Genomic DNA, 487,587 nt, shown 5'->3' on the forward strand with positions numbered 1-487,587 from the left:
CTTGCCCAGGTGGGAGTGAGTCTTAGTGAGTGCGTCTGTCTCCTCAGTGGGGCAGGGAAGCTTTCGCAGTGTTACCAGGGTGGAGACAGGGCCTGGGGGTGGAAAGGAAACTGCTGAGGGTGGGGTCAGGGGAACAGGTGGGAGAGGGAAGGAGGAGGGTAGGGAACCACGGTGTCCAGTCCCCTCCAGCAGAGGGGCCAATTGAGGGAGCCTGAGACAGCTGTTTGCTCAGAAAAGTGTCTTAGTCACTAAAGGTTGTGGTGGGGAAAGTCCGTCCTCCCAGTCATGTCCTGGGAATCCGGATGGCGCAGGAAGGCCACCCGGTGACCCTAAGAGTGGCCACCTGTCCTCTCTGAACTGGACTTTCTCTTCTGGCCCTTCCACTCTTCCATGTGTACACATATGCCAAGTAAATTTGCTGTGGCCTCCTGGAACCATCTCCCCCATCCCTCTCACCCCTTAGGAAGAGTTCTGTGTCCCTCCATTACCCATACGCCCGCAGGAGAAACAGGCTTCTATGCCCTATGAAAGTCCTTCCTGAGATCTAACTTCCATCCCTCTAGCTGCAACCACAGTCTCTTTCCTCTTTCTGCTGCCTTTGAGCAGGTAATCTGGAGCTGGAGTTGGGAATGATGAGACACTCCCTGCAGTGAGGGCTCCTCACAAGGTGGGGAAGGGACCTTTGTAGTCCCCCAGCTGGGAAGAGAGCCATGGGATCCAGAGGTGATGCTGAGCTTGAAGATTAGATTTCCCAGAACAGACCCAGTTTCAGATATTCTGGGTGTTAAGGGCAACCTGAATTCAAATTCCATTTCTGCTACAGAACAAGAGCCTCAAAAAGACCCCCTAGAAACACCCCCAGGGCGCTTGCAACTGCTTTCCTGTGCACCTTTCATGTCCTAGACCTTAGTCCCATTTCCCAGGATCTATGATTGAGAAGAACCAGCCAGGCAGTTCCACAGAGGGAGGACAGTGCTGCATATTTTGGGGGTGCCATCTTCAGCTCATAGAGAGAAGATGGGTTAACTCAGCCCAGGCACCACATCCCTAGTGGGGCCTTGGGGTCCAGAAACTGTCCCCAGCTTCCAGTAGAGGATCCGGGCATAACCTGCCCTGGGGCACCCGGCTCTGGCCCTGGGCACACCTGGACCAGGAGCAGCAGAAGAGATTCAGGTCAGACCCCAGAGGGCACCCCCAGCTAGGCAGAGGGGAAAGGATCACTATGGGGTAGGGGTGTGGGCCGGTTGCCAAGCCCAGTTTAGGGACCCCACAGATCCCTGCAGCCCACGGCCCTGCCTCCCTCCCTCCCTCACTGGCGCTCAGCAGATCAATGCTGCCTTTGCTGACAGCTGAGAATCGAGCTCGCCTTCCCGCCCCTTCCCCCGCCCCTCCCGCTCGGCTTCGTCCCTCGAGATCCTCCCGGAGGAACCGGGAAGAGTTTGCTGCGGAAGGCTCACCCTGGGGCAGGGCCTGCGGAGGGAGCGGCTGGTGTGGCCGCAGCTTTCCGTGGAGGAAGAGGGAAAGAGGATCGGGAAACCCAAGTTACCAACCCTGTGCAGGGCCCAGGAGGGCTAAAGGAGAGGGACTGCCCCCTACAGCCAGAGAGATGGAGGTCGGGGACTAAGAAAAACTTTCCAGCTGGAGAGGGAATGCCCTGGGACAAAGTATCCCCTTTTCTGGCTGGGATTCTGTGGGCCTTGGGTAGGGGGTGTGTGTCCCCTCTAAGGCTGGCTTAGAGCTCATCTCCCAACACTCCATCTGCCCAAACCCAGTTCCCTGACCTGGGAGTGGGGCAGGGGAGCAGGCCCCTCCATCGGGGAGGATCCTCTTCTGGGCAGGGTGGCTCTTCCCCCATCACGATGAAGGGAAGCTCAGAGGTGGCAGTTGGTGGGAGAAAGACACACCCAGGCCCACTGTGTTCCACACACCCTGATGCTGCCTAGCAGCCCGTGGGCTCCAGGCCTTTCAGGTAAGAGCAGGACAACCGCCGCTGCCCACCCAGCCACACACAGCACTGGGCACACTTTAAGCACCCGCACCAGGCACACAGTGCTCGACCCCAACGGACACACCTCATCCCCTTCGGACTCCACCTCCACTTTCGCAGCCACCCACACCCGACCCATAACTCACACCTCACTGACTCCATCCCCGCACCTGGTAGACCCACAGCCACCCACCCTGCACACACAAGTAGACGCCGTTCCACCGGTCTACACCTAAACTCCACGGGACACTGCGTCCCTTCCCCTGCCGCCCGCGGCCACAACTCCACATTCCACTTTCCACAAGCACACACGAGGCGTCCCACCCCGGGCTGGCCTTCGGGGCCACACTGCCCCACGCAGCGGTGGACACCACTTGCACGCGTCCGGCTTCCCGGCCCCGCGCGCTGCCCCCGCCACGCGGTTCGGCCCAGGCACCAACTCGGCCGCCCGTGCGCCCTGCCCCGCCGCCTGCTCCGCGCGTTCCCTCCCTCCGCCTCGCCTCGCTTGCTCGCTCGCTCCCTCCCGATTTGGGAAGGCGGCCGCGGGGCGGGCGGGGGAGGGGCGGGGCGGGGGAGGGTGACATGTGAGCGGCGCGCGCCGGTGGCAGGTGGAAAGGCGAGCGGCATGGAGCGCGTAATAAGAGAGTTGGAGTCGGAAAGAGCAGCCCCAGTCGCCGGGGAAGCGGGAGGTCAGTGCGGGCTCCGGCGGCCCCCAGGCTCCGAGCGCCCGCCCGCGGCCCCGGCCCGGCCCCTAGCCCCCGCCGCCCGCGCCCGCCCCGGGTCGCCCCTCTGGCCCCGGGTCCGAGCCATGCGTCTCTGAGCGCCCCGAGCGCGCCCCCGCCCCGGACCGTGCCCGGGCCCCGGCGCCCCCAGCCCGGCGCCGCCCATGGCCGAGGCCCCCCCGCGCCGCCTCGGCCTGGGTCCCCCGCCCGGGGACGCCCCCCGCGCGGAGCTAGTGGCGCTCACGGCCGTGCAGAGCGAACAGGGCGAGGCGGGCGGGGGCGGCTCCCCGCGCCGCCTCGGCCTCCTGGGCAGCCCCCTGCCGCCGGGCGCGCCCCTCCCTGGGCCGGGCTCCGGCTCGGGCTCCGCCTGCGGCCAGCGCTCCTCGGCCGCGCACAAGCGCTACCGCCGCCTGCAGAACTGGGTCTACAACGTGCTGGAGCGGCCCCGCGGCTGGGCCTTCGTCTACCACGTCTTCATGTGAGTTTGCGACCCCGCGCCCTTCCGCGTTTCCCCGCGCAAGCCTGGCCTCCCGGGGCACGGCCGCCCCGCCCTGGCTCCGCCTTCTACCCCCCTGCCTCAGGGCCGACCCTCATCTCTCTCCCCCCAGGCCTAAGCCCGGTTTCTGATCCCCTCGCTGAGCCCGACCCTAAGCCCTGATCTCCCAGGCCTGACCCCTGCTTGACCTCGCTTCTGACCTCCCCGCACCGCAACTGCTTATTTCCATCCTGACCGCCAATCTCTGCTCCTCTGTCCCAGGTACTCCCGACCGCCAGCTGCCTCCCCCAAGTCCGCTTGGCGAAGTCTGGGGCCCCTGGAGTGGGCGCCCTTTTCCTCTTCCCCACCCCTGCCTCCCTGTGTCCCAGACACAAAGAGGAACCCTTGGCTCCCACACGCTTCTGTCACCTGCTCCCCAGCTCTGAGCTATGAAGGGCTCCCCTCAGGGGTGCTCCTCTCCAGGGCGGCCCTCATTCCTACCCCTGCCCAGCTGACTGTGGGTGTGTGGGGGTCCCTGTGGGCCCCCTGGGCCCTGACACTCGCATATGCTGTGTCCGACTTGATCTGTGTCTTCGCTCAGTCTTCCCCTCCACCCTCAACTTCCCAGTGGCAACGGCGGCCGCCCTGCCTGCCCTGCCCTACCCTGCCGGCTTGGCCCAGCTCGCCTGCCTTGTTGGCTGGCAGCACCAGGCCTGGCTCTAGGCACCAGGGGAAAAAGAAAGAGGAGAGGGGTAGGTTTGGAAACACTGACGCTGCTGGGGCCCCCTCCTCCCTCTCACCAGGCTCCTACAACTTTCAAAAACACTGACCCCTCTTGGGTGTGAAGAGTGAATTTTGGCAGCTCAGAGCTCAGTCTTGGGGTACGGCCTGGCCCAGCCAGGAACATGAGAGGCCCCGCAGATATCAGTTGAAGGGCTGGGCCTGACGCTGGGACGCTCAGAGGTGCCCAGAGAGAGACCTCTGGTCCCTGGAAAATGTGTGGCTATTAATCCCTTTTTGCTGCCACCAGAGAGGGCCCTTTGGCGCTGGGGTCTCCTGGGTGGCCCACCTGCCTGCCCACCTGACTGTCTAGCAGCCCTCCTGCTGGCCTGGCTGTCCCTCTGCCAGCCTGAGTTTCCACCTGTGTGCGAGTTGGCCAGTCTGCTCACCCTTCCACCTAACTGTCCGCAGTCCTTCTGCTTGCCTGTTTCCATCCATCTGTGGCCTGTGCAGTTATCCGGGTGCCTGTCTGTGCATCTGCCTATCCACCTGTCCACCTGACTGTCCACTCTTCCTCTACCTGTCTTTTCCACCTGTCTCTGGGTCTGTCCTTCGGCCTGTTTCTCGGGTGCTTGCTGGCCTGCCTCTGCCCCATCTGAACTGGGCCCACATAATTTCAGAGGTGAAGGGGAGAAAGATGCGGCACAGGGAGGGGCAGGGGGGGAAGACAGCAGGGCTCTCTCGGCCATTAAGTGCGTTGGGGGTGGCAACCTTGACTCTGTGCAGAGACCTCAGCTGGGCTAGGCTGGGGCAGAGAGTTGAAATTGCTCAGGACATGAGGTCAAGCTTCGGTTCAGGGTCAACGGTTTGTAGTAGCCCAGTCCTTAGTGTCCATTGGGAGGCCTAGGATGAATATTTGTGGCTATAAAGAGGCCCGTTGGAGTGAGGAAGGCCCAGGGCTGGTGGAGTTGGGGGTGAGGGGATGGGGACTACTTCTTAGGAGTGGCTACAGAGCAGCCTCCTTGAGTGCCTAAGGAGGGTGAGACACCCCCCAGAGAACAACTGTGCCCTCCGTGGGCTCCTCTTGGGAAGGGACTTTTCCAAGGCATGGCAGGGCCTGGGGAAGCCAATAGGGCTCTGAGGTGGGGTCCTTACCCCCCCAGGCTTGGCCTTACAGCCCCCACAAGGGTCAGTGGAGGTGAAGGACCTGCCTCCTGTCCCCTGGCCAGCTGCTGTTGGTGCCTCCTTTGAAAGGACCGCCCCTTCCTCTCCAGGAGCTAATCCACTGGCACCTTTGCCCCACATCCTGCCCTTTCCTGATGCCAGGAAATGCCCTCGCCAGGGCCGTGCTTGTCCTGACCACTTGTCCCCGGGAGCCCAGGGCCAGGGCATGTCTTGGGAACTCTGGGGGAAGAAGTATGGTGTGAAAGTGTCCTGGTGTTTAAGGATCTCAGGGAATTGGTCACCCATCTTAGAGGTCAAAGGGGACAGAGGTGTCAGGAACCCCACCTCTTATGTGCTCTGTGACGTTGGGTTGATTGCTGGGCCTCTCTGAGCTTTAGGTCTGTAGGTTGTCAAAGCGGGTAGAAACCCCAACCTTGCGGCCTCTCTCTTGGATGAGGTAATAGAGTGGGAAAGAGCTTGGTAAGCTCCAGGGGCCTGTCTGAGCTTGAAAGACGGTTGTTATTATTGGGGCTGGAGGAGGGGGCCCACACAGAAGGTCTCTCCTGTTTGTGAGGAGCTCCAGATGTGGGGTTTCTCAGTCACACTGCAGGGTCTTGCCAGGAAGTACTTCCTGCTGTTGGACTCCTAGCCAGACCATTACACTTTGGGTCAAATCCTTTCTCCTCTTCCCAATCTGCCTCAGTGGCAGCCCAAGTGAGGGGAGTCCAGGGAGTACTGTTAGCTAGGACCCCCTTCCCAGAGACGCAGGCTGTGGCAGGAGGGGCCCCAGCAGAAGAGCCTGCAAGAGAAGGGCTCTGGGCGGGGCGCAGTGGCTCTCACCTGTAATCCCAGCACTGTGAGAGGCTGAGGTGGGAGGATCGCTTGAGCCTAGGCAACATGGTGAGACCCCTGACTCTACAAAATTTAAAAATTAGCCGGGCATGGTGGTGCACACCTGTAGACACAATTACTTGGGAGGCTGAGGTGGGAGGATCACTTGAACCCAGGAATTCTAGGCTATTGTGAACTGTGATTGCACCACTGCATTCCAGCCTGAGTGACAGGATGAGACCCTATCAATTAAAAAAGAGAGAGAAAGAGAAGGGCTCAGGAAGGAGGGAGCTGGGGTGAGAGGAGCGCATTCGCCCTAGGGTATGCCTCCCTCCCATCTGCCAGCCCGTCCCCTCTGAGCCCCACACAGAACCTGCATCTTTCTGGCTCCAAAAGGTGGGAGATTGCCTAGAGTACAAGCCCAGATTTGGCCTGTCCTGCGGCAGCTGCAAGCTCTGGGAAGAGAGGACTGCTGACTCCTGTCTTCTCCTGTTGGGATCCAGAATGAGGGGCCACTGAGCCCCTCTCCAAGCTTTCCCTCTCTCTGTGGACCCTCAGTCTGATCACCAAGCTGCATCCCCCTCCTATGCCCCAGTCCCTGATTTAAGCCCTGAAGCCTTCACAGGCCCTGCTCTCTGAATTTTAAGAAATACCACCTCGTGGCCCATCCTGCTCGCTGAGCCCTTATGGGGAATGCTCGCTGTCCCCTTGCTGCCCCCTCTCAAAGGCCACTCCAGCTTCCCTTGAAGTCAGAGTGCTGGAGGGGGCTGAGCAAGACCCTATCTCCCTTCATCCTCCCCAGCCACTATGAGCCGCAGGCCTGCCGCTCCCAGCCCCCAGGGCCCAGCAGACTTTCTCTATGTGAAGGTTTGCGGCTCTGTAAACATCCTCCCTCAGCCTTGTCCGTGGGGTCAGAAGCTGTGGGAATGGGGAGGGGAGGAGGTGGCAGCAGCTTCTGGGGCCCGCAGACTCCTAACCCCCGAGCCCCCGACCTCCCACCCCGGCCATCTGAGAAAGAACATCGCCTGGGTTGGAAATCATCCCAGCAAAGTGTCCTCAGAACCCTCAGGCATCCCCGCTAGGTCAGTCGGTCCTCACATTTTGACAGCCCCATTTTACTTGTAAGAAAACTGAGGCTCTGGAGACCAAAGTCACCTGGGAAATGAGTAGCAGATACAGCGGACTCTGTGCAGAGACCTCAGCTGGGCTAGGCCAGGGCAGAGAGTTGAAATTGCTCCTGCTTCCTTGTCCAGGACTGTTCGCTCCGTTCCTAGTGGCCACCGGGCTTGGCTCTTGGAGTCTGAAATGAAATCTCTGGTTGTGTGTGCAGCACCAACTATGCACAGGGCACCCTGCTGAGCTCTCTCTAAACCGGTCTCATTGTGTCCTTCTGCAGCCTTGTGAGGTGGGCACTGTTATCCTCCTCATTTGACAGATGGGGAAACTGGGACTCAGCAGAGGCCACCCAGTTAATGTGGAAGAGCCTCAGCCCGGAGCGGGGGCTGACTGGGAGCTGTTGCGCTCAGCACCACAGCCTCAGCTAGCAGCACCCCAAGTCCAGGCTCCTCAAGAACAGCACTCCTGTGTCATCTGTCCGTCCATCCCAGCACCCCGCACACAGTCAGCAGGGGGTGGGCAGTGATGGCATTTTGTGGAATTGAGTGGAAACTGCCAGCCTCACCCAGTGCAGCCACGTTTTAGTTGTAGACCACGTCACTGCTGCGTACCTGTCTGAATGTCTCACACATGCACTCACTGCAACATCGACACACATGCACAAACACACACACAGCATCCATCCAACAAAAAGAGTTCTAGTTTACAGCTGCCCCTACCTTTTCCCTGACTTCACAGACACTCACCATGGACACACACCCGGGCCCGTGGCTCCAGCCCAGACCCCTAGGACAGAACAAAGCTTGCTCCTGTCCTTGAGTTTTTGGCCTTCACCTATACACAACTGCAGGGCTGCCCTTGCGGGTCTGTGTGTATTTGTGTAGCCACCTTGGAGGGCAGCCTCAGAACTGTGGAGGAGCGGGGTGGCTGGCCTCGTAGAACTTCGCTGGCGTTTGCTCCTCCTGGGGGGTCCTCGGGGGTCCTTTGATCTGACCTTGGGGTATACTGCTGGGTACACCAAGACACAGAAAGGGGCAGCTACTCATCCAAGGTCACACCTAGTGAGTTAGTGGAGAACTGTGCCAGGAACCCAAGCCTTTTGTCTCCCAGATCAGGACTTTAGATAACAATTTTCCTAACCTAGCCAACAGGGGAGATGGATGCTCTAAGAACTTTGCCCTTGTGATTGGGAAAGTCTTTGAGTGTGACCCAAATTTTTCGTGCTGCTGTTTTTCAGCCCTAGTCCTTTTGCTTGGTCTTTGTAAGGAGCTGGGGAGACCATCCTGTTCTTATACTGCCTTCCTCCTCCTCCTTGCACTCCCCTTCACGCTCCTTTGCCTCCTTCTTCTGAAGTTCTTTGGTGTCACTGGAGCCGGTTCGATCTCTCACTGACGGCCCACCCCACCCCAACTCCATAGTACGTTCATTCTTCCATTGAAGACGCGCTGCTAGATGTCTAACTTCAATCCCTATTGCTGCCGAAGCCCTTATCCTTGGGATATTTAAGCCAGGAGTGTTTCAAGAGGTGGTTATTATTCTTGGGCTGATGGCAGCACTTTGAGTGGATGATTAATTTCAGGCTCTCTGAGCCAGTCAAAGGAGCTGGAACTGCCTGGGAGCAGGGAAAAAGGAAGGCCGAGGCCCTGCCCACAAAGGAGGCTGCCCAGGGAACTTCCCCAGACTCCCTCCTACCTCCCTAGCACCAATGTGGGTCTTTGGGGAAGGTCCGATCTTCTTGTGGGCTATGGAGCCCCCCAGCAGGGAATTCTGCATGTTTGCCCTGGGGGAAGCTCCTAGTGTGGGAGTTGAGAGGTTGAGGATGGGGGAATAGCAGGGACTTTTCGTTTCTCCAGAAGCTGTCCTGCGGGGAGTGAAGAGCACGGGCTCTGAGGCTGACAGATCTGCGTTCCTTCCTGGTTCTAGCCTTAGCAGTCGTGTGTCCTTGGGCAAGTTACTTAACCTCTCTGGGCTTCAGTTTTCTCATCTGAAAAATGGGAGTAATCATAATACCTGCCTCTAAGATTGTCAGGACTGGATGAGATAAGGCACCGAACACTGCTGGGCACTGTTAGCCATGATCATCGTTACTGTTATTATTATGCTGTTATCACTGTCCTCATTCTTCTCCTCCGGGGAGAGGTGTGGTAGGTGTGCTGGGCTCAGCAAGGTGAGTGTGTCTGAGTCTGCTCTGGAGAGAATAGGAGCTATGTCTGCCTGTGTCCTGGGGCGAGTGGTTCTCCATGGGAGCTGAGGCTGTGTCTTTTCAGCCTCCTGTGGGCCCTGCCCATGAGAGTGTCTGACTTACATTCTCTCGTGTAACGCTCACAGCCATCTTATCAGGTGGGTGCTGTCTTCTTCATGTCACAGTTGAGCAAAGTGAGGCTGGGTGAGGGGATGTCACCCAGCTCATGAATGGAGCCCAGCCTGGCTACCTAGCATGCTCACTGATTTGTTTCTTCCTTCATCTGGCAAACAGTTACAGAGCATCAGCTCCATACCAGGACCAGGGAGCCAGAGAGAGCTAGACCATGCCTGTACCCTGCCTGGCAGAGTGGGGGATTGGGGGTCACTGTGAGGAGGTCGCAGAGTCTGCCGGGACCACTGGCCTCAGCTGCTTCTTCTCCCAGGGAGAGGTTTGGAGAGAGGTCTGGTCTGTGTGTAGCTGTGAGTGTGTCTGTGAGTTATGGGGAGGACGGTGTATGCCAGAGGGCCACTGTGCGGCCGAGTTTGGGCCTCATGGTCCAACCCTGGCAGCTGGCCTGGCCCCCGAGAGATAAAAGTAGAGCCATGGTGCCCAGAGAGACAGCCAGGGACTCCTGGGAGAGGAGGGCACTCCCCCACTCTCTCCTGAGCAAATGATCATGGAGAATGAGGGCAGGGAATCCCAAGGGAGATTTAGAGATCTCAGTCCCCATGCTTACTGGGAAGGTGTCCACCCCCACTCCACCCCAGTTCCTGAGCCTCGGTATCTTCTTCTGTAAAATGGGCCTAACAGGAAAGTGGACCTCTCAGGGCTGCCTGGCACACAGTCGTGGTGGGCAAATGAGAGAGACTGCTGTCTCAGGACCTTGAAATGCATAGGGTACCAGGTAGGGAGCTCTCTTCCAGCATCTTCTCTGGGGGCCCCTCAGGTGACAGGGTGCCACTTCACAGGGCACTCAGGGGGCTGCCTGCCCCCAGTGGAGGCTCTGAGGGGCTGGAGAAAGGGTGCTGAGCCGACCTCAGTGGCTACACAGAGCCCCCAGGACTTCAGGTTCCCTGGGCAACCCTGTCCCTGGGGCAGGAGCTGCGTGCCCTGGGGATGAGGCACAGGAGGGGCAGCCCCAGGCAGCAGACTAATTGGGCTGGGAATCCGTGGGCAGCGCCTGAGGAAGGGAGGCAACAGGAGCTCAGCGATTCCCTCCCTCCTCACCCCACGGAGATTTGGGGGACAGTGGATAGAGCAGGGTCTCTAGCCTAAAGGATGGAGGGAAAATCTTGAGGCACATTCTCCTGAGACTCCTTGGACACCCAGGCCGGGAAGGTGGGACTGGAGGAAAGCTCACTGGAAATAAATGGAGCATGGTTCCCATCAAAGCAGAGGAGATGGAGGTCAGACAGCAGGAAGGACTGCCCAAGAACCAGGAGGTGAATGAGATTTTCTGGGATATTGTTTCAAAAACTTGGAGCCCCCTGTCTAGCCGGGCTGGACAACATTTACTCGAATTGTCCCTATCAAGCAAGGAATGGCTCCCTACTCCCACAGAGCGAAAGATGGAGGGGAGATGCCTGTTCCCTTTGAGCCCAACTTTGGCGGGGTGTGGGTCGGGGGTGGGGTAGGGATCAGATCGGGTACCCACTGGCTTTTGGGCAGTGGTGGGAGGGTCACAGGCTGCTCCTCCTTCTCTGCCACTTCTCTCTGGGAGCCTCGGGCCTGTCCAGGTTGCTGTCTTTGGGTTTATTTTTTGCTGGGCTTGGCTGTCCCCTGGGAGGGGAGGGGGCAGGGAGAGAAAGGAAAAGCAGGAACAGCTTTGTCAGCACAATCTCAGGCGCCTTCGCTACTGCCCGTCTTGGCCCAGCTGCCACCCTCTACTGGAGGGACCAGCCCCTGGGCACAGTGGGGATTCAGACCCTATGGAACTTCCTCGCTTAGAGGCAGGACCAGCAGGAAGGGACTAGGCCTTTCTACCCCCATCCTCTCTCCATATATCCCTGCTATACAGAACCTCAGGTCTCAGCGCTGGAGCAGATCCACGGGCTTCATTTCACAGGTGGGGAAACTGAGGCTAGAAGGGACCTGATGGCTCAAGGGCACAGCCCACACGGGGGCCTTTTCCACCTTCCCTCCTTATGGAGTAACATGGGAGAAATGCTGCCTCCCTGCTGCCCGTTCCCTGGGTGAACTCATTCACTCATCTCATTTTCCAGCCTCTGGGGATTGGTGGCAGTCTGGTGGGAGAGACGGGGGACGGGGAAAGGACAGTGTGACCCATGGCCCAGCAGAGGAAGGGAGGTACAACCTGGGGATGCACAGAGGCTAGGTGGGGGTATCAATCCCTCCCCTATATGCTTTTTATCCTAAAAAAATACATTCGCCCTATTTTACAGACAGGGGGATTAAGGTGTAAAGAAGTTAATGACTTGCCCAAAGTCAACATAGCTGACAGGTGGTAGAGGCAGGATTTGAACCTAGCATGTGCATCTCTGGGAGCCATGCATTTGGCCACTCCACCATGCTGCCTCCCCAAGGGGCCCCTGTGGGCCCTTCTTTCTTTTCTTTTCTTTCTTTCTTTTTTTTTTTTTTTTTTTTGAAGCAGGGCCTCACTCTGTCACCCACGCTGGAGTGCATGATCACTATGATCACTGCAGACTCAACCTCCTGGGCTCAAGTGATCCTTCCACCTCACCCTCCTAAGGAGCTGGGACTACAGGCGCACACCAAGACACCCAGCTAGTTTTTAAATTTTTCTGTGGAGACAGGGTCTTGCTATGTTGTCCAGGCTGATCTCCAACTCCTGGCTCCAGCGATCCTCCCACGGTGGCCTCGGGAGCCACCATGGCTGCCTGCTGGGCCCTTCCTTCTTGAATGCAACCCCCCTGGCTTTCCTCAAACCTGCCTCTGTGGCTTTTCTCTCTTGGTTCTATCAGCAAGCAGCTCTGCCTCCTCTTTCTGCCCCTTGAATGTTGGGGCTTTGTCTCAAGTCCTCTTCACAGTACATAGTTTCAGGGGGTGGTCTCATGCACTCCTACGACATCAGGGGTCACCCCTATGATGACAGCCTCCGCTCTGCAGTTTCATCCCTGCGCTTCCTGCCTGCTGACACCTCTCCTCCTCATTCCCTGGGCATCTCAAACTCAGCATCTCCCTCCAAACCTGCCCTCCTTCCTCAATCCATGTGACAGTGACTCCCCGATCCCCAGTGCCCAAGTCAGAAATGCCCTCCACACAAGCATCCTTTGCTCTCACCTAAGAAATGACTTACAGTGTCCCAAAGCATTGCGCTGTTTAGTGCTTCTGTGCTTTTCCTTCTGCCTGCAACTCCCTCCCCTCTTCTGCCCACTGCATCATCTAGCTAACTCCTATTCATCCTTCAACTCCCAGTTTGAGCACCACCTCTTCTTGGAAGCACTCCCTATCCCCATTACCCCCAGGCTCAACTGAGGGCCCTTCAGTGCCCCCAGAGTTCTGTTCACCCAGCCCTGTGCGTTTTTTGCTTTTCTGCATGGGACTATGAGAACTGGGTGTGTGGGGGTTGAACACAATTCTTGGCACATGGTCAGCAATGAGTGAATGTTTGATGAAGGTGGCATTGGGGCCAAGTAGTAAGGATGAGAAGGGTTTTGCCAACTAGAGAGAAGTGGAGAAAAGACCCCTCAGCCCTCTGTGTGGAGCACTGAGCTGTGGGTGTTCATGATTTTTATCCCGAGTGAGCTCCAGGTGAAGGGAACAGCAGAGCAAAGGCCTTGAGATGGGACTTCCTTCCCCTCACTCCTTTGCCCCAAGACCTGCAGAGCACAGGGCCTTGATTGACAGGCTGTGGAGGTGGGCCTTACCCTGTGGGCAGTGGGGAGCCATACACGGTGACAGGCCAGGGTGGGGACACTGGATGGGAACCAGGGTTTGACTCTTTCTGAGTGAGTGCTGTGCAGACGTGAGGTCATCTATTTTTTCCAGTACCCGCTAGGTAGCAGGCACTATTATTGTTCCCATTTTGCAGACAAGAAACTGGGGCTCAAAGAAGAGAAACACCACATACTAAGTTACACAGCTTGTCTGTGGTCGAGTCAAGACTCAAACCCATGTCGGCATCAGGGCCAAGCCCGAGCTCTAAATGGTTCTCAGCCTCGCCAGCTGACCCAAGGCAGTTTCCAGTGGCCTAAGGCAAAACTGAGGAGAATAAGGACGGGGTGGCGACTCTTTCATAAAGCTAAATTTATTCCACTTAAAGGACTGTCTTTTAGTATGAGATGATGTCCTTTCTTTTATGAAATGATGGGCTGGGAAAAAAATGTCCTTGCTTGGCAAAATAAAAAGTTGACAACCTTATGCAGTCCCCAAAGTGTTTTTGGAAATTTTACCGGTGGTGCGTGAAATCCCTGAGTCTGGGCGCCATCCCGGCTCCTCCCCACTGAGCTGTGGAGCCAGAAGAGGGAGGGGTCTGGTAGGGACAGAGGGATCAGGGGACAGAGGAGCCTCAGGTCCCGCACTTTGCAGTGAGGACCAACCCAAGGCTCTTTCCTAAGATTGGGTTGGGCGGGTGGGGGGGTGGGGGGCAGATCAGCCAGAATCAAGGGCTCACCCCTCAGTTAAAGGAGCACTGGACCGGGAGGCAGCAGGCTTGGGCTCAGCTCCTGCCTCTGCTTCCTGGAGGCTGTGTGATGCCAGGCAGGTGACCCAACCTCTCTGAGGCACCAGCTTCCTTATACATAGAATGACAATTGCCATCTGTCCCTGCTCACCTCACGGGGCTGCTTCCTATAGCAAGTGCTTGGTAAACTGCAAAGTGCTGTGAAGAACAGGGGGGTTGTGGTGGTTTTACCTTTTTTTTTTTTTTTTTTCCTTTTGAGACAGAGTCTTACTCTTTCACCCAGGCTGGAAGGCAGTGGTGTGATCATGGTTCACTGCAGCCTTGAACTCCTGGGCTCAAGCGATCCTCCTGCCTCAGCCTTTCATGTAGCTGAGACCGCAGGTGCACGTCACGGCGCTAGGCTAATTTTTAAATTTTTTGTAGAGAGGGGATCTTGTTATGTTGCCCAGGCTGGTTTCGAATTCCTGTGCTCAAGCAATTTTCCCACCCTGGCCTCCCAAAGTGCTGAGATTACGGACATGAGCCACTGCACCCAGCCCTGGTTTTACTGTTCTTATCTTGCCATCAGAGGATCCCACTTCTCTAGGGTCCTGGGCCCCTCATCTCACTTTCACTTTTCACTTGCACTGCTTTGAGCCCTGAGGAAGAGACATATGGGGGAGCGGGGCAGGTGGAATGACACAGGCCCTGTAAAAGCAGGGTGGCCACACTAGCAATTCCTGTCCTCAGGCTCCCCTGGAGGACAGCTCAGAGATGCCCAGGCTGGAGACCTGGGGAACTCTAGGAAAAGAATGCACGAAGCTGGAGCCAGGCTAGAGTTCTAAGCACAGACTTTGTCACTGAGTAATAAGATTCATAGTCTAATCTCTACCAGGTATTGTGCTAAATATTTTTCACACTGCTTCATTTAATCCTTCCAAGAGCCCTATGAGGTAGGTCCTATCATTATCCCCATTGGATGGAAGATGACACTGAAGCTTAAAGGTGAAACACTGCCCTTGTCACACAGCCAGGAAGTGGTGAATGCCCAAGAGGACGGGAGTTTTCTGGGCTCAGCTCAGACAACTGAGTGCCTGGAGAGGCCGAGTGTGCAACGATTCTGTGACATGAGAGGGTGGGAACGGTTTGCAGGACTGTGGTGGGGGGCCGAGGGGGTAATCAGTGCACATCAGGGGCACCGGGTTGGGGTCGGAAGGCAAGAGACACGATCCTGCTGGCTAGCTTCTAGCAGTCACCTCCCTCTCTGAGTCTCAGCCTCCCTCTCTGCTCTGGCTCTCAATAATAACAAAGATAATACTAGCAGGACCTTACTGAGTGCTTACCGTGGACCAGATGCTGCTCTGAGAGCTTGCCACGCCTTCTATCACTTTTTCCTCTCAATGACACTATGAGGTAGGTACTGTTATTATGCCTACTTTTCAGATGAGGAAGTTGAGGCACAAAGAGGTTACGTGACTTGCCTGGGTACATGTAGCAGGGCCAGGATTCTAACCACAAGAGTCTAGCTCTATAGGCTGTGATCTTACCCACCTAACTCACCCGGACTATGTCTGCCTGCTTCTAATGGGGGGTGATATTAGGAGAAGTTGAGCCTTAAAGTTCAAGGTCCTGGGCCGGGCGCTGTGGCTCACGCCTGTAATCCCAGCACTTTGGGAGGCAGAGGCAGGCAGACCACCTGAGGTCAGGAGTTCGAGACTAGCCTGGCCAACATGGTGAAACCCCGTCTCTACTGAAAATACAAAAAATTATCTGGGTGTGATGGTGCGCACCTATAGTCCCAGCTACTTGGGAGGTTGAGGCATCAGAATCGCTTAAACCCGGGAGGTAGAGGTTGCAGTGAGCCGAGATCGTGCCACTGCACTCCAGCCTGGATGACAGAGTGAGACTCCATCAAATAAATAAATAAATAAATAAATAAATAAATAAATACAGTTCAAGGTCCTGCTCCCACCCCGATTCTACCCTGGGGACTCATTCCTTCCCTCTCTCGCCCTTTCATTTGAGAAACCTTCACTTCTAAATGAAGTTCAGCTGCTTATGCCAGTCTCCCCGGGCCAGGCCCTGTGCCAGACTCTGGGGACAGAGCAATGAATCAGACCTTCCTCTGCTCCCTGGGGGAGATGGGCTGGGAAGCTGGCAGTTACCAGGCAGGGTGATAAGTGCCACTGTCCAGGCAGCACGGAGTCCAGTGGGAGCCCAGCACAGAGGGCCAAGCCCTGCCCCAATCTGGGCATGGCTGGGAAGGCTTCCCAGAGGAAGAGGCTTAAGTTGAGACTGAAAGATGAGTAGAAGTAGGAGTTAGCTAGGTGAAAAGGAGCAAGGAACAGTGTTTCAGGCAGAGAGAATAGCACAGGCAGAGACCCAGAAGTGAGGCTGAACAGGGCATTTGCAAAGAACAGCAAGAAGTCAGAAGAGCGGGATCCTAGAGGAGGCAAGAGGTATCTGGAGAAGAGGCTGGGATGCAACAGGGCCAGGCTCGGCAGTGAGGACACCGGGCTGGGGAGCTGCAGCTTCCTGAGAGGGTGATGGGAAGGAAGTGATGTCAGGAGTAACATGGCAGATTCGTGTTTTAGAAACTCCTTTCTGGGACTGGCGAGGAGGATGCTGGAGGGGTAAGGACTCTGGCAAGGAGCCCTGGGGATGCTACCAACTTGTCCCCCTTTTTCCTTTACCTTCCCCCCAGGGTCCAGCCTCCTGAGTGCCTCCTCCAGAGCTATTGACCAACCCTGCTCAGGGCCTGGCTCAACCTGACCCGGAGCCCTAGGACTTTGCCTATAGGGAAAGTTCAGCTGCTTATGCAAACTCTGGCTTGGGGGGAGATGTGTGTGGTTGAGCTGGGAGCTGGTGGTGTGTGGGGGTGGCCTTGGAAGCAGAGAGGGTGGGTGCAGGCGCCGAGGCTGTCTGGAAAGGGAGTCTGGGGATATAAGCTTGGGGTCCATGGGGGTCCCTAGAATAGTGGCCTTATAATGGCTCCAAGAGGGTACACTGGGATTTGGCCCAGATAATGGAGGGACACCCTGGCGAAGGGGCAGAGTCCTGGCAGTTCAGCCAGCCCCAGCTCTGTCTTTTTCTTGAAGCTCAACAGAGTATGGAAATCATTGGTCTCACCCAGCCCCCTCATTCTTCTGAGGGGGAAACAGGCTCAGAACAGGGCAGGGACTAAACTCAGGTCAGCAGTAGAGCCCAGACCAGAACCCAGGCTCAGTCCAAGCATCTTAGTTGTCTCCAATGATGATAAATAACAGTGAAAACCTTTCTGCAGAGCTTCCCAGGGGCTGGCCTGGGCTTAGGCACCCTCTGGATGGTCTTGGGCAGACGTTTTTCACATCTCGAGCCTTAGCTCGAGGTCCAAAATACTACCTGTACTGGGAAGGAGGTCCTCTCTCCCACTGACAGTCCACAAAGCCGTTTTAGGCATGCTGGACCCATTGTGGGCTTTACTTATTGTTTGTTCAATGAATCCCACTGAATTCATGTAACAACCCTGGAGGAAGATACTATTATGCTATTTTGTGCTGAGGCTCAGAAAGGAGAAGTGACTTGCCCAAGGTCATTCAGCTGAGAAGTTGCTGACTTAGGGCTGGACTCCAGGGGTCCAGATGCCTGTCTAGGATCCCTGATGGACACAGCCCCATTTTTGAGCCTGCGCTCTCAGCGAAAATCAGTTGGTGTCTCAACGAGACCCATCGTCAGCTGGGCAGGGTGTGTGTATATATGTGGAAGCTGGGCTGGGCTGCTGGCTGGAACTCAAGCCACACCAACCCCTGTGCCCCTGTGTTTGGACCTGGCTGCAGCTGCTGCCCGTGGGGGAAGGGGACCTTGCCACTTGCCCTCCTGCATCAAGGGTTTTTTCTCCTTGGCCTGGCTGCCTGGGCAAAGGAGCTGGCTGTGGCATGACCATGTGGGCACCTGCCAGCCCCTCCCTTGTTGGGGTCTGGTCATCTAATGCCCTTCACATGACAGGCATGGGGTGGGCCCTGGCTGGGGAGAGGGATTTGCACTCTCCTAATCCAAGGGCTGCAGCCCTCCCTCTGTCTTGGCCAGGGCCGTGGGAGAGGTTTGTCCTTGCCCCATGCCCAGCAGCCCCAGCTCAGATCCCTGGCATACACCCAGTTCCTCTGCTTGGGGCCTTCCCCTGTCCTGCTTCTGCTCCCCACCCTCCTACTCTGTGAGCAGAATCAGGAGCTAGGGGGCAATGCTGGGGCATTCAGGACTGATGGAGGTGCAGTGCTACATAGCATGTGGGACTGAAGGATGGGGGCGATGTCAGGGAGGTTTAGGGCACATGTTGGGGCAAAGTTGAGGGAAGATGATTGGGGTGCAGAGCAGGAGTGTTTGGGGCTCATCCTGGGCCACCCCTTCCTGGAAAAATTTGGCTACAAGTCAGGGAGGCAAATGTGTGGGCCATGCCCCCCCCCTCGCTAGGCAGTAAACACTGCCGTCGCCTGGGAGACAAGAAAACATCTTGGTCCCCCCACGGTTGTTTATACCAGGACTCCCTCTCCTTCTCTGGCCTGGTCTGGCCTCTCCACTCCTGAGCTGGGCTACCTGAGTTGAGGGTCCAGCCCCCGGTCATGGCAGGAGGCCCTGGCAGCACGCCCACTGGCCCCCACCAGGGACTGAGCACTCACCACCTCCTGGTGGCCTGTCCCATTGGAGGCCCTAGGTCTTATTGATCAGAAACGTGCTCCCAAGCCTTGGCCTCCACGAGGGAGGCCTGGGACTGTGCCCTGGATTTGCTCCAACCCACTGCCTGAATGCAGTCACTGGCCTCCCGGTAACCTCAGCTTCCCATGTTCAGTAGCAGGCAGGATCTAGATTAGAGCTTTTCAAACTGTTTCAAGTCATAGATCTGGTTCTTTGAATGACACCTGATACAGAAGCACAATATATAAAACAGATCAAAGTAGGGCTACTCTGGGTGGAGTCACGGGTTGGGGCCCAGAATTCTACCCACTCTATGCCAGCCTATATGGCCCTGGCATATCAACCCAGAGCCTGTACATGGTCCTCCTTGCTCTAGAACACATTCCAGGTAACCCTGGAATTCCCTGGCCAAATACTTATGCCTACTTCCAGGGTCTGCACAGGCCCTTCTCCCAGGGGCTGTCAGAGCAGCCCTAGGCTCAAGGACGGCTGTTTGTAGTGGGTATAGCAAAAGCCCGGAAGAGCAGGCTGAGGCACCCCCAGGAGTGTACCCAAGGCCCCTCCCAGGGAGGGATGGGCCCAGTGTGGGAAGAGAATCTGAGGATCGGAGGGTAGCAAGGGGCTGGCTGTCCCTTCCCTGCTGGATTCCAGCATGGGATTCCAAGGCATCCAAGAACTAAAATTCAAACCTGGTCTTCTAGGTCATTATGAAGGTATATGTGTCAGGAAGGATAGAGCAAATTTTATTTAAAAGTTTGTTAACCTGATTGAAACTTTTAAATATTTAGACTTATGGTATGTGGGTCTCCATTTATACTCTCTCCCCAGTCCTGCCAGAGTTAGGGGTGAGCTTGCATCAATCCTCCTTCCACCCACCCACCTACCTCTGCAGCAACCCCAAGACAGCCTTACCCAGAACTCTCAGGCTTCACAGGACAGTGTGGAAGTCCCACTCGCTGAAACTCAAGGCCCTGGTGACTGCATCTTTCTGTTCACTCCCCAGATACTGTCTGAGCATCAGCTGGGGCCAGCCTGGGGGTTGTGGAGGAGCCAGACTGGCCTTGCCCTAGAGGGATGGATCTCAGTGAGGAGTAAGCGGGTAGGAACACTCTCCCTCTTGTAGAATAGTGTGAGAAGGGGTGCCTGAGGGGGCCCACAGGGGCCCTGGAATCCTAACGAGGGGCTAAAGAAGCTCCTCTATTCAAAGCCGATCATGGATGGATGAGGTGGAAGAGAGACAGCCCAAGAAGGGGAGACAGTACAAAAGCCACCAAGGTGGAAATGTACAGGGAGTGGAGAAGTCGAGTGTCGCTGGTGCTTAGGATGTGTGTACAGCCTCAAACGCTGGTCTAAGGAGCTTGGGTTTTCTATTTTAACAGTAAGAAGCTGTTGTAGGATTGTAAATGGGGTAGGGGCTGAGGAAGAGGCATTCAGACTGCAAGGTAAGTGGACTGGAGGTGGGGATAGGGGGCTGGAATTGTGGTGGTCAGTGAGAGGCTGGCTGGGGGGAAGGGGAATGGGGGTGAGTCCTGGGCTGACCAGGAATGGGACTTGAGGGGCTAGGAAGAAAGAGGGGATCTTAACTCTGCTTTCTGGGACCACATCTCCTATCTCCTCCTCCTTTGTTCTGTCTCAGTTTTTGTCTTCTTCTCCTGCTATTCCACTGCCCTAGGTCTCCAGGCTGGGGAGAGGGGCACTCACCCTAAACCCCCTCTCCAAAGCAGGCCACTTCACACAAGTGGCCAGGCAAGAGGCCGCAGTTGTATAAGAGGCTTTTCTCAGCTGGCTGGACTACTCATTCGTTCATTTATTCATTCATTCACTCAACATTTATTGAGAACCTACAATGCACCAGGCCCTGCACTAGGTTTTGGAGAGAAAGTAGGAACAAGATCAAGTACCTGCATTCATGGAGCTTACATTGAGGGGGGCGGGAGAACCAGGAACTGTATCTATCCCCGGTGTCTACCATCTGGCACCTGTGCCTGGGCTGGATGCCTGGGAACAGGGACTCTTCCCATTACCTACTCATTTGTTCCAGCTGCCCTGTGTCAGCACTCACCTCTCTGGACAATGACAGAGGAGAAGGGGTCCCATGCCCAGGATGCCAGCCCCAGGGAGCACCTGTCTCTGTAAGAACAGCCTGGCCCTCGGGGCCAGGACCTGGGCTCAGGCCTAGTTCTTCCTACTCACTCCTGACTTTGAGCCCTTTGCAAGGACCCGACTTTGATTTCTTTATCTGTCAGGTGGGATTTGGGGAGGTCCTGAGGAGGCGAGGGGACCAGAATACTGGACCTCAGCTCCAGTATTCTCCCTTGGTGGGCAACTCCTTTGGCTATGATGGGAGGGGGAAGGGGGCTTGGGACTCAATATTATCATCATTACCCATACAAGATAGTAATAGTTGCTACCTATTGTGTAATTTATTCCGCACTATCTGTATGGTCGGTGTGTCTTCTCTCCCCATTTTCCGGATGAGGAAACTGAGTCTCCGTAAGGTGAAATGACTTACTTGAGGTCACACGTGAAACTACCTACTCCAAGAGCCCTTTAGGATGGTGCTGTGAGGTGGAAGGGCGAGGCCGAGGCGGCGGTGGCGTCGCGTCCCCCCTCTCCGCCCCTGGCCTCGGGGACGCGGCGGCACCTTCACACTTTCCGCTTGGCCCGCTGCTCGCCTTTCAGGCCGCCGCGTTTTCAATTGTTAATTTGGAAACGGAAAAAGTAGCCGGCCGGGCGGGGGAGGCCGCGGGGAGGTAATCGGAGCCGCAGCACCGCCCCGGCCCCTCCCGCTCTCGGGGCCTGGCATTGGCAAAGCCCCGCCCCTCCCAGGGACGCAAGAGCCCCGCCCACCATTCCCCGCCCCCGGCATGCCCCGCCCATTTCCGTAAGCCCCGCCCTCGCCGAGGCGGGCTGGGGGCACCTGGGAGTGCCGAGCAGTGGCGCCCCTGCTGAGGAGAAGGAGCCCGGGCGGGGGAAGGGGGCCGAGGGCTGTGCTGGGGGAGGAGTCCCCCAGGAGCCCTCCCCGCAGGAACCCGTACCTCTCCCGAGAAGTCGCGCAGGGTGTCTGCTTCCCTTGTCCCTACGTGAACCCAAGCCTTTCTGCAACCCCTCTGTAGGTTCACCCAGGGGAGACCCCTGCCTCCAGACTGCCGGACCAGGGATCATTGGTCCCATTAGAAAGACGAAGAAACTGAGTCCTGAGAGGGACAGTTAACTTGCTAAAAGTCACACAGCCAAGGCAGAGCAGAGCTGAATTCAAGCCCATTCTTTTGACTGAGATACATTTAGGGACTGTCTGCCTCATTTAGAAGAGGAGGGGGCATCAGGACCAGAGATACAATTTGTCCCCTTCCCCCTATCTCCAGCACGGTTTCTGTGGTTAGTAAGTTACTGGAAGTTCTGCTTATCATTATTCAATTATGGGAGGGTTTTGGAGGTAGAAGGAGGTCCCTCTAAACTTTCCATGTAAATGAAATGTAAAAGACCCTCTTCTGGGGACTCCCAGAACACAGAAGTCCCTGAGGACTGGCAGCTTCAGGAGCCGTCCACGGCCTTGCTTCCCATTAGGGAAGCTGGAATTGCCAGTCCCAGATGGATCAGCAAAAAATAGGGCCCTCAGAGACTCCCACCCAATCCCTTCCTCCCACTGAGGAATAAGCTGAGACTCAGACACAGTTTCCCAAGTCTTCAGCTGACTGGTGGCGGAGTCAGGAGACAGAACCCACCGACCCAGCTTTCTAGCTGTGTCCACGCCCTTCTGCTTCTCCCTCTGCTGCCCCCCAATCCTGACACCTCTCTCACAGCCACCACTCAGGATCCTGCCTCCATCAGCTGGGCCTGCAGGCTGGGCAGCCTTTCTCTTTACAGGCGGAGGAAACTAAGAAGAGTATCTGCAGATGTCCTCCCAGCTTCCAGTTAAAGACCCTCCCAACCACCCTTCCACCTTAGCTGTGGGTCAGGCCCAGAGAAGCTGCGCTCCTGGCCTCGAGTCACACAGCAAGCCTTTTCCAGCTTGCAAAGCCCACTGGATTCAGTCTGGCTGGTCCTGGATTTGGGGTTCCCACTGGGAGCATGGCTCTCAGGGCAGCTGTAACCAGATGCCCCAGGTGTGGCCTGTGAGTTTGCATGCTGCTTTGCTTATTAGTAACAAAGGCATTGAAACCCCTCTTCCTCATTGTGTCCCCAAACCACCCACTGGGTGGGGTCCTCAATGGCTGAGTCTACAGAACTCCTGGGCTGGGCTCAGTCTTGGCACCTGAGCTCCCCAGGGAACTCTGCCCTCCACGGTGCTCCTCTTCGACCCTGTCAGCTCTTGGTGCTCTCTCTGCCCTGGAAGTACTGAGAACCCAGTGGCAAGGACTAACTCTTTCCCTTGTCTTGGACTCTTCCCTCCCTCTCCCTCCCCCAATATAGTGCACAGGTTCTGCTGACTCAGAGGACAGAAGGCTCCTTTGAGGTTACCCTGACCCCTGCCAGGTTCAAGTAGCTGGGAAACTGGGCAATGCTTGAACCCACTGCCACAAAGTCACATGCAGCAGGAAGGGCAGGGGCAGGTCCCATCTTGGCCCCAGGATGAGGGAATTTTTGAGGTGGGAGTGAGAGGCAGGTGCCTGAGTCCTTCTACAGACAGAGGAGAAATCCAAAGAACATTGCATTAGGAATCAGGAAATCTGGGTGCCAGGCCCAACTCTGTCTCTGATCTACTGTATGATCACAGGTAAGCCAGGCCCCTCTCTGGGACTCAGTTTCCCCATCTATAAATGAGAAGGTTGGTTAATCTCTAAGGGACCTTTCAGTGCCCAGATATAGCCAGTATCTGGTCATATCTTGCCACTTCCGCTTCCCCTCATACAAGTCACCATCATCAGCTGGTAGTGGCTCATGCCTGTAAGCCCAGCACTTTGGGAGATGGAGGCAGGAGAATTGTTTGAGCCCAGGAGTTCGAGACGAGCCCGGGCAACATGGGGAGACCCTGTCTCTACAAAAAATAAATATAAATTAGTCGGGCATGGTGGCACCCACCTGTGGCCCCAGCTACTCAGGGGGCTGAGGCTGGCGGATTGTTTGAGCCCAGGAGGTTGAGGCTGCAGTGAGCCGTGATTGCACCACTGCACTCCAGCCTGGGTAACAGAGTGAGACCCTGTCTCAAAAAAAAAAAAAAAAAAAAGTCACACAGGGTGAAGTGGCATGTGCCTGTAGTCTCAGCTACTCAGGCAGCTGAGGTGGGAGGATCATTTGAGCCCAGGAGTTCTGGGCTGTGGTGAGCTATTCCAATCAGGTGTCCACACTAAGTTTGGCATAAATATGGTGACCTCCTGGGAACAGAGGACCATCAAGTTGCCTAGGGAGGGGTGAACTGGCCCAGGTCAGAAACGGAGCAGGTCAAAACTCCCGTGTTGACCAGTAGTGGGATCACACCTGTGAATAGCCACTACAATCCAGCCTGGGCAACATAACAAGACCCCATCTCTTAAAAATAAAAATAAACAAAACAAACAAACAAACAAAAAGTCACTGGCATCTCTTGCCAGGATTATACTTTCCAACTCACAATGGGGCAAACGTCATTGCTCCCTCCTCCCCTCTCCCCCACCATAGTCCGTTCACTCAGCAGCCTGTGTGATCTTTTTAAACATAAGGAAGATTGAGCTACTCCCTGCTCAAACTCCCCATCTCACTCAGAGTAAAAGCCAAGATCCTTACCATAGCCAGTAGATGGTCCGCTTTCCACCTCCCCTGCCTCTCTGCCCTCACCCCCCACCACTCTCCCCTTGCTCATTCCACTCTGGGATCACTCCTTTCCTGGTAGTTCTGGAACACAGAAGGCACCCTTCTGGCTCAGATGTGTTGGATTTGTTTTTCCCTCTGGAGGTGGGATGGGGGTTAAGGGAGCATGAGGTGGGGGCTCTGACCTAAGCCTGCCAGTCTGAGCTCATGCTCAGACACAGCATGAGTAAAGGTGGGGAGGGGAAAAGAGCGCGTTTGCCATTGTCAGGGACAGAGCTATGATAATGCAGTGCCAAGTGTCAGGTTGGGTACCGGCTAGTGAAGAGCAAGTTGGCCTGGTGGGTGGGGCTTTCCTTGCAATCATGCTAAGGGGTTTGGGCCTGGGCCCACAACTCAGTGGATTTCACACTTTTTAAAAAAACAGCAAAGCTTTTTGTTCACATGAAATTTTTTTTTTTTTTTAAGATGGAGTCTTGCTCTGTCGCCCAGGCTGGAGTGCAGTGGCGCAATCTCGGCTCACTGCAGGCTCCGCCTCCTGGGTTCACGCCATTCTTCTGCCTCAGCCTCTGGAGTAGCTGGGACTACAGGCGCCCACCACCACGCCTGGCTAAGTTTTTGTATTTTTAGTAGAGATGGGGTTTCACCGTGTTAGCCAGGATGGTCTCGATCTCCTGACCTCGTGATCCGCCTGCCTCAGCCTCCCAAAGTGCTGGGATTACAGGCGTGAGCCACCGCGCCCGGCCTCACATGAAATTTTTACGCCAAAGCCAGCATGTAAAACTGAGCCACCCGAATCTGCACGGAGCTGCTCAGTGGAACCGAGGGAAGGTTTCCACTAGCCATCTTGCTTGAGTTTCTCAAATCCTGGCTGCCTAAATTCCACCCCATGTTTCCCCTTCCTTTCAATGGCATCCTGCTTGGGAGGGCCCACACCTCCCTGTTTGAGAAGTCAGCTCTGTCTGGCCAGTCCCAACAGATGGATGCCCCTGTGTCCTCTTTGTTCCACTCTGGCTCTTGTCAACACATTGCTCAGCCCACTGACCTGGTGCAACAGGTAGGCAGGCTGGCACGGCAGAAGGAAGCAGACAGAACAAGTCGGAAGGTTTGGGGCTGGTGCAGGTGGGAGAGGAGGAAGCTATTCCTCATCAAACACCTTGTCTAGAAGACACTGCCTTTCATGTCCCGTGGGACAGAAACCATTCAAGCTGGCTCAATAAAAACTGGCTTCTGTACTATTACATTTGGGATAAAGAAAAAGAAAAATTGGCTTCTGGAGGTAGAGGACAGATATGGTAAGGAAAGAGAATTCTTTAGAGGCTTCAAGGCAGAAAGCACATTTTGGATTCATGGGATAGAGAGCAGGGGGATGAGGTTCCAGCGTAGTGCAGTCTCATGGCCCATCTCTCTGCACCTCTGCCAACTTTCCTCTGTGGTTCTTAGTTCCATTCCTGCGAAAGACAATCCGATTGGCTCAGCCCAACCTATGGGTGGGCCCTTCTTGGGTCAGTCTCCAGCTCTCCATGAATCTGTGGCGGCCAGGAGAGTGCTGTGGAGCCAACCGCAGGGCTGTCATGTGTCGCTCTGCAGTCTGGGCGCCACAAAGGGGCCGGCTGAGAGGGCTGAGGGGTGCTGGAATCCAGCCTATGCCCAGGGGTGGGGCAGCCCAGGGGAAGGGATGCCTGTGCTAATGGGTCCGTCTAGAGGGGTCAAGTTTTTATAACTTGTCAGGCTAACGGGAATGCTTTTTTTCTAAGCCATCCTCCAAGAGGGGGCATTTTTTTCATAGTTTGTTCTATGTGCTGGCGGCTGCTGTCCCTCCAGGGACAGCCTCAGGGAAACTCAGCTGAGGGCCAACTCTCTCCTTTCTACCCCACTGCTGGAGAGTCACAAGGCGGAAGGGACTTTGGCCATTACTGAGTAGTGCTCCACCTACATGTTGCAGACAGGGAAACTGAGGCTCCATCAGGGCCCCATTGCAATTTCTAAGCCCCAGCGCAAGCCTCTGGCCCAGAGAAGCAGCAGCGGCAGTGGCGGCGGCCCTGGTGTGGGGCCCTGGGTCACGTGCTCTTGCTCCCTTTGCCATATTTAGAATCGCTGGATCAGGGGAAACTTCTCCTCCCAGCCCCTGAGGATTCTTGGAAAGAGCCTCGCTCTGAGGCCTGGCTTACTGCCCCTCCCCTTATTCCCCTGCAGGAGAAAGTAAGTGCCTGCTCTCTCTAGAAGAGTCTGGGGGCCTCCAGGCTGCCCCCCTTGTCAGGAAGTGCCTGTCAAGTCTAGCTGAAGTCCCTTCTTCGGTATCAGCTCCGGTTTGGGGTTTAAGGAGCCCCTTTCTTCCAGAAGGTGATGGTGGCCATAGCTTCTGCCCTCTAGGGACCTTGGCTGAATGGAGGACAGACTGGCCTCAGGGTCCTCCAGCTGAGGGGAGACAGAGCCCTGCCTTTGGGCCCTGGTCTAGGGGGCAAGGAAAGAGTCACGCGCTCCCCAGGCCAGATGCACAAATCACTTGAGCTTGGGGGTTGGAGACCAGCCTGGGAAAATAGCAAGACCTTGTCTCTACTAAAAATCAAAAAAAATTAGCCAGGTGTGGTGGTCCCGGCTACTCAGGAGGCTGAGGCAGGCAGATTTCTTGAGCCTTGGAGAGTGATGCTGCAGTGAGCTATGATTGCACCACTGCATTCCAACACAGGCAACAGAGCAAGACCCTGTCTCAAAAGAAAAGAAATCAGGGAAACTGCTGGTGGCTGGGCAGTCCCCAGACACTGGCAGGGCTCAGTCTGGGAGGGACGCTGGAAAGACGAGGGAAGGAAGGAGGCTCTGGAGGAAGGAGGGGGCAAGGCCTGGATCTGTATTTACCTTGGCCTTGGTGGATACTTGGGGGTGGGGAGCGGTCCTCTTCTCACACAGGCTGCTTCCTACTGGATAATCAAGCCTTAAAAACAAACAGCAACAAAAAACCTAAATAAAACCCTGAAATGCATGTGTTGAGTGCCTGTGATGTTCCAGGTCTGAAGAGCCATCCTCGCTGCTGAGGATAATGGTCCTGTGCTCCCATGGGACCCCTCTCCAGGCGTGGTCTTTTCTCCCACCTTCCTCTCCCAGCTCCATACCTCCTCCATCTCTTCAGATCCCCCACCCCACCCTCCTGCCCACTTCTGAGAGTTGGGCCTTGCCTCTTCCCAGAGCAGTCCCCAGTGAGTAGGGGCTGTCGGCCTCCTCCCTTCCCACAGCCTCCTCCCACCTACATGCCTTCCTGTCCCTGTGGAAGCTGGAGGGATCCTTCCTACTCCACACCAGCTCCTCCCTGGCTCTGGATCCCAGCCTCCCATCTTCCTTGGGGACTTCATTCCATTGACTACTCACTCTGTCTCCCCGCATCTTCAACTTCTCCTTCTTGATCTCTTGGCTCCTTCCACTCTGGCTCTCTCATCTTAAAAGAAAAGAAAAAGATTCCCTATACCCTGCATCCTTCTCCAGCTACGATCTCTGATCTCTTCTTTGCAGTCAAACATCTTCAAATTGTTAAACCTACACTTACTGTCTCTACCTCCTCACTGCCCCTCCCCTTTCTCACTTTTTCTGGGCCTGTTCTGGTCTTCCTCTCCTTCTGAGAGAAGGCTGCCCTTGCCAAGGGACCCAGTGACCAATGTGTCACCAAATCCAGAGGACATTTTTCACGCCTTATCTCACTTGACCTCTTGGCAGCATTTGACACTGTTGTCTACTCCCGCTTTGAAACATGTTCTTCACGTGGCCTCTCTGACACTTCTCTCTTCTGCTTTCCCTCCCAGCTCTCTGGCTATCCCTCCCAGTCTGCGTAGAGGGCCTCTGTTCCTGCTGCACCGCTGGGGCTCCATCGGGTCCTCCTCTAACTTTGCTACAAGCTCTCTGGACTGTCTCAGCTGCTCCTGTGACCTCAGTCACCACCTCTACCCTGATGTCCCCCAGATCTGCATTTCCAGCCGGGTCTCTCTCTTCATACCCATGGAGTGTTTGCCCAGTGCCCATAGCCCTCTCTCTCTCTCAACATGCCCACCACCCAACACCTGCTCCTCCAGTGGGGTCTCCCCCGTCCCATGAAGGCACTCATGGCACCTTCATCCATCCAATGCCCAAACCAGAAATAGAGAAGTTGTTCTCCTTCCTAGTTCCCGTTTCCAGTTAATCACCGAGCCCTACTTCCTGCGGTGTTTTCCAACCCATCCACTCCTCTTCCCTGCTGCCACCACCCTGGGCCAGGCCACAGTCATCTGTCGTCTGAGCTATTGTGGAGCTTTCTTGGTCTTTCTGCTGAGTCTTATCTCCTTTGATCTATTCTGTGTACTTCCCCAAGTGGTCCTGAGATGCAAATTGGACTGTGTCATTTCCTCTCTTAGAACTCCACAATTGGCCAGGTGCGGTGGCTCACGCCTGTAATCCCAGCACTTTGGGAGGCCGAGGCAGGTGGATCACTTGAGGTCAGGAGTTCAAGACCAGCCTGGCCAACATGGTGAAACCCCGTCTCTACTAAAAATACAAAACTTAGCCGGGCGTGGTGGTAGGCACCTGTAATCCCAGCTACTCGGGAGGCTGAGGCACGAGAATCTCTTGAACCCAGGAGGCGGAGGTTGCAGTGAGCCAACACCACTGCACTCCAGCCTGGGCGACAGAGTGAGACTCCGTCTCAAAAAAAAAAAGAACTCTACAATGACTCCCCATTGCCTTTGGGATCATGTTCACAGTGCCTGAGAATGCTACTCAAGGCCCCTGGGTCTGGCCCTCTCTGGTTTTTCCACTGCCCCCTTCACTTTAGGCCACACCATCCAGAACTGCTGGCCGTTCTGGGCTGCCTCGACGGCCACATTCCCACTGCTTGCACATCCTGCTTCCTCTGCCTGGGGCACCCCGACCCCTGTCCAGTTACCTCCTCCAAGAAGTCTTCACTGATCCCTCCACTTTGGTTGTGCGGAAGGCTTCTTGGGACTCTCCCCGACCCCTTGAGTACACTGTCATGGCCTCGTCCATCCCGTCACCACTGTGTCATGTTCTGTGTTGTTAATTCCTTGGGACCTGGATTATTCATTTCTGGTTTTACAATAAACCTGGCTGAGTGTAGGTGTCTGAAGTGAATATAGCCCAGAGAGGTCAGGTGACAACCTCTTTTCTGCTGTGAGATGCCCTGCCATCTTTCCTACCCCCATCATATCCCCATCTCTCTGGCCTGGCCTCCCAGCAGCTGTCCCTCCAGGGACATGTTGGACATGTCGAGAGAGAGAGCCGTGGACACTGGGCAAACGCCCAGTGGGTATGAAGAGAGAGACCTCAGCTGGATCCAGGGACATCCCCAGAGAATCTGGAGCTGAGCTGATGGCCGATCCTCTCCACCCCACTGCTGGAGAGTTACCAAGCTACAGGGACCTTAACCATCACTGAGTTGTCCCCGACCTTTGTGTGTGTTTCTGACAGGGAAATTGAGGCCCAGAGCATTAGTAGGGCCCGGTGGTCCAGGTGGTCTTGGGCTCAGGTCCTGCGCTTATGACTTTGAACAAGTCATACCTTTCTTTTCTCATTTGAATAACAGCTTTATTGAGATATAATTCACATACAGTAAAATTCCTCCTTTTAAAGTGTTCAGTTCAGAGGATTTTAGTGTATTCACAGAGCTCTGCAGTCACCACAGTATACGCCTCTGAACCGCCCTCTCCTTATCAGGGTGATGATGGTACGGTTCCATGGGGTCACTGTGAGAACTCATTAAGAACATGCATTTAGAGGGCTTGGCACAGTGTCTGGCCAATAGGAAGCCTTTGGCCAGCAGGAGCAGTTATGGTTATTACTTCAGGTCACCACATGAGAGCCACCTCCCCAGCAGAGCTTTCCCCCTCCTGCCCTGTGGCCGCTTCTGGACAGTGACTTGAGGAGGTATAAATGTGGAGAAGGCGGTGATTGCAGTTGTTTAAAAGCCCTGAGCTGGCTAATAATTGAGTCAGCTGCAACTGCTCCCATCACCTAAGCCAGTGATTCTCAAAGTGTGGTCCCCATAACAGCAGCAATAGTATCACCAGGGACCTTTGTAGAAAGGCATATTTTCCACTTCAAACTTACTGAATCAGACACTGTAGGAATAGGTCCCAGAAATCAGTATTTTAACAAGCCCTCCAGGTGACTCTGACACCCACCGTAGTTTGAAAACCACAAATCTAAGCAAACCATTCACTTTTTCATCTCTAATCCTCTTGCTCCCTCCTGAACGAGTGGGATAGTCATGGGATGGGGAGATGGGGGAAATGGAGAGGAAAGGTTGGATAAGCCTTGTGATCAGACCAGCTGGGGAGAGCCAGCCAGGCAACACCCGCCTGTCTCATTCTGCCTCCTGGGCTGGGCAGGGAGAAAGAACATGGGCCACAACTTGCAGGCAGACATGATGGGCAAAGATGTCCTAGAAAGTGGCCGCTAGTCTGGCCTGTCTGCTGGGGAGATTAGAGAGGGCCCAGGCCAGCCAGCACCCATGTTTCATCTATATTTGTATAGATGGAGAAACTGAGGTCCCAGAGGGGGCCAGAGAGAATCCTTAGAAAGTCCTTTGTTGGATGAATGAAGCCACACCCTAGTTGTGGCAGGCATGAGACCCCAGCTAAGGGGCTCCTTCACCTTGTCTCCTCTACCCCTGACCTCCAGATACTGATCTCTCTTCTGCTGTCCCTGTGTGAGGACCACCCCCACTCCAGGAAGGCCAAGGCAGCTTGAGGGTCAGCCTGAGCTGGGGTTCTAGCTGCAGCTCTGCCACTGATTCACTGTGTGATCCTGAACAAGTCTATCCCTCCCTGAGCTCTATTTCCTCAGCTGGAAGATATGGATAATTATTCAGGTGCCTGGAACACAGGATCTTTTCTTTTTTTGAGATACAGAGTCTGGCTCTGTCCCCCAAGCTAGAATGCAGTGGCGAGATCACAGCTCACTGTAGCCTCAACCTCCCTGGCTCAAGCGATCTTCCCACCTCAGCCTCCCGAGTAGCTGGGACCACAGATGCACACCCCCATGCCTGGCTAATTTTTGTTTTGATTTTTTTTGTAGAGACAGCATCTCACAATGTTGCCCAGGCTGGTCTTGACCTCCTGGACTCAAGCAATCCTCCCACCTTGGACTCCCAAATGTTGGGATTACAGGCATGAGCCACCGCGCCTCGTCCCAGGATGTTTTCTATTAGTCCAAGTATATCCCTTCAAATGTAATGAGAGTATCAAGGGTATAGAAACTCTTAGCCAGTGGGTTAAAGCAGGGAGAAGTGAAGTTTGGGGGCTTTTTAAGCAGCGTCCGCCAAATGGAGATGGTCAAGGTCAGAGGCGTTACTTTTTAGGAAAGACATGGGGCAGCCAGAGGAGTCAGGGATGGATGTGCTTTGGGGACCTCTTCAGTGGGTACAAACTGGAGGCTTTGGCTTGGTAACATGGTGTTTTGATGTTTGGTTACAGTGAACTCCTGCTATTCATTTACTTAGTCTTTCAATAGTGCTGTGAAATCAATCAAGCAATCGGTCAGTCAGAATAAGGGGCAAGAGAGTGGAGATGAGGCCATTCTTTCAGAGAGGGGATGGCTGGGGAGGCCCCTCCAAAGAAGTGGCATTGGAACAGACCTGGGTGAGGCAGAGGAAACAGTAAAGCAGGTTCAAAGCCTGGAGGTGGAAATATGTTAGGTGTGTTCCAGGACTGGCAAGGAGGCCAGAATAAGTGGGGTGCAGTGAGCCAGCAGGAGAGTGAAGAAGGTCAAGTTTGGAGGCGGGGGTGGAGGCACAGACCTTGCAGGGCCTTGTTGTCAGTGCCGAGGAGTTGGACTTTCCCTCTCTAAGTGCGATGGAAGTCCGACGAGAGTTTTGTGGAGAGCGATGGTTTCCAGCTGTGCATTGTGGGAAGATGACCCTGGCTGCGTTGAAGGGAGTGGTCACATTCAGGCACAGTGGAGGCAGGGAGGCCAGGTAGGTGCCAGATGGTGGCGGCTTGGTTGGGATGGTGCGACCTGGCCTGCCCAGGGATAGATTCTGAAGGTAGAGCCAATGGAATTTGCTCAGAAGGGGATGTGCAGGGGGAGGGAAAGGAAGAATGAAGGAGCCTGAGCCCTGGGGGAGCCGTGGTGCCGTTACTGAGATGGGTAGGCTGGAGGTGAGGAGGACTTGAGGACAAATTGAGAACTGGTGTTTGGAGGTGTTGGGTTTGAGAGGCCACCAGACATCCAAGAAGAGTCATTGAGCAGGCATTTGGACACACGAGCTGGACACCTGGGAGAGGCTGCCACATCCTCACTCCTGCTAAATGGCAGAGGCGACTGTGGTCAAGGGGTGGGGCAGGATCCAAAGTGGGCTTTTCTTGTTTTTGTTTTTGTTTTTGTTTTTGTTTTTGAGACGGAGTCTCACTCTGTCGCCCAGGCTGGAGTGCAGTGGCGCAATCTTGGCTCACTGCAAGCTCTGCCTCCTGGGTTCATGCCATTGTCCTGCCTCAGCCTCCCGAGTAGCTGGGACTACAGGCATCCGCCAGCAAGCCCAGCTGATTTCTTGTATTTTTAATAGAGACAGGGTTTCACCGTGTTAGTCAGGATGGTCTCGATCTCCTGACCTTGTGATCTGCCCACCTCGGCCTCCCAAAGTACTGGGATTACAGGCGTGAGCCACTGCGCCCGGCCTTTTTTTTTTTTTTTTTTTTTTTTGAGATGATGTCTTGCTCTTGTTGCCCAGACTGGAGTGCAATGGTGCCATCTTGGCTCACTGCAACCTCCGCCTCCCAAGTTCAAGTGATTCTCCTCCCTCAGCCTCCTGAGTAGCTGGGATTACAGGCGCCTACCAACACGCCTGGCTAACTTTTGTATTTTTAGTAGAGGCGGGGTTTCACGATGTTGGCCAGGCTGGTCTGTAACTCCTGACCTCAGGCTATCCACCCACCTCGGCCTCCCAAAGTGCTGGGATTACAGGCATGAGCCACCGCACCCAGCCTGCATTTTAAATTTTATATTAGTTTGTTATTACCGAAACAACCCATGTTTGTTCCAAACAATATATTAGGAAATACTGGCTGGGCGAGTGGCTTACATTGCCAGCTCTGGGAGGCAGAGGCGGGAGGATCACTTGAGCCCAGGAGTTTGAGACCAGCCTGGGCAACATAGTTCAACCCCATCTCTACAAAAAATTTAAAAATTAGCCGGGTGTGGTGTCATGTGCCTGTGGTCTCAGCTACTCAGGAGGCTGAGGTAGGAGGATGGCTTGAGCTCAGGAGGTCAAGGCTACAGTGAGTCGTGATCATGCTACTGCACTCCAGCCTGGTTGACAGAGTGAGACCCTGTCTCAAAAAAAAACAAAACAAAACAAAAAATAGAAAATACAGATAAGCAGAAAGCAAAACAAAAGCCAAATCACTTAATTTTACCACCCATAGATAAGCCTTGCTGACTCTGGGTACGTGTGTAAAAACCATCTCTGTTTCAAACATTGGGATCACATTGCCGTTAAGGTTTTATAATCTGCTTTCCTTTTTTTTTAAATTGTGAAGTGGAAATTTTATAGATGTGTAATTACTGACATGGCAAGAAAAGTGTTAATGATGGCCAGGCTTGGTGGCTCACGCCTGTAATCCCAGCACTTTGGGAGGCCGAGGCAGGTGGATCACGAGGTCAGGAGATCAAGACCATCCTGGCCAACATGGTGCAACCCCGTCTCTACTAAAAATACAAAAATTAGCTGGGCACGGTGGCATGTGCCTGTAGCCCCAGCTACTCGGGAGGCTGAGGCAGCAGAATCGCTTGAACCCGGGAGGCGGAGGTTGCAGTGAGCCGAGATCACACCACTGCACTTCAGCCTGGTAACAGGATGAGACTCCATCTCAAAAAAAAAAAAAAGCAAAAGGAAAAAGAAAAGTGTTAATGAAACATTCAAGAAGAAGTCCCCAGAGTGGCCCACTGCTGCCTGAGCTTCTGAGGTCAGCTGAGAAACGGGACTGGAGGGTGTCTGTCAAGGCCGGGGTAAAGTCTTAAAAAGTCCTGGCTGTGGCCATTCCCCGAGGAGAGGGCTGCATGAGATAACCTCATGAAGGACCCTTCTGGTCCTAAACCCTGCTTCAGCTGCAGTCCCGATGCAGGTACATGTGGCCGCTGCCTTTTTTGTGATTAATTATTGAACATGAGGAGCTGGTGCTCTTCTCTTCTGTTCTCCCGTACCCCGTGTTTTTGCTGACTCAGCTCTGGTCTGGAACTGGCCGAGGAATAAGCTCTTCTCGAACTCATTCACTCATAACACTTTACCGACATCTGCCACCTACCTTCTCAAACCAGGGGTATTTGCTGGGATACACTTGCCCCCCAAAAAGGTCAGGAACCCCTGTCCAGGAGGTGTAAGTGAGCCAGGGCAGTGCCACGCCCTTTGCATGTCTTCCTTCCATAGCCCCCACTTCATAGATAACGAGATGGCTCAGAGAAGGCAGGTGACAGTCTCAAAACCACACACACAAGCAGGACTGGGATCCAAACTCAGGTCTCTCTGACCCCGAGCTGCTGTCCTTAAGGTCACCACGAAACATGAATATAAATAAAGCCACATAGAAGGTGACTTGGGCCACACATAGGGAGGCAAGCATCGGGAGTTGGCAGTTCTGAAGGGGGGATAGTGGGGTGCGGGAATCAGAGGCTCCGTAGAGCTTTGTAGCATTTGTGTTCCTGTAGGCGTGGACGATGAGCAGAGTCTCGCAGGCACAGACATGAGGTGTTCTGCGTAGCATGCACCGTGCCAGCAACGGTGCAGAGGTGGGGAGACTGGGGACATCTGGGAAGGCTGGCGGGTCAGTACACAGAGATGTATTTCCAGAGAAGCCTGTTCCCTCCGGAGTCTCCTCCAGGGTGTGTGCATGTTCAGCACACCCCCATCCTAAAGAGGGGTGCTCCTGGAGGCCACCTCATTCGCCTCTGCTGTGTCTGCAGCCTGTGACCTCTCACCTCGCTCTCCTTCACCCATCCACATACCGCAAGGCCACCAGTTTCTCTCCTCATGCCCTTGGTCCTCTTCCCATCCACTGGGAGGTTGGGAACCCTGGCTCTAATCTCAGCTCTGTCCTGGGCACACTGGGCGACAAAGGGTGAGTCCTTCTTCCTCTTCGGGCCTGTTTCCTCGTGGTGCACTGGGGGATGAGGGAAGTATTGGATGTGCTAGGGTCTAAAGTTCCTTCCATTTCTATGTCTCTGGTTCTGGGCCACTCTGTAGTTTCATGCTGTCTGCAGGGAAGTTCCTGGCCTCGATGGCCCAGCTCCACACTGCCCAATTCCCCTCCCTACATCCTCTCCCTGCTGCATCATTCCTTCTCTACCTGTCCTCCATGATCCTCTTTCCTTTTCTAGCTGTCTCGTTACTTAATTCCACGAAGGCAGGGGCAGTTGTCCCAATTCTGCAGATGAGGCCAGGCTCCTGCCACTTTGGAGTGCATAAGAAAGAAGGTCCCTCCTTCATCCGCTGACCTTCCCTGAGCCCTGGGCTGACCTCTGGGGCACTTCTCCCAAGACATCTTAAAACCAAGCTGGGGCCAAGGCCACCACTTGTGGATGGCTAGACCTGGAGGAACCCTGAGTCAGTCTATTTCCACTGCCAGACCTGCTACTCACAGATGAGTGACTACCTCTCTGAGCTGCAGCCTGCAGCAGGGGGCAATTGAGATAGTTGTGAGGTCCAGTAGCTTGGGGCTTGAGGGCTGCTGCCTTTGGTGCCCAGCACAGAGCTGTAACTCCAGGGAATTCCAATTCTGATTTCCACATAATTTTCTGAAAATAATGTTCTCCTCTCTTGGCTCTGTAACCCCCTGCCAGGGGCACCTTGGCTGTCCTGTCCCTCCAACAATCTAACCCTCTCCCTCATGTTGTAATTGCAGATTTTTGCTGGTCTTCAGCTGCCTGGTGCTGTCTGTGCTGTCCACTATCCAGGAGCACCAGGAACTTGCCAACGAGTGTCTCCTCATCTTGGTAAGTGCTGGGAGTCCGGGACTGAGGGGGGCTGTGTGAGGTAGCACCTCTGGGCTGGGAGTCCGGGACTGAGGGGGGCTGTGTGAGGTAGCACCTCTGGGCTGGGAGTCCGGGACTGAAGGGGGCTGTGTGAGGTAGCACCTCTGGGCTGGGAGTCCGGGACTGAGGGGGGCCGTGTGAGGTGGCACCTCTGGGCTGAGGGCTGAAGGTGGAAAGAGGCTTCTCATACCATGGCTCAGAGAGCAGCTTGCTGTGCTGTGTTCCCTCAGCTGTGGCTGCCCCTCTCTGGGCATCATCTCCACTTTATAGCAAGTGTTGGGGGACCTCCTGCCTCTATGCAAGGGCTTATGATGGGTCCAGAATAGAAGTGAGTAGGCTCCACCCCTTCTCAGGACAAAATCTGCAAACTCCACGTGTGGTGGATTTTAGGTCAGTTTTTGCCTAAACACAAAACACCAAATGGAAGCCCCTCAGAGGGAGACAGCTGACAGCCAGCAACCCCTTTTGTCACCAGGTCAGAGTTAGGGAGTCTGAGACAGCTGGGACAGGGAGGGCCTGTTGAGGAGCAGAAAAATCCGATCAGTTCATGGGGACCGGAAGGGGAGGACACACTAGGGCTTTTAGTCTTCTTGCAGGAGGCGGAGGGGGCCACCTGCCCTCCGGAATCGTCAAGTCCAGGAAACTCCAGGAGAGGGGTCCGAGGAGGCCCTGGTCCCCCTAACCCAGGGACTCTTGGCTGGGTCCGCGCTGTGACCTGGGCCCCAGTTCTGGAGACTGAGGACCAGAACTCAGGCCCCTGGTCCCACAGGAATTCGTGATGATCGTGGTTTTCGGCTTGGAGTACATCGTCCGGGTCTGGTCCGCCGGATGCTGCTGCCGCTACCGAGGATGGCAGGGTCGCTTCCGCTTTGCCAGAAAGCCCTTCTGTGTCATCGGTAATGAGGCGCGCCCCGCCCGACCTGACCCCTGACCCCAGGAGCCAGGGTGACGCCTTTACTCCCAATCCCGACTCTGACCCTGGAGACCCGCACAGATTCAGCGGACCCTCCCCCTCCCTCCCCAGTCCCCTGCCACATCCCCAGAAGTCCCCGCCTCCGGGTCCGTGCGCGGGGTAGGCTGGCTGTGATCTCGCCGCCCCCGCCCCTGCAGACTTCATCGTGTTCGTGGCCTCGGTGGCCGTCATCGCCGCGGGTACCCAGGGCAACATCTTCGCCACGTCCGCGCTGCGCAGCATGCGCTTCCTGCAGATCCTGCGCATGGTGCGCATGGACCGCCGCGGCGGCACCTGGAAGCTGCTGGGCTCAGTGGTCTACGCGCATAGCAAGGTGAGGCCTGCAAGCCGCGCGCGGAGACCCGAGGGCGTGTCTGGGGCACGACCAGAGCGGGCAGGGCGGAGAGGGCGAGGTCAGAGGGGCTGTCTCCGTGCTGGGAAGGGGTGTGGCCTGCGGGGGTTGGAGCCCTAGCAGGAGGCGAGGTCTAAGCGGGTGGGGCGAAGTGGATTCTGAATTAGGTAGGGGCGGGCCTAGGAGTCCGGACCGGATCAGGGGGCGGGGCCGGAGAGGCGGGGCTTGAGGGTTTCCCCTGGATGCTTCTGGGTTTGAAGGGACCACTCGTACCACAAAGTGGGCAGCTGAGGTGGGACTTGAGGGTGGGGCTGGAGCGGGGCTAGGGTGGGCCCCAGGTGGAAGCCTGAAAGTGGGACTTGGGGGACGGGGCAAGGTAGGCCGGGTGCTGGAGTCCTGAGCCTGGAACCTGGAGACTCAAGGCAGGCGGGGTGAGGGTGGGGGTGGGAATGGGGGTCGGGGTAGGGGGAGTGCTGGCGGTTTCGCGAAGGCCGGGGCAGGGTCGCCGTGATGGGAGGAGCTGAGAAAGAAAAGCGAGCCTGGGACTCCGGGAGATGGGGGACCTTTATCCCTTTCCCGTGTGGAAGCCCCCCACATCTCCCAGGCAGGCACAGCGCTCCTCACCGCGCCCCTCCGCCTGCCCCGCAGGAGCTGATCACCGCCTGGTACATCGGGTTCCTGGTGCTCATCTTCGCCTCCTTCCTGGTCTACCTGGCTGAGAAGGACGCCAACTCCGACTTCTCCTCCTACGCCGACTCGCTCTGGTGGGGGACGGTGCGTGAGGGTCTTTGTAGGGCTGCCCTTCTCCCTGGGATCCTCCCTGGGAACTTCCCGAGGTCTGCCCATCGTGACTCCTGACTCAGGGTTGAGCGGGCCTGCCCCTGCCCTCTCACTAGAGCTGGGACCCCCCTGAGACCAGCCCCAATGCTAACCCCCCAACCTGCTCTGGTGGACCTGCCTCTGTCCCCAGCTAGCCCCGCACATCAAGACCTTGTGACTATACCCCTTTCCCCTGACCAGCCCAGGAGAGGGAGAATCCATCTATGACCCTAACCAGCCCCCGTGGGTGACCAGGGGCCCCTTCCCTCATGATCAGGCTCCTACCTGCCTGTACCCCCAACAAGCCGTAGGTGGCCCCCGTGACCAGTCCTGCCTGTAACCTGTTTGTGTCTCCAGATTACATTGACAACCATCGGCTATGGTGACAAGACACCGCACACATGGCTGGGCAGGGTCCTGGCTGCTGGCTTCGCCTTACTGGGCATCTCTTTCTTTGCCCTGCCTGCCGTGAGTTGCCTCCTGCTCAGTTGGTGGGGGAGGCTGAGGGTGGGACCTGCTCACCCCTGTCACACATTTGCCTGGGGAGCCTGGGGTACCTCAGAGGGGCAAGGATGGGGACACCCTTGCAGCCTCTTACTGCCCCACCACTGCCAGCACATTCCCCCAACCATGCCCTATCCCTCTAGGGCATCCTAGGCTCCGGCTTTGCCCTGAAGGTCCAGGAGCAGCACCGGCAGAAGCACTTCGAGAAGCGGAGGATGCCGGCAGCCAACCTCATCCAGGTACAAGATGCCCGGGAAGAAGCCCTAGGAGCAGGGCCGTGTGACTGCACTGGTGTGTCAACCCTGTGTGCTGACCCATGTCCCCAGCCCAACTGTGACACCACTTTGAAGCTCAAAAGGGCTATGTGACTTTCCTGGAGCCACATGCCAAGTCACACACAGAGCCAGGATGCTCACTGACAGTGCCAGAAACTTCCCCCTGCACCAAATGCCTGGTTTAGGGCTAGCCAGAACTGCCCTATTGCCCAACTCCAGCCCAACTTCACAGGGCCTGGGGAGGGGCGGAGCCCAGACAGGAGCTGGGAGGCCTCTGGTGGAGACCCACTGCTGCCCCCATCAGCTGTGCAGCAGTAAGCCTGCCCCACTTCCAGCACCTTCATTCATTCATTCATTCCACAAGCACTCACACAAATGAAGAGAGGATGGTGCAGACAGGGCTTTTAGGAATCTCAACATTTAGCAGGTGGGTGGGCCTGCAAAGTTGAGCTGGGCAAGGAGACAGAAGGAACAGCCAGAGGGGTGGGTAGGAAGCCAGGAGTGTGTGGTCTCAGTTTCCCTCTGTGCCATGGCGTGTTGTGACTGTGTGTGGGCTGAGGCCAGGGCTCTGATTTTCTGTGACCCTGGGACTAGGCCTTGGCTTTTTCTAGTCAGGGGTGTGTGTAAGGGAACTCCTTGCAGGAAATGCTTCAGGGAATACTGGCCCAGTCCACCTCTGCCTGCTCCCTAGCCTGTCACCCTCTGAGCCCCAAACCCAAGCCTCACTCAGCCCTTCCTTATCTCTCCTCCCCAGGGTAGAACCCTCCTCCCTGTCGCTGTTATCTCCAGCCACCAGCTCAGCCTTTTCTTCTTAGCGTCCCTTGGGGCACAATGGCCACTGTCCCCTGGGAGCTGGCCTTCTGAGGGGCATTGTAGGGGCAGGCGGCTGGCACTGTCCATGCCAAGAGACAGCTAGTATTGTGGTGCCCATAATTAATGAGACAGCTCTGGCAGCTGCTCCCCAGCCCATGCCAGGGGCCTAGGCAAGCAGGAAGTAAAAATATTCCTGTCTTAGGAGGGTGCCTGGCTGGTGAGGTCAGCAGTGGCAGCCCCTTAAGGACAAGAGGCATCCAAAGAAGGGAGGCGTCCAGGGCCCAGCTCTGCCTTGTCCTGCCTAGCAGCCTCCATGCCTCCCTGCTCTCACTGATGGCCACACTCACAGTCCCTCCCTGGCTCTTCCTACGTGGAGGGAGAGGGACAGTCTCTCCTCCTGTCTGACTTTCATCCCTCCTGCTGCAGAGGAAGCTCGGCAAGCCCATGGATGCTGAGGGGTTGGTAGGTAATGCTTTTCCTCCCCTCTCAGTCCTTAGTATTCCCATGGGCAGTGACAGGCAGCTGGGAAAGATGGAGTGGCATTGCTAGTAATAATAATGACATTCTGCAAACATTTGCAAAGCACCCACATGTGCCAGACACTATATTTGCACTGAGAATGCAGCGGTAACAAAGACACAGCTTGCAGTCTAGGGGGAGAGAAAGTTATCAGTCAAATACACAATGAATAGGTATTCATCAAATGTGATAAGGGGAATAACAGGAGTGTTTAACAGAGGAACCTGGCATGAAGTGCCTACTATATACCAGGCACTGAGCTTGGCATTTAATATACAACTGTTCATTTAATCCTCACAACACCCTGGTAGGCAAGTAGTGTTACATGCGTTTTACAGGTGAAGAAACTGAGGTCCTGAAGCTTTACTTAATTTGTCCTCACTAATAAGGGGCAGAGCTGGGATTGGAAACCCATGTCTGCCTGACAACAAAACTCCAGCTCTTAACCTCTATGCTCTATGGCCCCTGGCTCTGACATTGATCTGCTTTGTCCCCTCGGGGAAGTCGTTTCTCCCTAGGCCTTACTTTCTTGGCTGCCCCTGTCAGTGGCTGTGGAATTGGAACTGGCCTCTGGCTCTGGGTAACCCACAACTGGACCAAGGACTGGGTTCTTTCAGGGGAGAGGGCTGGTGGGGACTGAGAGGCCTCACTGATGCCCCATCCCCCACGTCCCCCATACCACCAGGCTGCCTGGCGCCTGTACTCCACCGATATGAGCCGGGCCTACCTGACAGCCACCTGGTACTACTATGACAGTATCCTCCCATCCTTCAGGTAGGTCCTGCTGGGGGTGGGGGTGGGTGGGGGGCTGGCAGCAATGCCCTTTGAGGACAAGTGGCTGAGACTCAACCCTGGAGGGTGGAAAGGGGGTGATGGCTCCCAGGGGAGCACCCTGGGCTGGCTCTGCAGATCCTATGTAATTCAGAGCCTGGAGTGTCCTTTATTCCACTCTGCTATGCCCAGGGAAGAGGTGGATACTGGACATAGGGCATTGGTGAAGCCCTGCCCCATGGCTGAACCCCGGCCCTGGAGTGCTGGCAGTGTGCATGCTCACCCATAGGTGATGCCATCTAGGGCAGTGATACAGCCAGCTCGTCTCCCCTCAGTCCTGAATGGGGGACAGAGTTAGTGGATATTGCAGCTGGTTGGAGAAAGTGTGGGATGGGCAGAAACATGTGTTCCAGACTTAGGTGCATGCTCCTACCCTGAACCCCCATGTAGGAATATGTGCCCACTTTTACTGGGCCAGTCAGCAGCCTCAGGGCCCAGAAGTGGGTCTGCCCCACTGGCCCGGGCCAGGCTAAGACTGCATGGGGGTGGCACCAGGAGAGGGATTATTAATAGCATCACAAAGGTGCGTGTGGCCAGGTGCCTGGCTAGGCCCTCAGGCAGGAATGAAAACCATGGAGCCCAGCTCGGTCCCACGGGCAGGCGGGCATCAAGCTTGTGGCTGGGGCAGGATGCTGTGCTCAGCGCTTCTGCGGGTGCCTTTTTTGCCTCATTAGTTCTCCAGGAGAAGCTGTTGCGCGATTCCACTCGCCTCTGCACCTGGCTTCCCCATCCCTGCGCCCTCCCAGCCCTAGGGGCTTCCCAGGGGAGAAGCAGGAGAGAAGGGGCCGGGAAGAGGGGCTCCCAGCATCACACTGGTGCCCCCACATCTCTCCACCCGGCAGAGGCAAGCTCCTACCTCAGAGTGGGAAGGTGACTAGATTAGAAGAGAGGCCTTTTGTTCAAGGCTGGGCATTCGAGAGTGGGGCAGGGCTGATTTGTAAGAAATACAATGTGTATGAGGGAAGATCTGGGGGTGGGGGTGGTCAGATGGTCTAGGACCTCTGCCCAGAGGAACAGAGCCTAGTCTGGAGATTCTGGATCCACTGGGCATCTGCTCCCTGGACCTTAGTTTGGTCATCCATGCAATGGGAAGGCAGGCAGGAGAGAGGGAAGATACCCTCCTTGGCTCATGGCAGCAGAAAATGGCCTGGAGAGTTAGGAAGAAGCCACGGTCCCGAATCTAGTCTTCAAAAACCCAGTGGCAAGAGTGAGTGCTGGAGGGGAAGGAAGCTGGGCTAGCCACCCTGTCACACCGCCCTCCTCACCTCCATCTCCCCTTAAAATCCAGAGTCAGATCTGGAGGGAAAGGATGTCAGGGCCACTGCTGGCCTCTCTGAGGAGGCACGGCACGTTCAGGCAGTCAGCTTGATGGGCTGAGAGTAAGCTCCTTGCACGGCTGCCCTTGAGCTGTGCCAGCCTTCACATCCATGCTTGGCATCCCTGGGAACTGGGGGTAGAAAGGGAGTGGGGAAGGCCAGTCTCCCACTGTCCACCCTGTCCTATTCTGGCCGGGCTGTCAGTGAACACCTCTAGAGCAGCAGGACCTGGCAAGATCTGAGCTCAGGAGCTCTGTGCCCACTGGGTGAGGGGGGTGGTGCCATGGCCCTGCCTGCCACTGATGGTGCCCTCTCCTGCAGAGAGCTGGCCCTCTTGTTTGAGCACGTGCAACGGGCCCGCAATGGGGGCCTACGGCCCCTGGAGGTGCGGCGGGCGCCGGTACCCGACGGAGCACCCTCCCGTTACCCGCCCGTTGCCACCTGCCACCGGCCGGGCAGCACCTCCTTCTGCCCTGGGGAAAGGTAGGGGCCCCGTGGGGCTGCCACCTCCTCTTGCTTCTCCTCCTCTTCTTCCATTCTCTGTCTTCATCCTCTCTCAGACCTGCCTTCAGCCACTTCGTGGGTGTCTGGGCCTGTTTGGGGGACTCCTAGGCCGTCAGAGGGCCAGACAGGTACAGACTGAGGGCCTCTCTGGAGGGGTCAGGCTGGACTCACCTTTTTGTCCTGTGGGGCTCTGAGGGTCTGAGTGGGAGAGATGTCCATGCCATCCTTTCCCATCATCTCCTCCGTTCATGGCATTGTCCTCTTTCTTTCTCTGTTCCCACGTCCCCCTTACTCCTCCATCCCTGCACCCCCATCCCTCCCGGGAAGCTGGACAGAGGAGGAGGCCACTGGCCACAGGTGCTTACGGCTCAGGTAATCGTGGGCACCATCCTGGGGTGTGAGGGCAGGGAACCCCCTCCCCCGGCATGTTGCTCTAGGAGGGACTTAGTACTGAACTCGCCTCTTGGGAACGAGATGCCAGCTGGAAAGAGAGCTCTGTGATTAAGACCTCTGTAGGACCTGCGTAAACTCAGCCAGTGACTAATGTTCCTTTCTTGTGCAGCCCTTGTCTGCAACTTTGCTAATCCCAGAGGGTCCTCTTGGGGTTCTGTTTCCTTCCTTACTGAGGTACACTTTGGCGCTCCCAGCCATCTCTTTCCCCTTGAACTGTCTCTCCTGAAGCTTTTTACAAAATCTTGAAAGAAGAACAAAGAACAAACAATGCTTACCCCCACATAAACGTTCCTAAAGAGAAGAATTTCAGGCATGTTTGGATAAGGGAAGCCCGTCCACTCACAGCATGGGAAAGTGGCTGCTCTTGTAGAGGTTTAGCTTTGAGGTCAGGGGTTAAATCCCCCTCATTCTTTTTCCCTCGTCCTTTACCCATCTCTTTGTTTTGTCTCATCTTCACACATCACCCCTGAACCAGCCAAATGGACATCTGGCCTTTGAGCTTCAATGTCATTCTGAGCCCCAGGCCCAGAACAAAGAATAGGAGAAGAGGCGAGCCGCCCAGTGATCAGCAGGGGAGGCGTGGTGGAAGCTCGCCTCTGCCACCCGATGCTGTGTGTCCTGGAGGAAGCCTTCAGTCATTCTGAACCTGTGTGTCCTGGCGGAAAATCGGCAGTGTTTAGGCTGATTGGGGCTCTGGGTACTCTAGAGTTTCTGGGCTGAAAAGGCCTAGGGAGGAGTTTTGGTGCAGAGGATGCAGGGAGCAGCCTCCCTTCCTTGTTCTCAGTGAGGGCACTTCTGGGCCAGGGGCTGAACAGGAAGTGGGTGGAGAGGGAGAGTCCCTCCAGGTCTGGGGCTGGAGGGAGGGGAAGCGTGACTGCCAGGCCAGGCTGAGAGCTCCCTGGGAGAGTAGGGCCCCTCTCAGATTCTCTGCCCGAAGGTCCCTCATTGTTACCTTCATCCCTACCAAACATAGTTTCCAGGCGGAAACTCAAGAGTTTTTGTATCCCAGCAATCCTGTCCAGGACCTGAGCCAGGGCTCTCTGTGCTTCCAGTTCACTCTGGTCTCATTTTGACTGAATAGGAAGGCAAGGGGAATGGACATTAGCCTGGGGCCTAGTACCTGTACACTCCCCACGGCTCCTTTGGTCCCTGACACCCCCAGGGCCCAGGAACAGATTACTACTAAGGGCTTGGCTGTCACTGACTCCCAGCCTCGTATCTATCTGCCTGGGAGGGGACTTGGCGAGTGTCTGGGACACAGGGTGATGGTAGTAAAGTGGCCCTTTCTCCCAGGGACCCCAGGGGGCTGAGCCATGGTTTGTAGATCAGTCACCAGGCTCAGGCCCAATGGCCGTATCGTTAATCGTGGCTGTCTAGACCGCCAGCCAGGACACCCTTCCTCCACCAAAAACACACACACATATACACACTCGGTTGGCCACACCTCTGGTGGTGCTTGGGGATGGACCTGGGCCAAGTGTGCCCACAGGAAGTGGTGCTAAAGGAGCAGGATTTCCTGGGGGATGGCATTGCCAGGGCCAGCACCTCTCCTCTTCAGGGTTTTGCAATGAGTTTATCAAACCATGGTCTCCAGACCTCCTGCATCAGCATCCCATGGAGTGTTTGTTCAAAATGCAGATACCTGGACCTGTCTCCAAGCCCACAGGATCAGAATCTCTGGAGAAGAGACACAGCCTTCTGCATATGTAACATGGTCCCCAGGGGATCCCTATGCAAAGTGTGAGAACATCTACGTTCTGGTGATGGGGCTGGAGGATGATTTAGGTGGGGGTCCTTCTTTCCCACCAGCTACCGGAGGCCGGCCCCATCCCAGCAGCTCCCCACACTCTGCCCACAGCCCCTTTCCCGCTAACCTCTGTTCGTGTCTTATTCTCAAACTTCCAGCCAGATGTTTAATAATAAACGGAGTTTCTTTCGGATCCACGCCAGCTGGAGACCGAGGTACCCCCTCGCCTGCTCCTCCTGTCCCCACTCCTCCTTGCCCCACCCAATTTGGGGGCTGGAGAGGGGACAGGATGGGCCAAGGACAAGGTGCATGTGCCTGCCGCCTGCCGTCTGCCTTGGGTGCCCAGTGAACCCCTCGCCTTTCTGGGATGCCTCTGCTAGGTCTGGGGCATGGGCCCAGGGTGCCAGGAGGGGCACGTGCAGGAGCCTTAAGGATGTGTGCTGGCTCTGCTGCTGATGCCCTCTGTGATCTTGGCCAAATTGCTTCCCTTCTTGGACCTCAGTTTTCCGTCTGTGGAATGGGCAGATTGAACTAGAGGACCTCTGAGGGTCCTTCTCACTCTGACTTTTGCCAGGCCTTGGGCTTAGCTTTCTGTCTCCCTGCTACCCACCTGGGGACCTAGCAGATGCCTGAAGGAGCTGGGTTTGGCACCTTTGCCAGCTCCAGGACCCCAGCTCTTTTAGCGGCATCTCCATGGCATTCCTTGGTACCTGCCCTGTGCCAGGACTTGCTCTGTGCACTAGGGACACGGTGATGAATAAAACATCGTCCTCGGAGAGTTGCAAAGAGTAATTGCAGCTCAGTGTGATGAGTGCAACAAAGGGAGGAAGCACAGGGGCTGTGGAGCCCGGGTCAGGCACACAACCCAGAGGAAGCCCTAAAAGCAGTGGGTTTCAGGGAGGGCATTCCAGGCAGTGAAGCAGCACGGACCCAAGCAAGGAGGCAAGAGGGAGCACAGTGTGGGGAAAAAAGCTGGCAGCCCAGTTTGGCCCCCCTGAGACTGGACATCAGAGCGAAGGTTGGGGGCAGAGCTGGGTCATGCAGAACCTAAAAGCCCAGTGTGAGCTTCACCCTGTTGGCATGCTTGGCAGCCTGAGCTCATGGAGTCCTGGGTTTCCAAAGGTGCCTCTGGGGCCCTGTGGGCTGGGGTCCCGGAGCTAGGAGATGAGTGGCAGGGCTCCTGGCTGCCCATGTGTGCTTCTGCTGAGAGGTGTTTTTTCCTAGAAACGTGGGTTCTGGACCACAATCTAGCTACTACCCACTATTCGTGTGTCCTTGGGCAAATCACCTGACCCCTTTGCACCTCAGTTTCCTCAGATGTAAAATGCAGATGTAAATAGGGTCTGCTTCCACTAAAACTGGACCTGGCTCCAATAAATATTGGCCTTATTTGATTTGGTATGTTCAGCAGTTAAGATCTTATTTACCTTAAAAGAAAATAGCTTAGAAACCATGGCTGTGGGCAATGGTTTGAGCTGAAGCGTTGAGCTAAGGAGTCTCTGGGTCAGGCCCGCCATTTTGCAAGCCTCCTTTGGCTGTGGAGGGTGTGGACAGGAAGGACACAGCCATGGCAGAGGCCAGTGGCGAGGCTGTTTCCATAGTCCCTGAAGAGGGGCTGTATGTGGCTTCAGAAGTCGTAGGCTGCCTCTGTTCCCCCAGTGAGAGTGGCCCTGGGAGGGCAGATCATGAGGCCCTAAAGAAAGTCCTTGTGGAAGTGAGTTCAAGGGGTTGGGACCAGCAGGGCAGCCTGGGCAGAGCTCGGCCTCCCCAGCAGGGCAGCCACAGTCCAGCCCACCCCATCTTTCTCCCAGGTACCAACAGATCCTTAGCCAGAGTTTCTTGACCTTGGCATCATTGACATTAGATAATTCTTTGTGGATTGCGACTATCACATGCATGGTAGGATGTGGAACAGCACCCTTGGCCTCTACCTACTAGATGTCTACCTACTAGACATTGCCACATGTCCCCTGAGTGGGGGAACTTGCTCCAGTTGAGAACCACTGCTCTACACCCTATCCTGATTGCTTGACCCAGAAAAAGAACATAGACTCTGAAGTCAGAGAAGGCTGGGTTCCAGTTCTTGCTCCATCTCATAGGAGCTCTGTGACCTTGGCCAAATCATCTCACCTCTTTCCGTGTATATAAAATAGGGATGGTAAAGACCGCCCACCACACACAGTGGCTGAGAGAACTGAAAGAACTAAGGCAGCCTGATGGGACCCTGCACGTTCTGGGAGCCTGGGAGGGGAAAGAGCTTTTTGGTGCCCACTGTGTGCCAGGTTTTCTTCCACCTTCTTTTAGCTTTCAGACTTAGAGGAGCTGATATGAGCCATTTTCTGGGCCCTGCCCAAGGAACTGGAATCCAGACCCACTCCTGGGAAAACAGTGCCTTCTTGCATTAAAAAGGAGCTCAGGGCCTCTGGCTGGCTGGAAACTTACAGAACCCCACAAACCAGACTGGAAGCTTCCTCAACCATCACAGAATCAGAGCTGGAAAGGGACCTTTCAAGGTCTCTAGTGCAAGCCCTCGAACTCCTTCCTCCATAAGTCCTGCTGAGTGCAAGCTCAGCCTTGCTTGCATTACTTCTTTTGACAGGGAGGTTGCCCTCTTCTCCAGAACGCCATTGGAGCCTTATGTGGTGGGCGCAGTGATGTGGAGTTCCAGGCCCTTGGCCAAAGTGTCAGGGCCTTCTCCACTCTCCTCTCTTCCTCTCCCTCTTGGAGGAGTGGAGGACAGGAGAAGGGGTTGCACGGACCGGGCAGGGTGGAGGGTGCTTGCCAGCATGAGGGAGCCTGCAGGAATGGCTCTGCAGAGGAAAGTTTGGGAGAGCCAACCTCAAACTTTGATTGGAATCTTTGGGATGTGTCGATGGAGTCCTGGGCCAGTGGAGAGCATGCTGGATAGTGGGAACTGGGAACTGTCCCTGTCCTTTTGATACCCTCAGGGCCCCCATCCTTGACCTATTAACCTCTCCCCTCTGGGCAGAGGCCGCCACCCCTAAGGATGGCCCTACATCCTGGCCACCTTCCTGAAGGTGCCCCTGGTTTCGAGGTCTCCCTCACTTCAGCACCTTGGCTCCCTCCCCTCCACCCCATGCCCTGGGCATGGGAGACCCCAGTTCCCACCCAATACCGAAACCAGAATCTCTTCTCTGCTCAACCCTTGATCTGAAAGCCTCTGAGAGTAGGTGACACGGTGTCCTCCCCCAACTCCTGCCCCACTTCAGGTCTCCTCTAAGGCTGGCTGGTACTCTCTTGATCTGGGGCCCCAGACATTTGGGGTGGGTCCCCCTGAACCCGAACCTGAACCTGTCGGAATCTCTAGTGGCAAACCACAGCAGGGGAGGCAGCGATGACGTCACAGGGCATGGGATGGAGGACATTTGCATAGGTCCTACCCCAACAGCCATAACATTGTCCTTGAACCTCTTGGACACAGAGTTACTCTACCAGATCATGGTTAACCAGGGCTTGTCCTGGGGAATGAGGCCTCTGCTAACTTGTTTTCCTCCAACGTTTGGGGAACGTGGTGGGGAGTTGGATGCGGGAAGGGAAGTCTGAGTGCATGTGTAGACGTGCACGTACACGTTCACATGCACACAGACTGTGTAAATGCTGTTGAACCGGGAGCTCAGTAGGCAGTATCGGGGGGTAGATCTTTAGCGGGGATCCAAGACCACACAGGCAGGATGTCAATCAAGGTGGGCTGAACTTAGGTAGGAGAGACCACAGAAGAACATGTTATCAAATAGAGACCCTCACTGAGAGGGCAGGCACCAGGCATGGCCTGGGCATACATGTGGGCCCAGCAGCTAGAACCATGGGGCCGAGGCCCTCAGTAGGCCATCACGCTGCACACCTCCAGGGCACCACTGCATGGAAGTCTGTGTGATGGAGTCCTTATTTTGCAGTGCACTGCCTGCACAGCTGTACGAGGCCCTAAAACCCTGACCAGTGTGGGATCAGATAGCCGCAGCAGTGGGGAGTGGAGGAAAATATGAAATGACACATGTAAACACACGCCAACATATGTACACACACCAGTGCCTGTACACCCACACTCGCACATGTGTGTGCACAAGGTGTGTGTGTGCATGCGCGCACACACACACACCCTCGACTCCACACAGCCTGCCCCTGTGTACAGTGAGGACTGGAGGCCTACCTCCGTGTGCATGGCCAGGTGAGCTTCCGACCCTCAGCAGCCTGTCTGTGCCCAAAGGGGTCGCCACCCCCACCCTCTGCCCACTCACCTGCGCCAGGCCCAGCTCCCACATCCTCCTGTCTGTGTCTCTGACTTTGGATTTCTCCCACTCCTTCCACTCTGACATCTGTCTCCTGTGCACCCCTTATCTGTCCGGGTGATGAGGGGTGGGATGTGGGTGGTGGGGAGAGGATCTGCTTCGACTGACCCCGAATCAGCCTCTTGTAGGAGTGAGGGCCTCCCTTACCACATCCTTGTTCCATCCCAAGAAGTCTCCGCTTGGCGGGGAATCCAGACCTAATAGCCACCCCCAAGTCCTAAGTCAGCTTTGTCCCCACTCACCCCCACCCCCAGCTCTGGCTAACTTGGCTCTCTCCCAACCTGCCTGCCCTGCCAGCAGCCGGATGGGCATCAAAGACCGCATCCGCATGGGCAGCTCCCAGCGGCGGACGGGTCCTTCCAAGCAGCATCTGGCACCTCCAACAATGCCCACCTCCCCAAGCAGCGAGCAGGTGGGTGAGGCCACCAGCCCCACCAAGGTGCAAAAGAGCTGGAGCTTCAATGACCGCACCCGCTTCCGGGCATCTCTGAGACTCAAACCCCGCACCTCTGCTGAGGGTAAGCCCCCGGGGGGCTGAGTCCGATCGAGGGCCGGCTGAGGGTGGCAGGGCGGGGACAGTCTGGGCTGGGAGCAGAAAGATCTGGCTCGCGTCTCAGCTCTGGAACTGATGGACCGTCTTTGGGCTCTGGTCTTCTCATCTGTAAAATGGGCATTATAATATTTGCTCTGCTATACAATGGACATCAGACTGTTTGGGAATCACGTGGAGGGTGGCATTTCATAGGGGTTAGCAGCACAGGCTTTGGAGCGAGACTGCCTGGATTTGCATCCTGGCTTTGTCACTTATCTTAGGCGAGTGACCTAATTTCTCTGGGCCTCATTCTCCTCATTCATAAAATGGGAACAATAATAGCATCCACTTCCTAGGATTATTGTGAGGATTAAATGAGATAATCCATGGAAGGTGAACAGAAGACTTTTGGGAATATAGGAGGTGCTCAACAAATAGCTAAACACAAATGTACTTTGGAAGCGGCAGGAATGCATCCTTGATGAGCCCTGACTATGCACTGCCCAGCACTGGCTTATCTCATTTACTTCTCCCAGTGACCCTGGAAAGTAGGTTCTGTTTTTGTCCCCACTTTACAGACGTGGGCACTGAGATCTCTCAGCTTGTGAGTGGCAGAGGTGCTCTCCTCAAGCAGGTCTATTCAGCTCCAAAGCCCAGGCCTTCTTCCTACCCCTCTTCACCCAGCCCAGGCTGCAAGTATGAGACTGTGGACCATGCTGATGTCACTTTTCTGAGTTTTGGCTCTGCTGGAGACTTCCACTGTGATTTAGGCAGGAGACTGCCCCTTTCCATGCCTCAGTGTCCTCTTCAGGAAAATGAGAGGGTTGGACCAAGCCCCCTGGAAGACTTCTCCCAGCTTTGACATACTTTAGGCCCCTGGGTGGGGAGAGGTGGGGTGAGTGCACAAGGATGGGGGATGGGGACAGCTCCCCCTTTGGCCTTGGAGGGAGGGGACCCAGCCATGCTGTTTCTGCCTGTGCTGTGTCAGCCCTCAAGATGCTGCTGGCTGACACCTCAGAGTTTACAGAACCCCATAGACCAGTCTTTGAGAGGTGCTGCCCATAGAAGCCTGGGCACAGCTGGTGCCCAGGACCTCCCTTCCCTGTCCTGGAAGCTGTCCGGGCTCTTGCCACTGCTCCTGTGAGGCAAGGACAGCATCACCTCTCTGCGCAACACAGGGCACTAGCCTCAGAGAAGCTTCTCTCATTCAGGGAAGAATGGTTTGTTTTAAGGGCCTTCCCTAGTAGCAGAGCTGGGCCTGGGAGCCAGCCACTTGGGTGTCCTTCCATCTTAGCTGAAGGAGAAGACTGTGTGCATGATTACATGCAGTGCCATCAAACCCCTTATCTCTGGGGCTCACTGTTCTGCAAGGTGGAACCAGTGGGGCTTCCTCCAGGGCTTTGTGCAACAAACTTGCCCTGGACTAGGCCAGCTGTGCCCTAAAGCAGCTCCCACCTACCCACCAGGCAGATGTTTACCCTGACTGGCCACCGGGGCAGATGGGCATGCAACACACTGGGGCTTTCCACCCTGGGGAGGGCAGTGAGACACAGGAGCCCCAAGAAGGTTCTGAGCCCTTTCTGGGCCTCTGTCTTCCTATTGGACACTCTACTGGTGGTTTGGCATACAAGGGTCGGATGGGAGGTTGGGAGTGGCCCCTTTGGTGGGCCACTTGCCCCATACCTGCCTTTTCAGATGCCCCCTCAGAGGAAGTAGCAGAGGAGAAGAGCTACCAGTGTGAGCTCACGGTGGACGACATCATGCCTGCTGTGAAGACAGTCATCCGCTCCATCAGGTAAGACTGAGGCCTGAGGCGAGCACCCCCCTCCGTGTGCCACCCACTGCTGCTCCCCATCTGGGCGGGTGGATCACTTGAGGTCAGGAGTTTGAGACCAGCCTGGCCAACATGGTGAAACCCCGTCTCTACTAAAAATACAAAAAATTAGCCAGACGTGGTGGTGGATGCCTGTAATCCCAGCTACTTGGGAGGCTGAGGCAGGAGAATCACTTGAACCTGGGAGGCAGAGGTTGCATTAAGCCAAGATAGTGCCATTGCACTCCAGCCTGAGCAACAAGAGTGAAACTGTATAAAAAAAAAAAATGTATTTTTTATGGTGGGTCTTGGTCAAAAAAGTTTGAAAGCCCCTGCTCTACTGGCTGTCTCCATGCCTCAAAAATTAAGCAGGGACCAGGGTCTCCTAGGCCACGGCCTAGGCATGGATCTGGCCTCCAAGCTCCTTGGTGTGCCGTCCTGGCCTAGTCTCCATCTCCAGCCTGCAGCTCTAGCTCCAGAAACCCCCTCAACCTCCAAGTTTTCTGGGCTCCCCACTTTCTTCCCTGGCTGATACACCTGCCCACAAGCCTCTTTTCTTGTATTCCTTTTAAAATTAGAGTCAGGCTGGGCGTGGTGGCTCATGCCTGTAATCCCACCACTTTGGGAGGCTGAGGCAAGAGAATCACTTGAGGTCAGAAGTTCGAGACCAGCCTGGGCAGCATAGTGAAATCTTGTCTTTGCAAAAAAAAAAAAAAAAAATTAAAAAATTAGCCAGGCATGTTGGTGTGCCCCTGTAGTTCCAGCTACTTGGGAGGCCAAGGTGGAAGGATGGCTTGAGTGCAGGAGTTTGAGGCTGTAGTGAGCCGTGATTGAGCTACTGCACTCCAGCCTGGGTGACAGAGTGACACCTTGTCTCTAAATAGATAAATAGATAAAATCAGAGTCAGCTGGACCTGTCCCCACTACCCCCCACAGTCTGAAGCCTCTGCTTACCCCCTTTTCACCCATCCATTCTCTCCCCTCCATGTGCCCAGTGTCAAGGACATAGTACCTGACCTGCCACCTGACCCAAGCCAGCTCTCCTGGGCCACCCCACCGACCTCTCAGCCAGCATGCCCCAAACCTGCTCCTCTTCCTGGGCTGGTTCCCATTTCAGGCAGTGGCACCACCATCCACTTGGTCACCCAAGCCATGGGAGTCATCCTGGACTCAGACCAGGGAGACTTTCAGCCCCACCTCCTGAACTGCTCCAAGCTCTTCCATATCTCCTCCCCCATCCCCTAAAGCTAGTTTCCCTGCCCACGCCTCTGCCCCTCCAGGGTATTCTCCACACAGGCTGGCAGAGCTGGCATGCTAAAGCAGAGTAACTGAGCCGGGAACAGTGGGTCACACCTGTAGTCCCAGCACTTTGGGAGGCTGAGACGGGCAGATCGCTTGAGTCCAGGAGTTCGAGACCAGCCTGGGCAGCATAGTGGGACCCCCATCTCTTTAAAAAATAAAAATTAAAAAAAAAAAAAACAGAGTTATTGATGTGCCTGCCCCACAATGTCCCATTGCCCAGTCTCTGCCAGAGATGCAGGGCTCTTCAAAGCACACCCCAGCCTCCTTCTCGAGGCTGATCTCCTGTCTTCTCATACCATGGCACCCTGAACCCCATCCTCCACCCCGGCTGGTTGATTAACCCCTTTCCATCTCATCCCTGTTTCTGCTACTTGGAGGTAGGGGAGGCTGGGAGACGCAGCAGAGGCTGTTCATGGTGGCCAAGCAGGAGGTGCCCTGGTGCTGGACAAGGGGATAGCAAAGAGATGGAGAGGGTGCTGGGAAAGAATCCCTGCTCTAACAGGACACTCCCTCTGAGCCCCCTCCCCCAACAGGATTCTCAAGTTCCTGGTGGCCAAAAGGAAATTCAAGGAGACACTGCGACCGTACGACGTGAAGGACGTCATTGAGCAGTACTCAGCAGGCCACCTGGACATGCTGGGCCGGATCAAGAGCCTGCAAACTCGGTGGGTGCACCGGGCCTGTTGGGAGGCAGGGGCAGGGAGGCAGCGACCCCAGCCCTGAATGAAGTCTGAGGCCAACCCCCGAGCACCCCCAAGGGCTCACTGCTGCAGCTGAGTTTCTAGACTGAGGAGGTCCCTGGCTTGCAGTGCCAGCCTGAGGCCAGACCCAGCACCCGTCCCAAGGCTGAGAAACAACCCAACCATAGTTTCTCTGTGAGGTGGGTCCTCTGTGCAAGCCCTATTGACTCATATGCCTTGGGGGCTTTGTTTAGAATGACTGTTTCCTGGTCCTAAAATAATCAGCCTAAAATAATCACTGACCTCCCATCTCCCAAGAGAATAGGCAAATTGTCCTCACTGCCCACCTCTTGCCTCTGGAATCCTCCCACATCTCTCTGGTAGACCCAGCATTAGGAAGAATCCTCACCCCAAGACCCACATCACCTGCACCTTGCCCTTCTCCTCTTCTGGCCTGCATTTTCACTGTCCACTCATTCATTTAATCACTCGAGAAATAGTCAGTGGGCATTTACTACTTGCCAGCCTGTGGGGATATGGCAGAAAGCGCAGCAGAGTTCCCACACTTATGGAGCTTTCATTCTAGTGGAAGGAGAATAAGTGATAAATAAGTAAAACTGGAATATGTCAGACAACGATAAATACTAAGGAGGAAAATAAGGGTCAGGCTGTTAGGGTTTGCAATTTTAAATAGGTGAGAAGGTTCTAGAGGGAACAGCAAGTGCCAAGGACTTGAGAGGGGCAAGTGGCTGGAGTGTTGGCTTCAGCACAGCAGGGAGCCTGGTGTGGCTGCACTGGAGTGAGAGGTAGGAGGTGAGGTCAGAGGGCTAACGGCACTCAGAGAGTGTAAAGTCCTGTAGGCCCCTGCAAAGACGTTGGTGTTCATCCAGGATGAGCTGCAAGCATTGGAGGGTTTTGTGCAAACGACTGACAAGATCTGAATTGTCTTTTAAAAGGATCACCCTGGGTGCTGTGTTGAGGATGGACTTAGCGGAGTGAGGGTGGACACAGGTAGACCAATGAGAACCTGCTTCAGACTTCCACGCATGAGACCGTGGGGACTTGGAACAGAGTGGCAGCTGCAGAGGTGGGACAAGTGGTCAGATTCTAGATACATTTTGTAGGCAAAGTTGACAGGGTTTTCTGATGGGGTGTTAAGAGAAAGAAGAGAGTCAAGGATGAAGCTAAGGTTTTTGGCTTCAGCAAGAGGAAAAATCGAGTTGCCATTTGTTGACATGGAGAAGGCAATGAATGGAGCAAGTTTCGGTCAGGAGATTTGGGAGGTGCCGGGTTTGTGATGCCTATCTGACATTCAAGTGGAGTGTTGATCTGGCAGTTGAATAGAGAAGTGTGGAGTGCAGAGCAGAAGTACAGGATGGAGATGAAGATTTGGTGTCGAAAGTGTAGAGGAATTGAAAATTATGGATCTGAAGACATCAACTAGTGAGTGGAGTAAATAGAGAATAGAGGTCCCAAGAGTGAGCCTTGGATCCTGCAGTGTTTCCAGGTTGCAGAGATAGAGGAGGAACTAACAAAGGAGACTGTAAAGGAGAGGTCAGGGAAGTAGGAAAAGAACTGGGAGAGGGTGGTGTTTCAAATGAAGAAAGGGTTTGCTGGAAGAAGGGGTGATCAGATGTGTTGAGTGCTGCTAGTAAGTCAAGTAAAATGAGGACAGGAGTTGATCAATGGATTTAGCAACATGGGGTTATTTGGGAGCTTGACAACAGTAGTTTTGGTGAAATGGCAGGGGTGAAAGCCTGACTGGAGTAGGTTTAAGAGAGAAGGGGAGGAAAGGAATTGGAGGTAGAGGATAGAGATAACACTTTCAAGAATTTTGCTGCAAAGGAGAGCAGAAAAATAAGGTGAGGTCAGTTCTAGCCTTGTCCACCCACCTTAAAAGTCACATTCCCACGTGTCTCCACTCCTCCCATCCTCTTTCCCCTTTTCCCCAATCCATCTTTTCTTTTCTTTTCTTTTCTTTTTTTTTTTTTTGAGACAGTATCTTGCTCTGTCGCCCAGGCTGGAGTGCAGTGGTGCAATCACAGCGCACTGCAGCCTCGACCTCTCCGGCTCAAGTGATCTTCCTGCCTCAGCCTCCTAAGTAGCTGGGACCACAGGCATGAGCTACCATGTCCAGCTAATTTTTAAAAAATTATTTTTGTAGAGAGGAGGGCTTGCTATGTTGCCAAGTCTGTCTCGAATTCCTGGGCTCAAGTGATACCTCCCTACCTAGCCTCCCCAAATGCTGGGATTATAGGCATGCGCCACTGCGCTGGGCCTCCTAGTCCACTATTTCCATTCCTCTTTCACCAGACGGTTGTTTTACTTGTCAGGTTCGTGTGTGGTGCCTTTGCTTGGCCAGTGGAGAACCACCAGAGCAGGGGCCAGTCCCTCCACCCTCAACTCAGCCTCCATCTGGCAGGGCAATGGCCCCTTCCCTCAGATTGCCTGTCCCCTCGTGGTGCCTTCTCCTTCATCAGGCAACCTATAATTCTTGTGGAAGGGAGGGACGGCGTGTCCCCGGGCCCTCTGATGGTTCCCTTACCCTTAGGGTGGACCAAATTGTGGGTCGGGGGCCCGGGGACAGGAAGGCCCGGGAGAAGGGCGACAAGGGGCCCTCCGACGCGGAGGTGGTGGATGAAATCAGCATGATGGGACGCGTGGTCAAGGTGGAGAAGCAGGTGAGTGTAGGATGGGGTGGCGGAGCTGGCCATACCAAGAAGCTCTGGGGGCCGCGGTGACATGGGGAGGATGCGTTTCCCACAGCCACAGCCCAAGGGTCCCCGAGAAGACCTAAGAGCCCCCTCCCCGGCCGAAGCCCCCGCCCTCGCCGCCAGACATTCCCATAAACCCGCCCTCTCCTGCTAAGCCCCGCCCCCAGGCTGCATAAGCCCGCCCATAACCTTCAGATAAGCCTACCTCAGTTCCCCCTACTCCATTTGACCCCGCCTCTCAGTTGTCGCTGTAGCTCGCGGACTATCCCCATCGGTCACACCTAACCACCCCCCGGGTTATGCACCAGTGCCCAGCTTCGCCCCTCGCTCTAGCCAAGCTCCACCTTTCCAGGCGGGATTTGTGCTTCCCAGATAAGCCCCGCCCACTCCACCGGCTAGGGTCCGCCCCGAGACCCAAGCCCCGCCCCCGGCCGCGTCCCCTCCGGTCCCAGGCCCTGCTTCCCAGCTGCGCCCCGTCCCCAGGTGCAGTCCATCGAGCACAAGCTGGACCTGCTGTTGGGCTTCTATTCGCGCTGCCTGCGCTCTGGCACCTCGGCCAGCCTGGGCGCCGTGCAAGTGCCGCTGTTCGACCCCGACATCACCTCCGACTACCACAGCCCTGTGGACCACGAGGACATCTCCGTCTCCGCACAGACGCTCAGCATCTCCCGCTCGGTCAGCACCAACATGGACTGAGGGACTTCTCAGAGGCAGGGCAGCACACGGCCAGCCCCGCGGCCTGGCGCTCCGACTGCCCTCTGAGGCCTCCGGACTCCTCTCGTACTTGAACTCACTCCCTCACGGGGAGAGAGACCACACGCAGTATTGAGCTGCCTGAGTGGGCGTGGTACCTGCTGTGGGTGCCAGCGCCCCTTCCCCACCTCAGGAGCGTGAGATGCCAGGTCGCACAGAGGGCAGCAGCAGCGGCCGTCCCGCGGCCTCTGGGCCCCCCAGTGCCCTGCCCACTCCATCAAGGCCCTATGTGGCCCACCTGGCAGGGGCACAGCCCCGGGAGTGGGAGCGGGCGCTGGGGCCCTGGGCCCTGACCCAGCTTCCAGCTATGCAAGGTGAGGTCTCTGGCCCACCCTTCGGACACAGCAGGGAAGCCCTCCCGCCAAGTCCCCGCCCCACTTGGGGGTGGGCCAAGGTGCCCCCACAGGTACCCACAAAGCACAGGACCCTGCCACAAGGCAGGTGGACACCATATATGCAAACCATGTTAAATATGCAACTTTGGGGACCCCCATGGGGTCTCTCTGTCCCTCCCCCATTGGGAGCTGGGCCCCCAGCAGTAGCTGGTCTCAGGCTGCTTGGCCACCACCCTGTCCCTATTCTTTGGCTTATCACTCCTTCCCCTCCCAGCATGGGGCCTGTTTCTCCCCTGCCCTCTCCTAAGGGCAATGCCTGGGCCTTTCTTCCCATTTGCAAGTGTCAGCTCCCAGGGGCTCCCTCCTCCTGCTGGGTGGCCACTCCCCTCCTTGGCCCTCCAGACACCACTCATAGTCAGCACAGGTTTCTGTATCCTCCCCAAAACTCCCAGACAGTGCTTCGTGGACGATCGCACAAACATAGCCTTTTAGTTTCTCCAGACAGGAAGAAAGCCTCTCACACTTAAACATGCAATGACGTGACACACTTGGAGACATGAGTGCAGAGCCACTCAGCCGCTCCTGGGCCTCTGCAGCAGATGCCAGTGGACTGGCCTTGCAGGGTGACGACCACTAAGAGGAAGACCCCCAACTCCATCTGAGCAGGAGAAGGAGCTTTGAAGTAACCCGAGAGCTCTCCAGGCCCCACCCAGACCTTTACCCGCTCCCCTTCTTCAAGAAGATCTCCTCCTCTCTGGTCCAGGAGCCCTAACCCACTGCCTCTGCCTGTCCCCAAGGGCCCGCCTCCGTGTCTCCACAGCACAACTCGGGCCCAGGCCTGACACCACTGGAGAGACCCCAGGCCCACTTCTAGCCAGGCCTGTGCCTTCCTAGTCACTCTAACTCCCAGAGAGAATAAGAATGCATGTAATAGCTATACCAACCGCGCATCCGGCTTTCACATGCACTGTCTCCCCTCCCTCCACACCCCACTTCTTCACTTCAATTGGCAGCGCCACATCCAGGCGTCAGCCCCCATTCACTCCAGGAACACTTTCTTATCCCCACCCCTTTGCTCCTCTTCTGCAAAGCCAATGCAGGTGGCAGGAAGGTGAGGGGTAGTGGACCAATGGCAACCCTCTGTGGGAACAAGGGGCCGAGGCCACGCTGCCTGCATCTCGTGCTGGGGACCTGCATGCGCCAGCACCAGGGCTTGGACTGGATCTTACTCAGTCCATGGTGCCCAGCCTCTGCCCCAACATGCCCTCTGCATGTGACCGTCATGCCCTGGATGGAGCCACTCCTGGCTCACCCCACCTGCACTGCACTGTCCCCAGAGAGCCACCCCTCCACCCACTCAGAGACAGCTGTGGAGAGGGCCAGGAGAATGGGATTACCCTATGACCAAGGAGACATGGGAAGAAGCCCTCCTTCCTTCCACGATCGAGGTTCCGCCATCAACTCGGTTCTCGGATATGCAAGTACCTCACTTTGTTAACTTATTAACTTATTGGTTTCATTAAAGTTTTCAAGAGGAGGTGATTGTTCTTGGTTTTGTTCAGTGGCTGTGAGGTGAGGCTCCTGGTTTGGGGGTGGGGACAAGGAGATTTGGATTGGTCGGGACTCTTTGTTGTATACAACAAAAACCCAACCCTGTATGGTTTAAACAGACAAACAAAAAGAAACTTATTGGCACAGAGAACTGAGAAGTCCAGGGGATAGATTTGGTTTCATGCACAGTGAGATCTAGATGCTTAAACGTGTCAGGACTCTTGTTTCCTGTAAGCCTTCCTTTCTGGCAGGCTGACCTCTCATGGTGACCAGTAAAATTGGCCACCACTTTCCTAATAGTTTGCATCAGTCAAGATCAAGTCAGGAAGGCAGAAACAACACTAAGTTTTTCAGCAAAAGAATTTATTATAGGTAATGGGTTACACTGATGCAGGAGGGCTGAAAGAACAAAAGAGAATTTTCTCTAGGTGATTCTGAGATAGCCTAGAGAAAATAACTGCAGAAAGCAGTTACCACTCCCAGAGCTGCAAGAGTATAGGAAACAGGTTGGGGTTATCAGAACCCACAAGCTTGCGGAGAGGGAGCCCGGTAGTGTTGGGGCTCAGAGATCTGAAAAGGAGGTACTCCCTGGCTGGTGCTAGTACCTCTTAGGGGACACAATGAGGCTTGTCTGGGAGTATGGGAAAAAAGCCGAAGTCTGGGATCAACTGTTGCAACCTGGCTGTTGCTGATAAGGATAGGAAGCAAAGGAAGAGAGAAGTCTCCACTTTTCTTGCCTTCCAGTCTTCCCCTAGTACCCCTTATTGTCAAAGCTAGCGAACAAAGGAGTGATGTGGTTTGCAGAGTCCCAGCCCCAGTATCACAGAGTTAGAAGGCTGCACTTGGAACTGAAAGACAATAACATGGGCACGGGCCACCCCTTTGGACACACAGTTTCCACAAACATCAATCCATACATACTTGAACCGCCATATAACGACAGTAGCTTCCACCTAGTAAGATGAAACTGTCCTTTATACAAATGAAGACACTCTAGTCCCCTCCCCCTAAATGGGAAAAACACAACGTCCCACGGTTCAACAGATGCATCCATCTCCAGGGGTTAGTCACTGAATCCATATTTGGGTTAAGTATTCCTCTAATTCAGGCACAATTCCACCTACAACTAAACACTAAAGTAAAGTTGATCATCACATACAATGTTTATATAAAATATGGGAGAAAGGAGGAGGGAGGAAAAAATAATATGTACAGTGCACACACACACATGCACACACATCCCAAGCAAGGAAGGAAGTACGCATAGCCGCAATCGACCTCTTTCTGGTATCTCTGGTCACAGTGCCATGGTTGGTATGAATAATTTCCTTATTCCATTGCCCTTCCATGTTTCCTTTGCCCTCAGCCAACACCTCAGCTTTTTAGGGACCTTTTTTTTTTTTTTTTTTTGAGACAGAGTCTCGCTTGGTTGCCAGGCTGGAATGTAGCGGTGCGATCTCAGCTCACTGCAACTTCCACCTCCTGGGTTCAAGCGATTCTCCTGCCTTAGCCTCCCAAGTAGCTGGGACTACAGGCATGTGCCACCACACCCAGCTAATTTTTGTATTTTTAGTAGAGATGGGGTTTCACCATGTTGGCCAGGATGGTCTTGATCTCCTGATCTCGTGATCCACCTGCCTTGTCCTCCCAAAGTGCTGGGATTACAGGCGTGAGCCACCGTGCCTGGCCAGGGATCTTTATATGGTGGAGTGACCCAGATAATCATTCCTGAAGGGTCTGAATCCTCAGCGGTCCTGCATGGGTGGGTGTCACAGCTTTTCATTGACTTTTGCTATCATACATGGAAGTACTTATTATAGAAAGGCCTTAGAGAATCCCTTGGGTTCCAGACTTAGTCCTCCTTGCCCTGTTGTGTGGCAGCAACCAATTTCCGCTCGGTAATGAAGATCAGTCATGCAGCCAGTGTATTAACTCTTTATTTTTCCTGCTGGTTGAGTGGCATGAGGAGCCCACAATGGCCTGGTTAAAGTTTAAACCTCCAACGTAATGAAAACTATGTTGCCTCCCTTCCCTTGAAAACTAAGACCTCCAAACTAGCAGAGCTCAATGCTACAGGGACCAGAGGCAGAAGTTTTGTGAGTGGGTGGAGTAGGCTGAATAATAGCCATTCAAATATAGCAAGTTCTAATTTCTGGGACCTGCAAATGTTACATTATAAGGAAAAGGGGCCTTTGCAGATGTGATTAAATTACGGATCATGATATGGGGAGATTATCCGAGACTGTCTGATGGGCCTAAATCCAGTGACAAATGTCTTTTTAAGAGAGTGGCAGAGGGAGATCAAGTCACACAGAAGAGGAGAAGGTGATATGAACATAAAAACAGGGACTGGGGTGATGCTGCCACAAGCCAAGGAATGCCAGCAGCCACAAGAAACTGGAAAAGTCCAGGAATGGATTCTTGCCTAGAGCTCTGAAGGGAGCACAGCCCTGCACACACCTTGATTTGGGCTCAGTGAAACTGATGTTGAACTTCTGGCCTCCAGAACTGTGAGAGAATAAATTTCTGTTGTTTTAAGCAACCAATTTTACAGTAATTTGTTATGGTAACCACAGGAAACTAATACGGCGGATTATTTGGTGTCATAGTGAGAGAAGCCACTCTCACCAGCTCCCTTGGATTCCTGGAACCTTATATCCTGGCTATGTCAATGAGGATAAACATACCTGCTTCATGATGGAAAGGGTCCAGTGGGATCGACCTGGCACCAAGTGGCTAGGTGGACCCTTGCAGAGGGATGATATACTAAGTACTTAGCATTTGTCTTGGCTGGAGGCAGGTTGGACATACAGTGTGGCATTAGTCAGATCAGCCTTGACGAGTTACGTTCATGTTGTTGAACCTGTAAATAGTCTCCATTCTGGCCACCATGACCACATTGTACATAAACATATGGAGAATGCGCTGGAGAGACTAGGGAGAGAGGCTGGCTGACATCCATCCAATGTGCCATCTTGTCCATCGAATTATCAAGAGCTGCCTCTGCCATGGATGACTTTGGGTGAGATTTTACTTGGAATACAAATATCTTCATATTCTGTGTCATTTCTGAAAGTCCATCTACTAGTCTCTCCCAGTTTTTCTTATGGCCAGTCCTCCAGTTCTGTGCTTTCTGAACCCCTGACCATCCAGCCAAACCATTAGCCACTGCCCATAAATCAGTGTAGATCCATACTTCTTGTCATCTCTCAATCAGACAAAATGGACAACCAAATGTACTGAAGGACAGGTAGGATGGAGCCAGGCCTGGGAACTGGGGTGGTGGCAGTGGTGGTGATGTTCCAGGAAAAGGCACAGTATGTGATAGGGTCCAGAGGCACCAGTGAGTGTGGTAGATGAAAGGAACAGAAAGAAATCCCGTGGCTGGTCCCAGACAGCAACGGAGAGAGGGGTGCAAGATGGGACTTTAGAATTAGGGGTCAAAGTTTACAGGATTTCATTAATCATTCCAAAGAGATAGGACTTAGCCATGATAGCAGTGGGGAGACAATAAAAGATTTTTCTCAGGCAGCACACTGGGGTAGATTTGCATTTTAGAATTTTTTTTTTTTCCTGGGATGGAAGATGTATTTGAGGGAGTAAGTGTGGGTGTGGGGAGAGCAGGTAGGAGACTGCTGCAGTCACCCGAGCAGGAGGTGCTGGTAACCCGAACAAGTCCCATGACATTTCACTAATTGAGTTAAATGTCTATTGAGCACCCGCTATATGCCAGACCCTGCCTCAGCACAATATACAGGATGAACAGACACGGGAGAACAAGTTACAGCCCTGAGGTCATCCAGCCCCTGGGGGAGACAGATGCACAATTAACCAATGCACAGCTACTGTTTATCTTCTAAATTTGCCTGGCTCAGCAAGGAGAGTTTGCAGGTGGCTCTGGGAGTCCCCAAACTGTCATCAAATACGGCCTTGACAGCAGATACAATTTTAGCTTGGTGTGTCATTTATCTATTGCTTTGTAACAACTTATTTTAAAACTTAATGGTTTAGGACAGATGTGGTGGCTCATGCCTGTAATCCCAGCACTTTGGGAGGCCGAGGTGGGTGGATCACTTGAGGCCAGGAGTTCAAGACCAGCCTGGCCAACATGATGAGACCCCCATCTCCTAAAAATTACAAAAATTAGCCTGGTATGGTGGCGTGCGCCTGTAGTCCCAGTCACTCAGGAGGCTGAGGCAGAGAATTGCTTGTACCCGGGAGGTGGAGGTTGCAGTGAGCCAAGATCATGCCACTGCACTCCAGCCTGGGCAACAGAGCAAGATTCTGTCTCCAAAACAAACAAACAAACAAACAAAAAACCACCAACAAAAAACCTTAATGGCTTAAAATAACAACTATTTTATTTTATTTACTCTTGATTCTGTGGGTCAGCAATTTGGGGTGAACTCAGCTGAACAGCTCTGCTGGTCTCACCTGGGGTCACTAATGTGCTTGCAATCATCTGGCATCAACAGGGTCTAGATGGCCCAAGAGGGCCTTCCCCACGTGTCTGCAATCTGGTGTGAGTTGGTCTGCAGGCAAGACGGCTCATCTCTGTTCTATGGAGCTTCTCATCCTCCAGTAGATTAGACTGTACTTCTTCATATGGCAAGAGGGCAAAAGCAGAAGCCATCAGGCCTCTGGAGGCCCAGGCTCAGAAGCTGTACCAAGGGGCTCAGCTCACTTTGATGGGTGCTCTGAATACGTTGCGATGTTTACACTCTTGTAGATCTAAAAAAACCCATGCAGTTATTTCTCTATTTAGATAATTTATTTCATGTACTTTTGTTTTTTTGAGAGTGCAGAGTGCAGTGGCCACTGCACTGGGCCATATTTCACGTACTTTTGACAGCTCCAATTGTTAAAACAGTTTCGTTTTCCCTCTGAGAAGCTGAGAGGCACATCTTCCCCTACCACCCACCTCTGTGTATAGCAGGACCGTGATAGCTGCTACCACGGTGTGTTGGTCTGTGTGGGATGGCATAGCAAATATCATGGACTGGAAGGTCTAAACAACAGAAGTGCATGATCACACAGTCAAAGTTCTGGAGGCTGGAAATTCAAGACCAAGTTATCAGCAGGGTTGGTTTCATTCTGAGGCCTCTCTCCTATGATTGTAGAGGCTGCCTTCTTCTGGTATCTTTGCATGATTATCTCTTGTTCTCTATGTACACAGGTCTGAGGTCTCTCTCTGTGTCCTAATAATCTCCTCTTCCTCTTCCTCCTCCTCCTCCTCCTCTTCTTCTTTGTGTTCCTAGTTTTCTTTTTCTTTTCTTTTTTCAAGTTTTATTTTAGGTTTGGGGACACATGTGCTGGTTTGTTACTAAGGTATATTGCATGATGTGCATGATGCTGAGGTTTGGGATACGACAGAACCTATCACCCAGGTAGGGAGCACAGTACCCAACAGGTCATTTTTCAACCCTTGATCCCCTCCCTCCCTCTCCCTTCTTGTGGTCTGCAGTGTCAATTGTTGCCATCTTTATGTCCATGTGTAACTAATGTTTAGTTCCCATTTATAAGTGAGAACATGCAGTATTTGGCTTTCTGTTTCTGCATTAGTTTGCTTAGGATAATAACCTCCAGCTGCTCAAGTTGCTGCAAAGGACATGATTTCCTTCTTTTTATGGCTGCATAGTATTCCATGGTATATACGCACCACATTTTCTTTATCCAGTCCACCATTGATGGATACCTAGGTTGATTCCATGTCTTTGCTATTGTGAAGAGTGCTACAATGAACATACAGTTGCATGTGTTTTTTTGGTAGAATGATTTATTTTCCTTTGGGTATATATCTAGTCATGAGATTGCTGAGTGGAATGGTAGTTTTATATTTAGTTCTCTGAGAACTCTCCAAATTGCTTAACTAATTTACATTCTCACCAAGAATGTATAATCATTCCCTTTCCTCTGTAACCCCGCCAACATCTGTTATTTTTTGACTTTTTAATAATAGCCATTCTGACTAGTGTGAGATGATATCTCATTGTAGTTTACGTTTGCATTTCTCTGATGATTAGTGATGATTGATGCTGAACATTTTTTCATGTTTTTTGGCCACTTGTATATCTTCTTTTGAGAATTGTCTGTTCCTATCCTTTGCTCACTTTTTAATGGGGTTGGTTTTTGCTTGTTGATGTATTTATCGCCTCTTCTTATAAGGATACCAGTAATATTGGATTAGAGCTCACCCTAAAAAACCCATTTTAACTTGATTACCTCTTTAAAGGCCCTATCTCCAAATGCAGTCACATTTTGAGGAACTGAGGGTTAGAACTTCAGCATATGAATTTTGGAGGGATGCAATTCAGCCAATGACACCTGCAACAGGGATTTCACCCACCAACCTGACGCATTTTCTGCTGTAAATGCACAGGATCTGAGAATCACTCGGGTTTGCCCCATCCCAACTGGCAGAGCTGAACAGAGCTATAGACATCATGGAACCAAGTGATTTGAAAACCCTTTTTTGAAGGCCCAGGAACCTTTGCTACAGCATAACCTATTTGGAATCCTAATATACAAAATATAATCAGTGCAATAAAAAATGGGAACCTCCCAGAGGTGGCCTCAATTCTCCCCTTACATACACATTGAGCATGTGCCTAGCATTTTGCTGCAGGCAAAATAGATCTGTCTCTGTGATGTATCCTTTATGTAACTATTGTAGTCGATTGTATTCTTTGTCTGAAAGTCTTCCTTCCTTCCTTGCCATTGCCATGGTTACCCTTGCATGGTGTGTACTTGCCTATCTGTCTTACAGCAGGTTTCCTGGAAACCAATTCCGAGACAGAGAGTGGTGTGCAGAAGGTTTTTAGGGGAGTGTGCTCAGGAGATTCATCTATAAGGAAGGTAGGAGGTAGGATTAGACAGAAGGAGAGGTTGATCTACTATGCGATAGCAACTGAGGTAGCTGCTGATCCTCAGGAGCCCTAGAGCTCATCTATCCCCGAAGAGTTGTGCTAAACTGAAGGAAGAAGGCAGGCCTTTGTTTTCCTTCAAAGGAAACCATCAGCCAATCATTAGCCAATCATGGCCATGACTGTGGGTGAGGCAGTTCCCTGTGGCCAAGGGCAATTCCCAATGAGTGACACAGTTGTGAGCCAGCAGAAGATTCCCAGCAGGCTCTGAAGGGTGGATCTGGGTGGAACCCCATAGCATCCACTCTACCAACCCCCTGACTTTGGGCTTGGCCATGGGATTTATTTTGGCCAATCGAAGGCAGGTAGGAAGGACAGTATGCTTTTTTTCAAGCGGAAGCCATACAGTCATGGCAAAGTTCTTCCACCTCGAGAGCCTCGGATAGCCGTTGTTTCTTCATCCTGGGTCCGGATGCAGGCATGTGGAGCAGACCTGACCTAGACTGAATTCAAGAGTCCAGCCTGGCCCAGCCAGCATCAGCTGAACTGCAGTTGACTTGGAGACTTAGGAGTGTGAAATAATCATTGATTTTGTAGGACACTGAGATTGGGGGTTTGTTTTCTTCATGGCATTATCACGGCAAGACCTGGTTAAGACAGCTAGTAAGGTGGATTTTACTGGAAGCAATGTCATAGAAGACTTACATTATACATCACAGAGGATTTTAAAAATCCTCCTTCAACATCTTTGTTTTTGTCCCAAATGGCTTCTCTGGGCATGAGGCATATCCTCTTCTCTTTCTTTTTTTCCCAAACAGGCTCTAAAATGAGTGGGAGATGTGAAGGATTTCCTGGAAGAGGTGGGAAGACTGCTGTCAAACAGATACCCTGGCAGAAGGATCTGAGGCCTGAGACCCAAGCTGCCCCGCCTGCCCAGAACTCGGATGGGGTCTGCCCTTACTTCCCACTCGCCCCTGCCAGACTTCCCCTAAATCCTCTCCTGGACCCCACAATCTTGCTCCTTCCCCTGGTGTGACTTCAGCTCCTGGAGGACAAGAAACACATCTGTGGCCAGTTCACGGTGGCCCACACCTTTAAACCTCAACACTTTGGGAGGCCAAGGAGGGTGAATCACTTGATACCAGGAGTTCAAGGTTGTAGTGAGCTATGATCGCGCCACTGCACTCCAGCCTAGGTGACAGAGTGAGACCCTGTCTCTAAAAAAGAAAAGATATGCATCTGCTGGGGTCATCACTCTCCCCAAAGCAAGGCTGGGCACACAGGTGATTCGTATATGCTGGCTGGAAGGGAGGGAAGCAGAGCCACCTGGGATTGATCATCTCCCAGTGAGAATACACCCAGTCCCTGTTGTGTGTCCCCACGGCCACAAGGCGTCAGTAAAGACCTTGGCTTGGAGTTGTCTGGAGCCAGGAAAACAGACTGGACTTTGAGGGCAGGACACCTCACCTGAAGGTGCTTTAGTTAGGTTCAGCACATCTGAAAGAGAGAGAGAGAAATAGGGGTGGTAGAACTGAGCAGTTGACAGAAGGGGACTCCAGGACTTGTCTCAGAGAGTAAGGGGCTGTGTTCTCTGCCCTTCATTCACTTATTCTACAATTGTTTGTTCATTTCTAGTACATGCCAAGCACTATTTTAGGTGCCAAGGTCCTAGCAGCTCACTCACAAAGTCCCTGCTCACATAGAGTAGATAGTAGATTACTGTCTAGACAGAAAACAAACAAAAAAAACACGATAATTTCATGGGGTGATAAGTGCCGTGAAGAAAATAAAATGGAAATGGAATAGTGACTGTGTTGCAGGGGGCGTCTTTCAGAGAGATGGTCAGGGAAGCTCAAGGGGAATCCAAAGCCTTCATAAAAAGTCAGAGCTGCCAAGGCTCCCAAGGGACCACTGGTCCCATAGCCTCATTTTGCAGCTGGGAAAACTGAGGCCTAGTAAGCCAAGGCAGAGCCCAGAGCTGAGCCCGAGTCTCTCGACCTCCAGATGGCTGGATGGCTTCCTCCTCTCCTCCCCTCACATCCTTAACCTCCCCCATGTCATCTTAGGGGGAAGGAGCAGATACAGGGGTGCTCTCAGAACGTGGGCATTAAACAGGGACCAGGGGAGTGAAGGGCAGCAAACAATACGAAACCACACAACAATGGGAAAGAAGTTCCACGAAGTTCAGATTTTTCCCATGCTGCAATTCTGAGCCTTTTTTTTTTTTTCAAAAATATTATGCATCAAATTCTTCTTCTGAAGTTTGGTTTTGGTGCCTCTGCTTTGCCTGTTTGAGGGGTATGACTGTGGAGAGTCATATGGGAGCCTTGGTTCCCTCACCTGCAAAATCCGAACCCAACTTTCCTGACTCCAGCAGTACTGTTGTGTGCAGCCTTTGTAAAGACCACAGGCACCCCCTCCCCATGGCTGTGCGGGTCTGGTCCCTTCCCTCTGCTTCTGAGCCCATCCCCGCTTGCCCACCCCAGCCCTGAGTCTGTCCACAGGAACATCCGACACAAGCGCACTTTGTTACAGACTCACTGTGACACCATGAGGTGGTTTTGGGTTTGTTCTCATGCCCGATTTGCCAACCAGGAAGCAGGCTTGCATGTGTGAGAGGGCTTGCTGAAGGTTGCACAGCCAGTAAGTGACAGAGCCAGGACTTGAACAGAAAGTTCCATTCAGTTTTCTCTACTCAAGGCTTCCATCCAAAATGACAACAACAGCAACAACCACCACCCAACGCTTTGGTGTTTGGGGATCTAAGCTTCATTTCTCTGAAAATGCACTGATGTGCAATGTGGATTTCGTGTTGGTCGAGGTGTCCAGGTGGTGTCACTTGGTGTGGTGCTGCCACCTGCCGAGAAAAGATGGGTGTTGCATCCCATCTCAAGCAGGCGCCGTCCAGGCCGAACCCAACTGTAGAGGCCTTTTCAATGCTTTTAAGTCCACTAAAAAGCGCAGCAAAGAAGCCCCAGACATGGGTCACTTGACCCATGGAAACACTGAGGTCCAAAAAGATCCTTTAAACAATTCATCTACCTTTGTTGACCTGACTTCCTCTTTTCCCATTTCCCACTGACCATGGCATCCTGTCTCCTGCCTCTCCACTCCCCTGGAATTGCTCTGGCAAAGTCATTTTGACTTTCTGATTGCCCAATTGAACAGCCTCTTTTTAGTCCTCACTTTACCTGACTTTTCAGCAGCATTAGGAACCCCTGACCACGCCCTCCTTTGGGAAACATCTCCCTGGGCTTTCAGGACACCTTTCTGCTGTTTCTCTCCCACTTCCCCAGCTGCTAATTCTCGGCCTCTATCCAAGGTTCTGTCCTTGGCCACATTCTTTTATCACTGGGCATCATCATTCCCAAGGCAACAATGGATGTGCTAATACCCCCCCAAACAAAGTTACTGTCAGTCCAGACCTAATTCCTGAGCTCCAGACCCATTTATCTGGCCCTCTTCCTCCTAGATGTCCACCTTGGATGGCCTGATGTGTCCATCCTAATCTATCCTGCTCCCTACAGCCTGCTCTTCCTGCTAGGATTCACCTCATGGAAGAGTCACTCTGTGCCCCAAGCCACACCCCTGGGAATCATTTTCCACTCCTTTCCTGTAGCCTCCACATCAGTGGGTCATTATCGTGACTGCAGGATCCATTCCCATCTTCTTCCCAGTAGCAGAACCTCTGAATTCTGCTTACACATATGGCCACCCAGAATAAAGACTACATTTCTGAGCCTCTTTTGTAGTTAGGGGCAGAAAACTTCCAGAAAGTTCACGACTCCTCTTTTCTCTTTTTTTCTGGCTGGAATGTTGATATGGTAGCTCGAGCAGCCTTTTTGGATCATGAGGTCTAACCCACAAATGACAAAGCAACAAGGTGGTGGGGCCTAGATGCTGACACTATGGATAACTACACCCATTCTGGACTACCTACCTGGTTCTTTTTATTTAAGCTACTGTTTTTCTGTCACTCAAAGCCACGTGCATAATCCTAAGTAATCGAGATAGAGTCATTCATTCTTCAAAAGAATATTCATGTATGCTAGACATTGCATTTCATGCTTTCTCAGCGCTCTCCATTTCTCCCACCTGCCCCTCTCAAATCCATTCTACTCACCACAGCCAGAGTGACCTTTCCAAAACACAAACCCAACTGTTTCCACTCGGCTCATGTCGTCTGTGACTCCCCATTACTAACAGAATCAAGTTCAAGCTCCTCAGCCTGCCACTAAGGGTCACCCCTCTTTGACCCTTGCCTACTCCGAGCACAACCCTTCCCCCGCTGACCATGCACCCTACACACTAACCACCCCGGACTTGTTGCCTTTCCTAGTAAAGTCTTATTCATTCATGTCACTCGGCATTTGCACACATTGTCACCTCCCTTGGAATTTCCTTCTTTCACGTGCTCATGTTCAAATTCTACCCCATCCTTCCCACTGTGTAAGTACCTAGTATGTGTTATGAACTGTGGTCAGTGTTTTCACAGCAGCAACTCATGGGTAAGGCCCCTTACTATCCTCATTTTACAGACAAGGAAACTGAGACTCAAAGAAGGGAAGTGAGTTGCCACAGATGAGTATTCATAGTGATGACTGCTACCAGGTCTACTAAATCTAAACAGTTCTTTTTTTTTTTCTTTGAGACAGAGTCTCGCTGTGTCACCCAGGTTGGAGTGCAGTGGTGCGATCTCGGCTCACTGCAACCTCTGCCTCCCGGGTTCAAGTGATTCTCGAGCCTCAGCCTCCCGAGTAACTGGGACTACGTGCCACCATTCCGGCTAATTTTTGTATTTCTAGTAGAGACAGGGTTTCACCATGTTGGCCAGGCTGGCCTCGAACTCCTGACCTTAGGTGATCTGCCTTCCTCGGCCTCCCAAAGTGCTGGGATTACAGGCGTGAGCCACTGTGCCCAGGCAACAATTCTCTTTATGTAGGACTCAGGCCTCTGATATCTTCCCCATCTGTACCAAGTACTCTGGGGCATAGGAGACTTGAGTTCTAATCTCAACTGAGCCACTTATTACTGTCACTTGGCTGTGGTGGAGGCTGCTGGTTGTCTACCAAAATCCATTTCCCCTCTTCCAGAGTAATTAAGTTACTGATGAACACATTGTCGCCAGCTAGAAACCGTATTTCCCAGCCTTCCTTACTGCAAAGTGTGCTCATGTAATTAAATTCTTGTCAAGAAAATCTGAAAAGTGACATGAGTCACTGGGCCTTAGAACACCAGGTGTGCTCACCTCCTCAGTCTCACCTTCCTGAGAGCCAGACACAAAGATGTCCATGACCCAGATTCCGCTCTGCAGAAAAAGATAGAAAAGGAAAGAAAGCCAACTTGGACTTTGAGGAGACATCTTGGCCCACGAGGTTGGAGTCATGAAAAGCAGAGCAACAGGAAGCAAGCAATCTGGGTCTGAATGACGGAGTGGAATCAGAAAGAAGTCTTTTCTGCTCTGCAAGCCACTTTAACATCTTTCTGGGCCAGGTACGGTGGCTCATGCCTGTAATCCCAGCACTTTGGGAGGCCCAGGCAGGGGGATCATTTGAGCCCAAGAGTTTGAGATCGGGCTGGGTAACATAGTGAGACTCCATCTTTACAAAAATTAAAAAATTAGCTGGATGGCGTGGCGTGCGCCTGTAGTCCCAGCTACTTGGGAACAGGAGGATTGCTTGAGCCCAAGGAATTCAAGGCTGCAGTGAGCTGTGATTGTGCCACTGCACTCCAGAGTGAGGCTCTGTCTCAAACAAAACAAAATGAAATCCACTTTTCTTGTTCTCTTTGTTGTAGCAGCTAACACTTAAATATTTCTTACTATGTGCGAGGCACCATCCCAATTATGTTAAATATTTTAACTCAATAAATTACTAGCTGTGTGGAAGCAGGCAAGTCATTTCGTCTCTGTAAGCCACAGTTCCCTCATCTCTCTATAACCTGGAATAATAATGCGCTAGCTTAGATGACAGCGAGTCAGGTGAGATATCATGAGTCAGTACTGAATGACCTAACAAGCAGACAGCTCATGTGTTTAAGGTACTAGCTGCAAATTTGAAAGACTTTGATGCGAAGAAGAAAAAGGGGAGGACGAGGAGGAGAAGAAGATAAAGTATTGCTATTGCAAAATAGCCATGGAAAGATTTGGGGCTTCCTTACACTGATTTTACAGCTAAGCAGTATTTTATTTTGAATCACATACAGGGGAACAAGAAAACTTACCCAAGCTACGTGGGCTATAAACGAGGGAGAGGTGGTTTCCCAAAGGAATTTTTGGGAAACCTTTTATCAGGAGAAGGGTGACTAAATCCTGGAAGGCATAAATAGCAGACGCCTACTTCTGCCCTTGGGTCTTTCTCCGCTGGCTGAAGAGCCCCGTCCTTCAGCCATTTGCGTGGGACATGGTTTGAAGTCCTCCCTGCCCACCCTGGACCCCTTCTCTGGACATACTCACAGCTATTGCTGACTCAGCACTGCTGTGCCAAGTTGGAAATAGCTATTGCTATTGGGAACTTACTGCATGCCAGGCACCGTGCTAAGTACATCAGCCAATAGCTCGTTTAATCCCATCTGTTGAGTGTGTAAGTATTGGAACATATTTTAGTTTAGAAACAAAAACAGAGGCTAACAGTGGTAAAGTGGCTTTGCCAAATGTCATGTATGTAGTTTGGAGCCAGATTCAAACCCAGAAGGGCCTGAAAGACTCAAGCTAGCAGCAGGGCCTGAGAGACAAGCCCAGGTCTGACGCCAAGTCTCTCAGGCCCTGCTGCTCGTCTGTCTGTGTTGCTGTCTCATTAGGGGCAGAAGCACCACTCCACAGACGTCTCTGAGGAGAGCCGGACCACCCCTGTCCTTCGTTTAAATCCAGAAGCTTGGCTGGGCGCAGTGGCTCCTGCCTGTAATCCTAGCACTTTGGGAGGCTGAGGCGAGCAGATCACTTGAGCCCAGGAGTTCGAAACCAGTCTGGGCAACATGGCACCCCGCCCCCCCGCCCCCGCCCCCCACTAAAATAGGGAGCTGAGCGCAGGACCCATTGAAGTCTGTGTGACACTCAAGATTCTAAGGCGTTGTTTTTTTTTTTTTTTTTGATACAGAGTTTCGCTCTTGTTGCCCAGTCTGGAGTGCAATGGCGCAATCGCGGCTCACTGCAACCTCTGCCTTCTGGGTTCAAGCGATTCTACTGCCTCAGCCTCCCGAGTAGCTGGGATTACAGGCGCCCGCCACCATGCCTGGCTAATTTTTATATTTTTAGTAGAGACGGGGTTTCACCACGCTGGCCAGGCTGGTCACGAACTCCTAACCTCAAGTAATCCATCCACCTCAGCCTCCCAAAGTTCTGGGATTACAGGTGTGAGCCACCGCACCTGTCTGGGGATTGTTCTCATTTGTAGAGTCACGGAGGGTAGATATCCACGAACATCAAGTCCAGGTATCTCCGTGAAGCAGAAGTGTGGCCAGGGATGGAGCAGGGAGTCCTCCACAGCCCATTAGAGGGTGGTCTCCAGCGGGGCTCATTTGTATGCCTCTTCCCACAGAGGAGCTCAGGCTTAGGGCTTTGCCATAAAACGGGCACATCAGACAGCAGACTGCCCTAGCCCAAGAAAGGGTGTGAGCCAATCGTTTTGTTTCAAACAAACACATGTTTTTGGTCAAAATAAATATACGCTTAAGACAAAATAATTTTCAAACAATGTAGAAAGCACAGAGTAAAAAGTCAGACCACCCCCACACAAGACTTTTCAAACACACACGATTCCATTATACTACACATACGTTACATACATATACATAATACACATCTCTTTTTTATATAAATAGGATTATAATATTTTATTTTATTTTATTATTTATTTATTTTTATTATTTTAAGACAGAGTTTCGCTCTTGTTGCCCAGGCTTGAGTGCAATGGTGCAATCTCAGCTCACTGCAACCTTTGCCTCCTGGGTTCAAGTGATTCTCCTGCCTCAGCCTCCCAAGTAGCTGGGATTACCGGCACCCACCACCACACCCAGTTAATTTTGTATTTTTAGTAAAGATGGGGTTTCACCACGTTGGCCAGGCTGGTCTCGAACTCCTGACCTCAAATGGTCCACCTGCCTCGACCTCCCAAAGTGCTGGGATTATAGGCATGAGCCACCACGCCCAGACTATTTTTATTTTTAAAAAATTATTTTGAAAATTTGTTTTGCCAACCTTAGAGTTAACTACACCTCATAAATAAAAAATGAAATTTTAAGTTTAAAATGTATTAAAATTTTCCTGGACTCAAGTGATCCTCCTGCCTCGGCCTCCCAAAGTGCTGGTATTCTAGGTGTGAGCCACCATGCCTGGCCCAGCACTTCCTAATGCCCTCTGAGCCACACAGGGGGCGATGGTGAGCCTTACAGTCTGGTGGAGAAAGACCCCTCAGCGACTCTGACACACAAGGTAATAGGCCTTTGGATGTGGAAAAGGCCCTATGGAGGGCATTTCAGGCTGAGGAAATGGCACAGGCAAAGGAACAGAGGCTTGGCGGCACGAGGAACATCGTGCATGAGGAGCCTGGGGTGGCTGGAGTTGAGGGTGGGAAGGCACTTGGAGGCTGGGTGGGGCAGGGCTCTGTCCTTCTCGTCCCTGTGGTCATATTTCCCAGCCACAGCTCCACCTGAGCAGCTCACGGGTCAGGCACTTAACATCACCTTGGTTCATTCTCACAAGAAGCTTATCGTGTCTCTATTTGACAGACGAGGGGACTGCACTCAGAGTAGCTTCCTTTATTTCTTCTATCCATCAGGGCACACTTTGGGCCCTGGGCCTTTACTCATGCCCAGTCCCCCAACCTGTGTGTCCTCCCCAAGCTGACCCACATCCCACTCTTTTATCAGCACCAGCCCTCAGGGCCGTCCAGACGCTGAGCTGCTCAGCAGTGCCTCCTTAGAGCCCTCAACATGAGACTCTACGTTGCATGCTCCAGGCTGGCCAGATCTCAAGCCCCAAAGTATATGCAGGTGTCCTCTTCCCAGACCAGCTACAGGATAAGGGCCATGGTTGTTCAGCCACAAACCCACTTTGGCCAGGCAGCACTGCACTGCTTGCAGTGTGCTCTCAGAAACCCAGCCTCATGTGAATCTTTGCACACACATTCTTCAGATGTTGGAATTATTCTCTCCATTGGATGGAAGAAGGAATCAAAGCCTAAGGAGGCCCAGTAACTTCCTCTGCAATTCACAGCCTCAGAGTGGCAGATCAGCTCTGGGACTCTGCTCTTATCCCACCCAGGCTCAGGTCCTTGGCCAGATCCAGCCTGGGAAGGGGACAGGCCCTGGATATGGTGGGGTGGACATGCTCACCTCACCTCTTACTGAGGTGTGACTTGGAGTAATTCTCTGAGTGCCCCAGTTTTCTGACCTCTGGAATGGGGATAAACTACCTAGCAGTGCTATTTACAGGGTTGGGCGGTGATTAAAGAGAGACTGGAAAAGAAAGAGTGCCACTGGGCACTCCCCGTCAGTTCCCACCATGCCTGCACGCAGCAGCCACTCAGTAAGCACTTATTTGGTCTTATAGTTGGCACTAATCTTGTCCCAGCACTTCTAACAACAGGGTGGCATGAAGAGTTAGGCCACGATGGATTAAGGAATTCAAGAGGATTACTTAGTAATCAGCTAAACCACTTAAGCTGCCTGGGAAAAGGCTAGGATCAGACTGATCATTAATTTATTCGATAAATGACTGTTGAACACTTATCTGACCTGGAGTGATGACGATGATGATGACAATGACGATGATGATAATGATGATGACAATGACGATGATGATGACAATGACAATTATGATAGTGATGGCAGCGCTCAGTTATTGAGAATCTACCATGTGTGGGGTATTTTGTATAGAGTCTCATCACATCAAACCTGTAAGGTTGATACATTTACATTTTGTTGTTTTTGTTCTGTAATGGGGAAGGTGCTGGTCAGGTCTGAGACTAAGGTGAGGCAAAAGAGATACCCAGGGCATAAATTTAAAGAGTCCCTTGCTGTTGGGAACCAGAGTCCCCACCCCAGTGCTTGTGGTGAACACTGTGATGTGCCGCCCAGAGCCCCCTTCTATGAAATCATTGCCCTAGTCTGGGCACGGTGGTGCATCCTGTAATCCCAGCACGTTGGGAGGCCAAGGCAGGCAGATCACTTGAGGCCAGAAGTTGGAGACCAGACTGGACAACATGGTGAAACCCCATCTCTACTAAAAATACAAAAGTTAGCTGGGTCCGGTGGCACATACCTGTAACCCCAGCTATGCAGGAGGCTGAGGCAAGAGAATCACTTGAACCCGGAAGGCAGAGGTTGCAGTAAGCAGAGATCGCGCCACTGCACTCCAGCCTGGGCGACAGAGTGAGACTCTGTCTCAAAAAAAAAAAAAAAAAAAAGAACAAAAGAAAAGAGAAGAAAAGGAATCATTGCTCTAGCCCCCAGGAGTGCTGCTGTTGGTAGACAGCCGTACCCTGGCAGCTCCTCCAGGGATGAGCTTAGCTGGGGACAGCTGCCTTGCCCACAGTCACACCACTTCTCTGGGTGGCTCACATCCAGTGACTGATGGAGGCAGGAGTATAAAGGATTAAAATGGTCCAACTCAGGCCAACTCTGAAGGGCCCTTCTAGCTCCAGAGCTCCCAGCGGGGCTGGCTGAGGCTCCTGCTGGGCCTGCTTTGTAGCTTCTTAGCTCCTTCTGTCCCCTCCCTTCTGCAGCTGCTGATCCTGAAGGCACTCCCTAATACACCTCTTGCTAGCTGAATGTCATCTCAGAGTCTGCTTCCCAGGGAACCCCACCTGTAACAGTGTTGCTTGTTGGAGTAACCCCTTTCTAGCTGGTTAAAACACAGCCTTTCTAATATTCTAATACAAAGGCATCTCCAAAAAGTGCTGTTATCAGGGATAACAGCACTTACTACAAACCACACTGCTCTCAATACTTTACCTGCACTAACTTGTTTAATCTCCACAGCAGTTCTGCAGGGTGGTACTATTAGCATTCCCATTGTAGAGATGAGTTCAAGGGAAATTATACTTTTCTTGAAGGAAAAAAAACCACACACACAAATGACAGCTTGTTGATAAAATCCAGTCAACCAAAAGATAATTCAAAATAAAGAACATCAGCCTGGAAACTTTCATATGAATAGGAAAACAAAACAAAACAACAACAACAAAAGGATGGGAAAATGACTTGTGTCATGACTCAGTTCTCAACCCTGAGGAAGCCTGATTTCTGACCCCCAAGATCCAGCCTAGGTATAAGAGAGAAATCCACAGCACCCTTTGGCAACAGGTTGCTTTAGGAGGCAGCCCTGGGGGAGACATGAGCGACACCCTGTTGGCACCACGGAAGCTCGTGTGATTATCTTAGGAGAGCCAAGATGCGGGAGGTGTGGTGGCTTCCTTGAGGTCAGGCAGCTAGTAAGAGTTGCTTCTGAACTGGACCCTGAGGCTGTCAGACGACAAGCCCATTGCTCTCCTCACTGTCTCTACACGTACTCTCTCTTCCCCTGGTAGGGGATGGTAGGGTCAGAAGCCTCCAAACAGTATCAGGGATTTGGGGATCCAGGCTGTGGGATGCCCCAGCCTCATCTTCTCCCCTGTCCATCTGTCTGCTGTCCAACTTGTCAGCAGTCCCTTTTGGAGGGATGCAGGAGGGAAGAGCTCAGCAGCTGGACTCTCTCCTCCGCTTCCCCCTTAACTCTGGAAAGAGGCAGGTGTTGGGGTTTTCGTTGTAATCCCTTCCATATGGAGAGCACTTCAGAGTTTGCCAACTGCTTATCAACCCATCTCTGAATTTGTTCCTTACTAATTGTGAGGGTTATTGCTTTGTAATGTAGCAGGGCAGGGATATTAGCCCCATTTTACTGGTGTGGAAACTGAGGGGAGAGAGAAGAGAATCAGGGAAGTGTTCAGCTCAGGGTCAAACCCTCCTGTACTAATTCAGCCCTGTGGTTTCTGTCTCTGGCCTGGGGTTCTGGGCAAAGCAGCGGGGCGGTGGGGTGGGCAAATGCCAGCCCCTCTGAGCCCAGAGCTCAGGCCAGTCCCTTCCCAGAAGGCTCTCTTCCTTTCTCTCTTCATCCTGTCCCAGAAATCCCATGATCTTAGGGAGACCTTTATTCATTTGCCAAACACCTCCTGTCACCAGCCACATTCCATCCTGGTAGCTTCAGAGCACAGTAGGTCCTGGGAGAACTCACAGGTTGGTGGAGGGTCACATCCACAAAAAAGCCTGGCTTGAGAGTCAAGCCCAGCTGCTGGGGACAGAAGGTCTCAGCCTGGTGTTCCCCTCCAGTGTCCCTGGAATCCATGCTCTCCTAGAGAATGCCCCACCACCGCAGCGTCTCTGACCCGGCCTCCTCCCTGACTTCAATCTCTTTCCCAGCTTTTCTCCCACATCTCAGAAGCACCTAGGGATTTTTCCAGAGTGAACTGCAGAGGGTGGCCAGGAACTCACGCTGGTGCTCAGGACTCTGAGGCCAAATCCTGCCAGGCCTGGGCACACTCCACAACCCTCATGTGTAGAATGAGGACTGTGCTTGCCTCACGAAGTTGTCGTAAAGCCATTCGACCTTTCTTGTACCTTCTAGACACCCCACACCTTCCCCAAACATTCATCGTACTTGTGTGCCTTCCTGCCTTGAAACAGGCTCCTCTCCTAAAAACATATTCATCACTCAAGGCTCTGTTCATCACGTCAAATGTCACCGCTTCCCTGAAGCCTGAACTGACCCCAACCTCAACTATTAATAGCTGAAACTGCTCCCTTCTCTGGGTGTGCCCGCTTGGCCGGTCTATTGTCCTGGCTGTACAATCCCCCCCAGAACTATTTTCTTTTTTCTTGAGGAGTCTCGCTCTGTTGCCAGGCTGGAGTGCAGTGGCATGATCTCGGCTCACTGCAACTTCTGCCTCCTGGGTTCAAGCGATTCTCCTGCCTCAGCCTCCCGAGTAGCTGGGACTATAGGCGCGCACCACCATGCCCAGCTAATTTTTATATTTTTAGTAGAGACGGGGTTTCACCATATTAGCCAGGATGGTCTCGATCTGTTGACCTCGTGATCTGCCCGTCTCGGCCTCCCAAAGTGCTGCTTAGCACTGTTTTCTAGAACTCATCACAGTCTTCCTTGCAGCAAGATTAGTTTGTTTTCAGGCCTATCACCCACCTCCTCCCACCTGGGCTGTGATTCCATGAGAACATGCACCAGGTTGACACAGGGCCTGGAATAAAATCAGCACCAATTTGTAGAATAATAATTGCCGTCACTTACTGAGAACTGCCCAGGTATTTGGCACTGTGCTAAAGGCAGCGTAACTACCTGAGGAGACGGGGACCATCTCCCTCTGGGAAACCGCCTCAAAAATCAGAACGGATGGTGTCTTGGGCAAAGGAGAGAGTCAGGGTCCAAAGCTAGGCTGTCTGAACTCGGTGCCACCCAGCTCCTCTCTGGCAGAGCACCAAGCTCCCCCCACCCTACCCTAGGAGCTGGGAAGCCCAGTGGGTTACCCCACCACCCAGTGGCAGCCTCTGCCCTCCAGGTTGTGACATAACAATTGCACAACCCACGAGATATTTTTGAAAGAAACTGTCGGTTTCCTCTCCTGGGCACTGCTGGGGACTGTGGCCCCCATGCCATCCAGTGTCTTCAGCAACCTTGGGACTTTGGAAGCTAAATATAGTCAGGGCTCGGGGTGATAAGGAAATGAAAACGGCAAGACTGTAAAGTGACCCAGTTTTATTTTGGTTTTGGAGGCCAGACAGGGCATTGCTCCACGGGTTCGGGCTGTACAACCTTCCCCTCCTTGAGGTGGGAGGCCCAGCAACCACAGGGCCCAGGCAGCGGGGTGGGAGGCTCAGGAGATGGTGGCTCTGGGGACCCGATCCCGAGGAGAGAGGGGGCAGCAGGCAGAGGCCTGCAATGGCTCAGATTGGGGGAAGAGGGCGGCGAGGGGGAGAGGACACGATCCAAGAACCAGAGTCCGAAAGCTGAAGCTGGTCCGGTCTCTTTCACTTTACGGCCGAGGCTGGGGTCAGAGAAGTGAAGCCAAACTGTCCTCCCGCAGGAGGCAAGGCCTGGAGGGACGCCAGGGTCCCAGTCCGGTGCCGGGCCCTGCGCACACAGCCGCCGCCTCCACCCTCGCGGAGGGCGCGCGCGGGGCCCAGTCGCTGGGTGCAGGGTCCGGCGGGCAGTCGGGCCCTTTCTCCTCTCCGGCACGCCGGGCGGGCGCCGGCCGCCCTCAGCAGCTCACGGAGCCGGCGGGCGGCGCGGACCCCAAGTCCGAGAAGCAGTCGAACTCGCTCTGGCCCAGGAAGAGCTCGGGCAGCTCGCGCACGCGGTGCAGCCCGAGCTCCAGCTCCAGCGACGTCAGCGCCTCCTCGTCGATGAGTTCGGCGTCCATGCCGCCCAGGGCGTGCGCGGGCGGCGGCGGGGCTGCGGCGCTTGGCGCCGGCTGCGGGCCCGGGGGGCCTCCCGGAGCGTTGGGGGGCGCGGCCGCGCGGCCGGGGTACGGCGTCGCCACAGGCTGCAGGTGCGCGATGCCCGCGGCCGGCGGAGGCACGGCCGGAAAGGGCTGGAAGGAGGACGGCGGCCCGAAGGCCCCGTACGCCAGGGCCCCGGGTTGGCGGGGCGGCGGCGGCCCCAGCGGAGCCCCCCGCGGCCTCAGCCCACTGTCCAGGCCCGGGCCCGCGTACGGCGGCAGAGTCCGGAGCGCATGAGGGCCATGGGCGGCCGCGGCGGACGGCGGCCTCTGCACCAGGCGGTAGCCCTCGGCGAGCATCAGGTGGTCGGCCATGGCGGCAGGCCGGCTGCCTGCGGGGACAGCGCGCGGTGGTCAGCGCCGGCTCCCCCGGCCCGGGCCAGCGGCTGCTCTGCGGCGGGAGACCCGGGCACCGTGCGGTCCCTGCAGCTCGGCCGGGCGGAGCAAAACCAAACCCGACTGGTGCCCCGGCCCAGCCCACTACTGCGCACCTTGCGGCCGCAGCCTGGGGTCACAAAGGCCCGCAACCTGTAGTGCTCCGAAACCTCCGCGTCGCGTAGCTGGGCTCGGCGTATTCTTATACCCAGAGGCGGGGCTTCCCCGCCCTCGGACGCTCATTGGCTGGGCGAGACGCTTCTGGGCGGGCCGCGCACGCCTGCATCTAGGTCTTGGCCCCGCCCCTCCCACTGGAACCCCGCCCCTTGGGACTCCGGCCACGCCCCAGGCTCTGAGCACCGCCCTGGGGCGGGGTATTTGGCACTTTCGGAGGGATTCGGTCTGGCCCTCAGGGCTTCGGAATCGGACTTGGCTGGGGTAGAGCTTGAACTGACCAGAAGGTGGGGTGGGAGGGCCAGAGTTTTAGGCCCCCCAAGAGCTGCAGGATGTCAGGCCTACGCAACCTTTTAACTTTCCAGGTAGAGACCGAGGCTCAGTGGCGGAAGAGGCTTCCTGGAAATACACAGCAAAGCCTTGATCAAAGTGAGACTGCACAGCTACACAGGGCGCATGCACCTTAGCGGTGCAGGGTCCCCGCAGGAGGTCAGCTGTCCATTCCCATAACCCCCAGGAGAGCCTGTTGCTCCCCCTCTAGTTCCCACTGCACCTTGTCTGTTGAAGCATGTACTTAGTTGTTATTAATTTATGGGCACGTCTCCTGAAGGACTTGTTCATCTTCTTCTTCTCAGCACTTGGCCCAGAGCCTGGCCCAGAGCAGGCTTTTAGTAAAAGCTGAGTGAATGAACTAATGATGGAATGAATTGCAACTCTCAGCTGAGCCTCAGTTTCTTCATCTGTAAAAGGTAAAGAACAGCAGCACTGACCCTTTGTGAGGGGTAAGTGAGGGCATGTGTGCACAGTGCCTAGCACAGTGCCTGGTATGTGGTAGATGCTCAAAAGTGTCCCTTAGATGAAAGAAAGGCTATTTAAGTTCTTTTTTTTTTTTTTTTTGAGACGGAGTCTCGCTCTTTCGCCCAGGCTGGACTGCAGTGGCGCTGTCTTGGCTCACTGCAAGCTCCGCCTCCCGGGTTCACGCCATTCTCCTGCCTCAGTCTCCCGAGTAGCTGGGACTACAGGCGCCCGCTACCACGCCCGGCTAATTTTTTTTGTATTTTTAGTAGAGACGGGGTTTCACCGTGTTAGCCAGGATGGTCTCGATCTGCTGACCTCGTGATCCGCCCGCCTCGGCCTCCCAAAGTGCTGGAATTACAGGCGTGAGCCACCGCGCCCGGCCAAGGCTATTTAAGTTCTGTCCCAAAGGGCCTTCTCTTGATAACAGCAATAATAACTTGGACTTTTAAAGTGCTTTACATTCTACAAGTATTTTGTTGGGGGCAGGGCATGGATTATCAGCCCCATTTCAGTGATAAGGAGAAGCACACAAAGAGAAAGTGGCTGTCCTGAGGTCACAGGCAGCCAGAGTTAGCGTGTGAATGCCATGTGTTTTCCAAGTCCTTAGGGCAACTGGAGTCTTTCCTGTGGCCAGGAGACAGCCTCCCAGAACCTTACCCTCCACGCATTTGACACTCTCTCTCCCTTCTCTGACCTTCCCCCGACCTGTGGCATCCTTGGGACTTCCTGGAACTTGGGTTTATCCAGTTGATGTAGAGGGGAGAGCCCTAGAGTGAGAATTCAGGGGCCCAAGGTCTTTTCTTCCCTCTTTCTTCTTATTTTTTTAAATAGAGAAGGGAGCGGGGGGGAGGGGCGGCGTGGGGGAGTGAGGAGGGCCTCAGGCTTATCTCGAATCCCTGGCCTCAAGTGACCCTCTCACCTCAGGCTTCCAAAGTGCTAGGATTACAGGCATGAGCCACTGCGCCCAGCCAGAGGCCCAAGTTCTAATCATATCTCTGCCACCCACAGGTGTGTGACCTCCACCACCAACCAGCTGTGACTGTTGAGTGTTGAGCGGGGAGTATTACTTGATTCCCCAGGGCCTCAGCTTTCTGCTCTGTGAAAGGGAGACGGTGATCTTGCCTGGTCAGCCTGAGAGCTTGTGGGTAGTGATAAATGACCATGGGTGTGGTCACATTTTTGCAAAGTGTAAAAAGCTACACCCTGGAATTTATTCTCCTGAATCTTTCTCTACAGGTAAGGCTTCTCACAGAAATTCTTAAACCTGGCCATGCCTCACACTTATCTGGAGATGTGGGGGGTAAGGGGTGGGTGAGTGGGGGCTTTGATAAAGACGGAAAATCTGCCCAATTTGGGAGATGAAAGTGAGAGGATTGCTTGAGCCCAGGAGCTCAAGACCAGCCTGGGAAACATAGTGAGACCGTGTCTCTACAAAAAGTTAAATAATTAGTTGGGCATAGTGGCATGTATCTGTAGTCTGAGCTACCCAGGAGGCTCAGGTGGGAGGATTAGCTGAGCCCTGGAGGTGGAGGCTGCAGTGAGCCATGATGGCACCACTGCACTCCAGCCTGGGCGACAGAGATCTTGTCTCAAAAAAATCAACAAGCAGGCCAGGTGAGTGGCTCACGCTTGTAATCCCAGCACTTTGGGAGGCCGAGGTAAGTAGATCCCTTGAGCTCAGGAGTTTGAGACCCCTGTTTCTGAAAAAATAAAAAATTAACTTGGCATGGTGGTGTGCACTTGTAGTCCTTGCTACTTGGGAGGTTGAGGTGGGAGGATCACTTGAACCTGGGAAGTTGAGGCTACAGTGAGCTATGATCACACCACTGCACTCCAGCCCGGGTGATGTAGGGAGACCCTCTCTCAAAAAACAAAAAAAAACAAACAAAACAAACAAAAAATTATTCTGCCATCATTGGTCTTAGGTCACCAGCATTTGGGAGCCATTGCACCACCAGATGATTTTCCATTTAAAAAAAAATGTGTGTGTAACTAATGTTTAAGAAGTTCTTTAGGCCGGGCATGGTGGCTCACACCTGTAATCCCAGCACTTTGGGAGGCCAAGGTAGGCAGATCACCTGATATAGGAGTTTGAGACCAGCCTGGCCAACATGGTGAAACCCTGTCTCGACTAAAAATACAAAAATTAGCTGGGTGTGGTAGCACACGCCTGTAATCTCAGCTACTCAAGAGGCTGAGGCAGGAGAATTGCTTGAACCCAGGAGGCGGAGGTTGCAGTGAGCCTAGATAGCGCCACTGCACTCCAGCCCCAGCGACAGAGTGAGACTCCATCTCAAAAAAAAAAAAAAAAAAAGAGAAAAGACAAAAAAAAAAAAGGAAAAATAGAGTAGGAAGGAGGTTGGGGTGCAGGGGAGGAGGGGAGCAAGTTGTAGTATTAAGTGGGGTATCTGGGGCAAAAGCGGGCTGGGCGTGGTGGCTTACGCCTGTAATCCCAGCACTTTGGGAGGCTGAGGTGGGTAGGTCACTTGAGGTCAGGAATTTGATATCAGCCTGGCCAACATGGTGAAACCCCGTCTCTACAAAAAGTACAAAAATTAGCTGGGTGTGGTGGCACGCACCTGTAGTCCCAGCTACTCAGGAGGCTGAGGCAGGAGAATCGCCAGAACCCAGGAGGCAGAGGTTGCAGTGAGCCGAGATGGTGCCACTGCACTCCAGCCTGGGCAACAAAGCAAGACTCTATCTTTAAAAGAAGAAAAAAAAAAAAAGCCGTATCAGCAGAGAGAACGCTGGAGCAGCACTTCTAAAACTGTAGCAACAAGTCCTGAAGTGTCAGCCTTACCAGGGACCCCATTAGAAATGCACATTCTAGGACCGTACACCAGACTCAAATCAGTTTCTGAATCAGAAACTGGGCTGGAATTCAGCATCTGTGTTTTAATAAGCCCTGCGGGTGATTCTGATTAAGGACCTCTGAGTTAGGGGGAAGCCTTAGGCAAGGGTGAGCCGCAGCCCTAAGGGAGTGTGGACAGAGTGCAGTGGGGCTAGGAGGGTAGCAGGGAGGCCAACTGCATTGAGGCCTTGCAAGGACTTTGGCAGAGGAGTGACATGATCTGGCCTTTGTTCTGAAAGTGTTGCTATGGTCAGACCTCATTTGTTTCTAGAGTTTCCATAAACTGCTTCCTCCAGGCTCCTTGGATGCCCCAAGCACATTTGCTTCTCAGGACTCTTGCTGTGCCCTCTGCCTGGAATGCCCTTCCTTCAGACAGCCACAAGACCTTCCCTGACCACCCTCTATCCATTCTGTCCCCTTACTCTGTTTTGCTTCTGTCCTTAGCACCCACCACCATACAGTCATGCCCTGCATTACATTTGGGTCAAGACAATGGTCCTATAAGATTACAATGGAGCTGACAAATTCCTATCACCTAGTGACCTTGTAGCCACTGTAACGTCATAGCGCAACACATTCCTCACGTGTTTGTGGTGATGCTGGTGTAAACAAACCTACTGCGCCCCCAGTCATATAAAAGTATAGCACATACAGTTATGTACAGTACACTTGATAATGATGATAAACAACTATGTTACTGGTTTACGTACTTATGATATGTTTTATTGTTATTTTAGAGTGGACTCCTTCTACTTAAAAAAAAAAGTTAACTGTAAAGCAGCCTCAGGCAGGTCCTTCAGGAGGTATTGCAGAAGGCGGTTATCACGTGAGATGACAGCTGCATGTTACTGCCTCTGAAACCTTCCAGTGCGCCAAGGTGTGGAGGTGGAAGACAGTGATATTGATGATCCTGACCCCAGGCTAATGTGTGTGTTTGTGTCTTAGTTTTTAACAAAAACAGTAAAAAAAAAAATATTGAAAATAGAGAAAAGCTTATAGGATAAGGATATAAAGAACAAAAACGGGCTGTGTGTGGCGGCTCACGCCTGTAATCCCAACACTTTGAGACGCTGAGGCAGGAGGATCACTTGAGCCCAGGTGTTTGAAACTAGCCTGGGCAACATAGCAAGATCCTTGTATCTACCAATAATAAAAAAAATTAGTCAGGCATGATGGCATGCACCTGTAGTCCCAGCTACTTGGGAGGCTGAGGTGGGAGGATCACCTGAGCCTAGGAGGTTGAAGCTGCAGTGAGCCAGGATTGTGCCATGGCACTCCAGCCTAGGTGGCAGAGTGAGACCCTGTCATAAAAAAAAAAAAAAGAGGGCCAGTCACGGTGGCTCATGCCTGTAGTGCCAGCACTTTGGGAGGCCCAGGAGGGCGGATCACCTGAGGTGAGGAGTTCGAGACCAGCCCGGCGAACATGGCGAAACCCCGTCTCTACTAAAAATACAAAAATTAGCCAGGCATGTTGGTGCGTGTCTATAATCCCAGCTACTTGGGAGGCTGAGACAGGAGAATCACTTGAACCCAGGAGGCAGAGGTTGCAGTGAGCCAAGATCGCACCACTGCACTGTAGCCTGGGCAACAGAGCAAGACTCTGTCCCAAACAAATAAATAAAGTGAAAGAAGGAAAGGCTGTACAATGTGTTTGTGTTTTAAGCTAAGTGCTATTACAAAAGAGTTTAAAAGTTTTAAAAAGTACATAACGTTACAGTAAGCTAAGGTTAATTTATTATTAAAGAAATAAATCTTTGTTATAAATTTAGTGTAGCTTATAAAGTCTACAGTAGTGTGCAATAATGTCCTAGGCCTTCACATTCACTCACCACTCACTCACTTACCCAGAGCAACCTCCAGTCCTGCAAGCTCCACTTGTGGTAAGTGCCCTATATAGGTGTACCAGTTTTTTAAAATCTTTTATACTGTTTCTTTTTTTTTCTTTTTTCTTTTTTTTTTTTTTTTTTGAGTCACAGTCTCTCTCTGTTGCCCAGGCTGGAGTGTAGTGGCACAATCTTGGCTCACTGCAACCTCCGCCTCCTGGGTCCAAGCAATTCTCCTGCCTCAGCCTATGGAGTAGCTGGGGTTATAGGTGTGCATCACCATGCCTGGCTAATTTTTTAATTTTTAGTAGAGATGGGGTTTCACCACGTTGGCCAGGCTGGTCTCAAACTCCTGACCTCAAGTGATCCACCCGCCTTGGCCTCCCAATGTCTTAGGATTACAGGCGTGAGCCACTGTGCCTGTCCTATACTGTATTTTTATACCATATTTTTACTATACCTTTTCTGTGTTTAGGTACATGAATACTTACCATTGTGTTAGGGTTGCCTACAATGTTCAGCCCAGTAGCATGCAGTACAGGTTTGTAGCCTAGGAGCAATAGGTTATACCACATAGCCTAGGTGCATAGTAGACTGTGCCGTCTGGGTTTGTGTAAGTACACTCCATGATGTTTGCACAATGATAAGATCACCTGACAACATGTTTCTCAGAACATATCCACATTGTTAAGTGACTCATGACTGTATTTCAGAGAATGATTCCCCACCACTAGGTCAGCTCCCAGAGAGCACAGGCATTGAATATCTTGCTCTACACAGTCTTTCCAAGGCATCAGAACAGTGCTTGACACATAGTAGGGACTTAATAAGCATTGACTGTATGAATAAATTAGGCACAGAAAAACTTACTATCCTTGTGGCTTATGCCTGTAATCCCAAGACTTATAGTAAGTATCCTTATCCTTACTGTCCTTATATTTGAGCAAAGACTTTTTGACAGAGAAGGAAACTGAGGCCCAGAAAATGGTTGGAATTGCTGAGGTATGTATGTGGAGTGTATATCTGCGGTGTGTGTGTGGTGGAATCAGGAGTGGAGGCAACATTTGTAGCCCTTGGAGCAGAGCCTTTCACACTGACCTAAGCTGCTTTTACCCTAAGCCACACCTTTACAAGCACGAGTAGACAGGACCATAGTAGACTTTGGCCCAGGTGGGCATTGACCAAGGAAAGGCACTGGGCCCTGAGCTCCATCTTGTGCTGCGGGGCAAGGGTGCAGTCCCTTCCTCTCCCTCCCTGTGTCCAGTCCCCCTTCTGAGGACACACCGGAGGACCCATCCTAGGTGGCTTCTACCTCCCTCAAAGACCTCAGGTCCTGACTGGCGTGGACACTTGATTTGCTACCTCTTGGGTTTTGCTCTTGTCCACTGCCGCATTTCCAGCACTCAGCAAGGGACTGTCTAGAGGTTGACTGAGACTGGAGGTCTCATGAGAGGGTGTGGGGAGGACCTCATTCTCGAACTTCTGAGCTGGTTTCCTGGTCCATAGCTGACCAGGCTTCCAACCCCCCAGGCAGCTTAGCCGACTTACACCCAAACCTGGTGGCTTCTCTGATGCTGAGGTCTGGGCTGGCTGGCAGGCAGAATTTGTCTCCTCTGCCACTTTTTCTCTATGTTGCAGAGGAGAGGAGATATTGCTACCACATCCCCCAAGGGCCATGTCCTCTAAGAGACCCCAGCTGGTGATCTGCACCATTGTACCTGAGGCTCAGATGAGAAGAATAGGCTACAGGTTGGACGCAGTGGCTCATGTCTGTAGTCCCAGCTGCTGGAGAGGCTGGGGCAGGAGGATCACTTGAGCCCAGGAGTGAGCCATGATTACACCACTGCACTCCAGCCTGGCTGACAAAGTGAGACCCAGTCTCAAAAAATTAAAAAAAAAATTTAAAAAGATTGAGGCTACAGCATCTGATTGTAACAAGAATAACATTAGTTAATGTTTACTGAATACAGTATACCAGACATGGCCTGCATGCTTTACAGATACTGTCTTATTTAATCCTCATAATAAACCTATGAATAGTTACTACTATCGTTCCCATTACACAGAGGAGGAAACTGGGACTCAGAATGGAGAGTGACCACAGGGCCACACAGCTAGTGATGGAGGACAGGCATGTGGAAGCTCTGCTAGTTGCCTCTCAGGGGGCACTTTCCTCTTTCCCTTTACCTGCATGCACTCCAGCCCCAACAATATCAGCATAAGAGAAAGGTAATATTTGAGCAAAAACCTAAAGGAGGTGAGGGAATTGGTCAAGCAGACATGGAGGTGAGTAGGAGAGCATTCTAGACAGAGGAAAGAGCCTTCCGTATCTGCTTGGCCAATATTACCTTTCTCTTATGCTGAGCACCCTATTTAATTGTAGTGGTTTTCAAATATGTCTGCAAATTCTTTGATACTTCTCCCTTAAATTTCCCTCTCCTTGAATGTGGGATAGACTTAGTGACTCACTTCCAGCTAAGAGAATACAGCAGAAGTGATGGTGTCATTTCCAAGGCTAGGTCATTAAAGATATTGTGGGTTCCTCCTTGCTCTCACTCTGGAATCACTTGCCCTGGGGAAAGTTAGCTGACATGTTGTGAGGATACTCAAGCAGCCCCTTGGGGAGGTCCACATGAAAGGAACCGAGGCTTCTTGCCATCAGTCAGTGAGGAATTAAGGCCTTTTGCTAATGGCTGTATGTGTGAGCCATCTTGGAAGCAGCTCCTCCAGCCCCAGTCAAGCTTTCAGATGACTGCAGCCCCAGCCAACATCTTGTTTGCAAACTCATGAGAAACCCTGAGGCAGAATGACCTAGCTAAGCTACTCCTGGATTCCTGACCCACAGAAACTGACATACTAAATGTATGTTGTTTTAAACTGCCCAGTATTGGGGTAATTTGTTACACAGCAATAGATAGTTGTCCCTTGGTATCCATGGGGGATTGGTTTTAGACTCCCCATGGATACAAAAATCCTCATTTGCTCAAGTTCTCAATATAAAATGACATAGTATTTGCATATAACCTATGCATTATCCTTTGGTATTCCTTAAATCATCTCTAGAGTACTTATAATATTGAATACAATGTAAATGCTATGTAAATAGCTGTTATACTCTATTGTTTAGGGAATAGTGGCAAGAGGAAAAAGTCTGTACATGTTCTGTACAGATATAATTTTTTTTTTTTTTGGACAGGGTCTTAAAATGCAGTGGTATGAGCATGGCTCACTGCAGCCTTAACCTTCCAGGCTCAAGTGATCCTCCCACCTCAGGCTTCTGAGTAGCTGGGGCTACAGGCATGCACCACCATGCTTGGCTAATTCTTTTTTCTTTTTTGTAGAGACGTGGTCTTGCTATGTTGCCCAGACTGGTCTTGAACTCCTGGGCTCAAGTGATCCTCCCACCTTGGCTTCCCAAAGTTCTGGAATTATAGGCATGAGCCACTGCACCTGGCCTAGTCACAATTTAAAACAATTTTTTTTTTTTTCAATTTGAGACTGGTTGAATTCACAGATGTAAAACCCATAAATACTGGTCAACTGTATATTAATATAGTAACCTGTCTCCTTTCCATCCCCCAAATGGGCTTTACCTTGCTCTACTTTCTATTTCTTCTCAGCATTTATCATTGACTAACACACTAAGTAATTTTTTGTTTTGTTTTGTTTTGTTTTAGAGGCAGGGTCTCACTGTGTCAACCAGACTAGAGTGCAGTGGCACAATGCAATCTCCTGGGCTCCAGCAATCTTCCAGCCTCAGCCTCCCAAAGCACTAGGATTATAGGCGTGAGCCACCGTGCTTTGCCTCATTCCACATTTTAATACTTAGAGAACTTACAACTATATTTTATTGATTCTAAGACACAAAAATCTTTTTTCACACTAACTTTTCCAAAATAAAAATCTTTTAGGCCAGGCATGGTGGCTTATCCCTGTAATTCCAGTATTTTGGGAGGCCAAGGTGAGTGGATTGTTTTAGCTCAAAAGTTGGAGACCAGTCTAGGCAACATGGCAAAATGCTGTCTCTACAAAAAATTAAAAAATTAGCTGGGCATGGTGGCATCCGCCTGTAGTCCCAGCTACTTGGGAGGCTGAGGTGGGAGGATGGCCTGAGCCCAGGAGGTGGAGGTTGCAGTGAGATGAGATCGTGCCAGTGCACTCCAGCCTGGGCAACGCAGCCAGACCCTGTCTCAAAGGAGACAAGAATCTTTTAAAATTGATAACATTTCATATTAATGAGATACAGTATGAATCAGGCACTGGTCTAGGTGTCTAAATGAAACAGGCAAAGTTCCCTGCCCATGTGGAGCTGATATTCTGATGGTAGAGAGATAAATAATTAAACATAATAAATAAGTAAATTAGGCTGGGCCCGGTGAATCACACTTGTAATCCCAGTGCTTTGAGAGGCTGAGGCGGGAGGATTGCTTGTGCCCAGGAGGTTGAGGCTACGGTGAGCCATGATCATGCCACTGCACCCCAGACTGGGTGACAGAGCAAGACTCTGTCTCAGGGAAAAAAAAAAAAAGTAGAATGACAGATGCTGATTTTGTTTAGGGCATCAATTTGCCCAGCCAAAAATCAGACACATTCCTGGCCAATGAGGTCTGAGCAGAAAAGGCTGGGTGGGGCTTCCTGGAAAGCTCTTTGAAAACAAATGGGATTATCCAGAATAAGTAAACTCACAGAGACAGAATGCAGACTGGTGGTTACCAGGTGCTGGGAGGAAGGGAGAATGGGGAGCAACTGCTTAATGCATACAAGCGTTCCTTTACGGATGATAAAAAAATTTTGGAACTAGATAGAGTTGGTGGTTGCACACACATGGTGAATGTATTAAATGCCACCGAATTATTCATTTTTAAATGGCTAATTTTATATTACATAGATTTCCCCTCAATTGAAGGGAAAAACAGACGGTTTCAGCCAGCACTCACTTTCTATGCTTTGCCTTTCCTCTTTTTCTGACAGGGATGAGGATGTGATGCCTAGAAAGGCAGCAGCCATTTTTTCAGCGTAAGGACAGAATAATAGTAACAATAACAGCTAACACTTATAGAGCACTTAATATAGAGCCAGGTACTGTTTTAAGCTCTTTGCATACATCTGGTCATTTAATATTTACAACAATTCTATAAGGAAGATACTGTTATTCCCACATCATAAATGAGAAAACAGGTACGGAGAAGAAAAATCATGGTCCATGCTAAGGATGGCAGAGTGAAATCTAGTTGAAGCCTGAACCCTCCATGCGCCATGGAAACTCTGTAGCAGCCCTGGATTCCTACCTTGGTCTTCTTAAGTATTTGAAAAAAGCACTCCCTATTTAATTAAACCATTTTAGTTGGATTTGTGTTCCACACATCCTGAGATTCAAAGCCAGGTATGTCTGACATCAGTGCAAGTGTACCTAAGCACTCTGCTCTCCTAGCCTGCAAATAAGTGGTCAAGTGCTTTTCAGCCTCTCTGATCCCAATAGATGGTGGCCCTCTTGAAGGTGGAGGGGGGTCTTCCTCCACTGTGAAGTCCCATCATTGAGCACGGGTCCTGGTCCAGATGGAGCAGTGCAGTGTGGTGTTGGGATTAGCAGTTTGGACCCAGAGAAGGGGCTCAGAGTGCGGTGAGGGAGACATTCACTGGTGTAGAGCAGACATCAAAGATGAAGTGAGCCCAGAGGCAGGGGAACTTCACGATGGTCAGGATCTGGACAGATGAAGAAGGCAGGAAATGGGCTTTCTAAACAAACAGCACAGCTTTTGAGGGAAAGCACCATGATGTGAATGTACAGAGTGATGTTCAGGAAGTACCAGTAGCTGGGTGAGGCCGGAAAAATGGGTGCTGAGAGAGGGAGAGATCAGTCCTGAAGGGTGAAGACCCTTGAAAGTCAGGACTCAGAACATTGAAAATCATCTGTGCAGAGCTTTCTGTGTCATCTCACTGCAACAAGGAGAAATGGCAGGAGGTGTTTCTCCCATTTTACAGAAAGGAATTGATGTTCAGAGAGGCTTAGTTTGGCTAATGTTGCCTCGCTAGCAAGTGGCAAGAGTGGGACTTGAACTGGGGTCTTTTAACCTCATGCCCTACACTTGCCTGCTCAAGCAAGCGATTGTCAGCCTGCCTCTGTGGGTAGGGAGGGACAACGGAAGCATTCCAAGCGGGAAAGGGATGCTCCTTCTACGGAACTTTTGCCAGTGGAAAGTATGGAATGGATTTGAGGTGACTTGCTAGGGCATGGCAGTGAACCCATTCATTCATTCATTCATTCATTCATTTTTGGAAGCCCTGAGGCTGGAGGGCGGTGAGCTGAGCATTGACCATCAAGCAGGTAGGCACGGGTCAGATTGTTGGGGCACCAAGTCAAGAGTTTGGGTTGTGTCACGAATGGGATGGTAAGCCACTGGAGCCAGGAGGTCACCCTGCATGACCCCAAACCCTGTGACCCTGTGGAAGAGGGAGATTAGGAAAGGCAGGAGGGGCTCAACCAGCTGCAATGGAGTCACATGTAAAGGAGGCAGGGGCATTAAGTTCTAAAATCAGCAGGTAAGGCAAAAGTCATATGCAGTCCTTAAGAACTCAGTAAGGAGGCTGGGTGGTGCAGTGCCTCATGTCTATAATCCCAGCACTATGGGAGGCTGAGGTGGGTGGATCACTTGAGGTCAGGAGTTGGTGACCAGCCAGGCCAACATGGAGAAACCCCATTTCTACTAAAAATTAAAAAAAAAAAAAATAGCCAGGTGTAGTGGCATGTGCCTGTAGTCCCAGCTACTTGGGAGGCTGAGGCAGGAGAATTGCTTGAACCCAGGAGGTGGAGGCTGCAGTGAGCCAAGATCATGCCACTGGGTGACAGAGCAAGAGTCCGTCTCAAAAAAAAAAAATTCAGTAAGGAGCTTATTACATTTTTGTGAATTCAATCCTTATAGTAATAGGTATGTTTTTATATATGCTACATGGTAATATGCAGTATATGGAAAATGCATATATTTACACTATATACAAAGTGTATAATTTAATATTGCTTTTTTTTTTTTTTTTTGAGACAGGGTCTTGCTCTGTCACCCAGGCTGGAGTAATGGCACAGTCATATGCCAAGTGGAAAAATCATATGCCAATGGCACAAGTTGCAGCCTTGAACTTCTGGGCTCAAGCCATCCTCCTGCCTCAGCCTCTGGAGTACCTGGGACTACAGGCATGCGCCACCCACCACATCCAGCTTTTTTTTTTTTCCTTCCTTCCTTCTTTCCTTCCTTCCTTCCTTTCTTTTCTTTCTTTTCTTTCTTTTTCTTTTTCTTTTTTTTTGTAATAGAGATGAGGTCTTGCTATGTTGTCCAGGCTGATCTCAAATTCCCAAACTCAAGCAATTTTCCTGCCTCGGCCCTCTAATATTGCATTTAAACACATAAAAGAGAGAAAAATGAGTTGGCTTGTGCCTATAAAGTTGTTTGTGTGATTTATAATGTAAGTACACCGAGACTCCCCAGAATGGATGCTGTTGCTGCCCTGTCCAGATCCCCTTTCCCAGCTGCCATGATGTAGACTACTAACAGTCACAGCTGCCCGCTTCTTTTGAGAATTGTTCTCAGCCAAATAGAAGCTTCCCATCTCCCCCACCCTAGTCCTTGACAGTCCTGGGAAGAAACTAGTAAGGGGTATAAAAGGCTGGTCCTCTTGCCTCAATGTGAGACTGACTCTGTGGAGTAATTGGCTGGGACCTGTTCATCTTTCCTCCTTCCTTTCTCTCTCTCTCTTTTAAAAATTATTATTATTATTTTTAGATACAGGATCTCACTATATTGACCAGGCTGGTTTTGAACTCCTGACCTCAAGCAATCCTCCTGCTTCAGCCTCCCAAAGTGCTGGGATTACAGGTGTGAGCCACTGCATCTGGCCAGATGATGACCTTGACCTCTGATTGCTGCCACATAACTGGAACTCAGAGACCTTCTTGCACATCTGTGGAAAGGGGAGTTTGCTTTGAACTGCATTTCCTCACCAGCGTCACCCATTCCTTAAGAGTCAGGTTGATAAACGAGTCAATGCTGAGCCCAAACCAGGCAGGATTAATCATTTCCTCCTCCACATTGCTGCTGCTGCTGCTGCTGCATCCTGTGTCTGAGTCATTTCCTCATCTTTAATAGCTAACATGATGCCCAGTACAAAATAGGTATGGGGGAATATTTACTGAATGAATGTCATTGAATCTGACACCGTTGGATGTTGGATCCACTCAGTCCACTTGGCCACAGTTTAAGCAGCGTGAGGGTAGAGCCAAGTTTTTTTGTTTGTTTGTTTGTTTGTTTGTTTTTAGAGACACTATGCAAATAGGTAGAGCTAAGTTTTACTCTTTGGTGTGGGAAGGGCAGGATGGTGCAGTGCAAGAGCATGAGCTCTGCAGACACTCAGGAATCCTGTGCTTGAATTCCAACTCTGTGCCTCTGGGTCTTGAAATTTTAGGCAAATTATTTCTCTTGGAACCTGTTTCCTCATCTGTAAAATGGGGGTGATATCAACAAGAGTTATGTGCCAGGCAATTAGGAGGATTAAATGAGATAATGCAACTAAAATTTCCATCATTGGCCTAACACAAAGTAGGAGCTTGGTAAATATTAATTTTCTCTATTCTGGTATTCCCATAGGACCTGGAACATGGCAGACAGTCAGTAAGTGCTGGGTCACCTTCAGGCCACCCTGGACCATCCAGCTCTAGCTAAGCCATCAGCTGACTACAACTACATGAATGAACCCAGGAGATAAGAGCAGAAGAATCACCTAGCTGAGCCCAGCCAAACTGCAGCATATAGTATCATGAGCTAATAAACAATTCCTGCTTTAAGCCCTAAGCCCTAACAATTTGAAGTCCTTGTTACACAGCAAATACTGTTGCAAACAATGACGTTTTAAGAAGAGCTGGGATCGAGCTGGTATTTAGGAGCAACTGAAACCAGGACTCTCTTGTTCTGTCTCATGTCTTTCCTATTTTCTGCACGTTATCTTCCCTCTCTTTCATAGCACATTGATTTTCTTCATGGTGCAGAGAAAAAGGTTGAGTTTTATAGCTTGCATCTTCAAGATAATGGAGAAAAACTGATTCTGTTTTCTGCATCTCAGATCTAAAAATCCCTGGGAAAAGACTCATTGGCCCAGCTTAGGTCAAGCCTCCCCTTGGACCAATCAACTGGTAATGGAGTAGGGAGGGCACTCCATCACAACACACACGTTAGATGACATATGAGCAAAACTATCCCAGGCACTGTTTTAAGGCTTAACATGTGTTAACTGACTTCATCCTCATAATACAACAATCCCATCAGAGCTATTATTGTCTCTGTTTTGAAGTGAGGAAACTGAAAACAAGCCACAGAGAGGTGAAGTAACTTGCCCAAGACTACACAGCTAAAAAGAGGTGCAGCCAGGACTTACACCACAGCTATCTGACTCCAGAATCCACCCACTTAATGACCACAGTGGTCTGCCTCTCATATTGAGTTCCTGGGGGGTTCCAATAGATTGAGGGGTGGGCAGGATGGAGGCACTCCAAGGAAATATCTGGAATGCTAACTCAGAGAAGGTAAGCCTCTGGGGGCCCTTGATCTCACTGTCTTCAGGCCTCTAAATGACTCTCACTAGGCAATGGCAGTGGAAGGTTCTGGATCACCTCAGAAAACAAATCTAGGATCAGTGGGTGGACACCACTGGAAAGTGGGTTTCAATTCGATGGTAGGAATTTCTTCAGAGTCAGGGATATTAGTGCTCAAAGTCACACAACAAGCTGAACTGGGGTTTAAACTTATGCCTGAAGGAGTGCTGAGGCTTTGCTGTTAACCACTGTGCCCCATCTTCGTTTCCTTCTCAAAATGAGGAAAAGAATATTGGTGGAGGTGAGGCAGGGAGACACAGGGCCTACATCTACCCACATTTCATTAAAGGCCTGCTGTTTCCCAGCAGATGGAGGCTGCTTATGTGATCATCTCCAGTTACCCCGTGGGTTTGCCCCGCCCCCTTGGCTGGTGTGTAAATTCCCTGTGGGGAGAGTCATGTGCCCTCTTAAATGCCCAGTCTTATGCTGTCCTGGCTGGGGCCTGTGGGATGGGGGAGCTGGGAGGACGCTTCCTGTAGTTCCTCAGGTGCCTCCCAGCATGGCTTAGACTTTGGGGGCAGGGTTGGACCAGGCAGGAAGGGGCAGCTGGGGGTTTCCTCTGGGTGCGACAGCCTGGCTCTTGCTGGGCTGGAAGCCAAGCCTGGGAAGGAATTTCCCAGTCCTGTCTGAATTCTGTTTTCTCTTTTTATTTTATTTTTTTAGAGACAGAGTCTCCCTCTGTCACCCAGGCTGGAGTGCAGTGATGCGGTCATAGCTCACTATAACCTCAAACTTTTGGGCTCAAGTGACTCTCACCCCTTAGTCTCAAGAGTGGCTGGGACTACAGGAGAGTGCCCCCATGCCCTGCTAATTATTATTTTTATTTTTATATTTTTTGTAGTGACGAGGGTCTCACTTTGTTGCCCAGGCTAGACTCAAACTCCTGGCCTCAAGTGATCCCTCCACCATAGCTTCCCAAAACCCTGGGATTAGAGACAAACCTGAGCCACTGTGCCTGGCCTGAATTCTGTTTTCTTTGTGGAGGGAGGGAGAATAGTGTGAGAAGATGAATCCTGTTCCTCACCTCCCCAGCAACTAGCCTTAAGGTAGAAGAGGAGAATTGGGGTAGTCTTTATTTGGGAGGAGGAAGCAGCACTTTCTCATAAGGCATCAGGGTTTGGTGCTTCTCTGCTAGGAAAAGAATAATACTCTCACACCCCCAAAGCTAATAGGTGCCCAGGGAAGTCTTGGCTTAGTTGGGTGACCGTGCTGAGAAATAGAAATATAAATGTGGGCCAGACGCAGTGGCTCACGCTTGTAATCCTAGCACTTTCCGATGCCGAGGCAGGCGGATCTTAAGCCCAGGAGTTCGAGACCAGCCTGGACAATATAGCGAAACCCTATCTCTAGTAAAAAACCAAAACAAAACAAAAAAACAAAAATTAGCTGGGTGTGGTGGTACATGCCTGTAATCCCAGCTACTCAGGTCACTGAGGGATGAGAATCATTTGAACCTGGGAGGCGGAGGTTGCAGTGAGTCGAAAGTATACCATTGCACTCCAGCCTAGGCTGTGTCTCAGAAAGAAAGAAAGAAAGAGAGAGAGAGAGAGAGAAGGAAGGAAGGAAGAAAGAAAGAAAGAAAGAAAGGAAAGAAGGAAGGAAGGAAGGAAGGAAGAAAGAAAGAAAAAGAAAGAAAGAAAAAAGAAAAGAAGGAGGGAAAGGGAGGGAGGGAAGGAAGGAAGGAAGGAGAAAAAAATATAAATGTGAGTCATATATTAAATTGGGAATGTTCTAGTAGCCACACTTAAGAAAGTAAAGAGAAACAAGTGAAATAATTTTAATAAATTTTATTTAACCCAGTATGTCCAAAATAATATCATTGAAACCTGTAATTAATATAAAAATGATTAATGAGGGATTTCACAGTTTTTGTACTAGATCTTTGAAATTCAACGTGTATTTTTTACTTACATCACAATTTTTTTTTTTGAGATGGAGTTTCGCTCTTGTTGCCCTGGCTGGAGTGCAGTGGTGTGATCTTGGCTCACTACAACCTCCGCCTCCTGAGTTCAAGTGATTCTGCTGCCTCAGCCTCCCAAGTAGTGGGATTACCATGCCTGGCTAATTTTGTGTTTTTTAGTAGAGACGGGGTTTCACCGTGTTGGCCAGACTGGTCTCGAACTCCTGACCTCAGGTAATCTGTCCGCCTTGGCCTCCCAAAGTTCTGGAATTACAGGCATGTGTCACCGCACCCGGCCTTATACCACAGTTTTGATTAGCCACATACCAACGGCTCAGTAGCCACATGTGGCTCATGGCTATCATATTGGACAGAACCATTTCAGATCACAGATTCTGGAAATGAAGATCCAGAAATCTCAGCATTTCTGCATCCTAAGATTGCTTCTGGAAGGACTTTAAGGTCATCTGGTCAAGCCCCTCACACACAAGGAAATGACTTCTCGAGGAGACCCACTGCTCCTAGCAAAGTTGATGTCCTCACATGTGCATCCCAGTCTGGGAAACTCCCCCATTCCAGCAGCCTCCTGCCAATGGAGATGGGCTGCTCACAGCCAGCCTCAGGGCATAAAACAGGGGCAAGAGGTGAGGCAGGAAGACACTGGAAGGACGTAGAATGGACCCTACCCTGGCAGACTTCCTCTCCTCTGTCACCTTCTCCCTTTCTGGAGGGAATGTCACCGCCTGGGCACAGAGCGGGCAGGAATTCTTTTGTTAACTTCCCAAACTGGAACATAGACTCAGGCCCACCCCTTCCCTTCTGATTCTCCTTTCTCCATATTCATGGCTGCCAACAATGAGCTAGACCCTGCAAGCTACAAAGATAAGAGGCAGAGGCCCTGGGAAGGAGAAACTTTGCTCAGACTTCATGGGGGAAGGAACAGTTAATTCTGCCCGGGGACCCAGGGCAGGCCTCCCTGCTGGAGGAGGTGTCTGAACAAAAGGAGCAGTGGGGTGGGGAGGCTGGGGGTGGGGTGGGGGATGTTAGTGATGATGAGGGACAGCAGCTGAAGGGAAAGGGCATCCAGGAAGAGGGTGACAGTCCAAGAAAGGGGCAGTATGAGGGAGCTGGTCTCCTATTTTCTCAGGGGCCATGGCCACTGCTGCTCTTTCTCCTCCCAGAAGTTGCCTTGACTTCCCCTATAAGAAAGGGAAAGGAGATTCCTTTTTTTTTTTTTTTTTTTTAAAGAGACAAGGTGTCCCTTTGTTGTGCAGGCTGGTGTCAAACTCCTGGCTTCAAGAGATTCTCCTGCCTCTTCCTCCCAAATTGCTGGGACTACAGGCTTGAGCCACTGTACCTGGCCAGAGAGTCCGTTTAAGAAGAAAATCTGTCTGCTTCACCTGAGTTCCTAAAAAGACCAGCACATGGTGGATAGCCAATGAAGGCTTGTTAGTGAATAGAGGAGAGGGCAGAGAGCAGATGAAGGGTCTATTAGGCTGAGACTAGGCCAGCTGGGGCACAGAGTGCATGATAGGTGGAGGGGCAAGAAGGGGACTGGTGTGTTCTGAGCATCTGGTTTGTCTCCACATCTTCAGAATCTTATTCACTCCCCCAATAGTGAGAGGTAGGTGGTATTGCTCCCATTCTACAGAGGAGGAAAATGAGGTTCAGTGACCATCTGGGATTACGGCTCGTTCTGTCTGATTTCAAAAGCCCATCTTTCTAGGTGCTTTCTGGCATGTCCTCACCTGGTTATTGCCAAGAACTCAGCAGTGACCAAGTTCTTGGTAGGCACCCACGCCTTTGAATTCCTGGTGAAGTGGAGGGTTCCTGGAAAGGCCTTCGGAAACAGAAGGCCACTACCAGGCTTGGTGATCACCCAGCCACATTCCTCTCCACCCCCAGGTAAGGACAGGAGGCAGTTCTGAGAGGTAAAGCGGCTTGCTCACATGGGGAGTGGGTGGCTGGAGGTGGGATTGACCACCCTGCCCCTGGGCACTGACTCATGGCAGCTGCTGTGGGAAAGCCACTTCCAGCCTTGGCTTTCCCAGCCAGGCAATGGCCAGGATTGCTTTGCCGAATCTGCCTGGGCCTGGAGCCAGGGAACTGGGAAAAAGCTGAGCACAGCATATTGCCAGGGTACCTCACCCTCTCCCTGCTCCCAGTGACAACAGCTTGCATGGGGCATACCTCCCCGTGTGCAGGAGCCTTTCCAGTTTCCAGAGGGATCAGGCCAGGCCCGGGCCCTGATGCTCCTCAAATCCCCAGTACCCAGCACAGGCAGGGTGACCCACCATCCTGGTGTGCTGAGGACTGTCTTAGTTTCAGCATGTCCTGCATCTTGGGAACTCCTCAGTCCTGGGCAAACCTGGATGGTTGGTCTCCCTAGCCCTGCACCAAATTCATAGTTGGCACTGAAGAAATGTTCTAAGTAGGCCAGGTGTGGTGGCTCATGCCTGTAATCCCGGGACTTTGGGAGGCCGAGGTAGGAGGATTGCTTGAGCCCAGGAGTTTGAGATCAGCCTGGGCAACATAGGGAGACCCCATCTCTACAAAAAATAAAAAGATTAGCCAGGTACGATAGTGCGTGGCTACAGTTCCAGCTATTCAGGAGACTGAGCCAGGAGGATCACTTGAACCCGGGAGGTCGAGGCTGTAGAAAGCTGTGATTGCACCACTGCACTCCAGCCTGGGCAACAGACTGACTCTGCCTTAAAAAAAAAAAAAAAAAAGAGAAAGAAAAGAAAAAAAAAAAAAGAAAGGAAAAGAAATGTTCCCAGTAAATGAAGGAAATTAGCAAACTAAAGAACAACAAATGGGCAACAGTGCTGTGAGGGAAACAGAACAAGGACTGCTGAGCTCATTTTGTAGCTGAGGAACTGAGGCCTGAAGAGTTTAAAAGTTCAGGCTCCCCATCTCTATCTTATGCCTTTCCTCCGCACCAGATCTCGAAACTGTTCCCTGATAATTTTGAGCTGGTCCCTGGGGTGAGAAGCAGCTGGGCCAAAGAGAAGGCATTCAGTGGCTCTGTGCCTAAGCTTAGGCAGAAAGGACACTGAGAGATGGGGAGGAGGGGGGGCTGCTCTACTTTTTTTTTTTTTTTGAGACGGAGTCTCGCTTTGTCGCCCAGGCTGGAGTGCAGTGGCACGATCTCGGCTCACTGCAACCTCTGCCTCCCAGGTTCACGCCATTCTCCCACCTCAGTCTCCTGAGTAGCTGGGACTACAGGCGCCCACCACCACACCCAGCTAATTTTTTTGTATTTTTAGTAGAGACGGGGTTTCACCATGTTAACTAGGATGGTCTAGATCTCCTGACCTCGTGATCTGCCCGTCTCGGCCTCCCAAAGTGCTGGGATTACAGGCGTGAGCCACAGCGCCCAGCTGGGGGGCTGCTCTATTTCAACTGCATAGCGAAGAGCCTGGGTGGCCCTGCCTGGCTTGGTGGGTGCAAACCTGACTTCAGCCACTGCTAACTGTGTGGCCTTGAGCAAGTGACATATTCTCTCAGCTTTAGTTTCCTCATCTGTAAAATGGGAATACCATAATGATGCCCAGCTCCTGAGGTTTTTGCAAGTATTAAATGAGATAATGCATAGAAAGTAATTAGCACAGTGCCTGGCACAGCATAAATACTCCAGAAATATCGGCTGTTTTTCTTATATATATATATATATATTTCTTTCCTATTAATGTATTTTTAATTTTATTTATTTGTTATTATTATTTTGAGACAGGGTCCCACTCTGTCACCCAGGCTGGAGTGCAGTGGTGCAATCTTGGCTTACTGCAGCCTCAGCCTCCTGGGCTCAAGCAATCTTCCTGCCTCAGCCTCCCAAAGTGCTGGGATTACAGGCATGAGCCACTGTGCTTGGCCTTTTTAATTTTTTTATGGTCAATTGCAATAGTGTTCTTTTTCTTTTTTATGTTTTTTCTTTTTTATAGTAATTATTTTTATTATTTGGTGCAACAGGCATTAACTGCATACTCACTTCGTGGTGTAGTGGGAGCTGCTTCAGAGGACAAAAGTCTGACACTCCTGTTATTTGGCAAATCCCATGGCTTCTCTGCGACTCAGTCTCCATGTCTGTAATATGGGGTTTTACCTAATTCAGGGCTGCTGTGAGAAGTGTGAGCTAGTGTGTATTTGGAGAGAACAAGTACTTAATAAATGAGCCATCTCTTTCCTCCCCATGCCCGTCTTAAACTTTAGAATGATCCTGTAAAGTTCATATTATTATTATTTTTATTTATTTATGTATGTATGTGTGTATTTATTTTTTGAGACAGAGTCTTGCACTGTTGCCTGGGCTGGAGTGCAATGGCACTATCCCAGCTCACTGCAACCTCTGCCTCCTGGGTTCAAGCGATTCTCCTGCCTCAGCCTCCTGAGTAGCTGGGATTACAGGCGCCTGCCACCACACCCAGCTAAATTTTTGTATTTTTAGTAGAGACGGGGTTTCACTATGTTGGCCAGGCTGGTCTCGAACTCCTGACCTGGTGATCCACCCGCCTAGGCCTCCCAAAGTGCTGGGATTACAGGCAAGAGCCACCGCGACTGGCCTACATAGTATTATTATTCCCAACTTACAGAAAAGGAAACAGTCATTAGAGGATACTTAGAAAACGTCTGTGTCGTGAATAAATGAACGAGTGACTGAGTGAGTGGATGCGTGGACGAACGAATGGATGAATGAATGAGCGGATGTGCGTGGACTCTGCGGGCGGGGCGCCCGTAGTCTCCCTCCTTCGCACCCCGGGCGCCTGGGAACCTCCTCGCGCGTTTGGCCACTCGCTGCTCCTGGCAGTAGGGGCTTCGGGCCCCGCCGCTGTCCCCACCCAGGTATGGGGATGCGGAGTTGATGGGTGCGGGGCGCTGGGAGGGGGCAGATGAAAGGGGCAGTCGAAAGGGGGCCATGCGCGCCGAGCGCAGCCGGGTCATTAGCCGCGGGTGTGAGCGGCGGGGCAGGCTTATCGCCCATCCAGGCCTGGCGGGCGGGCGAGTCCCCGACGCGGCTGCCGCCGCCGCCCGCGGCAGAGGGCACGGCGGTTCCCACGCTCGGGCCCTGGTTCGGGGGCGTTCTCGGGACGGCGTGGCCGCGCTCACCACCACCGCGGAGGCCGGGCTGTAATTAGGATAATTGCGCTGCTCCCAGCCTGGGGCAGCTCAGGACCCCGGCTGCACCGCGCTGGCCCGGGACGGGCGGGGGCAGGGGGTGGCGGGGCCCGAGCGATACAGCCCCTGGCGCAGTCCGTTCCTCTAGACAGGTGAGTCAGCACACCTGGGCGGCCCCAGCCACCAAGGGGCTTTGTGGGGAAATGAGGGAAGGGGAGAGAACTAGCCTGGACGGAGCACCTAATGTATGCCGGCGGTGTGGATTAAACTATTCCATTACGGCTCAACATTGGGGTATTGCGGGAGTAGGTGAGAACATCTGTCCTGCCCGGTGGTGCCTGACCCAGAGAAGATGTGCAAGACGAATAGCATCTTCATCTGCACAGCAGTTTAGCAGGTGGGCATCAGGAGGCCCAGAGGTTAAGTCTCAAGACTACACAGCCGGGAGATGCATGCTTCAGAAAGGAGGACGATGAAGACCTGCCTGGAGTGGTGGCCCACAACTGTAATCCTAGCACTTTGGGAGGCCTAGGCGGGGGAATTGTTTGAGTTCAGGAGTTCGAGACCAGCCTGGGCAACATAGCAAGACCCAGGTCTCCCCCACCACTCCATCTCTACAAAAAATACAAAACAGGCCTGGCACGATGGCTCACGCCTATAATCCCAGAACTTTGGGAGGCCAAGGCGGTCAGATCACCTGAGGTCAGGAGTTCAAGAGCAGAGCTGGCCAACATAGTGAAACCCCATCTCTATTAAAAATACAAAAAAATTAGCTGGGTGTGGTGGCAGGCGCCTGTAATCCCAGCTACTCATGAGGCTGAGGCAGGAGAATTGCTTGAACCCGAGAGGCGGAGGTTGCAGTGAGCCGAGATTGCGCCATTGCACTCCAGCCTGGGCAACAAGAGCGAAACTCCATCTCAAAACAAACAAACAAAAATATTACCTGGGTGGTGTTGTGCGCAGGTAGTCCCAGCTACTCAGAAGGCTGAGGCAGGTGAATTGCCTGAACCCGGGAGGTGGAGGTTGCAGTGAGATGACATTGTGCCACTGCACTCCAGCCTGGGTGATGGTGTGAGACCCTGTCTCAAAAATAAAAAGAAAAGAAAAGAAAAAAGAAAGAAAATGAAGACCTGACCGTCCTGGCTAACACAGTGAAACCCCGTCTCTACTAAAAATACAAAAATTAGCCGGGCACGGTGGCGGGTGCCTGTAGTCCCAGCTACTCGGGAGGCTGAGGCAGGAGAATGGCATGAACCCCGGAGGCGGAGCTTGCAGTAAGCCGAGATTGTGCCACTGCACTCCAGCCTGGACGACAGAGCGAGACTCCATCTCAAAAAAAAAGAAAAAGAAAAAGAAAAAGAAAATGAAGACCTATGCCCAGCGAGCTTTGGCTTTGCTCCCTCAAGTACCTCATTTTTACTGCATCTTGGATCCCAACCATAAAGCCCATTCCTGATCCTTAGGTTCTTGGCAGGCCTAATCATAACTGCAGATCTTTATCACTGATACAAGCCACATGAAATCCTTCTGGAAAAGGCAGGTTAAAAAGAAATGATCTGATTTCAAGATCTAATCTCTAATCCTAAACCCAACCTAAACCTTAACCCTGCTCCTCCATACCTAACTCCCAAATTAATCTTCACCTTGGCCCCTGCCCATGTCTCCAAACTTCTCCCCGCAGTGATCCTCTGCCACTCCTCCCACCTCCCCAGGTGCCCTCCTTTCAGTGGTGGTTTCAAGTCTCTGGGTCTTTGCATATGCTGCAGCCGCACGTCAGGATATCCTTTTCCAGGGCCACCTGGTAAACTCCTCTCACCCTTCAAGGTCCTCCACAAGCCCTTGGTGTTCCTTTCCCGGCCCTGTGCTGCCTTGTTTCCTGACCAGGCTCTCCTCAGATTCAGCTCTTAGGAGGTAGGGTCTTAATCTGCTGGGAGTAAAAATTGGAAGTAGAACAAATGATTGATTGTGAATGAGTGAGTGAGAGAATGAATGAATGAATGACTTACTGAATAAACAAGTGAACACTGGCCAGGTGCAGTGGCTCATGTGTGTAATCCCAGCACTTTGGGAGGCCGAGGCAGGAGGATCACTAGAGCCCAGGAGGTTGAGACAGCCTGGGCAACATAGGGAGACTGGATCTCTACAATTTTTTTTTTTAAACAAACAAGTGAATACCTATTCTGAATCTAAATCCTTAACCTTCTCCCTGGATCCATTCCCAAGAAGGGAACAATTGGAAGATCAAGAGAACCCCCAGCCACCAGGTGCCCTGAGATTGTTCTGTGTGTGTGCGTGTGTGCGTGTGTGGGTGTGTGTGTTTTCCTGTGTGCATGCCCGTGCATGCACATGCGCTTGAGTCAGGAACTTTGAATCAGACAAGCCTGGAGTCCGCTCCTGGCCACAGGGTTCACCAACTGAGTGACCTGAGCAAGTACCTGCACCTCTCTGGGTCTTCATGAACTCAAACATGCTAACAATAAAAAACCCATCATGGAGAATCAGCTCTTCTTCCTTTGTTCATTTACCCTCCCCCAGCCCCTTGCCTATGGCAGGCTCAGTGTTTGGTGCTGCGGGAACAGGAGTGGAAGGAACACATTTTTCCCCTCAAGGAGCACTAGTAAGGGTAGGAAGCAGGTCTGCAGGGAAGAGGGAACAGCCCCTGGGTGGAGAGGGAAGCTTCTTAGAGGATGTGAGAATCACTTGGGTTTGCTGCTGGACAAGTCAAGGCAGAGGCAGCCACATGTTCAAAGACAACAAGCTGTGAACAAAGGGTTCCCTATTACTGCTGGAGAATGAGGTGGGAGGTGGGGGGTGGTGGCAGAAATTGGGGCTGGTGAGGGTGACAGTGTCCAGATCAGGGAAGGCTTTAGGGGCAGTCTGTGAAGTCTATGAAATATGCACACTTTATTCTCTAAGCAATAGGGAGCCATTGCAGGTTTGGGCAGGGAGGGATGGGCAGGTCTGTGCTGTAGAAAGCTCACTCTGACCAGCAGTGTGGAGGCCATCATGGAGGTGGCTGTGGTGAGAAGCCGGTGGGGGAGTGCAAGGGACATGAAATGATCTTGGTAATAGCCGACCTTTATTGAATGCCTACTATGTTCTAGGTGCTTAACTCATCTAATTCCCACAACACCCATCTGAAGTAGATTCTCTCATGAGCTCCTTCTAGAAATGTCATCAAAACACTAAAGTCTCCAATGTTTCTATCTCCAGCCTGAACCTCCCTTCTGAATTCCACACCTATATGTGCAATAGCCGGTTGGCTTCTCTACTGAATGTCTAATAGGATCTTAACCTTAACGAGTCCGAAAACAATCTCCCCAAACCTGCTTCTCTCAGTCTTCTCCATCTCAGTCAATAGCAGTTTCACTTTTCCAGTTGCTCAGGCTAAAAATGTTGGAGTCATCCCTGTCCACCCTCCACTTCTTACTTCCCATATCTGATCTATCTGCAAATCTTGTCGGTTCTAACTTCGGTACATACCTTCTGGTCTTCTCACCCCTCTCCTCCAGACTGCTGCCAGGTGGGCCAAGTCCCCACTGTTTCCTACCTGAATTACTGCAGCGGCCCCATTACTGATGGGCTCCCTGCCTCTGCCCCTTCGACCTATTCTTCACGCAGCAGCTGGTGTGACCTTAACATACAAAGCTAGATCAGGTTCCTCCTGCTCAAACCTTTTCCCAGCTCCCTAGAGTCAAAGTCCTGATAATAGCAGAGAGATCCCAACATGATCCAGTCCTTGTCTCCCCAGCCCCTTGTCAGACCTCTTCCCACATGCTTCCCCCCAACTCCAGCCACACTGACCCCCTTGCCAGCTTTCCCATTAACCTCAGAATTATTGCACTTGCCATTCCTTCTACCTGGAATGCCATCTTCCCAGATATCCGTGTCATTTTCTCCTTCAAATTTCTGTTCAAATGTCATCTTACTAGTGAGATCCTCCTTAACCACCCCATTAAAAATAACAACTTGGCTGGGTGCAATGGCTCACACCTGTAATGCCAGCACTTTGGGAGGCCGAGGTGGGAGGATTGCTTGAGGCTAGGAGTTTGAGACCAGCCTGAGAAACATAAGGAGACCCCCCCATCTATACGAAAAATTAAAAAATTAGCTGGGCATGGTGGTGCGTGCCTGTAGTCCCAGTGACTCTGGAGGCTGAGGCAGGAGGATCCCTTAAGCCCAGGAGGTTGACTCTGCAGTGATCCATGATCCTGCTGCTGCACTCCAGCCTAGCCAACAGAGCGAGAGCCTGTCTCAAAAACAAAACAAAACCTCACCTTCCTCCCCTACCCAGGCACCTTGTATCCCCTTCCCTGTTTATTGTTTATACTACATGTCACCATCTGAAACATTTTATAAATTATATTTTACTTTCTGGTTTATTATCTTTCTCTTCTCCTCTCCCCTTCCCTCCCCTCCCCTCACCCCACTAGAATGTCAGCTCCACAAGGACAGAGATTTTTCTTTATTTGCTTCACTGCCATATCCCCAGTGCCTAAAGTATTGTAGGTGCCCAGTAAATTCTTCTGAATGTTGACTATGGAATCTGTGTGCTACAGAAACTAAGGCACAAGGAGATTAAGTAAACTTGCACAAAGTCACACACTAGTAAGTGGTTGGATTTGGATAATGAACTCAGAATATAGGCAGTGACAGCAGAGAATGAGAGGAGGGAATGAAAGAAAACAAGGACCTGACAGATGGGCTCCAGGTCCATGGGCTGATGTTGCACCAAGGGGTGAGGTTGATGTTGTGAGACCTCCGGGGGTTGACATGAAGATTAAATGAGCTGAGACTTGAAAACACATTGTATATATAGGGAAAAGAGATTTTAAGAAAACTATTATTCCATGAATTTTGAATTCCCAGCCATGTTCCTGGCCTTCTCCACCCTTGCTGCTGAGGCATCTGTTGCTTCCAGTCGGGGGCAGATTCAGCAGCAGATGAGCAGCTCATCCTTAGCTTTGCCTTTCTAAATGGATTTTTTGAAAGAGTAGAGGAGACCTAACAGTGTCAGAATCCAGAATTTCAATGTAAAGGCCTACACAGTTGGGAGAGATACCCAAAACTTCCTTTTAAATGTCAAGACCTGGGCTGGGCGCAGTGGCTCACGCCTGTAATTCCAGCACTTTGGGAGGCTGAGGTAGGTGGATCACCTGAGGTCAGGAGTTGAGACCAGTCTTGCTAACATGGTGAAACCCCGTCTCTACTAAAAATACAAAAATTAGCTGGGCGTGGTGGCGTGCGCCTGTAGTCCCAGGTACTCGGGAGGCTGAGGCAGGAGAATCACTTGAACCCGGGAGGCAGAGGTTGCAGTGAGCCGAGATTGCATCACTGCATTCCAGCCTGGGCTACAGAGTGAGACTCTTGTCTCTAAAAATAAAAATAAAATCAATGTCAAGATCTGGAGTCTGGCCAAGGTGGGGCCTGGACTTTTTACTATGAGCCCTGGAGGGAGGGAAGGTATGAGACAAAGCAGTGATTCTCCAATTTGAGTGTGCATCAGAATCATCTGGAGGGCTTGTTTCAACAGGGATGGCTGCCTGGGCCCCACCTGCAGAGTTTCTGATTCAGTAGCTCCAGGGCGGGGCTGGAGAATTTGCATTTCTAACATCTTCCTAGGTGATATGAACCACATATATATATATATATATATATTTAAGAGGCAAGGTCTAGCTCTGTCACTCAGACTGGAGTGCAGTAGCCTGATCACAGCTCACTGCAACCTCAAATTCCCGGGCTCAAGCAAGCCTCTTGCTTCAGCCTCTGGAGTATCTAGGACTACAGGCATGTGCCACAACACCTGGCTAATTTTTTTTTTTTTTTGTAGAGGCGGGGTCTCGCTGTGTTGCCCAGGCTAGTCTCAAACTCCTAGGTTCAAGTGATCCCCCTGCCTCAGCCTCCCAAAATGCTGGGATTGCAGGCATGAGCCACCGAGCCTAGCTCTAATACCAACCACACTTTGAATAGCCCTGATGTAAGGGTTGTTCTCAGTTCCAGGGGCAGCCTCGCAGAGCCCATGCCCTCCAGGATGGAGGTGTGAAGAGGGAACCCCAGGAGGTGGTGGGGGTAGGTGTATGGAAATGCTCAGGAAGACGGTAGGCAAGAAGAAGGTTGGGGTCAGAGGAGAGGGTGTGAAGACTGTGGCCAGGAACATAGTTGTGGGCAGCAGAGGCCAGGGGACCTGCCCAGAGGACAGGTGGGACGTGTGCCTCAGCCACACTGCAGAAGGCAGACACTTGAAAGAGGAAGCAGTACTGGGTCAGAGGCCCCTTCCCCAACCATGAGACTATCCAAGCCCCCAACTCCATTCCCCTTCAGATGTCACCCTGAAGAAGGGACAGATGGGGCTGAGAAGTGGTGAAAGATTGAGTATTTTCTCCCAAAGAGCCTGAGGGGACTTGGGATGGCACAATTTAGAATGTCTTGCAACAACATCATGAATTAATCCCTCTGCTCCTACCAGGGTATGAAGAAGTGGCCCCAAAGTTGCAGTGCAATGGTTAAGAGCAAACATTTCCTGGATGCGCAATCCTAGGCAGGAGACACCCTCTCTGAACTTCAGTCCTCAAATCTAAATCGAGGATGAAATTATCATCCATCTCATCAGATTGAGAGGTTTAAAAGAGACCATGCATATAGTGGAGTGTTGAGCTAGAGCCTGGCAGAGGGCAAATATTCAATCAATGGTATTTATGATGATAGGTTTTAAAGGCTGGGCATGGTGGCTCATGCCTGTTATCCCAGCACTTTGGGAGGCTGAGGTGGGTGGATCACTTGAGGTCAGGAGTTCAAGATCAGCCCGGCCAACATGGTGAAACCCCGTCTCTCCTAAAAATACACACACACACACACACACACACACACACACACACACACACACACATATTAGCCCAGCATGGTGGCGGGTGCCTGTAATCCCAGGTACTTGAGAGGCTGAGGCAGGAGAATCACTTGAACCTGGGAGGCTGAGATTGCAGTGAGCTGAGATTGTGCCACTGTACTCCAGCCTGGACAACAGAGTGAGACTCTGTCTCAAAAAAAAAAAAAAAAAAAAAATTCTTCCCTGCCTTCAGTTTGTTCTCTCTTCCTCCCTTCCTCAAATACTTATACTTACTGGGACCTACTGGCCCCTGACATGGATTTTGCCTCCTTGGAACTCACATCAGGAAATCAGACCAGTCAACAGGCACTTAGTAGCTGACTGTGGGCTGGTGCTGTGTTGGGGTAAGCTCGGGGCACTGGGACTGGGGACGCTGAGAAGTCTTTCTGGAGGATGAGATGCATTGCTTATTTAGGGGGCTTTATTGAAGCTGATAATAAATTAAAAGTATATATATATTTAAAGAATAATAACACTTGGGGCTGGGCATGGTGGCTCACACCTGTAATCCCAGCACCTTGGGAGGCCAAGGCAGGAGGATGGCTTGCACCCAGGTGTTCAAGACCAGCCTGGGCAACATAGTGAGGCCTCGTCTCTATTTTACTTAAAAAAGAATCACTCCTGGGAAGGAAAGAGTGAAAATTATAAACTTTCTCCCTCAGTCAAGGTTCAGAAATATAATTATAGTGCGCAACACTTTATAATGGGAGGCAGGAGAGCATGGTTGACTTTGGAATCAGACGAGCTGGAATCCAGATTCTGAGGTTTAACAAATGGTCTGACCCTGGACTACTTAGCTTCTCTGAGCCTCGGTTTTCCTTATCTGTAAAATGAGACTAAAGGTAGCTACTTGACATGTGGGTTTGTGGTAAGATTTAAAGGACGCAGATTATGTACAGCACCTAGCATATATTATTTGCTAACTAATTCTGAGTCCAGGGCTGGAGAGTGGATCTGGGCTTTTTTCCTCTCCACCCTGTGTCCTGTCACTTTCTGTTTCTCCCTGGTTTTCTGGATCATAATGAACTGATTGATGACCCACCTGTCTTCTCCACCAACCTGGGTGCTCCTTGAGAACAGAGTCTGGTTCAGGGTCTGTTTAGTTTATCCCCCGCTTTTTTTTTTTGCTCAGAGACAGTCTTGCTCTGTTGCCCAGGCTGAAGTGCAGTGGTATGATCATAGCTTACTGTAACCTTGAACTCCTGGGCTCATGTGATCCTCCCACCTCAGCCTCCCAAAGCACTGGGATTATAGGTGTAAGATAACATGCCCTGTCGCTAGATATCTTCTTTGGTGAAGTATCTGTTCAAGTATTTTGCCCCTATTTGCATTACTTATTTTCTAATTATTGCATTTGGAAGTTCTTTTTATATTCTGGACACAAGACTTTTATCAAATATATTGTATTAGCCGATTTTTACACTGCTATAAAGAACTACCCGAGACTGGGTAATTTATAAAGAAAAGAGGTTGACCAGGCGTGGTGGCTCATGCCTGTAATCCCAGCACTTTGGGAGGCTGAAGCGGGCAGATCACGAGGTCAGGAGTTTGAGACCAGCCTGGCCAAAATGGTGAAACCCCATCTCTACTAAAAATACAAAAATTAGCCAGGCGTGGTGGCAGGTGCCTGTATTCCCAGCTACTCAGGGGGCTGAGGCAGGAGACTCACTTGAACCTGGGAGGCAGAGGTTGCAGTAAGCCAAGACCATGCCATTGCACTCCAGCCTGGGTGACAGAGTGAGACTCCATCAACAACAACAACAACAACAACAAAAAAAAAAAAGAATAAGAAGAAGAAGAAAAAGAAAAAGAAAAGAAAAAAAAGAGGTTTAATTGACTCACAGTTTCACATGGCTGGGGAGGCCTCAGGAAACTTAACAATCATGGCAGAAAGTAAAGGAGAAGCAAGGGCACATTTAACATGGTGGCAAGAGAGAGAGTGAGGTAGGGAACTGCCACACTTTAAAACCATCAGATCTCAGGGGAACTAACTCACTGTCATGAAAACAGTAAGGGAGAAACCTGCCCCCATGATCCAATCATCTCCCACCAGGCCCCTTCTTTAACACATGGGAATTATAATTCCAGATGGGATTTGGGTGGGCACACAGAGCCAAATAAGATCATTTGGCCCATGGCTCCTCCAAAATCTCATGTCCTTTCACATTTCAAAACTAATTATGCCTTCCCAACAGTCCCCAGAAGTCTTAAATCATTGCAACATTAACTCAAAAGTCTAAGTCTAATGTCTCATCAGAGACAAGGCAAGTCCCTTCTGCCTATGAGCCTGTAAAATCAATGGTGGTACAGGCATTGGTTAAATGTTCCTGTTCCAAATGGGAGAAACTGACCAAAACAAAAGGGCCACAGGCCCCATGCAAGTCCAAAACCCAACAGGGCAGCCATTAAATCTTAAAGCTCTAAAATAATCTCCTTTGACTCCATGTGTCACATCAAGGGCACGCTGATGCAAGAAGTGGGTTTCCAAGGCCTTGGGCAGCTCCACCCCTGTGGCTCTACAGGGTATAGCCTCCACAACTGCTTTTAAAGGCTGGCATTGAGGACCTGAGGCTTTTTCAGGTGCATGGTGCAAGCTGTCAGTGTATCTACCACTCTTGGGTCTGGAAGACAATGGCCTTCTTCTCACAGCTCCAGTAGGCAGTGCCCTGGTGGGGACTCTGTGTTGGGGCTCCAATCCCACATTTCCCCTCCATACTGCCCTAGCAGAGGTTCTCCATGAGGGCTTTGCCCCTGCAGCAGACTTCTGCCTGGACATCCAAATGTTTCCACACCTCCTCTGAAATCTAGGCAAAGTCTCCTAAACTCCTGCCTTCTGCACACCTGCAGGCACAACACCACATGGAAGTCACCAAGGCTTGGAGGTTGCACCCTCTGAAGCCATGGTCTTAGCTATACCTTGGCCCCTTTTAGCCACAGCTGGATCTCCAGTGGCTGGGATGCAGGGTGCCATGTCCCAAGGCTGCATAGAGCAGCAGGGGCCCTGAACCTGGCTCATGAAGCCATTTTTCTATTCTAGACCTCTGGGCCTGTGGTGGGAGGGACTGAGGAAGATCTCTGAAATGCCCTGGAGACATTTTCCCTACTGTCTTGGTGAGTAACATTTGGCTCCTTGTTACTTATGCAAATTTATCCAGCCAGCTTGAATTTCTCCCCAGGAAATGGGTTTTTCTTTTCTACTGCTTGGTCAGGCTGCAGATTTCCCAAACTTTTGCTCTGCTTCCCTTTTAAACATAAGTTCCAATTTCAGACCATCTATTTGTGACTGCATATGACTGTATGTTGTTAGAAGCACCCAAGCCACCTCTTGAATGCTTTGCTGCTTAGAAATTTCTTCCACTAGATATCCTAAATCATTTATCTCAAGTTCAAAGTTCCATGTATCTCTAGGGCAGGGGTAAAATGCCACCAGTGTCTTTGCTAAAGCATAGCAAGAGTGACCTTTGCTCCAGTTCCCAATAAGTTCCTCATCTCTATGTGAGACCACTTCAGCCTGGACTTCGTTGTCCATATCACTATCAGCATTTTTGTCAAAACCATTCAACAAGTCTCTAGGAAGTTCCAAACTTTCCCACATCTTCCTGTCTTCTTCTGAGCCCTCCAAACTGTTCCAACCTCTGCCTATTACCCAGTTCCAAAGTCACTTCCATATTTTCAGGAATTTTTACAGCAGTACCCCACTCCTGGTACCAATTTTCTGTGTTAGTCCGTTTTCACATTGCTATACAGAACTACCTGAGACTGGGTAATTTATAAAGAAAAGAGGTTTAATTGACTCACAATTTCACATGACTGGGGAGGCCTCATGAAACTTACAATAATGGCAGAAGGTGAAGGAGAAGCAAGGCACATCTTACATGGTGACAGGAGAGAGACAGAGAGAGAGCAAGGGAAGGAAGAACCACACTTTAAAACCATCAGATCTTATGAGAACTGACTATCACAAGAACACCAAGGGGAAAATTCACCCCCATGATCCAATCACCTCCCATCAGGCCCTTCCTCTGACATGTGGGAATTAGAATTTGAGATGAGATTTGAGTAGGGACACAAAACCAAACCACACCATAAATCATTTGCAAATATTTTCTCTCAGTCTGTGGATTGTATTTGCATTCTCTTGTGTCTTCCAAAGGGCAGACATTTTAAATTTATTCATCTGTATACCAATACCACACTGTCTTGATTGCAGTGGCTTTCTCTAACTACTCCAAGACAAAGGCATAAGTGAAAAAGGAAAAAAAAATAGAGGAATGTTTTTTGAGTTCTATATGTGCAAGCATACTTGCCAAGAAAGAAATTTTATTTTTCTTAGAAAGTTGTGAGGTCACAGGTCCTCTTCCTAGAGCCCGCCCCCTCCCCACCACTAGGTGTTGTCTGATAGGGACTGAGGTGGACATGACTAACATCTCCCATCTTCTAGAGATAAAACTTTTCTTAATATGGCCTGAGATCACATTAGCTTTGTGATGGTTTCTGTTGACTCACATAAAGCTTGTGATCAACTAAAACTCCTTTGTTTTACAAGTGATCCTGTTAAGTCTGGTCAAGTCAAACCCTCTGCACTGATCAGTAAGCACTTTATATTACATAATTTTTGATTAGTGATTATGTGTCTAGCCTCATCTAGGTACTTTATATAATAAATCACTATTATGGCTACCACATACTGAGCACTTTTACTGTGTGCCAAAGTGCTAAACACTTTGCATACCACATTCAAACCTTGCAACAACCACTTAAAACAGGCTTTATTAACCCCACTTTATTGTTGAAGACATTGAGAGTTTTAGGAGTGATGCCGTTCCCCAAGAGTCTGGAGCATGAGTAGGTCTGGGGCAAGTCATCCCAGGCTGGAGTGATGACCCCTATGTTAGGGACTTTTAAATTATAAAACACCAATCAAATGTCAGGGGTGTCATTAGCATCATTACCATTATGCCGACTTGCCAAGTCTAATTTGGGAAACTTTGAAGGACGGGCTTCACTATATCAGTGATTGATTTGTTTACATGAAATAGAAGCCCACTCCAGCTAGTTTAAGCAAAAAATGTAATTCAATATAAGGCGTTAGAACTATCTCACAGATCTCAAGGGCAGGCAAGTCGCACAAGGACCTTACACTCAGGACTGGTGTTGGGGGAATGCCCACCTTTCCGTCCACTTCTCTCAAAACACCAATTTCCTTTCTGTCTTTCAGACACGTGTCCCAAGCAGCCCTCCTTGGCAAATCTACATTTCCTTACCCAACCAGGACCTGTGGCAAACAGTCTGGCCTCTCCTTGTCCTAATTCCAAAGTTCAGGAATCTGACTGGCCCAGCCTGGCCTCTAGAGTGGTTGCCTGTGAGTCAGGTACCTGCTTCTGCCCCAGTTAACTGGACAAGGAGGCTGGGCTGCATAGAAGAACCAAGGACCCAGGAGACTCCCTGGGCTTGTGGGCTGAGCAGGTACCTACTGAAGAAACCTGAAGAAAACTGAAGAAACCTACTTCAGTTTGGCCGGTCCTGGGGACTAGGAGCAGGCCAGGTGGGCCACGTTTCTGCCCAGTCATTTCCCAGTGCTGAGCTTCTTCAGGGGTAAAATGGCTTTCTCTGGCATTTTAGTGTCTTAGTGCCTCTAGAAACTCTGGAAGGTTCTTTTTATTTTTTACTTTATTACTTTTTTTTTTTTTTTTGAGACGGGGTCTTGCTCTGTGCAGCGGCGCCATCTCGGCTCACTGCAACCTCTGCTTCCCAGGTTCAAGCAATTCTCCCACCTCAGCCTCCTGAGTAGCTGGGATTACAGACGCCTGCCACCATGCCTGACTAATTTTTGTATTTTTAGTAGAAATGAGGTTTCGCCACGTTGGCCAGGCTGGTCTGTAACTCCTGACCTCAGGTGATCCGCCCGCCTGGGCCTCCCAAAGTGCTGAGATTACAGGTGTGAGCCACCACTCCTGGCCTCTTTTTAAATTATTTATTTATTTTATTTTTGGTAGAGACAAGGTCTCGCTATGTTGCCCAGGCTGGTCTCGAATTCCTGGGTTCAACCTATCCTCCCACCTCAGCTTCCCAAAGTGCTGGGATCACAGGCGTGAGCCACCATGCCTGGCCAGCTCTGAAAGGTTCTGACAGAGTCTAGTGACATATGTGTAGCTCATGCTTTGGGGGCTGTTTAAGGCTCCTGGGGACTTATCTACCTGTTTTTCTTAGTCCCTCGCCCTGGTTTACAGACCATTCCCAAGGGACTTCCTGTCTTGCCTTCCTGAGTCACTGCTGAGCTTTGAAAACACGATACATGTGCTGCTTTTGACCAGCCACCTCTTCACTGATTCCGTCTAGTCTCTGTGTTTTCCTTTGCTGGGTGTGACTCTTTGAATCAGACTTCCAGAATGTTAGGGCTGAAAGATCATTGCATCCGAATGCCCTCCACTGCTCACTTGTGGGACCTGAGGTGCAGAGAGGAGAGGATGAGTGAATGCAGATACATCCAAGGTGGCACAGAAGAGGGTTTTAGGTGATACATGGACAAACATTTTGTTATTGTAATAGCTATATTTAAACAGACTGTACTGTTGCTTAGGCTGAGGCTAAATTTATTTAAGTAAAATAGTCCAATAAAGAAAAACACAAAGCAAAAATATCTTACAGATTATAAAAAATGATGAAAGTAGTACAGGAATGAGTGACATTTGGGAAATACTACATTGATGAATGAGTGGGTGAATGGATGAATGAATGAATATATCAATGGATAAGGTACAACACTGGAATCTTTAGGATTCATTTTCTTACAGACATGGAATTTTTTCCCAGTCCTTGCACTTCAAGTCAGAGAATCATCATGATCCCACGAAACACCAGCTCAGCCCCCACAGGTGCTATACTTTTGACGAGATGGAACACAAATGGATTACTATGCAGTTCTCTTTTTTCCAGGTCAGCAAAGTCCAAACGCAGGGGCAACTGAGTGTACCTTTTAAGGTGAATGTCTTGAACTCCAGTTGCTCCGCCTCCTTTGGGTTGCTATGACCTTTTTCCTAATCTTAAAGAGAGGAAGAGCTTTAAGGGCCAGATGGGGTCTCTGGTTTCCCACGGGGCTCCCCAAAGGCAGCCCTTCTTGGCAAAACCCTGGGCCCATGCCAGGACTGAGTCATAGAAGGGAAAGTACCCTGGGTGGAAGTTGGACAGTGACCTTGGGCAAGCCCCTTCCCTCCTTCGCTGGGTCTTAGTGCTTCCTCTGAGAAGCAAGGAGGTTTAACTCCACCTCATTCGTGCCTTCATTCAATAAACACCAAATGCATTCCTGGCATTTGCTTGGTATGTGGGCAGATAAATAGAGTAATTGGATTCAGTGCCTGGAAGAACCCACAGTCAGGTTGGGTGGGGAGAAGGCACCTAAGGGCCTGTAATTACAGATATGTTTAAGAAGGGCTAGATGATGTGGACAGTCCCTGCCCACTCCGGGATCCCTAGAATGTGTCAGTGCAGGGGAAGGAATACATAAGTAACTTGGCAAGGTCACAGGGTTACACCCAGAAAAATGTTAGCCCTTGAAGTTAGGGACAGCCCTGGGCCTAGCTCCTGATCCTTCTCCATCCTACAGAAAACCTGCTGAACATGGATTTTGGAGTTGAGCCAATTCAGATTCCAACCCCTGAGCAGACACCAACTGGAACTGGAAGCGTCACTCTCCGGGCCTCAGTTTCCTCCTTTATCCAAGGGGGATAGGCCCTGGGATCCTAGGACATATGAGGGTTCCATAAGATAAGTATAATGTGTATCATGTCAAGAGCTCAGCACAGGGCCTGGCCCATTGTACGACTCCACCATCAAGGCAGGAGGTCGAATGGACATCTGTCCACTCTGGAAACACACCCACCTCTTGCCTCCCTTGGCTGGTCCCAGGGTTGGCTCTCTTTCTGGGGCCCTCTTACCCAAGAGGTCTTGCCTTAGTCCTCTCTTGACCCTTTGAATGCTCTCAGGGGCTTCCTCTTCTCAGGCCAGAGCCTCCCCATTGTACACCTCTGCTCTACTGATCTGGCTGTGAACTGGTATGTGCCAGAGACAGGGAGGAGGCTGGTAGGGCTGGGATTCCTTGGGGGAAAGCTGGCCAGAGCTGCAGGTTCCCCGACTCTCTTCCCAGCATTAAATTAGCACTGGAGCTGCCTGGTCTTGCCCAATAACTTGCCCAGGACAAGGTGACATCCTTCCTCCCTTCTTTGAGGCAGGACTGAGTGGCTTCCTAGAAGAAGACAGGCAGGACAAGCCAAGACGCACCCAAAGAATGGGGGAGGGAACCTGATTGGGGGAGAAGATGGGAGAGTCTGGAGCTTGGGGCAGCAGTGGATGGAACAGGTTTGCCCACATTCCTGGCAGGCCCCAGGATTCCAAAGCACTTTCTGTTTTTGTCACTGCCCCACCAATCACATACTCTGCCAGGGCCACAAGGCACCAGGCTTTTCAGAGCACCAAGCCCTTCCACCTTCACTTCTCATTCTTCACACCAAAAGATGGGTACTACTGGCTCTGTTTTACAGATGAAGAAATTGAGGCTCACAGAGGAAGAATCACATGCCCCAACTCGGAAGGGCTGATACAATTAACATTTAATGGCCAGGTGTGGTTGCTCATGCCTGTAATTCCAGCATTTTGGGAGGCCGAGGTGGGTGGATCACTTGAGCCCAGGAGTTCAAGACCAGCCTGGGCAACATGGTGAAACCTGACTCTACAAAAAATACAAAAATTAGCTGGGCGTGATGGCACGTGGCTGTAGTCCCAGCTACCCAGTAGGCTGAGGCAGAAGGATCACCTGGGCTCCAGTGGTCGAGGCTACAGTGCGCCATGATTGTACCACTGCACTGCAGCCTGAGAGACAGAATTAGATCCTATCAAAAAATAAAGTAAAATAGCCATTCACTAAGAACTACTATGAACCAGGTGGATTTCATACAAAAATCATCTCTGTTCCCAATATCCCAGCAAGGTGCCCATTTTACAGATGAGCAGACCAAAATGCAACCTGATGAAAGCACTTGCCCAAGGGCCCAGAACTAGCAAGCACAGAGCAAAGATGTGAACCTAGATTTGTTGGACTCCAGATCCTACCCCTTCTCAATGTTAAAGGCAAGGAAGCGGAGGCTCAGTAAGGTTCAAACCATGTCCAAGGTCATACCACCAGCAAGGCAAAGCCAGTTTTCAACCCAGGTCTGTCTAACCCTGCAACTTCTGTGTTTGCCGTATGCTACATTGTCTCAATAAACCTTTTTTTCATGGAGCAACTGGCTGATGCCAAATGACTACAACTGTATCTCAAACAGATAAAGATCCAGGACAGAAAGGGTCATGAACTATTATTACCATTATCATCAACGCTATTATTAATTGCTAACATAGCAGGGTCAGCATTTATACTGTATGATTCAGATTTGCAGAAATAAAACTTTCCTTCCACAACTGAACCCAACGCGATCACAACTCCTCTTCCCCTGATTTATTTCTGGGTTAAAATGTATTTTTTCATGACAACTAAATGCAGTGGGAGAGCGTGCATTTTCTTTTGCTTTAAAGGACATTTGGGGACAATTGGTAAAATCTGAAATAAGTCTACAGGTTAGATAATAGTCTTGTATAATGTTAATTCTCCAATTTTTAATTTTCGTGTTAAAAAAAAATTTTTTTTGAGACGGAGTTTTGCTCTTGTTGCCCAGGCTGGAGTGCAATGGTGCAACCTCGGCTCACTGCAACCTCCGTCTCCCAGGTTCAGGTGATTCTCCGGCCTCAGCCTCCCAAGCAGCTGGGATTACAGGCGCCCACCACCATGCCCAGCTAATTTTTGTGTTTTAGTAGAGACAGAGTTTCACCTCGTTGGTCAGGCTGGTCTCGAACTCCTGACCTCAGGTGATCCGCCTGCCTCAGCCTCCCAAAGTGCTGGGATTACAGGCGTGAGCTACCACGCCCGGCCTAAAAAATTTTTTTAAGATAGGGAGTCTCACTATGTTGGCCAGGCTGGTCTCCAGTTCCTGGCCTCAAGTGATCCTCCTGCCTCAGCCTCCCAAGGTGCTGGGATTATAGAGGTGTGAGCCAACATGCCCGGCCAATTCTCCAAGTTTGATAACTATACTGTGGATATGTAGGGTTACGTCCATGTTTTTAGGAAATACACACTAAAGTATTTAGGAACAAAAGGGCACTATGTGGACAACTTTTAAACATTTCAGAAAAAAATACACATGCACATGTGCACACAAACACAGAAGAATATAGCAGATATAGTAAAATGTTAACATTTAGGGAATTTGGATGAAGGGATTCAGAATTCTTTGCCTTACTCTTCCAACTTTTCTATAAATCTGAAATTATGTCAATACCAAAAAATTTAGACAAAAATATTTAGTCTTGTTTGGAAAAATCGTCAGCTCAGGATCTGAACTTGCTGTTAGGGTTGCTCGTCTCTCGGTGGTGCCTTCTCCTTCTGTCCAAGGATCACATCGGGTGGCAGAGGAGCCTTACCTAACACCTATGGGCTTGGGCCTAGGCTTCTGGGCTTGATGGCCCTATGGGCTGCCTTGCCCTCTGTGGTGTCTGGTGCCAGCTTCTCCCCATTGCTTCTCTGCTGGTGTCACTGGTCCTCTCTGGCTTTGGGCCTGGGCATACGTCACTCCTGAAGCCTCCAGCCACGGTGTCTGTTGCCAGAGCTGTGTGCTCTGAGCCCTCCTCATCCTGACCCCAAGCCTCTCACAGGTTCCTCAGGGCTTAGATGTGTCCTACTGGAAACTTCTGATGCTTACCCATGACCCACAAAGGCCTCAGGGGAGTCAGACGTTTGTATGAGTCAGTCTCATCAGGAACACAGAAAGCAGACTGGTTGCTTTAAGAGAGGGAATTGAATAGAAAGAATTGACTATTTCAACAGGAGTTTTGATGGAGACAAAGAAAAACAAAAAATTTTAAATGTTTTTAAAAGAACTGACTAAACATTAATTGACAGATGGAAAAGCCGGCGGCATGAGAGCGGAGGTAGTAACTGCAGGAAACAGACACCACCCCTAGGGAAGGGAGAACAAGGGAGGAAGTTAGGTGTCAGGACCTAGCAGCTGGGACCCAGACCCGGAGGAGGGCATGGCTGTAACTGGTGCTGGTGTCTCCGAGGGGCCACAGTGGGGCTGGTTCTGGGAAGGTGGGGAAAACCTAGAAACTAGAACCGCTTGCTGCTGGAACCAATTTCCTCTGCCAGGGTGAATGAAGGGCCATCGCTGAGGCGATGGTGACAGGATGGAACGGTATGCTGAGACCTTTCTTCCTGGGACCGCCTTGCACCCTCCAGGGTCCCCTATTGGCAGAGCCTATCCTGGAAACAGCTGACGGAACAGAAATAGGGTGGGCCCCAATGCCAGCCCCAGCGTCACCAGACGGCACATACAGGGATAGGTTTGGGGACAAGGGCTGATAGCTTCAGAACTGGTACGTGGAGGGAATGGGGAGCCGTGGGGCTGGGCCAGAGAGAACGTTGCTTCTCTCTCTCCCTCAATAGGCCTCACAGCCATTCCACCTCCCGTGGAAGGAGGCATACGCCCCTTAGTTCATTGGTCTTCTACTCCTTCCACTGGGCATTCACCCTAAGCAGATGAGACCTGAATCCCAGGCACTTGCTCTCTTTTCTATGTTTCTCAGTCCATCCAGGAAGAGTTTCTTGCCTGACCTGAGAAATTACCTACTTGATGACATCAGGGAAACTTTTATTCCTTGGGTCATCCAAGTTTCATCTCTTGATTTTTTTTCCTTTTACTTTTTATCCTCCTTGATCTGTTAATAAATCTCTTGATATTTAAAGAGAAGATTTTGAAAAAAATGTGTCTCTTCTGTATATATTGACTTTGTAGTTGAGTGCCTGGATCTTTAAAATAATTCTGCTTTGGACTTTTATAAGAGTCCCATTTGACATTCAAGGCTGAACAATGACTTCTTTCTCTCAGGCTATACTCCAGTGCCCCTTCAGACAATTGGTGAAGGGCCATTAAACAGAAAAAAAAAAAAGTTGGTGAGGAAGAAAAAGGCTCAATTAAAAAGCTCCAAATATGACCCTGCTCTACTACTGTGAACTGAGTACTATGTGCTTGGATGTGTTAAGGACGGAGGCCATTGCCATGTGAAGAAGGTAGGAAGGTCTCTTTGACTTCAAAGCCCTAGGTTTTCCCCACTGGGCTATCCCACTTTTCTGGGGCCATTTCTAGCCTTTTACCTTTTGATAAACTGAGGCCCAGGAGGCTACTATGCAAATCAGTATTGAATCCAAGTTCAGGAGCAGTCTAACTTGGGCAAGTCACGTAAGCTTACTTTATGTAAAACAGGGATGTTGTGAAGATTTGAGGTAATGGATGCAGAGTTTTGGGCACAGTGTCTAGAAAAAAGTGGGTATTTGATAAATGGTACTACTACTACTAATAACAATAATTAATGTTTATTGCCAGGCGTGGTGGCTCATGCCTGTAATCCTAGCACTTTGGGAGGCCAAGATGGGGGGATCACCTGAGGTCAGGAGTTCGAGACCAGCCTGGCCAACATGGCGAAACCCCGTCTCTACTAAAAATACAATAAATTAGCCGGGCGTGGTGGGACATACCTGTAGTCCCAGCTACATGGGAGGCTGAGGCAGGAGAATTGCTTGAACCCATGTGGTGGAGGTTACAGTGAGCCGAGATCGTGCCACTGCACTCTAGCCTGGGCTACAGAGCGAGACTCCATCTCAAAAATAACAATAATAATAATAATAAACTTTTATTGACTGGTTACTATGCCAGGCTCAGGGCTAAGCACTTTTCATGTGTGAATTATCTTCATTTAATTATTTGATTTAATTATTTTAATCCACTGCCTCCCTCCATTCCTGCTGGAACACACAGAACCTACCTTCCGTCTTCCCACCCTGACCCACTGAGAAACCTCAAGCTTTGGACTTGTCCATGCTGCCCTCTAACCCTAGATCACAGTTCTGAGTGTGAATACTGCCAGCCCAGAAGAGAACATTCATGCTGGATGCAGTGGCTCACACCTGTAATCCCAGCACTTTGGGAGGCTGAGGTGAGTGGATCACTTGAGTCCAGGAGTTTGAGACCAGCCTGAGCAACACGGCAAAACCTCATTTCTACAAAAAATACCAAAAAAAAAAAAATTATCCAGGCATGGTGGTGCACACCTGGAGTCCCAGCTATTTAGAAGGCTGAGGTGGGAGGCTCATTTGAGCCCAGGAGGCAGCAGTTGCAGTGAGCCGAGATCATGCCACTGCACTCCAGCCAGGGTGACAGAGTGAGACCCTGTCTCAAGAGAAAAGAAGGAGGACATCCATTGCACTCAACTGCACATGCATTGGGATGGTTGGAAACATCTGCATGACCTCCTGCTTTTTGTTAGTATTATTGTTGGATTCTTTCATCGAGCTATTTGCATGTTGTGTAAACTGCAGTTCCCAATATTTGTGAAAACATTTTGTTTGCTTGTTTGTTTAATTGGGGAATTTGAAGGCTTTGTGATTTTATTATTCTTGTTGGTTTTTTTGTTTGTTTGTTTTTGAGACAGGGTCTCACTCTGTCACCCAAGCTGGAGTGCAGTGGCGCGATTTTGGCTCACTGCAACCTCTGCCTCCTGAGCTCAAGAGATACTCCCACTTCAGTCTCCTGAGCAGCTGGGACTTCAGGCGAGCACCACCACACCCTGCTAATTTTTATATTATTATTATTATTATTATTATTATTGTACAGACAGAGTTTCGGTATGTTGCTGAGGCTGGTCTCAAACTCCTGGGTTCAAGCAATCCGCCTACGTCAGCCTCCCATAGTGTTGGGATTACAGATGTGAGCCACCGCACCAGGCTTCCTGTTGGTATTTTTAATCTATTATTTTGAAATGATTTTAGATTTACAGAAGAGTTGTAAAAGGGAACAGAGAGTTCCCATATAACTTTCACCCATCTTCCCTTTTTGTTACATAGCCATGGCAGGAAAATCAAAACTAAGAAATTGACATTGCCAGCTGGGCATAGTGGCACTTGCCTGTAATCCCAGCATTTTGGGAAGCTGAAGTGGGAGGATCACTGGAGACCAGGAGTTTGAGATTGCAGTGAGCTATGATTGTGTCACTGCACTTCAGCCTGGGCAACAGAGTGGGACTCTCTTAAAAAAAAATTGACATTACCACAACACTATTAACTACACAACTACAAATGTTATTTAGATTTTGCCAGTTTTTCCATGAATGTGCTTTTTCTGTGCCAGGATTCCAGCCAGTATATCATGTTGTATTTAACCATCATGTCTCCTTACTCGCTTCCAATCTGTGACAATTTCTTGGTCTTGTTTTTTCATGACCTTGGCACTTTTCTTTGGTGTTTTTTGTTTTTGTTTTTTCATTAGAGATGGGGTCTCAATTTATAAGCCAGGCTACAGTACAGTGGCACAATCATAGCTCACTGCTGCCTAGAATTCTTGGGCTTGAGGGATGCTCCCACATAGCTGGGGTTACAGGAACCTGCCACCGTACCTGGCTAATTTAAAAAATTTTTTTTTTTTTTTGTGGAGACAGAGTTTCTCCATCTTATCCAGACTGATCTTTAACTCCTGGGCTCAATCCATCCTCTTGCCTGGGCCTTCCAAGGTGTTGGGATTACAAATGTGAGCCACTGCACCTGGCTTATTGGCAGTTTTTTATTTTATCTTATTTTATTTATTTATTTATTTATTTATTTATTTATTTATTTATTTGAGACAGAGTCTCACTCTGTTACCCAGGCTAGAGTGCAGTGGCAAGATCTCGGCTCATTGCAACCTCTACCTCCTGGGCTCAAGTGATTCTCCTGCCTCAGCCTCCCGAGTAGCTGGGATTACAGGCATGCACCACCACACCCAGCTAGTTTTTGTACTTTTAGTAGAGAGCGGGCTTCACCATGTTGGCCAGGCTGGTCTCGAACACCTGACCTCAAGTGATCCACCACCTCAACTTCCCAAAATGCTGGGATTAGAGGTGTGAGCCACCGCGCCCAGCCCCATTGGCACTTTTGAAGAGTACTGGTTGGGAATTTTGTAGAATGTCCCTGAGGCTTTGTCTGATATTTCTCACTAGACTGGAGTCATGGATTTTGGGGAATACCACAGAGGGGGAAGCATCCCTCACCTTAAATAATATCTGGGGATATATGAGATCAGCATAACTTGTTGCTGGTGATGTTAACCTTAATCACTTGGTTAAGGTTATGTCTGCCAAGTTTCTCTGTTGTGAAGTTGCCATTTTTCCTCTTTCCATACTCTAGAAGCAAGTCACTAAGTCCAGTCCGCACCAAAGGGGAAAAGAATTAAGTCCCACTTCCCAGAGGAGGTGTATCAAAGAATCTGTGGACATCTGTTAAAACCACCATGGTCATTAATATTTTGAAGAAAATGCTTTAAGGCTATCCAAATGTTGTGTTGCTCCTTAACATTTCATTCACTCTTTTAGCATTCATCAGTGGATCTTGCCTTTTTAACATAAATAATGTCACATTAGCCATTGTTTGACAAAATACATAATGTCAATAAGCTATTGTGAAATCAGGTCTTGTATTGTACTAACCACAATAAAATCTACACGGTCTAGATGAATTTAAAAGGTATTGCATTCAGGGCTGATTCAGAGCTGGGACCTGTGGCCATATTAGCTTAATTATTGAAATACATCTGTCCCTACTCTGTTCTAAGTCCCATTTCTGCCCAACTCTTGGGAAACCTCTCCACAGTTAAAAACAACTTTCTAGACATTTCTGTTAAGTATACTGTGGTATTATGACATATATTGGTTTTTGTGCACAGTTCCGGGTTCATAACTCCCATAGCCCTTGTTACAGTCTTTTGTTACAATGTTGGGCGTGTTAGGCCTCAGGGGCAGGCCTCAGGAAACAGAATCTCTCTTTCTTCTGCCCTCCTTTCATCTGCCCCAAGGCAGGCCTCTAATCTACCCCCACCTTTCTGACTATGAGTATTAAGACCCTGTACACACTGAGGAAAGGAATGCTGATGTCATGAAGCTTCTATAAAAACCCAAAAGGGCCAGGTGTGGTGGCTCACACCTGTAACCCCAGCACTTTGGGAGGCTGAGGTGGAAGGCTTGAGCCCAGGAGTTTGAAACTAGCCTGGGCAACATAATGGAACCTGGCCTCTACCAAAAAAAAAATTAAAAAATTAGCCAGGCATGATGGTAAAAGTCTTTAGTCCTAGCTACTTGGGTGGCTGAGGTAGGAGGATCACTTGAGCCCAGGAGGTCAAGGCTGCAGTGAGCTGTTATCCATGCCACTGCACTCCAGCCTGGGCCACAGAGCAAAAACTTGTCTACAAAAAAAGAGAAAACATGGCCAGGCACAGTGGCTCAAGCCTGTAATCCCAGCACTTTGGGAGGCCAAGACAGGAGGATCACCTGAGGTCAGGAGTTCTAGACCAGCCTGGTCAACATGGCGAAACCCCATCTCTAGTAAAAACACAAAAAATTAGCTGGGCGTGGTGGTGGGCGCCTGTAGTCCCAGCTACTTGGGAGGCTGAGGCAGGACAATCTCTTGAACCTGGGAGGCAGAGGTTGCAGTGAGCCGAGATCATGTCACTCCACTCCAGCTTGGGCAACAGAGCAAGACTCTGTCAAAAAAAAAGAAAGAAAGAAGGAAAGAAGGAAGGAAGGAAAGAAGGGAGGGAGGGAAGGAGAAAGGAAGGAAGGAGAAGAGAGAGAAAGAGAGAGAAAGAAAATAAAAATAAAAAACAAAACAAAAATACCCAAGAGGACTGGGTTGGGAGAGCTCCGGGTAGCTGAACACGTGGAGGTTCCTGGAGGGTGATGTGCCCAGGGAGGACATGGAAGCTCTGAGTCCCTTCTCCCATACTTTGCCCTCCACGTCTCTTCATCTGTATCCCTTGTAACATCCTTTATAATAAAGCAGTTAACATGTTTCCCTGAGTTCTGTGAGCCGCTCCTGCAAATTAATCCAACCCAAAAAGGGGGTCATGGGACCACAACTTGAAGCCAATCCCCGCACTGGCTTCAGGAAGTTTTGGAGGCCCGGACTTGCAACTATTTCCCAGGGACTAGGGAAAAAGAGAAGAGAAGTGTCTAGGGATGGGAGGACCGTCCTGGGGACTGAGCTCTCAACTGTGGGATCTCACGTTATCTGCAAAGAGACAGTGTTGGAATTGAATTGGAGGACATCCAGCTGCTGTCCGCTGGTTGGTGTCTCAGGAAAACTTCCCCTCACATTTGATCACAGAAGTCTTCTCTGTTGATTGTTGTGGTGTGTGAGAGTAGGAGAAAAACACGGTTTGGATAGAGTTTTTTTTTCCAACACAAGTACATATCAGAGTTTTATTACAATCTTGCTTCAAGGGGAAAGGTCTCTAGTGGGCCAATCCAAAGATTCACTCCTGGAAGGGACATTTTATGAGAAAAGAGAATGGCCAGCATAATTATTATTAGATGAACAAGAAAAAGAACATATCACCCTATATCATTAAGGCAAGGACATGGGCTTTGGTACTACTTTGTTATTCCCCATGATCCAGTAACTAAAGCAGCAGTGCCTGGCTCAGGACCAGAATGCTGCCCGCCTCTCACCCCTAGCTTGGGGTTGGGCCAGCCTCCATTCTGATGGTCAGCCCTGTGCTGGAATGGTTGTTAATTACTTGACTAGTGTCCAAGTTTTGGGTATCCACAAAACAAGACATATTAATTATTATTATCATTATTGAGATGGAGTTTTGCTCTTGTTGCCCAGGATGGAGTCCAATGGTGCAATCTCGGCTCACTGCAACCTCCGCTTCCCGGGTTCAAGTGATTCTCCTGCCTCAGCTTCCCGAGTAGCTGGAATTACAGGCATGTGCCACCAGGCCCAGCTAATTTTGTATTTTTAGTAGAGATGGGGTTTCTCCATGTTGGTCAGGATGGTCTCGAACTCCCGGCCTCAGGTGATCCACCCACCTCAGCCTCCCAGAATGCTGGGATTAAAGGCATGAGCCACCGTGCCCGGCCCTTTATTATTATTATTTTGAGACAGGGTCTGTCTGTCACCCAGGCTGGAGTCCCATGACGCAATCAGAACTCAATGCAGGCTTAACTTCCCTGGCTTAAGCGATCCTCCTGCTTGAGTAGCTGGGACTACAGGCATGCGCCACCATGCCTGGTTATTTTTTTTTTTTCAGTAGATATGGGATCTCGCTATGTTGTCCAGGCCAGTCTTGAACTCCCAGGCTCAAGCGATCCTCCTGCCTCATTCTCCCAAAGTACTGGGATTACAGGCATGAACCACCATACCTGGCCAAAACGAGGCATATTAAATAATCAGTCTACAGTTTGGTTCAGGCATAGTTTGATTTGGTTCAGAGAAAGCAGTCTTTAGAGCCAGCAAGAGTAGGTTTTGAAAACCAGTATCGAATACAAGTTCTGGAACAGTCTAGCATTGGGCAAGTCATGTAAGCTCATTTTATATAAAATGGAGATGTCATGAGGATTTGAGATCATAAATGTGAAGTTTCTGACACAGTCCCTGGGAAATAATAGCTATTTGATAAACGGTAGTACTATTAATAATAAAAATAGTAGTAATTAATAAACATCTATTGGCTAGTTACTATGTCAGGCACAGAGCTAAACACTTTGCATATGTTAATTATTTTAATTCTCACATTAAATCTATGAGTTAGATGCCTTTAGTATCACCCCCACTCTATAAATAATGAACTTGAGGCTCAGAGAATTCAAGTAACACATTTTAAGATCACACACAGCCAGGCGCAGTGACTCACGCCTGTAATCCCAGCACTTTGGGAGGCCAAGGTGGGTGGATCACCAGGTCAGAGTTCAAGACCAGCCTGACCAACATGGTGAAACCTCGTCTCTACTAAAAAAACAAAAATTAGCAGGGCATGGTGGCGCATGCCTGTAATCCCAGCTACTCGGGAGGCTGAGGCAGGAGAATTGCTTGAACCCATTATGCAGAGGTTGCAGTGAGCCAAGATTGCGCCGTTGCATTCCAGCCTGGGTGACAGAGCGAGACTCCGTCTCAAAAAAAAAAAAGAAAAAAAAATCACACTACTAGGCCAGGTGCTGTGGCTCACGCCTGTAATACCAACACTTTGGGAGGTTGGGGTGTGAGGATCACCTGAGGTCAGGAGTTCAAGAACAGCCTGGCCAACATGGTGAAACCTTGTCTCTACTAAAAATACAAAAAAAAAATTAGCTGGGTGTGGTGGCACACGCCTGTAATCCCAGCTACTTGGGAGGCTGAGGCAGGAGAATCACATGAACCTGGGGGGCAGAGGTTGCAGTGAGCCAAGACCGCACCACTGCACTCCAGCCTGGGTGGCAGAGTGAGACTTTATCTCAAAAAAAAAACAAACAAAACAAACAAAAATTACACAGATGCAATGTTGGTGGAGCTGAGATTCAAACCCAGGCAGCCTGGTGTCAGCACCTCTATAATAAACATGCAATAAACATGAGCACCCTCTAATCCCTTGCAACAACTCTAAGCCTTCCAGAATTCTACAGCCTGCAGGTTGGGAGCTCCTGCTATAGACCTGACAGAGGCCTTTGGCTACTTAATGAAATATTCTGACACCAGGAGGGTTGCATAGTTATTTTTCTAACTTTACAGCAAGAGGAAGACAGGTCAAAAAAAAAAAAAACAGATTTATGCAGTTACCCAGAAACAGAGATATTTGGCTGACAAGGTACGACTGTTCAGAAATAGTCATTGGACAGTACTTTCCCCCAAAACACTGTCTCAAGGTCCCTGTCAGAGGTGTTCAAACCAGAGGACTCCATTTTGAGTGAGGGCAAGGAAAATGAGGCTGGGACTTGCTGGGCTGCCTTCCCAGAAAATCAGGCATTCCTAGCCTCTAGATGTTTACGGTTAAGGGAGCAAATTAACAATGTTTACTAAAACAAACCCAGACTTGGGAGTGTGCAGGTATCTCGATATCTGGAGAATGAAGGCATTCCTAATTTTGTTTTAAAGATAAAATCGATTCTTGCAAAACACAGTAATTAAGAAAATTAATTATTTATCACAAACCCTTGTAACAGAGCACATCTCATATATGCAAGCATGGCACCTAAGGTGGATGCATTCCTCCTCTTACTTTCAGGAACATCCTGTTCTATGGAGTAGCTGTCCTTTTGCCACTGTACTTTCTTAATAAACTTGCTTTTGCTTTGCGCTGTGCGCTTGCCCTGAATTCCTTCTTGCATAAGATCCAAGAACACTCTCTTGGGGTCTGGATTGGGACCCCTTTCCTGTAACATCCCCATTCGAGAATTACTGTCTCGGTGGCCGGGCGGGCGCAGTGGCTCATGCCTGTAATCCCAGCACTTTCGGAGGCCGAGGCGGGCGGATCACAAGGTCAGGAGATCGAGACCATCCTGGCAAACACGGTGAAACCCCGTCTCTACTAAAAATACAAAAAAATTAGCCGGGCGTGGTGGCGGGTGCCTGTAGTCCCAGCTACTCGGGAGGCTGAGGCAGGAGAATGGTATGAACCTGGGGGGCAGAGCTTGCAGTGAGTGGAGATCGCGCCACTGCACTCCAGCCTGGGCGACAGAGCAAGACTCTGTCTCAAAAAAAAAAAAAAAAAAAAAAAAGAGAATTACTGTCTCTTCTACTTTCCTAGATGTCACAAAACCTCCTAAAATTCTGAAGATAACAAATTGTTACAAAAAGAAACTTTTTTTAAAAAAAGAAAAAATAAATACATAAAAAAGAAAAAATCAGGACTTCTCTTTCATAAAAAATGAAAATGGGAGTAATCTGCTAAAAAATTATTTTTTTTTCCTGGTTTAGCATAAAAGGTTCCAAAAACTCCCCCTTGTCTCTCCCGCCGAGGGTAAGGTGGGAAGCAAGGTGGATCCTCCATGACCCACCTCCATCCCCACAAGTGAACTTTTTTGTTTCTAAGTTCTGGGCCCTGCTTAGGGGCAACTCAGGATCTATTGTTTAAGAGGAGTTGTCCAAACCTTTCAAAGTGGGAATGAGAGGCCCACTCCCACAGTATGGGTCCTGGGACACTAAGAGTCCCAGCCAGGACCCAGCGTGGTGCCCAGGCTGATGCCCCGCCGGCTCTCACTGCTTAGAGCATGATGGAGAGTTCACCAGAGTGAGGAGGGCCACACTGGAGAGCCAGAGCCATGCCCCCTGGCAGAGAAGGTGGCATCAGATGACTGTCCCATGGGCTTTAAGACTCTTTTCCCCATTTTGGGAGTGAAAGAGCAGGTTCACTTCTCTTGGATTTTAGAAGTTCTGGCTGTTCTTGAATGACCCAAATTGTCAGAGTGTTGAGGGAGGAGAGGCACTGCCCACAAAGGATGATCTTGGACTTTGTGCCAGTCTCACCAGGGGGTACTCAAGTCACATTTGTTTATTTTATTTTATTTTATTTTATTTTATTTTATTTTATATTATTTCTTATTTTATTTTATTTTATTTTGTTTTTTGAGATGGAGCTTCGCTCTTGTTGTCCAGGTTGGAGTGCAATGGTGCAATCTTGGCTCACTGCAACCTCTGCCTCCCGGGTTCAAGCAATTCTCCTGCCTCAGCCTCCTGAGTAGCTGGAATTACACAGGCATGCACCACCATGCCCGGCTAATTTTGTATTTTTTTAGTAGAGACAGTGTTTCTCCATGTTGGTGAGGCTGGTCTCGAACTCCTGACCTCAGGTGATCCGCCCACCTTGTCCTGGCAAAGTGCTGGGATTACAGGTGTGAGCCACCGCGCCCAGCCTTTTTATTTATTTTTAAATTGTATTATATTTAGAGACAGGTCCCTCAGCTGGGCTCAGTGGCTCATGCCTGTAATCCCATCCCAACACTTTGGGAGGCCGAGGCAGGTGGATCACCTGAGTCCAGGAGTTTGAGACCAGCCTGGGCGACATGGTGAAACCCTGTCTCTATTTTTAAAAAATAAATAAATGAATAAAATAGAGACAGGTCTCACTCTGCCACCCAGGCTGGAGTGCAGTGGCATGACTACAGCCCACTGCAGCCTCAACCCCCTGGGCTCAAGTGATTCTCCCAACTCAGCCTCCCAAGTAGCTGGCACTACAGGAATGTGCCACCAGACCCGACTAATGTTTTTGCTTTTTGTAGAGACAGATCTCTCTATGTTGCCCAGCCAGGTCTTGAACACCTAGCCTCAAGTGATCCTCCTGCCTTGGCCCTGGAAGCACTAGGATTACAGGTGTGAGCCACAGTCCCTGCTCAACACTTTAAATTCAATTTCAATAAGAACAATTTTAGGCCAGGAGCAGTGGCTCACACTTGTAATCCCAGCACTTTTCGAGGCCAAGGTAGGAGGATCACTTGAGGCCAGGAGTTCAAGACCAGCCTGGGCAACATAGAGAGACCTTGTCTCAATTAAAAATATGTATATGAAAACAATTTTTTTGGCCAGGCATGGTGGCTAACACCTGTAATCCCAACACTTTGGGAGGCCAAGGCGGGCGAATCACTTGAGGTCAGGAGTTTGAGACCAGCCTGGCTAACATGGTGAAACCCCGTCTCTACTAAAAATAAAAAAATCAGCCGGGTGTGGTGGCGGACACCTGTAATCCCAGCTACTCAGGAGGCTGAGGCAGAAGAATCACTTGAGGTGGAGGTTGCAGTGAGCCGAGATCGCACCACTGCGCTCCAGCCTTGGCAAAAAGAGCAAAACTCCATCTCAAAAAAAAAAATAATAATAAAAGAAAGAAAGAAATATTTTTAAGTACTTTGAGGCCAGGCGCAGTGGCTTATGCCTGTAATCCCAGGACTTTGGGAAGCAAAGGCAGGAGGATCACTTGAAGCCAGGAGTTTGAGACCAGCCTGGCCAACATGGTGAAACCCCATCTGTACTGAAAACATACAAAAATTAGCCGGGCACATTAGCTGGGTACATACAAATTGGTGGCGCATACCTGTAATCCCAGCTACTCAGGAGGCTGAGGTATGAGAATCACTTGAACCAGAGAGGCAGGAGTTGCAGTGAGCCAAGATCGTGCCACTGCACTCCAGCCTGAATGACAGAGACCCTGTCTCAAAAAAAAGAAAAGAGAGAGAGAAAGAGAGAGAAAGAAAGAGAGAAAGAGAAAGAAAGAAAGAAAGAAAAAAGAAAGAAAGAAAGAAAGAAAGAAAGAAAGAAAGAAAGAAGGAAAGAAAGAGTGAAAGTTACTTTGAGAATTCTTTTTCAGTGCAGAAGCATATAACAATGACTTTCTGCTGTATCACCCCACCGGGGTACAGCGACATCTGGAATGGGGACTTGGCAAGACTTGGCACACCAAATCACCAAGCTTTTCTTCATCCCCATCACCCATTCATGCTTAATTCACTTGGGAACCCACAAAGCTCCTTTGTGTGCGGTGAGCCAGAGCATCCGGATATTTGGAAGGGCCTGGGCTGGTGTGGTCCTCTGAGCAAGCAGAGGGTACAGAGAGTCACTTCTGCTGATGAGGTGGGAGCCAGGAAAAACAGAACTAGGAGGAAAAATAACCTGCCACCAAAAAGCTCCGGTCTTATGGAAAAGCAGTATCACTTTTGAGGATCCCTCATATGACACATGGAACTTTCATTATTCATTGTGTTTCGAGACAAAAGATCTTTCTGTTTCTGCTCTATGCTGAAACATTCTAAAATTATTTGGAGATGGAAACCAGTTTTGAAAGCCCCAGGTACATCCTCTGTTGGCAACCGACAACCATCCTAACAGAGGGCCTAGCACATTATCCCACACCCCGACAGTTAATTCAAGGCCATAAAGCAAGTTTTACTGAAGATTTCATCAGAAGAGGGAAGACAGAGTTACACTGCACACTGCAGAGTAAAACTTAGTAAAAATGTTGATTAGATACCTCCGTTTTCTCCTCCTGCCCCAGAATTTCCTTCTTGGCTGCCAACCCCCCATCTCCTATTACCCCTCAACCTGCCTTTGCCCAACTTTCTCATCATGCCTTCCCATTGCCCCTCCTTCCTGGGCAGAGTGATGCAGGGACCGCCCAGCTCCTCCTACCTCAGGCCCATCAGCCCTCCCTCCAAACCAAAGATCATCCTTAGGCGCCTTGGCTTCTACTCTTCTTGGGTTTGCCTGTGGGAGACAAAAAGAAAGAATGCTTCCCTCTCATGGAGATTCGTTTTCTATGCCCTTTTTTTGGACATTAATAAACATACCCCCTGCCCTACTTCATTGAACATAAACAGAGTCTCTAGGGTTTGAAGGCAGAAGAGAATGGCTAAAGAGACAAGCTTGGAGAATGAACTCATCTCAAGTGGGAACTGGCAGGGATAGACACGACACCATTGGGCTGCAGCAGGGTGCCGCGGTGGAGTAGGCTCTTGGTTTTGGTCGGCTGACCTGGATTAAGCCTTGGGCCAGGCCTCATTCAGTTCTGTGTCCCAGGACTGGTGCCCAATTAGATGCACACAAATATTTGATGAACAAATGCTCTTGGGCAGGCCAGCTGGCTTGCTTCTCAGCCACAGTTTCCTCACTTGAAAAAAGGGGGCCGAGCGCGATGGCTCAGGCCTGTAATCCAAGCACCTTGGGATGCTAAAATGGGAGGACCGCTCGATGCCAGGAGTTCGAGACCCCCTTGGTCAATAGAGAGACCCCATCTCTATTAAAAAAAAAAAAGAAAAAGAAAGAAAAGAAAAAAAGGGACAATAATCTCTTCCCTCTACTTCTAAAGTTATGATGAGGATCAGGTAAGTTGACTGGCATAAAGGCGCCAAGAAAGTATGAAGAAAGAAAATCCTTGCCTGAGTCTTCAGGACTAGGAGCCTTTGGCTATGACCACCTCCCACCCCCTTTTTTCTCTTCCTGATTCATTTTTTCTTAGTTTCCTCAGGTTCTGTCTCCTTTCCATCTGCCCTCACCAAACCCAACAAGATTTTGTCTGGTACATCGGTGTAGTGTGGGGGAAGAAAAGATCCTGTCTGGGTAAAGGATCAGTGAATAGTCATGTACACCTGAATATGAGTTTCAATCCTCATTCCTTCTGCCAGACTTTGGCTCCACTCCTTGTCTCTGACTGTGGTGGGAAAGGCTTTATGGCAGTGGTTCTCACCCTCGGCAGGCCCCACATGGCAGGTTGCTGAGCCATGCCCTGAGATTTGGGTTCTGCAAGTTTGGGTCAAGACCTAGAAATCTACCTTTTAATGAGCAATTCATACAGTGAATCTGAGCCAGCTGCTCTGCTCATGGGGCATGGAAGAACACTGATTTCTGGAGTTAGTGCTTTAGGAAGAGATGAGGGAGATGGTTAGGTTGGCCAGAGGATCCCACTGAACTTGCACCAACACTGAGGCCCCTAGTCTTCCCAGGGCAAGTCTCCTGTGGCATCAGAGAAAGTCATCACTTTGTCAACAAGAGTAACAATTGCCGCCATTATTATAAAGCCTTTTACTCTAGCCAACCCTTCCCAAAACCTGGGAGGGGAGGTGGGACTGTTCCTAGTTCTAGAGTATCAAGTTGAGGCCTCTAGAAGCCAAGTGATTGGTCTCAGTCCTCCTGAATGATTGTAGCAGATGGGAACCCGGGGGCCTGCCCCCAGGTCAATGCATTTCCCTGTTTGTCCCGTTGTTGATCATGGGACCAATGCTGTTAGCTGTTGTTTTCACAGAGACCTGGGAGCCAAGGGAGGCTGGGCAGGAGGGTGGAGGATGGAGGAGGGAAAAGAAGGTAGGAAATAGTCACCTGGGAGGGTGACTGAGCCAAGGATGTATCATGACATTGCCAGGATGCCAGGGCCCACTTGGGGGGCACAAACATGAATTATAGTAACATATGACAGAATGGGTGAGTCCAACCTCACATCCTTCTCTCTCGTTTTTGGCTTTCCAGAAGGGCCCCATTGTCTAGGGAGGAAGAAGAGGATACCACCTGGGCAGAGTGCTTCTGTAGCAACCGGACAGCCAAAGGTCACCCTGGCCATCTTCAGCGCACCCTCCCAGCACTCCCATGGGCCCTGCCTGAGCTGTACCCCTTCCCCTCCTCCTGCCCCCTTGTACGTCCTGTGTCCTGCCTCAAACCCGAGCCAAGTCTATTCTCTAGGGGCCAACTTCGGCTCCAGCTAAGAAAGAGTTAAAACAAAGCCATCCAGAGCTGGCACAGTGGCTCACACCTGTAACCCCAGCACTTTGGGAGGCCGAAGTAGGAGGATCACTTGAGGCCAGGAGTTTGAGACAAGCCTGGCCAACACAGTGAGACCCTCATCTCTAAAAAAAAAATTTAAAAGTACATTTTAAAAAAATATTTTAAAAAATGCCATCCGGCCAGGTGCGGTGGCTCATGCCTGTAATCCTAGCACTTCGGGAGGCCAAGGTGGGCGGATCACGAGGTCAGGAGATCGAGACCATCCTGGCTAACACGGTGAAACCTCATCTCTACTAAAAATACAAAAAATTAGCTGGGTGTAGTGGCAGGCACCTGCAGTCCCAGCTATTTGGGAGGCTGAGGCAGGAGAATGGCGTGAACCTGGGAGGTGGAGGTTGCAGTGAGCTGAGATCACGCCACTGCACTCCAGTCTGGGTGACAGAGCAAGACTCTATCTCAAAACAAACAAACAAAAGCCATCCAACAGTAAAACAGGCTGACCTAGGAGACAGCCCACCCTCTTTCCCTGGGGTATGTGGCAGCAACTCAGAAGAGGTGTTAAGGAGAAAGAGGCAATTTTTGGGTTGGGGAGGAGCTGCATTTGTTGATCTTGGAGTCTGCAGATCTGTGTTTTCACTTCAGGCTCAGACACACTCTAGCGGATGACATCAGCCAAGTCCACTCGTGTCCCTCAACCTCAGCTTCATCTTCTGTAAGATGGGAATGGTGATGGGGCCCAGCTCCTAAGGTTGCTGTGGGATTCAGTGAGCTCATGTCCTCACTGCTTGGCACAGTGAGCTCTCAGTAGTGGGAGCTATTGCTGCTTCTTTGCAACCTGAAGAAATCTCAGTCTGAAATAGCCAGTGTAGGAAAGAAAGAACATTGATCAGAGACTGATTGGGGCAAAGAGAGGAGATGGGGCTAGAAGTGAAGGTCTGAGGCAGCCCATCTTGCTGAGCAGGTTAAAGGTGAGACTGTTCCCCCAACGCAGTGGGCTTTCAGCGTGAGTCATGTCCGTGTGAACACACTCTGCCACTTGGCCACCTCGCTGCCTTGGACAAGGCTGTCACCCTCTCTGCAGAGTCCTCCCATGGAGCCTATCTTTCCACCTTCCTAACACATGCAGAGGCTCTAGAGTTTCCAAAGCATTTTGCACACAAAAGCCTCTTTGGACCCACCCAACAATTCTTACTTGTGGTGAAGGTATAATTATTTCCCTCTTTCAGATGAGGAAACTGAGTTGGGGGAGGTTGCAGAGCTGGGACTCAGGTCTTCTTTTCCTAAAGTACTGGATTACACGTGTGGGCCACTGGGCCTGGCGGGCTCAGGTCTCTTATTCCTGATCCAATCAATGCTCCTAATGAATCCAAGCTGCTGCTGCTCCTCTAGGTAAATTAGGCCCCATAACACACTTGTCAAGTGATCGTGAGAAAATCACCATCCTGAGCCCTAGAAGCTCTGCCTGCAGGTGAAGATAGACTTCATGCCATCTGGAGGCCTCCTCCCTGTTTGTTTGTTTGTTTGTTTGTTTGTTTGTTTGAGATGGAGTCTCACTCTGTCACCCAGGCTGGAGTGCAGTCGCATGATCTCTGCTCACTGCAAACTCTGCCTCCCGGGTTCAAACGATTCTCCTGCCTCAGCCTCCTGAGTAGCGGGGATTACAGATGTGCGCCACCAGGCCCAGCTAATTTTTGTATTTTTAGTAGAGATGGGGTTTCACCATGTTGGCCAAGCTGGTCTTGAACTCCTGACCTCAGGTGATCCACCCACCTTGGCCTCCCAAAGTGCTGGGATTACAGGCATGAGCCACCATGCCCGGCCTTATTTTATTTTTTTAAAAACTCAGTCCTGGCCCTCCCTTTTTAATAAAATGCTGGGCTGGTACTCTGTGATATTCACTCCTTAGGCAGGGGCAAATTTGGGGACTATCTCGTCTAACATGGGCAGGGCTAGTAGGGAAGAGAGACCAAGAAGGTGGCCCAGTTCCTCCCCAAACTGCCTCCAGCCATGGGCTTAGCACTCCAAGCCACAGGTGTGGCTACGCTGGGGTCAAAACAATGCTCCAGGGTGGCACAGCCGGACTCGGCGTTCCTTTCCTCCCGGGCTGCCCAGGTCCCCTGTCAGCATGCCTGGCTGCTCCCCAGGGAGCATGGCAAACAAGCCTCTATTGATTCTCCCTCGTGGCTAGAAGAATGCCCCTTTGTTGAGCGTGTCACCCTCCCCCTCCCCGTGTCCTTGCCCTTAGGAGAGGAGTTCAGGTAGGAAGCAGCAGGCCATGGCTCCTTCCCCAGGGACCCAAGAGGAAAGCAGGGGCAGAACACTGCTCCAGCTCCCAGAGGAGGCCTCCACGTCCCACCCTTTTCCCTTCTCCTCTCTGCTGTTTCCCGAGCTTGGGCACCCTTGCCCATCACCCTGGTTACCCGGTCATTACTCATGGGAGGTCCAGTCCCAGATCTCTCAGTGCTAAAACCCACTTAAGGTCCTGCTCAAATGCCCACTGTTCCACGGAGCCCTGCTAGAATGGGAGCCTGCCAAGGTGAGGCTGTACACCTGTGTCCAACCCAGAAATAGGTCCAGAGGGCCATGTCCCAGTCTCAAGGAACAAATTAACCAATTTCTGTGAATGGCACTACCCCCTTCCCAGTCACCCAGGCCTGGATTCTGACCAACCCAATACTGGGTTGGTTATAAGCTCTGCTGGTTCTTATTGGAAGCCACCTAAACTCCTTAGCTTGGACTTCACAGCCCTCTGTTTGGTATCAACCTACCCAACCGCGTCTCATGTGACCCCTCCTTCTGCTGGACTCTCTACTGCTTATCCATCCACCTACTTTAACCCTGTTTATTGAGCCTATATTATGTGCCGCCATTGCTCTGGGAACTGAAGATGTTCCAGTGAATGAAGTGGAGCCCCCTCCCTCAAGGATCTCACAGTCTCTTTGGAGCAGACAGGCAATAAACATGTACACAAATGACAAATTGTATAGTACCAGAGTATGTTAAGTGCTCTGTACACAAGTCAAAAGAATAGGGCGTGATGAAGAGGATGTGTGTGGGAACCGCGAGGAGGCCATTGAGGTAGAGTGAGCACAGTGACCAGGCCACTGAGGTAGAGTGAGTGCGGTGACCAGAAGGGCTGGGAATAGAGGTCACAGAGGAAAGGCCATGGTGAAGAGTTTGAATTTTCTGAGAGACAGGCATGGTCCAACACTTTGGGAGGCTGAGGTGGGTGGATTGCTTGAGCCCAGGAGTTTGAGGCCAGCCTGGGCAACATGGTGAAACCTGGTCTCTACAGTTTTGTGCGTGTATATGTATACACACACACACACACACATATATACACACATATATACACACATGTATATACATAATGTGTATTTATATGTATAAATTAGCCAGGCGTGGTGGCGCATGCTTGTAGTCCCACCTATTTGGGAAGCTGAGGTGAGAGAATCCCTTGAGCTTGGGAGGTTGAGGCTGCAGTGAGCCAAGATTGTGCCACTGCACTCCAGCCTGGGTGACAGAATGAGACTCTTTCTAAAAAAAAAAAAAAAAAAAAAAACCTTCCATGGGGTGTGACGGAAAGCGACTGTCCTGTCTGTGTGCCATGCCCATTCCTCCCACTGGACCTCTTGTCTGAATGGCCTCCCCAAGCTTCTCCAGCATCCTTGTTATACTTAGATTTCAGGACCCAAGGCCAGTCATGCTATCATTCTGGAGCCTTCTTTGTTTACTCCAGACCACATTCATCTCTTCTTCCAAATTCCTAAGATGGTACCTTGGGTCTTGGGGCTTGGCTAGACTTCAAATTCAAATTCTCAAACATGTACTCTGCCCCCATGTCATGCCTATCACTGTGCTGGTGCAACACGTAGGTAACTCATCCAAGCCTCGCCACCTTCCCATGAGGTTCAAATTATGCCCAGTTTTTACAGATGGGTAAACTGAGGCTTGGAGCAGTTAAGCAACTTATCTGTGGGCTCACATATAAGGAGTGGTGGAGGAAGGATTTGAATGCAGCATCTGATCCCCCAAGTCCAGCTTCGTTCTCACTAGCCCTCAGCCACTTCTGCCTTTACATAATTTGATCATGGTCTTCAGGGGTCCCCAGACCTGCCCCTAATCTCCTTCCGCATCTTCACTTCTGCACGACCCACAGCACCCAGGGATCACCGGAGTAGGCACCCTGCACTTCTCTATGCCCCCTGCCAGTGGGATGTGACACTTGCAGAGTGAATAAGCACCCCTAGGGTGACAGCCAAGGCTGCCCACACCTCTCTCCTCTCCTGCAGTGGGTTCCTACAGGGAGCCAGCAGCCATCCAGTGGAACAAGGGGCCAACACTTCAGAAGAAACTGCCATATGCTGGAGTTGTGTTATTGTCAATATGACTCTTTCTTCCAGGCCTGTGCATGATGGCATGGGAATAGTCATAACAACCTTTACTACAGCAACTCTTCATTGGCACTAGCCCATCTTAAGCTTCTCCTTTTTGGGTTAAATTCAGGATGTCAATAATAATAACAACAATAGTTTTTTTGTTGTTGTTGTTTGTTTGTTTGTTTTGAGACAGAACTCACTCTGTCACCCAGGCTGGATTGCTGTGAAGTGATCTCTGCTCACTGCAGCCTCAATCTCCCAGGCTCAAGTGATCCTCCCAACTTAGCCTCCCGAGTAGCTGGCACTACAGGTGTGCACCACCACACCCAGCTAATTTTTGTATTTTTTGCTGAGATGGGGTTTCGCCATGTTGCCCAGGCTGATCTCAAACTCCTGGGCTCAAACCCTCTGCCTGCTTGGGCCTCCCAGAGTGCTGGGATTACTTGCATGTACCGCTGTGCCTGGACAACAATAGCTATTTTATCAAAAATATGCAAAATGAAAGGAAGCTGCTGGGCACTTTATGTACCCTATCTTATTTAATCCTTATAGAAACCCTAGGATGCAGGTATGATTATTATGCCCATTTTACAGATATAGAAACTGAGTCTCAGGCAGGCAAAGCAACTTGCCTGAGGCCACAGAGCTGATAAATGCTGAAACTCAAATCCCAGCTCCACCCTGAGGCTGGTGGACCTCCAAGTCCTTGATCTCAACCTCTGCACCCAGTTCTACAACCAGATAGGTGTTCAGGAGGTCCAACACAGGCAGTGGATAGGTGAGGAAGGCTTAGTGACTGGGGCTCCTCAGAGAGGTGCATAAAACCAGGGAAACTCAAAGCACTGCAGGGACACTGGTCTGAGTTTCAGGAACCTGGGTCCAGATCCTGGCTTTGCCTCCTCCCAGCCGTGTGTCCTTGCTCATGTTGCCTACCCTCTCTGCACCTTTATTTCCTCAGCTGTGAAATGGGTTGATAATAGATTCGCCCTCCAAGCCTGGTGTAAGAAGGAAGTATGATAATGTCTGTGAACATGCTTTGAGGCCCTGAAGCACCACGCTTAGTGCATTATCATCCATTCCCTGGACTTCTAGAATGAGTGAACCGTGGGAGAATCAGGAACAGCATCGGGGGAAGGAGGAGAGGAAAGTGTCGGATCAGGCTTTTCTGGGTAGACAGAGGTAGGTAAATGTCTTGCTCAGCCAACCTCACATGACAAGAGGAACCTGCTAACTAGGTCACCTTGCAGGAGGAAAGAGCTATTCCGGGATCCGCCTGCAGTTGCAGAGCTGGAGCTGGGGAGCTGAGCTGGCTATTTCAGGGGCGGCACAGAAAGCCCGTCCGACCGCTCTCCCTTGGATCTCGGCCCTGCCTTGGGCCTAGGGCCTTGGGCCTTGAGAGGCAGGGAGATTCTAGTGGACGCTGTGCTGGCACTCTCTGCATGGCTGCCCTCAGGCAGGGGGAACCATCAGGCCATCTGGAACCATCACAACACGATCTTCCCCATCCCCTGGGAACCACCATCCCAGGCAGCTGTGGGTGAGGGTGGCAAGATGCTAGACTTGCATTTCTCAGCCTGACTGGGAGTCTCAGCTCCTGAATGCAATGACCCTGCAACGCTGGGCAGTTTGCTCCAGCATTCTGGGCCTGGGTTTCCTCACTTGTAACATGGGGGTAATGGTGCTTATGTTCCAGGACTGTCTGAGGATTAAATGAGATAATGATATAAAGCACCAAGCACAGGGTCTGGCCCAGAGGAAGCACTTGATAAATGGGGATTGTTCCTAACTGAGCTTCTGTGGCATTCTATGCTGCAATAGTGATGGCGGGGAGGGGACACCTGAAAGAAGGCTGCACCTTGTGGGATGGGAATGGGGGCGGAAGGAGAGATTATGCTGGAGAAATTGAGCGTTTGAGACTGCTTAAAGAGAAGAATCCTTTTGGGAGGAGCCTGGGACTGTGAGGTCAGTGTGACCCAGGTGAGAATTGCTCAGCTCCCTGCAGGTTGGGCAGGTATGTCTTTACCTTCTGAGCTTCAGGTGCCTTGTCTGCAAAATGAGGCTGAAAATACTTAGCTCCTATAATCTGGCAAGAAATAAGTGAATTAACATAAAGCCTTTATTTAGCATAGTGCTTGGCACCTAGTAGGTGTTCAAGAAATGCCAGCTATTATTGTGTTATCTCATTTAGTCCTCATAGCTACCCTATAAAGAAAGTATTACTATCTTCATTTTATAGATGAGGAAATGGAGGCACAGAGAGGTTAAGTAATTTATGCAGGGTCTCATAGTGAAGAAGCTGTTTTACTAAGATTTGAATTTAGTCTGACCTTGGAATTCGCACTTTTAACTACCACTTCCCATGCTTGTGTGTGTGTGTGTGAGAGAGAGAGAGAGAGAGAAAGTATGTATAGCTATATGCGGATATGTGAAACAAAAAGATGAAAAGTGCCTAGCATGATATGGTTACATAGTCAGTGATCAGTAACCAGCAGCTGTTGTTACTGTAATTGTTATTCCCGTCATGACCATTGTTCACAATTTAATTGGCAATTATGAAACAGGAGTGGCCGGTGAAGGTAGAAAGAGTTCTAAAATATTAGAAAAGGCAACAATCCCATTCTCAAAGGACTTGTCAAAAGGAAAAGGCAAAAGAATAGTCATAAAGTCATAAGTAACTTTCTTGTAGCATTCTCTATAATTAGGAAAAATGGGGAAAATGTATATACCGAAGAATAACGGGGTGGTTACGTAAATTATGGTTGATCAGTGGCTCACACCTGTAATCCCAGCACTTTGGGAGGCTGAGGCGGGCGGATCACATGAGGTCAGGAGTTCAAGACCAGCTTGGCCAACATGGCGAAACCCCATCTCTACTAAAAATGCAAAACTTAGCCGGGTGTGGTGGTGCATGCCTGTAATCCCAGCTACTCAGGAGGCTGAGGCAGGAGAATCGCTTGAACCCAGGAGGTGGAGGTTGCAGTGAACTGAGGTCGCGCCACTGCATTCCAGCCTAGGCAATAGAGTGAGACTCCATCTCAAAAAAAAAAAAAAAGAAAGAAAAGAAAATGACACATTCATTTAGAATGATGATACAAGGACTTGACATGGAAAATGTTTATTACGTAATTACTATTACTGGGGAAATGCTGGATATAAAATTCTATTTCTGCTCTAATTATACCTCTGTTAAAATATCGACTGTATGTAGAGAGGAGCTAGAAAGAATATGCAGTGTCAATGTGATAAATGCTGGCATTGAGTATTTCTCTCTTTGTCATTGATTTAATAACTCAACCATCATTTATTAAGCACGTACTAAGGTCGGTCAGCATGTTAGGCATGGCTATTAGTATGGATTATATTAGGCTGCAGGAAGACTTAACGAGAAAAGAGGTTTTAGTGCCTCTCAGAACATTCAGCGGGGAAGCAGTTCAAAGCCGATGTGGCAGCTTCAGGGTGTCAGGGACCATGGCTCGCTCTCTGGGGGGGCTCTGGCATTTCTAGGGAGTTACCTTTTTCCACATGGTCCTATGGGGTACACCACCATGTCTATGTTCCAGCCAGCAGGGTAAGGAGGAGAAGCGGAGGGCATGCTTCTTCCAGGAAAGGTCTCACTGAAGTTGCTCACACCACCTCCCTCCTTATGCATTGGCCAGAACCTTGTTGCTTGGACACCCCTAGCTGCAAGCTAGACTAAGACACGTCAGGACTTTGGGAGGCCATTAGCCTTGCTAAAAACAGGTCCCAATTACTGCAGAAGAAGGGAGAACAGCAACAGGGGCACCCCTGCAGCATAACAGATTAAGTAAGTCAAAGCCACAATCCTGGAAGAACCCAGTGCCCAGTGAAAGTGACATACACTGTCAAGAAATTGGCTGGGTGCAGTGGCTCATACCTGTAATCTCAGAGCTTTGGGAAGTTGAGGCAGGAGGATCACTTGAGCCCAGGAGTTCAAGCCTGGGCAACAGGAAAAAAAATTTTTTTAATTAGCTGGGGATGGTGGTGTGTGCTGTAATCCCAGCTACTCCAGAGGCTAAGGGACGAGAATGGCCTGAGCTGGGGAGATAGAGGGTGAAGTGAGCTATGATTGCACCACTGCATTCCAGCTGGGGCAAATAATTATAAGACAATCTGTGAAGTGCTGTGATTGAGCTATAGGGTTACCAGGGACAGAATGACCAACACTGGCTGGGGGGCCATGAACAGCTTCATCTCCCATGAAGATTTTGCCTGGAACGATCCCATCCCACTCCGTTTGTACCATGTGGTTCTGTGCTCCCACCAAGACTTAACTGATCTCAGCAGTGGGTGAGGGGCACTCCTGACCAAGCTGGAATCATCCAAGGCCTGCTGGGAGTTTGAATGGAGTGGAGCGAAGCAGCATCTGGGGTCATGGTAGACTTGTCCCCTGAAGGCAGCAGGCTTCTACTGCAGTGATCCCTGGAGACATGCTAGACCTGTTCTTCAGACGATCCTTGATTCAACTCCTCTTCCTTCAGTCTGTGTGGTGCCTCCATAGCTCCCAAGATATCCATCCCACCACTCCCTCCCAGGTTTGTTTGTTTGTTTGTTTGTTTTTGCCTTAAGGTAGTTACTTGAGACCAAAATAAGCTGAACTAACTCAGAGGTCAGGGTAAGTTAACAAGCAGTTTCACTGAGATTCAATTCTAAGTGGATATCCCCCCCCCGGGTGCAATGTGCAATAAGAAGCCATGAGGTTTTAAGGAGGGCAGAGGGGAAGGTTTTCCAGGCAGGGAATCAGCAGCGTATATATCTGGAAGCCTTTTATTTCTGTCAGTGGTTTATTGATTATGCAATAAAAGGACCGCTGGGAAGAGAAAACTCATAACAAAGGCCCTAGTGGGCCCTGAAGCCACCAGCCCACGACTATCTCTGGGTGAAGAGCTGGAGTTTCGTCCTCCGAGACAGCTGTGGTTTCTGCTTTGCTCTGTGATCCTAGGCCCTCCAGGAGATCTCTCTGGAACTGATTCTTCAATTTCTAAGAGAACAACAAGAGTATTTAAGGGGATTAAAAACCACAGCAATATCTATGAACACTTTAAAACCCCACTCTGTGCAGGCCTGGTTTAACCCTGGCGATGTAATCATCAATCATTCCTATCCTTGACCTTCCCCTGCACTCACTCAATGAGCAGCTCCCAAAAGTTGGGTCTCCACTGTGCACCTGGGGTCCACACACTTCTCCCCACCAGCTTGGCCCACCACTTCATCGAGCCTCTGGATGACTGCTTCGTCTCCTAACTGGTCTTCCTTTTGTTATTTTTGTCCCCTTCCAATCTGTTCCTACGATACAGCCAATTTGATCTTTTAAAAAATCAGATCAAGCTGGGTGCGGTGGCTCACTCCCAAAGTGCTCCCAGCACTTTGGGAGATGGAGGCAGGGTTGTTTGAGCCCAGGAGTTCAAGACTGGCCTAGGTAACTTAGGGAGACCCCATCTCTACAAAATATTTAAAAATTAGCCAGGCATGGTGGCATGTGCCTGTAGTCCCAGCTACTCAGAAGGCTGAGGTGGGAGGACTGCTTGAGGCCGGGTGGTTGAGGCTTCAGTGAGCCATGATTGCATCACTGCACTCCAGCCTGGGCAATAGAGTAAGATGCTGTCTCAAAAAAAAAAAAAAAAAAAATCAGATTAAGTGGAGGAAGCCAGTCTGAAAAGGCTACATACTGTGTTATTCCAAATCTATGATATTTCGGAAAAGGCAAAAACTATGGAGACAGTATAACAATCAGTGGTTGTGGCCAGGTGCGGTGGCTCATACCTGTAATCCTAGCACTTTTGGAGGCTGAGGCAGGCAGATCACCTGAGGTCAGGAGTTCGAGACCAGCCTGGCCAACATAGTGAAACCTCATCTCTACCAAAAATACAAAAATTAGCCAAGCATGGTGGCACGTGTCTGTAATCCTAGCTACTTGAGAGGCTGAGGCACGACAATCGCTTGGACCCGGGAAGCAGAGGTTGCAGTGAGCTGAGATCGCACCACTGCACTTCAGCCTGGGCCACAGAGGAAGACTCAACTCAAAAAAAAAAAAAAAAAAAAAAAAAGTAGTTGCCAAGGCCTTGGGAGGAGGGAGGAATCAGTGGAAAACAGGGGGTTTTTAGGACAGTGTGACTAATCTGTATGCTACTATAATAGTAGACACAGGTCATACATTATTCAAAACTCATGTTCAATACAGAGCAAATTCTAATGTAAACTGTGGACTTTAGTTAATAATAATGTATTGGGTCATCAACTGTAACAAATGTACCCCTCTAATGGAGGATGCTAATACTAAGGGAAATTGTGATATGTGTGCATGTATGCACAGTAGAGGGTGAGAGGGAACTCTGGACTTTCCGCTCAATTTTTCTATAAACCTGAAACTACTCTAAAAATAAAGTCTATTAATTTTTTAAAAATCAGATTATGTCATTTTCCTGTTTAAAACCTTCCAACGGCTTCCTATTGCACTTTGAACAACATAATAAAACTCCTTCCTCTGGCTCATGAAGTCCCCATGATGTGGCCCCTGCCTTGCTGTCTCCCTTCCCCAACTAACACTCCACAATGGGCTTCTTTCTGTTTCTCAAATATGCCCAGTTTTTTCTCACCCCAGGGTCTTTGCACTTGCTGTTCCCTCTATCTCGATGCTCTTCCCTCTGATTTTCAGATGGCTGGTTCCCTGTTATCACTGAGGTCCTAGCTAAACATCCCTTCCTTGGAGGGGCCATCCTGACCACCCAATAAGAGCAGCCACCCAGTCACTCAATGCCATGCAACCCTGGATTCTACTGGAAGTAGTTGCCATGGGAACAGGGGTCTTTTCTACCTTCTTCCTTGCTGTATCCCCAGCTCCTAGAACAGAGTCTGACCTGCAAAGGTCCTCCAGAGATACTGGTTGAGTGAATGTGAGTGAATGAATGAAAGAATCTTCTGAAACTCATTCAGGGCCAGGCCTATGCTGGATCCCAGATAAGGCATGGTTTGTGACCTCTGGGATCTCACAATTTAATACACAGAAGTTTACATTGGACCTCCCGAACAAAGTAGCAGAGTGGTTAAGAGCACAGGCCATGGAGCCAGACTTTGTGGGTTCAAATCCTGGCTCTGGTTGGGCTCAGTGGCTCACGGCTATAATCCCAGCTCTTTGGGAGGCTGAGTTGGGAGGATTGCTTGAGCCTAGGAGTTTGAGACCAGCCTGGGCAACATAGTGAGACCCCCATCTCTACAAAAAATTAAAAAATTAGCCAGACATGGTGGCATGCGCCTGTGGTCCCAGCTACTCAGGAGGCTGAAATGGGAGGATCACTTGAGCCCAGGAAGTCGAGGCTGCAGTGAGCCAAGATGGCACCACTGCACTCCAGCCTGGGTGACAGAGCAAGACCCTGTCTCAAAACAACAACAACAACAAAAGACAACTAGCTCTGGTCTGTAACAGCTGTGTGTGTAAAACACCCAGGAAAGTTTCTAGAGCATATTACATGATCAAGAAATGTGAGTCATCATTGATGTCATGCAGGCCATATAAAGATACATGAGGCTGCACAACTCCAACACCAGAGTTCAGGGAATTTGGGAAATCCCTTTATTTATTCATTTGTTTCTGGATCACTCATTGCAAGCCTTTGGAAATGAGCATGAGAAGGGGCAGGTTATTTTAGGGAAAATTAAATTTTTTAAATGGAGAAACTAATATTGACTGTACTAAGAGGCTTGATATTCAAGATGTCATTTTATCCTCCCAACAAATATTTGGGGTAAATACTGTAGGGCTATTTCACAGATGAGAAAACTGAGACTTAGGGAGGTGAGATGATTTGCCCCATGTGACCCAGCTAGGAGGTAGCAGAACCAAGAATGACCCCAGGGCACAGTGAGGTCATAACATGCCCCCTTCTCTCTCACCATCCCTGCTCCAGCAGGCATGGGCTCCAGTCCCGAGCCCGGGCTTACATGGGTGGCAGTGACACTGGGTGGTCAGGAGCTGGGATGTTAGTGTAGACGGACCTGATTTCAAGTCTTACCCAGGGCAAGACTTTGGGCAAGGTTCCATACTGGAAAACTGGGTAGCTGGGCACAATGGCTCATACCTGTAATTCCAGCTACTTGGGAGGCTGGAGAGCAGGATGGCTTGAGGCCAGGAGTTTGAGACGCGCCTGGACAAGATAGCGAGGCCCCTCGTCTCTAAAATAAACAAACATATCAGAAAAATGGGGTTCATAACAATATCTGCTTCATAAGATGGACCTCTGTGAGCACAGCTCTCAGGACAGCACTTGGCAAAGGGTGGGGAGTTGGTAAATACTCATTGAACAGAGGCACCATGGAGTTGTTGTGAGAGGTGAGATGAGATGAGGCTGATCTGTCAGATACATGACAACCAGTTCCCAAAATTTCTGAAAGAAGGACCAGAGCCAGGATTCCACAACATGGCACCTGTGTGAACAGGAGTTCTGAAGAGGGCATTCAGAGCCGGGAGGAACAAAAGGGATCATGTTGTTGACACATGAGGTAATCACCTGGCAGGTTGGTGGCAGAGCTGGCTGGAACCATGGCCATCCGTCAGTTCTCAGGCAGTGCATTGCAGGGGAGAGAACCAAAGAAAGTGTTCTTCAAGGCCAAGGTCCCTTCTGCCAGCCCATGGGGCCTCCGATTCTGTTCTCATGGGGAGTTGGGGTGAGGATGCCTGTGTCATCCATGGGTGAATTCTCCAGCCTCTCTGGGGAGCTCTACATGCCCGGCTCCCTCAGGCCCCAGCTAGTTCCAGGGTTTAGGTCCTGGAGAGGGCCACAGTGCTCAGGGTCTCAGAAGCCAGCTCTTCTTCCCACACCCAGAGCTCCTTCCCCAGCCGGGCCCACACTTTTGCTCCCTGGCTGACCTAGATTCAGGAGCTGGCTCATTTCCACAAGTAGACAGATGCTGAGGCACAGTGAATTAACACACATATTTCAATAAGTGGTGGGCAGGTGGCCCCACAGCCTCTCAGAGCCTCAGTTTTCTCAAATTTTTTTTTGTTTTTTTTGAGACGGAGTCTCGGTCTGTTGCTGAGGCTGGAGTGTAGTGACGCAATCTCAGCTCACTGCAGCTTCCACCTCCCAGGTTCACTTCTCCGGCCTCAGCCTCCTGAGTAGCTGGGATTACAGGTCCCCACCACCACACCCGGCTAATTTTTGTAATTTTAGTAGAGGTGGGGTTTCACCATGTTGGCCAGGCTGGTCTCGAACTCCTGAGCTCCTGTGATCTGCCCACCTCGGCCTCCCAAAGTGTTGGGATTACAGGCATGAGCCATCACACCTGGCCAGTTTTCTCAACTTTTAAAGTAGGGACAATAGCATTTACCCTTGCAGAGTTGTGAAGATTAAATGCACTTATATACTTGAAGTGCTAGCACAGTGGCTGAACAGAGTAAGTCAACAATACACATGTATTATGCATTCTTGCATTGCTATAAAGAAGTACCCGAGACCGGGTAATTTACAAAGAAAAGAGGTTTAATTGGCTCACAGTTCTGTAAGTTGTACAGTAAGCATGATGCTGGCATTTGCTCGGCTTCTGGGGAGGCCTCAGGAAACTTACAATTATGGCGGAAGGCAAAGGGGGAGCAGGCATGTCACATGACCGAAGCAGGAGGAAGAGGTCAGGGGGAGATGCCACACACTTTAAAATGACCAGACCTCGGGAGAATTCACTCACTATTGAGAGGACAGCACCAAGGGAATGGTGCTAAACCATTCATGAGAAACCTACCCCCATGATCTAATCACCTCCCACCAGGCTCCACTTCCAAAACTGGGGATTACATTGAATGTGAGATTTGGGTGGGGACACAGATCCAAACTATATCAACACGTTAATCTCTTTCCTTCCTCACATCTATCCCCACACTGACTTTGGAGGCAGCTTGCTAGCTCTCAGCCGGGCTTACGTCACCACCCTGCTTAAAAAATCTTTTATTCTTCCAGTGCTCTCTAAGCTAATGTGAATATTCCCTGGCTTGGCATCCCAGACCCTCCTCACCCGCCCCAAGCTGTTTGACCCGCCAGCTTTTTTGCCACCCTTTTCTAACTAATGTGCTGTCAAGTTAATAAGCCTTTCTTGGAAATGTCACTCATATACCCCTGCCTTGTAGACCCAATGCACATTAACATATTAAGGGTTCTGAGGAACATTGCAGGAAAGACATTTGTTTAACCTTGTTCAGTGCAGAATTTCCCAAGTGAGTTTGACTGTAGAATCCCATTAATATCCCACAGGACATGCGTTTGTTTCCTGAACACCCTTTGCAATTTCCTGCCTGCATGCTCTGCACAGGTGGGTCTTTCTTTCCACAAAGCCCTTCCTCCCCAACGCCTGTTTACTCATCACAGGAGGCCCAGACTGGCCGACCCCTCCTCCAGTTGGTAGAGCTGACTCCCTCCCCTGGGCTCCCTCAGTCTGTGTCCTCTGCCCCACCCTTGCTCTTCCAGTCCTCCCAGTGAGCATTCCTGCAGGGCTGCCAGCCCTCACTCTCGCCTCCCCAGCATCTGGCCTCCCTTGCTCCCCTGCCCCCACCCGAGATCCATTTGAGTCCTATCTATCTGTTCCCAGGGGACCACCAAAAAACATTTCCTCTAAGAACCTTTTCTGTATTCCTTAGTCAGGTAAAAAATAAACAATAAATAAAAATCTGTTTTCCTCGTGATTTTAGTTAAAGGTCGCTAAGGGTAAGGTCCATATTTTTGGTTTCTCCACAGTGCTTTGCACTTAGTAAGTTCTCAGTAAATGCATGCTTAGACATACATTCCACCATATTTATTGAACACCTATCATGTGTCCTGTGCTGGATGTTGGGGGCATAATGGGAAACACAACAAACCTGGAAGGCAATAAGGGAAGTAGGAAAAGCTAGGATTCTGGGAGACACGGCTTGCTTCTGAATCCTGGTTCCACTACTTACCAGCTATGCATCCCTGAACAAGTTACTTGACCTCTTTGTGCTTCAGTCTCCTCACTCATGAAACAGGGAAAGAAAAAGTATTTGTCTTGAAGGGTTACTGTGAGGATTCAGTAAGATGATACATAAAAAGTGCTTAGAACAGACCCAAACACATAGGAAGAGCTATAGATGTGTTCAGCGATTGTTATTGTAATAGACAGCTTTGCCTCACAGAGTTTAGTTTAATAGGAAAGACAGACGTTGAATGACCAATTATACTAGTAACTATTTATTTATTTATTTATTTATTCGAGACAAGGTCTGGCTTTGTAGCCCAGGCTGGAGTGCAATGGTGCAATCATAGCTCGCTGCAGCTTCAATCTCCTGGGCTCAAGCCATTCTCCTGCCTCAGCCTCCCAAGTATCTGTGACTACAGGTTTGAGCCATCATGCCTGGCTAAGTTTTTCAAAATTTGGGTAGTGACTGAGTCTTACTGTGTTGCTCAGGCTGGTCTCGAACTCCTGGCTTCAAGTAATCCTCCTGCCAAGGCCTCCCCAAGTGCTAGGATTGCAGGCATCAGTCACTGTGCCTGGCCCTATTTATGCTTTCCTATTTATGTTTTTGATAAATGTTGAGAAGGAAAAGTACAGTGCACAATGGGAGAATAAAACAGATGGCCCAGGCTTGTCCCACGGTTCAAGGAAAGCTTCTTGGAGGATATGCCATTTAAACTAAGACTGAGGATAAGCATCAGTTGCCAGGCCAAGAGGGGATGGAAGGGCATTCCATGCAGAGGGAACAGAGTGTGCAAAGATACTGAGCCAGGAAATAATTTGGCATTTTGGAAGAACTCAGAGAAGGCCAGAGTGGCAAAAGGGCAGGGAATGAGAAGGCAGAGGTAGAAGATGAATTTGCAGAGGGGGGCAGACCATGCATGCCCTGGCAGGGCATGTAAGGATTGAGGGCTTTATCCCAGGAGCATTGGGAAGCCTTTGAAGGTTTCAATCAGAGCAGTGACCAGATCATATCTGCGTCTTAACAAACCATTTCAGAGACTGGTAGAGGATACCAGTAGGAGATTGATCCAGGTGAGAGAAGACAGGGGTTTGGACTGGGGTGCTGGCTGTGGGGAAGGAGAGAAATGCAAGCATGAAAGAAATGGTGAGGAGATCAAAGAAATGACAGAAATAAGTGACTGATGGAGAATGGGCAGCAATTGGAAGAGAGAACTGCTGAGAATGCGTCTGGACTCATGGCCTGAGTGGCTGAACAACTGAAGATGAACCCGCTCACGTGCAGGGAGACGTGATGCATTCAGTTTAGGATATGCTGAGTTGGAGGCTGCAAATGGGGTTACTCGTTTAAGGGGGGGTAAGAATAATACAGAAAGTTAAATCATGCTATATTAAGAATATAAAAGTAGGCAAAGTAACTATAGGTTGAACAGAGACTTTGGGTTGAGAGAGAAATAACTTGTATAATCTATCAAAAAAGTCTGAGTCTGTCCCTTTTTAATTTATATTTATTTATTTATTTATTTATTTATTTATTTATTTAGAGACAAGGTCTCGCTATGTTGCCCAATCTGTTCTCAAACTCCTGGGCTCAAATGATCCTCCCACCTTCACGTCCCAAAGTGCTGGGATCACCACTCCAGGACACATTTTTTTTTTTTAATGGAAAAGATGTCACAAATGGAGACCCAGTTTAGTACAAAGGAGATGGGGGTGGGGCGTTTTGGTAGGGTTCAGGGCACTGTGGATTCTCAGCAGTCACTGACTCTTACCAGTCCTGGAAGTGCGTCAAGCAGCTGGACAGAAATCACAGTGTGGACACTGGTTGGCACTTAGGGAACTCATTCATTCGTTGACTTTACAAATATCTATTTATCTGTCAATGTTCTAGGGCTCAAGGAGCTAATTCCTTAGCTTCTAACTGGAGGAGACAGACAACAAACACGTGAGTGCGTAATTTAACATCAGATCAACTGCTGTAAAGGAAAAGAAAGTCAAATCAAGGGTTAAAAAGTGCTGGGAAGAGCTCCATGATTTGAGTGGTCAAGGCCTCTCTGAAGGACAGACATCTGATTTCCAATAAAACAATTAAGAAATTACATATTTCCTTTTGTTACCTTTAAATTTATATATTAAATAGCTGACAAAAAATATTTAAAGCTTAATAGAGCATAAAATAAAGGCCATAAAAATGAACAATGAAACCAGTAGAAATCAACAGAAAATCGATGGAAGAAAATGGTAACAAAAGAATTTCAGATCATTCCAAAAGCAGTAACTCAGTAAGAGGAAAAGATAAATTTGCAAAGCAGGTATAAATAGCCTTCTGGAGTCTTTGGTAATCCAATTACTAAAAAGGAATAGGTGGGTACAGTTGTTCATGCCTGTAAGCTTAGCACTTTGGGAGGCCAAGGTGAGAGGATTGCTTGAGCCCAAGGGTTCGAGACCAGCCTGTGCAACATAGCAAGGACCCCCAAATCTATTTTATTTTATTTTTAAATAAAATTTTTTTCTAGCCCATAAGATATGGCAGAAAGACCCCATAGCAAAAAAAAAAAAAAAAAAAAAAAAAAATTAGCCAGGCATGGTGGCATGCAGTGCAGTCCCAGTTAGCTACTCTGGGGGCTGAGGCAGAAGGATCACTTGAGCCCAGGAGTTAGAGGTTACAGTGAGCTATGATGGTACCACTGCACTCCAGCCTGGGTGGCAAAGTGAGACCCTGTCTAAAAATAATAACAATAGGCTGGGCACGGTGGCTCACACCTGTAATCCCAGCACTTTGGGAGGCCGAGGCTGGCAGATCACCTGAGATCGGGAGTTGGAGACCAGCCTGACCAACATGGAGAAACCCCATCTCTACTAAAAATACAAAATTAGCTGAGCGTGGCGGCTCATGCCTGTAATCCCAGCTACTCAGGAGGCTGAGGCAGGAGAATTGCTTGAATGTGGGAGTGGAGGTTGCAGTGAGCCGAGATCGGGCCATTGCACTCCAGCCTGGACAAGGAGAGTGAAACTGTGTCTCAAAATAATAATAATGAATAATAAAAAGGAGTAGATCATGGACACAGTGGAAAAAATATTTACTTTTGCTGAGTTGACACACATTACTGAACTAAGAAAGCATGAAACTTACAATGTACCACTACAAAAGAACATTGATGACAAATGGATAATGAGAATCAATTAAAAGAAGATTTACAATTAATTGTACAAGAAAATTGAAAATGTCCTGAAAGAAACTTGATGGAGGTTTTCACAACTTTGGCAACAATCTTAATAATTGAAACAACATGACCTAAAGTCAGTTATGATGCTAGACGAAACTTTACTAAATTACCAATTAAAAAGTATTTTTCAATAAACCATTTCAGAAGAAAGAGAGAATCCTCTCTCCCTCCTCTCTGTAGAAACACAAAATTACAAAAAAAAAAAAAAATTTAAGTTGTTATATTGGAGAGGCAACCAAAGAAAATGTAGCCAACATATAGGATATTATAGAGGTATGTCAGATGGCAATTAATGAAAATTTATGTATTTTTCTGGATTCTGTGACTTTTGAGCTATTTGTCAGCTGCTAAAATCTTATCTGTTGTGATTTATTTTCTCATTACAAATAAACCTTCATGTTTATACCTGCATTTGTTAGCTACTGGTAGAGTACTGCTGTGTAACATATGGTCCCCAAACTCAGCGGCTTACAAGTATTTATTGGCATAGATCTGCAGATCAGCTGGGATGCTTTAGGCCACAGCAGCTGTGAGCTAGGTTATCTAAGCTGGGTCAGCTGGATGGCTTTGCTCCCTGTATCCCTCATCTTCCTCCTGGGACCACTGTGCTAACCAGTGAATGCCCTCATGTTGAAGACAAGGTACAAAGAAGAAAGACCCAGACTCAGAAGTAACATGCTGTCACTTCCACTCAATCCCATTGGCCAATGCAAGTTACATGGCCAAGGCCAGAGTCAAGAAGAGTAGAAATACACTCTGACACTTTAGTGGCCCAAACTGCAAAGTCATATGGCAAAGATGTAGACCCAAGGAGGGGGGAAGTATTGGGTCCAGTAATGCAATCTCCTGTAGTACCTAATTTTGTACTTAGAATTTTGCAGTCTTTTTCATAAAGAGCCCTCCTCACCATACAAACACACACACACACACACACACACACGCACAGACACACACACACTTATATAAACCTCAGGCTTTCACAAAACCTGGATCTGTCCCTGCTGGCTATACTCTTTAGGGTGCCTGCTTTAATAACAAACACTGCAAATAAGAGCTTCATGAGTAATTTTTTCTGAGCTCGCAAGTTTATTATGAAAACTCTGCAGTGCTCTTGTGCAATAAAACATCACTTTACAGGAAGGGGCAAAAACAGCTCTGTTCAAAACCACTCACTAGGTTCTGACAATAACGAAGAATGGCATGTGGCTCAGATTTGAGAAGGCGACAAACTGAGTGGAGGCAAGTCTTATAATTAAATTAAATGGTATCCCTGAAAATAAACAGAACGATTTCAAAACCCTTAAGTAGAGGGGAGGGCTTGGCATTTATTTTTTTTAATTTCATTAAGTTCCAGTGATCCAGTGATTGTTTTCTGCTACCCCTATGTACAGTCATGCTGAGTAAAGCTATAGCTAGATGGAGGTTAAATTGTATTCACAAAGTGAATTTACATCTTATTATCTGCGGTCTCTCAAAGAAAGCAAAAGTAACTGCAAACACCATGTTGCTCCAGCATACAATGAACTGGTTTATTCTAAAGTGATCACGGCTTGGTGACAAAAAGCTTTGTATTTTTATATGGCACAGCTTTTAGTCCATGTGAAAACAAATTTTTTGAATGTTAACTATTTTCTGACACTTTGGAGTTACTGTTGCTGTCCCCATTTCCATTAAGTCAATATACAATTCATGGCAATCCTGTTCAAATTTAAAATTCTTTTTCTTTTTCTTTTTCTTTTTTTTGAGATGGATTTTTGGTCTTGTCTCCCAGGCTGGAGTGCAATGGCACGATCTCGGCTCACTGCAACCTCCGCCTCCTGGGTTCACGCGATTCTCCTGCCTCAGCCTCCCCAGTAGCTAGGATTACAGGCGCATGTCACCATGCCCGGCTAATTTTGTGTTTTTAGTAGATTTTAGTGTATTTTGTATTTTTAGTAGATTTTAGTGTATTTTATATTTTAGTTTCACCATGTTGGCCAGGCTGGTCTTGAACTCCTGACCTCAGGTGATTCTCCCGCCTTGGCCTCCCAAAGTGCTGGGATTACAGGCGTGAGCCACCATGCCCAGCTTAAAATTTCATTACAGGAAGTAATCTGGGGTACAATGAGTAACATGTGGCTTGCCTCTGTGAGGTGCTGGGTCATACTGCAAAAAAAGAGTATTTTAGAGTATTATCAAGTTCCATGATTGCAGTGTGATTACCACAATGATAGCAATAGTTTGGAGTACTGAAGATGGCTACTACATTCCAGTCATGACACCAGTTATGTCCCACCATCACCAGCTGGTGAGCTCTAGACACCAACCTGAGGCCACTGGCATGATTAAATGTCTCAGGAGTATCTTGCCCAAAGGTGTAACCATCTCCTCAAAGAGATATACCCCAGCCACCATGGTCATCTGGATCTGAGTATAGCAAGTCACCCATTGGACCCTCATGGGGAATTTTCTGTAGGCAATTCAGTGTTCTGATGTGATGCAGTGTATCTACAGATGGCGACAGGCCACCATGGAGACAGAAGAGCTGCCCATCCCCCAAGGCAGTGAGAGGAAGATGGCCTGTAAAGGCCGGGCATGGCGGCTCATGCCTGTAATCCCAGCGCTTTGGGAGACCAAAGCAGGTGGATCACTTATGCCCAGGAGTTCAAGACCAGCCTAAGCAACATGGTGAAAAACTCATCTCTACAAAAAAATACAAAAAATTAGCCGGGCATGATGGTGCACGCCTGTAGTCCCAGCTACCTGGGAGGCTGAAGTAGGAGGCTCACTTGGGCCAGGGAGATTGAAGCTGCAGTGAGCCATCTTTGTGCCCTTGGACTCCAATCTGGGTGGCCCAGTCTTTGAAAAAAAAAATCTGGAAAATATTTCTAAACATTTGCATTTCCATGTTTTCTTAAACACTCTTCATAGGAATGATAAACTTGTGTGATCTGCCTGCTCTCATGATTCCTTGGAAGAATGGTGACGCATTCATGGTAAGAAACCTTAACAGCTAGGAGCAGCATAACTATTTCAATTGAATAATATCCTCTGTCAATATAATCTCCTGTAAACAAGTAATTTGTATCTGGTAATTTTCTATTAATTTTTTTTTGAGACAGGATCTCGCTATATTGCCCAGGCTGGTCTTGAACTCCAGGACTCAAGCAATCCATCTGCCTTGGCCTCTGAAAATGCTAGGATTACAGGTGTGAGCCACCACATCCAGCCTGTATCTGTATCTGGTAATTTTCTATTTTTGTTTTGGTTTTTTTTTTTTTTTTGAGATGGAGATCTCACTCTATCACCCAGGGTGGAGTGCAGTGGCACGCTCTCAGCTCACTGCAACCTCCGCCTCCCAGGTTCAAGTGATTCTCCTGCCTCAGCCTCCTGAGTAGCTGGGAAGCTAATTTTTGTATTTTTAATAGAGGCAGGGTTTCACCATGTTGGCCAGGCTGGTCTCCAACTCCTGACCCCAAATGATCCGCCCGCCTCAGCCTCCCAAAGTGCTAGGATTACAGGCGTGACCCATCACGCCCGGCCATCTGGTAATTTTCTAAACAGTTCCATGAGAACATGAAATTGCCCATGCTTATCTCCAGAGACAGTGACTGGACACCAAACCTCTTGTGCATTGGATTCTTCTGTCAGGATTTCTTTAGCCTCCTTGCAGAGGCTCTTGACCTGGGACTTGGATAGCTACTTTCTCTGGTTCAGCTGCTTGATCCACTGGTCCAGCTCCTTGGAGAACACCTCATCCATGATGCCACCTGCCCGAGCTGGCTGCTGCACACGGGCCACATGCATCTGTGGCCACTGACAGTTGCTTGGTGCTGCTGCTGGCCCACAGACTCTCCACAGTGCTCGGCCAACAACTACTGTGTCTCTTCCCTACTCACTCTGGCTCCAGAGCTTGGTTCTCTGAAATCGTGAGTATTTCGAAATACTTGAAACAACAAAGTTCAATTGAGTTCAAAGTCCACTTACATCATTGCAAGCAATTTCATTCATTCATGCCAGAAAAGCAAGTACTGTTAGAGTCTTCCATTAAAATTTCAATTTCATTTTAAAATTTTGCGCAGGAATTTTGTGTAGCTGTTTCAGACAAAAAATCTAAAAATTGATGTGCACAGAAGGAAGCTCAGATCTCTAAATAAAACTTTTGAAAAGATTTTATTTGGAAGTATTTACAAATTCACATTTAATATCTTTGCTAATTGTTTTTCAGGGGTATCCCAGGCCCATGAAATTAGATGATTATAATCCTTGGTTTATGGTACATTCTTTTTTTTTTTTTTTTTTTTTAGACAGAGTATTTTACTGTCACCCAGGCTGGAGTGCAGTGGTGCGATCTCAGCTCACTGCAACCTCCGCCTCCTGGGTTCAAGTGATTCTCCTGCCTCAGCCTCCCGAGTAGCTGGGATTACAGGTGCACGCCACCACGTCCAGCTAATTTTTTTTTGTATTTTTAGTAGTGATGGGGTTTCACTACGTTGGCCAGGCTGTTCTCAAGCTCCTGACCTCAAGTGATCTGCCTGCCTCGGCCTCCCAAAGTGCTGGGATTACAGGCATGGGCCACCACGCCTGGGCAATGGCACATTCATAACAGGTCCAGGGCCAGCATGGTGGCTTATGCCTGTAACCCTAACACTTTAGGAGGCTGAGGCAGGAGGGTGGCTTGAGCCCAGGAGTTCAAGACCAGCCTGGGCAACATAGGGAGACCCTGTCTCTACAAAAAGTAATAACAAATTAGTTGGGTGTGTTGGCATGAGCCTATATTCCTAGCTACGTGTGAGGCTGAGATGGAAGGATTGTTTGAACCCGGAAGTTCGAGGCTGAAGTGAGCTGTGATTGTGCCAATGTGCTCCAGCCTGGGTGACAAAGTAAGACCCTGTCTCTAAAAACACTTTGTCTCTGAAAAAAAAAGAAAAAAGAAAAGAAAAAAAAGAGGCCAGGCCTGGTAGTGGCTCATGCCTATAATTCCAGCACTTTAGGACACCAAGGTAGGAGGATTGCTTGAGGATTTTGAGACCAGCCCAGGCAACACAGTGAGATCCTCACCTCTACAAAAAATAGAAAAAATTAGCTGGGCGTAGTGTCACAGGCCTGTAGTCCTAGATACCTGGGAGGCCGAGGTGGGAGGATAGCTTGAGCCTGAGAGGTTAAGGCTGCAGTGAGCCATGATTGTGCCACTGCTCTCCAGCCTGGGGCACAGAGCAAGACCACTTCTCAAAAACAAACAAATAATAATAATGTAACATCTCACCCCAAACCAAAGCTAGTACCTTGACTTTTTAGGTACAAATAACCATACGTGCATCCCCTGCAGCATGGATCCGGGACATTTTGCTTTTGTGGGCCTCTTCCTAAACACACATATACACGTGCACAAAAATATATATGTATACCAGACGTGTACAAAAATATATATGTATACGTATATTTTATGATTGCATTGGTAATAAAGAATATGTTGTTATATAGTAAAACATTTTCTTTGAACTAAAAAGTTCATTAGTTTCTTCTGATTAAAAAGATAATAATGGCCGGGTGCGGTGGCTCACTTCTGTAATCCCAGCACTTTGGGAGGCTGAGGCTGGTGGATCATGAGCTCAGGAGTTCGAGACCAGCCTGGGCAACATAGCGAGGCCCCCGTCTTTACAAAAAATACAAAAATTAAAAATTGGTCAGGCATGGTGGCGCGTGCCTGTAGTTCCAGCTACTCGGGAGGCTGAGGCACGAGAATCGCTTGAACCAGGAGGCAGAGGTTGCAGTGAGCTAAGATAGCACAACGGCACTCCAGCCTGGGCGACAGAGTGAGACTCTGTCTCAAAAAACAAAACAAAACAAAACAAAAAACACATTTTCATGGACCTCTAAAAGTATTTTGGGCCCTAGGCATGGTGCCTATGGTGCTTCATGGATGAGTCAGCCTTCCTTCCCTGGCACCAGGTCCCCATCAGCCTGGGTCCTGTCTGCTCACCATTCTCGTTTTCCTTGTTATAATTTCTTGCAATAATATGTATTCCTTAAGAGTACATTTTTGGTTATAGCACAACTTATATGTTTCAAATGGACCAAAATTAGTATCATTTACAGTATCTTAAGATAAATTTCCTTTGAGTGAGCTTCTTTTCCTGTACTTTGAGGTCTACGAGATGTATCTAGAAAATTTACTACTGTGGAAAATGAAGTCGTTTAAAGCAAACTCCAGGGGGAAGGAAAAGGGCCTGTGGTTTTCCTTTTGGATAATTGCTGTAATGCTGTCCTTCAGGCAGCTGAGGGAGTTTCATGTTTTCACTAGACATCTTTAGGCGCTGAAGCTCTTGCAGGACAACTTTGATGTTATATGGATTCTGCCATTTTGCTAGCACTAATAAGGTTCTTGGTCCACCACTCCATTAGAACTACTAACTCCATTCTTATTAATTTTTGTTACAAATCTTACAAACGGAGGTGCTGTGGAGTATTTAGGTCCATATTCTATTTTTGTAGCTGCATATTCTGTTTTCATAAATTGGCTACCATCTTGTGTTGCTGTTGCTCAAAGGCTCAAAAGAGTACTTTTAATGTTAGTCATTTTTAACTTCGCGAAATAATATAATCTTTTTTTTTTCCCTGATACGGAGTCTTGCTCTGTCACCCAGGCTGGAGTGCAGTGGCACAGTCTCGGCTCACTGCAACCTCTGCCTCCCGGGTGCAAGCGATTCTCCTGCCTCAGCCTCCCGAGTAGCTGGGATTACAGGTGCACACCACCACGCCCAGCTAATTTTTTGTATTTTTAGTAGAGACTACGGGGTTTCACTATGTTGTCCAGGCTGATCTCGAGCTCCTGACCTTGTGATCCGCCCACCTCAGCCTCCCAAAGTGCTGGGATTACAGGCGTGAGCCACTGTGCCCAGCCTATAATCTTTTGAGATCTACTTTTCTCACTTACTATTAGATTGGCAAGATTAATTCATATCTGAGGCATGTCCCTGCAGTTCATTCATCTTGATTGCTGTCTATTGTGTACCATACATGAGCATACCAAGGTCTATTCATCACTGTCCTATCCCATTTAGCATAGGGTGTGTTTTCATCCTTTCCTACAGGAAAAAAACAACCCCAGTACTTCAATGGCTTGTTGTAGCAAACATTTATTTCTAGTTCTCATTCTGTGAGGCCAAGAGTCAGCTGCAGCTCTCCTAGGAAAGGGTCTTTTTCCAACGAAGAGGCCTAGCAAGGTGAAGAGGGAATTAATAATTATGAGCAAATGCAACTGATCCCAGATGGTTTCCAGTTTTACTGAATGGACAGTGCAGCTAGGGTAAAACTGCTGGGTTATAAGCTATAAGAATGTTTGGTTTTAGAAGATTATGCCAGACCTTTCCATAATGGTGTCACCAATTTAAATTTCCACCAGCAATATGCAAGAGATCCTGGAGCTCTACATCCTTCCAACACTCCATATTATGAAACTTTAAACTGTTGAAAATTGAAGGGATGTAAAATGGTATTTCACCGAGCCTTGGTTTGTGTTTTCCTGATCACTAACAACGTTCGACATCTCTTTAAACTTACTGGCTATATGTGTTTCTTCTTCTCTTAAATGCCTGCTTGGCCAGCCATGGTGGCTCACGCCTGTAATCCCAGCACTTTGGGAGGCTGAGGGGGGTGGATCACCTGAGGTCGTGAGCTCGAGATCAGCCTGACCAACATGAAGAAACCCCGTCTCTACTAAAAATACAAAAACTTAGCCGGGCGTGGTGGCGCGTGCCTGTAATCCCAGCTACTCGGGAGGCTGAGGCAGGAGAATCACTTGAACCCGGGAGGTGGAGGTTGTGGTGAGCCGAGATTGTGCCATTGCACTCCAGCCTGGGCAACAAGAGCAAAACTCCATCTCAAAACAAACAAACAAACAAACAAAAAACTCCTGCTCATACCTTTTGTGTCCATTTTTCTTTCTTACTGAATTGTAGAAGTTTTTTGTTTTTTTTTTTTAAGGGGCTTGCTCTATCCCCTAGACTAGAGTGCAGTGGTATGATCATGGCTCACTGTAGCCTCGACCTCCCTGGGCTCAGGAGATCCTCCCACCTCAGCCTCCTGAGTAGCTGGGACCACAGGCAGTCCACCTATATTTTCTACTAATAGTTTTAAAGTTTTATTTTTTTAAATTTAAGTCCTTAAAACATCTAGTGCGGATCTTTGTTTATGTTGTGAAGTAATTTTTCCAGCTCTGTTTATTGGCCCATCCTCCCTTTCTTCGCTGTGATATGCCACTCCTGCCGCATATATATACCATATATATGTGGATCTGATTCTGGTCTCTCTACTCCTTCTCAGGGGTCAATGTGTCTGTCCCTATGTGGATACCGTACTGTCTTAATGGCTGTAGCTTCATCGTGGGTCCTGATTCCTGGCAGGGGTGATGAACCCTGCCCCACTCCACCCCCGCTACTCTGCCCAGTAACAGGGAGAAGCACCCTCTGCTGGCTCTGCTCCTTCCAAATAAGTGGCCTCAGGCATACTGTCTATTTCCCTTTTGAATCTTGGTATTCTTGTGCGTAAACCAGGGAGTAATGATTCTACCTCATAAGAATGTTCTGAGCATCCAATAAGACTGTACATAAATAAAGCTTCTGGCACAGCGCCTATTTGTTGGGCCTGAATGTTTGTGAAATGGGGTCCAGAGACGTTCAATGACGTGCTCAAGGTCACAGGACCAGACCCATAATATGCTGTCTTCTCACTGCTGAGCTTCAAAGACCATTTCCAGACAAGTTAGCCTTCTCAAGAGTCTTTCTTCCATTTTCTTCCCTTCCAGGAAAAAACAAAGGTAAGAAAGAAAGAAAGAAAGAAAGAAAGAAAGAAAGAAAGAAAGAAAGAAAGAAAGGAAGGAAGGAAGAAAGCAAGCAAAGCAAAGCAAAGCAAAGCAAAGCAAAGCAAAGCAAAGCAAAGCAAAGCAAAGAAAGAAAAGAATCCATTTCCAAAAGCTCACAGCATACCACAGTTCCCAATGACTGCATCTTTTTTGGCTTTTTCTTATCTAATGGGAACGGAATGAACTGGATCAGGGTTTCTCTAACAATGTTGGAGAGGAAGTCAGGTTTATTTAAAATTTAACTTCTTTTGGCTCTGTTACCACTGGCCTTGGCTGAGCCATGGCTCGAGGGCATCCGAAAGCAATGAGATCCGGGCATGGTTTCCAGGAGAGTCCCTGGGAGCAAGTTCAGTGTCCCTGAACTTGTCATCATGAAAATTGCAGTGGCCTTGAGGGTTAATCACTGAAGTTAGCATGTAAAGCTGGGTCTGCATCTGTGTTGTTCCCTCTGTCTCTCCTGATCCCACACAGCCAAGACACAGAGCAGGTGCGCAGTGTGGAATAAACAAAGGAAAGTGGGCGGAAAGATTTACAGTCACCTTGAGGAGACTGTTTGGCCTCATTGTAGAGACATTAACAGAGCCAAAGAAAGGGTGTGCAGCTTCTCAGGAGATTTGTTGCTATTATAGTGAGAAAGGTTTGGAAAAGATTATGAGCATGTTCAAAGTTACGATAATTAAAGCGTGTTAGCTCAGAAACTGAAGACAAAGAAGTAAAGTGGAATTGAATTCACAAATAGACCTAAACACATAAGAAAATCTGGTGTATGATAAGGGTGGCATTTCACATATGTAAGGGGAAACTACATGTTGATGAGCCATCTGGAAAAAAACCAAACTGAATCTCTAACTTACTGCATGCACTGAAATAAATTCCAGATGGATTAAGTATGCATTGGTAAAAAACAAAACCATAAACATGCTAGAAGAAAATATCAGAGAATGTTTTCCTAATCATGGAGTGGAGAAAATCTTTCTAAAATATGACACAAATCCCAGAAGTTATCAAGGAAAAGATGGACAGATCTTACTACATAAATATTTTTAAACTTCTGTAGGGGGAAAAAACATATGCAAGGCAAATGACAAACACTAAATTATAAAAAATACTGATTTGCTTTCCACATGGCAGATGAGAGCTAATAACCTGATATGCAAAGACCTCCTACAAATCAACTTAAAAAAAAAAAGTACAGGCTGGGTGCAGTTGCTGACGCTTGTAATCCCAGCACTTTGGGAGGCCAAGGTGGGCAGATCACAAGGTCAGGAGTTTGAGACCAGCCTGGCCAACATGGTGAAACCCCATCTCTACTGAAGTTACAAAAAATGAGCCCAGTGTAGTGGCACACACCTGTGACCCCAGCTACTTGGATGGGTGAGGCAGGAGAATCACTTGAACCTGGGAGGTGGAGGTTGCAGTGAGCCGAGATCACGCCATTGTACTATAGCCTGGGCAACAGGGTGAGACTCTGCCTCAAAAAAAAGAAAATTAATTAATTATTTTAAAATATTTAAAAAGTACAAAGGAAGGAAGAAAACCATGAGTAAGAAAAATATAATCAGGCGTGGTGGCTCACACCTGTAATCCCAACACTTACAGAGGCCTAGGCGGGTGGTTCAGTTGAGGTCAGTAGTTTAAGACCAGCCTAGGTAACATGGTAAAACCCTGTCTCTACCAAAAATACAAAAATTAGCCAGGCATGGTGGTGGGTGCCTGTAGTCCCAGCTACTTGGGAGGCTGAGGCAGGGGAATCACTTGACCCTGGGAGGAGGAAGTTGCAGTAAGCCAAGATCACACCACTGCACTCCAGCCTGGACAACAGAGTGAGACTCTGTCTCAAAAAAAGAAAAGAAAAGAAAAATAGACAAACGACATGGGAAAATACACTTTATAGAAGATGACATTCAAATGGCCAATCAACTCAGGAAGAGATGTTTGACTCCACAGAAATCCAAATGAAAACAACAATGGGATAATATATTTCATGTATCAGACTGCAAAAATTAAAAGGCACCCAGTGTTGGGGAGCGTGTCAGTTGGTATCTCATCACTCCTGGGGCAAATGCAAATTGCAATATTATTTTTGGAAAGAAATTCATCTATTTCATCAGAACTTTATATTTATGTGCCCTTTGATCAAATCCATTCCACCTTTGAGAATTTATTTTATTGAAATAATGGCAAAAGTGAGCAAAGAGAAATATATAGTGGTTCTTTGCAGCATTGTTTATAATAACAAAAGACAGGAATTGCATGAGTATCACCAGAGAATTGGGTACCTCATGGTGTGTCCATACTATACAGCTGATAAAAAGAATGAGGGAGATCCATCTACACCTGCCAACATGGAAATTAGTTCTCCGTTTGGAAGACAAAGCAATTTGAATAACAGGTATATTGTATATCTATAAGATATATTATTATATAGATAACATGTTATAACAGGTATTTTTATATGTTTAATATTATATATAGATATATATATATATATACTTTTTTTTTGAGACAGAGTCTTGCTCTAACCTTCAGGGTGGAGTGTAGGGGTGCGATCTCAGCTCACTGCAACCTCCATCTCCTGGGTTCAAGCAATTCTCATGCCTCAGGCTCCCAAGTAGCTGGGATTACAGGCGCGTGTCATCACACCCAGCTAATATTTTGTAATTTTAGTAGAGACAGGGTTTGACGGAGTTTCACCATGTTGGCTAGGCTGGTCTCAAACTCCTGACCTCAGGTGATCCACCCTCCTCAGCCTCCCAAAGTGCTGGGATTACAGGTGTGAGCCACCACGACCGGCCTAATATTTTATTATATTTTTATTTATATTTTGAAAATGATCTCTTGGCCAGGCGCAATGGCTCATGCCTGTAATCCCAGCACTTTGGGAGGCCAAGGTGGGTGGATTACCTGAGGTCACGAGTTCTAAGACCAGCCTGGCCAACATGGCAAAACCCCGTCTCTATTAAAAATACAAAAATTAGCTGCGCATGGTGGCACGTGCCTGTAATCCCAGCTAGTCGGGAGGCTGAGGCATGAGAATGGCTTGAACCAGGGAGACGGAGGTTGCAGTGAGCCGAGATCACGTCATTGGAGTCCAGCCTGGGAGACAAGAGTGAAACTCCGTCTCAAAAAATAAAAAAATAAAAAAGAAAGACAATAATCTCTCTAGCTCTTTCCACATATATTTGATTATAAAAACACATACACATATGTAGCTATATGATTATAATATCTATTATGTATACCTGGAAATTAACATACTAAAGTGTTAACAGTGAGACAGATTGAAGGCAAAGATTGAAATTCATTTTATTTCTCTATCACTGAAATTTTTTTCATTGAGCACATTACTACTTTTGTAACAATGTTAAAAATCATCTTTATTAAAAATTATTTTAAGGTCAAGGCAGATGGATCACTTGAGGTCAGGAGTTTGAGACCAGTCTGGCCAACATGGTGAAACCCCATTTCTACTAAAAATACAAAAATTAGCTAGGCATGGTTGCGCACACCTGTAATCCCAGCTACTCGGGAGGCTGAAGCAGAATTGCTTGAACCCGGGAGGCAGAAGTTGCAGTGGACCGAGCTCCCACCACTGCACTCCAGCCTGGGCAGTAGAGCAAGTCTTCGTGTCAAAAAAAAAAAAAAAATTATTTTAACTGATGTTATGGTTACTAAAAGTCGGCCTGGAAGGACAGATGACTCCCAGACTGCTAACAAATAGGGTTTTCTCCCGGACAGCGTTTCCCTCCCCCGGCTATTAGAGGTTTCCCACCAAGACTCCTGGCTTCCTTTTCAGAGCCAAGAGAGCCAAAGGGGCCCTTGTGTTGCCCAGGGCTCACTGGGGCATAGTAAACATGCCCTAAATACAGTGCAGTCCCACCCTTAACAGTAAAGCTACCCTATCCAGCAGCCCTTTCGCAGAGTGCGGGAATAGCAGCCTCCCCTTCCCACCCCATACTGTGAGCTTCCCTAGGGCAGACACCAGGGCTAACTGTTGTCTGTATTCCTAGCAGCCAGCACAGATAATATTACTCGAACTAATTTATTAACACAAACACAGACTAACACAACTCGCCCACCAGGCAGATGGCGAAGCCTGGCTATAAAACTGGCACAAGGAAGAGAGAAAATTGATTAGCAATGAGTCATGAATGGCAGGAAAGCATGAAGGAGAAAAGGCAGATACACGAAGTCTGTCTACCAGCTGGTCCTTTTTTAAAAAGGGAGGAGGCAGACAGTGCCCCCTACAGGGCTAATGGAAATGGCATCTGCCCTTTTTAGGAAGAAGGGCAGAGGTAGGTAGGGTTGGAGGGGTGGGGAGGTGGGTGCGGGCTATGCTGTATTCTATCCTGCAATGCCAGTGAGTGAGACTGTAGATCATGTTGCCACTAATGACATCTGGTGGAAACGGCATTTGTGGTGGAGATAACTTAATAACATAGCATGTGCGGCACTGTGCTACAGCCCACAAGAAATGGAAAGAATGGCAAGAAGTACTTGTTTGTCCCTGTGTCCCCAGCACCAGGGGCCTGGCACAGAGCAGGGGCTCACTAGAAGCTTGAGAAGGAAGGAAGCCAGGGAGTGAGGTAAGGAGGGAGGGCAAAGGGAGGAGATAGGGAAAATGACGCAAGGACCAAGGAGCTCTTTCCTTTAATTTATTTTATTTTATTTTTTCTTTTCTTTTCTTTTCTTTTCTTTTTTTTTTTTGAGACAGGGTATTGCTCTGTCACCTAGGCTGGAGTGTACCAGTGCAATCACGGCTCATAGCAGCCTCTACCTCCTGGGTTCAAGCTATCCTCCTGCCCCAGCCTCCCAAGTAGCTAGAACTACAGGTGTGTGCTGCCACACCCAGCTAATTTTTAAAAAATATTTTGTAGAACCATGGAATACTATGCAGCCATAAAAAAGAATGAGATCAGCTGGGCATGGTGGCTCATGTCTGCACTTACTCCCAGCACTTTGGGAGGCCGAGGCAGGCGAATCATGAGATCAGGAGTTCAAGACCAGCCTACCCAATATGGTGAAACCCCGTCACTACTAAAAATACAAACAATTAGCTGGGCGTAGTGGTGGGCACCTGTAATCCCAGCTACTCGGGAGGCTGAGGCAGGAGAATCACTTGAACCTGGGAGGCAGAGGTTGCAGTGAGCTGAGATCGCGCCACTGCACTCCAGCCTGGGCGACAAAGTGAGACTGCATCTCAAAAAAAAAAAAAAAAAAAAAGAGAGATCATGTCCTTTGCAGGGACATGGATGGAGCTCAAAGCCATTATCCTCAGCAAACTAATGCAGAAACAGCAAACCAAATACTGCATGTTCTCACTTACAAGTGGGAACTGCATTATGTTAACACATGGACACATATGGGGGGGCAACAACACACACTAGGACCTGTCGGAGGGTGGGAGGTGGGAGAAGGGAGAGCATCAGGAAGAAAAGCTAATGGATGCTGGACTTAATACCTGAGTGATGGGATGATCTGTGCAGGAAACCACCATGGCACACGTTTACCTATGTAACAAACCTGCACATGCTGCACCTGTATCCCTGAACTTAAAATAAATGTTGGAAATTTAAAAAAAAAAGAAAAGAAAAGAAAAAAATCTTTTGTAGAAACAGGGTCTCACTATGTTGCTCAGGCTGGTCTTCAACTCCTGAGCTCAAGCAATCCTCTCGTCTTGGTCTCCCAAAGTGCTGGAATTACAGGCGTGAGCCACTGTGCCTGGCTGAGGAAGGTCTTTTCTAGTTTTATGACATGAGGGGATCCTTTGAGGGGGTTCCTGGAAGGCTGCCTCGACTTCACTGCCCCTCCTTGGGCTTCCACGTTCTTATCTGTATATTGAGTATGGCAGGGGGAGAGATAAAAGGCTGGACTAGCTTAGTGATTCTCACCCGGAGTCCCAGAACCCTAGGGAACTCTCAAGATAGAATGGGTACCATGAGCTATATTAGGACTTCTAAATGCATAACAAGAATGCGTAAGCATTTGCTCAGGATGAAACTGTATGTGCTGATGGGCCAGGTATCTTTCTTTCAGGCTGGAACTCCATCACTCCCAAGGAACAGGGAAACGTTTGAATCAAGTCCACTCTACAGGAAGATAGGCCAGGGTTAGACCACAGTCAGTGATGTGCCTTTGAGCAAGTGACTGAGTCTCTTTTGGGTGTCAGTTTCCTCCTAAGTAAAATGGGAGTGATAAGACCCCACTCAGAGGTTTCTAGTGGCGATTGAATGAGCTAGCACATGTAAAGCACTTGGCACGTAGGCTGGCCCAGAGTCAGCCCTCTGCAAATGGTAGTTGCTATAATGATTAATGCAGAATAGGGAGTCTGAACATCTCATGCTAATCAAAAACTCTGATAGGAGCTATATATATATAGATAGATAGATTCATAATAGTAGGAAATAAATGAAGATTAATTATTTAAGGCAGCTTGTTTGGAAGACGATGTCTTTTTTCAAATAGGGATGGAGTCTCCCTTTGTTGCCCAGGCTGCAGCCTCGACCTCCTGAGCTCAAGCAATCCTCCCACCTCACCTGAGTATCTGGAGTACAGGTGCAAGCCACCACGCCCAGCTAATTTTTTTTTTAATTTTTGTTTTTTATAGAGACAGGGTCTCACTAGATTGCCCAGGATAACAACGTCTTTTAAAACATGAAACCTCTTGGATAGGAGAGTATTTAAGGTCAACTAAAAACAATAAAAAAAAAATTTAAAGAGAAGAAAACATGAGACCATACTTAGAAGTCACAAGAGCGAACTTCGTGGGACAAAGGCTGAGCCCTTGTGTCAGGTCCCTTCGAGCTGGAGTTCAATAAGAGACTAAGCTCTCCTACTTCTGGGTCTTGGCACAGTTCTCTCTTTTTGAACTGACTGATTAACTGATTGAGACAGGATCTCACTCTGTTAGCCCAGGTTGGAGTGCAGTGGCGAGAATATGATTCACTGTAGCCTCAACTTCCTGAGCTCAAGCAATCCTCCCAACTTAGCCTCCAGAGTAGCTGGGACCACAGGCGCCAGCCACCATGCCAGGCTAATTAAAAAAAAAATTTGTTTTTTAAGAGTCAGGGACTTGCCATGTTGCCCAGTCTGGTCTCAAACTTCTGGGTTCAAGCCATCCTCCCACCTTGGCCTTCCAAAGTGCTGGGATTACAGGTGTGAGCCACTGCACCCAGCCTGTTCTGTCTTTTTGGAATGACTTTCTCTCCCTTTTTTATCTAGTTGACTCCTAGACACTGCCTCCAGGAAGCCTTCTATGCTTGGCCCTTGGCTCCCTTGAGTCAGTGCCTTTCCGCAGCTTGCTGGATCAGTCCTTTGAAGGAACTTGCTATAGTGTGCAGTGTTTTCTTAGACCAGCAACTCTCACCCTTGACACCATCAGAATCACCAGAGGGGCTTGTTAGAACAGAGATTGCTGGCCACGGGCCCCAGAGTGTCTGATTCAGCAGGTCTGCAGTGGGTCCCGAGAATCTGTGCGTCTGCTCATTCACAGGAGATGCCAGGCCTCCTGACCCGGGGAACACACTTTGAGAACCGCTGGCTTAGACCACATGGTCTAGGACAGCAGGGATCTTGCCTATTTGTTCCCCCACTGCACCTCCAGCAGCACCTCACAGTCTCAGCCATTACATGGAAAGACAAAGTCAAATAACAAGACGTAATGTAGAAGATTTCCCAAGGCCTGTGTGCTGAGCACACAGGTCGGGCCCCGGCTGGAGGTGCGAACTGTCTCCGAGAGCGCCAGGTGAGTGCCCAGCGGGAGCAGAACGGGAATGGCAGGAGGCCCGTGCTCTGGGTCAGAGCGCCCTCTGGTGCCAACATCTCAGCTCTGCACCTGGAGCTGAAATTAGGTGACATCAAGGCAGACCCCAACCGACCTCCCAGCCCCTGGTTTTCCCCTCTCAGCCTCGTCCATGTCACCACCAGGAGTAACTTGCTAAAATCCAGCTCTGACCCTACTCGCCTTTGCCCTTCTCCCAGCTTAAGCCCCGCACTTGGCTCTCCACTGCCTTCTGGACAAACCTCAGCATTCAAGGTCCTTGGCTGTCCTCTGGTGACTCTGTTGCTTTCTGTCCTTCAGTATCCTGTGGCTCTCCTCAGGCACTCTTTAATTTGTCCACACCAGGCAGGTCATGGACTTTATGCCTTCTTACAAGCTATTCCTAACAGGACTGCAACCCCACCTTCTCCTCCAGAGAAACTGATCCTTTTTAATGTCAAATGTGGCCTCTTCTGTGAAGCCTTCCTGGATTCTCCCAGGCAGAAGCGATTGTTTCTTCCATTGTGTCTGTATAGCCTAGTGCACAGGCCACTGCGGAGTGGGGTCTGGGTCCTCCTTGAGACCATGAGCTCCTTCGGGCTCCTGACTCAGCTTTGGTGTATCAATAAATGCTGGAATCTACAAAGCTGTTTTCCCTCTTCAAAGCTAAAACCCACTGTCTACTACCTAAGTCTGCATAGATCCTTAGATATTCAATCATTTATTCAACCAGCAAATATACTTGAGGCCTTTCTTCTTCTTCTTCTTTTTTTTTTTTGAGACGGAGTCTCGCTCTGTCGCCCAGGCTGGAGTGCAATGGCGCTATCTCGGCTCACTGCAAGCTCCGCCTCCTGGGTTCATGCCATTCTCCTGCCTCAGCCTCCCCAGCAGCTGGGACTACAGGCACCCACCACCACGCCCGGCTAATTTTTTTTTTTTTTTTGTATTTTTAGTAGAGACGGGGTTTCACCGTGTTAGCCAGGATGGTCTCGATCTCCTGACCTCGTGATCCACCTGCCTCGGCCTCCCAAAGTGCTGGGATTACAGGCGTGAGCCACCGCGCCCAGCCTCTTCTTTTTTTTTTTTTTTTTGATGGAGTTTCAAGCCCAGGCTGGAGTGCAATTGCATGATCTCAGCTCACTGCAACCTCTGCCTCCAGGGTTCAAGCGATTCTCCTGCCTCAGCCTCCCGAGTAGCTGGGATTACAGGCATGTGCCACCATGCCTGGCTAATTTTGTATTTTTAATAGAGACGGGGTTTCTCTATGTTGGTCAGGCTGGTCTCGAACTCCTGACCTCAGGTGATCCGTCTACCTCGGCCTCCCAAAGTGCTGGGATTATACGCATGAGCCACCACACCCGGACAAGGCCTTTCTTCTGGCAGGCATTAATCAATTCCAGTGCAGGGGATACAGAGGAGAATAAAACAAGACGAAGTTCCTGGCCTCTGAGCTTATATTATGGTAGGAGAGAATGACAATAAACAAAATACTGTGTATTAAATACTGTTAAGCCAAGCTGTGCTAAATTGCATAGAGAAATTAAGCAGGGTAAAGGATAGAAGTTGATGGAGTGGTTCTATTTCAGGCAGTGTGGTTAAGAAAATACTCACTGATGGCCGGGCGCAGTGGCTCACACCTGTTATCCCAGCACTCTGGGAGGCCGACGCGGGTGGATCATGAGGTCAAGAGTTCGAGACCAGCCTGGGCAACATGGTGAAACCCTTTCTCTACTAAAAATACACAAATAAGCTGGGCATGGTGGCACACACCTGTAATCCCAGCTACTCAGGAGGCTGAGGCAGGAGAATCACATGAATCCCGGAGGTGGAGGTTGCAGTGAACCAAGATAGGGTCACTGCAATCTAGCCTGGGCGACAAATCGAGACTCGTCTAAAAAAAAAAAGGAAAAAAGAAAATACTCACTGATAAGGTGGCATTTGAGCAAAGACACAAACAAAGTGCAGATGTGAACCGTGCATGTGTCTGGGGGGAGGTATTCCTGCAGCGTGCAAAGTCCCTGTGATAGGAACGTGCTTAGCATGCTCTAGAAACTGCAAGTTGGCTGGTGTTTTAGGTCAGGCGATCTGGAAGCAGACTCTGAGAGGATTCCTGTATAAGTGATTGATTAGTGCTCCCTTAGGGGTAGGGTGGGGAATAACCAGCAAGGGTGTAGGGGAAGCAGGGCAGGGAAGAGGAGGAAGCCAAGCAAGCGTGTGATTTCATGCGAAATCCGGAGGAAGGTAGTCTCACCCTGATCCCACGGGGGTGGGGCGGGGTGGGGTAAGGTAGAGTCGGGTAGGAAGGGGAGCTCTGGCATATAAGTTACACCTCAGTGTTTGTTCCAACCTAAGGCAAGGTTGCTGAGACTTTCAAACTCTCCTCCCATTAACATCTGGCTAGGGTCATCCCAGGGAGCTTTTTCAAGTAAATTCTCAGGCACTTCCTCTGGGCAAAGTGGGCTCCAGTAGCGCCCTATCCAAAGAGCCATAGGTACTAGGTACTAGGTGTTGGGTACTAAGTACTAAATGTTAAGAGAAAAAGCTTAGCAAAGTTGGGGGCACACACAACATGAAGGAAAAGGGGATCTTAAAAGGATCTGGGTAAAATGCTAACAGTACCTGTGAAAGTCAGTGAGGTAGAAGAACAGAAGTCAGAGTAGAATCGTAAGAGAAGAGATAGTCAGCTGAGGCCAGATCAGGTAAATCAATATCTGATTTCACTCAAATAGGCAATGTGCTGAGCTAAAAAATCCACAGCTCTCCTTGCATCTAGGGGCGGCCAGTTCCACATACTCAAATGTCGATAAAAGTCAGCTGGAGGCACCTAAGAAAGCATTCATTTCCTGATAGAGGCACCACATTTTCTTCCTTGCCACTCCCTTCTTTTTGCCTGGAATGTGAACCCGAGGCTGGGGGTAAAGCAGTCATCTTGTAACCATGAGGTCACAGTGAGGCAAATGTGAGAGTAAAAGCTTTGTACTAAGCATGGTGGAGGGGCCTGAGACCCTGGTGATGTTGCAGAGAGGCTGCACTAGCCTGGGACGCCTGTCTCTAGACTTAATATCTTTTTTTGAAAGTTAACAAATCCCTATTCGATGAAGTCTGGCTTTCTGTTACATGCCAGTGGGCATCATCCCTAACCAATACTTCCTCCAAAGAGTTATAGATCTACACAGCCTCCTACATTCTGTGAGAGCACTTGTTCCCACTCAAATGCGCTGGACGTTATAAAGCTTTTTCCAGTTTGCCAATCTTCCACGTGACAAATCCTATCTTGTTTTCTTTCGGTTTTTGTTGTTTTGAGACGGCGTCTCACTCTGTTGCCCCGGCTGGAGTGCAATGGCGCGATCTCGGCTCACTGCAACCTCCGCCTCCCGGGTTCAAGCCATTCTCCTGCCTCAGCCTCTCAAATAGCTGGGATTACAGGCGCGCGCCACCACGCCCGGCTAATTGTTGTATTTTCAGTAGAGACGGGGTTTCACCATGTTGGTCAGGCTGGTCTCAAACTCCTGACCTCAGGTGTCACCACCCGCCTCGGCCTCCCAAAGTGCTGGGATTACAGGCATAAGCCACCACACCCGGCCTATCTTGTTTTATTGTGAATATGAGTTATGAGTGAGGTTGAGTATTTTTATATGTTTTTTGTGCATTTGTGTTTACGTGAAACTACATGTTTCTGTGCCTTGCCCACTTCCATTTGAAGGCCAAAAAAAAAAAAAAAAAAAAATCACAGCGGGCACTGGCATCTTAAGGGTTCTGAGAATTCCTGCAGCATGCAATGTGCATTTTAACTTTAGCATGGAATTCTCCAAAATTATTTGACCACATAACATATTTTGTCTTGGAAACCCTATTTCTATTAGTTAGGACTGAGCTTTCTAACTGGCATGCCATAAATGAGCCACAAGCATGTTGACCTATTCAACTACTCAAAATTTGACAAGAGCCAAAACATATTTGAACACTGTTAGATAGCTTCCTCTATGAACTTCCTGAATTAGGTAATAATTATTTTGGTGGTTAAGATTTTATTCAAAGCACTTGCCGCCAGAAAGACTTTGTCATGGCCACATTGTCCCACACTCCACAGAATAGTCTGACTATGATCCTAGTCATGATTTGTTTATCTGTTTATCAGCTGCAACTGATAAATTCTTCTTTATTTTGCAAGTACATATAAAATATTGGCTTTTCTTTAACTTAATAATTTTCTCTTATTTTTCTAACATAAAAGTATGGATATTATTATTTAATGTTATGTGTTTCCCTATAGAAAATGAGTTATTTTGGGCAGGGCATGGTGGTGCACGCCTGTAATCCCAGCACTTTGGGAGGCCGAGGCAGGCAAATCACGAGGTCAGGTGTTTGAGACCAGCCTGCCCAACACGGTGAAACCACATCTCTACTAAAAATACAAATATTAGCAGGGCATGGTAGCACACACATGTAGTCCCAGCTACTTAGGAGGCTGAGGCAGGAAAATTGCTTGAACCCAGGAGGTGGAGGTTGCAGTGAGCCAAGATCACACCACTGCACTCCAGCCTGGGCAACAGAGCAAGACTCTGTCTCAAAAAAAAAAAAAGAAAGAAAGAAAAGAAAATGAGTTATGTTGTTAATTTTCTCAATTGCTGTTTCTTGATTGGGGGAGTGTCTGTTCATTTTTAATGTTAACAATGAATACAGTTTGTTTTTTATTTTTTTATTTTTTTTGAGATGGAGTCTGGCTCTGTCACCCAGGCTGGAGTGCAGTGGCATGATCTCAGCTCACTGCAGCTTCCACCTCCCGGGTTCAAGTGATTCTCCTGCCACAGCCTCTCAAGTAGCTGGAATTACAGGCATGCACCACAATGCCCAGCTAATTTTTGTATTTTTAGTAGAGTCAGAGTTTGGCCATGTTGACCAGGCTGGTCTCGAACTTCTGACCTCAAGTGATCTGCCTGCCTCGGCCTCTCAAAGTGCTGGGATTACAGGTGTGAACCACCGCGCCTGGACGCCTACAGTTTGATTCTTGATGGAATTTCAGGATGAGTTATTGTTTGCTTTTAAAAATGAAAAAATGGGGCCGGGCGCGGTGGCTCACGCCTGTAATCCCAGCACTTTGGGAGGCCGAGGCGGGTGGATCACGAGGTCAGGAGGTCGAGACCATCCTGGCTAATACGGTGAAACCCCGTCTCTACTAAAAATACAAAAAAAAATTAGCCGGGCGTGGTAGCGGGCGCCTGTAGTCCCAGCTACTCGGGAGGTTGAGGCAGGAGAATGGCGTGAACCCGGGAGGCGGAGCTTGCAGTGAGCCAAGATAGCGCCACTGCAGTCCAGCCTGGGCAAAAGAGCGAGACTCCGTCTCAAAAAAAAAAAAAAAAGAAAAGAAAAAATGGTCTGGGTGTGGGGGCTCACGCCTGTAATCCCAGCACTTTGGGAGGCCGAGGTGGGCAGATCACTTGAGCCTAGGAGCTGGAGACTAGCCTGGGCAACATGATGAAACCCTGTCTCCACCAAAAAATACAAAAATTAGCCAGGTGTGGTGGTGCACACCTGTAGTCCCAGCTCCTCAGGAGGCTGAGGCGGGAAGATCATTTCAGCCTGGAAAGTGGGGGCTGCAGTGAGCTGTGATTGCACCACTGCACTCCAGCCTGGGCAATGGGAATGAGACCCTGTTTCAAAAAAAAAAAAAGGTTTCTAAAGTTAACATATACCTACTCTGACCCAATGTTTCCAGTTCTAACTATTCATTCAATAGCAACAGGTGCATATGCCCACAAAAAGACATGTGCAAGCATGTGTGTAGCAGCTTTATTCATTACAGCCCCAAACTAGAAACAGCCCAAATGTTCAACAGGTGAATGAATAAAGAAATTGTGGTATATCCATACAATGGAATACTATTTAACAATAAAAAGAAATAAACTTTAGCCATAAGCAACAACAAAGATGGATTTCTCCAACATGATACTGAGAGAAAAAAGCCAAAAAAAAAAGAGTATGTACTATATGATTCCATTGGTGCAAAGTCCTAGAACAGGCAAATCCAACCCACAGTGATAAAAGCCAGATTAGTGGTTATGAGTGAAGAAGTTAAGTCACCTTGCGGAAGGATTGAAATTGTCTCTATTTGAATCTGATACTTTTTTTTTTAGCCAAAAAAAAAAAAAAATCTATAACATAGAGATGTGGTCTTGCTATGTTGCCTAGGCTGGTTTCAAACTCCTGGCCTCAAGCAATCCTCCTGCCTCGGCCTCACAAAGTGTTGGGATTGCAGGTGTGAGCTGCTGCGCCTGGCCTAAATGAGCATTTTGAATAGACTAAGATCTGTGTCCACAATGGATGAGTCTGTGTTTGCAGCAGGTGGCTACCACAACAAGGTATCAAGGTTTCACAAGATCGTTCCAAAAAATCCTGAGATTCAAGCAATACATTTTTTTTCTTTTTGAGACGGAGTCTTGCTCTGTCGCCCAGGCTGGAGTGCAGTGGTGTCATCTCAGCTCACTGCAACCTCCACCTCCCAGGCTCAAGCAGTTCTCCTGCCTCAGCCTCCTGAGTAGCTTGGATTGCAGGCGCGCGCCACCACCCTGACTAATTTTTGTATTTTAGTAGATACCGGGTGTCAGGCCTCTGAGCCCAAGCTAAGCCATCATATCCCCTGTGACCTGCACGTATACATCCAGATGGCCTGAAGCAACTGAGGAACCACAAAAGATGACATTCCACCATTGTGATCTGTTCCTGCCCCACCCTAACTGATCGATTGACTTTATGACAACACATCCTCCTAATGCACTTTGTGATATTCCTCCGCCCTTAAGAAGGTACTTTGTAATATTCTCCCCGCCCTTGAGAATATACTTTGTGAGATCCACCCCCTGACCACAAAAAATTGCTCCTAACTCCACTGCCTATCCCAAACTTATAAGAACTAATGATAATCCCACCACTCTTTGCTGACTCTTTTTTCAGACTCAGTCTGCCTGCACCCAGGTGAAATAAACAGCCCTGTTGCTCACACAAAGCCTGTTGGTGGACTGTCTTCACACAGACGCGCGTGACACGGGTTTTCACCATGTTGGCCAGGCTGGTCTCAAACTCCTGACCTCAGATGATCTGCCCGCCTTGGCCTCCCAAAGTGCTGGTATTACAGGCGTGAGCCACTGCGCCCAGCCGCAATACATTCTTTTTTTAAAAAATTTAACCAGAAGCCCAAACCTCACCACACATTCTTTTATTCACAGACATGCTATTGAATATAAAGGTTTCCTTAAAGATCTGAAATCCACAATAGATGATGTGATCAAAAATGGTGAATTAAATCCAAGCCTCTCAGCCCTGTATGTTTTCAACCTTGTGTGAAGAAATAAGACGATAAAAATTATTCTCTGCTGTTTCATACAGAAATGGGATGATCCTCCAAAGGAACAGTTTTGTCTAGAGTGTATGAGTTTAAGAAATAATAATTTAAAAATAAGGAGTTATGAGCTTAAAAAATAATAAAAATAAAATCAAAAAATTGTGAGTCACTCTCACTTTGCAGTATTTTTTTGTTTGTTTTGAGACAGCGTCTTGCTCTGTTACCCTAGGCTGGGTGAAAGTAGTATGATCATGGCTTACTGTAGCCTTGACCTACCAGGCTGAATTGATCCTTCCACTTCAGCCTCTGGAGTAGCTGGCACTACAGGTGCATACCACCATGCCAGGCTAATTTTTACTTTTTGTAGAGATGAGAGCTCCCTATGTTGCCCCGGATGGTCTTGAACTCCCAGCTTCAAGTGATCCTCCCACCTTGGCCTCCCACAGTGCTGGGATTATAGGTGTGAGCCACCACACCCAACCTACTTTGCAACTTCTTTGAAAGATAGTAATTGGCTTCAAAATCTGACGTACTTAATTGACATTTTTGACGCTCTGAATGATCCTAATCAAAAGTTTAAAATCATATGAAAGTCTATTTGTGCAGAAAAGGTTAACTGTCTGGAGTTCCCAAACCTTACACATGCCAAAGGTCTTCAGGACCCATCCCTTGACCAGCTCCTGGAAGATCACCTGTGAGCCCTTGGAATATCCTGCCGGATAAGAGTGCTTTCTTATGCTGAGGCCTTGAACAACACTTATCAATTTGACCTCTGGGGGTTGGAAACTGAGGAGCTAAGATCGGCCCTGCAGGTTCTGCATCCCTGTGTGACTGACCCTTAATTAAAAACACAGTGGGGTGTGGTGGCTCACGCCTGTAATCCCAGCACTTTGGGAGGCGGGTGGCGGGGGGGGGGGTTAATCGCTTGAGGTCAGGGGTTCAAGACCAGCCTGACCAACATGATGAAACCCCATCTCTCCCAAAAATACAAAAAATTAGCCAGGTGTGGTGGCACACACCTGTAATCCCAGTTATTCAGGAGGCTGAGGCAGGAGAATCGCTTGAACCAGGGAGGCGGAGGTTGCAATGAGCCAAGATCACGCCACTGCACTCCGGCCTGGGAGACAGAGCAAGACTCCATCTTAAAAATAAAAAATAAAAATAAATATGTAAAAATCCTAGACACCAAAGCTAGCTGAGATTCCCTGGTCAGCAACACTTCATCCATGTTTTCAAATATCATTGCTGGGAGAATTAGGTGCTATCTATGTGTCTCCACTGGAGGACAATGAGAACCTTGAGCCTGGTTTCTCCTGGACTTCTCCCAGGCACGTTTTCCCTTTATTATTTTATTTATTTATTTATGTTTTCAAGACAGAGTCTTGCTTTGTCGCCCAGGCTGGAGTGCAGTGGCGCGATCTCGGCTCACTGCAACCTCCACCTCCCTGGTTCAAGTGATTCTCCAGCCTCGGCCTCCTGAGTAGCTGGGATTACAGGTATATGCCACCACGCCCAGCTAACTTATGTATTTTTAGTAGAGACAGGGTTTTGCCATGTTGGCCAGGCTGGTCTCGAACTCCTGACCTCAAGTGATCCGCCTGCCTTGGCCTCCTAAAGTGCTGGGATTACAGGCGCGAGCCCAGCCCCTTTATGATTTTAATCTGTATCCATTCACTGTAATAAATTTAACCCACGAGTATAACAGCTTTTCTGAGCTCTGTGGGTCCTAACAAATCATTAAGCCTGAGGGTGGTCTTGGGAACCCCTCACACAATATTAATATGTGCCAACAGCATTTATGGATTTAAAGAATAAAATTCACCTTTGCAAAAGTGAAATTACAAATGGTTTACCAGTGAACCAAGCTGAAGTTATTATTTGAATCCTAAATAAAAAATTATTAAGGCTACTAGAGCAATATCTGCATATGGTTGAAAAAAAATTCATCATGATTTGAAAATACTTGACATGGAAAAAATGCTATTGTATTCTAAAGCCCTTTACATTATTACAAGAAACTTTGACAATACATCTTGTTGCTCTCAGCACTTTGGGAGACTGAAGCAGGTGGATCACCTAAGGTTAGGAGTTCGAGACCAGCCTGGCCAACATGACGAAACCCTGTCTCTACTAAAAATACAAAAATTAGCTGGGCATGGTGGTGTGCGCCTGTAGCCCCAGCTACTCAGGAGGCCAAGGCAGGAAAATCGCTTGAACCTGGGAGATGGAGGTTGCAGTGAGCTGAAATCGTGCCACTGCACTCCAGCTTGGGCGACAGAGCGAGAAACCATCTCAAAAAAAAAAAAGAGAAGAAAAAGCAGAGCTATTAGATTTAGACAACTTTTGCATGGTTAAAGTACAATTCAGAGGATCCTTATTTTATTAAGGACAAGAAAGGAGTTGTTTTTTGTTTGTTTGTTTTTGAGACGGAGTTTTGCTCTCATTGCCAAGGCTGGAGTGCAATGGCACCATCTAGGCTCACCGCAACCTCCACCTCCCAGGTTCAAGCAATTCTCCTGCCTCAGCTTCCAGAATAGCTGGGATTACAGGCACATACCCGGCTAATTTTGTATTTTTAGTAGAGACGGGGTTTCTCGGTTTCTCCATGTTGGTCAGGCTGATCTTGAGCTCCCGACCTCAGGTAATCCACCCGCCTTCACCTCTCAAAGTGCTGGGATTACAGGTGTGAGCCACCGTGCCCGGTCAAGAAAGGAGTTTTTGACTGAGGAAAATGGTAGATATCACTGTCCTTTGCAGCACCTACTTGTGCAGAGTTTCTTGTTGATGGTGATAATCATGAATTTGAATAGAGCATAATTAGAAAAACAAAATCAGGAATTTTGTAGCCATTTCAAGTAAAAAAAATCTAAGATAAAAAAAGCATGTTCATGGAAGAAAGCTGATTTCTCATATAAAATTTGAAAATACGTTATTTGGAAGTTGTATTCTAATTAAATGTTTACTCTCTTATTAAATGCTTTGTACTTTATTTCTTTTCATGGTTATATACTATAAAGAAAATGTAGGCCAGCCGCGGTGGCTCATGCCTGTAGTCCCAGCACTTTGGGAGGCCAAGGTGGGAGAATTGCTTGAGGCTAGGAGTTTGAGACCAGTCTGGCCAATATAGAGAGACTAGTCTCTTAAAAATATAAAGATAGAGGCTGGGCATAGTGGCTGATGCCTGTAATCTCAGCACTTTTGGAGGCTGAGGTGGGTGGATCACGAGGTCAAGAGAGCAAGACCAGCCTGGTCAACATGGTGAAACCCTGTCTCTAATGAAAATACAAAAATTAGCTGGATGTGGTGGCGTACGCCTGTCGTCCCAGCTACTTGGGAGGCTGAGGCAGGAGAATCGCTTGAACCCGGGAGGCAGAGGTTGCAGTGAGCCAAGATCACGCCACTGCACTCCAGCCTGGTGATAGAGCAAGACTCCATCTCAAAAAAAAAAAAAGACAGAAAATGTAATTAGTCTTTTCACCAAATCTTTTTTTTTTTAATTTTTATTATTATTTTTTGAGACAGAGTCTCACTCTGTCTTCCAGGCTGGAGTGCAGTGGCGCGATCTTGGCTCACTGTAACCCCCACCTCCCAGGTTCAAGTGATTCTCCTGCCTCAGCGTCCTGAGGAGCTGGGACTACAGACGCCCACCACCATGCCCGGCTAATTTTTGTATTTTTAGTAGAGACAGGGTTTCACCATATTGGCCATGGCTGGTCTCGAACTCCTGACCTTGTGATCCGCCCGCCTCAGCCTCCCAAAGTGCTGGAATTACAAGCGTGAGCCACCATGCCCGGCCTTTGCCAAATCTTTTATAGACATTCCCAAATCTTGAGTTTATCCTAATGTGCTGTATAAACACTACCATTTTCCACATGTCCCATGGTGTGAAAAATGTTGGAAAGCACTGAGTTAAAATAGTTTGATTGCTGTAAAAAGATTCAAGATAATGGTGGCTTAAAAATACAGAATTTATGGCCAGGTGCAGTGGTTCACACCTGTAATCCCAGCACTTTGGGAGGCCAAGGCGGGTGGATCACTTGAGGTCAGGAGTTCGAGACCAACCTGGCCAACGTGGTGAAACCTTGTCTCTACTAAAAATACAAAAAAAAAGAAAAAAAAAATTGTAGCTGGGCGGCCGGGCATGGTGTCTCACGCCTGTAATCCCTGCACTTTGGGAGGCTGAGGCGGGCAGATCACCCGAGGTCAGGAGTTTGAGACCAGCCTGGCCAACATGATGAAACCCTGTCTCTACTAAAAATAGAAAAAATTAGTGGGGCATGGCAGGCACCTGTAATCCCACCTACTCGGGAGGCTGAGGCAGAAGAATCACTTGAACCTGGGAGGCGGAGGTTGCAGTGTGCTGAGATTGCGCCACTGCACTCCAACCTGGACAACAACAGCGAAACTCTGTCTCAAAAAAAAAAAAAAAAAAAAAATTTAGCTGGGCGTGATGGTGCACGCCTGTAACCCTAGCTACTCTGGAGGCTGAGGCAGGAGAATCGCTTGAACCCAGGAAGTGGAGGTTGCAGTGAGGCAAGATCGTGCCACTGCACTCCAGCCTGGGTGACAGAGTGAGACTCCGTCTCAAAAAACAAAAAACATAACAGAATTTTATTTCCCTCTCAGGTCACAATACAACTGTTAAGTAGTCCCGGGATGAGGGCGTGTCTCTGTAGCTCATCACTAGAATGCATCCGCCCAGCAGAAGGCAAAAGAAACCATCATCTATCTAGTTTTAAGTACTTTTATTGTTGCATTTGACATGTATTGTTATTTCCCAGTTCCCAGACTAGAGGCTCTGGGGTCAGGTAGCATCTGTCATTAGACAGCTGAAAACAGCAGCAGTTTTGGAGACAGACAGATAGATGGAGGTTCAAACCCCATCTCTGCTGATTATAAGCTGGGGATTTGGGAAGGTGTTTATCCTTCCTAAGCCTCAGTTTCCTCATCCATGAAATGGAGAGGAGAGAAACAACCTTAAAGGGCTGTCAGGAGAATTAAACGATGGGCATAGGTAAAGCATCCAGGACTGCATCTGGCATACGGCATGTGCTCAAGGGAGCTGAGGCTTAATCTGTCTCCTGGGTGCCTGGCACAGAGTCTGGAACAGGTGGGCCTGCATTTGGGTTGGTGGAGATGAACAGAAGTGAATTGGGCTCAGGGAGGGATGTTAATTCCCTAGCTCATCAGGCCTGTCCTGTGGGAACAGCAGGCTCTGGCAGCCACAGAAAGCCAGAGGTGAAGATTTCAGGAATGGAATTGGACAGGGTGATGTGCCCTGGAGGACTGAGGACATGGGCAAGGAGATGACAGCCTCCGCCACACCAGCTAATTTAACTTATGTTTTGGGAGAGAAATCTCTGGCTAGACCCTAAATGGAATCTGGGATGGGGAGGGACTGTTATCAGAAGTGGGCTGTGGCAAGCAGAAAAGAGTGATTGTCCTCTAGGCCTGAGGTGGGGTCAGGCTGCAGTGGACTTCTACCTGTCTCAGCAAATCTATTCTCCATTCCTCCCACACCGATAGACTCGACCTCGGGAGGTGATCGCCCTGCTAGGGACTACATTTCATGGCCTCCCTGCGGCTAAGATGTGGCCCTCTGCCTAAATGTGACAGAAGGGGAGTGGAAAACTTCTCCGTTACTTGCTTCAGAGGAAATTGTCCTTCCTCTGCTTCCTTTCTCTCCTCATTCCTGCGGAGATGTAAACGCAGACATGGCAGGAACCCAGCCTTGACCACGCGGATGAGGACAGCGCCCTGAGGGAAGGCACAAGGGGCGGCAGTTTCTCTTCTGCCTGGAAGAAAGACCTAGGTGAGGGCTGCGGCAGCCCCTGAGAGTGAGCAGTAGCAAGGCTTGGTCTATCACTGGCTGTGGGTGCGGGACTCTGCCAACCAGAATGGGAAGCCCAGAAGCTGCCAGAGAAAGAAAGGCAAGTAGCAGATCTACAACCTGGAAGGATTGGAAATTTAACATGACAGTTACAAGTGGAAACGTGGATGGTGTTTTAGTTGGGATATGCATTCAGCCGAAAAAACAGAGACCCAGACTTGCAGTAGCTTAAGCAAGGTAGAAATTATTTCTCTCTTGCCCAAGTGTCCACGCGTGAGCAGAGTCTGGGTCTGGTATGGTTGCTCCTTGGTGGCAGGGCCTGAGCTGCTTCTGTCTTGTTGCTTGTGTTGGTCCAAGTTTTATTTTCCACTTGGTTAAGCAGGAACTATATTTGTCAGAAGCTCCCTCCCTATGTAGTGGGATCTGGCCCACAGAGGAACTGGGATGAGAATGGGGAGGTGGAAGTGAAGGAACGGCCATTGTTTCCTGAAGGGGAGATTTGGTGACAGACAGATGCAGAGGTGTTTGGTGGGCTCCAGCTTGTCCTTACTTTCCTCTGCCCCACATTCAGCACCTCTTTCCCAATTCTGGGCCTGCTGACCACAGTGGCCCCAGGCCTGCCACCAGAGGCTTGGACTCACTCAAGAGGTAGCTACATAGGGGCTACAGTTTCCCAAAGACCTCTCCACAAGCTCCCCCTTTCAGTGGCTGAACGTACCTGGCTTCTTAGATTTCCCAGCACGCTCCAATGTATCCACCATGATAGTTCTTCAGGATTGTGACTCACCCCATCTTTGATCCCCTATTTCCCCACTCCAGACCATAATCTCCTCAGCTGCGCAAAGTCTAATTCCTGTTATCAATCCTTCATCCCAGCCGTGTAAATCAAAGTGATCCTCAGTTTTCTCCACTGCTGGCTGGGGTTTTGGCTATTTATTTATTTAGTCTACTCAGTCTTCATTCATTCATCTAATTTCTTGCTTCCAGAAGTTTTACTCCTGTCACCTTTCCTGTTCTCCCTGCCTTTAGAGATCTATGTTTTTTTCAAACGTTGCTATAGTTTTAGTGAGGTTTCAGAGGGGAGGGAAATTCAATGTTTGTTCAGTCTACCATCTTAACCCAGAAGTCTTCTCAACACTCTGTCTTCCTTCGTATGCAATAGGCTGTTTGCTGTTGTTGGTTTTCTTTTAACTTTTTAAATTAAAAAAAAAATTTAAGGCAGGCGTGGTGGCTCACGCGTGTAATCCCAGCACTTTGGGAGGCCGAGGCGGGCAAATCACTTGAGGTCAGGAGTTCGAGACCACCCTGACCAACATGGAGAAACCCTGTCTCTACTAAAAATACAAAATTAGCTGGGCATGATGGCGCATGCCTGTAATCCCAGCTACTTGGGAGGCTGAGGCAGGAGAATCGCTTGAACCTGGGAGGCAGAGGTTGTGGTGAGCCGAGATCATGCCATTGCACTCCAGCCTGGGCAACAAGAGCGAAACTTTGTCTCAAAAAAAGAAAAAATTTAAATTTCTTTAGAGTTGCTCTTTTTCAGAGCCTTGCTCTGTTGCCCAGCCTGTAGTGCTGTGGTGCCATCACAGCTCACTGTAACTACAAACTCTTGGGCTCAAGCCATCCTTCTGCCTCAGCTTCCCAAGTACCCGAGACTACAGGACTACAGGCATGCACCACCATGCCTGGCTAATTTTTAGTGTTTTTGCAGAGACAGAGTCTTGCTATGTTGCCCAGGCTAGTCTTGAATTCCAGGCCTCAAGTGATCCTCTTACCTCAGCCTCCCAAAGTACTCGGATTACAAGTGAGAGTCACCAGGCCCAGTCTGTTTGCAGTTTCCTAAACAGACTGAGCCTCCTGCCTCTGTGACTCAGCACATGATCACCCCTCCCTCTATTGTACCCCCCAAACCCCTACCCTGCCAGCCTGGCCTCCCTTCTTCCCTATATTGATGCCTGCCGATCCTTAGAGACAGTTCTCTGGGAAGCTTTTTCTGGTGCTGTGGGTGTGTTAGGTGCCCTTTCTATGAGTCCTAAAGCACCCCACCACTTTCCTCCACTACTGTACTGCTCCTTTCTCAGTACTGTAATTGTCTTTGTAACCCTGGTGTCTGCAACAATGCCTGGAATATGAGCAATGCCAATAAATATTTGGTAAATGAATCAACGAAAAAGATACCCGTTCTGCAGACTCCTTTGCTTTGTTTGCATAATGAGAATCAGAGGAAGATAATGTTTACCTAAAAAGGAAGAGGATCTGGCATGCAGGAGGGAGAGAGGAAACATGTACAACTTAAAGGAGCCAAGTAAAATGTTGTGAATTTTACTATTCTTAAATGATTCTCAGCTGGGCGCAGTGACTCACACCTGTAATCCCAGCACTTTGGGAGACAGAGGCAGAGGCATGCGGATCACAAGGTCAGGAGCCTGGCCAATATAGTGAAACCCCGTCTCTACTAAAAATACAAAAATTAGCCAGGCGTGGTGGTATGCGCCTGTAGTTCCGGCTACTCGAGAGGCTGAGGCAGAATCACTTGAACCCGGGAGGCGAAGGTTGCAGTGAGCCAGGATTGTGCCACTGCACTCCAGCCTGGGCGACAGAGCGAGACTCCATCCCCCATCACCCCCCCAAAAAAGATTCTCAGAACTTTAATAGATGACCATACTATTCTAAGTTTAGCTGTAAAAAGAGCCTTGAGAAAACTAATCTATGGTATTCAAGGTCAAGGTAGTGTTTATGCTTGGGGAAGTGGTAATTGGAAGGGGAACTAGTAGGAGCATCTGGGTGTGGGCAATGTTCTGTTTCTTGGCCTGGGTACTGGTTCCATGAGTGTGGCTAAATACATAAAGATTCATCATGTTGTACACTTATGATTTTACACTTTTTGTATTTCTGTTATACTTCAAAAAAAGTTTACAAAATATAAAATTTTTTAAACGGCAAAACTACAGCATAAACCATTCCTAAACCTCTTTCTCCAGAACACATCATCTCCATCACATCATGCTTGTCAGTCTTTCCAGGTCTTTAAATCTCCAAACAGATGGGTGGGGTTTTTTTCATATCCTCTTGAGTTCAGATTAAATATATATTGAATGCAATTATTTTAAAAGGTTGGGTCATTTAAAAAACTCTCATTATGGGCTGGGCACAGTGGCTCACGCCTGTAATCCCAGCACTTTGGGAGGCTGAGGCGGGCGGATCACGAGGTCAGGAGATTGAGACCATCCTGGCTAACACGGTGAAACACCGTCTCTACTAAAAATACAAAAAATTAGCCAGGCATGGTGGCGGGCGCCTGTAGTCCCAGCTACTCGGGAGGCTGAGGCAGGAGAATGGCGTGAACCCGGGAGGCGGAGGTTGCAGTGAGCCAAGATCGAGCCACTGCTCTCCAGGCTGGGCGACAGAGCAAGACTCCGTCTCAAAACCAACCAACCAAACAAACAAACAAAAACCAAACCAAACAAACAAAAAAAACCCTCTCATTATGTACAACAGGAATCAAGGTGCTAATTATATAAACGTGGGAGTTGTTGGATACCCTATGAGTCCATATTTTCTCACAGATTTAAAAGGTGTTTTTCACATGATCATCGTACTCATGACAGGGGCATGAGTTGTTGCTCTTGGAGGCAGCAATATCTCTTAGATAGATCTTGGATACAGATATCTGGAGACCCAGAATTATAACTATTGAGTTTTAAAAATGTATTGTGGCTGGCCCTAGATTTTGAAATTATAACTATTGAGTTTTATGCACATATTATGGCTCCATTAAGGGCTTGCTGGATGAAAATCTTTCTGAAGATTTTCCAACCACAGTCTGGTTGGAAGCGGGTGGTGGAAGCTTGAAGCTCTGTTTGCATAATGAGTGCAGTTTTTATGTTGATTGTATGTTTGAGGTGGTTCTCCCAGGGCTTATGGAAGTTTTTTTTTGTTTTGTTTTTTTGAGACGGAGTCTCGCTGTTGCCCAGGCTGGAGTGCAGTGGCATGATCTCGGCTCACTACAGGCTCCCCTCCTGGGGTTCACGCCATTCTCCTGCCTCAGCCTCCCGCGTAGCTGGGACTAGAGGTGCCTGCCACCTCACCCGGCTAATTTTTTTTATTTTTAGTAGAGACGGGGTTTCACCGTGTTAGCCAGGATGGTCTCTATCTCCTGACCTCGTGGTCTGCCCGCCTTGGCCTCCCAAAGTGCTAGGATTACAGGCGTGAGCCACCACGCCCGGCCCGGCTTATGGAAGTTTTATGGAGGCTTTACCACCCCTTCTTGGGGCTACTGAAGCTGAAAAGGGGCAGTTCTTTCTTTTGATCTAGAAAGTGGCAAGTGCAGATCATCTCAATAAGATGTTTTAAATCTTGCGGCAAAGGAATAAAGAGACGGTTCTGGGCCGGGTGTAGTGGCTCATGCCTGTAATCCCAGCACTTTGGGAGGCCGAGGCGGGCGGATCACAAAGTCAGGAGATCGAGACCATCCTGGCCAACATGGTGAAACCCTGTGTCTACTAAAAATACAAAAAATTAGACGGGCATGGTGGTGCACACCTGTAGTCCCAGCTACTCAGGAGGCTGAGGTGGGGGAATCGCTTGAACCCACAAGGTGGAGATTGCAGTGAGCTGAGATCGCGCCATTGCACTCCAGCCTGGCTACAGAGTGAGACTCCGTCTCAAAAAAAAAAAAAAAAAAAAAAAGAGGCGGTTCTGGAGATCAGGTGAGGGGTACCTAATTAGCCAGAGAGGCTTGGAGGGGTTCTCACAGATGGGGTTGCTGAAACAAGTCTTGTTTGCCATGTGTTTTTGAACCCTAAAGTCAGAATATATGATCTAAAAAGTATTCATTTCCTTATTCTTTCTTTTCTTTTCTTCTTTCTTTTCTCTCTCTCCTTCTTTCTTTCTTTTTTTTGTCTTGCTCTATCACCCAGGCTGGAGTGCAGTAGTGTGATCATGGCTCACTACAGCGCTCAAGTGATCCCCCACCTCAGTCTCCCGAGTAGCTGGGACTACAGGCACTTGCCACCAGTCCTGGCTAATCTTTTTTAAAATGTTTTTGAAGAAATGAGGTCTCACTATGTTGTCCAGGCTGGTCTCAAACTCCTGGGCTCAAGCAATCCTCCTACTTAGGTCTCTCAAAGTGCTGGGATTACAGGCACTGTAAATGTGCCTAGCCCATTTATTTTCAGTAAGTCTCATAGGGGTACAATAACAAAATCACAGTTACATATGTACACATTTTATTAACAATAGCTACATTCCAAGAAATCAGAACTAGCTCACCAAATATGGGTTGTATGGTGATGTTAACTATGGTCTATTTTTCAACTAAGAATTCCTTCTTATGTTTGACAGCATATTTTAAAAAGTGGCTTTTTCTTTCTCTTTTTTTTTTCAGACAGAGTTTTGCTCTTGTTGCCCAGGCCGGAGTGCAATGGTGCGATCTCGGCTCACTGCAACCTCTGCCTCCCGGGTTCAAGCGATTCTCCTGCCTCAGCTTCCCGAGTAGCTTGGATTACAGGCATGCGCCATCATGCCCGGCTAATTTTGTATTTTTAGTAGAGACGGGGTTTCTCCATGTTGGTCAGGCTGGTCTCAAACTCCCGACCTCAGGTGATCTGCCCACCTCAGTCTCCCAAAGTGTTGGGATTACAGGCATGTAATCCTGTACCCGCCTAGCCATTTCTTTCTTTTACTACATTTTTCCCTTAAATGTGCTATTGAGGTACTCGTGTATAATTATACTGTATGTTCATATATAATAGTAATATACACTATTATAGGCCCTATATGAAACAGATGTCTCTGTCAGATTATTCTGACATTTCATCATGTTCCCTATAAAGGACATCAATTAGTTCTGAGGAGAATATGAATTTTACCCCCAAGCTCATCTGCTTGTTGACAGCCTTTCAATTTAACCTGATGTTCAGAGTAGCATCATTCCATGTATCTCTCAGAGTGTAGTATTTAATTCACTGCCCCTCAAATCTCCCCAGCAATCAGGTTGGAGAACAACAAAATCACATGCAGTGACACTGTCACCAGCCTTTATTGAAAGTCATCTTAGGCCGGGCATGTTGGCTCACGCCTGTAATCCCAGCTTTGGTAGGCTGAGGTTGGCAGATCACCTGAGGTCAGGAGTTCGAGACCAGCCTGGCCAACGTGGTGAAACCACGTCTCTACTAAAAATACAAAAAAATTAGCTGGTCATGGTGGTAGGTGTCTGCAATCCCAGCTACTCTGGAGGCTGAGGCAGGAGAATCACTTGAACTTGGCCTGGGAGGTGGAGGTTACAGTGAGCCAGGGTCATACCATTGCACTCCAGCCTTGGTGACAAGAGTGAAACTACGTCTCCAAAAAAAAAAAAAAAAAAAAAAAAAGGAAGTCATTCTAAGGAACAGGCCTGTGACCTTTGCCTGTATGTCTGCTGTATAAATGCTATTGAGACTTTTCATCCTTACATTGTATATCCTATATCCTCTCCATGAAGACTCACAGGGGGAACTGATTTCTGAGCTCAGTAGCAGAAATAATTGTCCTTTTAATTAATTCAATAAACATTTACTGAGCATCTACTACATGCAGCCATATGAGAGCTGCTGGGGATATACTCGTAAATGAAATACAGACTGGTGGGGAAGACAGAAAACAACTACCCAATTACTCCACCAATTGTTAGAATTTTGATAAATGCTGCTAGGAAAATTAGTGAGGACTTGGAGCTGGTAAAGGGACCTGGGGTCAATGAAGGGTTATTTGAGGAAGTGATATTCCTCCTGAGCAATTGTTGTATAGTCACATTGATCCTCTTCACTTTGGCTCCTAGGAAGTTAGTCAAATTTGTGACTCTCCTCTCGAAAGAGTTTGTGATCTAATTGAATTTCTGGACTCATTTATTTGTGTAACAAATGACTATTGTGTGCCACAAGCAGCTAGGCACTGGGCGTATCACAGAAAATCAGATAAACAGGTCCCCGACCTCACAGAGCTTGTAGACAAGTGGGAGATTTGGGCAAGGAAGTGGATTATTAAAATAAAATTTGTTCTTTTAAAAATGTATTGTGGGTACATAGTAGGTATATATATTTATGGGGTACGTGAGATACTTTGATAAAGGGATGCAATGTGTAACAGTTACATCATGGAGAATGGGGTATCCATCCCCTTAAGGATTTATCCTTTGTGTTACAAGCAATCCAATATTATTATTATTATTATTATTATTATTTTTTTTTTGAGACGGAGTCTCACTGTGTCGCCCAGGCTGGAGTGCAGTGGCGCGATCTCGGCTCACTGCAAGCTCCATCTCCCAATTTGTGCATGGCCTCATACATCATAGAGTGGTTTTGACTTTATCCCGAAGGTAATGGAGTGTCATTAAAATAGAAAATTCCTATTTTTCCTTTCCTTTGCCTCATTTTTTGCTCACATTTTGTAGACACACACACAAGTGACTTTAAATCCTTTCTTGAACAAAGTGGTTCACACCATTCTCCTGCCTCAGCCTCCCCAGTAGCTGGGACTACAGGCGCCCGCCACCACACCAGGCTAATTTTTTGTATTTTTAGTGGAGACGGGGTTTCACCGTGTTAGCCAGGATGGTCTCAATCTCCTGACCTTGTGATCCGCCTGCCTCGGCCTCCCAAAGTGCTGGGATTACAGGCGTGAGCCACGGCGCCCAGCCCAATTATACACTTTTAGTTATTTAAAATGTACAATTAAATTATTACTGACTATAGTCACCCTGTTGTGTTATCAAATACTAAGTCTTTTTTTTTTTTTGAGACAGGGTCTTACTCTGTCACCCAGGCTGGAGTGCTGTGACATGATCTTGGCTCACTGCAACCTCTGCCTCTGTGGCTCAAGTAATCCTCCCACCTCAGCCTCCCCAGTAGCTGGGACAACAGGCATGCACCACCAGGCTCAGCTAATTTTTTTGTACTTTTTGTAGAGATGGGGTTTTGCCATGTTGCCTGGGCTGGTCTGAACACCTGCACTCCATCAATCCACCCACCTCGGCCTCTCAAAGTGCTGGGACTACAGGCGTGAGCCACTGCACCCAATCTACTAAGTCTTATTCATTCTTTCTAACTATATATTTTTTGTACCCATTAACCACCACCTTCCCCTCTGCCTCCCTTAAAATATAATTTGGTAAGTGCTATGCTCTGGGACGTCCCAGCAGCAATAAAAGAATGGGAGAGAAGTGCTAACCCCAAATGAGGGAGAGAGTCTGCCCAAAAAAATTACTTTGGGGAAGTGAAGACCAAGTTGAGATGTGATGTGATGTTAGCAAGAAAAAGGCAGGAAGCAGGGGGGTAGGTGAGAGCCAGCAGAGGTCTATGCAACGATTCATATGTGGAAAAGAATACATGGCATGTTCAGAGAACTGAAAGAATCATTGTGGCTGGAGCATGGGGTGGGTGATGTGGCTAGAGAGGTAAACTGAGGCCAATTTTTGCATGGCCTCATACATCACAGTGTGGTTTTGACTTTATCCTGAAGGTAATGGAGTGTCATTAAGATGAAAAATTCCTATTCTTCCTTTCCTTTGCCTCATTTTTTGCTCACATTTTGTAGACACACACACAAGTGGCTTTAAATCCTTTCTTGAACAAAGTGAGGACATAAACCAACAAATTCACTAAATAACATAATTACAGCTAGCTCAAGTGATGAAAATCCAACATCATACAGTCATATTAAAATAACATACAGCCAAAAAGAATATCTACATATGCACAGAGTGTGCTTGAAGGATAAACCAGAAACTGGTAATAGTGGTTGCTTCTGGGAGGAAACTTGGGTGGCTGGGGAACAGGTATGGAAGGAGAGCTTTTACTGTGTATTCCTTTTTAACACTCGAATTTTACGCCATTTACATATCTATTAGAAACTAAATAAAACATAAATAGCCCCAATCTGGGAAAAAAACAACAAATCTATCACTAGTTGTAGGCTCCCTCCTGCCCCATTTCTCAACCAGATAATCCATTAGAATGCCAGACTAGAGTGACAGCGTATTCATATAAAAGTAGAAAGCTCGAGGAAGTCCTGGAGAAGAAAAAATAAGCAAGACTTGATGATGGGCAGAATGAGGGACAGAAACAGAAAGACAATCCAAAGCAAACCTTCGCGTGTGCTCTCAGGAAGGTGTTTACATGTGTTCAGTCTTGGCTCCATCGTCTGTAATATAGTAATAATGACAGCACTTGCATTATAGGGTAGTAGTGGGAGTTACAGATGCTAGATGCTGGTTACTAAAAGGTCCACAAGACGTACTTGATAAGGAAAGTGACACACAGAAAGGCTAAGTAACCTCAAAGAGATTCCAATCTGGTATGGAGGAGACAGATAAGTGAACAGGCAATCTCAGCAGGCTGTGATAAACGCCTCAGAGGAAGCACTGGGTGTGCCACGGAATGTGCGGGAGGCACCCTGTCTTAGCCTGGGTTCCCTAGGAAGAAAGCCGGAGGTAGGTTCTTGAGTCAGCGAGTGACTGAGGAATAACCTCAGGTGAAGACTGTGAGGGAGCGAGGGGAGCATGGGGCGGGGAAAAAGTGAGACAAAGATATGTGTTTAGCTCAGGAGTTGGCACATTTTGGCCTTCAGACCCAAGCTCTATTTCTGTAAAAGAGTATTTTGTGAACACAGCTATAGTTCTATTGAAATAAGTCACATTCATTTAATCGATATATTATCTATGGCTACTTTTGCACTATGAAGGCAGAGTTGAGTGATTGCAAGAGACCATATGGCCCACAAAGCCTAAAATACAGACTGGTTCTTTTCAGGAAGTTTGCCTCAGCCTGATCCCACGGGGAGCTCTAGAGCACCAATGGGATCATAGAGTTGGCCCACGTGTAGGCGAGGCGCCTGGCTCACCTCAGGACCTGGGCTTGGAAGAGAACTTGGGGTTCAGGACACATCCAGCCTGGGAACATCAATTTGGGAGTAGTCAGAATAAGGATTTTTTTTGTTTGTTTTGTTTTTTAGACGGAGTCTTGTTCTGTTGTCCAGGCTGGAGTGCAATGGTGCAATCTCAGCTCACTACAACCTCCGCCTCCAGGGTTCAAGTGATTCTCCTGCCTCAGCCTCCCGAGTAGCTGGGATTACAGGCCTGCGCCACCACACCCAGCTAATTTTTGTATTTTTAGTAGACGGGATTTCACCATGTTGGCCAGGCTGGTCTTGAACTCCTGACATTGTGATCCGCCCACCTCGGCCTCCTAAAGTGCTGAGATTACAGACGTGAGCCACTGCGTCTGGGCCAGATGGTTTTAATGACTAGATAATGACTTTAGAGAGAAGGGATCCTAGAACTGAGGCTTGGGGCAATGTTTATAGTTCAGGATAGAGGAAAAGGAAGAGGATCTAGGTAGGGAGATCTAGAAGGAGAAACCTGTGAAATAGGAAAAAATGAACAGCAAGTGGTTTCCTAGAAGCCAAGTAAAGGACACCCACCTTTTAAGGAGGAAATGATCAGCTGTGACAAATGCTCTTAGGGAAGTGGTCAGTTTGGGGGCAGCTCTGGGGCTGTATAGCTGCACCTAGGAGCCCAAAAGGAGACTGGGCCTATGGTGGGGGAGAGAAGCAGCCCAAATATGTAAATACATACACATGCGCACGTGCACACACACATATGCATTCATGCCATGCACATACAGCCACACTGTTGTCTATTTTTTTTTTTTTTTGAGACGGAGTCTCGCTCGTCGCCCAGGCTGAAGTGCAGTGGTGCAATCTTGGCTCACTGCAACCTCCGCCTCCCAGGTTCAAGTGATTCTCCTGCCTCAGCCTCCTGAGTAGCTGGGACTACAGGCGCCTGCCACCACGTCTGGCTAAGTTTTGTATTTTTAGTAGAGACGGGGTTTCACCATATTTGCAAACTGGTCTCGAACTCCTGACCTTGTGATCCACCCATCTCAGGCTCCCGAAGTGCTGGGATTACAGGCATGAGCCACTGCGCCCAGCCCACTGTTGTCTTTATTTGGGACTTACGGACATTAGAGATTGGAGTCTAGGCTGATGTACAAAGAAGAGGTCTGAGAACATGGAGGTTAATTTTTGACGAGATCAGTTTCAGTGAAATTATATGAGCAAAATATCCAGATTGGAATGAGTTCAAGAGAGGGAAGAAATTGAGACAGCAAAGTACAAACAACATTTTTTAGGAGTTGTGCTGAAAAGTGAAACAGAAATGGAGGGGGAGCTAGAGAATGGCATAGAGTCAGGAGAGGGGTTTTAAGATGGAACAAATTGCAGCATGTTTGCATCACGGTAGTGGAAAAGATCTACTAGACAGGGAAAGACTGATGACGCAGGAAGGGACATTCTACTAGACATTCTTGAGTTGATGAAAGGATATGGCACTTGCATACTAGACATTCTTTGAGTTGACAAATGGATATGGCACTTGGAGCAAAGAGGAGGTTGACCTCTGGGAGTGTGGGCAGTTTGTCCACAGTAACAGGAGACAACGCAGAGCTTGTGCGCAGATAAAAGTGGTTGGTGGATATGAAAAATCTACTGATGGCTTCTATTTTCTCGTGAAATGGGAAGCAAGACCACCAGCTGAGGAGAATATGGGGGAGGAGATGGAAGAGCTTTGAGGAAGAAGACAATGTCAAGTGGTCATTCAGAGGAGTGGTTGGGTGAATGGCTCATTTTTCCATCTCCCATAGCATCTTCATTACCTCAGCAAGTATGTTCTCAGCATCTGTTATGTTCCAGGCACTTTGATAAACATCAAATGCTTCTTGAAAGAAGATGTGGCTGTAGAGTACCTTCAAAGACAACCCAAACTTTTTTTTTTTTTTTTTGAGATAGAGTCTCACTCTGCCCAGGCTGGAGTGCAGTGGTGGGATCCTAGCTCCCATTGGCCTTGAATTCCTGGGTTCAAGCATTCCTCCAGCCTCAGGCTCTGGAGTAGCCAGGACTACAGATGCGTGCCACCATGCTCAGCTAATTTTTGTATTTTTTGTAGAGATGGGGTCTCACTATATTGCCTAGGCTGGTCTTGAACTCCTGGACTCAAGAAATCCTCCCACCCTGTGTCAGCCTCCCAAAGTGTCAGGATCACAAGTGTGAGCCACTATGCCTGGCATTCCAAACATTTTTTAGATTTGGAGCTGAATGCAGCATGGGCAGGTTGTCAGGGTTGAAGCACTGGTGATCCAGATCTGGAAGGAGCCAGAAGCCTCTAAAAGAGGCCACTGCAGGAGCCTCCTGACCTGGTTTCTGGGAATCCATCTGCTTCAATGATTTTCCTAAAACACAAATCTGATCCCATCACATCTTTTTTTTTAAAACTCCTTCAGTGAAGATAGTTAAGAACTTGTGGCAGACTGCTTCTAGAGAACAAAACAGGAACACTGGGGTACAGAAATAAGAGATTTACTTTTCATGGATACCCTTGTGTAGTGTTTGGGGAAAAATTATAACCATGTACATATATTCACTATTCAAAGGAAGGTCAAAAGCCTCTCAAAAGTTTCTACAGCTTTCCACTATCCCTAGGAGAAAGAGAAGCCTTTACTTGGTCTATAATGCTCTTCACCGTATGGCCCTACCCAACTCTTCAACCTAATCTCATGTTAATCTCGCTTCCTGTGGCCCTTGTGGACTTGGCTAGACTGGCCTTCCAATTCAGCTGTGCCGGCCTCTTTGGGCTTGTACACAGGCTTTTCCTTCTGCCTCACTTTTAAAAAAAAATTATTATTACTATTTTTATTTTATTTATTTATTCTTTGAGAAGGAGTCTCGCTCTGTCGCCCAGGCTGGAATGCAGTGGTGCAATCTTGGCTCACTGCAACCTCCACCTCCCAGGTTCAAGCTATTCTCCTGCCTCAGCCTCCTGAGTAGCTGGGACTACAGGCACCCACCACCACGCCCAGCTAATTTTTGTATTTTTAGTAGAGACGGGGTTTCACCATATTGGCGAGGCTGGTCTTGAACTCCTGACCTTGTGATCCGCCTGCCTCGGCCTCCCAAAATGTTGGGATTACAGGTGTGAGCCACTGCGCCCGGCCTACTATTATTATTTTTATAAGAAACGGGGTCTCGCTATGTTACCCAAGTTGGTCTCGAACTGTTGGGCTCAAGCATGTCTCACTTTCTTATCCCCGCCTCTCCCTTTCCCATCTTTGCCGTCTACTTAGGTCTCTGCTTCAAAGTTACTTTTTCAGGGCGGGCTTCCCGCCTGAATTCCCAATCACCACCGGACTTGGGTCAGTCCCCGCGCTGGGCACTCACTGCCCCGGCACCAGCATCTCTGCAGCAAGCACCCATAACAACCATAAAGTGTAATGAGCTGCTCAGTGTGCCTCCCTACATCGTTAGTCCGAGGAGAGGGTCCCTCGGTGCCCAGCACAGTGCGTGGCACAGTCGGTGCTCAGGGAGCGATAGCTAGATGAAACCGTACTTTTCGGGATCCTAGTCCATCCAAAGCAGCCGCCTTCGGGGCAGGTGTGGGGAGGAGGGAGGCCGACGAGGAGCCAACGCCGCGCGACCCTCCGCACTTCCGTCTTGGAGGCCAGGGTGGCGCTGCCGCCGTCCCTCGCCCGGAGGCAGAGATGCGCTGGCGCATCACCGCCAGGAGCCCACAGTGAAAGACCATCGGATGGAAGGCGACGCCCAGAACTCCAGGAGACCGCTGTGGGAGGACGCGAGGCCAGGTGACGAATAGGCCAGGCGTGAGTTCCCAAACAGCCTCCTCCCCTTCAAGAGAGTAAGCTTGGGCCACAGGCTGGGACGGAAGCAGAGGGGCAGACACGCCACCACCCGCCCGGCCTCGAACCTACGGCGGCACAGTTCAGCGGAGGCGGCCCAGCGGTCCTGTCCCGCGCCTGCGCACTCCAGGCCCCGCCCCGCCCCGCGCCCTCCAGGCCCGGCCCGCCCTCCAACCTCTGCGTGCGCACAGCCTAGAGCCCGCCTCCGTGAAAGACTGCCGGGCGCATGCGGTCGGGGTTGTTCACTGGCTGTCCGGGGCTCCGCGCGCGTCGCCGGCCCAGCTCTGTCGCTGACGGGAGGATCTGAAGCCGGCCGCAGGTAGGCTGACTCCAGGGATCCCGGGGGGGATCTGTTCTCCCGCGCAGGAGTCAGCGGCGCGAGCTGAGCCCGGCGCCGAATAGCCCCGCCGCCGCGGTGACGGACGTCGCTCCTACCAATCAGGGGCGAGGTGACTCGGCGTCCTGCCCAATGGGCTGTGTGCCTAACGGGAGTGGGGCGGGCGCCCCGGCCGGCGAGCTGCCGGCTCCCGCGCGCGGGCCTCGTGGCCGGGCGGCGCTGGGGAGAGGGGCCAAGCGGGGCGCGGGGCGGCTTCAGAGGCTGCGGGGCCTGCGCTGCCGCGCTGGGCCGCGCCGAATCAGCTCGGCCGGGCTCGTCGGACGGAGAAGGCCGTAGGGGAGTGGAGCGGCGCCCCCCCCCACACCCTCCGCCCTTGCTCTTCGTCTGCGAGGAAGCCCGGCAGTCGCCCATCCATTCAAGCAGTGCGGGCCTCGGGCCTCCGGCCTCGGCGCGGGCTCAGCCGCCCGGGGCTGGGCGCGGCAGCTCCGCGCCGTAGGACGAGGGGGCCTGCGAACTCGCCGGCCCTGGGCCCCGCGGCTGGCCTTTGGGCCTCACGGCTTCCTCCCTTCCCGGCGGCCGGGGGTCGGGGCGCTGGCGGTGTATAGAGCTCACCACGTTTGCGTGGCGCCCTTCCGTCCACGCTCGTTACAGTTTCGAATCCTCAGCGGCCCTGTGACGCGGGCGGCGCAGAGATTCTCACCCCCATTCCCCTAGGTGAGAACCCGCGTTGCAGGCAGCTCAAGTGACATGATTGAGGTCTGCACACTAGTGATGGGGGCTGGCACTTCATCTCATAACATTGAAAGAAAAAGCATTTCCCCCCTCAGTCTTTGTTGAATTTCTCTGATGCGTCTTGATTTACGTTACTTCTGTGCCGGAAAACCTTCTTGCGCCTTCCGTCACCTTCAGGATTAAGTTCAGATTGGGCATGCCAGTTTGCACATGATCTGGCCCTTGCCTACCTTTCCAGTTTATCTTCCACTGTATATCCCTGCTTCCCCGCCTTCCCCCTCACGGCCTTACCTCTGTTCTCTGTAGCTGCCCTGCACCTGCCTGTTCACCCTGTTCCCTTTCCTGTGCTCTGAGTCGTGCAGTCAGTCCTTCAAGGCCCATTGCAAGTCATATCTACAAAACAGGAGCCGCCTGGATCCGCCCACTACCCCCAGGACTTGTCTCACCTTCCTCTGATGGCCATGGTACTGAAAGCGTCTGCTCTCATCGTCCCCCTTTATAGTCTAAACATGTTTTCTGTCTGCTTCCACCGTCACTGAATTACTCATTTATTTGTTAATGTTTCATCTCTCCAACTGGACTGCCAGAAAGTTGAGATATGGGCCCAAATCTGATTAATGTTTGCAGTCCCCAAGCACAGTAGCTGTCATGTAAGTCAGTAGCCCATAAGGATGAATGAATGAGCCTCCCGCCTGATCTTTATGTACACTGGCATATGTATTGCCAGGCACTGAGACTGCAAGAATCTAAAGAGAGAAACTAAAGAACGTAAAGAGAGATGTTAAACTCTTAGAGTAAAATTGGGACAAATCAAATGTAATTGGATGAGATGAATCTTTTGTAGAAGTAACTCACTCGGTGGCAGAGGAATTTCTAGGATCATCCAAAACTTAGGGAGACCAGGGTATAGTCTCAGTAAGGTATATGTCTGGTTAGAACATATCTAAAATGTACCTAAGACTGATTTTCATGTGTCAATAAGGAACTGTAAAGTGAGAGACTTAGGGTCAGATAAGCTTGGAGACACCGCATACTGTATAGCAGTGATCACAGTGCGAGTTTACTTGCTAAACACTCCCAGGATTCTTGCGTTAAATGACTTGGTTTAATCAGCGTTTCTCTGATTTATATCCATAACACCCTTTTTGAGAATCCCATGTGCATTTTGTTGAAACCAGGGAGCATGCTTTTGGAAATGCTGCAGCAGAGGATGCAAAGAGCCTTTGGAGCGGGGAAGACTTCTGAGCATTCTTCCTTCCCTGCCAAGTGTGTTCTTTCTTGCTCTGGGGAGGGGGTGGGGCGGGGGAATGCTTCGAGCACAACTCCTTAGTTTTCTTGTTCCTTAGTTTATTTTTATCATAATTTGGCTTCACATGGAACGTTCCTGAGGAGGAAAATGTCCTGACCATGCCAAAGTAAGCATTTTCTGCTACTTTCTAATTGTGTTTTTCATTTTGGTCACATTTGGGTTTGCTGACCAAATGGACGATCCTGGACCTCTGAAGCTGGGGACCAGTGATAAATCCTCCGTGGTGAGCCTGTCACGGTCTCCTCACCTCTTGTCGATGCTGTTTTCACCTGCATCTTGACTCTGCTGCCCTTATATCTTATTTCTCCTTTCCCTGCCACCGTGGCACTGCTTTTTGGATTTAATCTCATCTCCCCTCTCTTTGAGTCCTCTGCCCGTCATGTGCTTCAGACTGGTTTCTTATCTGATGTCCCTCTCCCCCAGTATTTACAGTCTCTCTTCATTGCATGCCTGGGAGAGATTTCTGACAAGGAGCAAGTTGTTGTTAAATTATAGAAGAGAACTACTTTTTCTTTTTTTTTGAGGTAGTCTTATTCTGTCGCGCACGCTGGAGTGCAGTGGCATGATCCCAGCTCACTGCAACCTCTGTCTCCTGGGTTCAAGCGATTCTCCTGCCTCAGTCTCCTGAGTAACTGGGACTACAGGCGTGCGCCATCACAGCCGGCTAATTTTTGTATTTTTAGTAGAGATGCGGTTTCCCCATATTGGCCAGGCTGGTCTCGAACTCCTGACCTCAAGTGATCCTCCTGGCTCTGCCTCCCAAAGTGCTGGGATTACAGGCATGAGCCACCATGCCCAGCCAGAGAACTACTTTTAATTAAAGGAATTTTGGTTTAGCTGCAACCACTTTTAAATGTTGATGTTCTTTCCTTTTAGTCTATCTTTTGTAACCTAGAGGAGCTGTGTTTTCTTGATGATATGTTGTAGTTTAGCCAAAGACATTATTTATTTCCTGGAGAACTGGAGTACTTATCCAAGTTTGAATTTTTTTCCCATGTAGGGAAAATAATGAGGCACCTGCCTGGTATCCCAGTGTCTGGCAGTGATGTCAGCAAACATTTGGGGTGTAGTGTTCTATCAGCCAGCTTAGAGCTGGTTTTATTAGGTTGACTCTGAAGGTTATTAGTTGTCAAAGCTTTAAACAAAAGCTGTGTTATTAGAGTAGCAGTTGTTTTTCTACACGTATTTGACTAAAGCCATTCAGTGATCCAAGAAATGTTTGTTTTGATCCTATTTAAACCTGACGAGAACCTTCTGAAGTCCTGTGACAGAGAAACTGAGGCTTCAAGAGGGTTCATAGCTAATAATTGGCAGAGCCAGTGTTTGAACCCAGATGAGTTTGGTTTGTTGAGATACATTTATATCATCTGTAATTTTTCCTTCTTCCAGGTCAAAGAGTAAAATGAAGTACATTCTGGTTACTGGTGGTGTTATATCAGGAATTGGAAAAGGAATCATTGCCAGCAGTGTGGGCACAATACTCAAGTCATGTGGTTTACATGTAACTTCAATCAAAATTGACCCCTACATTAACATTGATGCAGGAACATTCTCTCCTTATGAGCATGGTAAGCACAGTGGATTTCTTCATAATAATTGCATGTGGCAGAACATGTCAGCACTTGGGAATTATGTGCACGGTTTGCATAACTTTTATTTTCTGCCTTCTAACAGGTCCCTTAATACAGCAGAATGATACTTTTCTCACCTAGAAAGGAAGAAGCAGAATTCTTTTTTTTTTTTTTTTTCTTTGAGACAGGATCCCACTCTGTCCCTCAGGCTGGAGTGTAGTGGTGTGATCATGGCTCGCTGCAGCTTCCACCTCCTTGGCTCAAGCGATCCTCTCACCTCAGCCTCCTGAGTAGCTGGGACTACAGGTGTAAATCACCATGCCTGGCTAATTTCTAAATTTTTTGTACAGGTGGGGTTCCACTGTGTTGTCCAGGCTGGTCTTGGGTCCTCCCACCTGTAATCCCAAAGTGCTGGGTTTTATAGGTGTGAGCCACCATGCCCGACTGCCTTTTACTTCTTTGTTGTTATTGAGAACCTGTCAATGGTGTGACATACAGCTGTGGCTGTTACTTCAAAGATTAATTGCTTAAAACTGGGAGAGATGTTAAAACATACCTCTTAAGTTTTAAAATTCTGCATTCGTACTCCTACTCTCTAGCGTTGAGGTGAAAATATGCAAGCATTAAATGTCACTAGTGCAGAAATCCTCGTAACAAATGGCATCAGGAAAAGATCCATATACCTGAGTGATATTTAATACAGAATTCTTGAGCAGAGGATGAGTTATCTCTCTGAGGGAGAAAATGAGACTTTTTTTCCTTTCCTGTGTTTGAGCTTGTCTCCTATTGTGATGGTAGGAATGAATCATTCTGGGCAAAATTTCTAGAGTGAAGTTTCATGGAATGAATGTGCAACAAAAGAATGGGGTAAATATGTGCAGTTTCACAAAGTTGTTTAGAACAAAAGCAGAGCTCGGAAGCTGATTTTTATAATCAGCACAAGCTTAATATGCATATATCCAGGTTTTGAATCAAATATTGTTATCATACTTTAAACCATATTATGCTCAATTAGGAGACGTTTCTGAAGGTTCTTTTTCCCTAAGCAGCAGATGCTGTATACTACTGTAAAGTCCTGTATGCACAGCCCACTGGGCTGTCATTTCTTCCCATCCCATGCTATTTTATAACTCTTCTTAAGAATGAGTTTGTTGACAGGCTAGAAGTATGAGGTTACCTTTTAGAGAATAGCTGGTAATTTTTCTTTTTGTGTGTCATATTTAGTCTTCTAGAAGTGAATTTCTGTGCTTCCTATTACGTAATTGCACACCTTGTTAATGAGTGTTTTATTTCAGGATTGCAGTTGTGCCATGGTATAGGTATTTTTCACTTAACGTAAATGGTTTCTCTGTTCACTGCAGGTGAGGTTTTTGTGCTGGATGATGGTGGGGAAGTAGACCTTGACCTGGGTAACTATGAGCGGTTCCTTGACATCCGCCTCACCAAGGACAATAATCTGACCACTGGAAAGATATACCAGTATGTCATTAACAAGGAACGGAAAGGAGATTACTTGGGGAAAACTGTCCAAGGTAATACTGGATTTACCTTTAAAGCTTAAAAGTCTTAACCAGTTTAATTTCTTCTCCCTCCCACCTCTACACAGATGTGTAATTCCCTTTTGAGTACAGAAGTTTACATTGTATGTGATTTCAGCATGAAACTCTCAAGGTATTGTTACTGAAATATGCCTTCAGTTGAAAAATCAGAATTATATTGTTGTTTGCTAAAAAAAATAATTTGAAGAACTACTTCTTCGTTGAAGCTTGTCAATTCTGCTAAGGCAGCATGATACGAGTCCAGAGAGCTGTTGTTTTTACACAGTAATGAGTGTGAAAGTGGTAAAGGCAACTCGATTAGGGCATTAAGCCAGATGGCATGTATGTGTGCATCTGGGACTTACTATGTATAGAAGTGAGAAGGAAATGAACATCTATTGTGTATACTGGTTTCCAGGCCGTTCATCAGTGCCATATGGCCTAGGAGGAGCCTGAGAAGTGGGTTTCTGGGTCCTCCCAAGCTTTCACTGGCACAGCTTCGCTTACATCTATTTGCTGTTTTGGGGTTTTGTACAAACATTCATTTAAGGAAAATGTTTTGCTGCTTTAAAAAGGTGGGGATGGAAAACTACTGATCTAGTATAATGGCAGTGGCCCAAATTTGGAGAGGTTGCTGAAAAGTGGCTTTAATCTGAGTTATGAGAGCAGATCTGCTTTTGGCTTTAGACTTTACTGGCCTGAAAGCTGAGGGTCACACTGACAGCTGGCTCTGGTCTGGGGCTGCCCTGGCAAGATTCTGGGCTAATTGGGTCATGTTTGGATCTTAGCTTCCCCTCTCACCAGCTTTGTGAACATGGGCAAATTAACCTCTTCAAAATGTGGATTCCTTTTCTGTAAAATGGAGACAATAACAACACCTACCTCTCTAGGTTGTTAGGAAGATTAAAGAAACTAAAAGTCAGTGAAGTGTTTCCCTGACTTCCTGACACATAGAAAGGAATCAGTTAGGAATTAGAATGGTTTTGATCTTACAGTTTGCTGTTTATTTATTCATCATCCATCAAATTTGCATTGAATGCTCACTGCAGTCAGACCCTCACTGGTGCTGGTGATGCATGTGATGAGCAAGACCAGAGAAGTCATTGCCCACATGGAGGTTACCTGTGGGGGAGGCAAACAACAAACATGAAACAAAACGAGACGTCTGTCAGAAGCTGTGAAGAAACCAAGTGGAGTGAGGACAGAGTGACTGGGGAAAGCCACTTTGGGCAGGTGGTCGGGGAGTCTCCCAAGAGAGGCCATTTGAGCTGAGAGGCCAGTCACAGCGAGAGTGGAATGAGAAGTGCGGAGGCGCAGGGCTACGAAGGCGTGGTTGGTCCGGGAATGGAGGGGAGGCCGGCATAGCTAAGGCAGAGTGACTGAGGGAGATGGTCAGAGAGCGGGGGTGGTAGCCACAGCCAGGTTCTACCCAGTCGCTGGGCCGCAGCAAGAAGCTAGGAGTGTACTCGGAGGAGTGGGAAGCCACCGAAAAGTTGAAGTGTGGGAGTGATGAATTCTGACTTGAATTTTAAAAGATCACTTTGACGCCATGTGTGGAGTAGATAATGAATATTCTTCTGCGTGAGGCAAATGAATATCCTTGTGCATGAGGCATTGCTGTAACTGGAGTAACCTGGAGTTAAACAGTAATCTTCACCTTTTAGGAACTTGCCATCTGTGCCCAACAACTATGATTTTTGAAGTGTTGAGCAATTGCTGGCATTCTTTGAGCATTGACATGGCAGGCACTTTACCGAGCATTTTACAGGTGCTGTCTCACAAAATTTCCACAGCTTAACAGGTGGGGAAAACAAGCTTAAAATGGTTCTATAATTGGCCCAAAGATCCACAGCTAACGAGTCATGAGACTAAGGTTTGAATCCAGACATTCTGACCCCGGGTGCTGTGCTTCTAACCACTCTGCTGTGCTGTGCTGGCTCACTGCAGTGGATTGTCTACCCTTTGGTAAACTGGAAACATATGGAACAGGGTCCCAGAAGTCTCTTGTTCCTGGAAGTGCACTGAAGTGTAATGTGCCTACCTTCAGCTGTGAGCAATAGGGTTGGCTATACTGGTGTGTGGCCAAAAGGGTAGACTCTGCACAGGGGCACGTGCGCCTGTGTGGCTCAGGACACTGCTGTCAGCCTTGCTCTGTTGCAGGGCTTCCAGCAACAACTTAGACATCTGGCTGCAGGAAGTGTGAGCTCAGAGATTTGTTGAGGCCAGTTAAAGGGGGCCTCAAAAGTATTTTTATGACCCTATTGCTACTCTCTCCAGGCAAAGAGTGCTGCAGTTTGTTTTCACAGTAAGTGCATTTGTCTCAATCAATGTAGATGGACAAGCGTAAGTTCCCTGTTTGTTTTCTTTTTCCCAGTTGTCCCTCATATCACAGATGCAATCCAGGAGTGGGTGATGAGACAGGCGTTAATACCTGTAGATGAAGATGGCCTGGAACCTCAAGTGTGTGTTATTGAGGTTTGTATGATTCCTGCACATGTGAACAAGTGTACTCATCTCCTTAGTCAGCCATCAATAACTGATAAGACAGTTCCCAGTGGAGCCCTTGGCCTTCCTATCTCTGGTGCAGTATGTTGCAATGTGGCAGGTAAGGGCACAGTTAACAGTCATGTGGAATGGCCACGCAAGGGAAAACCGTAGTTTGCCCAGTGTTCCTTTTTTGTAGCATTTATGGTACAATCACTTAGTACTGATTGTCCCCATGAGTAGTGTGACACATTTTCATCTGTCTCTTGAGCAAGTCAGCAGATCTTTTGCTTTCGTCTGGCAAGAGCATTCGTCTCCGAATGAGCTTCATTTGGTTTCAGTATCTGTACTCCTGCTGTGCTGATCCTAGCTGTTGGATCTCAGTGTTCCTCAGATAACAGGAGACTCAAAAGTTCCAGCAGTTTGTTTATAACTAATACTTTTTTTTTGAGACAGGGTCTCACTCTGTCACCCAGGCTGGAGTCCAGTGCAGCAGTCATGGCTCACTGCAACCTTGACCTCCTGGGCTCAAGCAGTTCTCCTACCTTAGCCTCCCAAGTAGCTGGGACTACAGTGCGCACCACCATGCCCGGCTAGTTTTTGTACTTTTTTGGGAGAGGCAGGGTTTCGTCATTTTGCCCAGGATGGTCTCTAACTCCTGAACTCAAGCCATCTGCCTGCCTTGGCCTCCCAAAGTGTTAGGATTACAGATGTGAGCCACCGTGCCCAGCCAACTGATGCTTTTTCAGTACAAAAATTATTTATGGTTAACTAAGGAGATAAGATTTAGGTTTTTCTTTTTTTTTTTTTTTTACTTTGTCACTGTGATAGAGATAACATTCCTGGCACCTCTCTCATCTGACCTTTTTCTTGAAATGATGTGGAAAGTTCCATAATAACCTTTGGGAAGGATGAGCCTGTCCAAAAGAATAACCTTTTAGTACAAAGAGTTGTCTAATTCCTGTTAACTGTTAACTAACATTATACAGGGTTAGAGAGTCCGTGTTACATAATTACTGATACTGAATCAGGAAGACAGAACAGTTGTTAGAAAACTAAACTGCCAGAGAAGGGTTTAGTGCCTAACCTCTGAAACAACTTTGTTCTTCTAGCTTGGTGGAACCGTGGGGGACATAGAAAGCATGCCCTTTATTGAGGCCTTCCGTCAGTTCCAATTCAAGGTCAAAAGAGAGAACTTTTGTAACATCCACGTCAGTCTAGTTCCCCAGGTAAGTAAGACATTGAAAGTTTTACTTTGGGGGAGATGGAGAGGAGGGAGGAAAGGTAAACCGGAATGATTTTCACTCATTGTCTAGTAGTTTTCACTTGAGGTGCAGGAAGCAGAGAATAAAGAACTTTGTAAGTTTAAATTTGTTACAATCATACTTTTTTGAAAAGATCAAATAGAAAACATTTGAAAAATCAGGGCAGTTGCATTTGCAGATGTAGATTGGCCGTGTGCATTTGTCTTTACTATATGGTGGAACTAGAGTAAAGAGGCTGTTTTTAAAGACAAATCTTGTGGAGAGGAGTCAATAGTAACAAAAATTGGGAAGCCGGAAAGCAGATGGATGCATAGAACCGACTAAGCTGACCTTGAGTGCCGGATCTTAAGCCCGCAGCAGTGAAAGCAGAGAAGCAGCCCTGTTTGCCCTGCAGAACCCCAAAAGCTCAGGAGTGGGATGAGGGTGGGCCTCATGTAACTACTGCTTCAGAAGACTCAGACCCTGACATCTTTTTCCTACAGTGCACAGTTGGGCGTTAGCCTCCTCCCACCTTGGCAGAAGACTGGAGGCTTGTTCTCTGGGGAGGGTTCCTGGATGAGCAGACAGTAGGGACAGTTGAGGGCAGTAACACTGGACTACAAACATGGGGTTATGTGTAATGTTAACGCTGTTGACAGTCCTTGCCTTCTTCCACCATTTGGTTCCCAGAATCATCATGTTTAGGCTTGGCCATTCCACGTAGGAGGTTGTAAGATTGTCTTCTGGGGTATGGATAGCCCAGGATAAAAGACACTGGCTCTGGCGGCTCCCCATGAAATAAGCCAGCCAGATTTTCACCATGACAAGCCTACACACTCACACATAACTTATAGGTAGCATTTAAGCAGGCCTCCATACACTTGGAGAAAGCATCTGATAGGTAAGAGACCAAACAACAGAAAGAAAGAAACTTACAGGGAACTGAGGCGCTACAAGCAGAGGAAACTTTAAAAAAACACCAAAAAACCAAAAATGACCTGTCATTACTATTCTTAGAAAATTAGAAGGAGATAAGCTATATCCGTTAGGTAAGAACTGGATGCTATAAGAAAGAAACATTGAGAGAACAGAAAAGAATCCTTGGAAATTAAAAATTAGATAGCAGAAATGAAAAAGTTAAGAGAAAGTAAGTTGAGGAAATACCCAAGGAAGTACAGCAAAAAGACCAAGAGATAGAAAATAGGAGAGAAAAGGTAAAATTAGAGGACTGGCTCAGAAGTTCTAATGTCCAAATAATAGGAGTTCCAAAAAATAAGAACACAGAAATGGAGGTATAATCTGAACCCCAGGGGTCAGCAAATGATGGCCTATGGGCCACATGAACCTACCCCCCCGTATTTGGAAATCAAGTTTATGGAAATACAGCTGTGTCTGCTTGTTTATGTGCTGTCTGTGGCTGCTTTTGCTCTAGAACAGTAGAGTTGAATACTTGTGGCAGAGACTGTGTGGCCCACAAAACCTAAAATACTTACTATCAGGGCCTTTACAGAAAAAATTTTCTGACCCCTTATCTGAACAATTCAAGGAAATTTCTAGACATCAGTTTCTGGGTTGAAAGGGCCCCCTTGGTGCCTATCATATTGGATGACAGATGACCTACACCAAGGCATATTATTGTGAAGGTTCAGACTAATGGGGCAGAAGTTCTAAAAGGCTCTGAAGAGAAAAATCAAGAATCATTGTGCCACTGGACCCCTTAGCAACAATACTGGAAGCTAAAAGACATTGATGCTATTTCATTAAAAATTCTAGTGGAGGCTGAGCATGGTGGCTCACACCTGTTATCTCAGCAGTTTGGGAGGCAGAGGTGGGAGGACTGCTTGAGCCTATGAGTTTGAGACCAGCCTGGGCAATGTGACAAGAGCCTGTCTCGATTTAAAAAAAAAGAAAAAGTCCAACAGAAAATGATTTCCATCCTACAAGTCCATGTGTAACGTGTATCTGTTAAGTGTGAGAGAAGAATAAAGATGATTTAGTACAGAAAGGAAAAGTGTGGCACATGGTTTGGGAACAGTATTTAAATACTTAAAAAGTATGTAAACCCAAAAGAGGACTGCAGGCACAGGAAAGTGTCTAATGGGGGCAGGATCCTCATTTAACAGGGAAATCAATAGAAAATGCCTCCAAGTAAATGTGGAGAAGTAGCACACCAGCAAGATCAGTTAAGAGTTGAAGAGCGGTTGTTTCTAGGGATTGGAAAGGGGAGAGTGGGTGAGGGCCGATACTGCTTACAAGCTCGGTTAGAACCATTTGATTCTAAAATGCATGCATGTGTAACTTTGACAAACATAAAAGCTAAATTACACAAGTGACCAAATGATCTATTTCCTTATTAAAAGAGGTTCAAGGAAAAGTCATACTTGAAAATTCCTTATCAGAGGGAAACTAACTTTTTTTTTTTTTTCTTTTGTGAAATAGCCAAGTTCAACAGGGGAACAGAAGACTAAACCTACCCAGAATAGTGTTCGGGAACTTAGAGGACTTGGGCTTTCCCCAGATCTGGTAAGATTTCCTGATAGCTGGTTGCAGTGTAATCTTTTATGTCTAGTTAAGATCACTCTATCATGACAGACAAGACCTTTGTCTTGTTGGGTTGCTTTTGATAATTGATGATGGAGAAAATAGGATTAGTTCTTTGAACCGGGCTGTAGTTTGCAAGATGTTCATACTTAGAGCGTGTTAGGTCTTGTACTCCCCAGACCTTATTTTTCCTCTCAGTCTTTTTACTCTCATTTTTACTCCTACTTGGGAACACTAATGGAGGAAAATCCCAGAGCTCTTGTAGTTCATTAATGTATTCATTTGTACTGCCATTCTCTTATGTTTCTCCAGTTTGGCGTTTACGGATTTTAGCTTTGAAACGAGTCATAATATTTTTATGGATTATGTGCCTGGTGCTGAGAGTTAACGTTTTCGTTCATCTTAACAATGTGATGTCTGTTTTAATTTCAGTCAGGAGAAACCCCTACTTCTGTCATTTTTTCCTTCTGTCTAAGCCATCTTGTTCTCTACTGCTAGGTTGTATGCAGGTGCTCAAATCCACTTGACACATCAGTGAAGGAGAAAATATCAATGTTCTGCCATGTTGAGCCTGAACAAGTGAGTAGAAATTCCCATCTCTAATAAGTTGTTTTTTGCTTCTAATTGTCCTAAAGCCTCTTGATCAGTTTCGTGAGGCTTGTTATTTTCTAATTAGAGATAGTGGGCTGTTCCAGAAGAACCCATTGCCATCGGCCATTCCCTGCCTCTCCTGGTTCCCCAAACAACACCTGTGTCCCTCCTGCCTCTTCTCCGTGCCTCGTTGTACTTTGTGCTTCAGCCGGGTGGAGTATCTTTCGGTTCCCCTAGTACCCTCCACTCTCCCTATGATTGTACTTTTTCACTGGCTAATTTCTGTTAAGAACCCATGTCCCCCTCTTCCTGTTGGCTTGGCAGTCTCCTACTCACTCTCATCCTTCAGGTTCTAGCGAAGACATAGTGTTGTCTGAGAAGCTTTAACTGCCAAACCTCCTGGCCCTTGGCCTTCAGGGTTAACTGCGTCCTTCACTGGGCTCCTGTGTGGTGTCGCATGTATGCTGCTGATGGGCCCATCTTTCTGGTGTGTGTGTGTGTGTACATGTGTGGTGTGTATCTCCCTTCACAGACTCTAAGCTTCTGGAGGGCAAGGGCCACCTCATTCAACTTTCTGTTTCTGGTGCCTGGTGTCTAGGGTGTTGTAGGCTGTCACAGAGATCTTAGTGTTTTTGTTACTGTACCTATGATGCAGGAAATCCAAAATTTGGAACCTGTAATGTATCTAAGTGTGGTGCTTAGTATGGAAATTCTAGTGGTGATACATTGAGCATGTAGCTTTGGCCAGGTTTTAGATATTTCTGGCCTAGCAAGTGAAGGAAATTCAATTCTGTAGCAGAATAGGTTGTCATTAAAATTGTTCAATTTTTTTTTTTTTTTTTTTTTTAATTGAGACAGAGTCTCGCTGTGTCGCCCAGGCTGGAGTGCAGTGGCGCGATCTTTTTGGCTCACTGTGACCTCCACCTCCCAGGTTCAAGCGATTCTCCTACCTCAGCTTCCCGAGTAGCTTGGATTACAGGTGTGCACCACCACTCCTGGCTAATTTTTGTATTTTTAGTAGAGATGGGGTTTCATTATGTTGGCCAGGCTGGTCTCAAAGTCCTGACCTCAGGTGATCCACCTGCCTCAGCCTCCCAAAGTGCTGGGATTACAGGTGTGAGGGCGCCCGGCCTTAAAAATATTCACTATTAAAAATGTAACAAGTATTTCCACATTTAAGTTTAAGTTTCAGATTTTTTGCTTTTTTTTTGAGATGGAGTTTTCACTTTTTCATCCAGGCTGGAGTGAAGTGGAGCAATCTCAGCTCAGTGGAACCTCCACCTGCTGGGTTCAAGTGATTCTCCTGCCTCAGCCTCCCGAATAGCTGGGATTATAGGCACCTGCCACGATGCCGAGCTAATTTTTGTATTTTTAGTAGAAATGGTGTTTTGCCATGCGGGCCAAGTTGGTCTGGAACTCCTGACCTCAGGTGAGCCACCCGTCTTGGCCTCCCAAAGTGCTAGGATTACAGGTGTGAGCTACCACGCCTGGCCTTGCCTTTTTTTTTTAAGAGACAAGGTCTTGCTGTGTCACCCTGACTAGAGTGCAGTGGTGCTGTCACAGCTCACTGCAGCCTGGGCTTAAACAGCCCTCCTGCCTCAGCCTCCTGAGTAGCTAGTACCTTAGGCGGACGCTACCATGTTCAGCTGTTTTATTTTTTGTAGAGATGAGGTCTTGCTATGGTTGCCCAGGCTGGTCTTGAACTCTTTGGGCTCAGGCAGTCTTCTTGCTTCAGTCTTCCAAAATGTTGAGATTACAGGCGTGAGCCGGCAATGCCCAGCCTTACTTACTCTTTTAATTGGAATGTTTATCTTACTGAGTTGACTTGATATAGTCTGAATACAAGTCTTTCATCAGGTATGTGATTTTCACATATTTTCTCCCTATCTGTGCCTTGTCTTTTCATTTTCTTCTCTCTTTTTTTTTTTTTTTTTTTTTTGAGATGGAGTCTTGATCTGTTGCTCAGACTGTAGTGCAGTGGCATGATCTTGGCTCACTGCCATCTCTGTCTCCCGTGTTCAAGCGATTCTCCTGCCTCAGCCTCCTGAGTAGCTGGGGCTACAGGCATGCACCACCACACCTGGCTAATTTTTGTATTTTTAGTAGAGACGGGGTTTTGCCAAGTTGGCCAGGCTGGTTGCGAACTCCTGACCTCAGGTGATCTGCCTGCCTCGGCCTCCCAAAGTGCTGGGATTACAGGTGTGAGCCACCGCACCTGGCCTTCATTTTCTTAATAGTGTCTTTTAGAGCACAGACACTTTTAAATTTCGATGAAGTCCAATCTGTTTTTTTCTTTTATGGATTGTGCTTTCACTGTCGTGTCTAAGAACTCCTTGCTCTTAACCAAGGTCATGAAGATTTTCTTGTAAAAGTTAGTTTTAGGTCTTACATGATCCATTCTAGGTTAACTTTTGTGTGTAGTGTGAGGTAAGGGTTGAAATTTTTACATGTGGATATCTACTTGCCTCAGCCCCATTTGTTGAAAAGACTATCCTTGGATACTATTCTGTACTTTTTAAAAATAAAGGTACATTATAGATTTACTAATCTTCATAAAGTTGTTTAGACTTATTTATAGCTATTCATAATTTTTATTACTACCGTGTATTTTTAAAAATTATATTTTCTGATTAGATAATACCCCATGTGTAGGAGACCCTGCTGACCTCTGTCCATTCATCTACAGCCTAGCAACCTTACTAAAATTCTATTAGTACTGATTGTTTACCTGTAAATTCTTTTGGTTTTTATGGATAAGCAGTGATATTGTATGCATTATTCAGTGGCAACCGCTTCTTGTTTTCTGGTTCATTTTTTTTTCTTATCTAATGATAATGGCTAATATCTTCAGTACATCATTGAATAGAAGTACTGAAAGTGGCCATTCTGGCCTTGTTCTGGACTTTAAATAGTAAACATTAATATTAAACCATGTGATGTTTACTGTGGGTTTTTTATATTGCCAAATTTTCCCTAATCTTAATTTACCAATAATTTTTATTATGAATTTGGTTTTGAATTTTTATCAAGTCTACATCTACTGAGGGAATTGTTTTCCTCCTTAATCTGTTTTCTATTTATGTGGTGAATTCCACTGTTAAATTTCCTAACACAGTAGTTCTCAAACTTGACTGCACACTGGAATCACTTGGGGAGCTTTAAAAATACTGATGCCTGCCTCCTACCCCACAAGATCCTAATTCAAGTGGTCTGGGGTGCAGCATGGGCTTTTGACCTTTTATAAGCTCTGAATGATTCCAATATGCAGCTGAGTTTGAGAACCACTGTTCCTAGTTAAGCCATTCATAGGTTCGTGGACATGATTTTTTTAAAGCTACATTTGTGATTTGGATCATGAATTATTATTATTATTATTTTTAAGACAGGTTCTGGCTCTGTTGCCCAGGCTGGAGTACAGTGATGCGATCTTGGCTCACTGCAACCTCCAACTCCCAGGCTCAAGTGATCCTCCCACCTCAGCCTCCCGAGTAGCTGGGACCATGGGCACATGCCACCACACCCAGCTAATTTTTTGGGTGTTTTTTTTTTTTTTTGAGACAGAGTCTCACTCTGTCACCCAGACTGGAGTGCAGTGGCACAATCTCAGCTCACTACAGCTTCAAGCTCCCAGGCTCAAGTGATTCTCCCACCTCAGCTACCCCCCAGTTAGCTGAGACTACATGCACATGCCCACCATGCCTGGCTAAATTTTGTATTTTTTTGTAGAGACAGTGTTTTACCATATTGCCCAGTCTGGTCTTGAACTCCTGAGCTCGAGCAATCCTCCTGCCATGGCCTCCCAAAGTACTAGGATTATAAGCATAAGCCACCTTGCCCAGCCATGAATTTTTTTTAAAGGACTTTTGCATCCATGTTCATAATAGATTGGCCACTAATTTTCTATTCTATTCTTGAGTCTGTTTTAGTAGTTTATCTAGAAAATTGTCCTTTTTTCTGTTTTCAAATACATAATATTTTTACAAGGTCACGTAGCTAGTAGGAGGCTGTAAGCCTGGTGAGTTTTTGCTTTTATTTAATAACTTGCTTTTTTCTAAACAGGTGATCTGTGTCCACGATGTCTCATCCATCTACCGAGTCCCCTTGTTGTTAGAGGAGCAAGGGGTTGTAGATTATTTTCTTCGAAGACTTGACCTTCCTATTGAGAGGCAGCCAAGAAAAATGCTGATGAAATGGAAAGAGATGGCTGACAGGTTTGCCTGCAATGAGGAGCTGGGAGTGCTAGCCTCCTTTACTCTTTTGTAGGGCTGGTGAAGCCGACTCTAGCCCTAGCACTTTTGTACTTTTGCACTTCTGCCATCCACTCATTAGAAGAGCCTTTGTAGTAAGAGATGTTCAGAAAGGATCTTAGCTGTCACGTAGCTGTGGCACAGATGAGGAGATCCTGATAGGGCCAGGCCAGGTGCCGGGCCTCCAGACAATGAGTTCGGGTTATGTCTTAACACGCTTGTCTCTTACCAACTAGATCAGTGCAGATGGGCGTCCTGGTGGCAGCGGGTGAGTGTGCATATCCAAAGCCCACACGAATGGCTGACAGTGGCTGGAGCACTCCTGGGTACCACTCCAGAGTTCTGAGCTGTGTTTGGGAATGTGTCTCACCCCACACCAGAAAGGGATCACATTAGGACGGGGATGTGTTGCTGCCTACTCCACTACATCCTTTTAAGGCTCGGTGATGCTGTCACATTCCTTCAGAAATCTTCACTTCGTGTCTTAGAGCAATGGGCAGGCCTTATCTTAGTTGCAAGATCAATATGATGGCCTAGAAGCATTTGGAGAGGGCATACTCATTCCGTTGCTCTGTGAGAATCATTTTTCATTTCAACATTTTCCTTTCAGTCTTTGTCTGCTTACATATAGCTATCAGAATGGCAGTTTTATCATCCTTTTTCATAAAACATTATAAGCATTTTGCTCTGTTATTATATTTTACAATGAAAACTTTTAATGAGTGTGGACTTTTCTATTTTGTGAATGTCCCATAATTTGTTTGACACTTGCCTTCACCCCATTAATTCTTGTGAATTGTCTATGTCTGTTATTTTTTTTGGTCTTTGGTATGAAAAAAATTTTTTGTAGGCAAATTTGTGTGAGACGTTGAAACTCTTTGTAAGTTTCAAAACAAAAACAAAAAAAAAATTTTTCTTTACAAAGCCTGCCATGTTGATCTGAAAATTACTTCCTCTTTACTGGTCTGTACACAGAACTCAGATAATAGCTATTCCCGTTATATTCTTCCCAGGTGTGTTTTTGTTGTTTTTTGTGGGGGTTTTTTGAGGCAGGGTCTCACACTGTTGCCCAGGCTGTAGTGCAGTGGTGCAGTCAGCTCACTGTAACCTCCAACTCCTGGGCTCAAGATCCCCCCGCCTCAGCCTTTCAAAGTGCTGGGATTATAGGATTATGGGCGTGAGCTCATCCTGGCCAGACGTGGTTTTTTTTCCCTTGAAATAGCTATTTTGGTCTCATGATAGCGTGTACCTTCTGAGTAATTGGGTTTTTCTTGACGTTTATTTGATAGATATGATCGCTTGCTGGAGACCTGCTCTATTGCCCTTGTGGGCAAATACACGAAGTTCTCAGACTCCTATGCCTCTGTCATTAAGGCTCTGGAGCATTCTGCACTGGCCATCAACCACAAATTGGAAATCAAGGTAAGGAGGGTGGCACAGGTACAGCCAAAGGATGAGCAGGGAAGCAGTCTGTAGTCTCGTAGGTGCTGTGTCATATCTGCTTTCTGTTTGGAGCTCAGAATTACTTTTTAAGGAATTACTTTTTAAGGATTAAAAAGATTTGTGGTTGCTTCGTGGCTTTGAGAAGACAGTAGAGCATTTTCAGGAATTAATGAAGGGGAGAGATGGCTAGAGGAGAGGGTGAGAGAGACTTGAGTTCTTGGCTATGACTATCAGGTAACCAAATAAAATGCCCTGTGGAAATGGGGACCACTGATGGACCACAGGCATGCTGCACAGTTGATAGCTGGAGGCTCTTGGAGACTTTGTTGGCATGTGGGCTGCCTTTCCTAACCTGTGCTTATCACTTATTGCAGAGTGGGAATGACAGTATTGACCTCACGGAGCTGTGAGGTTTCTCTGGGATGCAGGGCAGGCACTCAGTAAATGGTAGTTACTGTGTTCTGGTCTGTGCCATGGCGGGCAGCAGCTGAGCTGGTGGAATGGTGGGGCATGGCCCTGCTTGTCTGTGGGTGGCAGTAGAGTGTCATGGTTAAGAGCATGGATGCCGTGGCTAGGCGCGTTGGCTCATGCCTGTAATCCCAGCACTTTGGGAGGCCGAGGTGGGCAGATCACGAGGTCAGGAGATTGAGACCGTTCTGGCTAACACGGTGAAACCCTGTCTCTACTTACAATACAAAACATTAGCCAGGCATGGTGGCATGTGCCTGTAGTCCTAGCTACTTGGGAGGCTGAGGCAGGAGAATTGCTTGAACCTGGGAGGTGGAGGTTGCAGTGAGCCGAGATTGCACCTCTGCACTCCAGCCTGGGCAACAGAGTGAGACTCTGTCTAAAAAAAAAAAAAAAAAAAAAAAAAACATGGATGCCTGAGCCCGGTGACCAGGGCTCAGATTCTAGCTCTGTCATCTACAAGCGGTGAGACCTAGACAACTTACTTAACCCTCTTTGTGCCTCAGTTTCCACATTGTTAAAAAGGGATGGTGATGGTGCCTTCCTCCTAGGGTTGTTGTAAGAAGTTCATGAATACAAAGTGCTGAGAATTATGCCTGGCATATGGTAAGCACTATGTCAGCTGTCGTTAAACCCTCCCTTCTGCCTGTCCCCTTTATTCCTTTTCTTCCTGGCCCATCAGCTGAAGCTTTTCAGGAAGAGATGAAGGTCAGAGGTAAAGTTGGGGCTCAGTGCTGAGGTTGTTAAACAGGCCCCATGTAGCTGTCCCCACATTGGGGTTTGCTTTCTACTTCCCAGGTGTTTCTCAGCGTGAGAGTTTAGTTTGCTTTGTGCTGCTGGACAGGTTCCTGCAGAATGGCCTGTTGTACGAGTTTTAAGAATTTAAATCCCATTACACAGCCCTGACTTCTTATTTGCTAGTTCTTTCCATCATTCATTTATTTTATCCACTTGGAGTTAGTCTGTGGCTGCCATGTGTTTGTCAGGTGGCAGAGGATGAGAGATGGATGAAAAGGCAACGGTCTCCGCCTTTAAGGAATATTGAGTCTCTTAGGAAGGAAGGAGCACATAGGAGAGGCTGAACCTGCTGTGGCAGACACATGAGGAAGGCAGACTTCCTCATGGAGGGACACCAGGTTGGGTTGGGTAGGATGGAGAAGGCTCGGAAGGGGCATTCCTGTTAGAATAGATAGAGCACGTCCAAGGGCTTGGAGATGTGGAGCAGTTGGAAACACTGTGGATGGAAATTGTGAATTGGAGGCTGTCTGGAGACAGGCTGGTGAGGGCCTGCCCACAATTCCATGAACTGGGCCAAATCTGGGTCTTACCCTGAGGTTCAGGAAACTAACTGCAGGGTTTAGGTAGGAGATTGTAGAAAAGTGGTGAACACCCTAATTTAAAAAGTGGGCACGAGATTTGAACAGACACTTCCAAAAAAAGATGTAGGTGATAAACACGAAAAGGTGCTCAACACCTCTAGTTAGGGAAATCAGTGCAGATGAAGTCACAATGAGATAGTGACACAAACCCCCTAGAGCGGCTGAGTGTTAGAGAGGCTGTGGAGCTCTTACCTTGCTGCCGGGAGTGTAAAATGGCACCACCACACTAGAAAACAGTCTGGTAGTTTCTTATCAAGGTAGAGACGTGTGATCCAATAAGTCCATTCCCAGATACTCACTTGAGAGACTTGAAAACGTCCACAAAAAAAGATTTTTATTCAAATGGACAAATTATTCGTAATAGCTGAAATCTCGAAACAACCCAAATATTTATAGCCTGTCAATGGATCAATTTGTAATGGTTTATTTATATAGTAGAAACCACTCAGCAATGAAAAGGAAGAAACCAGGCTGAACACTGACTGGCTCAAGCCCATAATCCCAACACTTAGGGAGGCTCTGCTGTGGGAGGATCGCCTAAGACCAGTAGTTCGAGAGCAGCCTGGTCAACATAGCGAGACCCCCGTCTCTGCAAAAAAAAGTTAAAAAAGAAAAGGAACAAACAACTGATAAACACAGCAACATGGATGAACTTCAAAAACACTAAGCAAAAGAAGCCAGACACAAAAGGTTATATACTATTTGGCTCCATTTATATGATGTTCTATAAGAGGCAAAACGAATCTGTGATGATAGAAATTGGATCTGAGGTTGTTTGGGGTAGGAGGTAGAGGGGCACATTCTGGGAAGATGGTAACTTATGTTTTGTTTTGTTTTGTTTTGTTTTGTTTTGTTTTGTTTTGTTTGAGATGGAGTCTCGCTCTGTCACCCAGGCTGGAGTGCAGTGGCATGATCCCAGTTCACTGCAACCTCTGCCTTCCAGGTTCAAGCAGTTCTCCTGCCTCAGCCTCTTGGGTAGCTGGGACTACAGGTGCATGCCACCACACCCAGCTATTTTTTTTTTTTTTTTGTATTTTTAGTAGAGATGGGGTTTCACCATGTTTGCCAGGCTAGTCTCGAACTCCTGACCTCAAGTGATCCACCCGCCTCGGCCTTCCAAAGTGCTGGGATTATAGGTGTGAGCCACCACGCCCGGCTCATTCTATATCTTGGTGTGTATGTTTGACAAAACTCTTCAAAGTATGCACTTAAAATGCTTGTATTTTATTGTATGTGAATTATGCTTCAATATGGTAGAAAGAAAAAGAAAAAACCCACAAAAGCTGGGCGGAAGATGGGCTGAGGAGGCTGTCATTGAACAGAAAGCCCTCTAGAGTCTGCTGCAGAGGCTTAGCTGAGACCCGATCCTGAACACAGTAGAGTGCAGAAAGAGAGAGATTTGGGAATTTAATGATTTTGAAGGAAACTGTTGTATTTTAAAACCTCATATTTAAAAAATGTTTAAGTTATTAAATATATTAAGTTGATCACTTTAAAGCCAGTATTAAGATGATCACTTTAAAGCCAGAATCAAGAAAGACAACTTTGATAAAATGATAATATTATTTAAAAATTAAGAACGCACAGCCTGGGGTCACGAGCCTGCTTTTCTCCCCTGTCTGAATAACATCCAGTACATAGATTCTGCGGACTTGGAGCCCATCACCTCGCAAGAAGAGCCCGTGCGCTACCACGAAGCTTGGCAGAAGCTCTGTAGTGCTCAGTGAGTAGAGTTCGCTGCCTTGGGTTTCCAGAGTTCTTTTGGTTTGTTTTAATGAAAAAGTCCTCTTGTTTTCATGTGCCAGTAGTAGGTAATTGACTTGTTAAAATATTTTTTAATTGTTGAAAAGACTACATGCCATCTGATTTAATCCTTAAAAAATGCAGCTTGTCAATATCATTGGATCTGAAAAGCTGCTCTGATTTTGATATTGTTTGCCATATGCATCTATTGATGAGGCTCATTTAAGGATTTTTCATCCAGAACATTTGATGAGTACCCATCAGTAGAGTCTCATCAGTTGTTTTGGCAGCTGTTATTTATAATAGTAAAACATTAGCAAGAATTTCTGGTTCACTAGAACAGTTGAATATTACGGAGGTGTACACCTTCTTCTGAGTGTCTTGGTCAGTACGGCACACAGAGCTGATGAAGAAAGGCCCCCTTAGGGGAGCATTTTAAGCCAAGAGGTAAGATAAATTGTTAATATTAATATATGTATTTAAAATTTTGGGCTGGGCACAGTGGCTCATGCCTGTAATCCTAAAACTTTGAGAGGCTGAGGTGGGAGGATTGCTTGAGCCCAAGAGTTCAAGACCAGCCCAGGCAACATAGGGAGACCCTGTTTCTACAACAAAAACAACAAAACCAGCTGGGTGTGGTCCCAGCTCCTTGGGAGATCAAGGCTGCAGTGAGCTGTGATCACACCACTGCACTCCAGCCTGGGTAACAGTGTGAGACCCTGTCTCAAGAAAAAAAAATTGTGAACAACTCAGTACCAAAGATAGTGCAGTGGCAGTATTACAATTATGTATACTATCTTTTTCACTTGCAATAAGCATGTTCTTAAGTTACTAAGAAAAGTCCATAGTTTCATATGCAGTTTCTAAGTTGATAGTGTTTACATACAATTCATTGTCACAGTAGCACAATGTATGGGGTTAATTCATGGCTTCAGTGTCTTGGTAATGGCCCGTTAGGCGATTATTGCAAGTTGGACTGGTAGAAAAGGGGAATTGCCTTTGTGGTTTGTTCTTTTGTGCAGTGGAGTGCTGGTTCCAGGAGGATTTGGTGTTCGAGGAACAGAAGGAAAAATCCAAGCAATTGCCTGGGCTCGGAATCAGAAAAAGCCTTTTTTGGGTAAGGAGCTCTGCAGTGCAGTCTTCACTTAAGAGTAGGAAAGAGTGGGGAACGGTGCCACGTGGGAGCCTATGAACAAAGTGGGGGGATTACTGAAACATGCTGTCTTTGTGGATAGGAGCTCAAGTAGAAGCCTTCATGTTTTCTCTTTAGAGACAAATTCAGTCTTGGAAAGCTTATTTATGCTTATGAGCTACATGTAGATGTCGTGGAATTTTGAGAGAATGAATTGTGAATTCCTGTCCATTTAATGAACCCAGCTGTTTGTAGCACACGTGAGGTTGAGTTTTATATCTGCTCACTTGGCACAACAGCTGACTGTAATTGGACAAAATGATTTTGCATGCCTCCTGGTGCTGTACATTTTAGTAATTTTCAACTTGAACAATTATAAATAAAAACTTAATGAGAGAGGGTAAGAAAACTTGAATTTTAAAGTACTGAGGCTAGGCACGGTGGTTCACACCTGTAAACCCAACACTTGTGGAGGCTGAGGCAGGAGGGTTGCTGGATCCCAGAAATTTGAGGCTGTAGTGAGCCAAGATCTCTCCACTGCACTCCAGAGTGGGCAACAGCAAGACCCTGTCTGGGGGGAAAAAAGTACTGAATAGAATATCACTTACTTCTAAAATCGGATAACTTTGCAAATCTAGAATTTTCATCTACTTTACATGCAGTTTTTGAAATCTAATACAAGTAAAGTGTAACAGCAGAGAGTACTTGTTCATAGCAGGAAGTTATGAGTTTGCAATTATAATTCTCCAAATAAAGGACACAAAGGCCATTGCAGAGGCTGCTGGGAAAAGTAGGAGCTGCCTTTTCAATGGAGTTTTGTTTGTTTTTTCCCCCCGACTGGAAGGCGTGTGCTTAGGGATGCAGTTGGCAGTGGTTGAATTCTCAAGAAACGTGCTGGGATGGCAAGGTAAGCGTGCATTAAGACACTCATTCAATTCCCGCTTGTGTATTTCTGGAGGATATGAGGCCTGTTGCCGCCTGGGTGATCAGGAGCTTTGGAGAAGGGCAGGCCTGGGTTCCTAGCACCTCATGGTGTGCCGTAAGGGAGCTGCCTTGCCTCTTGAGGAACAGCACGGCTCCTCCATGCAGGAAGGAGGGAGCACAGCCAGACTCCCTCCTTTGCCTTCTGCCTCTGTGTTCCTGTTCTTGAGATTCTGTCACTTTGATCACCGTGGCCACCATCCTGAAGCTGGTGCCTGGTGTGAAGTCCTTGTCCTAAGTGAGGCTTGGGCAGTTATTATGAGAACCTGGGCTCTGGAGCTATTGAAACTGGGCTCAGATTCCAACCTTACCGCTTATGGGTGATTTTAAGCAATTTACTTAGCCTTTATGGGCCTCCGTTTTTTCTGTAAAATGGGAGTAATAAAGGTACGTACTTCACATGATTAAGGGAGATAATGTATGTAAATAGTCTCTAGTAGTGCCTGGAAAATAGGGAAATGCTCAGATAATATCAGCTCTTCGCCTAGCTGTGTATTACTATGTGACAGACCTCCCTAAAGCTCAGTGGCTCCCAACAGCAGTGACTTCTCATCTCAGTATTCTGTGGTTTGGCTCAGTGCCTGGGTTTCAGCTGCACGTGGTGTACTATCTGAGATGGCACACTCCTGCCTTGTGTTCAGCTGTGAGCTCGGCCCAGCCGGGACGTCAAGATGCTGTCTCCACCTAGTGGCTCATCATTCATTAATCCAGCCCAAGCTTCCTCACACAGGGTGGGCAGCTGGACTCCAAAATGACAGGCCTGTTATGCAGGCACTTATCAGGCCTGCTGATGTCCCGTTGGCCAAAACAAGTCACGTGGCCAAGCCCCGAGCCGGCAGGGGAGGAGAACACACATGGGTGTGAAGACTGAGCATGCTGCACTGGGGCCACCCTGGAATGGTCCACCACAGCCCATTTATTCTCTGTAGCCCACCCGACAAATACTAGATTTTCAGAAAGACCTTGTAAATTCTGTGGAAAATAAAGTAACCTGAAGGAATGTAAAAGCAGTTTGACTTTATAAAGAACAAGTGACTCTGGTGGCCAGCATATGGTTTAGGGCTGGGTTTCATTCACCCTTTCCCTGAGAGGCTGCTTCACAGTGACCTGGCGGTGTGGCTTAGTTTGGTAGACAGCATGCCCTTGAGTGCTGGCTTCTGAGTCCTGAGAGGCACTGTCTTATCACCCGCCACCCCAGAGCTGGCTTTCTGGTCTCCCTGGATCCTTCACAGCCCCAGACCTCTGCCTCTCACTTAGGTTCCCAAATGGGTAGGTGCTTTGGTGATGAGCTTACACTTCAGTTGAGACTGGACCCTGGTTCAGGCCAGGAGGAGAACAGTGCCCAGCGTTCACATAGTACCAGGAACTTGGTCCTTTGCCTTTTGGTCTTTAGTGGTTTTGCTTTGGTTAGACGGTAAGTTCAATGAAGGTTAGAAAGGTTGAGTTGAAATCAGTTCATTTCTGACTGAGCTATTGAGTGAAACAGTTGAGTAGGGCTTTGTATTAGCTGCTGAAGATGAAAGAAGTATAGAAGAAATAGTACTTGTTTATCTCAGAGAGACAAGAGTCTGAAACATTAAGACAATATAAAAACTTGGCTGGGCATGGTGGTTCAGGCCTGTAATCCCAGCACTTTGGGAGGCTGAGTTGGGTTAATCACTTGAGGCCAGGAGGTCGAGACCAGCCTGGCCAACATGGAAAAACCCCATCTCTACTAAAAATACAAAAAATAACCAGGTGTGGTGGTGTGCGCCTGTAATCCCAGCTACTTGGGAGGCCAAGACATGAGAATCACTTGAATTCTGGAGGTGTAGGTTGCAGTGAGCCAAGATTGTGCCACTGCACTCCATTCTGGGTGACATAGTGAGACTCTTGTCTTAAAACACAAACAAACAATATAAGAACTGTCACAGGCGGGGCGCAGTGGCTCACGCCTGTAATCCCAGCACTTTGGGAGGCCGAGGCAGGCAGATCACCTGAGGTCAGGAGTTCGAGACCAGCCTGACCAACATGGAGAAACCCCGTCTCTACTAAAAATACAAAGTTAGCTGGGCATGGTGGTGTATACCTGTAATCCCAGCTACTCGGGAGGCTGAGACAGGAGAATCGCTTGAGACCTGGAGGTGGAGGTTTTGGTGCCGAGATCACGCCATTGCACTCCAGCCTGCCCACACTTGTTGCCCACAAGTGTGAAATTCTGTCTCAAAAAAAAAAAACTGTCAAAGATACAGTATCTAATTAAAAATTACTAGGTTATGCCATTAGTTTTGATTTTCCCATTTTGTACTGATTGACTTTCCAGAGAGTTATACTTAACGTAAAAAAATTCACGTGTGTGTGGGTTGAGTATTTTATGTCTTAAAAATGCTATTTATTGCCGGTCTGGTGGCTTGCACCTGTAATCCCAGTACTTTGGGATGCCAAAGCAGGAGGATTGCTTGAGCCCAGGTGTTTGAGACTAGCCTGGCAATATAGCCTTTGTCTCTCCAAAAAATGAAAAAAAATTAGCTGGATGTGGTAGTGTGCCCCTGTAGTTTGACCTTCTTGGGAGGCTGAGGCTGGCGGATTGCTTGAACCTGGGAGTTCAAGGCTGCAGTGAGCTATGATCGCACCACTGCACTCCAGCCTGGACAACAGTGAGATCTCGTCTGGGGATGAGGTCAGGGGGATGCTATCTTTAGTTTTTGTTCTAATCACTGATCTTAAACTGAGGAGGGAAGTTGTGTTTAGAGCTTAGCAATGAAACTATTAATCACTTTCGTTTGTAACTATTTTCATAACAAGTATTTTGGTATTTCAGATGCCAATTCTACAGAGTTTGACCCTACGACCAGTCATCCCGTGGTGAGTCAAGTGTTTGAACCTCCACAGGGCTTAGAAGGGTGTAGAAGGGGCATTTATGAACGTGATTGATGATTAGAGACAAGAAGTGAGACTGCTTGAGTCCATCCCAAAGAACCCTGAGGTTTTGGGCACTCAGACCTACCAGAGAGGAAAAACTTTTCTTTTTCATTATGTAATTCCTCCCTAATCTTTCATTGACCACAGAAAGTTTTTAAGACAGGTACCAGCCCAGGAAACTGGAGGGGATTCCTGATTAAAATTCTTCTCCATCCCTACTCCCCTCAACTCCCAGAACACAGTATAGATACTAATATGAGACCCTGGCATGTGTACTTACTGTGTGCCAGCCGCTGCTCTCACTGCTTTCATATGTATATTTTATATTAATTCATGGGATCCCCAGCCATAGTCCTGGGAGAACTGCTGGGTTGGAGCACTGGTTGGCTTAACCGTATCCAAAGATTTTCCAGGCTGGCGTACCTTGCGTTAGATTTCATGCCGAGGGCATGTGGCATTCTCAGCCCGCTGTACTGTTAGGCACATGGAGGAGGGACGATGCCTTTAATCACCTTTGAATTCCCAGCCCAGGGTGACAGGGATGTAAAGGGAAGGGCACTTATTTACGTTTTTCAGCAGTCAGCAAATGTGAATGCGTACTATATGCTGGGACTGCCCTTGTCACTGAGGACACCGTGCTAAATGAGACGGACAAAGTTCTTGATCTCACGGCACTTAGACAGCATCACTGTGTTTGTTGACCTGAAATTGAACTTTGCTGATACTAAGGCCTCAGGAGTGGACCAGCAAATGTTTTGCAGCATGGGGCTTTGGGGTCAGGAGGAACAGGGCACAGAGAGCCTGGAATCAGAAGGTGCCTGGGAACGCTGGGCTGAGAGGTGGACTGGGCCATCAGTGCATGGCCCACCCAGTCCTCAGATGCTTGCTAAGCTGCAGGGTGCTAGCCCTGCATCCCTTGCCTTTGAGCAGTCATCAGGCTAGCTGGGGCGATGACAGACATGTTATGACACATCCAGTCCGTGTCTGTGCTACTGTATCAGTCTTTCTAAGGAAGTGATGCTTACCGTCCACAGTGCTGGGGCGGGACTAGCCTGAGGAGGGGCTGCTGTGGTCCTGTCTGCAGATCAGGAGGACAGGCTGAAGGACGGAGCCTCCACCCAACCGAGGTTACAAATGCCAACTGGGAGGCATTTTCTTCTGTGACAAAATGTCTCATAAGGAAAGCCTGGAGAATTAGAGCTTACTTACAAGCCTTTGCCACCCACTCAGCGAGGGAGGTTTCTCTCTAGCGGAAGCAGAGTTCTGTAGTTGGTGTCTGTTTTCTGAACATCTCCAGGTCGTAGACATGCCAGAACACAACCCAGGGCAGATGGGCGGAACCATGAGGCTGGGCAAGAGGAGAACCCTGTTCCAGACCAAGAACTCAGTCATGAGTAAGAGCTGCCTCACGCTGGCCCAGCCTTTGGCTCTGCGTGCCCAGGACGCGTGTCTTAGGGTGATGCTGTGGCTTCGAGGAGCAGGCTGGCTTTTTTTGGTTTCGTTCTTGCTTTTGAAGTTCATTCTTTCCTCTCTTATTCATACCCTTTTAGGATGCACTGTGATAGCCATAGAAGCAGTGTGGGTCTTAGAAAGGACACTGGCAGTGCAGTCAGACTCCTAGGCATGGGCGCCTCAACAGAATGAGGCAGTGAGGTTACATTCATCCTTATCGGTTACTTTCCTATTAAGACCAGCCATATCAATTGCTGATGTTTGGCAATTTTTGTCACACAAAGATGGCAATTTCATATGATTCAGCCTAAGTAGATTCTGTTCTAATAAAGTACTAATAGATGCTGAAGGTTTAGGGTAGTTTTCGGAGGAAAATAGTTAAGAAAATGACTATTACACAGATTTCCTTCTTGTCTACTGGGAAAATTCTGCCTTTACTGTATTAGCAGAGGCACCCTTGTGTCTGTCTGGGCGTTCTGTAGCAGCATAGCTGGAGTCACTTGAGTATCGGATCTTTCTCTTACCAACTCTGATGTTCTGTGGATTTGGGGATCTCGAGGCAACTGTGAAATGAGTCAGTAGAGCAGCCCGTTCGCAAATGTCCAGCTTGTTCACATGCAGCCACTGAGGGCTGATGACCTTTGATGACCATGATTGGAACTGAATGATCATCAGAGGTCATCTGTGCAGCTCTTAAAATGCCTCCCATCCTGCCACGTTCCCAGGGCCTTGCCGTTTCGTACATCCTGATTTGCTTTCCAAGGCAGTTTTCTAGCAGCAAAGTGCCCATACTTTGCAATCATGTGTTTGAGGGTGGTGGTGAGAGTCTTGTTTCTGTTACAGCTTTCTGTAGTGTTGTCAGAAAGAGTCAAAAGCCCAAGAATTAGTCTAAACTGTGTTGTTAAGAGCAGGTGACCTTAGCAGATTCATAGAAATAGCCCTCAAAAGACCTGGCTGTGTGGATGATGAAAAGTAAAGCAGGAAGGAGGATGTCTTTGTGAACGCATCATCCTGTGAGATAAAGTTCTTTACATACAGCCCGTTTGTTTTGCCAGGGAAACTCTATGGAGACGCAGACTACTTGGAAGAGAGGCACCGCCACCGATTTGAGGTGAGGATTCCAGCTTGCTGGTACTCTGGAAAGATAGTGAGCTGAGAGACCAGCAGAATTATTTTTCATGCCTCAACAGGTGAATCCAGTCTGGAAAAAGTGTTTGGAAGAACAAGGCTTGAAGTTTGTTGGCCAAGATGTTGAAGGAGAGAGAATGGAAATTGTGGAGTTAGAAGGTGATTATTCGGGCAGTTTTATTTAATGGAAAACTTAGTAAAGTTTTCTTGGCATATGGGAAAATATAAAAATGTTATCTTGTTGCTCCTGACCTAACAGAATTAGGAAGCAGCACTGTCTCATGAGGGAAGGGGTCTTGATAAACATGGGGTCTGGACTCTAGAAACTTCTTTCTGGTACATGGCCTTCCTCGGGGAGCCATTTAACTTCTGGCCGCAGTTTCTCCTTCTCCAAAATGCTTGGAGTTGGTACTAAAGCCACTTCAGCCCTCTCCTGAACCGCAAGACTCAGTCTACAGAAATCCTGGGAGCCAGGGTCTTGGGCGGGACCCTGGACAGGAGGCCTTCAGCCAGGAGGGGACAGCACAAACCGTGCTGAGAAAGGGTATCAGATCACTCATGCTTTGAGGTTCCCTTTATCTAGATTCAAATGAGAAAGTCATTTTCAAATTATTTTAGGGCCTATGGAAACAAACATTTAAGCAGATTTTGTTCTTTTACACTTTGTGCATAACCTTCACAATGAAGCTGTTTCTTTTGAATCTCTATTTCAGATCATCCCTTTTTTGTTGGGGTTCAGTACCACCCTGAGTTCCTGTCCAGGCCTATCAAGCCCTCCCCACCATACTTTGGCCTCCTCCTGGCCTCTGTGGGGCGGCTCTCACATTACCTCCAGAAAGGCTGCAGGCTCTCACCCAGGTAGGCGCACTCTTTGCTTCAGTAATCCATTAGTCTTCTCTAGTCCTTTAGGTGGTCGCTGATTCATTACAGCAACACGTCACAGTCAGTCATAAGAAAAAAAAGCCACAGGCGCCTGGGGTGAAAGTTTCCTCTCCTTTCCCGGAGCTTTCTCACGGTGTTTCCCTGGCATATTGGCCAGGTCCCCCTTTCTGCAGCATCTGAGCTCTGGTGGTGCTGACCAGATCACACTTGGCGTAGGACCCTCTGGTCCATGTTAAGGGGAACTAGTTTTTCCTGGGAAGTAAGCCACAATGGGTAGGTTTATGTCCCATTGCCACCTTTATCCAGAACCAGTACTCAGAGTTGGTGGTAGGGTGTGTGACTGAAGTATAAATGGAATGTATATCTTTTGTAGCTAGAAGAAGGAAATCTTTCTGCAGTTTCATGTTAAATATATTATGTAGCAAACAGTCTTTGTGATTCCTGCCATGTGCAGGCAAGTGTCCCTGTAGGAACCGTGGTTACAAAAACAGGGACGTAAAGTGAGTTTTTGGTGGGAGATGATGCGTAAACCATCTGAATTCTACAGGGACACCTATAGTGACAGGAGTGGAAGCAGCTCCCCTGACTCTGAAATCACCGAACTGAAGTTTCCATCAATAAATCATGACTGATCTTGTAGCGTAAGTGGTACTTTAAAGTTTTAGTTTTTAAAAACATGGTGATAACACACTGCGATTGCAAGAATATCATGGAAGTTTAGGGCTGAAAATTTTTATCTGCCAGGAATGAAAGTGGTGAGGTCTTGAATATAATCCAGAGGTTGAGAGAGAAAAGAAAGTAGTGAGGTCATTGTGGGTATCAAATGGGCAGCCCTTCCTCCAAGTTGCAGTGCACCTCCCAGTCCTGCCCTGGGGATGACAGCTTGGGGAGCATGGTCACTGGGCAGTTGTCTCAATACTGATTACTACATTCTGGTGCCAGTCTGACCAGTTCTGGGGCGGGGAAGGGGAGGGTCTGAATTCTTAGACCCTATTGTTTGATGTAGCTGTAAATTTTGGAGATCTTGAAGGAAGGGACAGATACAACAATGTGGCACTTGTCATTTCTGCAGAGCCTCAGGTTTTCATCAGGAAGTACTTTAAAACTGACACTGCTTAGAGAACTTTTTTTTGTTGATTGCTGCTTATTCTGGAATTCCTTCAAAGTTGGAACAATTGCCAAATAGACGTCGAATGTTTGTCTATTAAGTGACAGGGTTTGTAGGTTCATAAAGTGCAATAACTGTGGGCACTGCCACGAAATGTAAATGTCCTTTGAGATAACTGTGTGGACTGTGTTGGCAGAAGTACGCATTCTGCTGGTGAGGTATCAAATGAGGGAGTGTCAGTCATCTGGGGTCTGGAATAAGAACCAGGGGTATGGGTGTGTGGTTCCACCGCTCCTGCCCTAAGGCCTGGGCAGGGGGACCTCCCTGAATCCTGCACACCGTGTGTTCATCACCAGTGGGCCTCTGGTGCTGGGTCAGTGCCGGTCTGACCTGCTGATCCCAGCTGTTTCCCCTCCTGCCTTGGTTGGTTGACCCCCTGTCCTGGCATAGCCTAAGTAGGTGGTGGGTAGGCATGAGAAGTTAGTATCAGGAGGAGGGCCTGTGTGCTAGGTAAGCGTTTAACACGGATGGACTCATTAATCCCCTGACCAGGGAGTTTGCTATAGGCTGTTTCACAGTCTTAAGGAGCTGATACAACAAGAACTGTTACCAGTGAAGGAGGTAGATATTTGGTCAGTTACATGGAATTTCTGACTGCCTCGCAAGTGGAGAATTGCCCGTTAGTGACACTGTTACGAGGTGCTGTGGAGAAAGAATGCTTGCATTGGGTGGTTGTAGAAGTCGATGTGTGAGGTCTTGAAAAGGTCTGATTCTGTAGGAATTATAAATTTAGCGTCTAATTATTCCCAGTAGGCTCCTTCTACTGCTCTGCCATGAAAAACAGGCTTAGTTTCCCATGGCAGCTGACTAGAAATTCTAACTTTTCTACTTTAATGTACATCATATAATTCCCACTTTTTTTTTTCTTTTAAACAGGGATGATTCTTCAAGAGACCCTTCAAACTTGGGTAGAGTTTACAGCTCTGACTTTACACTCGGCTTTGGAGACTTTCTTTAAATTATGTTTTTATTAAGATTATTTTATTATGCGGAAAGGTATTTGGGAAACTTGTCACTTGCATGTCCCATCACGTGTACTGGCTCCTCTGTGGTGTCTGCCTGTTGCGTGACACTCTCCTTGCAGTTCTTGAGTTGCGGCAGAACATCGCGATGGGAACCGATGGTGGGTGGGGCTGCAGAGTGCCCCATCGGTCACCTTGTTTCTCAACTACCTCGCATCATTGCAGATGCTAGCGCGTTGCCTGTCGCTTTCCCTTGGATACCTAGACCGTTATAAAGTGTGCCACATGGACTTACCGAGCATGGAGAGAGGATTTTAGCTAGGATTTGAACACTTGGTGCTGGGAACCTCAGGGTATTGCTTGCCACTAAGCCATGAAACCAGAGACAAAATCTCTATACTGCCCTGAGTTGGGGGGAATTCTCAGTGCCAACTGTGGCTGGTCCTCATTCAAAGGGACGGTCAGTTTGGTGTCAACATGAAACACCAAGATGTCTGTCTCTGAAGCGTGATTTTAAAATCCCCATGCCTGTGGCTGCGCTTCCTATTTCTAGGGCTGGGAAACACTCCTTGCATCAAGGGGTCACTTACAGAACAAAGAATCTTTTGGGGGAAACTTCCTCTAAAACCCTCTCATATATAGACAGCTTTGACTGGAGGGTCCATTTTTCTTCCAGGATGGTGTTACTGCAGTTGAAAGGGCAATATGAAGTTACTTTCTTAATGTGACCTAGCAATAGGCATAGCTACGTGGCACTATATTCTGGCCAGACTCGATGTGTACTCTAACTTAAGAAATAAATCAGTAAGGCAGAACAAGAGACATGCTTTGCTTCTCATTCTCTTTATGTCATTGGCCAGATGGGAAGCGTCTGAGCACGTTGCTGGCTTGCTTGTGTGCAGTCAGCTGAATTGTCAGTGCCGGGTGCTCCTGCAGGTGAGCAGCCTTGACTCAGCAGACAACCTGAGAGTTTGTTTAAAAACTAAGAAATGAGGCTTTCTTTTTAATAGGAACCAGAATTTTTCATAAAGCTTCAAATACAGGTTCTCAGCATGTAGAGCGAGATGAAAAGGTGCATGGGTGCTATTATGGTGCTATTTATGACTGAGAAAGGGGAGGGATAAGCATGATTTAGGAAGGTGGTCCTTTCCTCTGCCAGGCACTGGACGTGGGTACCCCATATACACAGCCAGTGAGCAGTGGGCCAGACTGTCTTCACCAGCAGAACTGCTTGTTATGGTACTTTGAACGTGGCTGATTGAGCATAATTCTAACCTCTTCTCCCACCTGGTGGTACCAGGAGATTGTCTTCATTTTAAATTTTATTTATTTATTTATTTATTTTTTTGAGTCAGGGTCTCACTCTGTTGCCCAGGCTGGAGTGCAGTGGCACAAGCACGGCTTGCTGCAGACCTCCTGGGCTCATAAGATCCTCCCACCTCAGCCTTCCAAGTAGCTGGGACTACAGGTTCACATCACCACGCCCAGCTAATTAAATTTTTTTTTTTTTTAATAGACAGGGTCTCGCTGTGTTGGCCAGGCTGGTCTTGAACGCCTGGCCTCAGGCGATCCTCCCATAGTGCAGGGATTATAGGCATGAGCCATTGCACCTGGTCAATAGTCTTTTTTTTGAGATGGAGTCTCACACTGTTGCCTGGGCTGGAGTACAGTGGCGTGATCTTGGCTCACTGCCACCTCCACCTCGCAGGTTCAAGTGATTCTGTTTGCCTCACCTTCCCAAGTAGCTGGGATTACAGGTGCCTGCCACCACGCCCATCTAATTGTTTTGTATTTTTAGTAGAGATGGGGTTTCACTATGTTGGCTAGGCTGGCCGTGATCTGCTCATCTCAGCGTCCCAAAGTGCTGGGATTACAGGCGTGAGCCACCACGTCTGGCCCGTTTTTTTTCAAACATTCCCCAAACTGAGGGTCTGACACGCCCGTTGTTGACATCATGGTCCCCCACAATGGCTGGGTGTGTGGGTGGTGTGAAAAAGCCTCCCAGTAATTAAGTTCCTGCCCCTATGTTTAAGATCACTTTGGCTGATCACTTGTCAAGTGCTGGCCACATAATGTAAGGTTTCTGAAAAAAGAGATCCCAGATGGCTCTCCAGAGCTTGCAAAGCTCGAGCAGCCCCGCCACGCTGGCTGTGGCAGACAGGATAGGGCTGAAGCTGGATTTACAGGAGGGCAACCTGTGCCCAGTGTTTACTGACCCGTCCCCGGAGGCTTCTCCCTCATGGGGAGGAAAGCTGGTCACATTCCTCGTTCCTTTCTTAATGTGACCTAACAATAGGCACAGCTATGTGTAACTTCCCTTCAGTAACTTCCTTCAGTCCAGGGAACTTCCCTTCAGTCCAGGGGATCTGGGCAGTTCTTAGCAGTCTGGAGCAGCTGGGCTGAAGCCTGACTTCACCCTTCCTTTGTAGAAATCTGCTCTTTTCCCCCGAAAAACATTTCCGAGGATTGTGGTGCCTGGACTAGCATTTAGCATGGTACCTGGACCGTGGAAGGTGCTCAGAAATGCCACTCCTCCTTCTTGAGTAACACATTTGTGTAGTTTTCAAACAGTCTTGGTGACCTTGGGGCAGCTCGGGGGGTGAGCAGCAGGAGTTTGGTAACCTGCCACCATATAGGTGTCTGTGATCACATTGGTCCCTAACCAGCATGAATGGCAGCCGAGGCAGGGGTTGTGTGCTCTTTGCTAAGTGGGAAAACCAGGTCTCAGAGCAGTTGTGATCACCCAGAAAATGTCACCTGGCTGGTGAGTGGAGGGGCTGGGGGTTCCAAAGTTCTCATCTGTGTCTGCTGTGGATGTGGCCAGGGTCTTCAAGTTTTAGGGGATCAACTGAAGTGTGTTCTGTGGAACACTAGTCCTGTGAAATGCCCTGTTCAACAAGGTTTGGTGATTTTCTGGTGGCTCAGACCCCAAATTTAGGAGTATCCTTAATTGTCTCACCAGCAGGTATTTATTGGGTGTCTACCATATGCCAGCCATACCCAAACCCCTGTCCCCCAGAGCAGTTATTCAGTGGGGGAAGCACCAAATATAAGCTACAGAGTGTGGTAGTTCATAGATGGAGACCAGGGGTGGAAGTGAGCAGGGGAGTGGCAGTGCTGGGAGGTGGTGTCTTTAAAATAGGGTGGGTGGGAAATTAAGCATGGACTTGAAGGTGAAGAGGAAAGGAAATAGGCCGCTATGTAGCGCAGAGGCCCCGAGGCAGGAGTGCAAATGAAACAAGTTGGTGGGCGTGGCTGAAGTGGCTTACATAAGGGGCGGAAGACATTGAGGTTGGGTGGGCTAGGTGGTGGAGAACCATGTAGGCCATCAAGTTTGGGCTTTGCTCTTGAAGAATTTGGAGGGCTATGGGTGCAGGTGTGGCGTGAGTGTGATCAGACTCTGGCTTTGCAGCCTCTGGCTCAGCTGGTGGAGACAGCAGGAGAAACGGCCAGAGGCAGGAAGCAGCTGGAGGAGTCTGGTTTTTTTTGTTTGTTTTAAGCTAACGGTCTTACTGGACCAGAGGGGTCTTGGAAAGGAACTGAGACCCTTAGTGTGAGGTGCTGCTCTGTGCCACAGCTGGCGTAGACACAGGGCACTGGCCCGATGGTGACAAAATGCCCCTGGCCATTGTCACTGTCTTATAGATGAAGAAACTGAAGCACAGAGGCATAGCACTTTGCCCCACGGTCCCTGGTCTTTAAGACAGAGCTGGACTGGAGTCTGAGGGGCTGGGCTCCCTGCCCTTGCAGGTCTGTCCTCTGCCTCCTGGACAGAGGTGGGCTGGGCCTGGGACTCATGACCCTGCAGCATCTGACCGGCTGACCCAGTGTCCTAGAAAGAACCATTCTTGTCCCAGGTGCATGTAATTTATTAATGGAGCTTTGACAGTCACAAGTTCCAGCAAGTCAGGGGTGGGGGCTGCAGGGTGGCCTCTTGCCCTGTAACCACAGTCATCAAATATGCCTCGCCATCTTTGAGGGGCTTTCCTGAGATGACAGATTCCTTTCTGGCACTGTGTAGCCAACTGGAGTCACAGACCTCAGCCTGGGCCAAATGAGCATTTTAGGGAGAAGGACAATCCCTTATAGCTTAGCCCTAGGGGAGCTCTGGGCAGGGTTTTACACATTCTTTCTGAAAGTAAGGTCATTTGGGGACAGGGCTGAGAGCAGTTTCTTGGCTACACAGATGGGTCTGTCAGGGTTGAAGCCACATGGGTGCCTGCTCATGTGCCATGTTGAAGGAGTCCCTGTCCGCCTCTCAGCAGCCCGCATGGGCTTTACTGGTTGGCCTTACACTCAAACAGGAAATCCCTGGGTCTCAGGTGGAGAGTGCCGTGCCGTCCTGCCTGCTCCCCAGGGCCCTCACAGGACACAGCAGGTGCAGGACACAGGCCCGTGCTGCTGCAGCTGCTGCTGGAGCTGCTCCTTCTCCATCATCAGCGCCTTCATCTTCTCTTCCAGCTTGCCCAGCTCCACCAGCCACCTCTGAGGGGACATGGGAAAAGCATGTGGCCAAGCCCGCCTGGTCTCGGGCCTGTCCGTCCTCCACCTGGGGCCAAACTGAGGGAGGAAGGCAAAGCCCAGGAGCCTGAGAGCTTTCTCAGCTAGGGGAAAAGTCAGGCCCCTCGGCCTGCTGCCACCTTCAACCGTGTCAGCCTGAGGGAAGCTGCCGGCTGCCAGCCATGGAAGGGAGCCTCCTCCGTGCTGGGCAGGCCATGTGCCTCCTCACTGTTGGTCCCTTGTCCTCCATTCTCTGTTTCCCTCTTGAAAAAGCTCTTCCTTGGGACTGTGTCTTGCCCCCTCTGCCGCTTTAGGGCCTCCCCTAAAATGCAGTGTATAGTCTTTGGGGTTTTCTGGTGACATCTCAACATTCCAGTCTCTCTGCTCCCTCACTCAAGATCGAGTGTGTTAACTGCCCAAGTAGAGGGTGAGGGGTTTCAGGCACCCCTGAAGGGAGGATACTGCATAGGATTTTTTTTTTTTTGAGATGGAGTCTCGGTCTGTCGCCCAGGCTGGAGTGCAGTGGCGCGATCTCGGCTCACTGCAACCTCCGCTTCCCAGATTCGATCGATTCTCCTGCCTCACCCTCTCGAGTATTTGGAACTACAGGCGCCCGCCACCATGCCCAGCTAATTTTTGTATTTTTAGTAGAGACGAGGGTTCACCATGTTGGCCAGGCTGGTCTCGAACTCCTGACCTTGTGATCTGTTCGCCTCATCCTCCCAAAGTGCTGGGATTACAGGCGTGAGCCACTGCGCCTGGCCACTGCATAGATTTTTAAAAGGAGAGAGCTTGGGCCTCTTCCTTCCCACCAGCCACCTACCCGCGGAGTATGGGATGTGGTGTGATTGTATTCCAACCCCTTGGGTTCAACGGGGTGATGCAGGACCCAGGGAACCATGGTGGCTTGCCCTGGGCTGCTCAGTGGGTGGCTGAAGGGGTCTGGGGTCAGCTCCGCTCCACCCCACCCACTGGCCTCAGCTTCCGTACCTGCCTGCACCACTCCTGGATGGCGCTGGCAGACAGCGGGCCCTGGATGCTCCCGTCGCGCCGCAGAAACACCTCCCCCTGGTCTGTCTGGTAGAGTTGCGGCTGGCTCTGGGCCTTGGGGGTGTGCACGGTCAGGCGGATCACCTTGGTAGGGGCAACAGCAGCTCTGGAGGCGCCGCCCCTCACGGTCGGCAGCCCCCATCCTGCCAGGCTGCTCAGCATTGCTCACTGATTCCTTAGGGCAGGCCAGCAGGGCTGGCACAGGGGCCATCCCCAGCCTCTTCTCCTGTGGCCCCCAGTCCCGTCCCTGCCCCAGCACTGCCTGGCAGGAGTGCAGGCCATCGTCTTACTGAGTGATGACAGATGACAGGCCCAGAGGCCCTCCTGTCCTGCAGGCTCACCTTGAGGGGGACGCTGGTCTCCGAGGTACTGATCACAGGGATGAAGGTGAGAGTGTAGGCATCGGGAAAGATCTGAGGCTTGAAGCCCTGCAGGATGGAGTCCACCAGCAGGCGTGCGCGGTCCTCGTCACGGTGGCTGCAGCGGATGCCCTGCACCAGGCCGCTGTCCTCTACTCCCACGAGCAGGCTGCCGCCCTCGCTGTTGAGGAAGGCGCACACGTAGCGCCGCACGTGGTGCTTGAAGGCCAGGCTGAGGTACTCGCCGCTACCCCGCTTGAACTCCATATTGCGGGTCTCGCTGCCCAGGAAGGCACCCTGGAAGAGCTGGTCCTTGCCCACGATCTGCTGGTGCACAATGGCACTGTCGGAGCACACGCCGCTGGGCCGGCCCTGGCAGCTCTGCAGCTGCTGGGCCTGGGGCCTATCAGGCAGCGTGTGTGTAGGCCAGGTGGGCAGCGGGACACCAGAGCCTGGACTGGGGCCAGGGCTCAGGCCACTGTCCTCCTCCTCCTCCTCCTTCTCCTAGGGTGGTAGTCAAGAATGAATGTATGGGTCCAGCCAGGAAATGGGAGCCCTGACCCTGAGAAGGACTGCAAGAACCCCCAGTCAGGCCCCTGCTGCAGCCTGACTCTTACGGACATCCTGATGCCCCTCACCAGGCCGAGGGGCCCAGTTCTGCCCACCCTCCTGCAGCCGAGGCAGGAAACCCTGCTGGATCGAGGGTTCCAGTCAGCGCTCCTTTCCCTGCCAAGCTGGGCCCTTCCCAGGTGAGCTGTGGGATGCCTGGTGGGGAAGAAGAGATTTCTGCTTCTCAGGGCTGGGTGCTGGGACATGTGTGGGCCCATTTTTTCTTACTTGGGTTGCAGACAGGCCCCTGAGGCCCAGAACCAGATCATTCCAGCAGGTATCTCAGCACCCTGTGACAGAGCTGCAGTACCCTGAATGGAGAGGGACTCCCAGGTACCCCACCCACTTCCTGATTTCAAACCTTTGCCCACTACTTGCTGGGCTATTGACAAGTCCGCCCTAATCCCCACTTTCTTCTGCGCCTCCTGAATCTCCTTTCATGGTTTGGGCTCTGCTCGAGGGCTTGGTGTGAGCCTCCTCGGGGCCACTTCCTAGTCTGGGCCTCCCCAGCGAGCCCCTCCCTGACCTCCCTGCTTCCAGGCTCACCCTTTCATGTCAACCCTCCTGTTTTTTTTTTTTTTTTTTTTTTTTTGAGACAGAGTCTCGCCCTGTCACCCAGGCTGGATGGAGTGCAGTGGCGTGATCTCGGCTCACTGCAAGCTCCGCCTTCCGGGTTCAAGCCATTCTCCTGCCTCAGCCTCCCGAGTAGCTGGGATTACAGGGGCCCGCCACCACGCCCGGCTAATTTTTTTGTATTTTTAGTAGAGACGGGGTTTCACCATGGTCTCGATCTCCTGACCTCGTGATCTGCCCGCCTCAGCCTCCCAAAGTGCTGGGATTACAAGCGTGAGCCACCGCGCCCAGCCAACCCTCCTTAGTGACGCTAACTTCAAGGCAGATTGTTACTCCTCACAATTCTTTCATGAGCGTGGGTTGGGGTGAGGAGACTGAGGCACCTCCCTACCAGCCCTGCAGCTCCCCAGAGAAGATGAATTTATCAGTCTTAGAAACAGGATAAACTTCATACAAATGTGAAATTGAGTTGAAATGTAAGCCACAGAGCCTTTTAGTTCTGCAACAGTTTAAACACCATCATTTTCACACCAAAAGAAACCAAAATCACCTGTCTCATGGAGTGACCTATCCTAACGTCCCATGTCCCACCCAATAAAGCCAGCAGTTCAGCCTTGCCTTGGATGATAGCCTTGGTGACCTGGCCCCTACCCTACCTTCTGGCCCAACTTCCTTCCTTAGCACCCCCTGCAGCCTTTAGTGGGAGCTCCAGGGACACCAAATGGTTTGCCCTTCTGCAGACATGACACTCCCTCTAAGCCCCCAGGTTCCTCTGCATATTCTGTGTCCCTTGCCTGGAATGTCCTCCCTTGCAAGTGCCTGTCCAACTCCCTAAGTCCCGGCCTGGATTTCACTTCCCCTGTTAATCTGTCCCCAGAGAGCAGGGCAAACCTTCCTGTCTTCTCTCACAGCTCTGAGCGCAGCCACCTTGCAGCTCGGTGGGTGGCTGTCCAGCTCTGGCCACAGATGCAGGGCTTCCTGGGGGCCTGGCTGGGCCTCTCATCCCTGCCTTACTCTTGGCACAGAGGGGGTGTTCATGTTTGTCAATTGAACAAATGAGTTGGGCCAAGGAGAAAATCGGGGCCCCTGTGTCTTCTAGGGTCTCCCAGGCCCAGAGGCTGGAATGTAAAAGGACCTAAGGAGAGGAGGTCCCCTCGTGGCCTTTCTTCACACAAACGTCGGGCTTGAGCTTGAGGCAAACTGTTTTTCCCAGAGAAAGCTGGCAGTACCAGCCGCAAGCCATGGTCATTTGAGTGGCAGCCCCCAAGTTTGCAGATTTGTCCCTGCTTCCCCAGAGACACCCCTCCATCCCCACTCTGCAGGCCACTCCCACTCAGAGGCTCTCCCTTGGGGTGAGGCTTTGGAGCTTGCTTGGGAAAAGTCCCACTTACCTCTCTGTGGCTGAAGGGCCCTTGGGCCTCACTCAATAGCAGGTCCTTCCCACGGGCTGCCAGCTCCTTGAGGATTAGGTGCTCCTCCAGGGCCGTCTGCAGGCGCCAGGGGAGGGAGGCCAGGGTGTCCCTGTGGACAGTCACCTGCACCAGTGCATAGGCCTTCCGCGGCCGCCTCACCACTTCAATGTGCTCCCGCGCCACCGGCATCTCCAGCCGCTCCAGGGTGTCTCGCAGCAGGCAGGCAAGCACCGGCACTGAGAACTGGGGGTTCAGATGGCCCACATAGAGAGTGTGCGCCGAGGGAGCCTCCTCGAGGTCAGAGTACTCCGTCAGGGACTGCTCTGCGGGTAGCTCCGGCAGGGACTCCTCACCCCAGGACTCCATGAAGGGCTCTGACACCTGTGTTTGCACTGATCTCTTCATGGGGGTCATGGGAAGGCTCTCCCTGGGAAGGGGTTCCAGGATTCCTCACTGCTGGCTGCTTCTCCCAGGGTCTGTGTTCTCAGTGTGGCTTAAGGGCTCCCAGAGGACTCAGGGAGTGTCCCGGCTCCTGGGAGGTACACAGATTGGCAGAGACTGGGCAGGGCCAGAGAGAGGGAGGGCAGAGGGCAAGCAGGAAAGGGCCTGCCACCCACCTGAGGCCTAGGATGAGAAAGCAGAGTCACGTGGACTGAGCAAGACACAGGGCCTGTGGGAAGACGGGATCTGCCCAAAAAGTGGCAGAAGGGACCAGAACTCAGGTCTCTGAGAGCTCCACCATTTCAGTGGCCCCAGGGGTCCTGTCTTCCCTCCCCAACCCACAGGCTAGGGGCCTCCTAGGTACCCTCAGGGTTTCCTGCCTACCAGTTCACTCCTGCCTCCAGGCAACAGAGAAAACCTTTACACAGGGCCTCCTGGAGAGGAGGCCTTAACCCAGGACTCTGAGGACTGGCTGGTGGCCCCATTGCAGCTTCTCTGCCTGCTCTAAAACCCCATGTGAGGCCATCGGGGGCTCTGAAACTAGGCAGCGCTGGGGCAGAGGCTTTTAGAGCAGAGGATCTCACGCTTTTTGGCACACTGATGAAAGCTATGGCCTCTCAGAAAAATGGCCTTTGCATATAAACATAACTTAAGGTGGCTCCTAGACCCTAAGAACTAGTCTAGACTGAGTCCTCCATTTTTGGTCCAGAGAGCAGAGGTCAACAGGGCAGAACGAGGGTTAGAGTTGGGGCCCTAGTGCCCCCGCCCCAAGTCCAGGGAGCCTCTGTCCTGAGCTGTGCACATATGTGCACACACCAGCCCCTCTACTGCTCCCCACACACCCAGCCTGCATCTTCTCAAATGGAATCCTTGAGGCAGTTGGCCTGGGGGCATTCAGGTCAAACAGGAAGAGGAGGAGAGGAGAGGCCTATGACCTTCATGTCCTGGTGGCTCCCGCGGGAGCATGGGAGGTGCCTGCCCTGAGCTCCCATAGCCTCCCGACCCCTGGCCGGTAGCTCTCAGGGAACTTGGAGGCTTGGCACAGGGACGGCCAGAACCAGGGTTATAGGAAGTGGGCGGGGCCTGCACAGCTACCTCTGTGATCTCATGAGGTTCAACAATGCCTTCTTGGCCAGCCACAGGCAGGCTGGGTGCGGGAAATCAAACAGGAAAACTCAGCTCCCTGTGGGTCCCACCACACACTGGAAGCAGACCCAGCGGCCCACCCACCATGCAGCTTGGCTGTGGGACACACTTCCCCACTTAGTGATGTCTCTTCAGGCCCCAGTTCCCATGCAGGTCACCTCTTGCCACCTCTTTCAGCGCTGCTGCCTAAAGCCTCCACCTCCCTCTTTAGTCAGTCACCAATCCCAGGCTCTACTGAGTACTGACAGGGCCCAGCTGCTCCCAAGATGGAGCAGGAGGCACATGGTAGGCTCCAGGGCTCCCCCTGACGCCAGGCCCTTCTCTGTGCTGGAGACAGAGGCTGCTGTCCAGAAGAGCCCTGAAAAATAGGTCAGGCGTAGCTATCTATCTCTTTGGGAAGATGAGGTTGTTACCTGCTGTTGGAGAAACCAAGACGTGGGTGACACACAGTCTTTATCAGCACAGGACTGACCAGTGCTCATCATTCTGCAGAAGGCTGGCAGCGCTTGCCCACACTGCTTCTGGAAGCCCCAATTGGGGGCAGTAAGGATGGTGCCACAGTTAGATGCTTCAACTAAGAAAGCTGTTTGACAGCGTAGAGAAGCTGCCTTCCTTGAAAGCAGCCTTTCTGAAGATGTTACCAAATGTTTGTTTCCTAGGGGGTGAGGCAGTAGTTTGGGTAGAGCACTCAAGAAAAGAGGCTATGGTGTGCGGGGAAGAGAGGGGCGCAGGCCTCAACTGGTGGCAGTGCGAGGCTCTGGGGAGAGTGCATTCGGTGCCCTCTCCTTGCCCGCCCGGGCAGCAGCCAGGTTGGGCTCGGCTTTGTGTCCACAGCTCTTAGGGTTAGAGAATGACGGCTCCAAGCTCCCCCTGCCTCACCCCCTCTCCCTCAAGCCTTTCTTGCCTCTGTCATCCATGAGGTGCCCTCACAGCAACTGAGGCTATAGCTGTTTTGAGATGGCCAACTCAAGTCGTGTTGAACTGTGCAGAAATAGCTGTCCGGGAGAAGCACCTTGACAGACGAAACACCTGAACATGACCAGAGGCGTTCTCCCTACTTACCTAGAGGCCTTGCTATTGGGTGGCTGTTCTGCATGAAATTTCCCAAATTGACTTGAGTGCAGCAACTTTCCCCACTCTTCCTGGCAGTCTCTTTAAGCCACTGCATCACATATTTCTCTGGCGCCTTTAACAGCCTTCTGTGAGCTGAATCAGTTCTACTTCTTTTTGGAGATGGGGGTAAAAATTGTCTTTCATGGTAAGCACTAAACACATTTATGAACCATCTTTTAAATACATAAATATAAGATAACAAGGTTATTTACGGTGTCTCTGGCTCTCTAGTATTAGGTAATAGTATTAGAAAGTATAGGTGCTCTGCAGGCAGCTTGGAGTGGTGGGTTCCCAGTGGGGGGATAAGCAGCCCCGTTAACCCTCTTGCTGGATGTCTGTGACCTCACTGACAAACCTCATCTTGAACTGAAGGAAAAAACCCTAGAATTTAAGCCTCTTTATGAATGTGAGGTGGGGCCCAAAGATGAGGGGCAGAGAGCTGAGCCGCTGTGGATGGCCTCTTTTCATGTTATCTGGACAGTGTCCACTGGGTGGCCCACATGGCCACAATCCCTGAACCCACAGCAGGCATGCCATCCCCTCTTCCCCACAGCTCCCACTTCACAATCTGCTGTTTGCCCAGGAAGGCCAGTCAAGGGGCAGAGGGATAGGGAAGAGGAATGAGCCCAGCCAGGTGCAGGAGAGAACAAGGATGATCAAGAAGAGCGAACTCTGGGGAGCAGAGTTACAAACATAGCTTTCCAGGTCCTGGGACCCACATCACTCCAGCCTCCCTTGGTCTCAAGCCCTCCCCTAGCGTGCTGCCTCCAGCCTGTAGATCCCCACCTGGCTCTGACAGGGCCCAGCCCCAGTTACTGCAGAGTATCTCTGACTTGAGTGGCTCCAGCCTAGTGTCTGTGCCCTGGGTACTGTGGGCTGCCAGCCTCTGTGAGCACCTGCAGTGGCTTTGGCACTGTAGGCACAGAGCCGCAGTTCTGATGCTTGGCTGTGACTGCCTCTGGGCTGAAGGCTGGAAGCTGTGGCTCTGCCCTGACGGAATGTGGTGGCAAGACCATGTCCAGTGACTCAGGGTACTTAGGTAAAGAGGCTGCAAAAAGCTGAGGGCTGCTGAGGGGAGAAGTGTTGGGACCCTCTTCTCAAGGTTTCCCACACTTTTTGTTTTGGTGGTAAAGAAGGAGGGATGATTCACCTTCAGGCTCTTGCCAACGAGGGAGTGTGGCACCAGTGTGAGGGCCGGAACAGTGTCCATTTGGCCCACCATTGCTACACCTCAGGGATCAATCTTAAGGAGTCCCATAAGACCCCCACAAAGAGTGTCTGGACAATGCAGTCCACGGCCAGCAGGCAGGGTGGAGCCACGGCTGGGGAGGGCGGAGTGTTCCAGAAAAATGCCCCACACTCCCATGGATTCGGCCTTAGGTGGGGCCTAGATCTCTGTTACCTCCCAAAGTGTTTGGTGTTTCCCTCCTGAGCTCAGCACAAAGTCAGTGTCATCTCCCTGTCCCCCCATTGAGGGTGAGCACATGAAGCTGATGCCATGAGACCTCTGGCACCTGTGCCTTTCCACCTGGTGGGCTACTGGACTGCTGGGGTTCACGGAGTGGCCTCTCCAACACTGCAGCATGTGTGCACTGGGTCTGAGGCCCGTTCGAGTGCTTTTAATGATTCTGGGTCACTATTAGAAGGCTTTTGGCTTTTGAAACAATTTCCAAAGTTGAGGGGTTTTTTTCTTTCTTAAACAACATTTAATTTTGACCCCAGAGGTTATGGCAGCGTGAATCATCCTCTCCTTTCCTGCAGAACTTGACATTTGGTTACCTTTCTAGTTCTTTTTGTCTGGAAACCAGATAAAAGTATGTTAGCTGTTTCAGTGCAACATTACTTATGGTAAGCATGATTCCTAATTGTAAATTATCAGCACTTGGAGTTTTCTGTGTGAACTATAAACACTTGTTAAAAAGCCATAAGGTTGGGCGTCCTATGTGGAATGACTCAATTGGGTATGTGGCTTATGGGGTCCCTGAAAGCTATGCCTATTGAGTTGTTCAAAGAGATATGAGCTCCTTTGGGGAATGATGCCTCTAAGCCACAGTGAACCAACCCCCTTCTCCCTGATGTGTCTCATTCCCTTGTACCTGAGCTGTCACCTGGGCAACCAAGGAGAATAACTCCTGATGACCAGAGGCTCTGTGAGGACTGCCCTCCTCCCCTGAAGAGGGCTGCTTCCCGCTGCCCTGCAGCCAGGCCATTTCTGTTTGACAGTCTTCAAAGTTAATGACATGCCCAGTGTAGCCTGCAGGGGTCTGGAGTCTGAATGGTAGCTGGATCTGAGACAAAGGCCCACGGGAGAGAGTTGCAGGCAGCAGGACATGTACCCCTTAACAGCTATGGAATTAACCTCTCTAAGCACCTGTAAGATAGGGAAACAGTAGTTATACTATAGGACTGTTGTGAGGTTTCAGTGGGATAGTGTAGAAAAACAACTCAGCACAATGAGTTCTCACAACAATGCTCAGTAGGAAGTTACATACTCTTGGCGAAGAGGGTAAGGTGGGGTGGGTGCCCAGCTTTGCAGCATGTCTGGCCTGCCTACATATGCCAGTGTCACCTTTAGTCCCTGTGTCTTGAGGGTCACATCTAGAAGTTTGTTGTTAGGGTTCAGCAAGGTGCTCATTGGGAATACCCTGAATGAACAGCACAGTCTACAAGATCCCAGTGTTGGCCGGGTGCGGTGGCTCAGGCCTGTAATCCCAGCACTTTGCGAGGCCAAGGCAGGCGGATCACTTGAGGTCAGGAGTTCGAGACCAGCCTGGCCAAGATGGTGAAACTCTACTAAAACTACAAAAAATTAGCCAGGCATGGTGGCGTGTGCCTGTAGTCGCAGCTACTTGGGAGGCTGAGGCATGAGAATCACTTGAACTCGGGAGGCGGAGGTTGCAGGGAGCCGAGATCGTGCCACTGCACTCCAGCCTGGGCGACAGAGACACTGTCAAAAAAAAAAAAAAAACCCCAGTGTCAAGGAGTTGGTAGAAAATGAGGGCCTCAACTTGTTTGGCAGCCTTGACCCTGACTGTTTCACAGTGACCATGGTTAGAACCTCACAGTGGCCAAGTAGAAAATATATTCTAAGTAAGTTATGATATTGGAACTTGTCACTGGTGAAAGCTTGAAGGGCCTTCACAAGTCTCCTCATGCAAATACCCCATAGCCAGATGGGCCCAAAGAAAGGAAATGACCCACCCAAAGCTTCCTGGCACATAGGTGGGCTGGCTAGAACCTCAGCCTTGCAGTCAAATGTCTGCTTTGGCACTTCCTGCCTGTGTGACCTGAGCTTAAGTTTCCTTATCCATAAAATGGGTTTGTTGTGAAGAGTAAGTGAGATAGTTCTAATTCATGTAAGCAGCTCATGTGGCACACAGTGATATAAGTGTTGGTGGTGGTTATTATCAGGTTATACTGCACTGACCTGCTGCTCCCCTATGCCTTCTCTTCCTCCTGCAAACCCTATACTCCAATTATAAACACGACGTGTGGCCCTGGAGTTGTGTGCCTGGCCCCTGGTCAGCACAAGGGGTACAGTGCAGGCCTGACCTGGCTGTGCTGGCCTGCATCTTTCCCCACCCTATATGGGTGAGGATATGCCCAGCCACTGAGGCTCCTAGGAGTTGCTGATGTAAGATTGCTCCCTCCTGCTCTGGCTTTGCATAGCTGCTGTGCTTACTACTGTCTAGCTGCACCAGAGCAAAGCCCTTTGAGGGTGGAGACTGGATTCACATACTGACTTTCCAAGGGGCCTGTGTGATGCTGGGGCTCTGGTGGACATTCGGAAGACCACCTGTTCTTTAGGGACTGCTGGAATTAGAAGGACGCTTAGGAATCATTTTTTCCAAGCTCTCCATTTTATTTATTTGAGACAGGGTCTCAAATTGTCACCTAGGCTGGAGTACAGTGGTGCGAACACGGCTCACTGCAGCCTCGATCTCCTAGGCTCAAGCCATCCCCTCACCTCAGCTCCCCAAGCAGCTGGGACTACAGGTGTGCGCCACCACAGCAGGCTAATTTTTGTATTTTTTTTTTGTAGAGCTGGGGTTTCACCATGTTGCCCAGGCTGGTCTCAAACTCCTGAGCTCAAGAGATCCTCCCACCTTGGCGTCCCAAAGTGCTGGGATTACAGGCATGAGCCAGCGTGCTCGGCCTCGTTTTATGTATGAGAAAACTAAGACCAAGAGAAGGGGAATGACTGGTCCAATGAATGCGTAGTGATTTGGCTGTTAACTGATTAAAAAGACACTGGTATCTATATTGGTTTTTATTTATAAACAGATTGACATAAAATAAGTCCAGATGGCAGCGTGAGTAGCTGTGCTGCTGACTTGCTTACAAGGAAGCCTGTGGACAGGCGAGTGGGTGGAACCGACTCCAGCCTGGAAAACCTGCCCTCCCATCCCCCTTAGCGCCTTCTTGGCCTTCCGGCCTGATTTTCTTCGACAGCAGTTCTGGCCAGGGCAAGGAGCTGTGGTGGGGGCAGTATAAGCCAGGGACTCCCTTCCCACAGATGAGGCCTAGGGCTGCAAAAGGGCCCCGTGAAGAGAGGAGAAGGTGACAGGGATCCTTCTCCTCCCCATATGGAGTGATGTGGTCAAGGCTTTATGGGTCTCTCCACCTCAAAGAGAAAGTGCCCTAGGGTAGTGTCCTCTGAAGAGGGGCCACGCCTATCTGCAGAGGGCCTCTCTGGGACCAAAGCAGGGCAGTCTCCCTCCTCCTGAAACCCAGTGTCTAGTGTGGGAGGAGTATTAACTACAGGGTTTGCCCAAGTGCCAGAAACAATAAATTAACAATAAGATCTTTTTGTAAAAAAGGTAGAGGTTTGCACCACGAGTTTGGATTCAGGGGAATCTGGTGAGAAGGTACGAGCTGTGGGGCGATGGGGTGCCACAGCAAGACCAGGACAGAGTTGGCCTTTTCCTCCATCACGTGGAAGGCATTCAGCCTAAACTCCTGGTGAGAGGCCAGCCAGGGTTGAGAAATAAATAGAGGGACCTTAGAGCCCCGGCAGAGCTGAGGGAAGAGCAGCACCAGCCCTGGACCCCCACTCTCCCTCCTCAGTCCTTCATGGAAGGACTTATCATGGCAGCTGTGGCTAGGAGTGGTGGCTCCACACAGCCTCTTGGAGTCCTGAGGTGGCCCGGAACCCCACTGAGGTGCCTGGGGTGGGCTGATGCCCCTCATTCCTAGAAGAATGCCCCCACCTGCTGCCACTTGGTTGTCTAGGCTGCCTCTCCTGGTTCAGAACTTGCCCTGCTTCAGCCGGTCAATGTGGTAGGAGAGCTTGAGTGCAGGCCCCAGCTTCAGGCCCATGTACTTCATCATCATGTCACTGCGCAGCAGCAGCAGGGCCTTGCCATCGATCTCCTGGGGGGTGGGGAGGTGGGCAGAAGTGGAAGGGAGGCACCATCAGAGTCCTGGTTGGTCTGACCACCCCAGGTTCTGATTATAGGCCATCCTGGGAAGTGCCCGCCACATGGAGTCCAGTTCACCTGCTGTGATGCTGAAGCCTACCTGTTCTCCTCAGCCTTTGTCTCTAAGCATCCCTCCTCCCCAAACATCTCGTATTGTCCCCACCAGGTGAGGCTCTCCACACAGGTTCCTACTGAGAGGTCAGGCAGCAGCACCTACGTGTTTGCGAAACAGGTCAGCGTGGGGTCCAAGCTGAGGATCAGCTTCCCGGACAAACTGCATCACATCCTCGACTGTCCATGAGGAGGGGTCCCGGCCACTCAGTCGAGAGGCATCGCGGCTCTCCAGGTATCGGTCCGACCCTGCAGGACAGGAGGGCACCTACCATAAAGGGCGGGGACTGGTTTGTAAATCCCCACCACTCTCCTTGGCACATCTCAGTGGCCTTCTAGGTGATGCTCACAGTAGTGCCAGACGATGAGCTGAGGAACTGGAGATAGCTGGGGGAGGGAAGCATTTCTTCACAAAGGGAAAGCCAAATCTTTGTTTTTTAAGGGTAGATCTGATTTTTGGAAATGGCCAGAAGAAATTTTGCATTGAGGCTATGATTCAGCCCAAACCTGAGACAGTGGTACCAACATGGTAAGGGGACTATTTGGGTGTCTGGGGGGCCTGGTGAGTGGGGCTGTTTTTGCCTTGGCTCTGGGGGACCATTTCTAGAGAGACTGGTAGCCTGGTAAGATTAGAGACAAATCCTTGGCACGTGGGCAAAAAATACCCTGGATTCTTTTCCAAGGCCTGGAGAATAGGTGACCTCATTACAGCCTGATACACTAAGGCAGAAGCTGGTTTTTTGGTTTCTTTGAGATGGAGTCTCGCTCTGTCACCCAGGGGCTGGAGTGCAGTGGCGCCATCTCAGCTCACTGCAACTTCTGCCTCCCAGGTTCAAGCAATTGTCCTGCCTCAGCCTCCTGAGTAGTTGGGATTACAGGCATGCAGTAATTTTTGTATTATTAGTAGAGACGGGGTTTCACCATGTTGGCCTGGCTGGTCTTGAATTCCTGACCTCAAGTGATCTGCCTGCCGTGGCCTCCCAAAGTGCTGGGATTACAGGCGTGAACCACCGCGCCCAGCCACAAAAGTTTTTGCTTTGGCTGCCAGGAATCTCAATGTTAATTTAGTGTTTTGCTTGGAGCTTTCATCTCAATTTTGACTCAGATATAACGCCTCCTGTTTCCCCTGTGGGATTTGGGATCTCTGTATTTTGACTATCATCTGTCAGAGATCTTTTACATGTTTTATTCTCTCTGCTTGGAATCTGTCCCCTTCTCTCCCTTCAATTTTTAATTTTCTTTGGGCAAACTTCAACTTAACTAAGCAGGTCTCGGCTTCAAGGATCAGTTCCTTTATGAAACTTTTCTGGTCAAATACTGAAATAAATGGTCTCACAAAGTATTTAGTATATTCTTGGTTACAGATCATTCTGTACCATTTTCCCCCATCACACCATGCTAGTAATCTCTATTCTCCATGAAGCAGTAAAGGAACCTTTAAAAAGCAATAATTAGGATGGGCATCATGGCTCATGCCTATAATCCCAGCACTTTGGGATGCTGACATGGGAGGATTGCTTGAGCCCAGGAGTTCAAGACCAGCTTGGGCAACAAAGCAAGAACCCCATCTCTACAAAAAATTTTTAAAAATTAGCTGGTATGGTGGCACATGCTTGCAGTCCTAGCTACTCAGAAGGCTGAGGCAGGAGATCATTTGATCCCAGGAGTTCCAGGCTGCAGTGAGCTGTGAGCGCCATTGCAGTCCAGCCTGGGTGACAGAGCGAGACCCTGTCTCAAAAAAAACAAAAACAAAAACAAAAAGAGCAGTAATTGAACCATGTCAACCCCTTCTAAAAACTCAATGCAGTGGCCTCCCTTTGCATATGAAATGAAATCTGAACTCCTTCCTGTGCTTGCCAGCATCTATGAGGTACTCCATCAGCTCAGCCTTCCTACCTTCGGCCTCATTTCACTCTGCAGCCCCTGCCCGCAACTTACCCCTTACTCGCCGTGCTTCAAACACACTAGCCTTCTTTCTGCTTCTTGAATAAGTCAAGCATTTATCCTCTGACATGCAATTTCCTGGGTCTGGAATGTTCTTTTCCCAAATCTTTTCATGCCTGACTCCTTCTCAACATTTGGTTCTTACCTCAAATATTGATTCCACAGAGAGGCCTTCCCTGATCTCCTAGTAAAAATGCTCAATTCCCCGCACAGTTCTCTACAATCCAATTACCCTAGTTTCCCCCTACCCCCACACAGTACATATCGTTACCTAAAATAATTTCATGGACTCATTTATTTTATGTTTCTTATCTGTCTCCTCCCTATACAATATAAGCTCTCTCTTGTTCCTTGCTATGTTGCTGACACATAAAAGAGTGCCTGGTCTGCCACAGTAGATGTTCGAACACATCTGTTAGATAAATAATGATCACAGATAATAGTTACTTGTATATTTTTCTTTCTCTCCAACCAGACTATGTCTCTATTGAGGCAGGGTCCTTGCCTTGCTCACGTCTGTATCTACAGCATCCAGAGGTGCCTTGTTGCAAACTATCAAGTGGCAGAGCTAACACACACCTGTACACTGAGTGCAGTGGCTCACGCTGTAATCCCAGCACTTTGGGTGGCCAAGGCAGGAGGATCGCTTGAGGCCGGGAGTTTGAGACCAGCCTGGGCAACATTGCGAGACCCTGTCTCTACAAAACAAGTAAAAAAATCAGCTGGGTGTGGTGGTATGCACCAATAGTCCCAGCTACTCAGGAAGCTGAGGTGTGAGGATGGCTTTAGTCCAGGAATTCAAGGTTAACAGTGAGCTATGATCATACCACTGCACTCCAGCCTGGGTGACAGAGTAAGATCCTGTCTCAAAAACAAACAATAAACAAACAACCACCCCCCTCCCCCACCGCCACCACACACACACACCTGTTAAAGTAAAAGGGCCTAATATTTAACTCTCTCCGGCAAAGGCTAAGAATCTCCTCCCATTTGCCTTCATTCTGGGTCCCGGGCCTAAAAAGTCAAAGTACACTTTGTCTGGCCTGGCCTAGTCCAGCCCCTTTTGGAGCAGAGATTCTAGCATATTGTCTTTTCAAGCTTATAGTTGGGCACTGGGGAGAGGTATGCTAGAGCCAGCAGGGGCTGCTTAGAGTCACAGAAATCCCAGTGGCTTTTTGGAGGTGTTAACAGATGGAAAGTTGGAGGGGGCTCTGTGAGCCAGTCACTTCTCCCTGTCTTAAAAGTCTACTGTGATGCTAAGAGAGAAACCAAGTGCAGAGAGGCTCTGGAGAACAGAGAGAAGATATGGGGAGAGAGTGTATATGCAAGAATGTGTCTTTCTTGGACCACCTTAGATAATTCCTCTAATCAGAGGCTAGATACCATATATACATACATACATGATATTATACACACATATATATGATAGTATATATAAATACACACATGCTACTGACTGAATATGTATCCCCTCAACATTCCCATGTTGAAATCCTACCCCTCCCTACCCACATGATAATATATATTAGGAGGTAGGACCTCTGGGCAGAGCCCTCATGAATGAGATTAGTACTCTCATCAAACACGGTGCAGAGAGCTCCCTTGCCCCTTTGGCTGTGCGAGGTTACAGTGAGAAGATGGCTGTCTATGAACCAGGAAGTGGGTCCTCATCAGACACCAAATCTGCTGGTGCCTTGATCTTGGACTTCCCAGTCTTCAGGACTGTGAGAAATAAATTACTGTTTATAAGCCACCCAGTTCATGGTACTTTGTTAGAGCAGCCCAAATGGACTAAGACGACCCACATATTTAATACTACTATATATTTATATGCTTGTCTGTCAGCCTACTCCCATTAGAATATAAACTCCATGAGGGCAGGTGGTAGGAAGTTGCTAATTTATATGGTGATTAGGAGAGATGTCTCCGAAATGATGAAATTTGAGCAAAGACCTTGAGGCAGAAGAGCAAATAGCACATGTAGGATTTAGCAGGAAGGCCAATGTATCAGAACAAAGTGAATGAGGGAGAAAGTGGTGTGAAATAACACTAAGAGGCATGGATGTGTGTGTTGAGGAAGAGGAGGGAAGTGGCAGTGAAGATAACAGAGGACCCTGTACACCATGGAAAACCACTGGCTTTTCTGAGTGAAATAGGTAGGTTTTGAGCACAGGAGTTACATGAACCAACTTGCAATAAGAAGGATCACTCTCATTGTCTATGTTGGTAACAGACTTCAGGGGGACATGGAGAGGCCAGTTAAGAAGGAGGCTACTGGCCAGGCATGGTGGATCATGCCTGTAATCGCAGCACTTTGGGAGGCCGAGGTGGGCAAATCACGAGGTCAGGAGTTCAAGGCCAGCCTGGCCAACATGGTGAAACCCCGTCTCTACTAAAAATACAAAAAATTAGCAGGGCGTAGTGGCAGGCACCTGTAATCCCAGCTACTCGGGAGGCTGAGGCAGGAGAATTGCTTGAACCCAAGAGGCGGAGGTTGCAGTGAGCCGAGATTGCGCCACTGCATTCCAGCCTGGGCGACAGAGTGAGACTCTGTCTCAAAAAAAAAAAAAAAAAGACAGAGGCTATTAGGCCAGGCACAGTGGCTCATGCCTATAATCCCAGCACTCTGGGAGGCTGAGGCAGGCAGACTGCTTGAGCCCAGGAATTTGAGACCAGCCTGGGCAACATGGTGAAACTCTGTCTCTGCAAAAAATTAGCTAGGTGTGGTGGTGCATGCCTGCAGTCCCAACTACTTGGAAGGTAGCTTGAGAGGAAGATCGCTTGAGCCCAGGAGGCTGAGGTTGCAATGAGCCATGATTGAGCCACTGTACTCCAGCCTGGGTGACACAGTGAGAGACACTATTAAAAAAAAAAAAAGGAGGCCATTATGATAAGCCAGGCAAGAGACCACTGTGGCATGAACTACCAGGGTGGCAGTGGTAAAAAGGTGACCTGATATATCAACAATATTCTATAAAGAACCCCCACCATTGTCAACTCATTTGACCTTTAAAATAGCCCTTGAAGGAGGCGTTATCACCATCTTTAGTTCAGAGGGGAGGGGTGAAAAGAGAGAGGAAGTGACTTGCCCTGTCTTTTCCTATTCCCTCTGCAGACAGCCTATGGCAAAGCTCTCCCCATCGCCCCTCAATGTGTACGGCTGGCACTTACTCTTCAAGGAGGGCTTGTTGTCTCAGTCTGAGCATGACTAAGGCAGTTGAGGCACATCCACAAGAGGCCAACTAACAAGCTCATGCCTAATCATCCTGGTTAATGCAGTAAGAGAGGAAACAGACTCAACATCCAAATTCTTTAAGACAAATAATTCTAGGGCCAGCCGAATGAATCTTTTCATAGCCTTATGAAGACCATCAGGCTGTAAAGAGATTTATACAATGACCTGGCAGACAGACTCATGGTGGGTTTCCAAGGAAAATTGGAGATGCTTAGGGAACAACAGTACCATCTGAGGCCAGTGCCAGGAGGGCAGCCTATCACAAAGTACTCTTCTCAGAAACAGGGCCTTGGGGAAGATAAAAATAACAGTAACTCCCCTCATACCTGGGGAACGATTTAGTTTCCAAAATGATTCCATATCCCTTCTTTCATTTGATCCTTTTAACACTCCTGTGGAAAGACCAGGTTGGTGTCACCATCTCCAGTTTGCACATGAGGAACATTCTGCATATGAGGAAGACCTGAGAGGTGAGATGACTGACTCAAGTCTCAAAGCAAGGGAGCCGAGGCTAGAATCAGCGCTCAGCTCTGCCTCTCTACTTGAGAGCCCTTTAGATTCCATTTTGCTGCCCTGCTCGGGTTGGGGTGGGGGGAGGGGCACCACAGGCTTCTTCCCATGATTCAGCCTTCCTGAAAGCTCTCTCCGCTGAGGTGACTTTTTTTCTTTTCTTTTCTTTTTTTTTTTTTGAGACGGAGTCTCACTCTGTCCCCCAGGCTGGAGTGCAGTGGCGTGATCTCGGCTCACTGCAAACTCGGCCTCCTGGGTTCACACCATTCTCCTGTCTCAGCCTCCTGAGTAGCTGGGACTACAGGTGCCCACTACCACGTCCGGCTAATTTTTTGTATTTTCAATAGAGACAGGGTTTCACCATGTTGACCAGGATAGTCTTGATCTCTTGACCTCGTGATCCACCCTCCTCGGCCTCCCAAAGTGCTGGGATTACAGGCATAAGCCACCGTGCCCGGCCGAGGTGACTTTTTTTCATTGCAGGCTCTGCTAATGGAGTCTTCCTATACTTTCACACCTCACTCATGCGTCCCTGGGCTGGAGGAGGCTGGAATCAGGGTGTGGAAGTGACATTCTCCTGGCTCCCCACTGCTGCTTCTAGACCATCCTCCTATGAAAGCTCATGTTCTTCAGAGGCCAAACATGTACCCAACCATTGGCTCTTCCTTCTCACTGTTACTCATAGATATCTGGGTTTCTGCCCCTTGGTAAATGAAGACTTTTTGTTACTTAGCTCACTACCCACTGTTCCACCCCAACTCCTGCTCTAATCCTTGGAGGCAATCCAGCTACCATGCCTCCAGTGACTCTCACCTCCATTCTACTCCAAATACCTACTGCCAACACCACTGTCTGATTCTTGCAATCCCTTGGAATAAATCCACTTCAGAATTTTAAGCATCCCATTCTCTGACCCCAACCTTCCATCTTTTCAGCTCTCTTGGGACGTATGTCCACTGTAACCATTATATCACAAAGTTCTTTGGCATGTCAAACTTTCCATTTTCCCTATCCTGATTTAGCCTTGCATCCTTCCTACCCTGACTGCCTTCCCAGATGTAGTGGTTGATGACTTAAACTGCTCTTCCTGATTCCTGATTTCTTTACATACTCTCCCCCTTCCTCCCAGCTCTTGCTCTACTAGCTCAGCAAAAAAGCCCTTAATTCTCAAGCTGTCTTTTCTCATCCCATACCTACTAGGTTGCTAAGAATCACAGAAGAAAACCATAGCTTGTGCAAACTGGCCAACTAGTCTCCAAGCATAGTTGGGCCCTGAGGTTTCCTGCAAATCATCCCCTTTTCTTTGGTCCATTTTTCCCCATCTTCTTTAAGACTAGTCCAGTCTATCAGCGCTCCTAACCCCTTCCCTGACCAGGCCTTTCTCTATTCACTGATGGACACACTCAATCTTCCCTCCTCTCTCAGAGAAAGTGTGCCTCCTTTTGGCTTAAGACTGATGCCTCTGCCTATGCCCTTGATCCCACCACTCCTGAAGCCTAACTTTCTCCTCTTTCCTATATTCTTAATTGCTACTTTTTGGAAGGTGCAAGCTGTCTGCTGACATACGTGCTTGAAGGGCTCCCATTCTGAAAGATCTTCTTTGACTTAGAGTCCTACTCATCACCAGCCTTTTTTTTCTCATCAAAGTCCCCAGCACAATCTGCCTTCACCCCTCCACCACAGCACCAAGGCTGCTTTCGCTAAGATCCACCAATTACCCACTAATGGTGGAATCCAATAGATGTTTCTCAGTCCCTTTTTTGCCAGAACTTTGTTATGCTGTGCTCTCCTTCAAATACTCTCTGTAGTCCTGGCCACCACAATATCAAATTCTTCTCACTTTGAATTTTCTAAATTTTCCCTCACTTTGAATATTCCTTTTTCTCCTTGGTGGGCTCACCTTCCCGTTCTCACCTCCTAAGCTTTGTTGGTTCCCAGGACTTCATCTTTGGTTAACTGTTATTTTCATTCACTACATACTTCTGAGAAGTGAGTATCATTCACCCTAAAATTTCAACTGCTGTTTATACACTGGTGACTCCTAAATATTTAACTTCAGCCCAGCACTCTTCCCTGAGGATTGGATCTGCATAGCCACTGCCTGTTAGATGTCATCTATATGACCATGGGCTCCCCCACCTTCCTTCTCTTCTATGGTGGGTTCCCTCTCTCAGTGGATGGCACCACCATCTATCTGGCCACATCTAGAAACCTGGGAGACAGTCCTCACTCCCTTCTTCCTCACATCTGATTAAATCCTCAAATCTGATTAAATTTGCCTTGTGAACAGTTTTCAAATCCACTCTCTCTTCTCCAAACCTTCTGTCTCTGCCCTAACCCAGGCCTTTGTCACTTCAGATCTGGCCCACTCGAGTAACCTCCTAACTTGTTTAGGTTTCTCTAGTTTTGTCCCTCCTCAAATCCATGCTCAACACAGTAGTCAATAATCTATTCAAAACAAAAACCTGTCTTGCCTCTAATTAAACGCCCATTTAAGGTCTTCTATGATATATGCCTTGACCTTTCCAGGCTTTTCTCTTTGAGTCTCAGTATTACATTTTATGGTTGAGCAATTCCAAATTGCATGCAGTTCCTGGTATAATCAGTGCTATTTCTTATTCTTTTGCCCTTATTCATGTTGCCCCTCTTCCTGGAAAGCTCTCCCTCCTCTACCAGCCCTGATATGGCCATTTATACAGTCTCAGGCAAGGCATCATTCCCTTAAGAAAGTGTCCCTTGAACACCAAGCTTGGGTTAGGTATTCCTTCTTGTAATTTTCATATTACCCAAAGCATATGTCTGTCACTGCACTCAAGACATTGTTTAATAATTATCTGTTTACGTGTCTCTCTCACCATAATACCTTGAAGATAAAAAGTGACTGATTTTTGCTTCCCCATGCCAAACACAAATGGAGTTCAAATAAATAGTTAATGGATGAATGAGTGAATGAATCCTTCCCTGTCCCTTTTGGGTCTAGGTCTTTGGCTCTTAGTTTCTGTTATGCTCAAGCCAATCCTGGAGCTCCAATTACCTCCCAGGTGCAAGGCCAGGCACAAGAGTAAGTCCAGTCCCTAGTCCCACCACCAGGCAGAGGGCAACAGAGCTAGGTCCTCTCTGGCCTCCCAGAGCTCAGGAAGGAAGTGAAGGAAAGAGTGAGGGAGGGAAGGAGGGCCAGGACTCTGGTAAGCTTACCCCTGGAGCATAGCCTGCGCACAGCTGAGGCAGTGCTTGGTGGGAGGCCACAGGATGAAAGCAAGGGCCGGTGCCTTTGGGAGGTGCTGACAAGGTTGGTGGGATTTGAGGCAGAGTCCATTGAGTCTGAGTGTGGTTCCAAGGAGCGGGCCAGACTATTCCCCAGGACAAAGGTTTCACCTGAAAAACAGTAAAACCAGAGTTAGAGCTTAGAAGGACTGCCAGAGTGCTGGCTCCCAGATACCTGTTTGAGTGGAGCAAGCAGCAACAACAGAGAAAGCCCTGGGCAGGGACTCAGGAGGCCTGTGTACCAGTCATGGTTGTGGCTGTCATGAGGTGACCTTAGTCAAGCTCAGTGCCACTCTCTGGACTTTGGTCTCTTTAGAAATTCTTTCTCTTAGACTAGATGGTCTTTGAGGCTTTTTCTGGTCTAGATGCCCTATGCTTTTTCTTGATAAGGAACATCTTAAACAAATGGAGCTATTCTAGGATGGAAGATACTGCCTTAGACACAACATGCTAGAGCTGGGACACATTGCTTAGATGAAGGTACTTTAAAAGGTGACCCTCTGCTCAACCATCTGGACATGTCAGAAATGCTTCTTGATGCTTGGTTAAAGGCTTGTTTGTAAAGAATCTGCTCCTATGTTCCATCTCTCATTTTGTATTTGCCCTATTCTACAGAAACACTTCAAGGAAGCTGGGGTTGATGAGCGGTGAGCTTGGGCATGGAGATGAGAATCGGGTATAATCTGGCTCTGCCACTCAGCAGAGTGCTTCTCGGAGCATGTTAGTCTCCTCATCTACAACATGGGAAGCCCCTTTCTTCCAAGGAGTTTGTGAATATCACAAAAGAATGGCTATGAAAGTCTTTCCTTGTAAAGGGAATCTTACCGTGATGTTTCTATACCCAGTCCATGGCCCAACACCAGGCGGCAGCACCCAATCACTGTACAAAGAACCCGAAGCAGATTCCTCATGACTGGGTTCTACCCAAACCAAATCAGTTCCTCAGCCTAGGCCACAGCTTCTCTGCTTGTGGAGGGTGTCTTGAGTACTGGAGCATAACACTGTCCTTTATCATTTTTCAAAGACATCAAGTGTTTAGGTAATGCTTGGGATTCATTCGGAGCCTCTGATGAACACTAAATTTGAGCACATGGTTTGGCACACAGTAAGGCCTCAATGTTAAGATGGTTTAGGATTTTAGGACTGCTTTCTAATACTTACCTAAAATTGCTTGGCAACTATGAGCTCAAAGTAAAATCTAGGATTAGACAGCTATTTACCTTTATATCAAGGAGGCTAATTGTTGAAACCCTTTCCTAGAAGTGGTTCTGAAAAGATAAGTCTGAGGGTCCATAATACCTAAGCCATATCCCACCTCCTTCTGCAGATGAGGGTTCTGTCTCCTATTTTCCAGGAAAAATGACTAACAGGGTCCCATTTTGAGACATGAATGGGAATCCAATCCAGGATATAGGAGACCTGGGTTCTATACCTGGGCTCCTGCCTTTCACTAGGTATGTGATTCTAGACAAGTAGCTTGTCTTCTCTAAGCACCAGTTTCTTCATGTGTAAAATGGGGAAAAATCATCCCCTATCATGCTGAGAACATCAAATGAGAAAATGGAATGGGAGGAACTTTATGAATGTGAAAAATTGTTATTTTGTATTTCATTCGGAGTTGAAGTGGCAAATCTAAGCTGTCTGTGATAGTACAAGAAAAATATTTCATCCAGTTTCAGCATTTATCAGCAGGGTAACCTCACTCTTCTAGTTCTCATTTTATTCAGCTAAGACTGGGGATAGTATTGTCTGCCTCACATGAGCTAACAGATGTGAAGAATAATTATGATGACAAAGCCAGAGGCTTACCAGATGCTGATGCAAACCATTGAGTGTCTCTTCCTTTCAGCAATGCTAAGAACACTGAGACGTAGATTCTGAGTTGAAGGGTCTGAAAATCTGGACTGATGGCAAGTCATGAAATCTTATCCTAATGAGATGTACTGAAAGCATCATGCTCCAAAGCTCTGGGGGGTCCTAGTCCTGACAAGGCTGATCAGACGAGGCTCTCTTTGGTAGGACAGTGCCAGAAAAGAAGATTGCAAATACTTTTTTTTTTTTTTGAGACAGAGTCTCACTCTATCACCCAGGCTGGAATACAGTGGCACAACTCACTGCACTCCTCTGCAACCTCCACCTCCTGGGTTCAAGCAATTCTTGTGCCTCAGCCTCCCAAGTAGTGCATGCCATCATGCCCCACTGATTTTTTTTTTTTGTATTTTTAGCAGAGATGGGATTTTGCCATGTTGGCCAGGCTAGTCTTGAACTCCTGGCTTCAAGTGATCTGCCCACCTCGGTCTCCCAAAGTGTTGGGATCACAGGTGTGAGCAACCACACCTGGCCTGAAGACTGCAATACTTTCAAACTGTGTTCTACAGAGCCCTGTGGAACCTCCACAGGGAGGCCAAGTAAATAGGGTTATGGGCCTCATCCAAGCTTCTATCAAAACTACTCTGGTTTTAATTTTTATGCACTGGAGTGTATACAAATTTTATATATAATTTTACCTTTGCCAAAAAACTTTTTTTTTTTTTTAAAAAAAGGAGTTCTACTGGTAAAACAAAACAAACTTTGAAATCACTGGTGCAGGTGTCAAAGACTGGGGCTGGAAGACTTGATTAGTCAATGATCACTGCCTTTTTACAGGATTCCTTTGCCCATCTATAAAATGGAGAGGAAAAATGCTTAAACTTCCTAGGGTCAATGTAAAATATACTATTGATATGCTGCAGATATGGGAGCAACTGGGATCAAACAAACATTTGTTGAGCACCCTTTGTGTGTGTGACAGCCACTATACTAGTTATGGTACATGCAGAGGTAAACAAATAGATAAGGACCTAGCCCTTATGCATGTATTTTCAGTGAGAAGCAGCTCTTCTCAGAGTATCACATTGCAAAGCTGACCTTAAAAATTAGAGTTCCCAGTGGAGGATGATCAGAGTGGTGGTGAGGAACCTCAAGATCATGGCAAAGGGGAAAGGCAACGGGAAGGCATCGTCCGGAGAAAAGTCAAGGGAGAGAAACACCCTAAGGGCAGTCATGGGAAAAGAAGAAGATTGGAGGTAGATTTGCTCTTTTGGAATACAGAGAGTAGAATGGGGGCAGGAGTTGTAAGAAGGCAGATTTCAGCTTTAAAAGGAGGGCATTTTGGCTGGGCATGGTGGCTCATGCCTGTAATCCCAGCACTTTGGGAGGCCGAGGTGGGTGGATCACCTGAGGTTGAGAGTTCGAGATCAGCCTGACCAACATGGAGAAACCCCGTCTCTACTAAAAATACAAAATTAGCCGGGCGTGGTGGTGCATGCCTGTAATCCCAGCTACTCGGGAGGCTGAGGTAGGAGAATCGCTTGAACCCGGGAGGTGGAGGTTGCAGTGAGCTGAGATCGTGCCATTGCACTCCAGCCTGGGCAACGAGAGTGAAAGTCTGTCTCAAAACAAAAAACAGAAAACAAAAAACAAAAACAAAACAACAACAAAAAAAGGAGGGCATTTTAGCAATCAGAACTGCCCAACAATAAAATCAATTGCCAAAGATAGAGAGAACCTGTCATCAGGAATATTTAAGCAGAGGTCAGATGACCACCCTCATGTGTTGGGCTAGATACTAGATTATCTCTAGAGTACTTTCCACTTCCAAGATACAAAGATTCCATGCTCATAACCGAGCTTTCCCCTTTATGGGTGTGAACTGAGTGACCAAGGAACTAGAGATGTTGATCTAAGAAAATTCTTACACCAACGCAGGACCCAAAGACATAGCATAGTCCTTGTGCATGTTTACATCACTCTCAGTGTTTAAAAAAAAAAAATCCCTCTCTGAACCACTTCCCACATCGTTTACTGCTCTTTCATTCAACAAATACTATTAATTACTTACCATATGACAGTTAGGATGATGGATACTGAGAATGGTGAAAAAGATATTGTCTCTATCCTCATGGAACATTTACTATAGTGAGGCAGATGACAAAATACAGGTAGCTAAAAATATTAGCAACTATTATAATTATAACAAAGGAAAGAAACAGGATATTAAGATGGACAGTATCAGGTGCATCTCTTTTGGATGAGGAGAGCCTTGGAGGTCTTCCTGACACCTTGAAGTTTAAGCTGTGGTCCCACGAAGGTCCACCTGAAAAGCGGACGTGTGCCAGACAGTGTGCTTCAGTGAATTATGAGCATTTGCGTCATCTTAAAACTCTGACAATTCTAGGCTGGAAACCTATGTGGGAATCAGAGCACATCCTGATATTTCAGTTTTTATTTGGCTTTAACCACTGTGAATCTTGGGATTTGGGCAGGAGAACCACTTTATAACTAACTCACAAGACCAGGATGACAACTGGAAAGAAAGGCACAAGGAACCAGTGTCATGGGCAATGAACCACTTCCTCTAACAGAGAGGAACCTGAGAATCCCAAAACAGCAGACTCAGAGTTTAATGCTGGGTAGATTTCAATTACAGCTAAACTTAATAGTCACTGGGACCAGTGAAATCAATACAATCTCCTGCTTAATACTGTCCTAACAATCTCCTGCCTCATACTGAGCCACTGCACCCGGCCGGGCCTCTTTTACTTAGTCTTCACAAGCCACTTACTTGATCTAGCCACATGTATAGTTCTGCTCTGACATCACCTCCCCCAGGAATCCTCCCTTGACCTCTTCTTTCACCATACTCCTGGCTCATCATGCCTTGCTGGGCCAGAGTACCTCTGTGCTCTGCTTTCACCACATACATGTTCATATTGTCCCTAATACTGAAGGTAGGGACAATATCTTTGTCACCATTCTCAGTATTTTTTAGGGTGCCAGAAGGGGCTTTTTTTTTTTGAGATGGAGTTTCGCTCTGTCATCCAGGCTGGAGTGCAATGGTGCGATCTCAGCTCACTGCAACCTCCGCCTCCCAGGTTCAAGCGATTCTCCTGCCTCAGCCTCCCAAGTAGCTGGGATTACAAGCATGCACCACCACGCCCAGCTAATTTTTGTATTATTAGTAGAGACAGGGTTTCACCATGTTAGCCAGGCTGGTCTCGAACTCCCGACCTCAGGTGATCCACTTTTGGCCTCCCAAAGTGCTGGGATTACAGGCATGAGCCACTGTGCCTGGCTGGGCCTCTTTTAGTTTTCACCAGCCTCTTATTTGATCCAGCCACATGCATAGTTCTGAAGAAGAGACTCTGCTCTGACATTGCCTCCCCCAGGAATCCTCCCTTGACTTCTTCTTTTACCATACTCCTTGCTCATCATGCTTTGCTGGGCCAGAGTACCTCTGTGCTCTGCTTTCACCACATACATGTTCACATATCTCTACCTGTCTCAGCTCTTTGAGCACAGGGATGGAGTCTGTCTCACCTCTGTCTCCCTAGAGTCTAGTATAGAATCGGGCACAGAGTAAGTATTTGTAAATATTTGATGACCTAAAGTAAAACAACTGGCCTGGATTATTCAAAATGCCAATGTCACGTCGTGAAAGATAGAAAAAAAAAGGTGGATAACTGTTCTAGATAAAGGAAACTAAAGAGACAGGAGAATTAAATGCAGTGGATGATCCTTTATTGAATCCCGGATTAGGAAACAACAGCTATAAAGGACATTAGTGTGACAACTAGGGGAAATTCTAATATGAACTACATAATAGCTAATAGTATATTAATTAATTTATTATTATTATTTTTCAGACGGAGTCTCACTCTGTTGCTCAGGCTGGAGTGCAGTGGCACAATCTTGGCTCACTGCAACCTCTGCCTCCTGGGTTCAAGCAATTCTCCTGCCTCAGCCTCCCGAGTAGCTGGAATTATAGGTGCACACCACCATGCCCAGCTAATTTTTGTATTTTTGGTACAGATAGGATTTCACCATGTTGGCCCAGCTGGTCTTGAACTCCTGACCTCAAGTGATCTGCCCACCTTGGCATCACACAGTGCCGGGATTACAGGCATGAGCCACCGCACCTGGCCTAGTAGTATTTTATTAATGTTAAATTTCATTAGTTTTTTTTTTTTTTGAGACAGAGTCTCGCTCTGTCGCCCAGGCTGGAGTGCAGTGGCGCAATCGCTGCTCACTGCAAGCTCCGCCTCCCGAGTTCACGCCATTCTCCTGCCTCAGCCTCCTGAGTAGCTGGGACTACAGGTGCCTGCCACCACGCCCGGCTAATTTTTTTTTTTTTTTTTGTATTTTTAGTAGAGATGGGGTTTCACCATGTTAGCCAGGATAGTCTTGATCTCCTGATCTCACGATCCACCCGCCTCAGGCTCTCAAAGTGCTGGGATTACAGGTGTGAGCCACCGCGCCTGGCCTCATTAGTTTTTATTTATGTTAAATTTCTTAATCATAATAATACTATTATGTTCCTTATTCTTAGGAGATAAACACAAAAGTATTTAAGGATAAAATCTCTCATCTGCAGTTAACTCTCAAATGGTTCAGTAAATAAATGAAAAACATTTTAAATATACAGGTATTCAACAAGTATGTATATTTATATGTGTATATATAGTTAGGAGAAACAGACGAAGTAAATACTGCAAAAAGTGGTAAAGATAGGCAAAGAGTTCATGGTTGCTTATTGTTCTATTTTTGTAACTTTTCTGTAGGTTTGAAATTTTTAAAATAAAACATTGGAGAAAAAAGTAGTAGTCTCAACTTAGGTAGGAAAGCTTAATGGGATATGAAATCTCCCTGAGCTTTGGGTGACTACCTGCTATATCGGAAGTGCATGGTCAGTTGGGCCAGGACTCTAAGTGGTAGGGTAGTGTGGAGACAAGGATATAGGAAAGGGGGAGGGCCAGTAAGCACCCAGATAACAGAGGTGGTACCTATGTATGTCTAGCAGAAGCGTGTAGCCAGGCAGAAGGGCAGGAGTCATAAATACCAGATCCAAAGGGCAAAGCAAAAGACAGCTCTTGTACAGATCGAGCTCTTTGGCAGAGGTTTAGGTAAGTAATCAGAAAAACACAGGAAATGATAATATCAGAGGTGGGGCAAAGGGTCAGTAAGGCAGGCAAGCAGGCAGGAAGGCAGGCAGGCAAGCAGGCAGAAAGGATACACTAAGAAGCACAGAGGAATTAGAAGTTTAGGCAAGGCTCTGGCTTGTCTGGGCATAGTTAAAGGCTAATTTCAGGGAAGCAAATAGAAACTAGAGTGAGAGCAGACAAGTTGCTGAGCACCCACGATGAGAAACAGCTTAAGAGCAGAGGAGGACACAAAAAGTGGGCTCAATCTGTCTGAAAATGGGGAAGGGAGAGGTAGCAGCTAATGGCAGAATGTGATACCTTGGTCTTTGTTTCTCTTAGTTGGTGAGGCAAGAAGAGTCTGGCTAAAGTTTGCTTCCTCTTATCTAGTGGCTGAATCAGAGAGATGTAAATTGGGGCAGAATTCCCAGGAAAGGTCATGCCCCGGTCCCAAACCACTTTTGGGACTGCAGGCCCATGAGGTACATCCTTACCAGTCTCTGAATGCTGCTACCAGTATGTTTCTCTCACTTCTTAATGATGGCATTCCATTTAAGAATTCGGAGTTCCTATTTCTTTGAGAAATCTCTTTTTAAACTAGCAGCTACATTCATGGATGTGCTAACCCCCATTCATGCATCCATTCTTTCAGAATCCCAGGTAGGCCTAACTTTCACGTCTGAAATGTAGATCAGAGTTCCTGAATGCCTAACTGGAGGTATTTAAAACTTGCCTTTGTCTGGACCAGCTCTACCATGCCCAGTCCAGACTCCCAGTGCAACATTCTAACTGCAAGTCAGAATGCCTTTTTCTTTTCTCAGAGACTCTGGTACTGAAAGAAAGCAATCTAGCATGGGTTAGGTGAGGAGAAGTTCCCTCCATAGAAAAGGATCAGCCAGGGGATCATAGAAATGGCTGCAGGGATCAGATGGTCTGGCCCCCACAGAGTATTTAAAATTCAGGTATCTTTTTGACCTGCTTGCAAGTCACATAAGCAATACGGATTTGGGTACAGAAGTATCTATGAGGGAAAGGGGGAAGGAGAATGGGGGAACAGTCACTTCCCTGGGCACATTCTCTAGAAGCAGTGCTTTTATCGGAGGTGATTCTGTTAAGACTATGATGAAAAGACACCAGGGAAGGCAGTGTGGGAACAAGACTTGTTTGTGTAGAGGAAGGTCGGAAAAGACACCTTTCAGACCTGTGCCCTCCCATCAACAGACAGCACAGCACTCACACTGGCAGCACCCCTCCCTATTTCTCTGCTCAGGACACAATCTGCAGGGCTTTTTTAAGGGCCTTTCCTCCCTCTCAGTAATGACCTACCTTGCTATGTTTAAGGCTGAGCTTTTCTTCCCTCCCTTGTTCTGTGTCCTGGGTTCCAGATGAGAGACGCAGAGTTCCATTGAATCTTTAATCTCTCTCGGAAGTACTTAGTCACTGATTTGGCCACGTGGCATCTGCTTTCCCATTGTGGGTCTGGTATGTTAACTAAGAAAGTTATTTTCCAGCCGAGTTAGAAATAGCAGGAACTTGAATTGACTTGCTAGACTGGCAGTGCTGGAAGTTAGGGCCATGTGCCAAAGGAAAGAATAGATGGCCAATCACCAGGGAGCAAATTTCTCAATCTGTAGCCTGAGACTAAACCTTCCTGCTGGCAAGGGAGATGTGTGTTAGGCCTTTGCTGCCAGGTTCACACTGGGAGACGTTCTGTGACTTCTTGGTGGCTCCACATGCAGTCTGAAACTCAGAAGGGGAATTGCGAACCACCTTTTATCTAGGGATAAGGATCTAGAAGAAATAGGGGTGATCCTAGAGACAGAAAACAAAATCCTGAAGAAAAAGTAAAGATGAGAGGAGGCTGAGAAGTCTCAGATATGGCAAAGGTAAGGGACAGAAAAGCAGACCTCTAGATAGTAGGTGCCAGGCCAGTAGTTCTGAAGGCTGACCCTGGGCCCCTGCAGGTGCTGCTGCTAGCCCTGTCCCCCACTCTCAGCCCAGGCCCCATCCCAGCTCCTACCTGGTAGGTACCTGTCGTGGCTGTGGCTGTACTCTATGGCAGTGAGTGACAAGTGAGTCTGTGTAAAGGGCTGGTTGCCAAACAGATTGTCACTACGAAGGTTGTGGCAGAGTTTCTCCAGGAAGCGGAGGACGTAGGTGATGCTGTTGACTGCTGGGAGGTTGAGGGTATGCTGTTCCCGGTCAAACACGGCTGTGGAGTGAGTAAACAGGGCCAAGCATGTCAGCCTGGCAGTGGAGTACAGCGCTAGGCAGGACGAGTCCAGCCCACTGCTTGTCTCAGGCTTACCTGGTTACACAAAGGGAATCAGTGCCCCACGTTTCCTCCCTCCCTCCCTTTAACTCCCTCCCTCGAGGGCTTTGATTTTTGCCTCCAACTGTAAAGGGCTTGCAAATATGGGAGTGGCCAGGCCAGGTCTGTTGCACCCTGGGCTCTGGAATGATTTTATTCAACTTGTGAAAACAACTGTGAACATAATTCTCTCTGCTCCATCACTTGGTTGGACCTCCCCCAGGAAATCTGCTCATTTAGGGTGCTATTTTCACAAGAACTGCCCAAGAACAGAGAAGCTTGGCAGAAGAGTAGAATATAGCCATAGCCAGCAATGGTATGGGTACACAATTTCTGATCTACATAAGGGCACTAGAATTTTGGCAACATTTGGAACTGTTTCATGCTTGGTGTTAGTTTACTTCCTATCATCTTTTTCTATAAAAATGTATCAGTATAAACCTTAAAAAGCAAAGACCTGTGTATTTGTCTCTGAGGGCAGCAAGGACATGGGGATTTGGGGAGATAGGTCATTCTCAAGAACCAGTTTTGAGGCAGGAGAAGAACCCCAGAGAGGGTATAGGAGAGCAGCTAAAGAGAGGCAGTAAAGAAGGCCAGGTTCCTACAGACCATTACACAGAAACAAAGAAGAGACCAGGGAGTAGGCTGGGCCTCAGAAGGGACATAAGGCTTAATTTCCCAGGCACTTCCCAGTCTTTTTTTTTTTTTTTTTTTTTTGAGACGGAGTCTTGCTCTGTCACCCAGGCTGGGGTGCAATGGCACGATCTCAGCTCACTGCAACCTCCGCCTCCCAGGTTCAAGCAATTCTCTTGCCTCAGCCTCCCGAGTATCTGGGACTACAGGCGTGCACCACCATGCCTGGCTAATGTTTTGTATTTTTTTTTAGTAGAGACAGGGTTTTGCCATGTTGGCCAGGCTGGTCTTCAACTCCTGACCTCAGGTGATCCGCCCACCTCAGCCTCCCAAAGTGCTGGGATTACAGGTGTGAGCCACCGCACCTGGCCAATTCCTAGTCTTCTATAAAAATTCCCTGCCTGTCTGCTCCATCCTCCTCACAGCCAAGTACTCCCTAGTCTGGGTTCCCACACCACTCTGTATACATTTCCCTATTACAGCACTTCTCACAGTTAGCTATGTATATTCTTTCTTTTTCACTGGTATGGAGCCTAAGCTGTCATCTTCTATTCTCCCCTTCTCCTGACCAGTGTCTGGCAATCACCTGACACATAGTAAGGGTTCAATAAATGTTTGCTAAAATAATACAGTCTGGTTATTTATGGAGTCTTCCATGCCAGCGGGGTTTCCTGAAGCTGGTTATTACAACCTGCTAGGGAGGAGGGGCAGGGGAATATGGAATAGCATCAGTTAAGACTGAAAGGCTCTAGGTCAAGTCTTCATAGGTTTAGTGGCTAAACAGGATTTTGGATTTAGGAAAACTGAAACAGAATCAGGACACAGGAGAAAAAATGAGTATTCTGTGAGAGCAAAAAACACTGTGTCACTGAATCAAACTCTCATAGCAGTAAAGAAAAAGGAAATGACTTTTCCCAACCACCCTGGGATTTAATTCTCTTCTTCTGGGCCTGGTTTAGGACGAGGAAGCTAAGGAATCAAAGGAATGATAGAGGAGTTCAGTGGTTCCTGAAACCAGGTGGGAGGCTGCAACAGTCTGGAGAAACCCTCCTGCTGCCACAACATAGCCCCCTCTGGATTCTTTCTCCTATACTTTCTGTACGGACAGGTCAATCAGGTAGATGGGGGGAATCAGTTTAGAGGCTCACTGAAGCAGAATCTGTGGGTATTCTCCTTGGCAGAGGTATGCATAAGGCTCAGAGGGGCTCTTGGGGGGTTGGAGATGAGGAATGGAATACCTTCACATTTTTCCAGAGCCTGCAGGTATGAAGTGGGAACCAGGATGCCTTACAAGAAATCAACCAGTTGAGAAGGTGGGTCCTTCTGGCTGGGAGGCAATATGAGCCAAAGTGTGCTTACCTGAGATAACCTCACCACCATGGCCTTGCTTGAGGAAGCTGAAGACGGTTTTCTGGTGATAAGCACAGTCGATACAGGCCTGGACAGCCTGCTGCAACACCACAGAGGCACGGGCTGGTCCAAAATGGTCAGGGAGTTGCTGGACCTTCTTCTTATCTAAGTGGGGGCCTGTGCTGCCATTCTTGTTCAAGTAGATACAAACTATGGGAGACAAAGAATCAAAGAAGCTTCAAGAGTCTCTGGGATAGAGAAGTCAGAGAACAGCATCCTATTCCATCTTTTATACCTTGGCCTCTGGTTCCTAACAGAATTCCTAGCAGCTGAGCTGGTGAAATGCTGTGGGAGGTAGAGGGTGGAGGGTCAAGAAAAGGCTGTGCCCAGCTACTGCCAACCCAAACTGCATGATCAAAGTCTGTGGGAAGACTGGAAGAGTGGCCCAGACCAAAGGCCAAGACACAGAGTTTGCACTTTGTCTTCTGTGCACTGAAAAGAAAATCTAGACAATTCCCCTCTTGTACGTACTTCCATTTTTTTGTACTTGGTTGCCTCACATATTCTTTGTACCTCTTACCATATATGTGTAAGGCACTGTGGGGCAATGGCAATATTAGCAAGGGCATATGTGTGTGTGTGTGTGTGTGTATGTATGTCATTGGATTTAGAATAGTTGCACCATTGATCATTTGCCTTGCTTTCTGTTTTGGGCCTTAGGGTCCCTTTGTTATCTTCTACATCAACACTCATGCCCAAAGAATATAATAAAAATTTTAAAAAAAATTGGATTAAAAAAAAAAAAGTTGGGCTGGGCGTGGTGGCTCACGCCTGTAATCCCAGCACTTTGGGAGGCTGAGGCAGGTGGATCACGAGGTCAGGAGTTCGAGATCAGCCTGGTGAAGAGGTGAAACCCCGTCTCTATTAAAAAAAAAAAATAGCCGGGCATGGTGGTGGGCGCCTGTAATCCCAGCTACTCGGGAGGCTGAGGCAGGAGAATCGCTTGAACCTGGAAGGTGGAGCTTGCAGTGAGCCGAGATTGCGCCACTGCACGCCAGCCTGGGGGACAGAGTGAGAATTGGTCTCAAAAAAAAAAAAAAAAATTGGGTGCAGTGGCTCACATCTGTAATCACAGCACTTTGTGAGGCTGAGGCGGAAGGATCACTTAAAGCCAGGAGTTTGAGACCAGCCTGGGCAATACAGTGAGACCACATCTCTACAGAAAATTTGCTAGGTGTGGTGGCATGTGCCTGTGTTCCCAGCTACTTGGGAGGCTGAGGTGGGAGAACTGCTTGAGCCCAGGAGTTCAAGGCTGCAGTGAGCTGTAATCGCGCCACTGCACTCCAGCCTGGATGACAGAGACTCCGTCTTTAAAAAAAAAAAAAGTGAAAAGAGCTTGAGGGTCCCAAGACGGCTAAGCACTCTCCTAGCTACTGGCCTCCACCTGGCACTGCAGTGGGGAAGGGGTGCAGTGGGCACAGGAGACCGAGGCAGTCCTAACAGAGTTGTCTCTGGAGTTGTTCTCTCCTCAGGACCCACAGCAACCTGGTCAGCAATGACATTTTCTCCTCCATCTGCTTTCCAGCTTCCCATTTGAGTAGCGGGTACTATTCTTTCTTGTGTGGTTGTGGCTCACTAGCTGAAGGGGTAGAAGGGCAAAAGTCTCTTTGCTATTAAAGGTAGAAAAGATAAGAGCAGTAATTGTGTGGCCCGTGGATGGACTGTTGTTCTCCTTGGGTCTCAGGTTCACCACCTGAAAAATGAAGTGACTGAGCCAGATGCTCTCTGAGGATTCTCCACCTTCATAATTCTAATTCTAAGGAGAACCAACATGGACGGAAGAAATGGAAAACAGAAAGTAGGGAGGTGATATGTGGAAAGTGACAGGAGAAACATAAAAACAAAAAGAAGAAAAGGGTAAACAAGATGAATTGAACGAATACATTTAACTCTGTTCTCTCCAAAAACTCACTAAAATGAGCCAGATAATAAGAGAGGAGATGACAATAAGATTAGGAAGGTGGAAAGCGGACTGGAAACGTAGCGACTGACTCAACAGACCCAACAAAGCTGTATACCCTAAAGCTGGAGTGGGGAGTGATGAGAACCACGCTCTCATAATTTGCAAAAGGCCTAATAATCGGCAGAGTTGGTGCCTCTGGAGGTGAGTGTGAGGGGGATCTAATAAAAGAAGGTTTAACTGAAGTCTTTTAAGAAACAGGATTTTCACATCTAGTAATGTGACTCTTTTACTGAAATAACTAAAAATGCAGGAATCCAGAGAGATAAGAAGAGTAATAAAAACAAGTGTCTATGAAAAGACACCTATAAGAATGTTCATAATAGTTTATTCATAATAACCCCAAACTAGAAGCAACCCAAATATCCACCAAAAAGAGAAGAGATACAAATTGTGGTACAGTCATATGCCACATAATGACATTTTGGTCAATGGCAGACTGCATATATGACAGTGTTCCCATGGGAGCTGAAAAATTCCTATCACCTAGTGACCTTGTAGCCAATGTAAAGTCATAGCACAATGCATTACTCATGTGTTTGTGAGGAAGCTGGTGTAAACAAACCTACTACACTGCCAGGCATATAAAATAATATAGCATATAGGATTACGTAGAGTACATAATACTTGGTAACATAATAAATGACTATGTTACTGATTTGTGTATTTAGTATACTTCTTATCATTATTGTAGAGTGTACTCCTACTTATTAAAAAAGTTAAGTGTAAAACAGCCTCAGGCAGGTCCTTCAGGAGGTATTCCAGGAGAAAGCATTGTTATCACGGGATGACAGCTCCATGCATGTTATTGTCCCTGAAGACCTTCCAGTGGGACAAGATATGGAGATAGGAAACAGTGACATTGATGATCCTGATCTTGTGTAGGCCTAGGCTAATGTGTGTGTATGTCTTGGGTTTTAATAAAAAAGTTTAAAAAGTAAAAAAATAAAATAAATCTAGAAGTTTTTTAAATAAAAAAAGCTTACAGAATAAAGATAAAAATAAAATATTTTTGTACAGCTATAAAGTATGTTTGTATTTTAAGCCAAGTGTTATTAAAAGAGTCAAAAAGTTAAAAAGTTTATAATGTAAAAAAGTTACAGTACGCTAAGGTTAATTTATTATTGAAGAAAATTAAAAAAAAATTTAGTGTAGCCAAAGTGTACAGTGTTTATAAAGTCCACAGTAGTGTACAGTAATATCCTAGGCCTTCACATTCACTCACCACTCATTCACCACTCACTCAGAGCAACTTCCAGTATTGCAAGCTCCATTCACGGTAAGTACCCTGTATAGGTGTACCATTTAAAAAATCTTTTAAACCATAATTTTACTGTATCCTTTTTATCTTTATACATGTTTAGATACACAAATACTTAACCATTGTGCTGCAACTGCCTATAGCACAGTAACATGCTATACAGGTTTGTAGCCTAGGAGCAATGGGCTATACCATCTAGGTTTGAGTAAGTACGCTATGACAGGGGTCCCCAACCCCCAGGCTGAAGACCAATACGGGGGTCTACAGCCTGTTAGGAAAGGGGCTGCACAGCAGGAGTTGAGCAGCAGGCGAGTGAGCATTACTACTTGAGCTCCGCCTCCTGTCAGATCAACAGTGGCATTAAATCCTCACAGGAGCATGAATCCTATTGTAAACTGCGCATGCAACGGATCTAGGTTGTGTGCTCCTTATGAGAATCTAATTAATGGCTGATGATCTGAGATGGAACAGTTTCATCCTGAAACCATCCCCCATGCCACTGGTCCATGGAACACCTGTCTTCCATAAAACCAGTCCTTGGTGCCAAAAAGGTTGAAGATCGATGTACTATGGTATTCACAAAATGAGGATACTGGCTAATGATGCATTTCTCTGATCATATCCCCGTGATTAAGTAATACGTGAGTGTATATTCATTTAATGGAGTATCACTTGGCAGTAAAAAAGAAGGAACTCCTGATAGGCACAAGAACATGGGTGCTTTTTAAAACACTGAGTGAAATAAACCAGATACAAAAGAGTACATATAGTATGATTCATTTATAGTAAGTTCAAGAATAGGGAAATCTAATCTATGGTGATAAAAATCAGCATAAAGGTGGAAGTGGAGACCAACTGTAAGGAGGCATAAGGGAACTTCGGGGGTGGCAGAAATGTCTTCCATCTTCCTTGGAGTTGTAGTCACATGGGTGCTTAAAACTCATTAAATTGTAGGCTTTTTTTTTTTTTTTCTTGAGACAGAGTCTCTCTCTGTCGCTCAGGCTGGAGTGCAGTGGTGCGGTCTTGGCTCACTGCAACCTCCACCTCCCGGATTTAAGTGATTCTCCTGCCTCAGCCTCCTGAGTAGCTGGGATTACAGGCACGTGCCATCACGCGAGGCTAATTTTTGTATTTTTAGTAGAGATGGGGTTTCACCATTGATCTGCCCGCCTCAGCCTCCCAAAGTGGTGGGATTACAGGTGTGAGCCACTGTGCCCGGCCAAATTGTATGCTTAAGATCTGTACATTTCACTAAAGGTAGAAACTTTACCTCAGTTAAAATACACAAAAAGGAAATAATATAACTAGTCTGGTGATGATTTAAAAAAATCTACATGGATTAAATGATGAAATATAAAAGGCAGAACTATAAAGCCTTTAGACTATGCAGAAACAACACTGTACCAGTTTCTGGGCCTAAGGATTAAGAAACTGACAACTTCCACTTCCTGTTTCTTGGGACATTTGCTTTGAGACCCCAACTACCATGTGTGAGGAAGCAAAGCCACCCTGCAGGGAGGTCCATTTAAACCAACAGCCAGAACGAGCTGGTTGGCCATGTGGTGAAAGTGGATCCTTCAGTCCTAGTCAAGCCACCCCAGCTGACGCTGCATGCAACAGAGACAAGCTGTCTCCACCCAGGCCTGCCCACATTGTTGTTTTAAACCATGAAATTTTGTGGTGGTTGTTACATGGCAAAAGATTATTGGGACAGATTCTGATACCAGAAATAGGGTGCTGCAGTAACAAAAGGCTGACACACATGGCATTGGCTCTGGACCTGGGGAGCAGAAAGAAGCATAAAGGACCACACAGAGTGTCAGTGAAAACTGAAGGAGACTCGAGGAGAGTTTTAATGGAAGCCTAAAGGTTTTTTTTTTGTTTTGTTTTTTTTTGTTTTTGAGACAGAGTCTTGCTCTGTCGCCCAGGCTGGAGTGCATTGGCGTGATCTCGGCTCACTGCAAGCTCCGCCTCCCGGGTTCACGCCATTCTCCTGCCTCAGCCTCTCGAGTAGCTGGGACTACAGGCGCCCGCCACCACACCTGGCTAATTTTTTGTATTTTTAGTAGAGACGGGGTTTCACCGTGTTAGCCAGGATGGTCTCGATCTCCTGACCTCATGATCCGCCTGCCTCGGCCTCCCAAAGTGCTGGGATTACAGGTGTGAACCACCGCGCCCGGCCTAAAGGTTCTTAATGAGGCTGTCAGTGAAGGTTTAAGGGAAAGTGAAGAAAATCTTATTGGAAGATCGATGAAAGGGGAAGTGTTGAAAGTTTGACAGGACTGTTGCCTATAGTAACATGGAAATAAGAAATATTCCTGATGAACTCAAGGAAATAGCTAAGGAGATTTCCAGACAAAGTAATGAAAGTATCACCTGGCTTCTCCCTGCTTATGATAAAATGCAAGACAAGAGATGAGCTTAAAAACATGTACACACACCCCTCCACATACCCCCAGGACTTGCAGAATTTACAAATAAAATTTCTTATTTCCAGTCTCTCCATAAGGCAAAAAACTATAAATTATGAAAGGATTTCGACTCTAGAAAAGGACAGTAAAATTCTTTAAGATGTAAGAAAGATGTAACTCTATGCTGTGCAGACTCTCAGGCCTAAAAGGTTCTCTAAGAATCTTAAGGGCAAGCCTCACAGATTCTTTGCCTTAAACAACAGGATTTTTAAGAATCTTAAGAGTACTGTCCTACAGCAGCTGAATAGGAAGCCCAAAGTAGAGAAGGGCTTATCATTAAAAGACTTGTAGTTGTGGCTTTTGTCTAATGAAGTGAACTCTGACAGTTCAAAGAAAGCCCCTCAAATTTCTTTGGTTTTAAATTACAGACAGGGTCTTGCTCTGTCATCCAGGCTGGAGTGCAGTGGCATGCATGATCATAGCTCACTGCCACCTCGGCCTCCAGGGCTCAACCAGTCCTCCCACCTCAGCCTCCTGAGTAGCTGGTACCACAGGTGTGCATCATCATGCCCAACTAATTTTTACTTTGTTGTAGAGACGGGTTCTCACTATGTTGCCCAGGCTGGTCTTGAACACATGGGCTCAAGGAATCCTCCCACCTTGGCCTTCCAAAGTGCTGGCATTATGGGGGCGAGCCACTGCACCTAGCTGAAAAACCTCTCACGTTTCTAAGAGAATCATTCTGGCAGAAGCATTGACAGCTTGGACTAAAAGCAAGAAAGATGGTACAAAATGGAAAAAATCCTTTGGATGCCCAACCTTATATAGGCAGGAAGGAAACTAAAAAGGCAATCTCAGTTTTCTTATGGAAAACAAGGATGATTCAGAGGATAAAACCAAGATCCATGGAAAACAACTCCCAGAAAGTAATACTGGACCTAATTAAGGAGTTGGCCAACATGTGCCCAGCTGGATTTCGGAATTTCTTTTTTTTTGAGATGGAGTCTCACTCTGTCGCCCAGGCTGGAGTGCAGTGGTGCAATCTCAGCTCACTGCAAGCTCTGCCTCCTGGGTTCACGCCATTCTCCTGCCTCAGCCTCCTGAGTAGCTGGGACTACAGGCACCCACCACCATGCCCGGCTAATTTTTTGTATTTTTAGTAGAGATAGGGTTTCACTGTGTTAGCCAGGACCTTGTGATCCGCCTGCCTTGGCCTCCCAAAGTGCTGCGATTACAGGCGTGAGCCACCGCGCCCGGCCTCAGAATTTCTATAGACCAGTGACTGCTGCATGCCTTCAGGTTTCCTCCCTTTTGAAAAGAAAGCATCTATAAATGTTACCTCGTGTCTGTTGCACCACTGTGTGTTAGGTAGGTAGTGAGCAGACAACTTATTTCTTTAGTTCACAGGTCGTCGGGACAAGAAGAACCACATTGAAGGAGGTATCCTTGACAAACCACACCTAAGAGGCCTCGTGTACTGGGACCTGATTTAGATGATGAGATCCTAGACCTTGAGCCTACTGGTGTAAAAGGATGAGACTTCTGATGGGGCATCTTGTGAGGGCAAGAATAAATTTTGCAAGTGGAAAAAATGTTAATAATCCATGTCCAGAGAATAGAGAGGTAGTTTTAAAATATGGCCCATATTATTTGACCCTCTTCCTATTGAGAGGTGGGGTCTACTCCTCTCCTCTTGAATCTAGGCTCTGTGACTGATTGATCAATAGAATATGGTGGCAATGATGCTATGCTAAGTTTGAGGCTCAGGCCTTAAGAAAATGGTAGCTTTCACTTCCTATCTCTTGAGAAACTTGCTCTAGGAACGCAGCCACCATGGTATGGCAAAGCCCAAGTTATCCTTTGGCGAGAACCAACAGGCAACATGAGTTCTGCTAGTTATGTGAATGGAATTATCATAAGCCCCAATTGAGGTACCCCAACTGATGCCATGTGGCGCAGAGATGAGCTGTATTCATTTTAATATAGAATATATTGATCTTTTCCTTTATAGTTTATGCTTATTGTCTTATTTTAAAAATCCTTCCCAATCTTGAGGTCATAAGGATATTTGTGTATACTGTCATTTTTTTTTTTTACTAGATCCATTAAATTAGAATTGGAGGTTATTAAAAAAATTCAGAGAAAGGTCTGGCACATAAGGAGTTTGGAAGTTGCCACTCCATCCTAACAACCAGTAAAAAGCTGAATAAGCTGAAAAGTCAACAATCCTTACATCTGTCAGAGAAGTAAGGTCTCAGGGCAAACTATTAGCCCTCAAATTTGAAGAGACAGACAGGTGAATAAGCCGAAGTCTCTGGAACTAGTGCTAGGGCAGGAAAACCTAAACTGTACTTGATGACTTGTCAGAGGCTCAGTGTGAAGAAGTTTGAGATTAAAACTCCAGGGAGTCCCAGTCACTGGGGAGGAGGGGGAAACTTTTGTGAGTTTTGCCTCCAGGAGCTCAACCGGATTCTCACAGTAAATATAAGAGAAAAATACCCTCATGCTTTTGGCAGGGAGAGGGGAAAAGGAACCATTTTGAAATATACTAGAGCCCTCTGTTCTCAACAAGGTCTTCCCTCAGGAGAAACTATTTTACCACAGCCTAAACTATTAGGGATTTTTCAGAGCCTAACTGATCTGGAAGAGGAGAAATAACCAACTCCAGCCAATGCTAGCCTTCCATTCGGGAGAAGAGAAATACCGCACTCCAGGCCATTCTATCCAACCCAAAGAGGTGGGGGCGGGGACCAGAAGCACTTGTTAAGTTCACAGCCCAGGGGCAAAGGCTCATTGAAAGACTGAGATTTAGTCATAGGACTGTAGAATGCTTCCCATCGCTCCACATCACTAAAGACCTATTTACCATGTTTTTTTTGTTGTTGTTTTTTTGTTTGTTTGTTTGTTTTTTGAGACAGAATCTTGCTCTGTCGCCCAGGCCGGAGTGCAGTGGCATGATCTCGGCTCCCTGCAACCTCCGCCTCCCGGGTTCAAGCGATTCTCCTGCCTCAGCCTCCACCACCATGCCTGGCTAATTTTTCTTTTTTTTTGTATTTTTAGTAGAGACAAGGTTTTGCCATGTTGCCAGGCTGGCCTCAAACTCCTGACCTCAAGTGATCTGCCCACCTTGACCTCCCAAAGTACTGGGATCACAGGCGTGAGCCACTGCGCCTGGCCCTACCATGGTTCCTTTTACCCAGTACATCATGTCCAGTTATCACACAAAAAAGGTATACTCAAGGACAAAAAACACAGTTTGAAGAAAAAGCGGCACACTCAGATATGGCAGGGATGCTGGAATTATCAGACTGGGAATTTAAAACAACTATGATTAACATGCTGGGGGCTCTAATGAATAAACTAGACAGCGTGCAAGAACAGATGGGCAGTGTAAGCAGAGAGATGGAAATTCCAAGAAAAAATAAAAAAGAAACACCAGAGATCAAAAATAGTGTAACAGAAATAAAGAATGGGCTGGGTACAGTGGCTCACACCTAGCACTTTGTGGGGGGTCAAGGCCAGTGGATTGAGTGAGCTCAAGAGTTCAATATCAGCCTGGGCAACATGGCAAAACCTTGTCTCTACTAAAATTACAAAAAATTAGCCAGGTGTGGTGGCGTGCGCCTGTAGTCCCAGCTACACAGGAGGCTGAGGTGGGAGGATCACCTGAGTGTGGGAAGCTGAGGCTGCAGTGAGCTGTGACTGCACACTGCACTCCAGCCTGAGAGACAGAGGGAGATTGTCTCAAAAAAAAAAAAAAAAAGAAAAAGAAAAAAAATGAAATGAATGCCTTTCATTGGCCCATTATTAGGTTAGACATGCTAAGGCAAGAATTGCTGCATTTGAGCATGATAACTGAATGAGTGACTGAAGAAATGGTCTCAATCAATCAAGGTTTATTAAGCTAGCTTTGGAGTATGTCTGGGGAAAATATGAGCCACAGACACATCTGTGACTGTTCCAAAGAGGCTTTCAGGATTTTAGTATTTATACATTTTCTTTCTTGTTTTTTTTTTTTTTTTTTTTTTGAGACAGTCTCGCTCTATCACCCAGGCTGGAGTGCAGTGGCACAATTTCGGCTCACTGCAACCTCCGCCTCCTGGGTTCAAGCAATTCTCCTGCTTCAGCCTCCTGAGTTGCTGGGACTACAGGTGCATGCCACCACACCTGGCTAATTCTTTGTATATTTAGTAGAGACGGGGTTTCACCGTGTTAGCCAGGATGGTCTTGATCTCCTGACCTTGTGATCCACCCGCCTCAGCCTTCCAAAGTGCTGGGATTACAGGTGTGAGCCACCATGCTCGGCCTTATTTATACATTTTCTTAAAGGAGGGCAGGTAGGCGGTAAGGGGAATGGTTACATTCTTGTGAGACTTTAGTAAGTGCTTGGCAAATCTACATTTTACATAAGATAATGTGAATGTTTGAAGAGCAAAAATGGGGTAAAGTAAAAATCAATTATGCAGACATCTCTGGGTTGGTGGAGGAATGACTAGTCCCCTTTGTCTTTGTTCTGCACCTGAGAAGATATGATATTGACATTATCAGTGTGGAGTTTAAGAGCTAGACTTAGATTATAGACCTGAAGTTGCAGCTGGTGTGTCCTTGCTTGTGGGAGACCATCGAAGAGTTTACTTGTGAATGATCTGTGCAGGCAGTCCTTCATGGATGCCTGAGGCTTTTTACCTTTCCTTTGGGGATCTGGCTAATGCGTAATGCTAGTAACAGCTATTCACCTGGAAGATGGTGTTACATGGCTTAACCCCCAGGTTTACCCTTCCCTGTTGCATAAGTGATACAGACAGGAGACAGGGAAATACTGGGTAGAAGAGGGCAATTCCCTGGCAAAGGCCCCACCCCCAAGCCTGGAAACCCACAGCACTAAATGGGAACAGGCATTCCTGTTTTCGTGCCCAAATGTTGCCTTTTGGCCTGCCATGCCCCCTTATCCTGTACCCATATAAACCCCAAACCCCAGGATCGATGAGCAGAAGAGTGGCAGAATGGCACAGCAGAGAAGGAGGGAAGAGAAGGAGCATCTGAACACTGAGAGGAGTTTGGCTGGGGATGGTCAGAGAGGAGATCAGCTGCTGGTCAGCCAAACTCCAGGAAGATCATCTTCCCACTCCATCCCCTTTCCAGCTCCCCATCCATCCCACTGAGAGCCACCTCCACCACTCAATAAAACCCTCCACATTCACCATTCTTCAAGTCTGTGTGTGACCTGATTCTTCCTGGATGCCAGACAAGAACCTGGGTACCAAGAGGGCACTGAGCTGGTTTACACTTAAGCCATCTGTAGATGGCAGAGCTAAAAGAGCACTGTAGCATGCCCACTGGGGCTTCAGGAGTTACAGACACCCACCCTTAGATGCTACTGTGGGGCCGGTGCCCCAAAAGTGCTTATCCTAGCTCCTGCACTTGCCCATCTACGTGTTCCCCCTCCTGTAAGGGGTTTGAGTGCACGGCGCTGAAAAGACAAGCCACACCCCTATTGCATGTCCTTCGAGGGAGGTCAAGGAACTCTCCCATTTCATAAGGAATTTGGCGGGTCCAGAGAATTTCTAATTTTCCTTTACAAATATATCTCAAGGGAAAGAAACTCCCAAAATTAAAAGCAAAGAAAAAAAAGACTGAAAAAAAAAAACCATAACAGAATATTCAAGAACTGTGGGATAACTATAACAGATGTAATCTATATATAATGGTGATACTAGAAGGAAAATAAAAAGAGAAAGGAATTGAAGCAATAATGACTGAGAATTTTCCCCAAATTAATGTTACATACCAAATCCCAGATTCAGGAAGCTCAGAGAATACCAGGAAGGAAAAATGCCAAAAACCCTGACATCTACACCTAGGCATATCATTTTCAAACTACAAAAAATCAAAGATAAAGAAAAAACACTGAAACAGAACAGAGGAAAAAATTGTCTTACCTATAGAGGGGCAAAGACAAGAATTATATCTAATGTCTCATAAGAAACCATGCAAGCAAGAAGAGAGTGAAATATTTAAAGTGTTGAGAGAAAAAAACCCACCGACCTAAAGTTCTGTACCCTGCAAAACTGTTCTTGAAATGTGAGGGAGAAAAAAAAAAAAAGAAAAATTGAGGGAGTGTGTTGCCAGAACACCTGCCTTGCAAGAAACATTAAAAGAGGTTCTTTAGAAAGATGGAAAATGATATAGATCAGAAACTTCGATCTATATAAAGAAAGGAAGAGCATCAGAGAAGAAAAAAGTAAAGACAAAATTAATTATGACCTTTTTTTAAATTTCTTTCTTTTTTTGAGACAGGGTCTCACTCTGTCACCTAGGTTAGAGTGCAGTGGTACTATCGTAACTCACTGCAGCCTCAATCTCCCAGGCTCAAGTGATCCTCCTGCCTCAGCCTCCTGAGTAGCTTGGGGCTACAGGCATGCACCACCATGCTTGATTAATTTTTTAATTTTTATTTTTAGTAGAGAAGTCTTGCTACATTGTTGCCTAGGTGCCAAGACCTTGTTGCCAAGGTCTTGCTATGTTGTTGGCGACTCCTAAGCTCAAGTGATCAATCCTCCCAACTCGGCCTCCCAAAGTAGTGAGATTAAAGATGTTAGCCACCATGCCTGGCCTATTTTCCTTAATCTTAATTCATCTGAAACCACCTTTGCAAAAATTGTAATAGTGAGAAAATATGACAGTGAAAGAGATCTGATCTAATCAACTCCTATCTTATCTTTAACCTCCAAACTGCCCTTAATCATTCCTGGGCTTGGGACAAGCTAACTTTGGGAGACATTTAGTTTATAGTTTAAACGATAATAGCCCTTCCCCAAAACTAAACTGTCTTTGTAAAGCTAATGAAAGATCACCAGGTTAGGAGGATGAGAGGAGCTTGAATTCTGCTAAGGTGTAAATGTAAATGATTATTTTTAAAAATTTTTAAAAAACCAAGACCCAAGTTTATGTTGTCTACCAGAAACCTACTTTAAATATAAAGACATATATAGATTAAAAGTAAATGAGTAAAGAAAGATATACCATGCTAACACTAATCAAAAGAAAGCTGGAGTAGCTATATTAACTTCAGACAGAGTAGAGTTCAGAGCAAGGAAAATTATCAGGGAAAGACAGGGGCATTACATAATAAGAGGCCAATTCTCCAAGAAGACATATCATTCCTTAATGTGTGTATACCTAACAACAGAGTGTCAGATATATGAGGCAAAAACAGGCAGACCTGCAAGGAGAAACAGATAAATCCACTATTATAGTTGGAGACTTCAACACCCCCCATCAGAAATGGACACATCAAACAGATATAAAATCAGTAAGGACATAATTGAACTCAATAGCCCCTCAATCAACTGAAATATAGTTGGCATCTATTGACGACTTCATCCAACAACAGCAGGATACATACTCTTTTGAAGCTCATGTAGAACATTCAGCAAGGTAGATCACATTCTGGACCATAAAACACATCTGAATATATTTTTTTAATTTTTAAAATTTCTCATTTTTTTTTGAGACAGGGTCTCACTCTTTCACACAGGTTGGAGTACAGTGTTGTGATCTTGGCTCACTGCAACTTCTGTCTCCCAGGTTCAAGTGATCCTCACACTTTAGCCTCTTGAGTAGCTAGGACCACAGGTGCATGCCACCACACCCGGCTAATTGTTTGAATTTTTGGTAGAGACAGGGTTTCACCATGTTGCCCAAGCTGGTCTCAAACTCCTGAGCTCAAGTGATCCACTGGCCTCAGACTCCCAAAGTGCTGGGATTACAGGCGTGAGCCACCGCACCCAGCCTGAACAAATTTTAAAAGAATAATCACACAATGTCTTCTTTCAGAACACAACAGAATGATACATGAAAAAAATCACCAGAGATTCAACAATGCACTTCTAAATAACACATAGGTCAAAGAAGAAATAACAAGAGAAATTTAAAAAATATTTGGAAATGGCCAAGCATGGTGGCTCACGCCTGTAATCCTAGCACTTTGGGAGGCCGAGGTGGGTGGATCACTTGAGGTAAGGAGTTCGAATCCAGCCTGACCAACATGTTAAAACCCTGTCTCTACTAAAAATATAAAAAAATTAGGCTGGGTGCCTTGGCTCACACCTGTAATCCCAGCACTTTGGGAGGCTGAGGTGGGCAGATCATGAGGTCAGGAATTCGAGACCAGCCTGGCCAACATGGTGAAACCCCATCCTACTAAAAATACAAAAATTAGCTGGGCATGGTGGCGCATGCCTGTAATCCTAGCTACTCAGGAGGCTGAGGAAGGAGAATTGCTTGAACCCAGGAGACGGAGGTTGCAGTGAGCTGAGATCGGGCCACTGCACTCCAGCCTGGGGGACAGAGAGAGACTCCATCTCAGAAAAAAAAAAAAAAAAGAAAAAGAAAAAATTAGCCAGGTGTGGTGGCGTGTGCCTGTAATCCCAGCTGCTTGGGAAGCTGAGGCAGGAGAATTGCTTGAAGGTGGGAGGTGGAGGTTGCAGTGAGCTGAGATCGCACCATTGCACTCCAGCCTGGGTGACAGTGTGAGACTCCATCTCAAAAAAAAAAAAAAAAATTGGAACTAAATGAAAATGAAAATAAAACTTATCACAATTTGTGGGATAGAGCAGAAGCAGTGTTTAAAGGGTGACTTATAGCACTGAATGCAGATATTAGAAAAGAAGATCTAAAAGCAGCAATCTGAGCTTCCATCTTAGGAAACTAGAAAAAGAAGAGCAAATTAAATCCAAAGTAAGCAGAAAATAAAAAATCGTAAAGATTATAGAGCAGAAATCAATGAAATCAAAAACAGGAAATCAATAGAGGAAACAGGCCAGGCGTGGTGGCTCACGCCTGTAATCCCAGCACTTTGGGAGGCTGAGGCGGGCGGATCATGAGGGCAGGAGGTCGAGACCACCCTGGCCAACACAGTGAAACCGCATCTCAACTAAAAATATAAAAAATTAGCTGGGCGTGGTGGTGCATGTCTGTAGTCCCAGCTACTTAGGAGGCTGAGGCAGGAGAATCACTTGAACCTGGGAGGTGGAAGTTGCAGTGAGCTGAGATCGCACCACTGCACTCCAGCCTGGGTGACAGAGCGAGACTCTGTCTAAAAAATAATAATAATAAAAAAAACAATGAAACCAAAAGCTGGTTTGTTGAAAAGATAAATAAAATCAATTATATTCTAGCCAGGCTAACTAAACAAACAAACAAACAAACAAAAAAACAAAACAAACAACCAGAAGGATGACACAAATTACTAAATCAGAAATGATAAAGGGGACATCACTACAGATCCTATTGTCATTAAACAGATAAAGGAATACTATGAACAACTCTATGTCCACAAATTTGATAACCTAGATGAAATGAACTCATTCCTTCAAAGACAGTCTGCCAAAACTCAAACAAGAATAGACAATCTGAATAGGTTTATATCTATTAAAAAATTGAATTAATTAAACCCAAACCTTCAAAAAAGGAAAGTACCAGGCTTAGATAGGTTCATTCGTGAATTCTACCAACATTTAAGGAAGAAATTATACCAATTCTTCAAAATCTATTTTAGAAGTTATTAATAGAAGCAGAAGGAATATTTTCTAACTTATTTTATCAAGCCAGCATTGTCCTCAACAAAGTATTATCAAATCAAATTGAACAATATAAAAAAGAATTATACACTATGACCAAGTCAGATTTATCCAAAGTATGCAAGGCTGACTCAACATTCAAAAATCAATTAATATAATCTATCATATCAACAGGCTAAGTAAGAAAAATCAGATAATCATATCGATAGATGCAGAAAAAGGATGTGACAATATCCAACACTCATTCATAATAAAAACTATTGGAAACTAGAAATAGAGGGAAATTTTCTCAACTTAATAAATAACATCTACAAAAAACCTAGAGCTAACATCATACTTAATGGTGAGAAACTAGAGGCTTTCCAACCAAAATCAGGAACAAGACAAGGATGCCCTCTCTTACCACTCCTCTTCAACATCATACTGGAAGTCCTAGCTAATGCAGTAAGACAAAAAGTAAGATAAAAAGAATGCAGTTTGGGAAGGACGAAATAAAACTTTGTCCTCAGGTGACATGATCGTCTATGCAGAGAATATGAAATAATTAACAACCAAAAACATCCTGGAATTAATAAGTGATTACAAGAATGCAGGATACAAAGCTAATATACAAAAAGTCAATCACTTTCCTATATAGCAGCAATGAACAAGTGAAATTTAAAATTAAAAAACACCATACAGGCCAGGCACAATGGCTCCCTGTAATCCCAATGCTTTGTGAGGCTGAAGCAGGAGGATTGTTTGAGGCCAGGAATTCAAGACCAGCCTGGGCAACATGGCGAGAAACCATCTCTATAAAAAAAATAAAAATAAAAAAATTAGCCAGGCATGGTGGCATGTCTGTAGTTCTAGCTACCCAGTTGAGGCAGGAAGATCGCTTCTGCCCAGGAGTTTGAGGCTGCGGAGAGCTGTGATCACACCACTGCACTCCAGCCTGGGCAACACAGCAAGACCCTATTTCAAAAAATAAAACAAACCAAACCCTCACAATACCATTTATGTTAGCACCAGAAAATGAAATACCTGGGTATAAGTTAAACAAAATATATATAACATTTATATGAGGAAAACTAGAAAAGTTTTTTGAAAGAAACGTAAAAAGAACTAAGTAAACAGATATTTTGTGTTCATGGATAAGAAGACTTAATTTTGTCAGGATGTCAGTTCTTTCCAAGTCAATGTAGAGATTGACTGCAATCCTAATCAAAATCCCAGAATTTATTTTGTAGACAGCAACAAATTGAATCAGCTGGGGGTGGTGGCTCACACCTGTAATCCCAGCACTTTGGGAGATCAAGGTGGGAAGACTGCATGAGCCCAGGAGTTTGAGACCTGGGCAACATAGTGAGACCCCGTCTCTACAAAATTAGCTAGGTATAGTGGCATGTGCCTGTAGTCCCAGCTACTCTGGAGGCTGAGGTGGGAGGATAGCTTAAGCCCAGGAAGATTGAGGCTGCAGTGAGCTGTAACTGTGCCACTGCACTTCAGCCTGGGCAACAGAGTGCACTTCTGTTTCCACAACAATAGCAAACCAAACTGAATCTAAACTTTATATGAAGAGGCAAAAGACCCAGAACGAAGCCAGGAGGGCTGATACTACCTGACTTCAAGACTTATTGTAAAGCTACCATAATTAAGACAGTGTGGTATTGCCTAAAGTATAGACAGATCAATGGAACAGAATAGAGAGCCCAGAAATAAACCCACATAAATATAATCAGCTTATCTTTGACAAAGGAGTAAAGGCAATACAATAAAAAATAGAGAGTCTTTTCAACAAATGGTTCTCAAACAACTGAACATTCACATGTAAAAAAGTGAACCTAGACACAGAACCTACACTCTTGAAAAAAAGTAACCCCAAAAGGATAATAGACCTAAATGTAAAATGCAAACTATAAAACTCCTAGACGATCACATAGGAGAAAATCTAGATGACCTTGGGTTTGGCAATGACATTTTAGATAAGCCCCAGCAGAACCTTGCACCCTGTTCACATCCCAGTTTCAGTCCTGGTGGTACTAGCTTCAAAGAACTGGCAGGTGCAGCCTACGCCTCACTTGTGAGTCCTACCTATGGGAACCCATTTCCAATTTTTGCCCTAGTCCAAGCAGTAACAGCTCAATTTTCCCTAACACCTCATTCCTGGCGCTGCTAGGCCCCAGGACAGAATGCAGTCTGCCAATGGCTAGGATTGAAAATGGTGCGTCAACTGTAGCTGCTTATGGCTCAGAAAGGGTGTGTGACCCAGTGCAAGCTCCTCCCCTGGAATAGTTCCCTCTCCTGGTCTTCTGGCAGCTCCCTATGTCAGTTTCAGGGGTTGGGAAGGTAAAGGGCTCTCGTTGCCAGGAATGCATGATTCCATACGTGGGGATGTGGGCTGCTAGAAGTCTCTTGCTTACCCTTGGGAAGTCACTTGCTGTTTCCTAGCCAATCTCAGCCAGGTAGGCTGCTTCTCTTCTTTCTCCTTCCTTGCTTTCTGTGTTTCCTGTCACTTTCCTGTTGAATTCCAGTGTTCTATCTTAGATAATTTATCAGAAGTATGATTGTCTATATACTCTTTTGGTTTTTCTAAGTGGAGGAGGTGAGCATATGAAATGCTTTTAGTCAGCCATCTTTTTTTGTTGTTGTTGTTTTGGAGACAGGGTCTAGCTCTGTCACGCAGACTGGAGTGCAGTGGTGTGATTTTGGCTCACTGCAACCTCTGCCCTGCCCCATCCCTGGAATCAAGTGATCCTCCCACCTCAGCCTCCCGAGTAGCTGGGACCACAGGTGCACATCAGCGTGCCCAGCTGGCTATTTTTTTTGTATTTTTAGTGGAGATAGGGGTCTCATGATGTTGCCCAGGCTGGTCTTGAACTCCTGAGCTCAAGTGATACACCTGCCTCAGCCTCCCAAAGTGCTGGGATTACAGGCATGAGCCACTGTGCCCAGCCCTAGTCAGCCATCTTGAAACCCCTTTGGTTTCTTGCAAAACAAAACATACTCTTACTATTTAATCTAGCAGTTGTCTTCCTTGGTATTTATCCAAAGGAGTTGAAACCGTATGTCCACATAAAAACCTGCACACAGATATTTACAGCAGCTTTATTCACAATTGCAAAAACTTTGAAGCAACCAACATTCCCATAAGTAGGTGAGTGGATAAATAAACTGTGAAACATCTGGACAATGAAATATTTTTCAGTGCTAAAAAAAAATGAGCTATCGGCCAGGCGTGGTGGTTCACACCTACAATCCCAGCACTTTGGGAGGCTGAAGCGGGTGGATCACGAGGTGAGGAGATCGAGACCATCCTGGCTGACATGGTGAAACCCCATCTCTACTAAAAATACAAAAAATTAGTCGGGTGTGGTGGCGGGCGCCTGTGGTCCCAGGTACTCGGAAGGCTGAGGCAGGAGAATGGCGTGAACCTGGGAGGTGAAGGTTGCAGTGAGCTGAGATCGCGCCACTGCACTTCAGCCTGGGCGACAGAGCAAGACTCCATCTCAACAACAACAACAACAAAAAAAAAAAAAAAAAAAAAAAGAGCTATCAAGACATGAAAATACATGGAATAAATTTAAATGCATAATACTAAGTGAAAGAAGCCAATCTGAAAAGGTGGCATACTGTATGATTTCAACTATGTGACATTCTGGAAAAGACAAATCTATGGAGACAATAAACAGATCAGTGGTTGCCAGGGATTAGTGGGGAGGGAGGATGAATAGGCAGAGACCAGAGGGTTTTTAGGGCAGTGAAACTATTTTGTATTATACATGATGGTGGATATATGTCATTATACATTTGTCAAAACCCACAGAACGTAAAACACCAAGAGTAAACCCAAATGCAAACTATGGACATGGGTGATAATAACGAGTCAATGTAAATTCATCAATTCTAAGAAATGTACCACTCTGGTGGAGGATGTTGATGAATGGGAGACAATGTATGTGTAGGGGCAGCAAGTATATAGGAAATCTCTGTATCTACCACTCAATTTTGCTGTGAATCTAAAACTGCTCTAAAAAATAAAAGTCTATTAAAAAATTTCAAAGAACAACAAAAAGAGCTCTTGATAAACAAGATGCAAATCTCCAACCACGGGGAAGTAGAGTATAAGCATTTCCTAAATGTATATAACTAAATTTCCTAAACGTGTGTAAAATCCTTTTATGGAGAGCATTTTGCAGGTCTGGTGTTTCTACCAAACAGACTTTGGAAAATGCCACTGGAGTACTAAATAATTATAATTTAAAAAGCAAGATGGCAAAAATGAAAAACTCAATACAAAGTTTGGAAGATATAGTTGAGGAAAACTTGATGAAAGTTGACCAAAAGGCAAAGAATAGGGGTAAGAACAGAGATACGACTATTACAGAACCAGGTCAAGAGATTCAAAAACTGAATAAACAGGTATGACGGGAGTGAATAGAGAAAAAGAAGTGAAAGAAAATAATTGATTAAAGAATTTTTTTTTCTTTTGAGAGAGAGTCTCACACTATCACCTAGGCTGGAGTGCACTGGTACGATCTTGGCTCACTGCAAACTCCACCTCCTCGGCTCAAGCAGTTCTCATGCCACAGCCTCCTGAGTAGCTGGGACTACAGGCATGTGCCACCATGCCTGGCTAATTTTTGTATTTTTGGTAGAGAAGGGGTTTTGCCATGTTGATCAGGCTGGTCTTGAATTCCTGGCCTCAAGTAATCCGTCCGTCTTGGCCTCCTAAAGTGCTGGGATTACAGGCGTGAGCCACCATGCTCAGCTCATTTTTAAAAATTTTATAAAATAAAAGTGTCCAGTATGGTAGGTGAAAATATATCCAAAGTGAAATTTTAGGGTACTGGGAATTAAGAGAAATTTCCAAGAGAATGAAGAGATTTCATACAAAACTAAATATGTAAATCTAAGAATGATGTACAGAAAACAAAGACCTTGGAAAGAGCAAACAGAGACCCTCACCAAAAAAGAGAGGTGAACAGAATCTCAAGAAACTAAGAAGGCTCCAGGAGAGATTTCTTCTAGAGTATGACATGGATAGAATATATAATGTACTTGGACATAAAGAGAGATGTACACAGTAGGAAGAGAGTTTAAGGTTGAATTAATAATAAGTACACAGAAAAATAAACACAAAACAAGGAAATCAACAAGATTTCCCCTGAAAATGAAATGTTGAGCAACAAAGGAAAAGTAATCACGGTATACTACATGGCTCAATTGAGAACAGCATTTAACTAGTTATAATAACAAAACACTGAATTTTGATCTAATTAAAATTATAATATCATGGAGTTGGGGTAGGGAAATATGTGTGGGTGGATAAGGGGCAAGGAGATTAAGAAGAGTTAAATTCTCATCTTCTAGAGTGGGTAGTCATTAGAAAAATAACTAAAAAAGACAGCAATATAGACATGCTATTTAGATACAGAGGTAAATAAAAACGTCAGTTAAATTGAAAGTGATTGCCCCTGGGGAATAGTAATTGACAGGGGGATACGAGGTATGTTTGTTTTGTTTTTGTAATAAGTTGTGTAGACCCTTCATTCCTTTAAACTATGAATGTGTATAACTGACACAAATCAAAATACCTTTTAAAAAGTTCTCTACAGTTAAAAAAATGAAAAGTAGGTAAAAGATAAATGTGGCACATCACATTCAGTCTGTGATAGCTTTTATTGTTAACATTTGAAGGGACTATAAAGGTTATTTGGACTAATCCTATCATTGTATAGATTATAAACTGAGGCTCAGACAGGGAAGTGATATCAAAGTCACACAAAGTGAATCAAGGCCCACTCAAGAGATGGCGACACAATGGTCAATGAAGACTATTACAGCCTGACCATGGCAGGTTCTCTCATCTTCTATCGGTTATGGGAAACTATGTCTGAGCCTTCCCTTCAGGCTCCTACATTCTAGGATTTGATTAGAGACATAATCAACTCCTTCTAAGAGAAAGACAACCCTAACTTCCATGGGGATCATGCCAATTGCTTAAGACTTCCTAGAAGAAGATGGAGTGTCTGCTGAGTAACAGAATAGGGTTTCACACATTTATCTTAACTTACACATTAAAAAATGAGTATTTTTCTTTATAGTTACCCCCTTGGAAGGCTGTGTATCTGCGCACAGTTCTTTTAGTTACTGTCATAGACAGTTTATGAAATGGGAACAGATATGCATAACCCAGGATGATTACCCACCCATTTCATCCACCAGATTTTGCAATAAGTCAACCTTACTTTCATTGTACCAAAGTTTGTCACCATCAATGATTGTTAAAAAAAAAAAATCAGAGAAATTTCATACATATTTTAAGGGTGGCACCATTACTGAAATGCTGGGAGGATTCTGGAAGGTGGAAGGGATCACTCAGAAGGAACACCCCTAACTGGGAAGGAAGGCTATTATTCTAAACTAGGCCAGGGAGCTCTTGGTGCTATCCCTGCATTAGTTCCCCATCCCTGAGTTCACAGAAAATTTACCTAAGTTTGATTGTCTGACATTATTTCAAATGCCAAAGATAAAATTTTTTAAAAATATTTTACCTAGGTTTACAAGTGGAAAGGTGCTAATTACTGGTGTAAGACAAAAGAAAGTGCAAACACTAGGTCTGGGGCTTGTGCGCAGGTAGTCCTGTCATCTGCTCTTACCTGTTGGGGCCTGCATGGCTGAGCTGGGGATGGTGGCAGCATCCTGGGGTACAGTGCTGGTATCCGGTTCAGGAGTGCTGGTTGTTGGTGAGGCAGGTGGTGGGTTCAGCAAAGTCCGAGGTTTCCTCTGTCAAAATGAATGGGAAAAAAATTGCTACCCATGACAGGTCTTTTCATTCCCTATTCTTGGCACTTAATTCACTCATGAAGCAAAAATATATTTATGGATGGAATAGTGTTTTATCTTTGTTCTCTACACAGCATCTGGCTTAAAGCTATACATATACCTGTAGTAGATGCTTAGTAGACATTTTCTGAATCTATATACAAGCCTCTGGTCTTTTTTAGGGTCAAAGCTTAATTTATTATCTTTTATACTAGATTCAATATTATCATATGAAGTTTCAGATCCCTTATTAGTTGGGCAGACAAAAGCAAAATATGCCATAGTTTAAGTCTGCTTTGACATTACTTTGTACTTTATTTCTCTCTTTAAAAATGGAAACAAACAAAAAAAAATAGAAATGACCCTTCTAACTCTACAAACAACTTTACTCTGTCTGCCTCTCTCTTCACCTCATTACCTGCCATTCCCTTAAATCTCCTATTCTACTAAATCTCTATTGCTTCTTTAAAAACTTGCACTTTTACCTGGTCCACACCTTTACAATGATAAGATGTCTCTTTCACTTGAAATGCTCTCTTTTTAAATTTATTTTACAAATTTGTTTATCTAGGAAGCTTTTCTAGTTTTTCTCTAATCATTGTCTCTTTTATGTTACCTCTGTTTTTTGAACTGTTGCATTTGTCAACGTATTGTCATGATATGTTTACATACCAGTATCCCTATTCACCTGGAAATCTTTGAAAGTCTGGTTCTAAGTACCATTCTTAGCATGGTACTTAGCATAAAATAAGTGTAAATAAATTTTTTTAATGAAGCATGCAGTATAGAATAATAGAGGAAATAATAAAGCTGATTTGAGAGAAATCTATTATTTCCCCTACACTGTTCAGGGCAGTTTTTGGGGGAGAAAGATCTCAGGTGTTTTTCTAAGAAATAGTTTCCTAAAAGCCTTTTTTTTTGAGACAGAGTCTTGCTCTGTTATCCAGGCTGGCATGCAGTGGCATGGTTCTGGTTCACTGCGACCTCCACCTCCCAGGCTCAAGCGATCCTCCCACCTCAGCCTCCTGAGTAACTGGGACTACAGGTGTGTGCCAGCACACATGGCTTACTTTTAAATTTTTTGTAGAGATGAGGTCTCATTATATTGCCAAGGCTGGTCTCGAACTTCTCCTGCTCAAGCGATCCTCCTACCTTGGCCTCCCAAAGTGTTGGGATTATAGGCAGGAGCCACCACGTCTGGCTAAAAGCCTTTCTGAATGCAAGGAGAACATAACCATCACAGAGATCCAAAAATCCACTTTTACTAAATGCTTCATGTAGGGATAACTGCTGGGAGCCATATCAACCTGTCTGCCTTCTAGGAGTATGTTCTCTAAAGAGATAGCCCTGATGACAGCAGGCATATATAAGATGGCTTTGCCTGTGAAAGCAATCATGCAAACTCTCATGAAGCATTCAAAACACACATTGAAAGTGAACATCTGCTCATGCTTTTTTACTGCTAAAAGTGAAAATCCAAATACGTAATGAATGAGTCAGGGAAGAAGGGAAATACCACTTCAACTTCAATGAGTTGGTGGTAGGATTTCACAGGGTTCCTAAAGGAAGAAGCCTGGTAAGTTAGGTGCCTGAATAATGTAAACCTATTTGAGATAGGTACATGTACAATATTATATGTATTCATACATTATCTCATTTCCATTTTACAGGTGAGAAAATGGGCTCAGGGCTTTATCCAGAGAAGCCTTCCCAAAGTCACACAGGTGGTAACATATGGAGATAAGATCTAAACCTGTTTGTCTGACTTTAAAGCTTATGCTCTATCCACAAGACTACTCTGCTTCAAAAAGAGATATAAAGCCAGCCATGGTGGCTCACACTTGTAATCCCAGCACTATGGGAGGTCTAGGTGGGAAAATTGCTTGGGCCCAGGAGTTTGAGACCAGCCTGGGCAACATAGCAAGGCCCCATGTCTACAAAAGTTTTTTTTAAAAATTAGCTGGGCATAGTGGCACATGCCTATAGTCCCAGCTACTTGGGAGGCTGAGGTGGGAGGATCGCTTGAGCCCAGGAGGTCAAGGCTGCAGTAAACAATGATTGTGCCACTGCACTCAGCCTGGGTCACAGAGTGAGACCCTGCCTCAAAAATCAAAGCAAAACAAACAAAAAGGGATATAAGGCTCACAGGTGAAGTGGAAGGCATATACACTTGTAGGGGTAGGCAAAAGAGCACGAAGGAGAATTAAGAGTATCAAATGCTAGGACATAAAACACAGGAAAAGATGAGAATGACTGCTTTCAAGAAGGCTGGAAAGAAAAAGGACTTTGGTTACTACGTTCAAGACTTCCTGAGGGAGCAGAGCAGAGGCAATCACAGAATCAGTTTTTGAGTTTTGAATGATCTTAAAGGCCATTTAACCCAACCATCTACCCAATACTTCTAATTCCCTCTCCCTAAAAGATCCCTCCTATAGTCATCCAGTCCCTGATGAAACACCTCTAGTTATAGGGGCTCATTACTTCCATTTTGGGATAGATTTAACTGTTCCTTTTATGTTGAGACAAAGCTTCTCTGCTTGAGTTTCCATTTATTGGTTCTGGTTCTATCTTTGGAGTCCCCCAGATAAGTTTTCTCCCTCTTCTGACTGTCCTCAAGATGTCTTCACATCATCAAAAGCATGGCTTCTCTGGCCTTGGCATCCTTAGGGCCTTCAGCCTCTCCTCTACAACATGAGAATGAGAGGTGGGTAATGAAGGCAAAAATGAATTAGGAGCTGGGTTAGTGGTAACAGATCAAGAGGAGTATTACGTGTTACACAGGAAGATCAGGAGGTGATACTGAGAATTCGAAGCCAAAAATAAGAGACAACTGAGATTGGTAACATCATCACTAAAATCATCCATCCATCCATCCATCCATCCATCCATCCATCCATCCTTCCATCCATGTACCCACCCACCTACCCTCCTACCCATCTTGCATATTCTGAATATTTCCCAAGAGACTGAGATATAAGGTACCACAGGAGAAAAAAAAAGAAGAAAAAGATTAGGTTCTTGACCTTGAGGAGCTTATATTGTACAAGGACTGAAGTCAGTGAAAGCTAATAAACAAGCAAAACAAACCAACAGACAAACAAACTAACCCTAGGGAGGAATTAATGAGATTGGGATGGAGGAATTAATGAGATTGGGATAGAATGCCCAGGGAGAACTGGGTATCATCTCCATACTGGAACTCAGGTATTCTTGTTCAGGCAGGAGATTCATCAGAGAAATCTCCCAACAGTTAAGAAATGAGGGGAGGAGGTGATGCTAAAAGGGGCCCTAGAGAAGCTGCTGACAGAAGTCTTTTTTTTTTTTTTTTTTTATATCAATGCCTTCCTTAGGGAAGATACCCATGAAAAACAGGCCATGACTAAGAGGTAGTACTTTCAGTAACAGTGCTCAGTGAAGGTGACTCAGCTGTCTTTTCCAATACTAGAATACTAGAAGTGTTGTGTCCCTCAGGAAATGTGGGAAAGACTGAAAGAGTGAATATATGCTAGGGAAGCAGTGACCTTGGAAGTAGATCTAAGGGCCAATCTCTGTAGCTTTTGCCATTTACTAGCCATGTGATCTTAGAAAAATCATTTTACATCTGTAAGTCTCAATTTACTATAAAATAACATTAACACTATTTATCTCTTAGGGTTTTGTGAAAATCATGGGATATGTATGTATTGGTGTTTAATACAGTCTGACACTTAGTAGGTATTCAATTTTTTTTAAAGAAGAGGTAGAGATAGCAAAATATATATTTACATTCAACCTGAAAAAGCTGATTAAAAGAAAAAAAAAACATTTACAGAGTTAATTTGTGCTTTCTGTCTACACGCTGGACATCTACTTTGGAAAGGTTAACAAAGAGCAGTTTCTTCCATGTACACTAGACCAGAATCTCCTCAAATATGAGTGACTTTCAAAGTTAAAATTTGTTTCCTATCCTCCCCAATTCTATCTTTAATATTACCAACTCTCAGGTAAGTAGCAAGTAGGGATGACGGTCTAGGAAATTCCTCTTATAAGATACACAAGATAGAGAAGAGGGCCAGATGTGCCCCTTTCCAAGAGAGATGGGTATGGATGAATGACCGCCCCCAACCCTGCCTTTTCTTTTGAGACGGAGTCTCGCTCTGTCACCCAGGCTGCAGTGCAGTGGCACGATCTCCGCTCACTGCAAGCTCCACCTCCCGGGTTCACGTCATTCTCCTGCCTCAGCCTCCCGAGTAGCTGGGACTACAGGCGCCCACCACCACGCCTGGTTAATTTTTTGTATTTTTAGTAGAGATGGGGTTTCATCGTGTTAGCCAGGATGGTCTCGATCTCCTGACCTCATGATCCGCCCGCCTCGGCCTCCCATTAAGTGCTGGGATTACAGGCGTGAGCCACGGCGCCTGGCCGAATGACCCCTTTATAAACCCTTATTCCTTTCTGGGAAACCCACATTTTACCTACCTTGCTGCCAGGTTTGGGACCTCTCTTCTTTGGGAATTTCAAAGGTTCAGCTGTCTTGGATGGGGCAGAGATGGGATGGGAAATTAGGGTCTTGGGTGTCCGGCCCCGCTTCTTTCCTGGTTTACGCCCCCTCTGCCCTGGTTGATGTTCCAAGACAGTTTTGGTGCTGCTGTGGATGCTGGGCTTCTCAGTATTCACATCGGAGGCAGGATAGGGATTCTTTGGAATCACAACTGCAAGAAAAAGACTCATTCTATCACCCTCCCTCCCCCCTGCATTCTCATCCCAGCCAGAAGAAAAAAAGGACTTGCCACTTCTGCTCAGGTAGTTTTGTTCCAAGAAGCTGGTTTCCTGGCATTTGACCTAAATGTTAAGGAAATCTCTGAAGAAGACTGAATTTAGATTGGCTGGAATTGGAGGTTTTAAATTATTTCTGGCAGATGCAGAAAAAATATTAAATTTTTCTTCCTAAGGCACCTTAGACAAATATTGTGACCTAAGTCAAAGGTGAAGTATATAAATATTAATAGAATCATAGGCTCAGAGTTGAAAGGGCTCTTAGAAACCTGTAATTCTGTCCTGCTAAGAATGAAGGTCTGAGGCTCAGAACAAGACACAATGCCCTCCGCAGGTTACATAGTGAGTTGGGATAAGAACTTGTTTTAAAATTGAGCCCTGATAACCATGCCAGGGATTTTCTACATCAATCTACTTGAAGTTTTAGTTTGACTATTGCAGTGAGGAGTAGAGGAACATGTGGAAATATAAATCTGATAGCATCTCTCCTTAAAAATCTTTGCTCTTAAAAACCTTTATTCCTTATTACCTTTAAGGTAAGGTCTAAATTCTTTAACCTGATTTCTAAGGACTTTTTTGACTCTGCCCATCTTGCTCTCCCATTATGACTGATGTCATTTCCTATCATCCAACCCCATGTTCTAGTAGCCCTTATATGTTGAGCTCTCTATTACTCTTTGTCAGACACATATCAATACTCAGTTTTCAACACTGGATCCAGGGCCACCTCCTTATTGAGGACTTCTCTGACCATGTCCCAACTAGGTCAGTGTCCTCTCTTTACTCCCAAAGCATTCTGTAGACATCTATGTTACAGTACTTCTTAATTTTACTCCAATTATTCATTTTTTCCTTAAACTGAGAATTTTTTGAGGTAAGGGATATCTAAGACATCCTACAAATAGTGAGAACTTACTATAAGTTATACACTGTACTAAGCTCTGGGGATAGAACTGTGAACAAACCAGACTTCCACTCTCATGGAGCTTACCTCCTAGTGAGAGAGAAAGAAAATTAAAAAAATAACACAATATACGGTATAATGTCAGGTAGTGCTAAGTGCTGTGATTAAAATTAATGCAGGGTAAGGAAACAAAATTTTAAGGGAAGTCCTCTTTGAGGAGATGACATTTACACAGAGCTCCCGAAAGAGGTAAAGGCACAATGCCTTATGAAGATGTGAGAGGGTATAACAACAAGTGCAAAGAGTCTGAGACAGGAACATGTTAGTGTGTTTGAGAAATTGGAAAGGAGGTCAGTAGAGCTGTAACTGAGTGAGCAAAGGGGAGGGTAGAGAGAAATTAGGTTAGAGAGTGAGTAGCAGTAAAATTGTGTAGGACTGCAGCCTGTGAAAATGAACTGAACTTATTCTAAATATAAAGGGAAGCCACTAGAGGGTTTTGAGCAGGGGAGGGACAAGATATACTTAGAAGGACCACTCTGACTGCTTTGTGAGAGGGACGAGAGTAGAATTAGGGAGACCAGTTAATAAACTATTATATAGGGCAGGTAGAAGATAATACTTCCTAGGCCTCCAGGTAGGAAGTGATAGTTGTGGTAGTACAATGTTAACGATGCAACAACTAGAAAAAGTCAGAGTAATTATTTAAAAAGACACCACAGAGCTGTCATGAGGAAGACACCACAGAGCTGTCATGAGGATTAGATGAACTGGAATTCCAAGGGGTGGCCTCTGAGGTAGCTGATACTGTTTTCTTTCCTGAGGGCATCTGCTAATTTTGGCATAAACTAAGGATCAGGCTTGGCATGTGGTGAGGGGCTCTACTGGAGGAAAGAGAAATGAGAGCTGCTGCGACAAACTGGAAACTTAAGGAGCCCCTGCATGTGGCCAGTTTTTCTCATTGGGTATCTGCTGAATTTTGGGCCAGCACATTGGAACTTCAAAGCTAGACTGAGAGCTTTTAAAAGGCAGAATAAAATCTCCTATAATCTTGTGGTTTTAGGAGATAAGGTTCCACTAGAAGTAGGTAGTATACCCCAAATACATGGCTGATCTCCTCTTAAAGATATTTTAAAACTATAAGGGGTGAGAGGTAATAAAACTAAGCCCCAGACCTCTCAAGGGTAGGACAATCTCCTGCAGTGTTTCAGGGCTAAGGAGCTAGAAATTAGGTTCCCAACCAAGAGCCCAAGAGGGTCCGTGTCCAAAAAACAAGCATAAACCATAGGCACAATCCAGATGTGGTCTAACTCAATCCAGAATTAGATTGAGGTGATCAGGCCCTATCCTATTTAGTCTAGCAGAGGAAAGGAAGAATTCTTTCTCATGGAAGATACCAGTTGGAGCCTCAATAGTTCTTTTAATATAAAACGTTTGGCATACTACAAAAATTATTAGACATAACAGAGTCAAAACAGTGTGATCAGTAATCAAGAGAAAATACAGGCAATAGAAAGAGACCCATATATTATCCAAATAATGGAACAAACAAACAGATTTTTTAAAAATCATAATTAAAATGTTAAAATGTAAAAAAGATGAACAAAATATAAGAAAAGGTAGATAGTACCCACAGAAATATCTATATAAAAAACTAAATGGACATCTTATAACTAAAAAATACAATATTAGGAATAACTCATTGCATGGGTTTAAGGACAGACAAGAGCCAATAGAAAGGATTAATAAACTTGATGAAAAAATAGAAAACATCCAAAATAAAGTACAGTGAGAAAATATGAAAAAATATATTAGAGCATTAGAGATTAAGTAGACACAGTCAATAGGTCCAAAATATGAGTGGCTGCAATCCCACAGGGAGAAGACAGATAGAATGAAGAAAAAGCAATATATGAAAAGGTAACAGCGGAGACTTAATCTCTAACTAATGAAAGACATCAACCCACAGATTCAGGATGCTTATGGATTCAGCAATCCATAGCAGGAAAAATACAAAGAAAACGATACCAAAACACATAATTGTCAAACTGCTGAAAATACAAAAGATGAAATACAGATGAAATAAAAGACAGGGAGGAAATACAAAGATATATTTTAAAAAGCAGTCAGAGAGAAAAACAGCATTACCGGAGCAACAATAAGAGTGATAGCAGGCTCTTTAATAAAACTGTGTAAGCAAGAAGAAGTAGAATAGTATCCTTAAAGGGCTAAAAGAAACAGACTACCAAAGATAGAATTATACACCCAGTGAAAATATCCTTCAGAAATAAAGGTAAAATAATGAGATTTTCAAATAATCAAAGTTGAGAGAATCTGTCACCAGCAGACCTAACTATGGAAAATGAAAAGGAAGTTCTTCAGGCTGAAGGACATTCCAAATGGAAACATGAAACTACAGGAAGGATGAAGAACACGAGAAAGGGTAAACATGTGAGTTGATACAAAAGGATACTGATTATTTAAAACAATAATAAAAATGGCTTGTGCCGTTTATAATATATGTATTAATAAGTTATGTGACAGTAATAGCACAGAGGATGAAAGTGGAGAGTAAATGGAGCCAAACTTTGTTAAGAATTTTGCATTATTTGGGAGTAGTTAGAGCACTTATTTAAGGTAGATTTTAATAAGTCCAATATGCATATTTGCATACGGCAATTAATTAAAGAATTATCAGGGATAAGAATGCATTACTAAAAAGCTAAGGGGAGAGAAGTAGAATAATAAAACATACTTGATTAATCCAAAAGAAGGCAAGAAAGGAGGAATAAAGAAATAAGGAAGAACTTGGACAAATAGAAAACAAAAAAGCAAAATGCAAAATGTTGACTTAAACCCAAATAAATAATTTTATTAAAGAAGGGTGGATTAAGTAAAACAGTCAGTAGGAATAAATGAACAAACCAGACCAAAAAAAACCCCCAGAACTCAATTATATTTGTTTATAAGAGGGCCCTGAGATACAAAGACACTCAAAATATAAAAACACAGGAAGAGAAAAGCAAACAGATGAAAATAATGTACTCTATAAACACTAACCAAAAGAAAACTAATAACATGAATAACCAATTAACCAACCAACCTAACTGATACATATACCTAATAAATATAGAATACGCAGAGACAATTTCATCATAGATCCATCAGACATTGGGTAGAGAACAGGACAGTATGAATAACTTTATGCCAATTAAATATGAAAATTGAGATAAAATGTCACTCAAGACCAGCCTGGGCAACACTGTGAGACCCCATCTCTACAAAAACAAATTAGTTGAGCATGGTGTGTGCCTGTAGCCCTAGCTACTCAAGAGGATCGCTTGAGCCCAGGTCGAGGTTGCAGTGAGCTATATCACACCACTGCACTTCAGCCTGGATTACAGGCTCTATCTCTTATCTCTAATGCTCTAAATTTTTTTTGTATTTTCTCACTGTACTTTATTTTGGATATTTTCTATTTTTTCATCAAGTTTATTACTCCTTTCTGTTGGCTCTTGTCTGCCCTTAAACCCATGCAATGAGTTATTCCTAATACTGTATTTTTTAGGTATAAGATGTCCATTTAATTTTTTATATAGATATTTCTGTGGGTACTATTTTTTCTTACACTTTGTTCATCTTTTTTACATTTTAACATTTTAATTATGATTTTTAAAAAATCTGTTTGTTTGTTCCATTATTTACATAATATATGAGTCTCTCTCTTAAAACACAAAACAAAGCAAAAATACCACTGACACAAGAAAAAAACAGAATATGAAGAGCCTCATACATAATAAAAAATTGCAATTGCAATTAAAAATCTTTCCACAAAGAAAATCCCAGGCCTAAACTGGCTTCACTGATGAATTCTAGCAAATATTTAAAGAAGAAATAATAACAAATCTTGCAAAGCCTCTTTTGAAAAATAGAAGAGGGAACACTTCCCATTTCATTTTATAAGGCCAGCATAACCCTCATACCAAAACATGACAAAGATAGTTACAAGAAAAAAAAACTATAGACTAATATCCCTCATGAACATACATCCAAAATCTTTAACAAAGTATTTGTAAATTAAATCTAGGTCTCTCTCTATATGTATATCAGATATACAATCCTATATATATCATATCATAACATGCAGGATAATATATCATAACTAAGTGGGATTTATTTCAGAAATACAAAGGTTAACAATGGAAAATACAATCCGCTGAACACATACATTCACTAAATGAAAGAGAAAACCTATATATCATCTCAACAGATGAAGAAAAAGCATTTGACAAAATTCAACATCCATTCATGATAAAAATTATCAATAAACTAGGAATAAAAGAGAATTTCCTTAGTCTAGATAAACGCATCTATAAAAAACCTATAATCAACAGCATTCTTAATGGTGAAATATTGAACACTTCTTATTGAATTATGGGATAAAACAAAATAACTACTATCACCACTTCTATTCGACATTGTATTGGAGGTCAATGCAATAAGGAAAGGAAAAGAAATAAAATCTATAAATACAGACTGTAAGGGAAGAAGCATTACTTGTACGTGACATGATTGTTTACATAAATATTCCTCCTTACAAGTCTACAAAATCTATTAAAATAAAAAAATGAATTTGGAAAGGTCACTAGATACAAATCTAATATTTAAAAATCTAATGTATTTCTCTAAATAGCAACAATTTGAAAATTATTTAAAAATCCACAAAATCAAATAACATCAAGTATTCAGTGAAAGATGGGCAAGACATCTACACTGAAAACTATAAAATATTGATAGGGGAAATTAAAGAAGATCTAGATATCACATGGCCATGAAGGGATATGTTACATTCATAGATTGAAAGCATCACCACTGTTAGGTGTCAACTCTCATCAAACTGATCTAGAGTCAATGCAATTCCAATAGAAATCTCAGCAGTTTCTAAAAAATGTGTGGTGTATGTATGCAAATTGACAATTTAATTCTAAATTTTAATAGGAAATGCAAAGGACCTATAGTAGCCAAGTCAATCTTGATGAATAACAGCAAAGCTGGAGAACATGCATCATCAAATAGCAAGATTCATTATAAAGTTACAGTAATTGACACATATATTATTTGTTGGGCATGGTGTTTCATGCCTGTAACCCCAGCACTCTGGGAGACTGAGGCAGGAGGATTGCTTGAGGCCAGGAGTTTGAAACCAGCCTTGCAACATAGCATGACCCAGTCTCTACAAAAATTTTTTAAAAAATTAGCTGGGCATGGTGGTGCACACCTGTAGTCCCAGTGACTCTGGAGGCTGAGGTGGGAGGATTACTTAAGCCCTGGAAGTCATGGCTGCACTGAACCATGATGGTGTCACTGCACTCTAGTCTAGGTGACAGAATAAGACTCTGTCTTAAAAAAAAAAAGACATATATTATTGGTGCAAGGGTAGATGAATGAATCAACAGAGCAAAATAGAGAGTTCCAAAATTAACTACACATATATAGTCATCTGATTTATGATAAATGTGCCCTTGCAATTCTGTGGAGAGAAAAAATGGTCTTTTCAATAAAACTGTGGTGAGTCAAATAGGTATCCATATGGAAAAAAATTAAACTTGAGTTCTATTTCACACCAGATACAAAAATTAATGTGAAGGCTAAAACATCAAATTTCTAGAAGACAAATGAGAATACCTTCAAAACTATGGGGGCGGCCAAAGATTTATTAAAACAGGACACAAAAAGCACTAATTATCAAAGAGTGAAGATATATATGGCCTCATTAAAACAAAATATTTCTCTTAATCAAAGGACATTAAGAAAATGAAAAAAAGCAACTCCAAGACACATAATTGTCAGATTCACCAAAGTTGAAATGAAGGAAAAAATGTTAAGGGCAGCTAGAGAGAAAGGTCGGGTTACCCACAAAGGGAAGCCCATCAGACTAACAGCGGATCTCTCGGCAGAAACTCCACAAGCCAGAAGAGAGTGGGGGCCAATATTCAACATTCTTAAAGAAAAGAATTTTCAACCCAGGATTTCATATCCAGACAAACTAAGCTTCATAAGTGAAGGAGAAATAAAATACTTTACAGACAAGCAAATGCTAAGAGATTTTGTCACCACCAGGCCTGTCCTAAAAGAGCTCCTGAAGGAAGCACTAAACATGGAAAGGAACAACTGGTACCAGCCACTGCAAAAACATGCCAAAAACATGCCAAACAGCATCATCCTGATACCAAAGCCGGGCAGAGACACAACAAAAAAAGAGAATTTTAGACCAATATCCTTGATGAACATTGATGCGAAAATCCTCAATAAAATACTGGCAAACCGAATCCAGCAGCACATCAAAAAGCTTATCCACCATGATCAAGTGGGCTTCATCCCTGGGATGCAAGGCTGGTTCAATATACACAAATCAATAAATGTAATCCAGCATATAAACAGAACCATCGACAAAAACCACATGATTATCTCAATAGATGCAGAAAAGGCCTTTGACAAAATTCAACAACTCTTCATGCTAAAAACTCTCAATAAATTAGGTATTGATGGGACATATCTCAAAATAGTAAGAGCTATCTATGACAAACCCACAGCCAATATCATACTGAATGGGCCAACACTGGAAGCATTCCCTTTGAAAACTGGCACAAGACAGGGATGCCCTCTCTTACCACTCCTATTCAACATAGTGTTGGAAGTTCTGGCCAGGGCAATTAGGCAGGAGAAGGAAATAAAGGGTATTTAATTAGGAAAAGAGGAAGTCAAATTGTCCCTGTTTGCAGAGGACATGATTGTATATCTAGAAAACCCCATTGTCTCAGCCCAAAATCTCCTTAAGCTGATAAGCAACTTCACCAAAGTCTCAGGTTACAAAATCAATGTACAAAAATCACAAACATTCTTATAAACCAGTATCAGACAAACAGAGAGCCAAATCATGAGTGAACTCCCATTCACAATTGCTTCAAAGAGAATAAAATACCTAGGAATCCAACTTACAAGGGAAGTGAAGGACCTCTTCAAGGAGAACTACAAACCACTGCTCAATGAAATAAAAGAGGACACAAACAAATGGAAGAACATTCCATGCTCATGGGTAGGTAGAATCAATATCATGAAAATGGCCATACTGCCCAAGGTAATTTATAGATTCAATGCCATCTCCAACAAGCTACCAATGACTTTCTTCACAGAATTGGAAAAAACTACTTTAAACTTCATATGGAACCAAAAAAGAGCCCGCATCGCCAAGTCAATCCTAAGCCAAAAGAACAAAGCTGGAGGCATCACGCTACCTGACTTCAAACAATACTACAAGGCTACAGTAACCAAAACAGCATGGTACTGGTACCAAAACAGAGATATAGATCAATGGAACAGAACAGAGCCCTCAGAAATAACACCGCATATCTACACCTATCTGATCTTTGACAAACCTGAGAAAAACAAGCAATGGGGAAAGGATTCCCTATTTAATAAATGGTGCTGGGAAAACTGGCTGGCCGTATGTAGAAAGCTGAAACTGGATCCCTTCCTTACACCTTATACAAAAATTAATTCAAGATGGATTAAAGACTTAAACGTTAGACCTAAAACCATAAAAACCCTAGAAGAAATCCTAGGCATTACCATTCAGGACACAGGCATGGGCAAGGACTTCATGTCTAAAACACCAAAAGCAATGGCAACAAAAGCCAAAATTGACAAGTGGGATCAAATTAAACTAAAGAGCTTCTGCACAGCAAAAGAGACTACCATCAGAGTGAACAGGCAACCTACAAAATGGGAGAAAATTTTCGCAACCTATTCATCTGACAAAGGGCTAATATTCAGAATCTACAATGAACTTAAACAAATTTACAAGAAAAAGACAAACAACCCCATCAAAAAGTGGGCGAAGGACATGAACAGACCCTTCTCAAAAGAAGACATTTATGCAGCCAAAAAATACATGAAAAAATGCTCACCATCACTGGCCATCAGAGAAATGCAAATCAAAACCACAATGAGATACCATCTCACACCAGTTAGAATGGCGATCATTAAAAAGTCAGGAAATAACAGGTGCTGGGGAGGATGTGGAGAAATAGGAACACTTTTACACTGTTGGTGGTACGGTAAACTAGTTCAACCCTTGTGGAAGTCAGTGTGGCGATTCCTCAGGGATCTAGAACTAGAAATACCATTTGACCCAGCCATCCCATTACTGGGTATATACCCAAAGGACTATAAATCATGCTGCTATAAAGACACATGCACACGTATGTTTACTGCAGCACTATTCATAATAGCAAAGACTTGGAACCAACCCAAATGTCCATCAATGATAGACTGGATTAAGAAAATGTGGCACATATACACCATGGAATACTATGCAGCCATAAAAAATGATGAGTTCATATCCTTTGTAGGGACATGGATGAAATTGGAAATCATCATTCTCAGTAAACTATCGCAAGAACAAAAAACCAAACACTGCATATTCTCACTCATAGGTGGGAATTGAAGAATGAGAACACATGGACACAGGAAGGGGAATATCACACTCTGGGGACTGTTGTGGGGTGGGGGAGGGGGGAGGGATAGCTTTAGGAGATATACCTAATGCTAAATGACGAGTTAGTGGGTGCAGCACACCAGCATGGCACATGTATACATATGTAACTAACCTGCACATTGTGCACATGTACCCTAAAACTTAAAGTATAATAATAATAATAAATAAAATAAAATAAAAAACAAGAAAAAGCAAAAAAAGAAAAAGAGTTAAGAGACTACCACGAACAAGTTGGGTCTATACTATAAATGCAAAGATAATTCAATATTAGGAAATCAATCAACAGACCTTATTAATAGGTCTAAGAAAAAAAATTATGTGATGACTCTATTAATGCTGGAAAGGTTTTTGACAAAATTAAGCACTCAAGAAAATATAAATAGTTTGCTATGTGATTAACATGATAATACATATATGCCAAAATCCTAAAGGAAACATCTTACTGGAGAAACACAAGAGGTATTCCCACTAAGGTCAGGAATAAAGTACTGATACCTACTAGCTCCACTAATATTTAACATTGCACTGGAGGTATTAACCAAAGTATTAAAGATAAGAGAAACAAATTAGAAGCCTAAGAATTGGAAAAGATAAAGTAAAACAATCTGTATTTGTAGATGACATGACAGGGTATGCGCCATCCAAAAAAGTAAGCACTAGACACATGTGGCTCCTGAGCACTTGCAATGTGACTAGTTCAAACTGAGATGTGCTGTAAATATAAAATGCACACTGGATTTTGAAGACACAGTAGAAAAAGAATGTAAACTATTTCACTAATAATGTCTTATATTGGTTACATATTGAAATGATAATGTTTTGGATATTATGGATTAAATATAGTATTAAAATTAATTTCACCTGCTTTTTTTTTTTTTTTTTTTTGAGATGGAGTCTTGCTCTGTTGCCCAGGCTGGAGTGCAGTGGCGTGAACTCGGCTCACTGCAACCTCTGCCTCCTGGGTTCAAGCGATTCTCCTGCCTCAGCCTCCTGAGTAGTTGGGATTACAGGTACCCACCGCCACGCCCAGCTAATTTCTGTATTTTTAGTAGAGATAGGGTTTCACCACATTGGCCAGGATGGTCTCGATCTCCTGACCTTGTGATCTGCCCGCCTTGGCCTCCCAAAGTGTTGGGATTACAAGCATGAGCCACCACGCCCAGCCTTTCTTTTTAAAATGTACTACAAAAATTTTAATTATGTACATAGCTCAAATTACATTTCTATTGGACAGTGCATCCCTATAAAATCAGTGATGAAGCTAGCTCAAACAGTGAAAGAATTGAGCAAGGTAACAGAATACGTAACTGACATACAAAACTCAACAGCCTTCATATATAGCAAATCAGTTAGATAATGTAACAGAGGCAGAAATACTCAGGAACAAAGTTAACAGGAAATATGAAAAATCCATATGAAGATAATTACAAAACACTGCTGAAAGACACACAAGTAGACTTGACAAAAAGACATCTATCCTTGTTCTTTTATTTTTCAATATCATCAAGTTGTTAGTTCTAAGTTAACTTACAAACTTAATGCAACCTCAATAAAAATACAAAGAAACCTTTCCCCACTGCCCCTGCCCTGCCCTGCCCCTGGAGCTGGATAAGTTGACATTAAACTTTGTATGTATTAAAAAAAACCACAACCAGGCACTGTAGCTCACACTGGTAGTCCCAGCTACTCAGGAGGCTGAGGTGGGAGGGTCACTTGAGGCTAGGAATTCAAGACCAGCCTATGCAACATAGCAAGATGCTGTCTCTAAACAACAGCAACAACAACAAACTAGCTGGGTGCAGCAGTGCATACCTGTAGTACCACCTGCTTGGGAAGCTGATCGTTTGAGCTCAGGAGTTGGAGACCAGCCTGAGCAATATAATGAGACCCTTGTTTCAAAAAACAAAACAAAACCAAAAAAAAAAAAAAAACCCCAAACACACAAAGCAGAAACCATAACAATAACTAAGAAAACAACAGAATGTGAGAGCTGAGGGAATTAGCCTTAGCAGACATTAAAATACAAAGCTTCTATTATGAAAACTGTGGTACTGGTACACCAATGGACAGGCACACCAATGGAATAGAAAAACAGACCCAACTATACACATAAATCTGGGATATGATAAAAGCAGTATCTCAAATTACTAGGGCAAAGATGAAGACATTAATAAATGATAGTGGAACAATGGATGGCCACTGGAAAAACACAAATTAGATCTATTTCTCACACCAAATACAAGAATAAATTCCAAATGGATCAGAGATGTAACAATAAAAAAGAAAAACAATATATAAGTACTAGAGGAAAATATAGGTGAATTCCTATAATGAAAGGTTAATAAATTTAACTATAAAATTAAAACTTTTGCATGAGAAACAAATGAAAAACTACCATAAGCAAAGTACAAATTGGGAGAAAATATTTACGATATATGTTACAATAAAAGGGTGTATCTAACATACAAAGGACTTTTAAAATTGAGAGGAAAAAAGACCTATAATCACACGGGTAAATGAGCAAAAGAAATGACAACCTGTAAAAGAAAAAAAAAAGATAAAATGGCACCCTAGACATATGAAAAGATGTTAAACTTCACTCATAAAAAGAGAAATGCAAATTAAAATTATATTGAGAAACCAGTTCTCACCCATCAGATTGGCAAAAAAGTCAAAAGCTTGATAATATACTCTGTTGGTGAGGCTACGGGAAAACAAGCACATTGCTGGTGAGAATGAAAACTGGTAGCATCTCTGTGGAAGGGAATTTGGCAGTATCTAACAAAACTATATTTGCCTTTACCCTTGGACCCAAGAATACCGCTTCTGGTCATTTACCCTGAAGATACACCTCCAAATATGAAAATACATGTGTACAAGTTTATTAAGCAATACATATACAGTATTACATATTATTGTACAATATACTATATATAATAATCTATACACTATATATAGTTTCTGGTGTGTGTGTGTGTGTGTGTGTGTGTGTATTTATTTATGCAATGGTAGCATTATTTGTAATTGTAAAATACCAGAAACTATATTGATTGTATACACACACACATACACAATGGAGTAGTCTACAGCTTAGAATAAGGGAGATCTTTGTGAACTTGCAAAGGAGTGACTCCCAGGGTATACTGTTAAGTAAAAGAAGAAAGCAAAGTACAAAAGAGAATATAGAGCATGCTAACTTTTGTGTAAGAAGGGTAGGAAAACACACATAAATTTGCTTACTTTTGTAAAATGAAACATTGGAGGATAAACCAGAAAATAGTGAAAGTGATTGCTTAAAGAGGGTAGTGGTGGTGGAAGGAATAAGGTAGAAGAGAAAGGGTGGACGATACTTCTCTTAGTAAATGTTTTGTATGACTTTTGACTCTTGGAAGCAAGTTAATTTTCTATATATTCAAAAAATAAAATTAAATCCATAAAGATAAGGACAAAAACTGAACCTTAAACTGAATGCAAACAGGAACAAATAAACTCAACTATATTTTATTTTTTTAGGGATAGGGTCTGACTCTGTCACCTAGCCTGGTGTGCAGTGGCTCAATCATAACTCGTTGCAGCCTCGGACTCCTAGGCTCAAGCGATCCTCCCAGCTTAGTTTCCTGAGTAGCTAGCTGGGACTACAGATGTGTGTCCCCATGCCTGGCTAATTCACAACTGTGTTTTAAATGAATAACATAATTACACTGAAGGAAAAAAAGTAATTCAAGTAATTTTTGAACAGAGTACTTTAAGTACTTTAACCATCTAAGGAGGAAAAAAACGTAAACAAATCTTGAACTCTTCTAAGAGTTTTTCCATAGTGGTATGCATATAGAATTCTGAAACTTATTTTATGTGTATTATAGGATGTTGGCGGAAACTAAGATTCATACTGTAGAAAAAGGGGAGATGTAAAATATTTACCAACCTGTAAATGATGGGCATGTCCCAGGAGTGTCATTGAACAGATTTCTCTTCTCTGTCTACACTCTAGTCCTTAGGTAAGTGGTTCTTAAACTTTAGTCTGCATGGCTTGTTAAAATTCAGATTGCTGAGCCCCAGCCTCTGAGTTTCTGCTTTAGTAGGTCTGGGAATTTGCTTTTCTGGGCAGTGCTGATGCTGCTGGTCTGGGGACCACATTTTCAGAACACAACCCTAGGATCTCCTCTAGCCTCATGGCTTTAAATTCTACCTATAATTAAAACTTCCAAGTTTATATTACCAGCTTAGAAATTTCCCTTAAACTTCTTGTTTTTAATACAATTTCCCACTTGAAAATCTATTAGACATTCTAAGCATAGTATATCTGCAACTGAAGTTCTGACTCACCTATCTCAGTCCATAGACTTGTTCTTCCCAAGACTTCTCTATCTCCTTTCAAATGGCACAAGCTAAAAACCTTGGAGTTGTCCTTGACCCCTCTCTTCTTCTTATATTCCTGTCCTATTAGCAGTCCATGAGCTATAACTTGAAAATGTATTAACAATCTGATCGTTTTTCATAAGTCCCCTTCATACTTCTTTGGCCTAAGCCACCATCATCTCTAACCTGGGTTTTTACAATAAGCCTTTTGAATGGTTTGTCTCTGCTCCTCTACTCTAATTTGAACACAGCTACCAGAGTGAGCCTGTTAAAACATGCTTCAGATCTCACCATTCCTTTGCTCAAAACCTTCAATAGCTTCCCCTTTCACTCAGAACTAAAGCCAAGGTCCTTATGCTGAACTTTGGAGCCCTATATGATCTGATTCCTCATTATTTTTCTGACCTACTTCCTACCACTCTCCCTTGATTATTCCACTCTAACCATGTTGTCTCTTTTTTTTTTTTTTTTTTTTTTGAGACAGAGTCTTGCTCTGTTGCCCAGGCTGGAGTGCAGTGGTACAATCTCAGATCACTGCAACCTCTACCTCCCAGGTTCAAGCGAGTCTCGTGCCTCAGCCTCTCGAGTAGCTGGGACTACAGGCATGTGCCACCATGCCTGGCTAATTTTTGTATTTTTAGTAGAGATGAGGTTTTGCCATGTTGGCCAGGCTAATCTCAAGCTCCTGGCCTTAACTGATCCACCTGCCTCACTCTCCCAAAGTGCTGGGATTACAGGTGTGAGCCACCATGCCTGGCCAATATTGTCCTTTTTGCTAGTGATTCTCAAACTCTTTGGTGTCAAGACCGCTTTACACTCTTAAAATTTATGGAGGTCCACAAAGAGTTGTTATGTGTTGTATCTATCAACATTTATCATATTAGAAATTAAAACTTAGATACAATATGAATTTTAAGTTAACACAAACATGTTAACACCTTTTTATGAAATTATATTTTCCAAAACAATAAGTTTAGTGAAAAGAACATTATTTTATATTTTTGCAAATCTCTTCATCTCTGATCTAACAGAAGGCAGTTAGATGCTCATATCTGCTTCTGCATTCAATCTGTTGCCATACGTAATTTTTGGTTGAAGTTACAAAGAAACTCCAGACTCATGGGATATGTAGCTGGAAAAGGGAGGAGTACTGAAATAACCTTTTCAGGTAATTGTGGATATTCTCCTTTGATTCTAAACCAAAAAAAAAAAAGATAAATGCTTGAGGTGATTGATATCCCAATAACCCTGATTTAATCCTTACACACTGTATGCCTGTATCAAAATATCACATGTACCCCATAAATATGTATAACAATTACATACCTACAATTAAAAATAATTTTTTAAATTAAAAGTTAAAAAAATTAAAAAGCTCACTCTGAAACTCAGCAAGTGGTAGTTTCTTTAAAAATGTTAGTTGAAGGCCAGGCGCGGTGGCTCACGCCTGTAATCCCAGCACTTTGGGAGGCTGAGGCGGGTGGATCATGAGGTCAGGAGATCGAGACCATCCTGGCTAACACGGTGAAACCCCATCTCTACTAAAAATACAAAAAATTAGCTGGGCGCAGTGGCGGGTGCCTGTAGTCGCAGCTACTTGGGAGGCTGAGGCAGGAGAATGGTGTGAACCTGGGAGGCGGAGCTTGCTGTGAGCCAAGATAGCACCACTGCACTCCGGCCTGGGCGAAAGAGCGAGACTCCGTGTCAAAAAAAAAAAAAAAAAAAAATGTTAGTTGAGAGACACAACAAAAAAAGACACTTTTAGACCAATATCCCTGATGAACATGGATGCAAAAATCCTCAATAAAATACTGGCAAACCGAATCCAGCAGCATGTCAAAAAGCTTATACATCATGATCAAGCTGGCTTCATCCCTGGGATGCAAGGCTGGTTCAACATACGCAAATCAACAAACGTAATCCATCATATAAACAGAACTAAAGATAAAAACCACATGATTATCTCAATAGATGCAGAAAAGGCCTTCGACAAAATTTAACAGCATTTCATGCTAAAAACTCTCAATAAACTAGGTATTGATGGGATGTATCTCAAAATAATAAGAGTTATTTATGACAAACCCACAGCCAATATCATACTGAATGAGCAAAAACTGGAAGCATTCCCTTTGAAAACTGGCACAAGAAGGGAAGCCCTCTCTCACCACTCCTATTCAACATAGTGTTGGAAGTTCTGGCCAGGGCAATCAGGCAAGAGAAAGAAATAAAGGGTATTCAATTAGGAAAAGAGGAAGTCAAATTGTCCCTGTTTGCAGATGACATGATTGTATATTTAGAAAACCCCATCATCTCAGCCCAAAATCTCCTTAAGCTGATACGCAACTTCAGCAAAGTCTCAGGATACAAAATCACAAGCATTCCTATACACCAATAACAGACAAACAGAGAGCCAAATCATGAGTGAACTCCCAATCACAATTGCTTCAAAGAGAATAAAATACCTAGGAATCCAACTTACAAAGGATGTGAAGGACCTCTTCAAGGAGAACTACAAACCACTGCTCAATGAAATAAAAGAGGACACAAACAAATGGAAGAACATTCCATGCTCATGGATAGGAAGAATCAATATTGTGAAAAATGGCCATACTGCCCAAGGTACTTTACAGATTCAATGCCATCCCCATCAAGCTACCAATGACTTTCTTCACAGAATTGGAAAAAACTACTTTAAAGTTCATATGGAACCAAAAAAGAGCCCGCATTGCCAAGACAATCCTAAACCAAAAGAATAAAGCTGGAGGCATCACGCTACCTGACTTCAAACAATACTACAAGGTTACAGTAACCAAAACAGCATGGTAGTGGTACCAAAACAGAGGTATAGACCAATGGAACAGAATAGAGCCCTTGGAAGTAATACCACACATCTACAACCATCTGATCTTTGACAAACCTGAGAAAAACAAGAAATAGGGAAAGGATTTCCTATTTAATAAATGGTGCTGGGAAAACTGGCTGGCCATATGTAGAAAGCTGAAACTGGATCCCTTCCTTACACCTTATACAAAAATTAATTCAAGATGGATTAAAGACTTAAATGTTAGACCTAAAACCATAAAAATCCTAGGAGAAAACCTAGGCAATACCATTCAGGACATAGGCATGGGCAAGGACTTCATGTCTAAAACACCAAAAGCAATGGCAACAAAAGCCAAAATTGACAAATGGGATCTAATTAAACGAAAGAGCTTCTGCACAGCAAAAGAACTATCAGCAGAGTGAACAGGCAACCTACAAAATGGGAGAAAATTTTTGCAATCTACCCATCTGACAAAAGGCTAATATCCAGAATCTACAAAGAACTTAAACAAATTTACAAGAAAAAATCAAATAACCCCATCAAAAAGTGGGCAAAGGATATGAACAGCCACTTCTCAAAAGAAGACATTTATGCAGCCAACAGACACATGAAAAAATGCTCATCATCACTGGCCATCAGAGAAATGCAAATCAAAACCACAATGAGATACCATCTCACACCAGTTAGAATGGCGATCATTAAAAAGTCAGGAAACAACAGGTGCTGGAGAGGATGTGGAGAAATAGGAATGCTTTTACACTACTGGTGGGACTGTAAACTAGTTCAACCATTGTGGAAGACAGTGTGGCGATTCCTCAAGGATCTAGAACTAGAAATACCATTTGACCCAGCAATCCCATTACTGGGCATATACCCAAAGGATTATAAATCATGCTGCTATAAAGACACACGCACACATATGTTTATTGCGGCACTATTCACAATAGCAAAGACTTGGAACCAACCCAAATGTCCATCAATGATAGACTGGATTAAGAAAATGTGGCACACGTACACCATGGAATACTATGCAGCCATAAAAAAGGATGAGTTCATGTCCTTTGTAGGGACATGGATGAAGCTGGAAACCATCATTCTCAGCAAACTATCGCAAGGACAGAAAACTAAACACCGCATGTTCTCACTCATAGATGGGAATTCAACAATGAGATCACTTGGACACAGGGTGAGGAACATCACACACGGGGCTGTCATGGGGTGGGGGGAGGGGGGAGGAATAGCATTAGGAGATATACCTAATGTAAATGACGAGTTAGTGGGTGCAGCACACCAGCATGGCACATGTATACATATGTAACAAACCTGCACGTTGTGCACGTGTACCCTAGAACTTAAAGTATAATAATAATAAAAAAAGTTAATCAAAATGTGAAAGTTGAAATAATACTAATAAACTTTTCATATTCTGTTAATATTAAAATCTTTTAGTCTATCTTGTACTTTGAATGAATTTTTAATCCATGCCTGATTTTGTAATATCATGCATTGGTCATTTGTAAAACACTGTTTCACTGAGTTATACAGATTTCCCAAATATCAGCATATTTTATTATTCAGTATCAAAAATACACATTAGTTGGTATCACCACAATCTCATCAGAAAAGTCTTTAAGTACGGGGAAGCTGTCAAGATTATGGTGGCAGGCACAAGGTTTCCAAAATTCTAATTTTCATTTGAAAGCTTGAATTTTATCATTGCTAACAAATGCTATTAGCTGTTTTCTCTAAAGTGACAGGCTCACTTAGTTCATTTTTGAGAAAACGTCTGCCAAACACCCAAATCTGAATAACGAGTTTGTCTTGTTAGTCATTCTTTCAAGTAAAAATGGAGTTTCATAAAAAAGTAGCTAGTTCAGCTGACAGCTCAATTATACAAGCGTTTTTTCTTCAGGCAACCACAGTACATCAGTACGCACCAGAATTGCACTAGTCATACTTCTCATTTCATCGCAAAGAATGTTAAGATATCTACTCAAAGGCTGGGATTTAATAAGCTTAATAAATTTTACTGCTTCATCAAGGACACTGTTAAGTGAACTTGGCTTATGCCCGAGTTGCTTTTTGGTTTTGTTTTGGTCCCCCTGCAACATGTGGCAATCAAGTATATCATTACTATTACTATAGTTGGTGCCTTGATTTGTGTCAAGGTGCCAGCAGTTTTACTTACCATTGCTTTTATACCAATCAATGCAAATATTAACCCAGTAAAAAAGGCAAGTAGAGTTAACATTATGAAAATGGTCTTGACCTTGAAGATGCTGTGAAAGGGTCTTGGGGATCCCAAGGATCCAAGGAGTACAGTTTGAGAATTGTTAAACTAAGCAAACTATTGCTTTGGTGCACTTAAACTTTCAACTCTCTTTACTAAGAAAGAATTTCTTTCTCCCTCTTAGTGGTAGATAAAATAATTTTTTTAAAAAGAAAAAAAAGAGCCAGGCATCATGGCTCACGCCTGTAATCCCAGCACTTTGGGAGGCTGAGACTGGTAGATCACCTGAGGTCAGAAGTTTTGACCAGCCTGGCCAACATGATGAAACCCCGTCTCTACTAAAAATACAAAAATTAGCCGGACTTGGTAGCAGGTGCCTGTAATCCCAGCTAATCAGGTGGCTAAGGCAGGAGAATTGCTAGAACCCAGAAGGCGGAGGTTGCAGTGAGCTGAGATTGCACCATTGCACTCCAGCCTGTGGAGCAGAGTGAGACTCTGCCTCAAAAAAAAAAAAAAAATTCTTTTTCCTAGACAGCCATATCTCTGCTCAAATGATACCTTTCAGTGAAGCTTTCCCTCATCATCCTATATAAAACAATACCTCCAACCCATCACCCCCAAACCCCTGGCACTCTCTATTCTCCTTCTTCTGCTTTACCTGTCTTTATTTTTTCTCCAGATAAATTATCGCTACCAGTTTACCTGTTTATGTCTCTCTCAACTAGAATACAACTTCTTAAGGACTATGTTGTTATGTCCACATCTTACAATTATGCTTTACACATGGTGGGTGCTCAATAAATGTTAGTTGAGTGAATAAATGTAACCCATACTCTAGCATTTGATTCTAGAATTCTGCTTCACTTTGACTGCTTTTTCAGTGGTTTATGTTTTATTTCCCTAGCAGACTACAAATTCTCAAAACAGAGGCTAACCTATATTCCATGTAGTCCCCAAAGCTTTGGGCCTTGGATATACTATGTGCAGTCTTTTTCCTAGGGAATATTTGCAGTCCCACAGTCACAATTCTGAGTAAAACCTATTCCCAAGTGACAGCACACGTATTGGGCAGTGAAAACTGGGAAAAAAATTAGACATATTTCCTCTGGTTTGTAATAAGTTCTACTGTAGTTATGAATGTTGTAACTGGTATATGACAGTGCTGACCTCCTACCTCCTGGGGTCTATGTTTTCTATATAAAAATATGCTGGAAGCAGGAAAATGTGCCATTCTGATGCTATATTCTGGTCGATTTTAAGCAGATGATTCTTGGTTGAACATGCGAATATATATATTTCAAATGAGCAGATTTGGCTCTGTGCAGCCAAGATTCTTAAAAATATTCTTTCTTTGACACCGTCTTGTATTTCTGGGAAACTAAGGATACGTTCCTTGGCATTGAGAAAAATGCTTAAGTAAGTTTATCATATCATTATTAAAAAAGAAAATTTGGACCATTAAACTAGGGGAATAATTAAGCAAACAATTGCATATCCATTCAATTGACTCTTACATAATAACTTAAAATGATGGTTATAAAGATTGTATAACAACACAGAACAAGATAGATAATATTTAGTGAAAAACAGAATAGGATAGCATACAGTAAAATATACAGTGTGATTAAACTGCATTTTTAAAAACTGTAAAAAATAAAAACCAGAATAGAATATACAAAATGTTAACAATAGCAAAAGAGGTTAGGAAGGTAGGAAGCTCAGGTTAACACTAGATTCAATAATACTAGCAATAATAGGAACAGACACTGAACTTTTATGACTTATTACAATTATTAACGGAATGATTTACCCAACACAGTCTTAGAATACTGAAAGTTGGAAGCAACCTTATGTCATCTAGTTTAACCTTTTTAAAAAATAGATGGAGAAACTAAACATTATAGAGGAAAAATACTTGCTTAAGATCTCCCAGGAAATAAATAGCAAAGGTGGAGCTGGACATTTGAACATGGTGTGTGATTTTAAGGAAGTTACTTCATTTCTCTGCATTGTAGTTTCTTCATTTGTAAAATAGATAATAGTACTTACCTACAGATTATTGTCAAGATTACATGAAATAACAATTGAAGAGATCAGTCCGGCACTGGCTACATAGTGAACGCTCAATAAACCTTAGCCTTGTTCTCATCTGACTGTAGTGAACTTTCTGCTACTATGTTGCTACGTGGGAGGTGAAGAGCAGGGTAGATTGGAGAGGAAAAGAAATAAAACACTCATCAGGCAACTACGGCAAAATGATACTCTTGACCCTAATTGTTCTGGGACCCTGAAACTCTGCTCCTGTAGAGGATACAGTCAAAGGGAATCCTGTTCTATGGCCATAGTGGACCAACATGACTACACAAAGTGCAGACAGGCTAGTATCTTTTTCTTTCTCCTTTCCCTACCTTTTTTCTCATTCTTCTCATGCTAATAATTAGTATGAAACAATCCTAATGCTTACCACTTCACAGGCAGTAACTGGGCTATTAGATGGGACCAGCTGCTAAAGGGATTACACACATTAGCAGCAATTTCCAGTCTTTCAAACTAGTTCAAAGAACATGCTAGTTTTTAATCACTCTGGGGCCCTTCAGTTCTGCTCCAGTTTTGGCAATGTGCAATATGTCTAAGTATACAAAAGGGCAAAAATACTTTACCTAAAATAATAAATGGATAATTAGTTTAGTGTTCTTGAAGTAAAATGTATATCTAGAAATCAAGTTAGTTTGTCAGATACTGGCTCAGAGTATTGGCCTTTAAGGTTAGGAGAAATTGTTATCTTTTACTGGAAACTCATCTGGACAACTAGTCTTCTTAATTTGCAACTCTGCTGACTGATTTCAGACTTAGCTTTCTGGTTGTTCATGTTTAGATCTAGCATATTCTGCTAATGACACGGTCTACCTCCAACTCAGCATTTATTCTTTTTGCTTAGTTTGGCATCAAGTCCACGGTTTCCCTAGCATTTGATCTTAGTCTGCTTCTAGTTTTAGGATCCTCTAGTACTGAAAGCTTAAAGGAATGCGGCTCAAAAAAGAATGTCTTTTCCAGAGAAACTGTCTCCCGAATGTCTCAAATTCATTTCTTTTCTTTTTTAGAAACAGGGTGTCACTCTGTCACCCAGGCTGGAGTGCAGTGGCACGATCATAGTTCACTGTAGCCTCAAACTCCTGGGCTCAAGCAATCCTCCTGCCTCAGTCTCCCAAGTAGTTGGGACTACAGGCATGTGCCACCACAGCTAGCTAATCAAATTCATTTCTTCCACTCAAATACCACTGCCTCAACTTTAATATACATCCTCAAAATCCCTTGTCTTAATCACTGAAATGGTGAACTAACCAGTCTCTCTCCCTCTAACTTATTCTAACCCATCATTACCTCTATTCCTTATCTAACAGGTCATAAAGATCTGTCTAAAACACAAATGTGATCATGTCACTCCTTTGGTTAAAATTCTTCAATAGTCTCTTTGTAATATTTTCTGTGTAAATTCAGAATAAGCCGTGCTATTCTTTCACCTTGTCTGATTTCAGTTTCTTGACATAGTCTCTGTGCTTAAGTTTTTGGAACGATTCTTTTTCTTAGCTGGTGCCTTGCATGTTAGCCCCCTGGAATTAATTGCCTCTCGAACTGGTTATCAACTCTAAACATCCTTCAGCAAATGACACAAATCCCAATAAGTTCTATCCAGTCTTCCCTCTTTTTCACCTACTCAGTCTCTATTAGTATTATTTTGAGCTTTATATATTATATATTTCTGGGTAACTCTTAAATATTTCATTCTATTTTGACAACTATTTCACAAGCACCTGCTTCTGTAATACACATAAACTGAAACTTTTAAATACTACTTATGAAAGACTCACCTTATTTATTATCATACAAACAACATATATCATTTGGTAGCTAATTCAAGTAAAACTTGAGAAAGTGACCTTTTACCAGGCTTCAATTTCCTTATTCACAAAATAACAGCATTAAAATAGAAAATAACTCACATTTTTTGAATGCTTAATATGTGCCAGGTGTTCTAATATGTAAATTCTTAACTCCTTACAACAACCCTGTGAGTAGGTACTGTTACTGCCTCAATTTATAGATGAAGAAACAAAGACTAATGGAAGTTAAATAATTTGCTAAGGGAGGTTAAGTGAAGTGACAGTAAATTGCTAAAAAGGTCATTTTGAAAATTCTGTGAGAATTTTATGGTTCTGAAAAAATATACAGATGTAGCTCTTTTTTCACAAGATGGCACTGAAGACAAAGAAGGAAGCTCCTGTCCCTCCCAAAGCCAAAGCCAAAGCAAGGCCTTTGAGGGCCAAAAAGACAGTACTGAAAAGTGACCACAGGCACTCCCTCCCTCCCCCTTCCTCCCCCCGACCCCCACCCCCCGCCAGCCCACAAATGTACATGTCACCAACCTGGCAGCCCAAGACACTACAGCTCTGGAGGCAGCCCAAATATCCTTGGAAGGGCACCCACAGGAGAAAGAAATAAGCGTGACCGCTATGCCATTATTAAGTCCCTCCTGACCACTGGGTCAGCCATGAAGAAGATAGAAGACAACAACACACTTGTGGATGTCAAAATCAACAAGTACCAGATCAAACAGGTTGTAAAGAAGCTCTATGACACTGATGTGGTCAACACCCTGATCAGGCCTGAGGGAGAGAAGAAGGCAGATGTTTGACTGGCTCCTGATTATGATGCTCTGGATGTTGCCAACAAAACTGGGATTATCTAAAGTGAGTCCAGCTGGCTAATTCTAAATGTATATATTTTCACCATAAAAATATAGCAAATCTAAACAGGATGCAGAATAAAATCAAATCAGCAACAGTTCTTTCTATCTTATATTACATTAGTGCTTTGAAGGATCTCTCTTCCACTCCTAATCCTTCTCATTCTACTCCCAACACACATTTCAAACGCATCCAAACTCCCAGCTGCTGGTTTAAAAAAGGGCCCTGGAATTTCCTGTAGGTCTCACTATGCATTTCCAAAATCACAGATGGAAACCTATCATATGAGACTTACACTTCATAATTCTCAAAGTACTTTAACATTCATTAATTTACCCCATATTCACAATTATCTCAGCCTTATTTACCTAACGGTTATCTCTAAATCTCCTTTGAGGCATAGAGAAGTGAAGTGTGGTATGAAAGAAAGAACACTGACTTTGAAGTCAGAAACCCATGGAATTAGGTTCAAGTCCTTGCAAATAACCTCTTTAAGTTATGGGTTATTATGAAGTTTAGCTGAGATAAAGTTTGAGAATGTGGATATGAGTACTGTGTCTGACATGACCTAGGGACTCCATAAATCTTAGTTTCTTATTCTTCCCCTCAACCTTTCTGAGCCCGTTTCCTTATGTAAAATATGGGCAAATACTATAAATCCCACTGGAGGTTTGTGAAGTTTACTCAGATAATGTATCAAAGTGTCTTTAGGACCTTGTATGGGCTTGCTAAATGTTAACTTTCTTTCTTCTTAAGATGATGCTCAGTAAACATGCTCTAAACAACATTAGAAAAGGTGATTAGTTTAATCTAGTACTAAACAGGAGAAAAACAAAAGTTTAAACATATTTTTATGGTCTAGCCTGGTGACCTACACTCTTTTCCATGGAAAGCTCAAAATAAGACTGTGTCTATAGGTATACTCTGATTATTGATTATATATAAATGAGTGAATTCAGCTCTAAGGTAGGCTTCTATGTTTTTATACAGCAAATACTGTATTTCCCTATTGATTTGAGTGAAGAAAAGTTATCACAAGATAAAAAAGAGCAAGTATCTGATGAAAACTTTTACTAAGGAGAATACTAAGTTTATCAAAACCCGGGTATGGTGATAAAAGAGAATTGTAAAAGCACTTTCCACTTAGCCTGGGCAACATAGTGAGATCTCGTCTCTAACAACAACAAAAAAAGGTACTTTCCCAGTCTTATAAATTACCATTTCTACCCCCTAGGCAGCAAAAAAAATTAACTACCAGAAAATCCCCTCATCTAGCATGGCCATTATGTCTTTAAGTTTGGTTCAACTTGCGCTGAGACTAGACAAGGAGTAACGTAAAGCATCTACCATGACCATTACAGAATACAAAAATATAAAAACACAATCCCTTATCTTTAACATGTGAGGTCATAGGATAGCCTTTTCTTTTCTTTTTCTTTTTTTTTTTTTTTTGAGACGGAGTCTCACTCTATTGCCCATGCTGGAGTGCAGTGGCACGATCTCGGCTCACTGCAACCTCTGCCTCCTGGGTTCAAGTTATTCTTCTGCTTCAGCCTCCCAAGTAGCTGGGACTACAGGCACCTGCCACCACGCCCAGCTCATTTTTGTATTTTTAGTACAGACAGGGTTTCACCATATTGGTCAGGCTGGTCTCGAACTCCTGACCCCGTGATCCGCCTGCCTTGGCCTCCCAAAGTGCTGGGATTACAAGCGTGACCCACTGCACCCAGCCAGTATAGTCCTTTTTAAAGGGAAATCAGAATGCCTCTCCATTTCACACTAATGAGGCTGTCCCTGCAGTCTAGAGTTTATTCTAGGCATAGCATTGTAAACTTAAATGGATCAAGAAAAGAAAACTCTAAAGTCAAAGCTGAACCTGGGGTTGGGGAGGCGGGGAGAAAAAAAAAAAGAAGAGAGCTCAAGATGATGAGGGGCTTAGAAACTATACAATCTCAAAAATAGCGGGGAAAAAAAGACCTAGGGAAACAAGAGTATGTGAAAAGGTTTTGGATGAAAGAAAAACCAAATTAGAGCCAATGGATAGATACTGGGGAAAGCATATTTCAGCTTACAGTAAAAAACAGTATTTTTAGACATTTGTGCTATCACAAATTAAAAGTGCTCCTTTGGGAGGTTATAATCTCTGCCTGTGGGAGCATTTAAGTAACAGCAAATAAGCATTTATAGGGATGGTTTCAAGATGAGTCTTAAGTTAGGTGGGAGGTTGAATTTGATTTCCTCTAGCCCCAGCACTCTAAGACTCTATGACTTTTTACTTTCCTCACATCTCACATTTAATAGTAGGGCAAATAACTGATTCTTAACCAATGTAACTTTTAGATGGGAGAGAAATGGTAAAGAGTAACTCTGAAGTCTGTATTTATTGATAAGATGTAAAGCTCATTCTGGTGGATATACACATTTTTTCAAAATTTTTAATTTTCATTTGAAACCTTAAATTTATAATTCACAGAAAATGCTTATAGGTTGCCTTCCTTGAAGTGATCAGATCATTTCATTTTGGAGAAAATGTCTGCTAAATATCCAAGTCCGCTGTTTTTTTCAAGCAAAGATAATATTCCATGAAAAAAGTAGCTAGTTGAGCTTACAACTCAAACAATTGCACAAATGCTTTTTCCTGAGTCAACTATCATACTTGGATATTTTAAAAATGGAGACACTGGACTCACAGAAGTTAAAAGACTTGCCAAAGGCCACATAGCTAAAGCTAGGAGTTGAACCTAGATCTTTTGGTCTCCAAAGTCTATATTCTTTCCACTATGTTACTCTGAAACCAATGAATAAAACACTAGTGTATACCTGAATAAAAGAGAGAAGATAAAGAACTAAACATGCCTAGTTATAATAATGAAGGACACTAGGCCTCTGCTGCCTTCTAGGTTTCTCTAAATAATCCTTAGGAGTCTTAACTGCCCAAAAGAATTTATCATCAGATTTCTCGTCTCTATAGCAACAACAGAGCATAGGGAATTGGGAATAAATTAATAAAATGTAAAATAGGCTATTGTGCATGCACACGCATGTGTGTGTGTGTGTGTCTACATGGCATAGGAGAGCATGAACAATGGAAAAGAAAAAAAGAGCTGGGGAAAATCCATTTGGTTTATCAGTTTCCTGGAATGGAATCTTATTTTTCATTCACAGTAGTGTATCATTGGCCTTGGTATAGTAATTTAGAGGATATGTTTTTTATTAGCTTTGCTCAACTTGGCTGGGTTCAGCTATGTGCTGCCAGCTGGGCTGATGCCAAGGCTGAAACTCCAGTCTTCTAAATTCCAGTTCACTTAAACAGCATGGGTTGCCTCCTGCTCTGATCCAGCTCAGTTAACACTTTTGGTACTCCATATCCAGCTCCTTTTTTCTCTCCTGACTCATTCCTACAACATGGATAGAGGACCTCTGCAACTACAAAGACATGTCACATTTTCCTGGGGACTTCAGGCTGATAAATCTGCAGAGAGTGGGGGAAAACAGATAACTAAAATCATGCATGATAGGACCACAAACTTCAAAAGCCTCATATTACTGAAACTAAAAGGTGCAACTGACCTTAGTTTTCTAGGGCAGTAGGTAAGATGATTCAGGAGCAGTTTCGGCAAGTGGAGGGCTATATTTTCTTAGAAGATGGTCTGCTAATGGCTAGTCAAGCTTAGGCCACTCAGAAAGGTGGCATGAAAGCACATGGTGAGAAAGCACCTGCTAGTCAGCCACACAGTCAAAAACATTCCAGCTTTCCTTAGCACAAGACAATAAATTTTAACAGCTTACAACCACAATCCTGCCTTCTTGCCATATCACCCTCAGAACCTCCTCTTTTTTCTTTGCTTGGTTTGAGTTTGCCAGGTTTTTCTCATCTTCTTAACATATATGAATGTTTATGTTTTGTTTTTTTTCTATTAAGTCATTATTGAGATTCAGAAATTCTCATTTATAACTGTAATAGTTCCTCAAAAATAATCTAGGGAATCAAGGGAAGAAAATTTTTTTTTTTTTCTTTAAGACAGAGTCTCACTCTGTCACCCAGGTTGGAGTGCAGTGGCATGATCTCGGCTCACTGAAACCTCCACCTCCCAGGTTCAAGCGATTCTTCTGTCTCAGTCTCTTAAGTTGCTACGATTACAGGCATGAGCCGCCACTCCTGGCTAATTTTTTTTTATTTTTTTATTTTCAGTAGAGATGGAGTTTCACCATGTTGGCCAGGCTGGTCTCAAACTCCTGACCTCCAGTGATCCATTCGCCTTGGCCTCCCAAAGTGCTGGGATTATAGGCATGAGCCACTGCGCCCGGCCCAAGGGAAGAAATTTAGTAACACAATTTATCACTGGTTTTCAGTAAGATTTTCCTGAAAATCACCAACACTTATTTAAAATTGGGGATTTTGTAAATTGATATGTATTGATGCTGGCACAGTGGGTGTTACAATAAAAGCTTGCCAAAAAAACCCTATATGGGTTCTATGTATTCCCAAGAAAACAGTAAATGTGGTCAAATTTATGAACTGCATAAATCACATCTCACTATTTCAAACAGCTTGAGAGATGCCAATTGTTTCATTATACATGTCGAAAACTGCTACCATTCTCAGGCATCTGGAGTTTGTGAGGGCAAGAGAGAGAGCGAATGGGCAGAGTCAAGGGGCAGCTTAAGGATTCTGGAAGAGAGATATGGAATGGGAGTTTTTTTTTCTGGTCCCTTGGGCAGACCTAATTACAATCAGTGGGAGAACCCAGATTCTCTGCTTCATAATCTACTCCACCCATCTCACTTCCCCATTTTCCTATTTCTATTTGTGTACCACAAGCATATAACCAAGAAAAAATCAGTTATGAGAGTACTGGTTCACTGCAGAAGCCTCATCTCATATTTATTTTTCCTGACCAAAATAGAGCACTTTCCTGGCTCTGCGTGCAGTTCCCTTTTCTTGGGAGGCCTGGGGATCTTGATTCAGATGCAACTAACGCACAGTGGGCATCTACTACGTGCTACATGGTGCTATGCATTTGCCACCAATTTTCTCATTTCAATCATTCAATCAACTGGGGAGGCAGACACTTGTCTATAACCTCCAGTGAACCTAGCACTGCTAACATGAGCCTGTAACTGTGGATAGATAGGTGAATAAAGGACGGATTTACCAGATGTGATGAGATCACAAGGCCAAAGCTGAAATAAGGACAGAGACTATATGCATACGTGTGTTTATGGAAGGAGGAAATGGTATATAAATAGGGGCAAGGTCTGGACACAATATATCTGAGAGGGTTAAAGGGAAAATAGTACCTGAGTGGCTATTCTCATTAAAGGCACCAAAAAGTTAGCTTTGATTTGCAATCTTTCAACACAAATAAATGATAAATGTTTGTGGTGACAGATATCCCAATGACCCTGATTTGATCATTAAGCATTGTATGTATGTATCAAAATATCACAGGTACCCCATCAAAATGTACAATTATTACATATCAATAAACAAAAAAGAATTTGCTTCACTTATTAACCAACATGCTCATATCTTTTCTGACAGTGAACTACTGAACTAGTGGCTAGTGAACACACCTTCTCAGGAGACAAGAGGGGTATATTAGCTGCCAAACCTGTAGAGACCACACCCTCCTGGTTGTTGTGGCTTATTAGGAAAAAAAGCTGGGTGGAAGGGCAGGGGGTGGTCCAGGTGTAGAGGTGTACATGTGTTTAGTAACTGAGAGGTGAGTGAATATGGGCTCTGGAAACAAATCTTAGTGCCCTGTGCCACTCTTACTTTTGGCCATTAGGTTTCCAAAATTAAAAAACCGTAACATTAAACAGCCTTTTTTTTTTTTTGAGATGGAGTTTCACTCTTGTTGCCCAGGCTGGAGTGCAGTGGCACAATCTCGGCTCACTGTAACCTCTGCCTCCTGGGTTCAAGTGATTCTCCTGCTTCAATATCCGAAGTAGCTGGGATTACAGATGCCCACCATCATGCTCAGCTAATTTTTTTTTTTTTTGTATTTTTGTAGAGACAGGGTTTCACCATGTTGGCCAAGCTGGTCTTGAACTCTGGTCCTCAGGTGATCCACCTGTCTCAGCCTCCCAAAATGCTGGGATTACAGGCATGAGCCACTGTGCCTGGCCTTAAATAGCTTTTAATAATCTGTCAAATTTGTCATAGATGCGAGTAGTATTCTTATTTTTTGTAATTAAGTGAATATCTGAATAACGGCTTTAGATGAGGATCAACAGAAATGGAATCAGAAAATATAGTATAACCTATTTCAGTTAACAGATATTACTGAATAAATGGCATGTTCCAAGTGGTGGGGACATAAAGAGGCAGTTAATAAATTCATTCCATTTAACATGGACTCCAGGTAGAAAACAATCCCAACTTCCTAGACATGACAGAAAGAAGAATTTTAGCTCCTCATAAATACTTACACTGAAAACTTGGCATTATTTTACATGGTACAGGGCTTGTTTGTTAAATAAATAAAATAGTCACAATAGGTGATACACATTAAGAACTTGCATTTTGTCTTCTTTATTCAAAGAATATGCCCCCCACCCCATCTTATCCTCACCACCATGTCACTGCTTCAATTTTCTCTCTCACCTGGAATATTATAACAGCTTGTTAACTGGCATCCCTGACTCCAGCATCTGAATCCGTCCTTTCATTGTTGCCAAAATGGTCCTTCTAAAACACAAATCTGAGCTGTAACTCTACTACTTAAAAGCCCATTTGATAGTTTTTTTTTTTTTTTGAGACAGAGTCTTGCTCTGTCACTCAGGCTGGAGTGCAGTGGCACGATCTTGGCTCACTGCAACCTCTACCTCCTGGGTTCAAGCGATTCTCCTGCCTCAGCCTCCCTAGTAGCTGTGATTACAGGTGCACGCCACCATGCCCAGCTAATTTTTGTATTTTTAGTAGAGACAGGGTTTCACCAACTTGGCCAGGCTGGTCTCGAACTCCTGACCTCAGGTGATCTGCCCGCCTCGGCCTCCCAAAGTGCTGGGATTACAAGTGTGAGCCACCACGCCCAGCCAATAGTTCTTGATTTAGTTTGGATATTTTGTCCCTGCCCAAATCTCACGTCAAACTGTAAGCCCCAGCGTTGGAGGTGGGGCCTGGTGGGAGGTGTTTGGGTCATGGGGGTGGATTCCTCAGGGTGTGGTTCTGTCCTTGAGATAGTGAGTGAGTTCTGGTTGTTGTAAAAGTGTGACACCCCCCTCCCCACACTGCCATCTGCCTGCTCCAGCTTTGCCTTCTACCATGAGTAAAAGCTCCCTGAGGCCTCCCCAGAAGCCAAGCTATGCAGCACCGTGTTTATACAGCCTGCAGAACTCTAAGCCAATTAAACCTTTTTTCTTTATAAATTACCCAGTCTTAGGTATTTCTTTATGGCAATGCAAGAACAGCCTAATACAGTTCTCGATGCTCATAAGGTAAAAATCCAGATCCTTAAGATGGTCTATGAGGGAAGCATTCTGCGCCTTCCTCTGCTGTGCCTTATCTCTTTCTGCTCCTCTACTTACACCCTACAATCTAGCCATTTTCTTTTTTCCTTTTTCTTTTTTTGAGATGGAGTCTCACTCTGTCACCCAGGCTGGAGTGCAGTGGCGCAATCTCAGCTCACTGCAACCTCTGCCTCCCAGGTTCAAGCGATTCTCCTGCCTCAGCCTCCCGAGTAGCAGGGACTGCAGACGTCAGCCACCACACCTGGCTAATTTTTGTATTTTTAGTAGAGACGGGGTTTCACCATATTGGTCAGGCTGGTCGCTAACTCTTCACCTTGTGATCCACCCGCCTCTGCCTCCCAAAGTGCTGGGATTATAGGCGTGAGCCACCACGCCCGGCCTTAACTATTTTTTAATTCCTTGACCATACTTTTTTTTTTTTTTAACTTCTGGCCCTACACTAATCTGTTTCCACTGCTAGAGAGAATTTTTTCTCTACCTTCCCATTCTTAAGGTTTCAGCTTAGACATCACTTCATTTGGAAGCCTTCGTTTGGAAGTCTTGTCCTTTATTCATCCATTTACCCAATAGCTATAGAGCAGCCCATGTTAGACATGCTAGGCTCAAGGGAGGTTATAGAGATCTCCAACCTCCAGTCCCCTCAATCTAGGTTGGGGTCCCTCTGTACTTTATTCCTCCAAAGTCGTACTTTATTGGTCTATATGTTCACAAAACTGTAAACACTAACGGCAGAATCTCCATCAACTGAGCCAATGACTAGTACTTAATCATGACTTGATAGTTAGAATTTGAATAAATGGATGGATGAGGAAGATCAGTCTATCAGGTGACCTCATGTTGAGACCTACAAGTTAGCCTTAAGTTGTATTATTCTTGCCTCTATCCTAGTTTTTCTCTCTGTAGTCTAGGATTACATTTTTTTTTCTTTCTTGAGACAGAGTCTTGCTCTGTCACCAGGCTGGAGTGCAGTGGCATGATCTTGGCTCACTGCAACCTCTGCCTCCTGGGTTCAAGCGATTCTCCTGCCTCAGCCTCCCGAGTAGCTGGGACTACAGGTGGGCACCACCACACCCAGCTAATTTTTGTATTTTCAGTAGAGACGGGGTTTCACCATGTTGGCCAGGATGGTCTCGATCTCTTGACCTTGTGATCTGCCTGCCTCGGCCTCCCAAAGTGCTGGGATTACAGGCGTGAGCCACTGCGCCTAGCCTAGGATTACAATTTAATTAACTCTTTCTGCCCTAGAATCCCAAAGTGATTGTGGCATAATTTCGTATGTGGTTTTAAAACAAAAAGAGAACATTCTTTAAGTATGGAAAGCACTTTCCAAATAAAAAAAGGAAAAGATATTCTGAAAGTTTTGTTTCTAAGCATCAAATTATTACCCTCCAGACCAGTGTAAGAATCCTGTACGTGAGCCACGATGTTGAGTCCGATTTTGAAATTTTTGCTTTGTACAAAGAAACCTGTCGCAGGTAGAAAGGGTAGACTGAGAGGGTAAAGGAGGCCTGGTTGACCATGTACTCTAACAGGTATGCTAAAGTGCAGCACCTCTACTAGATTCCCATATTTGGATTAGCATGTAGACAGCAGACAGATCCAGTTTAACAACATATGAAGTCACAAGAGACGAATGTACTAATCCAGAATAGCAATATATTAATTTATAATAAAAATATAAAGTAGCTTGGGTCTCATGTTGTCTCGCTGCTATCAATCCACATAGGGAGCTAAGGTATAATCTGAAACTGGCTTTCCCAGCCTGAAATCAGAGCAAGGGGAAGTCAAGTGGATTATCATGATGGCTAAAGGTATGATTAGCATCATAGTCATGCCATATGTACTGAATTCTTCATTTTGCTTTTTACATTTAAAAACTAAAGCATGTATCTGTTTCAGTTTTATTTTAAGTCACAAAAAATAAGCTAAAAGTAAAAAGCTTCTGCCTTTTATAACCAAGTACTCTGGATTAGTTGGACGCTTGGTAGTTACTACCCATCAGAGTTGGCTTGGCCACAGGAGTTTAGCAACTAAAAGGGATACTACTTGGCTTAGAAAAGGAGAAAAAGAGAGGCAGCAGACAGCTGGCACACAGGAATTACTTCAAAAAGGCAGAGATAGGTGATAGGTGAGCTGATGAACCTAAAATCATGTAGGAGACAGAGGCACAGGAGTCACCTGCTACCTATTCCCAAGATCATTAAACTAGATAGTATTACAGAGGTAAAAGTGCCCACTAGGGATCATGTAGTTCAGCCTCTCACATGTAAGAATGACTTGCTCAATGACGTAACCAAGTTTGTGGCCTGGCTGGGACTAGAACCCAGTTCAGTGCTCTGATACTACACCATACTTTTTCTTTCCTATTTTTTATCAGGATTTGGAAGCCAAAATCCAGGGTCTCAAATGAAGCTTTGAAGAAGGGCCAAAGGAGAATGGGAAGAGTATCAGGGAGACAAGTGTGAAAACAATATGCCTCAGTGATATATTGGTCCTGACAGGTGGCTCTACTAAAAGATCTCCATGGTTTCACTCTCTAGACTCAGATATCAACAGAGCCAAGTCATTTAATTATCTGAGCTTCAGTTTTCTCATAAATAAAATGTATCTGAAAATAATTATACCTTGTTCAGAGTTACCAGAAGATAAAATGAAAATCTGTGTGTAAAGGAACATTAAATAAATATTGGTTTTTCCTATTTGCCATGAGCAGGAAACATTATCTTACTCTGAATTTTTAACATTTGCATACTAATGACCAGAAGGTAGGAAAGAAGGAGGAAATAGTATGATTAGAAAGAGAACAGGCTTACACACAGAGAACAACTTGTTTTGTGAAATGAATTGAGTAACCACATTTTTTCCACATTGCATCACTTGCTCCTTAGCCAGGACATGGAGACTGCTGGCCAAACTTCTGCTGTTATAGAAAGCGCTTTTGTAGGACTTACTGAGGGTGTAAAGTGTGGGAGGAGACAGTTGTTAGAGGGAACAACCTAACTGCTGGAATGATGACTGAAGCACCTGGTCTGGAAATGTCACCTGGAAGGTCTCTCTCTACCTTCTGAGCCTGGTCCTCTGACCATCTTCTGTTGAAAATCTAAGGACTCCAGAGACACAGAAGAGAGGAAAACAGTCAGCAAACTTCTCTGGAAGCATCAGCCACAGAGTGAGTCATATTTCTTATCAGCAAGGTTTGCAGCCAAAAAGGAATGCATATCCAGCAACCTGGACACAAAGACCGTCAGCTCTGTTGGCTCTGGAGAACTGCCTAACTGCTCTAGATTTATCAGTCAAAAGAACAGTGAATTCCCTAGGCATGAAAATGAGAAAATCAACCTATTAACTGAATAAAGCCCAGAGCACCAAGGCTTATCCTGTTTTAGCCTCAAGTAACAAAAATGACTCTGCTATCAGTTCCAAGGTACCTCGCTTCTTGCTGCTTCCACAGAGCTATTACCTCACAGTGCTTCCTCACAATGCATTTACCATACTGACCCCAGGGTACTTGTTTCTTGCATCACAGAGAGGAGTGGCACTTTCCTGAGCCAAGAAGTGTGTTTCCCTTTCATTCTGCCCGAGGATCTCTCCACCTCAGTGCAACTATCCTAATCCAAGCAACCTCATTTCTTCCTTGTCCACAATTACCACTGTACAACTCATTCTCCACAGACCAGCTCAAGTAATTTTTTTTAGATAATAGCTTTATTGACATAAGTTACATACCACAAATTCACCCTACATTTGTGTTTTCTAAGATATTCAGAGTTGTGCAAACATCATCCCTAATTTTAAAACATTTTCATTATCCTCAAAAGAAACCCCAATAGCAGTCATTTCCCATTTTCCCTCCCCTAGTCACTGGCAACCACGAATCTACTTCTGTCTATGTGTATTTGCCAATTCTGGACATTTCATATAAATGTAATCATCAATGATTATCTTTTGTGACTGGCTTTTCATTTAGCATAATGTTATTAAGATGCATCTATACTGTAGCATGTATTAGTACTTTATTCCTTTTTTATTGCCAATTAGTATTTTGTCCTCTAGCTATACCACATTTTATTTATCCATTTATCAGATGATGAACATTTGGGTTGTTTTATCTTTTTGGCTACTATAAATAATGCTGCCATGAATGTTCATTATGTGTTTTTGTGTGAACATATGTTTCTATTCTTTTGGGTATATATCTATGAGTGGACTTACTGGGTCACATGGTAACTCTTTAACATTTTGAGTAACATCCAAACTGTTTTCTAAAGTGGTTGCAGCATTTTCCAATCTCACCAGCAATGATCGAGAATTCCAGTTTTTCCACATTCTCAGCAACATTTGTTATTATCTGTCTTTTGCTTATAGCTGTATCCATGGGTGTGAAGTTGTATTTCACTGTGGCTTTGATTTGCATTTCCCTAATGATGAATGATATTGAGCATCTTAAGTGCTTATTGGCTATCTGTGTATGTTATCTGGAGAAATATCTATCCAAATCCTTTCCTTATTTTTAAATTGGGTTGTCTTTTTTATTATTGAGTTATAGGTGTTCTTTTATATTCTGGATACAAGTCCAAGTGATTTTTTTAAAGTAAATCAAATCTTGTCACTTCCCTGGCTTAGTACCTTCTAATGGTTCCCTAATATGTTTAGAATAAAATCCAATATTCCCACTCTGGTTTACAAGGTCCTACATGATTTGGCACCTGTCCACTTCTCCAACATCATCTTGCACTGCTTGTTTTTGTTTGAGACAGAGTCTCGCTCTGTCGCCCAGGCTGCAGTGTATTGGTGCGATCTTGGCTCACTGCAACCTCTGCCTCTCAGGTTCAAGCAATTCTCCTCCCTCAGCCTCCTGAGTAGCTGAGATTACAGGCGTGTTACCACCACGCCTTGCTAATTTTTGTATTTTTAGTAGAGATGGGGCTTCACCATGTTGGCCAGGGTGGTCTCAAACTCCTGAGCTCAGGTGATCTGCCTGCCTTGGCCTCCCAAAGTGCTGGGATTACAGATGTGAGCCACTGCACCCAGCCCCTTGTACCACTTTCTTGCTCAGGCAATGCATTCTAGTCACAGCAGTCTGCTTTCTGCCCTTGGAACACAGCAAACTCACTCATGTCTCAGCATCATTATATTAGTTGTTCCTTCTGCCTGCCTGGAAGTCTCTTTCCTTGGATGACTCCTTCTCATCATTCAGGTCTCAATTCAAGTATCAACTTTTCAGACAAATTTCTTGAAAAGAAATTCTTCCTAAACAAGTTTCCCCTCTACAAAGAACTTTTGTGAATGATAAATATGTTCATTATTTTCATTGTGGTAATGGTTTCATGGATGTATATAGATGTCAAAACTTTTCAAATTGTACACTTTAAATACATGCCATTTATCTTATGTCAATTATATTTCAATAGGGCTATTAAACAAAAAAAACCCTTTACAATTATACCTTCACTGTCACTATCCCATCATACTTTATTTCCTTAGGAGAAATTATTTTATTTCTGTCTATAAAAATTATCTATATGAAATTATCTTATTTCTTGATTTAAATGTTTACCATCTGTTTCACCCAACTAGAATGGAGGTGTCATGAGCACAGCAATGTTGTTCATTTTTGTCACTTGTGTACTCTCAGCTTGGCTTACAATTAGGTGCTCAATAAATATTTGGCTAATTGAATGAATGAATTCAACAGAGGTTTAGAAAAAGATCCTCAGACAATAAGAAGGGTGACTTTTCATTCCCTCAGATTCACCAGTACTTTTTAGACTTAAGAGGATGAGATTATTATTATTATCTTTACTAAAAGCAGCTACCTCAAAATCTATTCTGGACCTTCTCCACTGTCATCATCTGTATCATTTTATTGTTCATTTAGTCTGTGACACTATTCTAGTACTTTATATATACTCTCTCATAGGTAGTGGTTAGTTTTATAATAATGATAATATAGCATATTGTAATAATCATATAGTATAATATGATATAGTTATAATATAGAATATAACTATAATAGCAGCAGTAATACAATAAAAATTTGTTTAGTACTTGCTAGTCATCAACTTTTCATGTAAGCATTTTACCCATGTAATCTCATTTATTCCTCACAATAACTTCATAAAGTAGGTTTTCTACTTCATGATGTGGAATTTGTAGTTTAAGGAGGTAAATTAACTGCCCAAAGCTACACAGCTGATAAAAGGCAAAGATGGACCTCAAACCCATGTCTATCTTACTTCAAAGCTTGTTCTTTTTCCATCCTGCTACAGTGCTTCTCAACTATTTTTACAATACAGTGTTACTCCAGCTTTTATCCAAAGCCCCTAAGGTCAGAGGAAGGTGTGTGCCTTGGGAATACTAGTACTCAAACTTTGTAATGGGTTAGGGACAAAAGTAAGAGAGATGAAAAGCTGGTTGCCTGAGAATAAACCAGGATATGTAGAGCAAAGAATTATTACTTTATCCCAAATGCCATATGCGGTTTCATTTGACACTTAATACTTAACTGTTTCTAATTGCTCCCTGGTAGACCTGGGTTTTTACCTAAGCTGCTGGCCCTTGCTCCTCCCCTGCATACTAGTGAAGTATACTGGTGAAGATATGATCATGACAGCCCTGGGTAGTCTCCCTTATCATCTGGGTCCTGATTTCAAGAGCACGTAGATGGGCCTTTACCTTTGGTGCCAGGAGGCTGCAGGTTGTCTCCAGTCAAGGAACACCAGCCCACAGGGAAGATGTCTCGGGAGTCGAAGCGGCACCAGTAGTCAAAGGCCCCTCGCCACCCATCAAAAGTGACAAGCACCTCTGAGCCCCGAACCTCCCCAATAGTGGCTGGGCAAATGAAATGAGGGTTCTTCCTGTCCACAGCTTCTAGCTTCATTCCCATTTTGAAGAAGTTGTGGGAAGGCGATGGTGGCTCCTAGATGAGAAACAGAAACATACACACCTAGACACAAAGAGAGGCCATTATGCCAATAGACTACTATCTAATTTGGATGATTAAAAAGTGACTGCTACATGAGACTTATAATGGATATATAGCCTTTCTTTTAAATTAATTTTAAATTCAATATTTCAATATTTAAAGTATTACTTTATTAATCCTAACATTTTGACAACTTTGCTTCAGATTTTTTAAAAAGGAAATAAAAGGTTGCAGATAAAGTTGAATCTCCCTTTCTGCCCTTCCCATATTCCATTCCCCCTCTACCTACCACGGAGGTAACAGCTACCCATGCATGTTTTATATTTTACTATATACATACATACCCATTTGCCTGCTTTTAAATTTTATATAAATGGTATTATACTGTATATATCATTGTACAATTTGCTTTTTGTTTAGCAGTATGTTTTTGAAATCTGCCCATGTTGATAAATTTAGCTCTGATTCATTTTAACTTGTAATAGTATTTCATTGTATATATATATCGAAATTTATTCATTCTCCTTTGGACACTTAAAGATCTTTCCAATTGTTTACTATTTTAAAAGAGTTTTAACCACCATCCTTGCACTTCTTTGTATATGTGTAGGAAGGTTTCTTTAGGTTATACATCTAGGTGTAGAATTCCTGAATTCCTGGGTTATAGGGTAGATATATACATCTTCTGCTTTATCAAATATTTTTAACTTGTACTCCAAAGTGGTTGTAACATTGTATACTTTCACCGGAAGTGTAGAGAGTTCCTGGGTGCTAATTTGTAATGCAGTTACATAGATCAAGTTTCAAAAAATGTGTTGTACATTCTATTCTGTTCCCTTAATCTTACTATCTGATCCTGTACCAATAACATAGTCTTATTAAATGGATATCTGATAGGAAAAGTCCCCCTACTTTGTCATTCTTCAATATTGTTTTTGCTATTCATTCTCTGTCTTTCATATAAATTTCAATCAGTTTTTTCGAGTTCCATATATAAACCCTATTAGGATTTTGACTGGAATTACAACGAATTTATAGATAAATTTGGGTGGAAATAACCTTTATTATATACTATCAAGCCTTCCCATCCATAAACATGATAGTCTTTTCCACTTGTTAAGATTTCCTTTCTCTCTCTCTCTCTCTCTCTCTTTCTTTTTTGGAGAAAGGGTCTGGTTCTGTCACCCAGGCTGGAGTGCAGTGGTGTAATCCTGGCTCACTGCAACCTCTGCCTCCCAGGGTCAAGTGATCCTCCTACCTCAGCCTCCCAAGTAGCTGGGATTACAGGCACACACCACCACACTCTGCTAATTTTTGTTATTTTTTGTAGAGATGGGGTTTTACCATGTTGCCCAAGCTGGTCTCGAACTCCTGACCTCAAGTGATCCGTATGCCTTGGCCTCCCAAAAAGTGCTGGGATTACAGGCATGAGCCACCGTGCCTGGCCAAGATTTCTTTAATGCAGATTTCTTCAACATACATTTAAAAATTTCCTCTATAAATATCTCATGCTTTTTTACTAACTTTTTTTCTAGGCAAATTACAATTCCATTGCTATCATAAGTGGCATTTAAAAAATTTATTTTCAAATCATTTAAATTTAACTGTTGTTAAATGCAAATAAAGTGATTTTTAAAAATTGACCAACTTATTCGATACTGATTATTAGCTTATGCTGATTGACATACCAATTCTTGTGTGCTTGATTTATCAATTGTTAAGAGATAAGTCTTCAAATATTCCCTAGTGATTTGTGGATTTTCCAATTTTACCATGTAATTTTGTCAAATTTTGCTCTATTATACTTTGAGATTACATTTTCTAGGAGCATGTACATTTATGACTGTTTTATCTTCCTGGTGAACTGTACTTTATGATAATTAGATAGTGACCTCTTTAATGCATTTTATTTATTTATTTCTAGAATCAGGGTCTTGCTCTGTCACCCAGGCTGGTGTGCAATGGTGCAAACACAGCTCCCTGCAGCCTCAATCTCCTGGGCTTAAGCGATTCTTCCACCTCGGTCTCCCAAGTAGCTGCGACTACAGGCACGTGCCACCACTCTTAGCTAATTTTTAAATTTTTTCTAGAGACGGGGTCTTGCTACAGGTGGCCCAGGCTGGTCTCAAATTCCTGGACTCAGTGCTTTTAGCATCATTTAGACTTTTAGTATCAAAGTCTTGCGTGATTTCCGTATAGTTTATGCCAGCTTTATTTTGATAAAAGTTCATCTGGCACATCTTTCATATTCTTTTATTTTCTTTTTTAAAAATTAAAAAATTTGTTTTCCATCATTCCCACCCTCTGTAGATTTCTTTTACTTTCAACATTTTTGTCATTATGTTTAGTGTCTCTTATACATAGCATATAGCTAGATTTTTAAAAATCTGATCTATGTATGATTATAATGAGCTTAAGCTCATTTCTTGTGATAATTGATGTATCTGAATTTATTACAACTACCTTATTGTCTATGTTTCTATTTAATTTGAATTTCCAAAGTTCTTTTTTCTCCTTTTCAATCAACTAAGTTTTCTTCTATTTTCCCCCTCCACTGATCCGGAAGTTAAACATTCTACTTGGAGTCTTTTGGTAGATCCCTTTACTGCACAGCTGGCATAACAAAGTCTAAAACTCATCTTTATTTCTAGTCCCAAAGAATACAAGAACTACTCCTGAGTTACATAAGTGCTAGGTAATTCAGAAGCAGGATGCTCTTAGTGTTGAGACTTAACTAGCAGCATAGGCAAACCTAATTTAATACCCTTTACAGTAACTTTTACCCCATTAGAAAATTCAACTGATAGACTCACTGCCTCACTTCTTGAGAAGCAATAACAAATACAGGTTTTGGATCCCTGTTCTGCCGCTTACTAGCCACGTGATCTTGAGCAAGCTCCTAATTCAAAAGTATTTGTTTCCTTAACTATTAAATGGAAATAATAATTCTTAGTTCATAAAGTTAGCTGTGGGTATTACATGAGATAGTATATATAAAGTCCCAAACATATCGTAGGCAATAAAAAAAGTCTCCTTCTTTTCTCTGTTTAGAACATGAACTCTACAGAACTCCAAGATCTATAATAAGAATAGCGCCTTTAGATTTGTATTACATTTAACATATTCTACTAATAATACATTTTAACTTCTTAACAAGCCCGACAGGTAAACAGAGATTACTGGAAGCTGGGACCATATAATCTAATCTATGGGACCTTATAGTCTAATATATTCCTCTGGGGATAATTGCTGCTTCATAAGCTACTAAAAAATCCTTCTGAACTAATTTCTGAGAAGGCATCTTCAGGCCATAAGTAAATGTGGACATCAAAGTCTCAATATTTGACCTTAAGCAGCCTGGAGCTGGTGATATCTGAGGGATAGCCTACCTTGTGGAAAATCCTGATGGGAGCCATCTCTGCTCCATTTAGCGTCTTCAAAAGGAACATGGGCCAAGAAGACGCATTCAGCCGAAATCCTGCAGCAAGCATAATGGGCAACAGATTAAAAGTATGTTTCAAAAATGAATGGTGATGTGGGTGGCAAGCCACCCAGGTGCCGAGGCAAGAGACCGAGGGCACGAGCTCTTCCAGTATAATAAAATATATAAAATAAGAATAGTTATACTAGATATAGATCATAGATATGATTATATATGAATATCATTCATCATTAGTTTGTAGCAATTATTCTTTATTCCAATATTATAATAATCCTCGCTCTACAATCATAACCTAGGAAAAACCAGGCCATACAGAGATAGGAGCTGAGGGGACATAGTGAGAAGTGACCAGAAGACAAGAGTGCGAGCCTTCTGTTATGCCCGGACAGGGCCACCAGAGGGCTCCTTGGTCTAGCGGTAACACCAGCGTCTGGGAAGACGCCCGTTGCCAAGCGGACCGTGGTCTAGTGGTAGCGTCAGTGTCAAGGAAAAACACCCATTACTTAGAGACCGGGAAAGGGAGTCACCCTTTCCCCGGGGAAGTTTAGAGAAGACTCTACTCCTCCACCTCTTGCGGAGGGCCTGACGTCAGTCAGGCCCGCCTGCAGTTATCCAAAGGTCTAACTGTCTCCCTGTGATGCTGTGCTTCAGTGGTCATGTTCCTAGTTCGCCTTCATGTTCCATCCTGTACACCTGGCTCTGCCTTTTAGTTAGCAGTAGCAAATTAGTGAAAGTACTAAAAGTCTCTGATTAGTAGAAATAATGGCGTAAGCTGTCTCTCTCTCTCTCCTCTCTCTCTCTCTGCCTCGGCTGCCAGGCAGGGAAGGGCCCCCTGTCCAGTGGACACGTGACCCACGTGACCTTACCTATCATGGGAGACGGCTCACACTCCTTACCCTGCCCCTTTGTCTTGTATCCAATAAATATCAGCGCAGCCTGGCATTCAGGGCCACTACTGGTCTCTGTGTCTTGGTGGCAGTGGTCCCCCTGGGCCCAGCTGTCTTTTATCTCTTCGTCTTGTGTCTTTATTTCTACACTCTCTTGTCTCCGCACACAGGGAGAAAACCCACCAACCCTGTGGGGCTGGACTCTACATTATGATATCAAGTTCAGCCTTTAGAATCCAGCTACTCCTATGCTGTGATAGTTACAGAATCACAGACTGTTAAGAAAGGACTTAAGGGTTAAAAAGGAGAAACACCTCATTAGACAGATGAAGAAAATGAGGCACATAAGAGAGAATGTAACTTGTCCAAGGTAATGCTGTAAAGTAAATAGTGGGACAGAGTCTCCAAACCAAGTTTCCTAAGACAAGTACTACAGAACACATAACGTAATGCCTAGAAAACTTTCTAGGCATTTGAAAAATCCAAAAAAGATGTGATAGGATTAACGAATACTTAGAGATGATCTGGACAGTAGAGTATGAAAGGGGATCTAATAATCTCTTAAGAAGAAACCAAACATGTCAACCGATAAACCCAATATATAAGTAAATCATTTTGGTTCCTCTCAATGTAAACTAACTCACTACTTCTCTTATCACTTTCTGTCTTGCACACATACACACACCAAGTACAAAATACTTTCTGAAGTTCATTGTTTACTTAAACAACTAAGGACCAAGGAATGACATTGGAAAGGATTGTCCTATCCAAAAATCTTCATTTTGCAAAAGAGTAAAAAGAAGCCTAGAGAGGTTAACTGTCCATTATCACCTATCAATGAATTGTAAAAATAAGATCATTATTACAGTTAGGTCTTCCAATTAGAGCCCCAAGTGCTTCTTTCAATTTGCTTCAACTCTGCATCCTGAGATAACAAAACCTAATGTTTTTTGAGCATTTCCCAAACTACCTCAGCCTTCCCACTCCAAACAAAAGAACAGATAAGCTGCACCCAAGCTGCAAAGCTGGAAATAACAGCAGCAGCAGTATCTGATGTTATTGAGCACTTTACTGTTCACTATGCCAATCACTTTCTATTGACTATCTAATCCTCAAGACAGCCCTAGGAGGTAGATATTATCTTCATTTTATAGATGAGGAAACAGGTACAATTTATTTGAAGTTAAATAAATTGCTTAAGATTTCAAAGTGAGCAAACGAAAAGACAGGATTAAAATTCAGGCAATCTGACTCCTGAGCCCACACTTTAAAACTGGCAATGTATGGGTAAAATGAAAAGGGAAGATTCAGCTTTTGGAAAAAAGTATCAATTAACAACTGTAATTAAAGTTAGGAGGAGGAGGTGACAAGGAAATGCAAATAAAAAAAGAGTTACCACTCCATACTATTTAAACTTTTAGTCCCAAAGCTGGCTAGGCTAAGCCAGCCTTCCCAAGGTAAAGAGATTTCTTGGGACAGCCCATCCATATCAACAGCAATGTGGACTTTCCTATCACTCAATCTAAAACTGCCATCACTTCCTTTTTGCTTGCCCAGCTTTTTTTTCCCTTTAGGGCAAAAAAAAAACAAAAAAAAAAAAACCCCACCGTAACTCCACATGATTTGGTGGGCACGTCAACCACATATGTGGTCCTTACCTACCTGGCCTTGGGGTAAAACACAATGCTGTTTAAGAGCATCAAATTCCCCTAGACCAAGAGTGTATATGTGTCTATGTCCCATGTTAGGCCAGTTGTTTTTTGACATGAGATTGACGTTGGAGAAGAACATCTTTCTTTGTCTGAGAACATGCCCATAAGGATGTTTGCAGTTTGGGCACTGCTACATGGAGAACAGACCTGAGAATAAAGCCAAAGTACAGCATGGGATGGAGACACATAATAGTGTTTAAAACCCAGTACTCAGACACTCAACACCAGATAAATCCTTGGACTTCTTGGTTATATGAGTTAATAATTCCTGCCTCCTCCTTTTTTCCCTCTCTAATCTGGTTTGAGCTGGGTTTTTAACTGCTACTCTTCTTTTGACAATGGTTTAAAAAAATTAAATCCCTCCAGAAATTCAAGCGTGGTGTTTATGTGGGAAAACAACTCTCCTTAGGTCAGGGAAGGGCTGAAGCAAGCCAAACCCAGAGCAGCTTTGCCATGAGTGGTTTGGTACACCTATGGATAAGGTAAAGCAAGGCACTACTGTTTTAGAGAAGTGGTCTATACACCTTGGTATAGGGAGGCCTGCACAATTAGAAAATTCAGGTTTAATGCCTATAGTTATCAATGACTAGAGTGCCTAGCCATGTAATTCCCAATTCCATTTTTGAGGTAGGGGTTACTGGGGGGTTTCTATCTCATCTGAAGCTTAAGGAGCTAAAAAATCCTCTCAGCTTTGGAAATCATTACAATATTATCATAATAGTTAATATATATTGAATGCTTACCATGTATTAAACATTTTATATGCCATTTCTTACTCAATATTTGAAATAACATGGGCAGGCACTATTATTATCCCTACTCTACAGATGATAAAAAATGAAAACTCAGAGAAGCAGCTTGTCTAGGGTCATGCTAGTAAATGCCGGAGACAGATTTCAATATATGGTGGTTGGATACCAAACTTTGTGGTTCTTTACTATGTTTCACTACCAGCAGGATTCTTCAAGAGTACAGGGGCAAAGCAGAAATATTTTGAACCCAAGAAATTGCTAAGGTATCTTATTCCTCAATCCGCTAGGTGATGTGGGACTCTATCCCTTCAAATTCAAGTATATCCATAATTTACCTCAATATTCTTGGGCAATCATAGATAGTAGATAATTTTAACATTGAAAGGGACCTCAGAGGCCATGAAGTACAAAGATCTTACATTGCAGATGATGAAACTGAAGTCCAGAGAGGCTAAGAAACTTGTTCATGGTCACACAAGCCAATCTTACACTGTCAGGCTGGAACCCCAGGACTTCTTATTTGGTTCTCTTTTATTACACTATGTTTATTACACTATCTCTTTTATTACACTATGTTGCCTCCAAAAGTTAACATTTATTGTACACATATCATGAGCCAGCTCCTTGTGCTAAGCATTTGCAGTGGATCACTACTACTATTCTGAATCAGATACTAGAGGAGTAGCAGTTTCTGGTGCCAGACTGCCTGAATTTAAATCCAGCTTTGCCACTTACCAGGTACATAACTTTTGGAAAATTACAAAACCTCTCTCTAGCTTCAGTTTCCTCAACAACAGCATGGGATAAGAATCAATGGGTTGTTCTAAAGATTAAATAGGCTAATACATGCAAAGGACTTAAAACACTGCCTGGCATACAGGCAGGAGTTAGATAAACATTGGCTATTATTTTTGTAACTATAGATGAAAAAACTGAGGCTTAGAGAAATTAAGTAAAATATCCAAAGTTAGTAAGTTAGTAAATAGCAGAGCCAGGATTTGAACCCAACTACTCCGTCTCCAGAGCTTTCATAACTAATCATCACATTAATATCGTCAAATATTTTATCACTCAGTCCTACCACACTGTCTCTAGGTAAGAAGGGTTGGAGTCATAAACTTGTGAAAGAGAGAAAAGAAGGAAGATGAAAACAGTAATTTGAGGCTCTATTCAAATTAGGCAACGACCTAGGCTGTCTATAAGGAAAAGGACAGGTGGGTAAGAGGAAATCCTAATCTCTAAATGTAGAGCACCTCAGTGCTCAGTCATTGCTTCTGTCTTCTTCTTGGTCCCCACTTTCTTCCTGTTAAATGATGACTGTCAATTTATATATCTAGCCAAAACCTCTGCTCAGGGTTTCATGTTCATATATCCAACTACCTCAGTCTATAACTCTACTTGGATGTCTAAGAAAACGTAAAATGAATAAGTTTAAGACAGTACTCTTGATTCTACTATTCCCTCCAAACTTGTTCTTTCCTCCAGTTATCCCATCTCAGTTTAATAGGTGGCACCCCTTATTAAACCCAGGTGCTCAGACCTAAAAGACTAGAAGTCATCCTTGATTCTTCCCTTTCTATCACCCACCAAACCCAATTAATCAGCAAGTCTTGATGGCTTTCCCACTTAATATATGCTAGATCGACCCACATTTCACCATCTCTACTGCTATATTACCCTAATTTAAGCCAGAGTCAAACTTTGCCTAGACAACTCCAACAGCCTTCTAACTGGACCTCAGCCCTCTACTTTTGCAGCCAGAATAATATGGTTATGTTTTTAAAAATATAAATCAGGTCACATTACCTTATGCTCAAATTTCACAACACAAAACAGATCTAAACTCTTTATTATTCATGTTTACAAGGCTTACATGATCTGGACCTTGCTTACTCCTCATTACTCATCTCTTATCACTCCCTTGTACCCCTATTCATTGGTCTTTCTGTTCTCAAATATACCAAGCTGTTTCCCTCTGCCTCAAACACCTTTTAATCAACTCTTTACAGTTAGTTATTTGCTGAGACATCACTTCCTCAGAAAGGTGTTCCTTGACTACTTTACCCAAAATAGACTCCTAAATCTATCCTGCTTCCTTCTTATTTATTCCTAGCCCCTATCACCATCTGAATTTTCTTTTTAAAAAGTTTAATGTGTATGTCTTCTCCAACTAGAATACAAAATCCTTGATAGTTTTATTGAATTAAGGAAAAAACCCTCCATTTATTAAATGGGTGCCAAGAATTGATGAACGCTTTATTATGTTATTCCACTTAATCCACAAAAACAACATGGGGAAGAATTTATTAATCATCTTGCAGGTAAGGGCACTGAAACTCAACGTTACAAGTCAAGGTAAAGCAACTTACCAGTAGTCACACAACTAAGGTAGTGAGTGGCTAAGTTAATATTACAAAGTCAGATCTCTTTTAATTCCAAACACAGGCTGCAAGTGCTCTGTGTTTACCAAGGATTCATTTTTTAAAACTTCATAAAGAACCACTTCTAAAGTGCTTCTAGGTGCTCCCAAGACTATGGGACCACTGGATAAGCTAGGGTCCATCTCTTTAAACTGGCCAGCTGATGAAACTGGATTTAAGAGTGGAGCTGCAGGCCGGGCACAGTGGCTTTCACCTGTAATCGCAGCATTTTGGGAGACTGACGCAGGAGGATCACTTCAGCCCAAAATTTAAAGACCAGCCTGGGCAACACAGTGAGACCCTGTTTCTACAAAAAATACAAAAAATTAGCTGGGTGTGGTGGTGTGTGCTTGTAGTCCCAGCTACGTGGAAGGCTCATGCAGGATGACTGCTGTAGCCTGGGGATGTCGAGGCTGCAGTGAGCTATGATTGTGACGCTGCATTCCAGCCTGAGTGACACAGCGAGACTCTGCCTCAATACATACATACATACATGTGGAGCAGCAGGACTATAATCTAATCATAGTCCATGCCCTCTGGTGGCAGGTAACAGAAGAGCATTCACACCAGGAATTGATCAGTGACAGAAACATACAAAGGATTCCTTTGAAGTTACTGTATATACTAAAGCATGTGACCAAATTTGCTGGGTAAGCAGTTTACACTGAGATCGTGACTCACTTGACTAGGGGCCTCATTAAAGGCTAGCTTCTACTCCAGCTCAGTGACTCTCAAACTTGGACTGGAATCCCCTAGGGAACATTAAAGAATACATCAGATCCACTCCCAGAAATCCCTATTTAACTGATCTGAAGTTAAGGCCTAGACCCTGAAAATTTTAAGAGCTCCCTAGGTGATTTTAACAGGTAGCCAAGTTTGAGAACTATGCTCTAGACAGCCCTCTTTAGAAGAAACAATCACAGTATTAAGTAGAAGAATCAGTCAGTAATAACAGGGAGCTGTGAGGAGAAGAGTGGCAGCTTTGAGATAACTGAGGAGAATCATTCTACTCTACTACATGTTTTATCCTTGGAGGACTCCACTGCAAAAGAGTAATATCCCTTATGAGAACAGAACACACATACGTATACATATACACCATGCAAGATTTTAATGGAAAAGGATGCTCTTCCAGAGCAATGTTTTCCAAATATAGACCAGTTGTGTCAGTATCTCAGGAGAGCCATTTTGCCATGCAGAATCCCAAGCCCCATTACCTAGAGCTTCTGATTCAGCAACTCTAGAAAGAAGTCCAGAGAAGGCCTGGGGAACATGGACACACAAACATATGTACAATTATATATAAATAATTTTATTTTTTTAATTTTATTTTGAAAAGTTATAAACCTAGAGAAAATAGCAAAAACTATATAATGAACAATTATGTACCCTTCAACTAGATTCAACAACTATTACCATTTTCCCACATCTGCTTTTCATCTACATATATTAATGCTTCCACCCCTGAACTATATGAAAGTTGGAGATGTTACGACACTTCACCCCTAAATATATCAGTATATTTGAAAAAAGACATTCCCCTACAAAATTGCAGTATTATCACACTCAGGAAATTTAATTAAAAATATTCTCATTTGTCCCTAAAATGTTCTTTAAAACTGTTGATTTTTAAATACAGGATCCAATCAAGAATCACATACTGCAATTGGTTGTCATGTTTCTTCAGTCTCCTTTAATGTAGAATTCATGTATAATAGTCCTGTTGCCTTTTGTTTGCTTTGTATGACACTGACATTTTTGAAGAGTCTGGATTGTTTTACAGAATGTCCCACAGTTTGGACTTCTTCTGATCGTTTCCTCATAATTACATTCATGCTGAAGAGCTTATTTATTTATTTATTTATTTATTTATTTATTTTGAGACAGGGTCTTTCTCTGTTGCCCAGGCTGGTGTGCAGTGGTGCAATCATGGCTCACAGCAGCCTTCAACTCCTGGGCTCAGGTGATCCCCCTGAGCAACTAGGACTAAGGGTGTGCACCACCACACCTGGCCAATTTTTCTATTTTTTGTAGTGATGGGGGACTTGCTATATTGCCCAGGCTGGTCTTGAATTTCTGGCCTCAAGTAATCATTCCGCCTCAGCCTCCCAAAGTGCTGGCTCTGATTACAGGCATAAACTGCTAGGCCTGGCCTGCTAAAGAGATTTGATAAAAAATATTATACAGGTGATGTGGAGTATTTCTCATTGCAATACTGCAGGAGGCACATAATGTCAGTTTGTCTAATTACTGAAGATACAAAATTTGATCACATGTTAAGAGGTGATTGACAGTGTTCTTCACTGTAATTTCCCTTTGTAATTTACAGGCAATCAGTGGAGAGAAACTTTGAGACTGTGAACATCCTATTCCTCAGTATGTTTTTTTACCTAATAGTTTAAGCATTTATTGGTTACTCTTGCCTGACTCAATTATTAAAATAGTTGCAAAAAAGTAATTTTCTCTCATTCCTTCTATATATTTTTTTTAGACAGGGTTTTGCTTTGTCCCCCAGGCTGAAATTCAGTGGCGAGATCTCCGCTCACTGCAGCCTAGACTTCCCGGGCTCAGCTGATTCTTCCTTTTCAGCCTCCTGAGTAGCCGGCACTACAGGTGTGTGTCATCATGCCCAGATAATTTTTGTATTTTTTTGTAGGGACAGAGTTTCACCATGTTGCCCAGGCTGGTCTCAAACTCCTGGGCTCATGTGATCCACTCATCTCGGCCTCCCAAAGTGCTGGGATTACAGGTGTGAGCCACTTTGCCCAGCCTCATTCCTTCTATATTTATTGGCTGGCATTCTGTAAAGGAGATTTCTTCCCTCCAACTTTAATTTTTTTTTTTTGAGAAGAGGTTTTACTCTGTCACCCAGGCTGGAGTGCAATAGCATGATCATGGCTCACTGCAGCCTCGACCTCCCAGACTCAAGGGGATACTCCCACCTCAGTCTCCCAAGTAGCTGGGACCACAGATGCGTGACACCATGTCCAGCTCATTTTTAATGTTTTCCAGTAGAGATGGGGGTCTTGCCATGTTGCCCAGGCTGGTCTCGAACTCCTAGGCTTAAGGGATCCTCCTGCCTCAGCTTCCCAAAGTGTTGGGATTACAGGTGTATCAGGTGATTTTTAGAAACCAAAATCAAGGTGTCGTCATTGCTACTGAGATGTAATTGCTTCTAGGCCCTTTCAATGAACAGTGCTTGGAAAATACATATGTATATACACACACACATACAAATCATATGTTACATATATGTATTACTTGAATAGGATGCATACATATAAATATATTTTAAAGGCCAGAGTAGATACAGATATTCTCCAATTCAAATCCAATACTACAGGGTTCTTCCTCATCTTTTTCCATATTAGAATCTTATTTATTCATTTGCTCTATTTTCAATATCTGCAAATTAGTCTCAGATAACCATGCCAAAACCACAAACATTATTAAGAAGTCAAAATTTCTTTGCAGTCCATTTTTTCCTTAGAATATGCCCCATATTAAAGGTATACTGTGAAGGTTCTATGTTAAAATTTTATTTGAATTAATAGTTTTTTCAATGTGGTTATTACATCCATTTGATTCAGTTTTGTTTGTTTCTAATCAATTTTAGGGTTTGCTTTGTTCATCTTTTTTAGTTTAATTTTATTTATTAAGTAAAATACTTAGTTCAAAAGTCAAAAGAATATTAAAAGGTATTTTCAAAAGCCTCACTCTTATCCCAGTACTTTCTACCTTATTCCAAGACATGCCTAATGGGTGATCTTTTCATTATTTTCTGGCTTGACATTCCTGTGTTTCTTTTTACAAAAATAAATTTAAAATGCATACTTTCATATGTTATATATGTGTGCATATGTGTATACATACATATTTCCCCTTCTCTTTCCCAAAAGTTAGCGTATTATATATACTTTCTGCAACTTTCTTTTTTCACATTAATGATATATCTTAGAAATCACTCCATATTAGTTTACACAGATCTTCCTCATTCTATTTTATGGTTGAATGGTACTTCATTGTGTGAATGTACTATATAACATTCAATCAATCTCTTAATGTTGCAAAAAAATAACCATGTGTATATTGCTTTATTTTTGTGGCAGTACATCTTTAAAATCAAATTCCTGAAGTGGGATCCCTGGGTCAACTAATAAATGCATATGTGGTTTTTCTCAGATACTGATGAATTGTATGCCCTCCCTCTCTGGTGTGAAATGTACCATTCTGCATGTCCCCAGCAAAAAAAAATGAGAACGCTTATTTCCCCACAGCCTTGCTGTCTCCTCAAGCTTTGGAATTTTTGTCAATCTGGTAAGAAAGAATATCTTACTGTGGTTTTAATCTGCACTTATTTTATTATGAGTGGTGTGAATTTTCATATGTCTGAGGACCATTTGTATATCTTCTGTCAACTGTTCATGCCTTAAGATCATTTTTCTATAGGTTTTAGTCTTAAAAAATTTTTCTATTTTTCTATTTATGAGTGTTCTTTATGAATTAGGGAGAGTTATCTGTGCCTTATGTTGCAAATATTTTCTCCCATTTATCATTTGTCTTTTAGCTTTGCTTGGAGTGTTTTTTTCCCCTAAAAATGTTTTAAAAAGTCAAATTTGTCGGTCTATCTAGATTTTGAATCATATTTAAAAAGGCTTTCCCCACCCCAAGTTTATAAAGGAATTTGTGTTTTCCTAGTACTTATATAGTCATTTTTTTACATTTTGATCTCTAATCCACGTGCAGTTTATTCTGACATACGCTGTGATATATGGATTCAATTGTATCTTTTCCTAATGGCTATTAACTTATCCCAATGTCATTTATGAAAAAGTCAATTTTATCCAATTTAATATGCCAACCACTATGGACTGAATCTCCATCCCCCAAATTAATATGTTGAAGTCCTAATCCTCAATATAACTGTACCCAGAGACAGGGTTGTTAGGAGATGATGAAGGTTAAGTGAAGTCACGGGGTAGAGCCCTTATTTGATAGAACTATGGTCTTATAAGAAGAGGAAGAGCTCTCTTCCTCCCTCCACTTCCCTCCCTTCCTTCTTCCTTCTCCTGTGAGAACACAGTGAGAAGGCAGCCATAAGATGGCTGTCTGCAAGCAAGAAGAGGACCCTCAGCAGAAATCAACCCCTGCCAGAACCTTGATCTTGGACTTTCCAGTCTTTAGAACTGTGAGAAAAAAAAATCCTGTTGTTTAAACCAGACAGTCTGTGGTATTTCACTGACAGCCTCAGCAGACTACCACACTACCTTTATCATATAGCAAATTTTCATATACAGTCAGATCTATCTCTGGATTTGCTATTTATTTTACACTGCTCAGTCTGCCTATTCATGTGCCAGTTCCATATAATTTTAATTTCAGAGGCTTTAAAGTATGTTTTAATAGCTAATGGGATTACTCTCTGCACATTGCTCTTCTTTTTTAGGAGTTCCTAGCTATTTTTGAATTATTATATGTACACTACAAATTTTATTATATTTACCTACAAATTTTCCTCATTGCTTTGCAGAGATCCATTTTTTCCATGTTATCATTTTCTTTCTGCTTTAAGGACTTCACTTAACCTTTCTTGTAGTACTGATATGCTTGTGATTAATTCTCTAAGCTTTTATATTTCTGCAAATGTCTTCATTTTTATTTTTGAAAGACATTCTTGCTTGGTATAGAATTCTAGCTTAACAACTTGTTTTCCTTTTAGAACTTAAAAATGCTGCTCCACTGTATTCTGGCTTGCACTGTTTCTGACGAGAAGTTGCTGTCATTCTTTGTTCTTCTATATATCATGTGCTTGTTTTTCTCTGGCTGCTCTTAAGACTTTTCTCTTTATCGTGGGTTTTCAGCAATTTGATGATGATGTGCCTTGTGTGGTTTATTTCATATTTCTCCTGCTTGGGGTTCATTGAGCTTCTCTGATTTGTGAAGTTATAGTTTTCATAGTATTCAAAAATTTTTCAAGCATTATTTTTCTAATAATTTCTTATGTGCTCCTTATCTCTCCTTCAGGACTCCAGTTATATATGTTATAGGCTACGTGAAGTTGTTCCATGGCTCACTGATGCTTTCTTTTTCAGTTCTTTTTCTCTCTGTGTTTCATTTGGATAGTTTATACTGCTGTTTTTAAGTCTGCTCATCTTCCTCCTGAAGCAATTCCAACAGTAATATGTTGTGGATCCATTCAGTTTATTCTTCACTTGAGATATTATCTTGTATGTTCTACCTCTAAAGTTCAATTTGGTTCTTTTAAATCTAAATCCTACATTTCTCTACTCATGACGCTCATGATTTCCTCTATCTTCTTGAACATATGCAATATAAACAACTGCTTTAATGTCCTTGTCTATTAATTCTATAATCTGTGTTATTTCTGGATTCTAATTATAATGGGTGAGTTTTTCTCTTGCTTGTTTGCATGCCTGGTAATTTTTTTTGTGGTAAAATATATATCAAATTTACAGTTTTAATCATTTTAAAGTGTACAGTTCTGTGACATTAAGTCCATTCACATTATTAGGCAACTATCACCACCATCCATCTCCAGGACATTTTCATTTTCCCCAACTGAAACTCTGTACCTATTATCAACCTCTTCACCTCCTCCTCCCTCAGCTCCTGGCAACTACTATTGTACTTTCTGTCTCTATACATTTGACTTCTCTAGATGTCTCATCTAAGTGAAATCATACAATATTTGTGCTTTTATAACTGGCTTATTTCACTTAGCATGTCGTCGAGGTTCACCTATGTTGTAGCATGTGTTATAATTTCCTTCCTCTTTAAGGCTGAATAATATTCCCATTGCATCTCTCTCTCTTCCCCAGCCCCGCTCTCTTTCTGTGTGTGCGTATGTGTGACATTTTCTTTATCCATTCTTCCATCAACAGACACTTGAGTGGCTTCTACCTTTTGGCTATTGTGACTAATGCTGCTAAACACGGGTATTCAAATATCTGCCCAAGTCCCTGCTTTCAGTCCTTCTGAGTATATACCCAGAAATGGAACTGCTGAATCACAGAATTCTACTTTTACTTTTTAAGAAAATAGTTGGGGGTCTCACTATGTTGCCCAGGCTGGCCTCGAACTCCTGGGTTCAAGCGATCCTCCTGCCTCAGCCTTCCAGGTAGTTGGGACTACAGGTGCATGATATTTTTAACTTTCTGAGAAACTCCCATTTTACATTCCTACCAGCAACAGACATTCCCATTTCTCCACATCCTCATCAACACTTGTTATTTTCTGTTTTTTTCCTAATACCCATCCTAATGAATGTGAAGTGTCATCTCAATGCAGTTTTAATTTGTAGTTCCCTAATGATTAGTGATCATGAACATATTTTCATGTGCTAATTGGCCATTTGTACATCTTCTTTGGAAAAAAATATATTCAAGTCCTTTGCTAATTTTTGAAATGGGTTTTTTGTTGTTGAGGTTTAGGAGTTTTTATTTTTAATTTTTTAAATATCATAAACCTTGAATAACACAGTTGCAGGAGTTTTTAAAAATATTTTTTGAATATTAACCCCTTATCAGATATATGTTTTGTGAATTTTTTTTCTAATTCTGTGGGCTGCCTTTTCACTATGTCAATAGTGTCCTTTGATGCACAAAAGTTTTGAATTTTGATGTAGTCTAATTTATGTATGTTTTTCTTTTGTTGCCTGTGCTTTTGGTGTCATATTCAAATCTAATGTCATAAAGCTTTTCTTCTAAGAGTTTTATGGATTTAGACCCCACATTCAGGCCTTTGATACATTTTGAGTTAATTTTTGTATATAGTGTAAGGTTAAGTTCCAACTTCATTTTTTTGCATGTGTATATGTCATTTTTCTAGCATTACTGAATTAGATATGTAAGTATAAAAAATTAGCTTCACAATTCACACACCATAAAATTTACTCTTTTAAGTATATAGTTCAATGGGTTTTAGTACTCTGTGAACATACAAAGTGTGCAAACATCACTTTATCTAATTTTAAAATATTTTCATCACTCCTCCAAAAAGAGGCCCAATACCTATTAGCAGCCACTCCCCATCCCCACTTCAAGCTGGACTCTGGAAACCACAAATCTACTTTCTGCTTACATGGATTTGGCTATTTTTTCCCATTGTGTGAGCTGTCTTTTCACTTCTTGATGATGAAGCTTTTTAGTTTTGATGAAGTTCAAGTTATCTATTTTTTCTTTTGTTTTTTTGTGCTTTTGGTGCTGTATTATCTAATCCAAGGTCATGAAGATTTCCTCCTGTTTTCTTCGAAGAGTTTTCTCATTTTAGCTCTTACATTTAGGTCCATGATCCACTTGAAATTAATTTTTGTATATGGCATAGAGGTAGGGTCCAACTTCATTTTTTTCTATGTGAATATCCATTTGTTCCTCACCAGCTGTTGAAAATCACATTGAACTGTCTTGGCATCCTTGTGAAAAATCAATTGACCATAAATTGGTAGGTTCATTTCTGTACTCTTAATTCTAATTCATGGATCTATATGTCTGTCTTCATGCCAGAACCACAATGTCTTCAGTACTATAGCTTTGTAGTAAGTTTTGAAATCAGAAAATGTGAGTCCTCCACCTTTGTTTTCCCTTTTGAATATTGCTATGATTATTCTGGGTCCCTTATAAGAATTTTAGAACCAATTTGTCAATTTCTGCAAAATAGGCAGTTGGGATTTTGATAGGGACTGCACTGCATCTATAGATCAATTTGGAGAATATTACTGATAGTTAAGTGATTTGCAAACATTATCTCCTAGTCTGTGGCCTGTATTTTCTTTTTTCTAATTTTTCAACTATTATTATTTTGTATTATACTTTAAATTCTGGGGTACATGTGCACAACGTGCAGGTTTGTCACATAGGTATACAGGTGCCATGTTGGTTTGCTGCACCCATCAACTCGTCATTTACATTAGGTATTTCTCCTAATGCTATCTCTCCCCCAGCCTCCCACCCCCCAGCAGGCCCTGGTGTGTGATGTTCTTTTCCCTGTGTCCACGTGTTCTCATTGTTCAACTCGCACTTATGAGAATGTGCAGTGTTTGGTTTTCTGTCCTTGTGATAGTTTGCTGAGAATGATGGTTTCCAGCTTCATCCATGTCCCTACAAAGGACATGAACTCATCCTTTTTATGGCTGCATAGTATTCCATGGTGTATATGTGCCACATTTTCTTTATCCAGTCTATTATTGATGGATATTTGGGTTGGTCCAATTGTTTGCTATTGTGAATAGTGCTGCAATAAATATATGTGTGCATGTGTCTTTATAGTAGCATGATTCATAATCCTTTGGGTATATACCCAGTAATGGGATCACTGGGTCAAATGGTATTTCTAGTTCTAGATCCTTGAAGAATCGCGACACTGTCTTCCACAATGGGTGAACTAATTTACATACCCACCAACAGTGTAAAAGTGTTCCTATTTCTCCACATCCTCTCCAGCATCTATTGTTTCCAGACTTTTTAATGATCGCCATTCTAACTGGCGTGAGATGGTATCTCACTGTGATTTTGATTTGCATTTCTCTAATGACCAGTGATGATGAGCATTTTTTCATGTGTCTGTTGGCTGCATAAATGTCTTCTTTTGAGAAGTGTCTGTTCATATCTGTTGCCCACTTTTTGATGGGATTGTTTGTGTTTTTCTTGTAAATTTGTTTTTCTTTGTAAATTCTGGGTATTAGCCCTTTGTCAGATGGGTAGATTGCAAAAATTTCCTCCTATTCTGTAGGTTGCCTGTTCACTCTGCTGATGGTTTCTTTTGCTGTGCAGAAGTTCTTTATTTTAATTAGATCCCATTTGTCAATTTTGGCTTTTGTTGCCATTGCTTTTGGTGTTTTACTCATGAAGTCTTTGCCCATGCCTATGTCCTGAATGGTACTGCCCAGGTTTTCTTCTAGGGCTTTTACAGGTTTAGGTTTTACATTTAAGTCTTTAATCCATCTTGAGTTAATTTTTGTATAAGGTGTAAGGAGTCCAGTTTCAGGTTTCTACATATGGCCAGCCAGTTTTCCCAGCACCATTTATTAAATAGGGAATCCTTTCCCCATTTCTTGTTTTTGTCATGTTTGTCAAAGATCAGATGGTTGTAGATGTGTGGTATTATTTCTGAGGCCTCTGTACTGTTCCATTGGTCTATATATCTGTTTTGGTACCAGTGCCATGCTATTCTGGTTACTGTAGCCTTGTAGTATAGTTTGAAGTCAGGTAGCATGATGCCTCCAGCTTTGTCCTTTTTGCTTAGGATTGTCTTGGTCATGTGGGCTCTTTTTTGGTTCCATATGAAATTTAAAGTAGTTTTTTCCCATTCTGTGAAGAAAGTCAGTGGTAGCTTGATGGGGATAGCACTGAACCTATAAATTACTTTGGGCAGTATGGCCATTTTCACGATATTGATTCATCCTATCCGTGAGCGTGGAATGTTCTTCCATTTGTTTGTGTCCTTTTATTTCGTTGAGCAGTGGTTTGTAGTTCTCCTTGAAGAGGTCCTTCACATCCTTTGTAAGTTGGATTCCTAGGTATTTTATTCTTTTTGTATCAATGGTGAATGGGAGTTCACTCAAGAGAAAGCAGAAAAGATCTAAAATCGACACCCTAACATCACAATGAAAAGAACTAGAGAAGCAAGAGCAAACAAATTCAAAAGTTAGCAGAAGACAAGAAATAACTAAGGTAAGTGCAGAACTGAAGGAGATAGAAACACAATAAACCCTTCAAAAAAATCAATAAATCCAGGAACTGGTTTTTTTGAAAAGATCAACAAAATATAGACTGCTAGCAAGACTAATAAAGAAGAAAAGAGAGAAGAATCAAATGGATGCAATAAAAAATGATAAAGTGGATATCACCACTGATCCCACAGAAATACAAACTACCATCAGAGAATACTATAAACGCCTCTATGCAAATAAACTAGAAAATCTAGAAGAAATGGATAAATTCCTGGACACATACACTCTCCCAAGACTAAATCAGGAAGAAGCTGAATCTCTAAATAGACCAAAGGTTCTGAAATTGAGGCAATAATTAATAGCCTACCAACCAAAAAAAGTCCAGGACCAGATGGATTCATAGTCAAATTCTACCAGAGGTACAAAGAGGAGCTGGTACCATTCCTTCTGAAAGGATTCGAAGCAAAAGAAAAAGAGGGAATCCTCCCTAACTCATTTTATGAGGCCAGCATCACCCTTATACCAAAGCGTAGCAGAGACACAACAAAAAAACAGAATTTTAGACCACTATCACTGATGAACATTGATGCAAAAATCCTCAATAAAACACTGACAAACCGAATCCAGCAGCACATCAAAAAGCGTATCCACAACAATCAAGTCGGCTTCATCCCTGGGAAGCAAGGCTAGTTCAACATACGCAAATCAATAAACGTAATCCATCACATAAACAGAACCAATGACAAACACCACATGATTATCTTAATAGATGCAGAAAAGGCCTTTGACAAAATTCAACAGCACTTCATGCTAAAAACTCTCAATAAATTAGGTATTGATGGGACGTATCTCAAAATAATAAGAGCTATTTATGACAAACCCACAGCCAATATCATACTGAATGGGCAAAAACTGGAAGCATTCCCTTTCAAAACTGGCACAAGACAAGGATGCCCTCTCTCACCACTCCTATTCAACGTAGTATTAGAAGTTCTGGCTAGGGCAATCAGGCAAGAGAAAGAAATAAAGGGTATTCAATTAAGAAAAGAGGAAGTCAAATTGTCTCTGTTCACAGATGACACGATTGTATATTCAGAAAACCCCATCTTCTCAGCCCCAAGCTGATAAGCAACTTCAGCAAAGTCTCAGGATACAAAGTCAATATGTATTTTCATTCTCTTACCAGTGTCTATTGAAGAGCAGAAGTTCTTAATTTTGACAAAGTCTACTCTATGACTTATTTTTTAATCATGCTTTTTGGTCAGGTTTTTCAAAGTTTTCTTTATGTAAGTTTCACACATTTGTTAGTTTTCCCTCACCCCTTACCTGCTATTGAAAATGGGAGTTTGTCTTCCATGTATCTTCTATCAGGTTATTTTAAACCATTAAGTAAAATGTTGGCTTTAGTACTGAGGTATAAACATACTTTTTTCCAAGTTAAGTATATAGTACCCATTTTCTGGTTTATTATTTTTTTTTGCTAGTAGTGTGTTGAATTTTGTCAAAGCTCATATGATTTTATTCCTTAGCTTTTTTAATATGTTGAATTCTATTAATGATTTTTCTAAAGTTAAATATTTTCATTCTCCCCAAAATCCAACCTACTATTATGTCTTGATGAATTGTTGTTTTAAATATGTTAAATCCTAATTCCTTTTATTTAGGATTTTAATAACAGTATTCATACATGAGATTATACATCTGCATGTGTGTGTGGGCACATGTGTATAAATCAGGTTTAGGCAACACAGTTCTATGTGTCTCATAAAAACAATTCAGATGCTTTCCTACTTTTTCTGTGATCTAGAATGACACTATTCAGTACAATAGCCACTAGCCACATCAGGCCTTACATGCTTTAGCTGTGTCCCCACCCAAATCCTCATCTTGAATTGTAGTTCCCATAATCCCCACATATGATGATAGGGACCCAGTGGGAGGTAAGTGAATCATGGGGGCAGTTTCCCCTATGCTATTCTCATGATAATGAGTAAGTTCTCACAAGATCTGATGGTTTTATAAGGGGCTTCCCCCTTTGCTCAGCTCTCATTCTTCTCTTTCCTGCTGCCCTGTGAAGAAGGATGTGTTTGCTTCCCCTTCCACCATGAATGTAAGTTTCCTGAGGCCTCCCTAGCCATGCTGAACTGTGAGTCAATTAAACCTCTTCCCTTTATAATTACCCAGTCTCTGTTATGTCCTTATAGCAGCAGGAGAACGGACTAATACAAGGCCTTTTAAGTTACAATTAAATACAATTTAAAATTCAATTCCTTAGTCACAGTAGCCAGTTCAAGTGCTTACTCACTTGCTGTATGTGGCTGGTGAGGATCATGCTGAATAGAACAGATACAAAATATTTCCACCATTGCAGAAAGTTCTGCTGGGTATTGTTGAACTACAACTCAACTAGCACTAAGACTATCTGCTCCTTAAGGTTTGGTAATTTCCCTGTGACATAATCTACACATGGTGCTTACTGTAGGTGCAGTTCCTTGAAAACTTTTGTATATTTTCTTTTTTTTTTTTTTTGAGACAGGATCTCACTCTTTCACTCAGGCTGGAGTGTAGTGGTACAATCTCAACTCACTGCAATCTCCACATCCCAGGCTCAAGTGATCCTTCCACCTCAGCCTCCCAAGTAGCTGGGACTATGGGCGTGAGCCACCACGCCTGGTTAATTTTGTTATTTTTTTTGCAGAGATAGAGTTTTGCCATGCTGCCCAGGCTGGTCTCAAACTTCTGAGCTCAAGCAATCTGTCTGCCTTGGACTCCAAAAGTGCTGGGATCACAGGTGTGAGCCACCATGCCTGGCCATGTTTTCTATATCTGTTTAAATATTGTAATGCTATTGAAGTTAATTTTGACAAATAGTATTTCCTACTTCAACCTAACTTTTCAAATTTATCTGCATAGTTATTTCCCCTTTGTCATTTCTTCTTTTCTTTCTTTCTTTTTTTTTTTTTTGAGACGGAGTCTCACTCTGTTGCCAGGCTGGAGTGCACTGGCGCAATCTTGGCTCACTGCAACCGCCACCTCCCAGGTTCAAGTGATTCTCCTCAGCCTCCTGAGTAGCTGGGACTACAGGCATGCACCACCGTGCCCAGCTAATTTTTGTATTTTTAGTAGAGACGGGGTTTTACCATGTTGGCCAGGATGGTCTCAATCTCTTGACCTTGTGATCTGCCCACCTCGGCCTCCGAAAGTGCTGGGATTACAGGTGTGAGCCATTGTGCCCGGCCATTTCTTATTTTCTATGTTTGTGCCTACTCTCCTTTTTTCTTTACTATGCTAACTAGTGGTTTGTCTATTTCATGGACATTTTTTCTCCCAAAGGACAGTACTTTTTTTTTTTTTTTTTTTTTTGAGACAGTATCTCACCCTGTGGCCTAGGTTGCAGTGCAGTGGTATGACCATAACTCACTGTAACCTCAAACTCCTGGGTGCAAGCAATCCTTCTGCTTCAGCCTCCTAAAAGCCAGGACAACAGGCATATGCCACCATGCTGGGCTAATTTTTAAAAACATTTTTGTTGAGACAGGGTCTTGCTATGTTACCCAGGCTGGTCTTGAACTCCTAGCCTCAAAGTGATCCTCTTGCCTTGGCCACGCAAAGTTCTGAGATTACAGGCATGAATTACCATGCCCGGCCAGGACCAGTACTTTGAATTAACTTTGAATTATTGCTTTTCTGTTTTCTGCCTCATTAATTTCCTTTATCTTTTTTTTCTTCTTGCTTTGTAATTCTTTTTCTAGCTCTTTGAGTTGGGAATTTAAATCCCAATTTTCATCCTTTCATTTTTACTGATGTTAAATATTTAAGGCTATACATTTTCTTCTAAGTACTGCTTTAATTATATCTCAAAATTCTGATGTATGATGTTTATTATCATCGTGTTTTAGGAATTTTGCAAACTTTGTTTATATCTCCCCTGTTCAACTAAGAGCTATTTAGATTTTTAAATTTCAAGGCAGATCATTTATAAGGATCTAAAGTTTGACATGCATACATATGCACACACACACACACATACACCTACGATCTACCTGATTTCTTAAAGCCTTTCATACTTTTACTTTTTGTCCTCTTGACCTGTCTTGCCTTGAAAGAGCTGTGTTGAGCCTTCATTAGTACATTTGTCTGCATCTCTTTCTAAGCAGCAGCATCCTTACCCTCACCTTGGGTGGTTTCATAGTAGAGTTACTGTAGAGAGATATCTCTCAACGAACAGCTTTCCTGAGCACCATAGAGGGGAGTTCCTAGCAAGTTCCACCAACATAGCACCACAGTGATTTCTCTGTCATTGAGAGAACACAGCCCTATACCTCAGCCCTCAGGATGGGGGAGGAGAGGCTCTTCCTTGGGCACTTTATCTCAGCCTCAGAGTCTGGCTTTTCTTTATGTTTGCTACTCATATAATTTCTTTAGAGTTATCTTTCCTTTACTAACTGATCCCTCATTACTCCAATCCTCTGTTATAGTTAACAATTATATTAAACTTTCTATGTTCAAATTACTGTGTTGTTTCTCTCTTCACTGGACTGAGCCTGATACACACATACACTATTCTACCCTTGTCCCTTGCTTTGTTTTTGTCTTAAATTGATCATCTCTTGCTTTGATGAAGAGCTTTCTCTAATTTATTCCTCAGAATGGGCTTGGGGTTATAATATTCCCTGAGTTCTGCATGCTGAAAACGATTTCAGTATAACCTCAATACCTGAAAAACAGCTGCAAACTTGACTTTCTTTACCTTGTAAAAGACTTGGCTTTTTTTTTGCCAGAAGTTTAGAAGAAATTTTCTTAGAATACAATAGTTTTACTAAAATATGTCTTAGAGTTGACCAATCTGAATCAAAAGTAGGTCCTATAAATATAAAGGTAAAGGTCTGCTTTAATTTTTGGAAAGTTTTCTTATTTAAGTGTTAATTCTGTTCCATTGTTTTGTTTATCTTCTTTTGGGTTTTCAGTTATACATACATATACATATCGTGTACATATACATATTGGATTTTTGTTCATTATCTTCTATATCTAACAGTTCCTTTGAGATACTTTTTAACCTTTTCTAATATTTATTTTTATTCTCTTGGCTTTTTATTTCCCTCCTTAATGTCCCTTATTACATTTTCAGTTGAGTCTATTGTCCTGTTGTTCACCTTGGAATTCAGTCTTCCACTGAGATAATTTTGTCTTTTTTTTCTTGAGTTTGGACAATACTATTTTCACATCTTCTTGTCTATTGTGCATGTCTAGCTTGACTTTTACAACCTATGATTCAAGGTATTTTTTTCATATCTGCCAAGACTTGTTTAACTCAAGTTGAGTTGCTGTGCAACAGGTTTCCTCTGATTAGTCGTTGGTTTTGGAAGCATTTTCAGTAGTTGAAATGGTTTTATCCTCATCTTATGTTTTTCTTCATATTGAAGCTTTTTATAAATTTTCAAGTGCTATTTTCTCACCATTTTTATATATCTTAAATTTTCCCAGACCAGCAAAAAAACAAAAGGTTCTATTGGCAGGGAACTTGGGTCATGAGTTGGCATAGTGAAATACAATTTCTTTAATAGATGGGCCTGTTTAAGGTAGGATGAGAAGAATGGTATGCCTTTTATTCTGTATAATCCTAAATTTTACCCCCTGCTGTCTTTTTTTCCCTTCAACGTTAAGTCTCCCTCTTCCACAGAGGAAGTTTTCTCCCCAGGACTGCCATCTCCAGTCCACTTTCAACTTTGACTCTCCTTTCCAATTCCAATAGTTTGTGCTCTAATCCACAAGATCTTAGCTCTGTTCTCAGTATTTCCCATTCTGGGTGGGACTATCTCATTCTGGGGGCAATTTTGGCTCTGTTAGGCCCCCATTGTTCTCTCCCTTTTTTATACAATTTCCACCTACATAAATTCTTCGTTATGTATGGTCTGGTACTGGCTCTGCTGGTTTCAGATCTTTATATCCCCATTAAAAAGTAACTGATAATTGTGGCATTCTCGGCTCCTAGTTATATTTAGGCATAAGTTATGGGTGGATTGTTTCCTTTTTGATCTGTAGGTTTCTGGAGAATTTTTGGAAATATTTGATTTACATGGTCACTATGTTCCCTGAGAACTTGTATTTTTTAATAGCCTCTCAAATGCTTCTAAATAGTGATTCATAAAGTAGTGCAAGAATAACACACTACAGTGTAAGAATGAAGAGCATCTCCATGTTACTGCAATGTCATATTTAGGACATATCACTAAATGAAAAAAGGCAGGGGATAGATACACACATACACACATAGACACACACACATGCCTAAATTTTTTATAAAATTGAATGATAAACTATAGGATTAAAAAGAAGTGGTTACCTATGGCAGAAGGAAAGACCAAGGTGAAAGAGATTTCTCTGAATATACTCTGTTTTATAGACTTGACTTTTCAGAATTATATATATTTCAGAATTATATATAATAATGTATTTATAAAGCAAAATTAAATTTTAAAAAGCAATTCCACAAAATAAAACATAAAATGAAGCAAATGAACCTTAGTTATTAAGTTGGTGGTACAGTCACTTAGACAGAAACTAATCTAAATGACCTTATAACACTTATTAAGGGTATTTTTCTTAAGGGTAAGGAAAAAATGCAAATAAACACTGTTAATAATCAAACTGGTGGTAGTGTTGGTATTGTTATTCTGAGACTGTTAGATGAGTGATACGGAATAAAGCAAATGAGTTACTGTGTTAACATGGAGAACTAGGGTTTTGTTGTGGTACAAAGGAGATTCAAATTTAAGGTAGCAGAGATGAAGCAGGTAAAAATACCTCTGTCCCTTAGTGAGAAGTATCAATTTGAACCAATGATATTTTACCCCAATAACTTTTTTTTTTTTTTTTAGACGCAGTCTCAGTCTGTTGCCCAGGCTGGAGTGCAGTGGTGCAATCCCGGCTCACTGCAACCTTCGCCTCCCGGGTTCAACTGATTCTCCTGCCTCAGCCTCCCACGTAGCTGGGACTACAGGCACATGCCACAACACCCAGCTAATTTTTGTATTTTCAGTAGAGACGAGGTTTCACCATGTTGGCCAGAATGATCTCGATCTCCTGACCTTGCGATCTGCCCGCCTCGGCCTCCCAAAGTGCTGGGATTACAGGTGTGAGCCACTGCACCCAGCCAATAATCTTTTTAAAAAGGTAGTTCCTGCCTCTCTATACCAAAAAGACTAGAAAGGGTGACCAACCTAGTAGCACTGAGCACTCTAGTGTTCTGATTATGGTCTCTAAATACCATTTCCCAATAAAAGGAGCCCAGGAACCTAGAAGAACTAGCTGATTCCATATTTGGGGCAAAAAATATATAAGATGAACCTGGAACATGTTGAAATTGCAAAAATCCAAGAGAGCTATCAAATAGTATCAAACAGTATATAAAAGAGTCAGGAGACAACTTGACAAGTTTCCTTCTGGCAAAAGATGGGATAATTCAAGCATCAATAAGGTCAATTGGTGTGATGGAGTGAAACACAACAAATATGTATGAAGTTTTGAGCTTATGATACTAAGCAACAACAACAAAATCCTCCTTAAATATTTTTGGAGGATGCTAATAAACCAATTCATTGAAAATTGGTAAATAAAGAAATAAAGCATGCATTTAAACTGTTTTTCCTGTGTGAACTATATCTCAAAATAACTAAATAGTTGATGAAAGTTTATGTTAACAGATGTATTCCATTAATTTATGTAGACAGAATGGCAGGATTAGATTTTTCCATTTTGTAACCATATGAATTATAGATTTAAATCAGGGGCAGCAAACTACAGTTGGCAGGCTGACAACCTGTTTTTGTAAATCAAGTTTTATTAGAACACAACCCTGTTTGTTTATGTATTGTCAACAGCTGCCTTAGCAGAAAGACAAAGCTAAGTAATTATAACAGAGAATGTATGATCTGTAAAGCCTAAAATATTCACTATCAGATCTGTCAAGAAAAATGTCAACCCTGATCTAGACTATGAGCAGCAATGGCTGCTACATTATATTACATTATAAAACAAGAGACAACCAGACTATACATGCTTCTTGATAGAAATAAATATCACCAGCTATGAAATATTCTTATGAAAAAATTGAACCAGAATCTGATCAAGTCTCTACATTTAGCTACCAATTTTAGGAACTAGAGGACACAGAAACATGTTGAATGATACCACAAGAATACAATCAACAAAATATAATTTTAGAAAATTTAAAAGACAAATGACTTAGGTTTTTAAACAAATAAACTGCAAGAAAAATTAGAGCAGATAAGAACTTGTAGATTTAAAGAAGCTTAAAGGACATATCAACTAACTGCAATGTGAGGATTCTAGTTAGATTGATTCAAAAAACTGATTAAAAAAGAGAGAGACAGACAGAGACAGACAATCCAGAAAATTTAAACACATTAAAATATTTGTTGATATTAAGACATTATCATTGGCTTATTTGTATGTGATAATTGTATGGTTATGTTTAAGACATCCTTGCCCATGACAGAGACATACTAAATACTTTCATGATAAAATCATGCTATGTTTAACAATTGGAGGTGGGGACAGAAAGTGTATACAAGTATAGATAAAATTATATTGACTTCAACAATGAAGGTTACATGAGCATTCACTATGCTATTTTTCTCTACCTTTTTATATGTTTGAAATTTTACATTACAAATTTTTTTTTAATGGGGGAAAACGTTAAATAAGTACCTAGGGAGCCCATGATACATGCTCTCTAATTCTCAATTTAGCACAGCTTCCTGAGAGGAAGTATAGTCAAAGTCCATAATCTAACTCTCTCGGTCCCCCATTGAGACTCACTGTAATAGTGATTGACAGTAACTGATAAGAAGGGCTGAATCCCTCAGATTTATTGAGGCAAAAGCTGGAGGGGAATCTGATCTGGAAAGAAAAACCTAGTGAGGTTATTAGCTTAAATTTTAAAAAATGATTTTTATGTAATAATGGATTCGAAGCGAGAAAACTCCAAGGACCAGGTGAGAATTAGTGAGAAAGGAGATAAGAGATCCTTATAACAGCCATGCTTTCTACTGGCAGATTTTCTCTCATTTCTTGTCATTATGATAGGATTTGGTGAAAGCTTTATGCTTTTTGAGATAGGTTAAACGGCAAGACCTCCTTCCATTCTCTCTCTCAGGTAAATGGGCACTGGCCAAGAAGAACAAAGGGTGTGATTTCTTGTTAGAAAGAATTTGGAAGAAGCCTGGATATCATAAGCTAATGTAGAGATGGAGATGTCCAAATTGTGCAGCTTGTTTCATTTTGGGTGGGCCTTTTTAGGAGACTATATGAAAAATAAGGGATAAGCTGGGTACCCTAGGCTTTCCCATAATAGGATGTTCAGTTTTTGGACGCTAACTATTAATAATTGGCTAGAAAGAGTTTGGGTTTACTTACTCACCAAGAGGTGGCTGTAGCATACCCCCATTCTTTTCACAGTTCCCAATAGGCTGGATTTCAGCTGAGTCAACCAGCCGCCAGAAGTCATTTTTGTTGTCGCTCCCATCAAGGCGCAGGCGAAGGCGGGCACCTGTCAGTCCAACTACTGTGGCAATACAGGTGGATGTGGTGTTCCTGGGGTCCTGTGCTTCCAATTTCATACTGATCTTGAACTCGTTGCTTGGAGGTGTGTAGGACTGGGAAAAACAAGGCATGAGGTATAGACAGATTAAGAGTAAAACCCCAAAATTCATGTTTTGGATTCAGATTGGTTATAGCTGGGCCAGGGACAACCAACTGAATTATTCCCTAATAATTAAGAATGGTTTCATGCAAAAGAAACAATGAAAGATAAGATGAAGGGGAAAAAATTACTTTCCAACGAAGCATCAAATAGACCCATACCAGTTAAAAAAAGGACAAGAATGTCTTATATAGGCCAGTTAATTAAATGTTTTCTCATTCTATAATTCTCTAACTCCCTACCCTTCCAGGTAGGGACTTTTAATCCCTTTTTAGTCTTTTTAGGACTACTACGTCCTATTAAACTACCATATTCTTAGTGTCTCTTTGTGGAATATTTCAGTATATTGGTGTGTATATCTACCACACAGACTATTGAGGGTTAATTTTTTCTTATTTTGACAACTTACTAATCAAGTCATACAATAGACATACAATAAACTATACACTTTAGTAAGTCTTGACATATGTATATACTCATATTACTATATACACCATATAAACCTGTGAAAGTATCACCACGATAAAAATAATGAACATGGCCATTATCCTCAAGCTCTCACATGCTCTTTTGTAATCTCTTCTTCTGGCCCCTCCAGGACCTCTGCACCCAGGCAACCAATGATCTACTTTCTATCACTGTAGATTGCTTTGCGTTTTCTAGTCTTAGATGGAATCATAGAAGATGTACTTTCTTTTTTGTCTAGCTTCTTTCACTCAGCATAACTACTCTGATAATTCATCCATATTAGTAATTCATTTCCTTTTATTGTTGAGTGGTATAACCATGCTGACGGAGATTTGGTTTGTTCCAGCTCTTGGCGATTACAAATAAAGCTGCTAGAAACATTTAAGTACAAATTTTTGTGTAGGGAAATACACTTTCTTTTTTCTTGCACAAATACCTAGGAGTGAAATGGCTGGATCACATGGTAGGTATATGTTTAAATCACAAAACAGAAAATTAACCCTTTTAAGGTATACAATTCAATGATTTTTAGAATATTCTCAGAGTTGTGTAAACACCATCCCTATCTAATTTTATAACATTTCCATAATCCCCTCAAAATGAACCCCCTGCCCCAGTGGAGTCATTCCCCATTACCCTCTCAGCCCAGTCCCTAGAAACCATTAATCTACTTTCTGTTTCCATGGATTTACCTATTCTGGACATTTCATATAGATGGAATTATATAATGTGTGGCCAATATGTGAATAGTTTCTTTCATTTAGCAAAATGGATTCAAGGTTCACCCATGTCAATGAGTGTATCAGTACTTCATTCCTTTTCATTGATGAACAATATTCCATTGTATGGATATACATTTTGCTTACTCATTCATCAGCTGATGGACATTTGGGTTGTTTCCTCTTTTTGGCTATTATGAATAATGATGTGATAAACATTTATGGTATATTTTTCTGTGGACATGTTTTCTATTCTCTTACGTATATACTTATGAGTGAAACTGCTGGGTCATGTGGTAACTCTGTTTAACACTTTGGGTAACCTCTGAACTGTCTTCTCAAGTAGCTATAGGATTTCATAATTTTACCACCAATGTACAAGGGTTCCAATTTCTACACATTCTCACCAACACTTGCCATTGTTTGTCTTTTTGATGTTAGAGTCATCTAGTCAATGTGATGTATATCTCATTGCAGTTTTGATTAGCATTTCTCTAATGACTACTGAGTATCTTTAATGTGCCTAACTGGTCATTTGTATATATTTGGAGAAATATCTATTCAAATTCTTTGTCCATTTTAAAATCATGTTGTCTTTTAATTTCCGAGTTTTAAGAGTTCTTTCTATATTCTGGATACAAGTCCTTTACCAGATATATAATTCTCAAATATTTTCTCCCATTGTGTGGGTTGTTCTTTTCACTTTCCTGATGGTGTGGAAACAAAAATCTTTTAATTTTGATGAAGTTTAAATTATCTATTTTTTCTTTTGTTGTTTATGTTTTTGGTGTTATAATATCTAATCCAAGGTCATGAAGATTTCCTTCTATGTTTTCTTTAAAGAGTTTTGCAGTTTTAACTCTTACATTTAGGTCCATGATCCACTTGAAGTTAATTTTTGTATATGGCATAGAGGTAGAGTCCAACTTCACTTTTTTTTATGTGGATAACCAGCTGTACCTGCACCAGTTGTTGAAAAACCCACTGAACTGTCTTGGTACCCTTGTCAAAAATCGATCGATCATAAATTGATGGGTCAATTTCTGTACTCTCAATTTTAATTCATGGATCTATATGTCTATTTTCCTGCCAGAACCATTATGTCTTAAGTACTGTAGCTTTGTAGTAAGTTTTGAAATCAGGAAATGTGAATCCTTCAGCTTTGTTCTCTCTTTTCAAGATTGCTATGGCTATTCTGGGTCTCTTGTAAGAATTTTAGAATGAATTTGTCAATTTCTGCAAAAAAGGCAGCTGGGATTTTGACAGAGATTGTGTTGAATCTACAGATCAATTTGGAAAATAATGCTGTCAGTTATGTGATTTGCAAATATAGTCATGTTCTGCATAATGATGTCTGGTCAAAAACAGACTATGTATAGATTGTGGTCCCATAAGACTACAATGGAGCTAAAAAATTCCTGTATCCTAGTTATAATGCAGCTGTCTTAAGGTCCTAGAGCAACACATTACTCACATTTGTGGTGATGCTGGTGTAAAAAAACCTACTGTGCTGCCAGCTGTATAAAAGTATAGCACATACAATTATGTACAGTACATAATACTTGATAACAATTGACTATGTTACTGGTTTATGTGTTTACTATATATTTTAAATCATTATTTTAGAGTGTATTCTTTATACGAAAATAAAAGTTAACTAAAAAATAGCCTCAGGCAGCTCCTTTAGGAGGTATTCCAGAAGAAGGCATTGTTACCATAGGAGATTACAGCTCCATCCATGCATGTAACTGTCCCTGAAGACCTTCCAGTAGGCTCAGAAGTAGAAATGGAAGACAGTGATACTGATGATCCCGAGTCTGTGTAGGCCTAGGGTAATGTCTTAAGTTTTTTAACAAAAAGAGTTTAAAAGGTAAAAAAAAAAAAAATTAAAAATTATTTTTCTACAGCTGTACAATGTGTTTCAAGCTAAGTATTATTATAAGAGTCAAAAAAGTTAAAAAATTAAGTTTATAAAGCGAAAAATTTACAGTAAGCTAAGGTTAACTCTTTACTGAAGAATGAAAAATTTTTAAATAAATTTAGTGTAGCCTGGGTGTACAGCGTTTATAACGTTGACAGTGGTACGCAGTTCACCACTTACTCACTGACTCACCCAGAGCAATTTCCAGTCCTCCAAGCTCCATTCAAGGTAAGTGCCTGATACGGGTGTACAAGTTTTAATATACCTTTTATACCATATTTTTTTTTTTACTGTACCTTTTCCATGTTTAGATATGTTTACATAGACGAATACCATTGTGTTACAACTACCTACAGTATTCAGTATAGTAATATGCTGGACAGTTTTGTAGCCTAGGAAGAATAGGCTATGGTCTAGGTGTGTAGTAGGCTATAGCATCCAGGTTTGTGCAAGTATATTCTATGTTCACACGACGATGAAATTGCTTAACAATTCATTTCTCAGAGCATATCCCTATCGTTAAGCAATGCAAAACTATTCTCTCATAGTCTGTGACCTGTATTTTTGTTCTCTTACCAGTATCTTTTGAAGAGCAGAAGTTCTTAATTTTGACAAAGTCCACTCTATTTTTTTAATGAATCAAAATTTTGGTCAGGCATCTTCTAAGGTTTTCTTTATATAAATTTTTCGTATTTGTTAGTTCCTCCCCCACCCCACCCAAAGTAGTTGAACCATTCTGCATTTTCACCAGCAGCATATGAAAGTTCCATTTGTTCTACATCTTTGCCACTATTTAATATGGTCAGTCTTTTGAAAATCAGAGCCATTTAAATAAATGTATAGTGATAGCTCACTAATCACTTTTATTTTGTATTTCCCTAATGAAATAATGGTATTGAGCATCTCTATTCATGTACTTATTTGCCCTGTATACATTTTCCTTGGTGTTTGTTCTAAATCTTTCGACCCAGATCCCTTTTATTTCTTTTTCTGGCCCATTTGCATTGGTAATACAATACTGAATAAAAGTGGCAAGAGCAGATATCCTTGTCTTGTTCCTGATCTTAAGGGGAAAGCATTTAGTCTTTCACCATTAAGTAAGATATTCTTTGTAGACTATTAATAAATGCCCTTTAGAGTTTAGGATTTAGAAAGTTCCCTTCTATTTCTAGTTTGGTGAGAGTTTTTATTTAGTAATGGACATTTAATTTTGTGAAATGCAGGTACTTGGAAAGAATGTGTATCTACATATGTTGGACAGTATTCTATGTATGTCAGTTAGGTCAAGTTAGTTCATAGTGTTGTTCAAATCCACTATATATTTGCTGATTTTTTTTCTCTACTTGTTCTTTTATTACACAGAGAGGAGTATTAAAAGTCTGACTATAGATAATTTTGGATTTATCTATTTCTCCTAATAGTTCTATTGGTTTTTGCTTCATGTCAGGATTTGTCTGATTTCTTTATCATTATAAAATTAACTTCCTTAACCCTGTTAATATTATTTGAAGTGTACTTTGATATTAATATAGCCATTTCAGCTTTATTATAGCTAATGTCAGCATGGTACATCATCTTCATACATTTACTTTTAACCTATTTAAAGCATAATTTTTCCAATCATAGCAAGCTCGATAGTAAAGAAACAGAAAAAAGTGTAAGTTTTTGAAGGCAGTATATAATTGGGTTTTGCTTTTTATCCAATGTGCCAATTTCCGCTTTTTAACATTTAAACCATTTACATTTGATTATTGATATAGCTGGGTTTAAATAAAACATTTTGCTATTTTTTCCCATTATTCTAGTGGTTGCATTAGAGTTTATAGTACAAACATCTTTAACTTACCACAGTCTACCTTATCAAGTAAGATAGTACTACTTCATGCATGAGAACCTTGTAATAGTATACTTAAGATTCCTCCCTTCCTGCCTTTGTGCTACTCTTATCATCCATTTTACTTATATGTTATCATCCTCACAATATACGGTTATTGTCTACACAATTATCTTTTACACAGATTTAAATAAGAAAACATCTTATATATCTATCCTTATAATGACAATTTCCAGTGACCTTCATTTCTTTGTATAGATCTGTTATTTCATTTGATATCATTTTCTTTCTGCTTGATGAACCTCCTTTAACATTTCTTGAGGTGTGAGTCTGTGAGTAATGAATTCCTTCAGCTTTTGTAAATCTGAAAATATCTTTATTTCACCTTTGTGTTTGAAAGACATTTTTGCTGGCTGCAGTAGTCCAGGTTGACAGGTTTTTTATTTTTCTTTTAGTACTTTCAAGGTGTTGTTCAATTTTGTGCTTGCTTATATTGTTTCTGACAAGAAATATAATTCTTACATTAGTTATCCTATATATAAAGTGTCTTTTTTCTCTGGCTGCTGTTGAGTTTTCTCTATCAATGGTTTTGTGCAATTTGATTATGATATGCCTCTGAGTAGTTTTCTTCTATTATCTTTGGGATTCCTTGAATTTCTTGATTCTGTGGACCTATAGTTTTATTTATTTATTTACTTATTTATTTTGAGACACAGTCTCGCTCTGTCGCCCAGGCTGCAGTGCAGTGGCATGATCTCAGCTCACTGCAAGCTCCGCCTCCCAGGTTCATAAAATTCTCCTGCCTCAGCCTCCCCAGTAGCTGGGACTACAGGTGCCCTTCACCATGCCCGGCTAATTTTTTTGTATTTTTAGCAGAGATGGGGTTTCACCGTGTTAGCCAGGATGGTCTTAATCTCCTGACTTCACGATCCGCCCACCTCAGCCTCCTAAATTGCTGGGATTACAGGCCTGAGACACCATGCCCAGCTGTTATTTTTAATTTTGGAAAAATTTTAGCCATTATTTCTTCAAATATTTTTTCTATCCCCCATCACTTCTCTCCTCTGGGACTCCAATTACACGTCTATTTGGTCACCTGAAGTTAACCCATAGTTCACAGGTTCTAAATTCCTTTTTCTCTTTGTGTTTCATTTTGAATAGTTTCTATTGTTATGTTTTCAAGTTTACTAATTTCTTCTGGCATTAATCCAATCTAGTGTATTTTTCATTTCCCACATAGTAGCCCAGTGAGTCTTTTTAATATCTTCCATGTCTCTGCTTAATATCTGAATATAACAAATATATTAAAATAATTATTTTAATGTGTTTGTCTGCTATTCTATGATCTGTATAGAGTCTGAGTCAGTTTCAATCAATTATTCTCTAGATTATTGGTTGCATTTTCCTGCCTCTTTGCATGCCTGGTAGTCTTTGATTGAAAGTTAGATCTGGTGAATTTTACCTGATGGGTACTGGATATTCTTGCATTCCTATAAATCTTCTTGGGCTTTGTTCCTCGATGCAGTTAAGTTATTTGTGAAGTAGTTTGATCTTCTTGAGTTTTACCTTTATGATTTGTCAGGCCGGACTGAAGCAATACTCAGGCTAAGGTTAATTATTTTCCAATATGAGCAACACCTTCCTGAGTATCATACCCAGTGCCCAATCAATTATGAGATGTTCTAGTCTAGCTGGTGAGATCAGGAACTATTCTCAGCCCTGTGTGAGTGCCAGGTTCTATTCCTTTGAATCCTTTCAGATAGTTTTTTCCTTTGGCCTTAGGTAGTTTTCTCATATGCATTTATAAAATGGTAGTCTTTTCCTGGACCCTCTGAAGATCACTGTGGTTTTCTTTGTGTGCAGCTTTCTCCTCCTGACACTCTGTCCTAAAAATTCTAGCCACCTTGGTTTCTCTGGACTCACATTTTTTTTTTCTTCCATTTCCTCCAATTAGGGAGTCTGCTGGGCTCAACATGAGTTCCCTTTCCCTGGGCCATGGTCTGGAAACTGTTAAGACAGTAAGCTAGAAAATCATAGAGGTAGCTCAACTCATTTGTTTTCTCTCTCTCAGAGATCACTGTTTGGCTGCTTGATTTTTAGTGACTTAAAAACCATTGTTGGCTAGGCCCGGTGGCTCACACCTGTAATCCCACCACTTTGGGAGGCCAAGGTGGGTGGATCACCTGAAATCAGGAGCTGGAGACCAGCCTGGCCAACATAATGAGACCCTGTCTCTACTAAAAGTACAAAAATTAGCCAGGCATGTTGGTGTGCACCTGTAGTCCCAGCTACTCGGGAGGCTGAGGCAGGAGAATCACCTGAAGCCGGGAGGCAGAAGTTGCAGTGAGCCAAGATCAAGACACCGCACTCCAGCCTGGGTGACAGAGCGAGACTCTGTCTCAAAACAAAACAAAACAAAACAAACCATTATTAACATATGTTGTCTTTTTAAATAAATTGTTTCAGGTGGAAGTATAAATTCAGTCCCTTTTATTTCAAATGAGCAGAAGTCCTGAACTTGTATTTCTACTTAGAAAACAGACAAAATTCTATGGCCGGGCACGGTGGCTCATGCTTGTAATCCCAGCACTTTGGGAGGCCGAGGCGGGCAGATCATGAGGTCAGGAGATCGAGACCATCCTGGCTAACACGGTGAAACCCCGTCTCTATTAAAAATACAAAAAAATTAGCCGGGCATGGTGGCAGGTGCCTGTAGTCCCAGCTACTCGGGAGGCTGAGGCAGGAGAATGGTATGTACCCAGGAGGCGGAGCTTGCATTAAGCCGAGATTGCGCCACTGCACTCCAGTCTGGGCGACAGAGTGAGACACCATCTCAAAAAAAAAAAAAAAAAAAAAGAAAACAGACAAAATTCAAACTCAACCTGAAATGTTGACAGTTTGAGGAAATAACCCTTGAGTACTAAAGGAAAGGATTGTAGGTAACTTCCTGACGTTTAACTTTGTTTAGCACCAAACACTTCTTTGCTTATCAGCCATATCAAACACTGACACAGTCAATACCATCTGTGCATTGTCTGGGTTACTTAATCCTTCTGGGAAACTCTGGATGACCTCTGATGAGCTCCTGAGATGCTTCACAGTGGGACTCAGTGTCAACATTCTTGTAGAAAGATAAGATTGTGACAGGAGTGCTGAGTACAGAGAAAGAAATACTGCTCCATTTTCAACAATGTCTATGGACTATAACTCTCTTTCCTGTCCGAATTAAGAGCTCTAGTAAAAATTAGCAGTTGTTTTCAGTAACACAGAATATCCTCAAGGAGGTAAAGAAGGAGGCAAGGGTGTTACTTGGGATGAAGGTGGAAAGAATGTCTGCTGCCAAAACTCACAGTGACCAAATTTTACTTCTTGAGCTGTGTTCTTCCCATAGAAGTTTATTCTGGGGCCCTCAGGTAAGAAGCCCAAGGGCTTCCACCTCCTGTTTTGATTGTCTAAAAACCATAAAAAAATGACTTATCTTCCACCTACTAAAGATGTTGAAAATCAATTACCTGCTTGAAGCAATGGACAGGCGCTGGGACTGAACATGTTTCTTTTAGGTATTTGTCCCAGGTAAAATGACCTGTAAAGGAAATAGAAATCTATATCACAGTCAACTTCCTAAAAAAAATGTTTTCAGGGTATAATCTACACTAAACAGTAAGCTATTTGTAGACTGGTTTTGAGCATAAAAAATATAATTTTTTTCCTGTTTGAGCTCAAAGGAGTATTAAGGGGAAGAATCTAAGTGACCTGAGCGGATGTTTTAGATTCACGTTTTAAAATAATGGTCTAAAGATGGCTTAGGGTGTTATTTATGTTCATTCCTAAAGTGATCCAAAATGCCAAAGCAAGATATACTAGTACTTCAAAGAAGTGACCAGGAAGCTAATGGAAAACAGAATAGAAGAGGCAGAAAGTGGGTGGGGAGATTCCTTTTGAACAATCTGACTCTTGGAAAGGTCCCTCACCGCTGTCAAGTGGCAGCTTTTAACACCCAATATGGTTGGATTCCAGCATCTCAGCTCAGGAAGAATGAAGAAAAGGCTGTCTAGAGACAAGGGGCGAGATGATTTGAGGGGAGGGGAAGCCAGATGAGTGAGATTATAGTTGAATCCTCACTCTAAAAACTGGCTCTCTCTCACCTACCCCCGCTGCACCCCCATCCTAGCCACCGCTGTGTTGCTCTGGGGTGCAAAGTGACAAAGAACTGTTAATTTAGAGCAAAGTAGGACCTGGGAAGCATGTCTGATGATAGTAAATAAGAACAAGCTGGGGAGTCTGTAGAATCTTTTAGCCTCTTGAACTGGCCTTACAGCCTCTAAAAGTTTGAAGAACACTGTCCTAGATAAACAATCTTCAAGGTGACACTGTGCTGGGGGAAGGGAAAACATCTTAAGGCAGGAACATTTGATACAGACCTCATTGGATCACTAAAGATTATCAAGTTCTTTATTTAAAGGTTAAACCAATTACCAGTCTCCCCCTAATACCCACCTAGAGGTGACCCCATGATGGAGCAGGGAAGGTCCCAGAGAATCTCACAAGCTAAAACACTGTAGCAAACCAGCATTTCTTGAAGTTTCCTCTGTAGTGGAGCAGCACAGAGCCCCTTTGGGCCATGCAAAAAGCACTAGATGCTGGGAATAAAAATGAGTCACTGAATGAAGAAATCTAAATCACTCCAAAGATGATGCCAAGACTTTACACTCTATTTATTTTATAGCTTCTGTTTTATAACTGGTTCCTTTCCCACTACCCTTAACTAAGCCAAATAGATTTGGCCAGAAATCACAGTCAGTTCTGAACTATTTCATGAACTAGCTGATGATTAATCAACATGACTAGACAGTTAGTCCATAGGGCAAATGAGATGACTATTTTCTGAAGTCAAGGTTTAAAGGCGTTATCAGAATTTAATGAAGAGTTTGCTTCTAGTTGACAGGGCCCTAAAGCAAGGACTGAATACATTTCATCATTGTTTGCTGTTAGAAAAATAAAACATTACAATTTATTATTCCATCCTTACAAATGAAAGATTAAATCAAATAGTAAGTTTTGGATTTCCCTGGATTGAGAATCTTCAACTCTGGCATCTAGAGCAGCACTGTCCAATAAAACTTTCTGTGCTGACTAAAATGTTCTGTATCTGTGCTAGCCAATAAGGTAGCCACTAGCCACATAACTATTGGATACTTGAAATGTGGGTACGTAAGAAACTAAATTTTTTAAATTTTAATTAACTTAAATTTAAATCCCCACACATAGCTAATAGTTACTGTATTAGGAAGCACAGATCAAGAGTTTTGGTCAGTCCTGGGTAACTGCTTATATTAGCTTAAGTTCTGACTAAAAGCACCAAAGAGACTTTGGTCTTAAGAATAATGGCAGCATCAGGGGTACCACAACAATTAGGGTATTAATTACAGTTCTCCATTATACATATCAACCATGGTAATCAATCCCTATTCTGTAATGTACACAGGCTAGAAACCTCAGCCCTTTTACCACTTAGGAAACACTCTATCACTAACTGGATGAAAAGGAACCTCTGTTTAAAGTAGTTCACCCACTGTGATGGCTGACTGGCTTGAACCATACCTAGATGGTATTTTCCTTTTATTTGACTTCTTGGGCTACCTAAGGCTTAGTTCCTTATTATCAGGTGAATTGCAAAATAAGATAATTTTTATGACTTAGTAAGAATGTTTGGACACCTATTGTAATGCCCATGATGAAGCCAGACATAATATTCTGCCATATCTCCAAGCACTAAAGTAACCACAAAAGAAATAGGACAGGCACCAAGGTATAGATCCAGAGTTAGCAAGTCTTCTGTTAAGGACAATATAATAAAAATTTTATGCTTTCTAGGCCATACAGTCTATGTCATAGCTACTCAGCTCCACCACTCCAGTGTGAAAGCAGCCACAGACAGTATGTGTGCCTAAATTAGCATGGCTGTTCCACTCAAACTTTATTTACACAAACAGGCAGAGGGCTGGATTTGACCTCCCAATAGTAGTTTGCCAGACCTCTGGTATAAATCATTGACTCTCAAGTGATACTTATAGTCTCATTTCTTTAAACAAAGTTCTGGGCCTCACCTTCAGAAGTTCTTATTCAGTAGGCTCCAAGTGTGGCCTGAGAATATGTATTTTCCAAGGCTCCCTAGGTAATTTGGATTAACATCTGTGACTAAGAACTACTACTGGTGTAGTTTAAATAATGTAATATTGGGAGTCTGAAGATGTTGGTAAAAGTCTTGTTTCTACAGCTAACTATCTTGGGTAAATTACTTAATCCTTCCAAGCCTAAGTTTACTCATGTGAAAGATGAAGACAATATCTGTCTTACAAGATTGTATATAGATTCTTCATTCAATAAATATTTAAACTTCTCCAAGTACAAAGAACTGTGTTAAATGTTAGGGGAACAAGGTAAGACATGATTTCTCAATTCATGGAGCTTTCAGTCTAGAGATAAACAGAGACATTAATAAACATAACACAAATAATCTGTTATGATAATGATAAAGTTTACGAGGTAGTACAGGTTGTCTTGAGATTGCAGAACATGAAAATCTCATTCATCCTTGGGCTCAGAGATTATTACGAAGATTAATATTATTAACTAACATAGGTATAATGTTTTATAATTTAAACATATATAATGTGAGTGTTTTCAATTATTCCAACATTATAATTCAAAATATTCAAACAGTATAATTTGAATGTTTTCAATTATTCATTCAACAGATACTTATTAACTATCCTCTATGTGCCAGGCAATATGACAGGGGTCCCTGCCCTCATTTACATGCTGGTATATGATGAGACACAACTAACACATAAACAATAAATAAACAAGGCAGTAAGTGAAAAGAACTTGAAGGGAATAAAATGAGGTGATGTGATAGAGACTGGGAGCTATCTTAGTAAAGTCATGGACAGATACTCTTCAGAGGAAATGTCTAAGCTAAGACTTTACAGATGAGAAAAAGCCATCTCATTTAGTAAATAATGCTTATAAAAGTGTTTTTATAAACTCTGATGCATACCACGTGATAGTTACATTTATTATTAAAAAAGAAAAAAAGGTACCTGCCCTGAAGAGACTTAAAAATGGCATTAAAGTACCTTGGCCCATAAAATATGGGCATAAGAGGTCACCTAGTTAAATGCATGAATCACCTTCTCTAATATTCATTCATTCAGCAAATATTTACTAAATACCTAGTATATGTTAAGCCTGGTTCTAGGCACTGGTGATATATAGCAAAATACAATACAGCCAAAGTTTGCCCACATGGAGCTTACAACAAACAAACAAACAATGTTTTGCTCCACATGGAGCAAAAACAAACAAACAAACAAACAAACAATATTTTGCTCCACATGGAGCAAAAACAAACAAACAAACAAACAAACAAATACGTCAGCTGGTCCAGAGGGTAACAGAGACACCAGATTAATTATACAATTCCTGGCTATTTTGAAATTTAAAAAAATAAAAGTAAGAGGTAAAGAAGGTGTGCTATTTTAGCCAGGGCAGTCAAAAAAGACATCTTGATAAGGTGATACAAAAGTTGACATTTGGGCCGGGCGCAGTAGTTCACTCCTGTAATCCCAGCACTTTGGGAGGCTGAGGCGGGCAGATCACCTGAGGTCAGGAGTTCAAGACCAGCCTGGCCAACATGATGAAACCTCGTCTCTACTAAAAGAAATACAAAAATTAGCTGGGCGTGGTGGCAGGCACCTATAATCCCAGCTACTTGGGAGGCTAAGGCAGGAGAACTGCTTGAACCCGGGAGGTGGAGGTTGCAATGAGCTAAGATCGCACCACTGCACTCTAGCCTAGGTGACAGAGTAAGACTCCGTCTCAAAAAAAAAAAAAAAAAAAAAAAGCTGAGATTTGAATGGTCCTTCCAGCCTCTGCTGAAATACTTCCAGTCATGGGACACTCATTATTTAGCTATTTAGCTATTACTCAACAGTACAAATGGACAGACCGCTCTTTATAGTCAGCCAACATCTGCCTTCTAACCTCTACTGGTCCTAGATATATCTAATCTCTATGTCCCAAATCCCTCAACTGCTCCTAATTTGACAGGCTGGCTACTCATGTCTGGCTACTGTTCTGGCCACATTCCTTTACAAGAACTCTACTTTGTTCAACCTAAATGTGAACCCAAATTCTTAAAAACAATTAAGCATAATCAACATCTTTAGATCAGAAATTCCACTCCACTATTACCGTATAAATAGTGTTCCATGTACCAAAATTTAAATAACAATATATTTGTTAAACGCCACTGATGGTAATTTAAGTGTCTTTATTTTATTTTTTTTGAGACGGGGTCTTGCTTTGAGTCAGTGTCAGGCTGGAGTACAGTGGTGTGAACACAGCTAATTGCAGCCTTGACCTCCCGGGCTCAAGCGATCCTCTCATCTCAGCCTCCCTAGTAGCTGGGACTACAGGTGTGTGCCACCATTCCTAGCTAATTTTTGTATTTTTTGTAGAGACAGGGCTATGCCAAATTGCCCAGGCTGTTCTCGAACTCCTGAGCTCAAGTGATCTAACTGCCTCGGCCTCCCAAAGTGCTGGGATTACAGGCATGAGACACAGATTTGGGATTTGTCCTAAGGGTGGGATTAGTGGACAAAGAGCATGCATAGTTTAGATTTTGATACAACATATATATTGCTGAAATATCCTCTAGAAAGAACATACTGATTTTTCTTCTTAGAGGCAGGGTTTCCCTATGGTGCCCAGGCTAGTTGCAAACTCCTAGGCTTGTCATCTTCCTGCCTCGGACTCCCAAAGTGCTGGGATTACAAGTATAAGCCAACTTTTTTTTTTTTTTTTTTTTTGAGACAAAGCCTCACTCAGATACCCAGGATGGAGTGTGGTGGCACAATCATATCTCACTGTAACCCCGATCTGGACTCAAGCAACCCTCCCCGCTCAGTCTCCAGAGTAGCCGGGACTACAGGTGTGCACCACTATGCTTGGCTAATTTTTTTCTTTGTAGTAGAGACAAGGTCTCACTATATTGCCCAGACTCAATTTCTATTCCTACCGAAAGTACACAGGTGTGTTTACCACATATTTGCTAAAACTGTGTTTTAACAATTTCCATAATTTTGACAAATCTTATCAGTGAAAAAATAAAATACTATTATAATTTTATTTGCAATTCTTTGATTACTAATAAAGTCAAAGATCTCTTTAGGCTTATCAGCCAGTCTGTATTTTATTTAGCCATTTTTCTGCTGAGATATTCTTTTGTTTTCTCATAGATTCTAGGAGTTCTTTGTAGATTAAGGAAAAGTCACTAGAAGAATTTTTACTTAATAGAAATAAAGCATCTAGAGAAAGTGTTCTTTTCACTATACCACAGGGTCCCTCTGAAAAGACACAGACTTTCAGGCAACAGAAAGAGAGCCTTAGATAAGGCAGAGAAATCAGAGGTGTTTTCGAAGGTCCAGGCAGATATCCTGATATGAGAAAGGTCTGGATTTGGGAGGCTTCACAGATGTAGAATCACAATATTCAAGCTACAAAGGACCTTAGTGTTTCCTAAAACTCATGGCTTTCTTGGTCCCATATCTTTGCCCATGTTACTCACACTCAGTGACTAAAGCTCAGCAAAAATTTTACATTTTCTGTCAGAAGGCTTTGCAGAAAAGGGCTGGACAAATTTTACCATCTCCCTATCTCCTATAACATCCTGTTCACATCATATCACCATAATTATTTATGTAAGCTCTTTATGGATGGGGGCTTATATTCATTTTTAAAATCTTTACTGTTTAACACAGTGCCTGAAATTTAATAGAGGCTCAATATGAGTTTCTGAGTGAATGAAAAGAAGCACACAAGTAATATTCCTATTCTTTCTTGGACTAATAAAATAATACCTGGGATATAGTTCTGAAAACTACACTTTGAGAGAGAGCAAATCTGAGTTTAAATGATTACCTAGTGATGGTAAACAGACCCAAAACCACATCACCTGAGGACCAGGTGAAGGAACATGAACAATTAGCATGAGTAAAAAAGTGAAGTCTCAGAGCCATTCCCCATCCATCCAACAAATATTTATAGTGTGTGTCAAAGCACTGTGCTGAGTGCTGGACATATAACTGTAATCAAAATATCATCCTTAACCTCACAGAGCTTCAGTCTAGTGACAGACAGAGAATCTAGTGAGGGACAGAGACTAAACAGTCACCACTAAGATAATGTGATAAGTGCTACACTGGAGAGACAGAGGGTGCTACAGGAGCACCCAGAGTGCTTGTGGAAACTTACCAAAGAAAGCTCTAGGCTTCTAAGCTAAAGTGTAAAAGGATAAGCAGGAGTCAAAGAAAAAGGAAACTCTTTTTGTTTGTTTCAGACAGAAAGAAAGGCATTATAAAGGCCCAGACATGAGAAAAAGCAGTTCTAAATGCAGATCTTTTGGTATGGCTGCTGGGTGGAGTTTACAGAAAAAGTAGTTTAGAAAAAGGTTACAGATAAAGGCAGTGTTCAGTCATTAGCGAGCCAAATATACTGTATTACTGAGAAGAGGAAGTCTTCAAGCGTTTGGGGTGAAGTCATTCTGGCTGTAGTGTAAAGAATGGGCAGGAGGGTGATAGGGCTGGAGGCAAAAAAGACTAGTTAGGAAGCTGTTTTAATAATCTAGGTGTGAGATTCAACTATGAAAGCGGCAGAGTGGCAATGAGAAGGCAGTCCCTAGAGCTTCTCTCTAAAAATCAGGGCCAGTAAGTGAAAAATAGGCTAACCCTGTTTCATATGGCCAGAAAGTCAGAGGGATGACTAACAGAAATTACAAAAAGAGCAAATTTTTGACCAATAAATATGTCTAAATATGAAATGAATTACGTGAGGAGGTTCTAAGTCCTCAAAAACTTGAGGAGTTCAAGATAAGACATTTTACAAAAAATTCAAAATGTTGAGTTTTAAATGCTGGGCAAGGGTAGATTATTTTATGGTCTTTTCCAACTTTGAGATTCCACAGATCTACTGAATTTTATTTCAGTTTGCTATTTGGAGCTGCTCCTTATGCTAGATGGTAAAAATGAAATATGCAGGATTAACTTACATCAGAGGATATGCCTATGCAACCAATGCTCTAGGAAAAATACACTTTCAAATTTTAACATCTTTTAGTAACTGATATACTCTATGTTAAATTGAGTACCCACATTTCACAACTCCCCATCAACAGTTTACAATATGCCTTAAGCTGTCACTGAGCTACAATTGTTATTATCATTCATATTAGCGACAAAACCAAAAACAACAGCAGCTATCACTGTCTTCCATTTGCCTGTACCATGCCAGACTACGTCCATTATCTCCTGTGTTCATTATAACCTGCAAAGTAGGTTTTACTCCCATTTTAAAGATGAGGAAATAGGCTTAGAAAGATTAAGTAATTTGCCTGAAGTCACAAAACTGGTAAGTGGGAATAGGAATTTGAACCTTGGTTCAAATTGTCTGACTCCTATGTCCATGTTTTTTCTACCACACATCAGTACCTTAAAAAGCTTGAGGAAAGTTTTAAAGAATAATAAAAAATAACTATCATTTATCAAGTGCCAGGCACCTTTACCTGCATTATTTCATTTCATTCATTTCTTCAGCTCACATTCATAGAATGCTTCACTTCAAAGAATGTCAGAAGATTTGACTTTTAGAGTAAAGTCTGAGTATAGCCGCTGAACAGAATGAAAATCATAATAATCCTCCAAAGTTGAAAAGTATTTGAGAGTTTTTAAGATGTTTTCACATCCATTAGCTCATGTAATCTTCTTTACAACCCTGTGAAGTAGGCAGAATGGGATTATTATCCCCATTTTACAAATAAGAAAACTAAGGATCAGAGTCACAAAGTTACTAAGTGGCAGAACTGGCTCTCAAAAAGCCTAGGAGTTCTGACTCCTAGTCTAGTGTTCTACTACTTCATGTTATCTTCTGTGTCACTGGGCAATGGAAAGTAATATGTTGCAGGAAAGAAAGGCAAGAGGAGGCAAATAGACAATGATAATAATAGAGCTAAATAAATATCAAGTTGTAACAAAATATATCAAAATACTTGAACAAAAATTGATACAGGTATCTGGATATCAAAATCTATGTAACATATAAAAGGATTTTAAAGGATTCTAAAATGTTAAGACTGATGTTTATGCAGGAACTCTGATTGAGAAGTATTAGAACTAGTTTTATTACTCAAATCTTAGTCCTGAAATACACTAACCAGGGAGGAAAACCAAATGCAATTATTGGTCTGACTTCTTACTTGATAATATTTTAATATTTCAGTTTTTATTTGTCAATAAAGTTAGAAAATGTTTAGGTTTAGTTTCAGTTCAATTTATCTTACAAGTAATTTTTTTGGGGGAAAAATCCCACCAAACACTGATTTATGGATGGCAGGGGTTTGTTTTAGTTCTGGATTCAGTAAATTAAGATGGTATTTCCAGTTTGGTTCAGTTCCTGTTCTCCCCTATACCCCATGTAATTAACCACCTTCCCTCCCTTCTTGTTAGCTTGGTCTGTGGCCTACTGATAAGCAGGACTTGATGTGACAGCTGAGATGAAGTACATGGGATAATTAGGCAGACAAGAGCACAGGATTCACTGGTTTCTGAGACAGAGACACGTGGAATTCTTTTCCTCGTTGGTTAAAACTGGTTATAATCTAATCCCTGGTTTACCAATTCCCCTTATTTAACAGAAACACAAGAAAAATAGCTTACCTAGATCCAGGATGTCAGCAGCTTCTAGTAAAGAAAAAAATGTTGGAGCATAAGTCATTAAGACAAACATACCAACATGATGGAAGGTGAAATTCTGGGGTAAAATAGGAAATCGAGTATTTGTCTAGTTCAGTTATCTCATCCTAAAAGACACTGAGATTCTTAGTAGTCATTGTGGAAGCACACCACCCAATTTTGCCTATTCCCAAGCCTAAACTTATACAAACTATAGAAAACCCAGAGAGGCTAAGCAACCGTGCCTAAAACTATGAAGCTAATTTGGGATTACCTATACTCAGAATCTAGGTTTCCTATTTCCAGCTAAAACAAAGTATATTGCTTATGACCAATACCTCTGTAAACTGCAATATTTGCTTCTGATATAACAATTGAGTTATTTGTAAACTCAGACCTCTAACAACGAAGGTTTTATGGGAAAAGATGCCGAGTAAAATTTTTCCACACCAAACGGAGTTTTTTCCCCCTTACCTTGATATTGGGATGCAGACTCTGATAGGTGACCATATTTGTGTTTTCTAACATCACTCCAGTCTATCACTGCAGAGGGAGAGAAAAATAGTCATGTGGAAAGAAAGTATAAGATTAAATACTTTTCCAATTTGGCAGTATGTATTAACAGTTTTTAATAAAGTAATCCACTTCCGAGATTCTATGCTAAGGAAAAATACTCCAAAATACAAGAAAAAGGTTTTATGTAAAAAGCCTTGGCATTGTTTACAATAACAAAAAAAGGAACACCTAAATGTTCAAAATAGAAGACTGATTAAGATTTGATAATACAAACACTTGACAAAGTATTTTGAAGCTGTTAAATTTTTAAAAGGCTAAAGAACAAATGGGAAAATGGTTATGTTATGTTATTAGGTAAAATATGGGGATAAAAATTATATTCATGGAATGATCACAATTATTTAAAACACTAAAAACAAACAGCACCCCAGTTATGGGCTCAACTGTATCCTCCAAAACTTCATGCTAAGGTCCCCACTCCGCAGTACCGCAGAATGTAACTGTATTTGTGATGGCAGCGGTGGGCCATCTGGAGCAGCTGCTGTCATCATGCCGGCTGCAGCAGGGAGGCACAGCTGGGAATGCATGCTCCATGGAGCCGGTGGGAGCCTGGGAGCAGGCAGGAGTCCCGCCATCCTGGGTGCAGCTGCAGCCACCCAAACCGAGGCTGCAAACCCAGACCTCCTGCTCCATGGAACAGGCAGGAGCCCTGCCGTGACGGGCACAGCTGCAGCCACCCAAATGTGGCTGCAGACCCAGGTACCCCTGCACTCTTGGGGGTCCAGCCAGGACCCCTCTTCCCTCCCAGGATCAGAAATGCCTGCTCCCCCTGCCTGGCTTCTCCCTGCTGTTGGCACCTGTTCTGATCTTGGAGCAAAGTCAGGGTGGAGTCTGGATGCTATGAATGGCAGCAGGAGGCAGATAGGTTCCTAAGCAGAAAAGGGCGGATCCCTGGTGAGGCCCACCTTCAGGCCAGGGAGAGCCTGAAGGCTGGGGGCTGAACTGCCAGTCCTGCAGACTGGAGTGGGGACTTGTGGTGCCTTTTCCAGGCCTGCCTATGGCCACCCATAGACCAATGGGCACACACTTCCTCCCCTCTGAGGTCCATAAAAGCCCCAGGATCAGCCCCAGAGCAGAGCAGAGGACGAAGATATGACTGAACAATCTGCCTGCAGAAAGAAGCCACCCATTCTAGGGCCTCCTCTTTGCTGAGAGCTGCAGAGATGACGTGACAACCTGCTTGCAGAGAGGAGCCACCCACTCTAGGGCCTCCTCTCTGCCTCTGCAGAGAACTGCAGAAGATGGGATGACCAGCTGCAGAGGAGCCACCCTCTCTGCTGAGAAGTGAGTGAACACTTGTTGGGAAAACCTACCTGCAGAGAGGAGCTATCCTTCCTGCTAGGGGCTGAACACTCACTGGGACGCCCTGGCACTGTGAGTCTTCTCTGAGCTGTTCCATTGCTCAATACAGCACCTCTTCATCTTGCTCACCCTCCACTTGTCTGCGTACCTCATTCTTCCTGGTTGCAGGACAAGAACTCGGGATCTGCTGAACGGCGTGGCTAAAAGAGTTGCTGTAACACCAAAAGGGCTGAAATATGCCCCCTGCTTGCTGCAGTTTGGGCAAAGAGAAGGAGGGAAGAGCTGCAGCCCTTTGGGGAGCCCAGACCTGGGAGCTTCCGGAGTCAGGGCTGTGACTCCCTCTTTCCGGCCCTGTGGTTCCTCCAAGCTTTTGGGGACTACTGCATTCTTTGGTGCCAGCCAGGGAAGCTGCTTGTGGTGTGCCTGGTCCAGCTGCAGCCTCACAGAGAGCTGGCATCCATGCTGCACCTGGAGCTGCCCACTTGCGGCAGGAGCTGGTGTGTCTGACTGCGCAGTAGATGGGCCCCAAGCTCGTTCATACACACTCCTCACCACTCCATGCCTAACTCCAGTCTCTCTTGGAGGCGTGAGATCCAGGCTGATAGCATGAGCAGCCTGCCAGGCCAAGTGAGTGGAACGAGCCCAGTGGGCCCAAGCAAAACTCAGGCAAAGGCACCACTGGCCACAGGTTTCCGGCCAGAAAAGCAACACCCCTAGGATCCCACAATATTTGGAGAAAGGGTCTTCAAAGAGATAATTAAGTTAAAATGAGGTCACTAAGGTGGTCGCTAATTCAGCATGACTGGTGTTATCATAAGAAGAGAAGGTTTGGACACAGGTACAGAGAAAATATCATGTAATCAACAGAGGGAGAAGCCTCAGAAGCTAAGGAGTGAGGCCTCAGAAGAAAGAAATCAACCTTGCCAATCAATGCCTTGATCTTAGACTTCTAGCCTTCAGAATTGTGAGGAAATAAATTTCTGTTGTTTAAGCCACCTAGTCCATGATATTTGTTACAGCAGCCCTGGAAACTTAGACAACTGCGGAAATTATCATTAGAAAAAAACATATAAGTAAACACAGCAAATATAAACAACTGGTTATCTTTGGGTGGTAGTACTGGGTTCCCTGACACTGCACCCACTTTCTACTTTATAATCTTATATATTTTCAAATTTTCCATAAAAAGGATACATTACTCATATAAGGAGAATATATTTTCCTTGGTTGAAAATTTAGATTCATCTACTGACTCTACTACTTTCTCACCATCAATCACCTATCATGTCTTTACTTAATTTCTTGCCCAGCTCAGACTCCATGGTCCCTCATTAACATCATTCTCTGGCAAACACTCTTAATTCCTCCTTCCCATCTCTTTTTTGTCAAACGTACCTACTAAAGGCTCAATCCTAAATCTGGTTAAATCACGTATCAACCTATACTGTGCCTACCCCAGCAGCTCACTAGTGCTGAAGAAAAACATATGCAAGCTAATTGGTCTCATTTTAAACTCATAGCTATAATTCTCAAATGCCACTTTACACCACCCAGAAATCATACCACATTTCTACACTATGTTTACTTTTCCAATTTCTAAAAAAAAAAATTCGTATCTTTCTCTCTCTCCTCAAACTCCAAATATACTCTCCCCAACTTCACTCTTAGGGGATGACTTTAATTCAGATTCATTGAGAAAACAGAAATAAGGGTAAGACCCTTCCACTTATTTCACGACGGTAGAGACTTGATCTTGTTTAGTGGTGAATCCCCAGTAAGTAGTATAGTAACAGGCGCTCATTAAATGTCTGGTGAATAAATTACCTATTCATTCATGATTTTTTCTGACTTCTCTCCTGTTACTGTGGATGAAGTGTCTCTGTTTTTATCAAAAGCCAACCCTCCATTTTAGCTGCAGGTCCCAGAGTCTCTCATCCTCTCAAAAACCTTGCAAGTATCCCCTTTATTTTTTTTGCTTTTATTTGTAATTGGCCAACAATAATTTTACATATTTATGGGGTATAAAGTGATGTTTCAATATACGTACACATTGTGGAATGATCACACCAGAGTATAGCAATTAGTATATCCATTACTTTAAATATTTATAATTTCTTTGTGGTGAGAACATTTAAAGTTCTCTCTTTAGCTATTTCGAAATACATAATACATTATTATTAACTACAGTCAACATGCTCTGCAATAGAACACCAGAACTACTCCTCCTATCTAACTATAAGTTTCTACCTGTTGACCAATGTATCCCTTTTTTCTATACTCACCCCTCCCCTCCCAGCCTCTGGTTATCACCATTCTACTCTCTACTTCTCTATAAGTTAGACTTTGTTTAGATTCTACATGTGAGATTATATGATATTTGTCGTTCTGTAACTGACTTCAACATTACATCCTCTAGGTTCATCCACGTTGTCAAAAATGACAGAATTTCCTCTTTTTTAAGGCAGAATGTATTCCATTGTGTATATATACCACATTTTTAAATCCATTCATATATTGATGGACACTTAAGTTATTCCCATATCTTGGCTACTGTGAATAGTGCTGCAATGAATACGGGCATGCAGATGAAGCTACCCTTCAACATACTGATTTCATTTCCTTTGGGGATATAGCCAGTAGTGGGATTGATGCATCATATGGTAATTCTATTTTCAGTATTTTGAGGAACCTCCATCCTGTTTTTCAAAATGGCTGTACTAATTTGTGATATCCGTAACAGTGTATAAAGGTTCCTTTTTCTTGTAATCCTTGCCAACATTTATCTTTCATCTTTTTGATAAGAGCCAACCTAAAAGGTGTTGGCTATAGGGTATCTCACTGTGGTTTTCATTTGCATTTCTCTGATGATTAGAGATGTTGGACTTTTTTAATATATCTGTGGCCCATTTATATGTTTTCTTTTGAAAAATGTCTATTCAAGTCCTTTGCTTATTTTTAACAGGGCTGTTTTCTTGTTGCTGAGTAGTTTGAGTTCCTAGTATATTTCGGATATTAGTCCCTTCTCCAGTGTATCATTTGCAAATATTTTCTCCCAATCTGTGTGTTGTCTCTTTCCTTCATTGTTTCCTTTTCTATGCAGTAGCTTTTCACTTTAATGCAATTCCATTTGTCTATTTTTGCTTTTATTGCTTATGCTTTTGGGTTCATATCAAAGAAATCTCTGTCCAGACCTCTAGCAGTTTTATAGTTTCAGTTTCATAGTTTCAAGTCTTTATTCCATTTTGAGTTGATTCTCATATGAGGGGTGAAATAAAGATCCACTTTCATTCTTCTATATGTGGATATCCAGTTTTCCCAATACCACCTTTTGAACAGATTGTCCTTTCCTCAATGTGTGTTCCTGTCAAAAAGCAATTGACTGTAGATGCATGGGTTTATTTCTGGGCTCTCTGTCCTATTTCATTGGTAGACTTGTCTGTTTTTATGCCAGCATCATGCTTTTTTGATTGCTATAGCTTTGTAATAAATTTTGCAATACAGTAGTGTGATGTCTCCAGCTTTGCTCTTTTTGGTCAAGATTGTTTGGCTATTTGGGATCCTTTGTGTCTCCCCCACATTAATTTTAGCATTGTTTTTTCTACTTCTGTGAAGAATGACATTAGAATTTTGATGGCAGTTGCATTAGATCTGTAGATTTCTTCTGGTGGTATAAATATTTTCACAATATTAATTCTTTCCATCCATAAACACTGGGTATCTTTCCACTTATTTGTGATGTCCTTAATTTCCTTCATCAGTGTCTTACAGTTCTCAGTGTATAGATCTTTCACTTCCTTGGTTAAATTTTCTTCTAAGTATTTTACTTAGAAGTAAGTGGTATTGTAAATGGGATTGTTTTCTTAATTTCTTTTTCAGAAAGTTCACTGTTAGTGTATAGAAATGCTACTGACTTTTGTAAGTTGATTTTGTATCCTGCAACTTTCCTGGATTTGTCTAATTCAAATGGTGTTTTGGTACAGTCTTTGAGATTTTCAATATGTAAGATCATGTTGTCAGCAAACAGAGACAATTTCATTTCACTCTTTCCTATTTGGATGTCTTTTATTTCTTTTTCTTGCCTAATTGCTCGGGCTAGGACTTCTGGTACTATGTTGAACAGAAGTGGTAAGAGCGGGCATCCTTGTCTTGTTCTAGGTCTTATAGGAAAAGCCTTCAACTTCTTACCACTGAGTACAATGTTAGCTATGAGCTTGTCATATATGGCCTTTATTGTGTTGAGGAACATTCCTTCCATATCTAATATATTGAGAGTTTTCATCATGAAAGGATGTTGAATTTTGTCAAATGCATTTTCTCCATCTATTTAGATGATCATGTGATTTTTGTCCTTTATTCTGTTACATGGTGACTCACATTTATTCATTTCCATCACATCCCAAGGGCAAATCCCACTTAATCATGGTGAATGATCCTTTTAATATACTACGGAATATGGTTTCTTAGTATTTTGTTGAAGATTTTTGCATCCATGTTCATCAGTGAGATTGGTCTGCAGTCTTCTTTTTCTTCTTACCATTCAGATGAAGGGAGATGTAGTCTTCTTCTCTTGTTGTATCTTTGTCTGGCTTTGGTATCAAGGTACTGCTGGCCTCATAAAATAAATTTTGAAGAATTCCCTCCTCTTCAACTTTCTGGAAGAGTTTGAAAAGGACTGGTATTGGTTCTTCTTTAAGTGTCTGGTACAATTTGGCTATGATGCCATTAGGTCCTAGGCTTTATTTTGATTGGAGACTTTTAATTACTGATTGAATCTCATTACTCATAACTGGACTATTCAGATTTCCAACTGCTTTGTGATTCAGTCTTGGTAAGCTACATATTTCTAGCAATGTATTCATTTCTTCTGGTTGTCCAATTTGTTGGCTTATAACTGTTCATAGTAGTCTTTCATGATCCTTTGTATTTCTATGTTGTCAGTTGTAATATCTCCTCTTTCAGTGAGTTTTATACTTTCATGTTTTCACGTTGCTGATTAACGTTCTCTTCCGAATTCCCTTTAGCATTTCTTGTAAGGCTGGTCTAGTGGGGATAAATTCTGTTTTTATTTGAGAAAGTCTTGATCATCCCTTTGTTTTTTGAAAGACAGGATTGCTGGGTATAGTATGCTTTGCTGGCAGTGTTTTGTTTTTTTTTTTTTTTTCCTTTCAGGGTTTTGAATGTATCATCCTACTCTCTTCTGATCTGTAAGGTTTCTGCTGTGAAATCCACTGCTGGCCTTAGGGTGGTTCCCTTACATATGACAATTCACTTTTCCCTTGCTGTTTTCAACTCTCTCTAACTTAGAATTTGATTATAACTTGCTTTGGTGTGGATCTTTTCGGGTTCATCTTATTTGGTGTTCTTTGGGCTTCCTGGATTTGGCTTTCTATCTCCTTCCCCAGGCTTGGGAAGTTTTCTGACATAAGGCTTGGGAAGTTTTCTGACATAATTTCTTTGAATATATTTTATTTCTTCTTTTTCTGACATATCAATAATGCATTTGTTGTCCACTTGATGGTGTCCCACAGGTCTCATAAACTATCTTTAAACTATCCTTTTCATTCTTTTTTCTTTTTGCTCAGATTGGATTTTTTTCAGTGACCTGTCTTTGATTTCATCGATCCTTTCTTCTGCTTCATTGAATCTGCTGTTGAATACCTCCATTGAATTTTTTTAGTTCAGTTACAGTATTTTTCACATCTTTGATGTCTATTTGGTACTATTTTATACTTTCTATCTCTTTGTCAAAGTTCTTAGTTTGTTATTTCATTGTTCTTTTGACTTCAGTGAACATCTTTATAACCATTATCTTAGATTCTCTGTCAGGTAAATCACATATCTCTATTTCACTTGTGGAGATTTGTCTTTTTTTTTTTTTTTTTTTGGGAATAGATTCTCTGTTCTTTGATTTTTGTGTTAGCTTCTATGCATTACATAAGAATATAACCTCTCCCAGACTTGTCAGACTGGCCTCATGTAGGAGAAGGATCTCACCAATCCATCCAGCCAAAAATTTTAAGGTGCTCTCTAATCTCTGTGTTTATTCAGACTGCTGTCTCTTTTTTGATGGTCCCCTCGAGCTTAGGATGTACCACATTCCATCAATACCCCCACAATACCGTAGAGTAGGAGCCAGAATCTCTAGATGTAGCTGGAGATGTTGAGGTGCTGAATGGGTTTTCCATTTCCTTCTATCTTCACAGCTGAGCCTGAGCATTTATGTCCCACTCTCTGTCTGCTCTAAGCTAAGGAGAAGATCTGTGGCAAAAACCTGTACTCAAATTCAGGTTGCACCCTCTGATCCTGAGGAGAAGCTCGTAGAAGTGGTCCTACTGTACGTCCACCTTTTTGTTTGCTGTGGTCTAAGGCTACTCATGAATGCAAAGCTCCACTGACTCCCAAAGCTTGTCCCTTGGGTGGAAGTTATAGAAGTTGTGGCACTTGAGACATGACGAAACTCCTTCCAGGAAGAATGAGTAGCCTTGGATTTATCACTGAGATTAGCTAGAGGGCTACTGTTTGTTTTCCCATCAGCTCCCGAATGTAAGTTCATTAGAAGCCAGGCTGCCAAGTAGCTGCTGGAAGTGTGTGCTATAAGCCCCTTCTGGAGAACAAATGGGACCTACATGTTCCTACTTCCTTTCTGCACTGCTCACTGCTCAGAGGAGGTATAACCTCTGAAGGTATTTGTATACCTATTTAAAGCCACCCCCATTGTTCTGTGATCTAGAAAAACTCATCTATGCCTAGTCCCCTTGGCTCCCAGAGCTAAGATGTTTAGGATATAATCCTTTGGGAGACAGCTGTAAAAGTTGGGACACTCGTTGTGTGGACATACGCCTATCAGGGTGGTGTCAGGTTAATATTTGTCTACCCCTTTAATTCCTCAATGCAAGTTAGTTGGAAGCCAGGCTGGCAAGTAGTCACCAGAAGAGTATGTCATAAATCCCTTCTGGGGAAAAACAGGGGGCTACATTTTAAGCCCCTTCTCTGCACTTCTCCTGGGGAATAAAGTCCAGCGATGTGCTTCTGCACCCGTATAAATCTGCTGCTTTTTTCCTGCAGAGGTCTAGAGATCTGCATAGGCCAATCCCTTCTTCTCCCAGAGCTGAGAGTTTTAGGATGTAGACCCTCGGTGGAAGCTGTGAAAGCTGAGGGACTCAATGTGTGGACAAACTCTTCCCAGGCTGGTGGCAGGTTAATATTTGACTGCCCCTAAACTCCCCCAATGTAAGTTAGTTAGAAGCCAAACAAACAAGAAGCTGCTGGAATAGTGTGTCATAAACTCCTTCTGGGGGCAAACAGGGAGCTTCATTTCTTAAGTCCCTTCTATGTATTGCTCCTGGGGGATGAAAGCTCTGAAGTGCTTAAATGCCCATATCTAACTGCGGCTTTTTTCCTGTGGTCTAGAAAGACTTGCGTATGTCTAATCCCCTCTGCTCCCAGAGTTGGTGAATTAAGAGCCAGACCATGAAGAATCTTAAGTTAGGATGCTATATGTGGGGTTAAAACCCTCCTCTCCATGGGGAGAAGTTGGATGCTGGGGCTTCCCTTCCCAATTTTATGGCACAATGCCCAGGGTGGGGTCTGGCCCTAGCGTGCTTCAGTTTTTCCTACCCATTCGATGAGGATGTTTCCTCAGTTGCCCCATGGGTAGGAATCTTTCAACTAGTCTCTGACTTTCTCTGAGAGAGAACTGATCCATGAATAGATATTTATTTGGTGCATTCATGGGTGGAGGGAGAGTCAGGAGTTTCCTATTCTGCCACATTGCTGACCCTACTATCAAGTACCTCCTTTCTAATAGGTCATTTGCCACCAGCATTCTTATTGCTCTATTATTTCCTATCAATGAAAACCTAAAATAAACAAAACCTCATATCCTTCTCTTAATCCCACACATATCCCTCCTATTATATCCCTCTATTTCTTTGCTCTCCTTCACAGGAAAATTTAAGAGTTATCTGCAGTTATTGCCTCCTCACTACTTCACAGTTATTGCTACCTCACAGTTATTGCCTCCTCACTACCCCATACTATCTCCTCATTCAAATAGGGTGTGTCTGCTCACCACACCATTAAGATTACTTCCAAATTCACATTTCCAGAACTGGATTCTTAGAATCCCACACACATTCACATAAACAACTACCTATAGGCCATCACTACATGGTTATCAATCAGATATTAAAAACTTAACATGACTAAAACAGAAGGCCATCCTCTGTCATCTTGTTACTTTTTGTCTTCCCCAACCCAGTAAATGGCACCTCCATCACTTATTTGCATAGAAATTATGCATAAGTTCAGCAGCATAGACTTCCACTTACCAAGGCCAATCTGGCGATGGCCACTGCTGAGTGCCCAATCTGCCAGTAGCAGAGATCAACATTGAGCCCCTGATATGGCACTATTTCCCAGGGTGATCAGCCAGCTACCCAGTGGCTGGTTGATTACAATGGACTGCTTCCTTCATGGAAGGGACAGCATTTTGTCCAGCTGGAATAGACATTTACTCTGGATATTGATTTGCCTTCCCTGCATGCAATTCTACTGTCAAAACTACCAACTGCAGACTCACAAAATCCCTTATCCACCATTACAGACAGCACTGCTTCTGACCAAGAAGCCACACAAAGAAGTGTGGCAATAAGCTTATGCTCATGGAATTAATGATCTTAACATGCATCATCCTGAAGCAGCTGGCTTGACAGAACTATGGAATGGCCTTGTGGTAAAACCCTGTCTACATTAAAAATTAAAAAAAAAAAAGATGCAGTTACAGTGCCAGCTAGGTGACAGTACTTTTACTGTCATCCAACAGCTGTATAATATACATTATTTTCATAAGCACATGAAGCATTCTCCAAATTAGACCATAAGTAAATCTCACCAAATTTAAGAGAACTGAAATCATATCAAGTATCATTTCAGACCACAATGGAATAAAAATAGAAACCAATAACAAGAGGAACTTTCAAAATTGTAGAAAAAGAAACAAATTAAACATGTTTCTGAATAACCAATGGGTCAATGAAGAAATTAAGGAGAAAATTTTAAAGTTTCTTGAAACAAATGAAAATAGAAACGTAACATACCCAAACCTATGGGATACAGCAAAAGCAATATTAAGAGGAAAGATGGCTGGGCGCGGTGGCTCACGCCTGTAATCCCAGCACTTTGGGAGGGTGAGACAGAAGTATCACTTGAGCCCAGGACTTCAAGACCAACCTGGGCAACATGGCAAGACCCCATCTCTACAAAAAATACAAAAAGTTAGCCAGGATGGAGGCACATGCCTGTGGTCCCAACTACTTGGAGGCTGAGGTGGGAGGATCTTTTGAGAGGTTAAGGCTGCAGTGAGCCATGTTCATACTACTGCACTCCAGCCTGGGCGACAGAGCGAGACTCCATCTCAAAAAAAAAAAAAAAAACGCTGTACCAAAAAATTCTTAGAACTGATAAACAAATTCAGGAAAGCTGCAGGACATAAAATCAACATATAAAAATCAGTAGCACTGAACCAACAATGAACTAGTAAAAAAGAAATCAAGAAAGTAATCTCATTTACAATAGCTATAAAAAAAAACCTACAAATAAATTTATCCAAGGAGGTGAAAGATCTCTACAAGGGAAATTACAGAACATTGATGAAAGAAATGGAAAAGGACACAAAAAAATAGAAATATATCTCATGTTCATGGATTGGAAGGCTTAATATTGTTAAAATGACCATACTACCAAAAGTCATCTATAGATTCAATGCAATCCCTATCAAAATACCAATGACATTCTTCACAAAAATAGAAAAAAAAACCCTAAAATTTGTACGGAACCATTAAAGTCTCTGAATAGCCAAAGCAAACCTGAGCAAAAAAGAACAAAGCTGGAGGCATCACATTACTGGATTTCAAAATATATTACAAAGATAAGGTAAACAAAACACCACAGTACTGGCATAAGAACACACATATATACCAATGGAACCCAGAATAGAGAACCCACAAATAAATCCATGTATTTACAGCCAACTGATTTTTGAGAAAGGCATCAAGAGCATTCACTGGGGAAGGGACAGTCTCCTCAATAAATAGTGCTGGGAAAACTGGATATCCATATGCAGAAAAATAAAACTAGATCCCTACCTCTCATCATGTACAAAAATCAACTAAAAACAGATCAAGACTTAAATGAAGGCCTGAAACTATAAAACTACTAGAAAAAAAATGTAGGAGAAATGCTTCAAGACATTGATCTGCACAAAGATTTTATGGAGAAGACTTCAAAAGCATAGGCAACAAAAGCAAAATTACACAATTAGACATCACGAGATTATATCAAACTAAAAAGCTTCTGCACAGCAAAGGAAACAATCAACAGAGGGAAAAGAGTACAGAATGGGAGAAATATATGTAAGCTATTAATCCAATAAGGGATTAATATCCAGAACATGCAGGGAGCTCAAACAACAGCAAAAAACAAAAAACTCCCCCCCAAAACACAAAACAACAAATAATCTGATTTAAACATAAACAAAATGAGCTGAATAAGTATCTCTCAAAAGAAGACATAGAAATGGCTAACAGGTATATGAAAAATGCTCAACATCACTAATCATCAGGGAAATGCAAATCAAAACCACAATGAAATATCATCTTACCCTAGTTACAGTGGCTACTAGTAAAAAGACAAAAATAAATGCTGACAAAAATGTGGAGAAAGGAGAACTCTTATTCACTGTTGGTGGTATTGTAAATTAGTACAGCTATTATGGAAAACAGGATGAAGGTTCCTCAAAAATCTGAAAAGAATACTACCATATGATCCAGCAATTCCAATACTGGGTATATATCCATAGGAAAGGAAATCAGTATGTCGAAGAGTTATCTGCACTCCCATGTTCATTGCAGCACTATTCATAATAGTCAAGATATGGGATCAACCAAAGTGTCCATCATTAGATAAATAGATAAAGAAAATATGGTATATATAAACAATGGGATACTATTTAGCTATAAAAAGAATGAAATTTTGTAATTTGTGGCAACATGGATTAGCTTGTAGAACATCAGGTTAATGAAATAAGCCAGGCACAGAAAGAAATACCACATGTTTTTGGTCATATGTGGAAGCTAAAAAAGTTGACCTCATAGTAGACAGAATAGTGGTTACTAAAGGGAAGGAAGGGGAGGTAGGGGGGCAAATATAAAAGTACAGCTAAATAAAAGAAATAAGTTATAGTGTTCTATAGCACTATAGAGTGACTATAATTAATGAGAACTTATTATGTATTTTCAAATAGCAAGAAGAGCATATTTCTGAATGCTCCCAACATAAATAAATGATAAATGTTTGAAGGGATTGATATACTAATTACCAATTTGATCATTACATATTGTGTACATGTATTGAAATATCACACTGTACCCAATAAATATGTACAATTATGTTTCAATTAAAAAATAATAACAGACAAAACCAAAAAAGTCTCCAATTTTTTTTTTTTTTTTTTTAAAGACTGCCACCCAGCTACTCTGGGCTCCTTGTGCCTCTGAGTCAACAGGTAAAGAGGGAGTTGTGGTGTTGTTGGCTGAGGTGATTCATCTGGACTATCAAGGAGAAACTGAACTACTACTCCACAATGGAAGAATTGAAGAGTATGTCTACAGTACAGGAGATACCTTAGGGTGTTTCTCAGTATTACTCCACGTTGTGATTAGGGCCAATGGATAACTACAAAAATGCAATCCAGGCAGAACTACAAATGGGCCAAACCTTTGGGTCACCCTGCTGGGTAAAGAATCATGAGGTTCTTGCAGAAGGCAAACAAGAAAAAAAAATTGAATAGATAAGTTATAAATACCAGCAATAACCATGTGACCAGTTACAGAAACAAGAACTGTAATTGTTCTAAGTATTTTCTCCTTATTTCATTATGAATGTTTGTGTGTATATACACACATATTAAGCAAATATCTTTGCTTTCTTTCCTGTCTTATTTTCTTATCATGTAACAAAAGTTGTATTGACTTTATATCAATATTTAAGTATTGTTAATTTTACATCATAATATTTAAGTTACAGGCTATCAGGAGAAGAGTAAACATCACTGAAGAACTTCACTCCCCTGGGGAAGGGGCTAGTGTGTTTTTTGTTGTATGCAGGATAGCTGTTTATGTTAGGTAGAATAATGACCTTGTTACTGTCTTCATTTGGAGATCAAGTATGGCTTAAGGAAATACATACGGATGCCGAGTTGAAAACGAGTACTTGTGATGGTTAACTTTATGTGTCAACTTAACTGGGCTAAGGGACGCCCAAATAGCTGGTAAACATTATTTCTGAGTGTATCTGTGGTGGTATTTATTGAAGAGATTAACATTTGAATCAGTAGACTGAGTAAAGATTGCCCTCACCAATGTGTGTGGGCATTATCCAATCCACTGAGGGTCCAAATAGCACAAAAAGGTGAAGGAAGAGTGAATTATCTCGTTTCTTGAGCTAGGACATCCATCTTCTCCTGCCCTTGGACACTGGAGCTCCTAGTTCTTGAGCCTCCAGTACCCTCTGCCTTCCCCACTGGTTTTCAGGTCTTTGGCATTGAAGGAGGAGTTACACCATCAGCTCCCTGATTCTCAGGTCTTTGGACTTAGACTAAATTATGGCACCAGCTTACAGATAGTATATCATGGGATTTCTCAGCCTCTATAATCCTGTGAGCCAATTTCCACAATAAATCTCTCTCTTTACCTACCTACACAGCTCCCATTGTTTCTGTTTTGGGGGAGAACCCTAATACTAGGTCAGAGTGAGTATTTTAAAACATAAAACAGATAAGGTCATTTCTCTCCTGAAGGACCTCCAATAGCTTCATACTCAATTAAGGGTGCTTTACAAAGCCATATGGGATTGGACTCATGCCACCTCTCTATCTTATGTGTTATGACTTCTCCCTTTTCTATTACATTGCAGCAACATTGGCCAGTGTCCCACTCCAAGTGTTTGCCTTCTCTCCTGGTTTTTACATCCCCTGTCTTTCTAGTAGCCTGCTATGCTTGTTTTCCTCTGAATCATCAGTAAAGATTAAAAACTAGATTAGGCTTTAAAATTACTGACAAATATATTAGGGGATCATGATTAATTTTATGTTTAAAAATTTTCATAATTAGAAAACATATATTCTTAAAAATTAAATATACAATATATATTCCATTTATATACTAGTTTTTAGTATTCTATTGCTTAAGTAAAGGTGAGCTACCAGTATACACAAAATTGGTTCAAGGAAGCCACAACAAATAGAAACCAGGCTGAAAGATCAACAGTAAAACAATATTCAAAAGCAACCAATGCAATTTAGAAAAATTAGTCTAGCCTGGGCAACAGAGCAAGACTTGTCTCAAAAAAAAAACCAAAAAAAACAAAAAAAAAACAAAAAAAAAAAAGGAAAGAAAGAGGAGAAAAGAGGAAGTATTCCAGTAAAGAAAACAAAATCCGGGGGGTGGCACCAAGATGGCCGAATAGGAACAGCTCCAGTCTACAGCTCCCAGCATGAGCGACACAGAAGACCGGTGATTTCTGCATTTCCAACTGAGGTACCGGGTTCATCTCACAGGGGAGTGTCGGACAGTGGGTGCAAGACAGTGGGTGCAGCGCACTGAGCATGAGCCGAAGCAGGGCGAGGCATCGCCTCACCTGGGAAGTGCAAGGGGTCAGGGAATTCCCTTTCCTAGTCAAAGAAAGGGGTGACAGACGGCACCTGGAAAATCGGGTCACTCCCATCCTAATACTGCGCTTTTCCAATGGTCTTAGCAAACGGCACACCAGGAGATTATATCCCGCGCCTGGCTCGGAGGGTCCTATGCCCACGGAGCCTCGCTCATTGCTAGCACAGCAGTCTGAGATCAAACTGCAAGGTGGCAGCGAGGCTGGGGGAGGGGCGCCCGCCATTGCTGAGGCTTGAGTAAGTAAAAAAAGTGGCCAGGAAGCTCGAACTGGGTGGAGCCTACCGCAGCTCAAGGAGGCCTGCCTGCCTCTGTAGACTCCACCTCTCAGGGCAGGGCATAGCCAAACAAAAGGCAGCAGAATCCTCTGCAGACTTAAATGTCCGTCTGACAGCTTTGAAGAGAGTAGTGGTTCTCCCAGCTCACAGATGGAAATCTGAGAATGGACAGACTGCCTCCTCAAGTGGGTCCCTGACCCCCAAGTAGCCTAACTGGGAGGCACCCCCCAGTAGGGGCAGACTGACACCTCACACGGCCCTCTGAGACAAAACTTCCAGAGGAACGATCAGGCAGCAACATTTGCTGTTCACCAATATCCGCTGTTCTGCAGCCTCCGCTGCTGATACCCAGGCAAACAGGGTCTGGAGTGGACCTCCAGCAAACTCCGATAGACCTGCAGCTGAGGGTCCTGACTGTTAGAAGGAAAACTAACAAACAGAAAGGACATCCACACCAAAACCCCATCTGTACGTCACCATCATCAAAGACTAAAGGTAGATAAAACCACAAAGATGGGGAAAAAACAGAGCAGAAAAACTGGAAACTCTAAAAATCAGAGCGCCTCTCCTCCTCCAAAGGAACACAGCTCCCCACCAGCAATGGAACAAAGCTGGACAGAGAATGACTTTGATGAGTTGAGAGAAGAAGGCTTCAGACGATCAAACGACTCCGAGCTAAAGGAGGAAGTTCGAACCCATGGCAAAGAAGCTAAAAACCTTGAAAAAAATTAGATGAATGGCTAACTAGAATTACCAATGCAGAGAAGTCCTTAAAGGACCTGATGGAGCTGAAAACCATGGCATGAGAACTACGTGACGAATGCACAAGCCTCAGTAGCCGATTTGATCAACTGGAAGAAAGGGTACCAGTGATGGAAGATCAAATGAATGAAATGAAGTGAGAAGAGAAGTTTAGAGAAAAAAGAATAAAAAGAAACGAACACAGCCTCCAAGAAATATGGGACTATGTGAAAAGACCAAATCTACGTCTGATTGGTGTACCTAAAAGTGATGGGGAGAATGGAACCAAGTTGGAAAACACTCTTCAGGATATTATCCAGGAGAACTTCCCCAATTAGCAAGGCAGGCCAACATTCAAATTCAGGAAATACAGAGAATGCCACAAACATACTCCTCGAGAAGAGCAACTCCAAGACACATAATTGTCAGATTCACCAAAGTTGAAATGAAGGAAAAATTGTTAATGGCAGCCAGAGAGAAAGGTTGGGTTACCCACAAAGGGAAGCCCATCAGACTAACAGCTGTTCTCTCGGCAGAAACTCCACAAGCCAGAAGAGAGCAGGGACCAATATTCAACATTCTTAAAGAAAAGAATTTTCAACGCAGAATTTCATATCCAGCCAAACTAAGCTTCATAAGTGAAGGAGAAATAAAATCCTTTACAGACAAGCAAATGCTGAGAGATTTTGTCACCACCAGGACTGCCCTAAAAGAGCTCCTGAAGGAAGCACTAAACACGGAAAGGAACAACTGGTACCAGCCACTGCAAAAACATGCCAAACTGTAAAGACCATCGAGGCTAGGAAGAAACTGCATCAACTAACGAGCAAAATAACCAGCTAACATCATAATGACAGGATCAAATTCACACATAACAATATTAACCTTAAATGTAAATGGGCTAAATGCTCCAAGTAAAAGACACAGACTGGCAAATTGGATAGTCAAGACCCATCAGTGTGCTGTATTCAGGAGACCCATCTCACATGCAGAGACACACATAGGCTCAAAATAAAGGGATGGAGGAAGATCTACTGAGCAAATGAAAAACAAAAAAAGGCAGTGGTTGCAATCCTAGTCTCTGATAAAACAGACTTTAAACCAACAAAGATCAAAAGAGACAAAGAAGGCCATTACATAATAGTAAAGGGTTCAATTCAACAAGAAGAGCTAACTATCCTAAACATATATGCACCCAATACAGGAGCACCCAGATTCATAAAGCAAGTCCTTAGAGACCTACAAAGAGACTTAGACTCCCACACAATAATAATGGGAGACTTTAACACCCCACTGTCAACATTAGACAGATCAACAAGACAGAAAGTTAACAAGGATATCCAGGAATTGAGCTCAGCTCTGCACCAAGCAGACCTAACAGACATCTGCAGAACTCCCCACCCCAAATCAACAGAATATACGTTCTTCTCAGCACCACACCACACTTATTCCAAAATTGACCACATAGTTAGAAGTAAAGCACTCCTCAGCAAATGTAAAAGATCAGAAATTATAACAAACTGTCTCTCAGACCACAGTGCAATCAAACAAGAACTCAGGATTAAGAAACTCACTCAAAACCGCTCAACTACATGGAAACTGAACAACCTGCTCCTGAATGACTACTGGGTACATAACGAAATGAAGGCAGAAATAAAGATGTTCTTTGAAACCAACGAGAACAAAGACACAACATACCAGAATCTCTGGGACACATTCAAAGCAGTGTGTAGAGGGAAATTTACAGCACTAAATGCTCACAAGAGAAAGCAGGAAAGATCCAAAATTAAAAGAACTAGAGAAAGCAAGAGCAAACACATTCAAAAGTTAGCAGAAGGCAAGAAATAACTAACATCAGAGCAGAACTGAAGGAAATAGAGACACAAAAAACCCTTCCAAAAAATCAATGAATCCAGGAGCTGGTTTTTTGAAAAGATCAACAAAATTGACAGACCGCTAGCAAGACTAATAAGAAAAGAGAGAAGAATCAAATAGATGCAATAAAAAATGATAAAGGGGATATCACCACCAATCCTGCAGAAACACAAACTACCATCAGAGAATACTATAAACACCTCTACGCAAATAAACTAGGATATCTAGAAGAAATGGATAAATTCCTCGACACATACACCCTCCCAAGACTAAACCAGGAAGAAGTTGAATCTCTGAATAGACCAATAACAGGCTCTGAAATTGAGGCGATAATTAATAGCTTACCAACGAAAAAAAGTCCTGGACCAGATGGATTCACAGCCGAATTCTACCAGATGTACAAGGAGGACCTGGTACCATTCCTTCTGAAACTATTCCAATCAACAGAAAAAGAAGGAATCCTCCCTAACTCATTTTATGAGGCCAGCATCATCCTGATACCAAAGTCTGGCAGAGACACAACAAAAAAAGAGAATTTTAGACCAATATCCTTGATGAACATTGATGCAAAAATCCTCAATAAAACACTGGCAAACCGAATCCAGCAGCACATCAAAAAGCTTATCCACCATGATCAAGTGGGCTTCATCCCTGGGATGCAAGGCTGGTTCAACATATGCAAATCAATAAATGTAATCCAGCATATAAACAGAACCAACGACAAAAACCATATGATTATCTCAATAGATGCAGAAAAGGCCTTTGACAAAATTCAACAACACTTCATGCTAAAAACTCTCAATAAATTAGGTATTGATGGGACATATCTCAAAATAGTAAGAGCTATCTATGACAAACCCACAGCCAATATCATACTGAATGGGCCAACACTGGAAGCATTCCCTTTGAAAACTGGCACAAGACAGGGATGCCCTCTCTTACCACTCCTATTCAACATAGTGTTGGAAGTTCTGGCCAGGGCAATCAGACAGGAGAAGGAAATAAAGGGTATTCAATTAGGAAAAGAGGAAGTCAAATTGTCCCTGTTTGCAGAGGACATGATTGTATATCTAGAAAACCCCATCGTTAAGCTGATAGGCAACTTCAGCAAAGTCTCAGGATAGAAAATCGATGTGCAAAAATCAAAAGCATTCTTATACACCAATAACAGACAAACAGAGAGCCAAATCATGAGTGAACTCCCATTCACAATTGCTTCAAAGAGAATAAAATACCTAGGAATCCAACTTACAAGGGACGTGAAGGAGCTCTTTAAGGAGAACTACAAACCACTGCTCAAGGAAATAAAAGAGGACACAAACAAATGGAAGAACATTCCATGCTCATGGGTAGGAAGAATCAATATCATGAAAATGGCCATACTGCCCAAGGTAATTTATAGATTCAATGCCATCCCCAACAAGCTACCAATGACTTTCTCCACAGAATTGGAAAAAACTACTTTAAAGTTCACATGGAACCAAAAAAGAGCCCACATTGCCAAGTCAATCCTAAGCCAAAAGAACAAAGCTAGAGGCATCACGCTACCTGACTTCAAACTATACTACAAGGCTACAGTAACCAAAACAGCATGGTAGTGATACCAAAACAGAGGTATAGACCAATGGAACAGAATAGAGCCCTCAGAAATAACGCCGCATATCTACAACCATCTGATCTTTGGCAAATCTGACAAAAATAAGAAATGGGGAAACGATTCCCTATTTAATAAATGGTGCTGGGAAAACTGGCTAGCCATATGTAGAAAGCTGAAACTGGATCCCTTCCTTACACCTTATACAAAAATTAATTCAAGATGGATTAAAGACTTAAATGTTAGACCTAAACCCATAAAAACCCTAGAAGAAAACCTAGGCAATACCATTCGGGACACAGGCATGGGCTAGGACTTCATGTCTAAAACACCAAAAGCAATGGCAACAAAAGCCAAAATTGACAAATGGGATCTAATTAAACTAAAGAGCTTCTGCACAGCAAAAGAAACTACCATCAGAGTGAACAGGCAACCTACAGAATGGGAGAAAATTTTTGCAATCTACTCATCTCACAAAGGGTTAGTATCCAGAATCAACAATGAACTCAAACAAATTTACAAGAAAAAAACACACAACCCCATCAAAAAGTGGGCCAAGGATATGAACAGACACTTCTCAAAAGAAGACATTTATGCAGCCAACAGACACATGAAGAAATGCTCATCATCACTGGCCATCAGAAAAATGCAAATCAAAACCACAATGAGATACCATCTCACACCAGTTAGAATAGCAATCATTAAAAAGTCAGGAAACAACAGGTGCTGGAGCGGATGTGGAGAAATAGGAACACTTTTACACTGTTGGTGGGACTGTAAACTAGTTCAACCCTTGTGGAAGTCAGTGTGGCGATTCCTCAGGGATCTAGAACTAGAAATACCATTTGACCCAGCAATCCCATTACTGGGCATATACCCAAAGGATTATAAATCATGCTGCTATAAAGACACATGCACACGTATGTTTATTGCGGCACTATTCACAATAGCAAAGACTTGGAACCAACCCAAATGTCCATCAATGATAGACTGGATTAAGAAAATGTGGCACATATACACCATGGAATACTATGCAGTCATAAAAAATGATGAGTTCATGTCCTTTGTAGGGACATGGATGAAGCTGGAAACCATCATCCTCAACAAACTATCGCAAGGACAAAAAACCAAACACCGCATGTTCTCACTCATAGGTGGGAATTGAACAATGAGAACACATGGACACAGGAAGGGGAACATCACACACCGGGGCCTGTTGTGGGATGCGGGGAGAGGGGAGGGATAGCATTAGGAGATATACCTAATGTTGAATGACGAGTTAATGGGTGCAGCACACCAACATGGCACATGTATACATATGTAACTAACCTGCACGTTGTGCACATACACCCTAAAACTTAAAGTATAATAATAAAAAAGAAAACAAAATCCATACTCAATTATGCAGCAAAATGAACAAAATAACAGTTAAGGGCAGAAAGGCATCAAATAGTTCAAAAAGTTCGGTGGCCCATGCCTGTTATCCCAGTACTTTGGGAGGCCAAGGCAGGAAGATTCATTGAGCCCAGGAGTTCGAGAACAGTCTCAGCAACACAGTGAGACCTCGTCTCTACAAAAAAATTAAAAAATTAGCTAGGTGTGGAACCTGTGATTTCAGCTACTCAAGGGGCTGCGATGGGAGGATTGCTTGAGCCCAGGAAGTCCAAGCTGCAGTGAGCCAGGATTACGTCATTGCACTCCAGCCTGGGGAACAGAGCAAGACTCTGTCTTAAAAACAAAAAAAGACAAAAACAAAAAAAACAATGAAAAAGGAACTTCTAGGAAGAAATAGACTCTTGGTACAAACTACTGAAACATGGAAAGCAGCACTAAAGAAAAAGAAACAAATGCATTACAAAATGTGTAATTTTTAAGTACTGCCATAAACTACTCAGTGAATCAGGTAACTGTCCCTGAATCAGGCAACTGTCCCAAAATAAAGAGAATACAGCATCTGATAGAATTCTACACATTAAAAAAGGAGCTAGTCACCTATCATTTTTTCAAAGTGTTCTAAGAATAATGGCCATGTTTCAGAGTATATTATAATACATAGGTACTATTTAATAATCAGTTTATATCTTTCTTCTCTGGCAGTCCCTATTCCAGTTAACATAACAAATCAGAAACCTGTAATCCCTCTTGTCCTCCAAATCCAACTGGTTATCCAATTCCGTCAGTTGTATCTCTAAAATAACCATCTCTCTTTAATCTCCCCTGCCCCATTCAGAGTTTAGGATTTCATTATCTCTCACGTTGACCAATAAAAACAGTTATTTAATTCCTTTGTTCTCACTGCCTTCCAATCATACATCAGCATTATTTTTCTAAAATACAAATAAGATAAAACATGTCACTACCCCATTTAAAACTCTTCAAGGATCAATCCCTAAACTGTATCCAAACATATACTCTTTCCAAGCTCATACAACTGTAAACTGCATCCAAACTCATACTCTTTCATACCTCTGGACCTTCCCCTTTTCTCTATTTGGGAAATTCCTATTTATTCCTCACAGTCCAGGACAAATATTATTTTGTAACAGCTTTCTGGTGACAGCCCTAAGCAAAGTAGTAGTGCCACCTCCTACATTTATGCCTGTCAGTGTCAGAGCTAAATAATCTTAAGCCAATCAGTATTCCTAGAGTTTGGCACACAGCAAGCAGTCAAAAGAAAAAAAAAAGTTGTCTTTTTACTAAATGCAGAAAGTTATGCAATGAGAGAAAAATTACCCATATTAAAAAGTCAGTATTTCAATGCACATTCATCAAAACAACTGTGACATAGAGAATGATACCTAGAAGTCACATGGTAAGATATCAATTATTCATATTAATAAACAATAACTGAAAACAGATCATTTAAAACTGCAGATAATATGTCATTTATATTTAGTTTTAGAATGTATTATTTTTTCTACTACAGATTTACCAGTTCAGTCATGCTTTACCTAAGCTAACATTAAAAATGAACTTACCATTTTTAATGGGTACAGTTTCAGTTCTGCAAGATGAAAAAAGTTCTAGAGATTGATGGTGGTGATGGGTGCACAACAATGTGAATGTCTTTAGTGTCACTGAACTGTACACTAAAATATTATTAAAATGGTAAATTCTGTGTTATGTATACTTCTTGAAATTAATTAATTTTAAAAAATAAACTTGCATTCCTGGGATGTCAGGGTCAGGGGAGGCTCAGAGGTTGCTGCACTGATTCCATTTCAGATTCAACTAATACTTACCATTACTATATATACCAGGCCGAGTGCCAGGCATTTTCATATATTCCATCTCAGGTATTATTAATAACTTTTTACAAATGAAGAATGTAGGGCTCAATAAGTTAAACTATGCCATACAGGCAAAGAACTGATCAGGAAACAGCAATGAAAGATATGTAATAGTCCACAAAGGGAGTAAATCTGACAATTAAAAAACTGAATTGAAATAATGCTCTAAATCCTGCTTATGTTTAGATTCATTCATTCAACAAATATTTATTACCACTGTTTGTCAGTCATTATTCTAGGCACTGGAGATATATCACTAAACAAATCAGATAAAAGACCCCTGTTCTAGCTTACATGCTACTGGAATGCTCAGCAGGGATTTCACAAAATGTAGTCTTTTGATTGGAGGCATTCGACAAAGCATTCACTACAGGGAAGCAGATGTCAGAGAGAGACTTTCTGGCAATGAGAATTGTCCTGTGGAGGATTGGTTATACACTAAAATGTACAAGCAGAAAGGCTGAATGACCACTTTTCACCAAAGATGCTGAAACTTTTCCAAGCTGAGAGAAAATTCACAGGTTGTAAAGGGAGATAACTAGATAAACTTCTAAGACCCTATTCAGCCTTGAAATTCTTTCACTAAGCATCAAACAATATTATGGGAGCTGAGATATTATAGTAGCAACTATCTATATCTTATGTGTGTATTTGTGTTTGATCACATGTATATCTTAATTATGAACTATTTGTCAGTAAAGATTATGTCTTATTCTCCTTACTATCTCACATATCTAGGTCAATACAATGAATCAATGAATGCAATATTATGGGTTTAAAGAGAGTAGCTTCCTCTTAAATCTTGTTCAATTTGACATTTAAATTCCATTTCCAACTTACTATTTTCAAAATAACACTCTTAAAATCTTTGATATTTCCATACTGAAACTGCATTTATTCATGCTTCAAACGAAAAATTCATTGACTACCTAAGTTCCAGCCCTGTGCTAGGTAATAAGGATTAAAAAAAACAACAAGGCACCCTCTCTTAGTCTAGAAGACAGAGAGTTACATAAGTGTGATAAAGTGTTATAACCTCCCTAGTAGCTGGAACTACAGGCTCACACCACCACGACTGGCTACTCTTCCGTATTCTTTGTAGAGATGGGGTTTTGCCATGTTGCCCAGGCTGGTCTCCAATTCCTGGGCTCAAGCAATTGGCCCACTTTAGCCTCCCCAAATGCCGGGATTACAGGTGTGAGCTCCCATGCCCCTTCTTCTTTTTACCTTTCTAAATGTGGCTACTACAAAACTTTAAACTACATAAGTGGCTTGCATTGTATTTCTGCTGGACACAGTGGACAAATTCATTAAATAATAGTTTCCTTTCTCAATAATTATTTCTCATGTAGCCAAATTGTTACAGATTTTTTTTTTTTTTTTGAGATGGAGTTTTGCTCTTGTTGCCCAGGCTGGAGTGCAATGGTGAGATCTCGGCTTACAGCAACCTCCGCCTCCCGGGTTCAAGCAATTCTCCTGTCTCAGCCTCCCAAGTAGCTGGGATTACAGGCATGCGCCACCATGCCCACCAGTTTTGTATTTTTAGTAGAAATGGGGTTTCTCCATGTTGGTCTCGAACTCCTGACTTCAGGTGATCCGCCCACCTTGGCTTCCCAGAGTGTTGGAATTACAGGCATGAGCCACCGAGAAATATTTTTAAGTATTTAAAAAGCAAAACTTCAGACCTCCTCTCCCAATCTGGAAAATTCATGCCAATGACAAAAATGACATCATGGCTATAAAGAAAAGGATAACGAGTAGTCTAATTATTCGTGAGGAATTCCTTAAAGCCAGTCCTTGCTAGGTCTCTTAATCCCTCTTACCTCCACGATAGGGTAAAAAGATACTTACCATTAGGCTGCATAGTCAATGGACTAAAAACCGGTCTAGGGGTTAAGAAGTTTGGGATTTATCCCTGGATCCACCAATACCTTGCTCTGACTTCTGACAAGTCAGTTTCTTTGTATGCTAATTTCTCCATCTGTAAAAAAGGTAGGTGGGGAGGAAGGAGAAGAACATTTATTACCTGTAAAGTACTGAGATCTCTAATTATTAACAATTAGGCTACATTATAAGAAAAGTAGGAAATTTAGATACAGATTTTTTGCTATTAGAATATCTTGGAGTTGCAAAGTACCTTACAGCAAGTACCACAGGTTGAATTTAATTAAGCCTCTATATTCACAGAAATAAAGAATACAGATATTTGCTACATTTGGTCCCATTCAAATACTAAATTTAGTTTCCAGCTAACCAGGTTAAGCCAGAATATCAAAAGACACTAAAAACCCATTAACATGGTGTTATGGGCTGAACTGTGTCTCCCCCAAATTCATACGTTAAAGCCCTAACCCCCAATGTGACTACATTTGGAGACAGGGCATTTAAGGAGGTAATTAAGGTTAAATAAAGTCATACAGGTGAGACCCTAATCTGATATAATTGGTTTCTTTAAAACAAAAGGATGAGACATGAGAGATATCTCTTTCTCTCACATAGAGAAAAATGCTACATGAGGACTCAGAGAGAAGGTGTCATCTATAAGCTAAGGAGAAAGACCTCATCTCTAGCCTCTGCCGCTAGCATCCTGACACTGAACTTCCAGCCCCCAGAACTTTGAGGATATAAATTTCTATTGTTTAAGCCACTCAGTCTGTGGTATTCTGTTATGGCACCCCAAGCACATGATCACAGGACAAATGGGACTGTAGCAATTCTTTGGGAGTACCTCAGTTCCCCTAAAGAACTTTCACTCTTTTATTACAGTCGGAGTGGGAGTAAAGTAGAACAAAAACAAAGTAAAAACAAAACAAAAAATGCTGAATTTGACGTTAAAATTTTACCCTGATCTGAATCTCCTCTATTTTGCCTTAATGTTTATTTTCCCTTTAAGACGTTAGGCAGGTAACATGGCCAGACACGGTGGCTCACGTCTGTAGTCCCAGCACTTTGAAAGGCTGAGGCTGACGGATGCTTGAGGTCAGGAGTTCGAGACCAGCCTGGCCAACATGGCGAAACCCCATCTCTACTAAAAATACAAAAATTAGCCAAGCATGGTGGCACATGCTTGTAATCCCGGCTACTCGAGAGGCTGAGGCATCAGAATCACTTGAACCCAGGAGGCGGAGGTTGCAGTGAGCTGAGATCATGCCACTGCACTCCAACCTAGGCGACAGAGTGAGACTTGGTCAAAAAAAAAAAAAAAAACCCCAAAAAACAAAAAGACTTCAGGCTGTAACTTAACTGAATCTCAGTTTTCTTATTAGTAAAATGGGAATAATAATCCCAATGCTACTTGCTTCACTGGGCTGCTGTAAATAACAAATGAAAAAATGGCTTTGAAAGTGCTTAATGGCTGGGTGTGGTGGCTCACACCTGTAAAGAGGTTAAGGCAGGAGGACCACCTGTAATCCCAGTATTTTAGGAGGCTGAAGTAGGGGGGAATCGCCTGAACTCAAGAGTTCGAGACCAGCCTGGACAACACAGTGAGACCCCCATCTCTAGGAGTTTGAGACTCAGAAACATGGTGAAACCCCATCTCTACAAAAAAAAAAAAAATATAAAAATTAGCCAGGTGTGGTGGTGTGTGCACCTATAGTTCCAGCTACTTGGGAGGTTAAGGCAGGAGGATCACCTGAGCTCAGGAGGTCAAGGCTGCAGTGAGCTATGGTCATACCACTGCACTCCAGCCTGGGCAACAGAAACACTGTCTCAAAATAAATAAATAAATAAAAATAAACAAAATAAAATTTATGGTAGTATAATCTTCTTGGAGGATGTGAAAGTTCTTGTATTTATTCCAAAAGATAGTAATGGCACTAAGGGGCTGGAATAAGAACAGTAACGTGAATCCTCAAAATGCATGTTCAGAGCCCTGAAACATTAAGAGATTAGTCTTAGGAACACCCTAGAAAATATATCCTCTTCAATTTCTAAGAAAAGAGCACAAGAGCATAGACTACGAATATCCAAAGCAGTGCCTCCAGAGTAGCTGGGATTATAGGCATGTGCCGCCATGCTTGGCTAATTTTTGTATTTTTAGTAGAGATGGGGTTTCACCATGTTGGCCAGGCTGGTCTCGAACTCCTGACCTCAAGAATCTGCCAGCCTCAGCCTCTCAAAATTTAATGCAATGATGGAAATGTTCAATATTCCTGTTGTCCAATGGGTAGCCACTAGCCACATGTGGCTATTTAGGACTTGAAATGTAGCTAGTGCAAACTGAGTGCATTTTTAATTGTATTTAATTTTTATTAAATTTACATTTAATTAGACATACATGGTTGTGGCTACTCATTGCATAGTGCAGATCTGGAGAATGTAATGACTCCGTATTTCTGGAAGTCGTTGAAAGAAGTATAATAGGTAGTAGAAGAATCTGTAAGGCTATGGTAGTATCCTTTCAAAATGTAATAAAACAATCACAACAGGCCACCCCTTGAAGCAAGGAAAAGTAGAATTCTTCATATATTAAGATACAATTAAAAACTTAGTTACAAATTATCACCTGTATAGTAATAAGTCAAATTATTAATATATAATTATCATTTTAAGTGTTTACTACATGCCAGATATTGTGTTAAGTATTTCAAAGAACAGGAAGAGAAGAATACTTCCCCTAGAAATGGAAACTGGAAAACAGAAAAAAGATGCATCAAACATACTTCTGAAAATTCAATAAGAAAAGACAGAACTCTCAGTTTTAGATAAATCATAATACTATGCCAATATGCAGAGAAATCAAAATGGAAAAGCTGTGAGCAGAACATCTACTCACTGTGGTGATGGAAGGACAAGCTACAGGGAGGCAGGAGACAGAGGATTCATCTGTGATGTGCCACTGATCAGCCACTCTCTCATTAACAAGTTTTTTTTGTTGTTGTTGTTACTTTGTTTTGAGACGGAGTTTCACTCTGGTTGCTCAGGCTGGAGTGCAGTGGCATGATGTTGGCTCACTGCAACCTCTGCCTCGCGGGTTCCAGCGATTCTCCTGCCTCAGCCTCCTGAGTAGCTGGGATGAGAGGTGCCTGTCACCAAGCCTGGCTAATTTTTTGTATTTTTAGTAGAGACAGGGTTTCATCATGTTGGCCAGGTTGGTCTTGAACTCCTGACCTCAGGTGATCCACCCGCCTCGGCCTCCCAAAGTGATGGGATTACAAGGCACGAGCCACTGCGCCCAGCCGAGTATTTCCAGCACATCTCAGCTGATTCTCTGTCTCCAGCTCTCCTTCATTTACTTTTACTTTATTAGGAGATAACTATGATGAGATGCAATATTCTTCTGGAATGATCCACCAGAAGAAGGGGGAGGAAGGAAACTGGCCAATCTCTTTCTCAAAGAAAGCAATAAATCCTATCTCCTCCATGTAGCAGAGGTGAACAAAGAAGATGGAGCATATCTCTTTGGTGTCCCCCTGCTCCACTTGCTTTGTAGCAACTATACATCTTTGTGTATGCACAGAAAAGAACCCATGAGAACACCAGTATTTCCTTTAACAAGTAATGCAGCTAGCAATAAGTGGCTAATGAAAATGCCATGACTTCCTTTGTCCTACAGGCAGTCCTAGTATTCTTTAACTATGTATAATGTTTACCCTTTCCAGAAACTTGCAGAGGTGTGAGGCAGAGCGTAAGAGAAGCTAATGCTTTTTGGAATGCTTCTGGCTCATGCTTCTTGAACAGAGAAGAAGTTCAGTGGTTCCTATAGTGCCACTTCATAGTTCCTAGCAGACATATATGGATCTGATGTCATTAAATAAGCAATGCATCAGCATCATCATTATTCCAGTCAATATTTGGAATAAAGACGATGACAGTCCTGGATGCTCCATTCTTGCCAGTCCAAACATATCAGAAGTAGGATTTTATGTTTCATTCTAGGTCCTATATTTTGAATGAGATACAAATGCACAATCTCATTTAAAGTAAAGCAACAAGAAGAGTGAGAATTTAAGAAACTAGGGAAGGTTAACTAGAAGGAAAGACTCAGGGGAAACATGAGAGCTGTTTGCAAATATCTGGAGGGATTTCATGTAGGAGAGAGATGAGATTTGCTCTACTTCTTCAATATTACCCCAAGGGAGAGAATTAGAACCAGTGGGTGGAAGCTATAGGTAGATAGACTTCAGCATATTATTAGGAAGAACTTTCTGCCAGTCAGAGCTCTGTATCCAAAAGTGGGATAAGCTCTCTGGGAAGGAGAGGCATGAATTTGCCATCACTAAGGATGTGAAAGCAGAGGTAAAATAACCTATTGGTGAAGATACTAAATCATTAGGAGGAAGAGGGAGGCTGGACTGGGTAACCTTTAAAGTTCCTTCCAAATCTGAGACTTCAAATCTGAGTCCTGGTTTTTATAAACAACACTGTGCAAGTTTAGGTTTTGTAGCATGGACAGTGTGTGTGTGCATGTATGTATGTGTGTATACAAATATATACAATACCAACTTTCTTTCTGAAGCCTTACAGAAGTGTGATATGGGGACAGAAGACATAACAACAGCATCATCACCACCATCATCTTTTTTCTCTTCTGCGTCTCCATCTACCATTTACTGGCACTGTGGTAGGCACTTTACATACCTTACATACCTAAGGTATCTTTTAAGTTAGTTAGTTTTTAAGAGACAGGGTCTCACCCTGTTGCTCAGGCTGGAGTACAGTGGCATGATCATAGTTCACTGCAGCCTCAAACTCCTGGACTCACGCAATCCTCCCACCTCAGCCTTCTGAGTGGCTAGGATTACTGGTGTGCATCAATGCGCCTGGCTAACTTTTTTATTTTTTGTAGAGGCGAGGTCTCACTATGTTATCCAGGCTGGTCTTGAACTCCTGGCCTCAAGCAATCCTCCTGTCTTGGCCTCCCAAAGTTCTGGGATTACAGGTGTGAGTTACCATGCCTGGTCCCCTTTTAAGTTCTATCATATTGCAGGTTTATGGGCAAGGCCCAGCTCAATTATTTCCACTGTAGCTACTACAACATAACTTGGCTGAAATCTCTTCCTTCTTTGAAATAATGAACAATGTGTGTCTGCTTTATTTTACACAGTAAATATACTACTGACAAGTTAAGTGTAAATGAAATTTTTTATTAAAATTAAGTATATTTGAACATATCAAAATGGCTAGTTAAAAGTAATCTTTATAAAAATAAGTCCAAGGTTCACTGCAAAGTAATCTGCTCTATAAATTTAGATTTCATATATTGGATTTTCTCCTATACCATTTTATCCTCTATTCAAGCCAACCATGTCAAAGTCACATTGTGGTCTTTTCCTTTGTGCTTACCACTCTGCTGGTATAAACATAGAACTACAGATTTGGAAGAAATGTTGAAAGTCATTTAGTTTAATGTCTCCTCCTCCTTCCATCTCCAATCCTACCATCTCTAGCCAATGTTTGCATTTGGTATACTTCTATTGGCAAAATTTTCATAGTGCATATGTATTACTTTAACATGCATACAATATATATGTATTTTTTTAAAAAAATTGTCCAAAGGGGTAAATATTTACCATAGCAATCATACAGGGTTGGACAGGAACCAGTCCTCTTAGGGAGACAGAATGAGAGAGAATGGTGTGTGCTATGACTTGACACCTCCACCAATTATAATACACTTGGGATACTAAGGTGTGTATATTTTTGTGGGAAGGTTGAATGCCCCTTACCTCCTTGAAAGTCACTGCTAATCTATATCTCAATTGGATATACCAGCTCTTCAAGTATTTTAGGACAGCTTTCATGTGTGCAAGGAAAAGTTAATTGCTTTCTGGTCTCATCAAGGTTAAACGCAATGACTGACTATATAATGTATCTTACTGTATGACTATATAACATGTCTTAAGTATCTGCTTCCTTGCCCTGCCCATTCTGCCTAATCCATAGTATACTCTTCTAATTGGAAACCCTGCCTTCCATCATTACTCTTTTATTGTCTGTTCATTTTCTCTTTACCATGTTGGGATAGTACATTTCCCAATTACTTGGACTAAGTACCTTACTCCAAGCTTAAAAGTATTTTTACCAAATATCTCCAGATTTCCCCTTCTCTATTATGAAGACTCTGCAGACTGACAGCCTGGGTTCAGACTTGGTTCTATCACTTACCAGTTGTATTAACTTGACCAAGTTAACTTAGCCTCCTGTGCCTGAGTTTCCTCCGCAGCAAAATAAAGACAATAATAGCAATTATCTCATTTAGTTGTTGAGAGGATTAAATAGGAGACACACACACACACACACACACACACACACCACTTAGAACAGTACCTGGCACATAGTAAACACTCAGTCAATGTTAATTTATGTTGCTGCTTCCTTTTCCTTCATCATCATCCTTTGCTACTATTTAGGAAACTATTTTGCTGCAGGCCCGGAGTGTTTACTTCAAAATTTCTTTCCATTAGATTTGTGTTCCCTCTTTCTCAATCCAAACATTCTTGACATTTAATCTCTTCAGCATAGGTCTCTCTGACAAACTGAATTGGAGTGGAGCTTTCTTACCTAGCATACCTACTACTATGGCTTGTTTTCATTGCATTATGATGCACACTTATGCTTCACCAATTCACATTCCTCTTCTTTTCATATCCAAAGCCCACTCCTAGAGCAGGGGTTGGCAAACTTTTTCTGTAAAGGGCCAGATGGCAAATATTTTCAGTTTTACAGGACATATGGTCTCTGTTGCAACTGCTCAACTCTGTTATCATAGCATTAAGGCAGACATATAATACACTAACAAATGAACATGGCTATGTTCCAGTAAAACTTTATTTACAAAAAACTGGTGGCAGATAGATTTGGCCTGTGGGCCATAGATTGCCAACTACTAACCTAGAGGAATCCTTCCCTAAATAACTCAACCTGGCTCTGATCATTCCATTATTTTACCTCAAGCATACACTATATCGTTTTACATATATCTATGTGTTTTTAGGTATTTTTGTGTGGTCAGTCTCCCACTTAGAATACTGTACATACAGATCCTTATAAGGAAAGAACTGTAGCTCTTATTTTATTCATTAAACAAAATACATCTGAGCTGAGTAACAAAATCTAAGCCTAGTAGTAACATGTTAAAGACACAAAGACAAATAAGTGTAAGTCCCTGTTCATGCTCACAAAGAACTCACAGATTAGTAGGAAAGATAGCAATTCAAATATACAATCATCGTGTGATTTTTGCTATACAGAGATTTGCTATAAAAAGTGCTCTGGGAAAACAGAAGGGAATGATTAACTTTGCCAGGGGTTGGGGGGGGGTTGAGGAAAGCTTCATGGAGGAGATGAAGTTGAGCTAGGATTATCCGAAGAAAGACAAATAGGCATTTCAGGCATTCTTCCTAATTATGTGGAATTGAACATAGAAATGGAAAGGGACAATGTGTTTGGACAATGCTAGCCATTTATTACAGATGAAAAGGGACAAAGTAAGCTACAGGGACAGATGACAGAAACTGAATGAGCTGAGGCTAGAAAAGTAGAAATGAGGCACCTTGTAAAGAATTTTGCTTGCTATACTAAGCCAATGGTATATTATATATTGAGGACTCTGGTATCATCCCAAGATTATATGTTAGCTATTGAAGGTCAAGATCTGAATTATTTATGATACTTAACATCCATAAAGGGGTTTTAACACTTTTTCATAGACTTTTATATACATTATTTCCAATGTTCATACAGCTTGCATACTACATGTCTACTAAATTCTGATACTAATTACGAACTTACAATGTAGTGGAAAGGTTAAGACTTAGAGGCAAAAGATCTGGGCTTTATCTTACAGCTATTAGTTACAGGATTTTGAATAAGTCTCTTAGCCCATTATTGTTTCTATAAAACAGGATTAATAACAGTACTCTACACATACTTTTAAGTAGTGTAGTTTGCACATTATAAAGGCACACATAATTTGTAAAAACTGCAGAATAAAATGTCAAGAAAGGGGAAGTTTTTTCATTTGCTCTGTTTTTTGTGACACATATATTCATACACAGCCTAATAGAGGATAACTCTCTATTTCTACTATGTATAAATACAGGTTCTGACCTTTTCAAGGATCTGATTTTTGCATGGTTCAGCTATATCAAATAGGAAATCATTCTTCCTTAGTACGATGTAGAAATCTAAAAGCGAAAGATAGAAAAAAATAGAAATATGAACTACTGTAGATCAAAGAAGATATGCAGTGAAATTAGATTTCATCAGAGGAAGCCAGAAGGCTGGTTATCCAGACAGGGCTTCTCAAGGGCAGCAATTTGGTTAAGTTTCCAATTTCCAGGATACTTTCCTCAGCTTTATGAGTTCAGAACCCTGATTCTGTTAAAAATGGAGCAGACTCTTTTGGATAGAGCTATAGGTCATTACACAATAATAGGTAAACTAGAATGTTAATTTATTAATTTACTGTGAGAAATATAACCGCCTAAAATATTTACTGGTACATGACCAGGGCCATTTGACTTTAAAGGTGCATCTACACAGGAACCAAATGAGAATCAGATTTCTTGGGCAGTGTGGAACCAGAGTAAGAAATTGTTTGTCTAACTCAGAAGTTTGCAAACCTTTTCTATGAAGAGCCAGATAGGCTGGGCATGGTGGCTCATGCCTATAATCCCAGCACTTTGGGAGGCCGAGGTGGGTGGATCGGGAGTTCAAGTCCAGCCTGAGCAACCTGGAGAAACCCCATCTCTACTAAAAATACAAAATTAGCTGCGCTTGGTGGCACATGCCTGTAATCCCACCTACCGGGCAGGCTGAGGCAGGAGAATTGCTTGAACCTGGGAGGTGGAGGTTGTGGTGAGCTAAGATCATACCATTGCACTCTAGCCCAGGCAACAAGATTGAAACTCTCTCTCAAAAAAAAAAAAAAAAAAAAAAAAAAAAGGCCAGATAATAAATATTTGCAGCTTACCAGGCCGTGTGGCCTCTATTGAAACATGAAACTAGCCATAGATAATACCGATCATACAGAAATGAATGGGCATGGCTGTGTTCCAATAAAACTTTAATTTCAAAAACAGCCCTTAAGAATGCAAAAGTCCTCAACAAAATACTAGCAAACAAAATTTAGTAGCATAGTAAGAGCACACACAATTACCAAGTGAGGTTTATTCCCAGAATATAAGGATGGTTCAACATATGAAAATCAATTAACATAATATACCATAAATAGAATGAAGTAAAAAAAAAAGGCACATGGTAATGTCAATGTAGAGAAAGCATTTGACAAAATTTAATGTGCTTTATAATGAAAATACACAATAAACTAAGAATAGAAGGGAACTTCTTCAACATAATAAAGGCCATATATAAAAAACTCACAGCTAATATTATACTCAATGGTGAAAGACTGAAAGCTTTTCCCCTAAGATTAGGAATAGGACAAAGATAGCCACTTTCACCATTTCTATTAAACATAGTACTGGAAGTTCTAGCTAAAGTAATTAGGCAAGAAAAAGGAATTAAAGGCATTCAGATTTGAAAGGAAGAAGTAAAATGATCTCTGTTTGCAGATGATATACTCTTATATGTAGGAAATTCTACAGATCCCACAAAAAAGCTATTAGAGCTAATAAATGAATTCAGCAAAGTTGCGGGATACAAAGTCACACACAAAGTTTAGTTGCATTTCTATATGCTAGCTATGAACAGTGTGCAAAGAAAATTAAGAAAATAATTCCATTTAAATAGTATCAAAAAGAATAAAATATTTAGGAATAAATTTAACTAACACGGCTAAAGACTTGTACACTGAAAACTACAAAATATTGCAGAAAGAAATTAAAGAAGATGTAAGTAAATGAAAAGATACTCTGTTCTGTGTTCATGGACTGAAAGACTAATATTGTTAAGATGGCAATACTATCCAAAGCAATCTACAGATTCAACGCAATCCCTATCAAAATCCAAACGGCATTTTTGCACAAATAGAAAAAGTTGTCCTAAAATTCACAAAGAATCTTAAAGGATTCCAAATAGCTCAAACAATCTTGAAAAAAAGAACAAAGTTAGAAAACTTACACTTTCTAATTCCAGAATGTACTACAAAGCTACAGTAATCAAAATAGTACAGTATTGGCATAAGGATAGATAAGCAGACCAATGTAATAGAACAGAGAGCTCAAAAATAGTTAATTTTCAATAAAAGTCCCAAGACCATTTAATGGGAAAAGGACACTCTTCAACAAACAGGTCTGGGAAAACTGAATATCCAGATGCAGGAGAATGAAGTTGAATACTTACCTTATACCATATACAAAAAAATTAACTCAAAATTTATCAATGACCTAAATAAATGTAAGAGCTAAAACTATAAAACTCTTAGAAGAAAACATAGGGGAAAATCTTTAACATTTTAGATTTGGCAATGACTATAGGATATGACAGATAAAACACAGGCAACAAAACAGAAAACAGATAAACTGGACTTCACCAAAATGAAAAACTGTTGTGCATCAAAAGATCCTATCATCAGAGTGAAAAGACAGTCCACAGAATCGGAGACAATACTTGCAAATCATGTTTGTAGTCTGTCGATATCCAAAATATACACGGAACCCCTATAATTCAACAACAAGAAGAACTAAAAACCTAAACAACCCAATTCAAAAATGGGCAAAAGACAATTCTCCAAAGAAGATATACAGATGGCCAATAACCACATGAAAAGATGCTCAGCATCAATAATCACTAAAGAAATGCAAAAAATACCTACAATGATATACTACTTCACACTTATTAGTATGGCTGTTATGAAAAAAGAAAAATAACAAATGCTGGTGAGGATATGGGAAAATTGCAACCATCATGCATTGCTGGTGGGAATGTAAAATGGTATAGCTGCTGTGGAAAATGGTTGGCAGTTCTTCAAAAAGTCAAATGTGGAATTATCATATGATCCAGCAATTCTACCCCTAGTTATATACCTAAAAGAACTGAAAGCAGGGATTCAAACACACCTGTACACCAATGTTCATAGCAGCATGATTCACAATAGCCAAAAGTGGAAAACAATCTAAGTGTCCATCAACAGATGACTGGATTAACAAAACATGGTATACACATACAATGGAAAACTCAGCCATAAAAAGGAATGCAATTCTGATAAATGCTACAACATGGATGAACCTTCAAGGCACTGTGCTAAGTGAAACTGGCCAGACACAAAAGGACAACTACTGTACGATTCTACTTACAGGACGAACCTATAATAGGTAAATTTATAGAGATGGAAAGTTAAATAAGGGTTACCAGGGAACTGGTGGAGAGAGGAGAGTTATATTTAATGCGTACAGAATTTCTATTTGGGATGATTAAAAAAAATTCTAGGGATGGATAATGGTGCAGGCTACACACACTATAAATGTACTTAATGTCTTAAGATGGTAAACTTTAAGTTTATGTATATTTTGCCACAATTAAAAAAAAACAGGCAACAGGTGGATGTGCATCAGTGTTTGAAAGCCTCATTCAACTGTCTTGCAAAAGGAACACAAAGAGCTTCATGGGGACTTTCAAGAAATCCAATCTTGAGCCACAGAATTCCTTTTCCTGGGTAGTCCTAGATGTAGTCCTCTATCAACTTTCTTTATGACTTCCTGTTTAACATGTTTCCAAACTGTTCATCTTCTAATAAACATATTCCTTTTCTGGATAATGTTACTATCTATACATAGCATGCAGTACAGATGGGCTTTGGGCTTGAATACTAACTTTGTCACTAGCTATGTAAACTTGGACAGGTTACTAAGTGTCTCTGGACCTCAATTTCTACATCTTTAAAATGGAAGTAATAGTGCCTACCCCAAGGTTAGGAAACGTTCAATGTCATGATCTATTTTCATGAATTAATGTAAGTAAGTGTCTGATATATAGAGGGTGCTGCCTCAGCCCCCCAACACTTTGTCATATTACTGATCGCTGATGAAGTCACAGTCCATTCTTTGTCTCTTGGCTCCAACTGAATCCATATGATCATCACCACAGTTCTCTGGGGTTTAGAGGGGCTTGCTAGCATCTCCATCAGAGACTTTCTCTCAAAGCCAATATCCAAAAGACAAAAAGTAAGTGTGGACAAACTCATTTTCTATCTACCCCCACAAAGCAGAAGCCTGTCTTTATAGCAGGAGTCCACCCTCTGTGAGGGCAGAGATTGTCATAGGCTTATTTTATATCCTACACATTGTCTAGCAGTGCTTAGCAGAAGAAGTAACTTCCTCAGTTTTTAAAATTTGAATTTTCAAGAATTGTTTTTTATAACAGGAGCTTTCATAAATTTTCTAGTATATAAGTCTACTTCTACCCTTGTAGTACAAAAATAGTTAAGATAAAAACAATAAGCATGGTTCTCTTTTAGCAACAAGAACCCAAGGAAAAACTGTAAGGTGCTACAGGGTGTGACAGTGACCATTTCAAAGCCCACCACACTATAATTGGATTGCATTAAAAGTGCAAGAAATAACAGAATATGTCCAATATTTCACCGTTAAAAAGTAAATGATAGAGTCTGTCTGATATTCAACAAGATCGTATTACACAAATCAGGGAAATCTTCATGTGAAAAGCAAAATATCACCAAATCATCTAAAGATCAGAGAATGGTATATACTCCTAGATGACAGTGACATTCAATTTCACCTTGCCTGACTGACCTAAACTCCTCCAACTACACCAATTGGGATTATCATCAGTATATATTTATTAAACACGCCAAGGTATAAAACTGGAATTAGGAAAAAGGAACTATTACAGAACAAAGAAATGGAAAGATTACAAGGAAAAGAGGCTAGGATCATTCTGTTAAAATAAATTTTCATGTTGTTAACCTAAAGAACCATCATAGCAGAAGAGCATAAACTATGTGTTAGGCACTTTAAAAATAACTTATTATTAAACTATAACATTATTATCCAAAAGTGCATAAATCATAAGTATACAAGCTTAGTGAATTTTTATAATGTACCTCCAAACCAAGAAAGAGCACATTACTAGCACCCCAATAAATATCCCCTGTGCCCTCCCCTCCCAGTTACTGCTCCACCTAAGAGTAGCCATTGTCTTGACTTCTATCACCGTAGGTTAGTTTTGCCTGTTTTGAATGTTATATAAATGAAATCATATCATATGTACTCTTTTATGTCCACTTCCTTCCACTCAACATTTTGTTTTGTGAGAGTCATCCACTGTGCTCCTGGTAGGTGTTTTTATTACTTAACTTAAAGCACCCAACAATTCTGGCATTACTGTTCCCATTTAGATTTTTTTTAAGCTGAACTTTGGAAGTTAAGGTTAAGGCACCCATGGTCACTCAACTTCTAAATGCAAAAGCTAATATTAAAGGTTGTCTGATTTCAGAAAACCAAGTATCACATGTACTTGTTTATAAGTGGGAGCTAAATATCAGGTACACATGGATATAAAAGTAAGAATAATACACACTAGGGACTCCACAATAGGGGGTGGGGGTGGGAGGATGCTGAAAACTTCCTATTGGGTACTATGTTCACTATCTGGGTGATGAACTCAATGGAAGCCCAAACCTCAGCATCATGCAATATACCCTTGTAACAAACCTGCACGTGTACCCCCTGAATCTAAATTAAAATTCAAATCAAAGAAAGATTGATTTCAAAGTCCATCCTCTTTTCGGTTTCCTTATGCCTGCCTAGTATAGTTTAAAACAAGAAGAAGACCATCCCTAGTTTACTTATCATAGACCATATACAGTGTGTATGTACAGAGGCTTGGCAAACAGGCAAATCTTAAACAAATGTAAAAAAGTGTTATTAATGCAAGGAAGGAACTAATTGGCACTGGCTTTCAGATCTTTTTTGATTGTAATCCACAGACTTAAATCTAGGTGTTTTTTACAACTGTATACATTCCTGGAAACCTCACAATTCTATAAAAATAATGCTTGTGGCCGGGTGCAGTGGCTCATGCCTGTAATCCCAGCACTTTGGGAGGCTGAGGCGGGTGGATCACAAGGTCAGGAGATCGAGACCATCCTGGTTAACATGGTGAAACCCCGTCTCTACTAAAAATACAAAAAAACATTAGCTGGGTGTGGTGGTAGGCACCTGTAGTCCCAGCTACGCAGGAGGCTGAGGCAGGAGAATGGCGTGAACCCAGGAGGCGGAGCTTGCAGTGAGCTGAGACTGCGCCACTGCACTCCAGCCTGAGCGAGAGCAAAACTCGTCTCAAAAAAATATATAAATAAATGTAATAATAATAATAATAATATAATAATAATAATAATAATAATGCTTGTGAGGAAAACAGAGTTAGGAATAGATACTAAAAACCCATGGAACTTTGTATCCTTTACACACGCACACATAAACATACTAAATTAGTCTCATTAAACTAAATTAAAGGGAAGAAGGGGTATGATCCATTTTAAAATAATTTCCAACTAAAATAATTTTTAAAAATAAAACTTTAATCTATAATGGAACAATCCTGTAGCTCTCCAGAACATTACGCTTCTTAGAATGGCTTTTTCTCTAAGGTTTTCTGGAGTGAAGATTTGAATGCATGTCATCATCTATAAACAGGAGTCACCTAATAAAAGCTTTTCATGATAACAAAATGAACAGCTGAGGTCTCACTCATATGGCTTTGCGGACAGATAAGAGATTACTAACCTTTACCATTTTTTTTTTATCAGTTCACACACTGCCTAAGCAGACCGTTGAAAGATGTCAATGTTACAAGGGACCAGAGATCTCAAGATCAACTTTAACCTCTTACAGTCTAATAGGTTAGAATCCTATATAGAAAACTATCTCCTTGGACAAAGAGCCCTGACAATAGATTAGATCCTCAACTACTTGGGCCATGAAGATGGGTAAATAAAGTAATTTGAACTTGACAGAACAGCATCCATAAACCATTCTGTAAATCCTCTCTAAAGTCTCAGATTCTTATCTTTTAAAAACTGAGGGAGTTATAAATCCATGGCATTATCTAGGGTCTTGTACGAATCCTACAGAATTACAAACTTGAGGGTAAACATGGTTTCTCTGTATCAAGAAACTGAGATGAAAGATCTAGATTTAGCCTGGTTCATTCTACTACTGAGAAGTCACTTCCTCAGGGCTGCCAATTCCTCAACAGAAAACAGAAGGTTAGAACTCAAGTGTTCTCTTAGTGCCTTCCCAGGTGGGTCCTACATTTACTGCAAACTAGCTGCATGCCTGTTTCCTCATCATTCACCTCTACAAGTATCTGATTTTATGGCTTCACAGAAAATTGAAATAAGGAACCTTATCAAGTGATATTAGTTGTCTTCCAATGAGCAACTCAAGCAATTGCCTTGACACTCATTTCTGGTTGGGAAACTCTGAGACTACCTCTTCTCTCACCAACAAGGGGCTTCCAGTGAAATGTGTATTCTGTGACTCCGAAATGGTAAAGAACTCAGGAAGGGGCTCTCTTCTCTAGCGAAGTGACTTAAGAGGGCAAGAAATAATCTTTGAAAGGTAATAGGTATTTGGCTAAGGGATATCATTGATTTTTTTAAAAAAAATTAATTTAAGGCAATGTAAAAAGAATATAGAACAAGCAATCTAAACAGCTCAGGCAGAATAGTGCTCAGTATTTACTAGGAACCTTCTTCATGCCAACTCCTGAGAATAATGCCTCTTTAAATAACTCAGGAAATCTTTGTATGCAAGCACAGAACTAGCAGGAACCAAGAGGCGTGAGAAAAATAACACATGTCCAGTTTCACTTCAGAGACCAAAGTTTATGGTTATTTAGCTTTTTGAGTTTTTTTATTTTTGAGACAGAGTCACTCTTGTTGGCCAGGCTGGAGTGCAGTGGTGCGATCTTGGCTCACTGCAAGATCCTGGGTTCAAGTGATTCTCCTGTCTTAGCCTCCCGAGTAGCTGGGATTACAGGTGCCCACGACCACGCCCGGCTAATTTTCGTATTTTTAGTAGAGACGGGGTTTCACCATGTTGGCCAGGCTGGTCTCAAACTCCTGACCTTGTGATCTGCCTGCCTTGGCCTCCCAAAGTGCTGGGATTACAGGCATGAGCCAACGTGCCCAGCCTTTTTTTTTTTTCCCTCCCAGAAATTTACCTTTTAGAACACAAGATGCCTTCCTCAACTTCCTCAGCTTTTGACCTAGTAATTCATCCCTTACTTTCATAAAATCTACTTTAATTCTTTCTCACTTTAAGCCTCTGGAGTCCATTGGACCAGGATTCGTGGTAGACTTTACTGTACTTTTATATGGTAGTACCATACTATTTAATAGTGTAGAGAACTCCAAAAATTTATTTCATCGAAATCATTAATGGGTGTCTAACCTTGTTAAATTTAGTGCAATTCATAACTTTTTGCACCCAGACACTCCTGAAGAATACAAACTCTTATCAGTGAGGGCAGACTCACTAAGAGCACTGATTTTCAGCAAGGGAATAGGAGGTAGGAGTAATATGATGGGGAGGGAGGCTCCACTGGATGAAGGTGTTTCAGAATCTCTAGAGGTATTTGTGTAATTAGAAAAAGCACCTCTCCTAGTCTATATGCCTCTCCTACTACCCTTCCCCTGACCCAGGGTCTAGAACAGTGCTATCCAACAGAAATATAAGCATAATGTTCAGTATTTATTAAATAAAATGCATTATTAAAATTATTTTCACTTGTTTCTTTTAACTTTTAAAAATATGATTACTAGAAAAATATAAAATTACATAGGTGGCTTTTACATTTTTCTAGTAGTCATATTTTTAAAAGTTTTAAAAAAAGAAACAAGTGAAAAATGATTTTAATAATGCATTTTATTTAACCCAGTATATCATATTATTTTGGCAAGTAATCATAAAAATCATTAATGAAAATACATTATTTGTATAGTGTCTTTAAAATCTGGTATACATTTACACTTATAGCTTACCTCAATTCAGATGCTAAATTTTCATCACAAATACTTGATCCGTATTTCAATTTTGTAAATTTACACTTGAAAAAGAAAATTCACATAGAAAATTCACATATCCAAATTGTTTCAAACATACTTAAAATTTTTCTAATACCTGAATTGAGATCCGTTTTTAATTTTAAATTTACTTAAAATAAAATAAAATAAAAAATTCATTACATCCAGTCATATTAACCACATGGCTATCAAAAACACAGTTCTAAAGGAAATATAAAATTAAACATCTATTAAGTACTTATTATGTGCCAAGCACTGCTCTAAGCACATTCCATGTATTATGTTGTGTTGGGAACAAGCCCCCCAAAATCTGGTCATAAACTGGTCCCAAAACTGGCCATAAACAAAATCTCTGCAGCACTGTGACTTGTTCATGATGGCCATAACGCCCACGCAGGAAGGTTGTGGGTTTACTGGAATGAAGGCAAGGAACACCTGGCCCACCCAGGGCAGAAAACCACTTAAAGGCATTCTTAAGCCACAAACAATAGCATGAGCGATCTGTGCCTTAAGGACATGCTCCTGCTGCAGTTAACTAGCCCAACCTATTCCTTTATTTTGGCCCATCCCTTCGTTTCCCATAAGGGATACTTTTAGTTAATCGAATATCTATAGAAACAATGCTAATGACTGGCTTGCTGTTAATAAATACGTGGGTAAATCTCTGTTCGGGGCTCTCAGCTCTGAAGGCTGTGAGACCCCTGATTTCCCACTTCACACCTCTATATTTCTGTGTGTCTTTAATTCCTCTAGCGCCGCTGGGTTAGGGTCTCCCCGACCGAGCTGGTCTCAGCAATGTTGTTCAATTTTCACTAGTCTATAAGGCAGGCACTATTATTATCTGCAGGCACTATTATTATCTTCATTTTAATGATGAGAAACCAGTGCAGAGAGATATCTTATAATTTGCCCAAGGTTACACAGTTGGTACATGGTGGAGCTGGGAATCAAAACAATGGAATTTGGCCAAATTTCTTGTCTCTTAGGCTTAGGATTTTTCAAGGAAAACTGGGCTATTTAGTACGCCTTAGCAGCAAATGCAATCTTTTTCCTGTGTTTGAATTACAGGTTCTCAGTATTGACCTATTTTCTTCCCTATATGATCCTGTCCTGACTATATGTTAAGGTAAGTTAGATCATATCACTCTCCAGCTTAAAATCTCCCAAAGCCTCCCCATAGCACTTCAAATCAAATCCAAGTACCTTATCCTGGCCCACATAGTCCTGCATGATCTGACCCCTACTTACCTCTTCTACTTCATCTCCTATGGCTCTCACCTTTTGCTTTGCTCCAGCTATACTGGTCTTCTCAGCTCCTGTTGGAGGCCAAGTTCCTTATGACCTTGGGGCCTTTACACTCCCTGGAATGTTCCACCTCAATATTCACATGTCTGGCTTTTCATCATTCAGGTCTTAGCTTAAATGTCACCTCCTCAGAGAATCCTTCCCTGATCACTCAAACTAAAGTAGTCACCTAGACCCTTTCTATCATACCACTCTTAATTCTCCACATAGCAGTTAGCACCATTTAATATTTTCCATATCTATTTATTTGTCTCTCTCACTGGGGTGTTTATGTTATTCATTCAGCATTATATCCCAGCACCTGGAATAGTGCCTGGTGTAAGAGGAGATACTCAATAGGTATTTATTAATGAAATGGGTATATGCTAATTTAATAGTAAGGAAAAAAGGCACAAAACTAAAAAATTATATGACCAGAATAGTGGCTACTTACTGAATTGAAAATACATTATACTTGGATGGCTTATAATTACAACCCACAAATTGATTTCTGAGAGAAAAACAGTTAAGGAAAATCTCTTAAAATGAAACAAAAATGACTGAACTGCAGGATGGCTGAATAGGAACAGCTCCAGTCTGCAGCTCCCAGCATGATCGATGCAGAATACGGGTGATTTCTGCATTTCCAACTGAGGTATCTGGTTCATCTCATTGGGACTGGTTGGACAGTGGATACAGCCCACGGAGGGCAAGCCGAAGCATGACGGGGCATCACCTCACCTGTGAAGCACAAGGGTTGGGGGATTTCCCTTTCCTAGCCAAGGGAGGCCGTGACAGACTGCACCTGGAAAATCAGTACACCTCTGCCCAAATACTGTGCTTTTCCCATGGTCTTAGCAACTGGCAGACCAGGAGATTCTCTCCTGTGCCTGGCTCGGCAGGTCCCATGCCCATGGAGCCTTGCTCACTGCTAGCGCAGCAGTCTGAGACTGACCTCAATCAATTCGGGGCTCTCAGCTCTGAAGGCTGTGAGACCCCTGATTTCCCACTGCATCCTCGCGGGGGGGAGGGGCATCTGCCATTGCTGAGGCTTGAGTAGGTAAACAAAGTGGCCAGGAAGCTCGAACTGGGCAGAGCCCACTACAGCTCAACAAGGCCTACTGCCTCCATAGACTTCACCTCTGTGGGCAGGGCATAGCTGAACAAAAGGCAGCAGACAACTTCTGCAGATTTAAACATCCCTGTCTGATAGCTTGAAGAGAGGAGTGGTTCTCCCAACACTGGGAGGTACCTCCCAGTAGGGGCCGACTGACACCTCATACAGGCAGGGGCCCCTCTAGGACGAAGCTTCCAGAGAAAGGATCAGGCAGCAATATTTGCTGTTCTGCAATATTAGCTGTTCTGCAGCCTCCGCTGGTGATACCCAAGCAAACAAGGTCTGGAGTGGACCTCCAGCAAACTCCAACAGACCTGCAGCTGAGGGACCTGTTAGAAGGAAAACTAACAAACAGAAAGGAATAGCATCAACATCAACAAAAAGGACATCCATACCAAAATCCCATCTGTAGGTCACCAACATCAAAGACCAAAGTTAGATAAAACCACAAAGATGGTGAGAAACCAGAGCAGAAAAGCTGAAAATTCTAAAAACCAGAGCGCCTCTTCTCCTCCAAAGGATCGCAGCTCCTCACCAGCAACAGAATAAAGCTGGATGGAGAATGACTTTGACAAGTTGACAGAAGAAGGCTTCAGAAGGTCAGTTAATAACAAACTTTTCTGAGCTAAAGGAGGATGCTCAAACCCATCACAAGGAAGCTAAAAACCTTGAAAAAAGATTAGATGAATGGCTAACTAGAATAAACAGTGTAGAGAAGACCTTAAACGACCTGATGGAGCTGAAAACCATGGCACGAGAACTTCATGACACATGCACAAGCTTCAGTAGCCGATTTGACCAAGTGGAAGAAAGGATATCAGTGATTGAAGATCAAATTAATGAAATAAAGCAAAAAGACAAGATTAGAGAAAAAAGAGTAAAAAGAAATGAACAAAACCTCCAATAAATATGGGACTATGTGAAAAGAATCTGCATTTGACTGGTGTACCTGAAAGTTACAGGGAGAATGGAACCAAGTTGGAAAACACTCTTCAGGATATTATCCAGGAGAACTTCTCCAACCTAGCAAGGCAGGCCAACATTCAAATTCAGGAAATACAGAGAACACCACAAAGATACTCCTTGAGAAGAGCAACCCCAAGACACATAATTGTCAAATTTACCAAGGGTGAAATCAAGGAAAAAATGTTAAGGATAGCCAGAGAGAAAGGTCGGGTTACCCACAAAAGGAAGCCCATCAGACACAGTGCCTCTCTCAGCAAAAACCCTATACGCCAGAAGCGAGTGGGGGCCAATATTCAACATTCTTAAAGAAAAGAATTTTCAACGCAGAATTTCATATCCCGCCAAACTAAGCTTCATAAGTGAAGGAGAAATAAAATCCTTTACAGACAAGCAAATGCTCAGAGATTTTGTCACCACCAGGCCTGCCTTACAAGAGTTCCTGAAGAAAGCACTAAACATTGAAAGAAACAATCAGTACCAGCTACTGCAAAAACATGCCAAATTGTAAAGACCATCGATGTTATGAAGAAACTGCATCAATTAATGGGCAAATAACCAGCTATCATCATAATGACAGGATCAAATTCACACATAACAGTATTAACCTTAAATGTAAATGGGCTAAATGCCCCAATTAAAAGACACAGACTGGCAAATTGGATAAAGAGTCAAGACCCATCAGTGTGCTGTATTCAGGAGACCCATCTCACGTGCAGAGACACACATGGGCTCAAAATAAAGGGATGGAGGAAGATCTACCAAGCAAATGGAAAGTGAAAAAAAAGCAGGGGTTGCAATCCTAGTCTCTGATAAAACAGATTTTAAACCAGCAAAGATCAAAAGAGACAAAGAAGGCCATTACATAATGGTAAAGGGATCAATTCAACAAGAAGAGCTAACTATCCTAAATATATATGTATCCAATACAGGAGCACCCAGATTCATAAAGCAAGTCCTTAGAGACCTGCAAAGAGACTTAGACTCCCATACAATAATAATGGGAGACTTTAATACCCCATTGTCAATATTAGACAGATCAACAAGACAGGTTAACAAGGATATCCAGGACTTGAACTCAGCTCTGCACCAAGCAGACCTAATAGACATCTACAGAACTCTCCACTCCAAATCAACAGAATATACATTCTTCTCAGCACCACATTGCACTTATTATAAAAGTGACCACAGGTGCTGGAGAGGATGTGGAGAAATAGGAACACTTTTACACTGTTGGTGGGACTGTAAACTAGTTCAACCATTGTGGAAGTCAGTGTGGCGATTCCTCAGGGATCTAGAACTAGAAATACCATTTGACCCAGCCATCCCATTACTGGGTATATACCCAAAGGACTATAAATCATGCTGCTATAAAGACACATGCACACGTATGTTTATTGCGGCACTATTCACAATAGCAAAGACTTGGAACCAACCCAAATGTCCAACAATGATAGACTGGATTAAGAAAATGTGGCACATATACACCATGGAATACTATGCAGCCATAAAAAATGATGAGTTCATATCCTTTGTAGGGACATGGATGAAACTGGAAACCATCATTCTCAGTAAACTATCGCAAGAACAAAAAACCAAACACCGCATATTCTCACTCATAGGTGGGAATTGAACAATGAGATCACATGGACACAGGAAGGGGAATATCACACTCTGGGGACTGTGGTGGGGTCGGGGGAGGGGGGAGGGATAGCATTGGGAGATATACCTAATGCTAGATGACACATTAGTGGGTGCAGCGCACCAGCATGGCACATGTATACATATGTAACTAACCTGCACAATGTGCACATGTACCCTAAAACTTAGAGTATAAGAAAAAAATTAAAAAAAAAAAATAAAAAATAAAAGTGACCACATATTTGGAAGTAAAGCACTCCTCAGCAAATGTAAAAGAACAGAAATCACAACAAACTGTCTCTCAGACCACAGTGTAATCAAATTAGAACTCAGTATTAAGAAACTCACTCAAAACCACACAACTACATGGAAACGGAACAACCTGCTCCTGAATGACTACTGGGTAAATAATGAAATGAAGGCAGAAATAAAGATGTTCTTTGAAACCAATGAGAACAAAGAAACAACATACCAGAATCTCAGGGACACATTTAAAGCAGTGTGTTGAGGGAAATTTATAGCACCAAATACCCACAAGAGAAAGCAGGAATGATCTAAAATCAACATACTAGCATCACAATTAAAAGAACTAGAGAGGCAAGAGCAAACACATTCAAAAGCTAGCGGAAGGCAAGAAATAAATAAGATCAGAGCAGAACTGAAGGAGAGAGAAACATAAAAAACCCTTCAAAAAAATCAATAAATCCAGGAACTGGTTTTTTGAAAAGATCAACAAAATTGTTAGACCACTAGCAAGACTAGTAAAGAAGAAAAGAGAGAAGAATCAAATAGATGCAATAAAAAATGATAAAGGGGATATCACCACCAATCCCACAGAAATACAAACTACCAAAATGCCTCTACGCAAATAAACTAGAAAATCTAGAAGAAATGGATAAATTCCTGGACACATACACCCTCCCAAGACTAAACCAGGAAGAAGTTGAATCTCTGAATAGACCAATAACAGGATCTGAAATTGAGGCAATAATTAATAGCCTACCAACCAAAAAAAGTCCAGGACTAGATGGATTCACAGTTGAACTCTACCAGAGGTACAAAGAGGAGCTGGTACCATTCCTTCTGAAACTATTCCAAGCAATAAAAAAAGAGGGAATCCTCTCTAACTCATTTTATGAGGCCAGCATCATCCTGATACCAAAGCCTGGCAGAGACACAACAAAAAAAGAAAATTTTAGACCAATATCCCCGATGAACATCGATGCAAAAACCATCAATAAAATACTGGCAAACCGAACTCAGCAGCACATCGAAAAGCTTATCCACCACAATCAAGTCGGCTTCATCCCTGGGATGCAAGGCTGGTTCAACATATGCAAATCAATAAACGTAATTCATCGCATAAACAGAACCATCGACAAAAACCACATGATTATCTCAATAGATGCAGAAAAGGCCTTTGACAAAATTCAACAGCACTTCGTGCTAAAAACTCTCAATAAACTAGGTATTGATGGGACATATCTCAAAATAATAAGAGCTATTTATGACAAACCCACAGCCAATATCATACTGAATGGGCCAACACTGGAAGCATTCCCTTTGAAAACTGGCACAAGCATGCCCTCTCTCACCACTCCTATTCAACATAGTGTTGGAAGTTCTGGCCAGGGTAATCAGGCAAGAGAAAGAAATAAAGGGTATTCAATTAGGAAAAGAGGAAGTCAAATTGTCCCTGTTTGCAGATGACATGATTGCATATTTAGAAAACCCCATCGTCTCAGCCCAAAGTCTCCTTAAGTTGATAAGCAACTTCAGCAAAGTCTCAGGATACAAAATCAATGTGCAAAAATCACAAGCATTCCTATATATCAATAACAGACAGAGACCCAAATCATGAGTGAACTCCCATTCACAATTGCTACAAAGAGAATAAAATACCTAGGAATCCAACTTACAAGGGATGTGAAGGACCTCTTCAAGGAGAACTACAAACCACTGCTCAATGAAATAAAACAGGACACAAACAAATGGAAGAACATTCCATGCTCATGGATAGGAAGAATCAATATCGTGAAAATGGCACATTGCCCAAGGTACTTTACAGATTCAACGCCATCCCCATCAAGCTACCAATGACTTTCTTTGCAAAATTGGAAAAAAACTACTTTAAAGTTCGTATGGAACCAAAAAAGAGCCCACATAGACAAGACAATCCTAAGCAAAAAGAACAAAGCTGGAGGCATCACACTACCTGACTTCAAACTACATTACAAGACTACGTAACCAAAACAGCATGGTACTGGTACCAAAACAGATGTATAGACCAATGGAACAGAACAGAGGCCTCAGAAATAAAACCACACATCTACAACCATCTGATCTTTTGCAAACCTGACAAAAACAAGAAATAGGGGAAGGATTCCCTATTTAATAAATGGTGCTGGGGAAACTGGCTAGCCATATGCAGAAAGCTGAAACTGGATCCCTTCTTTACACCTTATACAAAAATTAATTCAAGATGAATTAAAGACTTAAATGTTAGACCTAAAACCATAAAAACCCTAGAAGAAAACCTAGGCAATACCATTCAGGATATAGGCATGGGCAAAGACTTCATGACTTTTTTTTTTTTTTAAGATGGAGTCTTGCTCTGTCACTCAGGCTGGAGTGCAATGGCATGATCTCGACTCACTGCAACCTCCGCCTCCCTGGCTCAAGCGATTCTCCTGCCTCAGCCTCCCCAGTAGTTGGGATTACAGGCACACACCACCATGCCCAGCTAATGTTTGTATTTTTCATAGAGACAAGCTTTCACCGTGTTGGCCAGGATGGTCTCAATCTCCTGACCTCGTGATCCACCTGCCTCGGCCTCCCAAAGTGCAGGGATTACAGGCGTGAGCTACTGTGCCTGGCCAAAGACTTCATGAGTAAAACACCAAAAGCAATGGAAACAAAAGCCAAAATAGACAAATGGGACCTAATTAAACTAAAGAGCTTCTGCACAGCAAAAGAAACTATCATCAGAGTGAACAAGCAATCTACAGAATGGGAGAAAATTTCTGCAATCCGTCCATCTGACAAAGGGCTAATATACAGAATCTATGAAGAACTTAAACAAATTTACAAGAAAAAAACAAACAACCCCATCAAAAAGTGGGCAAAGGATATGAATACAGACACTTCTCAAAAGAAGACATTTATGCAGCCAACAGACACATGAAAAAATGCTCATCATCACTGGTCATCACAGAAATGCAAATCAAAACCACAATGAGATACCATCTCACGCCAGTTAGAATGGCGATTAAAAAGACAGGAAACAACAGATGCTGAAGAGGATGTGGAGATATAGGAACACCTTTACACTGTTGGTGGGAGTGTAAATTAGTTCAACCACTGTGGAAGACAGTGTGGTGATTCCTCAGGGATCTAGAAGTAGAAATACCATTTGACCCAGCGATCCCATTACTGGGTATATACCCAAAGGATTATAAATCATGCTACTATAAAGACACATGCACACATATGTTTACTGTGGCACTATTCACAATAGCAAAGACTTGTAACCAACCCAAATGTCCATTAATGACAGACTGGATTAAGAAAATGTGGCCCATATACACCATGGAATACAATGCAGCCATAAAAAAGGGTGAGTTCATGTCCTTTGCAGGGACATGAATGAAGCTGGAAACCATAATTCTTAGCAAACTATCACAAGGACAGAAAACCAAACACCACATGTTCTCACTCATAGGTGGGAACTGAACAATGAGAACACTTGGATACAGGGCGGGGAACATGACACACCAGGGCCTGTTGCGGGGTAGGGAGCTGGGGGAGGGATAGCATTAGGAGAAATACCTAATGTAAATGAGTTGATGGGTGCAGCAAACCAACATGGCACATGTATACCTATGTAACAAACCTGCTTGTTGTGCACATGTACCCTAGAACTTAAAGTATAAATAAATAAATACGAAACAAAACAAGTCGGGCACTTTAGTATTTGTAAGTCACTCTCAAATTCAACAGGATCATTACATAAAGGTAATGAGTGGATGGAAGGAGTTGGGAGACACAATCATGAATATAATTTTAGCTTTTCATTCCCTAGGAAGCAGACTCAGAAAAATAAGAATAAAAAATTTAGCTTTTCAAAGATTTTTCTGAATACAGTTCTTACAGCTTAAGGAAATCCATGTAATAAAAAGACATGTTCTATCTAATTAAAACTCATTTAAAAGATATGCATTGTGATGACAAAAGATTTTACAAATATGAGTACATACTTTACAGTACCAGAAAATAGGAAAGAGTGACATCAAAGAACCAGAAACAAAAATTTCTGTAACATATAATGGAGAACATCAATCAAAGCTGAGAGGCTCTAACCAAACATAGGCAAAAGACTGTATTTAATCCTTAGCCATACTAAATAGTCCAGTTTTCCTGAAAAACAAACCAACCACCCCAAGCTCAGAAACAAGAAACGGTCATGATAGAAAATATTGAGATACATGAGATTTTAAGACCATGCTGGCAACCCACTCTGTACACACAGAGCTTTTTAGCTGCAGTGTTTGCCACTAGGCACAAAATATGCAGCATCATTTTTTTAAATTAATTTTTAAAAATACATACTTTATTCCAGCTTGGGCAACAAAGTGAGACTCTGTCTGGAGGGAAAAAAAAAGATACATATTTTAACAGGAGAAAAAGACAAGGACTAATATAAAGAACCTACTATAAATTTGACATTAAAAAAGATTAACTAAAGGTATTCTCTGGAAAATGCAATGGATGATCTGTATGCCAGTAAATGAATCCATGCTACAAATAAGAGTGTAGGAACACGAATAGTACAGATAGATCCAAATAATAAATAACTTGGTAAATAAAATTCATCAGAGGTAAAAAGCAATGTAAGTTGTTAAAGTACAATTTAATTACAAATATTTGAAACATACTTGCATTCCCAGCCTCCAAATTAGTTACAAACCTTTTACAGAAAAGTCCCAAAGAATCAATAGAGAAATTTGAATACAGCTGGTGGGTAAAGGGAAGACACATAGATATGTGATATTTACAAGTATTGGTAAAATTTAGCTTGTGGCTATAATGTTTTTCATTATAAACCCTTTCACTTTTGTTGTATGTTTGTGATGGGCTTCAGGACATGGTAATCCCCAAATATTTTAAGCTGAAGGAATGTGGGAAAACAACAGAAGCAGGAAGGTAACCTTCACCTTCCTCCATCTCCTCCTCTGTAGCAGGACATAAAACCTTCCCAGGTTTTATGGGTTTTCTGAACTCTTCCAGAAGCAAGTCATAAGACCCTCATGTGACAGGTTCCTAGAGGAAAGGAGCCAAAGACACAGAGAGACCAAGAAGAATCTGAACAAACAAGTCTAAATTACCCCCCATTTATTACCATTAGATCATACCCGCTTTGTCCAATTCTATTGCTCCCCAATTATCTACTTCATTATCACATCTAGCATAAAAATATACAAGTTTAACTGTTTCTTCAGGTTTTCATTTCTTTATGAAGCCCTCTGTGTCACATAAAACTTAAGAAAACACTGATTATGCTTTTCTCTTGTTAATATGTCTTTTGCTATAAGGACTTTAGCCATGAACCTAGGACAGGTGAGGAAAAGACATTTTCCTCCCCTATAATTGCTTACATTTTTTTTTAAAAAAAACCTTTAAATTATTTCAGTGAAGCTGCTGTCTCAAAGCTCAATACTGGGCAATAGTGAAAAGGTAAGTAGGTGACAGCAAAGAGACTACAGAAAAACCCAACATGTATTGTTAGCATTGTTTTACATATAAAGACCATCTCATCACAATAAATCTAAGAGCTAGATGGTACTATCTCAATTACACACACATGTGCACATGCATGCACACATACATGCACACACCTGAGGCTCAGAGACTAACTTAACCAAGTTACTTGGGTATCAGTGAACATTAAGCCTGAGATAAAAATCTGTGTACAGGTTTTTAAATTGACCTGAAATCTAAAAACATTTATCATTTATTTTCTACAGATATCCAAGAAAGTGACTCTATCTCTGCTTTACTTGGGGTGGCGCTTTAAATAATGAGAGCAATGTGAAATATACTTTGCAAAATATAACAATATACAATAATTATACAAAATATAAATAACTTAAGTGTCAAAGTCCTTTATAATTTTCAACATTATCTGACTCATATTTTGTCTTACTTGAATTAGTTATTTGTATACACCTTTTACATTTCAAGTAATTCACTTGAAATTAGGATCTAGATCTGATTCATTTCTACATTCTTTGAAACAGGGCCTTGAATAGTAGTTATTTAATAAACATTTACCTAAGGAAAGAATGTGATCCTCACAATAAATATGCAAGATGGCTAGGACAACTGTTCACATTATTCTTATTAAATAGTTGCAGGATGGAGGCAGAACATATTCTGATGCTATTTCTCAGCTAAATAGCTCATTTGTTGAAACAGGGCTCCAATCTTTTCCCATTATACCCTGACTCAAAAAAAAAGACACTAACCCTGATTCTCCAATTGAGGGTCTGACAGGGTGTCCAAAGGAAAAAGCTTTAGTTATATTATTTTTTGAGTGTTTGGGAAATCCTGAAATATGGATCTTAATGTAAATATAAAGTGTTTGAAAATGTCTCAACTTCTGCTTCATTGCAACAGAATGGTAGAAGGAAAATGAAAGCGCTTCTTCAAAATGCTAAACGTAGTTATGTTACCTAAAACTCGAGAAAAACAGAATTTGAAATATAACAGCTAGCATTTATACTCAGCACTTTGGAACAACTCCATGTGTATGTTATTTTTTGTGATTTTTCATAATATCCAGTGAGAGATTACTATTATTTCCATTTCATTAATGAAGAGGCTTCAGAGACAGTTAAGTGTTAAAGTTAGTAGGTGGCTGAATTGGGATTTGAAACAACCTAAGTCATGCTTTTTGCAGTCTACTATGCTGTTCCTTACAGAGAATTAGTAAATAGCTTTCTAATTGGTCTCTCTCCACTTCCATTCCATCCTATAAAAGACAACCAGAATAATTCTTCTGAAATAAAAATTTGATCATGTGGCTTCTCTGCTTAAAATCTTTCAATGGATCCATGTACCCTACAAGATAAAATCCACCAGAACCCTTGGCACAGTATACATAACACTTCAAAACCTAAATCCTTTAAGATTTGGCCCCTTATTATGTCTCCATCCTCATCTACTTCTTCTCTTTACATTATTTTATTTTATTTTTCAGGATCTAGGGCTGACAATCTTCTCTTTACCTTCTTTCCCTAAGTTATTCCAAATGATTTGCAGTCCCTCCTCTTATCTGCAATGAGGCCCCTTTTCCTACTATGCACCCAACTCATCAACCTATAACCCATCCTTCAAATTTTAACTCAGAAATCAATGAGTCCCCTTTCTCAGCTTTCCTAGCTCCTTTCTCTAGATAATCATTTCCTCTTGTATGCTACATTTATATCTGACCCATACTTATGGCATTTAAATACCATATTAAAATTATTTGTTTACCCACCTTTTCTCTCTATTTGATAGTGAAGCCCTAAGGGATGTCTCATTCATGTTTACAACCCTGGGATCCAATATACTGCCTGACAGTAGCAGGCATCAGATCCATGTTTGCTGAGCTGAATTTAAATATACTCAGAAAGTACACAAATGTTAACATAGGATTTGGATATTACAAAATATAAATGTTTCAAAGGGGAAAAAAGCCTAAAACCCTTTCACTGAATTGTGTATCACAATGGCAGTTGCCCTGAAGGTCCCTGTTAGCATTCTGTGCCCCAGGTGGGTCTCCAGAAGGTTCATTACTTTCATATTACCACTGTGGCAATTTATTAATGAGCTCAGTAAAAGCAAGACAAATTGAAATGACAGCCCTGGCAACTAACATCTCTTATTTATCGCTAGAGCTAGTCTCTCACTAGCAGTGCCATGGATAAGCCTTCTTCAGTGCAAAACAATTTTTATGGAGCATCTTCTAAGAGATCTGCAAACACTGTGATCGGCACTAAAGAAAATCCAAATAAGTATAACTCCTCATTAAGGTAGGCAAAAGTTGTGTTCTTGAAAAATAACTCAATTGAAAAACAGCTATCTGTTAAAAGTTACAGTCAAGGATTCATTATATGATTCATCAATTATGGGTCAGCTGCCTATCTAACTGAAGTACCACCAGGACTCTTCTACCTTCACCATGATGAAGGCAGGCATTACAAGAATTTGCATGAGGAGGAAACCAAGAGCCACAACTAGGCATTCTGGCAGAAGAAGTCTGTAAAAGTAAAGCCTCCATCCCTGCAAAGGTTTGAAGGCTGAAGGCTTCCTGGCACCAGAGCATCCCTACTTAAGGCTGATCTCTTGAGATAAAGCCAAATCATAAGCTGTTAACATAGCAAAAGTAAACTTTACAGTACAACTAGACACAAATATGCTCTAAATGAGAGAAAGACAAATGGCAGGAAAATCTGAGGATGGAGGAAGATACTTTGTACTCACTGTTTTGCACCGATGACTATAGTACCTCCAGGAAACATCTCTATTTCAGTTTCCCAGGGCTGCTGTAACAAAGTACTCTAAACTGAGTATCTTAAAACAACAGAAATTTATTCTCTCATAGTTGTGGAGGCCAGAAGTCCAAAATCAAGGTGTTGGTAGAGTCATGCTCTCTCTGAAGATCCTTCCCTGTCTCTTCTATCTTCTAGTAGCTGCCAGGAAACTAATACAGATTTTGGTACCAAGAGTGGTGCACTACTCTAACAAATACTTAAAAATAAATAAGTGGCTTTGGAATGGGGTAACGGGTAGGGACTGAAAGAATTTTGAGATGCTTGATAGAAAAAGTCTAAATTTCCTTGAAGAGATAGTTGGTAGAAATATGAGCACTAAAGATGCTTCTGGTAGAGCCTTCAAAGGAAATGATCAATATGTTATTGGACACCTGGGGAAAGGCAATCCTTGTTATGTAGCAGCAGAAAACTTGTCCGAATTATGTTGAGCCACTAGGTGAAAAGTAGAACTTACAAGTGATAAACTTGGACATTTAGCTGAGGCGATTTCTAAGCAAAGTGTGGAAGTATGGCCTGGGTTCTCCTTGGTGCTTACAGTAAAATGTGAGAGGAAAGAAATAAATTGAGGAATGAACTATTAATATTAAGCAAAAAAGGAACAGCACTTGGTAATTTAGAAAATTCTCTGCCTATCCAGATAGTGTGCTCTGGAAACAGGGCCAGGGCAAGGGTATAGCATTTGCATGTGATTCACAAACCCAGTCAATCATCTCTGCAAAAGCCAGGAATAGAGATACAGTTATGTAGCAAAGATATGTGGAGAACATTCTTGTTAGATGGATTGGACCTGCATTGCACAGGAGACTGACAAGGTTTTTGAGAATTTCATACCAGCAAAAGTACTACCAGCCATAACTGAAATGGACAGAGATGGAATGATATGCAGGACGACTGGCTCTGAGGGCAAAGCCACAGATGGAGAGGTCTGGGCCAATGAGACATTCTCAGGCTAAAGTGGTAGGGCCACCCCAGCAGTCCAGAGGACAGAGAATCAAGCCAGAGAGAATTATTCTCAGGCTCTGAAATCTAATGCAGTTTTCCCTGCTGGGTTGTGAACTTACTTTAGACCAGTGACTCCTTTATTCTTTCCATTTTCTCCCTTTCATAATGGCAATGTCTTTCCTATGCCTATCTTACCATTGTATCTTGGAAGCAAATAGCAACTTGTTTTCTAGGCTTCAAAGCAGATGGGAATAAATTTTGTTTCAGGAAGGACTATACCCAGAGGCTCACTCATATCTGATTTAGATTATATAAAAAATGAAATTAGGAACTTTTTGAGTTGATTATATTTAGATGGGATTTTGGACTTAGAGTTGATGCTGGAAGGAGTTGAAACTTTTGGAGATGTTGGGATGGGGTGGATATATTTTGCACATGAGAAGAACATAAATTTTAGGGGGCCAGAATTGTGAACTGTGTTAAATTGTGTCCCTAAAATTGTGTACCCCTGGTACCTGTGAATTGCCCTTACTTGGAAATAGGGTCTTTGCAGATATAAACAAGTTAAGATGACGTCATTAGGGTAGGCCATGATCCAATGTGATGGTGTCCTTAAGAGTTAAAGACCATATGAAAACAGAGATACACAGGGAGAACACAATATGACATCAAAGCCAGAGACTGGAGTAATACAACTGCAAGCCCAGGAACACCAAGGACTGAGCTAGGAAAAGGCAAGAAAAGATTCTACCCAGAGTCTCTGAGGGAGCATGGCCTAGTTAATACCTTAATATTAGACTTCTAGCCTCCAGACTGAGAGAATAAATTTCTGTTGTTCTAAGCCAACTAATTTGTGGTACTTTGTTACAGCAACCCTAGGAAACTAAAACACCTCTTAATACTACCTAATATCTATTTAAGACTTAGTACATACCAGGCATGGTATTAAGTGCTTTACACTGGTGACCACATTTAAACCTCATCACAACCCCATGAGGAAAAGAAATAACTTTCTGTTAAACCACTCTTAACCACTACACTAAACTTTCTCTTATGTACCATGTGTTATATAATTTGTCTGGTCTTTGTCCCAGGTTCCTGGCACAGAGCTTCTAAAACCCCTGGAATTTTCCAAGTGATATAAATATCTTTGTTATTCATAAGCCCCTGGGATCATACCTTAGTTTCTGATAGTCAGATGGTTCAATATGTGGGCTAGTGACCAGAAGAACAAACCATATGATTAGAGGGCTGGGGCTTTGAACCAGCCCAACCTCTGGGGCAGGGAAGGGGCCTGAACATTGAGTTATCAATTATGTCTATATAATGAAACCCTAATAAAAACTCTTGACACTGAAGCTCAATGCTGCTTCCTAATTTGTGAACACACTGACATGCTAGAAGGGTGATGTGCCCCAATTCCATGGAAGGAGGGCACAGAAGTTCTGCAATTGAGATTCTCCCAGGCCTCATCCTAAGTGTCTCTTCATCTGGCTGTCCCTGATTTATCTTTTATAATAAGCCTGTAATAATAAGAACAGCACTTTCCTAAGTTCTGTGAGTTGTTCCAGTGAATTGTCAAACCTGAAAGGGATCATGGGAACCCCTCAGATTTGTAGCCAGCTGGTCAGAAGTATGGGTGGCCTGGGGATCTGACCTGAGACTGGCATCTGAAATGGGGCAAGTCTTGTTGGGGGCCATGCTCTCATAAACTTGTAGAGTCTGACTCTAACACTGGGTGGTTGGTGTCAGAACTGAATTGAAATACGTCAGATGTCATCAGAATAGTTGGGGTTAAAACAGAATACCATAATTGAAGTCCTATGGTAGCTCAGTATACTCAATAGTAACCAGTGTTTACTATCAAATAGAAAAACGTGGCCGGGCACGGTGGCTCATGCCTGTAATCCCGGCACTTTGGGAGGCCAAGGTGGGCGGATCACTTGAGGTCAGGAGTTTGAGATCAGCCTGGCCAACACGGCGAAACCGTCCCTACTAAAAATATGAACAAACTTACCCGGGTATGGTGGCAGGTGCCTGTAATCCCAGCTACTCGGGAGACTGAGGCAGGAGAATCTCTTGAACCTGGGAGGCAGAGGTTGCAGTGAGCTGAGACTGTGCCATTGCATTCCAGCCTGGGCAACAGAGCAAGACTCCGTCTCACAAAAAAAAAAAAAAAGTACTATACAAGATACAAGTCACTTGGTCTTTCAGATCTTTGACTTTCATATAACCACTCTTTCATACATTATATATTAATCAACATAAACTTCTTCTCATCTGTAGAATTGGGCTTTTCATTATTTCTCTTAAAAATAATAATTTTGAGCTGATGAATGGTGACAAGTCTATTAGAAAAAAGAGGTAAGGTACTTGCCAGGTATTTGGGGATTGGGACTTATTTGCTCACGCAAGGCAAGGACACAATCCCCAGTCGGAGGACCCATGGCCTGCTTTAATCACTCCTCACTGACCCATTATAGCAAGCACCAACTGCATTGTGGGCAGGCAGCAGTTGAAGGAGTTTTACCAGAGTTTATGTACATGTGTTTAGAGGAAGTACATCCAATTCCTTGACTCATGAAATAATAGTTAATTTTCCCAAATAATGTTATGTGAACTAAGCCCTATAAATGACTGAAATACATTTTACAGCCAACATATTTAGTGCAAAACCAATTCAAACAGAAAGTGATTTTCATGATGGTGATTTTTTAATGTCTCATCTCTAACTAGACTCTAAGCTCCTTGAAAGCAGGAACTATGCTTATAGCTATCTCTATCTCAAAAACCAACTCACCTGGATAGGAAACGAGGGGCAGATTCAGAGCACACAATTTGTTTAGCTTTGTTAACACATGTTACGGTGACTTCTACATGCTAGGCCAATGCTAGAAATACAGAAATGAAAGACGTGGTCCTTGTTTTTGACAAAAGCGCATAATCTAAAGGAGTCTGAAAATAAAGTTCATATCTTTTTAATGGAACATATCTTGTGCTATGTTTTTGAAATCTGAACAAGGTAAACTGGTGTATAAGAGGAGAAGAAAACCATGAAGCATACTCAGTCCTTTTCCAATGCCATCTTGACACAGGTTGGAACCAGGACTAATACCATCAACTTTTGGTGTAATGGAAAGCAGAAATCTTAGAGAGAACACAGATTATATCCTTTATCCTGGATTAATTACTTAATCTCTTTAGTCTCATCTTTTTTAATTGTCAAATGAGGATGAATAAAGTCATTTATTGGCATAGATTGAAAAGATTAAACAAATAGCATGCCTGGCCAAAAGAACAATACTAAATGGTAACCATTATCACTATTATTACCACCATCATCATCAATACCGTATTTCAAATTTCAAGAGTGCATGCAGTCACAAAATGACGAATGTTATATAATTCCTCTTATATGAGGTTCCTAGTGTAGTCAAATTCAGAGATACAAAGTAAGAGTAGTGGTTGCAGGGGCTGGAGGAAGTGGAAAATGAGGAGTTATTGTTTAGTGGGTACAGTTTTAATTGGGGAAGATGAAAGCATCCTGGAAGTGGATGGTGGTGATGGTTGCATAACAATGTGAATGTACTTAATGCCACAGAACTGTACATTTAAAAATGGTTAAAATAGGCCCAGCACTTTGGGTGGCTGAGGTAAGAAGATCACTTTGGCCCAGGAGTTCAAGACTAGCCTAGGCAACATAGCAAGATACCATTTCTACAAAAACAAAAAAAAAAGAGGATGAAATAATAAATTTTGTTATATATATATAACACACAGACACAAAATTCAATAGGGCATGGCCAAACGCTCATAGCAAAAAAAAAAAAGGCTAGGGCCCAGGCGCGGTGGCTCATGCCTATAATCCCAGCACTTTGGGAAGCCAAGCTGGGCGGACCACTTGAGGCCAGGAGTTCAAGACCAGCCTGGCCAACATGGCGAAACCCTATCTCTACTAAAAATACAAAAAAAAATTAGCCAGGTGTGGTGGCAGGCACCTGTAGTCCCAGCTATTCAGGAGGCTGAGGCAGAAGAATTGCTTAAACCCGGGAGGCAGAGGTTGCTGTGAGCCAACACTGCACCACTGAACTCTCCAGCCTGGGTGACAGAGCAAGACTCCGTCTCAAAAAAAAAAAAAAAAAAAAAAAAAAAAAGCTAGGAAACAAAGGACTGGAGATTGACATCATTAAGCAATCAAGCAATCAGTGATAAGTCTTGAGAGAGCAGAACCATCTACAAATGATATGAACAGATAAATAATCTTAAACTGGCAGCATTAAGTCAAAGAGATATACCTATATCTGGTTTTAGGAAACATTATTTGCATAATTCTAACATACTTTATGTGGAATACAGAGAAGGAATAAGACAAGCAGAAAGTGAGGGAAGGGAAGGAAGGGAAAGAAGAAAAGGAAACAAGGGAAGGGAAGAAGAAGAAAGAGAAAGCATGAAGGAATTAAACAAAGAAAGGAAAGGAGAAAAAGAAATACTGCAAATATGAAACAACTGCTTTAAGTGACTTGGTGCTTTGCCATAAAAATAGACAATAAAAGTGATAAAGTGATGTTGGTGAAGATAGGCAAAGAAATACTCTTTTGCAAAAGTTAAACAAAATCAAACACTGGATTTCCTCAAAATCTTTAGATTTTATAGTTATATACTTACAGCTATATAAGCACCTTTACCTTCATATAGGAAAAAAACCCTTGAAACAATTACTATACTAACTCTTTATAACATGAGGCTTCCTAGGAATGCACCTTCTATAATACAGCAAAAGAGACTGTACCGAGACATATCACAGTGCTAAGGGGAAGATGGCATTATGCCAAGGAACTCTACAGAAGTACTGCTTAGAAAATCCAGACACCTGGCACCCTAAAGCCTTTTTTCACTTGGGTATTACGGTCCACCAACAACTAGGTTGGTGGGTTTGGAGGCAGATTTTCATTTCTGGAAAGGGGTAATTCAAACACTCAAGAAGAGTCCTAGGCAGGTAATCTAAACAGAAAGTGAGAATGGAAACTGACATTGCATAATGGGACTGTATGATGCAGTCATTTTTCAAAGGATACTTCTGTTGAGATGAAGAATCCCTGATTTCTGATGATAGGGTAATAGGGAAAACTGGAGAAGATCCTAGCCCACATGAAATCATCTCTTTCATGAAGTGTATACATTTATATTATTGTACTATTTTGTATTATAATTTATTTGTCTGATTCCTCTACTAGATTATGAGCCTTGTGGGGTGAGGTTGCTTCATGTTTATTTCTTTATCCCCTAATCTGAATTTTCTGAGAATTAGTCCTAAATCCCTGTCGGATAAAATTGTGGGAGGTTTTGAAATGGGCAAGAGAGATTACTGCATATTCTATCAATGGAATCTGGAGCCTTCCAGGATTACCTGATTGTATAGAGATGTGTTACTTGGTCTCTCTTTAATTAGGCTATTTCACAGCTTTGTCAAGAAAGATGTCAGCTTGTTGAAAACTCACAGTAATGCAAATAATTCCTGTCCACTGAAATGCAAACTGTGCCCAGGTAATGCAATTGATAACTGTCCTATGGGTATTGACGAGTTTTGTCACCATTTGTGAATTAAGTTCAGCATTCCCTGACAATAAATATGTGGTACTTTGGGTCCTCTCTGAGCCATCTTTGTACTATCTTTCTGTTTCCCACATGGATTAATGAGTTAAAATTTTGTTCATTCTATATTTGTGTGAGAGTCGTAATTTTATCTTTTTTTTTTTAAGGAAAATTATCCCTCAATCATCCCTAACAAGTTTTAAATTTCATTTAGGGCAGGGACTGTATCTTTCAATGTATCGTAAAAATACAACTAGATTTGGAAAAGGCCTAGGTTTAATCGTTGCTCAGTAAGTACTGATTGTATATGATGCAAGCTAATTTCCAGCGCCATCTTTAATTCTCAGTGGTTCATATATCATATATTAGATGGGATTAATTCCTGCCTTGCCAACTTTCAAAGACCTGTTGTGAGAATCAGATAATAACCTGCAAACATTTGGGTAATCTATAAAGCTCCCTGCTCTGTCATTTGCAAGGCTATCAAAGTGGTTTTCCTACAACACTCAAGGGATAGTCTTTGTTTTCTGCTCAAAACCCTTCACTGACTCCTCTTGCCCACAGAATGACATTTAAACTCCCCAGGATGGTACAAAAATCATCCTCGGATGATCCAGCCCTTGCCTACCCTCTAGCCTCACCTTTAGTCAGCTCTTCTTAACCTTAATACACAGCAGTAATAAACGATTTATACAGTTCCAAACACTACATATGCTGACTCCTTCCATCTGGATCGCCCCCTCTTTCACCTCCTCAGTCTACCTAAAAAACGTCTACTCATCCTTTAAAACCTAATTTGCATAGAATAGAAGCTTTCCTCATACTCTCAGACAAAATCATTATCTCTTCCATGAAGTGTATACATTTATATTATTGTGCTATACTGTATTATAATTTATTTGTGTCTGATTCCTCTACTAGATTATGAGCCTTAAAGGGTAATGCTGCTTCATGTTTATTTCTTTATCCCCTGTATCTAACACATGGTGAGTGCTAAATACTGAATAGTTGAAATGAAATGTAAGGGATTAGTGATTATTGTATCTCCATTTTCCCTATAGCAACTAGCATAGAGTTAAGCATACACTAGTGTTTAGTAAATAATCTCCAATTACTATCATTTCTTATAATTATTACTATTAAACCCTAATTCAGGGTGGAGGCTAGAAAAGGGTGTGATGCTAAGGCAAAGGTAAATTGACTGATAATCAAACACTCAGGTCAATCTACTAGACACTTTTTTATAAATAACTTAATTCTCACAACAAACCCAATGATACAGGCATTAATATTCTCATTTTATAGGTGAATAAACTGAGGTACAAATAATTTAACTGGTGTAAAGTCATAGAGCTGATAGTAAATAGCACAAGTTCTGTTGTAGGGTTTACCCGCATTTGTTGTTTCTGGGGTTTACCTGCACTTTCATACCCTCCACTTCATTTGGCCCTCACAATTCTGCAGGGTACATAGGACAAATGTCAGTTGTTCCTTTATTACAAGTGAAGAAAAAAAGATTTAGAGACTTTATATGACTTATAAAGGTCACACAGCTAGTAATCACTGGATTTAGGATTAGAATATCTTGGTCAAATGACCCTAAATCTTATACTTTTTCCAGAGGGCAAACAGCTTCTCTTGGCAATAAGAGATTACTTAAAGGTCACTCATAAAACTGAAAGAGCAGACAAATTCAATTAAAATAAAACAAAACAAGGGTGCTATTTAAAGGATCAGATTCCAAACTTTTCAATCAAAACAATTTCATTAATAATTAATATAATTTCAAAATAACTTTTAACTTTCTCTCTGCACCTCCCAACACACACAGAGCTTTAATGCAAGTTCACACGAGAACCTGGGTAGGAGGTTCATTACTTGCATTTTCTAAGACACATATTTCAACTCTTAGTATATATGTCATACTCAATATCCAGGGATAGGTCCCCAAAGTGGGGAGAAGTGAGCAAGGAGGCAGTCATATAGTTTGCCTGAAACCAAATAAAATGCTTCTATTTTTATATCTGAGATATGTACAAATATTGATGACTTTCCCAATTTATCCAATCAACATTTATTGAGTATGTGTCAGTCCCCGGGCTAGGGAATATAAAGATAGACAGGACTAGAACCATGTTATGTGAGAAAGACAAGCAAATCCATTAACGATTAACAGAATGTAGTATGTAGTTACCATAGGTATGTTAAAAGTAGTGACCAATTCCATCCAAAGGAATTGAAGAGGCTTCACATAGGAGGTGACTTTTCAATCAGAACTTGGAGAATGCATCGTATCCCAGAGAGGAAAGTTTAGTTAATTCTAAGCAAAGGAAAGTGGAAAAGTAATAAGTAGTGAAAGGGCTTGTATGATGGCCTATAGAAAATGACAGGTGGTTTAAGAATAGGATCTATGGCAAGAAGCAGTGACTGAACTAGCAAACTGGGCTGCAATCAGATGAAGAATAATTTTAAATGCCATTCTAAAACACCAGGCAGACTAGCGCTTTTTAAGCCTTTTTTGGTCAAAGAACCATCTTCAAACAAATTGTTAGGTAAAACATAACAATAATAAAGACACAGCTTATCTGGTGAAAGGGGAGCAAGGAGGCAGAGTCCACCCTGCCTCACCTTGAACCTCCTGGTATCCCTGCACAGAAACCTTAAGTGGTGCTACTATTCAATGTGTGGTCTTCATAAGCAAAATGTTTGTTACCTGTTTGCAAAAAGTACAGAATTTACAGTAAATACTTGGAAATTTCCTACAGCAATTTAACAGAATAATTTTATGTCATTAAATCTTATAAGATTTTGAGGTTTATACTTCATCTTTACAAAAATTTCATCTTTCTAGTAATTCATTTTTATTACACTTACAAAATTATTAGTCTGAGACAAACAGAAAATAAAACTACCCTTTCACCACATATCATTTAAGGGATGATAAATGCCCTAGAATTTCCACAAATGATGAGATTTGTAACTTAGAAAAATAACTCTAGTGGCATTTTAGAGGGAAAAGACCAACTAGCAAATATAAAGCATAAGCAATATGAAAAAAATAGAAAATTTCAGATGACATAAGGATTACTTTTGTAAATGTTTAGCATCCGGCAAACAATGAATAAAGACTTTTAAGTTCACAGAAAAAGGCGAAAGTAGTCAAGAAAGGCTTAGATATGGAAGTAGATTTTTAGAAAGACATTAAGCCATCAAGGTCCAGACCTAAATTCATTTAGTCAACAAATATTAATATTATTTATTATATATGTTACATTATTTACTGAAATACCTACTTAAATACTAGGTGCTCAGGATACAATATTGAACAGAAGACATGGTCCCTGCTATTCTGACATATATTAATCAACCAAAAAATACAAATATGGCTTCATTTAAAAAACTATTATAAGTACTACAAAGCAAAGTCACAAGGTACTATGAAATGTGCAACATGGAGATTATTTTGAATAGATTCTGGGAGATCAAGGAAGGATTCCCTAAGGAAGTTATGTCTCCGTTGAAATCTAAACAATGAATAGACAAGGAAGGGGAGAGAGCATTCTAGGCAGAGGGAACAATCATAAGAAAAAACCCTGAGGTGGGATGGGCCATGACTAGCCCACAGAAGAAAGGGTGGTGCATAGAAAGCAGATAGTTCTGCATCCCCATCCCCCACCAACACTCTCACCACGGATCATGTTAGCTCTGCTGATTTAAAATCCTTCAGTGGCTTTCCATTGCACTGATATACAAATGACATTTTCCCTTGTGGTCTACATGACATGGAGCCTACCTTCTGAGCCTCATATGGTGCCATAATCCCCTAGCTAAGTTCCAGTCACATTGGCTCCCTTTCTGAGTCTTGAATATATGACAGTCTTTCCTGTCTCTGAGACTTAGCACATGCTGTTTGCTCTGCCTGGGAGTGTCTTCCTCTGACTTTTGGTTTATTCTTTCTCAGCTAAAAAATCACCTCCTCGTAGAGCACTAAACAACTGCCCTTCCATAGTCACTCTGTTTAAATTTAATGTAAAAATTATATTATTGAGCCTTTAATTTTAAAAGAAAGGAAATTCTGACACACGCTATAACACAGACGAACCTTGAAGACATGCTGAGTGATATAAGCCAGTGACAAGAGGGAAAACATTGTATGATTCTACTCATATGAAGTGCATGGAGTATTACAGTCAAATTCATAGAGACATAAAGTAAAATGGTAGTTGCCAGGAACTGGAGGGAGGGAGGAATGTATGCCATGGGTGCAACTAGCTGGGGCCTATGTCACAAGTGGTAAAGAAATTTACCAAGACAGTTATAGGTAAAGAAAGGCAGATTTGGCTGGGCGCAGTGGCTCACGTCTGTAATCCTAGCACTTTGGGAAGCCGAGGCGGGCAGATCATGAGGTCAGGTCAAGACCAGTCTGGCCAACATAGTGAAACCCCGTCTCTACTAAAAATACAAAAAATTCGCCAGGCATGGTGGTGTGCACCTGTAATCCCAGCTACTTGGGAGGCTGAGGGAGGAGAATCATGTGAACCCTGGAGGTGGAGGTTGCAGTGAGCTGGTGAGCTGAGATTGCACCATTGCACTCCTGCCTGGTCGACAGTGCAAGACTCTGTCTCAAAAACAAAACAAAAACAAAACAAAAGGAGGCAGATTTATTAGAGAAAGTATGAAAATATGTTGCAAAGGTGCAATAGGCAGCACAGCAGAGAAAGGGCTGTCTACAAAGAGGCAAGGACTGGAGGGAAGTTTTACAGGGTCATGCTGGAGGGGGCTATGAGGACAAGGTAGTTGTGCCAGTGGTTGTTTGTAATTAGCCGTCTCTCAGAACAATTGTTCATTGTTCTCCCCTACCTGTGGCTCCTTCCTCTTTGCTGCTTACTTATTGGGACTCCACAATGGGATGTATAATTATTGTTTAATGGATAGAGTTTCAGTTTAACAAAATGAAACAAGTTCTGGAGATGGATGGTGATGAGGGTTGCGCAGCAATGTGACTATACTTAGTACTGTTAAAAATAGTTGAAATGGCAAATTTTATGTTACATATATTTTACCACAATTAAAAAATAATTAAAGAAAACATTCTATAAGCTACATTAAGACCAGCAGGAAGCATATAAACAATGTAAGGAGCCAAGCACAGTGGCTCACGCCTGTAATCCCAGCAGTTTGGGAGGCTGAGGTGGGAGCATCACTTAAGCCTAGGAGTTCAAGACCAGCCCTGGCAACATGGTGAGACCCCATTTCTACAAAATAAAAAAAAAAATTAGCTGGGTGTGATGGTGCGCACCTGTGGTTCCAGGTACTTAGGAGGCTGCAGTGAGCCGTGATCACATCACTGCACTCAACCTGGGTGACAGAGCAAGATCCTGACTTGGGGAAAAAAAAAAAGAAAGGAATGTAGAGAGAATAGTATAATTATCAGACTTAAAATTTTAAATATTTAACCCTGAAAGCAACGTGGAAGATGATTAAAGGGGACCCAGAGCAGTTGTAGGCAAAGTGTTCAGATGCAACTGCAGTAATTCAGAAGAGAGATGACAGAAGCTTGGACCAGGTTGGTGGCAGTTAAGATTCATTCATTCGGAGGCCAAGGTGGGTGGATCACCTGAGGTCAGGAGTTCGAAACCAGCCTGACCAACACGGTGAAACCGTATCTCTACTAAAAAGACAAAAACTAGCCAGGCATGATGGCACATGCCTGTAATCCCAGCTACTTGGGAGGCTGAGGCAGGAGAATCGCTTAAACCCAGGGGGTGGAGGTTGCAGTGAGCCAAGATTGTGCCATTGCACTCCAGCCTAGGCAACAAGAGCAAAACTCCAACCCCCTACCAAAAAAAAAAAAGATTCATTAATTCATTTAACTTTTTAATGAATGCATTATATGCCATGCACTGTGATAGGAGTCACATATAAGAATAAGATTGGCAATGCGGCACTATTCACAATAGCAAAGACTTGGAACCAACCCAAATGTCCATCAATGATAGACTAGATTAAGAAAATGTGGCACATATACACCATGGAATACTATGTAGCCATGAAAAAGGATGAGTTCATGCCCTTTGTAGGGACATGGATGAAGCTGGAAACCATCATTCTGAGCAAACTATCACAAGGACAGAAAACCAAACACTGCATGTTCTCACTCACAGGTGGGAAGTGAACAATGAGAACACTTGGACACAGGGAGGGGAACAGCACACACCAGGGCCTGTCGGAGGGTAGAGGGCTGGGGGAGGGATAGCATTAGGAGAAATACCTAATGTAAATGACAAGTTAATAGGTGCAGCAAACCAACATGGCACATGTATACCTATGTAACAAACCTGCACATTGTGCACATGTACCCTAGAAATTAAAGTATAATTAAAAAAAAAATAAGATTGGCAAGACCCCTGCCCTCATGTCCTCATGGAACTTAACAAGTAAGCAAATAAATAATTACATGTTGTGATTAAGTGCTATAACAGAATTAACAGAGTGACTGTGGAAGGGCAGTCAGTATGGCCTCTATGAGGAGGTAATGTTTAAGAATGAATCAAGAGTCAGGGGAAGACTCTCCCAGGCAGATGAAACAGTATGTGCCAAGTCTGAGAGACAGGAAAGAGCTTCACATCTTCAAGAAATGAAATGGGAGCCAATGTAACTAGAACTTAGCTAGGGGATGGTGGCACTATGTGAGGCTAAGAAGGTAGTCTCCATATCATGTAGACCACAAGGGAAAATATCATTTGTATATCCAATGCAATGGAAAGCCACTGAAGGATTTTAGGCAGAGATATGATCTGATCTGTGGTGACCGCATTGGTGGAGGATAGGGTACAAAAGTAGACACACGAAAGCCATATAGGGGGTTGATATAATGGTCCAAAAGAAGAACTATGGTGGCTTAGACTAGAATGAAGGAAGTGGTGAGGGAGGGGTAGAAAGATTCTTTAGATATTTAGGATGTAGTCCTAAGGGGTATCAGCAATGAACTAAAAATGGAGAAAAGATAATTTAACAAATGATTCCCAGCCAGGCACCATCCCAGCACTTCAGGAGGCTGAGGCGGGAGGATCACTGGAGCCCAGGAGTTCAAGACTAGCTTGGGCAAGATGGCAAGACTTTATCCCTATAAAATAAAAATTTAAAAATTAGCTGGGTTCCATAGCACACGCCTGAGGTCTTACCTACTCAGAAGGCTGAGGGAAGAGGATCCCCTGAGCCCAGGAATTCAAGGCAGCAGTGAGCTATGATCGCATCACTGCACTCCAGCCTGAGCAACAAAGCAAGACCCTATGTCTTAAAAAAAAAAAAAAAATTAAAGAAATGATTCTCAGATTTTAGGCCTGAACAAATAGATGAATTAGGGGGCTGTTCACTGAAACTGGCAACAATGAGTAAGTATCAGACTTACTTAGAGAGCTTTTAGAAAATATTAATTCCTATGTTCTATCCCCTTAGAGATCCCAATTCAATATAATTTTTTTGGCACATGGTACTTTTAATTTTAAAAATTTCTCCAGGCGATTCTGATATTCAACAAGGTTTGGGACTTGCTGCTACAAACGAAGTTAACCAGAGTAGATTATTATTGCTTGCAAATTAAAGAACCCCATATGATTAGAAATTGGTTTGTGGGAGTGGCACAAATGATAGTCCCTAAAACACAGAATTGACTGGATCAAAGTTGAGAACAGAACAGTAGAATTCTATATACCATGTTAAGAGGTTGGCCGTCTTTATAATATGCTATGAGACAGCTGATCAAACTGTGGTCTATTTTGTACTGGGATTCACTATTACTAGGACTTGGCATGTTTTTGACACTATATACATAAGAAACTGAGGCAGAAAAAGTTCATATGACATCCACCTAGTATACATTCTGGCACATGCATCTATCAACAAACTGCAGTTTGTCAGTCATTATCAAATGAGTCAACTAAATTAGGCACATCATTTTATGAAGAAATATGTTTTAATTAAATCTCAAAGAAATAACATCTAAAATTAGAATAATTTTATTATAACTTTTTAAAAATAAACTTTTTCTATTAGAACAGTTTTAGATTTACAGAAAAACTGCAGATAGCTCCCATATACCCTGTACTATTTCCCCTACTACTAACATTTTACATTAGTATGGCATATTTGTTACAATTCATGAACCAATATTGATACCTTATTAACTAAAGTCCACACTTTATTCAGACTTCCCTAATTTTTACCTGAGATTACTTTTCTATGACAGGACCCCATCCAGTATACCATGCTACATTATATTTAGTCATTATGTCTTCTTAGCCTCTTCTTGGCTGACACTTTCTCAAACGTTCCTTGTTTGATGACTTTAACAGTTTTGTGGAGTATTAGAAATTTTATAGGCCAGGTGTGGTGGCTCACGCCTGTAATCCCAGCACTTTGGGAGGCAGAGGCGGGCAGATCACGAGGTCAGGAGTTCGAGAACAGCCCGGCCAACATAGCGAAACTCGGTCTCTATTAAAAATACAAAAAATTAGCCGGGTGTGGTGGTAGGCACCTGTAATCCTAGCTACTCAGGAGGCTGAGGCAGGAGAATCGCTTGAACCCAGGGAGGTGGAGGTTACAGCGAGCCAAGATCTCACACACCGCACACCAGCCAGGGTGACAGTGCAAGACTGTCTCAAAAAAAAAAAAAAAAGAAATTTTATAAAATGTACCTCAGTTGGGATTATCTGATGTTTTCTCATGATTAGACTCAGGTTATGGCTTTTGGGGAGGAAGAGATCTTAGGTAAAGTTATTATATCTGTCACCTAAATAGTAAAACCCACTGAGGGAAGAAACCCTATCTTATTCTCACCTTTTTATCCTTAGTATGTAGCTGGTAAAGGTTGAAAAACTGCAAACCAAAGGTTGAAGGGGTACAGAAATGTTATAATTTATTAAAATATGAGCACTGATCCTAACGAGGAATCTAGTCATATATCTGCTCAAATTAAAAAATAAATATGACTTTGATTTGCTAAACCATTTCATTCTTCTAACCAGGGATCTTTTGTTTGCCGACATTGTTTGGTGAGATAGAAGATATATTCAGACTAAAAATATATGTGTCAATTCCTGCAAGTAAACTTTGCCTCCTGTACTGATAAAGTCTCAGAATTACATAACACTGCTGTGGGGCACATATATGGTGAAATGAAAAGAGGACTGGGGTTGAAGTCAGGCTGGTCTGGGCTTGAAACCAAGTCCTATTACTTATAAACTGCATAATCTTGGCCAGCTATCTCTGAGTCTCAGTTTCTTTATGTATAAAATAGAGGTGATACTACCTATATGCAGGTGGGTAAAAATAACGTGTTTATACGTTTCAACATATTTGACAGATACTCAAAAAAGGTTATTCCCTTTTTTAGTACAGTACATTATATAGAGTAGGTCTGCTTTAAATACATTTTGGAATAAGGCAACATATGTATAAACAAACAAACACAGAAGATGCTGATTGTTACTTTCACAAATTGGATAAATGAATTCTGAAACAATTTCACATGCCTTTTGCTTTTTCGAGCACCTAATACATGTCTGCTATGTGGCAGCCCCTCAAATGTTTGATGATTCTTCCATCAGATATCCAGGACCAAGAGTCAAGAGAACCAGATTCCAGTTTTTGACCCTCGACAAACAAGTCCCTTCTTTAGGCCTCAGTTTCTTTACTGAATAAATGACCTAATAGTTACAGAACTTGAGAGTGAGAAGAGATCTTAGAAATCATTCACGGCAACTCCTTGCCTAAATCACAGAACCACTGAGTGGCAAACTGGGACTTGAATCAGGACTCTTAATCCCTATATATAAGCCATATATATATAAGCCATATATATATAAGCCATATAACTCTTTCCACATACCATGCAGCTTATAAGGTCTCTTTCACCTTCTTGTCTATGAAATATTTGGGATTGAACTACTACTGTTCTTTAGAATATCATCCCATTCTGAAAAATCCACTAAACTAGCAAGCTAAGTTTTATCTTTATCAAAACCAGAAAGTACAGAAGAATAAACAAAATTGTCACTATCAATCATAGTTACCTAAGAGTAACTATGACTATAGATAGCAGAAGATCAAAAGTCTTTCGATCATGTTAATATATCAAGTACTTAAATATGGAGATGATCTATTTTTAATAGTCCCTGATTATATCTTCTTCATAATTAAATGAAATTATAATCACTGGCCCACAGAACTGATAGACTGAATCACTAGTATTCTGAGATATCCATATCTCTATCATCCCGGTATTCCTTACTGTAACTTACAGCAAAATGATTTTTAAAAAAATATCCAATGATCTTCTCTTTTTAGGATTCCCATTTCATGTCTTTAGGGCCTTTCACACTGCTGACTATTCCTTTCTTTTTGAAACTTACCGTTGTTCTCTTGGCATCCAAACATCACTTTCTCCTGATTATGCTTATGGTATAGTGATTCAGAATATAACTTACTGCACAAGAGCACAGACTGTAGATCCAGACTGCCAGAGTCCAAATCCAGGCTCTACCACTTGCTATCCCTGTGATCTTTCACAGGTTACTTAACTTTGTGCTTGTTTAGTAAGTACTATAAAGGTATGTGTTGTTATTGTTCCTTAGTCTCTTCCTCTGCTGTGTTTCTTTAACCTCCACATATTCCACCTGGCAGATTCCACCCACTGAAAGGGGTCTTTACCTCTTCCTATCTGGAAGGGCTTCTTTCATCTCCTCACCCTCTATCTGGTGAATTCCTTCTCAATCTTTAAGATTCAGTTTAGGGCCAGGCATGATGGCTCACGCCTGTAATTTCAGCACTTTGGAAGGCCGAGGTGGGAGGATTACTTCAGACTAGGAGTTTGACAACAGCCTGACAACATAGCAAGACCCCTGTTTTTTTTCTTTCTGCTCTTTAAAATAATTCCACATACAATCATTCCCAATTTTGACAAGTTTTAAAAATTATCTGGGCATGAGCACACACCTGTAATCCTAGCTACTTGGAAGGTTGAGGCAGGAGGATTACTTTAGCTATGATCACAATACTGCACTCCAGGCTGGGCAACGGAGCAACTCTGCCTCTTTTTTTTTTTTTTTTTTTTTTTTTTTTTTTTGAGACACAGTCTGGCTCTGTCATCCAGGCTGGAGTGCAGTGGCACAATCTCGGCTCACTGCAAGCTCCGCCTCCCGCCTCCCACGTTCAAGCCATTCTCCTGCCTCAGACTCCGGAGTTGCTGGGACTACAGGCACCCGCCACCACACCTGGCTAATTTTTTGTATTTTTAGTAGAGACGGGGTTTCACCGTGTTAACCAGGATGGTCTCGATCTCCTGACCTCATGATCAGCCCACCTCGGCCTCCCAAAATGCTGGGATTACAGGCATGAGCCACCGCGCCCGGCAAAACTCTGTCTCTTAAAAAAACTTAAACAATAAAAAAGATTCAGTTCAAAAGTCATTCTCTCTCTCTGGAACCTTTCCAAATGTCACTTCCCTCCTTCTGCCTTGGCCATCAGTTGTTCCTGCCCTAGTGTTCCCATAGTACTTTGAATATGTTTCCACCACGCCAAGCTTATTTTTGTATTTTTTGCAGATACAGGGTTTCACCAAGTTGCCCAGGCTGGTCTCAAACTCCTGGGCTCAAGAGATTTGACCACCTTGGCTTCCCAAAGTGCTGGACTTACAGGTGTGAGTTACCATGCCCAATGCATTTTGAATATATTTCAACCAGAACATTAGTTACATTAGATTGAATAGGCCACTTGAATCTGCCTATATTAAATCATTTCAGACCTACAAAAACAGAAATTTTATGGTTCACTCTAATATTAGTGGTGAGTAAAAAATTTTATGATTCACCCTAATATTAGTATTTCTTTATACTTCTGCTGTCCCCTCCCTCCCTGTATTATGCTCATAACAAGAGTGGAATGCTATTTATTCTTTAAAAATATACATATATTTGGGAGGCCGAGGCAGATCACATAGTCAGGAGTTTGAAACCAGCCTGACCAACATGGTGAAACCCCGTCTCTACTAAAAATACAAAATTTAGCCAGGCGTGGTGGTGCATGTCTGTAATCCCAGCTACTCAGAAGGCTGAGGCAGGAGAATCGCTTGAACCCAGGAAGTGCAGGTTGCAGTGAGCCGAGATCGCACCACTGCACTCCAGCCTGGGAGTCAGAATGAGACTCCGTCTAAAAAAAAAAAAAAAAAAAAAAAAAAAGAAAAGTTCAGATATATAAAAGGCATAAAGAATAATTAATAGATACCTATATATCCACAACTCAGTTGAAAAATATTTACTTATTCAATTTAAGCTCTGTGTGTGCCCTTCTTTGCATTATTCTTGGTCTTTTCTCCCCAGCTTACCCTTTGGAGATACCTACTATCCTTAATTTGGTATTTATAATTATCATGTATTTCTTTATTACATAAGTATGCCTCCCTAAATAATACGTGCATGTCAAGCTTTATATAAATGTGTTCTGCAATTCACCTTTTTCATTCAACCTGTTATTTGTGAGATTTGCTCATGTTACTATATAGATCTAGATCACTCATTTCACTATTGTATGGAATTCTATTAAGTAAATATACCACAATATTTTCATTCTTTTACTGACAGGCATTTAGACTAGTTCAAATTTTTTGCTGTAGCAGTGTTGCATGAATATTTTTGAACATCCCTTTATGCATACATTGGAGAGTTTCCAAAGGGTATATACCTAGGAGTGGAATTGCTAGATTGTAGTTTATGTGTATTTTCATCTTAATAGATATTGTATAAGAATATATTATATCAGAAACCAAGGGTGTGTATAGCCAAAGAGCACAGGGGTTTTAAGAAGATGAAGAAGTAATGGTCCAGATATAGTGGAGAATAAAAAAATACAGTTATCTTCACCTCTCTTCTTTGGGATGGGAGGGGTGCAGGAGAATGTGCTGCATCCATTTAAAAGAGCTACAGAGGAAGTAGTATGTTCTCCATGACTCAGGAGATAGCCTGGCTTCCACTTAAGGCCAGGACACACAAAAAGACATCCAATAAAATGGTTAACAATGTAGGAAACAGGAGTTTGAGAGAGCAAGTGGAAGGAGCAAAAAAGCAGGGCTGGAAGAGAGTAAAAGGAAGCCAGGTCAAAATAAGAATAACAGTATGGAAGACAGACCGTTTGATTCTGGGACAAAGATAACAGGTGATAAGTCTTGCTGGGTTTATCTGGCGATAAGGTTATCAAAAGGTTTCAGGGCCCCCCTCTGCCCTTTGGATACCAAATTCCAGGGATGATCGGATCCCTACATAAAATCATATTTGCATATGATCTACACACATCCTCCTATGTATTTTAACATCTCTAGATTATAAAACCTAACACAATACAAGTGCTATGTAAATAGTTGTTATACTATTGTTTAGGGAATAATGACAAGAAAAAAGTCTGTACATGTTCAGTACAGATGCAACCATCCTTTTTCCATATTTTCAATCCATAATTGGTTGAATACACAGATGCAGAACCCATGGATACAGAAGGCCAAATGTAATTAGTTCTAGCAGTTTACGGTGGCTAGAGAGTTAACACTAAGGTCTTGGAATGCTGTGGTTAAATTCCCTCATTCACAGATGGGGAGAGAAAGACCCAACATTTGAGTGCCTGATATGTGACCAACATTATCTAAAGTACTTTGCACTTTATCTTAGTTAAACCTTACAGCTACATCTTCCTTCATTTTATAAATGACAAAGTAAAAGTGATCTGCCAGGGGTTGTGCGGTTAATTTTTAGTGACATTGAGGAACTCAGGTTTCCTTTAAAATCCTAATCAGTATGGCGGAATAAAAAAGACAGAATTTGAAATTAGAGCTTCTTCGGTCACTTTCTACCAGTGAGATCTTGTATGTTTCTTAACCTCACGAAGCCTATCAATCAAATAAGATTACTGCAAAGATTAACCTACAACTACAAAACAAATCTTAGATTTTTTTAACCTAAAATTGGCCTACACAGGAACTTCTTTTCAAGTGTGGAATTTCTTATTTCGTTTATTGCAAACAAAAATTTGAAGTTTCTGAATTGATGCCTATACATTTTACAGATAGTAAACTGAGGTAGAGAAAGAAGACATCCAATGTGTGGCTCCCTAATGTATCCAGAATCAACTCCAAACTGCATCACAGTTTCGGATCTTTAATACCAATGCCCCAGCCCATCTCTCTAGCCATATTTCCTACTATTAGCTTTTACAAATACAATACTCAAACCTGTGGTAGCTATTTTTAACAAAGATACCATACCCTATGCTTTCCCTATTTTATATATCTACCTAAATTATTTACTCTATTGAAATTTGTTCATGGCCCAAGTAAAATTCATTTTGAAATGAAGCCCAACCTTGTTTCCAAATGCTTAGAAATGACAGCTCCCTCCTCTGAACTGCTTTACCACTTTGCTACTACCTCCCTTAGAGTACTCACTATGTTCTATTTTATAACTTAGGTAAGCATGTAAAAGGTTCATTTCAGCTAGCAGAGCATAAGCCCCTTAAATGAAGGAAGAAAGGAACTAATATTTACTTTGTATCTATGAATCACCAATCGCTTGTGATTTTATGTGGTATGTGTGTATATATTTTTTCATGTAATATTTGTGATATCCTATGAAGTATAAATTTTTTACAGATAAGGACACTGAAGCTCACAGAGGCTAAATAATTTGTTTACAGTCATAAAGCTAGTAAGTGACAGAGTCTAGATCTGAATTTTGGTGTTTCTAACTCCAAAGCCTAGGCTCTTTCCACTATACTCTGTCTAGAAAACCATGGGTATATCCTCACTGCTTTATCTGATTGTTCCCTACCCACCCACTAATGATCATCAGAGGAAAAAACCTCCACTGCCCTTTGTCATTAAGTATTAGCAGAAAGGATTCAATATGAGGTATGTGCCCTCCCACTTTCCAAGACTAAGAACAGACTCTTCAGAGCAAACAGAATGATTAATATGAGTCCTGAATAAAGATAGAGATCAGAACTCTGCTTCCAGGAAGGAAAAGTAAAAAAACTATTACCTTCTCACTCTTGTGTTTAAAAACCCCTCCTCCTTCAAGGTTTGCACCATCTGGCTATATAACTCTCTACCCCACCTCCTCATCTGTCATCTACCACCCTCCTGATTAATCCCCTATCTTTACTGCACCTGGGTCACATCTTTCTCTCTTCCCCACATCCCATCATCCTCAATCACTTCACTCTCTACACAGATGACTCATTCAATACACTAGCCTCCAAATTCCTTGTCATACTCAGCTTTACTGACCTTCGCCTCTGCTGTATTTTAGCTACCCATACACAGAGACCTCGCTGTCACCTAGAACAGTCCCAATATCAGACAACTTAACTCCGATATTCCACTTTCTGACCACACCTCTTTTTTTTCTCAGCTTACTTCCACTATATTTGCTCACTGATCTAACTCAAGAAATTGAAAATCTTCAAGTCCAGAATTGAACTCATCATCGTTTCCTGTCTCAGTTAAAATTACCAACATATCCTCCTTAGTCATCCAAGGCAAAAACCTGAGCATCACACGGGACTCCTCACCCTCTCACCTGCACATACAATCAATCATTAAAGCCTTATACATTTTCTCAGATTCATTTCTTTCTCTTCATCCCTATGACCACATTTTAAAAATGTTACTTCAACCATGTCTGATAGACACCTTCCAGTGATTAAATAAAAATAAAAAAAAAACACCTACTGAATTGATTTTAGGATACTTATGCATACAAGGTCCACCACGACATGGCCTCTGACTGTATTTCCAGCCTTACAACTCATCACTTATTGTTATATTCCTAGCAGTCCCAAACTGTTTGTGGTTCTCTACGCAAGCCATTCCTTTTCTCACATTGATGCCTTTGCTCAAGCTGTTTTCTCTGTTTGAAGGACGCTTTCTGCTCATGTTTGCCTCACTTACTCCTACCTACCATTTAAGATTTGGGTCAGATATCATCTCTTCCCAAAGCCTTCCTTTAACTCCTAGGCTAGTCTAAGTGCCCTCACCTTTGGGCAACCTTTACTCTCACCTTGTATATCTCAGCTATGCGTAGTTCTCATCTTTTATTCTGAGATAATCTATTTAAGCATCTAATTTACCAGCTCCACAAGATTGGAAATCTTTGTAAACCCAGCTGAGCACAGTACATAGCATAGTGCTTGACCCATAGTAGGTACATAAGTGTACAGTGAAGGTTAGAACATACCAATTTTCTTTTCTTTTTTAAAAGATGGGGTCTCATTCTGTCACTTGCTATGGCGTGATCATGGCTCACTGAAGCCTCAAACTCCTTGACTCAAACGGTCCTCCTGCCTCAGCCTCCTGAGTAGCTGAGACTACAGACATACACCATCATGCCCAGCTATATTTTTATTTTTATTTTTTGTAGAGACAGGGTCTTGCTACGTAGCCCAGGCTGGTCCAGAACTCCTGGCCTCAAAGAGTTGCCTGCCTCAGCTTCCCAAAGTGCTGGGATTATAGGCATGAGCCCCTGCATCCAGCCCTAAGTTTAAATTTTCAGTGGGATATTCACATCAATTCTTTCTCATAGTTAAGTATCCTCTACCTTTCACTCCAAGTCCTTTGCAAGGAAGGAATCAGGGCCTTTCCTCTGGATCTGTATAGTTCCATTGAGAATGGTGCTATGCAAATGTTTACCCAACTTACATAAAAGGGAACAACATTTGCACAAACATACCTAAAATCAAAACTTGACATATGTGCTACAAAGTTCAAAACTATTGACCAATTTAAAAAATGAAGGCTTAAGAACAAAAATAAAGAACCAATTCTGACTGCTGGTATGTGCTTGTCTAAGTTGTAAAAACACTGAAACTTTGCTTAGTACTTAAACAGGATCCCAGATGTAAGAGCCTGGCCTTTTATCTACAAGGCCATCTCATCTCTACTGGGCTTAAAACATTACTAACCTGCAGAGTTGCTTAGGCAAGAGTTTAGGAGGTTGGTAAGTAAGCAACAAAAAGTGTTCTCTTTCATAGTAATTTTGGGCCTCCTGCTGGCAGTTAGAACTAGAGCAAAGAGTTCAATGTAATAAAGCATTTCCCTCTGCAACCAAATATTAAAATTGCAGTTTGGCACTAAACTAGGTCTCAATCCTTTTCAGAGTTTAAAAAAAAAAAAAGAGCTATTCTATTTGCCTGGCACATTACACTTCAACAAAACATTTTGATGTACATTAGTTAGCAACATTTGATAAAGTGTTTATAGACATTTTTTAAAAGGAAGGAAACCCCCAAATTTCCACAAAATAAGATGTCTTTTAGTTTGTTTGAACAAACACTACTAAATGTTTTCTTTTTTTTTTTTTTTTAAGTTCAAAATACAGTACAGAAATGAGGAAGGGAATCTAGAGTACTTTTGATTTAAGCAGGTCAATCCTTGGGGCTGTTTCTTAGAGAAACTTACTACGTTTTGTCTCCAGGATCACTTTTAAGAAACTCTCCTTTAAGGGGATGGGGGAAACTAAAGCTCATCCAGAGGACAGTTTAGAGAACCACAGCAGATGAGAGACAACTGAAGAAAGTGGAAGTGAAGACTCAGGGGACATGATTACTATCTTCAGATATCTTAACAGCTTCCCATAAGGGAAAAGAACTAGGAAGGATGGGAGCCAGCTGTTTCTTTCAACTTATAACCAAATGTGTCCAGGAACAGAATGGGTTTCCTTTAAAGAGATTCGCTTCGGATCACTGGAAGAGGTTCCAAACGGGCTCGTCAAATTATCGGGGGGATTTGGGGATTTTCAAAGTCACTTTGGCATGGGATGGGAGAAAGCGCCCCTAGATGACTTTTAAATTCTCTTCCAGTCAGGAGATATTCCGGGGTTCACCCATCGGCTGGATACCACTTTCGATGCTCTCGGGCTGGCACACAACTGTGCCCACGTGTCTGGCCCCCAGGGCCGCTGTGGCTCACTTCGGTGCGGGGCCGCTCTCCCTGCCCGTTTCCGGCGGGGCACTGGGGCAGGCGGCACACGTGAGTCGGCCAGCCGGGGCCCAGCCCCCAGGACGCTGCTGACAGCTCCGGGCCCTAGGCGCCCCAGCTCTCGGTGGGGGCCACGCCGCCCCGTCGACCTCTGTCTCTGCCTTCCCCGAACCGGGACCCGGCCAGCCAGAATCACAGGCATTCCCACCTCTGGCGCCGGAGGGGACCGACTGACCCGCGCAGACGGGGTCGCGCCGCCGCCCGGCCCTCGGCCCCCAGCCAGCCTGCCCCGGCCCACCCGGCCCCGCCGGCCAGACACGGCGACCTATACGGACCGCCCCCACGCCGACCCTCCAAAGGGCCCCCGGCCTTGGGTTTCCCGTGCCGGGGCCCCCGGGCAGTCCTGGCGGCGTCAGGGCCGCGACCGGACCGTGGGCCCCGCCCGCCCGACCGCAGATGCAGAGCCGGCCTCCGGGCTCGGGGCCGGGCTGACACGGCCGAGAAAGGGCCCAGCCCCGCGCGGACCACAGACTGGCAGGCCGGCCAGACAGACGGACAGGCTGACCCCGGCCCGGGGGAGCAGGCGCAGCGGCTGCGCAGGTCCCGCCACCGCCTTCTGGCCCCAGGCGGCCCCTCAGGGCACGAGCTCTTAGGCGGGCGGAGGCGGCCGCGAGGCGCTTACCTGAGGGCGCGGCGGGGGCGCGGGGCGGCTCACTCTCTTCCCGCCGCCATGTTTCCGCTGCGCAGGGAGGGAGCGGAGACGCGGGAAGGGGGCGGGCGGGCGGCTCGGGAGAGCGGCGGGCGGGCGGCGGGGGGCTCCACCGAGCTGGCGGTGGCGGCTGAGGCGGGGGGCGGGGCGGGGGCTCCCCCGGCCCCTCCCCCGCGCCTCCCGCTGCGAGGTGGCGCGCGCCTCGGCCGTTGGGCTCGCGCGGGGGGCGGGGCGGCGCGCTGGAGGAGGGAGGGCGCGCGGGAACCCGGCCCGGCCGTACCCCGCCGGCCTGCCGACCCGGGTCCGGGGGCCCAGTTGGCGCCCGGACCAGCTCTCCGGTCTGCGTCCTGTAGATGGGAAAACTGAGGCCTGAGAGGGCGCGAGGGCGGGGACGAGGCCGAGGACTCGGGTTCGAATCTCGAGGACGCCAGTAGCCCGCTCTGAGGCCGCGTGGGGCTGGTGGAGGAGCCACCGGTCGGGCCCCCAAGACCGGCTGACGTGGGCCTCGCCTCGGGCGACTCCCGCCGGGCTAGTGGCTGGCCGTGTGGTGACCTTGGGCGAGTTACTTCGCACAGCCACCCAGGGGCCTCTTCTCCAACACGATAGCACTGCACCCGGAGGGTAGGTGAGAGATGAGTTGGTGCTTGGATGCCCTAGGGAGTGTCAGCGTCCTCGGTCCTCCCTGTGGTGATCCCTTCAACGAGTACGCACTGAGCCCGTGATGGGCCAGGTACAATGCACAGGCTCATTCTTCCAGGCCCACCAGCCATGTTGGCTACACAATTCTATTTTTGTTTTGTTAGAGATGGAGCCTCACTTTGTCCCCAAGGTCGGAGTGCAGTGGCGCCATCATAGCTCACTGTAACCTCAAATTACTGGGCTCAAGTGATCCTCCTGCGTCAGCCTCCCAAAGCGCTGGGACTACAGGCGTGAGCCACTGCGCCTGGCACACAATTGGTTTAACCACCACATCATTTTAGCAGCTTAGGAAACTGACGTCTTGACTTCTGTTTTGGCTGCTTGAAAATACAGTGCAATATAAATCCCGAGACCTCTGCTGAGCTGGATGTGGAGTGGGTGTGGGCATCATTTAGAACATGGCAATCCTCAGGTCACACAGGAATGTCTTGTTAATGATCCTTCTGTGAACAATGTTCCTTGGAGGGAAGTCCACTTAAGCAAGGCTGGAGCAGCAGATGGGGCAGCTGAGCCTGGATTACTTGCCTTGCCTCTAGAATAGGTCTTAGAGCTTTGGACTGAAGGGGGGCCGCCTCCTTGTATCCTGGTATTGGTGTCAGTATCCGTCTGCCCATTCTTGAGAAATGGAAATGGTCAGAATCTATCCAGGTTCTGATCTGCATCCCTGTTGTCTAATTTAAACTTTCATTCCATGGCGTTTTGGGGAGTACCTGTCTCATGAAGAGCCCTGAGGTTACAAGGATAATTAGAGCCTAAATCTAAGGAGCCCATATTTGGGGAAACTATTATGTCAATAGCTAATGAGAGCACAGTGTTGTAAGTGCTCATATTAGTTTTCTATTCCTGCATAACAAATTGGCACAAATTTTGCAGCTTAAAGCAACACCCATTGATTTACTCACAGTTGTGTAGGTCGGAAAACTGGCATGGTGTGGCTGGGTTTTCTGCTCGTGGTGTCATAGGCTGAAATCAAGATGTCTAGCACCTCCACGAGGGAAAGGTCTGCCCCAGGCTCCTTCGGGCTGTTGGCAGAATTCATGTCCCTGTAGGACTAGGATCCCACAGCTACACTGTTTTGCCAGCTCTCTGTTGGGGACCACTCTCAGGTCCTTGCCACGTGATCCCTTTTATCTCATCAACAGAGAACCTTTCTCATGTCACTCCCTCTCATTCTTTAAATATCTCTGATTTCCCTTCTTCAACCAGTCAGAGAACACTATGAGCTTTTAAAAGACTTGTAATTAGGTCAGACCCACCTAGATAATCTTCCTACTTTAAGATCACCTGTGCCACATCACATACCCTAATCACAGGAGTAAAATTCATCATAGCCACTGTCCCAGGGACTATGCAGAAGGTGTACATGAAGGTTAATCTAGGAAGCTACCTTAGAATTCTGCCTACTACGTCCAGTGAGAAATGTTCTCTTGAACATTTTCTCTATGAATTCCCCTAGCAGTTTGTTCTGTAACTCTGTCCATGGCACCATATATGTTGCCATTATTGGAGTATATTTCTAAACCTCTTTTCTAGGCTGAAAGCGTCTTGAGATCAGGAACCTTATTCACACCTGTAGCCTTAGATAAGGCTTGGCATGAGGGAGATATTCCCACATCTGCTAAAAATAAATAAATATTATGCATATTGTCCTTTGGATTCCTGCTTTTTTTTTTTTTTGAGATGGAGTCTCGCTCTGTCATCCAGTTTGGAGTGCAGTGGCATGATCTCGGCTCACTGCAAGCTCCATCTTCCGGGTTCACGCCATTCTCCTGCCTCAGCCTCCTGAGTAGGTGGGACTACAGGCGCCTGCCACCACGCCCAGCTAATTTTTTGTATTTTTAGTAGAGACAGCGTTTCACCATGTTAGCCAGGATGGTCTCAATCTCCTGACCTTGTGATCCGCCCTCCTTGGCCTCCCAAAGTGCTGGGATTACAGGCGTGAGCCACCACACCCAGCCTCCTGCTTCTTTTTTAGATCCAGCTCAGAACTTCTCTGACACTTCTCAGGAAGAACTCATTTCTCCCTCCTCTCCACTGTCACTTGGTAAAAATCTCTGTGTGAAATGTTTCCCATTGTAGTATTTTAAGTCAGACTGTAGTTTCCTTGAATATAGTACTTTGCTTTTATTCCACTTAATATTCCAGGGCACAGCATAATGTATTAACAGTTCTGTGCTGTTCAATTAAACAACTAATTACACATGGGTGTTATTAGTTGCTTAATGTTTGGATTTTAATAAGGGGGGTTAAAAACCAAGAGGCAACTGGAGAGTGGAATTGGGCTATGACAGACCCTGTGACCTTTGGGTTACAGGTGTGGGGAAGCCAAGAAATACAGAGGCAATGGAGAGGGAAGAAATAGGCAAGTTAATCAGGATGTAATTTTTTTTTAAAGGAGGTATGCTAGGAAACCCCAGGTCTGCTCTTTTCTACATTACATTACAGCAAAAAGGAGTGATTATTCTGGCACTGACAGAACTGACAAAAACAGTAGTTTTTGTTTTGTTTTTTGTTTTTGTTTTTTTTCATGTTGTTGATGACCCAGTAGAAGAGTTGGTAAAGGAAATGGGAAAGATGGTTTCTGATGCTTAAAGAAAGTATGTGTGTTGCGGGGTGTGGGGGGGATGCATTGAAATACATAAGAGCCTTCACCACATTAAGTCCTACACATCAATTAAGACTACCTTCCCCAGGAACTTCCTCTGATACCTTCTCTTCCATCCTCACCCCAGGATAAATTAAATGCCCCTCCTTTCGCTCTCCTTGTAGCCTGGCACCTTCATTCATCATTGCATTTACTAGGATCTGTGCATATCATTTTCATTTATGCTTATCTTTCACCTGACTGTAAGCTCCACAGATTGGAACTCTGTCTTTGTTCTTCATTACATCCACAGCACCTCGCACCATACCTGGAACACATTTGGTGATCAGTCTATATTTATAGAATGAATGTGCACAGTAGGACCCTTTCAGACCCAAGCCACAGACCAAAGAGGCAACCTCCTTATTATCTGCCTTGTGACCACAGGGCCCCACTGGCTGTTCAGATTCAGACATGTGCTGAGCCCAAACCTTGTTGTTTATCTAAGACGCTTCTGCTCTTTCTCCTCTTGTAAAATACAAAGTAAAAATAGTTCCAGGAAGCTGTGTGGTTAAGACATTCCAGTCTCTGAGCTCCTAGATAAAGGCTGTTATTGTTAGGAAGGTGGTCATTAATCCAACCTGCCTTTTCTGTATGCTTTGGTTTCACACCCTTCTAAAGGTACTGATTCTTTGTCCTCAGTTTCCCTTAAGCCTGTCACTAGCCGGTAACTGGAAAAAATAATAACTTTACAGCAGTTGATGTACGAATGATCTAAAGGTATCAGTTGATCACAAGTTTGCTTTATGCTCTGGAATTGTGACTTTAACTTATTCTCAAAGTGCCTTACCAGATGGCTTATATCCTCATCTATAAAATGGAAGAAATGACACCTACCTCACCAGATTATTGAAGACTGAAAGAAAATAAAGTAGAAAGACCTCCTGGCACACAGTAATGGCCAAGAAAACGTCATAGATTGGAATCACAGTTTGGAATCCCCTCACTTTGTTCTGCTATGGCCAGACTTTGGGCTATTGAGTTTGTCCTAGGCATTATATTTTAAAAGAGTGATGTTGACAAATTATGACCCAGAAGCAAATGACCAGATAAGGAATCTGGAAATCAGACTTTATAAGGAGCAGCTGAAAGGAGTTGGGAACATTTAGCCTGCAGAAGAAATAACTACTAATGGGAGTAGAGTGGGGTAGGGCAAGGCCTTAGAAGGGTCTTCAGATAATTGAAGGGCTAACATGTGGAAAAGGATTAGGCCTCAATTCTATTCCACACATATCTATGGAACTCCTATTATGTGCCAGGAACTGGGAATGCAAATAAATGTAAAGTACAATCCGTGTCTTTAAGGATCTCAGTCTACAAGGGACCATGACAATGCAAAAAAGGCTATTACAGAGGACTTTGCAATGTCCTCTGTAATATGGAGAAGGCAGAGGAGGGTTCATTGAGCCCAGAGATACTGGGGAAGACTTCACCAAGAAGGTGACATTTGAGTGGACCTTAAAGGAAAACTAGGACTTTTTTAGGCAGAGAAGGAGGGGAAGGACACATAGGCAGCAAGTACAGCATGAACAAAGACAAAAAGGCATCCTCATGGAAAACCTAGGATGCATCGGAAAAGAAGAGGGAAGTGAGCCTGCAATATTTGACTGGAGCCAGATTGTCAAGGGCCTTGATTATTAGCTAAAGAGCTTGGACTATTTACCTTGAGTGGGTATTGAACTATTTACCTTGAGTGGGTATTGAAGAGCCATCAAAGGCCTTTAAGCAGATTTTTATTTTAAAAGGAAATCTCTAGCACAGCTTGCTGAAAGAGCTACACTGAAGAGAGATAGGAGGCAGGGAAGACAAGGCCTCTCAGCATACCAAAGAGAGTCCATGGACTTGACTCTTCCACTGACCATGGGTAAATTTGGGCACATTATTTAAACTTTCTGAACTATTTTTTTTTTTTTAGTTTGTAAATTGAACATCTACTTTATAGGGATGTTTCAGGAATCAAGTGAGGTAACATATCCAAGACTCTCACATGTGTCTGGTACACAAACGGTGCTCAGTAAGTGAACACCATTCCCTTCCTTCCCTTTCTCTTAATGGACAGAGTAGACAGAGAAACAGAGTTCTACTTGATGATGCTAGCATTCATGGGCAAACAATGGGATAATACTCTTGGGGAAATGAATACATCACTGGACACATTCAAGAAGGGTATTTCTTTGGTAGAAGATGAATTGAACCAGATAAGCCTCTAAAATCTCATTCTTACTCTAAGAGTCTATGATTCTGTCACCTTTAGGTCATAGTATTATGGAGATGGTCAAGAACCTGAGGTTTGATATATATTTGATATATAGTATGATATATACTTAATATATTATATATCAAATATCTTATATATATATATTATGGAGATGGTCAAGAATCTGAGGTTTGACTTTGTTGAAAGCACCAATTGGACCCAAAAGAAATGAATCTTCCTCAAAATGAATATCTGTTACTGAAGTGTACAATTAAAAAGACCTTACCCTAAACAGTCCCTCAGGAGTAACTGTACTACAGGAGAAAGAGAGCTGGGTTTCCAACTTAGAGGCCTGCATTCCGGTGTCAGAAATTAAGGATTTTGCTGTACAGCTTTGGACAGGTCATTCTTCATGTCTTGGCCTACATTCCTCCATCAGGAAGATGTGGAGGTTGGGCCTCTAAGGGGTCTTCTATTACTAACATTTTGGGATTCTGGGAGTCTAAGTTATTGAGATCATGAAATTGTGGATGTAAAAATGTTAGGAGATTTCAAGGGTTCCCACAGCAACTATATCATTCACAGTTTATATATATGTCTCAATTTAACAGCATCAAATCCACCTAAAATATATTTTTTTAAATATGTCACATGCATTGAGAGTGAGACTCATTTGACATTCTTCTTGGAATCAGAACTTCAGAATTCAGTGCATTTCAGGTCCCAGCATTAACTCATCTGCAAATTGGATTAGTTCATATTTCTGGTTGAGAGAGGAGGCACTTTATATAGTATGGCAAAGAAATGAAAACATCAGTCATCTGTCACAGAAGGAAGAGATGGCTCACTTCAGGCCCTAGATGCCACCTCATCTGGAAGTAGACAAAAAGGAAGACTTGGAGCCAGGACAGCCACGTGTTGGTCCACACTATTCCCTTGGAAGATCCTCCTAGCCAGCTCCTGCTCATTCTCTGTTTGAAGTTTTCCCTTTCCTTCTTCTCTGCTCAATAAAACAAGTTCCTCTATTATCTACACTTCCTTAGCATTATAGCATTGATCATAGGGTATGATAATTATTGCCTGTGTTACTATTGATTCTCTACAAATGGATAAGGGGCACAGCATTAACATTTATTGAGCACCTGCAATGTGCCAGGTGTGTATATCATCTTATGTAATCCACACAGCAACCCTTATGGTGTAGGTATTGTTACCCCTCTTTAACTGATGAGACTAAGGTCAGAGAAGTTAAATAACTTGCTCACAATCATATAGCTAGTAAATAACTGAGTCTGGCTTTGAATCAGGTTTTTTTTGTTTCCCAAGCCCCTGTGATTTTGATTGTTCATGCCTTTTTCTTATCTCTGTAACTTGAACTATTAGTATAAGCCCAGCCTTTGGTATACAGTTAGCCCTTGAACAATGTGGGGGTTAGAGGCGCCAACCCCCTGTACAGTCGAAAATTGCATGTAACTTTTGACTCCCCACAAACTTAACTACTAATAGCCTACTATTGACCAGAAGCCTTACTGATAACATAGTCTATTAACACATATTTTGCATATGTATTATATACTGTACTCTTACAATAAAATAAGCTATAGAAAAGAAAATGTTATTAAGAAAATCATATAACAGAGAAAATACATTTACAGTACTATACTGTATTTATCGATACCATAAGTTTACATTGTCTGTTTACAGGGTGAATCATCTGTCTGAAATAGCATGCAACTGCAGCTGCAGACATCAATCTGCAGCACATATCAAGCAATTCAACTTTTTCTTGTAATGTCCCGACTTTTCTCTGCTTCTTGGGAGCACTTCCAGCATCACTAGTGGCACTTTGTATAGGTCCCATGGCGTTATTCAAGATTTATGGTATTGTACTAAACACGATGAAAAATACTTGAGAACTGCAAGAGATCACTTTTTACTGCGATATGCAGTTTACTGGAGAGATGAATGGCTCACATGGAGATGATTAGCGTCACAGGTTGTTTTAAGGGATACTCTTAACAGCTGAGCTCACCACAATGGCTATAGGAGGTGGCTCCAAAATCATTACAGTAGTACCTTATGCACTGCAGTTAACTTCTTGTAGTTATGATTTAATACTGCATCTTTATGTTTGTTTACATTTTTCTCAACTGCAAATGGCACTATGTACATAAGGTCTGTAAATGTTTGTGTGCATAAGTTTTGATAAATTTTATTTATTTTTTATTTTTTGAGACAGGGTCTTTCTCTGTCGCCCAGGCCGACACGCTTGCAGTGGCACAGTCACGGCTCACTGCAGCTTCAATCTCCTGGGCTCAAGTGATCCTCCCACCTCAGCCTCTTGAGTAGATGGGACTACAGGCACGCACCACCATGCCGGGCTAATTTTTTGATTTTTAAATAGAGACAAGGTCTCACTTTGTTGCCCAAGGCTGGTCTTGAACTCCTGGGCTCAAGCGATTCTCTCACCTAGGCCTCCCAGAGTTCTGGGATTACACGTATAAGCCACCATGGTTAACAAATTTTAACTTTTTACAGTAGATTTGTATATATTTTATTGTCATAAGTGATTAAATAGAATTGTTTCTACATATATTTTATGCATTCATGACATAAAACTTTTTCTTAAATTTTTTGATATTTCTAGGCTACGTGGTTTATCTGAGTTTTTTCAAATTGTCTCAAACCTCCAAACAATTTTTCAGTATATTGAAAAAAGTCTGTGTAAAATGGACCCATGCAGTTCAAAACCATGTTGTTCAAGGGTCAACTGTACACAAGTGATTGAATTATTGTTGAATGACAATCCTATTCAATCGATCAGTAAAGATTTACTATATGGAGCAGTGCTGGGGATTGAGCTAGCCTTTCCTTGACTATCAGCTTCTGGGGACATCTGCTTTGAACTAAATACTCTCATTAGCTTTGCTGGTATCTCAGCTCAGCAGGAGAAGCTGTTGATAGTCTCTTGACAGGGCCAGCTGGCATGATAGACTTGTTTAAACCAAATTTGTTTCACATCATTCTAACAACCCTGCTTTAAGGTCCTAATGTCACAGGAGAGACAGAATTCAAAAACAACTGTCATACATATGAAAAGGGCTATACAGAAACTGTACAAGATTCTAAGAGCAAAATGGAGGGAGGGATTAATTCTGCCTACAAGAATTAAGAAAGGTTTCACAGAGAAGGTGGCATTTGAGCTGGGACTCAAAGGATAAGCAGTTTTATTTTTCCATTTGTTTTGTTGGTTTATTTTTAGTTTTTATTTTAGGTTTGGGGATACATGTCAGGGTTTATTACATAGGTAAACACGTGTCATGGGGGTTAGTTGTACATATTATTACATCACCCAGGTATTAAGCTCAATACCCAATAGTTATTTTTCCTGCTTCTCTCCCGCCTCCCACCCTCCCCGCTCAAGTAGACCCTAGTGTCTGTTGTTTTCTTCTTTGTGTTCATAAATTTTTATCATTCAGCTCCCAGTTATAAGTGGAAACATGCAGTGTTTGGTTTTCTATTCCTGCATTAGTTTGCTAAGGATAATAGCCTCCAGCCCCATTCATGTTCCCGCAAAAAAACATGATCTCATTCTTTTTTATGGCTGCATAATATTCAGTGGTGTATATGTACAACATTTTTTAAAATCCAGTCTGTCATTCATGGGCATTTAGGTTGATTTCATGTCTTTGCTATTGTGAACAGTGTTGCAATGAACATTTGCATGTGTATGTCTTTGCATACACATTTGCATGTAGAATGCTTTATATTCCTCTGGGTATATACCCAGTAATGAGATTGCTGGGTCAAATGGTAGTTCTGCTTTTAGCTCTTTAAGGAATTGCTATACTGCTGTCCACAATGGTTGAACTAATTTACACTCCCACCAACAGTGTATAAGGGTTTTCTCTGCAACCTCCCCACCAGCATCTGTTATATTTTTGACTTTTTAATAATAGTCATTCTGACTGGTATGAGATGGTATCTCATTGTGGTTTTGACTTGCATTTTTCTAATGATCAGCGATATTGAGCTTGTTTTCATATGCTTGTTGGCTGCATTATTTCTTCTTTTGAGAAGTGTCTGTTCATGTCTTTTACCCACTTTTTAATGGGGTTGTTTTTCTTTTATAAATTTAAGTTCTTTATACATGCTGGATATTAGACCTTTGTCAGAAGCATAGTTTGCAAATATTTTCTCTCATTCTTTAGGTTGTCTGTCGATAGTTTCTTTTGCTGTGCAGAAGCTCTTATGTTTAATTAGGTTCCATTTGTCCATTTTTGCTTTTGTTGCAATTGCTTTCAATGTCTTTGTTGTGAAATCTTTGCCTGTTCCTACATCCAGGATGGTATTGTCTAGGTTGTCTTCTAGGGTTTTTCTAGTTTTGAATTTTACATTTATGTCTTTAGTTCATCTTGAGTTGATTTTCATATATGGTGTGAGGAAGGGGTCCAGCTTCAATCTTCTGCATATGGCTAGCTAGTTGTCCCAGCACCATTTATTGAATAGGGAGTCTTTTCCCCATTGCTTTTGTCAGCTTTGTCGAAGATCAGATGGTTGTAGATGTGCAGCCTCATTTCTGGGATCTCTGTTCTGTTCCATTGGGCTATGTGCCTGTTTTTGTATCAGTACCATGCTGTTTTGGCCACTGTAGCCTTGTAGTATAGTTTGAAGTTGAGTAATGTGATTCCTCCAGCTTTGTTCTTTTTGCTTAGGATTGCCTTGGCTATTTGGGTTCTTTTTTGGTTCCATATAAATTTTAAAATATTTTTTTTCTAGTTCTGTGAAGAATGTTGTCAGTAGTTTGATAGGAATGGCACTAAATCTGTAAGTTGCTTTGGGCAATATAGCCATTTTAATGATACTGATTCTTCCTATCCATAAGCATGGAATGTTTTTCCATTTGTTTGTGTCTTCTCTGATTTCTTTGAGCAGTGTTTTGTAATTCTCATTGTAGAGATCTTTCACTTCCCTGGTTTGCTGTATTCCCAGGTATTTTGTTTTATTTTTTGTGGCAGTTATAAATGGGATTGCCTTCCTGATCTTGCTGTCAGTTTACTTGGTGGGTGTATAGGAATGCTAGTGATTTTTGTATATTGATTTTGTATCCTGCAGTTTTGCTGAAGTTATTTATCAGCTGAAGGAGCTTTCACAGGCCAAGACTATGAGGTTTTCTAGATATAGAATCATGTTGGCTGGGAGTGGTGGCTCACGCCTGTAATCCCAGCACTTTGGGAGGCTAAGGCGGGTGGATCACGAGGTCAGGAGATCGAGACCATCCTGGCTAACATGGTGAAACCCCGTCTCTACTAAAAATACAAAAAAAATTAGCCAGGTGTGGTGGCGGGCGCCTATAGTCCCAGCTACTCCGGAGGCTGAGGCAGAAGAATGGCGTGAACCCAGGAGGCAGAGCTTGCAGTGAGCCAAGATTGTGCCATTGCACTCCATCCTGGGCAACAGAGCGAGACTCAGTCTCAAAAAAAAAAAAAAAAAAAAAAAAGAAAAAGAATCATGTTGTCTGCAAACAGAGATAGTTTGACTTCCTCTCTTTCTATTTGGATGTCCTTTCTTTCTCTTGCCTGATTGCTTTGACCAGGACTTCCAATACTACGTTGAATAGAAGTGGTGAGAGATGGTATCCTTGTCTTGTGCTGGTTTTCAAGAGGAATGCTTCCAGCTTTTGCCATTCAGGATAATGTTGGCTGTGGATTTGTCATAGATAGCTGTTATTATTTTGATGTTTGTTCCTTCAGTACCTAGTTTATTGAGAGTTTTTAACATAAAGGGACGTTGAATTTTATCAAAAGCCTTTTCTGCATCTATTGAGATAATCATGTGTTTTTTGTCTTTAGTTCTGCTTGTGTGATGAATCATATTTATTGATTTTTGTATGTTGAACCAATCTTGCATCCTGGGAATGAATCTTGCAAGTATTTTGTTGAGTATTTTTGTGTTGATGTTTATCAAGGATGTTGGGCTGAAGTTTTCTTCTTTTGTTGTGTCTCTGCCAGGTTTTGGTATCAAGATGATGCTGGCCTCATAGAATGAGTTGAGAAGTCCTTCCTCTGTAATTTTTTGGAATAGTTTCTGTAGGAATGGTACCAGCTCTTCTTTGTACATCTGATAGAATTCAGTTGTGAATCCACCAGGTCCTGAGGTTTTTTTTTTTCTGGCCGGTAGGCTATTTATTACTGATTCAATTTTGGAACTTGTTATTGGTCTGTTCAGGGAATCAGTTTCTTCCTGGCTCTGTCCTGGGAGGGTGTATGTATCCAGGAATTTATCCATGTCTTCTAGGTTTTCTAGTTTGTATGTATAGAGTTGTTCATAGTAGTTTCTGATGGTTGCTTTTATTTCTGTGGGGTAAGTAGTAACCCCTTTGTCATTTCTAATTATGTTTATTTGGATTTTCTCTCTTTTCTTCTTAATTAGTCTAGCTAGTAGCCTGTTTTATTAATTTTTTCAAAAAACCAATTCCTGGATTCATTGATCTTTTGAATAGCTTTTTATGTCTCGATTTTTTTCAGTTCAGCTCTGATTTTTTGTTATTTCTCATCTTCTGCTAGCTTTGGGGTTGATTTGTTCTTGCCTCTTTAATTTCTTCAATTGTGAAGTTAGATTGTTAACTTGAGATCTTCCTACCTTTTTGATGTGGGCACTTAGTGCTATAAATTTCCCTCTTAACACTGTTTTAGCTGTGTCCCAGAGATTCTGGTATGTTTTATGTTTGTTCTCATTATTTTCAAAGAACTTCTTTATTTCTGCTTTAATTTCATTACTTACCCAAAAGTCATTCAGGATAGGTTGTTTAATTTGTGGTAATTGTATGGTAATTTCCGTGTAATTGAGTGATTTTCATTGTGTTGACTTCTATTTTTATTGCACTGTGGTCTCAGAGTGTGTTTGGTATGATTTCAGTTTTTTTACATTAGTTGAGGACTGTTTAATGTCCAATTATGTGGTCATTTTTGGAGTATGTGCCATGTGACAATTAGAAGAATGTATATTGTGTTGTTTTTGGATGGAGACTTCTGTAAAAGTCTATCGGATCCATTTGGTCCAATGCTGAGTTTAGGTCCTGAATATCTTTGTTAATTTTCTGCCTCGATGATCTAATACTGTCAGTGGAATGTTGAAGTCCCCCACTATTATTTTTTGGGAGTCTATGTCTCTTTGTAGGTGTCTAAGAACTTGCTTTGGCCGGGCGCAGTGGCTCACGCCTGTAATCCCAGCACTTTGGGAGGCCGAGGCGGGCGGATCACGAGGTCAGGAGATCGAGACCATCCCGGCTAAAACGGTGAAACCCCGTCTCTACTAAAAAAAAAATACAAAAAATTAGCCGGGCGTAGTGGCGGGCGCCTGTAGTCCCAGCTACTTGGGAGGCTGAGGCAGGAGAATGGCGTGAACCCGGGAGGCGGAGCTTGCAGTGAGCCGAGATCCCGCCACTGCACTCCAGCCTGGGCGACAGAGCGAGACTCCGTCTCAAAAAAAAAAAAAAAAAAAAAAAAAAGAACTTGCTTTATGAATCTGGGTGCTCCTGCATTGGGGGCATATATATTTAGGATAATTAGGTCTTCTTGTTGAATTGAACCCTTTACCATTATGTAATGCACTTGCTTGTCTTTTTTGATCTTTGTTGGTTTGAAATCTGTTTTGTCTGAAATCAGGATTGTAAACCCTGCTTTTTTATGTTTTCTGTTTCCTTGGTAGATTTTTCTTCATCCCTTTATTAATATTTTGAGCCCATGAGTGTCATTACATGTGAGATGGGTCTCTTGAAGACAGCATACCATTGGGTCTTACTTTTTTTATCCAGCTTGCCACTCTGTGCCTTTTTTTTTTTTTAATCAATGTTGACCAGGCTGGCCTCGAACTTGTAGCCTCACCTCCCCGAGTGCCAGGGCAACCAGCCTGAGCCACAGCAGCTCCCACACTCTGTGCCTTTTAAGTGGGGCATTTAGCCTGTTTACATTCAATGTTCGTATTTATATGTGTGGATTGGATCCTGTCATTGTGCTGTTGGCTGGTCATTATGTTGGCTTATTTGTGTGGTTGCTTTACAGTGACACTGGCTGTGTGTTTAAGTGTGTTTTTGTATTAGCTGGTAGTGGTCTTTCCTTTCTATATTTAGTTCTCCTTTCAGGATCTCTTGTAAGGCAGGTCTGGTGGTAATGAAGTCCCTCAACATTTGCTTATCAGAAAATGATGTTATTTCTCCTTCACTAAGGAAGCTTAGTTTGGCTGGATATGAAATGATTGGTTGAAGTTTTTTTCTTTAAGAATGTTGAATATAGGCCCCCAATCTCCTTTGGCTTGTACGGTTCCAGCTGAGAGGTCTGCTGTTAGCCTGATGGGGATCCCTTTTTAGGTGACCTGCCCATTCTCTCTAGCTGCCTTTAACATTCGTTCTTTCATTCTGACCTTGGAAAATCTGATGATAATGTGTCTTTGGGATGGTCTTCTTGTGTAGAATATTTCAGGAACAAAGTTGGGGAAGTTTTCATGGATGATATTCTGAAATATATTTTCCAAGTTGTTTTTCTTTCTTCCACTCCCTTTCAGGAATGCCAGTGATTCATAGATTTGGCCTCTTTACATAATCCCATACATCTCAGAGGTTTTGTTCATTCCTTTTTATTCTTTTTTCTTTGTTTTTTTCTGTCTGTCTTATTTCAGAGAACCAGTCTTCAAGTTTTGAGATTCTTTCCTCAGCTTGGTTTATTCTGCTGTTAATATTTGTGATTGCATTGTGAAATTCTTGTATTGTGTTATTCAGTTCTGTCAGACTCAGTAGATTCTTTTTTTATACTAGCTATTTTGTTCTTCCGCTCCTGTATCACTTTATTGTTAATTCTTATTTTCCTTGAATTTGGTTTTGCCATATCCTTGTTCCTATTTTTCTTCCTATCCATATTCAGAATTCAATTTCTGTCATTCCAGCCAGTTTGGCCAGGTTAAAAACTCTTGTTGGAGAACTGGTGTGGTCGTATGGAGGACGTATGACACTCTGGCCATTTGAGTTACTGGAGTTTTTGCAATGGTTCTTTCTCATCTCTGCATTGTGAGTGTTCCTTTAACTGCAGTGTAGATTGAGTACAGACAATAGACTTCTTTTCTGGATTTTTCTACTGGGCCAAGGTTTTGCATAGGGTCTTTATTTGAAGCTGACTTCTTGTCTCTGGTTTCAGAGGGGGGTATGTTAGTGAGGTATTTTTGGTGTTGGAGCTTTAGAGTGTGAGCCAGCAGGTGGTAATTGGGATTCTTGGTCAGTTGATAGAATTTTGCTTAGTTGTATGGCTCCCCTATGTTTCCTAACAGTTGCAGCTGTGTTCCCTCTCAGTGCTCTGAAAGTGTGGGTTCCTCTCCTTCTTGAGTGCTGGCTGTAGTTCATGACTTGACACTCCTGGGCTGCCCACTGCAGCTCTGGGGAGATCTCAGTGTTTATGTTCCTTCCCCAGCTTAGAGGCAGCAGAGGAAGAGATCTTAGTAGTAGTGGTGGCCAGGGTCATTTGCTTGTCTCCTAGGGGCTCCACCCCCGGGAGATGCAGGTCAGTAATCACTCAGTGCAGTCAGCCCAAGATGGAGGGTTTGTGCTGTGGGCTCAAGCCAGTGGTTCCCTGATGAGCTGTGGTGGGTGTGTGGGACCTATAGGAGATGGACTGGCCTCATCTCCTTGGGTCAACTACAGCTTGGAGGTATGGATAAGGCACTTAGGGTCTTTGCCCATTCATTAGTCTGAGGGTGGCAAGGGCAGTTCCACTGCAGAGGCATGGTTGAGAGGCTATCAGTTGCCCCTGGAGGCTCTGTGCAGGGAGTTGCTGAGTTGGTTCTGGCTTGATAGCTCTGGCAGGGGGTGGCTGGAGGCCCCCGCCTGGAGAACCTGCCTGGTGAGGAGATATGGGAATAGGCACCCACGTAACACTGTGGCTACATTTCCATAGGGCTGCTGCAGTATGGTTGGGGTCTGCTCCAGTCTCCAGTCGCCTTGGATTTTCCAGAACCAAGAGATGTCACCAGTGAAGGCTGTAAGATAGCAAAGATGGCAGCCTGTCCCTCCCTTTGGGAGCTTTGTCCCAGGGAGGTACAAGCCTGTTGTGGGCCCAAAGGCACCTGTAGGAAGTGGCTGGGGACCCCAGTTGGGAGGTCCTTCCCTGCGAGGAGGAATGGGATCAGGACCTACTTAAGAAAAAGCAGTCTGGCCATGTTTTGGTATAGCAGCTGTGCTGTGCTGGGAATCCATTTCAGCCCCTGGTTGCTTCAGACACTCTGAAGCCCAAAGGCTGGAACAGCTAAGTCACCCAAACATCAAATATGGTGGCCCACCCCTCCCTCTAAGAGCGCAGTCCCAGGGGGAATTCAGATCTCTATTGGCTGGAAAGCTCAGGTAGGGGTGGCTGGAGGCCCCAGTAGGAAGGTCCTACCCACTGAGGAGGAATGGGATGGGGTACCTGCTTAAAGCAACAGTCGGGCTACACTTTGGTAGAGCTGCTGTGCTGTACTGGGGGATCTCTTCCACCCCAGGTTGGCTCAGACTCTCCAAAGCCTAAAGGCTGGAATGGCTAAGATGCCTGAACAGCAAAGATGGCGGCCCACCCCTCCCACGGGGAGCTCCTTCTTAGGGAGATGCAATGCCACTGTTGGTAGCTTGCTGGAATTCCAAGCCAGTGGGTCTTATCTTGTGAGGTGCCATGGAAGTGGGGCCTGCAGGCTGTTTCTGCTCAGCCCCCTGGATTCAGTCTCCTTCCTAGGGGTACGTACAGGAGTTTAACCTCCCACTTTGCTGGAGCTGCAGCTACTTTTGCTGGAAACCCCAAGTATCTTAAGGTTCCAGGGTTTCTATGCATGCCTGAGCAGCTGCTCTGCCAAGACTCCACATAGCTTTGTCAGACAGAAGACTGAAGGCCCTAGTAGTGTGGGTTCATAAGGATATCTCCTGACCCGAGGGTTGCAAATATCTATGGGAGAAGCATGGTTTCCTGGGATCACTCATTCACTCACAGCTTTCCTGGGCGAGGGAGGATCCCTGGGCTCTGTGTTGCTCCCAGGTGGGCCATTGTCCTGTCTTGCTTTTCTTCGTTCTCTGTGGGTCAAGTTGTTTCCTTGATTAATCCCAATGCAAGTACCTGAATGTTTCAGTTGAAGGTGTTGTATTTACTCGCCCCTTCTGTACCTCTCTTTGAGAGCCACTCATACTAGCTGCTTCTAGTTGGCCATCTTGGCCACTCCCCGCTTTGTTTATTTTCTAGGCATAGAAAATGAGGGGCATTCCTGGTGGAGAATATGTAAAGGGAGGGAGGCACCACCAGGAAGCACCAAATAGTTCTCTGTTGACATATGCCACACTTTCACGTAATGTACCCATGTCATCGCTGACATGGCGCCATCATAACAGGGGAGAATGGCAAGAGGTGAGACCAAAAAAAAAAAAAAAAAATTGGTTGGGCCAGGTAGTCAAAGGGCCTTGAATGTCATGCTAAGGATTTGAATTTATTCTGAAGGTATTCTAAGACATTCCAATACCCACTGAGCTACAACTTCAAAGTGCCATCTAACTTTCCAGCTTGTGGCTTCAGAGTCCTGACAATAAGTAGAAATGGAACCAGTAGAGTATGTTGGAAACTGGAAGTCAGAAGGTCTGGATTCTAGTCTGACTTTGCTGTCTGGGTTTCTGTTTTCTTCTAGGTAATGTGAAATGGTGAGACATGATTCCTCAGAGCTCTGTTATCCCACAAGTCTGTGTCTACCAGCCGCACAAGGAAAATCTTTCACGAGGTTCCTCTCAGTTCCTGTGGCAGACAGACTCTTGGGGAAGTTGCTCACCATCCCACCTGCTGATGTCATGGCTTTCTGTAATTCCTTCTGTTTGAGTGGTGGGGGTGGGTGGCTGCAGTGGTGCTGTGACTTGCTTCTCACTGGTAGAATGCAGCAAAGGTGATGAGATAGGTGGGATAGATGGTGCCATGTCAGCGATGACATGGGTATATTATGTGACAGTGTGGGGCCGGGCACGGTGGCTCAAGCATGTAATCCCAGCACTTTGGGGGGCCAAGGTGGGCGGATCAGGAGGTCAGGAGATTGAGAACAACCTAGCTAACACGGTGAAACCCTGTCTCTACTAAAAAATACAAAAAATTAGCCAGGCGTGATGGCAGGCGCCTGTAGTCCCAGCTACTTGGGAGGCTGAGGCAGGAGAATGGCGAGAACCCGGGAGGTGGAGCTTGCAGTGAGCCGAGATGGCGCCACTGCACTCCAGCCTGGGGGACAGAGTGAGACTCCGTCTCGAAAAAAAAAAAAAAAGAAAGCGTGGCACTTGTCTTGCTGAGTCTCCCTATGCCTCTCCATTGGTTTTGAAGAAGCAAGCTGGCATGTGGCAGCCTGCGGATGTTGGGAGGCCACACGGCAAGGAACTGCAGCATCTCTAGGAGCTGAGGGTGGACCCTGACTGGCAGCCAACAACAAACTGAAGCTCTCAAGCCTACCACCATAAGGAATTGAATTCTGCCAATAACCTGAGTGAGCATGGAAGCAGATCCTTTCCCAGCCAAGCCTCAGACAAGGTTCTGGCCCTGGGAAACACCTTGACTGAAGTCTTGTGAGACCATAGGAAGAAGACTTAGCTGAGCCAGTCTCAGATCCTGACCCATAGAACCTGTTAGATACTTAGCATGTGTTGTTTTCAGCCTCTGTGTTTGTGGTAATTTATTATACAATACATACTGTTCCCCACCCTAATACTTGAAACTCCTGACCCCAATCCCTGTGCTCTATTTACAACTCCATGCCACCACTGGGGGAATAATCCCATAATAGTATCTGTGTGTGGGTAGCTTTACCTGTCTGTATCTACACATAGATCTTGTGACAGTAAATTTTATCTATCAACTTGACTGGGCTAAAGGATGCCCTTATAGTTAATTAAACATTATTTCTGGATATGTCTGACTAGCAGAGATTAGCATTTGGATTGGTGGACTGAGTGAAGCAGATGGCCCTCAATGTCATCCAATCCTTGAGGGCCTGAATAGAGCAAAAAAGGCAGATGAAGGTTGATTTTGCTCTTTGCCTGACTGCTTGAGTTGGGACATTGATCTCTTGCGCTTGGTGCTTTGGTTCTTAGGCCTTCAGACCTGAGCTGAAATCTACACCACCGGCTCTCTGACTATCAGGCTTTGGACTATACTTTGGGCTTTCCTGGGTCTCTTACCTGGCAGACAGCAGATTTTGGAACTTTTCAGCCTCCATAATCATGTGAGCAAAAACCTTATAACAAATTATCTATCTATCTATCTATCTATCTATCTATCTATCTATCTATCTACCTATCATCTATCTATCATCTATCTATCTATCTATCTATCTATCTCTCTATCTATCTATCTATCTATCATCTTCTGTTGGTTCCGTTCTCTGGAGAACCCTGACTAATACAATTCATATTCAATCACAGGCCTTTAGGAAGTACTTAATATGTGCTGAGCACATACAGAGATAGGTAAGTCCAGGGTATCTCTGAGGTGCTCACAGTCTGAAGAGGAAAACAGCCCCATGATGCTTGAGCTGTGGAAGGCTCACCTGCAAGGGTGAGCTAGCTGAGGAAATCAATGTGTGTCCTGCACTGTAGAAATCAGTTTGTTTCCCCAGGGTTATTGCATTAGATTCTTATAAACCTCTAAGGTAGATGCCTTTTACAGAGAAGGGAGCTGAGCTCTAGAGAGGTTAAGGAACTTGCCTTAGAGGCAAGTCCACTTAGTGTGGGTCAGATCCAGGATTCTAACCCAGTTCTTCTGATTTCAACTTAGTTGGATAATTAAAATTGACTATATATTTCCTTTGTGTTAACAGATTCTACTGGAACTTCTAGCAGGCAAACTCACCTAGTGCTCTCTGGAAGGTGATGTGGGTGGAACTCTGTCTGATTCCAATGTCTAGATGCCAATGAGCTCTCCACCATCACCCCAGAGACAGGGGAAAGAAGATATAAGTAGACCTGGGCCTGTCTTCATTCACTCTCAGTGAGCACACGGCAGGCATTCAAGAAATATAGAGGCTGAATTACATTTTTTTTGAGGGTCTAAACTTTGCCCTCTGTGACTAGGTGTCATTTGATATGGCAATGAGAATACAGAGCAGAGATACTCAAACTCAGGAACCAAAAGAATCATCTGAAGATAACTGTTAAAATGCAGATTCTAGGGTCCTCCCTCCAGAGATTCCGATTCAGTGGGGCCCAGGAGACATTTTCAATTATACCCTCAGATTATTCTGACACAAGTCAATCACAGAGCACATGGCTACTTGTGACAAAATCACAGCCAAGCTAGGTTGAGATAGTTTGCCTAGACTCTGATGTGGGTTGTTCCCAAACATCCCCACTAATGTTTATAATTCCTTTTCCTTATGGGAGGGAGAGGCCAGTGATGTGTTGGCAAATGTTTAATAACTGGATCTCTGGTGGAAAAGAAAAAAAATCCCTGATTTGCAGCATTTGCCAATACCCATGGTGTAAATACTCTCACCGTGGCTGATAGCAAGCTACCAACAGTAGCTTGTTAAGACTGAATTGGGAAGAGATGCACATCATTGGCCTTTGCAGGTCAGTAGGAGTCAGCTCCAGCAATCATTGGAGGGAGGCTGAATAGGAGAGGAGAGGACTTACCTCCCTGGGCCTCAGTTTTCCCACTTATAAAATGAGAATTCATGAAGGTTCTGATCTGTGACTCGAGACTAATTTTAGGCCTTAGCTCAGGGGCCATGTGGCCAAAGGAGGTGGTCAGGTTGCCAGGGCACTCAGGGATGAGGAGGCAGAGTGGGTCAGCTCTGCTTCCTCCTCCCTTCTTGGAGAGGGTGGAGGAGCCCACAACCGGGTGAACAGAGGAGGGGCCTTGGAGTTGGTCCTGCCTCAAATCTTGAACCAGATGCTTACTAAATTTCTGAGAGCCTGTTTCCCTATCTATAAACTGGGAAAATACTACTGTACCTACCCCATAGAGTGGTTACAAGAATTAAATGAGACAAAGTCTGGCATGTGGTAAGGTTTCTGTAAACATTAATCTTTCTTCTTGTGACCATTTCTTCCCCTGCCCATGACATTTATTTCCCAAATTCTGCCAGAGCCTGGTTAGACCAGTGGGCCAATTTCATTCATAAGCAGAGTAGTAGGTCACCCATCACTGTGCAATTTGAGGTAAAGGTCCTTCAGGCAAAAAATTATATGTGTATACACACACACACACACACAGATATGTGTACATATATTCTCCCACTGGTCTGTCATAGACTCTGAACTTCCACTATTTAAATCTTTATCAATGCTCCATAGCAAAAGACCACCAGGAACACACCCGTAGTCAAAGTTGGTATTACTACATGCTGCACAAAGGACATAACACACCTTGGAGACCATGGGGCAGCTCAGAAAGAGAGTACCAGGAGAGTTTTTCTCTGGGCCAGGTGCTGTCAGGGAGCAGTGGCAATTCAGTGATTAGGCATTTTAATTATTTTTATCTAAGAGGGGGACGAATGGAATGTGGCTAAGGCTGTCATTGGTAAAGAAATCACCACACTCATGTTGACCAGGAGAGGGGGCTGTTTGGTAGTTTTAACGATTTTGCAGTGTTCTTTTTTTTTCGGTTGTTGTTGTTGTTGTTGTTTTGTTTTGTTTTGAGATGGAGTCTCGCTCTGTCGCCCAGGGTGGAGTGCAGTGGCACAATCTTAGCTCACTGCAATCTCTGCCTCCTGGGTTCAAGTGATTCTCCTGCCTCAGCCTCCCAAATAACTGGGATTATAGGCATCCACCACCACACCCGGCTAATTTTTGTATTTTTAGTAGAGATGGGGTTTCACCATGTTGGCCAGGCTGTTCTTGAACTCCTGACCTCAAGTGATCCCCCTACTTCGGCTTCCCAAAGTGCTGGGATTACATACGTGAGCCACCACGCCTGGCCAGGTTTTTCTCTGTATTCAGACATGGTGTGGAGTGATCTTTTTTTGGTCTTGCTGCCTGTCTTATGATTATAGAGGCTTTGCCTGGTGTCAGTGTTCTGGGAACATGCTTATGTTCAGCAGGAGAATGCCAGGGCCTTGCTGTGAGTGCCAAGCCAGGACACTGCTGATGCTGATGGGGCTGCTGTTTTCTTTCTTGTCTTATTCATTTGCAAAACCTTTACTGATGACTTTTACCACAGTCACACATATTATCTCATTTAAACCTCACAGCAACTCTGTGAGGGATTGTTATCTCCATTTTATGGATGAGGAAGCTGACTCTGAGAGATGACTTTCCAAATTCATCCAACTGGAAGAAAAAGGAAGTCTCTGGGGACTTGAATCCAGAACTGTCCAGCTCCAAGTCCAGGGCTCACTCTATTAAGCCACTCCATGAGGAATGAGTCCCTAAGGAGGCCACAGAAGGCCCTAAGCCCTCTTTTGTTCTCTGGAAGAGAGTGCCATTTCTTGGCCCTTCCCAAGGCCTTGACAACTGAAGGTGAGTGTGGGCCCGCCGGCCAGGCACACTGGCTACACAAGGCTGACTTTCCACTGGCACTGTGGTTTGGCATAGGTGAGAAGGCGGGCAGTAACTCATGTGACCTGTACAAGTCATTCCCCACCTCGGCCCTCAGTTTCTGCTTCCAACGACCTAAGAGCCCCTGAACTCAGGAAATCTGTGAATAAATATTTGTTGAATGCATGAGTAAAATGCACGAATGAATGGGAGTCTAACCAGAAGTGGATTTTCCAGTCACTATTTTGTTGTGTTTTTCTCTTTTTTTCCTTAGTTCCCAGAAGAACCACAAAGCATAAATTTCCCCAAAAGGGGAATTTTGTTGATGGCTTTAGTCTATTCCCTCCTAAAAGACCAGCTACAACCAAATGAAGTGAACATAACCTCAAGGGTGTATTGTCTTCATAATAAAAGATGAAGCTTAGAACTGGATCACTTGGCCCTTTCTCTTCTGACATCCTCCCAGTTGAAAAGGCCTGCATCTCCTAATAGCCTGCCAGCATTCTCTTAGATCTGCAGTTGGGCTCAAAACACCCAAGCCTCTGCACAATGTTCTTTGTAATTTCAGTCTTTTCCCTGAAAAGTTGGCCTAGTAGCCATACTGCTTCCTGTCATAATGCTGCCTTCCCCGGGCATACAGAAGACCCTTGCCCTTCTTATATTGTGTCACTTTGTGGGGTTGGTGCTTGCTACAATTCTTATAGAAAGTCTGGTGAGTTTTAGGAACGTTCACCATGTTTGTGGGAGTGCTATAACTACCTTTGTTGTGTTTTTCTGTCTTTTTCTTCTTTCTGATGTGCTGGTTCCTTGCTTTTCCCTTCCTCCCTTGGTTCCTATCTGAGCTGCTTTTTTTTTTTTTTTTTTGAGACGGAGTCTCGCTCTGTTGCCCAGGCTGGAGTGCAGTGGTGCAATCTCGGCTCACTGCAACCTCCGCCTCCCGGGTTCAAGTGATTCTCCTCCCTCAGCCTCCCGAGTAGCTGGGACTACAGGTGTGTGCCCCCACGCCTGGCTAATTTTTTGTATTTTTAGTAGAGACAGGGTTTCACCATGTTAGCCAGGCTGGTCTCGAACTCTTGATCTCAGGCAATCCACCTGCCTCGGCCTCCCAAAGTGCTGGGATTACAGACATGAGCCACCACGCCCGGCCTCTGAGCTGCTCTTTCAGTCCTTCCTCTACTGTTTCTGGGGGCCCTGGACTCTCCCGGCCCAGTGGCCTAGGAATTTGCTGCTGACATAGCTGCATGTCTGGCAGCTCTGAGTCCAGCAAGCAGCTGCTTCTGTGCCGGCCACAGTGTGCTGGCCATCGCCCACCACCATACCCAGTAACCTCCCCCAGAGGCTCCATCTCATCCTGCCCAAATTGCTGAGCCAGGACTCCCTTGGGGTCATTAGTGTAGAGGGGCTGGGGCTTGCCCTACTTAGAAATGGCACAGTCCAACCCCCTCAGGTCCAAAGAGGGGACACAATATACCCATAGTCACACAGCAATTTAGCATGATGATAAACAGAACCCAGGCATTCTGATTGGTTGGTACACTTCCCTTATCTTCTGGGATAGGTCTGCTTTTATTTGGAGTCTGTACATTGTAGTATATTTAGTATGTTGATTCCACACGTTTGTTGACCAGACTCCTGTGCTGCGTTCTGGAGATAGGAAGAATAAAAAACCATCTGTGCTTTTAGGGAATTCTAGTCAAGTTGGGGAGATAAATAAATTGACAATTACATTGTAAGTGCTCCGACAGCTAACCAGACAAAATGCTGCAGGAGGACAGGAAGGGAGCAAGGAACTGCCAGGAATGGGGAGAAGGTCATGATGTTTGAATTGGGTCTTGAGGATGGGTAGGAGTTTACCCAGCAGAAAGAGCATGGTTGTGGGTAGGAAGAGCATTGCAGTCAAGGTTAACTACTTACCTGTAGAAAAGTGTGGTGCTATTGTAGAGCAATGTTAGATGTCTCCACATCTAGCAGTGATGTGAGGAAAAAGGCCTGTTATGGAATAAGAAGGACCTAGGTTCTGGTTTCAATTCTGTCACAGAGTCACTGAAAACCTTTAAGCAAACCACTCAGTCCAATTGTGTCTCAATTACCTCATCTCTCCAGGAGGATGCTCTCAAAGCCAAATATCTCAGAGCTGCTCTATCCGATAGAATAGCCAGTAGCCACAACGGTCTATGTAAATTTAAATTAACTAAAAGTAAATACATTTAAAATTCTGTTCCTCAATTGCACTAGCCATGTTTCCAGTGCTCAGAAGCTACTGGTGACTAGTGGCTGCAATATTGGACAGCACAGATATTGAATACCTCCATCACCCTAGAAAGTCCTGCTGGGCTGGGCTGGGCTGGGCTGCCCTAGAGGCCTGTGATTCTCAGAGGAGAAGGGATTTGTCCCATCACCTAGCAAGGTCTCCAGGCTCCCCACTTACCCGTTTAGGAAGATATCCCAAGGAACAGGATAGAGAGGATGCACCATTCCACTGCCCAACCTCAGTTCCTGAAGTACAGTGACCCAAATCAGAGGGCAGGGGTCCCTTGTCCCTTTGTCAGTGCACACTATACTCTGATTTCGCTGTGTGAAAGCTTATCACAGTGCCGGGCCCATAATAGCAGCTTTCATAAATAGCCAGTCCAATTCCCAGTTTTGCAAGTGAGAAAACTGAGGCTCAGAGTGGCCTGGTTTAGGATCCAAGTCTTAGAAATTTCCAGGATATCTTGAATGATGGAATTTAGGAGAACACAATGGTCTTTGATCCTCATTTTGGCTTAAGACTTTCAGGTTTTATTTATGTTGTAATCCAGATGATACTATGTGGAATCAAACACATGACCTTATCTGTGGCTAGATGCATGACTGTCCAGGAGCTTGCAGGAATTAACCAGTGGCCAACCTTGTAATGCACAAGACTTTTATGTTACCTGAAACAAATAGAATTAGGTAGCAGGTAGAATTTTTATTTTTATTTATTTATTTGTTTATTTATTTTTTGAGACAGAGTCTCACTCTGTCACCCAGGCTGGAGTGCAGTGGTGTGATCTCAGCTCAGTGCAACCTCCGCCTCCTGGGTTCAAGTGAGCTCATGCCTCAGCCTCCCAAGTAGCTGGGACCACAGGTGCGTGCCACCACACCCAGTTAATTTTTGTATTTTTAGTAGGGGCGGGGTTTCACCATATTGATCAGGCTGGTCTTGAACTCTTGACCTCAAGTTATCTGTCCTCTTTGGCCTCCCAAAGTGCTGGGATTACAGGAGTGAGCCACCACGCCCAGCCAGAATCAATATTTTTGAAAAATGAACACAAATGTATTACCTACCATGTACCAAGCACAGTTTTAAGAGGGTCTAGTAGATAACTGAGCAACACTATGAGGTACAGATGATTACTCTCATCATCCTCATTTTCCAGACAAGGAAACGGAGGCTGAGATAAATAACTTGCTGAAGGCCTCATAGCTATTGTGAAGCCTGGACTCACCCAAGCAGTGGCCTCAGAGCCCACAATCTTAACCCCTTTCTAGAGCCCTCTCCTCAACTTTGCAATTGTTGAACATCAGGACCTGAGGGAAACTTTGGGATCACCTAGTCTAATCCCTTTCCTTTCCTCATGCGGTACTGAAGGCCACAGAGTGACCCAGATCCAGCCAAGGTTATTCAGCAAGTTGTAAAAGACAGAGCTTGAATCTGAGTCCTGAGGGTGGGTCCCCTGGCTCCTGTTCAGTTATTTTTGCTCACTTCTTTTAAAAAGCCTAAAAAATGAAATGATCCACTGAGCATCTTCTGGGTACCCACATTGTGCTGGATGTTTTTGTGGAAAAAAACCTTGGGTTTACATTGAGAAGTCCTGGAATCAAATCTTACCTCAATTGCTTGCCCAGTGACCTTAAGCAAGTCACTTTCTATGTCTTGGCCTCAGTTTCTCCAGAAAAGGAATAAGGATATAATTGCCTTAAGGATTATGTCAGAATGAGTGGCACAAAGTAATTACTCAAGTAAAAGGAATGGACGCTGAAGACACAGGCCGTGTGCCCTCTACAATCTGGATGTGGAGGTGAGACTGACATGCAGAGGAGGATCAGAGGAGAGCAGAGAGCATGCTTTGTTGGCAGGTCAGACGATGAATGTTAGGACACTTCATGCACTGTTGGCTCCATCTGGCAATGGAGGTGATTCAGGATCAAGAAATCATCCAGGGAAAGGCTGGCCTGCAAGAACCCAGACTGGACACGAGGTGGCGCTGGTGGCCCACCTGGGAACAGGCAGAGACCGGCGACCAGCCCCGGGGAATCTGATCCTGGCAGTTTCATTCTTTTTGCTTCTAGGCATGAAGTCTACATGAGGGACCCTGGTGGGCTGAGGATGAGGGCGCTCTGCCCCACCAAAGGATAAATGGGAATTTTACACTCCTTATCTCATTTAGTCTTCACAGCCACCTTTTCAGGTATTCAGTTTTACACACAGGACACTGTGACTCAAAAGATGTTAAATAATTTCCTCAAGGGATACTATTGAGAAGTAGATCCAGGCCCACTGATTCTAAATCCCATGCTCTTTCCAGGAAAATATGCTCCTCCCAGCCAGTGGAATCAGTCTATCAACAGAGGCTAAACAGGATGTAAGGGAGATCGTACCAGAAAATAGAAGACCAGATTAAAACTGCCTCCTCCTCATGGCCTTCCTAGACTG

At 44.7% G+C, this 487,587-nt stretch overlaps 5 protein-coding genes, 4 long non-coding RNA genes and 5 pseudogenes across 83 annotated transcripts, besides 47 other annotated features; 7 read left to right on the forward strand and 7 right to left on the reverse strand.

The window, feature by feature from the left end:
• On the forward strand, window positions 2,567-59,232 carry KCNQ4 (potassium voltage-gated channel subfamily Q member 4). 6 transcript variants are annotated; one of them, NM_004700.4, is made up of 14 exons: window positions 2,567-3,187; window positions 36,045-36,135; window positions 36,944-37,070; window positions 37,285-37,460; window positions 38,127-38,252; window positions 38,655-38,765; window positions 38,945-39,040; window positions 41,094-41,182; window positions 42,877-43,038; window positions 49,864-50,084; window positions 51,794-51,893; window positions 53,747-53,878; window positions 56,445-56,574; window positions 57,091-59,232. In NM_004700.4, exons 1-14 carry the CDS (start codon window positions 2,874-2,876, stop codon window positions 57,301-57,303), a joined length of 2,088 nt encoding a protein of 695 aa, NP_004691.2. In that variant the 5' UTR covers window positions 2,567-2,873; the 3' UTR covers window positions 57,304-59,232. The 6 variants fall into 6 exon arrangements, 4 of the variants coding, with proteins under 4 accessions (NP_004691.2, NP_751895.1, XP_047290013.1 ...); NM_172163.3 differs by lacking the exon at window positions 42,877-43,038; XM_047434057.1 differs by lacking the exon at window positions 57,091-59,232 and having other exon boundaries at window positions 56,227-56,574.
• Window positions 6,695-7,194: an enhancer, noted in NCBI's record as "H3K4me1 hESC enhancer chr1:41253587-41254086 (GRCh37/hg19 assembly coordinates)". NCBI's record gives its function as "activates a minimal SCP1, AML or CMV promoter by ChIP-STARR-seq in primed H9 embryonic stem cells {active_cell/tissue: H9 hESC(primed)}" and the evidence as "EXISTENCE:reporter gene assay evidence [ECO:0000049][PMID:30033119]".
• Window positions 20,962-21,561: a silencer, noted in NCBI's record as "silent region_734". NCBI's record gives its function as "represses an Ori minimal core promoter by ATAC-STARR-seq in GM12878 lymphoblastoid cells {active_cell/tissue: GM12878}" and the evidence as "EXISTENCE:reporter gene assay evidence [ECO:0000049][PMID:35858748]".
• Window positions 21,071-21,255: a silencer, noted in NCBI's record as "fragment chr1:41267963-41268147 (GRCh37/hg19 assembly coordinates)". NCBI's record gives its function as "represses an EF-1alpha promoter that drives an FKBP-Casp9 reporter gene in an ReSE screen in K562 erythroleukemia cells {active_cell/tissue: K562}" and the evidence as "EXISTENCE:reporter gene assay evidence [ECO:0000049][PMID:32094911]".
• RN7SL326P (RNA, 7SL, cytoplasmic 326, pseudogene) lies at window positions 23,626-23,921 on the forward strand (annotated as a pseudogene).
• Window positions 32,155-32,654: an enhancer, noted in NCBI's record as "H3K4me1 hESC enhancer chr1:41279047-41279546 (GRCh37/hg19 assembly coordinates)". NCBI's record gives its function as "activates a minimal SCP1, AML or CMV promoter by ChIP-STARR-seq in naive H9 embryonic stem cells {active_cell/tissue: H9 hESC(naive)}" and the evidence as "EXISTENCE:reporter gene assay evidence [ECO:0000049][PMID:30033119]".
• Window positions 37,283-37,332: an enhancer, noted in NCBI's record as "active region_855". NCBI's record gives its function as "activates an Ori minimal core promoter by ATAC-STARR-seq in GM12878 lymphoblastoid cells {active_cell/tissue: GM12878}" and the evidence as "EXISTENCE:reporter gene assay evidence [ECO:0000049][PMID:35858748]".
• Window positions 37,653-37,712: a silencer, noted in NCBI's record as "silent region_735". NCBI's record gives its function as "represses an Ori minimal core promoter by ATAC-STARR-seq in GM12878 lymphoblastoid cells {active_cell/tissue: GM12878}" and the evidence as "EXISTENCE:reporter gene assay evidence [ECO:0000049][PMID:35858748]".
• Window positions 39,537-40,038: an enhancer, noted in NCBI's record as "H3K4me1 hESC enhancer chr1:41286429-41286930 (GRCh37/hg19 assembly coordinates)". NCBI's record gives its function as "activates a minimal SCP1, AML or CMV promoter by ChIP-STARR-seq in primed H9 embryonic stem cells {active_cell/tissue: H9 hESC(primed)}" and the evidence as "EXISTENCE:reporter gene assay evidence [ECO:0000049][PMID:30033119]".
• Window positions 39,750-39,894: an enhancer, noted in NCBI's record as "145 bp enhancer 242 fragment used in the MPRA reporter construct; PK_construct_4321". NCBI's record gives its function as "activates an SV40 promoter by MPRA in K562 cells {active_cell/tissue: K562}" and the evidence as "EXISTENCE:reporter gene assay evidence [ECO:0000049][PMID:23512712]".
• Window positions 39,792-39,936: an enhancer, noted in NCBI's record as "145 bp enhancer 247 fragment used in the MPRA reporter construct; PK_construct_4127". NCBI's record gives its function as "activates an SV40 promoter by MPRA in K562 cells {active_cell/tissue: K562}" and the evidence as "EXISTENCE:reporter gene assay evidence [ECO:0000049][PMID:23512712]".
• Window positions 39,813-39,830: a transcriptional cis regulatory region, noted in NCBI's record as "GATA motif; MPRA enhancer 242 activity is reduced when this motif is scrambled". NCBI's record gives its function as "necessary for full MPRA enhancer 242 activity {active_cell/tissue: K562}" and the evidence as "EXISTENCE:site-directed mutagenesis evidence [ECO:0005528][PMID:23512712]".
• Window positions 39,855-39,872: a transcriptional cis regulatory region, noted in NCBI's record as "GATA motif; MPRA enhancer 247 activity is reduced when this motif is scrambled". NCBI's record gives its function as "necessary for full MPRA enhancer 247 activity {active_cell/tissue: K562}" and the evidence as "EXISTENCE:site-directed mutagenesis evidence [ECO:0005528][PMID:23512712]".
• Window positions 43,327-44,230: an enhancer, noted in NCBI's record as "NANOG-H3K27ac-H3K4me1 hESC enhancer chr1:41290219-41291122 (GRCh37/hg19 assembly coordinates)". NCBI's record gives its function as "activates a minimal SCP1, AML or CMV promoter by ChIP-STARR-seq in primed H9 embryonic stem cells {active_cell/tissue: H9 hESC(primed)}" and the evidence as "EXISTENCE:reporter gene assay evidence [ECO:0000049][PMID:30033119]".
• Window positions 53,379-53,904: an enhancer, noted in NCBI's record as "H3K4me1 hESC enhancer chr1:41300271-41300796 (GRCh37/hg19 assembly coordinates)". NCBI's record gives its function as "activates a minimal SCP1, AML or CMV promoter by ChIP-STARR-seq in primed H9 embryonic stem cells {active_cell/tissue: H9 hESC(primed)}" and the evidence as "EXISTENCE:reporter gene assay evidence [ECO:0000049][PMID:30033119]".
• Window positions 58,457-59,065: an enhancer, noted in NCBI's record as "H3K4me1 hESC enhancer chr1:41305349-41305957 (GRCh37/hg19 assembly coordinates)". NCBI's record gives its function as "activates a minimal SCP1, AML or CMV promoter by ChIP-STARR-seq in naive H9 embryonic stem cells {active_cell/tissue: H9 hESC(naive)}" and the evidence as "EXISTENCE:reporter gene assay evidence [ECO:0000049][PMID:30033119]".
• Window positions 66,877-76,274, reverse strand: LOC105378676 (uncharacterized). The gene is made up of 3 exons (XR_947239.2): window positions 75,842-76,274; window positions 67,577-67,606; window positions 66,877-66,960 (listed from the first exon to the last, which is right to left on the reverse strand). It is a non-coding gene; the product is annotated as an uncharacterized LOC105378676 (long non-coding RNA).
• Window positions 70,779-70,868: an enhancer, noted in NCBI's record as "active region_856". NCBI's record gives its function as "activates an Ori minimal core promoter by ATAC-STARR-seq in GM12878 lymphoblastoid cells {active_cell/tissue: GM12878}" and the evidence as "EXISTENCE:reporter gene assay evidence [ECO:0000049][PMID:35858748]".
• Window positions 76,275-79,833: 3,559 nt separating the features above from the next.
• CITED4 (Cbp/p300 interacting transactivator with Glu/Asp rich carboxy-terminal domain 4) lies at window positions 79,834-81,143 on the reverse strand. The gene has a single exon (NM_133467.3). It carries the CDS (start codon window positions 80,905-80,907, stop codon window positions 80,353-80,355), a length of 555 nt encoding a protein of 184 aa, NP_597724.1. The 5' UTR covers window positions 80,908-81,143; the 3' UTR covers window positions 79,834-80,352.
• Window positions 80,930-81,009: a silencer, noted in NCBI's record as "silent region_736". NCBI's record gives its function as "represses an Ori minimal core promoter by ATAC-STARR-seq in GM12878 lymphoblastoid cells {active_cell/tissue: GM12878}" and the evidence as "EXISTENCE:reporter gene assay evidence [ECO:0000049][PMID:35858748]".
• LOC124904157 (uncharacterized) lies at window positions 81,164-85,711 on the forward strand. Of its 2 annotated transcripts, none has more exons than XR_007066025.1 (3): window positions 81,164-81,890; window positions 82,948-83,175; window positions 85,528-85,711. It is a non-coding gene; the product is annotated as an uncharacterized LOC124904157 (long non-coding RNA). The 2 variants fall into 2 exon arrangements; XR_007066024.1 differs by lacking the exon at window positions 85,528-85,711 and having other exon boundaries at window positions 81,164-81,630; window positions 81,777-81,890; window positions 82,948-83,368.
• Window positions 81,170-81,369: a silencer, noted in NCBI's record as "silent region_737". NCBI's record gives its function as "represses an Ori minimal core promoter by ATAC-STARR-seq in GM12878 lymphoblastoid cells {active_cell/tissue: GM12878}" and the evidence as "EXISTENCE:reporter gene assay evidence [ECO:0000049][PMID:35858748]".
• Window positions 81,470-81,529: an enhancer, noted in NCBI's record as "active region_857". NCBI's record gives its function as "activates an Ori minimal core promoter by ATAC-STARR-seq in GM12878 lymphoblastoid cells {active_cell/tissue: GM12878}" and the evidence as "EXISTENCE:reporter gene assay evidence [ECO:0000049][PMID:35858748]".
• Window positions 83,953-84,502: an enhancer, noted in NCBI's record as "H3K27ac-H3K4me1 hESC enhancer chr1:41330845-41331394 (GRCh37/hg19 assembly coordinates)". NCBI's record gives its function as "activates a minimal SCP1, AML or CMV promoter by ChIP-STARR-seq in naive H9 embryonic stem cells {active_cell/tissue: H9 hESC(naive)}" and the evidence as "EXISTENCE:reporter gene assay evidence [ECO:0000049][PMID:30033119]".
• Window positions 84,503-85,052: an enhancer, noted in NCBI's record as "H3K27ac-H3K4me1 hESC enhancer chr1:41331395-41331944 (GRCh37/hg19 assembly coordinates)". NCBI's record gives its function as "activates a minimal SCP1, AML or CMV promoter by ChIP-STARR-seq in naive H9 embryonic stem cells {active_cell/tissue: H9 hESC(naive)}" and the evidence as "EXISTENCE:reporter gene assay evidence [ECO:0000049][PMID:30033119]".
• Window positions 87,157-87,451: a silencer, noted in NCBI's record as "tiled region #4660; HepG2 Repressive DNase unmatched - State 8:EnhW". NCBI's record gives its function as "represses a minimal TATA promoter and a strong SV40 promoter by Sharpr-MPRA in HepG2 cells {active_cell/tissue: HepG2}" and the evidence as "EXISTENCE:reporter gene assay evidence [ECO:0000049][PMID:27701403]".
• Window positions 94,103-95,302: an enhancer, noted in NCBI's record as "P300/CBP strongly-dependent group 1 enhancer chr1:41340995-41342194 (GRCh37/hg19 assembly coordinates)". NCBI's record gives its function as "activates an origin of replication core promoter dependent on BRD2, BRD4, P300/CBP, MED14 and CDK7 cofactors, with strong dependence on P300/CBP, by STARR-seq in HCT116 cells {active_cell/tissue: HCT116}" and the evidence as "EXISTENCE:reporter gene assay evidence [ECO:0000049][PMID:35650434]".
• Window positions 94,103-95,422: a biological region, named in NCBI's record as "P300/CBP strongly-dependent group 1 enhancer GRCh37_chr1:41340995-41342194".
• Window positions 95,251-95,422: a silencer, noted in NCBI's record as "fragment chr1:41342143-41342314 (GRCh37/hg19 assembly coordinates)". NCBI's record gives its function as "represses an EF-1alpha promoter that drives an FKBP-Casp9 reporter gene in an ReSE screen in HepG2 liver carcinoma cells {active_cell/tissue: HepG2}" and the evidence as "EXISTENCE:reporter gene assay evidence [ECO:0000049][PMID:32094911]".
• Window positions 100,187-100,686: an enhancer, noted in NCBI's record as "H3K4me1 hESC enhancer chr1:41347079-41347578 (GRCh37/hg19 assembly coordinates)". NCBI's record gives its function as "activates a minimal SCP1, AML or CMV promoter by ChIP-STARR-seq in naive H9 embryonic stem cells {active_cell/tissue: H9 hESC(naive)}" and the evidence as "EXISTENCE:reporter gene assay evidence [ECO:0000049][PMID:30033119]".
• Window positions 102,599-103,100: an enhancer, noted in NCBI's record as "H3K27ac hESC enhancer chr1:41349491-41349992 (GRCh37/hg19 assembly coordinates)". NCBI's record gives its function as "activates a minimal SCP1, AML or CMV promoter by ChIP-STARR-seq in naive and primed H9 embryonic stem cells {active_cell/tissue: H9 hESC(naive and primed)}" and the evidence as "EXISTENCE:reporter gene assay evidence [ECO:0000049][PMID:30033119]".
• Window positions 116,828-118,027: an enhancer, noted in NCBI's record as "BRD4-independent group 4 enhancer chr1:41363720-41364919 (GRCh37/hg19 assembly coordinates)". NCBI's record gives its function as "activates an origin of replication core promoter dependent on BRD2, P300/CBP, MED14 and CDK7 cofactors, and independent of BRD4, by STARR-seq in HCT116 cells {active_cell/tissue: HCT116}" and the evidence as "EXISTENCE:reporter gene assay evidence [ECO:0000049][PMID:35650434]".
• Window positions 121,297-121,591: a silencer, noted in NCBI's record as "tiled region #1319; K562 Repressive non-DNase unmatched - State 7:EnhWF". NCBI's record gives its function as "represses a minimal TATA promoter and a strong SV40 promoter by Sharpr-MPRA in K562 cells {active_cell/tissue: K562}" and the evidence as "EXISTENCE:reporter gene assay evidence [ECO:0000049][PMID:27701403]".
• Window positions 156,882-158,540, reverse strand: LOC100128362 (protein phosphatase 2 catalytic subunit alpha pseudogene; annotated as a pseudogene).
• On the reverse strand, window positions 160,822-161,298 carry UBE2V1P8 (UBE2V1 pseudogene 8; annotated as a pseudogene).
• Window positions 163,611-164,110: an enhancer, noted in NCBI's record as "H3K4me1 hESC enhancer chr1:41410503-41411002 (GRCh37/hg19 assembly coordinates)". NCBI's record gives its function as "activates a minimal SCP1, AML or CMV promoter by ChIP-STARR-seq in primed H9 embryonic stem cells {active_cell/tissue: H9 hESC(primed)}" and the evidence as "EXISTENCE:reporter gene assay evidence [ECO:0000049][PMID:30033119]".
• Window positions 193,757-194,051: a silencer, noted in NCBI's record as "tiled region #12776; K562 Repressive DNase matched - State 8:EnhW". NCBI's record gives its function as "represses a minimal TATA promoter and a strong SV40 promoter by Sharpr-MPRA in K562 cells {active_cell/tissue: K562}" and the evidence as "EXISTENCE:reporter gene assay evidence [ECO:0000049][PMID:27701403]".
• Window positions 198,265-198,454: a silencer, noted in NCBI's record as "silent region_738". NCBI's record gives its function as "represses an Ori minimal core promoter by ATAC-STARR-seq in GM12878 lymphoblastoid cells {active_cell/tissue: GM12878}" and the evidence as "EXISTENCE:reporter gene assay evidence [ECO:0000049][PMID:35858748]".
• Window positions 198,476-231,345, forward strand: CTPS1 (CTP synthase 1). 11 transcript variants are annotated; one of them, NM_001905.4, is made up of 19 exons: window positions 198,476-198,609; window positions 202,058-202,236; window positions 203,601-203,771; window positions 206,152-206,252; window positions 207,374-207,490; window positions 209,945-210,028; window positions 210,545-210,625; window positions 214,697-214,848; window positions 216,174-216,306; window positions 219,809-219,897; window positions 220,940-221,034; window positions 221,894-221,956; window positions 224,831-224,874; window positions 226,229-226,325; window positions 227,439-227,494; window positions 227,574-227,670; window positions 228,225-228,369; window positions 228,941-229,034; window positions 230,438-231,345. In NM_001905.4, the coding sequence occupies exons 2-18, from the start codon at window positions 202,071-202,073 to the stop codon at window positions 229,023-229,025; spliced, it is 1,776 nt and encodes a 591-aa protein (NP_001896.2). In that variant the 5' UTR covers window positions 198,476-198,609; window positions 202,058-202,070; the 3' UTR covers window positions 229,026-229,034; window positions 230,438-231,345. The 11 variants fall into 11 exon arrangements, 10 of the variants coding, with proteins under 10 accessions (NP_001896.2, XP_047303427.1, XP_047303428.1 ...); XM_024453553.2 differs by lacking the exon at window positions 198,476-198,609 and adding an exon at window positions 198,810-199,341; XM_024453552.2 differs by lacking the exon at window positions 198,476-198,609 and adding an exon at window positions 199,372-200,774.
• Window positions 198,725-199,014: a silencer, noted in NCBI's record as "silent region_739". NCBI's record gives its function as "represses an Ori minimal core promoter by ATAC-STARR-seq in GM12878 lymphoblastoid cells {active_cell/tissue: GM12878}" and the evidence as "EXISTENCE:reporter gene assay evidence [ECO:0000049][PMID:35858748]".
• Window positions 199,085-199,224: a silencer, noted in NCBI's record as "silent region_740". NCBI's record gives its function as "represses an Ori minimal core promoter by ATAC-STARR-seq in GM12878 lymphoblastoid cells {active_cell/tissue: GM12878}" and the evidence as "EXISTENCE:reporter gene assay evidence [ECO:0000049][PMID:35858748]".
• Window positions 199,425-199,474: an enhancer, noted in NCBI's record as "active region_858". NCBI's record gives its function as "activates an Ori minimal core promoter by ATAC-STARR-seq in GM12878 lymphoblastoid cells {active_cell/tissue: GM12878}" and the evidence as "EXISTENCE:reporter gene assay evidence [ECO:0000049][PMID:35858748]".
• Window positions 222,771-222,920: an enhancer, noted in NCBI's record as "active region_859". NCBI's record gives its function as "activates an Ori minimal core promoter by ATAC-STARR-seq in GM12878 lymphoblastoid cells {active_cell/tissue: GM12878}" and the evidence as "EXISTENCE:reporter gene assay evidence [ECO:0000049][PMID:35858748]".
• Window positions 225,665-226,864: an enhancer, noted in NCBI's record as "MED14-independent group 3 enhancer chr1:41472557-41473756 (GRCh37/hg19 assembly coordinates)". NCBI's record gives its function as "activates an origin of replication core promoter dependent on BRD2, BRD4, P300/CBP and CDK7 cofactors, and independent of MED14, by STARR-seq in HCT116 cells {active_cell/tissue: HCT116}" and the evidence as "EXISTENCE:reporter gene assay evidence [ECO:0000049][PMID:35650434]".
• Window positions 225,803-226,003: a silencer, noted in NCBI's record as "peak192 fragment used in MPRA reporter construct". NCBI's record gives its function as "represses an SCP1 promoter by STARR-seq MPRAs in K562 erythroleukemia cells {active_cell/tissue: K562}" and the evidence as "EXISTENCE:reporter gene assay evidence [ECO:0000049][PMID:32103011]".
• On the forward strand, window positions 233,370-262,670 carry SLFNL1-AS1 (SLFNL1 antisense RNA 1). Its single transcript, NR_037868.1, has 4 exons — window positions 233,370-237,181; window positions 247,313-247,492; window positions 256,826-256,857; window positions 261,895-262,670. It is a non-coding gene; the product is annotated as an SLFNL1 antisense RNA 1 (long non-coding RNA).
• On the reverse strand, window positions 234,377-240,505 carry SLFNL1 (schlafen like 1). Of its 18 annotated transcripts, none has more exons than NM_144990.4 (6): window positions 240,403-240,505; window positions 239,644-239,650; window positions 239,006-239,558; window positions 236,415-236,936; window positions 236,014-236,157; window positions 234,377-235,008 (listed from the first exon to the last, which is right to left on the reverse strand). In NM_144990.4, exons 3-6 carry the CDS (start codon window positions 239,438-239,440, stop codon window positions 234,886-234,888), a joined length of 1,224 nt encoding a protein of 407 aa, NP_659427.3. In that variant the 5' UTR covers window positions 239,441-239,558; window positions 239,644-239,650; window positions 240,403-240,505; the 3' UTR covers window positions 234,377-234,885. The 18 variants fall into 18 exon arrangements, with proteins under 18 accessions (NP_659427.3, NP_001287788.1, XP_005270656.1 ...); NM_001300859.2 differs by having other exon boundaries at window positions 236,415-236,759; window positions 239,644-239,713; XM_005270599.3 differs by having other exon boundaries at window positions 239,644-239,713.
• Window positions 236,974-237,143: an enhancer, noted in NCBI's record as "experimental_8011 CRE fragment used in MPRA reporter constructs". NCBI's record gives its function as "activates a minimal promoter by MPRAs in K562 erythroleukemia cells, with activity observed for the non-introgressed 1:41483951 variant allele {active_cell/tissue: K562}" and the evidence as "EXISTENCE:reporter gene assay evidence [ECO:0000049][PMID:34662402]".
• Window positions 245,645-246,563: an enhancer, noted in NCBI's record as "H3K4me1 hESC enhancer chr1:41492537-41493455 (GRCh37/hg19 assembly coordinates)". NCBI's record gives its function as "activates a minimal SCP1, AML or CMV promoter by ChIP-STARR-seq in naive H9 embryonic stem cells {active_cell/tissue: H9 hESC(naive)}" and the evidence as "EXISTENCE:reporter gene assay evidence [ECO:0000049][PMID:30033119]".
• SCMH1 (Scm polycomb group protein homolog 1) lies at window positions 245,982-461,086 on the reverse strand. 42 transcript variants are annotated; one of them, NM_001394300.1, is made up of 19 exons: window positions 460,839-461,086; window positions 404,901-405,030; window positions 381,559-381,759; window positions 380,144-380,212; window positions 379,655-379,678; window positions 378,505-378,713; window positions 371,379-371,521; window positions 370,394-370,464; window positions 361,658-361,892; window positions 335,702-335,790; window positions 332,063-332,306; window positions 293,999-294,231; window positions 289,375-289,501; window positions 267,470-267,670; window positions 265,187-265,378; window positions 256,142-256,321; window positions 252,763-252,828; window positions 247,364-247,506; window positions 245,982-247,099 (listed from the first exon to the last, which is right to left on the reverse strand). In NM_001394300.1, exons 7-19 carry the CDS (start codon window positions 371,452-371,454, stop codon window positions 246,974-246,976), a joined length of 1,983 nt encoding a protein of 660 aa, NP_001381229.1. In that variant the 5' UTR covers window positions 371,455-371,521; window positions 378,505-378,713; window positions 379,655-379,678; window positions 380,144-380,212; window positions 381,559-381,759; window positions 404,901-405,030; window positions 460,839-461,086; the 3' UTR covers window positions 245,982-246,973. The 42 variants fall into 42 exon arrangements, 35 of the variants coding, with proteins under 35 accessions (NP_001381229.1, NP_001381231.1, NP_001381230.1 ...); NM_001394302.1 differs by lacking the exon at window positions 381,559-381,759 and adding an exon at window positions 413,103-413,179; NR_135092.2 differs by lacking the exon at window positions 381,559-381,759 and having other exon boundaries at window positions 252,763-252,882.
• Window positions 251,023-251,223: a silencer, noted in NCBI's record as "peak193 fragment used in MPRA reporter construct". NCBI's record gives its function as "represses an SCP1 promoter by STARR-seq MPRAs in K562 erythroleukemia cells {active_cell/tissue: K562}" and the evidence as "EXISTENCE:reporter gene assay evidence [ECO:0000049][PMID:32103011]".
• RPL23AP17 (ribosomal protein L23a pseudogene 17) lies at window positions 317,579-317,963 on the forward strand (annotated as a pseudogene).
• Window positions 375,419-375,608: a silencer, noted in NCBI's record as "fragment chr1:41622311-41622500 (GRCh37/hg19 assembly coordinates)". NCBI's record gives its function as "represses an EF-1alpha promoter that drives an FKBP-Casp9 reporter gene in an ReSE screen in K562 erythroleukemia cells {active_cell/tissue: K562}" and the evidence as "EXISTENCE:reporter gene assay evidence [ECO:0000049][PMID:32094911]".
• Window positions 459,647-459,826: an enhancer, noted in NCBI's record as "active region_860". NCBI's record gives its function as "activates an Ori minimal core promoter by ATAC-STARR-seq in GM12878 lymphoblastoid cells {active_cell/tissue: GM12878}" and the evidence as "EXISTENCE:reporter gene assay evidence [ECO:0000049][PMID:35858748]".
• Window positions 460,147-460,306: a silencer, noted in NCBI's record as "silent region_741". NCBI's record gives its function as "represses an Ori minimal core promoter by ATAC-STARR-seq in GM12878 lymphoblastoid cells {active_cell/tissue: GM12878}" and the evidence as "EXISTENCE:reporter gene assay evidence [ECO:0000049][PMID:35858748]".
• Window positions 460,407-460,956: a silencer, noted in NCBI's record as "silent region_742". NCBI's record gives its function as "represses an Ori minimal core promoter by ATAC-STARR-seq in GM12878 lymphoblastoid cells {active_cell/tissue: GM12878}" and the evidence as "EXISTENCE:reporter gene assay evidence [ECO:0000049][PMID:35858748]".
• Window positions 460,997-461,396: a silencer, noted in NCBI's record as "silent region_743". NCBI's record gives its function as "represses an Ori minimal core promoter by ATAC-STARR-seq in GM12878 lymphoblastoid cells {active_cell/tissue: GM12878}" and the evidence as "EXISTENCE:reporter gene assay evidence [ECO:0000049][PMID:35858748]".
• Window positions 461,138-483,338, forward strand: SCMH1-DT (SCMH1 divergent transcript). The gene is made up of 3 exons (NR_186015.1): window positions 461,138-461,486; window positions 479,523-479,653; window positions 483,181-483,338. It is a non-coding gene; the product is annotated as an SCMH1 divergent transcript (long non-coding RNA).
• Window positions 468,564-468,732: a silencer, noted in NCBI's record as "fragment chr1:41715456-41715624 (GRCh37/hg19 assembly coordinates)". NCBI's record gives its function as "represses an EF-1alpha promoter that drives an FKBP-Casp9 reporter gene in an ReSE screen in phorbol 12-myristate 13-acetate-treated (for megakaryocytic differentiation) K562 erythroleukemia cells {active_cell/tissue: K562(+PMA)}" and the evidence as "EXISTENCE:reporter gene assay evidence [ECO:0000049][PMID:32094911]".
• On the reverse strand, window positions 483,198-483,659 carry RPL36AP9 (ribosomal protein L36a pseudogene 9; annotated as a pseudogene).
• Window positions 486,997-487,291: an enhancer, noted in NCBI's record as "tiled region #3563; K562 Activating DNase unmatched - State 12:CtcfO". NCBI's record gives its function as "activates a minimal TATA promoter and a strong SV40 promoter by Sharpr-MPRA in K562 cells {active_cell/tissue: K562}" and the evidence as "EXISTENCE:reporter gene assay evidence [ECO:0000049][PMID:27701403]".

Source organism: Homo sapiens, chromosome 1 (genome assembly GCF_000001405.40).
Source record: "Homo sapiens chromosome 1, GRCh38.p14 Primary Assembly".
NCBI lineage: Eukaryota > Metazoa > Chordata > Mammalia > Primates > Hominidae > Homo > Homo sapiens.

What these genes read in the sequence shown, in the direction of transcription:
- KCNQ4 (NM_004700.4), top strand. Translation starts at nt 2,874, where the DNA reads ATGGCCGAGGCCCCCCCGCGCCGCCTCGGCCTGGGTCCCCCGCCCGGG. An exon ending in AAAGCCCTTCTGTGTCATCG is followed by an intron (nt 37,071 to 37,284) that starts GTAATGAGGCGC and finishes CCGCCCCTGCAG; the next exon opens with ACTTCATCGTGTTCGTGGCC. An exon ending in ACAGTCATCCGCTCCATCAG is followed by an intron (nt 51,894 to 53,746) that starts GTAAGACTGAGG and finishes CTCCCCCAACAG; the next exon opens with GATTCTCAAGTTCCTGGTGG.
- CITED4 (NM_133467.3), bottom strand. Translation starts at nt 80,907, where the DNA reads ATGGCCGACCACCTGATGCTCGCCGAGGGCTACCGCCTGGTGCAGAGG.
- CTPS1 (XM_024453552.2), top strand. An exon ending in CTTGGGGAAAACTGTCCAAG is followed by an intron (nt 203,772 to 206,151) that starts GTAATACTGGAT and finishes TCTTTTTCCCAG; the next exon opens with TTGTCCCTCATATCACAGAT. An exon ending in CTACGACCAGTCATCCCGTG is followed by an intron (nt 224,875 to 226,228) that starts GTGAGTCAAGTG and finishes GAACATCTCCAG; the next exon opens with GTCGTAGACATGCCAGAACA.
- SLFNL1 (XM_011540952.3), bottom strand. Translation starts at nt 239,440, where the DNA reads ATGACCCCCATGAAGAGATCAGTGCAAACACAGGTGTCAGAGCCCTTC. An exon ending in GGCCCTTCAGCCACAGAGAG is followed by an intron (nt 236,937 to 239,005) that starts GTAAGTGGGACT and finishes CTACCACCCTAG; the next exon opens with GAGAAGGAGGAGGAGGAGGA. An exon ending in AGACCAGCGTCCCCCTCAAG is followed by an intron (nt 236,158 to 236,414) that starts GTGAGCCTGCAG and finishes GCCCCTACCAAG; the next exon opens with GTGATCCGCCTGACCGTGCA.
- SCMH1 (NM_001394311.1), bottom strand. An exon ending in GTCTGCATCCCAATATCAAG is followed by an intron (nt 379,679 to 380,143) that starts GTAAGGGGGAAA and finishes TTTCTTTACTAG; the next exon opens with AAGCTGCTGACATCCTGGAT. An exon ending in CCACGACAGGTACCTACCAG is followed by an intron (nt 256,322 to 265,186) that starts GTAGGAGCTGGG and finishes ACTGTTTTTCAG; the next exon opens with GTGAAACCTTTGTCCTGGGG.